This window comes from Colletotrichum fioriniae (genome assembly GCF_027942845.1).
Source record: "Colletotrichum fioriniae strain IMI 355084 chromosome Unknown scaffold_10, whole genome shotgun sequence".
Classification (NCBI taxonomy): Eukaryota; Fungi; Ascomycota; class Sordariomycetes; order Glomerellales; family Glomerellaceae; genus Colletotrichum; species Colletotrichum fioriniae.
Window position 1 is genome coordinate 819,195 of NW_027076846.1, and position 544,227 is coordinate 1,363,421.

Below are 544,227 nucleotides of genomic sequence, written 5' to 3' on the forward strand. Positions count from 1 at the left end.
AAAAAATGCCAGTGCTTCGCCAGCTGGAACTCAGTCACCTCAATCTTGCGCTCCAATTGCTTGGTGCTTGGCCCAGCCGAGGCGAAGCAGGGGATACGCATAGGGGCTGGATTTCTGAAGCAAGCACCTTCGCAAGCAAGGCAGGGGCAGGCAGGTTCAGCTGTGGTTGTCCTCGCCTCTTTCCGCTTGGATTTTGTATTCATCGGCAGTGCACGCGCCGAAAAGATACATTGTCCTCAGGTAAGGAAGGTACCTACTCACCTGGTCTGAAGTTCTGACGGGTGCGGGAAGGTACCTGCCTGCCTCCCTCCATCCAGGATCACAGCACGCACCTACCTGCCAAAGTGGCCGATGACGTAGTGCATCAAATTCCTGCCCCCTTCCTTCACGTCACCGTCACCATCGCCGAGTTCCACGACCAGACCAGAAGGGACCGCCTGGGGCACCCACAAACACCAATTTTTTGCTAGCAGGGCCACGGAAGGCACGCAGGGAAGGTACCTTGTAGCGGTATTCGTAGATACACAGCTCATCCAAGGGGAGGAAGGAACCATTGTGAGCCGGGCTGGAAGGACCAAGCTCCCACTGCACCTGCCTTCTCCTAGTTGGAAAGTACCGGGCCCGCCTCCTGCTGGCTAAATCACCGTAGTAAGGTGGACGAACGCCTGCCACGCGCGTTGCTTTGCCGCCTCCCTTCCAAATATTCGTTGGCCCAGTTTCATTCTGACGCAGGCTTTTAAGTCAATCCTGACCAGGTTCTATTCCCTGGACACACACGACGCCAGAAAGAAGGTATAAACACCTCCTCGCCTACAGTGCCCCCTTCTTACAGACCTCTTCCTCTTCTTCCTCATCGATACGATACCTTTTCCTGTCTCACCCTTTTTGAACAGGAACACAGTCTTGGCGATTCTTATTATACCCAATTTCCCTGTGATACCCCCTCCGAAATACCCAATACCACGAATTCCCTTTTTTGTCCTGTACGCCACTACCGATAATCACCCTACCTCATCTCAATACCGTACCCCAAAACACAATTCAACAAGCAGTCTTCATTGCGCGATATCTACGATACCCCCATCATGTCAGCAAACGTCAACAAGCCGACGGACCTCAAGCAGAAGGAGGCCGACGTCAACCGCAAGCTTCAGCTCTACGGCATCCTCTCCGCTTTTCAGGCTGGCAAGGTTCCTTCGGTACGTCGATGCCGGCATGGCGGCAAGGGCCCACGCGGCCCCCGCTGGGCTGATCCTTGACCCGCAACCCTACATCATTGCATGATACTGACGTGGTCCCTCGCAACAGAATGACCAAATTGATGTTGCGCTGAATAGCTTCCTGGCCTCCAAGGCTCTTTCAAACCCTCCCGAGAAGCTTTCTCCTGAGGGCCGCGCACTGGTTGCCGATGCGCGCGAAGTTGTCATTCAAGCCAAGAACCTTCTGTTGTCCAAGAACCAGGGCAATTTGATCCAGGACTTTATCTGGCAGACTGAGCAATTCGACCCCAAAGCTGTCGACGTTCCTGGCGCCCCCGTCAACAAGGAGGTTGCTCAGCAGCATGGCGACAAGGCACTAGAGGGTCTGCGGACCCTGGGAACTCTGCTCATCACCAACGGACAGTTCCGCAAGCTTCGTAAGTCGAATAGCGGTTTCTGCGCAATTGACTGCAATCTAACAACATTTTAGTCAAGGATGCCACCGTCCTTCTCCGGGACATGGCTGGTGATGCTGCTACCAACGCCGCCCAGCGCGTTCGTCCCTCAGGCGAAGCCCTCCAGGACATCGATCGCCCCGCCGAGGACAACACTTGGCACGATGCCCCCGACTTCTCCAAGGAGAACTTCAAGAAGCAGGCTCAGGGTGTCTACAAGGGCTCTCCCGCCGATGATGCTCGGGAGGTCCTCGCCGCAGGCACTCAGGCCGCTCACCCCAACGGATCGCAGAACCCCCAGGATCTGGCTGCGACTGCCGCTCGCGATCAGCAGCAAGGTACCAACTCGGGTGTCAACGCCCAGGGTGGCATCAACGCTGCCCGCGATGTCATCCAGAAGAAGTACAACGAAAACGTCGATGGTGAGACCAAGGAGCAGGCACGTCAGCGCAAGGAGGAGTATCTTCGTCGTTCCAAGGAGTACTTCAACAAGAAGATGCCCCAGGAGCGTAAGGATCAGACTATCTGGCGCCTCAAGAAGATGGTGCTTGAGTGCCAGCAGCACCCCGATTACTCCCAAGCTATTGAGACTCTTCTCAACCTCGCGGAGGAGTACGCCAGCCACTCCCGCACTCTGGCCCAGGGTGGAACTGGTACCGTCAAGGACACCCGTGCCGGTCTTGCTCAGGCCGAGTCTGATCTCAAGACGCTTATCGAGCGCTTCGCCAACGGCACCTCGACCGAAGACCTCTTCGAGTCGATCAACCAGATCTACCGCGATGCTGACAACGATCGCGAGCTGAAGGACTGGTTCAAGGCTATGGACCGCTACGTCCGCCGCTGCCTTCTCGAGCAGGGATACATCCTGGACGAGGACTCCAACCAGGAATGGAACCACCTGTACGACCATGGTCGCTACTTGCTTCGCGAGAAGTACCGCGCTCACACCGATCGCGTCTTTGACGAGATTAAGTTCTTGATCGACCAGTTTGACCAGGACCCTCTCAACAAACGCTTCGGCTTGGCCGTTCAGAAGCTCTTCACCGATCTCGGCAATGACGAGAATGGCAAGCCCACCTTCAAGCCTCACTTGCTCAAGGATCTGTCGGAGGTTATCATCCCCGGTATCTTTGAGAACGTCGCCTACATCCCGGTCCCGCGTATCGAGTACAGCGACCCTCAGTTCGATGCTGTCATTGAGAATCTTGTCCTGGAGTCCGACAACTTCATGCCTAACGTTCTCGAGATTAACAGCGAGAACTATTTCCTTTGGGGACGCAAGAAGATCGCCAACAAGCACAAGCAATCCTTTGAGGTGAAGGTTGCTGGTGTCCAGCTTGATCTTCGCGACGTCAGCTACCACGTCAAGCGCAAGCAGGGGTTCCCCTCCATCACCGACACTGGTGTTGCCGACATTCTTCTCGCTGGCGATGGTTTCTCTTTCAAGATGAAGCTCTCCTCTGCCGATAAGAGTGACAGACAAAACTTCTTCAAGGTTGACAAGGTTGACGTTGACATCAAGCACATGAGCATCAAGCTGAAGCAGTCTAAGCACAAGCTTCTGTTTGGTCTCTTCAAGCCCATCATGCTCAAGGTCCTCCGCCCTGCTCTTCAGAAGGCTGTCGAGAAGGCAATCAAGGACCAGGCCACTCAGCTCGACAGCATCATGTACCAGGTCAAGCAGGAGGCTGATCGCGCCCTCGATGAGGCTCGCTCCAACCCGGAGAACACTCCCAACATTTACAACCGCTATGCCACCGCTATGCAGAAGCGCGCTCTCCAGGCCAAGCAGAAGGCGGACGAGGTTACTGCGGACAAGAAGGTCAACTACGCCATCACCAAGGAGGATTCCATCTTCCCCAACATTCACCTCCCTGGAGGTATCAGCTCCAAGGCCACTGAGTATAAGGAGTTGGCTCGCAAGGGTGAGCGCTGGGAGAGCCCGGTCTTCGCCATTGGCAAGGCAAACAAGTCTACCGACATTCCCGATGCTCCTCGTATCGAGCGCAAGAAGCATGGTCTGCCCACCCAGCAGGGCCACTATGCTCCTCACGCTCCCGGCCAAGTCAACGGCGGTGACTTGAACACTGTCCCTACTTCCGGCTACCCTACCTCCAGTTATGACGCCCACCCCAACGGCGGTCTTAACGGCACCGTCAACACTCTTTCTACCCCTGCCCACGTCAGTGGGTACTGAGTGTAGACTTTAATTCTTTTCTTTTGTGACAGACGTGGATCAAATGATGAGTTGACGGCAAACGAAAAGGCTTATACCCGGATGGAGAATGCAGTTTTGGTCACCCGACGGTGGAAGGTCAATGATGTGGTTCCTTAGTAATAATTCTTCAGCACAATCCCATTGGCTTCGACAGTACTCTACGACGGATTTGCTCATTTGCTACTTGTAACATGATGTGCTATTTACATTGTGAAAATTGTGGAAATACCTACTCATGATATTTGAAGGCGACAGATCTTAGTCAAGGCCGCCTCGCTTAAAGCGATGTCCAACCCATGTCAGTCGGCACCAGCGCGCCGTTGATGGTGTTCATCCCACCAGAACACAAGCTCACCACTGTCTTTGATACCTGATCCAGCGGTGACCATCCCAAATTCCAACCACCCTTTGCAGGGTCACCTTGGCAGGTGTTGAAAGTTGACACCACTAATGGGGGTGGGGGTTTCGTCAGCAGTTCGTACGCATGGTAGAGTGGAGTGCTCGCTAGGAGATGGTGTCTTACCCATGGCGAGGCCTTCGGGATGAAACTCTTTGATGTGTTCCTCGTCCCTGGCCATGTTTGTCATCATCGGGCCGGGCATGATGGCCAGGCACCGGATGCCCTTTGGGCCGTAAAAAGCTGCTGTGCTTCGCGTGAGGCCGACGGTGCCGTGTTTGGAGGCTGTGTAGGCGACGCCTTTGTGGTGTTTTTGGTGGTTAGCTGGACGTTCTATTTCACACAAGGTTCTTCTTTCATGATTCGTTCTCTTTAGGAGATGGATTCTTCACCCCTTCCTTTTGGGCACATCACGAGCGATTGAAGTGAAATAATATGAGATGAGATGAGGTGAGACTTGGAGTGAGATTCGGAAAGATGGAACTCACCTGCCCTCGCACCGTGAACGCCTGCGGCACTAATCACATTCAAAATCACGCCTCTCTGTCCGTCGACAGGCTCCTGCTTGAGAAACTGCTGGATGGCGTGCTGCGAGGTGACGAAGCTGCCCGTCATGTTGACGAGGATCTGGCGGTCCCACATGGCCATGGGGCACTCGCCCGTCGGGTGCATGAGGTCCGAGATACCGGCGTTGTTGACGAGGACGTCGAGCCGTCGTTTACCTTTGTCTGCTGCACCATCTCCTCCGTCGCCATCGATCCAGGAAGAGATGGCGGCAGAGACGGAGACCGGGTCGGTGATGTCTGCTCTCACGGGGTGCAGACGAGCACGCTGATCTGGGACGTCGTCGAATTTGGAGGGGAGAGAGGCGAGGGAGGCGTCGGATATGTCGAGGGCGAGGACTGTTGCGTTTGCGGCGAGGAAGTGCCGGGTTAGGGCGAGGCCTAGGCCTGAGGCTGCGCCTGTGATGAGGACTGTTTTTGAGGTGTAGTCTGTGGACATGTTTTCTGATGAATGGGAGTTGGCGATGTGGGTTATTTCGAGAGATCTTTCACAGATTCGGGGTTCAAGAAGAACAGACTTAGGAAGAGCAAAGATGTCTATAAGTAGTTTCTATTGACATTATATACACGAGCTGTTGATTGAGGTAGGTTCTCGGTTTGGTGGACTTTCGATAAGTGGCATGATGAGAGAGTGAATGCCTCTGGGCATGAAGTATCGACATCCCGCCTGCATCCCAAAGAGAATCCGATACCGAGAACGACGGGAGCGTACGACGACATAGGAAGCCAAGTCGACTGACTGTGTGTCTGCTACTTATTGTATGCCAATGCTATATCAAGGGGAACATATGCACAACCTGCAGGAATGCAACCACTCTTTCGACGAGGGGATGTTGGCTGGCGGGATGTTGATAGTCCCCGAATCCAACCTCCGCATCGCGCGCATCGCATTGCTCGGATTCAAATATGCTGACAGGCTGGATATCTCCGATGCGTAGGTTGGAGTACTCCGTACAGACTTAAGAGACAGGGTTTGGTAGTCTGGGAAATTATCAGACGTACAGAGAGGAGCGGGACGGAGCAATCGGAATAACTTCGTAGCAATTCTTCCCCGCATTATCCATGCACACACGGATTCCGGGGAGCACGGGAGAGCTACACGCGGAATTATGATGGTTGATTGGGTGCGTATACACGTATCCGATGTAACCTTGGTGCACAAGGGAAACCTCCGCGATGGGGGAACTGTCAAAGTTCTTGGGAAGCAATCTTTAACGTTACTTCAACTGTAAGCCTATTTTACGTACAACAACAGGTATCATTCTACCCTCACAACGATCAATTGATCCTACTAAGCGAGCCTTAATTGCTCGCCTGCAGCTGATTCGGATCTGTCTGCTTGCTCTTTATCCCCGCCAACCCCGTCTGCCGATTCGCATCCCGTCCGGTTGTGTTCTCCAAATTCCGCTCGCTCGAAGGTTTGGGACCCAGGCCAGGCGTGATGGACGGTCCACCGCCGCGGGTGACGGCGTCCGCGACGCCTGCTGCGCGGTCTGGGGCGCCGGTCAGGAAGGCGAAAGTGCCGCCTAGTGCTGCGGCGACGCCGAGGACGAGGTAGAGTGCGCTCCTATTGAAAACCAATTGCGTCAATAATCTGGAGACCCAAGGAATGCCTTAAGAGCAAACGAGAGAAGGGAGAAAGGCTTTACCTGTTACTTATCTCATCTGGCTTGGTTCCGACTTTGGGGTTTGCTTGAGACGGTGTTGGGCGGGACGGCGCTGAACCGCTCGGGTTGATGGGGTTTGGTGCCGGGGGCTCCTTGACGGCGTAGCCCCGGCGGGAGGCGAGTTGTGCGGAGGTGCGGAAGGTGGGGTTTCGGAGGGCCGATTGAAGGCGGAGAGCTCTTGATGATGACATGATTGGTCGTGTTTGAGAGTAATTGGATATGTATTGAGTTTTACGGAACGGGGATGTGAATGAAATGTTGAGACTTGAAGATAGTTGAACTTCGCGATAATTGTTCAGATAGTATGTCAGATCCTTGGTCATGCCTCCCTTGAACGACAATGTGGATTTGCGGTGTTATATGACCGTGGCGCGACATGGCGTTTTCAAGGTGCTCGGTTATGACGAGCGATGATGTCGAGGATGCACCTTTCCGGGGCCCCTTTGTAAGGAGGTAGGTGCGTTCATCTCACTGCCAGCATCAGACGGTCTCAAGCCTTGTGTGATTTCTATGGCCCAGGGACAGATGCCCTTTGCATTCCAACGCAGGAACTCGTCCAATGATGCATTAGGCTAGGTCGATGATTCATCAATGTTGATGATGTACCTTGCGGGTGGGGATATCAAAAACATTAGCCCCCCCTGACAATATCTGCAGTAGCCTAAGACCCTGAGCTGTTGCGGAACCAGCCGTGTGCTCTCAACTTCCTTTGCCCTCTTTGATCGATTTACCGAGTAGTCACATTAGGTACTTCGTGGACAGTGGGCAGGCAGTTAGTGAGGTATGTAGTCCATACCCAAACTCACCGAACCCATCTAGGGCCCGCCTACCGATTCCTTAACGCCGCATGGATCCCGTTATAAGTCCAATTCAACCTCATCCGATCCAGCTGCGCCTGCGCCGACATATCCGTCACGTGCCTCGAGTTCTGCTGCACCTGCGACGCGCGCGGCCTGCGCACCGAGTCCCACGTCCGCAGCGCCGACGCGATGCTCTCCGGGTTGTCGGCGCTGACCCCATCGTGGAGGAGCAGTCGCAGACCTTCGGCGTCCTCGATGGCCTGCGTCGCGCCCTGGCCTTGGAACGGCGTCATCGGGTGCGCTGCGTCGCCGACGAGGACGGCGCGGCCGCGGGTGTAGGTTGGGAGCGGGTCTGCGTCTTTGACTTTGTAGAGGTGGATGCTTTGGGCGTTTCTTAATGTAGGCTAGGGTGTGAGCGACTCTCTTCTTTTTATGTGTTTGATGGTTACGAGGGAGTGAAGTGGGAGGTGGAGGGGCAAGACTCACTTCATGATCTCCAGCATCCACGGCGCAAAGTCGAAAAAGTGATCCAGCATCTCTTCCGCGCTCCCCTCGGCATCCCAGGACGTGATGCTCTCCACCGAGAGCATGGCGTCGGGGATCCTGGCCACCACATTGAGCAGAGTTCTGTCTCGGCAGGGGTAAAAGATGATGTTGCGGTGCGTCTCGTCGTCGGCCGTCATCAAGTTGAGGAAGCCGCTGTCGGCGGGGTCGATCGCGGCCGGGTACCCTCCCAGGATATCCCGCGCCCCCTCGAGCGGGAACGTGAAGCGGTAGAGTGAGGCACCCGGTGATACCATGTGAGACGGCCCGCCGACGACAGCCTGTCGGACGAGAGAGTGGATTCCGTCTGCGCCTGAGATGTTTCGTCAAACCCTGGATCTTTGTGTACAAGTCCCGATGTGTACATGTATATGTGTGTGTAGTCTTACCAACAATCACATCAGCCGTAACATCCTCCCCATTCTTCAACTTTACCTTCCCCTCCTCAACATCAACACCAACAACCTGAGACCCATCCACAACCGTAGCGGGCGATCCTGAAATTCCCAGCTTGGCCGCGTCCCCCGTTGCGAGCCGCAACAGCTCGTCCCGCAGGTCGCCGCGGTGCATTAGCAGCCACTCGCCTCCAAACGGCTCCGACACGCCCGTTATTTCCCGTAACAGATTCCCCTGCTTATCGTACGTCCTCGAGCCGGCGCACACGGTGGCTTTAACGTTCTCGGGGCTGAATTGAAAGGCCTTTTTCAGCATTTTTGTGCCGTTGGGACCTAGGCCGATGCCGGCACCACGCTCGGGGGTGGACGCGGAGGATGCTGTCGGTTCGTCGCGGTCGTAGACTGTTACGTCGTGTTTTTGGCGGAGGACGGCGGCGGCGGAGAGACCTGCTATGCCGCCGCCTATAACAACCACCCGCAGCTTGTTGGTCGTCATTCTCTCTTCTTGCTTTCTTCTCCTTTTTCTCACTGTCTCCCAGGGTCACATCCCGCCCTAGGTGCGACGTTGAGAGATGAGCATGTGAGATTCCATTGCTACAGCTGGAAAGGGTTGTTCAGTCACAGCGGTAACGATTTCCTAATCCAGCCGGGTCAAGCAGGAAACCTCTTTCTTGAGCATACTTTGGCAGAGTTTTCCTTGCTGAGACATCAAACGAAATTCTATTCATAGTCACGCTCTTGTTTATTTGGCTGATGTTTGCCGAGAGGGATGACAAAGGTTATGGAGGGATTGTGGTGCTCGAACCTGCAAAGAAAACTCAAATGCGACCTGAGTTTGGCTCGAGGAGCGAATGACAATCAGCCCGATGAAGCTCTTGTTGTTCCATGCGTGCGAGGTCCCTGTCGTGTTTCTGGTCGTCGGAAGGGAGGGACCCTCGGATCCGGGCATTTCAGAGTTGGTGATGTCAGTTTATGGTCTGAAGGATGCTAGTAGTATGCTGTATCAGGGATCATATTCCGCCCGATCGGGAGCCGGCGCGGGCGAAACGTGTGCTGTCTGTGGGAGTTCGACCTTCGGCTCTTCATCTCTGGGTCACTGTAAATCGACCGCTGACCTTCATAATATACGTTCTGGTATTCGAGATGTATTCTGAAATTCTGCGTACCTCAAAAAAGAGCGAAGTGCCTGGGTTGAAAGAGACATAAAGGACCTCTGAGTCCAGCACTATTGCCCATGTTCGTTTTCTTTGTCACGTGTTCTTAGACAATCTCGATGTCAGCAAACAAGAAAGAGATATTGCCGTCTTGCCTAAAGGAACGTGAAGAAAGAGGTCAAATGCTTAGACATCAGGGTTCTCGAAGAAACGGCCAGAGCAGTAAGCCGGACACCTTTACCCCCCGCTTCGGGCCGTCTTAGAAGACCCGCATTCGCGCTCCGACTCGGCCTTCGTCGGAGGGCGAGGCCCACAACACACCACGCCAGCCAAGGGGGAGGTCTCGGCCCCGGTTCTGAGCGTATCGGAGGAATACACGCCGCACGATTGGTCATCTTTCCCAAGTGGCTTTCCAACACCGCATACCGCATGCTCGCAAGCGTCACCACCTCGATCCTCCCTAGCTAGATCGGTATCCTCTTGGCCGCGGACTTTTCTATCGGGCGCGTCAGTATGATTGTGAAACTCCGCTGCATCGTGGAGAATGAATCTATTTGACATGAGTTGATATCCCGAATTTCGGAGAGTGGTTTTGGTGTGTACCACACACTTACGTCTGTATCAAAACTTCATCATCCAAACTATCACCTTAGTCAGACACAGCATCGACAATGACACGGGCAATTCTTGTTTGCGGCGCGACTGGAAAGCAGGGCGGTGCAGTCATCAACCACCTCGTCGAACAGAATGCCGACTTTGAGATTCTCGCCGTCACCCGCGATGCAACTTCCGGGTCCGCCCAACGTCTCTTGAAAAAGTCATCCAAGATTCGCCTCATTCAGGGTAACTTGGCGGACCCTACTGCGCTTTTCAAGACCGCGCAAGAAGTCGCCTCATCTCCCATCTGGGGCGTCTTCAGTGTTCAGGTAACTGCAAAACTCCCACCCCTTCACAACAGCTGGATTTTTCTTTTCCCATTCTGCGACAATAATGCCCGATATTAATGTGCATTGCAGGTGCCAATGGGCTTCGGCCAGGGCGGCGGCGGCGAACTAGGCCAAGGCAAAGCCCTCGTCGACGCATCCCTCAAAGCAGGCGTCAAATTCTTCGTCTACACCTCCGTCGAGCGTCACGGCGCAGACAACGCCACAAACGTGCCCCATTTCGCCCACAAGCACGAGATCGAGCAGCACCTCTTCAACAAGTCCAAGGGCACCGACATGGAGTGGGCCGTCCTCCGGCCCGTGGCTTTCATGGACAACCTCACGGACAACTTCTTTGGCAAAGTGTTTACCACGTCGTGGCGGATGGCGCTCAAGGGGAAGCCGCTGCAGCTCATTGCCGTCAGCGATATTGGCTACTTTGGCGCCGAGGCGTTTCTTCATCCGGAGGCGTACAAGGGCCGTGGAGTCGCGCTTGCTGGGGATGATTTGACGATTGAGCAGTTTGCTGCGGTGTTCAAGAGGAATACGGGCAAGGAGCTGCCTGGGACGTATAGGGTCTTGTGTTGGTTTATCATGGCGATGGTGAAGGACTTTGGATACATGTTTAAGTGGTTTCATGATGTTGGTTATGATGTTGATATTGCGGCGCTGAGAAAGGAGTATCCTGGGCTGAAGGATTTTGAGACTTGGCTGAAGACGGAGAGCGAGTACGTAGGTAGTATTCGATCATGAGGAGTGTGTGTTCTGGGCGGAAGTAGGCAAGAGCTATTGTATCCTTAGTACGGCTTGTATTGTAATGATTGAAGAGAAGGCTTTAACATAGAAATTGAATAACGAAGCATGCTACAAGCTTGTCACTCTAAGATAATGGCATTGGCTCTCTGAGCAGACCTCACTATACTCTTGTATTTACATAAGATCATCTCTAAAAGATGATAAGTCTTGTAATGCTTCAAACACAAAAACCCACGTTCTTTGCACATTATCAAAGGTTTAAACTGGGTAGAAAATTGCAGAGAATGAGACATGGGTCCTGTTCAACTTCTGGAATCCCGCCTAAGGAGTTAGTTATACTAAGGTTAGTGGCACGTGAACCAGGCTTGTAAGAAAGAAACAGGACCTAGTAATCGGTGCATCTGTCTAGCGCACTTGGTCAAGAGTTCAAGGAAGTGGAATCAAAGAGAAGACTTGCAATTAGAGTCAGGGTATCGTTAGTCAAGCTTTAACACAGGGCCTCTCCACATCCACGTGGCACCGGTCTCCGACGAAGCCCGACTCGCACTCAATGCAGCCTTGGCAAGAGCAACTTGGTCTCTCCCCGAAAATGTACGTGTACCTCAAACTCTACGCCATGCTTGCTTGCTTATAACATCAAAAATGAATGTGACGAGTCTCTGACCGACAACTGAGAGTCCGGTCTTTGGTGGAATAGTGTTTGTAAGTCGGGAATCCCGCCATCGGAAGGCCCACATCGTGGGCCGATGCTTAGAGCCAAGACGCAACCGCTTGATTCATGGCATGCTCGTGCAGACTCGTCGGAGGCAAGAGAAGTGTACTTAGTAACATGAAAAAGATAGTACGTACTGCAAACGACTGCAAATCGGACTGGACTTATAAAGTCGAGCGATGCTCGTGTGCATTTCTAGCTTCCCCCTCACATCCCACAGACTGAAAACATCATCTTCCTCAACACAGACCAGCCCCCCAGACCCAACTCGAAAACACCTCTTGAGTCTTCAAAATGTCCAAACTTCTCACCATCTTCGGAGCCACTGGCAACCAGGGCGGCTCCGTCGTGAGGGCAGCCCTCGCCGATGCCGTTCTGTCAAAGGAGTACAAGATTCGCGGCATCACTCGCGACGTCTCCAAGCCCGCAGCGCAAACTTTAGCCAGCAAAGGCGTCGAAGTCGTTTCTGTACGGTCATCCCCCAAACCCAATCACTCTTGATATTGACTAAGAGAGTGCTAACATGAAGAATAGGCCGACATGAACTCAAAGACTTCTCTCGCAGAAGCAATCAAGGGCTCCCACACCGTCTTCTTCGTCACCACGCCCAACTTCACGGGCGGCGCCAGCGAAGAGCAGACCCACGGCAAGAACGTGGCCGACGTCGCGGCCGAGACCGGCGTCAAGCACCTCATCTACTCGTCCCTGCTGCACGTCACGGAGACCACAAACGGCCGCCTCAAGCACGTCGTCCACTTTGACGACAAGGCCGAGGTCGAGCGCTACATCCGCGCCAAGGGCATCCCCAGCTCCTTTGTCCTGCCAGGGTACTTTATGAACAACTTTTCTGTTCTGCAGATGATTCGCAAGGGCGAGGACGGGGTCTACAATCTCGCGTACCCCGTCAGCGACAAGGCCAAGTTCCCTCTCATCGACACCGAGTCCGATATTGGTGAGTAGTTCCTAGGAGTGCCTGGTCTGATGCTAATGCCGGAATTTTGCAGGCAAGTACGTCGTCGCGGCAATTCGCAATGAGAGCACCGTCCTCGGGAAGCAGATCCTGGCAGCCGAGGACTACTACACGCCCACGCGGATCATTGCCGAGTTTGAGCAAGTCACTGGCAAGGCGGCCCGTTTCGTGCCCGTCGACGCTGCGACGTACAAGAGTTTCTTTGCTGGCCCGATGGCTGCCATGGCTGACGAGATGCTCGAGAACCATCTCTTCATTGATGAGCCGGGTTACTATGCTGGTAAGGACTTGAAGGAGAGTCGGGAGCTTTTGGCTGGCGTTGGGCTGAAGGCGACTACTTGGAAGGAGTTTTTGGAGGCGAACAAGGCTGCTTTCCCGTGATCTGAGTTGAGAAACACCTGGTCTGACGGACAGGATGCTGAAAAATATGTAGAAACGAATTTGAGGCAGTGTCCCAGCGTGATGTAGACTTTGCCATATACATACAGCCTTGCTGAGATGATTCCTTAGTGGATGACTTGCCCACATGGTTCGTGTCTCAAATCCAGTCCTTGTACATTGATTCTGAATAGGTATGCGATGGTTTATGGCTCTATTTCAAGCACCAGAAGAGGCCATGAGAGCGCCTCTTGCCAGTAATTACCCAAATGCCTAGCAACGGCGCGGATGATGAAGACGCCAGCATCGGCAAAGGGCCAAAAAGTGCGACAGCGGTGCAGCAAAACGCCGTAATGGGCGAGAATGATGAGGGCCTCGGGACGATGCTTTCGCAGCATATCGACGAAGCCGACTGGTACCTTTACGGAGAACGTCGAGGCGGCCTGGGCATAGTCTCCCTCGTCAAGGACGCGGCAAATATCAAAGCACCACTGCAGAAGACCAATCACTTCGTGACACGCTCTCGCGCTCGACTCACTGAGGTCGGAGTCATTTAAGAGGCGTTTCAGAGACCCGCATTCGTCGCCCGTCGTGCTCATCTTTTTCGCGGCCTCGAGGACGATGTTGAGGACGGGCTGGAGCTCGGTGTTTTGGAGGAAATTCCGGGCCGGCGGGGTGACGGAGTTGACACCGCGGTTAAGGTTGAAGCACTCGACGAGGCGGTCGATGAAGGACTTGAAGTCGGATCGATAGTGAGCGAGGGTGTCGGCGAGGACATGCCTCCCCAGAAGGGCGGAGAAGAGGAAGCGAGGGACGCCGGTGGCTTTGTCATCTCTGGCCACGGTTTCCGTGAGGCGGGTAAAGGATGCGAGAGCGCGGTTTTGGAGCTCCGTGGCGAGGTCTCGGAGCTGGGCGGCCGAGTCGGGATAGAGCTGGACCATGTGGAAGGCTGTAAAGGCGAGAACTTCGTCGAGGAGGTAGGGTGAGTCGACGGCGCGGCGAACGGCAATGTCGACGGCGCTCCGGGCTGGGCCGGTGAAGTGAGGAACTGAGGCTGCATGGTGTAGCAGGATCATGTGTTGCGGTGTGTAGATGGCCTCAGATGGTGCGTTTGGTGTGCCGAATATTGATGAGGCGAAGTCTAGAGATGGAGGAGCCTGGGTGTTGCTCAGCTGCACCGGCGAAGCTGGAGACAGATTCTGGTCACTCTGGTGAGAATTGATGTCGAGATTGACCGCGGCTGGCACGTCTGCAGGCCGCGATGGCAGACCATGAGACAGATGGTTTGGCGCATGAGTGACTTCGGAGTAGTTGCTTTGTTGATGAAGAGCTGGTTGTGAGGGCAGCTGTGCGCGCTCAATCATGGCAATCGCGTCGTTGTTTGCAATGCCGCGGCTGCTTTCTCTCGAGCCTGGTGATGGTGATGGGCCATTCCCTTCTCGTGTGCCCTGTGCCCTCTCGCCTTGCGATTGAGATTGTTGCGCCTGTCTGCGCTTCTGCTTGCTTACTTTTGGTGGTGGGAAGAAACACGCACGTTCTGCAACCTCGCAGTTCGCGCACGAGGGCTGGCGCTCGTCGCAGCGAATGTGACGACGCTTGCACTCTGCGCATCCATTGCGAGACTTCTTGTGAGAGCGGCGAGTCTCTTGAGCCCTGCCGATGTCTGTGACTGTGCTTCCGGTGTCGCTCGAGTCGTTGTGACGCGCCGAGGCGCGAGTTTCTCGAACCATGCTGTCGTCGCGCGGGCGATTCTCGTCAATCACTTTTCTCCGTGGAACGTGCGGGAATCTTAATCCCAGTCAGTGCTCCCTTCTCTGCTGTCGGCATTCGCGATTCTTGATTGTGCGTCTTCTTCGAATCTTGGTGCATTCTTTGATGACAGGCTCTCCATGGATTCAAGTAGATGAGCCGAAAGTATTTCTTCAGTACGACCATCAATGAAAAATTCCTTGATCGTCCCGCGTACGCAAGCATCACAGCACAGCCCCGCCTAATTGACCGCATAGCCACATCCTCGGATTCCCCCCATCAATAACAGCCATGCTACGCTAGTCTTCCGCAAAAAATTGTGCTAAAAGCTTAGTAATACCACCCGACGAGTGAGAGAAGTGATAAAGTAAATGATTTGCGACCAAATGGCATCAAACGTTAGTTTCATTCGAGTGCCTTACTGCATAGATTCAATCCCTGAGTAAACAGATCGTGGCAAATAGCCAGTGTTATGGAAGAGATGATAGAGTGAGGGATTCAAAAGCTCACCTGTATCCCACCCCCCTGCACAATCTTGTCATACCTATTGTCGTGATGGCTTCAATCATTCAAAGGCTCACCATCCATCACGTGACCTTGTTCCCATAATCCCCGTGACCCACATTCGCTCTCGCATCTTATTCCTGCGCAAGGTCTATTGGAGAAGCCTTGTCTGTTGGTAGTATGCATCAGCGATGTGGGTTTAAGTATGTCTACCCTGTGAGGGGGCGCACATCACATCCAGTAGACATGGGCACGTTTTCGGACCGACTTCGAGAACCCGAGTTGCCATTCACTGGGCAGATCACACTGGAATTCTCCCAGCCATGACTTTATGAGAGATCCTCTTACCGTCCTGACCCGGTTGACGTTTTTCTCTCTCTCTCTCTGACCCTCTCTGAAGCTGCATGAACCACCTCATGGGATTGTAAGAGATACAATCGGGCCCATACAATTTGATTATTAAAAGAAGTATGAAACAGTAACTATCGGTAATAGCGTATATTCTCTGTGAATAATTGCCAACCTTTCCTGAATATCACTTACAGCTTGCATGATCACACCGATCCTACCTACTTTTGCAAGTACACTCCTAGATGAGTATACCGTATAGGGTCCCAACTTGAACACTACCTTATCCTTTATAAAGAGACTGGGGGCTCTTTTTTTAGTAAGATAGTCCTGCTAAGTAGTGTGTCAGCACACTTGAGATTTACACAAGGAACATGAGACCGGACTTGATGCCCTTGACATAAACTAACCTTACTTGCTAACCGACCCACCAGCTCTAGCCCGGTGAGTGGGACAGAGTTGAGTCCTTGCCTTCGAAGTTCATGAATACTCCGTAAAGTATCCCGCACGATAAACTTTGACTACTACCCAAATAGGCAATAGTCCCCTCGGCGCTACTTAGTTACAAGCGATGAACAACACTCCCAATTCTTGGTCAGAGCCTCGTCATCCTTCGGCAATCCATATAGAGGGAGTCTGTATTTGATTTTGGGTACAACGTTCGAGACAGCACACTGCAGATTAGCTTCTCGCAATGCCACCTACAATCTGCAGTAGACCAATTCATGGCCAGTTGACCTGACGTACACCGAAAGGGGGGCCCCCGGGGGGGGGGGGCAGCCCATGGCATGAGAACTGGTCTGGAAGCAATCTTCTGAGCTAAACAGAAGTATGGCATCGCCTTGTTGGGGATGAAGATGTCTTGTCAGTTTTCATGTGGTATCTTCAGTCTCCAAGGAGACGTATTGTTCTGCTCTTCACCTCATACTCGCGCGAAAAGAGAGACGTCGCTTAGTAGCATTGTAATGAGCTCCCTCCATTCTTGCTACAGGCCCGGTGCTCCGGAGGGGCTGAGATCACAGCGATTCTCGGGCGAGTGCAGCCCCTATCACCGCCAGTGACGAGGCTTCTTAGCACATGCTAGTGTCTTGGCTCAACTCTTCAATGGTATGGCAGACTTCCAACAGCACTGCAAGTCCTTCAAGTCTTCAGGTGGTGGTGTTTCTTTCACGTCGGATTATGTCACGTCCGGAACGGAACTCGCGCGCTCTCACAGAAGCCAATGCCACGTGCGGCATCTTCACCCAGCCTGTAACGGTTGATCTCTGCCGCATCACAGCTCAAGTCCTTGGCTCGAACCGTTCCGGATTCTGGTTCGAGGTATGGCTTCCAGATGACTGGTCCGGGAGATTTCTTGCGACAGGCAACGGCGGATTGGGCGGCTGTATCCAGTACTCCGACGTCAGATACGGTGCCTCTCCCGGATTCGCCATCATCTCGACCAACAATGGGCATCAGGGGTACACCGGGGCCCCTTTTCTCCATAATCTCGACGTCATCCAGGACTTTGCATAGACAGAATGGTGTTGCCGTCGGCAAGGATATCACGCAAGAGTTTTACGGAGGGTCCCATGATAGGAGCTACTACCTTGGATGCTCCACTGGCGGACGCCAAGGGTTGAAGGTAGTCTAGTCTTTCCCTGACCTGTTTGACGGTGTCGTTGTCGGAGCGCCCGCTATTGCGAGGAACAACCTAACGTCGTGGGCTATTCAGTTTTACCCTTTTGTTGGGACACCTGAGTCTGTGACGTTTATTCTTCTGGACTTGTGGCCTATCATTGATCAGTACATTCTGGATCATGATGATCACCTTGATGGTGTTGCAGATGGTATCATGGAGTTGCCTAACGTCTGCAATTATAACCCCGACGACCTCTTGTGCACTGAAGCCCAAAGCACTAGCTGTCTTACAAGTACACAACTTCAGACGCCCAAGAGTATCTACTTACTCCTGCTGGATGCAGCTGGAGGCCTGGTGTACCCCAAGATGCAGCTCGGATCCGAGTTCACCGAAACTGGGATACCATGACCCTCCGTCCCAAAAACTATACCGTTGCTTCGGGCCTCGACCACTTCAACATCGACACATAAAATGGTGATCTATCAGCTTTCAAGAAGCGCGGTGGCAAGCTTCTTCACTGGCATGGTTTAACCGATGGTGTTCTGTCGAGTGAAAATTCCCCTCGCTATTACGAATACGTCTCGCAGACTATGGGCATGGACTCGGAGGCTCTTGACGAATTCCACCGATTTTTCCGTCTCTCTGGCATGTCCCATTGTGGCAGGGATAATGGGGCGACCTTTATCGGCCACCAGTCAGCAAGTACTGCCAGTCTGGCCCTGAAGGAAAATGTGCTGATGGCGATGGTTCGAAAGGTTGAGAGCGAGGTGGCCACCGACACCATCGTGAGCACCAGTCACAACTACGGCACCAAGGACAATGGTGTTGATTTCAAACGCAGACACTGCAGATGGCCTTACCACAATGTGCACCAAGGCGTTGGCGACTACAAAGATTCTAATACTTGGAGGTGTACGCTTTAATCGCCTATCTATCTAATAAGCTCAGACGAACCAGCCCAGCTGGTGCGGAATTTCAGTCAAAAGACCTCCTCAGACAATTGTACCCTACGTTTCTCTTCTCACAATCTGACTGATCCTTTTCTGCTGTGCTGTGAAAGACCAGTGTTGAGGTGAATACTCGATGGCTTGCCGCCTGCGGCACTTAAGAATGAAAGCTTCCTTCCCTGTCTACAAGGCAGCTTAAATAAGACAGAAGTTGTTCCGTCATCCAGTCCTAGTGTACTTTCCTCTTCTATTTTCGTCCCAGCTTGGTGAATAGCCACCATAACCTTTCCTTTGTTGTCCCATACACTAGACGATCTACCTCGGATGATATAATCCCAACAAAGCGTTTAAATGCTATAAAGGAATGTGCTCGAAGTAATTAAGTGCCGCAGAGGAATATGCTCAAATCAATTGTCAGTCCTTTTTATTAGAACAAACGAGCATACTATCTAATTTTCGAAATCATAGGAGAATTCACTCTGTTAACACTGGCTGGAGGCTGGCCCTCTAGGCTCGGAAATTTCAATCTTTTGGACTCATTTCTTGCCGTCGACATCCCCTCATTTGGACGGAACAACACCAAATCTTCCTCCAGAAAGGGCAAAGGAGTCGACCGATCATTTCCTGGCTCGTCAGCCACTTCCAGAAAGTCGCCTACGACTCTCGCAGATACGATGGCTCGTGAACTACGACTCTTACAAACTCTCAACAAATAGCTCGAACGGGATGGATGGAATCTCCGGGTGCGCTCGTTACTCGAGGCTCCCGGATGACATGCCTCCCCTTGCTCCATCGGCGGAAGGCAGAGCCATCACCAGAGCCCACAGTGCCTGTGGGATAATTTCTTCAGCTGACAAGGCAGAGAAGTTTCTTTTCTGCCTAGTTCTTCTTCGCCCTAGAAGCATCTCTTCAACCTCCAGATCTTTTCAATCAAAACAACATCGACAGCAACATACCAAACCACAACCATGGCTACATCCCACAGCGTAAGACCCATTTCCATCAGAGACCTTAGAATTCTGCTAATCAATCGTTCACTCGCTAGGGGACCGTCGAAGACGACGTCTTGGAAGACAGATCCGAGAAAGTCGGCGTCTCCGAGGAGACCGAGAAGCCACTGCTCGCGTACAAGCCAGAAGAGGAGATGTTCTTGTGGAAGAACCAGAGCCCTATAGTTCTCTGGCAACTGCAGCTCTTCCTCGAAGTAAGATATTTCCGCATTTGAAGACCCCCGAATGACCTTGATCGTCATGCTAATCGTCTTGTTGTTTCTAGGCTCTCGTCGCAGCCCATGACGAGGCCGAAGACTGTATGATCGACCTCGAGATCGATACCTACCTCACCAAGAGATGGCGCCGCCGCAAGCGTGTCAAGTACACGAGGGGACTAGCGGTCTACAAGGCCCAACGCAAGGCAGTACTCAAGATCGAGATTGGAGTCATCCGCGACGGTAATATGGAGGAGGCACTCCAGGCCGCTTTCGATCGTGTCCAAATTGCTCTCATCGAGAATATGGCGCGAGTCAATGTGTTGTTGAGCATGCTCTGAGCGAGCCGTTTTGGCCTCGTGTTTGGGATGTTGGCGGATCGGAGTTTGGATGAGACGCTCGGCCGGAAGAGCCCAGTAACGAATCGACGATGGAAGGAATGGGCACTAAGTTTTAGCACGCGTGGCTCGAGATGAACCCGCGAGGATAAATGCGATGAAATACCAACAGAACCACGGAAAGATGCTATATGTGACACTGCTATGGGACAAGGCTTGTAATTAAGCAGTTGGTTTGGCGGGAGGCAACCTGGGTCAACCTGGTGACAGCTGAGTCAGATCCCTGACTGAATCGCCTTCCTTCATTCATGCTCAGGCCTGAGAAGCTCTTCAGCCCTACCGCGGTTATGCTTTTGAACTATACTTCTTTCTTTCTGCAGATTTGACGTGTCGCTGAACTGACAGAATCTGGCAAGCGAAAGGAACATGGGTAGGTGATATGGTTCCAACATAAGAAAAAGCGTCAAAGAGCACTTTCCTTGCTGAGCGCTTCGGATTTCCACAGCTGGTACTACCTGGTCGTTGATCTCACTCTCCCTGTCTGTTGTCAAAGTCGCTTACCTTATCTACCTACAGGTCCTCATCTTCCTACCTTCAACATCTCCAAGGCTCCCTTTATCTCACAAGAATCCAACTTCAACCGATCAGACGCATTGGACTCTCCGTCTCCCGCTTCGTGCTTCGCGACCCAAGCAAGCCCACGCACTCATGTCGTACGAATAGTCGAATTCCAGACATTCGATGATGGCCGACTCAGTCAATGTACGTCTCCTCCCAATCGGCCCAGGGCAAGTTCGTTGACGAAAAGACGAGCAAACCCGCTGACGCATGATCAGGACAACGGTAACCCGCCAACGAGTACCCCCACATCTGGCAGCATAAGCGCACAAGACATAGCGGCCGTGACAAAACTCGTATCACACGTCCTCGAACATTTGGACACCCGGGAGATTCAAGAACACCCCAAGACTGCGGAAGACTACCAGATGCTCTTGAAGAAGAAGGAAGAACTCATGAGCTTGTATAACAGAGTCTTGCAGGTGCTTCGCTTCACTCGACTTAGGCGCGTAGGGGAATCGCAAGCTCCAACAATCGAAACAGTCGATGAGCTTGGGACGGGTTATTCAACATTGCTCAAGGGCGTTGAGTCTGTTCTTGCACGAGTCATTGTGTGGATTGAGGAGTACGAACACGACAACGGGATCAACACTGGTGTTTCGGGGGGTCAAGCTGCGCCTACGGCCTGATCGGAATCCTTTGCGTCTGTCGAGAACACCCAGGTACCTAGAGTGTAGGATTCGCGCATCGCAAATTTCAGCGGCTATGTTCATGTTAGCATCGAGGGGGGAAAAACATGGCGACAGGGTGAGCACATGCAAAGGCCGCCAAGCTGTTCCCATCAGAATGAGTGTAATAAAGGAGTTCAAATTGGTCCTCACTGTTGGTTTTCGATTAAGTGTTTCGTCCCTTTCGGATGCTAATCAAGACCAGGCTCTTTGGACGGTTGGACCTCCCCCCCTACATAAGTTCAGCCCCCATGTTCTTGGCAACAACCTAAGTCAGAGACGCCCCGACCGCGCTCTTAAGCTTCTCCTTCCCGCTGACTCAGTTCCTTCAGTTCAAATGGTTCAAGTACCCGGACCGGTAAGTAAGTTAGTGGGCCCGGCTAGGGCATTCTGTTTTCTATAGGGGGCGACCTGCCAGGATGACTACTCAGGCCAAGTCGCTTCTTTAGTTGCGTTCTCGTTCTCGCTAATTATGAGACGTCAAAAGAGCGCTTTCACTCGGAGCATGAATAAAGCCCTAAACTTTAAGTTCACGTCAGCAAAACTACGCGCGCGCGCGGATGACTCTAAAAACCATTGCCTCGAAGCGCTGGAGTTTTTCTCGGCGGCCACAACGGTCCAGGTTCTTGAATATCGGAATTGGGAATCCTGAAGCAAGGACGGGACTCACGGGAGGCTAATAACGGCTTAAACCACTGTCGATGTGACACTCAATGTCCAGGTGGCCCCCTACCAACACCCCTGTCCGTCAAATTTCTCGCTGTTATGAGGAGGACCTTTGCAGAAATTCTTTCGCATTATGGCTATGATTCTGGTATTATAGGCTCTTGGAAAAAGCTTGCTCGAAGAAGAAAAAAAGGATCGTAACTGAGGAGTAAGACGATTCCAATCTTGGGGATCTCATTAACGGCAGGAATCGTGCTAAAAAATGGCGACCACCTCCATCTGCAGGATGAGACCTCTGACAGCCACGGAGGGTGTCAAATGATACGCAAAACTCATGAGAGTGATCGTGGACGGAGTAGGCGTAAAAGAGAATTACCCTCCATACAGACACTGTTTCTACTTCATGTTCCAGTGACGAACATACGTCGCATCGGGATTCGGGACTCACGTGGCCACGCAAAGTGACAAGACTCCGAGGACCCCGAAAAAGGATGACTGCGGAAATTGTATGCCGAAAAAAGGGAAGCAAGGTCCCGCCAAATACAGATGAACACTTTAATAACAGCTCCAAAGCAGATGCTGCGGGTGATGCCGTGCATGAGCTGAAATGGAGTAGCGACATCTCACTTCCGTGTAGCGATTGCGAATCACTTCGACAACCGCAAACCACCAAAGCTCAACGAGGGGCCAGAATATTAATTCCCAAAAGACAGGCAGTCGTTCAAAACTATCTACTATATGAGGTGAGGAACAGAAGACAGGAAGCGATGGAAAGCAAGAAGGGCGACTCAGAGCGAAACAAGACTCGACACCAGGGAGAAGCGGAACGGGTCAGATTCTCAAAAGCATGACGATGGGTGCTCCGATTCAGATACGAATGAGATACACCACTGTCGGCAACACACTGGGGAGAAAGAGACGTTGGCCGAGGGCTCAAGGTGGTGAGGAATGGGGAAAGCTTCACAACCTCCCGGAACCTGGAAGGGCCTATGAGGATATTCGAATGATCCGTCATTAGTCTCTTATATCCATTTCTGATCAAGCTTTGACCTGAAGAACTGAGCATATTGGTTGTGAGGTTTATATAGGCAACGCGGCGTATAGGGAGGGGTTTCATACAGACTGAAGTAGTGCTGTTGAGAACTCGATTGGAAGCCGCCCCTTCCTTTGAAGCTTGCATGGCAGTGACGATTTGCTTCCCTGCACCAATAAGGTAGCTAGACAGGCGCAGATACCTCAGGTAGCTTGTCTCGGGTATCTGATGGTGTTTGGGCTGTTCTTCGTCCCAGGCCAAGGTGAAGATAGAAGTGAAGGTGAGTCTGGATTTGGCAGCAGGCACCTTCCTCAACCTTCTGACCCAGCTCCTGCCTTCTCTCAATTGCACCTTCCCTCTCAAGCACCTTTGAGACGGCTTCCCGACGCGCTGTCAAAACAATCTCGCGTTCTCCCTGTCGCATCCTCTATTCATCATTAACCACACATTGCCTCACTCTTGCCCCCTCAAACACACTCTTCCGCACGCACTTCGCAAAACAGTTCATATTACCTTGAGATATTCACATTCGCGCATCCCTCAAAACACCAATTTCAACGAAACTCACAAGCACAACGCGTACCAACTGTAAGAATTTCTTTACATACCAATCTTGACTTATTTTGCTGATCATTGCAAGCGTACCGTTTCGCCAAGATGCATCTCGTACCTGAGACTGCCAACCTCATTGAGGTGAGTGCTCATACTGCTTTATTCAACCGTGATGGATCCGTGTTGAGGTTGATGAGCGCCGATGGTTGAAATACTGACCATTTATTTGCAGGTGCTCACGATGGAGAGAGAGGCCTTGATTGTTCGTGTCTACGAGACCAGCAAGAAGATTGCTGCGGCTGAAGAAGCCTTTGAGAACGAGAAGAACCAGCGCCTCAAGGAAGATGCAGAGGCCAAGAATCGCATCATTCAGCCCTTGAACCGTGAGCCGATTGAGCTTATGGGAACCGAGCACCACGTTCACCGCCCTTCCGCTTCTGCCCGCACCGGCAACGCTACGTCGACTGAATATACCAATACTATCGAGGGAACCAACAGCATCAGCCCTATCAATGACAACGTCAATGATTGCTGCTGGGGACGTATTCCTAGAGCGTCCGAGGACGCTGGAGGTGGCTTACAGAGCATCAAGTCCGAGCGTTCAGTCCTGTCGGACACATCTAGTCGTGGGGACACCTCTGTCAATCGCAACTCCCCCTTGTCCTATCGTTCCGTCAGCCCGCCAAAGGACACGCCTGTCTTTGACCAGGTCCTCACCAGCGACAACGTCGCTGCTTTCAAGGCTCAAGTCATGCATGAACTCAAGGACGAGCTCAAGAAAGAGCTTCAGACCAGAGTCGACGGAGACTTCAAGCGCTCAATTGAGAAGCGCCTCATCCAGGAGCTCGCGCAGGAGCTCACTGGCGACATCAATGGCCGCATCTACTACGAGCTCAGAGAGGAGCCCAAGCATATCCTCAAGCGCGACATCACGTTCAAGCTCAAGCAGGACGTCAAGCTCAAGCAGGACGTCAAGCACGAGATGAGACTTGAGATGGGTAGCCAGCTCAAGTACGACATCATGGAGGACGTGAAGGGCGATGCCATTGCCGAGCTCAAAGAGATCCAGAACGGAATCAACAATGACCTAAAGAATGAGATCAAAGAGGACGTCTTCACCAGACTCAAGGTGGCTCTCATGCAGGATGCCCTGGATCAGCTCAAGGATACCATGAAGGGAGAGATCAAGCACGATGTGTTAAAGATCGTTCACGAAGCCCAGAAGGCCATCAGCACCACTCTTGCGACCAAGGCCGAAGAGCACATGCTTCCTGCTATTCGAGGTGCTGTCCCCATCATCCAAGAGTGCGTTGTTGGAAACGTTCAGGATGCCCTCGACTTCTACTTGAAAGACCAGCTCTCCAAGAACATTGACGACGCCATCAAGAAGAAGACTAGGGATGACTCTCGGTGGATGCTTGCCCAGATTGAGGCGTTGGTTCGCGTCACCGTTGCTGCTGAGGTTGCCATGATCAAGTCCGCCATGGAGGCTGATATCCACAAGGATGTCAAGTCCGAGATGGAAGAGGGGTTTGGACTTAACATGGAGGGTCTCGCCCATGATGTTGTTTAGGAGGAGCTTGAAGTCTACGAGGAGCGTATCCAGCCGAACACAACTTGCGTCTACCATTAGTGAGATGTCTTTAGTTTACGGTCGGTCGTACACTATTAGCAACGTCTGCATGTGCTTTCAAGACTAAAGTTTCTTGTCGTTTGGGATTGAAAGGGTGAAGGATTGGGCTACCTGGTGGACCGCCAGCTTCAGCATTGGGATCCAAGGATAGGGTATTCAGAGGAAACAAGTTCGCTCTTCCAGTCAGCCTAGTATTTCCGACTGTGTAGGACAATCCAGATTCGACGAGAAAATGCCACCGGATTGAATGTCCAACCAATCTCCCTTGATTGATAAAATCCCTCACTGGGTGCGATTTGATGAGGCTCGGTCCAGATTCAATCGAAGTGCACCTGAAGTTTGTCCTGCTTGTCTACAAAGAGTCGACGGCGCACCCGAGGTGGCGCCTCAATCTCTATGGAGGAATAAGCAAAGTTGCCATCGCCCGAGGCAAAACCAAAGGCAATGCTCTTTGGGTATAATCTTTTTAGAAAGGCGCGTCGTCAAAGTACTTTTAAGCCGCACTCAACGCCCAAAAACGCCGTAGGTCTAGTTATGTCACTGGACGAATGTGGTTGGCAGAGAAGGCTGGTGGGGGTGCAGTGCAGCAAGCTCGCAGGCCAATGGGACCGCCGAAAGACACCTCCAGCGGGCCGGTCCGGGGTTCAGCCCAGATTGGCCCAAGTGTACTTAATGGGTAGGAGGGACACGTCCTGAACCAAAGGTAGTCTAACATATACCCCAAGCAAGAACAGTCGAGTGGACTCATCTGGGTAGCCAAAGTTTCAACCCAAATAGAGAGTATACCTTACCTGATAGCTTGGTATCCGGCGTAGTCCGCTTGTCTTGGTAACAACTGTGAGATGAGTCGGATTTGTGACTCGCGTAAAGACTCACTGGCTTGTCATAGCCTGTACGGATAGTTCTACTAGTTAAATCTTGTGAAGAAAAAGCTTCGTGACAGATTTTTGGAATCTTGGAGCTTGATGATCGCTCTTAGTCGCCTCCATCTCAGTTGGAAGACTCAAATGTTGCGGTTGGTGCCTAATACGCACGACACGTCGCGCGGCGTGGGCGCGTGGCCGTTTGCACAGAATCTGCCTCCACCCGCAACTTTCCCAGCCTAACACTTCGGTTGACCCTTTCTACCCTTTGCGCCCCCATCAAGGTGAGATCCTGGCAAACGGCACCCTTCATCTTTCCCTTCAGCGCATATCAACCTTCATCTTCATTACTCTTCATACAGGGAGTAGCATCGACCAAACACACAAGTCCGAGTTTCACTCCACATCGATCGTCTGAATCCCTCATCAATCAGGATGACCAAAAAGAAGAACGCACCCAGAAAGAAGCAGAAAAAGGGGACGAAGGCCAAACAGGTCCGTCGAGAGGCCACTGAGCAGCTGGACGACGGCAATCAGGACCAGCCCAAGAAGCAAGTGGCTATAGACGAGAATGGCAGGAAGATGACGGTTATCATGGGAAGGGAAGCGGTATGGTTGGCCTCTCAGCTACCTACGTATCTAATAGTGTGGAAGTTACGGAAGTTAACTAGCATCATCGCAGGAGATGGACAAGGTCTGGGACCGCATGCAGATGACCTTTGCCATTCAATCTCTGTCCAGCACGATCTCCGAAAGGCTCGAGGGCGCCCGCGCAGCCGTCAACACCCAGCCGACGGCAAAAAATACGAGGCGGGAAACCTTCCAGAAGGTGAAGGAGGAAGTTAAACGACTCCTTTGTCGCATGAGAGATGCCATCAACGCCAACAATAGGCAGGCTGCTTAGCAAGGAGTTCAGATCTCGGACCTGGTTCGAGCAGGTGACCTCCACGATATCCCCCAAGAATTATCGCTGACAAAAGCTAGGTTTCTGTCGACTTGTCACTGATGGAAGGCTTGAATATCAAAGAGGTCGTGACAGGATTCGAGTTGGACCTGCTCAAAGTGTCGATGAGTTTGAATTGGTGCATCAGCGGTCTTCCTCAAGCCACTCAGCTAGTGGACCCTGACGGCCTTGACTCTGTTTCCGTGGAGAATGACAGAATGCGCCTTAGAGGTGGTTGAGAGCTTCACAGATGGTGTCCATCCTGATGTGGAACATCGCGTCGAGGCTTGACTGTTTTGTCTGCAGCAAAGAGGTATTTGAGGGGATGTGAGGGAACAGGTACAAAGGCTACTTTGTGTAATTACATATCCATGTCTATGTGCCCAACCACTCTTCCGACTTAGTGCTGGTTGTTCTGAATGAAGTCTCAAAATGGCCGTTCAACTGACACTGGGGCATCAGCAATGCCCTTCCTTCCCTCTTTCCTATCTTTGAGATGTGATGGTTTCCGTTCCAGCGTCCGATGCTAATCCTTTCTTTCCTTTGCTGAACCAGAGTAGACTATGTTCCATTGTTGCTTGCCACTTCTCATTCGAGCTTACAGTATAGTTATGACCCAGCCGCTTTCTCATTATAGCCTCTTTGCCTTTCGTCTACTCCATACTAACATAGAGTTGTCGTCGGAAGCTTGGCAGGGGCCTATCTAAGGTGTACTCGATGATTTATGTGCACTGGCTAGTGTGAGATAGCCTCTGATTGAAGCCAAGAATCAGCGTTATTGGCTTCGAGAATGGCGCCACGTGACGAGTCTATAATGGTGAAGATGCTTTGTTTGACGCCATTTCCGCTCTCACGGGGCAATGGGCGCCTACATCCGCTGTCAGAGATCGTCAACGACTACATGCACTGCGAACAGGTCTCGGAGCACCGACAGCTGGGAGATTCAGGTCAAGAACGATGGCGTGACAAATTAATAATGTTACACGTTCCTCTATCGACATAAACAAACACCCGAATCAATAGTAAGCAGTGGTCTTTCTGCCCTCCCGAAGTCGGGAAGGCAACCAAGTTGCCTCGGTCTTTGGCTTGGAGCCTTGATCTTGGCTTCCCTCTCCAGTCTCACCAGATCCAAGTCCCTTGGCCTTCTTCTGAGGGCCTCCTTCAGTATCGTCGTCCTCGTCGCTGAGAATCCGCTTCCGTCCGGTCTCCTCGAGGCGGGCACTCATCTGCTCCTTCATGGCAGCCATCTCAGCTTTCATCTCCTCGTGGCCGTGCTGTAAAGCCTGTATCTCATCACGGGCGATCTTGTCACAATGCTCCATCCGACCCAGCTGAATGTCTCCGGTATGCTCATCCGTACTCCCTGCCTGGCGAGAAAGAGCAGCAGCAAGCTTGCTCTTGAGCTCAGCAATCTCGGCGCCTTGGCCCTCAGCCACCTGTCTCATGGTATCAATATCCTGCTGCATAGTATTGATAGTCTCCTGAAGCTTCTTGATATCTCTCTGCATCAAGCTGCCCTGCTCAACCGCGAGGTTGAAGTGCTTCTCGATAACCGCGGCTCTCTCCTTGATCTCTTTGTGCTTGTTCTCCGACATGGAATGGTTTTCATCGGTCGTCTTCCAGATGAGATGGATCGATCTCTCGTTGAGATGTTGGCGTCTGATCATCTGTTCCCCGTGATGAACAGTAAAGTGATGAAGTCGCTTCTTCTGGCTCTGAGAGTGGGATCGGTCAGTGGCTATTCGCCATGAGAACTACAAGGAACGGAGACTGATAGAGGTTTCAAGAGTACCGATTCAACAGAAGCACCTGAGGTACTCACCTTCTTGTTTCTGCCCGTCTTCTTCTGTAGCTCTGGCTCAGGACGGTACTCGCGATCGTGTGGCACTGCTTTTTCGATTCTCTGATTAGGTGCAGCAACCTTGTCGCTTTGGGGCGACTGGTATCCTTCCGTCGACCCCATGGGCTTTCCGTTCGGGTCAGTTCCCATGTTGGAAAAGACGTTGTTCTCAGTCTCGTGCCATTTCGCGCGGGCTTCGCGGGCTTTCTTCGCATTGTAGTACTGGCGCTGATGCTTGCCGGGGCGGCTCTTCTTCTTTTTCTCTGATGCCATGGAGAGCTTGCGGACGGTGAGAGGCAGTCGTGTATTGAGAAAGGAAGCGAGTGGCAGGAAAGTGTTGAGAAACGGAGGGAATTGTGTGCGTGGGATGACAAGCTGTGGATAGAGAACAAAACCCAGGTGGTGGGTAAGGAGCAAGTGTGAGGAAGATACCCAGGGGATGAAAGTTTTCAACTCGAGCTTGATTGTGACAAAACTGAAAAGTTGATAGATGGTCTAGCGCATGCGTGCTGTAGCCTGTAGTGGGCGGTGAGGGTGGAAGCGAGAGTGTGTAAAAAGCTGGGAGGGAAACCGCGACTGGCTCAAGATGCTCTTTCCTCTTTCACCTTTGCCTCACCTTCTTTCCCCATACCATCGAAAGCTTGACCGCCTTCGTGTTCTCAATGGGTGAAATAGACATCAGCAGCCCCGGATCATCAGAGGAGGCAATAGTGCATACAATCAAACAATATGCGAAGCATCACTTGTCATGCACAGAACCACAAGTATAGAGAATAAGTTGATAGGGCAAAGGGCGAGTTCAAGTGTATTCTCTGGTCGTGATGGAATGTGATGACCTCTCGAGTGTCTGGGGAAATGCTATGTATGCTAAGCTGGGCTGTTTCTGATTGTTGCGATCCTGGCCTTGCAGGGGCGCGGACAGTGAACCAAAATCCTCCAAACTCCTTAGAAATCCTTTGAGCTCTCCATGGCCTGGCAGACCTTGGCAAGGAGGCTCTCCAAGTTGGCGACCTTGCCATTGAGGTCGCCCATCTGACCCTCCAAAGTCTACATGCGACACTCCACAGCCGTAACCTTGTTCATGACCTCGGCCTGCTGGCCACCAATCTCTTGCATCTGCTTCTTGCTGTCGCGGTAGTCCTCGGAGAGGAACTGGTACTGCTCAGTCGCAATGGCGAGCTCGGGTCCAACGTGGTTCGCGTACTTGAGCATGTTCTTTGAAGCCAGAGTCATCTTGTCCGCCTCCTTGACCGCCTTCTCCGTCAGGGCGATAACAGCTCCCTGCTGCTCAGCGAAGGCCTGGATATAGGTCGGATCGGCACCGGAACGCTGAAGAACTCCGACAACGCCTTGAGTGAGACGAGTGGCGTTCTCTTTGGCGTCAATGTTGCTGTGAGTGAGCTCGGAATTGTTCTGTGTCTACATTCAAGTCAGCGAGGGAAACCTTGCTGAGTAAGTCCGCACCCGATATGCCTCGAAATTTGCAGCTTGTCCGCATCCCCAGAGCGGTGTGGTTCCCTTTCGTAGAGTCCTGCACTTCTGACTTACTCGGGACAAAAGTCCGTCTGTGCAGGGAAATATGACCACTGGCACCCTCTGGACCGGTTGCCGGCCAATCCAGACCATGAGCCCACATCGAGCAGTCAACACCATGAGAAGATGCTGCGCTGAGAGGTAGCTCCGGGGTGAAGCTACGAGGCTTGAAAATGGGGTCATCGCAAAGCGCAACCAACCGTTCCTCGCTCCCGAGGCAGGGGAGCGAGTATGAGAAGGACTAAACAGAAACCTCACCTCGACGCGTCGGGGGCATACTGCATTGCCTGGAAGCAGCGAAAGATCTGCTTCCAAGACACCCCTTCGCGCGTCGGTGTAGCACAGGCCTGTAAATTTTTCCACGCTTTGCGAAAGACCAACGCAGACTCAAAGCAAAAAGGCAGTCGAGTGTGAATGAAAAATGGACTTACGAGCTCAGTATTGGCAGAGGCCTCGGATGCCTTGACGCGGATAGTAAGATTGTTGCCGTCCATGTTAGGATTGGATGATCGGCTGTGGAAGAGGAAAATTGCGATTGATTGAGGTATTGATGAAGAAGGTGAGATGGTTGAAGAAGAGAAGAAGAATCGCGAGTGAGAAGGGGGGATTAAATACCTTTCGGAAGAGAGGGTTGGTGATCGGGATCAGTAGGGCGGTAGGGTACGTACCTGACGGATTATTTAAATCTGCTAGCTGATTGAGAGATAATTACCGAAATGAGGCAGGAGGAGAAGCTGAAAGGCGTGATGCCTGAGTTGGTATATTCACTAAGGTATTAGGTAGTTCAGATGAGAAGAGTGATCGCGGTGAGTGGCAGGAAAGGAGGACATCATTGGCTCTGGGCTGAAGAAAATACAATTTAGAGACTCAGTGAATTTTCTTGAGCAAGTACGTATCAAATCAGGTGACTTTATCACAGAATTACAGAAATTAAGGCAAGTCACAATCTGAAGAGACGAGTGTGGCTGGTGGGTAGGAGCAGGTGAAGTTGAATTTCGACCGGGAAGGGCCGACCGATGCCCACACGGGACGGCGGCGGTGGAGCTACAACAACCGCGACTTTTCACATTAAGGTACGGGCATCACATCTAGTAGTATTCGCTTTTTAACCACATATCATGGGTCTTTCTAGACTTTATGTTAGGAGATCTGCCAAAAGAGACCTTTTTCATAGAGAAGAGTCATTACGAAGTTCGTGATGTGCGAGGGAGATGCCGCTTCGGTGGATCAGGTGGTCGAAGTAATGAAAACCTTACGGCAGAGTATTCATGATGGTACTTATGGTGTTACTGGTTCCAACCGGAACAATAGAGTATATTTCAGGCTCGGGATATTGCATAATTGTCAACTATCTACTTTGAGTCTCAGAACAGACACAAGACCAAAATAACCCCCCAACCCCCCCGGATCCTGAAGCACACGTCTGCATACTGATTCCAAAGTTCGAAAGCAGCTTGACGACTGGCGTCGATGAAGCTGATTCCATCCGCTTGCAAAGAATTGACCATCTTATGCTTCAGAAAGAGGACCAAAAGAACAACCACCTGCATTTTGAGAATCATGGCGGGGCTTGCTGGCCAGGTGAAAGGGTTCAAGCTTCTTGTTGACCTCCGCCCACAACTGCGCATTCACTGCAAGTTGTTTCTTTTTCTCTTCCTCAAATTCCTTGGCCTGGTCTCGAACCATCTGTAGAAGGTGACCAAGACCATAAAACATGAACGCTGGTGCGTGCGTGTGGAAGCAAGGAACTAAAGAGGAATTGATGCCCGTGCCGGTAAGCTGACAGTCGTGGCAATTCCGAGTTGCATTATACATGCGCATCAAGGCTTTGACCGCCTCCACCATCTGCATATTCACGTCCATGCTCGTAAGGGCGTTTTCAGCGGATTCGTTTTTGAACTCCCTAATCTGATAATATCCGTCAAAAACAGGAAGTGCTGCACCCATTAAATTGAAAAAGTCGAACTTCAAGCATTAGCTTAGGAACCTGGATGCATTCCAGTTTGAAGTAGGGTACTCACAGGCTCTTTGTTGGTTTCGGCACCAGTACCTTCTGGGACTTCAAGTCGGGTGAACTGAAATGGCTACCGAGTCATCAGTAAGGTAATTGCGTGGACGCTTATGAGACACTTGGGACGTAGGTGATGCACATACAATATTTCCGGGGTGTGGAAACCTGCTTCCCGACATTATAGTGATTCTCGGACGAGGCGCGTAATCTTCAAATTGAGTTACGTCCTGGACTACTGAGAGTCAAAGGAGGAAGGCAAGGGTAGAATTGGTCAGTCCAAAACCCCAATTGCGAACATACTAGCAGATATTGAGACGGAGGAAGTCTTCGACTTGTGAAGCAGCGAGTGGCAGATGGCCTCAGAAGCTTTAGTTGTGTGTCGATGCCGCAAGAGGTTCCAAGCGTTAGCGGGTTGATTTCTCTGAGTGTTTGACGATCGAGGAGCGGATGCAGTGTCTCTGGACCCAAAAGACAGACAGATTGTGGTAGACTTATAGCATCTGATGAGCCTACCTGGACAGCATGACGATGTATGCAATCGCCTACTCATCCTAGCCGTGAACAGAGAGCTATGGAACCGGCACCCGGGGTGGTGTCCCCCTGAACACGGTCAAGAGCAGCAACAAGGAGAAAGTTCGTGACTCCATGTCAAGAGCCAGGGTTCGATGAAAATTTGGGTGTCTTCCCCTCCTGAACAGTAATTGAGGTAATTGATGGTCAAAGGTTGCTGATAGCGGGCATGTATCAGGGAAATTCTTGGCATCGCTTGATTACCTGCGATGAAATTAAGCGGCGGCGCGGACTCTTGTGGGTTATTTGCTTCTCACCCTGTTTGTTGGCGCCATCTTGGTTGGTCCAGATGCTGGCTTTCTTTTAGGTGTTGTTTGGTTTTCTTGTGACTCTTGCGTATCTAAGATAGCTAAGCGCCGGTCAATGGGTAAAGTAGAGATAAGAATAAAGACACCTTTGAAATTTGGGTAAACCGTAAGGAGCAAGCCTCCTGATGGCGACCCAAGCGCAAGGGTAGTCAGGTAAGGAAAATCAAAGACAGTTCGATACTTACTTAGCTGAGCTTGAAACATGCCGAGTAGGAGCAGCAATGGCGTGATTGAAACCTCGCCAGAGAGGAACGGCCGGTAGTCACCCGGGTCAACGTAGTTGTGGTCCTGCCGGGTCCGGGACTGTGGTCCGGGGACCCTAGATGTACATCACGATAAGGTACCGAGGTACAGTAGACATGTATTGTGGAGTTGCAACTAGGTAAGATGCCAGCAGTCAAGGAAGCATACAATTCCGATTGCGGGAAATAATACTTCTCGCGTATATTTATTGCATGATACTAGTCGAATCAGCCTTTAAAACTCCCCGCAGGGTATGTTGTATTACCGCGGATCCTGAGGTAACTCATGACTTCAACCCTCTACTTGAAAAGTACTTGTGCCCCAAAGCAGAGAGGTCGATGACTTCTGCTCAAATCACCTGCACCGCCTTACTTTGGCGTATCGCTCCAAGTTATTTACTCTGTCGCGCAGCACGATTATCAGCTCACGCAACTGCTTAACCTCGCTGTCCAAACTCCCAATTGCCTTTGTCTGGTCCTCGTTGAGCTTGTAACACATCAGGTACATGTCGACCAAGGTTTCACAGGCAAAAGACGAGCTGGAAGCAGCTGCGACGCAATGGATCCCCTGGAACACCTTCTCCTTTTGCTCCTCCGTGGTGAGTTGATCGGCAACCCGCTCAGCTACTCCGGGGCTCAGGCTGTTCTGCACCTTATGCGAAGTGTTCAAGTTGGCACCAACTGAGACGAGTTTCTCAGTCTTTCCAGGTTCGTCAGGTCAGCTAAGCCATGGTAGAAGTGGATGTATGTGACAACTCACTCTCTCGCTGTCGGTGAGATTCCACTTGATATACATAATGGGAGCTTGAAGATGATTGGTGATCCGAAGAGTGAAGTTCGTAAGTACTTGACGAACCTGAGACGAAGGCTAGAGGTAAGTCGTATTCTTTCCATAATGGTTTAGCAACTCACCAGCAAGGGTCAGAGGAAAAGGCTTTGCAAGTTTCCTTAATCACAGGCAGATGACTCTGAATGCTGTATCGAAGCTATGATATGGATGGGCCCAGAAGCAAAAGCGGGCGGGTTGGCTCTTCCGAGTATTGACGAGTCGATGAACACAAAAAGAAAAAGTCCTGATCACTGGCAACAGAGGCCTATTTGTAGCTATCGGAGATTACCCTCATCTTTCTTGGATTTCTAAAGAATCCTCTTGGCTCGAATCGAGAGAGCCATTGCGACGGATCAAGATTATCACACAGCTCAAGTAACAAGGAGCTCGGTCAACGAAACCAGCCTTCAGTACAGGCTGGCGATGGTCTAGGGAGAAGCTTTCGCTTTGTCTTTTTCCATGACCTCATTGTTTTGAATGTCGAGTCAAGGGGTTAGCTGCTCCCTCTCGAGCATTTCTTTCCCTTGCCTGGCTTTGTCGAGCCTTAAAGGGGGGGTTAATAAGATTAACGAAAGCCTGTCAGGTAAGCGAGGCAAGTGGTTTGTCCGACACATTAAAGAACTCTGAGAATATCTGGAAGCTGCCGGGAGACTTGCCGGCAATTCAATAGCCTTGGATCCCTCTCCTGCTCGTTTTCTTACTGCACCTCCATCTTTGGTGTCTGTGTCACAGTCAAATTCTTTTGGTCTTAGCATCAAACGCACAGAATAGCCTCGTTTTGTACAAAATCAAAACACAAATGTCTCTATAAATATCTATATCTATATCTATAAATCCTCATGACCGCTTCAAGTACCCATTTTTATCCCTGCTTTACTCATTATAACATAAAAGGCTGCTTGTACCAGCACAAGTCGACAAACAGTTTTACAACTCCCAGTGGTGATTCGCTTTAATCAACATACTTGGGAATGGTGGCCATCACGCCATCCTTGGCAATGAGCTCCATGGCCTTGGTGACCTCATCAATGAAACGCTGGTCGCCGCGCAAGTCGTCACCGAAGAGGATCTTGACGCTGAGCAGCTGGCGCGGGTCGTTGCCGCCGGCCTTTGCCAGGGCCTGGAGCTCCTCGCGCATCGGGTCGTCCACGGTGAAGGTCTTGCCCTCGTCGTCGACGCCGTTGATGTAGCGGAACCAGGCGCCGGCGACGAAGCACAGGCGGCGGAAGGGGCCCGTGGTCCAGATCTGCTCGGCGATGGAGGGCATGATGAACTGCGGGATCTTGCCGGACGCGCCGAGGGCGACGCGGGGGATCTGGTCCATGATGGTGGGGTTGGAGAAGCGCTCCATGAGGGTGTTGCAGTACTCGTCAATGTCGACGCCGGGGATCTCGGGGAGCAGGGGCTTGACCTCCTCCTGCATCATCTGCCAGACGAACTTGCGGTAAACGGGGTGCTCCATGACCTCGTGGACGTACTTGAAGCCGGCGAGCTGGCCGGGGTAGGCCATGGCGGAGTGCGAGGCGTTGAGGAGGCGGAGCTTGTGCTTCTCGAACTGCTCGACCTCGTGGACGCCCTCGACGATCTGTACGCCGACCTTCTCAAAGGGCGGGCGGCCGTCGCAGAACTTGTCCTCGACGACCCACTGCATAAAGGGCTCGGTGACGACGGGCCAGCCGTCCTCGATACCAAAGACCTCTGCGAGCGACTTGATGTCGTTCTGGGAGGTGCTTGGGGTAATGCGGTCAACCATGGCGTTGGGGAAGCCGCCCTTTTCGGCGATCCACGCGGCGATCTCTGGGTTCTTGAGGCGTGCGAAGGACTCAAGCATGGAGCGGGTGATGGAGCCGTTCTTCTGCATGTTGTCGCAGGAGAGGACGGTGAAGGGCTTCTGGCCGTTGGCGTGGCGCCTGACGAGCGCGGCGTAGAGGAAGCCAAAGATGCTGATGGGCTGGTCCTCGTTGGCCAGGTCGTGCTGGATGTCGGGGTGCTCCGATTGCAGCTGGTGAGTGTTCTCGTTGTAGTAGTAGCCGCTCTCGGTGATGGTCAGGGACACGATCTTGGTGTCCGGGTGAGCCATCTTGGCAATGACGGCCTCGCGGTCGTCGGGCGCGAAGAGGAACGAGTTGATGCTGCCGATGACGCTGGCGTTGCTGCCCTTTGCGGAGCGCTCGATGAGTGTGTAGAGATGGTCCTGGGCGCTCAGAACGTCGCGCATGGCGGCGTCGTTGGGCCGGAGGCCGACGCCGCAAATGGCCCAGTCGCGCTCATCGTGCTTCTGGAGGAGGCGGTCGATATAGACGGCGAGATGAGCTCTGTGGAAGCCACCGACTCCGACGTGGACGATGCCCTCCTTGACGACGCTGCGGTCGTAGGTGGGGACCTTTACAGTCTGCTTGCCTTCCTGCGAGGAGATTGAGGACAGGTTGTTGCTGGTGAGCTTGAGGCTCTCCGTGCTGTGAGGCATCTTAGGATTAAAAGTAGATAATTGGTACAGGCGAGTAATTCAGGAGGCGATCGATGAGATGGTGAGAGCGAATTATGAGAGAAAGGGGGGGGAGTGAGCTTGAGGTTGAAAGTTGAAGTGATTAAGAACACACCGCTGTCTCCTGAGTCCTGACCGCAAGTTTTTAATGAGAGAGCGACAGACAGTCTGATTTTTGATAAACTGGGCCCGGTGACGTTTCTGGACTGGTCCGGCCTGATAAACCGGGATTAGAGGTGGAGCTACCAAAGCACACCTTGCCACTATCACTGACCTCAACATTTTGGGCAACCTGGAGAAACGAGACATCTGTGGCTTGAATGCTCAGAAGTCTATGGAAACCAATCAAAAGGCACGGGGTGGTGGAATTGAGTCGAAACATTCCAACCTCAGCCTTGGTTAAAGCTGTCTTCCTAGGCTGAAAAGCAACTCCAAGAGGCAAACATCAACGCATAACGGAAGGAAATCCGCCATCTCTCAAAGACTCACCTACCTAAATTTAGCACACAAGCTCTAGTCCTCCAAAACCCTTGTTATACCCGAGCTATTGGCAGCTTGGCCCTGCAATTCAGGGTCCCTCTCGTATTGTCACCAACGCAACAGAGCTCGTGGCTGGAATTCCAATTTTAACTTGCCTCATGTGACCGTTTATTGAGAGACATTGGCAGTTCTAGAGCTTCTCCAACTCATCTTGGGGCAATTGCCTTTCTCCGCCTGCACGCCAGGGTAACGATGTTGGGGAAGCTTGTGGAGAAAACCCCCTTATTCATCGGGCCCCGGCTGGGCACCACTGGGCCGAAAAGCTGGAGCACGCCCCTGAGAAAAAAACAAAAAATCTACGGATCCAAGGTGGCGGTGCTTTATGATCCCGACACCGGTGCCGCGAGTCATGGGTGTTCGCGGATGAACTGGACTTTCTACGAACACCTACGTGTTGCGGCCATGTGATGAGCATCCTCAAAAGCTCATAATCCCATTCGAAACATCATTATTTCCAGTCTTGTCAACTGGGAATGCCTGTATCATTAGTCATCAGGCCCCGGATTCTTCTCACCCCTCATTTATACCACTGTCTCTGATGACTGGCGCGGTCTGAAAAGGTCAAACATGAAGTGTTGCAGCAGAGTTGAGAACTATGCTTTCTCAACATTCGACATGGCACGTGAGCTATTCTAATAGAGTCCTGCAAAGCCCCACGCCTCGGATTATGCTCTGCCCGCAGACGGGTGGAATGAGTGAGATGTGGTCTGTGGGTGGCTCTTGTGTAACATTTGCCCTAAGTTACCTCTAGCACTGATGATCATGATGAGAAGTCCTCCATGGGAAGACTACCTGCCAAACAGCGACAACGCACAAAGCCAAGTGGCTTTCCAATTCCGAACGTGCCTTCCGATTTCCTCTTTGGACCATCCAGATCTCCTCTTGGGAGATCATTCAAAACTTCAGGCCAAAGAACAAGTAGGCCAACAAAGCCAATGCAGTTGCCCAACCCATCGTCGCGATGACAAGATGTGGACGGTAGGAGAGAGTCTCCAAAAGGTGTAGGTGGTAGCGGATGATGCTGACCGAGGCTACAATGAAGCCCATTGCCCTGGCTACGAACTTGATAATCTCGATGCGCAGCTCGCGAGGGTTGAGGACAGTGATGTTGATGTCGCTCGAATCGCTCTGTGTAAGCAAAGCTCTCGACTGCGCTTGGCGTTGATGCTCTTGCACCTCTCGATGACCTAGTAGCTCCTGATTGACCTGGCTCAGCTAGTCCTCCTCGTCAGTAAGGAACTCCTCGCCACTGACCTCGTTATTGAGTTGTTGCGTACGATCCCTGATGCTATTGAACCGCTCGATCAGTTCGTTGTAATGCAGCTCCATTGCCAACGAGGCCTTTACGTCGTCAAGAAGAATTTCTTCATGTGAAAGGCCAAGGGGCTGGAATCGAGTGAAAAAGCCCCCAGCGTAAGTCAGTCGGCGCAGCGGAAAGATCTCGCCGATGGTCTTAATGGCGTTTCGGCGCTCTTGAGTGATGATGACAGGATTCTCCGCAATTCTGGCCCTCATTCTGGTAATGATGCGGGCGCACTTGATCACGATAGGGTTTCGCCCAGAATCTGCAGGAGCAATTGCTTCGAGGATACGAGGATCGAGGACGACGTCGGCGAAACTATCCGCAGAGATGTCGGAAGCAGCCTCATCGATGTCAGAATCATCAAAGACAGCGTTGTTGAGGCCATTCTCAGAATCTTCCGAATCAGACTCTGTAAGGACAGGAGAGCCGAGGAAGGGGTTGATGGGGTTAGACGCAGCGGCATTGTCGGTTACGTAGTTTGAGTGATTGAGAGGAAGAGGAGGCAGGTTTCTCAGCTGCTCGGGAGTGGCGTAAAGGGTCGTAGCCCACTGCGCAGAAGTCTCGCTTTCAGAGCCATCATCGGAGTCATCATCGTGTTGGTCAGGAAGATCAGCTTCATAGAGACGCCGTCCTTGCATCTGTGAGAGTGAAGTGAGTAGAAATGGTCTTTTTCTCTTTTTCCTTGAGCAGACTTCACACTGTTCCTCTCGGGATGCAGCGAGGTAATACAAAGATGAGTGTAAGGAAGAGCATACCTGACGGACTCTGCGTCTACGTCTTGCGGCGCTGCGGCTGCTGCGGAAAGGCACCTGAGGGCCTTCACGATCAGAGGCAGAATCCAAGCCAGAGTCTGAAGTAAAGTCAGACATGGCTTCGATTCGGCCTGAATGTGACTTTGGGTGATTCTTTGTGATTCCCAACTACCAAAGAATGAGAGAAATATAGAAAATGGCCCTCTGCTTTGTGGTATGGGAGTAAGAAAAGCGTGTTGAGATCGGGTGGGTGGGTTGAGGGAAGAAGGTGAAAGGTGAAAAGTGAGAGATGGGCAAAGACCGATCGGCCTAGGTGCAGGTGCGGAAGGGACACGCCTACCTCTGTATCTTTTTGTTTATGTTTGACCCCCCAGTCGTTCCAATCCTGTCTGCGACGGAACACTCACAATCCTCTTCCGGCACTTATTCAAGATGACCAAAATTGGGTGAAGCCAAGGTGGATGTAGCCAGCGCTGTCCCTACACCTTAAGTAATTCATTGCGCACTCAAAAGAAAGAGATTCACCTTCTCACACCAAAGGTCACATTCCATTTTAATTGATAGATGAGAACACTGATACAACTGATTGCAGGATGACTTATGAAAGCTACTGGATCAAGAGCTGCCAAGCATTCCTTGCGATTCCTGAGCCTAGAGTCCACCCCGTTGTCTCCCAGGCTGTTCGCCCAGACTCCGTCATTCTCCTCATCCACATCCCACTACCCTGATAACTTGAAGTGACTTTGAGGGCAGCTTTGATGGAACCCTTTGGAGTACTGACTAACCACCCTCGGCAGATTTCTTCTGCTCCTGAGCCTGCATCTGTCTGGCTTTGGCTCGTTTGGACTCTGTCAGTGCCTCCTCCATTTTCTGCACCACATTCCACCCTTCCTGGCAATCTTTGATCCCGCGTTCAACACGAGCCTGTGATCTCTTCATGCACTCGATCTCGAAGATAGAGAAAAATTCTCCATTCGTTGTCTGGCTGACTTGTGCCTTCTTCTTGCCCTTGTCGGACTCGGAGCAACCATCGACCTTGTTGTTGTTCTGCGTCTTCGTTGAGCCTGTGGCACTCTCGGGCTGTGTCTTCTTAGCTTCTTCCCGATTATCCGCAGCACCATCTCTCTTGTTGGTCTTTGCAATCTTTTTCTTGCTCTTGGGGATTGCGTGCTGTTTGATATTGTCTCTTGTGTTATTCTTGGCAGTCTCGGAATGGTTGTCAATCTTCTCCTTTGCCTTTTCCTTATTGCTCCCAGAGATTCCCGACTCTCTGATGATCGCTCCAGCATTGCTCATAATAGACTCAGAATCTCTCTCAGCCTTCTTCTTTGCCATGGCCGTTGTGATTGGGGGGACTGCCGGCTGGTCAATGTTGACCCCTGGTTTGTTCCCGGCAATCTCACTGGCCTTGCCAGCCTTCTTCTTCTTTGACTCCTTCTTCTTCTTGCTCTTGGAAACCACCAGATGGTTGGGGTTGGCCCCAGCATTACTCTCGGCGGACCCTGAAGTTTTGCTGATCTTGTCTTCCGTCTGATTCTGCTCGTTCTTCTCCTCTGAACCCTTGAAGGCCATGGAATCTCGATTCTCGGCGTTCTCGTTGTCATTCTTCACGTTGGCCGGCTTTCTAGTCTTTGTCCTTTTCTTCTTTTCCTTCACGTTCTGGCCGTTCTTTGTGTTTCTGATGGCCCCAGCGTCATACTTGGTACGCAGCTCCGTCACCATAAGTATACTCTCGAGCAACTTTTGCTGTTGAAGAAGCATAACCACCAGGTAAACAATTGACTTGCTCAGCCTAGGTGGAACTCTCATGACGAGGTCGAGGAGATTGGTGGGATCTTGATCGTACTCAGACATGAGTTCTTTGAGCATCTTGATATTCTCCAGTAGGGCTGGGTCATTGTACTATCACAGTCATTTAGATCAGTCAGTGGCTTATCGTTGAGACGGCACTGGCAAATGATAAACAGACTGCTGAGGATACTCACCTCTATGGCGTAGTAGCTGGTGTCGGGAGGTATGTGAGGACCCCAAGCCCTCGCGATCTCGACAAATGATGGATATTTGTTGCCAGGAGCGTTGGGGGACAACTCCTTATTCAATGGCTCCTTCAGAGGTGCGGGATCCGGTTGACCGCTCATGATGGGCGAGCTTTCCGCCAGAAAATGGCCGGGTAACGTGATCTTCCAATATCGCTCTCGAGATCCAAGACCACTAAGTACGTGTATGGTTTGGTGATGCAATCAGAATTCCCCAGAAGTGTTCGGGGTGGTAATGAAATAAAGGGTCAAGAAGCTGAGTTGGTGTAGAAGAAAAGGTGAGGCAGGCTCTGAAGGCTGTGAAGACGCGAGCAATTGTGATGGGTCCTAAGGCAGAACAACAAACCACCAGGTGAGTTTTCAAAACGATATGGGATCGCAGCAAACGGCAAGAGCGACCGGTCTGCCGGGGATGGGATGACCGGAAAAATAAAGGCATGCAATTCCAAGGTGATATCTTTGCTGAATGCAACATAAATGCTTTTCGATCTTAGATAAATGATTTTCATTGCAACTCGTCCATCATGACGTATCTTGAACCAATGAACCTTTCCTAGATAACCCCACTCTCACTGTCACTCTTCATCCAATTCAGGGTAGTGACGGTAAATACCCTGGGAGTATTTTTGTCTACGATCGCTTGCAAGGTATTCTTTGATCTTGGGCCGCTCCTTGACGGCATCATAGAGCGCAAAGAGACCCTTGTAGTCGCCAGTGCCCTCGATCCGCTTCAGTGCATTGGGGAACGCGTATTTCAGACCATCGACACACTGCTAGAGTTACCATCTACAGGACCATAGCGCTTATGAAAAGGGATATCTTACCTGAAAGAGTACCAAGTCAGCGTATGTCAGAGACCCACCATAGAGCCAAGGACCTTCGCCGCTGGCCTTGCTCTTGAGCACCCGCTCAAAGTACCCAAAGAACTTGGGCAACCGATTGGCAATGTAGTCCTTTGCCTTGAGTTTACTCTCCTCCTTCTGGTCCTCGTAATACAGCCCCGTTGCGATGGGGTGGTGCGTGTCGTGTGCCTCGTTGCTAAGTCCGTCCAGCGCAGTCAGCGCGAGGCCGTTGATGATGTAGATGCCGTCATCATCTTCTGAGATCTTGGGTGCGAGGCCTAGGCGCGGTCCTAGGTAGAGCAAAATGTTGGGCGTCTGGCTAATGAGGAGGTCTCCGTGCTTGAGGATGGGGGGCGCCAAGGGAGGCGGGTTGTGCTCATCGCCCAGGTTCTTGTCATCGATCTGGGCCAGGACAGTCTTGACGCCGTCTTCGATCTGTGCGGTATCGGTGTACTCGGCACCGGCCTCCTCGAGGAGAAGACGGACGTGTTCGCCACGGCCTGGAAGGCCTGGCCAGTAGATGAGTTCGTAGGAGACGTCCTTGGAGGACTTTTGACGCTTTGCGCTTGGGGTTTCGGCCATTGCTTCGGTGTATGGGGTGTCGATGAGACGGAATGAGCTGAGGGAAAGTCAATTGAGGCTTTGAGGAGGGCATAAACATATGATATGGATGTGGCGGTGAGGAGGTGTGTGTGAGTTGAAGGTTACATATGAAGTCTGAACGACGGGCGGCTCAGCATGAAGTCATAGGGCGTGGTCGAACCATTCCGCCGCAAGGGGCCGCGGCGGGGTAGCGGGGTCCTTGCAGCCGATGGCGGGGCACGGCGCCCTTGATCCCCGCTCCGTATCACCCGCGGATTGCTGCAGCTCAGCTGTGTCTTCCTCATCCACGGGATAACTAGGCTGAGAGTTTGCCTATCAGAGAAGATTAGGTGCGAGTTCAGTTTCTTACGATGTCTGGGCAGAGTAAATTTCAATTCGTTCCAGTCAGTTGACTTCATTTTGATGGGAAGAGTATCTGACTTCGCGGCCCGTACCCCAGATCCACGACACGACGTGACATGGTAGAGTTTACTCCTGCATCCGAATTCCGCGCCGGACCAAACACCTTGGCTTCCGAGAAGAACACTACATGTGTGTCAGCTCAGCTTGAATCTAGCACTGAAGTCTCCATACGGTCAGTCATCGTCCCACGTAAGCAGGCTGAAATATGCAGCCTGTCGGGCCTAATCTGCTTCCGCGAGAGGTCCCGAAGCCGGTTGGGTCAGCTTGTGCCCCTCCTTCACCCTTTCACGGACCTGACTTGGTTCCACACTGGTTGGCGAAAACGAGGCTCACAGTACCACTTGAATTGTTCAAAGGATCCATGATATTCTCCATGCTCTTTTCTATGCTAGCGATACGATGTACAACTATCCATTGAGCTTTATTAAGCATCGATGACCGCTGGGGACCATTAGGAAATGCAGCGCTGGCTCCATATCCTTGTCGCACATCCCTTCGATATCAGACACAATTGCTTTCGGGAAAGCTTTGAAAAATCTGGCAGTGATGAGCCGGAGCTCTATGCGAGCCAAATGCCTTCCTAAGCAAGCTGATCCTCGCTGTCAGCAAACGTTGTCTCAACGGCAAGAGGTGCCGTTGTTCGGAATAGTGCTTACTTCGGGCGCCACCGCCAAACGGCATGGTGCAATCCTTCATCTCCTGCGTGGTATTCTCCCACCTCTCGGGATAGAATCGATAGGGGTCGGGGAACGCATGTTCGTCCCGGTGAAGACTGTACGCCTGCGTCGTAACGGTGAATCCTTCGGGAATAAAATGCCCCGAGAGCTCCGCGCCGCCAGGAGGCACTAGCCTCGGGAGCCCACACGGTAGGGCCGTGTAAAGCCGTAGCGTCTCGTTGACGATCCAGTTCACATATGTGAGCTCTTTTAATTGATCATAGGTATAGTTGTCCGGGAGTGCGTCCAGCTCCTTCATGAGCTTGGCCTTAATCTCGGGAATCTTGCACACCGCCCAGACGAGGTAGATCATCGAGTTGGCGGTCGTGTCGCTGCCACCGACGATGAAGACCTGCGCGTTGTCGCGGATCTCGATCGGGTTCCAGGTCTCTTCCTCGCCAGCATTGTAGAGCTTGGAAAAGACTGTCGGGTGAGGGTCTGAGCCGGTCTCTTCGACGCGCTTGGCGTGACGGTCTAGGGCGCCTTGGGCGTAGTCAAAGGTGCGGTATTGGATCGCGGTGGCCTCTTTGAAGACTGGGATCGGGAGGTAGAGGGAGATTTGGGCGATTGTGGGGAACATCGACCTTAGTCCGCCAACGAAACCAAGGCTGACGAAGTCATTGACAGATCGGTTTTTCTACTCAGAACCATGAGTGTTAGTAGAGACCCGAATGTTTCGTCAAGATCTCGAAAGGAGGAGGCCACATACTTTGCCGCTTTCCAAGTTGCCAAAGGACTCGCCAAAGGCTAGATCACCGATAACATCAAACGAGAGGAACATGAACCATTTGGCGATGTCGGCTGCACCTCGAATCTTGTTCTCATCACGAATACGCTCAATGGCTAAGCGAACTTTACTGTCGATGCGAGGGAGGAACGTCTTCAAGCCCGTCTCTGACATGGGGTTTGACAGCAGGCGCTTGTACTTGCGATGGATCTCTGGACGTATCTCGTTAAATACGCTAGAGGAATCCGTGATCAGGAGTGAGTAGAATGGCGACTTGAAGAATCCAGTTTTGACACTATGAATTCGCTGACATGTTTGTGGATCAGAGATGTCGACCTCGAATGGACTGTACCGCACCACCGGCCCATACTTGGCGTGTAAATCGTGGATCCAATCAGGGTGGTGTGCGGTGATGACCTTGAAGGTCGATGGCAGTGTTGTGAACCTGGTATACCATGGCCCAGGAATATTCGACAACGGGTTTGTGAGCCCGGCATAAATGTACTGTCAAGCTATCTGTCAGTCGCAAGAAAAGTCAGAAGCCCTGAGAATTGAAAACATACCGCGGCTAGGGCAACGCATACGAGCGCACCGCCGAGGTAAAGAGGATTCGTCTTCAAGATATCCATATTGCTGAAAATGACAAGAGTACTTGAACAACACGAACTACTCACGGGTTTGCGTGAACACAATACACATCAGCTTTATACGACCAGCCATCAGAAGTTTGCTGACTCTGCCAACGATCGTCGGAATCCCCCAACTCGACCGGCCAGCGATATTGGTCAGCCGTAGCTGATCGTATACGGTGTTTGAAACCATACTGACGCGCGATGCGTGTTCTACGGTTGCTTTGGGAAGCTGTCCTAGCCAGTCAGGTTCGTCTACAAGGAGAAGCTGGGGCCACGGGGGAACAGCTGGAGTCGTCCGGTCTACAAAGTTTGGAGCTCAGACATGGAGTCCGTCGGCACCCGTTCAGGATGCGATGGGTTTGTATAATCAAAAGCATCATCGCGATGATAGCTTGAAGGAGTAGGTAGTTCAAGAGTTGGGACAATTACAGTATCCTGTGAGATCCTCCTTATGCCATGGCAGAAGTGGAGAAAGCCAAAGTCCGTCACATCGGGTCTCGGACGATGGATGTTGAAGCAGAGTCGGGTTTCCAGTTTGGTCCGTGTCGCGACATCCCGAGCAAGCCGCAGAGCCGCGAAAAGTAAACGGTTGATCTGTAGTTGCTTAGTTCCGATCATTCCATCTTCTGTGTTCAAGTTACTTTTGAAAAAAGCGTGTATTGCGTCACTGTTGGACTTGGGAGGTGAGAAAATAGGGTGTAGATTTTGGAGAGACGCCCGGTGCTCAGTGCTTTTAGACTCAGAGATCCCCAAAGTATCCCACCTTGCCCCCGAAGCACAGACTTCCCTTGTCATTGTTTCTGACAAGGCAGAAATCTCGGGTAATATTCCCGAACAGAGTCATCGCCCAAAAAGGCTTTCCTTCACAACAAAGGCCGAGCCCTTTTCCAAGTTGGATCTTCCGCGGATTTTGATTATGTATTACTCAGCCTAAGAGAAACCTTCATCTTTCGAATCGGAAAGAGTATCTGTGTCCTGGATTTATCTGTGTTAAGGCTCAAAGGTAAAATTGGGTAGACAGGAAATCGTAGGCGTCGTTACTCGGCTCCGCCTCGAGATGTTGAGAAATCAGGCTGTCGCTCGTAGATTTACAGGATATGCAACCAAGACTTAAGCCACGTGGATAACGGCACCATTCTCTCCCTCCTTTCCTCTCTCCCCTTTCTCGTTGGCATCTGTTACCGCCGGACTAGGTACGAGATCTTCGGCCTTCGGATACGCAATCTTGTACACGGTGTACCAAGGCCGGTTGAATAGGTTCTCCATGGACTCTAGAGACCTTCCAGAAGTTTCCGGCATGGCAAGATAAACGTAAACAAGCGAAACAGAACAGATGCTCGCGAAGAATATGAACGCACCATAACGTTCGGTGGCGGCCAGAAGAGATGGCATAGCTCGCGAGCAGCCAAAGTAAAAGGCCCAATGAAAAGCCATGACAACAGATACGCACAGTGATCTAATTCTGATGGGGAAAACTTCCGCGCTGACGAGGTATGGGATGGAAAACCATCCTATGGACCATGCGATGGCATGCAAGTAAATGGCCGCGACGGCAGCTTCGCTTGCTCGCCTCGCTGTCGGGTCTGCCGAAATGTTTTCGGGGTCACGTCCATTAGTGACTTTGAGATAGATACCGACGAAGAGAAGCGTGGTGATTTGAAGGCAGATTCCAGTCAGAAGGGAACGCCTTCTGCCGATGACATCGATAACGAAGACCGAGAAAATCAAGACTGATATAAACTTGACAATGGCATAGACTCCGGTAGCAAGTAGACGACCCTCTTCGCCCTGGATACCTAGATATCCAAATATGGTCGGACTATACTGCGTGCTGGAATTTGATGGGGCATAGGTTAGAGGGGCATCCTTGCCGGAGGGTCGCTGGACTTACATGGCATTCGCTCCGCTCCATTGGGAAAACAAATGCGCTAGAAACATCAATATAAATCGCCGTCTGTTTGGGAGATCGGTCCACGTCTCTTTGGCGAGATCAACAACTGAAGCGCCTGACACAATTTCCAATTTGTGTTCCAACTGGGCTTGCATCGCACGAAACTCGTCATCAACGTACGGATGATCGGCTGGAAGAAGTCGAAAGTCGCAAAGAACTTTGAGGGCTTCTGAGGGTTTCCCACGAGACAGCAGAAAACGGGGAGATTCTGGCGTGAAAAGTGTTCCCAAGCCCCAGATGATCGCCGGCGCAACCTGAAGTGCAGTTGGTAATTGCCACTGGATTTGGTTCCCTGCGTAATGTTTTGTGACGCCATAATTAAAGAAGAAGCCAAATACAACGTCGAGTTGTTGACAACATGTGTACTGCAAAGTCAAAAGACCACGGATCGATCGCGGCGCAATCTATAATGCGAGTCAGTTCATGTGGTCATCGTTCTTCATGAAGTTGTCGTCCTTGCCTCGGAGATATAAACTGGAGGCAGTACAGTTGTCGCGCCAATCCCCATACCAGAGACGATTCTGGAGATATAGAGTCCCGCCATACTACCAGAAGAGAAGGTTTGACCGAGAATACCGGCAACATAAATCAATGTAAAGATCTGCATCGTTCGCGTGCGGCCCAACTTGTCAGTAAGGTTTACACAGGCCAAACAACCAAAGACAGCTCCAGCCGTTGCGATAGCCACGATCCAGCCTTTAGTATTTGAGTACTCGCTCTCAGATTGGCCATCGATTCCAAATCTGGTTTTAAAGACCGCCATCGTGACTAAAGATGCAATATTGCCTGTGAAAAGAAAGCCATTAGCTAGCATTCTTTTAGAATAAATATGGACAAAGTGTGCAATTTACCCTCGTCGAATCCTTTCGCCACTCCTGAGAAGCTCCATATCCAGGTGCATATGAACAGATAGCGATTGAAAATCTCTTTGGGACTGTCCCGTATGGCGGCAGTTGTGGCCTTGATGAGAGACATTGTGAGCTCGTAGTAGAATTTCACCCCCGCGAGGATTGATAGCTAATGGCCTGTCAGTTTGGAAATGCTGGCAAGGACGGTCATGATAGGAATAATATTTACTCTTGCCCACGGCATGCTCCCTTCGTCTACCCCGGACCCCGTAAGCTGCTAGACCCCAGAGTTCGGGGAGGTCGCGCGGACAGCAGTGGAGCACTAACGTAACAGTTCGAGATACGACTCGGACACGCGCCGAAAGCTAGGCCCGGGCTCAGTCCGACGACGCCAGGATCACCGGATGATTTCCGCCCAGGCCGATCGCATGCTCGCATTAACCTCATGAAGTAGTAGTGAGAAAAGTGGTCATCAAAGCTGGCCTCTCGCAAAGTTGGGTTGTTTTCTCGACCATTTATAACATCTTGTCGACACTGCGTATCACCACAATCAAATGTTCTTTTACGTTGCACGCAATGAACTTTTATCCAGTGCCCCCGATCATACAAGCCGAACTCTACGTTCGGATTCCAGACGACCTTCGTTGCATTGACAAGGATACCGAGTGGCGAGGTGGCTTTGCATGCCAATTTCAGCACATATTCCTTGAGGGCCCAGTTGTCGATGACAATGGCAACCTCTACATAGTGGATGTCCCCTACGGCCGCATCCTCAAGATTAACCCAAAGAAAAATATAACGATTGTTGCAGAATGGGACGGTGAGCCTAATGGGCTTGCGGCAACTGAAAATGGCCGATTAATCATTGCCGACTACAAGCAGGTTCGTAGATACAAACCACGATTGCCCCGTAGTGTCTCGGCCTCACCGAAGTGATTTTGTTCAGGGAATACTCTCCTTCAATCCGATTGATCGGACTGTCAAACCATTGATCACCCGGCGTCACTTGGAACGATTCAAGGGCCCAAATGACTTGATTGTCGATTCGAAAGGAAGCATCTACTTCACCGATCAAGGCCAAACTGGTATGACAGACCCAACTGGTAAAGTCTACCGCCTCTTGCCTGACGGGAAGCTGGAGACACTTGTAGAGAATGGAGTGTCCCCAAATGGACTGGTCCTCTCACTTGATGAAAAGTTCTTATTCGTCGCAATGACGAGGTCCAACCAGGTCTGGAGGCTTCCTCTACACCCCGATGGCACAACAACCAAAGCTGGCGTCTTTTTTCAGTCGTTCGGAAACGCTGGTCCAGACGGCCTGGCGATGGATGAAGAAGGCAGTCTTTTCATTTGTCATCCAAGTTTAGGGTCCATATTTGTGGTAGATTCCGATGGGATCCCCAAGACACGCATCGTGAGTGGGACATCTGGCATTAACTTGACGAACTGCTGTTTTGGTGGACCAGAAAACAAGACCATCTTTATCACAGATAGCTTGGAGGGGAATATTCAAAAGCTCGACTGGCATTGTCGAGGCGCACGACCGCCGCCAAGGCTCAAGCGATAGTAGATCTGCCATTGATAATAAACTCTTTGTGTTCGTTTACCAGTATCATTAGCGTTTTGTTGCAGAAAAGAAAGTCGCTTGAGAAGGCGGAGTCGGTAAGATTCGGATGTCCGCGAAACGCAACTCGCACGGGGTGATTCCGATCCATGACAGGGAGGGGTCAACCCCACCATGCAACTGTGATCAAAGTAGTCGAGCTGAGCCGATTTCGCCATCTTCAAACCCATCGCCGGAGCCACTCCGAAAACCGTGTCGCTAACAATATCAAACGCTTAGCACAAGGGTCACACCAGCTGCGAGCTACGCATCAGTCTTAGAGTGCATTCCTAGACTTTACGGTTCTGTTTGAAGAATGAGCTCTGCAGCAGATCGACTACCCCGACTCCCAGCCTGCCAGTTATGTTACCAGAAGAAAATCAAAGTATATGCCGCTATCGACTTCAAGACCGTAGGCGGGAGGCTAATATGGCTTTGCCAAGTGCGACAGTATCAGGCCAACATGTACTCCGTGCTCGAAAACTGGCAGCGACTGCGTTGTACTCAATTCTGGTGGTGAAAGCACACTCTCACGAGCGTAGGCGTTGACATACCTCGCTGTATCTGAATGCTAGTGACATAAAAGGCTGACGAATAGGCGTAGAGACATAGATCGGTTAGAACAACTTGAAAGACAATTAACTCAAACCTTGGATACTCTGCCCGTCGATGAGCATCGATCATGTGACAGCGCGGACCAGCCTGCCGCAGAGACCGGTCCAACTGTCACCTCAATCGAGAGCTCTAGTGTCTCACACGGAGATGGACTCGGGTAAGTGTGCGACTTGGTTATGGCGCCTGCACAGCAACGTCTCTAACTTTTGGCTAGATTCATGGCTTCTCTTTTCACAGATCCAGACTTGAGAAGAAATAACATGGAACTATTACAACTGTTGGTAAGGGTTCCTAGCACCTCTGAACCTGTAATTCAACCTTGTGGTCTTCCTTCAGATGAGGAAGGCGAGTTCCTCTTCGATGAATAGTATGCCGTTCTCTTCAAGCACTCATCAAATCATCAGTCTGACGATTTGACATAGTCTGAGTTGGTCTCATGTGCAAAGTCCTTTCCTTCGCCGAGACGAAGTTAAGAGGCTCTGTGACCGGGTTTTCTCACATGTACCGGCCGACAAACCTGCTTCGGATCACGATTTATTTCGCGCATTCATGATTCTTGCGGTCGGTTCGGTGCTCCCATTTCGGAATGGTACCCACGCCCAGCATCCAGAAGGATACTATCTCGCGGCCTTGCAATGTATGGGATCAGACTTTCTCACACGAGGGCAAGCCTCCATCCAAGACTTGCTCTTAATATGCCGCTTTGGCATCTACCACCGGATAGGTTTGTCTGATTCTCATTCTAATGGGCAGAACGAAAGCCATGCTCACTGTAAAAAGGCACGTCCATTTGGGATGTCGTTCGGTTGTGTGCTCGTCTGTGCATCGAACAAGGATTGCACCACAATGACAATGACCCTACGGACTTCATGCGAGTCCAAATGAAGCGGCGAGTGTTCTGGCAAGTCTACATGATTGACAGATATAGCTCTACGGTCTTAGGAAAGCCATTCAGCATTGATGACCGCGACATTGAAGCCAGCTTTCCGGCAGATGCAAACGACGAGGATCTTGTCACTGCGAGTCAATCATCATGCGATTTTGAGGCTTTTCGATCATCCCACGTCACCCTTGACACGACAGAGATGACTGTCTTTTTCACCTCTGTGCGTCTGCGACAAATTTCATCCAGAATACACTCTGAATTTTCTAGACTTGCGTGCAACTACCCCCAACCTTTGAAGAGTCATCTGGCTCCGGGTCATATATACGCAACTCTCAGCTGCTTGATGCAAGACCTACAGCACTGGAGAGATGATTGCCCGATGTTCCAGCAGCCCAAATGTCTTTATGAGTCGCAGGACTGGTACGACCTTTTGCTAGCTAGGGAGCAGCTCTACCTAGTCCGACGAGCCATTGATCTTATGCCTAAACGAGGCGGGAAGACGCCACGTCACATTTCCGTCCTATGCCTCAGAACTGCACTTCGAACCATTTGGGCTTACTCGAGGCTGTGCCAACAGCGACCACTCACCACGCACACCCGCAGCTATTTCCACATGATGTTTACCGCTGGCCTCTCGGTACTGTTTTGTGTTTCTACCGCAACGAAGCTAGAGAAGGAATGCCTTTCGGATGCTTCAGCCGGACTAATCCAGTGTGAAGAGACACTGAAGAAAATGGTGGAACAATTACCAAGTGCCAAACATTACGTTGCCGTCTTCGGAGCTCTTCGACGGAATACCTCTCGAAACCTAGACAAAGTTCTTGGCAGTTTACAATCAGACGCCCTATCTCAAGCCAAAAACCTGGATTATATGAGCTCTGGGCTCCGACTATCATCAGAAAGGTTCTCTGGCCCCCTAGAAGCCTCAAGACCTTCGAGCCTTGATTCGCATTACGTCTTAGGACCAAGTGTCTTGGATATGAATTCTGATGCCAGACTTCAAGAACCAAATCTTCGAGAAAGCATTCCAAGCAACGTCTCGTTTGTGCGTCCTGTCGAGAGCGCTACGCTGGGCAATCCTGGACCGTCGACCCATGGTTCGAATACAACGGATGGGCCAACAGCAGCCACAGACAGCTTTTCCCCGGGAAGCGACTTTTTGGACTGGGCGCTTTTAAGCGACGAGGCACTATGGAATATGGAATCTGTCTTGGGAGAATATGTGTACGGTGATCCAGAAAAGCACATTGAAGCGTTGGATGCGTTTGAGTTTCAATAGTACATAAGGCGTGCAGTAGATCTCACTAAGGGTTCTGCAGACAGGCGATATATTACAATGAGTTTCCGGTTACATTGGCTGCGGACTGACTAAGATCTCCAGTTCAACAGAAGTAAATCAGCATCAACTTTGATTCAGCACAATCTTGTATCTACGCCCTACTTCTCGCGTATTCAAACAACTTAGTAGCTGCCGCCATGCCTGTCTGAACTTGGGTCTCTCTCGTTGCTGCCCCAATATGCGGCGTACTGACCGCACCAGCCTCCCATAATGATCCATATCTCTCTCTGCTAGGGGGCTCTTCCTCGTGGCAATCTAGGCCAGCTCCCCAGATGAGGCCTTCCGATAAGGCTTTTTCCAATTCACCCTCGTTGATGATGCCTCCCCGAGCTGTGTTGATAACTATGGCTGTGTTCTTCATGATTTTGAACTGTTCATATCCAATAAGATCTCGGGTCGTGGATGTCAACGGCATATGGACCGTCACAACGTCGGAAACTGACAACAGATCTGATAAAGTCTGGGCCCGGTGATGAGGGATATCAGACCAGGCCTCGTTAGGTAGGTAGGGATCGTAAGCCACAACATCAGCTTCGAACGCTCCGCGAAAGATCTGGGCAACAGCCTTTCCAATGTTGCCCATGCCGAGTATGCCAATCGTCTTTCGGTGCAAAATGATACCCGAGCACTTCTCCTTGGGCACAAGAATACCAGAAGATTGCTTGCGTGTAATGCTCCCCACTTGTCTTGCTACAGCTGTCGTCAAAGCTAGAACAAGTTCAGCCACAGCTCGCGCATTGACGCCAGGTGTGTTGAAGATTTTGATGCCACGGCTGGAGCAGGCATCAACATCGATCTTGTCGATTCCGACACCTTGCTTCCCTATCGCAAGAAGATGCGGGCAAGCAGCGATCTCCTCAGCTGTGAGACGCGAGTTCCGCACAAGAAGGAACCGGGCGTTTTGCTTCCAGTTGGCATGTTCGGACCGTCCGGGCAAGATTGCGTTGAAATTTTGTTTGCAGAAATCGATGATCTCAGGCTGAAATGAATCTAAGACATAAACAGTTGGCTTAGTATCGAGAAGTGCGCTTTCAGATTGATCAGACACACGTCCTGGAGCCATATCGACGAGTTGATCGACCGTAGTGAGGCAGAAAAGTAGCTAGTGATTGGAGATCGGTCCGTGACGCTGGAAAACTTCGATCCCGGATTTGAAGCTTTGGCTGAAGGTCGCTGCAGACGGAGATGTTAGGAGACTTGGAGGACTGCGGTTCGATTCATAAAATACACAAAGGCTATGGAGATCAATGATCACACAGCGGCAAGGAAGATTGGTTACTATTCATGCCTTGTACATCCACCCGGAAGTGGTCCGAGGGTATCGGACAGCTCCCGGTACAGCCGCAATCTGATGATAGAACACCACTAAAGATAGTTCTTATACGACCCATCGAGTATTTTCGGTAGTCATTGGATTTGTACATGGGACCGGAGGGCCGAAAGGTTTGCGGAAGCGCCGACGAGGTTATGGAAATCCTCGGCATGACTCCGAGCATCCGTCCATGAACAAGGACTGGCAGCTCATATAACAATACCTTGGTCTCAATTGTTCCGAGAATTCCTTTACACAGCAAATCAATCAAGCATAGCCCTCAACACTCAAGATTCCTTCTCTCAACCGAAATGGCCGTTTCTATTCCACACTCGTTCAAGGAGAAGCTCCTTCGCGATGAGGTCGCATCGACTCTGAGTGTCAAACTGGTCAAGTCGGTAGAACTTCCGATGATGGCTAAGACAGCTGGATTCGATGGAATCCTCGTCGATATGGAGCATTCCTCATTCGATCTCGAGACGACCTCCCAGCTGTGCATCGCTGCGCTGTACGCCGGGATCTCGCCTATCGTACGCGCCCCCAGCAAAGACCCCTTTTTTGTCTCCAGAATCTTAGACGGCGGTGCGCTCGGTGTTATTGTGCCACATATTCGCAGTGTGCAGGACGCACGAGACGTTGTTGCTGCTGCCAAGTTCCAACCTATCGGCACACGATCATCAACCAACGGACTTCCTCATTATCAGTTCCGTACAGTTCCTGCCAAGGTCTCCAATCCCATCACAAATGACGCTACCCTGGTTATACCGATGATCGAGACTCTTGAGGCACTGGAGCTGGTTGACGAGATTACAGCAGTGGAAGGCGTGGACTCTCTACTCATCGGGACCAACGATCTGACGGCCGAGATGGGTATCCCGGGCGACTACGAAAACCCTAGGCTCACAGAGGCCTATCAGCGGACGATTGCTGCCTGCAATAAGCACGGAAAGTGGGTCGGAGTGGGAGGTCTTCACTCACGTATGGACCTTGTGGAAAAGTTCTGTCAGATGGGTGCTCGCTGGGTTATGGCTGCGACGGATGGTCCCTTGCTTATTGCCGGTGCCACGAAGAGGGCGTCGGAGATGGCGAGTCTCAGCGCCAGGGCGACTGCCCATACAAATGGCAATTCATAAATTTCATCACAAGCAGTATCTCTTTTGCGACAACACATACTGCCTTCTAACGATTGAAGAGTAATATACATGTAGAATTGAGCGTAGATCTCTACTCATCACGTCATGCCTTATCTTGAAGTCCTGACCGTCGGTTATCCATGCCTCGAATCTGGCCTCAATCATTTCTATCAAGACACAAGGTGGCTTCTTTACTCCCTATCGTGACCTTGACTAAGATTTATGTCTATGAGATGTCGGGTTGGTCCAATCGGGACCTTCCCAGCCTTCCCCACGGAGGCCTGGGTCAAGCCCCGCAACATCGGCAAACAGTCGGAGGTGCGAGATGAGACTTTGGGCCTCCAGCTTTCACATCTCATTGCATGCCCCCCTCAAAGGCGGCCAATTGTTCACAACTGGTCACCTGCACTGCCTGGCTCATTGTGTACTTTTGAAGCACCTCATATAAGAAGTAAGACAGCCGAACTATGAGTTTGACTCCATCTACAGGTGCGCAAGAGGCTCCGAACCTAAGGGGAACACCTGAGCCGCCCGTAGCAATCACGGAAACTCGCGCACAAGCTTGCGAAAGATGTTGGAAGAGGAAACAAAAAGTTAAACTCCTAATATCTAGATTTCATATTCATCACTATTAGCTGACAATCATTCAGTGCGACCGACGTCTGCCGGCGTGTACCTCATGTAGTGGGCTAAGAGCCGAGTGTATCCCACGGAACCAAGATTTCAACACAGTATCTGAGCTCTCTCATACTTCTGTCATTGGGTAATGGTACACCGTGGTCCTCTGTCCAATTACATGCTCGCTGATAGTTTACAGTTATGTGGCGTCATTGAAACGGCGGATTGCCGATTTGGAAGGAGAATCGCTTCAACGAAAGCGGTCGCATACGCACAGCGGTCGAGGTGATTCATGTCATGGCCATTCCCCCATGAATGACAGTGTCTCAGAATCCCGTGATGCTATATCGATAGCCTCAAGCCGCGTGTCCGACCCTGCCAACACCAATAGGCATGGAACCGAAGATTCGGCTGTAAGAGCCACGATAGGAGCAGTCGGCTTCTTGTCACGAAATGCAATGGCTGAGCCCCGAGATAGCTCTGATGATCTAGCCAGGAAGTTCTCTTTAGCAGAAGTAATCGCAGGTGCTCTGGCTATTGATGGACGCGACCCATCCACGGCTGTTCCGGCACCTCAAACTCCAGATGTACACAGTCACCTCAATTCGATGGGTCGGAATTCAGCGATCGAGCATGTCCGGAAGTTTCTGGAATGGTCAGTTGACTTGCCATACCTCAACGAGGACCTTTTTCTGCGACAATGTGAAGATGTTATGGCAAATAAAACTCAACACCAGGCTGCACAGAGCCCTACGTCATTACATGTTTTCAATTTTTACGTAGCCTGCGCTATTGGGATTTCGGTTTCTCCGACTTCTACTCATCTTTCGTTCCTTAGTTCAAGCCTTCATTCTGCGGCCCTCGGCGAGCTCCCTTCCATCTTGCGCACCGAACCGGCCCTTGAGCACATACACTGCTTGATTTTGCTTGTCATCTACTCGCTTTTCAACTCTTCTGGTGGTTCCGCCTGGCATCTACTGGGCCTGGCTATGAAGACATCCATCTCGCTTGGCCTACACCGAGAGCCAGATGGGCATTCTACCTTGAGGATAGCTGAAGATGACAGGCGGCGATGGTTGTTCTGGGCCGTTTACTCTTTTGACCGGTATGATGACATTGCGTCTGTAACTTTCTTCAGTTCCCAGCCTAGTACTGACCCTGGCCATAGAATGATCAGCCTTGTCATGGACCGCCCTGTGAGCATTCAGGATGAGGATATTTCAGTAAAGGTGAGTTGAGGGAATCACACCATCAACTTCTTATTCGGTGCCGAGTTGACAAACGTAATCCAGCTCCCAGCAGAAGACGGCGGTCTACCCCCATCGACGGAAACGCCGCATCGAAGATCGCAAACCAGTCACTATCTTGTACTCTATTCACAACTGGTTTCAAGCATCCGTTCGGGGAGAAAAGAAGATGTTCTACTTACTTATAGTAACATCGTTCATTGGAGGGATCTGCCTCCCGATGTTGATGCTCATTCGGCCTCTACTCGGCACCTTTTGGGTCTTTTTGAACAACTATCTTGTCGGGCTTTGGTCCATCTTACCTCTTCAACGCCTCATACAATGACGTTGAATGACTTTTGGCTGAGAAACAACCAAGATCTCGAAACGGATACTATTAACACGTCATATCAATTTGTCGATCGATCTTACGATTTGTTTACCAAGGGAAAGTTCGTTTTCAGCTTCATTGATGCATACGACATATTCCAAGCTGCAGTCGCTGTTGCATGCCTCACCCGTCGTAGAAGTCAGGATATTTCTGTCGCACGTCGACTCGTCAAAGTGACAGAGGTCATTAGCAAGGCTTCGACGCTTGTGACGATTGTGGCATCACGATTTCCAGCACTTGCAGCTTTTCAACAGGTCTTGCTTAGTCTTTCCACCAGGATTATGGAAAGTGACGAAATAACACCTAACGTGAGACGGATTTGACGTTTTGCAAGCTTTCATCAGTATGATTTGGCTAACCCTTACAAAGACCGTCTCGTGGGGTCACTTCCCAGACATTGTTCCACGTCGATCTCAGCAACTCATCCGATATACCTTCACGTAGCCAATTACAACTCGCTACAGGAGTATCATGCAAAGGCTCAGTCAGAGGGGAAGGCGACAATGTGGGTGATACTTCCGAGGAGTATCTCTAAACTTCACCTTTCGCTACTAAGCCATGTTTGCATAGATGTTTTTAGTAAGCGATGTAGAATTGCGGATAGAGCCGGAAACAGCGGGATAAAACGTGGGGCGTAATCAACTGCACAATGATTTTCCTTCATCATGCGTGATGAATACTAGTTTGCTAGTCATCTGAGCCGGGGTTGCCTGATCAATAGTACGTGATAATGGTTGTATGAAGCAGTTACGGTAGTACGGCTCAGCATAGAGATCAGCATGGCGGCTCACGTCAATGGAGGCAAATACTTGAACATGCATCATCACTAGTCTCAGCATAATCTTCACCTCATAGGATTTGGCAGTTTACAAGATTCACTGCTGACCGGACCCAGTCCGGGCAGGGTCGTCAATTATCGGACACGCTCCGGTAGTGGCAGAGACTGGACCAACCCCAGACAGCCCGCAACACATCCACAATCGTTCCGCGGGGAAACAGGGTTTCAATGCGGGGAAGTTGACTGCTTGTTTGACTTTGAAATTTTTATCGCAAATTGCTGGTTCCAAGCTCTAAGTATCAGGCCAGGGCCACTTTGGCGCAAGAGTACAAAAGATGTCGGATGTTCTTGTTAGATGCCATTTCCAACTTCTTTTTATCATGCCGCATTCTGCTGAATCAGACAGTCTTCTATTAATATGGCATCTTCTCCCAACTCCAAACGCGGCTCAGTCGATGTCAAAGTCGGGATTGAGTGGGAAGAAAATGCTCTCACCCGCGACCCTCTACTAGAGCCATACGACCTCATCAGAGACAAAACCCCCGAGGAGCTCAAATCCCTTGATATAGCTGTTCGAAAGCGCCTCGATTGGAAATTCCTCCCGATGGTGTGTGCCATGCTCATGATGAAGTGAGTCTCGGACCTTTCCTCTTCCTTCTCGTTTGTTCCGTCAATATCGTGCCCCTTCAGTTGCTAACTCCCCATACTTAGTTATCTAGACCGCATCAACGTCTCGAATGCACGACTCGCCGGCATGCAAGATGATTTACACATGTCAGACACGTTGTGGTCCGCCGGTATCTCACTTTTCTATGTCGGATACATCATTTCGCAGGTTCCCGCAAATGTCATGATCGCAAAGGGAAAGCCACGAATTTTACTTCCATGCTGTATGCTCGGATGGTCCATTGCCACTATATGTATGCCTGCTGTCACTGCTGGCTGGGGGTTTCTCCTGTGTCGTTTTGTCGTTGGCTTGACTGAAGGTCCTTTCGTGCCAGCGGTGTCCTTGTTGACGTCGTCTTGGTATACGAAGCATGAGTCTCCTCTCCGCATGGGAATTTGGCACGCTGGAAACACCATTTCTCAGGCTGTTTCTGGCCTTCTGGCTGCTGGAGTTCTCCGCAATATGAATGATATAGCTGGACTATCAGCATGGCAGTGGTTTTTGCTTCTCGAGGGTTAGTTGCTATGGATACGCGGTGAGAACCCCCTTCACTGACACAGTCACAGGTGTTGTCAGCATTATCATCGGTCTGGCCAGCTTTTGGTTTATTCCCAACTTTCCCGAGTCGACTGGCACCTATTTCTTAACTGCCGAGGAGTCGCAAATGGCTCAATACCGGCAAACTGTGTCGGCTGGCGGTCGTACTGAGGATGACGAGGGCGACTACTGGGGAGGGGTGTGGATGGCCCTTAAAGACCCATTCACATACCTTTTCTCTGCGATTCATTTTTCCCTTGTGATCGCACAGTCCTACAAAGACTTCTTTCCATCGGTAAGTCAAATCCACGTCAGCTTCGACCAAAGGTCGAACTTTACTTACATGGGGCTCCTTAGATCCTCGCTACTCTTGGGTTCGGTGCTACCGAGACGTACCTCATTCAAGCACCGCCTCCAATAATCGCCTTCCTTGTAACTTTGGCAGTGTCCTGGTCGTCTGGTCGAATGCTTGAACATGGCTACCACATCATTGTACCAATTCTGCTTACACTGGCTGGATGCGTTGTGATGATCACCACGCTTAGTGTTGGTGCCAGATATTTCTCCATGATTCTGCTGGTCACTGGACCATTCCTCGGCCTCAATGTAAGCTCACGGGCTGTCTCCTTTTCTTGAAGAATCTCCATTATTGACAGGACCAGCTACAAATTTCTTGGGAGACAACTGTCGTACCTCGACCACGAACAAAAAGAGCAGCTCTCATTGCCATTGCCAATAGTGTCTCCTCGGTCTCTCATTGGTTTACGCCCTACTTCTTTCTGAGAAACCAGGAGCCATGCTATCAGACGGGAGGCGGTGCTATCATTGCTGGCTGTGGGTTGACAGTGATCTTCGTTCTCATCACTAAATGGTACTGTCGGAAGAAGAACGAAGATTTGGACGAGCAAGAAAGGGTTTCTGGAGAACTTAGTGAGTGGAGATATGCGTCTTGAGTAGCTTTCTTTTTGCTTCCGGAGGATCATTGATGATGATGCATTTTGTATGATATACCTACTTCGCTTGAAATTCTTATTGCTGCCCTGTATCGACTTATTCATAAACCTATGTGATGAATGATCGAATTAAGGTGGAAAGCCGTTCGCATCAAAAGTTTTAGCTTCATTGTTGACCAGCCGTCCATTGAACACAATTCGGCATGCTACTGTCCACGGAGAGATATCTTAAGTTCTTAAGACTGATGAGAGGCTTGACGGCAGAGAATTTCGCAGTCTACATCAAATGCATGAGATGATGGCTGCATGCTCAATGGCAATTGAAGGGCTGCTGATAGGTCTGGGCTACGGTTTCGCTCCCGAATTCGACGTCCAGATGGACCAAAACCGCTGACAGAAAAGTATTGAGTACAGCAGAAAGAGGCTGACCGGAAATGTGTGGAAGAAGATGAAACCTATGTTCAGTATTGAGTCCAAGCGCAGAAATCGAACGGCGAGAATGGGGTGCGCTGAGGAATTGTATCCTGGGACTCAGACCCTGCTACTTTCGACTCTGGCAAATACACCATAGTGAAACAACGATAGCAGTGTGGAGCTCGCCCAAACGATAAACGGATGTAGTTGGCTTGAAGTTATGCGGATCGTTCAATTTGGGGGAAACTCTGTGTCTCTGGAGTCATAATAATTACATGCCTTGGTGTCTTCGGAATGAATCATGGTGACTCTGTTTGTGGTAAGCTACTTCTCTTCGTTCGAGAGGCTCTTCCGATAGCGATACAAAGCCTCATAACTATGACCAAGAGCCAGATTTTCGATTGTTTACTTTTTCGATGAGGCGGACAGAAGAAGACAGGCCCGTGTTTAAGGGGTTAAAACGACGATACTTGTGGCAACTTCGAGAGGCTTCATTATCATCATAAGCTTGCCCGACTAGTACTGACAGCTACCTGCCGTGCTACTCATCAGTATTATGTACGAATACAGTGTCCATTTAGCATCGCTTGGCTTGCAGAAGGCTGGCATAGCGCCGGCTTTACTTCTGGGCCTACAAGTGCTATACATCTTAGCCCATTCTCCTCGGTCTCACAACGGCGGCAAGCTCGATAAGGCGCGCCAAGATCGGCAGGACTAGCACTCTAGTCTGACTCGTGAAGCCACAACGGCGACAGATTGTCAATATACGATCGGCGTGCTGAGAAATCTCGCAGTCCAGCGGGAAACGATAAGATAGCAGTTCCTTATCTTTGGCAAAGGAGAGTCCATACCGCCGGTAACGCACATGAAGAGATGAAGTGTAACGATAGAACGGCTGAACCGGCCTGATGGTCAAAGTTATCTTTCGGACTTACGGAACACTATTACAGGGGTCAAATGCCAATGAGACATGATTGGAATGATCCACAGGTTGCTGATGTGACCCAGCCATGCTTGCTCCATTCCATTTCGCGGGGGTTCGAATGGTCTGTGAGGGGAAAAGATGGGATTTTCTGTGGGTTGCATGAATGCCGGGCGAATTCGGGCAGACTTTTGAAGAACAGTAGTGAACCAAATCCAGAGAGGAGGTCTAAAAAAGTACAGGCCGATGAGCGTCAAAACGCAAATAGTGATTTGAGCCGAGGGGTGACAGTTGGTCTGACAACTTTAATGATCCGTCAGAGTTTAGAGAGCTTCTAGAATGTGTCATTGTCGTACAGAATGGAACCCATGTCTTGAGCGCTACAATCAGGTTTTCCAGGCATTGTTTCCTTGATATTTGCAATCTTGCCAATTTTTCTTTTGCCCCCCACATGAAGTCTAGGAGAGCCCTGTCGCGACGCTAAAAAAGGATGAACGAATTTTCGTGACAATCTGTAACAGGACCAGTGTCGTATCGGCCTTGCTAAGCCGGTCTACGAGCTAAAAGGCCGAATTCTGGACTAGCACCAGTCGGAAGCCGTTTCTATTCCTCTTCGCCTGCCTTAGTGCGCTGCTCGCCGACTTGGCATCGCGCGATCGGTGCGGCGGGTTACGGCCTGGCAGACTCCCCTGCCGCCTCACGGAGCGCCAAGCCGGCCAGATATTTCTTGTCATCAGCCAAGAATGCGGCTTCCCACCCGGACCGGGACCTGTCGCTGGCGGGAGCTAAGAACAAGCCACCAAGCGGTCAGGCACGACGATGGCGATCTCCTCTTCCCGAAGGAGAAATGTTCCCAGCACGTGGTGATGTGTCAGACCACGTTCTCTGTAAAGTAATAGATACAGCAAGACCAGGGGGGTGCTAGAGCTTGTCCATGGGTATTTGGGAAAAGACTATCAACAGAGGAAACACCAGAGTGAAAATAAAAATTGAAAAATGCGTCGTTAACGGACGGCTATCACCACCGAAAACTTCTTACTCGCAAACAACACGAGTCTGGCTGTCCATGTGCCGCTTCTAGATTTTCCCCCCTAGGGTTGACGTCAGCCCACATCTCCAAGGTCCCAGAAAACCTTCCCCAATCCAATCCCCAGAGTGAGAAATTTTAACATGTTGGTAACTCTGGAGTCTGATTTCTCCACGCGGAGACTCCGTACGTTTCCGTCGTCGTCACGAGAACGAACGGTGCGGGCTTCGGACTGTCACCGAGTAGATCCAGAACGCGGTACCGGGAGAATTTTCGGTCAAACCACCCACCCTTCGGGCGGGTCTCGCACAAACGCTATCCTGCGAGGATGTGGAGTCGCGAGTCAGATGGGAAGAAGAACGGTCGTCGCGGCCTGATCTCCGCGAGTCCTTTGGCCTGCTTTTGCCTGCCAGAACTGGGGGCCAGAACAGACAACTGGGACCCCAGGCTCCGCGTCGCCCCATGGTCACGCTCTGCAGATTATGTGTGAGGAAAGTCTGGAGCCCCAAGGGCAATAGAGCTCAGCGCCCGCAACAGCTGCCCTCCACCATCCCTCCGGCCTCTCCCCCAGCCTGCTTAATGTTCTCCAAGTGCGTGTTCCGTGTTCCTGGGGTCTCTCCACTGGAGAAGAGGCCTGAAATGCGGACAAGAGGTCGCTCCTACTTCGGCCGTTTCTCTCCAGGTCTCCACACTAACACCAGACAAAAATTTCGGATGACGATGTTGGTGTCGAGGTTAGACAGACGGTCACGTCGAGAGTCGGGCGAGGAATCCACAATCCATCAATGCCGTCTTCGGGTTGGCTGACTTGGAATATTGGCCGCTCTTATTGTTGATCTACTAGTGTGTCGTCGTGAGTAGTGGTAAGAAATGTGAAGGGTGATTAAAAGCCTGGCTCGTCCCAGTCTCTGGTGTTAGTTGTCTTTTCTTGGCAGGTGTCTTTTTCCCTCCGGACCATCAGAGCCGCATTTCTTAGCATCAGCCTTAATCAGATCTACTATTACCCCTTTGGGCCAATCTCTGTTTAAACGAGGTCTTGGCTCGCGGCAGCGCGGAAATACCCAACAACATGCACGGAGTCAATCTTGCCCCGAAGATTTCGGGCAAACACAACCCGGACAGCCAGAATGAGGCTCACGTCGAGAACCTCGCCAATGCCCTTCCTGGTGTAAACGAGAAGGATGCTGCCGCCATCGCCGCGGCCGGTGGTTGGGAGGTCGATGCCTTCATTGACAGCATGGAACGGGAATTGGAGGCTGCTGGTGGTTTGAAGAAGGGCTTTTTCCAACTGGAGTTCACCAACACCAAGTATTTCACCTGGCTCATTGTAGCCTTCGCCTCGATGGGTGGTCTTCTCTCCGGTCTCGACCAGTCTCTCATCTCTGGTGCCAACCTCTTCCTCCCCGGTGACCTCGGCCTCACCACCCGCCAAAACTCTCTCGTCAACTCTGCCATGCCTCTCGGTGCCGTCGGTGGCGCTATCATTCTCAGTCCCTCGAACGAATACCTCGGCCGAAAGATGTCCATCATCATCTCTTGCATCCTTTACACTATTGGTGGTGCACTTTGCGCCGGCGCACAGAACTTTGGTGAGTCCCATCTAGAACCCATTCCGCTTCTGCATGCCGGACATGGCTAACTTGCTCTAAAGGCATGATTGTTTCTGCCCGTGTTATCCTTGGCATGGGTGTCGGTCTCGAGGGTGGTACCGTCCCCGTCTACGTCGCTGAGACCGCCGAACGCCGAATCCGTGGTAACGTCGTCTCCCTATACCAACTCAACATCGCCCTCGGTGAGGTTCTCGGCTACGCCGTCGCCGCCATCTTCATTCACGTGCCCGGCAACTGGCGCTGGATTCTCGGATCATCCCTTCTCTTCTCCACCATCATGTTCGCCGGCATGCTCTTCCTGCCCGAGTCTCCTCGTTACCTGATGCACAAGGGCAAGACGCTCGAAGCCTACAAGGTGTGGAAGCGTATCCGTGGCACCTCTACCCCCGAGGCGAGAGAAGAGTTCTTCGTCATGAAGGTCTCCGTCGTCGATGAGAAGCAGCAGGTTTCTGAGGGCGCCAAGAACAAGCGTTTCCCCTGGATGGACTTCATCACCGTCCCCCGCGCCCGTCGTGCTTTGGTCTATGCCAACATCATGATTCTTCTTGGCCAGCTTACTGGTGTCAACGCCATCATGTACTACATGTCCATCCTTATGCAGCAGATTGGTTTCAACGACGAAAAGGCCACCTACATGTCTCTTGTCGGTGGTGGCTCTCTGCTCATCGGTACCATCCCTGCCTGCTTCTACATGGAGAAGTTCGGTCGTCGCTTCTGGGCCAACACTATGCTTCCCGGTTTCTTCGTGGGATTGGTCATCATTGGCGCTAGCTACCAGATTCCTACCGATACCAACACTACCGGTGCCGTCGCTTGCTACCTCATCGGTCTGGCTTTGTACATGGGCTTCTTCGGCTGCTACGCTTGTCTCACCTGGGTTGTTCCTTCTGAGGTCTACCCTACCTACCTCCGATCTTACGGCATGACTACCTCTTCTGGTCTGCTCTTCCTGTCTTCCTTCATCGTCACCTACAACTTCTCTGCCATGCAGGAGGCCATGACCCGTACTGGTCTCACTCTCGGCTTCTATGGAGGCATTGCCATCTTGGGATGGTTCTACCAGGTAACAAATTCCATTCCCATGTGATACCAAATCGTAGACTAACACTCCATAGATGATCTTCATGCCTGAGACCAAGGATAAGACGCTCGAGGACATTGATCGTCTTTTCGAGAAGCCGACCAGCGAGATTGTCGCCATGAACATGAGGAACAATTCCCAGGCTTTCGGCAACTTCTTCATGGGTCGCTGGGGCAGCAAGGCGCAACAGCCCACTCGGGAACTTGAGGTCGAGGAGAAGGGCAAGGACATTGCGGCCTAAACCTCTCCAATGTATTTTATGTATGATGAATTGGCTGTGGCCGAGATAGATACCCTGATACTTTATAATCCAAGTGTTTCGAGACCTTGATAAATCATTTATTGTTTGAGAGTGCGGATCCTCATCCAATATACCTCGCGCGCCTATGATTGGACTACACGAAACTCCGCCCATCCATCAGTCCGGACTCGATGTCGCCCCCTTCCCATGCAGCTTGGCTCCGCGACCATGGAACAAGGCGTGCCGCGCCGGGTCTCGTTGTCAACAAAGGAGCAATCTCAGGGATGTTTCAGCGCATACTAATGCAAACAGTGCGTTTTCAACATGTCACTCAGGGCACTCACATGCTGCATGTTGAGATAATAGAACTAAGTATGACCAGACAAGTTGTAACTCCCACGTCTCTTACCGTTCAACATTGACAAAGCGAAGACCTTAAATCAAGGTTCCAAAAACCACCTTGACTCAGACGAAGGGCTTCCATTGTTCCTCGCACCAGTCCCAGAACTTGGTCGTATAACCAAGCCCCTCCTCCGCCACCGGTTTCAAGGCCTTCACGATATCCTTCCTTGGAATATCATCGTCGATTCGTATGCGTCCCCAGGGTATGACGTACGCCCCATTATTATCAAATGAGATATCCGGGGACAAGCCTGCGTATAGCTCGGTATATGCACCGAATTTCGTCTCGTACAGGAAGGGAGTGATAAAGAGCATTGAAAACGCCGGGACCCCGTCATAGGCACCCGCTTTCAGATTACCAGGGTTCTGGACAACGCTGACAATATTGTCAGAACCATAGCGAGAAGCCATCTCGCGGCCGAGAAGCCAGTTACCAAACTTGGAAACGGCATAGTTTAGCGCACGATCAGGCGTACCCTCTGCAAGGTGGTCAAAGTCGATGCCATTCTCGCCAGTGGTCAACTCCGCCATGTAACTCGCAGTCCAGACAACACGAACCGAACCTTTTGGAGCTTCTCCCGCGGCTGCTCGGAGTTGGGGAAGGAGGAGGTGGGTGAAGAGTTGCGCGGCAATGCAGTGCATGCCAACCATGGGCTCGAAACCTTGCTTCGTCTTAGCGCCTTCTTCTATTCTATAAGCGCCCGAGCCAGCATTATTCCAGAGAATATGGAGCTTTGACTCTCGTTGCGCAAAGGTGGTGGCGGCTGCTTTGACACTTTCAAGATCGTTCAGATCAAAGGGAAGGAAGACTATGGTGCCGGGAGTCTCGGGTGCCGGTGCCGCGGTTGTGATGGTCTCTATGGCTTTTTCGGCACGTTCCTAGATGGGTGGTAGGTCTGGTCAGTCTTCGAATGATTACAAGACTTGCTTTCATTGCGAAACAAAGTCGAGGACCCTTGAGATCAGACAAGACCCAAGTATTGAGGTCGTTGCCAGTCATCCGAAGCCGAAGAACATTGGCTTTGTTGTGAGACTCACCTTAGATCGCGATGCCATGTATATTTTAGCACCAGTTGCATATAGAATCTTGACAAGCTCAAACCCGATGCCGTGGTTTGCGCCTGTGACGATGAACACTTTCCCTTTCTGGGATGGGACGTGTTGCTCGGTATAGGTCGGTTGTGGCGGAAACCACTGAGAAAGCAGGTTGCGCACTCCGGCAAGAGACATGTTGACTGAGTTTCGCTATATCAGTCACAGATCTCACAAACTACCAGTGTTCCTATTTCAATTATGAAAGCGGTTATGAAGTGGCGTGGTCGGGAATCGTTCCCAGGGCAGTAGAACTAGTATTTATGTAGCCGGGATCCAAAAGCCCGCTCTTCGGCCGACAGCTTGAAACAAGCTAGATGACAAAAGTACTTTCATGATGGCTCCGTTGATACCATGATCCTCAGTGGTCAATTTCTCTTCCTTGCGCAAGCGATACGGCGCTGAGGCGTGGCGCGGAGAGGACACCGGCGCTCTGTCAGACGGAATCTCACATATTAAGGTGCTTATCACTGCACCTCCCGGCCACTTGAGTCGTCATGCTTACTAGCCAACAATTCTTTCCTTCTCATTATTGGACAATTTTACGAATGACTAATATTATTAAAGGGGACTTTGACCATCACCCTGACACCCTTGCAAGCCCGCTAGGATTTGGGCGGACTTTTAACCAGAAACTGGACGTTTCCCATCCCAGTGTTTGCTGTCAGACATTTCTCAGCACTAAGATCTTACTTTGGTCCAATGACAGGAGAATCATCGACTACAAAGACACAGAGGGAAGTTTGGCTCCTTCGCAGTTCGTCTCTGTCATGGCTTTAAACTCTCAGACCTATGCTTGAGCACCTTCATCTAGGTAATCGCGTCACTCACATAAACGGACTACTGGTTTGCACTCAACATTTCAACCCCGCAAGCGTCAAAAACGCTTCCAGAATGGCCAGTTTGCCGTAATCAATCGGTCGTGAGGCAAAAGACAGTCACCCCCACACATGGGTAAGGTGAGTCTGCTACGCCCCGGTCCTGCATGGAAGGGGTCACGAGAATACTACGTTAACCTGTGTTCCTACATACGTGCTTCCCAATCGCTCTCTAGAAGAGCCTGGTTTCTTATCAGTTATGACAAACAAGTAGATGTGTCTCCTCGGCTTTTCCCAATTAACCCCGCACATGATGTTTTGTCCAACATAATACCAGTACACATCTTTTTCACCGTACACTCGAACGCGAATGCGTTCTACTTCAAGTCGTTATCATGGATGCCATCATAGCCCTCGATACCGCGGGTCTCATATTGGATGCAACGAGATACATTTTGGAGATCATCTCAGCTTCCCCAGTCACAGCAAACCGGAGTCGCCACAATGAAGAAATCCATCTAGGCACTGTCACAAGGTTGAAGCTTGCCCTGGCAGAGAACCAGATTTTATTGAAGAGTGATCCCAGCCACTCGAGTGGTTCGCTTCCGCTACAAGAAATATCTACCTCGCGAGACGCTTGCATCGCGCTTCTGGACAACACGGAGTCTATCATACGACGGGCGTCCGATGATACACTAGGCGAGACAGATACGCGGGGCTCCCAATGGCGTCAGCGGGACGACACATACCACGAGCGTAAAATTGATCGCCTCAACACTACGGTGACACGTCAAGTCATCGGTATACTCAAGTACGTAGTGCGAAGACCGTGTCATGATACTGTCTGATGTCTATCACAGCTCCCGTCTATCCCGACTAAGCCAGTCCTTGAAAGTACTAGAGAGTCAGGGGCGGTATGCTCGACCAGAACACGAATCCCAAGTTGATGTTATGTCGAGTAACCTGGAAGACCTGAAATTACAAACGAATAAGCAACTCACGGATCCACGCGCAAGCTTTTCGGAGGCCGACGTCCAACAAATGAAGATCCTGCTTACGAGACTCACGAAGTCAGAGGATGCATTACTCGCCGACACGATTGTAACAAGTCTGAATTACACCAGTCGACCTGCTCGCCTGGACTCTATCCCGCAAGCTCATCAGGATACGTTCCAGTGGGCATTTCACTCTCGGTTGTCAGACTGGTTTGTCTCCGGAAGTGGAACCTTTTGGATCTCGGGCAAACCCGGATCTGGCAAGTCTACTTTCATGAAGTTCATTGCCAATCATCCTCGGACGAGAGAGTTGCTGGGACACTGGGAAGGCTCATCCAGCTCACTAGCTGTTGCGTCACATTGTTTCTGGATCGCGGGTACGCCGATCCAGAAATCATGGCAGGGGCTTCTCCAGTCTCTACTCTACGACTTGCTGCATGGACACCCAGACATTGTATCCCTCGCCTGCCCCCATCGGTGGGCGGCCGCCAAGACTGGAAAGTGGCAGACCGCTGCCGAACCCTGGTCTGTGTTCGAGCTTGCTGCTGCGTTGCGATCTTTATCGACAGCCGATGACGTCCCTCTGAAAATATGTTTCTTTATTGACGGGCTTGATGAGTACGACAGCAATCACGCTGAACTCTGTCAAGTTCTTCTTGACATGGCTAAGTCCCCGCATATCAAGATGTGTCTGTCCAGCCGTCGATGGCCAGTCTTTGAGAGGAGTTTTGGTCAAGAGGATCAAGAAAGCCTTGATATTCATGAGCTGACAAAAGACGACATTCGGAAGTTTGTGCATGCTCAGCTGAGGGCTGGTCCTCGCTGGAGTCTCGATACATCCGAAAATGCTTCCTTGAAGCAGGCTGAGCTCGTTGATCGAATCGTGGCTCAGGCCAATGGTGTATTTCTCTGGGCTTTCTTTGTTACGCGATCTTTACGAGAAGGTCTTTCGAATGGCGAGAGATTGGAAGATCTGGCCGCACGCCTCAGCCGATTACCCTCAGACTTGGATCATCTTTTCCAGCACATGTTGGATAGCGTGAATCCTGCCGATCATCGTAAAATGGCGGGAATCTTACAGGGGGCTATACATGCTCTGGAGCCGCTTCACGTCGATATTTACTGGCAATTGGAAAGAGAACTAGAGGATGTCAAGTCTCTTTCTAAAGAAACGATAACACCAAACCCCAAGGAAAATGTCGCTCTGCGGAGAGAGCAATCCAGTTACAGCATCAACGAGAAGACTAAAGGACTGCTCAAGCTTGTCAACGACCGAGTCGAGTTCCTTCACAGGACCGTAAAGGACTTCATTTTAACGAAAGATATCGGCGAGTACCTCCGGGGGAAGCTTCCGACTGACTATAATGGCTTCATCTCCATCGCTGCTGCATATCTCGGGTTCCTGAGAGCCACACGCCAAGATAATTCACTGGTCGCAGACATTATTAGGCAAGGGCGAGGGATGAACACCGGTCCATATATTGCACATCTGAACCAAGCCCTGCTTTATGCGTCCGAAGCGCTGAAACAGACAGATCAACTTGGTTCCAGCCAGAGCCGGCAGGTCGAACAGCTCTTGGATGAGTACGAGGCAGCCATTGTCAACATGGTCAAACTCGGCCAGTTGACAGTCAGGGGCGTTAATGCTGGCGGATGCGATCCGAGAGTGCTGTTCCGCGAAGAGCTCCTCCGTCATGATCTAGCGCCTTATTTGGCAAAGAAAATTCGCCAGATGCCGGATTTCTTCGATGTCTTCGACGAGTCGCCCCTGTATGCAGCGCTCATGCCCATGTCTCGCGGCAGTGGCGAAAGTTCTGCGCCTGCACTAGGAGTCCTCGATATACTTCTTGGCCGTGGAGTGGATCCAAACTCGGTTCCGAGAGAAATAGGCATCTTGGGCGATCTCGATGCACCTTCGCCGTGGGTTGCGTTCGCTCGCAGCACAATGTCTGTCTTCAACATGCTGTCAGGGCCGTGCATGTTCCCTGCCCAGCGATGGAACGACTCCCTGAAGAATGCCACATTTAGCCGCTTGCTGTCTCACGGCGCGGACCCCAACAAACCTCTGCTGGACCGCCCGGGAGCCCGCACCGTCTTCTCACACTTCTTGGATATCTCCTTGTCCAAATTCCTCGGCGAGGAATGCTTCGAAGACTATCCAAAGACACTAGATGCGTTTCTGCGAGCAGGCGCTAGTCTGGGTGTGCCCGAGCTGCGCAGGCAGGATGGTTCAACTGTAGAAGCTGCCTTTGGGAACCTAGCGAGAAGACACCCAGAAGAGTCGATTTTAGCGTCGTTTTGCAATGAGCTCAAGAGCCTCATGGCAAGATTGACAGCCGACCCGCCGAGAGCTACGTTTACCATGTCAGTGTTGGAAAAGCTCATACAGCACTGCCGCGGCAGAGAAGGAGACCTAAGCGAGCTGAAGTCGGCTATACTTCAAGGCTGCCCCGCGCATGTCAGTGACTCCCTGGCCCAGATGATTACTTCTGAGATGACTCGTCATCCCGGACGGGGATCCGAGCTGGAAAGATTTCCAAAACGATTGAGGCGATCATAATATATTGGACTTGTGAGCGAGTAGCTCGAGCCGAGACAACTAGTGGGATTTTCTTGTGTCTCATCTGTGTCGCGCGATTGAGAATTTGGGGAATAAGTTTGCCTGCATGTGCTCGTGATCTTAGTCATTGCTAAATTTGTTTTGATCGCGGTGTTCCCAATTTGTGGCACCTCCAGATTTTTGCCAATGCAAGCTGACGATATTATCTTGAAAATACACGTTGATGTCTCTTGTTTGAGAACGATTTCACTAATTACCGTCGCTATTGAGACCCGTTGCTTCAGTGCTACCCATCCAATGCGACATGGAGGAGACAACATCACCTCGCCCAGTCTCGCCGCCTCCATATAAGCCAACGTCAGGGCAGTCAAAGCCCCAGTTACAGAGAGTCTGTTCCTCTACTCAGAGCATGCAGGGCGGGTCTACCCTCTGGCACGCAGAGCTATTGGTACCCTCAAACCGATTCTGTTCGCCCTGCATTCTATTAAGACTATTCCATCAGCACTGCGACAGTCATATTTAAGCAGATCCTGGGGACAACAACGTGTTTCCGAAGTTGGTCTCAACTTGTGGGGAGGCCCCTATTACCACAGCCTGGGACCGCCCAGCTTTCCATTCCCCGCACAAGTCGCAAAGATCCTGGACATATGTCTCCTTGGAACACTCAGTCAGCGACCACACGCTGTAAGCATCCTGGTTCAAAGAGTCGCGCCTCTGAAACTACAATAGTAGTTCGGCTATACCGAGCACACCTCAGCTGTCAAGTTCTTGCAGCGGTGCCAGTGTCAGGGCCCAGCCGCTGTCATCTAAAGTCCAAGAAGCTCTATGACCGAGACCGAGAGTCTGGGAGGGACTACACGGCTATGTGAATTTATTGCGCGTTCCATTCTCGTGCTGGATGAGTTTTTTTTCCTTAGCTTTTGATTTTTCCTTCACACATGCATTTACTATGTTCGCTTCTCATCAAGCCGGCGTCATTGCAGCCTTAAAATGTTTGATGCGCGACCAATGCACTGCTTAACTCCCCACTTGCCTTGACTGCTCGACAATCACAACCCGAAAGACGAATTCTTGACCTCGTGGCCAAGGTCCGACGTATAACACCGATCATGAATCAGTTGAAGTTGCAGTTGATGTCAAGTGTCACAAGGACATGAGCGCAACAAGTCGACATTGCATCCATAGCCATATTAAGCATAACAATAAGTCCAGACACGCGACGTTTCGAGTCACCAACGTCGATCACACGATGGAACAGCAGGTAAGCTTGAAGCCAAGCTTGATGCTCGCCGGTGGGATTGGCTCGTATATTAAGCACAAAATTCTGCGCACATCATGAGTCGATCATCTCTTCAGTTCGCTATCAATCCAATACACTCGTCGTCTTCTATTCATTTTACCTGTTGCAGGCCAACTCAACTTTCACTTCCTAATTCAACCGCCTTACCCTTCCACAATGCAGTTCAGCATCTCTTCCATTTGCATCGCTCTGTTCACCATGAGCACCCTCGTGGCCGCAGTCCCCGTAAGTAGCATTCTAAAATCTTAGCTACAAGAAGCGTTAAGTCAATGTTTGCGTTGAAGCTAACGCGAATGTAGCAAAACAACGCCCGCGAAAAGTTCAAGCAAAACAGCTGCAAGAGCCAAGCATGCAGAGATTCCGTTGACTCTGGATGCCCTCTCAGCAACATTAATTTCGTTCTCGGTGGCTGCGATGACCCCACCTCGTAATCGGTTTCAGTGGGTGATCCTATGGTCAAGGAACATGGGGGACAGGTCACAGGTGTCACAATACCTGAGGTTCATGTAGAATCCGAGGCTAGGAAAAGACATCTTCTCCCAACCTGATATCCATAGACCTTGCTGCTTCAAAACACTGAGTGCATGTACTTTACTCAGCACCCACAGCGATATGTGTTTAGTCTTTTCATCCTGTCTGTGACTTGGCTAAAGTTATGTCAATATCATGGTTATCTGATTTGGTCAATGACTATGAACACTGGGAGGCAGCTCGGGCGTCTGGAATAGTAACGAAGAAGACTATACAAAAGAATATTGAGTGTTGCATGCCGGATGCTCGTTTTCTACTTTTGCTAAATATGTTACCGATAAAAACTATGTGCAGTGCTACAAATTGCCAACCCAATTACGATGCTGTACAAACGCCGAAGCAAATTCAAATCAGATGGATATTCTCGGAAATTCAAACGCCCACATCCGCTCGTACAACTTGGTCAATTGCTTCCGCAACCCTAAAAACGTTCTTGCTATTCACTTTCGACGAAATTAGCACGGAAACCATCGAATGGGGCAATCTCGAGCTCTAACTTACATCCTGATATGGACGCTCTTCCTGTTGATAATAGGTAGATGTGATGTTCCTCCCTCATCGTCTTGACTTGGGGAGCTGTGAGACCAGTGTAAGAGAACATCCCAATCTGATCGATGATATGTCTCCAAGAGCCAGGAGTGCCTCGCTTCGTGAGCTCGACGAATAGGAACGCTCGCATGCTCTTGATGCGAGCGTTCATCTTCCTTAAGTCTTGTCGCCACTCTCTTGTGAGTTCGGGATCATTGAGAATGGTTGATACAATGCGTGCACCCCATGCTGAGGGTGTCAAGTACTCGGAGCCGATGAATTGTAGCAAGTTGGATTTGATGGCAGGAACTGCGGCTGAATCATGAGCGAGGATGTGGAGAGCACCGACTCTGTGACCGTAGAGACCGAAGCTCTTAGAGAATGACTGAGCGACCAGGACCTCCATCGTTCCTCTGCCAACGAAGTGACGGACTGCCCAGGCGTCGTGGTGGTCATCGCCAGATGCGAATCCTTGGCTAGAAAGTGTAAGTCAGTAACGTTGAAGCCTAAGTCAATTGAAAAGGAGGGCATGACCTACTAGGCAATGTCCAAGAATGGGATGATGCTGAGCTCTTCACAAACGCCGGCAATGATGTTCCACTCCTTCTGTGTTGGGTCGCATCCCGTGGGGTTATGGGCGCAGGCTTGCAGGATAATGATGTCGCCCGGTTGTGCGTCTCGTCTTAGAGTCGTTACCATACCTTCCAGGTCGAGAGACTTGGTCTTGTGATCAAAGTATGGATAGAACCTGCGATGAGTTTTTGGTGAAGCATTTTCCCAGATTTGCTCGTGGCTTGCCCAGGATGGATCTGAGATCCAGACATTCTCAGGTCTGACTGCCTTGTCTAAGAACAAGGCTCCCATATGAATGGCTCCGGACCCAGCAATGGTCTGTACAGTTGTCAAGCGACTCTTGACGGTCTCGAGGACATCTCCCAGGAGGAGTTTCCTGGCAGCTTCGACGAATGTGGGAAGTCCGGCAACGGGTAGATAGTCGTGATTGTCTTGGATCTGTGCTTGTGCCTACACGTCGAGTAGATTGGGTTAGTGTGAGGCTTGACAGCGAAACATGACAGTGGAGGACAATACGCCACCTTTTTGACGGACGGCAATGTCCAAGGCTGTGCATCATCGTCCCTGTAGACGCCAAGACCGAGGTTGACCTTATCAGGCGTGGGGTCTGCTGCAACTGACTGCATTACAACGAATGCTTCATCATAAGGAGCCTCAATCAGGCTAGAAAAGTGCGACTGCACAGCTAAAGAACCCATTATTGCAGCGAAGTGTGGTCTAGTTTGATCGAAGAGTTTGCAGGAAATGACAATTCCTGCGATTTAAAGGGGTGGAAGCTCATCGTTCTTATGGTTGACTCCAATGCTGAGGGCCGAACGCCGAAACTGCGTGAACAAGGCATATTGGGCGAGCAAACAATTGTCATTTTGGGCCCCGACCGCCGAACGTGACTGCCGGCCCCAGGGATGTGACAGAAACAAACATTGGTGACATCTGTTGGTCGAGATCTAGGGCGATTGGGTTCACGATGCAAGGATTGGGCCACACCGCCTGCCTGACTTCCTTTTGCCTAGCAAGGGGGGAAGTTGCTTTTCCCAAGGGTGCGCTTCACTTTGCGGACTCGCGGAAGTAGGCACATCTTGCCCGATCCATGGTCATGGGATTCTGCCAGAAAAGCAAACATTTCTGATATTGATTCTAACTCACTGTGGTAATGACAGCCGTCGCTAAACTTACTCCAGGCACGAAATTTTGCGAGACAGTTGAGATCTTTTCCCGCGTACCTGGTTCGACAGGTGTTCGAATCAGGAGATTGTCCCGGAGTTGTCGGCGCAGTTGAAAACTTTCGAAATCAACCCCGATGCATACGCGTCCTTGATGGACACGGCCACACTGTATCTGTTGCCCACTCAGTTTTCATTCTTCGGGAAAGGAATATAATATACTTACGTTCCGGCGACCACCATGAACAGGCCCACAAGGACGACGAAAACGTGAAACCCGTACATTGCTTTCTTTGATACACCTCCCTTTCTGTATGACGAAAAGTCCTGCATCCACAACAAAGCCGGGAAGATGAGACTGAAGGGAGCAAAGCAGAGAGCGCCCGCGAGTCCGAGAAGATAGTTGAGGATAGGGACGGCTTCTGCCACGATGAACGCCAGGATTCCGAGCGTCATGTTGCTGCCAATCCAGGTTGTCCAGTGGATGACGGTGTTTGCCTGCAGATGTTGCGAATCTCTCAGGATGCGCACAAAGAGGTATTTCGCCGCCACATGTTGGTAAATACCGACACCGATGATCAGACCAGGAAGCGCAACACCATACGATATTTTCTTGAACAAAGGGCCAGCGCTTCCAAAGGCAGGAGTCGCGAGCCAAACACCACACCACCGGTAAATGACCAGTGAGAACGAGAGATACATCGCCAAAACGAGAACACCGGTCACCAAAGCAGCCTTTCTGTACTGATCCGGACGACGCATCTCTGAGATAATTGGGAGGTACATTGAGGATCCACTGTTGCTGATAAAGATGTTTGCGCTTGCGGTGATACCAGCAACAAACGTTGGGTGGGCAATCGCTGTCCAGCCGAGATCGAAGTCACCGGGAGGAGCGACGGCAGGTCGATCTTGTTGGGTGACAGCAACAACGAAGATGAAGACGGCGATGAAGAAGGTGGCGAAGCCAAACCAGGTGAGCCAGCCCAGGCGGCTGAACGTTCGCACTGCAGAGAACATGGTGATGAGGATTGCACCCACCAGGGTAAAGATGACGGTGCATGCTCCGTGATTGGACAGGGCATTGAATGCTGTCGAGATGGAGACAATACCCGCTGCAGAAATGAGGACTTGGGCAATGAGGATCTGCAACCCTACAAGTTCCTTGCCGACGCGACCCCAGAGGCGACCGCACATGTCAGCCAAAGCTAATTGGAATCATCAGTATGTCAACATGTTCAGGTGCAGCCGAGAATCAACTCACTATGGCATTCGGGATGACGATTGCGGAACTCGCCAAGGATAACTGCGGTATCTGGACATCACATGAGCATTGTTGTCGCTGGCTTCAAGTTCGACAAGACTAACAAGTATTGAGAACGTGCCATCCAACAAGAGAAAGAGCACCGCCTACGGCACCAAGGGTGGCGAAGGCTCCGGGGACACTCAAAATGCTCATAGCGAACTGGATCTTGAGGAACATGATCGTGGCGCTCTGCCAAGTGACTGTGCGGAACTGGACGCCATCTTCCGTATCCTTGAAAACTTCGTGCGTCGTCAAAGCCTGTTCCTTGAGAGAGGATATCTCGTTGTGGACCGAAGGCGGTCTGATTTTATCGTCGTTCATCTCGGAAGGCATAGCGTGGCCAGCATCGACTTCGTGGGCAGTCATCTTGGCAGTCTGGTTTTCGTGATTTGATGCAAACACTCCCGAGACCACAGATGTGGAGAGCTGGCTTCGTTGGTCCTATTAAATGTTCCATCATCGGCACTCCGGAAGAATACCTTATCTGGATTTATCAACTTTTCCCCATGTCTTTATCATAATGCTAGCCCTTGAACAGTTAAGTGTAGCACGCGTTTGATGCGCACCCTGGCCGAGATAAGGGTAGCTTCGCGGAGATAATCCATGAAAATGCATACAGTGTGGTCGCAAGTCGGGCACCGTCTTACATCCCGACTCAATTCCGATGCACATCGCCAAAGAACGACATGCTGCGCTGCGGTTGTGGACCATATCCGATGCCAATCAAATAGCATATCAATGAGATTGCTTGCAATCCAGAGGATAATGATGATTCTTATCATATCATACACTAAAAGCATGCTAATGCAAGCGCAGAGTTGTCCCGGCATTTCGGTATCCAATGTCCAGTTTGTCGGATGTGCCAGATGTCTAGGCTTCGAATCTCTTTGTTTACCAAGCCTGCAGGCGGGACTGGACCCCTGTTTGGTATCTGGTCAGTATCAACAGAGCTACTATTTCCTCGGATCAATTCACACGAAAATGTACGTAATGTTGAGAATACCAAGGCCCAACCCAGAAAGAAATCGCAGTAGCATTGTACTGGCGAATTATTCTTCATATCGGCTAAGTTTTTCCGGACCATTGATACGACTTTACCGTTGCTGTGGCATTTACGTGGCCAGGTTTTGACCCCTAATTCATTGCTCATTGGTTTTAGAGTTCACGTGGGACCCATGTGAATAGTGACAGCCTCTTCAGCAACGTGCGGCGATGTTGTTTTACATGAGGTGGTCGCGGGCGACTACAAGCAGCGAATGCAGTTAAGCAAGGCCTCTCTCTCTCTCCACGTTTCCTAGTAAGACGACTTGATATGGAGTATTCGGGGTATCTGATGTTGCGTATGCAAGTACTCAAAGCGCCTCCTTGATGCTAAATGCACGGCCGATGTTGCACTATGTGTTCCGAGGCTATCAATGGCCGTTCAGCAGCGCTATTTTTGAAATATCACTGGCAATTGAACACATTTGCTAAGGAGTTGATTGAATACGTTAGTGCTAAAGAACACTGCTTGCTCAATTTACCGGCTGCAACACAAATGAGTCGTGTCTAACTAAGTGTCGTATGGGCAGCTGGGGTTCGTCCACTGCTCCACATGCCTGGGTTGATGGCATTGATCTCCACTGAGATCATAAACAGGATTTCAACGTTGTTGACTTGGTTTTGCTCAAGTTTTTGTTTCCTCTATCAAGCAGTCCACAAATGGAGCAAAAGATGTTCGTTCACGCAGGCATCCATCCGCAGGTAGATGAAAGAGGAGGGCAAAAGTTGAACTTGCGGCCAGTGTGGATTGAACACACGACCTTCAGATAGATGGAATGAAGTTATCCGGGCACGAAGTCCGCTTCAGTCTGACGCTCTCCCAACTGAGCTATGTCCGCCGCTTAGATTCATGGGAAAGACAACTGCTACGGCAATATGGATCATTGCCTGCTGTTTGGGTGGTTGAGAAGCAGTCTTAGTTTGGTCGGTGACGACAACGAACTGTGGGTTCATCAATCCTGAACTGGGACTGCTACGTCTTATGACGGTGCAGATTACTTGAGCACGAGGAGTTTGAACTCGGGATCCCGTAGAAGTGGATAGGGCGCAATCTGTAGAGCATGATGTACGCCAAGACGTCAGCGCAAAGAGGACTTTGATAGGTAATGTAGGTGAACCTGGGAAGGCTAGCTTAGTAATTGCGCCTAAGAACCTGAATGCAGCATCTCAGGTAGCTGATGGCCTGGCATGGACATCAAGGCATGGTGTGGAGATCGTAGAGTCTGGAAGAACAAAACTCGAACCCGTCGGGGGCCGTGCCAGTTGGTGTGCCTCACCGCATATCGGGCTTCAAGACATTACGAGGTAGTATTCGCCCTGGCTTTTCGCACGTGCAATCGCTCATCGAACTTGGGGTACCAATGTGATCACCAATACTTCAAATTTCATAGTCATTCATAAGGTCATAATACTGCTACTAGGCTATAGCTACTTGCCTACAATTTCGAAGTCTGTCCTGGTAATTGCAATTCCCTGAAAACGCTGCTTGTGTTTGGTGTCATCAGAACGGACAATGTTTGATAACAGTAACCAAGAAGAGCATGACTCGGAGCAAGATTCGTATGGCGCTCACTGCTTTACAACGCAAATGTTTTCCTCAGAGTCAAGCCTGGAGAGCCATAGGACAACCCCTAGCTTGACTAATCCTCTCTCTCGTGCGTTCCATGTACTCCTTACCTTTGCATCTTTGTGCATCAGGGCCAACTTCCGGGATGGTGTATCCGTCCGGGTGATACTTTGAGCCCTCATCGCCAGGCAAGTGTCCACCAATCAGTCTGGTATAGAGAGCAGAAGGACTCCATCGCCACCAGAAGCTCGGCTTGACATAGTATGGGTGCGCGAGGTAGCTTGGCAAGTACATTCTGCCGGTCTTCTTATCGACATCTTGGATCATTGGGTTGGTCCACCATTTCGGTCGCGGTAAACAGAAGTACTTGAGGATATTACGCCTGAAAGCGACTAGGTTCTCGAAAATGAAGAAGTCCAACTTGCTGGGATCCTCGTACCTAAGTCAAAATGGGTCAGCTATCCTGTTGGCCCGAGACATCAGTCGGTCGCGCTACTCACCCCATAGCTCGTCGGAGCACAGGTTCCATCAGGCAACGCAACTGCCTGAATACAAAGTTATGCGTGAACTTGGGGAAATCCATCAGAAGCAGAGTGATATTCGCATGTGCCAGCTTTTCATTTGAGATAGCGTGGACCATGTTGTGCTCCTGGTACTCCAAGCACCACTTCTGCAGGGCTTCCAACCAGGCTAGAGCATCATCTTTTTGACTCATGTGGGGATTCAAGCACTCATATGAGATGCCCATCTCGTTGCCCAAGTCTTTCCAAAAGATAGCCAGGGCATTCTTCTCGAACATGGTCAAGTCCCTCCATTCGTATAGTGCGGTCCAGCGCATAGGTTCGAGCACGAAGAGGCTGAGGGTGTAGAGCATGTCGTCGTTGGATATCTTCCCGGCCTCTCTCCAGCGGCTATGGAGGAAATTGACGCGAGAAATGGCATCTATGTTGCGTCGAGAGTCTGGTGTGTTGTAAATGATTTCGTACATCAACACGCCGGTGTCTGTCCGACGCTTCGATGCTGTGCGATCTCCTGAAAGCTGGCTAGTGGCTACCAAGAGCTTGGATATTGTTGGAATTCCATATGTCTGCGGACAGTTTAGCTCGAAGGCCTACTTCGGCACCGCTTCTTGCTTCTTGACTAACCTTAAAGAGTGCGAAAGACACGGATGTATAAAATGTTATGGGGAACTCCCTTTCCGAAAGCTCACGCATAATCGAAGCTGCGTCTGCTAACGGCAATGAAGCAATTTCTTCTCTTGTCTTGTACTGGGGGAACCTCCCCTGGAACGCATCTCGGCGACGGTATCGCAGGGCCCGAACTACGAGCATGTAAACGGTGATTACCGCAATCACTGGTAAAAAGTACATGGTGGATTTCTTCCTAATTCGCAGATGAAGAACAAGAAGGGTGGGAAAATGAATGTCATGAAAGCGAAGATGACGAGACCGAGTGGCCTTTGTTTTATTATTCCCTAGTCATCATGCGGTGCGACTTTGGAAAGGAGTTTCCACATTACCCTAGACAATGCATCTCATTTAGCCCATCTTCTCGTTTTTTTGACCCCTGGCCCTCGGGTGACGCCCCAAAATCGTCTTCTTTTGACATCAACCACGCGAGTCGACTTACACGTGTGATGCGGGGGTGTCTCAGAGCCACCAATCATCAAATTGGGTAAAATTTATGCAGTAGTGCAGATCTGCCGGGACGGGGGCGTTCTGTGGTGCAGTTGGCGCAAGCCAAGAGAATTAGAACAGTAGTTAATGGGGCTAAATCTGACCAAAAACCGGAGCCCGTCGGGCTTCCGGGTACGACTATCAGACGAGGTTTGAACTGAATCGAGTTAGCTGGTCAGTTGGAGTCATACAATTCGACTCAGACCTAATCGGATTGGGAGGCATTGAACTCCACGTCGTCGGAAAGGGCAATTCCCAATAATTTGGGTCACACACGGGCCAGGCGCCATTCTCCTAGGACTTGGACCGTCCCCGGATGACAGCTAATTGCCTCCCCGGAAAGCAAGTTTCCTTAATTTACCCAGTGACCACGATGATGAGTATTCCAGATAACAGTTTTCTGATTCGTCGACCGACGCTGAAGGTCGCGACCTAGATGCTTCGCTGTCGGTTTGGTTCAACAATCGAAGCTTCGGCAGGCTCTCGTCACACTGAGGAATTGCCCTTGTGAGGCATCTGTTTCCGCCGGTTGCGTAGAGGGTTTAAATTAAACTCATGGGGCAAAATAATGAAACTCAGAGCTAAGTTGGCAGATCTTCGATCTCGGTGATGACCCACCCATGTTGAAACTGTCAATGGGACTGATAGTCCAACTCTAGATGTAGTCGGTGAATTTCCACACTCACCTTCTTGACTCGACAGTATCTGTGAGTCCGGGGTAGTGTCTGTGCCACATTTGACTTGGTTCAGTCGTCTCAACATCCGATTTTCAAGGCAGTCACGAGGTATATTCAACCCGCAAAATTCGGTCACTACGGCACGATGCAATATTCGTGAGATGTTCGTGAACGATGAGTCAAGGCGGATACTTTGCGTTGGAGTCATAGCAGTCTATCGCATGCCGACGTACTGATTCAGCGCCTTTAATCTACGATGCAAGAAAACCTCAACTTTCAGCGTGCTGGCACGAAGGGCTCGTTGACGTAAGGTAAGCGCCTAAAGGTCGCGACCGGGACACCCGGCCAACTTTGCTAAACTCCCAACTCGAACTGATACTGGTCTGTAAAATATACGTAAACCAGAGTTCGACTCTTTAGCTTTTTGAGTCAGTCATTCCGGGCTCGAGAGATGGACTTCCGCTCGGTGGCCCCATCAGCTAAATATCTAGCCTTGACGTGGATGACGACACGTCGTATGCCAACAGCCAAATTTAGCAAGCAAACCTTTTACTCACAACTTTCGCAGTTCTAAACAAACCAAATACTGTACTTTCTTATTTATCCCTTCGGATGTAGGCGCGGTCTCTATGAAAAGATGTCGTACGATGCCCGGACCTCCCGGCCCGTGAACATTGGTGGCATTAACATATGACCTCGGCAATAGTAGAAATACACTTGGTCGCATTGCAAATGCAACACACATGTTCTTGGGCTCAACCTCGAAGTGTCGAATAAATAGTCCGAACAACCAAGTATCATATTGTCCCAAAGTGCTGAAAGTTACTTATGCAATGACTCTCGTTTTCTTTTTTTTTTTTCTTTTTCTGAGGAATCATAAGACTAAAGAGACTAACACATCTCAAATCAGGAGCACTGTCTAAGAAACGAAAAAGGCTGTTGAAACGTACACACGGTGCTCGTTAGACGACAAAGATGCTATCCTCAAGGGATTCGGTCCTCGGGTGTTCTATTGACACGGATTGAGCTACCTAACACGCCGCATCTACATCAAGGGTAACGCCCTATTCAGGTCATCTCTAGCTGTTCACATGACTCTCATCTTTCGAATAAGAAACGAAGAGTACGTCTTCCTATTCACCCATAGGGAACCGCTAGTCAAGATTTTTGCAGGCTTATATAAATCAATAATAATATCTAGGTAGCATAGCTAGCTACATATATGTCCTTAATTAGAAATGGTGGATATGGGGCATAGAGTAGAGCGTACTGGTCATGTACCATGTACTCGCCCACCGATTCCAGCCCTATATTGTTTGAAGAGCAGTTCTTGAACACATCGATCTAGGCTGAAATGATGTGTATTGAAAGCAATAACCTTTCATGTGAGATTTCAGAAGTAATTAGTTCGCTCTATATGATACCACAAGTCTGCCGTTTGGCAGCTGGCGATATTTCAGGAACGATAGGTACAAATGAGTTAGGTCTGATCCCTACTTTCTTTACGTCGATATTTACAGAGTTCCAGGTTGATTTAGAATCCTAATCCCAAGTGCTTAGGTATACTGACTCTAGATCAGTCCTTAACTGTGAAAACCTAGCTTACCGAGTGTGCAGAAGTAGCGAGTAGCACAAATGCCAACTGGTCTTTATGCTCGACAATGATGAATCAGTACGTGAAGAAATGTGCTTGACTCACAATCTGATTATATTCATAGATTCTGGGCCTAAGGAAAAGGGTTCTAGCCTCTGATATTTCTATCTCGCTGTTCCGATGCCACACAAAAGTGACGCTTGTGAGATAACAATTTCTTCCTTATTCTGTTAAGGAGTAAAACCAAGAATTATTGATACTAATCTCATTAAGCAAGAAAGTCCTTTGATGAGTGTGATAACATGTTGGCCACCTTTTTTGCCGGTCTGAGCCTTGGCAGTGGTAAGTACTTTGTTGATACTTAGGTACGTACTTAAGGTACCGAAGTAGAGTAAAGTTAGATGATATACCACCATATCTTGCGATGTACTCAGAATTTATCATGAAGCCTAGGATCAGTTAAAAGGAGCCGACGGATGCCCCATGATAAACCGAAACACCTATCTCAAGATGGCAGTTGAAGACATTGTTTCACTCTCATATACGCGTGATCAGTACTCCCACAAGACTACAGCCCCTCTGCCTGAATGCTACCAAAAAGTTGCGAATTTCATACGCTCTGTTACGCAGCTTTTACAGCCACTGTTATCTTTCACCTAATTCATTTCGCATTTGTGGTGACGTCTGTGGTGATCGGCGTACTATGTCTCTATCCTTCTTGTTTCCATACCCGGGTAAGTACCCAGCTGCAGAAATCTCAAGGAGACAATCCAATTTGGGTATGCAATATGATAAGAATCTGAGTTTCCCAATTTCCTCCATCATCACTTCAGACAAATAGCCTTGTCTTCAACATTCATCCAAGATGATGCGTTAGTAGCCCGTACAGTGTACCTGTAGTGTTCTCCGAAGGCTGAACTTGATGAAGTATTGCAAAAATGAGTAGAGAGAGTATCCATATTGCATCAAATGTGAAGAATGGACAAACACTGCAGCATAATTCGAATTGAAGGTCGTGCGGGCTCGGGCGTCGTCCAGAATATGGGCTATCAATCAAGGTTCTGGACCTCTCTGTCCAAGCTGCCTTTCTTCCGCGCTAGTCTCAACAGATCGCCGATTGCTGCAGCATCAAATTGTATGGTTCAAATTCGGCAGTGCTTATTGCGTAACTACATGGAGACTTGTGCGTCCGAGAGAAAAGCAATATATTCACGTTGCCTACAATTCTCCATGAGAGAACTCAATGCGTCGGTTGACCACAATTCAATGGTCAACCCTCCCCCGATCAATCCTCTCATAGTCTCGCATTCCATTTATGTCTTCTGCATGCCTTGATACCGGATACTTAGATTGGAAGATTGCTTATGTGTAACATGCGGAAACAACGCTGCAAATGTTGAGAGAAATAGACGCATTCACTCTGGAAGTTGGACAATAGCTCGTGGTAAGGTTTGACACCGTGATTGAAACTTAGAAACTTCCCTCATATTTACAAAGACATCGATGCGCATCTATGCCTAGTTCCAACGGGAGGAGAAACGGTCCGTCAATCCGCACGCCCATGCAAAGCCGCATAACCTCACCGAGACTTACGAGTCATTTGCGCGGAAGAATGAATGGGAAGGGCGAGCCGCCGCTCTGCCCCTAGCTCCCTCCTAATGCCCACGTTCCCTACTGCCTACCGCCCGCAGCACTGGCCCCATTTTGGCAAAGGCCAGTGACCCCGTTAGCGTGGGAGAGACCAGGCGTTCCAACCCGCGTTATATCCCCCACGAATCCACACATCAAACCTCGAAACCTGGGGGGGCCCATGGGCAGCGTGGTGTGAGAAGCGGAGTTTCTCGCAACCTCTTGAGGCTTGACAACTCGTTTCTGGGGCCTGATCATCAACGTCATTGGCCCACTACCGCGCTTGAATCAACAGGGACTTATGCGGGGTTTTCCCTCCGCAAGTAACATGGGAACATGGGCAATGGGCACACCAGAAACATCGGACGACCTAGCAGGCCAGCATCAGCCATTGAGCCATGTTGATTCCTCCCGAAGTTAAAGCGGATGCTGCCATTCCCCAGCCATCAAAGACCGAGCCGAGCGATATCTGTTACTTTGAACGCCAAGGAAGAAACGCAACCCAATGGTACGCTATGGATCCTAGACAAACGATATATAACAACGACATGTCCCGTTCATTTAGTAGAACTTCTGCTTGAGGCATCACCATCCCGACCATTTTCTCAAATCTCGTATCCTCTAGAATGGGCCACGCAAAAGAAGCAAACGCCCAAGCCGTCGGTGCTGAACTGGCGGCCGTCCTACCAGACATCGGCCCCTGGTACAAGCAACCTCACATCCTCCGCCTCAACCTCTGCGTAGCCTCCCTCATCATGTGTGCCTCTGCGAACGGGTACGACGGCTCCATGATGAACGGCCTGCTCGCGCTACCCCAGTGGCATGCCTTCATGAAGCAACCCACAGGTGCCTGGCTCGGCTTCGTAAACGCCGCATACTCCCTCGGCAACGTCCTCGTGTACCCCATCGCCGCGTGGGTTTGCAACAAGTACGGCCGCAAAATGGGCATCTACGTCTCCTGGGTCTGTCTGGGCACCGGATCTATCCTACAGACTGCTGCACCCAACGACGCCGCCTTCGTCTGCGCTCGCTTCCTCATTGGCTGTGCCTCTGGATTCTTCCTCTCGGCGCCTCTGTTGATCACGGAAAACGCCTACCCTACTCATCGCGGGATGGTGTCTGCTCTGTATAACTGCGGTTGGTACTTTGGTGCGGTGGTGGCAGCCTGGGCCACGTACGGCACTAGAAACCTCGACCACTGGGCGTGGAGACTGCCCTCGCTGTTGCAAGTGACTCTGCCTGTGCTCTCGATCCCTGGCCTGCTCTTCATCGGGGAGTCTCCTCGGTGGCTTGTCTCGGTAGACCGAACCGACGAAGCGAGGGCCATTATTGCTCGAAATCATGCCGGCGGCGATACCCACTCACCTCTCATCAACTTTGAAATGATGGAAATCGAAGATACTATCCGAGCCGAGAAGGAAGCTCACTCGGAGACAAAGTGGTCGGATCTCTGGGCTACCCCCGGAAACCGACACCGACTCTTCATCTCCGTCAGCTTGGGCGTCTTTGCACAATGGGTAAGTACCTCGAAATCAGCAGTCAAGATGGTATACTTATTTGACCCTAGTGCGGTGTTGGCGTCGTCAGCTACTATCTGGCCATGGTACTTGTAAGTGAACCTATCGAAATACACCTTGCACAATGGACCCAAGCTCTGACATGTGGCATCCTAGTCCTCTGTTGGCATCACCTCTGTCGACGACCAAACTCTCATCTCAGCTTGCATCCAAATCTGGAATCTCATCTGCGCCTCCACTGCTGCCATTATGGTTGACAGGGCCGGTCGGCGAGGACTTTTCCTTGCTTCGGTAAGTCGAGAGAAATCACATACCAAGATCTAACAACAACCACTGACAAGAAGACAGGGCACTATCATGTTGATCTCCTTCTCCATAGTCACCGGTCTCTCCGGCAGCTTCGCCAACACAGGCAACGCTCCAACCGGCACGGCAGTGATACCCTTCCTTTTCATGTAAGACTGCCCCCATAAATGAGCAACCCAACAAAACCAACTAATCACTTCCACAGCTTCTACCTCGGCTACGACATCGCTCTAACCCCGCTCATGGTCTCCTACCCCGTCGAGATCTGGCCCTACCGCCTGCGCGCCAAGGGGCTCACAGTAGCCCTCATGGTGAGCATCGGCTGCGTCTTCTTCAACACCTTCGTCAACCCCATCGCCCTTGAGGCCATTGAGTGGAAGTACTACTTTGTCTTCCTCGCCGTCCTCGTCATCATGCTCATTAGCGTCTGGTTCTACTACCCCGAGACGAGAGGCCGAACGCTGGAGAACATGGCCTATCTGTTCGACGGCGAGTCTGCCGAGGTGGGCACAGGTAATGCCTCGAGCGCGCTTAAGGAGGCGGAGGCTTCCCATGTGGAGGTCACGCACAAGAGTTAGATGGTGGATACGGCATGGTGTCGCATGCATAGGTCTAGATTCATATGGGTCTATGGGGGAGAGTGGAAAGTCAGGCGTAGGATGAAGTACCTTAGTACTAATCGACCATTATCGAGATATTGGCAACGCAGGATCCCTTGCCCTGACAACTGCGTGACGGTGATTCCAACCTTGGTTGAGATGGCTGGTCGTGGAGAGTTCCCATACCAACGGGGCCGTTCCTCGAATCAGAGAACAAAACCTGGGATCACATTGGACATACGGTTCAACCTGTTCCAGCTCAGAGCCGTTTAGGAACTGTTACAATGACGTTCTCAGACTCCCATAGACGTAAAACCTTCTCTCCCAAATCTGCTAGTCACTTGACTCTCTTCTCGTAGCATTCCACATCCCAAGTGCGACGCTCACCCACAGCCCCTATTAACAAGGATCTCCGCTCCCCCAAAAGTCCATCCCCAGCCTCACCCCTGTCCAACCCCATAACGGCAAAACGACTACCAACGCTCATTGGATAACTTCTCCCCCTTCAGCAACCGGGATGGGTAACAATCCGGCGGCTCTTAGCTTCGGCATCCAACGCGGTGGCCGCCCGCGCAAATTCCGGAACCGAGAGCAGCAGCGTCAAACAGACAAACTGACCACCAAGCGCGACACATTGTCCGACACTCCCCGCGATGAGTTTATGCTAGCACGCCGATATTCCCCGGACCCGAGCTAAGTTCATCGAAAAAAGAAAAAAAAAAACTCCCAATACGCGTGTTCTCTTGAGCCATGTTCGGACTAGAAGCGACTTCAAATGCAAATGAGACTCGGTGACTCGGTGAGAGAGACAGAATTGACCTGCTAAATCCTAAGCCTGCCAAGGTCTCACCCATGCTCCAAGAGTCCTGCTTCCGCGTCACGCCAAGATTCCTCGTCAGGCAGCTGTAGGCGCCTTTTGTGCATGTTGAAGCTGGTCTTTCCTCGTAGTTGTGAAAAGAGTCTGATACATGGCGGCGCTATCTTCGGCCTTGGTATGGAAATAGAGGGGAAATTGCGAGTCCTGGACCCAGCAGCCAGGCTAGGCACGCGTCCTGTAATACCTTACATCACCTTACACAAGTGACAACAATCGCTTTCATTTGACCATTTCTGGAATCTCTTTACCGCGGGAGCCGCGAAAGTTTGTAGATTGTCCGGCTGCAAAGCTGGCAATCATTCGTATGATAGCGCTAACTTAACGAGCCCAGAAAACATCGTTCAGATCAAGCGACTCATCATCGTCGTCGTCGTCGTCCGAATCATCCACAGCGTCGACCCGCCTGAACAGCTTCAACACCCCCTTGTTCCCACACGCAGCCGCGACATCGACCGCCGTCTTCCTGCTCTTATCCTCCAATAAAGGATCCAAACCCTTCGCCGTTAGAGTCTTGAATCGTATAACGTGGCCCTCCGCCGCAACGTGTAACAAGCTCCGTCCGTCATCATCTAGAGCCCCGAAGTCCGCGCCCGCCGCCTCGAACGCTCCAATCCCGCCCTCTTCGTCGTAGAACTGCGGGTCACGATTGTGCGTGTAGACCTCATACTGCTTGTGCTCAATTCCCGCGTAGTACCAGAACAGAGCCGTCTCGCCCTTGGAATTGCGAGCGTTGACGTCGCATCCGCGCTCGACGAGCGCGTTGAACAGCAGTCGCATAGAGGAGACCCAGAGCATGCGAGAGAGAACGTGCAGGACGGTGTTACCTTCGTTGTCTGCAATGAGGGGGTTCGCCCCGGCTCTAAGAAGTGCGTCGGCGGCGGTCGTCTTCTTTTCGTAAAGAGCTCGGTGGATGGCTAGGTACAGCGGCGTCTTCCCCTCATTGTCTCTTTGATCGATAACTAATGGGTGCTTCTCTATCGTGTAAGTGAGTGACTTTTCGATGATTGGTGTCTGATAGATTCGCTTTGAAGGGGGCCTCAGCATGTGGTGAAGTATGTTTTGCCTCTGGCTGTCTCGTGCTTCTACGTCCACACCGAGGGAGACAAGATGATCGAAGAGCGATATCTCTTTCGATGTCTGGGGATCCCATGAATCTCCTGGTAATAAGCCCAAGGGCACATCGGGACCCCGTATAGAGGAGCAAGCAGCATGGAGAAGAGTTCGACCACTGCCATCACGATGATTTGCGTCGATCGCCGGCAGCTTCAAGAAGGGATGCACGATGTGTCCATCAGCTAGAAGCTGGTGTAGAACGACACAGTCCTCATGTAGGTGCGGCTCGAAAGAGTAGTCTGGGTCACCCACAGCGTCAAAACCATCGGGCCTTTCGTCAAACATATACGACCTTTTAGCTTGCCGCCGGGAGTAAATCTTTTGATGGGAGCAGTCTTCCCCAGAGCATCTCGAGAAAGTAGAGAGCGGGTCGGCTCCATGGGACAAGAGGACCTCGATCAAGCTAAGAGCCGCTGAGTGAAGCTTGGCTCTCTCCTTCTGGTCGTAAGTGTTGATACCAGACTTCGCCGCAACGCGATGCAAGGGGTACCACTCAGCGTCTGGAAGCCTGCTCAGGTCCCACCGACGGTTCCCGGATTTCCAGGGTTCTTTGTCGTCCTTCTCGATCCGAATGTTGGCATTACCCCCGGTAGACAAGAGAGCATCGAGCACTCCTGGTTGCATCTCGTTGATAGCACCAAAGATCGCATCTGCGTGAACTATCGCGCCGTGCTTTACCAAAACACGAGTCAGGTCGACATTATGTCCTGCATAGGAAAGACAGCTTCGTCCAGCCATGTCCACAGCGTTAACATCTGCTCCACCCAGGATCAACTGATAAGCTGCGTCCATGTGGAATAATCCGACGCCATCTTCCGTGCCCAAGGCCATATGAAGTGGCGTCTGCCCTCTTGAGTTTCTAGTTTCGAGCCCTGCACCCCTACTGATTAGGAACGGTAAAGCTTGAGCCGCATGCCACCAGTGATAGCCTTTGGCAAGCCAGTGAAGAGCTCTATCTTCATTGATGTCAACCCCAAAGGTCTCTACGAGGAGACGGACCATGTCGAACACGGGAACCTCCTGGTGGACTGCCTGCAACAGGAATGCTTGGCGATATTCAATGCCATTGTGGTTTGACACGTCGTGGGCCCGTGTCTTATTGTGGCCAAATCCAGGTTGTTTTCCGTCAGCCGGAGGGTGCCAAGTACCGTCTTCGACCTGCGCTTGAGACATGAGCAAGCCAATGCGGTTGACAAGAGAAGTATAACCTCCTCTGACAAGGGCCCCCAAGTTGGTAAGCCCACTGATCTGGTGAGGAGCCAGGAAGTCCACGCCCAAATTGAACAACTCTTCAATGGCATCGTACTCGCGACGTCTTAGTCGCGTGATGAACAAAGTCTCATTTGCTTTGCCTGGCACAATGACTCCAGGCTCACGGAGTGCCTTGCATGTGGCGTCCAGTCGGTGAGGGATGAGCTTCTCGTCAAAGTTAGGTAGTCCCTGGCCAAGCTGTGCTGCTGCTTGCGAGCTCTTTAAGGATTGCTTCTTGGCTGCACCTGATAGACACTTTAACGCGTAGTCTCGACAGCCAGAAATGGTGGTATCGGTTAGAGACCCATATGCTGTGTCAATCGTGCCCCAGAGGTTTTGCTTGGTCAGATCAGCGCCGTGTTCCAAGACCATCTCTATAATCTCTTCGAGTCTTGCCGTGTCCTCGAGGGAATCGAGTTTATCCCTGCCGTTGCGCCCACCGCCCGGATATGGACGTGTGGCATCTTCCTTCGTAAGACCCCCACACGCCCCATTCTCCTTGTCGTGAGGTAATTTCCTACGCCATAGTTCGAGCTCATCCTCGAACCCGGTAACCGCAAGCCGTAAACTCACTCCCTTGACATTGGCTCCAGCGTCAAACAACATTGACACTACCTCTGGTCTCCCTGAGAGAGCAGCGTAGTACAGTGGTGTGCAGTCACAACCGTTTATGGATCCGTTGGCTGTGGTATTGACCCCAGTGATTGGGCTAGCACTCGTTGCTCTCAGCCAGGCTCCTTGCCTAATCTGACTATCAAGGGGTTTGTCCAAATCTCGTCTGTGGAGAGCATCAAGAAGCATGCCAACAATGTTGCCCTGCCGACATCTAGCAGCGAGGTGAAGCGGCGTCAATCCTTCGTATGTCTCAATCGTAGGGTCCGCACCGGCATCAAGCAGCTTTTTGGTGAGATACTCTGACACGGTTACGGCTAGATGTAACGGGGAAATACCGTCCTTGTCGCGAACATCAATGTCTTTGGTAAGAGAAATAACCAGTGAAAGGCAGGTCTCGTCTTTGTCGATGTGACTACCTTCGGTCGTGGTACAAAGCCGATGAAGTGGTGTTCGACCACGATTATTGGGTTGATTGACGTCAAGTCCTAAGTTGAGCAGCATCCTCAGCATGTCGAGCATGTCCTTGGGTCTGTAGTCAATATGGATTCGCCAGCATAACTCATGAAGCAAATTGTTGCCCCAGTAGTCTGTGTCATGAACGTCCAGACCCAGGCCCACAAGGAAGTCAAAGGTGGAAGGACCAGGGTTCTGTTGACCGAAAGAGGCCAGAGGCACTTTTTGTGACTTGACTACCTCGTGTAGAAGGGTCCTCCCCTCAAAGTCTCGAGTTTTCAATAAGGCACCCCGTTCCAGAAGCTTCATGATCGTATCCTGCAAGTCCTTCTCTGAACTGGAGGCCTGTCCTGAGACAGTCTGAAAGAGAAGTGTTGCGCCATGTTTGTCCCTCGTATTGATATCCACGCCGGCTTGAATCATGACGGTCATCAAATCGAAGGCTCGGGAGTTCCGCGAGAACATGGCATCCATGGGCGTTTGTCCGGATTTGTTCCTCAAATTTAAGTCTGCGCCAGCGCGTAAGAGCGCTTCTATGACTTGAGGTTCGGCGCTGTAGGATTGCAAGGAAATGTGCAAAGGCCCATTGCCGTTGTTATCAACGATGGTGCAGTCGGCGCCGTACTCGATGAGCTTGAGGGTCGTATCTGTATGGCAGTCTTCGAGTGAGATAAGAAGCGGCGTTTTCCCATTAGAAAGGGCCCTCTTATTGATTTCGGCCTTACCAATTTCGACGAGAAGAGACAGAGACTCAACCAACAACATCTTCACGTGAAGGGCAGTGTAGCCATCGTCATTGACGACATTGACATCGACGCCTGCGTCAAGCAGAATTCTCAGCCATACGGGATTGCCGGTTGTTATGTGCAGTAGAGAATTACCAGAAGGAGATCGATCGTGAATGTTGGCCCCCTTCTCTATGAATAACTCTAGCAGGCTCTTGAGCTTATCTGGTTTGGCTTTTGGATAATTTCCTCTGCGAGACTGTTCGAGAGCGGCGAATAAAGGTGTGATTCCAATAATTCGATTTTGGTCGTTTCCATCGTGAGGCAGGAACACTCTCATGCCGCCCATCCCAGCAAATGCATCATAAAACTCACATCGGATTGTTGGGTCCGCTCCCTCATTGAGGAGAAGCTCCATGGTCTTGATGTGAGCGCACTGGCTTGCCATGAATAGAGGTGTCCCGCCGCGGACCTTGCGATTGATATCAACCTCAGGATGTTGGAGAATCCGTTGGACTAAATCGTGCTGGCCCGATCCAGCAGACCAGGCAAGGGCTCGATGGAGGAGTTCTTCATCTTTGAGAAAAGGCAGAAATGCCTCCAGGGCTTTCAGGTGCCCATTCTGGCAAGCATACTGCATAATCAAAAGGTCAGCAAAACGATCGATAGTTGCGCAGACACGTGGTCGGCAGAGACACTGTTACTGACCATCAGGGGTGTATGTCCGATAGACCGAGGTGCGTTTCCGCACCGACGCCCCGGGTTCTCCCTTGTCTTCTCCGTCAAGGGATTGACTCCAGCGCTCAGGAGGACTTTGATAACCTCTGGATGGTTCTTCGAGGCGGCCTCGTGCAATGGCTTGCGACCACTACTAGTCTCATCATGATCGGGATTTGCACCAGCGTCTATGAGGACCTGAATAACGTCGGCCATCCCATTTGTAGCAGCCTGCCATAAGGGTGTCATACCGTAAACGTCCACCGCGTCTATCTCGGTCTCGGGAGACAGAAGAAGATGTTTTGCGTATGCAGTGAGCCCATGCATTGCAGCGATGTGGAGAGGCGTTATGCCAGAGTTAGCATTACCGATTGTGAACCACTGGAGTTTGATCCAGATATCCCGAGAATCCGGATCACGCATTAGCTTATCCAGTGCCACATTGATGTCGGTCTGATCATGGCCTGTGGCTGTTGATCTAGCAACATGGACATGCCAATTATCCAACGCATATGCTAAGAATGGATAATTGAGCTTGAGTTTGACAATTGGAGTGTCTCGTGCTTCTTTGCTTCCGCCGAAGACCCCGGAAAGCAGATACGCCAGACATGCTGAGCCGAGGCAAGCATGCGTGTCTCCACAGCGAAATACAGGGTAGCCGGTATCAGATGATGATCTGGTTGTGCCCTTGAGGTATTCTGTGAAGGAATGGTGGATGACACAGACAGTTTCGTCCGGCAAGATCTCCAAGAGAGGACCACATGCAGCTCTAACGAGGTCTTTGGTGCCCTTCAAATCATGAGCAACGTCGTTGGAGGTAACGTCGATCATCTCAGCTATCTCGAGGAGTCTAAGCGGACGGGTCGCATGAGTAACCCACTGCAGAATCAGACGTTGAACAGCGTCGGGGACTCCTGATCTGCGGGAGTGTTCGTGGAGCAAGTCGGTGTACATCTGGTTCATGTCGGCTGGTAAAGAGGCGAGAACTGCCTTCACATCGGCCCCTGCCTCGAGGAACGAGTCCATGGCCAGTTTGGCATAGAGAAAAAGGCCATTAGCCCGACCTGGAATGGCCTCCTGGATGAGTTGTCGATCATGGTCAGAGATATCTGAAACATTCAGTGCTTGTCGCACAAATGTCGAAATATCGGCATCGACTACGTCCTCTTGAAGACGAATTTGAATGCATTTGGCATGTCGGAGAGGACCCTCGACGGCGGGGACCGGACGACTTGTGATGAGGACTTTCACTTTCGAGGGATACCGACTACCAAGGTTGGCCAATGCCTGTAGAAAGACATCGTTGCCACGATCCATTTCGTCGAGAGCATCAGCGACGCAGTAGACTTTACCTGGCAGTCCCGAAAAGGCCAGTCGAAGGTCGTCCCATAGGTCTTGCATCGACATGGTGGCAAGTGATCGAGTTTTGTCGCTATATTTCTCCTTCACAACGTACCCTTTCAGAAGCTTCTGGAGTGGCGGGCTGTATGCCAAGACTTGGTCCAGCCAGTCTCTGAGAAGTGCAGCCGATTCATGATTCGCGTCAATAATTTGTCGAAAGAAGAAGTACAGTACCGGGCTCCCTTTGTCGTTACCCGAGAGTTCCTTGATGATCTTCGAAGCCAACACCGACTTTCCGGACCCTGGGATCCCTTTGACCCATAGCAGACCGGTACCTTCGCTCTGTAGCCATTGCTTGTAAGAATGGCTGGCCGTCAGCCAGTCTCCAGTACCTGGGATGTGCGAACCAAGATGCTTGCGGTACTCGCTGCTTTTGAAGTCGTATGAAGTGGGTCTCAGCCAGGCTCTGAGTTTCTCAATAACCTCGGGAGACTCGGGGAGAATATGTTCGGGATTGTAGTTGCTGACATCGTCGCGGTCGATAATCACAGCATCATCTTCGCTTTGAGAAGTCATTGCTTGTTGGCGACGGAACGAGTCCGAGGAACCTGCCTGACTTAGGAAAGTAGTCGGCCGAGGTCAGGCCCAAGTTGATATTGATTTGGATGAGCAGAAAATTGATGGCGAGGTAAAATGCTGATCACCCAGCAGCGATGAACAAGGGCTAAGGTGTGATTCAATAGAGAATTGCTAAGGTTCTTTTGACTCATATCACCGAACAAGGCGACCAGGCAGCTGCATGTCAACGGGGGTTGAGCTGTTGCCTGCGTGTATACTGCCTTAATAAGCGGGTTAACCGAGGCGGCTGCTTCCCGCGAGCTGTTGATTCCACCACTGTTGCCTGGTAGGATCGGCAACAATGGAAAGCAACGCCTTGGCTGCAGCCTTTCGATATTGTCAGACACAGTCATTGTTGCGTGAGGGGAAATGAGCTGATGGATCGGAAGTGTTCTGCCGCAACTGGAAAATTGAAGTACATGGTTGACTTATTGCCCAACATCATTGGCATTATTCGTGTCTAAGATAAGGCACTTTACATGGAGGAAGTAAAGATGAAATCTGAATGATTATCTATTGTCATCATCTGTCGCGAGTGGAAACTGGCTACAGTTTTGGCCAAGGGAAGTCCAAAAGACAAATAGAAGGTGGTAGGAGTTCATGAATGGGATTTGAAAGCCGGTTCATCGGCGCCAGGGAACTTCTTGAGAGACTTGGGACATGAAGACGGTTGGGCACGCATGATACTCAATATTCTAAGGAGCTATCCCGTCAACTGAAGAATGGCGTCATGCTGTCAGCATATTAAAGTATGCATATTTTCAGGGTAATAGCAAGTGTGATGTTGATCGAATCCTGTTTCCGTTATTCCCTCTTGAGATATGGCAAGTGCCTAGATGTAAGTTAGCAATGATATGGAGGTGCCTAGACTGATGCTAATCCGCAGCTAATGGGATGAGATAGAAAAAGAAAATCACTGTAAGGTCGGGCGGCTTGCAACCAATGAATGCTACGCAATTCATATACTCAAGGTACCTATGCAAGACGGTAAATATCTACTAGGCACCGCAGAAGATAAGCGCCATAACCGCGGATCCGTGGACCCTTCTTTACTTAGTGGTGTGCGTTATCATTCTCATGACAGCCCAGGGTGCCGACCCAAACGGACTCATCCGAGACTAAAAAGTGTGGGATAGTTGTGTGGTCGCATCGCAGGAGCCGTGCTACCCAGGCCACATAATCCATGTCAATGGAGGCATAAGGATCAGACGCGAAAGAAATGGGATAGGGCTGACAGCTTTCGGCCGATATCTGCAGTCTAAGATAGTAACACTCACAAGTTTGCCTGTAACCCCTGATGCAGCTAGGCCGAGGCTGGAATGTTTGCTTGCCAGTCGCCAGACTGACATGAACTGACCCCAGATATCCACTTTGTTAGAACTACGGATACCTTCTCACAAGTACCAACCACTGACCCTGCGCATTGGGCTACCTAGCATGGATGGACGGACTATAATAGCTGAATCGATGTATGGAGAGGAGGATGACGAGTGCGGAGAGCCAGCACAGTACGGCACTTGGATGCGTGGCCTGGGTTCCCTACTGGCAGCACTAGAAGAGTAGAACATCATGTTCGAATCCTGTTGGTCGGAAACCAAACATTAGAACTTAGGCAAGATGGCGGGGAGAAAGCGGACACGAAATGTCGACTTACCAACTGACTGGATGATGGGAATCTTTGATGATTTGGAATTTACGATGTTTTCCTTCCGGGGTGTCGCAGGTCAGTTCTGGGGCCCAAGCTCCTGGCTGGACCGGGGGTGCACGGGCCACACTCGGACACGATGCTCCGCCTTGAGATTTTGCGGCGTTCAATTGGTGGCTGGTGGTGGGGCTGCACCTCGACTTAGCTCTTTACTTACGTCATTACCCAGTCACTGCTGGCAGCTGCTGTGCTCATTCATTCCTTCCCGCATAAGGTAAGGTAAGGCAGCTAGCTAGCTGTGTCTGGCGACTTGGCTTGGATGGTGACGATTTTCAACGACACAGCATCAATTCCACACAAACAGGCCGACGATACCTTGGCCAGCTTGAGAACCTACCGTCCATCAACAACCCTCAAAGTGCATCGAACATTATACTAGGCTTCAACTGAAGTCGCATTACGAAATGATGTCCTTCTTCGGCTTCGGCCGCCCATCGCGCGAGGAACGCGAGCGCGAACCTCTACTGCCGCGTTACAACGACGACACAGCCTTGCAGCAGCGCCTGCACGAGAAGCTGCACACGTACCAGATGCTACGCGCCATCGGGAAGGGTTACATGCCATCTAATGAACAGCTCATCATCAACCTGCGCAGTCTACTGTCTGCTGACGTCCTCAACCCTGATACCCCCGACCTCAGCGACTCTGGGCGAGCCCTGGTTCTCAACGTCAAGCTTTTGATCAAGCAACTTATCGAGCTACTGTTGCATAAGAACGACAAGGACCAGATCCAAGATTTCATCTGGTATCTCACCAAGGCTCGTCTGTCAGTTGATGCGTACGACATCGGTGCACGAGCATCCAAGGCAAAGGCCAGAGCCGACACTGTAGCAGGTGGGTCGTCTCTATTTAAATAACACCAGCAACCCCACGTTGGCTCCAACCAAGGAAAGAAAGTTTGTTCAGAGTTTAAACTGACAATTGCCAAGCATACAAAAGCTTACAAACGGTGGGCTCCTTGTTATTAACCAACTCGGATTTTCGCCTGCTACTTTCGGATCTGAGCACTATTGGTCGAGAGGTCTTCCGCGATACTGCGTTCACCCTGTCGGACGTCTCGAAGCAGGCGGCTAAGGAGATTGAGCCCTCAAAAGAGGAAGAAGAAGCCGTCAAGCATCCCAACGGAGATTCGAAGCCTCCCCCAACCAAGGACGATTTCGAAGATGAGGTTGTCGACATCGCAAAGGTTGTCACTGACGGTGTTGCTCGTGTCGCTGGCGAAGCGGGCCAGAGCTTGACGGAGCATGTCACTGGCGACGAACAAGAGACCCTGGTACATAGGCTCAAGAGCACCATTGTCAATTTGCGCGAGAGAAAGGACTACTCCGACTCCGTATCGACTCTCTCATTACTCATCCGGCGATATTTGTTGGCCTATTCGCACGCAGTTTCCGACACTATCCAAGTCGCCCAAGAAGATATCGACACCAATCCAGAGGCTGATCGTGCGCTCCACAACTTTTGGCTGTTCTTGACGTCTTTGGGGAACCGCGAGCACTGGAACGATGTTGAGGCTCAGTTCAAGGCGGTCATGGAGCATGGTCACAGCGATCCAGAATTTGACAACCTCGTCAGACAGATCGGCAATCTGCTCCAGGACATACTGACGGATCCTGACTTCTTTGATCACGCCGAGGATCGCTTCAAGGAACTGAGAGCCAAGTCGAGACAGTTAACATCCGAGTCCTCAATACGCGATGATCTTGACGCTTTGTTAGAGAAGGTCTATCTTGCTCTCAACTCTGTGCTTCAAGACACAGATATCAAGAAGGCCATGAACACCACCAGAAGAATCCTGCGAATTTTATCGCCTGCACATCAATACACCAACGGCGAATTGGTGGCAGACTCCATCAACGTTTTCATACCCATGGTAGTACAGGCAATTCAGTACATCCCGATTCCTCGGGTGGAAGTATCGGTGCCGGCTATCGATCTTCTTTTGGAGAACCTTATTTTGGAACCGGGGCGCACTGTCAACAACAGCTCCTTCCTACCGTTCAAGATCAATGTTTCCACACAGAATGATGTCGAGATCCGCAAGGCCCGCTTCCGTACCACGTCCTCGGTGAAGACTCTGATGAGGATTACAGTATCAGGCTTGTCGATTGCTGCCGAAGACCTCGGATATTGGCTGCGCCTCCACTCTGGAATATTGAGGTTGGCAGATGCTGGCATTGCGGGTTTTCACCTGGATGAGCGTGGAATCGATGTTGCTATCGATGTGGAGGTTGGAAAGGAGCGGCTTGAGGACATATTGACGCTGCACAATGTCCGGGTCCGCATCCACCATCTCAATTACAGCCTCCGAAAGAGCAAGTTCTCCTGGCTCGCTTGGCTACTCAAGCCTCTGATTCGGCCAACGGTGAAAGCCGCATTGGAAGCTCAGATTGCGACTAGCATTGGCGAGCTGCTTCATTTCGCCAACAGAGAAGTCCTTTTCGCGCGCGAACGATTGAGGGCCACTCGTATTGCCGACCCGCAGGATATGTGGACATTCCTTAAGGCCGTGGCGGCCAGGCTGGTACCCCCCGAGGACCCCGATCTGTACACCCGTGTGGGTGTCGCGCAACCTGGACGGGGAGTTTTCAAGGGTGTGTATGCCCCTGGTAGTCTCGTTAAAATGTGGAACGAAGAGGCTGCGCTGGCAGGCGACCGAGTGCACGAGTATCAACGAGACGGGTGGCGCAATTCCATCTTTGATGTCGGAACAACAGGCACAACGCTTTAACGTTGCACCGAGTGCTGCGCGCGGGTAAAATGGCGCAGTCGCTGTCACGCCAGGGGAGCACAACGGTTGAGGCAGCCAAGGATGAGAGCAAAACAAGATCAGGCACGGTATGGACTCGAAACTGCAAAATATTTTTTTCTTTCGTTTCAATGTATTTCTAGAGGCAATAACACATGCAGGGAGAAACAGGACCTAGGCGAAAATGGCAAGTCGTATGAATCCAAGGCTACATTACGAAAACGACCATTTGCATGTGGGCTTGGGTCTTGAAGATTCGGGTGGTGGGTTGGACTACGGATGGCACTGTAACCATCTAATGCGCTGCACACTGCACGCCACGCAGATCACAGCAACATTCGGCGCAAAAGTTCCTCCTTGCTCACATAACCGTCCTCCCTTAACAAGTTGATGGGGGTGCAGTGACATTGACACGCCATCCAAATCGAGGAGGTGCACACTATCGCGATATCGATGCCAAGAGTGCATGATGGACATCTAAAGTGCAATCACTGCCATCGCTCTCTTTTTGCTTCCGAAATCCAAGACGACGTGGCACGGTGGCATTTCAAAGAAAGTTCGATTCATCAGCTGCCGTATCTAGTAGAGTTTGCTGCCCAGCATCACTACGAATATGGTCCCCGACCATCAGTAATCAACTAGTCAACAACGATCGATAAGCCCGAGGCGCGTGGAATCCACGGACTCGAGTAGAGTAGTTGGATCGAGTCATCCGAGCGTACGGAGTCTACCGATTACCTTATAGTGCGTATGATGACCATGCAGCGCGGTTCCCGGCGCGTGACATTTGCTGCGGTTCTCTCCCGAAAGTTACGTACGGGCCACCCGAAACCTACGTGTGCTTGAAGTCGGGACGTCGCTTTTGCAGGAATGCGGTCATTCCTTCATTGAAATCGCCAAGGCTGAAAGTCGAGTAGTAAAGAGATTTCTCCATGGTCATCCCAGCATCAAGATGGCTATTCTCGACTGTAGCAGGGTTAGCGAGTCAGAACACGGGGTCCGCACAGGGGCCCGCCCCCTCGATCCCTTGGTGGAATTCGGAGCCACCCCGTAGTAGCGGTTTTGGAGTCGGAGTAGCCCACCTGTGAGAACGGCTTGCTTCGCAGTTTTGGTCACGGGGCCCGACATGACGGCGATGCGCTCAGCGAGCTTCATGGCAGCTGGCACGACCTCTTGACGTGGGAACACCTTGTTGACAACGCCGAGACGCTCAAACTCGGCACCACTGGCTGAGTCGCCGGTAAGGACGAACTCCATGGCCTATAGCTGGTCAGTTCGTCGGTTTCAAGGTGAGCGCGAAGATTTCGGCTGTTAAAGTCGGCCAACACGAGTCAATCGGCTGGTTTTTGGCTACTCACCTTGTGCTTGCCCAACGCACGAGCTAGACGCTGAGTGCCGCCCGCGCCTGGGATCGTTCCGATCTTGATTTCTGGGAGTCCGAACGAAGCATCTTCGGCGGCGTAGATCATGTCGCACTGATCGTGAAGGGTCAGCCATTTGGGTTTTACCTCGCAGAAACATGTGGGGGCAACTCTTGACTTACTGCTAAAGCGATCTCGCAACCACCGCCCAACTTGAGGCTCTCACGTTAGCCTTGTTTCTGTGAGACACGCGAGGCAACAGAGAAAAAGAAAAGCACAGATCTTGGGAGGCGGCTCCCACTTCCGACACCACAACTTACTGCGAAACCAACTACAGCCGCGATGATGGGCTTGGAGAAGTTGGCAAAGGCGTCTGTTAGGTCCTTGAGAAAGGCGCGCTGGTGGGCCGCTGCCGTGGAGATCTGCACCAGCTCATTGAGATCCATCCCGGCTGCACCACAAAACGGATTAGCCAACGTCGCGCCTCCATTGGATTAGATTAGAGGGGGGGCCTGCCAGTGGGACCCTGGTGCGGATTTTCATGACGTTTCAGGGACTTGGAAACAAGAACGACAGCGGACATCCCCCTGTGTATCAAGTCCGTGGGGAATCAGATGGAGTTGAGATGGCAGTTGCTTGGTCGGGAAATCATTAACTGCCGTGCGCGGCGCCAACGATGATGAGTGTGCAGATGCACGTGGAAAGGCAAAGGAAAAAGGAAGTGAAGCCGAGGAAGACGAGTTGAGGACAGAGGATCCAACGACGGGGGTAAGCTTGTTGCGCCCCCCTCCAGACATGGTTTTCTGGAGCCCAACTCTGAAATCTGTCTCGACTGGTATGAGGAGAATTGCAAAACGTACCACAGAAGGGACCTTCAGGGCCACCAGTAACGACAACAGCGCGAATGGTCTCCAGGGCATCGAGATGAGCCAGAGTCGAAACAAGTTCGCCGATCATGACCTGAGAGAAGGCATTTCTCTTGGCCGGACGGTCAAATCGAACCAGGGCGACGCCCTTCTCGGAGTCGACCGTCAACTTGAGAGTGGTGAGGTTCTCCATGATTTCTCGGGAGCCGGGGGAGTTGCCGTACGAATAGAGCCACAAGAAGAATGAAAAAGAGTTTGAAGCTAGCGGATCACCGGAGTGCGACGACTGATTAAAAAACGTGGAAATTTGGAGGTAAGGCGAGGTGACTCAGGCGAGAGAGGGGCTGTGTTGTTGTTGGTGGTTTTGTTGAAGCAGCGTGCTCAGCACATGGCAGAGAGACAAAGAAGTCGAAGTCGTCGGATCTTTTCTTCTCCCGGGTGTTGCTTTCTTTCTTCCCAGAAACCCTTTTCTTCTTCGCCAGCAACAACATCGCCGCAATTTATTAGAGAATCCCACCCGGCTATGACCGAATTCGGCCGAGGGGAGTGTCGACCTGGAGTAGCGTCACATCTTGCCTGGGGGTGGGCTCGCAGAAGAAGAACAAAACTGGCATGAGGGTCTTCAAGGGAGAGGGGTGGGCGGCCAAACGGTCGACAGGCATCATGAGCCGCGGAAGCCAGGGTTGCCCCCGGGAGGATGTGCAGACAGGGGTACCATCCATGGCAGAAGCAAGGCACAACCCGCACAGGCGCCTAGCTTCCCTTCTTCCCTCCTCCTCCACGATCGCGGCACGTATGTAATGGATGGCACATGTCGACTGATTGACAACAACTTTGTCAGCCCCCCTGGTCATTATCCATCTCCAAGACGTCCGTCCTCCACTGCCGTGCCCCTTGTTACATCCCACGGCAACGCCTCGCAAGGACCGCGAGGTGCTCCATCGACGAGACAGAGGACGACAGCTGCCGCATTGGGCGGATGTGGTCCGGATTGCCCTCCGTTTTTCCCGGATTTGGACGTCTCGTCCGGCGTGGCCCCGCCGAACGGCCAGCGGTCCTGTTACCGCGGAATGGAGACAGTCGTTACGACAAAATTTCTGCCCACATCTAAAGGGGAGGAGGCGGATTCCCGACTGCTCCAGACGCTCCCTTGGCGGCCGTGCCTGTCACGACGAAATATAGTCTCCCTCTACTCTTAGTCTCTCTTGCGCTTGCATCCATGGTCACGGATCCGCTTCTCCGTACAGTTACTGCATTCGTTCATCGAGGGATCCCGATCACATCCATAGTCTTGCAAGGTTCCTTGTAAGTGACCCCGTCTTTGCCTACACTAGTTCATCACAGAGTCGTCCGTTCTCCACACTATCTAAAACAATTGTCTGCATAGGAAGGAGCTGAAAGAAGAAAAGAGTCCAGCCCTGATATCACCCATGGACCATGCCATGGCTGACTGGGGGGCTTCTGAGAATATGGGACCTTGTTTGAACACGGAGGTTGAGGCAATCTAGGCAGGTTTTTTTTTTGGCGAAGTTTACCAAATCGAAGAATGCAATTCCCCACAGGGCCGGGGAGGGTCTGGCGCTTCTCCGTCTCTCTAGGACATTGGCGCACAAACACACAGACGCGATGGTCCCCGGGAGGAGATATATCTGGTTCGAAGTGCCCACCTCTCGAGATGTGGCTACGAGGCGTGTTACTGGTAGGCAACATCACCGCAGGGCATCAACATCCAGAAGCTCACCATCATGGCTCCCCCGCGCTCGTTCCACTCGCTAGAGAACTTGTCCCTGGCGGACAGAGTTCTCTTCAACCAATTCAGCAGAGGACCCAGCGATGTTATACCTTACCAAGTCGTCCACCACGCCTTCGAGTCCATCGCGGCAGCACATCCTGACGCCACGGCTGTCCGACACTACGATGGCACAACTATCACATACCGGGAGCTCAACCGCAGGGCCAATGTGCTCGCCAATGAGCTGAGGGGAACATACGGCCTCAGGAAAGGAGACCGTGTAGTGCTCGTCTACTCCCGATGCATCGAAATGGTCGTCTTCATCTTTGCCGTCCTCAAGGCGGGTGGTCAGTACGTCCCTCTAGATGGTGGCATCATCCCCGAAGACACACTCGGCTACGACATTGTCGACTCCAACGCGCCGGTGGTGCTGTGCCTTCCCAAGTTCAGGGAGAAGGTTCTGCGCAGCGTGCCCTCTGAAAGGCGAGACCGTGTGAGGGTCGTTGACCTCGATGCGAACAGTTGGCTGTGGACGCATGGCAACAATGGGCACCCCGGTGTCATTGTCAAGCCAGAGGATGGAGCCTACGTGATCTACACCTCGGGCACTACTGGGCGACCCAAGGGAGTGGATGTGAGACACGAGGGCGTTACCAACACCCTTCTAGCGGAGCCTTCTAAGCTGGGCATCCGCGTCGGGAAGAATGTAGCGCAACAGTTGAACGTCGGTTTCGATATGTGTAAGTCAATTGTCTCAAACTCTATCTTTTTAGTGTCCGACCACGCTGACGCGGCAATGGATACTTAGGCGCGTGGGAGATTCTCGGCACCATGATGAACGGCGGAACACTTCACATCAGAGGCAGCGGCAATGATCTCTGGACGGATTGCCTGCAGCGTGTCGATACTGTCATCGCGACACCTTCCGTAGTCCTCAAGCATATGCCCAGGCGTGAGGACTTCCCCAACATTAGGACAATCGCAGTTGGTGGTGAGCCCTGTCCGTTGGCACTCGCTGAGCAGTGGGCACCCTACGTCAAGTTCTGGAACGTATGCGGTCCTACCGAAATCAGCATTCTTAACACTGCGCATCTTCATAGGCCGGGGAAGACTTTGTCGATTGGCAAGCCTAACCCCAACACCAATGTCTACGTTCTCGACGAGGATGAGAACCCTGTCAAGATTGGCGAACCTGGCGTCATGTGGGCCGGCGGCCCAGGCGTTTCTAGGGGGTATCTCAACTTGCCGGAGTTGACGGCACAAAGATATAAGGTCGACAAGTTCGCAAAGGATGGGTTAGTTTTGCGCCTCGTTTTATTCCCCGTTCTTCCGGCCGAGACTTGGGAAAGAGAGAAAAATACGCTAACCAACACCATTCACAGTCGTATGATGTTCAACACCGGTGACCTCGCTCGCTGGCTTGAAGACGGTAGCTTGGAGCCCCTCGGCCGCAAAGACGACCAGGTCAAGATTTCTGGCTTCCGCGTTGAGCTCGATGGCGTCTCTCGCGCTATTGAGAAAAGCCCTGGCGTTGTCAAGGGATGTGCGCTGAAAATCGACGATCGTCTGTGGGGCTTCTACTCTGCCCCTGCGCCGATCGACGAAGCTCAGCTGAAGACTGTCGTCGGCGAGGGCCAACCGTTCTACGCCGTCCCGACCGTCTGGAAGTACCTCACCGTCATCGAGCTAACCCCCAACGGCAAGGTCGACAAGCGGGCCCTCCGCGATATCGCCGCTGGTGGTGCGGCCCTAACTCCTCCTCCGCTGCCTCTGGCAGATATCCCGACGGGCATGTCGACGCCCCAGCAATCGTCGAGCGCTTCGTCCATCAAGACGGCCGTCAGCCCTACCAGCGAAGGCGGCTTCACACTCGTGGACTCTCGCACCTTCACCGTCGTCGATTCCCAGCAAAGGAATATCGACTTGGAGAAGACGGCCGCATTCGTCGAGGAAGCGGCCGAGAAGGAGGAAGAAGAGTACGAACTCCCTTCCAAGAAGGGCTTCCACGGCTGGAGATGGATCCGCCACCGCGGACTCAATGCCTACCGCAAGCTCTTTGGCGTCATATTCCTCTCCAACCTCGCTGTCTTCGTGTGGATGTTGTACGAGAGCCGCAACAGCAACTTCTCCCTGCCTCTGAACCACCTGGCTACCGCCGTCGCCGCCAACCTCCTCGGTGCCGTTCTCCTGCGCCAGGACTACGTCGTCAACTTCATCTTCTGGGCATGCTCCCGTGTGCCCACCTCTATGCCGCTCTCTATTCGCAGACACTTTGCGCGTGTCTACCACAATGGCGGCGTCCACTCGGGCTGCGCCGTCTCCGCCACCGTGTGGTGGGTCATCTTCACGGGCGCCGCAACCGGCAACTTCATCGCGCCTCAGTCCCTCTACTCCGTCAACCTCATCACCCTCGTTCTAACCTATCTCATCCTTCTGCTTCTCGTCATGATTCTTGTTATGGCCTACCCCTCCATCCGTGCCAAGATGCACGACCAATTCGAGTGGACGCACCGCTTCGCCGGCTGGTCGGCCCTTGCCTTGGTATGGGCCCATGTCATCGCCACCGCGGCCTCTATGTCCGCCGAACCCCTCGGCCCGGCCCTGGCCAAGACACCCGCGCTCTACCTCGTGGCTCTCACGTCCCTCAGCATCGCGCTCCCCTGGATGCGCCTCCGCCGCGTAAAGGTCGTCCCCGAGCCGCTCTCCAAGCACGCCGTCCGTCTGCACTTTGACTTCTGCACCCCGGGGCCCTGCACTTCGCGCGGCGTCCGCATCACCGACAGACCCATGGTCGAATGGCACGCCTTCGCCGCCATCCCGGAGCCGAGCGGTAAGGGCTTCTCCATCGTCGTCTCCAAGGCGGGCGACTGGACCAAGCGCATCATCGAAAACCCCCCCACCTCGATCTGGACCCGCGGCACACCCGCGTCAGGCGTCCTGGCCGTCGCCCCGCTCTTCAAGAAGATGGTCCTCGTGGCGACGGGCTCTGGTATTGGTCCCTGCCTGCCTGTCCTCATGGAGCGCCGGGTCCCCGCGCGCGTCGTCTGGTCGACCAAGAACCCGCTCAAGACGTATGGGCAGGGCGTCATGGATCTAATTCTCAAGGCGGACCCCGACGCGCTGATTTGGGATACGGATGAGCGCGGTAGGCCTGATTTGGTGCAGCTGGCGTATAATGTGTATAAGGAGAGCGGGGCCGAGTGTGTTGCGATTATTTCCAACGGGCCCACTGTGAATAAGTTTGTGTATCGGATGGAGGCGAGAGGGATCCCTGCATTTGGACCGATTTGGGATTCATGAGCGTTGTGTCGTCATCCTTTCCTTTTCTTTTACTGTCATGTTGTTTCTTGGGCGGGATTCTCCTTTTGTTACAAGTTCTACCATACCAGAGTCGTTTCATTGTTCTCGTATAAATTAGCATGTGGTCTAGACCGTCCTTCGTATCTTGGACGAGCTTTAGATTGTCAAATACCAATTTGAAACCAATTTAATCATCGTCTGTATCTCGTCTTGCTTCTGTTTAGTCTTTTCATGAGATCCAAGTTCATTTACCCCTTATGTAACCGCTCAAAAGACCGACGTGAGTTCTCTAGACCAGAAATTGGCAATGCGTGTGGACCCTTCTACTCATGTTGACTGGCACACGTAAGATTGGGCGGAGGCTGAAGTTCAGAATCACGGAGTGGATTCAAGCGGGATGTCCACAATTCTCGTCACGCGATGCTCACCACCCAAGCTCCGGCTCCAGCCGAAGCCGGAGGTCTTCGTATTCTTCTATAAGTCTTTACTAGTTTGGTGATTTTGGAAGTTTGGGGCAAATTTTGGCATGTTATCGGCTACCTAAGACTAGGTAATCGCAAGTATCTCCACAAATAGAGTATTGCTGTAATATTAAGGACGACAGGAGCTTGGCTGCTGGCCGACTTTCACGCAGCCTTACGCGCTTCGGCATCACTAGTACGATATCAGCTCACAACCTTTTGTACAGGACGTGCCGAAAAGGCAACCTTTGAAAATTACGTCAACTTACGTTACCACGTAGGGAAACTCAAGGTACCGGGCTTTTTTTAGATGTAGACTTGCAAGGTGTAAGTAAAAGGCGGTTTATTAGATTCTGTGTAGGTAGTCGGACACGGAAGGCGGTCCGGGCCGTATAAAGTGTTCTTCCACTTACTTACAACTTCCGGATCAACAGTGACATCGCCCAATTCCTCCTCCTTCCATACAACTTACACAGCAATACAACCAAATATTGACCTTCGTACCAACCTTACGGTTTCCTTACTGACGTGTATACCGACACTGTTCCTCTCGTCCAGAGGCTCCCTGTGTGCCTGGCTACGTGGCAGTGCATCAAGCACGCAAAACAAGCTAGTTGGTTCCTCATCTACTTGCCCAGGAGACACGGACGCCGTAACACGGTATCAGCTACCATGACAGCAAGATGTGTCGGAGCGAACGAGATCGAAATAGAGTAGCGTTACATGCCGCATGCCGCCGGGACTCCCGTCGCCTCACTTTCTTCCGGCCCGGTGGGATGAAGATATTGTGGGCTTGCCGGCTTGGAGGTGTAGGATTTGATCGTACAAGGAACAAGGTAGCATGCTCATGAGTCGCCAACGTTCCCATCCGGATACAAGCTTTTCGGCACTCGAGTCCCATGCAATATTTCCAAAATCGGCAAGTATAGTACTAGAATAGTTCGTTGTGTGGGATGTCGCAAGTTGATACTGACTTATTCTACACATTGACCTCCATAGCCGATCTACACCTCAGGCGTAGCTGACCAGAGAAGCAAGTCGTTCAATGTGGTCAACAGGGGAAAAGAGTGTTTGAGTCAATACCCAAAATGAAGTGGATTGTTTTCCATCTTTATTGTTCGTATGAGAATCGTTTCCTAAATAGGCAATTTGGCATCGTTTAGAATACGAATACTAGAGTTTTTCATACTCAAGACAAACCGTCCAATTGACGGGTCCCAACACAACGGTCACTCCGCCTCATGATGCACGACAGCGGGGAGAAATGCACTTTCTGTGAGAACTGAGTTCTGTCACCCGGCTATCAACCCCACAAAAGCTGCAAACTGTTGTCTTGCTTTTGGCAGCTTGATATTTCAGTTCACGTAGGTGGCAACTCACAACTTCAAAACCCATGAGTGCGATTGAAATCGCCCGGGGAGATGTTCGATTCCGGTGACGGTTCTCTACATCACCTGAGTGGCGAGACCGAAACCAGAGTCAGACGTGGAACTTGCGCAACCTCAATTGCAGCCCTTCAGGGCAGAACAAGACAAATAAGCGGAATGAGGCAGCTGAATCGCAGTCTGCATCCATAGGCTTACGTCGCCCTCCCCACCGGAATGAACCTCAGCCGGAACGTCTTTAGAGCCACCAGACTTCATCCCATATTCCGCGACGGGCTTGCCGTGGGCGGTTCGTCGCTGACATTTCGTGTCATTCGTATTAGGCCCGAGCTGATCTGCGTTGTGTTGCTGACGATATGTCCGCTTTTTGGAGCAAGCCCGCAATCTGACGAAAAGTCCCATCTTTTGAAACGATCTACAGAGGGGCGGGTTGAAAATCGTTCAATGTTCTGAAGCACTCTGCGGTTGAGAGTTTATTGTTTTGCCCCCAGCGGACCATGCAGATCTCACACAGACGCACATCTGCGCTCCGCTTCCGTGACACCCAGTCCTGACATCAACTTGTCAACGTAGGGCAGAAGCGGGAACAATGACAGATCATCGAACATGTTTGACCCCCCAGGAGACCAGACAAGCACGCGGCGGCTGCACAGCCCGGAAAGTTTCGCAGAGAGTCATTAATGGCCGTGTTCACTGTTTGTTGATTGCCGCTGATGGCGACGAACCAAAACGGTCCTCACGCGCGCGCGAACTCTGCTGTAGGTCCTCTTCGTATCCCCGTATCCGTCTCTTTTCACCGGGAAAAGGTCTCTGCCTATTTTCTTGCATACTCACTTCTTCCTGCGCGTCATTCAAGTCAACCTCTTTGATCCCCATCTCAATGTAATCTTTCATCTCTCGCAAAAAAGGACCTAGCTCATCTTTTCTTTCCAAATCTCGAAAGTTCGAATCAAAACGTCCTCTCATCTACAACCTCCCAAGAGCGCGCTAGACCATGTCAACGCGCTCGACACAAACCGTCCTAGAGACGCCGACAATGCTGAGGAAGAGATCTGGCTTTCTGATTCTTGCCGAATATGACAAAGCCGGAGCTCTCAAGACCAAGTATATCGAGTCGGCTCCGACTGCTGGGTCATCTAGGGTCGATCTCACGGTAAGCTCCGCAAACAACATGGAGGACCCCTGGTCCCCCTCCTTGCATCGATGTCTTGATGGAAGACAGAGGAGAGTTTGCATGTGATTTGACACTCGTTCGCATAGCTCCCTCCCAGGAGAAAGAAGCCTTGGCAAGAGCTTCTCGAAATCTTCTTGCCAGATGGTTATCCGCATAGCGTGACAGACGACTATGCTGAATATCAGATTTATGTGAGTAAACACGGATGCACACCAAGAGGGATCTAGTCTAGCTCACGCTTTAGCAGGACTCTCTTCAAGCCTTTGCTGGCACGATTGCCGGTATGATTTCCTCGCGCGCTGTTTGGCAAGGTAAGAACTTCTCTTCATTGTCCCGGCTAATCTTGCCCTCGCTTACTCCATCATCCTTGTAATGCTATGTGCTGATCACCAAACAGGTCTGGGTGTAGGAGACTCATTAGCATCACCGACTGGGGCTATGCTCATCCAAGTCACTCGAGAATCTATGGGAAGACTCGCAACCATCACATTTGCTCATCTGTTTGCGACTTCAATCGAAGCAGAATGCAAGGCATACCGCATGGCCTGTGACCTGTTGACCGACACGGCGATGGTTCTTGACTGCGCATCTCCCTATTTTCCGCAAGAAGTCAGGTTTCTGGTTCTCTGTCTCTCCAGCATCCTGTATTCCGCATCTGGTGTCGTTGGGAATGCATCCAAAAGCAGTCTTAGTGGTCACTTTGCCAAGTGGAATAATCTTGGCGAGCTCAATGCCGTAAGTGTTGAGACTTATCTTATGAAAGATTGTGGTTACTAACGGTTCGTAGAAAGATGCCAGTCAAGAGACAGCAATTTCTCTGATAGGAATGCTCGTAAGTCGACAACGAGATGCATCTATCTCCCAGTCTTTCGCCTTTCGCCTTTACTAACAAATACATAGACGGGAACGTGTCTCTTGTATTTCCTGACCGACGAGACATTATCATGGATCGTGCTCTTTATCCTCCTAGGCGTCCACCTCCTTCTCAACTGGAGGGGCGTTCGAGCAGTACACTCACGTCAGCTAAATCGCCAACGTGCCAACATTGCTTTGTCGGCATTGTTTTCGAAAGATGAAGTTCTCACACCATTAAAGGTTTCCCAAAGAGAACTAATCTTCGAGAAGCGTGGGGGAGAAGTCTTTCGATGGAACTGCGGACCAGCATTTGGCCACTGCAAATTTGGAGTACCCCTCAAGAGGCTGCTTGAAGCTTTGGCCTATGGAAAGACCCACGAGATGTCCTTTCAGCTCTCATGTGTTGACTTGTATACACTCATGGAAGTGTTCGACTGCGAGGAGTACGTTCTCTGGTGTCAGGTGTCAACCGCAGCCAACGACGCGGCCTCCAAAATCAAGGTCATCACTGTCCTGAAAGAAGGTGTGACGCCGAGGTCACAGCTGAAAGCTTGGTTCCATGGTCTGTTGCTGGCCAGAAGACTCAGCGGACAGGAGGAGGCGAACTTGGTGCGAGCTGAATTCGATCAACAAGCAATGTTGGGCCATGTGGAGGAGAGTTTGCAAATCGCCAACGAAAAGTATGACCTGTACGCGAGGAGACTAGCTTCTGCGGGCTGGAACACCGAGGTTCCTGTGCTGGAGACCCGAGCAGGCTCTCGCATTATTCGGGAGCCTGACGAGACGAGAGCGCAATGAGGTGTGATTTCGCCGGTCGCAGGGGTCGAAGAGACGATTTAGATGGGCCTGGTCAAACACGCAACCGTTAGATTTGGTCCGAAGTTAAAAACATGCAGCATAGCGTCACAGTCATCTTCAATATTATCAGGTTTGCCTGAAATAGCTACTTTATGTCGTACCTCTGTGAGATGCGTCTGATGATTTGCAGTGTTAGCCCGTCCAGGTAGACATGCTTGTATAGATCAGCAGATTACCACCTTGATGATGCATCCTGAACCGGATGCAAACAATGTTTGCGATTTATTGCTGCAGCGTGAAAGGGTAACCCCAGAACTCTATGCGAACGACACGTGGGATTTTGAAAGTGTGTTGTGGGAACGCCAAACACTCGCAAATGCGTAGTTGGCAGCGACAGCCCGCATCACACCGATCAACGCGGCCCGGATGTCTGCCGACCCATCTCTGGGTTGTTCTGCATCTCTTCTTTGCATTATTTGAAATTAACAAGATCATTCTGCTCATAAGACTTGACACTCTACCGTGCACGTAGGCCTCCCGGCTGTGCTCAATCAACGACAATGCAAATTTAAGGTCGCTTTCGCGTTAGGAGATTCTAGGGGTCTCTACGTTGTCAGATTATGCTCAGGCCAATCTCGCTATCGGTAATTTGATGAACGTCTTGGTCCCGTCTGCGACACTCGTCAGTCCCGACACCCCGTTCAACCCGTCCCGGCTCCCTACTATTCCTGGTCTCAAGAGGTGCCGCTACTTGGCACGCCAATGCGCCAAAAAGTGCCATGGCGGTGACCGTGCTGGTCTCCGTCTGCGTACACCATACGCTGTCAATGGCCGCACTGCTCACTACGTTGGCCCGACTCGTTCCGTGGCTGGGTTCTTGGAAGGGAGCCAAGTTTTTGTTTGGGGGAAGGGCTAAGTAGGACCCGCTCGTATCAAATCTCGCATTCGAAAACGGACGCGACTCGTGAATGCGAACGCGAAGCGTACAGCCCCCAGACGACTCACCAAACATCACCACGCATTGTAATTCTGGAACGGCTGATGTATGAGACACGTGAGCTGACAATGTCCATGCCTCTCTGGACCCTTTGGAAGCGTTATTGGCCATCATTGGCTAAGCTCTCAACCCCGGGTTAGAGTGTTGGGTTGAGACGGTTCGGACATTGAGATTGATCTTTCTGGGGACATTAAACCTTGAAGCGCAAGCCACCGTACGGAGTACAAGGCGCCGGGAGACAAGTCCGGATACGCAGTCGCGACCTCAACTTCGCACCTCTCTAGGATTGCGTGTGCGCATAGATAAAGAGACATGTCCGACCACCAAGCCATATACACGACGATACATCAATCATTTCCTGACTTTCTCCCTTAGCTCTGTTCACTGTACCTTACACCAAAATGAGGAACCCAACTACAGCTTCGCGGCCGAGCACCGGTCAGCCAATTGAGGTTCGCATTATAACTACAGAACCCCGAGCTACAGAAGTTCGAGCCAAGGAGGCTTTGCCGAGGAGCAAGTCATTTCACCAGCTTTCTTCCCGTGTGGAAGTTAGACCAACAGAGCCCCTTCCGCGAACCAAGTCCCATCACCAATTGCCTCGCCAGGAGAGATCTCAAAACCCGGTACAGCTACAGGCCTTCGAGTGGAATTTGCCCGCCGACCACAAGCACTGGCGACGGCTCCGGCGCGCGTTGCCGGCACTGAGGTCCGTTGGTGTTAACAGCCTATGGCTGCCGCCCGGAAGCAAAGCCAAGGATCCCGAGAGTAACGGCTACGACATTTACGACGCCTGGGATTTAGGAGAGTTTGACCAAAAGGGCTCAGTCCCCACCAAATGGGGGACCAAGGGAGACCTTGTATCCTTAGCGGCGGATGCGGAGCACCACGGCATTGGGCTCGTCTGGGACGCTATTCACAACCACCGCGCCTACGCTGACGGCACTGAGATGGTAAAGGTGGTCGAGGTTGATCCGCGTGGTAAGCTCTCATCCATCAATTTGTATCACACTTGGTTCTTATCTGCTTACACGCAGTTCAGATAGACGGAGAGACACCACAGACGTTTATGAGATAGAGTCATGGACCAAATTCGACTATAAAGCTAGAGGGGGCAAGTACAGCAAGTTCAGATATAACAAGTCACATTTCAACGGCACAGACTGGAACCAACAGAACAAGAAACGTGCCATCTACAGGTTTGTAGAAGACGGCAAGAACTGGCATCAAGACGTCGGCGACCTCCAAGGAAACGCCGACTACTTGATGCTCGAAAACCTCGACTACACTAACCCCGAGGTCGTCAAAGAGCAGCATCAGTGGGGCAAGTGGATCGTGGATGAGCTCGGTCTCAAAGGCTTCCGTGTGGACGCCGTACAGCACATCTCATGGAACTTCATCAGTAAATGGGCCGAGCACCTAAGGAAGCCAGCCATTCGCAATGATCTTATGTTTATTGGAGAGTTTTGGCATGGCGATGTGCGCGTTCTGAACAATTGGTTGGAGCACATGCCAGCATTTTTCAGCCTCTATGATGTGCCTCTCATGTACCACATCGAGAGATTGTCATGGCACCGAGACACGGATTTGAGGCAGGTTTTCAAGGACACACTGGTGGAACAACGACCCAACAACGCCGTCGTAAGTTTGCTGATCCTCTGCAATTTTGAACGACTTGCTGACAATTTGTAGACTTTCATTCGTAATCACGACACCCAGAAGGGCCAACAGATGGATACTCCAATCTGCAAGGAGTTCATGCCCTTTGCCTACTCAATGATCCTTCTGAGACGCGATGGTCACCCGTGTGTCTTCTTCGGTGATTTATACGGCATCGAGCTTACCCATCCCGAAGCGCCCATCCAAGACCTTCCCAACTTGCTCTTGGCCAGAAAGCTTTACGCCTACGGGGAACAACAAGATTACTTCGAACGGCCCGACTGCATTGGATGGGTTAGACAGGGAACGGAAGAGAGACTCGCCGGCATGGCCGTCGTCATGAGCTGGACACAGGCTGAACATACCGACACTCGGTTATCAATGTCAGTTGGTGCCGACCACGCCGGGGAGGTCTGGACCGATGTCCTCGGAATGGAGTCGGCCGCAGTTACGATTGATGAGAACGGCATGGGCTCTTTCTACTGCCCGAAGAACAAGATGGCTTGTTTCGTTAACGCGGACGCGAAGGGAAGAAAGAAGTTCCCAGTCAAGTTCGATTCTGACTTTCACGGCCTTATTGAATAAGGCCAACACGGACTGATCATGGTGCAAGAGTTAAGGTCGCAACATAGAGAAAGAATGTCACTGTAGCATTAGACATTTGTACACATTTCGGAAGCATTTGTTAGCGTAGACATAGCCTAGGTAATACCCTCATCGGTGTCATGTATTTTACCCACGTCGAATTCAATTCACTTTATGTTACACCAATGGGCATTTGGGAGTGATTTCCAGACCAGTGAGGATTTTGTATTGTGTCCAATGAGCCATACTCTGCTCAGCAAATTAAGCCCTGAATTGTCGGTTTGAGCGTCCGCATATTATATAGGAGGGCTCATCGTTGCGAGCTTGTTAATCTTTGACTTCTCTGTCAAACAATCAGCAATGCCAATGGGATTTCTTTCAGTCGATAGAAGAAAGCTTTCGTTGTCAACCAGCGATTTCCCAAGGCTGTCTATAGAGCGGAAAATGCAACTTGGAACCAGCTCCGAAAGCTTGCAACCTCTACCAGAAATGCAACAATCCATGCTGCAATGGAGAGAAAAAAGCTGTGAGGTATGACGTCTGCAAAGATGAGAGCCCAGAGTACAAGTCCGGTTGCATAGATCGTTAACGAGAGCAAAGGCCAGTAAGCCAAGATTCCTTGTGCAGGTTGGTTCGGATCCTCGTATCCCAGCCCTGTTGTCGACTGCTAGGTCAACGAGGTCAGTCAATATGTCCCAGAACACCCATACTCCTTCGCGTAGTGTGTTCATGGTGCGAACTCACAGCATCTCCAGCAGGAACATCGGGTGAGACTGGTTCATACTCTGTAGCCGCTACAAATTATGAAAATTAGTCACAAAGTTCGTTCCCGTAGACAGGTATTTGACGGCTATTGCCTAGGTCGTCTAGCGAACCGATCTAGTTACTCACTTGTATAAGCTTCAGCGGCTGTGATCAAAGGAAGAGCTAGAAGAAACAAAGGTACGAGCTGCCCGAAATTTGGTTTTATAGCTCCAAGATTCAAAGTGGCATCATCGAAGAATCTGAGGAGATTAGCGGTCCCAAATGTGAAGTAGAAGAATAACCACACAATCTCCCAGAGAAAACTCGATCTGATGTCCGCTAATGTTTTGTTCCTGTCCATCCCTTTGAACCGATTCTCGGTATCAGGTCCAAACAAGACTCGTAAGGACCGACATTGCCAAAAGTCTTGTTCGTCGCGAGCCGGCATGCAGTATAGTTGTAGAAATCTTTGAACGTAGCCAGATATAAGGATGTAAGTTAATACGGATAAGTTAAAGACAATGATGAATTCATCAGAGAAGAAGACGTAGTTGGGTCTTTCCCGATCAATCAATTTGAAATGCTTTCTCGCACATTTGACCGAAACGTGGCGATTGAAGCGAAAAGTAACAGAATCTGATATGATCATGCAACCGATCATCATGACTAGAAAAGCAATCATAAGAATGGTTCGAAATATTCGTAGCCAATTATGTCGGTCGAAGTAATCCCATAGTACTGAGAGGGAACAAAGGTGCGTGATGCACGAGAAATAACCGAGTCGGGTCGCGATTTGAAACGAGTACACCGAGAAGCTCTCATCCAGGTTGTACATTCCCGAAAAGATCAGTATCGTTGCCAGCATGAGAGCCATGCCGGTGACAAGTTGTTGGTCGCTCAAAGATAGCATGAATGACTCGAAGGCTTTGATACGTCGTTGCCTCTCTGCCCGCGACATGTGACGGTAGGCGATGCTGTCTATTGGGTTGTAGCGTTCCTCGGGTAGCGCATTTGCCGCGTATGCTACCATAATGGCGATCATGTTCATTACAATGGAAAAGCAAAATGAAGAAACGATCTATCCAACGTTGGAGTCAGTCAAAAATCTCGCGCTATCTTCAGGTGGAACATTACTCCCCAGCCCGTTACGTCAGGGTCAGGCACATTCTCCTCCAGCGTCCCATTGCAGTATCCTCCCTTAACCAGGTAGTCGGTCTCCATCTAGCTGAATGCTTCCCTTATGCTAGCCAGTATATGGAACTGGGTTGGTGACTCTTGGCTGGAGCGTAGAAATTCATCAGGCAAATGTCTGACGTAGAAGACTGAAGAAAATGATGAAATATGCTGAACTCAAAAGCAGCAACTAGGCAAGAGGATCAAGGACGGGGAATCGAGTGTACTTTAAGGTCAATGGCCCCATTTGCGACCCATTTGCTTGGAAACAGGCGGCTATCATTTACGACCGGGGGGGCAGGAATCAGCAGGCCATGGTGAATCAAGCCTCAAATCATGGACGCCTGCGGGAACAACCGTAACACGGAGGCCAAACGTGAACAAAAGCACAAATGAGTGGGTAGAACAGGCTTCCACAATTGATGTCTGCAACGAATGGGATTCACTCGCCTATCAATCTGGGTTGGAAAGCTCCAAGTCGAGTCCACTGGGAGTAAGTGTGGCTGGATCTATCGAAAACTTGCAGTGCAGCTGCATAGAAAGATCGCGATAAATGCTTATCAGATGGACTACCTCCGTCTCATCGCCCTGTGGCTATGCACTTGGGGGCTTGCCTTGTCTGCCTGTTTCTTACAGGCACTTAAGGCGACTCAGACAGATAACGTGGAATGGGAGAAAAACCCGCCTCACTTCATGCGCCAAGTTCGGCATACTGTGATTTTTCCCCAGCTGAAGGGGCTGGTGCGGCGCATGCACGCCAGAACTTGGTCATCTTTCAGCTACCCTGTGTCTGTTATCTGGTCGCACGTGTACGATTGTCCACGTCGGAGATTCGGCTCAAACAACACCAACGAATTATTTAAAGGAAGTAATTACAACATACTGATCAGAGATCATATTTGACCTCGTGTTGTGAAGTAGAAGAGTCAGCAGACTCGCTTGAACCCTAAGTACTTTACCTACTTCGTCGATGTCGTCCATATCCCCGCAAATTTGGGAGAGGCTGGTCACAGCCAGAAGTTACTCATTTCAAGTACCTAATCTCGGGGCCCAATCCTGGAGACTTTGTCCGTCGTGCACCTTGCGACAACTTTTATAGGTTGCCAACTGATGTTCTTTAGCACACTTTCGGCTCGTTTTCCTATCGATGTAATACGCTATGTTTTGTCTAAGCAAGTCATCATTTGTGACTCCTCAGTCAGGAAACCCAGATTCTTCTTATGTTCTTCACGACATAGGATCTCAAGTATTTTCCGCACATCTTGATCATTCTACCCGCTGAAGAGCACCTACATACATGGAATTTTGCCGGCTTCAAAGCAGAAATCTTGATGCGAGTAGCTAGACAAGATTTTCCTGTCTTACAAACGACTTGAAAGCGCCACCATCCACTCGGTTTCTGTTACCTTAGGTTCAGGTAATAGCCAAAGTGTAGGATGGGACGATGGGGTGTACTGCTTCTAGACTTACCACGAAGCAAAGGTCATTTAAGATCAAGTTTGATCCTTATTCAGTACTTCACTTATCCATTGACAGCAACAGTGACATGATGTTTCAGAACCTGGAGTCCGATAAGGGGTCGCATATTCAAGGACCGTAAATAGAACACGTGCTTCTCTGATAATCGAAAAGTTACCACGCTGATCGTTCTGGGCGTAAGCTGACATTCAGTGCGACACAACCTCAATATGAGTTTGTGACTGTAGCCTTCTTAGAACAGAACATCACCGTATTACTGGTCGCCTGTTCATCGTTACACAACTCTTTCTTCAATCTCTTAATGAGCGCGGGTCCCTACTAATGATCTTGGACTTTTTTCCTCCTCAGATCATCTTTCCTCTGGCCCATCTGTCGAGGTAACAGGAAAGTTTTCGAAAATTGGTGTATCGAAACTACTTTTCTTGTAACAAAATGCAACAGTACTCTCATCTTAAATCCTTACCCCGTTTGGCTCACAGGCCAGACGGGCAGCCAGTCTCTCCAAGTTCAAGTCGACGCATCTCGCTGGCATCCAACAGTAGCTACCCTCTAGAGCCTGGAGCCCAGCAATGTTTACCCGAGCCGGACGATGCTGCAACAACAGAAGAACTGTCATCTACAACAACCGGACCATGTGTTTCGACTGATGGTACGATGAAATACAATCGTATTGCGGAAGATGATACCGATGGCGCCGTACCGGGGGTTGACTTGCCCAACAACAGGTTGGGCTTTTTCACTATCGCAACAGATTGCGCCGCTGTTGTACTTCCCTTGGGTCTGATTGTCTTCATCATCATTGTCTGGCGCCTTGATGGTTCCGAGAGCACTGAAAGCTTCCGTGGGGACTGGCGAAACATAATCACGGTTGTAAGTACAAAGCTTTCCCACCAGAACATACGAGGTAACTCAAGAGATAATAGTAATAAACGGACCTAGCTTGCTACTGTTTTTCCGATCCTCTTTGCGTCAGTTGTAGGTCGTCTTACATATGAAGCGGCTCGCTGGAAGCTGGAAACCGGCACGACCCTCGGCTCTCTCGAGCAGTTCCTAGGCAGCCGTACGGTTGGCGCCACCCTACTCAATCTGATACAACTTCGATCATTCAATATCGTGGGTGCTGCCTTGGTCTTGGTGTGGGCACTTTCACCTTTGGGGACTCAGTCTGTTTTGAGAATGATGTCCTCACAGATCGCCCCCGACAAGAAAAATACAAGCATAACCTACTTCGACACAGACGCGAAGGGTCAAGCCATACTGTGGGCGACTTGGGTGGGATTTTCATACTCAACCTCCATGGCAAGCTTCCGACCCATGTCGATGTTGTATAATACCCTCATCTCAATGCCTGAAGGACTTTAAGCGGATGCTATGGATGTCTGGGGCAACGTCAAAATACCTTTCCTGAAGCGCTTAGACACTAATAACTAGTTAGAATTAGATCAAGATCTCAGCATGAATGAGTATTCGTCCTTGGCCGGGATTCCTCTCAACAGCATCGGAGTTGGACACACCGTATTTTCACTGGAGTCCAGTTATATCAGCTTAGACTGCTCGGATGTTCAAACCCTTAAGATGGATCTAGGAGACGACGACCTACTAAAAGAAGAGGTATTCCGCGACGATTTATCAGCCGCTTCTCTGGCTGTCGACACTAGTTACACAAGAAACGCGAAGTTGTCGAATGGTATTTGGCACGGATATGACTACACAAGAAACGCCACTGGGCTAGATTCGACTTGGATTCTGGCGCTTGACAGGTTTATAGATCGATTATGGTCGATGCAACCTGCGGATTATCCCACAAAACCAGTCGTTGGCCCTCTGCGTGGTCGCGTTGAGGACATGCACCGGCCCCTCTTGTTCAAAGACGAGCAGCACATCGACGCCGGGCCGACGACTCTCCTATTCCAAAGCATATTCCCTCCGCAAGAATTCAATCCAGGATGTTCGGCAAAGAGCCTCTGTAGGGTATCTCAGGAGTACGTCGAGTCCCGCGTCAACTGTTCTCGGACGACTCAGACCGACAAACATGGATGCACCGTCGTAGCCCAGCGGAGGTCTCAGAAACAAAATGCGTCTAGGGATATATCTCAACTGTCGTTCCCCGCCGTCTTTGACTTCGTCTCCCGTGAGCTTCCTCTCTCCATCGGAGGCTCTACGGCGTACAAGTCCGAGTTCTCACTATATCATCTAGCCGACCCAGGGCTAAAACAACTGAGGTCCGACGAATACTGCATCATAGAAAATGTCACAGCCAAAGATATGGGAGTTCGACTTAGCCAGCTCCTCAATACCTACCTCCTAATCAGCCAGCTTTCGTTCGAGATCGCAGAGTGGGACGCAGATAAACCAACGTTTGGAGCCAAAGTCTCGATCAATGCAGAAACAAGCACCCCTGTTGTCAACTTTCAGATTTCACCATTGTGGTTGACGCTTTTCTTGGTCGCGAGCATCGTGCTCCTTGCCGCTGGTATCTCAAGCGTTGTCCTCAAACACTCGACGTACGGGCCAGAGATCCTTGGATACGCTTCTACTGTGTTACGAGATTCAAGATTCTTTGATGTGCCAAGAGACTATAGAGGGCTAGACGGCATTGATCTATCGGGAAAGATGAAATCTGAGCGGCTTCGTTTTGGTATTATACGAGATTCGAAGGAGGGACAACCAGAAACGGGAGTTGGCCATCAAAAGAGTACGAGTCGAGTAGGGAAACAGCTGAATAGTGACTGATCAAATCACCAAGCTTAGATCACAGTCGAGGCTTTGATACAAGGAGTCGGATTAGGGCAACCTGATTGAGAACCTCGAACAGTGATCAATCTGTGGAGGCGAGGCCATGGCGAAGCAGAACGATTTGGTACGCACGATAGAGTGGCAGGAACATTGATAGGCTTAACGATGTCGTTCTTTTATTATTGATTAAATATGAGGACCTGTTTTTAGATCCTACAGAGCTTCCTGATCTTTTTGACACGTATCGAGGTTATACTTGAAAAGTTATCCACCAACTACACCCCAGACACTAGGTCTCTGTGTAGTCCGCTCGATTCGAAACCACTGTGCCCCTGTCCTTCCCAACCACCACGGCACATGAATAGAAGGATTTACCGCTGAATATATAATTGAAGGTTTCTTTAGCTTGCGCGAAATCTGTCACATAAGCGCACAGAAGGTTGCCTCGAAAGTCGTTAATCTTGATCTTAGCGATCAGAGTCCCGATTAACAGAGAAAGTGACCCCAAGCCTCTGTCGATCGTGCACCTTTCTTCTTCGACCACATTAATTGCTACCAAGCTCGGTACTTGGTGAATCCCGCAATGATCGATGGTAGTTCTTTCGCAGGTACCACTGTGTCGGTCAATACATCGACGGTCATGTCGTTGCACACCAATTCTCCTACGGGGAGCGTGTTCTGTTCGAAGGCTAGTGGGCGGCGTCCCACACCAAAGCGTTTTAGAGCCATTATACTGCTTTGCTCTTAGATTCTTCTTGTCCGGGAATTTCTCCGTCTTCCATCGTTCCTGGTAACTCGGCAATGGGCTCCACAGACCCTTCTTCCGGTGATCGCTTGCTGGCCTTCCACTTCTCCGACCGAGCCATTGCAAAGAGCCTCGTTGCGCCGTAGAGCTGAGTTGTGATCCACAGCGTGAAGATAACCGGAGTGACTACTCTCCATACGTGACCCCATCGATCCCAAGACTTGTGCAAGAGGTATATCGTGACTGCGGTCTCCGAGACTGCGCCGACAATAACCCACACGAAGCAGGCGGAGGTAAGATAGGAGAGCAGTCGATGGTCGCGGCGCTTGATACGCCAAATGATCATAGAAAGGTAGATGGGCAGTTCTACTACGACATCGAAAGCGCCTACGTCAAATAGTCAGTCATTCAAGCTCGCAATTCACCTAGATTCGGGCAGAGTGCTATCAACATACCCCACACCATACACATGTAGAACTCGATTGTTGCTTCCGGGTGTTTCTCGATGTTTCCAAAGAGGGAGAGGGCGGTCTGCGTGATGGCCAAGAGTCCAATATGATGGGCGATGCTCAGGGGACTCGCGAATTGCGTACGATAGCAGAGCTCGAAGACGTAGTAGGCGCTATACGTTTGCGCAACAGTGAACAGCAGATCGCCCACTCTGATACGCCTCCCTGGTCCTGGCGACACATCTGTTGTCAAGTCGGCAGACCCGATGAGGAAACGCATCACAGGGTAGACACCGATGCAGAAGAGTGTGAGCATAATGATGGCACCAATATGGTAGTAGGTGAAGGAGCGCCGTCTCTTTTCGTTCTCGGGGCGCTGCAAAACTGCGTAGATCTCGCCGTAAACTCTTTCCAGTAGCCATCGCTCGAGGATATTGGCGATGAGGACAACAACGATGACGCTTGAGACGAGAAGAAGCGATCCATATGCCTGGAGGCCTGATAGTGGCCCGTTCTGGATCGTCTCGATTTTCGGCAGTGCCCTGGTAGCCAGGCTAGTTGTGAAGTCGGCCATGATGTTTGGCTTGTATGTAGGAGAATCCCTAGGTTGAAGGTGGCAAGCGAAGAGATGGAGGGAGAGACAAGTCAAGGGAAGTTTCTGACGTCAAGGACTGGGGTATATGGCAAAGTTGCATGCTCAGAGGAAGGAGAGAAAAGGAAGAAGGAAAAAGTGACTTGTGGCGGTCCTGTGAGGCGTGTCGAAAGTGGCTTGTTGTCGACCTTGATAGAGTGACGATGGCTTCAATCTATCCAGGTATGACTCCGTCAAGGTTGGATGAGATGGCAGTATTAAAACAACAGAAACAATGAACAAGAAACACCAAGTGAACAGGGTAGGTCGAAACCGGAGAATGAATTCAAGAAAAAGAAATACGACTCTGGAGCCTGAATTTGACCGTAGCAAGAGCTGCGCCAGCACACTAGAGAGGGAACGAAATGAGCGCCTCCTTTGTTTAGGGCGAACGGCTGTGCTCACCGTTTTGATGGCTCCATGTCGAGGCCGTGGTGTCCATGTCATGTTCGCCCGACCAGATGAGTGTTAGTCTTGGCCGCGGGACCCGTGCTTCGAAGGAGAAAAAAGCGACCCTCTCGGGCCCTGGAGCTTCGGGCGCCGGCAGTCTTCAGACACTTTGCCAAAGTCTACACAGTAGAGGCCACCGACATGTGTCGCTCCAGCCCTAGCTCCTTGCACCACGTCTGACTACGCGACAGAATTCTGTAGACCCTGTATCCCTGGAGACGTCCACAGCCCAATCAGAAGCCCCGTAAAGTTGCCGTCCAACCCGATCGGGCGTGGAACGCTTTGGTTTGGTTCGCGTTACAAATATGGAACAAAGGCATGAGCATGCGGGGTGTTTCTCTCCAAGGGAATACGGCACCACGGGCATGCCGCTGCAGCCATGGTCGATCTGGGATGAAATCGGTCTTCGGCACCCGGCACCTAGGCTTTTAGGCGAGCGGACTTTTGGTTAGGGGGAAACTATCACCGAGTAAGCGTCCTTCCTACTGACAGATCGTCAGGGGCTTGAAATAGACACATGGGGATTTGAATTGTGTCCGAAGAAAGCAATCATGGTGCGGTCCCTTGCGGCTAGCTCAATGCCAAGACATTGAAAAGCGCCTGGTTTGTCGCCTTGTGCGGGCTGTCCCGACATCTTGCTGAAAGACGCGATGCCAAGGATTCTAGAGTTCATGGTAACTGCGGTCAGGACGATCAGGGCGATCACCCAGCGTGGGGAACACGGGCGGGCACAGCCCCCAGACGGTAATCTCGAATTGTGGACACGAGACGGCGTGGGGATTGCGGTGTTTTGTGTGTTGCTGGCCTTGGATCGCTTCGTCGAAGACATCGGCTCTGGCTCCCTCGAGTCTTGGACCAAGTTGGATAGGCCAGGCAGAACTTGCTGCATTAGCCTGACGGGTAATCGGCTCGCTTGGGGCACATCTCATGATCTCGTAACCCGAAGGACGGCGACGTTGAGTAAATAAACATCGGATGGGCGGCGCTGATTCTGGTGCTGATTCATAGACTCATAGAAGAATGGCGCGAGAATGGGCGGACCTTTTGTGAACCTAACGAAATATTCACCGGGCGTTGGAGAATTCGGCCAAAGCTGAGGCCAGTGGGAGCTGGAAGCTGACTGTGCAGCATGATGATTAGGTAAGGTCAGATCTTGCTCCCTTCCTCATCACGTGCCCAGCTTACCTCACCTCATTCGAGATGCAATGTCACGTGCTTTGATGCCATCTTCGGTGCCCCGAGGAACTCCCGCCGGTTTGTAGTCCGTGCACCCCAATCGCGCCAGGGAGGTCCGTCGGAGAATCTGCGGCACCGTCGGGAGTTGACATCATCCCAACTGCCATCATGAGTTTGACCTCGTTCAACACACCCTCAAATTGAATAAAAACGGCTAAAGTCATGGCGGAGACTCTGCTGGGACTGGAGGTTGCCTTCTATCTCTACCCCTGCGGCCTCTTTGTCACTCTACTGGCGTCGCAGTCCTATCAATTCTACCGGGACCGCCATGGCGTCACGCGTCAGACCGCGACGGACGATGAGCAGAAGAAAGCTTCGCGACTATACGCGCGGATAATCTGGGGCTTCCAGCTCATCCTCTCTCTCTTACTCGTGAGTTTAGGAAACGCTTCAACAGATCCTGAGTTGTCCTCACAGCTCACACATTTTTGTTTTCCAGCTTGCCACCATCATCCTTGCTGTTCACGGCGCTATTGCTGGCCAATACGATGGGGCTGGCAAAGTCGTGTTCCCGTTCAGTGCTTATTTGGTGAGTGGGGTCTTTAATACACCCCAACGAGAAACTTCGGTGTTGACACTTACATAGGCATCCTACGTTGCCGTCTTATTGTACTATCTAGCTGGCTTACTTCCTGACCCCGAAGGCCCTTGGACGCCAACATCGGCGCATTTCTATGCGTGGATCGTAGGTACGCTCTTTGAGGCCTTCATCGCAGCCGTCTTTTCTTCTGAGAAGAACTCGTTCCGTGTCCACAATGGCCTTCTCGATACTCTGGATATCGTAGCCGCTGTTCGGATTGTTGTGCTGGTAGCGATGATGGTCTGTCTCATCCTGAGAGACTACAAGCTGAAGCCCTTGCAACCCAAGTCGGACCCCGAAGAGAGACAGTCCCTTCTTGGAAATGGGAATGGAAACGGAAATGGGGCATCTCACAACTACGGCGGCGCCCACCCCCACGGGCCTGCTGCTCACAAGCCTCCTGCCAGAACCCAGGTCTCGGGTACGGGTTGGCTTGACTACTTTGCTGGGTTCAGGGTTCTGTTCCCGTATCTTTGGTATAGTGACCATCCTTTCGACCGCGCTGCGGACTTTGCTAACTGGCCTTGCTTCAGGCCTAAGGACTCTCCGGTGTACCAAGGAATCGTGGTCGTTTGCATCATACTCCTGGTCGGGCAGCGGACTATCAACGTTTTGGCGCCCATTCAGCTCGGAACTCTTGTCGACTCGCTCGGCTATGGCACCATTCTTACAAACAAATTGTTCTCTATGTCGTCTACCGTGCTCTCCAGGGCAACCAGGGTATTCTCGGTGCCGCGAGATCTGTTCTCTGGATCCCGGTCTCTCAGTCACTCTTCCGCAGACTCTCCTGCGCTGCTTTCGAACACGTGTTGGGACTTTCTCTAGAGTTCCATCTGAACAAGAAGATTGGAGAAGTGACCAGTGCACTGAGCCGCGGTTCTGCGATGAACACTTTTCTGGAGAACTTCTGCTTCCAAGTTTTCCCCATGGTGTTCGACATCTTTGTTGCTGGCGTTGTCTTCTTTGCCAAGTATGACGCCTTCTACACCATCATCGTGTTCTTCATCATGTGGTCGTACATCTTCCTGACCATTTATGTGGCTAAATATCGCGGCAAGCAAAGAAGAGATATGGCCACCAAGAATCGTGAGATGGAAGCTACTAAGACTGACGCCATCATGGCCTACGAGACTGTGCAGCATAACTGCGCAGTTGTGCCTGAAACCGAGAGATTCAAGGAGCATGTGGTGGTGTACCAACGGGCGGAACGCCTGGTGCAGTGGTCTCTCAACTTTCTCAACCTTACACAGAGTTCTATTTTCTCCCCTGGGCACTGCCTTGCTTGTCGCTGTTTCTGCATACAAGATTTCGCGGGGCGAGCAGAGTGTTGGCGATTTCGTCAGCTTGATCAACTACTTTGTGCAGTTGCAGGGTCCACTAAATTTCTTCGGAACTTACTACACCATGCTGCAAAACAATCTCATTGAGGCAGAGCGAATGCTTGAGCTGGTGGGTCCTGCCTCATTTGAATACAGTACCTCTGGAACGCTAACCTTGCTTCTCTAGTTCAAAGAAACGTCCGGCATTGTGGAGAAGCCCGACGCTGTCACCCTGCCCGCCGTCAAAGGAGAGGTCGCATTCAACAATGTCAAATTCTCTTACCAGAGCAAGAAGGGCGAACCCGCGATAAACGGTGTCAGCTTCACTGTTGCTCCGGGCACCAAGACCGCCATTGTTGGAGAGTCTGGCAGCGGCAAGTCAACCTGCCTGAAGCTTCTCTTCCGTTTTTACGATATCAATGAAGGATCCATCACTGTCGATGGCCACGACTTGAAGGATCTGAAGCTCGACAGCCTGCGGAAGAATATTGGCGTTGTGCCTCAGGACACTGTACTTTTTAATGCGACCATCATGTACAACCTGCTCTACGCCGACCGGAATGCCTCTCAGGCCGACGTATACGAGGCATGCAAGGCTGCTAACATTCACGATCGCATTCTCGCATTCCCCGATGGATACGACACCAAGGTCGGAGAGCGCGGACTCAAACTCTCCGGAGGCGAGCGACAGAGAATTGCCATCGCGAGAGCGATTCTGAAGGACGCCCGTATCTTACTGCTTGACGAGGCCACGGCATCTCTAGACTCACACACCGAGAGGCAGATACAAGACGCTCTGGAGCGTGTCACTGCGGGTCGTACAACAATCACCATCGCCCACCGGCTCTCCACCATCACCACATCCGATCAGATCGTGGTGCTCCACAAGGGAAATGTTGTCGAGCGTGGCACGCACGCCGAGCTCCTGGCGCTCGGAGGCCGATACCATGCCATGTGGGAGAAACAGACCACCACTGAGAAGAAGAATATTGAAAAAGTGGAGAAGGAGGGAGAGTCTTCGGAAACTGCATCCCAGCAGTAGCGAAAGCCGAGCATGGATTTCGTTTGTTCTATGGCGACCGAAGTTACCGAGAGGCTGGTCAGTTAGATGTCCGACTAGGTGTATAGATAGGTAGATGTAACAACACGGGCCCAATTTGGAGATTAATCTATGTCTACTGCTGTCTTTGACCGCGAAGTCGTTCGTGGCTCTTGGCGACACTCGTCGACAACCCAGTATTAAGGTGTGGGTTAAGGCGGGAACTTACACGACAAAGCCCACTTGACGATTCATGATTGGCTCCTTCGCGATTGTCCCAAAAGGGGAACAGCAGTGCCGGCCTTAATTGCACTCGGGCGGCCCGATTCATGCCCTGAAGTCCACTTTATATAGGCAGCCGTTTAAGAGCAGAACACGAAACTTTAAACCGATTAGGCCGGATTAAGTACGTGTCGAGCAGACTTAGTGACATACGTTGCGCTTGTCAACCAACATGAGTGTGCAGCAATTATACGGGTGCCTAGAATAGTCTGTCTAGTGCCATGATCTAGTTGCTAAACCATATCGGCGCCCCTTCTTTGTCTCAATCCGTCACTAGTAATCCCCTCCGCAGCAACGGCTGTCTCGCTGTTATCTACCCAGGTTTCATGATGCCTGCCTCAGGAAACAGTTTTAAGCTATCCCTTCCTCGGACGGTTCTTCTTTGAAAGCCAAGTCGTCGTCATTCCTCCCCACAAGAACCATATCAACTCAGCCCGCCATGGATGCACCGCCCATCATGTTCACCAGCGCGACTATTATCACAAACTTGTAGACCAATTTACTCACGCCGAAGGTGTTTCCATAGAGCAGTGCCAACGGGGATGGGAAATAAGTTTGCAATAGAGTGTTGATACCCAAGGCAAACGCTGCAGGTTTGGAAATTAGCTCGAGCATCTCTCGAATGGTTGGTGCAGACAACGTCGTAGAAGTTCTTCATAAGTGGCACTTATAACATTCAAATGGGCAGCCAAATACCTATAATCTTGGAGAACATATCTCTGCGGCTCAAACCCATGTATACCGCCAAACTGACAAGCAAATTACAGCTGAACTCTCGAGTGAAGGTAAACCACCAATTGACATTTACCCTCTCCTCTGCCAGCACCGATGCATACTCAGTCTGCGCACTAGACCCCAGCGTATCATTCCATCAAGTCGAGACCCCACATGCAGTAAAGAACTTCCACCTATCAAGACTAAAGAAATAGGGAACGACTCAGTCTCTTCCGAGGCCATGCCATCTCTTCCTGCGCTGTAGTGTCTAGTACACGACGACTACCATATTACACATCAACAGCTCTGTGTTCATGAAGACGGTCCAGAAAAAGCCGATGGGAAGGTCGGCGCCGAGAGCATCATTGCCAAGACAGACTTCGAGGCCCGGATGCCGGGACTACGACGAGGTTGAAGAGGGAAGCGACGGAGATGAAGATGCCGAAGAAGAGTTGAATGATGAGGTCTGGTCAATCTCACGATGCCATATTGCTGGATTAGGTGGCATGCTTCTGGTGGTGTGCGGCCATCGAGGTTTACTGTTGAGATGTAGACTAGAAGGACGTCTGGGCGGTAGACTTCTTCACAATTAGGCTCAGACATGGCACATCAAACATTCTAAGCTTGATTACACGACTCCGGAGGCTCTCCCCACTCATGTTTTCTCGGCCGTGTAAAAGCTTCAGAGAATGGCCGGGTACTTGAATACCATCATTCTGAGGCTGGTATGACGGAAGAACCGGGTCAACGACGACAGATCAATACAACCAATGTGGTCGGCAATCAGTCCGTATTTTATCACTCACTCTTGTTTCATGTTTATAAGAGCTCTGTTAACCGCCCGGAAGTACTGGCGAGCTCAGCTTCTCATGACGCTACTATGTTGTGGGTGTAAAGTGGAGAAGATGACTTGCGGGTGTCTTTTATCTTCTCCGTGGGCAAAACATACCATGATTGTGTCACTAGCTCTCTGCCCATGTTTCGAACAATGTTGTCAAGGTTAACATATACATTCATGTTGATATGCTTTGTGTATCTTTGCTAATACTTGAGGACTCGAAATTTGGCAATGGATGTATCGGACACGGGACACAAGTCCGAGGCTAGCAGGTAGAATAGTCGACATATGGCAAAACTCCTTTTCTCTTTTTTTACAACAGCTAGAAGACTAGCTGCGTTTCATTAGTTCGTTGCTTCACTCACCCGCAGTATGTCAACTCAAGGTGCGACTCAATATAGTAGCCAGCTCAAGTCACAGTAGGTAAGTATGTACATCTCTCACGGGTCGGATCCCAACCCACCACTCCAAGACCTGGTAACGTGAGCAAGCCAGGAGAGTTTCGCCGGTTGTTGTTTGGGCAATATAGAGGCGTATGGGGAGTCGGTCCTTCGTAGCAGAACTATTGTGTGTGTTGCGTCAAACCAAAATACTTCTCCAATCTCTGTTCCTCGGGATAGAAGTTCAATTGACACTGGTCGAGAACTCGTTTGTCAATGCTTGTTGGAATTTGGGCGTCTCTCCAAGTCTTCGCTTTTGAATACCTAACATGATTACCTCTTATCAGACTGCAATCTGCACCATTGAAGGAGTTTTGACAAGAACGAGGCATTAGGTAGTGGTAGGTAGAATCTACAATGTCACTGTTTGGAACTTAAAACCGTTTCTGGCCTTGATGCTGCTAGACCCGGATCCACTGGAACCGTCGTCAGTCTACTGCTTTGGACATGCAAAAGGACTACCTCAACAGGACCTCGACACCACAAGGTTGCTTAGACACTCCTCCAAAGGCGGCCACAAATTTTATTGTTGCTAAGTCTCTGAACATAAATGTAGACTTCACAACAAGTAGCGGCAAGGCAAACGACCTTGTGAGCAATATCTCTCGTTCAAATTGTTGTGAACTTTGCTGAATGTCACGTGAACTATGTTGAAGATGAGCTCGCGCCATGATCTCAGCAAAGGCTGTCCCCAGTCTCAATGGGAGAAGAAGTGTATGGGGAAAAGCGAGAGAAGGCATACCCTAGCAGCCTCACTGCTGGTATCCCGCCTCTTACGCGTTAGCGAATGACGAAGCCAGCGGGAAGCACTGCCCAACAGTCTCACAAACAAGCATCTTCCTAACTGGCAGCCCCCATTTCAGGTTCAAAGTGGATCCCAAAGCTCGCATTCTCTATATGTAGAAACGATCAGAGCCACCCACAACAAAACACGTCAGCACAGCTCCGGTAGATATCATGTGAATCTTACAATTATATCAGCTCGATGACCGTTGGTTTTAAGGGGGGCTAAGAAAACAGCTAGTCATCGACGATCGGCTGAAAATGAGGCGCCTTTGCCCATAGGTGCTGTGAATTCGATGGCACGGACCAGGATACCGCTAGCTTGTCGGACTACGTGTATGACAGTGATTAGGCCCTTTCATTGCCGGTTGATGGACGATCAAGGAATACATCCACTTGTTCTTTTCATGCAACGAACACCCCTCGACTGGCCAGCTTCAACATCTTCTGCCGTTGAATGCCCCACAGATCAGCTGCAGGAGATCGAGAAAGAAACGTTAGATGGGCTGGGCTGATCAAGCAGCTTACCAGCTCGCGCACGGCCTTGCGGAGACTTAGGCTGTTCTAGAATTCAGATGAACCAGAATGGGTTGATCGTACTGTGTAGCTCTTACCTGCCATTATGATAACCTCGTGATTGGGAAAGGAAAGTTGAACAATACATCCATTGCAATTCAACCATTTCGTCGAAAGGCCACATAATTAGAGCTTTAGAGACAATTTTGTTCTGCAAAATCTGCTATGTTGATCTTCTAGAGAACTTCCCATTTAGAAGCTTTGGGCTGAATGTGTCTTTAGGCAGATCATGCAAACTGGGTTCTCCTACAACCACACAGACAGTGCTAAGATGTCCTGATCAATGCCATACACGCCGAGACGTGTGAACTTCCTCACCTCGGCAAAAGCCTTACGGCAACTTCCCTGCAACAACGAACTCAACAGCACAAACTACGTCACATCTGAAACCGACGCACACGCGGAGCTTGTGGTCCTGCTAGCGGGTGGAATATCAAGGCGGACACTGCGCATCCACAGCTGAAAGAAAAGCTGGGGAGGAAGGAGGATTAAAGAGTGGGAGGTTTAAAACCACACATGCGCGTTCGGTCCGCTTCCTTCGAACGTGGGCTCCTTCAATTAAACGCCTTTCCTTTTGCCAAACCACAATCGTCGCCGTCATCAATCCCCGAGTCGACATGTTGTACCAAAGCATCTCACATGCTATTGCATTATACAAGCTTGAGCAATCTACGAAGCAATGCAAAGAGATATACACGGGCAAGCCTAAGCCGGAAAAGGTCACATTGTTCTGGCACCTGGTAACTCTGTCTCGGTTCAACAAGTACAACCCTCTCTTCACTACCTTTGCTGGAGGTTAGTTTTTAATCTTGCCGGAGTCTGGTTCTACAATACTCACGTTGGTATAGTCTGGTCGGTTTTGTTGGCTGGTGCTTCCGAACTCGTCGATCCCAGCAGCAACATTCAGCCTGCCTTTGTATTCCGCCAGGCTACGCTATGCTTCATCGCAGCTTACCTGTTTTGTGGCGCCGGTATGGTCTGGAATGACTGGGTGGACCGAGACATTGACGCCAAAGTCACTCGAACTAAAGACCGTCCTCTAGCCGCCGGCATTGTGACCACTACGGATGCTATGCTGTGGATGGTACTCCAGCTGCTCGTGTCTTTGTCCATTGTCCACAACATGCTCAATGGAAAGGATGTGTATGGCCACCCAATTTTCACATTACAGATGGTTACATGCACCGATATTCTAACGTATGTCATTAGATTTCAACACATGTTTCCAGTAGTATTGGCTTCGGCTCTATACCCCTATGGCAAACGACCTATGGCTTTGAAGCTTCGCATATACCCCCAATACATCTTGGGATTCACGATTGCATGGCCCGCAGTTCTGGGTCGATCCGCGATTCACGGTCGATACGAATCGATCGGTGACAGCATCGGTTACTGTTTGCCGCTTTGTTTCATGGTGTTCTTCTGGATCATCTACCTCAACACGGCCTATAGCTACCAAGACATTGTCGATGACCAGAAGATCAACGTCAACTCATTCTATACTGTTGGAGGGCGTCACTTCCACCGATTCCTTCTTGTACTAGTCAGTCCGATCGTCATGTGTATGCCCCTATACCTTCTCAGGTTCGGGTCTCTATGGCTTTGGTTCAGTTGGATGGGAATATGGACTGCGTCCTTTGCAGCACAGTTGGCGCATTTCGACTCGGATAAACCGTCGAGTGGGGGAGGTATACATAAGAGCAATTTTGTTCTTGGAGTGTGGACTATTGCCGCTTGTGCAGTTCAGGTCCTTTTGAGCGAGCAGCGGTCTGTGAGATTTTGAAATGATACCACGGTGGAGAACAGTTGGGCAAAAACGTTCAAGGCTTGGCTAGTGAGGAAACTTGAAACTCTGGAGGTCAAACACCAAAACCTTTCTCAATTATGCACCGAATTCCACACAATTTCCGTTTTCAGATGCTGAATGTGTTCGGAAGTTTGAATGACGTGCACTCAGAGAGTGAGTGATACCCACCAATCTCGACGACCTTGTCGTGGAATGAGGAAGCATTCGCATCATCAGAAAGTGTCCCTACCACGACGCCAAACATCATTATGGGCTACACCAACTTCGTGTTATATGTGATCTGCATGAGCCATGCCATCTCGCGTGTCGTGTAGTGTGACTTAACTTTGCACGGTGTCTACTATGTCCCTCAGAAGAAATTTCGCGTGAATTTGTGGTTATACAAAACTCATGTTTGAACACATGTGATGGTGGTCATCAAAGTCCTTAGAACTCATATCCATAACCTCCACCAATGCGACCTGTGAGCCCGAAAAGATCGGCGACCCATCCCAGAAATCCCACAACCCAGCCTAGGAATCCGAAGATCAAAAGATCTGGCGTGCCAAAAATGCGTTCTTTGAACTTCAGACCGGGGACCTTCTGCTCCAACGTCCTCGGATCGTCCAGATAGTAATTGAACCGCGTCCCCATCAGCTTGAACGTAGAGTTGAGAAAGAAGCTGGCAGTGTAATACGTAAGCGATCCAATAGCATCGAATCGGATCTCGCCGTGGACTCCGCGCTGCCGAAAGTAGTTCACGATCCGTCGCAAGAGGCCATAGATCTCGTCGGGAGTGAGGTACGGCGTCAAACCCTCGAAAAGGATCAGCACCGGTCGATCCGTGGGGATTTTACAGTTGCTGAGCCACGCGTCGTCGTGAATGTTAGGATCGATTAGTTGGTAATCGCCCTTGCCAGTATCCGGATCCTTCATAACCTGCCGGCGAAGCTCAACCACATCCTGCCTATCAGCGTCGATCCACAAGCGACCCTCTCCCTGCCATTTGACGCGAAGACTACGCGAGTCCATGCCGCATGCGAGATGCAAGATGGTAGCCGGGCCTGGATTCCTCCTCAAAAACTTTTCAGTGCAAATGTCGAGCATGCGGGCGCGCATCGAGACCGAGCTCGCAAACATGACTGTGGTGGGACCGCCGGCCGTTGTACGCTTGAAGTCATAACCCTGGTCCTTGATCTGAGAGACGATATCAAGGGCATATTGGTCATTCAAAATCGGCCGTGAAGATTCAGCATCCTTAGCGCGGGCAAAGAGCGTTAGTAGGAGGGTCTCTTGTGCACCACTGAGGGTCACTTTGCCCTTTCCGAGTCCATCAGATGAAGCTGACGAAGGCATCGTTTGTGTTGCTATCCAATTTGTTCTCGAATAGTGTATGGACGGTGGTGGTGAGTGAAAGCAGCCCGCAAGCTGCCTTGGTTTTGAGAAACTCTCTTTGCCGTAGATAGTCCTAATTCCGTGCCTCGGTTCATGCTGATAGCCAACCTAGGCAGCTGCTAGGAACTTGCTGGACAAGCCGTGCATCGCGCATTCGGAAAGGCCTTCTGTCGGCTGTGAAACTTTGCGCGACTCGCTTCATCTGATGTTTTCTTCCTTGACCACTGCAGGCATTGTTGGCCGTTGACACGCATGAGATGCGTCATCGAATTGAACGCGTGACATTACGAAAGGAACTACAATCCTCGGGTTCGCCATCGTACCCAAAATCCACACTATCGAAGATCGTAGAGGACTCTAACCATTCGGAGACATAGGAAGCCACAATGCAGTTCGAATATCCGTTGGGGTGGAACGTTCGGCCGAAAGACTGCATTAGCTGGCCGTCAGTAGATGTTCGAGTTGGAGAAAATCCCAAGCAAAACTATCATAGTTGGATCTCAGGGGCATGTACTCAGCTTTCAAATGAGTCAGCCCACGTCGAGGAGTGATGCCTATAAAGAATGACGAACAGAAGCCTGGTGGTGCCGAGGGGTTGAAAGGTGCATGAAGAAAGCCGGGTAAATGTAACAGAAGGACATTTCATCCAGCGGACAGAGTTCGTACAGTCAACTGATAGTCGGACTCAGGAGTCACCGAGAATCCGAACGTTCGTCTGATGAAGCCGCCGTGTTCCTTTGACGTATGTGCCACATCGCGTTGGCATAGCAGGTAACTCAAGGTAGCTGGTGATGGTAGCCGCGCGGGCAAACCTCTTCGTAAGAATGCAGAAGAGAGATTTTCTTTCAAGGAGACAAAGAGGCATGCTCGCTCCGTATATTCTGTTCGCATACGCTCATTACCCTGTGTAGTAAGCGGCATCGGGGTACTCCCCGCTCACCGTTCAGCCCTCCCCGCATGACGAATGTCCACCAAAAGTTGACAGGTCGAACTTCTGGTCTGAGCGCGATCGATGACCCAGAGTCCCGCTAACCCGGGAGTATCAATTGAATCCTCAACGGCACTGCTGCGCTGCTCAGGACCTGTGGATTTTACCGTGACTGATCCACGGAATGCTAAATCACTCTCCACCGCGTTATCACGTTTAAAAATATTGGCTCCGCGATTCAGCGTCTCTCCGGGCTCCTACATGGCGTGTCGGATCAGCGCGCAAGATGAATGTCGGGCAGAGTCATGACAGCGGGAGATTTTCTGCATTGAGAAACTCTGAGGACGGAATGTGACACCAGATACGGGCGGCAGCCTTCCGCGCGGACATCGAAAGTGATTTTACCGTACAGCGTTGCATCGAGAGGACCCAAGCCCTGCTTGATCAGGTTTTAATCTGACATATCCAACCACAAGGTGGACTTGGCGTTTGAAGAAGATGGAGATTCAAAATTGTCACTGAGAGACCGAATGCCATGACACGTTGTATGGCTCACTACCTAAAGACTTAGAACAGAATGAGAAAGAAAGGTCCCGGGGCATGAAGTAATGCATCCAACTCAAAACCCAAAATTCATAACAGCATGCTACGGCAAGATTAGAAATAGCAGGATCGTGAAGGGAGACGGACAACTCAGTGGACACTCCCATTGCGTTTTACTATCTGATCAACTGCCGCGCTCCACGCAAAGCAGATAATTCTGATCCACATCACTAGCACCTACAGTCACGTCCCACGATAAGCAGCCCGTATGACTCGTAAAAGGCCCCCTTTCACTCTGAGCCTTGTCAATTTCCACACACACTCGCAATGAATAACATAACGTGACAACGATCCGGTTCTGTTCCTGGAAGACATTGCAGCACTCGCCATTCGTCATCCTGGCTGTCGTCCGAGCGCCAGCCAGGCACTGAGCCCCATCAGGAAACCGGCAAGGACGACAGGATTGTAATGGATGAGAACAGAGTATGTTTTTATCCCAGACTCACCCCGCCACCCGTGTCCTTTTCCCCAGCGAGATGGTCCGTCCTCGACTCGGACCCAAGTTTGTCGACTGCTTCGACACGACCAGCCATGGACGACCTTCTTCGCGACTTGTCTAGTCGCCAAGAAGATGGCAGCTTATCAATATCAGATTTCAATACGGCCCAACAGAGGGCATTCGGGGTCAATGGGTCACTGATCATCATCATAGTCTTCGTCATGGGCGTCAGGTTATACACAAGGTTCTCCATCACGAAATCCATTGGGGCTGACGACTGTACGTGTCATTGGGACAGCTTGTTAATCGTGACATTCTTGCTAACTAGCGCAATTCTGTAGTCATGATGGTTGCCGGAACCGTGAGTATTATACTCTTTCCAATACGTCAAATTTTATTTGACTGAAACAATGTAGATCGCCGCAATTTTGCAGTCTGTTTTCGTCATGAATTCCGTGAGACACGGCCTAGGAAGAATCAGTGAGCTAGACAATACAAGGCCCAAGTTCCTTTTGCTAATTAGAGACAGGAGCTGAAATACCGTTGAATGAGTGGGAGCCAATGTTGCTGGTATATTTAAACAAATCCTTTCTGGGTCTCGCGGTAGGGTTTCCAAATATGAACGAGAACTCGCTAACCCCGCTCCCCTGTGCAAAGTCGCTCTATATCTCCCGATTATTCTTCGCCGTCGGCAACGTGCTCGTCAAAGTCGGCCTTCTGTTATTCTACCTGCGCCTCGATAATCGACCCAAGATGCGATGGACGGTGTATGGACTTATGGCGGCAGTGATCGGATTGGGAATATGTCACTTCGTCATGTCCGCCATCGAATGCAACCCTGCCGAGGTATTCTGGACGTCCAAGGGGAATCACGAGATCTATGCGGAATTCTGCATGCCGGCTGCGGTGCAACAGGCATTCTGGGACGCCGCCGGGATAATCGTCATTGTCACAGACATTTGTCTTTGGATATGTCCGATTCCCATGATTTGGGGCTTGCAACTACCACAGGTACTTGGACCATGAACACGCCTCTAGAGTTCCTCTCATCTGCTAACATGCAATATCAGCGGCAAAAGTGGGCGGTGTCGGCAGTATTTGCGCTAGGAGTTGTTTGCGTCGCGGGTGAGTCGAACTTTGCTGACACGGACGTCCAACCGACTTCTGGAACATGGGCAACTGACCAGTGCGTACAGCTGGCTGCGTTCGCTTCTACTACGTCCGACAATTAGCCAACGAACCCGAAATATACCGACAATTCGCCAGCTCGCTTATCTGGTACGCCGTTGAGCTCTACGTCGCCATCTTCTGCGGTTGCTCTTCGGCACTGAAAGCGTTCTTTAAAACGTTCTTTCCTGCACTGCTGGGCTTCTCTTCATGCAAAACAAAGTATCCGTTGGGGAGCAATGGTAAGGAAGGACAAGGGAATGGGACGAGATCTTCGTATCCTCTACAGAGCCTACCAAGCCGACATACCGGATATAAGGCTACCATCACGTCGGGCGGTAGAGGGAGGGAAGAGGAGACGTCCATTGGGAATGCATCGAGAAACGACAGTGAAGAGGCCATCATACACGGGGCCTCAAAAGGCTGGGATTCCCCCAAGGGGGTGGAAGTGCAACAGAAGATCACTAGAGCTTCTACTGATTCGAATATGAAGTAATGAAGTACTTACTTATGCAAAGTAGCCGGAGGAAAGGCGCCAAAGCCGCCCTGGAGGGCATCTTTATATGAATAATGTACCTACTTTTTTACATGAATGACATGATTCCCTCATGATTTTCTAGAGACCTAAGCTACTTTTACCAACTCGAACTTATCTGCATGTGGCTTTGCCAGTGCGGGAGCTCGAGCGCTTTTAGACGTGATCAGAAACCGAATTCCGGGTTGCTCCAGCTCCTGAGTCCCACTCCGCTCCCGAAACTCCGCCGATTCAATCTCCGCATTCGAACCTCGACGGCTTCCTATGAGGTTAAAACTCATGCCGCGAGGCCCGCGAGTGCTAGCGCCAACTCTAGAAAGCACAGGCGCCGGCGACGCGCCGTTTGGATTAGTAACATTGTCTCCACAGCTGCATGTCGTGGTTGGCGGAGTTGAATTGAGTTTCCCAGGGTTCAGTCGACATGCCTCGCGTGTAAGTCGCCAGCTTCGTCGGGTTCGGAATGAGAATGCGAAAGTTACGATAACTACGACGGACATGATGAAGAGCCATTAGAAAGCAAAGAAATTCTGATGACAATGACAAGACACATAAATATCTTGTTTCAACCCCGTGTATGCCTTCTAGATCTTAGACCAACTCACCAAGTCCTCCTCCCTCACTCTTGATCTCTCACTTACAACTATCCCAAGGAACGAAACATCTGTAAAAAGCCCAAAATGTCTAAATACGCTGAAGCCTTCCAGAACCCCAAGGGGCCAGGCGACGCTCGCCCAACAGCCCTTCAAATCATTCGAGACGAAGGCCTCGTTGGTAAACTCACCGGCAAGACCATCCTCATCACCGGCGCAAACCAAGGCATCGGCCTCGAAACAGCCCGCGCGCTCTATCATACCGGCGCCGCCATCTACCTCGGCGTCCGCAGCCGCGAAAAGGGCGAAAAGGCAATCGCAGACATTACCGCCTCCACCAAGACAGAGACCTCCGGGTCCCTAGACTTCGTGGAAATGTCCCTCGACGACTTTTCCTCAGTCCGCAAAGGCGCGCAGGACTTTTTGTCCAAGAGCAACGGCAAGCTCAACATCCTCGTCAACAACGCAGGCATCATGGCCCAGACAAAGGTCATAACGGCAGACGGCTTCGAATCGCAGTTTGCCACGAACCACCTGGGCCACTTCCTCCTCTTCCAGCTCCTGAAACCTGCCCTCCTCGCCTCCTCAACCCCGGAATTTGCTTCCCGCGTCGTTGTCGTCTCGTCCATGGCCCACCGCGCCAGCGACATCCGCTTCGAGGATGTCAACTTTGACGAGGAAGGGTCGTATGAGCCGTACACGGCGTACGGCCAGTCCAAGACAGCCAACATTTATTTCTCCAACGAGGTTGAGCGGCGCTATGGGGCTTCGCGCGGCTTGCACTCCACATCGCTCCATCCGGGCGCCATCCTGACCAGCATGGCTGCGTCGCAGAACGTCGACGTGGACGCGATCAAGGCGAATCTGGGAGAGGAGACGTTCAATAAGCTCATGAGCATGCTCAAGAACCCGGAGCAGGGCGCCGCTACCACCGTCTACGCCGCCGTGAGCAAAGAGTGGGAGGGTAAGGGCGGGAAATACCTCAACGACTGCACTGAGGGCGGACCTGGTGTCGGCGGATTCACGCCGGCGACGACGGACCCCGGGTACGCGTCGTGGGTTTATGATGAGGCGAAAGCTGCGCGGCTGTGGAGGGAGTCGTGCAAGATGGTTGGCGTCGAAGATGATGCTTAGCACCTTTGTCCTGTGATGATGGGGTTGCCATGGGTTGACAGGGGTTGTCGTGGGTTATCCGAGTGAGAAGTCTCAGACCCTTTGTCTGGCTTCCTCACTGGGCGTCAGCACTATGCACATTTCGGTGGTCGCTGTCAGAAAGGTATGCATGTCGTAAGCGGACGCCAATGCCATGGAAAAAGTAGAAACTACCTTAGCACTAGCTATTGGCCAACATGCGATAGACTTAACCCAAATCTCACGTCGTCCGGGCTTTCAACCTGCCAAGTGCTTACATGTGGGCAACCGTGAGAATCGGCTAAGATGATCCCCGCATGAGCTTTGATGAACCGACGGGATGGCTTAGGTTCAACGTACATGCAGTTAGCCAGAGCAAGATTCTTTCCCGCCGATAAAAGCTCTTCGTCTGCCACCGGGGAGCTACATTTTTGTTTCGTGGTAAATCTATAGTCAACCGGCTCTTTCATCAGCATTTTCATCTACAGGCTGAAGCGTGTCAAGATGGCTTCCGACTCTATGCCACCAGACTTTTACGTCAAGGCCCTTCAGTTCACAAAGAAGGTCTACAGAGATGAATATCCAGCCATCAAACCAGAGAACTCTGAGCTCTCCCTTGCCGGCAAGGTTGTCATCATTACCGGCGCGAGCCGCGGCATCGGTGGTTGGGTGAGTCTGCTTGCACCCTGGAGATTTATTATCTAGCCGCTCTCCGTCTATGAAATTTTCCAGCTCACAAGTTCCCAGGGAATCGTGCCGGCCTTTGCCAGAGCCGGGGCAAAAGCCCTCGTCCTCGTGGCCCGGGACGAGAAGAAGCTGTCAGACGTCGCGGCCAAGGTCAAGGAGCTCAACGCCAATGTCGAAACGCTGGTCTACCCCGTCGACATGACAGATGAAGGAGGCATCAAGGCCCTCTTTGAGAAAGTGAACGCGACGTACGGCCACGCCAACGTCCTGGTCAACAACGCCGCCGTGCAGACCTCGCTCGAGCTCATCACAAACAGCGATCCAAAACTCTGGATAGAAGACTTGGTATGTGGAAAGCCCGAACATTCCCTCCCGTCCCCGATAAATATAAGAGCAACCTCCTCGCTAACTCGAAAACAACACCAGACCACCAACATCAAGGGAACCTTCTACCCAACCTTCCACTTCCTCAAATCCCTCCCCTCAACCGCCCACGGCCACATCATCAACATCACCACGATCACCCACTGGGTCGTGCCCACAATGAGCTCCTACATCATCGCCAAGCTTGCGACGCAGCAGCTCAACGCCCACGTCACGATCGAGAACCCGGACAACGTCACCACCGTCTCGGTGCACCCGGGCATGGTCCACACCGACATGACCATGGACCAATTCCGCCCCTTTGCGCACGACACCCCCGCTCTCGTGGGCGGGACGGCCGTCTGGCTTTGTTCGGACAAGGCGCGGTTCCTGAATGGGAGGTTTGTCGCGACCAACTGGGATGTCGAGGAGTTGGTGGAGCGGAAAGGGGAGATTGAGGAGAAGAGGTTGTTGCAGGTTGATTTGAACGGGCAGTTTGGGGCACAGCAATTTGAGTGAGAGTTAGTTCAGCATGAGAATACTAGAATACTTGGGCTAGGATCATTCATCGCCGATGAGTGTAGGAAAGTGATTCAAAAAGAACATGTGATTAGTCTAGATTCATATCCAGCTCTATGTCTATATCATGAGATCTACCCGAAAATCCCTAAATATTCTGCGCCATGCAATGCTCCAGGGTATACACTGACAATGATGGTACAACAAACGAACTCTATATACCGAAACCGATTCCCAACACTTTTTACACAACTCATAAACCATCTTAGGCCTCAGACCTAGGAGGCCACTTGACACGCCTCTCGGCGCGGACGTACAGGTTGTTTGGCCGGATGAGCTGGAACATGGGGTCGTACTCGACAGGGCCCTCCTGCGCCAAGCTGAACTTGTAGCGGTAGATGAGCTTGGGGAGGAAGACCTTGACCTCCTGCAGGGCGAAGTTGAAGCCGATGCACATGCGCGGGCCGGTGGCGAAGGGGATGTACGAGGCGTTAGGCCGGTTCTTGACCTTGTCTGAGTCCCAGCGGTCCGGGTCGAAGCGGGCCGGGTTGTCCCAGACCAGATGGTTGTTGTGGATGTGGTGGATGGCGGGGATGCAGATGGAGTCCTTGGGCAGCTTGTAGCCGCCGGGGAGAATCATGTCCACCTTTGAGGTGCGGGCGGGTTGGTAGGAGGGGTTGTGGCGGCGCTGGGTCTCCTTGATGTACTTGTCGAGGAAGGTCAGCTTCTGGGTGAGGTCGGCGGTGATTTGGGTGTTTTCGTCGAAGCCGTTGTCGATGAGCTCCTGGAGGAGGCGTTCCTGCATGCCGGGGTAGGCGACGATGCCGTAAAGCAGCCAGGAGAGGAGGGAGGAGGTGGTGGTGAAGCCGGCGCCGGTGGCGACGACGAGGGGCTCCATGATACGCTCCTTGGGCAGCTTGTTGCCCTTGCTGTCGCTGGCGCGGAGGACGTAGTCGACCATGTTGTCGGCCTGGAGGGCGGCCTCCTGCAGCTCGAGGTTCTCGACACCCTTGGAGGCGTTGTTGATGGACTCGTTCATCATCTCGACGATGCGGCCACGGGCGTCGCGCAGGCGCTGGGGGTCGCCGAAGGGCAGGGAGGCGTACCAGCTACCCATGGAGGTGATCTTCTTGTTAAGCTCGAGGGACTGGGCGATGCGAATGACCATCTCGTGGGGCGGGGCGTCGACGGCGGTGAAGTGCTTGAAGTCCATGCCGAGGACAAGCTTGCCGACAGCCTGGGAGCCGAGCTTGAGCATGTAGGGGTAGACGTTCCAGGCCTCCTCCTTCTCGTCGAGCTCGTCAAAGACCTTGAAGGAGTCCTCAATAGTGGCCTGCATGGTCGGGGCGTAGTGACGGACGGCCTTGGGACCGAAGGCGGGCGGGAGGAACTTGTGGACCTCCTTCCACTCAGGGGTATCTGTGTCGCCGAGGAAGACTCCGGATTCCTTGTTCTTGATAGGGAACAGCGGGTGACCGGGGATAATGTTCTTTGTGAAGAAATCGCTCTCGGAGAAGAATATGTTGGCGATGGCCGGGTCGTTGGTGTGGTAGATGACGGAGCCCATGTTGGTGGTCTTGAAGATGGGGCCGTACTTCTCGAAGAGGCGCTGGTGGTTACCGAGATGGTCGGGGTAGACCTCAAAGTAGTTGCCGATGAAGGGCAGACCTGAAGGGCCGGGGACTTCGCGGACGGGGTGACCGTCAATGGTAATGGCGACGGGGCCCTCGGCGGCGAGGACATCGGCGACTGTTGTCAGAGCCTCATCTCCGGAGACGAAGCCAACGCCTTGTAATTGTGTTAGTTTGGTGTCAAAGAGCTATGGCATGGCAGGGCGTTGGGGACTTACCCTTGTGGTCGACGACGGCAAAGTGAGAGGCGGCGAGATGCTGGAGGCCCTCCTCGTCTGTTGAGGCGGGAATCTCGAACTCTGTTACGACTGAAGGGTCTTCACCCAACAGGTGGAAGCGTTGTGATGACATGATGTAGGATGTAATGTATGGATAGAGTGGGAGGAGCGCACGAATCTGGAGACGTCCAAACGATTGTATTCAGGATGTATGAAGTAGCAATAGTAACGTAGATAAGACAAGTCTTCAACTCCAAAGGTTGCTGGGCTAAAAGGAGGGGGATGCAACGCGTTGACGATATATAAGAGAAAAAAAGAGATGGCAATCAAAATAGTACGTACCTATGGAACATCGCAATATAGCGCAGCTTATCCAATCCCATCCCAGGCAATGTCAATTCTTTTGGTGGGAACACACAACAAACACACAGACCGAACAGCTGGCCGATGAGTGACGAGCGAAAGAAAAAGTGGCCTGCCGAGGTTCATCTCAAGGTCCCCTTGACCCAAGGGCCATGACTTACTTCATGGGCGACGCTCAAGTCCGAAAAAAAACAAGCGGGCCGTGAAGGTGAGACGAATCCATTCAAGTGTCGGCTCCGTGGCCGGCGTGGAACAGTGGAACACGGCGAAAACAAGCAACAGACTCGTAGGTTCCAGACTGCAAGTGCAGAGTCAAAAAAGATGTGGGTGCGGACGGAGGAGAGCCGCGGTTCTGGCATGATGACAGCGGAAATCTGAACATTCGCGGAAGGAGGATGGTGCAAGAGAAAAATCGGAGATTTGGAGCACGTTTGATGCGCCGCGATAGGGCTAAACAAGGGTGATCTGCGCCAGAGGCGTCCAGGTGCCGAGGCGAAAAGGCCAGGGGTGGATGCTTGGCCTGAACTTTTCGTGCATTGGATGATTTGATAAGCTCCAAGATGGTGTTTCTCGAAGGTCGGAAGTTCGAAAGGAGGGAGGCCACACTCACAGAGGGAGGTACCGTAGGACGAAAGGGTGAAGAGGAAAGTTGCAGAATTTTGCAGAAACAGGGGGGGGACAGAGTGGGAGTCGATCGTGGCTGATTTAGGTACGTACCGAGGGTTCAAGTGGCTCCGTCGCCGTTTTGTCGCCGCTCAAGTCCCGAAGTCCGTGGCCTCGGCTCGATTTGTGCCACCTACGTAATCACTGCCCGTTTCCATTGGACCACGCACCCACGAGCTTTGGTTGAAAATGGCATGATGCATCCAATCATCGGCCGTCTTCTTCCGGATACCGTCCGGTTGCGGGTCTCTTGTTATTTTCGTCAGTTCTGCCACCCGGCCCCTGAGACCGAACCGTTAGTTACCGTACCATCATGCTATGCCACTGATTTCTTCGATAACAACCTTGAGGGTACGAATTTCCAGTGCAGGAACGAATCTCGCAGTTGCTACCTTAGCGTTAGTGCACTAGGCAGAGCCGCGGCTCATCTCTTGGCTTTTCCGTAGTCTACAATGTAGTATCCCTATCTGTGTCTGTGATGGTGTCGGCTTTACACTTTCTTGTCCTAGTTCATCTCTATTTCACTTTAGGCTTGGCTGATTTGCACTGTCGATCGCACTTTTTTTTTCTGCCTCCCTCGTTCTCGCAAACCGACACTCTAATAATTCTGCCCTCATAGCACGTAAGAATACATCATATGGAGTACGCTGAGTAGCTATAGCAATGATGGGAAAGAAGGGAAACGACTCGCGCATTTCTCTGAAATCAAGGCATAAACGTCAATCAAGTCATCAACCCGCTCATCCTGTCGGGACCGCCGAGGCACATCGCCGTAAGTGGGTCCGGGTCCCGGCATCCAATCCCGTGCCTTCGCTTTGTCAGTCGCGCCCCCCACCCGCCGACCGCCGGCCGAATCTTTCCAGATTCATCTCTTCTGCTCATTCCAAATGGATCCCAATCCTAGCTTCTAATGGTCCCAAGCTTTGGGAACGATTTGGAGCTTCCGAAAAGAAAGCTCCATAACTTCGTACCCTGGGCTCCATAGACTTTATCGCGCAGAAGAACGCGCGCAGGGTCCCCCGATGATGCCCACACTTTATCTCTGTGCCTCGGCATCTTTGCCCTTCGGACTTTACCCTTGCTTCCTTTTCTGTTTTTCGGTCTCATTCTCATCCAATGCAAAGTGAGGTGTATCTTCTGACGAGTGACGGCGATTATGGATTTCTCTTGTAAATTGTGGATATACCTAGGCATCTTTTTCGCTGGCAAATGTCACCATGGCGTCGCCATCTTTCGATAAATAGGAACACTGCACTTCTCCCCCGTTCCGAAGCCCGGCCCTCTGGAGCAAAAGGGGTCCTTCTGTTCATTGTAACCTTGTCCACACATCACGATCGACATCGAATCTTTCCCATTTCTTAGATAAGATAGTAAAATTCTCTTTTATATCATCAGCGCGACACAACTCTGCGACAGTGTAACAATACTACCTCTCACCCCACCCCCTTTCCCATCTTAAAAACATCTCTCAGAGATACCAATACCATATACACATTCACAATGGCGGCTACAGAGTCAACAGCAGGCCCCGAGTTTACGGCCAAGGAGGTTGCCGCGCACAGAGAAGCAAACGACTGCTGGATGGTTATTCACGGCGAAGGTAAGCCCAAAACCCCCCCAATTGCATTGCCCGAACTTGTCCAAAGACCACCAGACTAACCCGCCAAACAACAGTCTACGATGTCTCAAAGTACCTCCACGACCACCCCGGTGGCGCAGATGTCCTCGTCGAGGCCGCTGGCGTCGACGCCTCAGAAGCCTTCGACAACGCAGGCCACTCCGAAGACGCCTACGAAATCATGGCCGACTTCAAGGTTGGCAAGCTCAAGGGCGTGAACAAGCGCTCCGCTCCCAAGGCCGTCCGCCTCCAGCCCAAGGCCGCCCCCGAAAAGAAGACTTCCTCCGCCTCCGGCTCAGCAGCCCGCGTCGCTTCCCATGCCGCCGCCGCCGCCCTCTTCATCGGTCTCGGCGCCGTCGCCGCCCGTCACGCCTCCTCCACTCCCGCCGGCCAGGACGCCATCGCCGCCATCCAGAGACTCAACATCCAGTTCCCCGCATGGCTCTCTTTCGGCAGCGGCGCCGCCCGCTCCAAGCGCACCGGCTTCGGCTTTATGGAGGGCTTCGCAGTCGCCTCGGCCTTCTTTGCCGTCGCGGGCTCCATCGCCGCAAAGGAAGCCTCCAAACTCCTCCACTACGAGCTCACGCCCATGCACTACCGTCCGCACAAGAAGATCCCCAAGGTCGCCAAAGCAAACCCCCTCAACCAGCGCGGCTGGCTCGACCCCGTCTCCTACCACCCTCTCCCGCTCGTCGAAAAGACCCTCCTCGCCCCCAACGTCTACCGCTTCGTCTTTGAGCTCCCGACCCCGACCACGGTCCTCGGCCTGCCCATCGGCCAGCACGTAGCCATCAAGGCCGAGATCGACGGCAAGTCCGTCTCCCGCTCCTACACGCCCACCTCCAACAACGCCGACCTCGGCAAGCTCGAGCTCGTCATCCGCTGCTACCCCGACGGCGCCCTCACCGGCAAGTACCTCGCTAACCTCGAGGTCGGCGACGAGGTGCAGTTCCGCGGGCCCAAGGGCGCCATGCGCTACCGCCCCAACCTGGCAAAGAAGATTGGCATGCTCGCCGGCGGCACGGGCATCACCCCCATGTACCAGCTCATCCGCGCCATCTGCGAGGACGACCGCGACACCACCGAGGTCAGCCTCATCTACGCCAACCGCTCCGAGGCCGATATCCTGCTGCGGGACGAGCTCGAGGCGTTTGCGAGAAAGTACCCCAAGAACTTCAAGCTGCACTACCTCCTCGACTCGCCGCCCGAGAACTGGGCCTACGGCACCGGATACGTCACGCAGGAGATGATGGTTGAGCGGTTCCCCGCTCCCGGTCCGGAGTCCCGCGTCATGCTCTGCGGCCCGCCTGGCATGGTCAACGCGGCCAAGAAGTCGTTGACGAACCTCGGCTTCGAGAAGCCTGGTGCCACTTCCAAGATGTCTGATGCCGTTTTCTGCTTCTAAGCTGCTTCGCTTGTTGGGGGAATGACATAGAGAGATACCATGGGAAGTTATTATTATCATTGTTTCGGAAATATTTTTTTCTTCTGTCAATATTCATGGGTTGCATCGTAACGGAGTCGAGGAATGGGTGCATCGGGGTTGGTGTCTGGATTGATGACATCCCATCTGTACCATTGGTGATACCTGCCTGTAATAGACTACAACATCTCCTTTGTCATCTTTAGAGATAGAAATGAACAACCACAACAAATATTTAAGCTCCATAATTCCTTATTCCTGAACGCCCTGATTGGTCGGCATTCCAGGCTCTCACAGTCTTGCCAAACCTTTCTCACTCGCACTCCTGGCTGGATCCCATTCTGATATGCCACATGTATGATGCCAGGATGAACTGACTTCCCTCCGGTGTCCCTTCTTACTCCTCGAACCCCCTGATGATCATCGTTTGATGCAGTGAGAGAGGCGAGAAATCGTACCAGCTTCGCCAATGAAGCAAGGTTTTGTCCTTCGCCCACCTTCGTAGTCCTAATTGTGGATGTTCCACAGTCGTGGAACCGTAGAAGCATTGCGGGAGGCCTCCGCTAATGACTCCTCGTGCTTCGAAGTAATAATATCCCGCAGAGAAGAGCCATTTGTTTTGGTGAATCTAAACCTTGTCTGAGGCACCTGAAGGCATGTTATCTTTGGGAAGTCGAGGCACCCATTGAGAATCCAGATGGTGAATGTAAAAGGCGCTGTTGACGCGCCGCGCCGCCGGCTACCGCCGGCTACCGCTGGCTGCTGTTGGGATGTTGTGCCATCATGCCTCATACTGCTCCCAAGGCTTCTTGTTGCGGGCCTCCTCGCTCCTCAAGTGTTCTCTTGTCACCATGAGAGCTTTGCCCAGTCGATTCTCACCCCAGTGTTGACGATGAGACATGGCGTGTTTAGCGGTATATCCAATCCCCCAAACGCGATCCTTTGACGCAGCCTCGCAGAGCAGACGATCGCCTGTGGATAACAGCTTTCGGCCTAGGTGCGCATTCTGTCCGAATTTCGCCTTGTTGCCCATACTGGCGACAGTACTCTTGATCTGATCCCAACTTTCGTTCGTGAACCCACTGACGTTTTTGCCTAGCCTCTTCTGTTCTTTCGGACTACTTGTCGCTAGGATTAGATCTTGTGTCGAAACATCGTGGAATCTTGCGGCTTTGCAGTACATCATGAATTGCTCAGCGCAGTTGAAGCTGATGGTCTCATCAGGGTTTGTCTCGTTTACGGTGCGGCCAACAAGGTCGGAGATCTCTGCCTTGGATACTGTGAAGCTCGACTCGTGCCATTGGCAGAATTCTCCCCATTCTGCATCAGGCATGTAGAAGAACAGTGGTTTATCAGCCTGACTGTTTTCTGGCTGAGTACTTGCTCTTGGCATTGTGGCGTTATAGTTGTTGTTTCTGGTCGTGATCTCCGTTGCGTTGTCCTTGGCCTCTCTCAGGGGGTCAAAAGCAAAATTGAGTAAGTCGGCAAGGCAGGAGAGATTGAAATTAATATGATTTCTTCTTTTCTGTTCTGTTTGACATTTACCTAGGAGGGGCATGTCGCCATCTTATAGCCTTACACAATGAATGGCCATCCGGGTAACTTGATATTCTAAATAATTCGGAAATAGCTTTCAAGACTACAGCGTACCACGGTACTTTCCTCTTTGAAAAGTATATGTCCAGGCGCAGTCTTTCGCCTCAAATCAGGACAACCACGTTAGTTCCGCTCAGTTACTTCAAGGACCTAGAAGGCACGAAAGTAAATAGGGCTGCACAAAACAGTCACGTCCCACCCAGCAACTGTGAGTAGTTGGATAATCTACACTACAAGACTTCCTCTTTCTTAGGCAACGCGACCCATGTAACAAAGGGCCAATTCTGTCCAAGATGTATCCAATTGCATATCGTGACTTTTCAATCGAGTGTCGCAGCGCATCATGGAGCAAAAACTTTATCAGATTGATGGAGGAGAACATCCATATTATAATATTATGTACTTCGAAACTTGCAATCAGACAGCCAAGCCCGCGATCTTCTCTCGCTATGATTTCGTCGATAGACGCTTTTCCGCAGTAGTTGTACGAGTGACCTCAGCTCCGAACTTGCCTCCATTCATAGAAAGAGGCCTCACCTGTCGATTTCCCATCCACTCCCACGGTGACTCAGGCGGTGATGAGTGCCGATTGTTGTACGACGTCCGCGTAAACCCAGCTTCAACGTCATACTCGCGTGAAGTCGGAGACACCCCGCCGTGAAGCAGCGGCACCTCGCCGCTCGTCACCCTCCTCATCTCCGCAATCGTCGAAGGCCGCAGCGTCATGCTCTCGTCCCGCGGAATCATCCTTCCCCCCCTCGACGTCGTCCACGTCCTCGCCTCATACGACAGCTGGAACTCCATCGTCTTCATGATCCCTGAGGACGGCGGCTCGGTCGCTGCCCCTTCTGATGATATCGTCGATGTCGTAAGCGTGGTATCAGCGGTGTTACAATCAAAGCCGCCGCCGCTGGCTGCTGACCCGCGCCGTAATGGAAAGGCCCATGACGCCCGATTCCTCGGCGGCGGCACCGGCCGCATCTGGTGTGCCTGTGGGCCGGAGGAGATCCGGGACTCGTATGAAAAGTCGTCAAATCGCAGGCGTAGTACGTCGTTTTTGGATGTGCCCCCGCTTCGAAACTCATGCTGCCTCCTCTCTGTTCTGTCCGGTAGCGCCATTGAGCCGTTAGTGATTGTTGGAAGGTCCCGTGTTCGCCAGATGCCCCTTTCGTATCCCCGACGTTGTCTTTTCCCCAGAATGTGTCGAACCAGCGGGGACAAAGCCGGCGCACAGGCTGCCGCTATGCCAATACCGGGCTCGATGTTGCTCCAGATGGCTAGATATGCTGTGTCGCCTTGGGCAAGTAAGTAAACGATCAAGCATGGCTATAGGGGAGCTTTCTCGAGACATACGAAGAAAGTTTTCCTGGTTGAGCAGTGCTGGAACAGCTACTGCGCGCACTATGGTAGCAATGCTCGCTCTAAACGAGACAGGAGGTGATTAGTAAGTCTAGAAGCTTTTGTGTATGCTAGTAAAGAAATAAACAGAGCGACAAACATGGACGCGAAGCCTAGCAGCAGAATGACTAGTAATTTCGTCTTCAGACGCATCTGCAGCGACCAGACAATTAATAACGGCAGAATGCCAAACGTCCAGTCCGCGAGACAGTTCAAAATGGCGAGGGTGTATGTGCAGCCAAGCACGACGCTGTCTGAGAAGCAACTGCCTGGTGTCCGAGGGCCCACGTCCCAGAATACGTTAAGCGGTCTGCACTGGAAGATGACCAAGATGAAGTACAGTGATCCGAAAAAGAATGTCGAACAGAGGAGTATCCGAAGTGTCCAAATGTGTAAAGGTACAATGGCGATGCTGAGCAACAATAGGCCAACGCAGACTTTCAAGAGTATCGTAGTTATCAGATATAGGAGTTCGCCGGCGAAGAAAAGCTGCAGGTAGAGTATCAGCTCCCTGAGGAAGAGCTCCAAGCTTGTCATTTCACTCTCGAGGAGTTATCTACACATACCTGAAGAGCTATCCTTCTGTCCTCTGGCGAAAACTCTACTGCATCATGTCCAGACCCGTGAAAGACTGCCGCGATATCCGTTAGAAGGTACGCGGTGAATGTGATCTGGACCAAGCATATGAGCTTGTCATCGAGAGTGAAGACCCGTGTCAGGAAAAGCCTCGAGTAGATGCGCAGCGGCACTGCAATCCAGGTGAGGCAGAGGCAAAAGATGGCGACCGCGAGGACGCGACGAGGTCGGTGCGGGTCAATGTCGACGTCTACCATGCCGCGACATGAGGTTGATCGTACCTGATGATTGCCACTGCTGCATCAGGGAAATTGCGGCAGAGGCAAGAAAGGATGATCAGAAAGAGAACAAGGTAAGAAGATCTAGGGAGCCAAAGCCGGCCGTCTTCGATGGCATGCGATCCGTAGGGACGGCACCCTAATGAAAGAAGGTCGGGGTTACGCAAGGGTCGGAACCATCCTCTCTCCTGGATGCGGGGAGGGGGGGTCCGCTTGAGCTAAAAAGAACATAGAGACACGTCCAGATAGAAAAAATAGACTTTGAACCGGCACCTGGCTCAAGCTTTTGGATCGGCACCACGCCCAGAGGCCACGGGCCGGGTGTTGACGTCGGAAAGTCTGATGGACGTGGATACTATCTCGCCTTCTGAAGATCAGTTATCCACATCTGGACAAAGGGTGTTCCCAATGGGATCCAAATGGGTACTCCTCATGAAACGTGGGATAAGCTCACTCAAAGCTTGAGCTAATTACTGACAGATGGGAAGAAAGAGGCATTGGCGCGTGCTCCTCCAAGCCCAAAATGCGATGTGGCATTGTGGGAAATGCGACGATTCATCCAAAGTCACTCGGCCTGCCCGTTCTAGTCGTCCCTCGTATTCCCCTCACCTCCATCCAATGGGCTTCTCAGTCGGTTGTTTTGGGCTAATGTCGTGAATGGTCTAGGTTTTGTCGAGCCTCTAATGCAGTTGCAAACGGCGTAGCACGGAGCAAACGCAGAAATTCCAGGTACGCTGCGGCCATGCATGACGATCAGATGGAATGTGGGGGGATGCCACGGATCATGTCACGAAAAAGACATCATAAATGATATGATTGAAGGGGCGAAGAACCCATGGTTTGAGACATTTACTTGTCAGCTTTCCATCTTGGGACGGTGGCTTGAAGCATGAAGAGATTTTTGGGTTCTAGTCTATCTGGAAATTCGACGGAACAGGCAATAAATACGAACTTGCACTGGCGTCAGACGATCTGGACCTTTTGCCCCGCGCGCGACTTTTCTCTCACAACCTCTGATATCGAGCTTACGTCCAGCTCAGCCACGCCGCGCAGTACTGGCGCGTCTCCAAAGGTGCCAAAGTAATCAAGGTCATCCACTGCCTGTTTCTCAGGCATGGGCCAGATACGATTGAATGCGAGATACGTCGAGCCAGATACGAGACATCCCACAAACCAAGACAACTGGTAAAGTCTCGTCCACCCACCCCAAACTTCGCTAGGTACCGTAGCTCTTTGCGCTAAACCAGGAATGAACATCCAGGCTCCGAATACCCAAGAAACGGCCGCCCGCAGATTCCAACCTCTGGTGTACCAGTAAATGCTGGCGGGTGAGTCACCGTACAAGTCGGTGAGCTTCATGGTCCGCTTGCGGATAAGGAAGTAGTCGGCAAACATGATTCCCATGAGCGGACCGAGGAAGACGTTGAAGCTGCCGACCACGGTTAAAAAGTTGCTGGCGCTGTTAAGCAGGGACCAGGGCTGCATGACGAAGACGAAGACGATAGTGAAGTACCCTCCGCGGCGGATCGTAAACCATCGCGGTAGCAGCGCGGCTAGATCGATACCCGCGACTACACAGTTGGAGGCAACGACCATGCCAAATTGCGATAGCATGAAAGCGATACTGGCGAACGCGACCCCAGCTCGGGCGCCGGAATTGGCCTCGTTCTTGCGTACAGCATCGAGGAAGGCGTAGGGCTGCCACAGCAGCTTCCCTTCGTTGGGGTAGAGCGTTGCCGCGCACGATGTGCAGATAATACCGATACGGGCCACGATGATGGTCCCCAGAGGCACCATGATGAGCTGAGCGAGGACTTGGTCCCCTGGTTTCCGGGCATAGCGGGTGTAGTCGGACTGAGACCACATATGCGTAGCGATACCTCCAATATTTGCCGTAATCGCGGCTACGAAGGCCCAGCCCAAGTCTCCCCCTTGCGCAGGCTTGATACCAGAGACCTTGCTCACATCTGCAAGAAGGGCACCTCCACCACTTGCACGAGTGGTGGACCAGATCAATAGCACAAAAACGGCTGTCGCCACCGTGGTCGAGGCGAAGAGGAACGGCTTACGATAGTTTTCTGGGCTGAACCACATCAATGGCAGGCAGAGCAGGAAGTACAGGATGAAGGAGATGAGGTCATAGACTTTCATCGTCCCGTCCGCAAGCTCAGAATCCAAATTGAGGTATGATGGCCAGATGCAGGTCAGGAGGACCCTCAAGCATTGGCTCCCATACCACGTGTTGGTGGCTGTCCATACAAAGGATAAGAAGACTCGGATGGCCTGGTCGCGAGATTAGCTCACACAGCCTCAAATCTTGTTTGCACTGGGCAAGGTAAGGTAAGATGTGAGGTCTAGACTGACCATGGGAAACAGATAACCCCATACACCCCAATTTTGCTTCATCCAAAGCGGAAACCCGATATGCCACTTTGCGCCCGGATGGCCTCCAGCAATGCATACAAACCCAACAAAGGTGTAAGCGACGACGACTGCAACCATGGATTGCTTTAGCTCCATCAGCTTACGGATCATCGCCTCAAATTATCTCGCGGATTAGGCTAAATCGCTTACCCAGACGTTGAGTCCCAAGGAGATCAAGGAAGAACCCGTCGTCCAGCCGCCAACATTGAAAGATCCGGTGACCATCCATAGCCCCAAAAACTCCCAAGGACCATAACTTCGACGGGATGGAGGCAACGGACGGGTATCTTTGTTGACGTAAATGTCCACCTTTGTGTCTGTATCTTGATTTACCTCTAGGCGTTGAATCAGACGGCGGGTCCTTGAAAAAACAGATGTCATTGTTGTAATATTAAGCCTGGAAATGAGGAAAATGAAGGGTAGGTAAAGGTTGCGATCTCACCCTCTACAAAGATGCTTCAACGACCGTGTGGAGTCGACGAAGAACAAAACAGTAATCCCACTGTCTTATGAGTGCATGATTTCTAACGTCTAGGAGAAGTGCCTATCATACTCAGATAGGCGCCCCCTAAAAAGGCCTTGATAAGAGATGTCATGTAAAGACTCGAGAAACCTCGCCTTTCGCCTCTGGGCCTGTCGTTGTCGGACGCACCTCGATAAGGAACCGGCAATACTACGGTTTTGATGGCCTCACCCAGATAGGCGGCAGCGAAGTAGTTCTTGCCGGTAGTTCAATGTTGCTGTATCTTGTGAGATCTGACAAGAACTGGTGTTGACCAATGATGGGCGAATATCTTAATCCAATTGAGCAGTTTTGCGATTTACCCGTCCTGTTCCCCGCGATAAGACATCGCCGACGGGATGCACTGGCCGAGCATTGGCGGGGCTCACCTTCGAGCTGCCTTACATTTAATTCATAGACTTGAGATCAAGGATTGAAAATTTTACATCCTCATCAGAGGCTTGAACACGGAACAGATCCAACGGCTTAACATTCGAGTATCAAAATTCGTTCTCTTCCTTTCTTTCGCCCTTCCCGTCATATTCCAAAATGTCAGCTACTGCCATAATATCAGACTCGAAGGCTAAAACTGTAACTTTACACAATGGTCAAGTCTTTAGCTTCAACTCAAACATCTCGACAAGCCTGGAGAAAATTCCAGTTATCGATGCGTCGGGGATATGGAGCAATAAAGTTGAAGATCGTGTAGCTGTGGCCGAGAACGTAAGAGAGGCTTCCAAGAACATCGGCTTCTTCTACCTGATCAATCATGTGAGATCTATGTGCATTAGAATTTTGATGTCTCGGAGTAAGGCAGACTAACGTGGAGCAAGGGGATTGATCCAAAATTCGCAGACATGACAATAACAGAAGCCAAGCGCTACTTTGCATTGCCAGATGAGAAGAAGATGCAGGTGTTCACCGGTCTCGTCCCCAATGAGTATGTTGGCTTCCATCCGATGGAATGCTATAACCGCAATGGATGGAAGCACCAAGGTAGAGAGCCTCTTTCTATGACAATATTGGGGTTCTTTCTCCTCTGCTGACCCTTGTCTAGATTTGAGCGAAGCCTTCAACTGGGCCTACGACGCGCAGACAGACCCCGAAGCAGTTGATAAGACAGAAAACTCCGTCAGCATCTGGCCTATCGACCTACCTGGTTTCCGGGACAACCTTTACGCCTATCACACAGAGCTCCTCCGGCTCTCACGCCGGCTAACCCGCATCTTCGCACTCGCTCTCCACCTGCCGGAAGATTACTTCGACAAATATGTCAAGCGGCCAGAGGCGGGAATGCGCATCCTCCACTACCCAGAGCAGAAGCACTCGGTAGACGAAAAAAACGGTATCGGCGCGCACACGGACGTCGAATGCTTCACCATTGTTACTCAAGACTCTTCTGGCGGTCTCGAAGTTCTCAGCAAGTCCGGCAACTGGGTTAAGGCGGATCCTATCCCCGGTGCGTTCGTTGTCAACATTTCCGACTGCTTCATGAGACAGACAAATGATTTTTTTCGTGTCGACAATCCATAGGGTCATCAACAAGAGCGGAAATGAGAGGTATTCGGCTCCGTTCTTTTTCGGTTTCGATAGAGCGAAGGTATTGGAGCCTGTGCCAACATGCGTGAGTGAGAGCAATCCCATGAAATACCCCGTCATGACTGGGGGAGAATATTATGCCTGGCGTACAAACAGGCAGAAAAGTAGCAGTGCTTTGACCTCGAGTGCACCAAACTTAGAACAAGAGTGATACTTCGAATTTGTGGAATTGGTATGGAGGCTTGCAAAATCGACTGAGACAATACGCTTAGCCTCGGCAAGGTACCCGCAAGAAAGACTGGTTTTCTTCGATGTATTTAAATCCCTTTGGCATAGCGCTTATTTTCCAATATTTAAAGCACCCAGAGCACACATCGAATGAGACTTGAATATTTCTAGAATCTATTTGGAAAAGATCCATCTCCCTACTAGGTATGCTTTGGTAACGCGTGCAGTCTTTGGAAGAAATTTTCAAAGGCTCTTTGAGCCATGACGGGCAGTTTAGAAGATAGAATATCCTCTGGACGAGTTGAATGATCCATAACAGTTGTCGATGTAGGATGACGGTTATTAATTAGTGAACATGCTGGATTATTGGTAGCAGAAGCCCTTGTTAAAGCACAGTGGGCCACCCCTTGCTTGTTTGGGCATTGACAGTTCGTCGTTATACATAGTAAGTACGGAGTATTGCTTGACATCAAATAAGGTTTATTGGTCCTGGGTCTGGATAGCCGAAGGAGACGGAGTTATATAAGTTCCGTCGGGCTGGGACAGCATCAGATAATCCTGCGAACGGGACGTAAGACGTGACCAGCTCGAAGTTGGTAAGACACAATAAGTCAATCAAGCCATGAGTGAAAGAACCCAGGCAGTATAGAATTCGCCTCTTGGATTTCAAGAACATATCCAACCACAAAACCACATTTTCAATACCTCGGCGATGTCGTTGTGGCCTGTGTGGTCGGAACGAGCGGGCGAGGCTTGGTCTTGTAGCCCACTTAGTACAAAGCTTAGCACTTCAAAGGGGGGAAAAGCGAATGCGACATCCGACTTTCAACTCTTAGCTGCTCCTTAGAGTTTCTTTAATCTAATTGAACTTCAAATAGCAATAGTGTTCAATACCGCTTTTTCGTGCTGGATCCAGAATACATAAGCCCACGCCAATCCGGTCTTTCTATGCATATTCTACCTATGTTGGAGTCACGCCTAGTTCAAGGCGATTAAAGCACACAAGATCAACACAGTCGCTCCTCATACAAAATCCCACTCCACCAGTCAGTCAAGCATTCTCTCTATACTCAAGAACCGGACTTGACTTTCTCACATCCCACAGTGCATTTCAACACAGCAACCCTCTTGCTTGCACTGTCTAGCACAGCCTTCGCCGAATACATCACCGTCTTCCACGCCAGCTGTTCGCCAGCACCACCAGCCGCGTACAATGACAGCCTGCGCAACTGGAGGCAGAGAATCTGTGAGACAGAGTTGAAGGGGAGCTATTACGACGAGGACGACCAGTGCCAGGTGGTGGATCCCGTTACTGCGGACACCAAGAAGGTCTACCACCCAACTCTAGGCGCGGCAGGTCAGCCCAACATTAAGACGAGATGCACCTGGTCATGATGGAGTATTGGTGAAAGCAACATAAATTCGATAACTAGACTCACAGTAAATTGCACCCTCGGATCAGAACATGTATGATTTTGACAGGAATCGTGAGACAAAGCCACTCAGCCGGGTCTGCATCCAGCTCGATCTCGATGGCGGATGCATCTTAGGATCCCGCTCGGCACGGTGGGCCTTGGTGGAGTTGAGCTCGCATATTTAGCTTGCCTAACACCGATGTTACCGAGAATGCGAATTTCTGATGCAGTCTCACCAGACGAAACGGCTGTGATGATTGCAAGGTTAGATCACCGTACTTGAGACAACAGTCATCGACTGACGTCCCAACGCGGGTGTGCATGTGGCGACGGGACATCGAATTTTCATCTTTATTAATTTTTCTTGGCTCATTGTCGCTCACTGGTTTATCACTAGCAACCATAAGTTTGAAGTTACAACCCATTGCTGTATACATGTGAAGACTGAATTCTGGCATGGTATATTGTTCACCATTGTTGACATTTGAATTACATGACAGAGAAGTAGTCAGCATCGGCGATACTACAACTTTTCCCGAAAGCTCACATGCTGAATCGGGGTCGATAACGGTCAGATGCTCCCGGACCAGTGTTTCTGAACGGGCCACTTTTATGACACTATGAAGCGGCAAAAGTCCATTAAACTATTCCACTTGACGTAACTATCATTGGACCCTGTGACGCTGATATTGCGTCCCCCATTACATCTGATGAGCGTCTATTATGACGTTTCAAAGACAAAATCGGTCGCAGCTTGGCTGTTTCTCCGGCCTATAATAAGTCTAGAGAGACAAAGAGGTTCTTATGAACTAATTCTCAATGTATCCTATCAGATTCAATTCTACTAAGCTCGAACTGCATTGAGCCAAACAACATCCAATTCTGAGTAACAACACCATTCCGACGTCGCTACTACCGTCCAACCTCCTTCCACCATGGCAGACCAGATTCCCCAACAAATGCGCGCCGCAACAATCAAAGATTTCAACAAAGGCTATGAGGTAAAAGACGTAACAGTCCCGACCGACCTCGGCCCGAATGACGTCCTCGTTAAGATCGCCGCCGCAGGCTACTGCCACACAGATCTACAAGTCCAACAGGGCGTTTACGCCTCCGCCGGCGCAAAGCCAGGTCTTGTTGGCTCTCACGAACCCGCTGGTACAATCATCAAGCTCGGTTCCGAAGCAGGCAAGCAGGGTCTCCAAGTCGGCGACCGCGTCGGCTCCATCAACACCTATGGCTGCTGCGGCAAGTGCAATTCGTGCAACCAAGGAAAACAAGTCTGCGATAACCTCACCGGCATGTTGGGACTGACCCTCGACGGCGGGTTCGCACAGTACATGAAAGCCGACGCCCGTGTCATCGCCAAGATTCCTGAATCCATTCCCTGGGCCGAGGCCGCGCCCTTGTTCTGCGCTGGGGCGACGGTCTACGGCGCGCTGTGTGCCGCGCAGGGTCAGAAAGACCAGTGGCTTGCCATCGTCGGCATCGGCGGCCTGGGACATCTCGGGGTGCAATACGCTAAGGCGCTGGGATACAAGGTCATTGTCATCGACAATAGACAAGAAGGACTCGACCTAGCCAACGATGTGCCTTCACACCTCAAGCCCGATCGCACGTACCTCATTGACACAGAAGAGTCTCAGAAGAAGGTTGTTGAAGAGCTCCAGACTTCATTCTATGATACCAACCCCGGTGTCGACCGCGTCGTTATCACGACCGAGGCACGGCCGCTTGTCAGGTTCGGACAGCAATTCTTGCGCAAGGGTGGTGTGCTGGTCGATGTCGGTCTTCCTGCCGATGGGCCTTTTGAGGTCGACCCCTTTGCGCTGAATTTCAAGGAGCAGACTGTCCGTGGTGCGTTGATTTGCACTCCTGAACGGAGTAGGGAAATGGTGGAGTTGCATGCAAAGAATGGTTGCAAGACACACGTTGAGAAGACGTACGATGTTGAACAAGCTAACGAGATGGCGGAGCACTATTTGTCTAAGCAGCTCAAGGGCCGCTTGTGCATGGTTTTCTAGAAGGGTTAAGACATGGATTGATACATGTATAATGGCAGCAGCTTCTTCGAATAGCAGACGAATGATGAGATGATGATATAAAATGCTTTCATATGGGCCTGCTGATGCACCGAGAATCGAAACGCTCTTGTCGCAAGTTTGGAGATGAGGGAGTTCGCAAATGAATGCTCACAATTAAGGTAGGTGCGTGGGCCGTCTGGTCGATGGTCAGAGCTCCATGCTGTTGAGTTGCTTCTAGTATGCACGCAATTCTTTTGTCGCCAAGTGGGAATGAGACATGGTGTTCCAGATGCTAGTCTACTGCATACACATCTCCAATGGTCGTCGATTCTCAAAAGAAAAATGCAACAAGAGGAAAACATGACCTCTCGGGCATGGCCCATTCCATACGCTCACCCAATTGTGCTTCGAAATCGACTAGCCTCTACAGACTTTGACGAGGATACTCGCGATGTTCTTTCCTCCAGTCTCAGGTGATACCCAGGGATAGTATTCAAGCACCTGCTGTTCTTCTCTACCTTAGGGAACGCTGCCCAGTCCTCCTGCCGTAGAGGTTCAACTTTTTGAGTTTATCTATGAATACGCTTCGCTTTCTTATGTAAACGTTGTCGGAATTCTGCCATGTCCACAAAGTTACAGGTGTCTAGTACATGAACCATCATTCATCCTTTCAGGCTCATGTTACGGCCACGAGCAGCGGAACATCCACCTGCGTCACCTTTGTAGACCTTTGGCATTCAAGATCCAGACCTTCATTAACTGAATCAACCTCTAAACCTGTGCAGATGAGGTAGGATCTTGAGCTGTGCTTGTCTCTGAACGAGAGGGAATTGATGATTCGATGCCGAAGAACGCCCCGGTGGTCTCCCCGATTGGTCCTCCACTGAACATCTTTTCATCCATTGAAGCCTGAGTTGTTGAAGATTCCTTCGATGGTAGTACTGATGTCTGCTGGACTATAGTGCTCGTCGTCCCCGGTGAGGAAGCACTGATGTTAATGGTGGAATTGCTTTTCCCAGGTGATGGTGAGGTTTCTAGTGACTTTATAGGGATAATTGGAGGCCTAGAAACCACGAAAGTCATGAGCGAGGTGCGCATCGTTGACATGCTCTAGAACTAGAGTCTGTGACTTACCCGACGCAAATATAACCTGTGTTGATCTTACTGAACCCGTCACATTGGATGTAGAGTTTTTGGTTCCAATCCGAAAGGTCCTTGGGCGAGACTCATATTGCCTTAACAAGGATTCGCACGAATCCTCGGTTGTCAGTAGGTGCAGTTTACACTGCGCAGGCAGACACAGTTCTTGTCCTGCGCCGAGACCACCACACCAATTGTCAAGATGTTCATTCGCCTCTACTAGATCCCTACTCGAGACGCTCTGAGCAATAGAAATGCTGTCGCAGGTATCGCCGTCTTGGGCGTGGTACGTGGTGACGCAATCTGCTGACATGCGCTGGGCTGGCCAACTTTGAGCTCCTATGGTCGGGGATGCGGAAAAGTCCGGAGGGGCCACTGTTGAGCTGATGGCATATGGCAACGGACTCGTGTAGGTGTACCCTCTAGCGCCACAGCTCGAGATCACGGACTGAAACTCAACAGCCCGCGATTAGGTGTAACCGATAGGAGAGTTGACTTCAATTTCCATCGGCCCAAGAACGCAATCGTCGCATTCGCGCGGGGAATCATCTGTCTGATTTCTCCATTCGCCCAGAATGTAGTCGCAAGAGTTTCCTGTGTCTCTGAGTCCCCTCAACGTCAATCTTGCGCCTCGAATAGCCCGTACCTAATGATGACGTACCTGTTCTTGTAGCATGAAATGTCGCAGACGTAGATGTAACGATCTACAATATATGTCGCTGAATCTTTTGTTAGACAAACTGGTAACTAAGAGGTGATCTCGTAGTATCATACCAGGATATATCATTAAACCATGATCGAAGACATCGATCTTTGGGTTACAATCACTCTGAATCTTAGCCCGCAACTCTACTAATGAGTTTCTACAACCGTCATCGCAAATTTTGTCGATTCCATCGGCTTCTAGAACGTCAACTCTTGTAGATCTGCAACTAAGGCGTAAGTACTGATATTGTAAATTCTAGGCAAAGCCGGTGAACAGTAGCTTACTCTGATCAGACGTGGCTGACTAATTGGCTAGAGCAATCCAAAGTGGTGTTCAGTGCTTCGAAACACTTCTCACTCAAACCAAAGTGCTCGTACGAAGTGGTTCGAAGTGGAAATTGCTGGGCGAGGGCGACAGGCAATAAGACCAGGCCGCGAAGAGCAGCCGCTGTTTTGGACATGTCTAATCTGGCCTGTGGATGATGGTCCCAAAGAAACGGAGAACTTGGGAGAAATCCCAAGACCTGAAGAGAAGGTTGGGAAGGAAGTTCTCCGTGAACGATAGCATGTTGGCGCAAGACATTGTGGGTGCGATGAAAATTTCAAGGAGGCAGGTACACTAGATGCTGCAGCTCAGTCACAAGTGTATTTCAGATACTGATCACATTGCTCATCAAATTTCCCGAGTTAGACATCCGCCGCAGCCAAGCTTCTGAAAATAACATGAATCAAGGGGTTCCCTTCGTTCCTCCTACCACAATTCTCACAGCCTCCGTGATAGCGCTAGTAACCCAACAAGCTGCTGTGACGCTCGTGTTTAGGTCGGGCACCCCATAGCAATTTACCAACAGAACCACAAGTGAGGGTGGAGACACCTATCTTGTCACGAGTCATAGCTCGAGCGCTTCGAGATATTACGGAACATGCTGCCCGCAGGCATGCAATTCCACCCGCATATTTGGATTGCTTCGGCCTCAATAACCTAGGTAGTATTATATCACTTGGCTTCGCGATCAACGCTATCTCGATCGCGATCAACGCTATCTCGATTCCATTTGACTTCTAGGGCACTATTCATCAAGACATTGTATTCACCCCATCGGGCCCTATGGCCGGCGGACGCGTGTAAGACGACCAGTCAACAAGCCCATTTCCATGAAGGGTCTCGTACAAAGCAGTGGCGTAATATGCATTATGGTACTCGAAGCCGACGTATCTCTTCGAACTACCATCAAGCTCAGGGTATCCTTCTTCATTCTGAGGCTCGTAGCTCTGCACGGTGCCTGGCGTCCAGGAACCATCAACAACAGTGACAACCATCGGGGGAAGTAGCGGTCGAAAGTAAGGATGGCCATTGTCTGCGTTTTGGAATTGAACAACAGTGGCGAGACTTTGCTTGTCGACGTATAGAAAGAAGCGGAAACGGGGTAACTCTGCCCCGGTTTTGCTCCAGAAGAAGCCGTCGCCAGCGGGAATGTTCTGGTTCGAAGTCCATTGATTGAAATGATGCCTAGTATCCTGTCTCGAGGCATTCTCAAGGGTGGCCCGATCTTCAATAACATGAAAATCGAGGTACTGTTCTAACAGCTCAGCTCGGCGGGTCTTGACGAGATACCCATGTGCAAAGTCCTTGAGCTGCGCGAGGTAGCGGACCCAGAGCTCTTCATCATCGTAGGTACAACGATAAATGACGAATCCCCAAGTGTGATAGTTGAGATCTCTCATGTTCGCGCAGGTCCTCTCGAATGCGTCACGTTTCCAGGAGGAGCGGTGCCTAGGAAGCTCTGCGATATTGCGCGCGGCAAAATAATCTTCTTCCATGCTGTGAGATGCGGCTGACAACTCTTAAGGTATTTCGATATTTTCTTATGAAGGCTAGGCGAAATTGTGGCGTTGGACGAATGTTGATGAGGTTTGCTGGCAAACAGAAAAGAGGGAGGCGCTGCTTGTTCTTTTAAAGCGCTTGGTGATAAAGAGAGGGCTAAATGTCCTGTCTATATACATAAGTACGGATGAACGCATGTTCAGTGTAATGTGTAAGTGACGAACAAGATACACTGCGCACTATCCCTGTTCATGTAGGCGCTCTTGGCAGCATACACGATGCTGGATTCGCCCCGCTCGCGATAGGATCTTCCAGCGTCATAAATAGATCGCTCCCTTCGATGCAAGAGTTTTTCTCAGTTGCGTCCCAGAACCAAGCCTGACTTTATTTGAAGCAGGGAAGGAGGGGGTTTTTGAAGCGCTAATGAAGGGTTAGATCCCCAGCCCCGTACTCAAAAACACGATCTCATCAATAACTTGACATCAATGGCCGCGCTGCCGGTCAATCAAATTGTCTCCAGCGACAGAATCATCTTCATCTGAAGCTTCTCATGAACAATAACAATTGTGTGTTGAGGCAACACGATTCAACTTGTTAGCATGAGCTGATTGACTCGAAGACTTGAAACGGCTACTCTATGAGGCTGAACGGTACTACGAGTCTCCTCTAGGACACTACTATCTCTCGTTGATTCAAAGCCGAGATACATGCTTCTTAGTGGCCAATCTTGGTACAGAAATGTGTGATTCTTCCCCGCCCTGTCAAATATCAACATACAGTATAAATCCAGCTCCCTCGTACAGACGGAGACGATAGGAATTCTTCATTAAATATCATAACGGTCGGTATCATCATGAACAGGACGGTACGTAAAATAATCAAAAGCCGCACGTTTAGCAGTCCCATTCAAATCAGACGCAGCAACGCCAACAAACGCACCCGTAAAGCTTCCATGCGCCTGGTGCCCACCGCATTCATCCGAGATGATAGAAGCATCATATACCGGCCCAATAGCCTTGAGTTCCTCGCCCTCGAGAGCATAGTAGAACTGAAGCTTCGGCCCTCGGATTGCCAACGCAAGCTTCACCTTGCCCGTATCAGGCAGCGCAACCGCCTCGGGAAACGGCATCGTGAGGTCGCTATCGGGCCACGAAGCCTCGGAGCTCTGAATCAACAGCTCGCGCTTCCCGTCTTCGTGCGCGGTGACGGTCAGGTAGAAGAAGTTGTAGCGGCAGTAGTACGCCGTCAACCCCGCGAATTCGCGCTCGTCGGTGGGCGCAAAGTCGACGGTGGTCTCAGCATCGTAGGAGAAGTGCGTTTGCCGGCGGGCCACTAGCGCCTGCTCAAACCAAGATCCAATCGACTCCCTCCCGATGAGTGTGAGCTTCCCGTCCACGGTTGAGAAGATGCGCTCGGGTTCCGGCGTCCGCAGCCACTGAAAGTCTTTTGGCAGGCCGTTCTCGAAAGTGTAATTCTTCTCCGCCCAGTACGAAGTATCGTCTCTAATGCCAGGTACCTCGACGTACAGAGATGGTACGGGGCCATTCTTAACATAGAGCCAGTCATCGTCACCCCAATACGCCTCTTGGATTGCGGTCTCGCGTCCGAGAACACAGCGCTTCTTCTCCGTCGTAGGACGCCCCGTCAGGTGAACCATGTACGTCTTACCGTCGGGCGTGTCCACGATATCACCGTGGCCAGCGCGCTGGAGCGCCGCATCGGGCGCGTCCTTGGACGTGATGACGTACTTTTGCGGGTGAAGCTCGTACGGACCCCAGAGATCGCGGGAACGAGCGAGAGTGCAGGCGTGCTCGTACGCCGTGCCGCCCTCGGCGGTTAAGAGGTAGTACCACCCGTTGCGCTTATACAGGTGCGGGCCCTCAACGAGAGCCAGGTCAGTGCCGCGGAAGATGTTCTTCTTTGGGCCGACAAGCTGTCCAGCTTTCGGGTCGAACTCCTGGAGCACGATGCCGGTGAATGCGTGGAAGCGGCGGCGGTGGTCCCACATCATATTGACGAACCACTTGCGGCCATCGTCATCGTGAAAGAGAGACGGATCGAAGCCGGACGAGTTGATATAGAACGGGTCGGACCAAGGCCCTTCAATGGCGGGAGCGCTGACAATATAGTTGTGGGTGTCCTTGAAGGAGCCATCTTTACGCTTGACATCGGTGAAGACGAGCCAGAACTTTTCGCCGTCGTGGGAGAGGCAGGGGGCCCAGACACCGCAGCTATCTGGGTCCCCGCGCATGTCGAGCTGGCTCTTACGACTCAAGGGCCTTGTGACGAGCTCCCAATTTGCCAGGTCCTTGGAGTGGTGAATTTGGACGCCGGGAAACCATTCAAAAGTTGATGTTGCGATGTAGTAATCATCTCCGACTCTCACTATCGAGGGATCCGGGTTGAACCCGGGAAGAATTGGGTTCCTAACTTGAGGCATTGTAAACTCGGAATTTGAAGAACAGCTGGTTTTGCTGATCAATGCAAGAATTCGGGCACAAACTAACAGCAAACTCCCAGGCAACAAAGGCCGAGGTTGATATTTATCAAAGATGGCTCTCCAAAGCCAACTTAGCCAAGAGTGAGTTGAGCCTTTGAGATGATTTGACCCCACGCCTCCACAAGTTGCATTTAGCCGGAACTGAATGATTCGCGAGAACGCCGACCGAAGGAACTCCACTTGTGTATTTTTGTGGACTGTGGGTTCTACCCCGCGGGAATTGAGGGGAGAAGTTGGAGAAGCATCATGCCCTTCTCCGCACACAGCAAGCTACGCGTCATGTTGGAGAGCATGGACACCTTGGACGGAGAGTTCTTGAAACTTCATCACTAACAAGTATGCTAATAAGAGAAACGAAAGCAGAGGCCTTGAACGAAATTTCACTCGAGACGTGGACATTACATGATCACAATTGTACGTCACTGAAAGCGAATGTTGGTACTGGTTCTGGAAGAAGATGGAAAAGTGAAATGAGAGCTTTGGTAATTTGGTCGAACCAAGGGTATTCTGTCAATTTTTTCCCTGCCATTCTCAAATAAAGTATGTCCAAGAATCATGAAAAGTCCACTACCACCGCTCAAGGAAGGGGGATAGCCTGCTTATGGTTGACAAAGACACCCTCGGGGTCGTAAACAGTCTTGAGCTGCTTGAGACGGTCAAAGTTGGAGCCGTAGAGTCGGGAGCTCCACTCAGCCTCAGAGAGCTCGGTATCAGCGTAGTTGACGAAGCCGCGGAGGGGAGCGCCGCCGGCAACGAGAGCATCCTCGAAGGGCTTGATGAGTCCCTTCATGTAGGTGGTGCCGTCAGCCGGGTAGGAGGTGGCATCGACAGAGTTGGCCTCCCAGCGGATGAGCCAAAGGTTCTTGCCGTGGGCATAGGCGGTGTCGGCATCGGCGATGTCGCGAGAGACGCCGCCCCAGAGGTCGAGGAAGCCGGACTTGCGGAGGTCGGTGCGGTTGAAGGCGATGGTAGTGCTCTCGTAGAGGGTCTTAGCCTGGGCCTCGGTCAGGGGGTGGTCGGTGGTGATAGTCAGGGCCTGGGTGTAGAAGGAGCGGCCGCCGAGGGTACCGCCGTTGGGCTGGTTCATGCCGGCGCCGGCGACGGCGACCTCCATGTCCCAGAAGGGGAGCTCGGTCTTCGCGACGGTGGCGTTGCTGCCGATGGCCTTAAGGGCGGTGATGAGGGGCGCGATGACGGTGTCAAAGTCGGCAGGGTTGCCGTAGAAGTAGCCGGTGCCGGTGTAAGGGGGGCCGCTGAGGGACCAGCGGAGGGCGAGCTCATCGGGGCAGTCCTTGGAAAGGGAGAAGTCCTGGATGGCGATAACGGCCTTGGCAGCGGCCGTGGAGTCGAGCTGGCCGCCGGAGATGGTGAAGTTGACGGCGGTGTCGAAAAGGGGCTTGTGGGTGTTGGTGGTCACAGAAAGGAGGACACCATAGGAGGCACCGGCACCCTGAGCAGCCCAGAAGAGGTCAGAGCCCCTAGCGGCGTTGACGATGGTGCCGTTGTACAACATGTACTCAACAGACTCGAGGTTGTCCATGGGAGTACCAAGGTGGCGGGAAGAAGAGCCGTAGCCGCCACCGATGCTGGATCCAGCAAGACCAACGTGGGCACCGCGAACGTGGGGGAAGTGACGGCCGTGGTTGTCCCAGAGGTACTTGAGGACGGGGCCAACATGGGTACCACCGCCGTAGGTGAGACGGTTGGTAGCAGCGTCAAAGGAGACGGAGTTGAAAGCGGCCATGCTAATTACCAGACTGCCCGGGTTTCCGAAGCCGTAGGCCTGGAAGGAGTGGGCGGCTCCGAGAGGAGACGCCGAAGTGGAAGCATTCCGAGCGCAGTCGAGAGACAAGGCGACTTGGTCCTTGTTCTCGGGGAAGGAGATGGCGGCCGGGTCAACCTTGATACGCTTCTGGAAGCCGGTGGTCTCATCGGCCCAGGTGGCATCGGTGCTGATGACGTTGCGGACACCAGCAGTCGTCAAGCAAGACTGAAGAGCGGCGGCCTTGTTTTCGGCCTGCGCGCTGACGAGAGCGGGAGAAGCACAAAGGAGTGTAGCGACGGCAAGGCGTCTAAGAGAGAATGTGGAATCCATGGCTGTAGTATGTACAGGTCAATACAGCCTGGTAATAAAGAAACGAATGTAAGGATCAAAAGATGGAGATCTTGAAGACTTGAGCTGTGAGGCTTAAAGAAACGAGTCTGGAATCAGTATCCGAGACTGTACACGGGTTCGTCTTATACTTAGCGCGGAACATATGGGACCATCCCATTGAGGGTCCCTCTCCAGACTCATACGGATATTCTCGTAGAGACGCCTTGGGAAATGGGGATCGGTCTCGGATCCTCGGCCGTCGCCTTACACTCGATATCCGTCTCAAAGTCAAATATCTCTTTAAGCCAGGGCCACGGTGCTACCCGATTTTGGCGTCTGTCCCCTTCCTGACTTAGCGTAGTCCCACACTATCAACGACTCCACGACCCATTCATTGAGACTCCAAAGCCAGGGACAAGTATCAATCACGCCTTGTTTAATCATATCAATCAATCTGGTTCTGTATTAGGTCTTGGCGCTGACCGCTCAGCCTCTTGACCTACTCAAAACGTAGAACCTTGTCCGGGTGATTCACCCCATGAAGCAGGCCAAACCTAGCTCCCAAGCGCCTTCTCTATGTCGCCGTCATTCTGGAACCGGAGCCCGTCCCCCTTTTCGGCACTACCGACCACCCCGGCGCCCGTTTTTTAAGGTTTTGTCATTGGGGCGCAAAAAGGCGCCAGATATTCTTCAGACCAGGCACAGCAGGCGTAGCGTGTAGCAGCGGCAATAGTCGACACCGAGGGTAATGGTTGACGCCAACTGTTGGCCCCCACACGCCCGCGGAGTTTTGACCCATACCATCTTGGGGAGTACACGCGGAGTTTAGCTCTTGACCGTTATAGCAATCAACACATTGCTTGGTCTTGGCGATGAGGCGTTTTGTTGAACAACCTTCGAAAAGCGAGTCAGGCAAACAGAGGAGCAACAGGCAAAAGCTGGAGGGCCCCTGAAATCTCCGTGAATACCGGCACCTTGGGAAGAAGAGTCTTGGCAGGTTCCAGTTGGAAAGTCGGGCTTTGCAATTGCTACTCTGAAGCTCGGAGCCATCCGATTGTCTTCATTACCTTTTTGGCTTGTATATTAACAGGTTTCGAGTCCCCTCAGGTTCACAATCCTAGACGAGGGAGAGCTATTGCGAAGACTTGGCAGACTAGGAACTAGAAATTCTAATCACTCTTTTCAGAAAAAGACTTGGACTAAAAGAGTACGAATCCACTCATTCTCATCCTTCACATCGCCAACCTCGTTTGCAGTTAAATCGACGTTTACCCACCCCTCGGTTGCGATTGACTTGCCTGTTTTTCACCTCACCACATTCGCTCATTACACCCCAATCCACTCATTTTGCCCATCCTTTCCAATTCCTTCATTCATTTGAGTGCATTTTTCCCCTTCTGCTTCCCAGACAGCCCTTTTCCGCTTACACAATCGGCTTCTAATCCATCCGCCATGCGCACTTCCATGAAGAGCCTCTTGGCAGGTTCCGCCTTTCTAGCGGCCTCCTGTAACGCCGTTACCCTCTACGCGGCCGACTCGGGCGGAAATGTCACGACCCTCTCCCTCACCACCGGCGCCAACGCGAGCTTATCCGTCGCCTCCAAGTCGGCAGACTGCGAGGTGAACCCAGCCTGGCTCACCCTAGACTCGGCCAACCGGATCCTCTACTGCCTCGACCGGGGCTCCAACTCGGTTCCCAACGGCTCACTAAACTCCTTCTCCATCGGGGATGGAGGCGCCCTGACCCGCATCGCTCGCATCCCGGCGCCCGCCAGCGGTGTCGCTGGTGAGATTGTCACCACTGAGTCTGGTGCTCGCGGTTATGTTACTGCTTCATAGTAAGTCCCCAATTGCCAACGTCGAATTAAGCACTGCTGTTGTGTCCGTGTGTCGTTTGTTTTGGCGCTTCCGGTGGGATAGTTAAGCGTCGTTGGGAAAACTTCCGCAGGGCCTCCCACCGGCTATTCGGACTTTGACTCCCACCGGTTCCTCGCACTTTGACCTACAACTTAATCTATACCTTAAAAACATATCAAGCCAAAGTCATGTTTCAGGCTAACACGATGTCTCAATTAGCAACAAGAGCGCAGTTTCCGTCATCGCTCTGGGCGAAAAGGGAGCTCTCCCGGGCACCGCACCGCTCCAGGAATTCTACCCGACCCTCGAGAAGCCTGGCCCAGTGACCGCCCGTCAGGATCTCAGCTATCTTCACCACGTTATCATCGACCCCAAGAACCAATATGTTCTCCTCGCCGACCTTGGCGGTGACCGGGTCCGCGTCTACACCAAGGACCCGAACAGCGTCGCCCCGATCAAGGAGGTCGACGGCCTCGTGACCGGCCCCGGCGTCGGGCCCCGCCACGGCGTCTTCAAGACCATGGCCAACGGCGACGTCGTCTTCTTCTTCAACGGCGAGCTCGACCAAAACATTTACTCGTACAAGGTTGAGTACAAGGAGACCGGCCTTGCCTTCACCAAGATCTCATCCATCCCCTCCGTCAACGCCGACTACCCTGCCACCAAGGCCCCGACAAGCGAGATTGCCATCACTGTGAGTTTGAGTTTTTTTTTTCTGTTTCTGGTCTCCATTTCCTATTTCGTTTTCTTGCGAAAAATCCAGCCCCCTGCACTGTCGCAGATCCTTTTCTAGCCTTTTCTAGGCTTTATTTCAATCCTGGGTTGGCCCCCACGGCCTTTTGCAACTCCCAAATTAGGCCAGCGGACGCATTCTACATCCGGATTGGTAATGATCGTGTTTGTGGAACTCTTTGACTGACGATTCACCCAGCCCGACCAGAAGTTCATCATCGTCTCCAACCGCGATGTCTCGTTCCGCGATTCCCCCGTCCTCGGCTCCGGCCCCTCGGACACAATGTCCACCTTCGCCATCAAGGACGACGGCTCCCTCGAGTTGGTGCAGCTTGCCCCCTCCGGCGGCTGGTCTCCCCGCCAATTCTCCATCAACAAGGCCGGCGACCTCATCGCCGTCGGTCACCAGAACAACCGCACCGTTGTCATCTGGAAGCGCGACCTCGTCTCGGGTAAGATCATCACCGAGGCTGAGGGTGGCAAGGTTGGTCAGGTCACTCTCACTGGTGCTGTTGTTGCCACCATCTTTGATGAGTAGTGGATGTGCAGTAGCAAAGCTCAGAAACCTAGGCCTCAACTAGAAAAATAAAATAAAAATAAAAAAACATCAACCAGGCTCCATTGTTTCCAAAATTGAGATATCCGAAAATTAGTGATGTTTTCGGCGATTCATGTATCCGTCAGTAATACTACCATCACAATGACGGGAAAACTTTCGCCAGATTGGGAAATGTTGCGGCGATAGCTGCAGCCCAGGTCAAATTAGTTATCGAGCCTCAAACCTTACTAGAATGTCCATTATCTGGGGCTTGAAGCGCATTTCACAAAACTTGGGGCCGGGAGTACCTTACGACGTAAAAATGCCGACAAAAGCTAGAATTCTCATATTCATACTCAATCTTATCGCTTCAACATTGAATGGTCAGTCAGTTTCTCCAGTCAATTTCTCCAAGTGTAAGAGCGTTTACGTTAATTAAGTTCAAGCAAACTACAACTCTAGGGCTTTCAGATGAACCACCGATTACCATAGTAATTATATGACTTATACATACATCCAGGATTCAAGGCACACTCGGAGTTTCCATAGACATCAGGAACTCAACTCTTGCTTGGCGCAATCTTTGCAGAGTGATATGTGTGGTCCTGCTGCCCAACAATTTGACCCTTCATTTCGGGAAGCCCGAACCTCAACCCAGTTTGTAGATTCAACTTTTCGATGCTAGCATAGCTGATTTCCTCGCACTTTCTAGAAGCTTACAAACCATGCCAGTTACTATTCAACAGCTCTAATGTCGTGGTGCTCTATTCTGGATCCGAACTAAGTGTGCGTTGTAATTAAGCAAGAAGTATCATCACACAGTCTTGTTACTCTGAGATCCAGACTTCGAATTTCCGAAGCATGCGGCATTCTGTATAATTGCTCACCGTGTACTGGGATAAACTGTTCCAGTTTAGGCTACTGTTTGAATGTAGATTTTATGTTTCGTGCCGAATGCTTTCAATTGGCAATGCGTACTAGATTCTGCGTGACGGCTCATTGGATGGATTCGAAAAATTATGCAGTAGCGCTTATGCATAGCCATTTGATTTCTACGAATAGAAGTTGCCACTTCCTTCAGTCATGGAACTGAATCAAGCGAATGCTGATGCCTAAAATATAAAATGCCAGGTCTTAAATGAAACCCACCGCGACACTCTCAATGTTTGAAATACGTATGTTAGGAATCGCATCCAGTCTCGGTGCATAGGGCATGGTATTACGGAGTATTTGACATTTTATTCATCGACCGTCCAAACTGCCATGACATACCCTGGGAACTCATTGCGCAGGGAGCTAGAAGATTGCTGGGAACTAGACGTCCCGGCATACGAATACTCGCCTATCGACCGCGATGCACGAGAACAACGCTTTCTCGTCCTTCATCCCTGCCCCAGCGACAAGAGCGATCCAGAAAACCATGTGAGATGCAGCATAGAGGTATGCCCGATTGCTAACGCCGGGCCCTACATCGCTATCAGGGACAGTAGAGGCTATCGGCTGCTACAGGATGCTATCGAGATCGATGGCAAGGGACTCGTCGTCCCAGCCGCGGTCGAGGTCTTTCTCAGATATTTTCGCGGACATCGTCTGCCCGTGAGGCTATGGATTCGGCACATCTGCCTCCAAGAATTCTCCTCGGCAGAAGAGAAGGAGTGGTACTGGACCCGTGACTTCCTCGACTCAATGTACGCAAAGGCAACCCAGGTCGTGAGCATGACCGAGGTCGTCACCGAGCTGCTGGAGAGGGGCATGGTCGAGAGGAGAATGCAGTCAAAGTACCGAGAATGGGACAAGACCTGGCATTACATTGGTGATAAATCGGAACCACCGCGACGGTTCACCTTACCCACCGTCTACCCAATTAAGCTAGGGAAAAGCCCATCCAACGAAGCGCCCGTCACGAACCACGACTACGTGCCGCTCGACATGCTTGTTGGCGAGATCCGCATTCTCGTCGTGACGCCTTCGGAGGACCGCGAGGCGCCAGTCATCACCCATCTGGCCCATTGCCCCATGGTGTGCGAAGTGTCCTACCACGCCTTGTCGTACACCTGGGGCAAACCCGGGGATACGGTCGAGATCGTTGTCAACGGCCAGAAGATGACAGTCCGACGGAACCTAGAGCAGGCCTTGCGTACAATACGAAGCGAGAAGTTAGCAACACCCATCTGGATTGACGCCTTGTGCATCGACCAGCTAAACGTTATTGAGCGTACTAGACAAGTTGCACGCATGTTTGACATCTACGACCGCGCATCTCAAGTCATCTGCTACGTCGGCGAGCACAGCGACGAGACCGATATGGCGCTGGACTTTGTTAAGCCGATGGACCAACTCAAGGTTGAGATGAATGAGAAGGGTGAGTACGATATCGGGAAAGAGGGGAACAAGATTGGTCCTGAAGTCTATCCTGCGCGCTGTGCGGCTTTGTACAAGTTCATGTGCCGTCCGTACTTCAGACGAGTCTGGGTCGTCCAAGAAGTCGCCATCTCATCAGATCCCGCAGTGATAGTCGACAATCGAAAAGCCGTCGCATTCGGGTCCCTCGATGCCGCCGCGTACAACTTGCAAGCCATGATAGCCTTCAACCCCGTTCTCAGAACGCAGATGATGAGCGCAGACCCGCAGCTATACCAGTTCGGTCTATCGTACGACGAGCTCATCTTTATCCGTAAACTTTTCTACTTTAGGCACCTGATGGCCGGAGGAAAACTCTACTCCCCGTTCTTCTCACCCACCGTCCGGAAGGACAGCCCTGGCTTTCTCGAGGCCGCCATTCTCACACGAGACTTCCAGGCAACCGACGGCAGAGATAAGATCTTCGCTCTGTGGAATCTGGCGCAGGATAAGGAGGGGCTGGACTTCAAGCTGGATTATAACAAAAGCCGCCAACAAGTCTTTATTGACTTCGCAACAGCTTGGTCCAGACAGCACGGAAGTCTCGATATCATCGCCGCCTCTGAGCCATGGCATAACGTCGATAACTTCTACAGTCTCGTGCCGTCTTGGTGTCCCGATTGGACCGTCCCAGCAGCCACAAGCTGCCTCGTCCGTCGAGAGAGGATCCCCATGAGGCCCATGAGGCTGATGGACGACTTGGACGGCGAGCTTTACTCCGCTGATGGAGGAGTTGGACAGCTTCGCGACTTTGAAGAACTCTTTAGCTTCAACAAGGGCATTCTCAACTGTCGCGGCGTTATCCTAGACGAGATTGATGAAATCATCGAAGACCCAGGGAGGATCCCCTTAGGACACGTATTCCAGCCACCCGATCCAGACGCCTTCTACAAGTTCCAAGAGTGGACAGCAGCCATACCAAAGATCTATAAAGACCACAAAGCCAACCCGTACGATGATCCTCTACAAGCAGCCATTGCCATGTTCCACGGCGACGTGACCTCGGCCTGGAATCGCCGCGGACAGAACCCGGAAAAGCTGGCAGCCCTCAGTGCTCGCTTCAATAAGACCAAGGAGCAGGACGCGTGGCACCATTACGACTGTATGACTGCAAGGTCGCGCCATATCCCGACCCACGAGTGGCCTTTCAGCTATGAAGGGCGTCCGTGGTTTGATATTGTACAGTCGGTGCTTCGAGGGAGGACGCTCTGTATCACGAAAAAGGGGTACATGGCCCTCCTGCCTTCGTACATCTCGGAGAAGACTTTCGACAAGCCGTGGCTTTTGGCTGTGATAGCGACGTGTTCTGTGCCAGTATTGCTGAAAGAAGTTGACAGTGTAGACGGAGAGACTGTGTACAGGTTTGGTGGCACCTGCTTCGTCCAAGGATGGATGGAAGGGGAAATGCTGATGAAACCCGAAGACTCGGTATCGCCGGCTGGGTTCTGGTTCACGGACGAGGCAAGGAGGAGTACGTTGCATATTCGTTGAGGTCTTGTCGTTTATTGAGATGGCCTCTGAAGTACCACAATGAAAAGTGCGTGGCTACCCAGAACCCCCTTTCCCTTGCCGTGCTACATCACGAACCCCAGGTACAGGGCGTCTTTGTTCGATCTTTCTAATATGTACACCAGTCAGAAAACGAAATTTCGATCATGTGTGCTACTTACAAATTATGTCTGGGGCAATACATCTCTTCGACACATTCTATTAGATACTCGGCTTCTCATCCGGGGGATGATTAGAAGTTTCATTCAGCCAGAGGCTAAACATGTTGAATCCGTCTATGCCTTGAACTTATGCGTATAGAATCGCTCGCTCTTACTCAACTACAGCGAGCGCACTGTTAACCATATTATTCCCCTCAAGACCCGCAGGAAACCGGTTCTCAACAAACCTCAACTCAACACCCGGCCGGAATACCAAACAATGCGAACTGCCACCAAAATGAAACATCCCAATCTCCTGCCCCTTCACAACCTCCTCGCCAGCCCGCACAGTCACCTCGCAGCTAGACACCTCTGTCATACCCACGAACACAATCGCCATCAACCCGATCCTCGGGTTCCGCGCCTGGATATACACCACCGCCCGCGTCGCCACGGAAGCGGTGTACGCCTGCGACCTACACGGCGCCTGCGGATCCGGACCATCTGTATCATCATTGTCGTTCCCACGCGCAGCTAAGCCCTGGTACCTGTTCATACTGAAGTACGTCCCCGGGATCATCTCCACCTCGACGATCCGCCCGCTCAGTGGCGCGTGCCAGCGGTGGTAACTGAAGGCGCTCAGGTAGGCCTGATAGATCGTCCCGCCGACGAACTGCGCCGCGAGCGGGTTGTCGTTGAGCATGTCGGTCAGGGAGTACGGCTGGCCTTTCAGCGTGACGTCGGCGCAGAGGGCAAGGTTGGCAACGACTTGCAGCGGCGCCGACTCGCACGCGTTGACGATGACCGAGGTGTTGTCGTCGACTTGAACGTCAACGGTGCCACTGCTACTCCTGACGGACAGCTTCTCCCTGCCGTGGTGTTCCTCGTCATCGGGAAACTCCACAGGCCGAACCCCCTCCCGAAACCGCCTCACAAAGAACGCATCCCACGATTCATACCCAAGAGTCTCCTTGTCCTCAGGATCAGGACAAACAAATAACTCCTTGAACCTCAACCCACCACCCCTTCCCCTTCTCCAACCCTTCCATTCGCCCTCTCCGCCATCACAACTTGTCCAGAAGCAGATACCCAAGCCCTCAAACACCCCCTCGAATCCTTCGAAGCAAGAAACCTACCCCAAGCGCTTAAAACCTCCCCCATCGCCGCATTCACATCCCGCCTCCGAAAGAACTCGTACCCGGCCGCCGTGCCCATGGGATAATTCAGCAGCGCGTTGATCGGCGCCGCGACGAACCCCATGGCGTCCTCGTTACCCGGCCTGTCGAAGAACTGCGGCCCGGAGCGCATGATGACGTTGACGACCTGCAAGAACTGGCGAAAGGACTGGACGGCCGGTTGCTCTGTCGGGTCGCGGGGCTGTAGGGCGGCGGCTTGGATGAACATTTGGTCTGCTAGGGTAGTGAGTTGAGGGTCGTTTTGAACGACTGTGCGGAGGTTGGTGAGGCTTGGGTTTAGGTCGTCGACGACGGTGGTGGTGGCAATTTTTGAGTTGAGGACGGTTGTGGTGGTTGTTGCTTGATGGATTTTGTGAGCGAGCCATTTCTCAGAAGTCGAGACATCTTGGTGGTCTGGTGGCTCAAGGCTAGGTCTAGCGTCCTTGTTGGACTTGAAGCTGTTAATGAGATAGTATAACATGATGGAGTGAGGTTGATGAGATGCCACGTCTGAGAGAAGGTGATTTTCAATGGCCAACAAACATGAGGCCAGAACATGAGCCAGTGAGAAGCGACGATCAAGGTAAAGTTGCTTCCATACAAAGATTTATACAAATTTCCCAATAAACAACGCGTACTCCTGAACGAGACGATCCTTATGAGTGCCCTTGCCCTTGCTTCAGCTCTTGATGTTTCACAAGCAGCTAACGTATTGGCAGACGACATGAGACACAACCCACTTGTCTTACTGCGGGAGCGCAGGATGCCGTCAGATCATCCAATCGGACCACAACCGCAGTCAAGAGCTGAGGCTGGGGTGACACGATTTGCACAGCTATTGGCATATCTGGTGTCAACATTCAGGCCGGTTAAGCAGCGTCTCAACATAGCTTCCAACTTCTCTCCCTTCATCGCCATGACAGTTAAGCGGGAGCTCCCCTCGATACGAACGTGCAACAGGCCCGTTCCGCCAGACTCAGTGCTCACAAAAGTTCCACTCCATATCCGTCATCACCCCCATACCCTGCTCAGCAATCGTCGTCCTCTCCTCCATCAAATCAGCCCGTATCCCCTTAGCCTCCCCAATCCCAATCGGGAAGTCCATATTATCAAACACCATGTCCGTAACCTCGGGCGGCAACGTCCCCAACCGGTTCCCCGGCGCGGCTCTTTCCCTCCACCAACCCCTCTGCTGCGGCGGCACGTTGGCCGTACCAATGATAGGAATCCTCGGGTCGACGAGGAACAACGCCAGGATCTTGCGATGGCCCGCCTTAGTCTTGTCAACCAGCTCGAACGGCGCAACGCAGTGCTGATAGACATTGGGGAACGCGAGCAGCCTGTCCTCGCGCGTGAGCACGCTGCCAAGGCGCTGGTTCGTGTCCCTACGGGAGTCGATGGCCAACGTCCGGTCAATGGTGTAGTTGTCACCCTGCTCGTAGTTAAGCTCCCCCATGAGCTCTTCCCTGTCGGCGACGGTGCGGAAGGCGAGGTGGCTGTCGGTGATGTTCTCGCTGTCATAGTAGTAGAGCGCCGTGGCGGCGATGTGCTCGTTCAGCTGGCCCTCAATGTGCCAGGACCCGCCGTCATATGTCGGCTTCTCGGGCGTAAGGTGGATGTTGGCGAGCTTGACAATGACCTGAATGCGGTCCGCGTGGTTGAAGAAGCCAGAGGTCAGGTTGACGTCCTTGGGCTGGAGCGCCATGGGCTTGTACGCGGGAACGGGCGGCTTCTCGATGGGGTGGGTGGTCTCGAACCAGATCTTGTCTCTCCGCCACAGTTCGCGGCTGGGCTCCTCGGCGCTGTAGCCGTAGTAGTCGTCGTTGAATTCGTCCTCATCACGTTCGGCCTCGTCTGGGTCTACTGGGCGGTTTTCGGGACAGCACCACCGGGTGCACTCTGCCAGGCATTGTGTCCGGGCTGTTTCACAGGGGATGCGGAGGGTCTCGTAGTCTTCGTGCCACCTGTATACCAGATCCCACATGGGTAGAGCTTTCTCGAGCACCTTTTCGATAGTGGTGTAGAGTCCGGCATGGTGCTGGGGGTGCAAGTTGTTGATGTAGCTCATAATCTTTGGCTTGCCCTCCTCAAGATCTATGTCGCACGGGAGCCACTGGTACTTGACGGACCACAGGTCGTCGGAGGAACTGTGGTCGGTATACCTCTTCTTGGGAACAGGAATGACATCTCCCGTGCCGCAGGCCGCAAGCGTGTCTTCGAGCAGGATGCGCTTATCGGAGACGATGCGAGACTTGCCAAAGACGAGAGGCCAGAGAGAAGGGTGAACAAGGTCCAGGACCTTGCCGTCGCTGCCGGGATGCCAGTCTTTTTCGTTTTCAGGGATATCTTCGAGAGCGGCTACGCCCTGTTTGAGCTCCTCTTTTACCTCCGGAGTGATGGCGCTGTCAGACTTGATGACGACGGATGAGGCATCGAAGATGGGGATCAGGCCAGTGGCTTGAAACAGCTTGGCCTTCTCACGAAGCTCGGCGAGAGCCTGCATTGCCAGTTAGGAACCGATTACCAGCGAGCAGATGCCGCAGACGCAGCGCAGCACTTACAGACGTGAACAAATCGTCGTCGAAATAAGCATACGTGAGACCCACGGCTTTCCAGTCAACAGCCATGACCTCCTGCTTCCACCTTTCAACAATCTCCTCATCAAAGACCTTGACATGCCAATCAGGCTTGTTCGTGATCTTCTCGACGAACCACAATATGGCGATCTCTCCCCACGTCAGGGTCGATGCCTTCCACTCTCGTACGGCGCTGGGGAACGCGGCATCGTCATCAGGCATCTCCCAGAATTCTTTACCAAAGCCTGGGCGTATCAGGGGGGCAATCTCGCCGTCGTTCTTCCTTACGATCAGCCATTATGCTACTACAGTATGAGTTGGAAAAGGAAGTCTTACGTAGGCCTGAAAGTCATCCGTCATGTCCGCGCGGTCTAGGACGGTCCGGATGACGGCTTCGGGGACATCCTTTCCGAATTCGCTCTTGACCCATTCCGCACCGCGAGCAAGGGTCGGAGTGATGTCGCCAGGTAGACTATCGGCCCACTTGCAGAGCGTGAGCCGCTCGCGGACAGTCAACACGCTCGACATTTCAGCTGTTGTCAAGTTTCTCGATGGTAATTTGAGATCGACTTCGATATAAGTAATGGTGTGAGCGATAAGACAATGAAATTGCAGAGACTTCTGCTCTCGTAGTGCGGAAGAATCTCGCGCTTTTGTACAGAACCGCCTTGAGGATCGCCAAGAAGCAAGGATCGGGATCGATGCTAGACGACCATGGGATACTTGTGGTGCAAATTAGGCTGCGACGCGTCTCAACCGCAAAGTTCAGCTGTGCCGAGGATGGCGCCTAATAGTTGCAGAAGCCGAACCACAGGACGCGAGATTTCCACGAAGTCACGTTTGCTCGTCAAATCCTCCCTTTGCCCATGTCTGGTCGTGCTGTTGCCTGCTGCTGCCTGTGATAGTGGGGACACACGGGCCCGCGGAATCGACCGAGCTTCAGGGAGCCGTACTGACCAATTGAAAGCAGCCGAGAGCGTCCAATGCCGTAAAAAGAACTGCTACGAATTCGACCCGACAAAGTCGAGATCTAGCGTAGCTCCTTTCAATGCGCATGTGTGAGTTAAAAGTGCAGTGCAAATCTGCCCCCGCATGCACGCATGGCCTAACGAACACGTGATGAGTACAGATGCCGTGGACGGCCCGAGAAACCGGGCCCAGACCCGCTATCGGAAGCTGGATAGTATGCCGGATGGACCCCGGCCCGGAGTGGAGCGGCGCGGACAAGATCGGATGCCGAGTCCATGTCTTCCATTACCAATGGAACCTACGCGCGGTAGCGGGTGCATGGATAAATGAGAGCGGCAATGTGTGGATTCTTCCCAGTGTCAAAGAGCGAGTCGCCAAAATGCGACTGACTGCCGCAGCGCCGCCCGCCTTCGCGCTTCCGCTTCCGCTTCCGCTTTCAAAGAGCTGAGTAAGGAGGGTCGCCAGCCAATCTGCGAACGCCGAAATGAAATCTCTTCAAACTCATGGGTCGGTCACATGGAGAAACTAGAAATCATGACTGCGGTGAACAAGATGTCCCGTCTGATATCTCAAGTTTTTTACGATGCTTTTCTCCGAGAGATTGTGGATTTGCTGGCATCTGATTCTGCTCTTGGGAGTAAAGTGGGCTTCCAGCCAGCAAGTCACAGGCTGTCTCCATGTCTCTCCAACGCGGAAGCTGGCGGGGGGGTGGCCAATTGAACAAACCCCAAATCCAAGCACCGTCAGCCGCGCGGTGTACTTGCAGGGCTCCTTTTCCTAATTGCGTCTGTAAACAGTTTAGCCTACCCGCCGCGGGCGATTCCTACAAGCCTTAGCATATCGCTCGGATGGAGGGGCGGCGGCGGCGTGGTCGCGCGCGCATGATCCTAGGATAAAACCACTAGAAACAGACCTCTCCCCTTCCCCCTCCATGGAATAAAACCACAAGAAACTTCTTTTGAACCGCACTTTCTCCAAAATACCATGAAAGTTGTTGTTTCTGCTAGCAGAATCTTATCGCAAAGTAGCCGCGCAGTTCATCCCATCTCCAGACCCCGTCACTTGATCTTACAGGGACCGCGCAGCGCATTCGCAACAACTCAATACTCAATTTCTGAGCTTCGGAATATCCGTACTCTCAGCACCATGTCTGCCAGCGCAGCCGAACAACCACAAGCAACGCCGGCGACGGCAGCACTGTCGACGGAGGAGACCACGCCGGCGAAGCCCGAGTTACCACCTCTGACTCCGGCCGAGTTCAAAGTCTACAACCAAATGGCAGAAAAGATGAACTACTTTGTAAGAAACCCACCCACTCACTCACTCACTCCAATTTCATTACGCCCCTCATCCCTTCAAACCTCACACATCTCAAAATGCCCTCAATCCTCCCATACACCTCAAGCAAATGAGATAAGACAACATACTATCCACACAACTCAAGAGAGGGGAAAAAAAACTAACCAAAACACCAGCACAACCACTTCCGCCACCAATGGACTCTCCTCCACACAGCAGCATCAACAGGCCGCCGCCCCCAAAACATGTCCCTCAAGCAATTCCTCGACACGGGCCTCCAATTCACCCGCCACCTCACAGCCCACCACGGCATCGAAGAAGCCCACGTCTTCCCCATGCTCGCCCGCCGCATGCCCGAGTTCCGGACTGGTGGCCGCGGAGGAGGCGCGGAACTCCTCCGCCAACATAAACAGATCCATGATGGTATGGACAAGTTCGAGGCCTACCTGCGCGCCTGCCGCGACCGCGAGACGGAGCTCGAGCTCGGTGTCCTCAAGGAGAAGATGGATAGTTGGGGGGAGGTGCTCTGGACGCACCTCGATCAGGAGGTGGAGACGTTGGGGGCGGAGAATATGAGAAAGTACTGGACGATGGAGGAGGTGAGGAGGATGCCCATGTAGCATGGGAGCTCTTGGTTGTGCTGGTCTTTCTTTGAGGTTAGGCGTTCCGACTTGAACAAGAGGTGGGAGAAGGGAGGAACAAGGGGCATAGCGTTTTGTGCTTTGGATTTTGGATCTTTGAGGGAAAATATTGACATCTATTATATCATAAACATGAAATGGAAAATCCGTACCCAACACCAGCGAGCAGATGGCCCGCAGTCACAACAGACTCAGATACAACGAAGCTTTCCACAGAAAAGCTATCTCGATAGTAGCGGTATAGTGCGTCTATCCGTCTCATATGCACCTCGCCATCGTTTCCAGTCTTAGTCAAGTTCTCCCCCGTCCACCCGTACTGCTTCCCCTTCTCAGGCAGTCTCCTTCCAAAGCTGCCGCATCTGCACGATACCAGGGATACTCCCCAACAACCCAATCCCCATCTCCGGCACGAACCCCTTGTCCATACTCCAGTGCACCGTCAACGGGAACCAGGAAGCCTGCCTCGCCAGCGTCCTGCCCAAACGTCCGCCCACTCCTTATACTCCACGCTACCAACTTCCAGCTCCCCGCGCCGGATCGCCGCCCGCCGCCTTAGCTTCTCAATCGCCAACCGGCCGAGCTCGCTGCCAACAAACACGCTCCAGAACCGCACGCTCCACCGCGCCGCCGTCCCCTGCTGCTTGGGCGTCATTGGCAGCACCCCCTTGGACGCCAGGTACGACGAGCTCTCGAGCGATTGCAGGATCAGACACGCCACGACCTGCAGCCACGAGAGGGCCCTATCCAGCGCCGCCTCAGACGCGTCTTTTGTACCCTTCTCCTTCTCCTCCTCCGTCCTGGCCGGCGTCGTCATGAGGCGGCGGAGCCAGAGGTACAGAGGCAACAGGGACCACAACCTCGTAATCGTGCGCGCCTCGCTCAGAAGCGACGCCAGCGCCCTCAGGTGTCCCGCGACGCGCATGCCGCGGCTCGCAGCCGCCGCCGCGGGCGGTGCCTTGGAGAGGAGGATGGTGGTGTCGGGCGGGAGGGAGAAGGCGAGAGCGACGAGCTTGCGGGCCGAGTGGCGGAGGGCGGAGGCGCTGAGGGAGTCGATGACAGAGGCGGAGAAGCGGGAGGTGTAGCACAGGCAGCAGAGGACGGCGTCGATACCGGACGGAGTGGCGAAGCAGCGGTTCAGGTGGGCGACGAAGGCATCGACGTTGGAGGGCGTCGCGGCGAGGATCTGGGCGAGGGTGGGCTTCTTGCTGCCTTTCGGGTTGGCTATCGAAGCTGGCGATGCGGCGGTCGGCGGCGCGGGCGCGGCGGGGATGGGGTCGCCGGAGGGGAGGTCGGAGACGGCGGGCGCCTGGTCGGCTGTTTCTGTGGACATGATGGGTGAAGGATCAATGCCGTCTTCTTATTTGGGTGGGCTGTCTCGAGGAACCCTGATTTGTGGTGGTCTTCTTTCCGTCCGAGGGAAAAGAAAAGAGGACGGTAAAGGAACAGAAAAAAGTCTCGCAACGACCAAGGGTTTGTGGGCGAGAAGAAGCTCCCCCGGTTGTAGGGTCCTGTTTTCGAGCTCGGTGTCGGTGGTAAAGCTTTATCCCGAAGATCGGAGGGCGAGAGGTGAGAGAGAGAAAGAGAGGAAGCGGGTTGGGAAAGCTGTATGTGGGTTTCTCCTCTGTTCGACGTCACGTCAATGGGCAAGCTTGTGAAGAAGGACAGGCAGGAAGGACCCTCTAGAAAGTGGGAGGAGCTTTGGTGTTCTAAGAAACCCCGACTAGAAAAGAATCACCCCCAAAAATCGCTCGCTCTAGTTCAGAAGAGGTTCAGGAAAGAGAAAGAGTAATCAGCAGAAAGACGGGCAGGGAACGCTAAAATAAAGTCCAGCTGGCAGCTGCAAGAAGAACCCAAAGCCGTTGTCCCAATTAGCCATGTTCATGCGCCGAGGTGGATGCTCTGTTGCAGCGCTGGTTTTTTACCGAACGGCATACGCCGATGGATGCCATGGATGGTCACAGGGTTTACTGCCAGGCAGCTAGGTAATCGCCTAAGAGACTCGTCACGTTAGAGCAAGTAAAATAAAAGCTCCTTCGGCTCATGTTTGTGCGACGCAAAGGAAAAGATGGCGTTACTGCCGGCGGCGGGCCGATGCTCCCACAGCGCGCCATGGTGCTGCACCGCTGCAGAAGTGCATCTGTCTCTGCCTCCCTGATGGGAGAGTTCAGGTTGTTCGGCATTGGAGTGGATGTCAAAATGACCTCGGTTGAATTTGATTCGGCAAGCGCGGCGGGTTTTGGTGGAGAGGGCTCGGAACTCTAGCTCGGAATGAAAGAGCCAAAACAGAGGGAATTCAAGGAATCAAAGGAACGTGCTCACGCTGCCCCGGATTTTGGCCGTTATCAGATCAAAATTTTTAAACCCACACACACACCTTTCCATGTCGAGCAATCTTCGTGAAGTAGGCCTCACTCGCTATCAGTGGAGTCTGTCCACTTCGTGAGCTCATTCTCCAACAGGGCTTGAGCGAATACGTACAAAATCAATATTGGCGTCAAAGTCCGACCATCTAAGACCTAACCCCGATGAGTTGCGTTGCTGAGGCTCGTCTTACCATGAATAGGATGCCGAGTGGATTACGACACACGTTGTCTACATTTTCTATAGACGTTCGCAAAACTGGTGTCCGCCATCTCGGGCAAGTGTGTTCTTTGTGTTGAGCACGGGCCTTCTAATCCCGGAATGGCTTGTCGGTATCGTTCAGCTTGAGTAAGGTACCTTCCTTACCTTATAATAATCGCTCGACATGATCCGTTCTCGCACAGGAGTCCGGTAGCTTGCATTGTCTTCTCAACGTCGTGCCCTTTAATTTAAGCATGCTATGTGTGATCGAACTGGCGTGCATCAAATCACAACACCAGGCCAGAAATCCCTTCATGATTTATCTATAATCATTAGCAAGGAGCTTTGCTTCAAAAGGGCAGTTGTTCGCGTTCCTGACCTTTGCCTCTGGAATACGCGCCTACAGGGACCAACTGCAGTGGGCGTAACAGTCAGGTTGGATTCTCGTCAAGAGCCTAAAGAAACCCTTGGGCAGGCCTTTCTGGGATATCTGGGCCTAAAGCTTGACAATCAACTAACTAACTGCGTGGACGCCTTTGTAGATGGAAAGTAATGAGGACTCGCTGCGCTCCCTCCAAGCGGCCCAAAAAAATAAAAATAAAAATGGCGACCCAAGTCTCTCCTTATTCTGGTTGCATCTGATATCAACAAAAGCAAGCTCAGGAAGCACATGGTGAAAGTTCAGTTTCCGAGCGCCAAGGGCCAATGACATCTGTCTGCAAGAGCTTTTTGAAATCTGCCCTTAAGCTGCCGCGTGTTTTCTTATATGCGCGTCGGATGTGGGAGTTGTACTTGAACGCGAACTTACTCTTGCAATAGGTCTGGAGTAACTGAGACCCGCAAATGAGGACCTAGTCTATGCTGGTAATTACGCCAGGCTTGTTCACCCCCGGTTGTTGTCTCTGAGACTGTATAAAGCTAGTTTTTAGGGATGTTGTAGACAGAAGCGTGTTGGTTCTCTTATGTGTTAGATATTCCCCAGGCTCTAAGAAATAAGAGAACTTATAGACTGAGTATGAATAGTTCTGTAAAGTTGATTGTATTACTCTAGGCCTCCATCTGATTCTGCTGAAGCCAGATCCTTTGAAACTCGATTCATCCCCTTCCATCTATAGAAAATAGTAACTATCATCTGAAGCTTTGATATAATATCTCCAAGTTCGCATTCAGGCTGAGTGCTATACTCTAATTGGTAGAGCAGCATTGCCACTAGATGGCTATGTAAGCCGACGGACGTGAAACAAGGGCGACATCTGTACTTACTTGTTGGTATCCTCTGCATTCGAATCTGTTGTTGCCCAGGCCCGAGGCGCTCAACATCGTGTTCTTCTGTACGACGAGGTTCTTGAGATCGGTTCTCTGATCACAAACCATAGCAGGGCCTCCACTAATGGAGCACGTTCCAGTCATGGTCGCTGTCCAAGTCTTCTCGTTCAGCGAACACACAGTCTGCCGGGCGTCAAGCTGCTCAGTGGGCAAGCCTAGGGCAGGCTGGGCCAGAGCGGCCAAGGTAGCGGCCAAGAAAACGAGAGTGTGAGAAAACATTGTGCAGGATGTATCGTGGTTCGACTGGAGATGATGTGTCAAGTGCGGTGTGTGATCGTGGTTCCTCTATAGAGATGACGAGATATAGTCAGTCCTTTATATAGTCTACGCATCTTGCGGCTGCCTATTGTTGCAAATAGAGCCACCAGAGTTGCAGTCTTAGCTGGCGTCAACTGCGAGTCATAATAAACCTTATATAAATTCGTATTTATTAGAGGCGGAGTGCACGGTATTATAGAAAGTTTCCACTGAATTGAAGTATAGGAAATTAGTTCTCGGGAACCTGGAAAATCCTGACTTAGGAGCCGATCCCCTGACCGGCAGTGCCGGGAGCTCGAATTACTCCGTACATACTTTAGCCAAGACCCCCACTGTAATATGAATCAGAACTGCATCTGGGGATACTGTCGTTTACCTGATACTTCAATGGAATATACTATCCGTGCAGTACTTGCAAAGCGTGCACTAGTTTTGCGAACCTCTTTACACAATGGTGTTGTTATCTTATCGATCTATCTAATCGACGAGCGTCTCTCTCTCTCTCTCTTTTTTTTTTTTTTTTTGTTGCTTCATACAGCAAGGCCAAGTCAGACGCAATAATGGTATTCAGTCGAGTTGGAGAGGACTCGAATTGGAATTATGAAGGCAATTTTTGGAAAAACAGAAATGGCTACATGAAGATGGATGAACGGATTCGTGAGCTGTGGTCCTTAAAGTCAGTATCATACCAGATAAGTCCACACCTCGTGGCAGAGAGGAGAGTGACACTGCCTTATGGCATCACTGACGTAGAAAGATGGTCGACATGTACGAATACAGGGAGAGGCCACGTTTGGCAAGCTGCGACGGAGACTCTTCGAACTTTAAATTTCTACACTGCAAGTTCAACCTGCCTGACGGCTATAAGTCAAACCTGCCTCCACACCGAGTCAAAGAGCATCCAAGCCACCCGCAGACGTGCTGAGACATAAAACGTAGAGACATCTTCAACAACTGGTAACGAAAAAAATCGCAAAAGATTAACTCGAAGAGTGGCTTTGCCAATCGCGGTGAGGATTTGAGCCTCACGCGGGGGTCGAACCCGCAACCTTGAGATTAAGAGTCTCACGCTCTACCGATTGAGCTAGCAAGGCGGGTTATTTGATGGATCCTGAGACCCGTTGTTGACGCTGGAGCTCGGAAAGAACATTAACAAGGATGAGTATCTGCTCAGAAGCCGAGATTTGTCGATAGCATTTCATTTGGCGGCGGAGGAAGCGCATTTCCTGGGATTCTGGAATGTGGTGTTGTCAGAGTCGGCTGAGGCTGAGGCTGAGGGGGAGTGTGGGATTTGGGTTTGGCTGGATATTTCCCCAAAACCCAATTCTTTGCGAGAATGCAATATGCACAAATTTACGTGTTCATGAGGGGAAGCCTGCGACAATTTCTTGGACGCACGCGCGAATCAAAAAGTCACGTTGTTACTCGCGGAGGGAAATTCCATAACTCGGTGTCTTTCTACGGTACGGTGGCTATACATTGGGAACACACCCAGGGAAGGCCATCAATCGTGGTAACGGCTAAATCGTGACATTCATACACACTCTGCATCGTTGGACGTGACGTAACTCTATCAGCTTCTATTCCCTGAAGCTACAAACACCTAACCAGCCAAGGCTCATTTTTCTTTCTGGAACCCCGCGCGGCCGGTATTTTGGATTAAGCAACCCAACCCTAATGCAAGATACAAGCGTGAAAACCCCAGGAACCCACCCCCGTTTCAATTCTTCTCTTCCTCTCTCACTCTTAACCCCGGACCGCGGCACCCAACGCGCCGCCCGTGAACTGAGTGCCGCCGGCCTGCCGTTGGGGGTTGCCGCCCGTCCTCGCGCCTCCTCTGTTGCCGCCCCTCGCGCCACCGCGTCCTCCACGGCCGCCACGGCCGCCCTGTCTCTCGAACGCGTTGGCAGAGCCCTGGGTGCGCTGCTCCAGTGTCCGCTCGTTGGTCTCGATGAGCGCGCTGGCCTTGTCTGAGAGGGTGAGGGCGAGGCTCTGCAGACGGCTGAGCTCGACGCCCTTGCGGAAGATGACGGTTGATGTGACCTGGTCGAGGGACGCCGCGAGCTCCTCGTGGCTGATCATCTTGCTGACGATCGCGAGGACCTTGCTGGCGTCCAGCTCGAACATGTTGCTCAGAGTCTCCACGGCCAGGGTGTCGTAGAAGGGAGCGTAGGTGAAGAGGTATGTCCGCAGACCCTCCTCCTGGATCTGCTTGGAGAGCATGGTCTTGATGTCCTCAGTGTTGGGCATCAGGTCCCAGATCTTGATGCTGTGGATAAAGGTGGTGGACTTCTTCCACTCGCCAGCAGCCAAGGCCTTGGAAGCCTGCATGACGTGATCTCTTGTGTTCTCGGGGGGGCCGGTGAAGATCTGGCGCTCGTGGTACTCGAGCATGCGGCGGTAAGTCTTGCTAATAACACGCTTCTTCACGTCGGGGGAGGAGCCAGTCTGCGCCAGGAGGGGGATCTCCAGCAGCATGCTGCAGGTGAGGTACACGCACTCGAGAAGCTCGAGGTTAATGTGCATGTGGAAGGGCAGCTGGCGCTGCTTCTCGAGCTTCTCCTGCTCGGGTGAAACCTGGCTGTATCTCTGGATCATAACGCCCTGAGCGAGCAGCTCTTTCTGACGACCACTGCCGCAGATCTCCTGCAGTGTGTTCTGGGCGTCGTAGACGAGACCCTGGCGGAAAGCACAGAGACCGACCTGGACAAGGGTACGGTTGTAGAGGATTTGGGAGAGGACGTCGAAGTTGGGGATGTTCTCTTGCAAGTGAGACATAAGCATCATGTCACGAGCCTTGTAGTACTCGTCGTGCAGGGCAAGGAAGTAAACTTGGCACAGCATAGCACGAGCGCGGAGAATGCCCTCGGCGTTGGTGAAGAGGTAGTTGCAAAGGACGTTGACGAGGTTGTTGGCATCCTGGGCCTGGTCGCGGGGGGTGATGACGGACTCGACGGTAGAGGGGACGTTCTTCCAGCAGTTGTCCTCGAGGATCTTGACAACCTGGGCGGGCTTGAAGTAGACGTGCTCGAGGCGGCGAGTGACAATACGGTTGATGCTCTCCTGGGGAATCTCGAGCTCGGCATCCTTGCGGAGGTACTCGTAGTAGAGCATGCCGCGGAAGACGGTGTTGTAGAGGGCGCCCTCATCGGTAAGGCGGTCGATGTACTCGGAGGTGTGGGGGTCGATATTTTGGAGGGAACGAGTGAGCTCGTCGTCGAGGCGCTCGACGTAGGAAACAATGCTTCCAGGGACCTTGATGTACTTTTGGCCCTTCTCCAACGCGGGGGGCTTCTCGTCATCGTCCCACTCCTCGGCGTTCTCAACAACGATGTAGTCCTTGTTCTGCTCAAGGACCTCGAGAAGAGAGTTCAGCTCCTTCTCAGCAGCCTTCCAGTGATCGACAGGCATGTAAGAGGCACCGCCGGAACCGAGGTCGAAGCGGGTCGAGACCAGGGTGAGGAGGACGCGGATCTTCTGGTAGGGTGTGTTGGCGATCTCGTTGAGCTTCTCCATGATCTTGATCTGCTCCTGCTTGTCGGTGTTCTTCTTACCGCGAGTCTCCATGATGCTTCTCAGGTGCTTGAAGATGCTCTCGGGAGTGAACTGCAGAGTGCGGCCACCCTTTCCGACGGTGGCGAAACCCTCATCGTCGTCTCCGTCGGCAGCCTCCTCGGTGGTGTCGACGAAACGAGCAGTCTTCTTGGCCTTGGGCGCGGGCTTCTCCTCTTCCTCCTCGGACTCCATGAAGGCATCTTTGTCGGCCTTGTAGGCATCGACCTGGGACTGGTAATCCTTGACGATCTTCTTGATCTTTTGCTTGACGGCGTTCAACCCACGGGCAGAGGTGGCGTTCATTCCCTTCTTGGCCGGAGTAACCTTCTGCTTCGCAATAGCCTCATTCATGTACTCCTCGAGCTCGGCAACGGCCTTGATGTAGACCTTGGGGGTCTTGCCACCCTCTTGAAGTTTTGTGACCTGGCGGTTGAGCTTGTCGAATTCTGCGCATAGACGTTAGCGCCCGTATCCCCGGCATGTCGAGGTCGAGGTACTCCGTCGTATCTTACCTGTGGAAATGGAAGCCCAGTCACCAATCTTTTGGCCGTTCTCAATAAGCTTGATGGTCGCCTCGAGTTCCTCGATACGCTTATCCTTGGCACTCTTGACCTTTACCCGCTCCTCGTCTTCGCTGTCTTCGCTCTCTGAGGAAGCATCGCGAAGGAAACGCGAGGCACCGGCCTTCTTTCCACCATCACTGTCGTCGGAATCAGAGTCGGAGTCATCCTCCTCCTCCTCCTCATCAGAGTCCTCCTGGTCTTGCTGCTCCTCCTCCTCCTCCTCCTCGGAGTAAAGCTCCTCCTCGTCGGAAGACGAGTCGGTGGAGCTGTCGTCTCCGCCGCGGAAAAATCGAGACATATTGGCGATCGCTTTCGGTTCGTGCAGGCGACGGTTTTGGCTGATGCGACTGGGAAGCGCGGGATCGACGGAAGTTGTGTTGTCGTCGGGACTTGTCACGGGGGGTCTTCGGTCAACCTGTCGAGAGGGGCTCCTCAAATTCAGGTTGTGCAAGAATTTGACGGGAATTTTTGGTGGGGGAGGAGGGTTTAGCGAATGACAGCTGGCAAACCGTGGTCCAGGTGGCAGCGGGGTGTTGTGTTGCCGCACTTGTGGAAAATTTTGGCTGGGCTCTGTGGAGCTGACGAGTGGCAGCGGCAAAAGCCACACCAGAAAAGTTTCAGGCACTTACTTTGTTCACCAGCACCAGGGAGTGCCTTCCTTCCAATGCCTGGCTGCCTGTGTTCGACTCACCTCTGAGGCTCTGGAGGCACCAGTCACACCCGACTCACGAGAAGTGGATCCTTCCTGACCTACCTTAGGTACCTACGCAGTACGTAGCTCTCGCCCGCCGGACTATCTGTGGCGCCGCAGTAAACTTGGGCTCACGTCCTCACGTGATAGATCCTCCCCGAAACAGGCTAGCGCGGTACCAATTGGCCTCCTCGTCCTGGGACAGAGCTGCATTACCCAAAAAATTCGATGGCGCGGCGAGGTCAAGGTCGATGAACTCATCAACCACCGCCTAATACCAACAACATTGCGCCTTTGGTCTCACCGCCGCGAGTTTCCGCGAGACCACCGACCGAGTTTCCATCATCCCAGCGCAGCTCAGGACCGATACCGAGCATCGAGTCGAATTGCGCTGCGTCTTCCTTTACGACTTTCGCGTCTTGAAAGTCGCGACTGCGACTCCTCGACTTTGACGACCTCCTTCAACGTACCCACGCGAGACGAGTCAACCATCGAGTCGAGATGTCTTTTCCACCACCACCACCCCCTGGATGGGGTCCTCCTCCGCCGCCACCTCCTCCTCCATCATCGTCCCTTCCACCACCACCAGCGGCACCAGCTCCCCCGCCGCCTGGCTATCGCCCCCCGACCGATCCCCAGATCGCCAAGTTCGCTCAAAAGAAGAAGGAATGGCTTCGAAATCAGCGTAACCGATTCGGCGAGAAGCGCAAGGGTGGCTTCGTCGAGACACAGAAGGCAGATATGCCCCCTGAGCATCTGCGCAAGATCGTCAAGGACATTGGTGACGTGTCGCAAAAGAAGTACACCAGCGATAAGCGTAGTTACCTTGGTGCATTGAAGTTCATGCCCCATGCTGTCATGAAGCTTCTCGAAAATATGCCCATGCCATGGGAGTCTGACAGGAAAGTCAAGGTTCTGTACCATGTCAACGGCTGCTTGACGTTGGTCAATGAGATCCCCAGAGTCATCGAACCTGTCTTCTTTGCGCAGTGGGCAATGATGTGGACGTTTATGAGGAAGGAAAAGGCCGACAGACGTCTCTTCAAGCGCATGCGATTCCCGCCTTTCGATGACGAAGAACCACCTCTATCTTGGTCCGAGAACATCGAGGACGTTGAGCCCCTGGAGCCTATTCAGATGGAGCTGAACGAAGAGGAGGATGCCGCTGTGTTCGAGTGGTTCTACGACCACAGGCCACTGCTCGATACTCCTCATGTCAATGGAGACAGCTACCGGTCGTGGAACCTCAACCTACAACAGATGGCAACACTTTTCAGATTGAGTCGACCTCTCATCTCTGACGTGGTGGACAAGAATTACTTCCACCTCTTCGACTTGAGGAGCTTCCTCACTGGAAAGGCCCTCAATGTTGCCCTCCCCGGTGGGCCACGGTTCGAGCCTCTGTACAAGGATATCGATCCCAACGATGAGGATTTTGGAGAGTTCAACGCCATCGACCGCATCATCTTCAGAAACGCTATTCGCACAGAGTTCCGGGTGGCTTACCCCTATCTGTACAACTCTCTTCCAAGAAGTGTGCACCTAGCATGGCACTCGCACCCCCAGGTGGTCTTTGAGAGATCAGAGAACCCCGATCTCCCCGCTTTCCATTTCGACCGCAGAATCCACCCCATCTCTTCGCGTGCGGTGGCACCAAAGAATCTCACTGTCAGCCACGAGGATGAGATCTTCGGCCCCGGCAACAACGAGGAGCCTGAGGATGACGCGTTCGAGCTTCCTGCTGATTTCGAGCCTTTCCTCGGAGAGGAGGAGCTGACCAACGAGGACACAGCGTCAGCAATCGAGCTGTGGTGGGCTCCCTTCCCCTTCGATCGTCGGTCAGGTCGCATGGTGCGGGCTCAAGACGTGCCTCTTATCAAGCAGTGGTATTTGGAGCACCCTCCTTCCGACAAGCCACCCGTCAAGGTCCGCGTCTCTTACCAGAAGCTGCTCAAGAACTTCGTATTGAACGAACTTCACAAGAAGAAGCCTAAGGCGCAGCAAAATCAAAACTTGATGCGCAACCTGAAGCAGACAAAATTCTTCCAGCAGACTGAGATTGACTGGGTTGAGGCTGGCCTTCAAGTCTGCAGACAGGGTTTCAACATGCTCAATCTCCTTATTCACCGCAAGAACCTGACCTACCTTCACCTCGATTACAACTTTAATTTGAAGCCCGTCAAGACCTTGACTACCAAGGAGCGGAAGAAGTCCCGTTTCGGAAACGCATTCCATCTCATGCGTGAGATTCTGCGTTTGACCAAGCTTATCGTAGATGCCCAGGTGCAGTACCGCCTTGGCAACATCGACGCTTTCCAACTCGCCGATGGCATTCTATACGCTTTCAACCACGTCGGCCAGCTTACTGGCATGTACCGTTACAAGTACAAGCTGATGCACCAAATTCGTTCTTGCAAGGACTTGAAGCACTTGATTTACTACCGCTTCAACTCCGCTCCTGTCGGCAAGGGTCCTGGTTGCGGTTTCTGGGCTCCCGCTTGGAGAGTCTGGCTCTTCTTCATGCGAGGTATCATCCCCCTCCTCGAGAGGTGGCTTGGAAACCTGCTGTCACGTCAGTTCGAGGGTCGTCATAGCAAGGGTGTTGCCAAGACAGTTACCAAGCAGCGTGTGGAGTCTCACTTTGATCTCGAGCTCCGTGCGTCTGTGATGGCTGATCTGATGGATATGATGCCTGAGGGTATCAAGCAAAATAAGGTCAACACTGTCCTTCAGCATTTGTCTGAGGCATGGAGATGCTGGAAGAGTAACATTCCCTGGAAGGTGCCTGGTCTGCCGGCACCCATCGAGAACATCATCCTGCGATATGTGAAGGCAAAGGCCGACTGGTGGATTTCCGTCGCTCACTACAATCGAGAGCGTATCCGCCGTGGTGCAACGGTTGACAAGACGGTGGCCAAGAAGAACGTTGGACGTCTCACTCGACTGTGGCTCAAGGCCGAGCAAGAGAGACAGCACAACCACATGAAGGACGGTCCCTACGTCTCTTCTGAGGAGGCTGTTGCGATTTACACTACTACTGTTCACTGGTTGGAGTCTCGCAAATTCTCTCCCATTCCTTTCCCCAGTGTGTCCTACAAGCACGACACTAAGATTCTCATTCTGGCACTGGAGCGCCTTCGAGAAGCCTACTCTGTCAAGGGTCGCCTCAACCAGAGTCAGCGCGAGGAGCTGGCTTTGATTGAGCAGGCATATGATAGTCCTGGCACCACTCTGGAGCGCATCAAGCGTTTCCTTCTCACACAGCGCGCCTTCAAGGAGGTCGGCATCGATATGAACGACAACTACAGCACCATCAACCCTGTCTATGACATTGAACCCATTGAGAAGATTAGCGATGCCTACCTCGACCAATACCTGTGGTACCAGGCCGATCAGCGCCACCTGTTCCCCGCCTGGATCAAGCCTTCAGACTCCGAAGTACCACCACTCCTGACCTACAAGTGGGCTCAAGGGATCAACAACCTTGACAAGGTCTGGGAAACTGAGAATGGAGAGTGCAACGTCATGATCGAGACGGAGCTGTCCAAGGTTTACGAGAAGATCGAGCTGACTTTGCTCAACTCCCTGCTCCGGTTGATCATGGATCACAATCTTGCGGATTACATCACTGCAAAGAACAACGTCCAGTTGACATACAAGGACATGAACCACGTCAACAGCTACGGTATGATCCGTGGATTGCAGTTCTCTGCATTCGTCTTCCAGTACTACGGTCTTGTGCTCGACCTTCTTCTCCTGGGCCCTCAGCGTGCCAGTGAGATCGCGGGTCCTCCTCAGAGCCCCAACGACTTCCTCCAGTTCCGTGACAGAGAGACTGAGACAAGACATCCCATCCGTCTCTACACCCGTTACATTGACAAGATCTGGGTCTTCTTGCGTTTCACAGCTGATGAGTCCCGAGATCTCATCCAACGTTTCCTCACTGAGCAACCTGATCCCAACTTTGAGAACGTCATCGGATACAAGAGTAAGAAGTGCTGGCCTCGTGACTCGCGTATGCGGCTCATGAGACATGATGTCAACCTGGGCAGAGCCGTCTTCTGGGATCTGAAGAACCGTCTGCCTCGTTCCGTTACGACAATCGAGTGGGATGACAGCTTCGCCAGCGTCTACAGTCGTGACAACCCAAACTTATTATTCTCAATGTGCGGTTTCGAGGTCCGTATTCTGCCCAAGTGCAGAAACCAGAATGACGATTTCTCAGTCAAGGACAGTGTATGGTCCTTGGTTGACAACACGAGCAAGGAGAGAACGGCGCACGCCTTCCTTCAAGTCACGGAAGAAGACATTCAAAAGTTCAACAACCGAATCCGTCAAATTCTCATGTCCTCGGGTTCGACAACCTTCACCAAGATAGCCAACAAGTGGAACACTGCTTTGATCGCGCTGTTTACGTACTATCGTGAGGCAGCAGTGTCTACCGTCAGCTTGCTTGACACCATTGTCAAGTGTGAGACCAAGATTCAGACAAGAGTCAAGATCGGACTGAACTCCAAGATGCCCTCTCGTTTCCCTCCGGCAGTGTTCTACACGCCCAAGGAGCTGGGAGGTCTGGGCATGATTTCCGGATCGCATATCTTGATTCCTGCCAGTGACAAGCGTTGGTCAAAGCAGACTGACACTGGCGTCACACACTACCGCGCTGGAATGACGCATGATGAGGAGACGCTCATCCCCAACATCTTCCGATACATTATCCCATGGGAGGCCGAGTTCATTGACTCGCAACGAGTTTGGACGGAATACTCACAGAAGAGACTGGAAGCTAACCAACAGAACCGCCGTCTGACTCTCGAGGACTTGGAGGATAGTTGGGATCGTGGCTTGCCGCGTATCAACACCCTTTTCCAGAAGGACAGAAGCACCTTGAGTTTCGACAAGGGATTCCGCGCTCGCGCAGAGTTCAAGATCTATCAGCTCATGAAGAACAATCCTTTCTGGTGGACGAGCCAGAGGCACGACGGAAAATTGTGGAACCTCAACGCCTACCGTACCGATGTTATCCAAGCTCTTGGTGGTGTCGAGACCATTCTCGAGCACACGTTGTTCAAAGCGACAGGTTTCCCGTCATGGGAAGGCTTGTTCTGGGAAAGAGCGAGCGGTTTCGAGGGTAAGTTCAGTTGCCTTTTCATACCCAAACGTTTTGACTAACTTTGTTACAGAGTCCATGAAGTTCAAGAAGTTGACAAACGCTCAACGATCCGGTTTGAACCAAATTCCCAACAGACGCTTCACCCTTTGGTGGTCACCTACGATCAACAGAGCCAACGTCTACGTCGGTTTCCAAGTCCAGCTTGATCTGACTGGTATCTTCTTGCACGGCAAGATCCCTACTCTGAAGATTTCGCTCATCCAGATTTTCCGAGCCCATTTGTGGCAGAAGATCCATGAGTCGGTCGTCATGGATTTGTGTCAGGTCTTTGACCAAGAGCTCGAGTCCCTCGGAATCGAGACGGTGCAGAAGGAGACGATTCATCCCAGAAAGTCTTACAAGATGAACAGTTCTTGTGCCGACATTCTTCTCTTTGCTAGTCACAAGTGGAACGTTACTCGACCTTCACCCTTGTTTGACACCAAGGATGTTATCGAGCCTACCACTACGAACAAGTTCTGGATCGATGTCCAGCTCAGATATGGTGACTACGATTCTCACGACATTGAGAGATACACTCGTGCCAAGTACCTCGATTACACTACGGACAGCGCCAGTATCTACCCTTCGGCAACCGGTCTCATGATTGGTATCGATCTGGCTTACAACCTGTACTCTGCTTACGGCATGTACTTCCCTGGTCTGAAGGTCCTCGTTCAGCAGGCCATGGCCAAGATTATGAAGGCCAACCCGGCTCTCTACGTCCTGAGAGAGCGTATCCGCAAGGGTCTGCAGCTTTACGCCTCTGAGAGCAACCAGGAGTTCCTCAACTCTCAGAACTACTCTGAACTCTTCAGCAACCAGACGCAGCTCTTCATTGACGATACCAACGTCTATCGTGTGACAATTCACAAGACCTTTGAGGGTAACTTGACCACCAAGCCCATCAACGGTGCTATCTTTATCTTCAACCCCAGAACTGGTCAGCTTTTCTTGAAGATCATTCACACGAGTGTTTGGGCTGGTCAGAAGCGTCTCGGACAGTTGGCAAAGTGGAAGACAGCCGAAGAAGTAGCGGCGCTCATCCGCTCTCTCCCTGTGGAAGAGCAACCGAAGCAGCTCATCGTCACCCGCAAGGGTCTCTTGGATCCGTTGGAAGTCCACTTGCTCGACTTCCCCAACATCGCCATTAGAGCATCCGAACTGCAACTGCCTTTCCAGGCAGCCATGAAGGTCGAGAAGCTGGGAGATATGATTCTTCGCGCTACAGAGCCGCAGATGGTACTATTCAACCTTTACGACGAGTGGCTGAAGAGCATCTCGTCGTACACCGCCTTCTCCCGTCTTATCCTGATTCTTCGTGCCCTCCACGTCAACCCGGACAAGACCAAGCTCATCCTGCGCCCGGACAAGACGGTTATCACCCAGGACCACCACATCTGGCCGACGCTCTCCGACGAGGACTGGATCAAGGTCGAGACGCAGCTGCGCGATCTCATCCTCAACGACTACGGGAAGAAGAACAACGTCAACGTCTCCAGTCTTACGAGCAGCGAAGTCCGCGACATCATCCTGGGTATGGAGATATCCGCGCCATCCATGCAGCGCCAGCAGGCCGCCGAGATCGAGAAGCAGCAGCAGGAGCAGCAGCAGCTGACGGCTGTGACGACAAAGACACAAAACGTCCACGGCGAGGAAATTATCGTCACGACAACGTCTCAGTTCGAGCAGCAGACTTTCGCCTCCAAGACAGAGTGGCGCACCCGCGCCATCGCCACGTCCAACCTGCGCACAAAGGCAAACAATATCTACGTCTCGTCTGTCGACAACGACCTCGAGGAGATCACCTACGTGATGCCCAATAACATCCTCAAGCGCTTCATCACCATCGCCGACCTCCGCGTCCAGGTCGCCGGCTACCTCTACGGATCCTCCGCTCCGGACAACGACCAGGTCAAGGAGATCAAGTGCATCGTCATGATCCCTCAGATCGGTGGCCTGCGCAACGTCCAGCTCCCCCAACAGCTGCCCCAGCACGAATTCCTCGAGGGTATGGAACCCCTCGGCGTAATCCACACCGCCTCGGGCGCAGAACTCCCCTACATGTCCGCTGCCGACGTCACCGAACACGCTCGCCTCCTCGACGCTCACAGCTCTGCCTGGGACAAGCACGACACCGTCACCGTAAATGTGGCGTTCACCCCCGGCTCCGTCTCCCTCTCAGCCTGGGGCCTCACCCCTACTGGCTACAAGTGGGGTGCCGAGAACAGGGACACGCAGAGCGACCAGCCTCAAGGCTTCACGACGACCATGGGCGAGAAGCGCAAGCTCCTGCTGAGCCCGCGCTTCCGCGGCTTCTTCCTCGTGCCCGAGAACGGCATGTGGAACTATAGCTTCATGGGGTCGGCCTTTGCGGGCATGGAGAAGAAGCCTGTGCACGTCAAGCTCGATACGCCGCTGCCGTTCTACAGCGATCAGCACCGTCCCGTGCACTTCCACAGCTTTGCGGAGCTCGAGGATATCTGGGTCGACAGGACCGACAACTTCGCCTAAGGGGCATGCTTAAGGCGGCGGCCGGTGGTGGTGGTGGTGGTGGTGGAGAAGGACTTGTCCACGCGGCCGATGTGTGCGTTTCAAGGGAAGATGGGCATTTTGAGGCTGAGGCTGAGGAGTTTTGCCTTACCGAGAGAGCCTTCACCTACCCGAAACGGACATTACACGCATGCGTATACATACACAACAGAAAAGAAACACGCAAAAATAGGCCAGAAATGGGGAGGGGTGGCTGATCAATGGGAAACTTAATGCATTGTATCTGGGACATTGTTTTCTGGATGGCGAGAGGAACGTCAAAGTTGGGAAACCCTCGATTCCCTGGCAGAATGTTTTACGATGGTGGATTATAAGAAAGAGAGAGAGAGAGGCAGGGAGAAGGGTAGTTTCGGGAAATGCGAGCATCACGCCAGAGGGAGGATGAGCGAGCGGTGGGAGGGAAAAGAATGAATCGTGGGCAAGGGGAAGGGGGGGACGAACATTGTGCGATTAAAGGCAAATAAGCGGCGTTTGACAGGTTTTGACAGCTCAGGCTCTTTTGAAACCAAACTGTACTTTTTTTGTCCGAGTATTATTTTCAAAGAGCAAAAAAAAATCAAGGGTAGATTTTTTTTATCTGTCATCATGCAATCCATGACTTGTCATTCAAGTGTCACTTTGTATTTGACATGTTGAGTGGGCTCGGCGGCGGCGGGTGTCACAGAAATCGCAAGCGAACATCAAAAATGTGTGAGAGAAGAGAAACTTGGCGCTAGCTGCCTGACAGTAACGTTTCTATCCTTGCCTCCCTTCTATACATCTCCATCTAGATCGTTTGGTAAATAAGATAAAATAAAATAAAAGTCAATTCCTCACGAACATGGTCAAGGAACTGCACCTGTAATGCCGCCAGAGTAAGGGATGAGCATACTAACAAACCACCAGATGTGGGAGCTCGTCAATTAAGCAGAAAAGCTCCCTCGCCGCTGTATCCGTACCTTACTCTATGAACCATGGCCATATTCGATAGACGTGAGGATTATCAGTCGCACATAAGAACAAAACGTACGTACACTACATACGTAGAGCGGCTGCGCCTCCCACAACAACCCGTTCATGCGCGTCTCCAAGATGGGAATAGTTTCAGCGGCGGTAGTGTACTGTGGTTACCATGAATAGAAATTTCCGTAGACTTCTTCCAAGGCTTCCATGCAGTAAACTCATCTAGGGGATGCAGCAAGTACAGCAGGGGGCCCTGCGTGTTAGCCCTCCTCTCCCCCAACCCCCCTCCCCCGTTGCGCGCATGCGGACTGCATGCAGGTACAGGCGGACGATGCCGAGTAGGAAAGGGATCATCTCAGAAAACAGGTAGGCAGGCACACCATGGCTGCTTGTGAACGCGGGGGTAGGGTCCAAGAAGGGAGTTGAGCTGCAAAATGTGACGACAAAGCTGTCACTTTGGAGGAGCTGTGGAGGCGATGTCGTCCACTTCTTGCCGCCTACTTTGAATTGGTGGTGGCCTTTGCTATGCCGTACTCCGCTTACAGCTCCAACCGTTGGAGTTTTTGCGCGACATCGATGCTTGTTCTTCGGACGACGTGGGCTGCAAATGGTAAGGCGGCGGGAAGGCCGTTGAAGATGGTGGGCATTCTAATCGCTGATTCAGCGGGGTAGATGGTCCGCGCAAATTGGAGATTTCATGCATTAATGCGCCAGGGCAAGAATTAAGAACGGGAAGGGAGAAAGACAGAGGAAAAGCGCACCCCCTGTTTGTTGCCCTGGGCGGGCAGCTAGATGTTCAGCACCGATGCAATGGAAACGCTCCCCCTTGGATCAATTCGGAGCGGCTAGTTGCCCTGTAGATATTGCAACTGGGGCATATTAGTAGAGAGATGATAAGGAGGGGTTCATGGCCAATATGTCGACAGCGTGGTTGAGATATTACCATGGAGAGCGAACGCGTTTCCGTCCCTCTCGGGCGTTTTTGTCTGTGTCCTGAGATTGCGAGCACGGAACGAAACGTCATCGCCCTGCGGCATCCTTGGAGATGGAGTCGGAATGGGCTTAAGGTGCGGCTGACAATGGCGATTCATTCCGTACTGGGCGTCTCTTGGCCCAGGCCGTCGGGAATGGGGGCTCGTCCTAGCATCCTCGTTGGACGAACAGGGTTCCAGAAAAGCAAAGTGTGGCAAGGAGCGGATATTTTTGGTCGTGGAGATGTGGCTGTTTTGGGGGCCTTAATTGGCGATCTGAGAGGGTCGACGCCGCACACGAGCAGATGTGGAATGAGCCACAGGGCGGCGCATGAAGACATCGAAATAACTTCTGGGTCAACCCCCGTCAACGTACTTGGAGGCTGCACTGCATCGGGCGAGCTCTCCAAGAAGGTAGGGACGAACTATTGGGCTTGGTGAGTGGAGATGAGGCAGCCCGGAGATGGTTCTGGCTCTGGCTTTGTGACTGGACTCTGCTTCATGATTGCTGTGGAAAAAAGTTCCTCTCGGCAGTTATCCAGGAGGTCAGCTGAAGCCGGCAATTTCCTTGGCTGGCTCGCTGTCGTATCGATATCGTTCTCGTCTTTCTCAGCTGATGCGAGGCTTGGACACGATCTTGTGTTTCTGGTCAGTCGAGCCGAAATGCGCGAGGTGGCGTAAGGTAAATCAAACGTCTTGTGGAGGGACTGTCGCGGATCTCAGGAGACGCTCGGAATCGGCAGGCCGGCGCAAACCCGCGACACGTTTGCAGCTTTAACCTTCAGCTGGAGGACAGGTGTTGTAATTTGGACAGGGCTGGTTTCGTGAAGGGTCCCCGAAAGGAAAACACTGACCGGGTTCCTTGAACAAGAAACTGGGTACTAAGAGCAGCGAAGACTCGTGAGGATTAAGACTGAGAACCCTGGAGCGCATTCAAGGTTGACCTGCTGTTTAGCACAGAAACCCACCAAGTTTAGTGTGAGTTGTGACAACCTCGGGGATCCCTACCCAGTTGCCTGCAAACACCTGTGACCCAACGGGCTTCTCCAAAATCCCCCAAAGCCAAGCGGCAGTAAGGCCTCGAGACAAGTGGGGGGGCCCGGTGGACGGAAGCGATTGCTAGTCTCGGCTCTAGGGTACGGGTTGATAGCCCTAGATTCGTTGCGAGACTTAAGACAAAGACAAAGAAGCGGCTCTTTGGTGTAGCACAAAGCCATGTTGCGGAAGTTTGTAAGTGTGGTGGTTGCAGTGTGCGGGGTGTAGTAGCTAGCTACCTCAGGCTACGGATAGTGTAGACAGAAGAGAATATCCGTACGTGCGCCATGTAACGCAAAGACAAGGTAATTAGTAATACCATCCGTAGTCCGTATCATTACTGAAAAAGACGGCTTCCGCTGACCGAATACCCAAACCGCCAAGCGGACGAAGGTTCATCAAGCTTTGGGCTGAGGCGATACAGGGCCCTTGGAGGCTCGTTAGGCGATGCAGGGGCACCGCTGCCACAGGAACGAGGTTGATCGTATGATGCCCCTTCTCTGAAGCGCAGCAGACTTTTTCGGCTCGAGTCCGGGGAGAGGCCCCTCAAGCAAGAGCAAAAATCGACCACGGGTGGCCCTGGCCGACAATAACAACTTGCATACAGGCACAGCGCCGGCTGTCATCCGGTGTATACCGACGGTCCGGACTCATGACTGTGAAAGAAGGTTTTGCGGCGGGTTCGAGCGTCCAAGACTGGGCGAAGAGGATAATCCCAGACACGTGTAAGACAGTAGGAAAAGTATGCGGTAAAAAGGGCGACACGAAGGTGAGGCCACAAAGCGGCGTCATGTTCGTGGGGGATCGCGGTTCGGAAAGTGGATGTAGAGCTGAAGCGGAAAAAAAAGAAAAGAAGGGCGTGGTAAGGATCGTTACGTTCAACAAGCCCATGAGCGTGGGCGAGGACGATGTACCGCTGGCAGTCGCAATCGCAACCCTACCCACCACTTCCCTTTCTGAGCCGAGCTACCGAGATGCAAGCCATGCGATGCATGCAAGAAGTCAGCCAGGCATTCTGTAAGGGGCTCGCATGCAGCAATGGATCAGTCGGGTGCTGCGGTGTGGTCGGCGATATGGGTGCGCAGCGCCCTCAAGAGATGGATGCAAGATACTTTACCTTTGGCCAGAACGTGTAGGGCATGGTAAGGTACCTGCGTTGCGTATTCTTAGGTTGTTGTTGGCGTGCTTGGACATTCCGGGGTCCATCCTCCAGCATCGGGGAGGGGGTCGACTATTGGCAATAGCAATCTATTCCGATGCGGGACAAGAACGATGACGAAGATTGCAGTGGCCATCTGGGCTTCGGATTGTTGGCTGTCGCATCAGGCATGTGCGCTGGTAAAGTCACCAAGGCGGGCATTAGTGATGGAAAATGGAGAATCCCATCCCATCCCATCTCTGCACTGCTGCAGTCATCCGGAGGCGTACCTAAGGTAGGCACCAGACGTGAGATGAGAGCAACCTAAGGCAGCCGACCTTAACTTAAGTTGCCTTGGGTTTCTTGGCTGGCTGCCCATTCTCGGCCTAGTGTTGCACGGGAAGGAACCATCGACATGGCACTTCCATTTCGTACCTTAGGTTGCCTTCCTCCTAAGTTCATACGGAGTAGGCAACGTAGGTACCTTCACTTTCACAACCTTCTTTCCTTGTCCGTTCCTTCCATCTTCTGTTCCGCAGATTCAAATATGTAGGGCAGGGTACTGCAAGGTAAGGTGGGAGCGAGCACCCAGCACGTTCTTGCCGTTCTTGCCGTCACTTACAGTCCCGGTCGACGGAATCTGGGAGGAACCCGATGTCAAGGCGCCCCTTACCTTACCTTAGCTAAGATACCACCTGCCTTACGTCAAGACGGAAGGAGAGAAGGGGCCACCTCAGGCTGACGATATGCGACGGGGGCTGAAGAAGTCGTCGCACTTTACCTTAGGTACCTCAAGGCGGTAGTTTACTGAGGTGGAGGAACCTTCTCTTACCCATCAAGGCTGGGCAGGCACGGCAAGAACTACATGACGATAGGCAGAATCGTGACAAGCGGATGCAAGAACGGAACACTGCAACCTGCCAACCCAGTTCGGGAGTGGAGACTTCCTTATGGCTAGTCATTGGTAACTACCTAAGGCAAGTAGTGTAAGTACCTGGGAAAGAGTGGATCGTAAGCCGACGGTTGCTGCCCGCTTTGCTTCCGTTCTTCCATAACGATACTCGACCTCATTGACGCGCACCCGCTGGCCCCATCTGTCAAACCATCGCGGCTAATCAGGAAGCATGCAAAGTACCAGATAAGGTACCTTGCCTTGGTCTGTACACTACCTAGGTAAGGTACGGACTCTCGTATCTTGCTCCGTGCACGAGGTAAGGTACCTGACCTTGCCAACACACGTCGAACCTCGAGGCTTGGCCCTCAATGCGGACTGTGTCTGTTCCAGCCTTTTTTGTGGACAGTCTGGCCCGGCTGCCATGTCTCATCTCTAGTGTCTACAAAAGGTGAGGTGATGATGGAAATTGCCATGGCCCGTGAATGAGGCATGGAAGGTATCTTGCTAATAATTATGTACTTCGTAGATTGCACCTTCCGCTTTCCTGGGAGAGACAATGAGCCGAGACAAAAGTCTCGGCATCAGGATGGCACACCTAGGGAAAACCTAAGGTAAGAGTATATCGGTAATCCATGTATCCTTCCACCTAATTTTCCCGCAAAGTGACTTGCAAGTGAGGTGAACTTGACCCAAATCTGAGACCCAACCAACCACACTTTTTCCTCAATGTGAGGAAAAAATAAACATGAAAATTGCGGCGTGTCGGGAGCTTCAATTTGGACCTGCATTTATCGCATTTTCCATGTCGCTGCTTCCAAAATTCGCAATCTCTTCCTCCTTCAATCATCTTGCACTCAACTCTCCCGGCGCCTACCTTACCGTCCGTGCCTAAAGTACTCCGAAGTTTGAACCTCCCCTTCCGTTCTTACCTCAGGTCCCGTCATTCGACAATCTCGAACCTGTCTGAGTCTCTCTCTTCTCTCTTTCTCTTTCTGTCCCCCTTCTCCGTCTCGGTCACTGCCTCGTCTGCCTCCTAGGCTTCTCTCGTCGTCTCATCTGCCCATCCGTCATCTGCTCCATGACTGCGCATCAGCATCTCATCTGCGGCCTGCCCTGCATTTCCTCCAATCTCCACCACATCACCACACATCATCGCCGACTCCGTCACCTTCCAAGCCCTCTTTTTACGTCTGATCGACATCCCCCGTGCCCACAGAGTCGACCGACTTGTCCACTGCCCAGCCATCTGATTCGCGGCACCTCGTCCGTCTCTTCAGGAACCGCCCCAAAGGATCCCCCCCTAGTCGCCGATTTCAAATTCCAGAATGGGACCCCAAGACCCAAGTCCTCCCCCAGCTGGGCGACGAAGAAATAAGGTGAGCACCTCACCACACGCTAGAATAGAGTCCCACTCCTTCTAGAAAGATTGCCCGGGATCCCTGGGTCGCATAATTGATCTTTTAATTGCCAGGTATGCGTGAAACGCGTTTCCTTCATGCGATACCCGTCTGACCCCCTGCTCCAGCTTCATATCTCCCCCCTCCCATGATCCGTCATGTCTCGATGAGGTCAACTTGGCCGCCAGCACTAGCAATGAGCGAGCGCCAGCCGCATCTTGCCCACATGAGAATTTCGAGCCAATTCTCCAACGTACCGCCAAACCAAACTCCGTCGGCCGTCCGTCCTCTTGCTGTCCGAGTGCCCTCCTTAGTCGCCCTCCCGTCGAGTCTTCGTCCCAGGTTTCCTCGTCCAAGCGTCCTTCCTACTGGTTCGGCCCTACCCTCCCTGACGAGCCATGGAAGGTACTTGTGACTTTCGCCTTTGCCCAGCGGCGAGAGAGCGAGCCTGTTGAGTGTCGAGCCACTCCCCAGGCCTTTTTTTTTTTTTTTTTTTTTTGACCGACCTACCATCAAGCGCCAAAGGTCTGGGATGTGCATTGAGTCGCACAATCTCCTTGCTGCCGAAAGCCGGGGGGTTTCTTACGCCATGTACCGTCCTTCTGCTTACACCCACCACATTCCCGGCTTACGGTTAGGTGAGAGAGGGGGGTGGTACGGTCGTGTGGGAGGCCGCGGGAGACTGTGTGCGCGTCTCCAGCGCACGCGTCTGGCAATCTGGGGATGCCCTCAAGTTCGTGAGAAGACGAGAGGAACTCGAACTGCTGGCGGCTGCGTGCACGTTTGCGCGCGCGCGCGCGCCCGCCCATGCAAACAGACGAATAATCACCTTGAGCGAACCGCTATCATCCCATGGTTTCGACGACGGCACCATCGTGCGACCTGGTCATTGAGTCGCACACGTCCCAAGTCCCCCCCCAAAAAAAATACATCCTCATTGGAAAAAGTTGTTACCCCACAGGCTAACCAGTCTTGTCTGGTCCGGTGCAAGTCAAGCCTACGACCATCCCATCTCGTCGACGCGCGCGCCGCCCGCCTGGTCCAACAGCCGCCGCATTGCCGAACCTGAACCTCAATCGTGGCACCGCCGTCATTCTCATCTCGGCCATGTCCCTTCGCAGTCGTATTCCTTTCTGTTTCTGCGTCTGGCATTGGCATCTGCTTGTGGGACCTGCCAGATTTGACCGTATCGACATCGAGGCGAAGGCCGACTGACACGCCTTTTCTGGCGTTTGGGACGCAAATCCCCCTGCTGCGGACGTCTTCATCTTGGGTCAGCAAGGATGATTTGCCTCCTGGGACCACTGCAGTTCCCTTCCCGAATCGATCCCGAAGCTTTTGACCAGGTCTTCGAACGTGGGAGCAGGCTCTCACTGCCACCGATGACGGCAAAGGGGATCAGGGCTAAAAAAGAAAGGGTCTTTTTCTTTCTTACTGACGTTGCGAATGGATACAACCAGCTTGAGCTGGTGCCCTCCGTCTTTTTCACCCGGCAGTACCTTGTTCTCACCCCTCGGCAATCTGCCCACTAGGTCGAGTGGTTGTTGCAACCTTACCGTCTCTCTGGCCCTATCGCGTACCGGAGCGGCGATTTCTCTTCATGGTTCTGGTATACCCTCCCTGCATCAGATATACCCCCATCAGGGCCAAGGCATGACTTCTCGGTGCTCATCCAGCCATTTTCTCTCCCAAAACCTGCTGTTTGCCCCCCAACAGACTCCACTGTATTCTCCAGAATGGGCAGAGCTGTCCAAGTTACGCTGTTCGCTGGTGGTTTTCCGCCCAAAGCAAGCCCCCCGTCAAGGACGGAGGCCAGGGGAAGGGTGACCCAGGGACTTTGAGCTTCCGAGCCCACGCACACGCGCACACACACACAGGCTCACACACATTCGCTCTCAAGAGTCAACTGCCTTGAGTTGAGCCAAGAGCTGCCACCCTGGTTCCCCTTCTCTCTCTCCCCCAGTGAAGCAGGGGGCCGAGCAACATGGGCGGCCTTCTTCTGAATTGCTGCTGCTCAGTTGCTATGCCCTTCCCAACCAGCGAGCGCATGGTAGGGCTCGTTTCAGCTTGTATCCCCCATTCGGCTGAACGTGTCTGGATTTCTTCCATGCGTTTTCCAGACCTCTCTCGTTCTCTTTCTCTCTGGGTCATCCGGCCTCCCTTTACAGGGTTGGATCAAATCCATCCGGAGGTTTCTTAGATTTGTGAAATTATTCATTGCTTGTCTCCTCCGACGGCCCTGTCTGTCCATCATACTATATAGGCTAGCCACCGTCACGCCCACCCCTCCTTGCCCGTTGCATCATCACCGCCGGCCGGGGGCACTCCTGCTTCTATATCCGGCAGCGAAACCCATGGCATAAGATCCCCAAATTATGCTACCGTCATCACCTACTGGGCAAGGTTAACTTGAGTCTCCGCAACCTACTCAGGAACAGAATACGTCTCGCACATGGCGAATCGCGTATGTGCTTAAGATGTCGGTGACAAAAGCAGCGGCAGTTGATGTACCCTCTTTCTCTCGCCTCACCCCTCCCATGCATGCTTTTCTCCTCTCCTTCGTCCCCTTCTCTCTACCCCCAGAGCAAGAGTCCACACACAGCCCTCTATTCCTCTTTTCGATAAGGCACATCGGACGATATAATGCAGCCCTTGCCCACGTCCGCGCTTCCTCTCTTTTGACCCCTTCACTACTATATTACTTGTCCAGGGCCAAACGGGATTTATAATAAGTCAAGGGAAGATCCCGTGAGCTTAAACGGCGCGTGACAACAACCAGTTGAAAAAGGGTAGCATGGTTACCTCGACCTTTATTTCGTCTTAATAATTTTTTTCCCACCTTACGCCAGTCAAAGGGAACTATCCGTCCGGCCGTGCAGACAGACAGACAGATAGCTCTCCACCACCATTGGGAGACAAGTTCTACGAAATCTCAACACCAACTTGGTCTTATTTCTCAGCCGTTGTCATCATCGTCGTCGTCGTCGTCGTCGTCTTCGTCTTCGTCCTTCTCCTCTTTTCTCTTCAACAGCACTACCACTAGAATCAACCTCGTCATCATCACAACCACAAGCTCTGGCAAGGGCTCGACCGTTGCCACAAGACACCATTATCCTCCGCTGCCAGCAATACCGCGAAAATTCTCTCCACACCTCCCGGGCACGAATGTTCGTTGAGTCTGGAGGGGGGGTCTCATCACGGCGACACCATAGCGCTGTTACAGGATCGCAGTTTGAAAGACTATCACCACCATCGCGACCCCGCAACGTCGCACCAGCAGCCCTCACCTCTCCCGACGCCGCCCGAGAGGGCCTTCGCTCAACCAATTCTTTCACTTCAGAGCCCGGCGACCGTCCAGAGCGGTTCGCTCTGGCGGGACCCATGTGCCGGAAGCACGCTGGCGGGCAACTATCGAGTAGGGGACTACAATGTCGATTATTCTGCACAGGAGTCGCATCCGAGCGACCAGAGCCAACAGCAGCATGGTTATGACACGACGCCCTCACATCATCAACACCATAGGAGCTCTCTCCATCATGGCGCCGCTCACACGCCCACTCTCCATGAGCCGCCCACTAGCCATCACTCCCATCATCCGGCCATGCAGCAACACCAGCAGCACCCTCACCACTCTCACCACTCCCATCAGGTTCTAATGGATCCGGGGCACCACATGGGCCACGCCCGGCACTTGGGCCCGCCTCACTACGGCGCTCCGGGTCCAGTCGTCGCTCCTCTGTATCCATCCATGACAACGCCTACGCAATCCCATACGCCCCATGGAGCCCCGAAAAGACCGAGGCCAGACGAGCTTGACTTGTCCGTTCCCGGAATCGACCTTGAACAGACGGACCTCGAGACCATGCAGCAGACTCCTCTGGGTACCGCCTATGCACAGGCGACCCAGCAAGTCCAGGCTCCCACGCACCATCACCATCGACTACCCGATACAGGACCCCCTTCCAAGATGATGAGGCGTGATGGTGACGGCGGAGACAGAGGCGGTGCCCCGAGCGTCGTGGGACAAGCAGGCATGCCGACTCCGGCACCGAGGCCAAGGGGGCCGAAGCTAAAGTTCACGCCCGAAGACGACCAGCTCCTGATCGATCTGAAAGAGAACAAATCCCTCACATGGAAGCAAATCGCGGATTTCTTCCCCGGGAGATCATCAGGAACACTGCAGGTGCGCTATTGTACGAAGCTCAAAGCTAAGACCACCCAATGGACCGACGAAACGGTATGTGCTCTTCCCTCCCTAGACTGCGATGCCATGCAGCACAGCCAGACGGCGTGATATGGCAAGACCGCGCGCAGTGTTCTGACTCAATTTTATCCTCCAGGACCAAAAACTTCGCACTGCGCTGCAAGACTACGAGAATGAGAAATGGCGTATCGTCGCTAACAAGGTCGGGACCGGCTTCACCCCTGCTGCCTGCCGAGAACGCGCGCAGGAGTTAATGGGCGGCCCTCCCTTATAGCATTCAATGTCTCCACCGGGAACTTCTGAGCCCCCGGCTGGAGACACAATCTACACGCAGCAGCTTCAGTGATGAAGAGGAGCTTGCCTTTAGCGATGATGTCCATCATGCAACTTGGAACGACACGACCCATCCGGAGCACCCAGATCGACCTCCACGAACGCCGTCCTCCCACTTCGACTCAGCGAGCTGGTAGGGAAGGAAGATCCGCAATAATCTGCTCGACGTCTTTTCATGTAACAGTTTGGGTCGACAAGCACAGAGAACGCAAGGCCCGAAGAATTGCGCCAGCTCTTCATCGAACCACCGAGACCACGACTACTTCTTCGCCTTGTTCACTTCAGCTTCTACCTCATACCTGCGACTCTCGAGTGGCATTGTCCTTTTGTTTTGCTGGATTCCCCATCCGCCTAATTCTAGAGATACCCCCGAACACCACGGGTCACCTTATTTTACTTTATCTTTTTCTCGACCTACTCCTTCATCTCGACTCATGACACAACGCACACACTATAGACTTTGGGGGGCAACACAGCGAACCACGCAATCTACGGCCTTTCTACTTGTTTTTATCCTTCTCGACGCTCCCTTAGGCGATTTTGACTTTTCATTCTCGACGCTTGTCATCAACCTTTCTTTGGCACCATGCAAGGATCCACCATCGGCCATTCTCTCGAAGTTTAGTGCATTCGACAGTTTCACTGCAGCATTTGGTGGTTTATTATACCAACACGCCTACAACATCAACTCTCGAAAACTTGACTGTATTGTATTGACGGAGGAGAGCTTTTGGTGGTGAGCTGGCTCTGATGCCTATGCGTCTTGCGGGTGGAACGAGAAAACAATAAAAAGGGGAAAACATGCAGATGGAAAGACGCATTTTGCATACACGGCGGATGACGCGCGCAGTTTTCGCATTCATGACGACGTCTGTTTAGTTTTTTTGTTTTGTACTTTTGACCTTTTTTTGTTTTGTTTTCTTCTAAACGCTCATTATTCGTTTTTTGTTCGATTCTACCCCACACATCACGCAATTGTACTTTGTAGTATTTGTAGCTTCTTCAACCCCTTTTTTTGCTTCGTCCCAAACTTACTTCTGCTGACACCATGATGAGGATCAACAAGATTTGGTACGAAGTGGAACAAAGTAGCAGCCATTTCTTTGAGATGCTACCTAAAACTCGATTATGTGAACAAAAACCGTGCAGAAAGATGGAGAGGAGATATGGGAAGACGAAACATGTTTCTTTTCTTCTTTTTATTAATGTATAGTGGAAAATCACAACTAATTCGGTCCCTGGTGTGGCCTATTTGAGAAATTTCATCAAAGTATTTCACTCCCCCCGAAGTGGGAACCTCGGGGATAAACTTCTGTGAATCACATTGGCATCGTAATGCAGCAAGCAGCCTGCGAGAAACCATGTACCAACCGCTTCGGGGAGGAACGGAAAGAAGCAAGGTAGGCGTAGGTGTAGGTGGTCACACACACTCTACACAAAAAAAAGCAACATGTCTGTCCTATCATCCATTCTATCTGTCCATCCCCTTCTGGACGGGATACCTACGGCGACCGCCTTGAATGTGCAACTTCTTGGGGCGCGTGTAGTCGACTTAGGGACCTACCTTAGGTCGAGCCGCCCCTTTTTCACACGAGGCCCCGAGGCCTCGTCCCAAACGAGGGCTTCCAAGGCACACCTCTTTTGGCCTTGCTACATTAGCGCGGCCTGTTTTTGCGGCCTTGGAGGGTGGAGGGGAAGTGGGAAACGGCCGGCCGGAGGTTTTTTTTGTATTTTATTTTACGGTTTGGCGTGCAGTTGACGTGTGGCAGCATCTATATTAACAATACATTTTCCGCTTTTGGCAGCTGCTGGTTTTTAATTACCTTGCCTTGCCCTCGACCAAGTGTGAGTGCAAAAGTCCGGGGAACCAGGAACCAGACCAGGCCAGGCCAGCCGCCCAGGGGCCCGGGGGTTTGGGAAGAGTCAAGAGATCGCGCGCGGGCGGGCGGGCATGTTTAGCTGCTGCTGCTAGAATTCGGAAACTAGGCAATACTCCGTAGCTGTATTTGTTTTTGACAAGTTGGCAACTTGACTCTGCTCTCGTTTCAAGAGTCTGTTCTTTTTTTGGGCGACGGACGATAGGGGTCGAGTTCATTAACTTCAGGCTTCTGCTGTTATTCTTGTTTCCCTCTGTTATGCCTGGGCCTTGGGGCCTTGGGGCTGGCGCGTTGGGTTTGGGTTCTTGGGCCAATATCGGCTTGGCGAGTAATGGCGGAAAGAGGAGCTGGTGGGGGAGGTGGGAGGGAAGGGAATGGCGACGGGCAGGATTCAGGAAGAGACCCAAAGGTGCGAAGAACTCGGAGACGGAAGAACAGGGTGGGAGTTCAGAACGGCCCTGCTTTGCCTGCTTACCTGCCTGCCTTGGCTCTCTCTCTCTGTGCCCCCCTCTATCCTTCTCTCTCATCTCTGAGCTCTCTCCTGTCCCGGCACAGGGTTCGCCACATAGCCAGATGTGGACGGTAACGTAGAGACGGGCTGCAGGTTGGCCCTGTTGTCTGCTGGAAGGACCAGGACCGGCTATCGAGTAGAGGTGAGAAAAAGAAAAGAAGAGGCGCCTCCCCGCAGGATGTGGGCACCTCTGATCCTCCGCATGTGCCGAGTTCGGGGTTTGTGATCGAGCAAGATGGTGGCCATTCTGGCGCCTTTGTTGTACTTCCTCCCACCCCCTTACAATGAGCGTCCTATGATCTGGATCTCCCGCTGGCTTCCAGCCTCCAGTCGTTGATGAACCCATTGATCACTGCGCAAGCTTTCGTTTGGCTCTGCGTCCACCCAGAAAGGTTGGTTTGGCAGCGGCTTCCGCCCGTTGAAACACTCGGCCCCAGGGTTTCGTTCGTTATATGACCCGGGGATTCTGATATATCCCCCCAGCCCGTCATCTCCCACTCCCAGTCCCCCCAGCCACCCGCCAGAAGGCAAATTCAGGGAAGAAAGAAGCGGTCAATCGCCCCCGGAACGTGACATGCGCGGAGCGGTTCCCACATGTTGTCATGCCTGAGCCTCTTCCCACTTTCTCTTCACTGACAGAAGTGCAGTGCCATCTGTGAGAGGTCGTGAATCGCGCGGTGACAAGTGACGTGACGGGTTAGCCTTGGTCGACGAGGTTCCTGCAGGTCACCCCCTATGCAGAGTGATACCTGCATCACTGCATCGGGTACGGAGACCTACGCGGCGCTTCTTCCAACGGTCTACGGATAGACAGGCCACGGGTGTGAGAAAGAGGCAAGGCCAACCGCACCCTGGGGTTCCAGACGTCGGCTCTCGGCTGCTGCTTGTGGATGGGGTTACTACCACCCAACTATCGCACCCCCCTTCGAAAGGTCGTGTCCGCCGCTATATTATTGAGACATTTTATGAACACATTTAAGCTCAAAGATTTCGTGACTCCCGAGACCACTTTCCGATTGTGGGGGGCCGCAAATCGGACAGTGACACCCTTTCGCACTTCGCGCAGAGAGTAATCGTGAAGCTCCGAAGCCGTACACGACGGGTGACCAGATTCTTCTGCAAAGACAGCTAAGCTTTTAGCAACTGTGGCAATTCCTATCGCAAAAGGATAGGCACCCTGTCGCATGGCGTAGATCAAGCAAGCCAAAACATCAGGCACCACGATGTTGCGGCTCCAAGGCACCCACGGGAAATTGCCATGTGGTCATGCAGGCGACGTTTGAAAATGGGAGGGGCTAAGAACAACACAACCCGCCCTCCTGACGATGAAGTTGAACCTTTTCTCCAACCCTACCTGGCTGTATGCCCCGTCAGCGGCTCGCCATCTCTTCGGACGAATGTCAACGGGTTCGCGAACTTCATGCTGAAAATTTGAGCAAGCTCAGCGCATGAGACGTCCCAGGTGAAACTCCTGATGTGCGATTGATAATGGGTTATCGTATGTGAACTGCCGGACCAGATGGTGAGGATGCTCAGTATCCAAGCCGGGGGATGCTGGACTCGATTTCCTGGAGCGCGAGCCAGGGGACATGGTTTATGCGTGATCCTCGGGGCATCAGCACCGTCATGTCCCGTCTCATGGTCTAGGGCTGATAGGGTTGTCTGAGGGGTCAGTCGGCCGACTATACGCAAACTAGCCGTATTCATACTTGAGATCTAAAGGCGGCGACCACTTGATATTGGCAGCAAGCCTTGGCTTAAGTCTCTCGAGTCCGAGACGTTGCTGAAAGGGCCAAAGTTGACTTCAAAGTCGTTGTCAAGGAACCCTTGCGGTGGCCTTGCACCCACCCGGTTGCTCCGTGTGCCAGCCCGGAAAGCTTGGATCAAGCGGCTGACTGACGTTACTGCAGCCGAGGACCACAGCGCCGAGTATATGCCGGGTTTCACCGATATTGTAGGCATATGTCCGACCCTGAGCAAGAGAGTAGCTTTTGGTCCATTGGAAGACTCCATTTTTGAGCTATGAAAGAGAAACCCGTATGTTGATGGCCAAACAAACAATCTGTTCGAAGATGCGTCATGCAGGTTGACGCTGCGATGTAACCATACCGCAACGCTTTTTTCGTACCAATTTGAGTGCCAATCAGGACTTGGTGCTCCGTTGCCACAGGTTGGTATTTAGGACCAGCTCGAGATCAACGTGAGGCATGCTATAGAATTCCTGGGGTTTCTCTCTGAAGTGGTTTTGATCCGGTAGCTTTGTTGCCCCAAACCACTCGCCTGTGGGATGCTGTTAGCCTTGTCGAAATTGATGTCGTCCACAGTCTCCGCAATGGGCTGACAAGAACCCATCAGACAGGCATCGCCAGGAAAATCTCCGTCAAGTATGCACCGGAAGTTTTCTTTCAACCCCTGTCGTCCAATCGGAGAATTGAGGCATCAATATGAATTGGATCCATATGTTGGAAAATGGAGCGCTGATGATTAGCAATCACTGGGTCCGCCATTCTCTCCACCGTGTAGCTCGCTCGCAACCAAGAGGAACACTGCCCTTCATGATTGCTGAATGGCGGCATTCCACCGAAGAGAGGGAATTGATGGTCTGATTTAATTGAGCCCTCTGGGTTGCCGTGTGCCCTGAGCTCCGCTTCTTATTTCGCCGCTTGGCAACCCATCGGCCTGCCATCGAACATCCAGTGTTTGTCATGTTTGAGGGAGCAAAAGCAAGCTCTAGACCGAATGCAAGGAACAAGATCTTGCTGCTATAGAGGAAATGGCGTGACTTCAAGCCAGATGATCCCAAGATCCATGCTGACTCTAGATCGAGCTTTTCAACGTCTTTGAACTGGTGGCCCGCCACGGACGATCCACTTCTTATGACAGATCAATATCGAGATTGTGTGGGCAGAACTTGGTGCATTGCTAGCTTCCACTGTATAAGTTGACAACCGTAGCCGTTTCAATCCATGAAGACCATCCACTACTTATTTCTGGCTGTTCACCTTGTTGTCGCAATGAATAGCGCTTCTCTATGGTGTGTTTAGCAAGCTTCGAGACTCGTTCCATGGCATCAACACGATGCCGAATGCGATGAGGGCCGCATGCCGGGCATCAGAAGGCAAGCTTAAGCAGCGTTTCCGAATATGCGAATCTACTGCCCATCATGAAATCCCAGAGGGGGTGGACGTAGCTTCGCATGAAGTTTTCTCGCACACCTCGGCGGCATCGTCGGCAAAAGGTAAGCGGCGGGTGCAAATCCTGAGGGGTCAAGAGTGTGGGCGTTTCCTTGGAAGGAAAAGTCTTCTGGCCGGGTACTTCCATGGCAGTCGCTGATGTTCCGTCCGCCCCTGACACGATACACTACTCGTGGTGGGCTACCAGTATATCACGCCTGATATTATGGCTATAATGTGGTCTCTTAAGGGGCGGCAAGCAAGCGAACGTGGCAAATGAAGTAGGCCACCTCGAGTGCAACTGCACACCAACCCACACTAACAGGCTCCGGGATTGCTTTGCAAAAGGGCACTCGAGTCACCTTTGGAGGAGACTGGGCCACGTTGGCATACCGCGAGTATGGCCAGTGGCTTCTCAAGGAGCGCGATTGCCGGACGGATGTAGGTCGCCCGCCGAAGTTCGGTACCGTCAGGACGAAGTCATCGAAACAAGGTTGTCCCGTAGCTTCTACGACAAATTCATGCTGCATCTCTGCCGTGGATTCGATTCATTCAGTAGGTAGTTGGACGCTATGCTGGTGTCGTCTAGTTTTCGAGCAGTCGAGTGACTGAACCGAGTCCACGAGCATCAAGAGGGTTGTACCCTGTACGGTCAATATTTCCAGTATCATCGCGGTTGATCGCGTAAAGTGTTGGACTAAGATCGACGACATTCTGGGGGATGCAAGCGTGTCATCGCGTCTTGCTCAAAGACTCGTCGGTGTTCTGCTGTCTTGTGACCTGGGCCAAGCGTTGAAGCGGTGTGAACATCGAATTCAAGCACTGGCAAGCCCACCTTAATGATCGTCTACTATACTAGGTTGGAGAAGTGCTTGCCGAGAGACTCTTCGTTCAACACAGTGCCATTTTCTACAAGATCGACGAGATTCTTGTGATGGACAACGTCAATCCTACACTCAAGATAGGCAGCCATCTCAACTAGCCATCCGTTGAACTCGTTGACTTCGGTAAGTTTCCCAACACGAACGTCTTGAAGCATAGAGCTCGTATTTTCTCGGACCTTATGTCCAACACTGTAAACCATCTCCTTGAGCTTGTCGTGGGAAAAGCGGTCCAGGAGGTCGCTACGTTGACGTCCGTACTCGCGGGTCGTCACGTTCTCCGCTTCCGATGGCATTCCAGGGACTGTCTGTAGAATTGATTCGGTGCTTCGGTCTTTGATCAGGGCTTGAAGAACATTGCTGGCTTCCATCAACAGACAACTGATGATTTTCGCTATAGTGCCTTCTTGTTTTGTGAATAGATCGCCGTTTTTACAGCGAAGGATGGCGGTTAGCGGGTTGATGACGGAGTTAACCACGAGTTTCTCCAGCTGAAGAACCCATAGCTCGTCGCGTGCCACAACCTGGCCGTTGAGATGAGGTGTTCTGGCGAGTATATTCGATAGATAAGAGGCGTTGTTATCAGAGTTGTTTGGGAAAACAAGCCCGACCTTGAGGTTTGCCTCGGAGGCATGTAGACTCTTGAACTGGCCCAAGGAAGTCACTCCGTGAGTTGTCACGCAAGCCAGCCAGTTGGGATGAGAAGCAGATGCATCTGGGTACCGCGATGCCATGTAGGAGTCGCCGTGAGGTGGCCAAAGTTTGCACATGCCATTCTGAGCGAAAGCAACCGTGGAGCGGTCATTGAGATAGCGACGTGCTCGATCGACCTGTGGAAGAGCTTGGGATGCCTTGGTCGTGACGATCAGGTTGGAAATCTCCTGTCCATCCGCAACCTCTCTTGCCGGACCTAAAAGCGGTTCTTCTTCGGACCATAGCTCAACATCAAAATCCAAATACTCCTGCGTAGAGTCTCCCCGAGTGATCTTGATGCCTGGTTGCTGTCTCCATAACAGTAGAAGCTCTTTGCGGTGAACAACGAGGGTTATCGGTGGTGGATTTGGTAGAGACGCAAGCGAGCTGGCAAAGAGAATTCCTAGGTTTCCAACGCCAAGAACGTAGATACGTTGTTGTTGGTTGCGGTGGCGTTGATGAGATATTGATCCATCTAGCCGACGGGCCGATGAACTCAAGACAGAATGATTTTCTTCCAAATTGGACAGGTTCCAAGCATAGAGTTTGGGTGCGCTCTTCTGGGGCAAATGATCGAGGGTAGGGTTGTAGCCAAGCGGGAGCCATTTTGGGAGCGCTCCGTAGAGTCGACGAGGACCGGTGCAGGGACCGAAGGCCGTGACCAACCGTTGAAATAATGCCAAGTGGAGAGCGCCTAATCATGGTTCTAGTCACAGAAAAACAGAGACCATTGCTAGGCGTGGATTTATACGAAGTTTGCTTTTGGATAGACGCAATAGTTGTTTGGGTGTAAGGTAGTTGAATCCCAGCAATGGCAAGATGAGCAGAGAGGTGCGCACGGAGTACCCTTATGGGCTCCTTCTTTGCATGGGATGCCGCATTAGTCAGGTGTGGCTGTCCTGCCGATTCTCATTGTGGCTGGGAAAGAGCCTCGAGCTTAGAAGTCTAAAGGGCTTGCCTGAACAGTGCTTACCTAAGACAGCCCCATACCGATGGTAATTACGGGACCGACAAATTCTACCAATCAAATTTGTCACAAAGTTTTACCATTAAGATCCCTGTCCAGAGCAGCTGACTGCGCGAACCGTTCGCTCCTGCCTCGCCGTGGCGTCATCGTTTTCCGGAGCAAATCGCTGGTGTACGCTCAAGCCTGACGCGCTGCTGCCTGTCCTGAATCTTTGCCTCACGATCTCACCGGAGTGAGTCACTCCTCCAACACACACGATTTTCCTCACGAAGGTCTCTTGGAATCTGAATCCTGCTTGTCGCTTACTTAACTTGGTACCTTCATGCATGTCCGCCACCTGAGCTCATAGCCATTCTCAACTTCACTCAATTCTCATATCCTCAACCACCAGCACGGCTGTTTGTGTGCGCTCAACTAGCTCATCAAAACCGGAAACTTCAAAGTCTATATTTCGGCAGTCGTAGTCCGGAACATCGGGCATGGATTCATGAAATTTCTCCGTCATCGGATCTCAAGATGTCGTCCGACAAAGAAGATAGTGGCATAGTTGCCGAGAAAACAAGTGAGGAAAGCACACCTTCCAGCACTGAAGCAGATGCACCCAGAACCACAGCAGTTCAGTTTGAGGGCGACGAGGCGGCATTTTTGCGAACCATCACAGCCGATATCCGGGATCAAGATGACTTAGAGCGCGACATTACAACACAGGCCAACGCCGCCTTAATTGAGGCAGAAGACAAGAAGGATAAGCAGCGCATTGAAAAGCTGGAAGCCACCAAAGATAAACTCGAGGCAAAAAGAGTAGACCAACGAAAGAAGCTAGAAGGAGCTCGACGGAACCCTTATCAATCACGGATCATACAGAAGGAGCTCGACAAGCTGGACCTAGAGATTGAGAATGCTATCAACGACATCTCGGACTGCCAAGCTCGCATTGATAAGAGGCAAGAAGAGATTGTGGTCGTGGACGATCCTGTTAAGAGCAAGTCTAAACGCTTGGCCGGCGAGTCACACAGAGAGTACCTTGTCCGGACCGGAAAGATTACGCCCTTTGCCAACATTGGTGGCGAACGACCTGATGGTTTCGAAGGAGAGCTAGCAGATGTTCTTGTCGAGGCTGAGCAAGACGCGGCTGCAGAGGAATACCGGAGCGACGATGAAGAGCCGAAGTCTCATCAAGTATTGCGCATGCCCGGCTTTGCTGAACATCCAGAAGCAGCTCCGGCATCCGCTGAGACTGAATTTTCTCTACGGCCGAGAAAAAAGCGCAAGGTGGATGAAGGAGCATCGTCCGATGAATTTGATGCGTCGGCTGTCAGTTCGGCTGAAAGCCAGTACGCTTCGGACACTAGTGAGGAAGAAGCTACGGGTCGCAAGCGCAAGAAGGGCACAACTACGGATAAGAAGAATAAGCGTAAGAAGGCTGCTGAGAATACAGTCACCGTTGGTAACACAAAAGTCGACCTGAGCAGCGTCGACGACGGAAATGAGGCGATCTATCAAGCACGCCTTGCCGATTGGGTCAGGAGACGGAGTGCAGCTCGTCAACAACAAAATGGCAATGCTGATGGCGACGCTTCAACTGAAGAGAATGGCGAGGAAGAGTGGTTCAAACCTTCACCTGATCAGCCTGATCACGAATTTGGTAACGGGCTAAGGCTCCCGGGAGACATTCATGCGTCGCTCTTCGCGTATCAAAAGACTGGTGTTCATTGGCTTGCCGAGCTCTACGAGCAAGGCGTAGGTGGCATCATCGGGGACGAGATGGGCCTTGGAAAGACAGGTAAGAAGTCTTGATGGCAGATGAATGAAATATTTCTAATACGCTCAATAGTGCAAGCAATTGCTTTCGTTGCGGCGTTGCACTACACCAAGAAGCTTGACAAGCCCGTCATAGTAGTCGTCCCCGCGACTGTCATGCAGCAGTGGGTTAATGAATTCCACCGATGGTGGCCTCCTTTAAGAGTGTCGATTCTGCACTCGTCTGGTAGCGGCATGGTCAATGTGGCTGAGGATGATGACGATGAAGATTATCCTGGAGATAGGACGAATCGTGACGCCGCAGAGCGTATCGTCAGGCGCGTTGCCAAGCATGGACACGTTCTGGTCACCACGTACGCTGGCTTGAACACCTATGGCGAGCAACTACTGTCCCTGGAATGGGGCTACGCCATCCTCGACGAGGGGCACAGAATTCGCACTCCCAACGCGAATGTCACATATCAAGCCAAGTGTCTCAACACACCACATCGGCTGATCCTGTCGGGTACACCAATCCAGAATAATCTCACTGAGCTGTGGTCGTTATTTGACTTCATTTTCCCCATGCGACTAGGAACTCTGGTCAACTTCAGACAACAGTTTGAGATTCCTATCAAGATGGGCGGGCACGCGAATGCGACTAATCTTGCAGTCATGACTGCTGAGAAATGCGCGACGACTTTGAAGGAAACCATCAGCCAATACCTGCTTCAGCGGCTTAAGGTTGACGTGGCGTCAGACCTGCCGGAAAAGACGGAACAGGTGCTGTTCTGCAAGTTAACGCCGGAACAAAATGAGGAGTACGTTAGGTTCATTCATTCGGATGCGGTCTCTCAGATCATGGCCAAAAAGCGTCAATCCCTCTACGGAATCGATATCCTGCGGAAGATCTGCAACCATCCGGATCTTGTTAGTGTAAACAGGAAGAACCAACCAGGATACGATTGGGGAAGCCCCAGAAGATCTGGCAAGTTACAGATGGTCGGCGACCTTCTTCCGATGTGGAAGAAGTTTGGGCATAAAACGCTGCTATTCTCCCAAACCAAGATTATGCTCAACATCATCCAGGACTATATCGGCAAGATGGAGGGAATGAACTACCTACGCATGGATGGAGATGTCACTATCGAGAAGAGACAAGTTTTGATCGACAAGTTCAACAACGATCCCTCTATTGACGTGTTCCTGTTGACGACTAAGGTCGGCGGCTTAGGTGTGAACCTCACCGGAGCGACCAGGATCATCATCTACGACCCTGACTGGAATCCGTCAACTGACTTGCAAGCGCGAGAGAGAGCCTGGCGACTCGGCCAGACAAAGCCAGTCGCCATTTACCGGCTAATGACTTCGGGTACTATCGAGGAGAAGATTTACCACCGCCAGATCTTCAAGCAATTTATGACGAACAAAGTCCTCAAAGATCCGAAGCAGCGGGCCAACTTCGATCTTTCTGACCTTTATGACCTGTTCAGCTTCGGCGACAATAGCCATAGTATGGCCAGCGCCAACAGAAGCAAGGTCTTTGAGGGTGCGGAAGTCAAGTTCAATCAGTCAGAGGGCCACAATCAGCTGGAGAAGCCGTCAAAGAACGCCGTACCCATCTCCTCCGTCAAGGCAGAAGATGAGGTCGACACGGTCAGCAAGCTCTCCGGCGTCGCTGCGATGGAGGAGTTCACAGAGCCTACAGATGACAGCGAGGAGAAGCGCATTACCGAGAATCTGTTTTCTCGAACTGTGGATAGCGCCTACGAGCATGACCAAATCATGAATGGCAAGAAGAAGGTGCAGGCTGACCAGGCTATGAATCGACACGAGGCGAACAAGATAGCGGCCCAGGCTGCCGCCCATCTGCGACGAGCTGGAGAGGCTGCGCGCCGTATCCCCATCGGAACTGTCACCTGGACTGGCGAGATAGGCGAGGGAGGCCGACCTACTGCACCGCGACGCCGCGGAGTGAATTCTTCGGCGGTCATGTCTTCCCTCGCGGATCGTCAGGGGATCGGTCAGCCGGCCAGCGGCTCCAGTTCACGGGGCAACACTCCAAGTACGGACAAGCCCTTGAAGGAGAAGGATTTCATACCCTTGATCCAGACTTTCATGAGACGTCAAGGTGGCAAGGCAGTGACTAAAATGCTGGTGGATCATTTCAATCCGTATTGCAAGACTCCAAAGCAGACGGACGACTTCAAAAGTGCCTTGGACAGGGTAGCCGTCCTGGGAAAGACGGGTGGCACGGGTAGGGGTACCTGGACGCTAAAGCCTGCTTTCAAGTAGCTGCTGAACAATTCTAGTTGCCCTTGGACGACCCGAGGGCCATGATGAAAATATTAAGGATCAGGAGAATGGCGTTCCGGGCAAGCGTGGTCACTTTCAGGCTTATACGTGGCATAGATCCGCCCTGGTCATATCAAAACCATTTCGCTGGGTTTCATAGAATCAAGACCTAAGACAATGAATGAAGCAGTGGCTTAGGCTATTTAGTGATTCACACATCACGTCACAGCATCGCAGTGTGTGCACAAATTTGTCGAGGGTTCAGGAGCTACTCTTCAGTTCAGGCCATATATGGCGAGTTTCTATTCTGTCTACGATAGATACTGTCGCCCGCAGCAGAAGGCATGTCACAGTGCGTAGAGGTAGAGTGGGGACCAGGCTAAGGCGCCGTTCCCCGCGTTTTTCGCGATGCCACCAAGAAACCAAATAATGAGCGCTCCTGTCCCACGGAAGCCACCCAGGTAATGATGTAAAACCGGGCGCTCAGAGACGACGACCGCGGCGACCACCCTTTCTGCGGGTAGAGTCGGAGGGCGTGGGAGTGACGTCCTCAATGCGGCCGATCTTCATGCCGGAACGGGCCAGAGCACGGAGGGCAGACTGGGCACCGGGGCCGGGGGTCTTGGTGCCGTTACCTGAGGTATCAAATCAGCGCGACGGCTCGTGAGAGGCTATTGAGGGGGTCTTGGACTTACCACCGGTGGCACGGATCTTGATGTGGAGGGCAGTGATGCCGAGCTCCTTGCAGCGGGTAGCGACGTCCTGGGCAGCCAACATGGCAGCGTAGGGGGAGGACTCGTCACGGTCGGCCTTGACCTTCATACCACCAGTGACACGGCAGATGGTCTCACGGCCGCTGGAATCACCCAGTTAGCCATCTTGCACCATCACGGGTATTGATATTGTCTTCATGTTCGCCAACGAGGGAGGGGTATTCCTGAACTCGGAGGCAAAACGATGGATGGTGAGACCTACGAAAGATCGGTGACGTGGACGAAGGTATCGTTGAAGGAGGCGAAGATACGGGCAACGCCGAAGACGAGCTCGCCTGAAGATCGCGGGGTAGTCAGCAAAATTGCTTCATTTTCTCGTGTTGCGGTCGGCGCACGCAAATTGAATGCGCGACGTCACAGTCGAATGGAATCCGGGCACAACTCACCCTCGCGGACCTGGGGACCCAAGGAGATGTTCTCCTGGGCGGGACGGACGGTCTTGGACTTGGGAGGCATCGTGACTGCTGTGTTTGGCGAATTGTCTTTCGGTGGTGGTTAGTCGGAGTGGTTGGCAAAGGGAAGCTCTCTCAATCCGTCTCTCGCAATAATCCCAAACGAAATTTCACAAAGCCCAGCCCTGCACACACGAACAAAAAAAAGTGGACGAGAATGCCCTGACGGGGGTCGGGCGGTTGGCGGGGGCAGAATGACCTGGACTGGCTTAGCGCTTTGAGAAACCCTATCTAAGCGAGAAATAATGAGAGCGGTGAGAATTTCAATTTGCTGGTGGTGGCCCATGCACCAGCCCCAGCGGAGCCTGCGAAATTTTGGGTAAAACTTCTGCGATCCCGCGGTCTTTTCTATTTTCCCTCCTTCTTCTGATCCAGCGACCAATTTTCGACGACAACCGCCGACGACAACCAAACCCGCCTTCACAATGGCCGCCACCACGTATGTACACCAATGCTCTTGAGTAGCAGCGGCAGCATTTCCCCCTTCGTTCCGTTTGCGATGTCTTGCAGATTGTCGTGGTCCTCTCGCTGGAGTCCTTGCTTCACCCCGTCGTGAATGCCTGGCTCTCAGCTCGAACCCTCCTGGGCAACCTCCCTCCTTCCTTCATGACCTGGAATATGGCTTGCGGATTGAGAGACGGTGCTCGGGGTGTTGGGGATGAACGGTAACTCGTTCTCCCTCAAAAACATTGCCGCTTGTTGGACTCTCTTCGCAGTGCTGAAAAGTCTGCTTGTGGGCCACACATGCGTGCACATACTCTTGAACACTTTGCTGTGCTTTGAGGTGTTGTCGGATGAGCATCGTGCCACGGTGATCATTGCTCCACTGGAGCTATTGCTACTACCTGGCTTGCTCACCGATCAAAGTCATGAACTTCGAGTTAGCCACAGCGAGAATGTCGCGCTTCAGCTACAATTCTCGCAACGGCGCTCTACCCATGCTGCTTGCAGTATGTCGGACTGCGTACTAATCTGATTTGCAACAGTTCCGTCCCCACCTCCAACCAGGTTCTGGTTCCGGAGACCCTCCTCAAGAAGCGCAAGTCTCAGGAGAAGGCTCGCGCTGAGCGCAACTCGGCCACCGAGAAGCGCAAGGCTGTAAGTATATCTCTGCTTTCACTATCTACCCCATTCCCCGCCTTCATGATGCATAACATACCTTTCACAACTAGACTACGGTCGATGCAGTTGGAATTAACCTTCTTTCGGGTCTGACATTTGCCGGATCATTCACATTTTCAATGCATATCTGATCTAAGAAACATCGCTGACATGTTTCCTAAAGGCCAACAAGGAGAAGCGTGGCGTCATCTTCAAGCGTGCTGAGAAGTACGTCAAGGAGTACCGCGACGCAGAGCGCGAGAAGGTCCGCCTCTCCCGCGTTGCCCGCGAGAACGACTCCGCCTACGTTCCCGCTGAGGCCAACCTGATCTTCCTTATCCGCATCAAGGGTATCAACAAGATCGCCCCCAAGCCCCGCAAGATCCTCCAGCTTCTCCGTCTCCTCCAGATCAACAACGGAGTTTTCATCAAGATCACTAAGGCCACCACCGAGATGATCAAGATCATCGAGCCGTGGGTCGCCTACGGTTACCCCAACCTCAAGTCCGTCAAGGAGCTTGTCTACAAGCGCGGTTACGGAAAGGTCAACAAGCAGCGTGTTGCCCTCACCGACAACTCCATCATCGAGGAGAACCTCGGCAAGTACGGCATCGTCTGCATGGAGGATCTCATCCACGAGATCTACACCGTCGGCCCCAACTTCAAGCAGGCCTCCAACTTCCTCTGGCCCTTCAAGCTCTCCAACCCCACTGGCGGCTTCCGCCCCCGCAAGTTCAAGCACTTCATCGAGGGTGGTGACCTTGGCAACCGCGAGGAGAAGATCAACGCCCTCATCCGCCAGATGAACTAAACTGGTTGTTTGTAAGGCTTCATGATCAACAAAAATGGGGATTTGGCAGGGTTTGTCTAGTTACTCGGGACTTCGGCAGGTTTGAGAATACCAAGGGTTTATTACATGATTGGCACGGTTGCACGGCGTTGATAACCACAAAAGGGAATTTGTGAATTGATCATTTGACGACCACTGGATTCTCCATCCTCCTTGTTCAATGGGTAGCAATGCAAGCCTCTTCAGAGAGTTGTATGTGTAATGTGCATGTGTGACTGTGGTGATGTCTCATGGTATCTCAAGTCCTGATCCAAGAGGAGTGTTTGTACGCATTACATTAATATTGTACAAGTGGGCGTTGAGTGCCCACTGTGCCCGTCCCTCGTTGAGCCGAGCTGAGTCATCCTCAGATCTTGATGTCGAAGCTAGTCCCACATCCACAGCTGCTTGACGCATACGGGTTGTCCGTGATCTTGAACTGGGACCCAATAAGCTCCATCGTAAAGTCCACCTTGCTTCCCTTCAGCAGATCCAGCGACGGCTCGTCAATCACCACCTTTGGTCCCTCAAACGTTACGCTGGTGGGGTCGGCATCTTCCGGCAGATATTGGAACACGGTATCGTCCTCCCCAACGACCTTGGACCAGTCCTCTGCGCTCTCGCCCTCGGGTAGGGTGACTAGGCTCATGAGGTACTGGAAGCCGTGGCAGCCTCCGCTCTCGACTTGTATCCTCAGGGCTAGGTTCGGGTTGTTGTCCTTCTTCATGATGGTGGCTAGACGCTGTACTCGCAGAACGAAGCTGTTAAATTTCGGAAACTCCCTTGTTCGTTACTCGAATGCACGTAAGCTGCACTTACCTTGCCTGCTCTATCTGTGATATCGAGCTTCATCTCTTGCCCTTCCTCGTCCGTCTTCGGGTTCCAGGCGCATCTCGTCTGCCTCCTCGTCGCGGAGGCCGTAAAGGCTCGAGTCTGCTGTCGCACCGTCCTCCCGGCAAAGCGCTGCGAAATCGACCTCCTAGTGATGGTCTCGGTGCAGCATTTCTGGGCGGTGCCGAAGCCGGCTCTCCTGGCGGCGGTAGTGGTCGTGGTGGTGGCGGGCTTCCATCTCGGAACAAGTACCGAGAGGATTGGTGCCGGGGAGTTCGACGTTGATGTTGTACGGCGCGCAAGCTGCACGAAGATGTTTGCGCTCGACGGGCTATGGATGCACCGGAGAGAAGCCATTTTGAGCTGCCTTGGAGCGATGCTGAGGTCGATACAGCGGGTATTCGTTGAACGGGGGGCGGCAGTAGGAGAAAATTGAAGATGCTAATGTTCGGTAATGAGGTAGCTTATGATGTAAAAGGTGGTGGGCGGTAGGTGGCGGCAGTTGACTGTTTGCCGCATTAGTCAGCCCGGGGGAGCTTGATGGTTTTTGTCCAATGGTAGTAGACTGATTTCAACTCCGTGACCATAATTTTCAACTACACCTCCTTATTGTTCTCCATGGATAGATTGCATTGCATTGTAGGAGATCCTGTCACATTGCGTTCATCAGAAAGATTTCTTCCCAGTCGGCTGTCTTTGCAGATGAGCCTATCGTTGTGGCGTTTAAGCTCGGTTCGGTCATCGCTGTTGTCGGAGCCGGTCCCTCGGGGCTGTGGAGACCATCGGAGGCTGCAGCTGCAATCGCCGAGGTTTCGGGACGGCCCCGGGAATTTGAGATTCGAACTCGGGGGGGCAGGTCTCCAACGTATGACAGATCCTAAATTCTTATGAAAAGAGTGGTTGTTCTTATTCGGCACATCCTGCAATCTGCCTTTCAGAATGGCCAAATGAACCGAAGTTAAATGAGCTAGACGTGATAAGCTTGCCTCAAGTTTAGTACTTATACTACGTAGTACTAACTATCTTATATTGATGAGTTTCAATTTGTGTTCCTCCTTACGGTATTGTATAACCTCCCTGACTTTTTACCTATTTATCTGGTAGGCTAATTCATCCATTGGCGCAATCGATACCTCCGATGAAAAACCAGATAGGTGAAAAGATGGTCCTTAGACACTACTCTGTGCACTCAATGTTGCATATTAGCTTCGATCAAGGCTTGCATGTCTCTGCTTCTGGCTATGAACTCGCCCTTCAAAAGAAATTACGGTGCATCACCTTGAGGGATCCGGGTGAATTTGAATAAGCCGCAGAGCGATCAAAGCAGGCCATTCACGTTCTCAAGACTTGAAGTCGGGTAGTCGAGACATCAATGACACAAAATTATGGCAAGAGACGCCGATTTTCCCGAGTGAGTGTGGTACCACAATCCTCAATTCTCATGAGAAATTTTAAGACCGCACTTTCCTTTCTACCCCTTCCCACTACATGTATCTGCGCATAGCTTCTGGTTACAGATTACACCTGCCGTTATGAGTTATTCAACACACGCAGAAGGTACCCCTGACTATTTCTGTGCATCTGAGAACTATGGATGGTGCATCGTCCAAATCGTTCTTCAATCTCAACCACACGACCAGCCCCTAAGACCTTTTCTCAAGAATAACTTAGACTCTACCTAGAGACACCTACTGATTACTTCCATTCACAATGTCATTCGTCATTCACAAACTCGGCCTTGCCGACAATTTCAAGCCAACGCGACACAGGGCGGCAAGACCACATTTCGGCCGTGGCGGAGTCCAACTCCCAAATCCCGGAGGCACGGCAGATATGTCGAGCTTCATGAAACACGCGAGAGATGTCGCCGCTGGCAATGGTCTGCAAAGCGACCATACAGGTTCTCCTGAACAGTCCCCAAACGCGCCTCGGGCTACACCCCTAGAAGTCCTCTGTCTCGCCATCGCCATCTTTGTTCTTGCGTGTATCCTCGGTTTCATTGTCCTGGTCGGCATCAAAACGAGGCGCTCCCGCGCACAACATGAGGCCAATAGCTTTCCGGAAAGCAATGGTCGGGAGAGATGGAATTCACACGACACAACACAGGTTTTCATCAACGGCGTCCAGCGACGGAGCGATTCCGTGGCGGGACATGGAAGGAACGAGCTCCATCTCCTGGAGAGGGACGACACGGCTTCCCTTGCTCCAAAGCACATCTTCAGACCTTAGAGACACCTCTGATGAGCGTAACGGTGGGAACGGAAAGTTCGACGGCATATCGACGGGGCTTTCCAGCGACACATCCCGGCAATTGGAACAGCACTCCGTGGCCGACATTCGAGGGTCGATTCGTTCGAACGATGAATGTTTACCCGCACATTGTGGCCGTAGACCATCGAGGCGCTTCGACGAGCAGGGTGTGGAGAATGCGGGCTCAGGACCAACGCCCCATCCGTAGCAGCTGAGCGATAGCACGCAAACAGGACAGAACAGTCAAGGATGGACAGACAAATAAAAAGACTCTATTCCCTCGCTCGTCCCCGCCCTATCCTAGTTCACCGGCTCCTAAGGGTGATCGCACAAGGGCCCGCCAGCTTCTGGCTCCCTAGCAAGCTTCACCTGCGTGTTGCGTAGTATGTTTGTACAGCTGTATTCCAATCCGGATCGCGTCGTCTATCGATTCGACAGTCGTGGCATCTTATGCCTGCTTCCTGATCTCTCTGGCGGCCTGCTTCAGGCTGGAGTTGCACTCCTCGTATGCGCGTCCGGCTCCGAAACCGACGCCGACGAAGGCGGGCCACGCTCTGCGCTTGAAAAGGAGGACTGAGAAGACGACGCCGAAGCCAAGGCCGAGGGTAGACTTGACGAGGAGGTTGGACAGGCAGTGGTCCCACTAGAAGATGGTCAGGGATCTCGGGTTATCGATGTTGGTAACGGCTTGGGGGAGCTACCTTCTCGTTGAGAAGTGCCTCACTGACGGGGCGCGCGACGGCGCTCGGGGGAGGGGGAACGGAGGTGTCTGACATGGTCGTCGATGCCCTGGGGAGCTGATCGTCAGCGTCAATGGATCAAACGAAGAGCTAGGGAGCGGTGCTTACACAATTGACTCGATGCGCAATGGTGTTGTCGAGGTCGGAGCTTCAGCTATGGAATTGAACCAAGTGATGTTTTCGGAGAGAGCCGGCAAATTGATGATGAACACCCGAGGGCGGTAAGTCTCGGTGTGAGTCTCGGTGACTTATTCGGCTTAGGTGGGGCGGCAGAATCCCGAAATTTTGGGAAAGCTCCAGCCAAAAATCGCGGGGAGTCGATGCGACTTACACCTGAGCGCACTCAAAGGATCTGCACATCTTTTGAAGTCCCTCGTGGTTGTTTGCCTATCATGGACGTAGAAATGACTGATGCAAGTCCAAGCAGGTCTTCTGAGACTATTGTAAGTTTCCCAGTCCTGTACTCAACTCCATCCTTGTCCCCTAACCGCTGTAGAAGACGTCGGACAGGGACTTGGTCAAGACAGTGCGATCGCTCGACCAAACGGGCCCCGGGGCCAATGGCGAGAACCTCGACCGACTATGGAAGCAGCTTACATCTGCCAGCCAGGTGCCCTTTTCTGCCGCTGAGGAGAGTGTCCTCCGATGGCTTCTCAAAGTCATGAAAGCGAACAACGATGAAGCCGACACAATCCGACGATTTCCCTTGACGTGGCGCATTCTCGATTGCGCATTCCAAAGAATTCCTCTATTTTCACTCGCAAAGTCCCTAGCCGATCGAAAGTTCATGGCGGTTCTTCAACAGACTCTCAAGAGCGTCGCGAAACCGAGCACCGAAGCCCAGATCTCGGATCCTAAATCGAAGAAGAGGAAAAGGAACCATGCCGCAGTCTTTGAGCTGAAGACGCTGCAGTCTTTCGAGGGCTGTCTAGGCACGGGGGAGGCCATCTTTGGTGCGTTAAAGAATCTGCTTGAACGACTGGACCCGGCGGCACAATGGTCCGCCCATGACAGGATGGGAGCAGAACACATCAAGGCACTCTTCGCCCAGCCTGCGACCGAGGCGGTAGAGTTGCTCTCGCCTCTGCTGTCCCTTTGCGACTTCTCTCTGGAAGCGTCAGACACCGAGCCATTTGAGGCGCAAGAGTCATGGGTAAAGGTCTTCTCATCCGCCTGGGACCTGCATCTTCAGGGGGGTGCCGATGCGCTTGAAGTCGCGACACACCTCTCGCGCGCATCTTTCTCTATTATGGGCAAGACTAAGAACCAGTCGAGCAAAGATGACCAAGTGGCCAAGGTATGGACGCGTGACCTCGAGAAGTTCCTCCAACGCAACCTTGTTCTACCGGCGAGGTCGGCATACCTCAACAAAACCGATCTCGAGATCGTCGTTCGTTGTTTCGCCATAATACAGAACATCGCCTTGGCCGCGGTTCCTATTTTCTATAGTCTAGTGTCATCAGCTCCGAGAGTTGTCGGAGGACTCACAACAACAAAGGCTGAGGAGGCCTGGATGCAGGAGGTTTTCAAGATGTCTGAGCGTGCCATGCGACAGCTGTCTGGTAGCGAGAAATCGCAAGCTATGGAAGGAATCCTCGATGAAGCAATCACGAACAAGTCTCGCATCGCTCCGAGTGACCTTCTGTCAGTCTGCGAGACATACGCACTCTCTGATAACCAGAGCGAGACTGACTGGCGTCTCTTGTCGCTTATTGCGAAATGTGACGCGGACATCTTTTTGCAATCAGACCAGGGCACACAGCTATTCGAGCAAGTGTGCGACAGGATCACTACAGTTGGCGCGGAGGCGGACGAGGACACTATGCGCCAGCTGATAGAGTCGTTGATAACTGGCTTTGAGAATGCCCGCGACTTATCAACATTCCTGAAGACGTGGTTCAATCAGCTCTCAAAGTTCGAGGACAAGAAGCTGCGATCCGGAGACCGGCCCGTTTGGTATACTAGAGTACACCGCAACCCGACGCTGATTGGGGGCATCCAGAAGTCCTTGACCACCAAGCAGTTGGTCAATCTGCTGCAATGGGTTGAGGAGCAGCGGGAACTCCGTCCGGCTGCAGTCTTCATCTTCCTCAACACCCTCGCGTCTGCAATCACCAAGGACGACTATGCCGATGCGGTTGGAAGCAAGCTTGCCGACATTGCGCTGAACGTCGGGTCGGCCAGCAAAACACCGTCGGATATTCGCTCCCTGCGTTGGAGAATCATCTCCAAGACTGTTTCCTGGCTAGACTATGACCAGGCCACCGCTCTCTGGGATAAGGTCCAGAAAGATCTCATAAAGGCATTACAAAAAGCTAAATTTGACGACGAAGATACGTGCGAGGCTCTGGAGTGCGCATACAACTTCTGGCTATCAATGTATCCCGACGGCCGCGACCAGACTGTTCTTTCTTCCTTGCTTACAAGCTTCGTCGAGAGACTCCTGAAGAAGGTCAAGGTGGAAGACCTCCAGGGCCTCTTCGACTCGCGAGACTTTGCAGCTTCAGATACCTCTGATGTCCCAAGATTTTGCGCAGAGTTCCCCCTCGCAGCTTCAAGACTTGTGGCTCTTCTTGCGAAGTCCTCAGGCGGTCTGCCCGACTACTTGCAACGCGCCTTGAGTGATGAGACCTCTTCCAAGGGCAGCGAGGTGAAGCTAGGCAACGTGCTTCACGCGGTTGCATCAAACGAAAACAACCTGTGCAAGAGGAAGCTGACAGCCGACGTGGTGGATCACGCCATCGACATCATCAGCAAAGCCTCAGCAAAATCTTCTCCCTGGGCTGAGCAGCAGAGCAGGATCGCCATGATTGAATTATCAAGAATCCCCGACGAATCTATCACAAGACAACAGAGGGAGTGTCTCATGGAAGTCCTGGTTCCAAAAGTCCACGCGGCAGGCCAACTAGATCCTTCGGATTGGCATCTGGTCTTGGGATTCTTGGTCAAGCTGATGTCAAGGCCAACATTTTACCAAAAAATGTCATTCGCCGACCTTCAGAAGATTGCCAACTCATTGTCAAAAGTCTGCGCGGAGAGCAACTCGAGTACGGCTCTCGGCCTGTCCCAGCTCGTCGCACAATTGGCGACATCAACCGTGCGACAAATGAATGATCACCAGGAATGGCGCACACAATACTTCAACAAGGTCCCCGCTCTTCTGAAGGACCTAGATGGCGATGCCTCCTCTGTGCAAATGACTCTGTTGAAGGCACTGCTCTCCGTTGTGCTACCTGAAGCCGGATCTGATGACAAAGCTGTTGTCATCGACAGCAATCAAATAGCTTCGGTCTTGGGAAGTCTCATTCAAGATACGTTGAGTGACTTTTCCAAGGCCTCACGAAGGCAGAAGGTCAAGGGAGACATCGTCAACCGCGCCCTAATTGCACTCGACGCAGCTGGAACTTTGCCAAAGCTGGCCGTCGCGGGGCTCAAGATCAAGGTGTCTCAGTTGGAGGAGGTGAGCCAGCAGGCGATTACAAATGGATACTTCAGCGGCTGGAAGCTTCAGGCATTCCTCATCAAGTATTTCCCGTCAAAGGTGGCAGCTGCTCGGCCGACCTCCTTTGGCCAGCTCTTCAGCAGCACGCTGCCCACACCACTACCGAGTGGCGCAGTGCCCGATCCCCTTTCTGACTTCAACAGACAATCGATATTAGAAGACATTGTTGACGCCGCTGTCGCTGGTCTTGACTACAACGGCAAGATTCAGTATGTTCAGAGCCTTCTTGAAGGCGTTGAGACAGATACTGCTCCGGCAGCCGGTTCGACTTCCGAAGGCCAACTCCTTGCCATCCGCCGTGTGATTACTCAGATGACTGGTAGGCTTCTTTTCCTCCTCACATTTGATCGATGCTCATCATAATCATAGAATCCCTTGTCGGTCTTGAAAAGTCAAAGACCTTTGACCTGGCCACAGCCCACGGCAAACTGATCAGGTACCTGGCCCAGGCCGGAACTGTACGTGAATTCGTCAGGACCGCCGAAGTCCTACAACAGCTGCTCGACGTCAAGTCGGAGTCCATGACCCAGTGGAACATTGAGACGACGCTCAGCACGGCGGCAGCAATAGTCTCCAACGACCAAGGCCACCTCCTCGACGCGTCGCCGAGCGTGTACCAATGGCTCTGCAAGCTAATGGAGGTCATCATCAAGAAGCACCGTCTCCGGCTTGAGGGCCACTACCACATCCTCGTTACCACCCTCGAAACCCTGCTCGGTGCCCTCGCTCACCCCTCATCGTCTACACAGCAACGGGCTAAGCACGCCGCACAATTCACCCGCCTCGTCACCCTCGTGTGCGAGCCCGCGGCGGCAGCCGTCTCCCGCGTGCAGCACCTCAGCGCCCTCGACTCGGCGACCGACGCGGCGAAGAGGTCGGCCGGTCGGCACATGTACCTCGTCCTCATGGCGTACGTCAAGCTGCAGCTGGACATCGACGTGCCGCGCGAGGTCCGCGAGGCGTTGGAGCCTGGCATGAACTCCGTGTTTGACATCACGACGCTCGAGGTGAGGAAGATTCTCAACGATAGCATGGATGCCAGTGGCAGGGCTATTTTGAGGGAGATGTACAAGAGGTATACCAAGTTTGGCAAGTGGAGTGGTGTGTAAGAGGAGGAAGCCCGGATTCGCGGAGGCCTGTGTGCAAGATACCCTAGACATAATGCAGTCTTTTGGTCAAAGACCATGTACATTTTTGATTCCAGCATACCTGGCTGTGCTGTCTGCAACTAAATGCTCCGGTGAGACCTTGGCCCAGAACCTGATGAAGTTCCCATCGTGTCCTGGTTTTGTACTGCAGGCCTCAGGTGGTGCAGATGAAATACACATCGACGAATACACCACAACCATCTCCGCCCTAACATCTATAGCGTAGAAATCTTTGAAAGTAAGGCATTGGCAGCGTCTGAAGTGTCCATGACCTCGTGTTGGAAAGTGACGAACGCACAATTGGGTTCTTACGAAAGGTTGCGAGTTCGGATTCGGTGGTCCTACATAATGCCACAGACAGCTCATTTGTGACTTTTTGTTTGACATCTTTTCATGTTCAAATCTTGATTCTCCTCACATAGCTCATGGGCGTAAGCTCAGCCCTACTGAGGTGGTATGAATAGCACGATAAGCGTAGTGTGTTTTGTATCGCACCTGACAAAACTCTTGATGAGTGAGGTGCCACGATGAGACGTGCGTGATGGCATAACGTCTATTTCTACGTTGAGTATGGCAATAGGTAACACATTAGGCTTCGGGTGAAGGTTAATGGATGAACAGGAACCTCGGGCTTTCATTGCAGTTGAGACGTGGTTGACGTGTTTCGTGTTGCAACCCCCTCCACCGTTGGTCGCTGAGACAAGCCCAAGGTCAGCTATCTTGTCAGGCCTATCAAAGGTTCATCAAGGTTGTGTTGGTACAGGGTGGGACTGACTGCTAGTATTCCTCCCTGGCTTCGCTCAAGAAGGTATAAATCAGGGAGACTTCCGGGCCTGCAGACGGCTGTTCTTTATACCGACCTGGATAGCGCGGGTTTCCTCTGATGGAAGGAAGATTTCTTGAATGTGTTGGGGGCTGTAATATTGAATGTCAATCTCAAAAAAATTTGGAATTGCATCGCTTCCTTTTTTAAGGGGCGATGGCAACTTTTTTCCCTTCTTAAGGACCTTGCTCTCTTGTCTTATTCCCTTCTGAATAATATTAAGGCACTGAAGAAGGAAGCGAAATGGTAATGTAGAAATACTATTCGCAGGTTATATAGCAGGAGACTAGGCCTCCTTCAGAGACCTCAAGTTTGATGGATTAATCCTAGCAGATCAAACGAACACAAGCTACCCAATTCAAGTTTCCAAAGCTCAAAGTTTCAGCCGCAGATGCTTAGAGAAGAGAGGATGGGTAGAAAGATTCCCTCATATAGGTCTTTCTGATCAGTGTCGCCAGCTTGAGAAAAGGTAGCCAAGAGTTTGGAATTGAATGAAGTATGTATGCATTTCTGAAGCATTTGATTTCAGTGAAAACTAATGACACTTTTGAAATACAATTCCCGGAACCTCGCAAATCTATGGCGAGCTCCAAAGCCACCACGTCTCGACGAAGATCTTTATACTGTCATGAAGCCGAAGGACGAGATGATGTAAAGTTGACTTCTATCCGACGTTGCCAATCCATAGCATGACTGTTTCCAACGACTGTGAGAAGCATTGTCCCGGCCTAGTTCCGAAGTAGCCCAGCGGGTAGTGGGGAGTGTTGTCCGTAGACGGGATTTGATAGTAATCATGAGATCCCCTCCCCGACGGAACTCCCCCCTTACGCCTCTATCCTAGCCGCTGGCCGCCATCTACTCCGCTGTGATTTCGATGAGGAAGTTGAAGATTTCAAGAGCTCAAAAAGGTATCTCTCTCAGACCTCACAGCGCACCCCCCTTTCCCTTCTTCTCACCCCCTACAATGTTTAGTGCTCATCCTTGTCCACATCCATGAGAGCACTATTAACCTGGACTCTCTCTACAGCCTTGCGAAACACACAAAGACCACGTCTGAACGTGATATCTAGGCCGCATGGGCTGTTTTCATAGATTGTTCGATAGCCCTATCGCTCCGCCGCCCATACCTAATATTGAGACCCTACCTCAACCTAGCCCTGGGGTATGTTATCGTATTCGAGGAATTATGTTATTCAGAGGCTCAACGACAACTCACCCAACCTCACTCGGAGCAACGGAACACAAATGCCCGGTAACTCAGTCAGACTCACACGACAGATACTTGGGAATCCAAAGAAGAACCCCTGCCGTGCTATTTATTCTTTGAGTCATTCGCGAGGGTGTATCTCACATCTTCACTCAGCGTATGTATCACCCTTTCGCCCTGCAATCGCCATCAATTCCTGTCTATGGACAATCTTCTCGCCTGTTTCTATAACAAAACACAGACCCGGTCTCAGGACTAGACTCACTTCAAGTAGGATACCAGTTCGTACATGAAAGACATTTGGTGTCATCACGTTCACCAGGGAGCATGCGCTCTCCTCAGCCCAGCATCTGTCACTTCACAATTTGGGTCCCGCGGCACAAAACCACCCCAGGGCACAACGAGAACCTGTTACTGATACGGATGCTCCAATCTCTTCTTGGATATATAATCATATTTCAGCATATTTCGGTATCCTATATATCACGTTCAACTCTCAAGCGGCCAGTTATCTGCTATACCTCTTGTGATAGCTACTGTCCCTCCCCCATCAACTCATAAAAAAAATGACCGAGAAGATCGTTCCTCGGCTGCGTCATTACCAGCCTAGCCAGTTCAGTTCAGTTCAGTTCAGTTCAGTCGTCTATTCAACCGCAACGCCGCCCAAATGCCTAGATGCATGTTCATGTCCCAATGCTTTCGAGAGCTTGTTGATCGAGGTTTCTTTGTCTCAGTTGTCACAACCGTCTAGTAAATGCCTTGCGTTCTATATTGGAAGGTGTCATAGCTAAAAAGACACGTTAGTTTGAGCTTCTCGCGGACAAGACATTGTTCAAACTTACAGCCGTGTGTAGTAGCTGCCCAGGGACTTGCCAATCAGGTCAGTCTCCACAAACTGCTCCGCTTCGTCCGCACTCAGCTGCAGCTGGAAGCGTTGACGGAGATTGTGTGTGGCCTGGACAACTCCCGCCGAGTAGCAAGGCATCTTTGAGTCACGCCCCATCATGGCCACCAAGTCGATGATGTTATCCGCAGACCGCCGCAGAGCTGAAGTTGAGTTAGCAATGTAATTTCTCCAGGCTCAATACAGACCTTACCTTGGAAAGCTTGCTTGCAGAGCTTCTTGTAGTCTTCGTAATCATCAGACCCAATGCCACCGAGCACCTCGATATACTCCTGAGTGAGCTTGAAAGGTGCCGCCTCAAAACCAACAGAGCCTGGCGAGTTGGACAGCATGAAACCAAAATCGATGTGGACAATGTGACCTTCGCTGTCGATCAGTACGTTGCCGTTGTGTCTATCCTTCAGCTGCAGGATGTATGAAATCATGCTGTAAGCGGCTAGTGAGCGTTTGAAGGCGTCCACACCCGCTTTGAAAGGCTCGCTATCCGGAGCACCGAACGCCTTCACAAAGTGATCTCTAAGCGTAGCAAACCGGCGTTTCTGACCGGGGCTTGTCTCCATCGACAATGTCAGACTTCTCTTGATGGAATGCAGCGACACGCCATTGGTGATGGTCTCAATCAGACCCGAGGACTCGCCAGTAACGAGAATCCGCATAAGCTTGACCCAGACGTTGACCTTTGCGTCAACCCAAATCTTGTGGCAGACGTCAATAAGCTGGCAAGCGAAAGCCTCCTGGCGCAAGTCGGCTCCGGTCTTGACAATGACACTGACCAAATCCCAGTTCTTCATCCATCCATACGGTGAAGTCTTGCGGATGCGCTCTTTCTTCGCTTGCCATGCCTCACCGAAGACAGCCGCGCTAGGATCGTCGCGGTCACCCTTACTCTGAATACCACCGGTTTTGATATCATTCTCCATTCTCGCCAATCCTGCGCCAGCATTGGGCCCCGGTTCAACGGGAGATTCGCTCTCGGCTTCAGGGGCCTCGGTAGCTGCAACAACAGAGTTCGCTTGAGCGGTAGAGGCTTTAGCAATGATGGTGTCAAAGGTCGGGCCCTGCTCGTCCATATCGAAACTCTGCTCTTCCAAGCTTTGCATGCTCGCAATAATCTTGGCTCGAATTGCCTGTACTTCATGTCGTGGTCGCTTGCCACTCGTAGCTTCGAGCTGAGCCAACATCTGTGAAGCCGTGCGCATGTGGGTAGCGAGCGCGGAGAAATCTGGTTGATCGACTACAGTATTAGGCCGCGAAGAGAGTGTCATCTTGCGGAGTGGGCCTGTTGGACTGCTCGATCTCGAGGTTGATGTTCTGGAGCTCCGCGGAGTTGTGATTTCTGACATTACAGTCGACATTGCAGACGTGCCAGCGCTCGGAAGACGTTGAGGCTGCGACGGCGGAACCTGTTTCCCCTGGGGTTTCTGGAAAGGATCGTCATCGTATGGCTTGATCAGGGGAGAGCTTCCCAAGTCGCCTGAAATAGGCTCAAACACGCTGTCAACTATTGTCTCTGGTGTTTTGGGCGCTATAGGTATGCGAGGTGAGTCGGAAAGGTCAAAAATACGTCGGGTATGGCCGGGATCGGATAAGAGAGTGGCCAAAAGCCTCTTGTTATCTGGCGTATCCGGATCGAATGTGAAGTCATCTCTCAGTACCTCAACCATGAGAAGATATGGCACCTTCTCTGCACTGTTCAGCACCGTCGACTCTCCTGGATTCAGACGAACAATTCGATGGTGCCGACTCTTTGCTGGGGATCCATCCACCAGGGTAGGTGGGCAAATAACTGGAACGTCCACTTCCGCCGGCAGATCTTGCGCTATAAGGGCCAGCTCCGCGCGAAGAGCACTGAGCCGAGCGGGTTTTGGCACGATTACAAGCCTGTTGGAGATGCCCTCTAGCGCGGTCAGGAATTGCGTCTCACATCTAAAGTAGTGCTGGCGCAGTAATCTTGTCTTTTGTAGCGTTGTCAAGTCAGAACCTGCGGCACCGCTCTTGAAGTGAAGAGAATGTCTCCTATTCAGAGCATCGTTCGGGCGTGGGGGAAATCCTGCCGATACTGGTGTTGCCGGTCTCGTTATGGCCAGCCTCGGGGAACGTAGCTCAGGGAGAGGTAGCGAAGAGGAGCTGAGACGGGCGTCATCGTTCTTCATGTTGAGATGAGACGGAAGACGCTTGACTTCGATGGGGGTCTTGGAGCCAGAGGAACCTGGCCGAGACGGAGATGGATCCGTCGACCGATGCTGCAAGTTAGACGACACGACGCCTGGGGATACCAGATCCGGCGCGCTGACCATCCGCCCGCCATCTTTCGTACGCCTAGACCTCGTGCTCCCAGCCGTTACCGTGTGGGCTCGCGTCACCTGCGCTGTCTTGGGGTTGCTATCTCGAGAATCGGATATGAGGTCGTCGGAGGGCTGAGGCTTCCTAGCCTGTGCCACAGCGAGTGGCCCCGCCCATTGTGGGACGAGTGGCACCGCGACACTGGCCAAGACGAAGCTCGCCAGGACCGTGACGGGCAAGATGTTCTCCTTGATCTTATCGTGCCTTGCAGCATCTGGCAGGCCGAACACAATATGCTGCACCTTGTTATATACCCTCCGGCACGTTTGAAAGGCCTTGGACGACGGATTGGAGGATAGATCGTGTAGGTACGTTTGGAATAGCCAGAAGGTCTGGGAGATTGTGAGCGAATACGGCAGCGCAACAGCGGGGAGACGAAACAAACCAGAAGCGCAGCGGTGACGGACTCTTCGCACAAGTCCAGGAGGAACTCCTCCAAGGCCATGGACTCGTTGTCGACGCTGATTATTAGGTGGCATAGCTGCGGCAGGAAGAACTCGATATCCTCGTAGGGAAATTGTCGCAGCTTATTGCACAGGACATAGTGAATGCCCACATGGTCGGCATAGCGACTAGATGAAGGAGAGAGATCAAGGGTTAGCAGAGAGGCCGTTCCAATTGCCAATTGCCGAAACAAGCGTCAATTGAGAGCATGGCGCATGGCGGCGACGGGTGGGCGCAAGGGGAGGGTCGCTCACGAAAGGTAGGAGACCGAGAGAAAGGGGTTCGAGTTGAAGACGTCGGACTCAAGGAATCGCTTGAGCAGGTCCCACGACATTGGTTACGCCACGGAGCGGAATGAAGGATGCAAGTGCAGCGAGGCTCGGTGCCTCATTTGATCATGGACATGAACGGGATTCGCAGGTCGAGGGATGGTTTCGCATGGCGGGAAGCTCAGAAGACTTGGGAGAATTGTTCGAGCAGTCGCAGCACGCAAGAGGATGGGAGACAAGACGCCCAGGTACACACGGTGGCCGGTTACTCGATGCAGATAGGTAGCTCCCTCTCCGCCGTGAATTGGATGTCGATTTGTCCACTAATCTGAGGGCATGACTTGGAAGGTGGGAGGAATGCCCCATGCACGACCCGCCGTTTCTCAGTACCAGTGCCTAAAATTTCTGGCCTCAAATTAGACTATGTCGCTGGTTACCTCAGCGAGCATGAACCTTGGGCGGGAGCCTCTCACCTCTGAGCCTCTGAGCCTGAGGAGGGGGCCAGCCGCACCTTGAGAACAAGAGTGCCGGACCCGAGAGGATCAAGGTCGCGCGCTAGGACGAATGGGGGCGACGGCCAAACCCTTGTCTGCGGGGCATCATCGTTTTATCTACATATGTGACGTTATTTGCATTCGATTCCTGAGCTCCCTTTTTCACTGCCCATTGGTGAGATTTCATTCTCATGGTGAATCTGTGAAGGATATACATAGACAGGGTAAAAAGTAATGTAGAAAGCTGGAGAATGTCACTCGATGAAGCATAGTCCAACAACGATGTCAAGTTCGAATGTGCCATAGTAAGGTGCGGATGAAATATAGTGTAGCCACCTCATATGAGCAGGGTGTTTTGGAGCGAGTGGAAAGTGAGTTCCACATGAGACGTCCCCTGGTGAAGGTACCTACCTCAGCAAGACGCTTCAAGGCGCGGCTCATCATCATCCCGTACACATTACGAGAGGAATGGTGTGCAAACGATAAGATGTTTTCATTCTACAATCGTAACCAGGCTTGTCCAAGACAGGCTCGATGCGCACGTAGAAAGACAAGCCGTCCATGGCATGCAAGTCGAGGAAGCAGCGCTTGTTCCTCCTTTCCATAAGGTAAACCATGTAATATTTCCCCCCAGGTGCGGCTCGACGAGTTTATCGCCGTGTCGCCCAACGCCGATGTAGATGCTATCCAGTCCAACGCCAATCCTCATAACCCTTGTCATATTTCTCGTCATGGGAAATTTCCCTTCCCTCGCCTTGAAACCCCAGCTGAATATGATGGAACTCATGCAGCGGCCTTCTTCTTACGACCACCCTTGCCTTTCTTCTTCGTCTCAACTTCCATCTCCTCGTCGCTTGACGACTCGGCCTTGGAGCGGCCGCCTCTCTTCTCTTCGTCGCCAACCTTTGCGGCAATGTCGGCCAAGAAGTCATACTGGCCATCTGTCTCAATGACTTGCTTGAGCATCTGCGCCGTGACACGCTTGGAGTTCTTCTCCCGTGCGATTTCGGCACTTCGGCTGACAACAGCAATCATGAACATCTCGAGAGCCTTGCCAACAGCAATGGGAGTCTGCTGGGCAACCTTGCCAACCTCCTCATCAGCCTGCATGATACGCTTTATCCTGGCTGTGGGGAACTTTGTCCGAACAGGTGAAGGATCAATTGGAGGTGGCGAGTCAGCCTGCTTTGTGTTCTTTCTGGGAGGCATAGTTGCTGAAGCAGGTGTTTGTGGTAGATGTTGTGAATCTGGGTTGTACGGAATATCGTGTAATTGGGGTGCTCCACCAAAGTTTTTCTGCTCTAAAAATACTTGGCTTTGAGGTGTTTTGGGCTGATGAGGTTGCTGTTCGTGATAGTTGAGAACGGGCTGTATCCCATACGCGCTTTGCATATGTGGTGGGGGGTGTTGCGGAGATGGGTGATGGTGTGGCGGCGACTGCTGGTGGTACTGAGGAGACAGGTAATGTTGTTGGTGTTGGTGCTGCTGTTGCTGTTGCTGCTGGAGCGGTTGGTACTGGTGCTGGTGCTGGTGCTGGCCTTGGTGGTGGGGTTGTAGCGGTGGCTGATAGGAAGAGAATTCCGTTTTGATTGCCACTGGTGATGAGAAGTGGGGCTGTTCTTGTTTGATGTGAACAGGAGTAGAAGATGACTGGCTTGAGTGGTGAATGCGTGCTGAGGGGGAGGAGTATTCATATACGGGCGGTGGTGCAGCAGCAGCAGACGCAGACGGAGACGGAGAGGTTTGCAGCTTGCTCAGTTGTTGCTGGTAGTGCTGCAGACTGTGAGTGTGCAGTGGAGGTGTAGGCGGGGCGGGTGCTGCCGAGAAAAAAGAAGAGAGGTCCGGCGACTTTGGTGCGTAGGTCGTGTCGTCCGCCATTTTTATTACTTTTTCCCCCCTCTACCTCCGGCCCTTCTGGAAAAATTGATGGCCGCTCTTTTTTTTTTTTTCCAATTTGGAAGTGGAGGCCAAATGACAGGGGGCCTTGGCTGGTGCCCCGAAAAAAATTGGCCAAGGTTCCAATCCAAGTTTGGCTGGCGTGGTACACTGGATGATTAAGCGAAGGGCAGGGACTGATTTTTGAGTACAAAACCCAGCCTGCACCCCCGCCTCTTCTCTGCCGCTATTGGAGTATGGTTTGCTCCAACACGAATAATCTTGCAATGTTTGTTTGATTGCGTCCAATGATGGATGTGTTCCGTCTTTAGTCGGTGAGTGGATAACGATCCAGGAACGCACGGCGTATGAGTCCTTACGCAGGCTTGTGCTGTTACGTGCGGTGAACGTCAGGTAGTGACAGTCTAGTCCACCGTCATATAACCTCGGGAGTCCGAGGGCGTAAGAGTCCGACAGGCGCAGGGCCAAGGCCAGGCGTGCTGTTGATGACAGCAAATCGAGGCAAAGTGTCGCTGCCAAACTCGGCCTGAAATATGATAGCAAGACGAGACAGGGCGCAATCGCCTTTGTGAGAACTGTGAGTGTTTTGCGTATGTAAAACAGCTTCTGCCAACGTGTTTGGCAGCGCTGCGATACAGGAGCAAGTGATGAAGAGACAAGATCAAAGCCAGTACACGGCCTACAATGTGATGGGTTCGTGGTGGGTATCCTCGACACCCTAGCGTGTTTGCAACGGTGTACTGGACCTGGACGGTGGATGACAGAATGTTGACCAAAACCGTACGAAGGGCCTGTTGGCAGATTTGCAAGTCGAGGGTAGTATGGTAATGCTTCCCAGACCCAGCGTGATGCGGCCACTTGCAAGAGAGAGAATGCAGGTTCACCAAGCTCTTAGCGAGTCTGCCTGGACGCCGAGAGCCAACGTTGCCACTGGCCAACGCTGGTGTTGCTTCAGAATGCAATCTAGATAACCCAGACCGCGTGAGAGTGAGAGACTCAGTGCGGCCTGAATAAGTGGTGAATGATGACTGGCGTTGTGAGGGTTGGCTGTGAATTAGGCTCGTCCAAGATGTTGAAATGCCGGATAGGTGGTCTATCGATCCAAGGTGTGTAAAGGGCGTTTTTGCTGAGTCAGACCTCGAGACTGGGAGTGACACTCGATAAGGTTTCGGTGTGTCTAGCGAGCCAGGGGTGGTGGAGGTTCTGTAAGCTTGGGGGTCTTGGGGCGTGCGACGTGGTCAGGCGTTCCTGTGCGGGGCAGCAGCGGTACTGTCGGAAGCGGCCTGATGCTTTAATGTAGTGGTGGGAGATGTTCAGGATGGAAAAAAGGGGGTTGCGTTTGAACGGGATTGTAAACTGAAGTTATGTACGGAGTAAGAGGAGTAGGATTTGTTGGCGTTGATCTTTTTGCAAGTCCAGGTCGCAAGGTTTGGTCAATCGAGCCTCAAAGTTGACATGCGTCCATCGGGAAGGATGCAGTCAGTCTGACAGGCAGACGAGGCAAGGCCAGGCGGCAAGTAGGTAGGCAGGCGCAGACGCACACAAGTACGGGAAGGCACACTCGGGTAAGTGCGCGCCTTATCGAAACCTGCCCTGAAAATCGAGGTGGTAGATGGGCTGGAACGAATGGGAATGATTGGATGGGAAGGACACTGAATGGGAGGGAAGGAGCGACGGCCGTGGAACGATGCGACGGGTCGAGAAACTGCGGAGGGGCAGACGGCGATGCGGTGCGGTGGTACGGTGGGTGGTGCGGTACGGGTGCGGTCGGTGGCAGGTGCAGCCAGCGGCTGGGTGGGCTCCTTCTTTTCGCGGTGTGCGGGTTCTTCTACTCCTGGCGATGGATCACGGTGGGAATGTCCACCGTTTATATGCGCGTCGCGGGTCAGAGCTCCTTCCCAACTCCCCTTTTTTGCTGCCCTCTGCTTTCCCCCCCAAAAACACGCCCAGGCAGGGGTCACGCTGCCATGCTGATTGGGTCAGGATGCCCGAGCTGTGGCCACGCCTTCCCAAATCCTGCATGAGCACAGCCGCTAGTCCCCTGCTTGATGGCCTCTGTACCTTTCCGCGCTAGCTAAGCTATGTCGGTACCTGCCTGGCCATCCACCTTCCTTAGGTCCATCAGGGAGCACGGAACCTGGAAGGTAAGGTATCTTCAAGGCGTCCCAAATGTTCACTTTGCGCCCGCGCTGGCACGTCCTTCTTCAGTTCCATTTCTTGAACAACGCTTCTATTGTCCTCCTCCTTTTTCTTCTTCCTTTCCCAACTTGCACCCGGATCTCTTCAGTCGTCCTATTCGCCCAACATAGTCGCGGTTCATCGGCGTCATCACTGATTTCGCCACATGGTCGATGTCTCCCCCTTCGTCCCAGCTTGCCGCCGCATGTCGCAACCTCGCAGACGTGGCTGCATCTCAAGGCGCGAAGTAACGTGAGGCAGGCTGAAAAGGATGGCTCAACCGAAGCAAGGTAGGCCACGGCAGGCTGGCTGATCTCTTTTACCGTCTCAGCTCCAGCTCTCCTCATCAATTTCGGTCCCTGTTTTCAGATTCTAGACCTGCCCTGGTTTACGGCGCAACCTCGAACTTCGAGAAAATCTTGTCTCATTACCCACCCGTTCACTCTCGACACGCCTTGATACCTCGTGGCCTTGACCTACGTGCGAGCTTGCTTTGTCTTGATGAGACACCCGCCATCGTCAAACCCCGCTGCCATCTACCCTCAATGCTGCCTGGAGCTGGCAACCTCCCTGCACCTTAGGCAGACGAGCTCTTTCTACAGTGCGCCATCATCAAAGACCCCCGTCGTCCGAAAAAGATGTTTTCTGTCGCAAAGCCGTCGCGCTCCTCGACTCGTCACTGTTTGAACCACACATGACTTCATCCGAGACCCACCACAGCTCCCTGCCCATCCAAGCTTTGCGACGGCACCTCGGGCGGGTGCCCCCCCCGTCTAGGTCACCAATCGCCCTTCCCGCCGGAGCGACTTTGTAGCGGGGCTACCTGCGAAGAACTTGTCTGCATCCTTCAACGCGTCTTCGCGAAATGTTTGTCGCCGTTTTTCTGAACAGATATCACCCTATTACCGTCGCAATTTCCTGTCGGCGGACGGCCCGGTATGCAGGAACGCAACTCAATCATGCAGGTAATCAAACCACTAAATTCTATTGTTTGCGCCATTTTCTATGGGTGCCCAAGGATGAAGATAACGAAGAGAAACAGCTGGAGACCACCCCAAGAGACCACGACTGTAGAAACCGAGTTATCCCAACTCAGGTTTCGAGGTTGGCGTGCCTCGGTCTATGACAGTTTTTACTTGATCTAATCAGACTTTTTAAAAACCATCAATCTGCCTTTGACAGGCTTTCTACTGGATATGTTTTCTGATGGCTGACGTGAGTGTTCGCAGACCCTTGAGTCTCTTGTCCTCGGTGCTTGACAGGAATAACGAAACAACGGGCCAGGCGTGTATACCGCCATCCTCGCTGCGACTGTCGACCTCGGTACTTTTGACCAAGACGTTAATCAGGTCCTTGATGTCGGGTGCGAACACCTCTTCTGATCCGTACGTGATAAAGAAGCCACGAAGTGGGCTAGCTTCCGCCCACACCCGAGGATCGGCGCACTGCCCAGGTGACGCGGTCTTGTCATAGACATGCGCTGCCCCGGCATACTGCACCGCGTATTTCCACAGTGTGTCGCGATCCAGAAAGTCGCTGGCCGTATTTTCATGCTTGTTGGAGATGAGCTTGGCCCATGGCGAAATCAAGACGCAAAGCCCTGGAAGCGGGGATTCTGAGGCCTGGCGCAAGTGCTCCTGACTTCGACCCTCAGATGCGGTGGAATCGTCACTCTTTTCCTTGAATGCCCGAGCCTCGTTCATATGGCCCAGCTCCAGCAACAGCGTCAATATCAGGGTTGCTCCCGCCGAGTCTCCCGCAACGACCACCTTCCGGGGGTCTCCAACTTTTTTTAGAACATGCTTATAGCCCCTCAAAGTCTCGTACATTTGCCTCGGGTACATTTTATCGGGCACGAGGGTGTACTCGAGAGAGAATATGGCAGGGTTCCGGTAGCCGGCTTGGACGAGTAGCGAGTGCCATGACAGAAGAAACTCGAGGTAAAAGTACGCGGAGCCCATGGCGAAACCGCCTCCATGGGCGTAGTATACCACAATGTCGGGCGTTTGCGATGCATCCTTTTGGATCCAAACCCCTTCGAAGCCGTGTTGGCCCTGTCGTTTAATTCAGCCACCGGCCATTCAGCCATTGTGCACTGAGATGTAGGTTACACTCACCTTTTCCTTGTGCTCACTCCAGGTCGCAGGTGACCTGAGATAGCCATGCCGCAGCATTCGAAACCGCAAAAACGGCAGAGATATGTACTTTGAAAAGAAGACACGTCCAATGTTGGTTGGCAAGTTTGCAAAAGCGTAACGCACGCAGCGTATGACTAAATCTTCGAAGAAGCTTGCGCGCTGCACAAAGGGCGATTGCTCATCGTGGCTGAGGAGATATCGCTCGCGGAACAGGGAAGTCGGCAGTTGAAAAACGAGAAAAGGCAGCATCTTCAAGGTGACGACTACCGTTGGGAAGAAGCCAACATTGATGAGGAGCTGCGGCGTCAGGAAAATGACAAAGACCAGGCAGTCGAGCAGTGATACCGGACCGAGGATCATGGTGGGCGGCGAAACTGCAATTAATGCAGGACCAAACGGTGGAACGACTTATTTTACCAAACGTGACGTATCGTAGATGATGAAAAGACGGTGCAGAGGTGGTCGTATTGTAATAGATACGCCAATTGAGTCTATCGTGAGCCACAGGACAAATCTAGTAGAGAGGAAGAATGGAATTTGAGGGAGGAAATTGACGATTGAAGCAAAGACTGAGGCTGATGTTGAGATGGGAGCTTGTTCCAAGGTTGATGAGTTCAAGGTTGCAGCTTCGAACTTATCTTAATAGGTACTACCTCGAACCATTCCATACCTCCCTTCGCCGCCAAAAAAACGATCGATTTCCACGCGTGGGCTAATGTAAGATTGGGAACGGGAAGTTTTTGGCTTTCTTTTGTGACGTCTTCGAGGTTACGGAAGGCAGTCCAGTGTCCGTGCCTGCTCAGACACTCACTACCTTACCTGGTGCGGGGGGGGTCGCACTTGTTTCCTGAGCTTGATGGTTTGTTGGGGAGAGCTGGAGCTCTTACCTAAGGTAAGGTGCCGAGCACCGGTTTCCCATTCCATTACCTTAGTTGGGGATGGCGAGCATGTCAGCACCTGTCTTGACATTTCCACCTCTACAATTTTTTGTGGTAGCGAGACCCAGCGAGGAGGAATTATCCAGACCTTGGTAGATCTGAATCAAATATGCATCTGGATCAAGGAAAGCGAATGGTAGTAGGCAATGGGGTGCGAAACCTTCCATGTCATCCCTTGCTGGGCTTTTTTGGCTTGTGATTGTGGAACAAGTTATTTCACCACATCTGACTTGGTCAGGTATGGGAAAGGGTGCGAATTAGCATCCCATTATCCTGCAAGAGATCTCAAGAGATTGGCCAATTGGTTTCAATTCGAGAAAAAGGAGTCCATCCTAGCGATATAAATTACTCTTTTTATTTTCAAAGGTACTCGATACACTCTCATGCCCCCAGGAACCAGTATGCCCTCCTCGCTTATCCTATAAGCTGGAAAACGCCCAAACAGTTCATGCTCACATCCTAGCTGGACCTCGATAGAGCAGAGGACCTGATGAGGGTTTTGTGAGAAAAGGGGGCAGTAATCGTAACCTCCGCCCTTTATCTCTTTTTGAACCCCCCCCCCTCCGTATTCTCTGTTTCTTTGCTTGGAGGGTTTTTTTCCTTTTTGCAAAAAAAAGACACAACACCAAGACGCCTTCGTCAATCCTGATCCGCACACATACAGTACTCACACATCATCCATGCCATGCTTTTCTCAACCCCCCATACCGCGCCACCTTTGGAATCCAACCAGGTGTCTCTCATATGCTTCTCCTTCATCCCCCCTTCCTCTTTGCGTAAGAAAACAAATGATGAAAGACTACCGCTTGGCATTCCGCGTCTTCCAATTATCCTTGATCCCCTTGGCCGCCTCCGCAAGATCCTTCTCCGTAACCCGGTCCTCGATACTCTCCATGACGCTCTTGATGGTAGAAATGTGGTTCGCCTCCGACTTGTCGTCGCGGAACCGGATGATCCGCCACCGACCCAGATCGTCCTTGTGACACTCCACGATGCGGTCGTTGAGCGGGTCCCCGAGACCCTTCAGCACCTCCCACTCCTCCTCGGTAATATGTACGTCGTCAAAGAACTGATACCGCCCGTCCCCCATAAAACTCCACAGCTCCGCCCGCGGCACGGCCTCGTAGTCTACAAAGGGGCCCTCGGCCTCCTCGTCCCCTTCCCCCGGCTGCACCGTAGGGAACGTCATCCTCAGCCGGCAGTCGACCGTGTTCTCTTCCGGCGGCTTCCATTTCAAGATATGCGGGTCGGTGCCGTGCTTGTAATCGCTGCTGACGCACGTGAAGATGAGCCCGTCGTTGCCGTGCCTCAGCTTCGGCAAAATCTCGCGAAACATCATCTCGATGCCGTAGCTCAGCTGCATGGCCTTCATCTCCACCAGGAACGGCTGAAAATCCCGCTCCTCCGGGTACTGCTTGAACAAGTCCCGGTAGGGCTTGTAAATGTTCTCGTTGAAGTAGGCGAGCCGCTTGTCGAGCGTCCGCGACATCAAATCCTGCCCGTCCAGCACGAGGCAGTCAAAGACGAGGAACCGCGGCTCCTTTGTCCCCTTGCCCGTGTCGTCCATGACCAGCTCGCCGTCGATGAGCGTGCGCGTGTGGAATTTGGTCAGGTCGTCCTTGCGCGGGAAGTGGAAGCTGCTGTTCTTGATATACCAGTAGTCGTTTTTCCGGTCGATTAGGTAGTGGATCTCCCGGCCCTCGTCTTCCGTGAGGTATAGCAGGTACCGGATGCCGTCTGACTTTTCGCAGACATAGTAACTGTTTTCACGCGCTCGCGGGCGCGCTGGTTGTCAGCCAAAAGAGTTGCGAATCATCATTTCCTCCCAGCCTCCATTTACCAAGCTTCCGGTAGCCAAAGACACACACCAAACGAACTTGTGCAGAGGCGGGAGCCTGGAGGGACGGCGCGACGAGAAACACTCACTCTTTATTCCGCAACTCATCGACGTGTTTCCGCGCGAAGCTGACGGGTTGCGCGCCGGGGAAGCTGGTCTGGTTGCGATGCAAGAGATTGGCGACCTCGCGGCGCAGGTCGAACAGCAGTTGACCGTCGGCCTTGATGCCCGGTTCTGCGATCGAGGCAATCGGGCCCTCGGGAGGCGGACCCTGTACGCCATCCATGGTTGTGGATGGACCTTTTTTCTGGTGTTGCGCAAAAGGGGGAGAGAAGGAAGTACAAGTCGGGTTCGGTCCTCCGTTGGTCTAGGTACCTTAGCCTCGCGACACCAAAGTCTCGGAGCTTTATCGGCCTCTTATCGATAAAGCGCAGAGATAAGACCATGCATCAACGCCGCCACCGCGATTGCTCAAAATTCACATCATTAATTCTTTACAGGACTCGAGGTCACTACCTGAAGTGGATGCCCTTGACGGCCTCACCGACAAGGCGTGGAAGATCTAGCGGCTCGGTGAGGCCAAATCTCTGGCACATAAGGCCAACGACCGCCAAGTAAAGCCAAATACTGGAAAACGTCACGCATTTTGAGTAAAGCACTTTGAACTGAGTTGATTAATTGCCTTTGACTATCCCATGACTTTTACGAATGTCGAATCCCTCGTAAACGCCAAATGAGTCTTGCTTGTCCCACGTCAGCCACCCGTTAGACTCAACGCCTCATCAAATTATTGGAAACAGCTCGAGGCCTCTAAGCCCTGTCTGTTTTGATATCATTGCGCGAATTCCCTTTCTACCTAATGAACCAATCATACCCTCAACTTTCGTCAATCTTGGCGACCTCGGCTTTGGCATCCTCCCAGGTCTCTTTGTTCTTCTTGGCCCACTCAATTTGGCTCTTGGCATAAGCCAGCTGTGACAAATCGGGTCAGCACGTAATCGTTCCTAGTACATTACTGATCAATCAACTTACCATGTAACGACGAAGGTCCTCTTCCTTCTCTCCTTGAAACCTTTTCAAATCCTTCAAAATGCTTGCGCTGGCCTCCTTCACATCATGCTCAGAAACCACCTTGGCTTGCTCAAGCTGTTCGATGCTCTCCCTCGTCTTTCCAATCATGTCACGACGAGTTCTCTCGGGGTCGACATCAGCTACACCTTGAATAGCGTGACGAATCGGTCCGAAAATCTTGTTCGTGATTGAGTTGCTGCTCGCGGCCTTCTTATGGCCTGGAGTCGAGTTGCTTCTCTGTGGAACACCCTGGGTCGCGGTCGGGACCGGCTCGCCGTGGGTAGGAGGGAAATCGGAGTCGATGGAAGCTGTGTCTTCGGCGCTGCCCTCGCGCTGATGGTGTGATGTGTTCGCCTCTCTAAGGCTCGTAGACCGCTTCGGCGCAGGCGCAATTTGCTGGCTGCTGCTGAGATACTGCTCGATACGCTTGGCTTCCTGCTCACTGCGCTCCAGTTGGTCCAGCAGCGCAATCTTCTTGCTGAGTTCGTCGCTGGTCTGCTCCTGCTGTACCCGCTTGAGCACCCTGTATTTCAGCACGCTGCGAACAACCCCTGCGAACTGCGCATTCTCTCGCATAGGCTCTGCGAAACTGGCACCGAGAGACCCAGAAAGCTCCTCGGTAGCGATGTAGGAGGAGTCGGCCGCCTGTCCCACTCTCTCAAGGGCAGGGCCCAGAGAGGGTGCCTGTTCTGACAACGCGAACGCATTAAACTTGGAGCCCAGTTCGCAAAGATCGGCTGCCAGCGCAGACAGGTGGCTCAAGGTCCGACGGTTGACCTTCTCCATAGATCCCGATAACAACTGCTCCAGTTCCTTGATCGATGCCTCATATGTGATGAAGTAGGGGTCAAGTTCTTGCTCGCTCAGGGTGTGGCTGTCGGGAGGAAATCGGCCAAACACATGGGACCCAGTTCCAGCGATCGCGCCGGGATCGACACCAGGGCCTCCCGTTGTCTTGAGCTTAGCGGAAGTTGATGGTACGGGCAGGAAGTTGTGAGCCGGTGTAGGGTTCGCAGGGTCCAAAGGAGGCGCCTTCAGGACTGACTTGGGCACTGAGGCGACTGGGTGGGAGTGAAGGACCTCACTCTGCGATGAATTAGCTTCGTGGTCACTATGGAGAAGATTTTGGTAACTTACCCAGCTAGCATTGGGGTCCAGGAATCTCCACCAAACACCGTCTGTTCGGACCTCCTCCATGCGGCGGCATCGATTCAAGAACACGGCAAGCATGCGCTTGCGCAGGTCGATAATCTGCTGATCTTGCTTTGCGCTTGTAGGGTTCGCAGCGTAGTCTGCCATGGTATGCTTCTCGGGGATGGGGGGTATAATCAAGGTAGGGTGCAGCCGGGTCAATGCCTCGCGCAAAGACGCGAATTCCGAGTATCGTCGGCGCACTTCGAGGTTCTATGACACAGTCAGTACCCCAACTATTAAGGGAGAGATCCTTCGCACAGCCACATACGCCTGTCCGGATGGTGTAGACAATGTATTTTCCACCGCTCTCCGCGCTCTTTCCTGCATCAGTAATGAGGATAGTCATGCTCGGATTCTCCCAGAGGATCTGTTCGACACGGCTTTCGTAGCCGCCGGGCTTGGGACGCGGGACAAGATCGCCTCTGTCTCTAGCAATCGGCTCATTGTCGCTGCTCTCAGCTTCGCTGTCTGGGAGGGTATGGGAGCGATTCTGAGGAGCCTCATCGCTTGTGGTCGACGGGGTCTGAGGGATGTCGAATCGCTGGTCTAGAGTCTCCCAGTCGGCATCAGTACTGTCTGAAGAATCATCCAGATCTATGGTTTCCATCATTTTCTGAAATCTTCAAAACGACGAGGGTTGAGCTGGGGTAGGATCGCAACATACACTCACGGGTAGTAGGAGAGGCTGGGTTGGCAGAAGAGGAAGTCAGGCTGTCTCTCCGGTCAAAGCCCTCAGCATAGGGATTATTATCTTCATCGTTCCACATCGTTTCGGTGTCGGATTGGAAGGAATAGCAAACAAAGCTATAGGTCGGTATTCAATCGTCCAGAAGGGTTTGCAGTGTCAAACAGGATGCGCAATCAGGGGATGCGCAGCTGAGCCGGGAGCTGCGGGGGAGGGGGAGGGGTGGGAATGATGGAAGGCACTTGTCTGTCGGCATGCGACAAGCATGCGGTTGATGATCGCTACGTCCGGTTAATGTTGAAAGCTGTCCCAAAAAAGTGAAAGGCTTGAGGCTGACGGAATAATGGTCGGGTTGAAAGAGAGTTATGATACGGACAAGCAGACTTGTCGGGCGGCAGCGTGGGGAGAGGTGATCGGGGCTGCGCGAGGTTGGACTAAGGTAAGCTCCAGGGTGCAGCAAGTGCCTTTCCGGCCGGAGTAGCAGGCAATGACGAAGCCACCTCCCCCGGGGGCCCTGCTCCTGTTGCTTGTTGCTTTGGTCGTACGCACCCGGACAAGGTATCTCACCTCCATTGCGCACGGGCCAAAGTGACACAAATACCTGTCTTACCAAGTTACCCCTGCTTTACCGCAGTAGGCATCCCCGCTGGGCTTCTCGGTGCTTTCCAACTCATGCACATCTCGGCATATCTTATGAACCACAGCTGCACAAATTTCTAAATTCCATTGGGTATGGATGAACTGCCTGTCTGCATTGCTCTACATCCTTGCAGCACATCTGACTGAACCCTTATACGGAGTACCTGACCCCTATACCTATCTTAACCGGTTCAGACAAGCTTTGGTGAGGCAAGTGTCCAAATGCATATGCTATTCCACCTATCTTGTCGAGACCAAAACTTCAACCCTTAGACAGTTACTGGGTCGCTGTCTGAAGTTCACGATACTTTGTAAGGTCCGAACCTTGTTCCATACTCAGACTAGGGAAAATCATTTGCGTGGATCATTCGTTTCTCGTCGCCACCCGTTCGTGATGAAGACTCAGGCGTCAGGTCTGTCACCGCAGCCTAGTAAGCTCTTCTTGACGGCTTCCTTCGCAGCTGCTCAGGAGCATACTTGCCGCCGCCCTGGTGGATCGGTCTCGGAGGAGACGGTGGCGGCGAGTAGTCGCTCAGCGAGTCACTGGTCCTCGTGACATCAGATCCAGACGCATCGAATCTCACTATCAGTCAGCATTCACTCGCCAATCCTTTAGCGAGTCAATTCGTGCGGCTCACCGAAGTTCTTCAGTTCTACTCGAGAATCCCCGCGAGTGCTGATTGGGACCTGAGCTCTGGTCATGTTTCTTCTCTATTGTTTTGACTGGGCTGCTTTGAGGATGCGGCACTGGCTTCTTCATCGCCTCAGCAGAATGCATGGCCGTATCTGAGACGTCCGGATGATCACTTTTAATCTCGCGGGCTAGGTTCTTCTTGGGACTGCTTTTGTCGACAGATTTCCCCTGCTGCTCTCTATCAAATGTATCAGCTTGCGGTTCTAGTCCAAGACTGAAGAAGTACTTTACTCCTTGCTCTTACTCGAGCTGGCTTCTGTAGCCATTGGCGAAGTAAATGTACGTCTAGACTCGAAGTCCACATGAACGCTAGCCAGGTCAGTAGATATCGAGAGTTGAGGTTGAGATGCCTCTTACCCATCTTCTTTGGCCGAGAGCTTCTGATCCTCCTTCATGTTGCCTAATCTGGCTCCTGCAGCGGGTTTGTTTCCATTCTTTAAGGCACTGTGTCTTGTGAGCTTTATGTTCATGACTGCAGTCGAGATATCATACCTCTTGAGGGGTTTGGCGATAGGACGACTATGATGGGTTCCAGCAGTCTCAGTGTCTTCGCAGGTCGGTATGGAAGTCGGATGTGTCTTTGTAGTATCACGCTCAGTCTGGACTTGCTTCTTGGCTGGAGACTCGGTGGTGGCGGCCTTTCCCCGCGATTCATATTGAACTTCGTGACCCAAGTTGGCTGGGGCAGACGAAGCATCCTGCATAGTTGCAGGAGTGACGTAGTCGTCACTCTGGACAGTGGCAACCGCGGGAGACACCTCAACCGGTCTCATCGCGTCTGCTCCATGCATTGCACCCCTCTTGATCTGCACTTCATGTGAAGGTGGCGTAGCAATGGATGTTGCTGATGTCCGCGAATGGCGGCTGCTGCGTATGGATGGCGCTTGGGTTGAGTCCGAGTCGGAGCTGGCAATGGTTGACGCTCTACCGACTGGGTTATTGAACAGGCTGAAGAGCCTTCGCGCTAGTGATGGTCTTCTTCTCGGGGGCTGTTGAGGGCGCTGCTGAGTTTGCTGAAGGCCGGGCACCTGGTTCCATGGATGATTAGCGTGTTGCTGGGCTTGAGGATAAGGCTGCGGTTGCTGTTGGTACTGGGCGTTGATCGGGGACGCCGGGACTGCAGAGGGCCCTTGAGAGTGTGTAAAAGCTTGCGCTCGCATCGGATGGTACTGGTTCGCCTGATAAGCCATCGGATATGGGTAGATCGGTTGAGGTGGTCGGATTGGCAACGGCGTCGGCATTGGCATTGGGAGGGGAACCGGGACCGGCAGAGGAGGAGGTGGAGGAATATGAAGAATTGTCGGATGAGCGATCATTAGTTGAGGAGGCTGCTGCGTGCCTGTTAGTCCCTCATGTCTGAAGAAGAAGCGCGAGTGTTGTGAGGCGATAGAGGCCGCTTGGCTTCTGGGTCTCGGTCGTCTCTTGGGCCGGACAAGGATGAGGTCACCATCAACCCAGTTGTCCTGCTTCTTTTTCGATCGTAGAAAGAAAAGCAGACCAAGAAAGAGAGATAGAAATACCACAACAATGGTAACAAGAATCCCAGCCTGCTGTGCTTCACTAAGGCATCCCCATCCAGAACATTGGACTTGAGATCCTGGCGGCACCGGAGATACCGGGGGCAACGGACCACTTGGTTCTTCAACCTGTCGTCCTGTCAGATTTCTGGTGATCCCATTGTGGACAGAATCCTCCAAAATGCCATCCCTGTCTTTCCCAGCTTTGGGAATGGCCGGCATGGTTCAGCTCTGTGAAGGATAAAAGCTGTTCGGATGGTCGCAATTGCAGTCGAGTGATGGCTAGGCACCTCTTTCAATTAGAAGAATCGAGAAGAAAATATGAGAATCGATCGATCGTAATTCGCGAGAAAGTAAAATCACAAGTGGAAGGTGGTGTAAAAGAAACAAGTTTAAGTGTGGTAGGCTAAGAAGTTGACAGTGAAGCAGCACCTGCCTCTGTCGGTCGATCAGGGCAACCTCACTTACTCCTTCCCTCACTGGCTTGTTGGATGGATCAAAGTCCCAGTTCATTTCTGCATTCGAGAAGCATTATTCCAAGCTCAATCTTCTGGCAAATGACAAATTGTAGGACCACGAGTTTTCCGCATCTTGTCTGAACGTATTAATGGATTGAAAACTCGTTCCTATATTCCAGTCATCAATATACGAATCTTATTTACCTGTGCAATGGTAGTATCATCAAGTGAAGAAAACAGGCACCCTTAACACGTTAAAATATATAATTGCAATAAATCATTCTGACTTGGAAAGCTTGGCTATTCTTGTAGAATAATTACCTCGCGGCAAGTCGAGAGAAGACGAAAGAGCGTGTAAGTGAGCAGATAAGTATCCAGTACATATAATTTTGCTCTGTATTCGCCTGCAACGACTGTACCCAGGACGTATGATGGAAGATTGACCAATCAAATTTTGATCAGCGTTGGACAACAGCTGCGCTGCAAGAGTACTTCCCCCTAGTGCCTTTTATGGACCCATGTGCAAGGCCAACTGAGCAGGCGTGGCAGGCAAGTGCTACGCGACGAATCGATCTTTCTCAGCCTCATCCCAGCTTCCCCCGAATTTCTAGATTGCCTCACTTTTCATCCACATCAACACCAAACTTATCCGAGGCATGTCATAGCCTCCCATCCGCCAAAATGTCAGCCCTCAAGAACGGCGCGATGAATGGCACCAATGGCGCAGCCAGCGCGCCAGTCAGCAAGCGGTTCTCTGACATCCCAGCTGCCATCGACGTCCCGGTTCAAGGCGAAGCCGAAGACGAAGCTGTCGAAATCGATCTCCTCGAGCTTTTCGATGATCCCACCGAACTTTGCACCCTTTTCGAAAACGAACGCGCCGCTCGAACCTATTGGATGACCGTTGCATTGGCCTACGCCAAGCAGAAGAAGATTGACCATGCTATCGAGATGCTGGTTCGAGGTGGAAACGCGATGCGCGACAACAACCCCAGAGAAAAGCTAAGCATGATTGGATGCCTCTGCTGGATGTATCTGTGGAAGAGTCGCGAAGCGCCGAGAGTGCCGCCCGATGGCGAGTTGGCCTCCGAAGCCAAGACGAAAGAATATTACCTGCAACTAGCGACCTCTACGCTAAACGATGCGTCGCGCATCAACCCAGCGTACCCTCCTCTGTTCCTGGCTCGTGGAGTTCTGCAGCTGCTTAGAGCGTCTCTGCAGACTCCTAAGGCGACAGGCCATGGGCAGGTGGACTCTGAAAAGGCGGACTTGTTGCGATCAGCACTCAAGGCTTTCGAAGACGCCATCCGAGTGTCGCAAGGGAAGAACATGCTCGCGGTGATGGGCAAGGCGCGAACTTTCTTCTCACTCGGAAAGTACCCGGAGTCCCTGGCAAGCTACCAAGAGGTTCTACAGAAGATGCCCAACTTCGTCGACCCCGATCCGAGGATAGGCATTGGCTGCTGTTTCTGGCAGCTGGGCTTCAAGGACGATGCTAAACTTGCTTGGGAGCGATGCATCGAAATCAACCCCGAGCACAAGGTGGGAAATATTCTTCTTGGTCTCTACCATCTTGACGCTAGCAGCCGCATCCCCACGAACAGCCCCGAGTTCCTGCACCTATACAAGAAAGCAATGACCGAGTACACCCAGAAGTCTTTCAAACTCGACAAGAACATGCCGCTGACATGCGCAACCTTTGCCGGCTACTTCCTGTCGCGCAAACAGCTCGGCACGGTAGACTCGCTCGCACACAAGGCCATTCAGTACACCGACGTTAATGCGATCGCAAGTGACGGCTGGTATCTCTTGGCAAGAAAGGAGCATTACACTGGTGACCCCGAACGCGCCAGTGACTTTTACCGCCGAGCTGACGATGCGCGTGGCGGTGCCGAGCGTGGCTACATGCCTGCGAAATTCGGTGCTGCCCAGCTCGCAGTGCTCCGAGGCGACCTCGGTGAGGCGAAGCTGCGGTTGGAGAAGATGATTCAGCAGTCCAAGAACCACGAAGCTATGATCTTGCTGGGCACTTTGTACGCGGAAGAAGTCTTCGCGAACGAAGACGCGGATGGCAAGGAGGACAAGTCGGCCGAAATGAAGAAGGCGATTTCGCTTCTAGAGGGTGTGCGAGGTGCTTGGAAGGATAGCAAGAAGGGAATGTCCCCAGACGCTGCGGTTTTGTTGAATCTGGCCCGTCTGTACGAGCATGAGTTCCCTGAGAGGGCCCAGCAGTGTCTTCTTCAAGTCGAGGCGCTGGAACTCGACCAAATTCCGGAGGAAGAACGTCCGACTGGAATTGAAGACGAAGCCGAGAACCGCGCAGCTCTTCGCAAGTTTCTCCCCCCGCAGCTTCTCAACAACATCGGTTGCTTTTACTCGCAGTCTGAGAAGCACGAGCAGGCCAGCGAAATGTTTGAGGCGGCCCTGGGTGCTTGCATGAAGATTGGCGAGAAGGATCAAGAGATCGACACGGATGCTTTGGTCACTACGATCAGCTTCAACCTTGGCCGAAGCTACGAGTCACAAAGTATCTACGACAAAGCCACTGAGGTTTACGAAGGTTTGCTGAAACGCCACGACGACTATACCGATGCCAGGACCAGACTTGCGTACATCAAGCTTCGTAGGAACCCCAACAAGGAGGGACCTGACGCTGTTGCCAAGCTGTACCAAGAAAACCCTCAGGACCTCGAGGTCCGAGCCTTGTACGGCTGGTATATGGGCAAGGTACACTCCAGAAAGCGCCCACACAACATCAACGAGGACCATGAATTCCGTCATTACAAGCACACGCTGCAGAACTACGACAAGCATGATCGCTATGCTTTGGTTGGCATGGGCAATTTGTACTTGATCCAAGCTCGCGAGATGCGACGTGAAAGCGACAGTGACAAGGCCAAGAGGAGCGCCACATACAGCAAAGCGGTTGAGTTTTTCGAAAAGGCCCTTTCTCTGGACCCCAAGAATGCGTACGCAGCACAGGGCATTGCCATCGCGTTGGTCGAAGACAAGAAGGATTACAAGACGGCCCTGGGTATTTTCGTCAAGATTCGGGACACTATCAAGGATGCACATGTCTACGTCAACCTGGGTCACATCTATGCCGAGCTCAGGCAGTACTCCAAGGCCATCGAGAATTACGAGGTTGCTTTGTCCAAAGAGGGCAAGGGTAACGATCCGGTCATTCTCGCCTGTCTAGGTCGTACTTGGCTCAACAAGGGCCGATCCGAGAAACTCCTGGACGCGTACCATGAGGCGCTCAAGTACGCACAAAAGGTAAATGACCATCTCCAGGCAATCGTATCAGCAGCTTCTAACATGATTTGTAGGCACTCGAGGCAGCACCGGAACAGGTTCACTACAAGTTCAATGTGGCCTTTGTTCAGATCCAAATGGCAACTACCGTTTATGCTCTCAACGAGAACCAGCGGACATTGGCGCAACTTCAGGAGGCTGCAACTGGGCTGGAATCCGCAATTTCTGCTCTCGACGAGATCGCAAGCCATCCACAGACTCCTTACCCAAAACACGACGTCGAGCAGCGTGCCAACATGGCCCGCAACACTCAACGCAAGCAGCTGGAGAGAGCCATCGCCAGCCAGAAGGAGTACGAGGAAAAGAATAAGGAGAAGTTGCAAGCCGCTCTCGAGCAGCGTCAAGCCGAGCTTCGGAAACGAGAGGAGGAACGACAACAGGCTCTCGACAAGCAACGCGAGAGACAGGAGAAGATCAGAAGGGAGAGAGAAGAAATCGCGGCAAGGGACAGAGAGATTGCAGAGCGTCGTGCCGAGGAGGAGAAGGCCCGGCAGGAGGCCGAAATGACGACCGACAGCGAGACTGGCGACAAGGTCAAGAGAAAGAAGAAGGTGGCGCCCAGGGGCGATGGCGAAAGCCGCCCTAAGAGAGGATCACGCAAGAAGAAGGCCACCGAGACGGACGGCGAAGACTCTGGCGAGGAACGGCCAACAAAGAAGAAGCGCCGCCTTACAAAGAAGGAGTCTACGGTGAACAGCAAGTACAAGTCTGCGGAGATTATTGTTGACAGCGATGACGATGATGAGGACGAGGATCCCTTGGGATCGTGCAGAGAGGGCACTCGAAAAGGCCAGCTCTCCTCTGTCTGACGCTGAAGAAAAGGGTGGCGATGACGAGGACAAGATGGAGGTTGACAACAACAGAGACGCCGATGAGGAGGACGAGGAGGACGGCGGAATCAGCAGGCGGCAGCAAAGCTCACGGTCTAGGCGGGGCAGGGTCATTGAGAGCGACGAGGATGAAGACGAGGATGACGCCCCAAAGAAGAATGGAGTGGGCGCAGACTCTGATGATGAGGCTGACAAGACACAGCCCGCTGCAGACACCAGCATGGCAGATGCTGATGATGACGATGAGGAGTAGAGAGAGCTCGGAATTGCCCGAAGTGGTTGCCCATTTATTTTGAGGCGACAGTAGGGTATTCTAAGAGTGTTCATTCGCCTGGGAACCGGGGATCTCCAAAAGCGACTTGCGTCTATTCTGGCGGTTTGTAGTATTAAGTATGATAGGATAGGGAATTACACAAAAATGGCACATGACTTGAAACTTATCCGGAACTCTAAAGCTGCAAATTTGCCCACTTCGGCGAACAGTCGGCCGAACCTAGAGTGTGCAGATGGAGAGAGTCGGCGTTTCCTATCTGTCTTTCCTGTCTGAGCATATCCGGACGTCGACCAGGGTTTTCGATAGGGTGCCTCGATATCCGACTGAATCATCGGCCCTACAACGTATTCACACGTGTATCCGTACGAAGCTAAGGTAAGTAGGGTAGGGTACCCTGCGTGGGTGTATGGGGGGAACTGAACTTGAACTTAATCCCAGAAATTCCCATTCGACTGCGAGAAAACTGAGCTTGAGCTGCCCCACGGTCCGGGTCTCTGAAGTCGAGAGGTCGGGTGGTTGGGTTGCCTTCACATAAAACTTGCCTTTGTCAAGTAATAAGTTAGGTTGCGAGGGAAGGTCGAAGTCGGAGAAACGTAAGGGGTCTGCGGCAAGATAAGGTGCGGAGTCGCAAGGAACGCACGCGGCACTGCCGTCCTGCCGCCTTAGGCGGCTTATCCGGGCTGCGGTCTCTATACGTGATACAGCGTCTCGTAGATATAAAGTTGGGCAAAGTTCAGGACGAAGGTTCATATTCCCGCCTGGCGTCGTCGATAAGTGACAACAAGCTTTCAAGGAGGTTGGTCAGTGTTACCTTGCCACGCCGTATATCTCTCTGTCCTGGAGTGGATTGATGTTATTTCCCGAACGAGTATAAGGTAACGACCTCCCACCGGAATGATCGTCTCAACAAGTTGATCGGATAAAGCTGGTGAAGGAGAAGAAGAATGAGAAGAAGAGATTCGACTGAAGCGGTTGAACTTCGGGGCGGGGAGAGGCAGGGTTCGGACTTGTTTGCGACTAAGGTAGGAAAGGTAAGGCAGAAAGGCCGAGTCGTACCGAGAAGAAGGGGATAGGCCAGGAGGGAGAATTATTAGCAAGTCGTGGTTTGACGCATGTCGTCGGAGCTGTCGTCGGAGAATCTCCCGTGACGGTAGATCAGACGGAGGTGTGGCAGGCGGTAGGCAAAAAGCGGATAATGCATCCGCGAATAGAGAGAGGTCGTGTGCGACCGCGTGTGTGTAGAAGAGTCGTGGTTGAAGGAACAGCTTGGTCCTCCTTACTCTCTCTTGTTTTGCGCGGGAAGTTGGAACTCACAACCCCTCCTTGCATTTCCAGACATCGTCCATCTGGAGGCTTGGCATTCTGGGAGAACGGCACAGCAGCGACCACGAGCAATTGAGCATGGCAGGAGGTACTGGGTAGGGAGTAAATTGACACCACTTGGCTGAGAGTGGCAATGTTAAGCACTCTTTCTCGGCTCAAAGTTCGCCCAAGCTGCGTGGCCATCCTTGGGATCATCTCACGGTGTAAGTGTGCGCAAGTTTTACGTACCTTGAGGCAAGGTAGCTAGCTAGCTTGTCTGGGTTGGTTGGTTGGTTGGTTGGGTGGTTTTCGTTGGACGGATAAGTTGTAATAGGTTTGTAAACAGGATGGTAAGCTTAGTTAGACAGAAAACTCACAAGAGGCACATGGCACATGAACATCCGTCACAAAAAGAAGGTCCAAGACTCTCCAATACTCCAATAACTCTCCAAATAAAGAAGGGGTCGGCAGTGCCCCGATCTACGATTTTAGCGAGAGTTTTGCCGTCCGCCTATCTTACCCGCTAACCCAACCCGCGCCCCTGGGTTGGGCGTGGAGTTCGCTCTTTTTCTTCGCCTGTATTATTCGCAGACACATATACACACACGCAGCACCATGCACCACCTACTTTCCCACACACCACACCACACCACACCACACCAGAACTCGACAACCCCAAAGACTAACGGATACCTCGCCGCGGGGCACACACATGGACCATGGTTCCAAGAACAATCCGCACGGCGCGGGGGGAGCCAATGGTATTTCTCCCAGACTTTACAGCGAGAATTGAGCTCCCTCCAGGCCAAGTCATTGGTCGGCTCAGCGCGCACCACCACCCACACACCATGAGCCGTCGAACGCGCACCTTAGCAAACACAGCTAATTAGCATGATTAGGTGGCCGCCCACCCGCGCGGGCAGCAAGTAAACTCGGGACTGACTCCAAGGAGGACCAAGGGCCACCACCCGCATGCGGCGCTTGCATGCACCGGCCTGTCATCGAGAGGGACGATCTTCCGCACCGTGGCCCACACACGCACGACGTTTCGTGTCCCGCCTCGGTTATTGCCAGTGTCTTTCGACCACCTTTTTCTGACTTGGATCCAACTTGAGAGCCAGAGCGAGACCAAAGAGAGAGAGAGACCGAGAGAGGGGGCGGGGAAAGACAATGGCGCCCCCGTGCTTAGGTCGACTGTGGCCCGGTTTGTGAGGATGGAGGTATGTATATAAGTCAGAGCGAGGAGCTTCCAGGTGCGCAACCCTTTTTTGAGCTCGCAAGCTAGTTCTTGTGTGTTGCTCTGTCTGCCCTGCGCTCCTCTACTCTGTACTGAGCATATCTACTGTCCCACTTCCCTCTCCCTTCTTTTCCCCCCTCCTCTCTCTCTCTCTTTTACACCCAATTGCAATCTCTCTCTAGGTAGACTGACTTTCAACAGCTCTGTCAGACTGGTTTTCGGTATGGGTTCGATAACTTTGAACAACGCCAGCAGAGCCTGGTGGAAGGATGCCGTCATCTATCAGATCTACCCCGCCAGCTTCAAGGACGGCAACGGAGATGGCCTCGGTGACGTCCAGGGCATGATTGACAAGGTCGATTACCTCAAGGACCTGGGCACTGACATCGTCTGGGTCTCGCCCATGTACGCTAGCCCTCAGGTCGATATGGGCTACGATATTTCCGATTACCAGGACGTCCACCGTCCCTACGGCACCGTCCGCGACATGGAGGTCCTCATCGAGGAATGCCACAAGCGCGGCATGAAGCTCATCCTCGACCTCGTCGTCAACCACACCTCGGACCAGCACAAGTGGTTCCAGGAGTCGAGATCCTCAAAAACGAACCCCAAGCGGAACTGGTACATCTGGAAGCCACCCCGTTACGCCGAGGACGGCACCCGCCTGCCTCCCACCAATTGGCGAAGCCACTTCAGCGGTAGCACATGGGAGTGGGACGAGCCCACGGGCGAGTATTACCTCCACCTCTTCGCCAAAGAGCAGCCCGACCTCAACTGGGAGAACGAGGAGACGCGCGAGGCCATTTACGAGAACGCCATGCGCTTCTGGCTCGACAAGGGCGTCGACGGCTTCCGCATCGACACGGTCAATATGTACAGCAAGGGCGTCGACTTCCGCGACGCCCCCATTATGAACAAGAACGCCTACGAGCAGCCTGCCTACATGATTTACTGCAACGGCCCGCGGATACACGAGTTCCTGCGCGAGATGAACGCAAAAGTCCTCAACCACTACGACACCGTCACCGTCGGCGAGCTCCCCCACACCCCGGACCCGAAACACGTCCTCAAGTTCATCAGCGCCGCCGACCGCCAGCTCGATATGGTCTTCCAGTTCGACATTGTCGACCTCGGCCAGGGCGTCGGCTACAAGTACCAGGCGCAGAAGTGGACCTTGCCGGAGCTGAAGCGCATCGTGGCGAAGTGGCAGCAGTTCATCGAGGGCACCGACGGCTGGACGACGGCCTTTTGCGAGAACCACGACCAGGGCAGGTCCGTCTCGCGCTGGGGCAGCGACAAGCCCGAGTGGCGCGAGACGTCGGCCAAGATGCTAGCGCTCATGATGTGCTCGCAGACGGGCACGCTCTTCGTCTACCAGGGCCAGGAGATCGGCATGACCAACGTCTCGCGCAGCTGGGGCATCGAGGACTACAAGGATATCGAGGCCCTCAACTACTACGACGACATTAAAAAGGAGTTTGGCGAGGGCAGCGACATGCTCAAGTACGTCATGGACGGCATCAACCTGCTCGGCCGCGACAACGCGCGCATCCCGATGCAGTGGGACGACAAGCCGTACGCCGGCTTCACGGACAACAAGGACGGCGCGTGGATGCGCGTCCACGACGAGTACCGGTCCATCAACGTTGCCAAGCAAGAAAAAGAACCGGGCTCGGTGCTGAACTTCTGGCGCGAGATGCTGAGGCTGCGCAAGGATGAGGGCGAGCTGCTGACGCACGGCGCGTTTGAGCTGTTTGATGTGGAGAACAAGGAGACGTTTGTGTATAAGAAGTCGCGTGGGGGCCGGAGCGCCGTCGTGGTGTTGAACTTCACGGGTGAGGAGCAGGCGGTTGAGGTTCCCGGCGACGGCGCCAAGATTCGGGTCGGAAACTACGACGACGTCAAGGGGAGAGTTGCGTCTGAGGGCGGCAAGACGGTTTTGAGGCCATGGGAGGGACGTTTGTATCTGCAGGGTTGAAGCTGTGTAAGCATGTGGTTCTTGGATATACCTCTTGGTTTATAGGGTAAAATGGTATGGTGGATAAGATCTAGTGCAGAATTGCGGGTTGCGCTATTTTGATTGATGGCCTATAGAGAGACGATCGGCCCACTATGGCTAGAAATTTTGGGATTTTTGTTGTTGTTCAGGATATCAAATGAAGCTATTCCCAACTCCTCATAAGCGATTTTCAAAATGGCCCCTTTGTACTTTTTGGAGCTACCTAGATAGCCCCCAAAGTTGGGGTAAGCTCCCTTGCAATGTCCGTGCTCCCCCCTCTGTCGGCTCCCCGCATGCGGTTGCATCTCCACACCATCTTTAATCCTTCAACATCCATCCAACTTCCGCCCGAAACGTTCTTCCTCAACCAGAGTGTGCTTGGAGAGCCGATCAAAGCAAACTTTTCTGTGGAAGATAGGATCAGTTGATTCATAGTTGTTTTCACAGTATATGGAGAGACATACCTTGTACGACTATGCTGCTGCTGGCCCTCTTGAAAGCTACCTCGCTTAGTTCTGGGAAGACTGCATTGTGAAGTGAGAGAGAGAGTCAGAGAAAGGAAGCAGCTCAGGGTCTTTTCTCGCATATACAAACTACACGTAGCCAATGAATCTTGTAGGTCAAGCCGTACCTTTCCACGTCACTCCGTTGATCAAGTCGGCTGGCTATTCTTTCTTCTTGCTTACACAGTCTGGCAAACCAATGCCCTTCATCCTGACACAGAGTAGCTTTGCATGGCAGGCTTGAAAGCCCGCAGAGGACTTTTATCGTTCTGATCAAACGACCATCCAAAGACAGTTTTCGACCATGTTTGAAGATCTAAGAGGTGCTCTGTAAGTCGAAATCGAGATGAGGGGTCATAACCCCTTGGAGTTAGGTCTCTTAGGCGAGATCACTTGGAGGCTGAAGAATTACTAGATTTCTCCTCTCTAGTAATTTTTCTTCTCGATTATAGAGAATTATGTTCCATCTCAGGTCCCTCTTTGGTGATAGTCGCGCATCGTATAGAAAACACGTGCCACATTGGGTAACAGTAACCGTTGCCGGCATATTTAAAAACGCAAGTGGATCGTTTGATTTCACTTGAAAGCCGGGTATCGTCGATGTCGAGTAGATCTTTGTGACAGGAAAGCCCGAAAATCCTCCCTTGTCAAGGTTGAGGACTGGACAAGGGCTGGCTTATAGCTCTACCGTATTTGATTGAAAACCTTAGGTGCTTACTTCGAGTTCCTTTCTAATACCAGTGACGATCCGGCGACAGTCCCGTATCGTGACGTGAATATGCGTGAGCAACTAAGCAGTGTCGGGGCGCTTGATGGACCGCTCCAAGATCAGTTACGCTCCAGTAACAGTCACATATCGCCCAATGAATATATACAAGAGACTAAGGATTATTAAAATACTCCAAGTCCCGCTCCGGTGCCAGTCACGATCTGGTGATAGCCCCGTATCATGCTAAAGAAACCTCTATTATAAATAGCTTCCTATCTCTCCGATCTCTCGACCTTTCTAAAATGCCATATAATATACCCAGCCATGATGCCTTCCCTCAGTCGAAGCTTGGCCCTGGGGTACGTCATCATACTCCAGGTGCTTTACCTCTCCTTCGGCACTGGAGGAGGAATCATCATCGACCTCGTTCTGGCCGCTTTTATAGCAGTCTCCAGCATCGCCGGCATCTGGCTCATCGCTTCAGCCATCATCCCTCGCATCAGTGAGACCGTCCTCTCCAGTCGTCCTATCGAATACTACATGACCTTCAAGCATCCGGCAAATGTCACGTAACGCGGCAAGAGAAAGATCCCTATGGCCACCTTCTGCCAGATGTACCTCGACGGAGACGTCAAGATGAACGGAGACACCCTGGCTATGCTCGAGAAGAGATACGACTGGGCTTCTTTCCGTCTGACCTTCGGTCTCATCTACCACATTCTCTTCAAGCTCATCCCAAAAATTGTTGAGGATCTCTGCTTTCATGGTGAGTTTGTCTCTCATCCTACCAAGGTCTCATCTTCAAGGTCTAATCCTTATGTACCCAGATGACGGATATGTCCACCCAGCCCACGGGAGACTCGATCTTGGCGTACTCCGCGGCTTCCTGGGACCCCGGATGATGCACACTTCCGGTGTTGTCCGCGATACCAATAAGCAAGAATCTCTCGAGGAACTCGAGAACAACAAGCTCGGCGTCATCTGCGAGAAGATCCACCTCAACTCGTATCACAGAGTCCTCAGCATCGGCTACGGCTGTGAAGCGCTAGCCAACTATGCTCGTCGCATCTTCCCGCACGTTCCGTTCACTGGTCTCAACCATACCGGCCATTATACCAATATTCCTCCCATCAGAGGCGGCTACAAGGAAATCGTCTGCACGCATCTCGCCGAGCACAAGGGCCCCGGCAACTCCATGGCTCTGCACATGGGTCCTGACGAGTATGCAGACTTCTTCAAACACATTCACAGCCTACTCGCCGACGACGGCATCTTCTTCCTCGAGGGCGCGGGCGCGAATGAGTTCTGGCAGTACGAGGATATCGTATGGAGACTCCTGATGGCCAGATACGTCTGCCCCGACGCCGTTCCTTATGCCTCGCTCGCATCCTTGACCAACCAGCTCGAGACCGCCGGATTTAGAGTCAATAGTGTAGAGAACTTTGATCGCCACTACTCTGAGACGGTTCGGAAGTGGTACGGCAACTTTGTCCGGAATCGAGAGGCTTTGGTGGCCATGTACGGCCCCCAGATCTACCGGGTCAGTTTCCTCGCACAGCTTTTCTCTCCACCCCCTTTTTGTATCAAAGTGAATGAGATGCTGAGATTAATTTTACCCTGTTAGACGTTCGAGTTCTTCCTAGCTTATATGGTCATAATCTTCGGCCAAGGCAGCGCCAACTCTCACCAGATCGTCGTAACCAAGAACCCCAGTTCTGTCGACCGAACCGAGTCTGAGCCTGAAGTTGAGGAGTCTTTTTGGGATCTCTGCGAGTAGCTCCTTGGAAATCTCTTTCTTCGATTCAGATTCAATGGATCTATTTATTTCTCGGGTTTATGGGCTTTATATGAGAAAGTGGTCTTCAGGGATAAGTTGTGGCTGAAATTGGGTCAAAGAGTGAGGACACAGGATGAGACTGGAGACCTAGAATCACCATGGTCATTATTACGGAAGCAGCAAGAATTAGTGCCCTGACATACTCTCATGAGGGTTGCGAAAAAATCGGTTCATGATTGGTGACAAAATGGATGGCTATCTGTGAGGAACAACAATGATGTGGAGCGGGATGTGATGCAGCGTTGGACTTATTTCATCGCTTCGCCAATAAACGCAAGATACGATCGTCTTCACGTATCAATACTGCCCTACTTAAAGACTCGGCGACTTGCAATACCTCCAAAGTTCAAGTAAGTGGGAGTGCTCGACCAAATCTCCTAACAGCAAGGGGGGAAGGGAGAGGCGATTTAGGATCCGGTACCACAAACTTTTCAACAAGCATAGTACCAAACGGACCTTGTAGTGTCAAAATCAAGTGAGGGCCGAGTGACTGGTCGAGAGATTGTTTGCCCTCCAGCAGATGAGAAGAAACATAGAGGCAAACACCACGAGGGCGTGTTTGTACTACCCTCCCTCTTAAAGAAGGGAAATGAGCACAGCTCGGATCAAGCTCGCGATCGAACATACCACAAACAGCCCTTCCATCAAATTTTCCGCCTTAAATGATTACTGTTCTCATGGGAGAGGAACAAAGACGCATGGCCAAAGCTGTGTATAAAACCAAGAGCAACCCCTTTTTGCCAGCCTCCGCGTCGATTTGCCATCTGTTTCGTCACATCTTCGATTTTCTTTTTCCTTGCCTCGTCATTGAATCCGCCCCAACAAATTCATATTCTCTCATATTCATTGAGTACTTTTTCTGGTCGAACTTTCAAAGATGCAGACCCTCTCGGTTCTGCTCCTCATCGTTGCGGCCAGTATACCGACGGCGGAAAGCTTTGGATTCTGGCGTCCTAACCTGTCAGAGCCATCGACTGAGCTCGGAGTCGACGACAGCATTCTCGCATTACTGAGGGCAAAACCATGGCCACGACCGCAACTCACGCCGGTGTTCATGAATTCAGATGCCGTCGCAAAGAGACTGGAGCAGAGACCCCTCACCACGGCCGTGACCATAGGCCCAAACACCTGCGGCTTATTCACACTCTCTAAAGAAACTGGTCTGGGTTAGTATTCTCTCTTTGATTTCCACATAAAAACGTCAATCCCGCCCCTTGGTATACAGAACCACCATCCGAGAATCCTGGTCTGAACGGTATGCTGATGAATATCTCTTTCGGTTGCCTCAGTGATACGATCGCGCACTTGCGATGAAGACACCCGCTGCACTATCCAAAACGACTATCTAGCCTGTGGAGCGGCCCTAGCAACCGCTTGTTTGCCTCACGGTCACTCCATGTGCAGTCCGTTTCCATCTCAGACTCGCGGAAGGGATACATTGTGCTGGTACGTCCCCCCGTCCCTCAAGGCAACTTCGTATATCACCTCCCCCATCATATTCTTGGATGGATGAAAGATGACACTAACAGTGTCCGGAAATCTTATAGCACGTCGACAAACAGCTTTAACGGGGAGTGTCAGGAGTTCCGCCGGAAAGAGGGTGCCCAAGACAAGACACTCTGGGGATGTCGCGAGAAGGGCTTGCCGTGGGATTCCCTCGTCTACCTGTATACCGCGTCAAGCAATTTGCTTCCTCCAGTTCCCGCTACCACCACATCTTCTTCTTCTTCGGCAGATACGCGAACCACATCCGTGCCAGGCTCCTCCTCCACAGTCTCAGACGACACGCCAAACCCCTCCGTCCCATCAGGCCCGACACTTTCGACAGCCTCTTCGACAAGCGCACCGACGCCAGAACCTTCCAACGGCGGTGGTGGCGGCGCTGCTCCATCTAGCGGTAATCAGACGGGTGCCATTGTCGGCGGTGTCCTCGGTAGCGTGACCATCCTCGCCATCGCCGGCTGCGTAGCCACATGGCTCGTTGTGAGACGGAGACGGGCGTCGTCGGTCGGTGGAGAATCGAGGGGCGGCGGTCACGTCTCGCCGTCCCCTAGCCATGAGCTCGCCGGCGACCAGCCGTGTGTGTCTCCGACGAGTCCGAAAGAGGGAGAGCAGTGGAACTATCAGCCCTTGTCGCCCACGTCACCCGCGTCCTCGTCTGCGCATCGGGATGTGTTTCAGGCGCCGGCGAACGATTCTATAGGAAGCGCGATGAAACCGGCTGAGTTGGGCTGAGTTGAACTGCTCGACGATGTGGCGATCTTGAATGTTTCTCCAGCATCTGGTTCTATGCGAAAGGCCCTGGCGGGTCAAGCGGTCTGACGGAAATGAATTATCATGCTTTTCTTCTCTAGTATAAGTGTTAATCCTGCAAGCAGAGATACCGCTGATTAGAAATTAATAACGGTTGTCTATCTATATGTTACCTCGCATCTTACCGGTATTGATACTGGATTCAAATACGCATGTAATACCATGAACATCCCATGGAGAAACTTCTAATACATATCTCCCAGATGGACGAAGTCTAGCCATGTTGAGTAAGTTAAGACCTGTTTGCACGCTCTTTGAGCTCGGTAACATGATGATTTCGTCTTCGACGGCTAGGCACATCTCGTGTATTCGCCTGGTCCTAATCGTTGCTATTTCAAGAGCGCGTGGCCATAGACAAGGCCTCGACAGCCATTCATGAGGTTCGGTACCAAGCAACATAACAGAGAATTAGTCCGCCCTTGAAAACCCTAGCCGAATGTTTGCGTGAAATAAGGGCAGAGGAAGCGATAAGATGAACAAAGAGACGTAGTTCCCGTTCATTTTCGGTCTCGATTCGAACATACGCAAGGGCAACTCACTTCGCTTGTGTCTTTCACTGTACATGTTTGCTTCTACTTTAATCATTTCTATTCCAGTTTAAGCCACCTTTGAACCTCAAAAACGCCCAAGTCGGTCCTTAAAAAAAAGATGCCAAGGGCCTCCTGACTTATATGTACCAAGTCAGGATGGCCTTCTGTGCGTCTCCTACTTCAGAATGGCCCGTCCATCTTTCAGGGCATGTCTCTCAGCCTCTCCATTGCTTGCTTTTCTTCGTTCTTCGACATGAGGGGCCGCTCTATCCTACTCGCTTTCGCCGGCACCCTCCCGTCTCCAACCACAGCGGACCCCATCGCCCTCGCCATCGTCGTGCCGACAGAGAGCGCAAGTCTCCCGCTCGACGGGTCGAAGAACAGCGGCCTGCTAGACCAACAGCGACCCGGAGTCCCGACACCGAGACAGGTCGTCTCAGAAGGCACTGGAAAGGAGACGTGCGGGTTCTTCAGAGCGGGGAGAGGTTAGTTGTGCTTTCATCATGATCTTTACATTATGCCTGCCCGGATATTTCTCCCCCGAGTATTGCCGTCTCCGGGAAGAGGGAGAAGAGGAGGTGTGGAATGGCTCGGGCCAGGAGAGTAAAACAAGGACCTAGGACTAACGTAAAGTTTCATCAACCTCTTTTCAGAACTCGCCTTAGTCACCTGCACAGCCGGCGCCGGAACCTCCAGTATCGCATGCCACAACACGGGCAGATGGCTTTGCGGGAGCCTCTACTCGACCTGTCCAGGCCCCGCCGACCCAATCTGCAGCGGCAAGACGCAGAACGGGGAGAGGACGCTCTGCTGGTACGTCGAACTAACCCTTTTTCACCATTACAACCTTTCTCCTTCTCCATCTTCGTTCTACCATTTGCCCCCCTTTTCCGATTTCAATCCCATCTCAGACACACTAAAACAACCTCCCCCCCCTCGCAAAAGCAACACAGAAAGCCCCGTCTGCGGCACCCTCCTCCGCGGCTCAGGCGAAAGCCAGAGAACGGGCCTGGCCTGCTTCGGCGCCGACTTTAAGACCAAATTTATCCAGACCCTCGCGGCGAATACGTGGCCCACGTTCGTCACGGACCCGCTACCACCACCTTCATCATCAGCATTATCGTCGTCGTCTTTGGCTTCGGCTACTTCCTCCAGGCCCCAGATCGCGTCTGCGAAACCCTGCGCTACCCCGACGGCCACGACACCCCCGGTATCTTCGACGAGTAGACCAATAAAGACGTCAACGTTCGGGGTCCCGAAGCCCTCGCCTTCGACTGCGATGGCACTGGAACACTCGGCGTCGGTGGGGAATGGACAGAGCGGCTCCGTTCGGGGGTTCAGTGTGCTAGCTTTTGCGTTGTGTGCGGCTTGGATTGGGCTGTGAAGGAGTCCCTGGGCAGGAGGGAGCAGTTTGGTACACCAGCAGACTTGGCGAGATAGGTAGAATGAGGACAACCGGTTTGATCAAAAGAAGATGGAAAAATAAAGACGAATCATCTTTGCATTTGGTAGTGCCGCTTGTGCCATGCCCCCCTCGTAACTGACTCAGAGATGGAGCCCCATTTGTTATCCCAACGCCCCTGTAGACAGCTTGCCAAAAACATTCTGAATCTTCGCAAAACAGGTGCTAGGCCTTTTCATACCTACTACACCATAAGCGTCTCAAAACCGCAGCTTCGGCATCACAAACACCAAGAGGATCAAGGCGACCATGAGCCCATACACCCAAGCATACAAAATCATCCTCCCCCACCACCCTTTTCCCTCCGTCATCTTCCGCAGCGTGCCCATCCGCCGGCTCGCAGCGTCCATCGACCTCTCCGTCTTATCCATCCCGTCCGCCGCCCGCGACACCACGCCCTTGTCCTGCTCGAGGGTGCTCGAAAACTTCTGCGAGCTGGCCTTGAGCGCGCTGGCCATCTTGAGGATCGACTCGGAGAGCGCGTCCTGCTCCGCGCGCTGGTGGTCCAGGATCGCCTCGGCCGTCGCCGTCGACGACGCGGGTCCGGAGGCCGAGGATTTCATGGTGTTGGAGCGGCGGGAGGCGAAGAGGGCTGCGCGGGCTGTGGCTGTCGTTGTTGCGGAGGGCGAGTCTGGGCGTGCCGGGCCGCGGGAGCGGAGGGTCTGCGTTGTCGTTGTGCCCGCGTCAGGGGGAGAGTGTGTTTGTGGTGCTGGTGATGGTTCTGTTGCTGATCGTGCTGGTGCCGTTGGCGCCTCTGACGGTTCTCTTGGGACAGCCGATACTGGCGGAGGCAGGTCCGGTATTTCTGGTTCATCGTCGTCGTCTTCGGGGGTGTTGTCTGTGGGTATATCTGTTGATCGCGAGTCCATGCTCTCGCTCGGTGTCGGAATGATATCGGCCAGGACGTCCTCTCCATCTGAACTGTTCTCATCCTCATCCTCGTGTAACTGTTGCGCAGGTGTCAGCAACGACCCATGGAAATTCGCCGTACCCCTCCGCCTGGAGGGGGTCAAAGAGAGCGCACCTGTTCGAGATCATGCATCCTGTCCACCAGCCTTTCGAGAAGTTCGCGTTTACGGTTCAGGTCTACCTGCATATCTTGCCTCCGAGAGAGCAGCTTGACGTGCAGCGCCTCCTGCTCTACTCTAGTAAGAAGACTCCGGGCATATTCGAGGTTCTGCATAAAGATAATTCCTGTGTGAGCACAAAAGCACGGCGCTGTATTGGCCTTCCATCAAAAATCCCATACCGAGTTCAGTCTTGCTCGCTCAAATTCGCTAGCCCGTAACCTGCGCTCGCGGCTCTGATCGGCATGGAGGATCGAGTGGTCGAGTCGTCGCAGGAGTTGGTTAAGCTCGGCTGCGCCCTTCTCAGGGGTTGCGCCGCCGGCGGTGAATGGTGACGCCGATGATAGTCGAGCCATTATGTCTTTCTCCGGGGTCTTTCGCGTAGGCTCACGGCGCTTTCGGGTGGAATCGATTTTGGTCGGGTTTTGTAGAATCGGGGATTGCTGGACATGTGTCTGGAAAGCTGATGATGTCGTCGCGAAGTCAAGCCACCGTGGCTGAAGCTCACCCCTCCAAGTGCCGGGCGCACAGGCCACACTCAAAGACGCCGATCCCAAAAAGTGGGCCTCCTCTGCCCTTCCGTGTAAGTGAAGCGACATCTGACGAGAACAGCTCATCTCTATGTTAGCTCTGTTAATCGCACGAGTTTCTTCTAAACTGTATTTGAGATGTTGTCTTCTGATAAAGAGCTTTAAGCAAAAGATGTTTCTCAATGGCCAATCCCTAGAGGACCAGGTGATCGCCACGAGACACGCAGGCCCCTCGTCCCTTACTGTCGTGAGCAATTCGTCACTGAATACCTGACTCAGCAGTCCAGTCTATACAGTTTTCCCACTCGTCTAAAGTCAATAAATGGGCGCTTGTGACAGTAGAGTTGCAAATTTACTTTGTCATCAAAGTTGGAATAGTTTTTTAAAGTGGTCTCGGGCGCCTGAAGAAGTGGCGTCCCCGGCTGATGATGAGTAACGAGATTCGAGATGTCGTTCTTATGGATGTCCCTGGGGTGGGGGATTCATCTTCTTGTCTGTAATATATTGGAATAGGTCTGAAATATGAACTGTATAAAGCTATGCAAGCGTGCTTAGAGTGCTTAGAAGTCTGGCTCTAGATTTACAAATAATACTCAAGGATATATTTGTTCTATGGGCGTTTGATGTTACTGGGTCACACATGGCCGTCTTCACCTCAGTAAGATTCTGAGCTAAAGCCCTTGAGCAAAAGCCAGGTCTTGAGATACTAGTTGGGCTTTCGTTAACGAACGGCATTGTCTAGCATTGTCTGGCTGGGCGCTAGGTGAGGCAGCGAGAGCTGCATCTGGATAGACACATCTGCCGCTCCCTAGTGGATTCTCAATATGGAGAAGGATGCGAACTTGATTTGAGAATGTGTGAAAGAGTATCATCCCCCTTTTTCGTGTGTATCTTTTTCTCTTTTTATTTTATTTTATATATATGTATATATATTACGTCTGATTGTGATGAGTTGGCTAGCCGCATTATCATTCGGTGTAGTCTGCCATGATGGTTAGAAGTTTGGGGACATCTTGCTGTTTCGAAATCGATTCCGGCCACGAAGTCTTCTGTGTCCGCGTTGAAACAATATATTGGGGATATTGTGGATTTGCTATTATCCCTTTCACTTATTCCGGGCTCGCTTAGCTTCTACCTCTCAAGTTGCTTGTACGATGGAGGATGAGTTCAAGCAGACTAGTTCCTACCACGAAAATTTCCATTTTGTCGAATGAATCTTCATGTGTAAGGATTAGCAAGTTAAGGGTAAGATGGAGAACAAGACTTCAGACCCTTCAGAATATTACACATCATGGGCCTTGCCTCTCTTGGGATTTCCACAATATCATGACGATAGATGTCCGCCCCCTGACGAGAATTGACCTTAGTAGATTCTGTATCAGATGACTTACCGCAAAGGAATGCAAGGCAAGCTCTACGATACGCTTCTTGCGCGTAGCCCAGTTCAAAGCTCTTTTCTTGGAATACGCATTGATAGGCATGATCGATCAATGTCAATGGTAGTGCCTCTGGAACGACCCCCACCCCCTCACTATCACGTGCATTGCAGTCAAAAAGTTGAGCTCGCCTCCAAAAATCAAGCGAGACAACTTCTCCCGTCATCGTCGTCGATCACTCGCACGTGTCTCGTGAAAATCAACCCAAAATCATTTCCAAAATCAGCTCCGAGCTGTCAATCGAACCAAGAACCAAGAACCAAGGAAGCCATGTAGTCAAGTCCTGATGAAGAACTTGGAATCACGAATGCCGCGTATCCACAAATAGGTACCCTAGTCTTCCAACTGCCAAGTTGAGAGAGAGAGAGAGAGAGAGAGAGAGCATCCTCCCGACAGCTCCGAACCTCCACACTTGCGCTGCCACGGACAAGCTACGAAGCGCACAAAGTCAGCACGCTATTGTATTAGAAGTACAGTCATGTGAGCGCATGATGGATGAACAAGAGTGTGGCTATGCCCCTCCTTCCATCGCCTTCTACCCCGCGTTCCTCGGAACCTGAACAACAGGTTTAAAGTGTGGATTCGACCGTTGCCTATCAAGGAGGTGAAGTTGTCATGGTGCATGGGATTTGGGGCTCGTATGGACGGGCAAGGGTTCGCCATAGGCATTCAGCCCTGCAGACCACCAGCTTTGCAAAGACAAGAATCCTCCGTTTCAACAATTAGCCTGTTTCATTTCCTGCAGTTGTGTTGTAGATAGGCGTAGATCAGGGATCTCTCCGGCCAAGAGCCAGTTGTGAGTTGCCCCGAAAAATGCGACGGTAAACAGGGCAAGCCGGAAGTCAGTTGTTATTGGGCGAGCTGAGGCAAATGGGCTGGTTTTGATGACGAAGTCGTGTGGTTCTGCGCCACCCCCAAAGGTCGACTAGGTATTGCGTACAGAGTGCGTTGAGGTAGGAAGAAATGCGATGCAGCCAGTAGAGATGATGCCAAAGCCGTGTCCGAGGCAGGTCTTCTCCGCAAATCCCACTCGGTTGTCGTTGGACAACAGGTCCGGGTGAGGAGACACGACATTTCTGACTTGGGGAACGGGCGCTGTGTGTCCCTGCATGACGAGAGAGGATTTGGTGCTAATTATGGAAACGGGATGAACCCGGCATTGGTTGGAGCAGCTCATTGACGGCATTTTGAAGGGTCCTCACGATGGTACGTAGTCTTAGAGGGTGGGAAGGCGTGGCGTGGTGCTGTGCGGTGGCAGTGGGCGGCAGACGCCGACATTGGGCGGCACGGCGGGAGGCAACACTGTCGAAGCCGGGAAGGGCGTCGGGGCAACAAGCTCTTTCAAGCACTGAAGGCCGTTGGCATAAACCTGGCGGGGGATGCGGGCATCGTCGTCGAAGTCGGAGGTACTCGACGTCATCGGGTAGCTATGGGGGTGGGAGCAATTGCCAATGAGACGGAAGAGTACATGCGGATTACCACCTGGTCTCCGGTGAGGGCCTCCAGAGCGTAAGTAGCGATAGGGTATTCGCTGCTATTGGTAGCCACTGTGACCCGCCAGTCCCTGAAGATGGAATAGACATGGGCTTGGAAATGCAGATGAATGGTTGGAACGATGGATGTTCGGCAAGATCCAGCATCTGGGCTCTGCTCTGCAGACAGTGCAGAGGCTGCCACCTCGGGTCGGATGGGTTAAATTGGGGGTGCTATGGGGTGGGTTGCGTTGGGTGGCTTGTGTTGCTTTTCTGCAGAAGGTATGTGAACCGTGAACCAGTCGCCCATGACTCCATGTTGCTGAGCTGATGAGAAAACACGAGGAGTCTTAGGCTTTGTTCTCCTGGACTTGAGGTATGTCGGGAAAAATGCGAGACATTGGTGTCAAAGCTGTCAGACATTACCTGGAACGTCGGCCGATGTGTTGGTGTCAGTAAAAGAGCGCAGGATTCGCTAGGAGCAGCATGTCCTGGGGCCCATTGGCTAGACTCTGTCGGTTGCAGGTGAGGGCTGCGAACCGAAGCTTGGAAGTGGCATGGTATCTGGCCACGGGTGACGAATTGACTGCCTGGACGAGTTGAATCTCGGCGCCGACGTTACGAGATGAGGTTCTTCTTTTTCTGAGCGGCGGTATCACTCCGGAGAAGAGGGCCGCGAGGGAGCACAAGCAACGAATAAGGTACTCTGTGGTGTTGTGTGTCTCAGCTCCACCGCGATGGATCGCATCTATACTATGATGAAGCTGAAGAGAAAGTCCAAAGCGGAAGACAGCACTCTCTCTACTCTTGCAATCATTAGAATGGATACGCGATAGTTGATACCTTGCAGGGTTTGGCCACCCCAAAGAGCAGACTCGCACACTGGGCATGGACAGACGTTGTCGGTTGAGTCCATGGTTGCAAGGCCTGACCGTACCGGCACAGTTCCATCCGCCAGGAGGCTTAGTTCGGTGCTGGCAAGGTGATCGACAGCGGCCTTTGCCTCTTCGGAGACGGAGGTTCGGGCTGGACCAGCAAATGGACCGCGCCCTGAGGTCAAGACGTGACGAGGTCCTGTTCTGGTTCAGGAGAAGCTCAAAACGGACGGGTGAGAGCAAAATGATGTCGTCGTGGTAGCATTTGATGACTCGACCAAGGCAGGGGAAACAAAACGCTACTTTGCCGGATTCTTCTTCCCAGACTGATAACAACAGATCCACCGGCCGAAAGCAGGTTGCGGGACGGAAATTGCAACGAAAGACAAGTTTTCGAGTCCGAGATAAGTAGTTCATACGGTGAAACGGAATAAATGGCCATGGTTGGAATTTGCGAAATAGCTTGACAGACAGGGACAAGTAAGAGGGTACGGTAAGAATAAGACAGTGAGTCTCAAAAAAGCGAAAGCCGGACGGATAATTGAGCACGCCGCACAGTGGGTTTCGCGTGTCGATGTGACGATGTACAGCCCCCCCGGCTGATGTGGGAAAAGAATTGCGGTATGCGGCTTGCGGTTGGCAATGTGTCAATATTTTCAGTCCAAAAAGTCAACTGATTGCAAAACGAATTCACGGCTGGCCTGATGTTGCGGCAGTCGCGTGTCACAGATGCACTTTCTTCTTTCCATCTAAAGGTACCTTACTTTGAGGTACTTTTAAGATGGAAGATGGGAAAGAGGAAAGAAGTGCCTGCCAGCTTGGGGGGCCGGGGTGGAAGGTGCATCTGTCAATTGGTGCCCGGCCCGGATTGGACGATACGAGCAGGTGTCAATTCATGCAGGTACCTCCGGCGGCGCGTTCCCGTCAGGTCGTTTCTTACCTTAGACTACCAGGCTGCGCAGCCTTTATGCCTACCTTTTCAGAGGTTGCCTGGTGCTTGTTGGAGGCCACGGGGGACTTTAGGTCATGAATGGGCCCCCCAAAGAGAATGACATGGCGGCTGAAGGCTTGAGATGGAACGTAAATAGGATTTTGGCGGGTAATTGAATATCCTGTTTGTAAATACCTAAGGATCACGACTTTGAGGAAGGTAGTGTAAACGGTGTTAGTCATGATGGGCGAAAGCAACCTAAGCTGGTCTCTCGTGAATCGAATCTTGTCTTGCGCCGACCTCTAGAGTAGATGACAACGACAGGATGCAGATAGCTTCCTGTTCCCGGGTTTGTTCTTTCTTCTTTCCTGGCGATTTCTTTCCGAAATTTAATTTATTTTCTTTTCGTTTTGTTTATTGTTTCCTGTTCATGTTTTGTTTCTTCTCCTTTGAACCAATTTCCAAAACTGGTATTTTCCCGGCTCCGTAGTAGGGCGCCCAAGCTCCGGTGAGCTCCCGCCAGGGCCGCTAGGAGCATAAGAGGGAACTTGTCTCCACGTCTAAGCAGACGACATCCATGGATGAACCATCCAGACCATCAATAAGACCAAGCAGATCCCCTTGAGAGGCTGGAGACTCGGGAGTAGAGAGACGCCTCGGACAACGTGACTGCCACCGCGCAATTACCACTGCCCGCATGGAAGCTCTCTGGAGGAGTACGGAGCATGGTGGTAGGGCACTGCGTATCTAAGTTTTCGTGGAGGGATTAGTGACTCTCATCACTGACCAGCGCTGGCAGCAAGCCGCAGTGCCGCACGAGTACCCTCCTAAGCTTGACTCGCGAGGCTTTTCGCGAACGGCCGAAAAGACTCAAGAGGGGAAGAGGGGCCTTTGCAGCATGCGGCAAATCCGCCAGGTACCTTGACACAGGCATGAGGCATCTTTGTACAATGTACCATTGTACTCTATGCATCCGTAGCGAAGGCGCTGTAAGTTGTAAGTCATGTAGGGAAAAGGGGTTGACGCATGTCGGTAGTTTACGTCGTATGAAGTGATGAAGTGCGCAAGCGATGGAACTCAGATCTTTGGATCCCAAGGACCAAGGGATTATGGGAGTCGAATCATAAATGTCAGGATGCTGAGGTAATGTCGCTCATTGATGGGTGACGCATCTTTTCGAGATGGGAACCTAAGATCTTGACAAGTGAGAGCGTGGCGTGGCGTGGCTGGTAGTATCTGCACGCTTCCCTTGCCGTACCTTAACTTAAAGCTCCTCGCCGGACTGTGGACGCCGTATGAAATCTCTGCCTTCACTCCACTGCAGGACCTAAGGTACCTAGGTACCTTACTACCTGGTAGGTATCCGTATGCACGTCTCGTCTGGATGCTCAGAGTATATCTGGGTAGGTATCTTAAGGTACTTCGGCGGTACGTAAGGATGTCTGTCAATGTTGTGTGTGATGATTGATGTGGACTGAGATTTGAAAAGTGTGGACTGGAATCACTAGACTGATGCAGAGTACGTATGTAAGTGCGTGGTAGTGAAATGAGAGATTGATTGAATGTGATTGCTTTATTGATCTGGTGTTGAAAAAAAACAACAAAAAAACAAAATTTTAGACAAATCCGCCAGGCGGGGAGGACTCGGAGAAAGGGCCGCCCATCAGTGGTCACTGGGACTCGGGAGTCTGGGACCCACCACCATCTCGTCAGTCTCATTTCACGCGAGAGCTCCCGTCGGCAGGGTCACCCCCTCCTTCCTGCCCTCTCCCATTGTTCTCCTTGAGTTCTTCCCTCTCGCGCTGCCGTGGCTGCTTCCAGAGTCGAAGTTCTGCCACCCCCCGAGGTAAGAACCCAGGTGGCAGGCACCTAGGTTGGCCCAGGCCTCCCGTCGTCCCATTTGATCCTTCTTGACGACGCCCCACAGAGTCAAAAAAAAAAAAAAAAAAGCGGCGACGTACTATCTTGCCATGTTGGTCATATGAATGGTACTTGGCCGTGTTTGGAGCTGGGTGCATGGCAACATGGAAATTACGGCACTCACTTTTGGACCTGCCAGCTGGAGATGGACAAAAACGTTTATTGTCACTTGTATCCGTATGCGTAGTACGTACCTTTGATATGGAGACCTGGACGTGGACGGTGGACAATGGAACACTGTGAATTTTGCAGATTCATCCTCTCTCCTTCAGTCTCCTCTCATATGCCACCATGCCTTTGCATCCATCTACCAGGAAGTGCCGCTTCGTCGTCCCCTTGCATGCTGTCAGCCTTTCTCCAGCAAGTAACAAGCAACCACAGGGTAGTCTCTCATTTCCATTGCCGCCCATACCTACGGTAAAGCACTACCCACTGAATACCTAAGGTATCTCGAGGTGAGTTATCAACATCGCCATCGCCAGCCCACCTGCTCTTCGATCGTCATTGACAGTACCCTACCGGCAACTACCTGCCATGGGCCCTGACGTCTGGGTACTTTAGGTTAATAGCTAAGGTAACGTGCTAACATACCAGGCCAGGAACCCCAGTGGTCTGGGAGACGCCGTGAATCCGCGACAGTCGGGAACGACCAGTGACAGACAGCTAATGAACGGCCTCCGACCAGCAGCCTCCGCCCAGCAGCATTCAACGTCCCACGTCGCACGTAACTGCGCATCAGTAGCACACATTGGCCGCTGCAGCATTCGGGCCTCGACGAGTCTTTCTCTCCACCGTACGATGGGCCTGGAGTGCCTGGCCTGTCTTGGCCCCTGGGCCTTCTGGAGCTGTTGCAAGGTCCCGGGCTAGTTCTCTTCCACTCGTGAGCACCTCAGCGTGCCCTGCTCCGGGCCATTTAGACACACCTCACCTAAGGGTACTTCCATTCCCCCATGAAAGTAGCGGGGCAGGCAAGTATCTGATGTTTCCACTCCCGCTCCCACACTCCCGTTTCCTCCCACCCGGCCTCTCCAGCCAAGGCCCAGCGCCAGTCCCTGCGCCAGTCCCTATGCCCACTACTTACCTTACTTTAGTACTAGGTACGGAGCACCGCGTAGATATTGACATTGAATTCACATTGGAGCCTCTGCCCTCTGGCCCCGTCAAATGGGCATGACATCGGTATCGCAGCCGTCCAACCCCTCACAACCCTCATCCATCCTCGTCCTCGCTGGCCCTACCAGACCACCTGACCGGCGTCAACCCTGCTCACTGCTGCTACCGTGGTCCGGGTTATCCATCCCGTCCCGTATTGTCAGCGCCTGGTTGCCGCCGCCGCGCTGACGAGTTGTACATACTGCTCGGTATGCTCATGCTGCTCCTGCTCCTGCTCCTGATGTGTATATGTGTGTGTTATTGATGCTTGCTTGACGCTCCCTGTCGTGTCTATTGCACTTCTCTGTCCGCGGACCGCTGGGCACTGTAACCATTATTCGCTCAGCTCTGGGTACTTTGCGTTTCCCCGACTCCGTGCTTGTTTCTTGGTGTCTATTGTTCCCGCATCCTCGATGTCCAACATCGTACTCAGAGCACCACACTTTATTGTCCACAGCTGGGTACCTCAGTACTACTCGCTGCTGCAACGCAAAACCTCACTCTCACTTTCAGTCCCGCTCTCACTACTCACTCAACTACACTACTCAGTCCACTCACTCACTGTGCATTATCAACTTGATCGGCTTCGACAATCCAGCCTGGCCAGGAGTTGCTGCCTGTGAGCTTGAATCAAATCAGACAAAATAGGAAAAAAGTACAGGTCTCATCACCCACTGACGACAACGCGTCTAGCGCACACCCATATCCTTCCTTCCACACCTCTTTTCCTACCTTATGTGTCTGCCTTACCTCACACCTCACCTCAACTACGGTGCTCTCTTCCTCTTCCTCTCTCCCTCTCTCACCTTAGCCTTGCCTTACATTACCTACCTACATTTCCTGACCTCGCCCGATTTACGCACACACGTACACGCACATTACACCTACGCCCGGCCTGGACCACTTGGACCTAGACCCCAACCTGGACCTGGACCTTTGACTTGCACCGGCACCTGCAACCTCTCCTGCGTCCCTCCGCCTTCGTCTATTCGTACCTACCCCGTACCGACTCCGTACTTGCTTCGCCCTGTCTCTCTCTGGGCTCTGCCTTTGCCTCACCTCACCTTACTCACCTTCCTATTGCTTACCTGGTACCGGTGCACATACCTCGCATTTTCCCCCTTCTACCTTACTCGACCCCCAGACTCTCTTCTCCAGACCAAACTCCTTCTCTCCTCGCCTTCTCTTGCCCGACCGACAATTATCGACAACGAGGTTTCAACGTGTCGTTGTCGCGCCTACGGTTCTGGTCGGAAACGTCGCTCGCTTTCATTCGTTTTCTGTCTTCGAAAAAATCCCACCAACGCACAGCTCGCTCGTGTCTTACCGACTCCCGCCATCCCCTCTCTAGCTCCACATCGTCGTTGCCCGCCGCCCTCTGTCCCCGGTCAACGCTGCCCGAATACACCTGGGTCATTTCACCTACACGGACGCTCTTCGTCACCTCACTCGCTCGCCCCTGTTCTCGTTCCTGCTCACACCTGAGCCGGAACTTCTTCATGACATCAACAGCAGGGCTTTTGCAATACAAGACAAGGAGGACTTCCAGAGACGGTCTCTAGGAGCGCTTCACTCGACAAAGGAATATTTGCGCGCCAAAAGTAGCCCACGGCCAATCACCGCCTGCGCGTCGCATCTCATCCTAGCGCATGCTCACACCCAATACCTTTCAAGCGACTCGATCCTGTGCCAAAACACCGCCAGGCGACCAAGAGACCAACCGATTGACCTACAGATCGAGGACCGACTGCACCGAATCTGTCTCCAACATCCAATTTTCTTTGACAGTCGCTCGTCAAATCCCGGTCGCTTGACACACTTTGTTCATTCTCGATTCCCACGACAACCAAAGGACGCTGGCTGCGATAAAGTAATCGAGCTCCGACCACCTGCGCTCCGTCATTGCGATGACGTCCGCCGCTCCTCCCCCCAACCAGGCTTTTCAGCCCACGAGCAACTCGACCGCGCCCGCTGCGCCCTCGACTCCGAACAAGAGAGACTTGAAATCGTGGTGGAAAGGATTCAAGCTTCCCTCGAAGCATCAGGAACATCACGGTAGAGCCCCTTCTACTTTCGCATCGCAACAACAGCCCTCAACTCCTACCCAACCCCTCTTCAGTGAAGATGTCGACGAGGCAATCGATACCTCAGCTGCACCTCTCAGTCTTGTCTTGCTGTTGCAGGATGCCCATCCTGTTGGGTCCTGCGATCCCCTTTTGCCTCAAGTCTGCGCTTCGAGTGATGCGACAGCCTCCAATACCTTGAACCTGACTGGCCGGCTCAACAGGCTGTCCCTGTCCATCATCGTGCCTGTGCGCCAGTGTGCCAAGCACATCCGCGCGGCTGTGAAAACGTCCTCTACTTCATGTGCTAAAGGTTCTACAGCAGACAACCGACCTCACGGGATTTTCGGCGTTCCTCTCCGTCAGAGCATCACCTATGCCAATGTCGCGATATCTCTCGTCGACGAAAACGGAAAGAGCTATATTTATGGCTACGTACCGATTGTTGTCGCGAAGTGCGGCGTCTTCTTGAAGGAAAAGGGTAAGTGTACGCGAACCACGGTCCGTCTCCAACGTGCTCACATACCGTCTTCTTAGCAACAACGGTGGAGGGTATTTTCCGTCTGAGTGGCTCCGAGAAACGAATCAAGGAGCTGAAGCAGATTTTCGACTCCCCCGATCGCTACGGAAAGGGCCTGGTTTGGGACAATTACACGGTTCACGATGCTGCCAACGTGCTCCGGCGATACCTCAACGACCTTCCTGAACCTGTTGTGCCGCTAGATCTATACGAGAAGTTCAGGGAACCGCTGCGAGGCGCTACGAGGCAAGCCGTAGGCGATGCCGAAGGCCCGCAGTTTGTCGAAAACTTTGATGATCAAGCGGCTATCGTCAAGTACCAGAAGCTCATCACGGAACTTCCACCGCTGAATCGCCAGCTTCTGCTATACATCCTGGATTTGCTCGCTGTCTTCGCCGCCAAGTCGGAAGAGAACAGGATGAATTCACAGAATCTAGCAGCCATTTTCCAACCTGGTATGCTGTCGCACCCGCAGCACGCCATGGCGCCTGAAGAGTATCGCTTGAACCAATGCGTGCTCATTTTCCTCATCGAAAACCAGGATCACTTCTTGATTGGCATGCAGGGCACGGCCACTGACGAGAAGACAAAGCAGCTGATCGAAAAAGGCACGCCCCCTGCAGCGGGTGGGCCAGTGACTCCTAACCCTAACAGGAAGTCGGGTCTGGGCCGATCTGCGTCCAATGCGAGTGCCGGCGCCGACAGTGTAAGAAGAGACGGAATGCTCAGAAGAAACCGATCGACATCTTCAAGGCACTCGCACCATGAAGGTTCTACGACTCCGAACAGCCCGGCACTCGCCCCGACCCCGAACAGCGGCCTTGGCAGAAGCAACACAGTCCCGTCCAAGAAGTCCCCTGCTCTTCAGACAGGAAGGTTCAGACGTGATGCTTCACCCATTCCAGGCTCGTCACCCCGCGAGCCTATGATCCCGACGACGACGGAAGAGCTTGTCGAAGCACCTGATCAGTCCCCTGCTGCGTCGAGCATTTCGCCCGCGCCTGCTGCGATAGGCACATCTAGCCTGGCACCCACCGCTGCTGGTAACGCAGGCAGAAGCCAGGAGAGGCTGCTTGACCCGAACGAGGCTACGACACCCATCAAGGAAAGAGTCCTTCCCAGCATATTCCAAAGATCCCCCACGGGAGAGGGCGAGAAACGACAACCGAACAAACTGAAGAAGAAGCGAATTCCTGGGAGCTTGAACCCGAGCGCGCAAAGCTCGGCCGCATCCTTGTCCGGTACGCACTCAGCCGCTGTGTCCCCTAGTTTTGAGGCCCCCAACCCCATGGATCTGGTGGCCGATACAATCCCAGAGCACGATTCCCTCGCGATTGGCCAGCAGCCTGGTGCAGTTGATACACCCTCGGAACCCACCCCGCGCGCATCACAGGTCCCCTCTAGCAACACCTTACATCCCGAGCAGACGCTCAAGGCCAAGAAGTCGCCGCCAACATCACTTCACTCATCATTTAACGAAGGTTCTGACGTTGATCAGACTGAAGAGTCCATTGTGACGACTTCGGCAGACGCCAGCGAGCCGGATAAGGAAAAAAAGAGAAGATGGCGACTTTCGCGACAGAGGGGCCACGAACACCACCCTTCAATCACCTCTCCGCGTCTGGCTTTCGGATCCAACGATAATGCCGACGTTAGCGTGACCTCGATTGGCAGTGGCGGATATAGGCCCCGGAAGAGCTTTACCGGCGAAAGTTCAGAAACTGGCATGTACACTGCCGAGGCACAAACCAGTCATGAATCGCGGGACAAGGACGGCAAGGACGAATCCAAGGGGCCCATCGGTTGGATTAGGAATAAATACCGTGAAGCCAAGGAGAGCGCCGAGCGACGGAATAAATCCCCCCCAGCAGACCGACAATCTTCTTTGGGAGGCTCCAGCATCATGTCAGGAAGGGGAAAGAGTCTGGATATTCGCAGGGAACCCGAGGAAAGGGCACAGAACCCACCTGTACCACCGTTGCCGCAGCAAGCAGCCCCGACTCAGACCGCGGCGCCTCAGCCGGCAGCGACGCAAACCGCAACGTCTCCATCTTCGCCGCCCCAGCCGACACCAGCACCAACGCAGCAGACATCATCTTCAACGGTTACGAGTCCAGCATCGGCGCCTCCCGCATCTACCGTAGCAAACCCACCAGCACCGGCTCAACCGGCAAAGTCTCAGTTGGCAGCAGCCTCTCAGCCGGAGATCGCACCGCCAACGCAGCCAGCACCTGAAGTAGCGCGGTAACACCAACAATGATTCGAGCTCGAAGTATACCCATTTGAGGTGTTTTGTTTATCAAGAGCACGTCGTTTTGTGGAATACACCATACTCATGGTTGGACATGATGCATCAAGGGTTTTCGAGGGGGAAAAGGGGGCCAGCCTAGACGAGGCCAACCCCAAAGTTCCAAGAATCCACGTTTGAACGTTTGAAAAGAAAAGGAGGCATGTGCATGCTTGTTGGTGAATCATCATAAATGTATGGAGTTGTTCGATTCTCTGGCTTGGTGTACAGCGACGCATTGCCTACGGGCTCGCTCGCTATGAAGGGTATCCTGTCAAGTTGGCGTTTTTTTTTTTTTTTGTTATGAGTGTAGTAGCCCCGGCCACTCCTGTCCCTCTAACGTTTCCTGGGATTTGGTTATATGTGTTCACGGGCCCAGGATAGGGTAGGAAAAGAAAGATTTTTTTCTTCATATTTTGCGACGATGCTCTTGGTTTTGTGATGTCTTGGGGAAAAGGGTAATGTGAGAATGGAACTTGTTGACGTTTTTTTACTTTTTACCTTTTGACTCTTTACTCTTATTCTTACACTAACTATTACTAATGTTGTTTGACTTTTTCTTTATATTTTAGGATACAGTAGTATACAGCCCCGTATCCCAAACGACGAGCTTCCCGCGCCGACGGGCGTCCTCGTTGAAGAAGCCATTCCAACCTGACCAGACGCGTTTCGGGCTCACGCCGAGGTGGCGGCCTGCGCCGTGGGGGGAGGTGAAGAAGTCGTGGAGCCAGGGTTCGATGCCTTCGAAGCCGATGATGTAGCGGGGGGATTTCTTCTGCTTCTGCTTCTGCTTCTGCTTCTTCTGGTGGTGGTGGTGGTGGTGGTGGTGGTACTGATGCAGTTGGTGCTGCGGACTCGGAGTCGGAATCGGAAGAATCCGAGTCGGAGCTGGACCTGGACCTGGACCTGGACCTGGACGCGGCTGCCGGCCACAGCTCCGTCGCCATGAAGCGCTGGGGATCGTCGTAGAAGCGGTCCGCCTCGTCGCGGTAGGCTTCGCGTTCGGGGGTGTCTGGTTGGGTGTGGAGGGGCGGTTCGCAGGTGAGGGCGCGGGCGCGGAGGGACGGGTGGAGGAGGTGGGAGCGCCAGGGGTGGAGTGGCATGGTGTTAGGAAGAGGGCGAAGAGTTCTTTGCCTCTGTCTTCCTCTGCTGTCGATGTTGATGATGTTGTTGCTAATGATGACGACGAGGAGGAAGCAGAAGAGGAGGAGGAGGATGAAGAAGAGAAAGAGGAGGACATCGACGCCAAAGCCAGGGACGCGATCGGGGCCGCTGTAGCCGCCTGCTCCGGGTGTATGCGGGCGTACGAGGTCCGGAGGAAGGTCAGGACCGTCAGGGGGCGCGGGCTGGTGGAGGAGGGTGAGGAAGAAGGCGATTGCGGCGTGGAGGCCCAGGGCGGAGGCGAGGAGGCGCTTGCGGCGGAGGCGGGGCTTCGGGAGCGGAGAGCGGGGGAGGGTGGCGGGGCCGGGATGGTGAAGAAGGATGCTAGGGGTGCGGCGGCGAGGATGTGGAGGGTTGGGAGGAGGGGTAGATGAAGCGGACTTCTTTGTGGGAGACGGTGGAGAGGGCGGCGAGTGTGATGTAGACTGTCCAGGTGAGGGTTTTGAGGGTCGCTTTGCTGGGAATTTTCGAGCGTGGTCCAACTGTCGGTTGCGGGGGGTTGTAGAGGGATACGAGGACGAAGGGAGATAGGTCATTGAGAGGAGGGGGAGGCCCTGGGAGAGGTAGTAGTGCCAGTCGTTGCGGCCGTAGAGGACGGCGAGGGATTGGGAGAGGTTGAAGTAGAGGAATTTGTAGGGGGGGAAGGCCCATTCGCCAAAGTAGAGGCGGTCTGAGGTTAGGGAGAGGGAGAGGACGAGGGTGCCGCAGAGGAGGGCTTCGCGGAGGAGGAGGAGGATGGTTTGCGGGGGTGAGGACGGAGGAGGGGCCGGGGCCGGAACCGGAGCCGGAACCAGAGGTGGAGGTGGAGATTGAGTTGGAGCGGGAGAGGAAGGGCCGGAGGAGGGTTGCGAGGGCGACTGGTATCCAAATGAGGACGTTTGTTGGGCGGAGGAGGACTGCTGTTGCGGCGAGGATGAGGGATAGGCGGAGACTGTTGGCGTGTAAGTCAGTGCGTTTCTCTGGTCCCGGGTCGGCTGGTGTCAAATGCGAGAGACGGAAACATACCTAGTGAGAGTCCCGGGCGTGTGTAGGATGGAATTTGCGGGCTTGGGGTTCTCTTTTTCTATCTTTGCATCACCGAGGAGCTCCCAGGGCCAGTAGTTGAGGGCCATGATGGTGAGCGTGGTCTCGAGCGAGTTAGAAAAGGTCCTGGTGGAGCAGTACCATTGGAAAGGACTGAACATGCTCATGAATAGCTATAATGACATTGCGTCAGCCATCATTTTACTTAAATACGTCAAGAAGGTATAGCAAGTTATGGTAGCTACTGATGCTGATTGGTAGTGGTGGTGATGGTGACAGTGACTTACAGCGAACCATGAGACGGAGCTATCGGCGCCGTAAATCTTGACGGCCAGCTGCCAGGTGTACCAGTCGCCGGCCGCGGCAAAGACGGCCTGTGCGGCTTTTGGAGCGGCGAGTAGGAGCCATGGCCTGATGATGGGGAGTGGGCGGGCGACGAGGTCTGCGAGGGTGTAGACGCCGGCGAAGAGGGCGGGATGCAGCGAGGAGCGGAGCTGGTTTCTCCATTCCTGGGGTTTATGTTAGTTGCACGTGGGAATTCAATGAAGCTTGTGAATAGTCATCATCAAAATGAGATAATCTAAAAAGGTATGAAAAATTTATCAACAGAGACTGAATAAACTCACCCAGGTGATCCAGGCGCCGCTCCCTTCGCCAAAGGCCATGCGCCAGGCGGGTTCGAGGGCCTGAAAGTACTCGTCAGGCTGGAAAAAGGTGAGGACCCACCAGGCGTTGAGGAGACGGATGATGAGGAGGGACCGGAAGACGGAGGGCTTGTTGTGCTCGTTACGAACTGCCATTAGGAGTTCGGGGGCGGGCGAGGGAGCCGACGGAAGCCATTGTGGATACGGGTGGAGTGAGAAATTTGTGGCCGGCGGCGGCGGCGGCAGTCAGAGCGGGGTGGGGGGGACGGAAGGGACTTATTGCGTAATCATCGGTCGGACGGACGGTTGGGTGGTTGCGGTGAGCAGTTTGTGGGAGGGGGCAATGACCCTTTTTGCAGGAGCGGCCGCGGCGGCGTGGGAAACGAACCGGTTCGGTCAATCAACGGGGAGCCCGATGGATTTGAAGCGATGAAAGCGAGTCAGGATGCGTTGATGGTGGTGCCGCGTGTGTGTGCCGGTTGTTCGAGTGTATGTGTGTCAATTTCAATAGCCTTTTTTTTCTTTTTCCTTTTCCGTCGTTCTTCGCTCTTCTCCTTTTTCTCGCGCTTTGCCGTGTGGCCGTCAGCTGGTAGGGGGGAAAGAAAGGAGTGTGTGGGCTTTGATGGGAAAAGTTGATGCCGAAAAGCGGTCTTCTCGATCGCTAATGGAATGTCGAGACGGGAGGACCAGGGATGTTGCGGGCTTACGGCAGGGCCGTGGACGGACGCAGAGGCGCTAAGTTTCATTGACAGGCCACCGTGCTCAGGCAATTGGTCACTAAAGAAGCAGTCGCCGAAAAGCCTGAGGAACCTACCTGAGGTGGTGAAGTACCTAAGCACCTAAGGTATGGTGATGAGGACGCAAGACCACATCTAGCCTTGTTGCCTTGATCTTCAGGTAAATCGAACGTTTACTCTCAGGCAGGAGTTTATTGGTATCCATTTATCTGGCAAGAGAACAGATATCCATTGGATACCACGAGGTCTCCATATAAATGGACGGCCCTATTGGATCCGAGCAACGGGAATGGAAATAGCGACTTTGTCATTGGACCACGGGGCCCTTTCCTCTGCCGTCCGCATCGGCCCCAATGGCAGGCACTTGCTGTAAGGTAAGGTATTTTCTCCACGCACCACGTTCCATGGTCCGCTCGGTTTATCTACATGTAATTCCCTATCTTATTCGACTCAGTCCAATGGTACGTCGTTGAATATAGTAGGTACGTACGTGTATGCGATTTCTCGAGTTGTCGACAAATGATTACACTGTTGGCCGTCTGCAACGCAAAAGAAAATATGATAGCGTAGATAGGCTTGCTGTGCCTCTCCAACGCCGCAAGCACAGATGCCCGTTATCGGCCTCGCTGCATTTCTCATTCCTCATTCCAGGTCCTTGCAGTTGTTGTCTCTCCCCCCGCCGCATTGGCAAGAGGCTCTCATTTTGGTTGCTGCCTCTGACGGGATTGGTGGTTTCCTCCTTATGAAAGTCGACTTTCCATCATCAACAACACCCGGCAGTCATCTCCCCCCCCTTCCCCCAGCCTACGGCAACACCAAGCAACCGCATCCTGTTCCCTATTCCATTACGAGATTCTTACCCCAGAGAAAAGCACCAAAGAAACCACCGGTGACCGAACGCACTGCTTTTCCTACGTCCGCGCCACCCCTCCCCTCTCCCCCCCGGGGCCATGTGACTGAATTGGCACCGGGATGGTTTCCCTTACATGGCCCCCACGGGCGTCATCCTGCCCACTCACCCACTTGAGCCGCTTATACCTGCGCTTAGGGGAACATACCTGCACTTAAAGGCATAGTGGCGCGCCTTCTGACTCCGACACCAAGAGTTTGGTTCCAGGTCAAGGTCCAGCCGTTTTTTTTGGTTTTTTTTTTTCATCTCATTACATGCTAGAGTACATGCGTACCTCAGCAATTACTAGTTTTTCAACCCACAAACTGGCCAGAACCCGTCATGCCCGTCTCATCTGCTTTGTCCTGCTTGCACCAGCCCGGCAGGGTCATGTACTTCCTACTCGTATCGTCCGCCTCCGGCCATGTTTGGACCCTGTCCACGTTGCCGCCGCCGCCGCTTTCCCACGACTACCTGGTTTCCTGCTTTCCTGCTTCCGTATCGCGCTTGAGTCCTTTTAGTCAAGGATGACCGGACCTTCTTCCAGGGGGGGTATAATTACCCAAGACCCCGCGATTTGCCCCTCGTTCCCGTCTTCTTCTCTTGACGCTCTCTTTCTCTCAACTCTCCATCTCCTTGCCCACGAACTCTACTTGAACGGCCACTTGTCCTGAGTCGCAAACACTCTCTGACAACAATTGAACATTCCCTGGAGCCAATTGATCATTTTTCAAATACCCATTCCACTCATCTCACCCACATTGTTCTCTCTCTCTCTCTCTCTCTCTCTCTCTCTCTCTCACACACACACCGAGTCCATCCAACGTAAATCAGACAACATGGCCCCCCACGCAAACGGCGGCACCCCTCAGTCCAATGGCGGAGTGGAGTCGAGATACCACGCTTCTTCCACCCAGGCCGCGATCAAGTCCGAGGAGGAGCTTGCTGCCCACAACTACCACCCGCTGCCCGTCGTCTTCTCCAAAGCCAGCGGCGTCCACGTCTGGGATCCCGAGGGCAAGCAGTACCTCGATTTTCTCTCCGCCTACAGCGCCGTCAACCAAGGCCACTGCCACCCCGAGCTGGTCAAGGCCTTGACTGAGCAGGCCAGCAGACTGACTCTCAGCTCGAGAGCATTCTACAACGATGTCTTCCCCAAGTGGGCCGAGAAGATCCAGCAGGTCTTTGGTTATGACATGGTTTTACCCATGAACACGGGCGCCGAGGCCGTCGAGACCGCCATCAAGATTGCTCGCAAGTGGGCGTACAAGGTCAAGGGCGTTGAGCAGGGCAAGGCTCTGGTCTTCTCCGTCAACGACAACTTCCACGGCCGAACTGTGAGTACTTTCTCAAGATCCTGCGGCTGACAACTGCGTTTTTTCCCCGGACCGAGACTGACATGAAAACCTCTCAGATGACTGCCATCTCTCTTTCAGTCGACCCCGAATCCAGGGACAACTACGGCCCCTATGTCCCCAACATTGGCGCCCTGAACCCTTCCACGGGCAAGGCCATTCGCTACAACAACGTCGAGGATATCGAGGCAGTGTTCGAGGCGCACGGCAAGGACACTGCTGCCATCATCATCGAGCCAATCCAGGGCGAGGCTGGTGTCGTGGTCCCCGACGACGACTACCTGAAGAGAGTGAATGATCTTTGCAAGAAGCACAACGTTCTTTTCATCTGCGACGAGATCCAGACTGGTATCGGCCGCACTGGACGCATGTTGTGCTCACAGTGGGCCGGCATCAAGCCTGACATGATCACTCTGGGCAAGGCTATCTCTGGTGGTCTCTACCCCGTCAGCTGCGTTCTGTCGAGCAAGGAGATTATGCTGGTCGTTGAGCCCGGCACGCACGGTTCCACCTACGGCGGTAACCCCCTTGGATGCGCCGTGTCCATCCGCGCGTTGGAGATCATGGAGGAGGAAGACTTGACTGCCAAGGCTGAGAAGCTTGGAAACATCTTCCGTGAGGGCATCAGAGCCTTCAACTCGCCCATTGTCGAGCTGGTGCGTGGAAAGGGTCTCCTCAACGCCGTCGTCATTGACGAGTCGGCTACGGCTGGCCGCACGGCCTGGGACCTGTGCCTGTTGTTGAAGGAGAAGGGTCTGTTGGTGAGTTTCTCAAAACCCCAGATATAACCACACACGGCACATGACTGACTCTTCTGCTTTTCACAGGCCAAGCCTACACACGGCAACATCATCCGCTTCGCTCCTCCTCTGGTCATCACCGAGACCGAGCTTCGCAAGGCCATCAACATCATTGGCGAGGCGCTCAAGGAGCTCCCGACTGTCGAGAAGGCGGCGCACCACTAAGTGAATGTAGAGCTCACTTGAGATAGTAGTGATGACGGACAGATACGCTCTCCAACGGGGTGTACTTGTCGATGATCGTCGAGCGGCTGGTGTCCTGTCACACCACACAAAAGTGTGGGGTACGGTTGGTAAAGTCAGGATCCAATGATGGACTCTGACGAATAGCCTTAATGACGCAGCAGTTGGCGGCTTGGTATGGATATCTAGTTGGGGGCGTCAAAGAGCATCGCTTCCTCGGAGGCGCATGTGATTTGTCTGCCCTCGAAAGAGGGAGAAAAAAGGAGGCAGCTTCAAGGTTGCGGTGCGGGGGGTCCGGCCGGGGTGGTCTCACGGCAGGGTCAGGTCATACTTGCCCTTGCCCAGGACAGGCAGCATTGGGATCCCTTTTTTTTTTTTTTTTTCATCACACACGGGGTAACGGAGCATGGAGCATACGGAGCATAGGCCATCGGCGCGGGGGAAGCAGAGGGCGTACTGTGCAAAAGCATTCGCCGCTCCCCATGTTACTTCTTTAGATGTGCATACCCAACGGCGCTGTGGCTGGTCCCCCCGACTTTTATAGGGGGACTGCTTCATGGATTCCATTCAGTTAGAGATTAGAGCGAGCGAAAAAAAGAAAAAAAAAAAAGACAATTGTTGAAAAGGAAAAGGGGTTGTTGCAAAGTAAACGGGATGTACCATGGGAGGTCACACCACGCATCACCGACACCACCGGCGATGCCCGTTCCTGTGAGACTGGACATGAGTGGCCCAGATGCTGGAGCTGGAGCTGGTACGAATCTGGTAAGCTGCATTCTGCATGCATGACTTCTCGGCAGGCAGATGGCTAGAGGTAGGTAAGGTAAACAGTCGGGCAGAAAGCTCCCAAGGTGGTGTAGGACACGTCGAGCCGCATCCAAGCTCTTCCCACCCTCTCTCTCTCTCTATCTCTCTCTCTCTCTACCGTCATATCTCTCTTACATGTTTCTGTTCACGTGCTGATACACTTGATGTTGTTGCAGTGACTCAGACCAGGCGGGCGGGCGCGTCGGGCGGTCGGGCGGTCGACTTTGAGCTTCTCCCACGTATCGTTCTGGCAGCCTGAGCTATGTGGATTTTTGAAAGATGTTGGGTGGGGTGGGGTGGGGGTGGGGGATGGGGTGAGATGAGGAGCGTAAAAAGGGGAGAAATTGAAGATGGTGATGGTGGTAATGATTGATTTGCATCTTTACACATTTCACGTGGCACCTTTTCTAATCCAGATGAAAGGGGGGTCTTTCTTAGTAGGGAACGAAGGCCAAATGTAAAGAAATTATTTTTTTCCCTAGGTTTCTGTCTACTATATATTCCAAGTCAAATCTTCTCAAGGCAAAAAAAATATGTCTTATCATCATCTCATTTCTAGAAAGTCTTTAATCGTGATAGATAAAATAATAGTGGTCCGGTCATGGCTGCGTAGTCATCATTTTCCGGCCAAGAGATTTACATGGCACGTATGTCGTCTACGTGCCCCTCTCTCCGTGAGTGTAGGTTTAGATTTCTCCTGATCCCCAAAGCCCCGCGACTCCTGCGCTAGCTATACACCATTTGAAGGTTTGAGTCACACGGCATGGGGGGAAGATGGAGTGCGGGCAACCGGGCAAGCAAACTAGTTCAGGGGTTTGAACACAGGTGAGGCCAAATGTACCATCCTTCACGGTATGTATGGTGTAGTAACGAGTTTGTCATGACCCATCGAATCCTACCTTGATGAAGTATGAGGAATTGTTGGTCTTTGAGATTTGTAGAGAGGTTCATCTGCGCGACTCGTTCCCCAGAAGGTGGAGGGTATTGTATCCTCTTCGTCGAGGAATCATTTGTATGCCTGGCTCTGGGGCTATGTAAATTCCCGAGAGGAAACGGTGCTCCCCACGGCGAGGATGAGCTTTTAGCCTGGCTTTTGCTGTCCCACGATGTCGCGTTACCCTTGGGAAGAAGGCGATGATGGTGCGTACCCGGTTGGAGTCTCTGTCAACAACAACAACAACAACTCTCAGCTCTTAGTAGACGTGTTAGCGGACGAACCAAGGCATAAGCTCAAATAGGTCTTGACCGGCAAGATCGCCATCTCACGAGGAGAGGGATGCTACAGTACACCAAATCGATGTGCCATAGCTGTATATATCAGTTTTAGTGTAAGCCAATATAAAGAGGGCGTCGCGTCTCCCAGATTCTGCTGCAGAAAACGCAAAGAAGTCCTCAAGTTTGTGTCGCCAATGACTTGGATGTCTTTAATGCTGTTCGAGGCAGACACAAGTCCGTTAAGCATTCCCGGTTACACAAAGGGGCGTTGACCAAGGCGATCCGGCAGGTTGAAGCTCGTTAAGTGCGCCAGAGAGAAACGGCTGTGAGTCGATCAACGCTGCGATGGACCGTGACTCTTGTAAGTATCGGAGTCAGTGTTCAGCATAAGATTCGGGTGTGCTGCGTACTTTGAGCTCCAGCCCCATATCCCCTGGGCGACGTAGACATCATGTGTGAGGTGGTCGGACTTCCAACACCGAGGGCCGTGGAGTTTCGAGACGCAATCGACGGATCCTCCCGTTTCTCGTGGAGCAGTGATGAGTGCTGCCTGTGAGACCTAGGTTACGATATAACGATGGACGCCTGCTTTCTTGCAGGCAGAACCGTAGGAATGGGGAGTGTTGCTACAAGGCAGAGCCACTGATCTAGGCATGCCCATTCCAGGGGTGCTCTTGATATTGTTAAAATGCCGTGAGTCGAAGCCTGCAATGAGGCATCGTATCCGTACTTCTAGTGACATCGATGGCTAGGCAGAAACCCTGGCAGTACCCTGGCGGGAACCAACACATGGGCGTAGGTATTCAAGCCTCCCATGCGGAGGAGTCAGTCGTGACGTATCAGAGGTGCTGGAAAAATCCGAACAGAGCATGAGGATTCGGTGACGCGGCAATGAGCGCGGCCAACAACTTGGGGGAAGCATCGAGTCTTTCGAGAGAAGAAAATATGATGCCGGTCTCGATTGGCGCTCCGCAGTGCACGTCAAACAGCCTGGTCTGAACACCCCCAACTTGGCCACACTGTAAGACGAGATGAAGGGGCAATTCTCGACCGTCATCTTTCCGTAGGGGCACAAGTCGTACTTCCCCGGACTTCATCGTCGACTTTGGAGCCGCACCTTGATCGCCTGTACCACTCCATCTCTCCTCCACTTGGTTCAAGCTTCACTGTGGCCACCCATTGATATTGGTGATTGGCCCGACGACGATAGAAGGATTGTCGATCGCTGCCGGCGAGGCTGTCATTTTGACGCTAGGACCTCGGGTGATGCGGGCATCCACCCGCCAAGGGGGTGGGCGGCAGGCGGAGGAGCTTGAAGTTGGAGCAAGCGGGGATGGATCCCCGTGTGGTACCCGGGAGGGATGGACTAGAGCGTAAAGACCGGCCGGGGAACCAAGAGCTATTTGATAGAGACCACCCGGAACAACTGCTCCATGTTTATAGTTGAAAAGTTGATGTGATGAAGCCGAACGTTTTGCACCCTTCTTCTTTATCGCTATTGAAGATAGTGTCGCTTTTTGTGCGCCACAAAAGGTATATCCTAAGCGGAGGATGATCGTCGAGAATGGATGACGGCTCCGAGGGCGCGGCACCCAACCCGGATTGCCCCTTTGGGACGGCGAATGACACTTGCATGGGGGGCTAGCCAGCGAGACATGTGTCTCGGAGGTGTTAGTGGAGTGGGTTGCGCCGTCAACAATACTGCCAGCCTGCCAGGCACAGCGCACAGCTCTCTGCCTTTGTTCTTTTGAGCTTCACCTCTTGGTCGCTCTGCTTCAGACAGATTTCTTGTGGGGGCGTGTGCGATTCGAGACCAAATCGGTGATGTCAAAAGGTTTCATTGACACCAAACAGGGGTTCCAAGTGACTTGTGGAAGCCTGGGGCATCAACAGAACCACATGTAAAGTCTAGGCAGTAAAGTCGCTTCTCTTAATCAATGGTTCGTGCCGTTGGATAGGCGCATGCATGGCAGGAGAAAGTGAGGAGAAACTTCGTTTGGACGAGTGGTTGCCCGAGACGTGCACACATGGCAAAGACGTCTGGATTGGGATGAGAGGGTGACACGAGAGTAAGTTAGGCCATGGTTGAAATCGTCGGAGAAGTATCGGCCTGGGGCAACTTGTGCGTCGTGGTGGTCACCGAAGCGGTACGGTACTTTCCTGCAAGGTAGCAATGCAGCGATGCTAGAGAGGTTCCTGTTGGTTCTCGCGTTGTTTGAGCCATGCATATCGAGTAAGGCAGTTGCGTCTCCAGTTCCAACGATTCCCGAGACCCCGACAATAGTGACAATACGACCTGTTGTAGGTGATGGGTGTGTCCTGGTTGGTCGCGCGGCGTTTGGACGCATGTCTTATCTCATCCCGTCCGTCAGGCAAGGAGACAACGACGAGAGCCACGGTCAGCGCTAACATTGAAGAAACACAAAGTGGAAGTGGACAAAGTCTCGAACCCGGACAGTCGAGTCTCGAGACAGTGCCAGCGCGGATCTGCCGTTTGTCGATCCGGTTGGCTGGCACCAGGAGCGACGGCAGGTGGCGCCAGGCAAGAAGGCGAGCAGCCTGAGCAATGAGACGAGCTTGAGGCGAGGCAAGGCGAAGCAGGGACGAGCAGGCCCCGAGGAGAGGATAGCTGATTGCCCAGATGAGCATGCTGGGCTGCAGGCGAAGAGTTGTTGAATGCGCAAGGTTCGCTGCAAAGTATGGGGCTTGCGTTTGCCGTTAGTCAAGATTGGATCAGATACCCAGTTGACGGGGGGGGCGTTGTTTGGACTGGAAACCTAAGTTTTGAGGCGATAAATGACAAGTCGACGACGGCAGCGCACTCGGGCACAGAACGTAGCGTAGCGTAGCAAGCGTAAGTAGGCCTTTTGACTTTGGGACCATGTATCCGTAAGGTAGGTGAGGTACTTTGAAGTTTGACAGCGTCATTACCGACTCGTTTTAGCTGTGGAACACCAGATTGCGCCATGGCTCGCTGGAATGAGGAGACAGAACGGTTCCGTCGGTGCCCTCACGGCTTAAAGCCAGAAAAAGAGGCTGAATAGCTTTGAGCACTCTCGGGATGCTTGAATCGGTCGACCTGCTGAGAAATGGTTCGTTTCAACGGTGATTGACAGCTGGCTAGTCTAACCGCTGGCGTGGCCGGTGATTTTCACATGAGATAACGAGGTGCAGCATGTGTTTGCTGCTGCTAGGGAGATTGCGGGTAGGTAGTTGCCGTCTATCAGGGTAGTTTTCGGAAACCTAGGTGCTCTGTGGGTTCTGGTGGCCCAGCGGAACAGATCTGATGCAAGGTCCATCGGTCCCTGGAGTCCACTTTGGTGCCGGTTCAAGGTTGCTAGTGTATGGCCCCAAAGGGTGATCAATCGTATCCGAGGGCAGCGGTGTATGTCGGAAAGGTACCTTAGGTGACCTGGATACTTTGGTTGGCCGAGAGCTAGACCGAAACACAGCGTAACTGACGTGTCGAAACAACTCAGAGAGGTCTGGGACTCTGGGACGGTGGGCATGTTTTTCATGCGGTCCGGGTGTTCTGGCGTGCATCTGGAAGGGCGGATGGAATGCTCCAAAGGTGGATTGCAGGCAGCTAGGTACCTTAGCAGCATGCCTTAGTGTAAGGTTTGCCGTGCTCCCTTCACACTGTAAGGTAAAAGCCAGGTGGATACGGTTCCATCGCAAGTATGCTGTTGCAGGGGAGAGACCGAGAAAGGGTTCGCTGGAGTCGCGCCAAAGGTGGTAACAAAAATGTAAGAGGTGAGGAGACCAGGCGTGGATTGGACAGAATAGTGACCGTTATTACTGGGAGCCTTGTTCCACGAAGACCTGACGATGTGATGATGAAATCCGGTAGCAGGGACGAGCGGGCAGGCGCAAGGTGTTCCAGCAGCTAAAGTGTATCGTACTGCACAGTGGAAGCTACGGCTTCGGAAGCAATGAAGGCCTGTCTGCACCTCTGTTGAGTTTAGAGGTGGACTTGGTGAGCTTACACCAGCGAAGGTACTCCCTTCGCCTTGTCGATGCCTTGTCGTTCACTCACCGCCCGTCGTTTGTCTATTGGATTAGCGACGTGCTCTGCAATGCATGGGAGGTTTGATATTGATGAACGGTGGTCCATGGCAACGTGGAGTGAGGAGCAGGGCCTCGGCCTTCGACCCCTTGACTCTTGAGTCTTGAGAGGCGTTTGTTTTGTTATTGGAGTTAAAGTCAAGGATCCATGACAGTTTAGTTGACCACAAACAGTTTCCTCAGGAACCGCCTCGATAGGTATTGTGCCTCAGGCTCTTTTGTCTTCGAGCACAGCCGAGGGTAAGAGTCCGTCCAGGTCCTGTCTTTATTGTCGACCGTGAATAGAACGGCCGTGCTCTCCCTGAGTATCTGAACAGAGTACATTACATGCGTTTGCATGCTCTTGCTTGCTGGTCGCAATAGGAACAGCAGCCGCAGAGGCAGAAAAGCAAGTCTGCAGCTTGAGCCCTGGGGTAAGGTAGTGGAGGGCCATGAACTCGAGCCCTTGACAGTGACACCCACACTGGTGAGTGGTGAGTGGTGACATTATACCCAAGAGGTTGGAGCTGGCTGCGTTGTCTCTGCGCTTTCCCAGACACGGACGTTAGGCGAGTTCGGCGAGTGGAGACGATTCTGGAGGTCTGGGAAGTTTGGAGGTCTGGACGAGAAGAGCCGTGGGGGGAAACTTGGGAGGAATGTAAACGAGATGCAAACGCCGAAACAGAATACCCTATTTTCTGTCACCCCGGATGTCGTATCATGATGATCCAAAGATGTATCCGTATGTCGCCGCAGCCGCAGCCGCAGCCGCTAGTCTAATCAAAGATGACAAGACTCAGAGATAAGGCGTGCTGGTCCGGGGGAGATGAGAAAGACGGGCGCGAGCCTGCGAGGATGAGAACGAGGGCGAAGACGACAACGAAGGGGTGCAGGAAGAGGAAGAGGAAGGCGGTGGTGGTGGGCGGTGGACGGATTGGTGCGCTAACCTCCAAATCGAGGTACCCAGGTACCTTGCCGAACCGTGCGTCTTATCGCGATACATGAGCCTTATCGCGCCATGATGGCATTTTGGGTGCGACAGCAGCTGATACCTGCCCGGTACTTCAAGATAGGTACTTGACCTTCGCGGAAGCGATACTGTACACTATGTAGTCAAAGAATCAAGGTCCAAATAGCGAGACTTGAAGGAGAATCCCAAGAGCCTACCTCGTCTCAAGCAACCTGAGGAAATGCATTTTGTGAAGCACTGAAGGCTGAAGAGTAAAAGGCAGGTGTGCGTGACCGACACCGGACTGGTACAGGCAAGGTATCCCTCTCCAGTGAGATCCCCCGTCCCACCACCACGCAGCACCAAAAGGACCCCTGACCAGTGACCACGAGGATACGAGCGGGGGTGGTTGCGATGCACCTGCATTGGCTGTTCCGGAACGGCATATAGCTGGGTACGTACTCCAGTGACTCCCTCCTTCCCTGCTCACTCCTCACTCCGAGCCCTTACACAATTGGGGAAAGAGCTCCACCGGGCAGCGCAGCGCAGAGCATCACGAGCCCCCCAAACCCAAGGGTCGCCTAGGCAAAGCTCACGTTTCTCTGGTCACTTGCCCCCTCCATAGCCCAACAATAAGAACAACACTGTGTGTTCATTTTTGGCTTCGAGTCAAGGACAAGGAGGATCGTCGTCTTTCTTATTGGAAATGTGCCTTGGACAAGTGACTGTCGTCCTCTGACGCATTATACACATACACTACAATAGTAAATGAATATGGAGAGATAGACACAAGCGCCCTCCCTATATGCGACTCCTCCGCTCTCTTGCGCCCCCCTGGTCAGGCAGATAGACACACTACATCATCGACACCAACCCTGGCCACCTGAATCTATCTGTCTTGGTCAGTCAGACTGGGGCACGTCGTGATCGTGGTATAGGTCACTCACAGTGTGAGTGAGAGAGAGAGACTCGGAAACACAAGAGAGAAAGGAGGAAAAGGAGAGACTGAGAGGCACAGAGGGAGCACAGCTGCCGCCACTCCCACGCTGTCCTACCCGCAGCATCACAGCGCATTCACCCAAACCCAACAAACCATCAATCCACCAATCCACCGCCCCCATCTTCTTCAACATCCCGAATCAGGAGAAGACCAAGCACCCTAAGCACCACCTCAAACCCATCATCGAGGCATCCATCCCTTTTGTTCATCACCTACGCAGTAGGCAGTCCAGGCCCATCCCATACCTTACCTTGCCCTCCCCGGTTTCCTGTGCCCTGTCACCTTGATCTCCAACCATCAAAAGTAACAAAAGTATGTACTCCCGCCTGCAGTGTATCCAAAGGAATACCTACCTTACCTACCCGACTGCGTATGTATCAAAGGCAACCACCGCCAGGGTAACGCAACGCAACGCAGCGCATCGCTTCGCTTCGCTTCGCACACGGCAAGCCGCAGGCCGCAGTCCTAAGTCCCATGCCGGCTCCAATTGATTAGGACTCACCACCGTACGGCAGTACTTGGTAGATTCCCATACTTGTCACTGACGGGACAGTCACCTCAGTCACTCACACTGGGCTCCCGTCCCATCTGGCGCTACTGCTGCGCCGCTGCTTGCTTCCTCCAGTCCCGATCTGCCCAAGATAGTGTACCCACGCTACCTTGCATTTAGAGAGGAACTTAGTCTGTAGACACCCAGTGACAGTAAAAAGGGCTGCTGCTACCGCGGCCAACCTGGAAAGGTACGGGGCAAGGTACCTAGACAAGGCAAGGTACCTACCTCACCTCTCCAGTCACCTGGCACCAGACCTCCAAGCGCCCTTTATCGCAATCAATGGAACAACTGGACCCTCCCACCTCACCTCACCTCACCCTGCACCTCCCTATCTAATCAGTAAGTACCTAGGTACCCAGGTCTTATCCACTCTGCGCCCCATCTACCCTTCGTCACTCACTCCCGTCCTGCGCTGCCCCGGCTGGCTCGAGGTCTGTCACTCAACCTTCTCTCGGCGCGTCCCTTGACCTTCTTCTACATCGCCTGCCCATCCCATCCTGACCGCCCGCCACTCCTCTCACTCACCTCTCTCTCTCTCTCTCCCCTTCGCCAACCTCGCTCGACCTTATCCTTCAACTGTCCGTTCTTTCCACCTCCTACCTCCCCTTACTCACCACATTCACGAAATCCCTGGACTTCTCTGCCCCCCCGGTTGCTCCTCGCGAAGCTCTTTGTGCGCATACCACCAACATCTAACACAATCCATCGCATGCCCCGTTTGTACCGCCGTTTGCTTCGCCCATAACCGCCTCTCTCTCACACACCTCACTCCATCAGGGTACCTCTCGAGTACACAACGTCACGTCCTTGGTAGCTCCGAGTCATTAGCTTGACCTTGGATTTTGCCTGACTCTTGTCCTGAAAAAGGTACCTTTCCCCTCCGAACTTGCTCCAAACTCTCCGATATACTCCCAGAGAGCCTCAAACGGCCTGGTACATTCTCCTTGGCTTGCTTCCTAACGCTCACCGTCCACCCGTATTAGTCACATCTCTCTCGATACTTCCAGCGCCTCCCTCCTCCAACTCCCACTCCGATCACCGCTCGATCACCACGACCCCCCGAATAAATCCATCCTTGCCCTTCTTTACCTTCTTCGACTTTCGCTTCGTTCCCGGTCGCTTCGTCGACACAATCCTGCACCCACCCACGGACGCTACGACGGTCCTTCCCTTCTGCATCAACCTGGTCCGCGTGCACCCCGACCTATCGGATAGCTGCCTGTCGCTGCCTTCACATAGTCCCCTACCTTTCGAAGCCTCGACACCAGGGTTCTGGCTGCTGCTCGCGGTTCTGCCTGATCTTCTCTTGCTTCCCTTTCGGCGCACCTTTCTTCCGCCAGATCCATCATACAAAACCATTACAACGACCATCTTCCCAACTTCGATCGTGTACATGACACCCCACCCGGCCGACGTCTTTCGAATAGCATAGGCCGTAGGCCTGAACTGAACGTTGCCCCCCCCCCGAACTCGCATCCACACAAGCAGCATCACAGGCGATCACTATGGCGGAACGGTTACCCACCTCGTCCTCTTCAGGACGCAGGCGACGCGAAGGCGACGCTTCTATCGGAGACTTTGTTATTGGAGGCGAAATCGGCAAGGGCAGTTTTGCCCAGGTGTACAGCGGTCACCACAAGGTTCGCGAGCTCCCCTGTCCGTGGTGTATTATTTGAGGCCTATTACATGTGTTACCATCTGTTGTTCCTGATTTTCTCAAGTGCTATGACTCAACTTTGGCTTGCGTTGTGCTGCTCCAAATGTGCTAATTCTCTTTTTGATAGAGCTCCAAGGCAACCGTCGCTATCAAATCAGTAGAGATGGGACGCTTGAACAACAAGCTGCGAGAGAACTTGTACGGAGAGATCCAGATCCTCAAGACTCTGCGCCACCCGCACATCGTCGCCCTCCATGACTGCGTCGAATCAGCCACACACATCAACCTGGTGATGGAATACTGTGAGCTTGGTGACTTGTCATTGTTCATCAAGAAGAGGGACAAGCTTAGCACCAACCCTGCAACACACGAGATGGCGAGGAAGTACCCCGTTACCCCTAATTCGGGTCTTCACGAGGTTGTCACACGCCATTTCCTCCAACAGCTCGGCAGTGCCCTCAAGTTCCTGCGAGAGAAGAATTACGTTCACCGCGACGTCAAGCCTCAGAACCTCTTGCTCCTACCATCACCAAGGTTCAGGGAGGCACACTCCCGCCCGATCTTGACCGCCAGCCAGGATTCACTGATTCCCAATGCCGGTCTCGCTTCTCTTCCGATGCTGAAGCTCGCAGATTTCGGCTTCGCTCGTGTTCTCCCATCAACGTCGCTCGCCGACACTCTCTGCGGTTCTCCCCTCTACATGGCCCCAGAAATCCTTCGCTATGAGCGGTACGACGCGAAGGCCGACCTGTGGTCTGTAGGCACGGTGTTATACGAGATGATTACTGGTCGTCCGCCATTCCGTGCCCGGAATCACGTAGAGCTCTTGCGAAAGATCGAAGCTGCCGAAGATCGGGTTAAGTACCCGAAGGAGCTCGTGGTCAGTAAGGAGCTGGTCAAGCTCATCGGCAAGCTTCTCACTCGTAATCCGGTCGAACGCATGAGATTCGAAGACTTCTTCAATGATCCAATCTTGACAGAACCAATTCCAGGCACTGTTGAAGATGATGCACCCCCAAAGCCTGAGGCAAAGGCCTCGCGCGATCTGCGATCTCTCGGCAGGTCCGATTCCACGTCATCATTATCACGTCGGCTCTCACTTCGCCGGCAAACAGAGAACGAGCCTGTACGTGAGCAGGGCGAGCCAGCAAAATCGCCTCGTGAGAAACCTCTGAGATCGCCAAAATTGCCCAGTCCCATCGAAGGGCGAGCCCAGCAGGCTATTGATGCTGCGCCCCGTCCAGGTCAGTCTCCAGGGCAAGAAGTCGGGGAGGGACTTGGAATTCGTCGTCCACCTATGGCCCAACCCTCCACTTCTGCACCAGCCCGGCCACACAGACTCTCGAATGCAGCTCTCAACCGACCTTCTGCACGAGCCTCTGCCTCACCGCCGACATCGTACTTGAACGATAATCCGGCAAGGAACCGACTGCGTCCAGTCACTGAGCGGAGTGTCACTGAACAGGAGAAGGCGGCACAGGACGTGGCATTTGAGCGAGACTATGTTGTGGTCGAAAAGAAGCACGTTGAGGTAAACGCGTTTGCGGATGAAATGGCCGCTAACCCACGTCTCACGTCACTCTCACCAAAAACTGGCCAGATGATCCGCCGAGCAACGCAACAAGGACCGCCTACCTCGACGACTGGTGCTGGCCGAGTCCAGCCATCCAGTGCAGTTCAAATCGCTTCAGGCAAGGGGCGTCCCGGTCATGAGAGCCGCGATTCGTACGACGGGAAGAACTTCTCCGCCAGCCCGACAACTCAAGGCTTTATCGCCAAAGCGATTTCAGACGCCAGCGTACGATTGTTCGGATTCAAGGTCCCACAGCATGTGTTGGGCGGGAAGGGGGCGTCTCCTCCTTTATACAGCCCATTCCCTGCCTACCCTACCCCTTCCGGTCCAGTCGGCCTCATCGGCGATGGAAAGCAAAACGCACCGGCCGACGAAGACGCACGAGCTGTCAAGCTAATTCAGGATTTCGCTCACCGAAGTGACTGCGTCTATGGATTTGCCGAAGTCAAGTACAAGCAGCTTTTCCCTCTCGCCCCGTCAATGGAGCACGGACTCGGTGGTACGCCGACTGATCAAATCACTGGCGATGAAGACGGCCTCACAATCGATGCTGAGGTTTCCTTGTCTGAGGAGGCTCTGGTCCTGTACGTCAAGGCTCTGACGCTGCTAGCTAGAGCCATGGACGCTGCAAGCCTATGGTGGTCACAAAAAACGCGTGGCGATACAACATCTGCGGCAGAGGTTTCCAAAGAGGGCCTCGCTCAGCGCATCAACTCCACCGTTCAATGGGTTCGCACTCGCTTCAACGAAGTCTTGGAGAAGACCGAGGTCGTCCGGATGAAACTCATTGCCGTTCAGCAGAAGCTTCCTGAGGATCATCCCAGTCACCCGAGCAACCACGGTGGAGTCTCGGCTTCGTCGGCTACTTCAAGCACTCCCGATGTCTACCTTACGCCAGGCATTAGTGCGGAGAAGTTGATGTACGACCGAGCCATTGAAATGAGCAGAACAGCAGCCATTGATGAAATTACCAACGAGAACCTTGAGGGTTGCGTTACGTACTATGTCACGGCGATTCGAATGCTGGAGGCTGTCCTGGACAACGACGAAGACGCAGTCAAGCGGCGCTACTCTAGCTCAGGCAAGGAGTTGCCTCGCGAGGAGACCTCTAGCGATCTGGACAGCGACGACCAGCTGGCCGTGAATCGAAGTAAGTGATAAGCAGGTGTGTCCATATTTTCTCATGGTACTAACTTTTTGGCAGTGATTCAAATGATTACTGCACGTCTCTCAACTGTCCGCAAGAAGATGGCCATGATTGCAGAGGCGTCGAGGTCGCAGCAAGCCGCGCAGCTCCAAGGCCGCAGACGTAGCGGAGATGTGACGCCTCGCAGCGTGCCATCGCATGCATCGTAAGGCGCAAGAAATCGATAAGGACTGCATCGCTCTTATTTTACTGGAAAACAAAACGTTAAAAAAAACCAAAAATCAACAGCCTCGCGGCTACGAACTATTGCTTTATTCGATCCTGAGGAATCTTGGCCAACAATGGCGGACCTGACACTCACATTGCAGCGGGTGGCACAGGCCGGAATACCTCACATCAATTTTCATACATCGGCGCTGGGGGAATGGGAATTCGGCATTACTAGGAATTCACACGGGTTTTTTGTCTTTCAGTCATACCTCATCTCATTGGCGTTGGGAATCTGAGGCTGCGAGCTCACTGATGGTGTGGCCAAACAATTTTGTTGTTTCTGGAGTCCGCACGAGTACAAGGAAGGGCAATCACAGAACCTTGAACCGGCATTGCAGCTTGGCTTTCACTGAGTTCTTCTCAGTAGGTTAGGACGTCCGTCGAGGGATGGCAACGGGCGAACATGGCCGTCCGTTGGAACATGAAGGATGATGGATACCTTTTGAAATACTGCTGGCGGAGACAATTTGGTCTTTGCTTTATAGTCGTCAATATGGAGAAAATTTGCCTGCCATTGAAAATCGTCCGAGTACCTCGGTGCCATGGATTCGACGCTAAATGGCTCGGCCTGGGAACCTTTGATGTCAAGTAGGTATGATGACGGGTGCCAAAATACAGCCAAGCGAAGATTCATAATCTAGGTAGGTTATCCCCTTTCCCCCCTGACGGTCTTTCCTTTGAATTGCATCACCCTAATTACTGGTGTATTTGAGACGATGGGCCAGCTTTTGGGAAGCCGCGATGGTTAGAGGTTGCGGGGAGATGCCTAGACATGTCGATACTGTATCATGAGCCAAGCAAGTTCACGGAGACATGCTCAAGTACCAATTGATTACAGTGCAAACACTGAATTGTATCAAAATGCCTCCATTCCTCTTTGGGGTGTGCATCTTGCTACTGCAAATCTTCAACACAGGTAGTATTACACACGCAACGGGACTTCATCCTCACTGGTAGTCGCTATGTCCCTTGGGCTCAACACCAGACATCTTGTCCGAGCCGCCCTTCTTCTTCTCACCCGCCTTGCCATCACTCTTCTTCTCTCCCTTAGCTTCACCGCCAGCCTCCCCATCCTCAAACCCAACAACCTCGATCGTCGTAGCGACATTACCCCTCGTGGCCCGACTATACGGACATACCTCCTCCGCCTTCTCCACAACCTTGTGCACCTCCTCGTCGCTCAGGCCCCTGACCCGAACTTTGAGATTCACCCTGAGTCCCATGTCGAGCTTCTTCATATCGCCCACCAGGTGCACCGTCGCCTCCACGACGCTGTCCTCGGGCTTCTTGGGCATCGTTACCCCCAAGCTCGCGGCCGAGGCGTTCATGGCGCTCTGGAAGCAGGCGCCGTAGCCCGCGGCGAAGAGCTCTTCCGGGTTGGTCTTGCCCTTGTCGCCGGCGCCGCCGAGAGCTTTGGCCATGGTTAGGTCGACGACGAGGTCGTCGCCTTGGACGTGGCCTGTTCGTGCGCCGACGACTTTGGCGTGGGCGGAGTAGAGGAGGGGGGCGGTTTCTGTGTTGAGGAGGCGGGTTTGTTGTTGATGTGCTGGTGATAGAGTGCGTGATTGCAACAAAGAGGAGGAGCGGGTTGCAGCGGTACCGCGGGAGAGGATTTGCGGTGCGCGGTGCGCGAGTCTGAGGGAGCGGAGTGAGGCCGACATATTATTTTTTTGGCGGATGGTTTGGTCTATCGAGTTTTGGAGTTACAGGATTTTTTTGGATGAGAAAGAAAGAAAGGAAAATTAGAATTGAGATCAATTGAGTTATGCGATTGGGGTTTGAACAGTAAAAGCTCGAGAGCTTTGCAAGCTTCTCTTTATTGACCTTATAGCTTCTCGCGTTTGGAGCTTAGCTCTGGATCGTCTTGAGAATGTACCGGTCACCGGTGACGTATTGGATCAGAGGCACCGTAGTCGAACATCTCAAGCCCCCTAACGGACCACAAAGTCCTGAAAGCTGACTCATCTTGGGCATTCCAACTCAAGAATTGCGAGTGGCACACATGGACGTTTTCTACTTAGTATCTAAGGTACTAAGGTAGTACAATATTTGTTTCCGTTCACGCCAAGTAACTAAGACGCATCTGTTGTCAGAGCTATCAATACCAGGTAGTTTCGAGAAAAGAGCGGGGCTCCAACGCAACATCGAACATTGATAAGAGAGTTATGTAGGAGCAGATTTCAAAAGGGTGATCGGGCAAGTTCCTTCCAACTATGTTGGCGTACGGGGAGATAATTCTTCCTAATTTCACGGCATGCACCTTTCGTAGGCTCGTTTCACTGTATATTCTGAGTCTGTCGCCTTTGTTCACCAAGCAATAAAGATGAAGGCAGAAATGAGAAGCAAATATGATGCATCCAAGAAACATGACGTGTCTTTCCCAAAAAAATCAACATCTTGTCGCGTCCCAATCGTTACCAGCAAATGCCTCTCTACCTTGCCCTAATCAGATGCCGTCCTCGTGTAATCTCCATCCATCTAGAGCTTCGCTTCATGTAAAACGTGACCCCTATGACACTCTATCCAGAAGAAAAAAAGAAAAAAAAAATCCTCCCATCACGCTTCTTCGCCCAATGTAAGCATCGCCTCCCGCGGCCCCTCAGGAGGAAACACCAACGGCCGTAGCTCCGGATATGCCTTGTCGTCCTCATCCACCAACAGGGGCTCAAGTAAGCCCATTACCTGCTCCCCTAGCCTTGCATCCCGCGCCGTCAGCTTCTCCAGATCCCTGACCACGACGGCCCTCTCCTCCTTTGTCAACGGCCGCCTCCGCTCCCTCTCCACCGCCTCGGCAACTTTGGCCTGCAACCTCCCGCCCGTCGTCTTCTCGTCTGCAAACGCAACCAGATTTCCCCTCCGCACGACCAGCACCCGGTCAACGAAATCCACCTCGTCGATCCACTCGGCCACGCTCATCAACCCGCCGTACGAATCATCGTGGATCTTGACCGGCGTAAGCCGGATCGGCAGACCCCCGCTAGGCCCGGCCTCGGGCAACCTCTCGTGAAACCGGTGCAGGATGCCCAACCTGCTCAACGCTGCGGGCACAGCCATAACCACAACCTCGACGCGGTAACCCCCTCCCGCCCCAAACATGCGCGCCAGCTCGCGGAAATCGTCCGGGTGCCGGCACGCGCTCTCGAGGAGCACGTCGAGCCTGCGGTCCACGGCCTCGGCGACGGCCATGGCCAGCCACCTGCGGGCGTCGGTGCCCGTAGCCGGGCTCGCGAGGGCGGCCTGCGCCGGGTCTTTGGACTCGACGAGCGTCGCGTAGGAAGGGTGGTGAGCCTTGTAGAGGTCGGCGATGAGGTGGGCGGGCGGGTGGATGCGGGTCATGGCATCGAGGACGGCGGGCGCCAAGCGGGTTTTGCCGGCGCCGGTCTGGCCGACTATTAGCACGGCCAGGGGCCGGCACCGGCGGGGGTGCGGGGTGAGGGTCGCGGGGAGGTCGGCGGGGAGGATCTTTGTGGTGAAGATCTGCCGTGCCTCTGCGTCTGGGAGGACGTAGCGGGATAGATCTGGCGGTGGTGGCATCGTTTTTTTCTTGTTTTTTTCTTTCTGTGTTTGTGGAGTTTGGGGAAGTGGGTTGCAAAAAACTGTAATTACTGATTCTTCGGGGAGTTCTTTTGGGCACCGAGTCTACCTTATCTAGTGAATTTCCGAGGAAAAACCTCCCCCGAGTTTGGGTATATTGTTTTATTCTTCTGAGAGGGGAGGTGAGGAGAAGGTGTGGGGAAAAAAAACAGGTGACTCCAAGTGTGTTTAACATGCAGAGGCGGAGTCAATACGCGGAAATCAGGCGCACAAGTGTCTTGTGCCATAAATCCGGCATACCCTGGGGAAACCGGAAGGAAAGAAACATCCAAAGTCCGCTCGTCTTGCCCTGTCTATCTTGCCAAAAGTATAAATTCACCTATCCTTGGCGGCGCGAAGGGGAGGCTGATCGAGTCAAGGGGGGTTCGCCTGGGAGTGGTAGGTTGGTTTCTTTGACATGAACCTATCGCCCTCCCGTCATACCCCGCCGCCCGAGCAGAGTGATGGAATCATGGAGTTCTCTCGGTTTTCCTGATTTTCCTTCTCCCCCCCGCGGTAACTCGGACTCCACACCCCAATGAACCCTTGACGTGACCCAATCACAGCTTCCAGTGTCGAGCCGACCAGCGGCAAAGAACTTGTGCACTCAAGGGGAGGGGGTTTGGGAACTTTGACTTCACATCCAATCCCCCGGCAGATCTTGAGTTGGCTACCCTTACCTTGCCTAGCACATTGCTTGGTAAGGTACTAATGTACGAAACTAAGGTTGAGCAGTACCTAAGGTAAGCGGCCCGAGAACGAGCGCGACATGGACGGGATGCCAGATATAGTAGAACTGTTTGATTAGGGTCGCATTCCTTCTTGTTTTCACGCAGGCGAGATTTGTCAGAGATGGCTTTAGTTTCTTTTACCCCGACTATGCCGGCACTGAGTTGCATTACGTTGGTGCCCGACCCGAGGTTCTGGTACAGGAGTATGGACACCCACCCTTCCGCCCCCCGGGCGGGCCTGGCACTGCCCCCGGCGCAGCGCCGCCGGGCCCCTGCAGATCCCCCCCATCATCCGGATTCCGTCATCGGGAATCATGATCGGATCTCGGTTGTTTGCCATTTCGGGACACCCGCCCCGCGATGCGCCGCGATGCGGCGGCGCGGGAACTCCCCATTCGGCTTTCGGCTTTGATTTGGATCCTGACCTCACTGACAAGCTTTCTGGCACTAAACGCCTGATACCATCAAGGTTGACTTGCCGTGCCTTTTAAGTTATGGATAAATATAGTACGATGCCGAACCCTATAAGTGGGATGTTATTACTTTCTTAGGTAAGGTAAGGTGTGTTGTACATGGGGTTCTCGTTCGACGGAAGGGGGAAAGAAGATGACCTTGCACAAAATGTCGAACCTTGTTCGTTAGGAACTTTTGAGGCGGTCTAGATCATCCGGCCAATAATCATTTGCTTTTCTTTTAGCGACTCTGGCCAAGAAACACCATGATCAAAATCTCGGCAAAGAAAGTTGCTACTATCTTTGATTATTTCCCCAGACGCCATGGAGAGTAAAATCAAGCAAGTCAACGACCCAACTTGTGTTTTCCGCCAAGATGATTTGCGGTCGATGAGACCAGGCTTCAAGTAGAACACCGCCGAACCATTTCCTGTTAGCACGTGTATTTCGAATTTAGCCTATATCGACAGCTTGAACTAGCCTGAGCAGGTACCAGGATCTCTCAACAGTCTTTGAGTTGAATCAGAGCTGATGGAGGGGCGGCAGGTAAGTGGGTCGGTTGAGCAAGATGGTGCTGACGTCCAGATTCAATGACAGCAGGGGCCCTACAATTAATCTCAGACCCCACCCAAAGGCCACGAAAACAATGACGACGACGACGACGATGATGATGATGATGGTGGGACGCAAGAAGAGCCAGAAGAGCCCAAAGAGCAGGAGGAGTAACAAGGTCAAAGTAGGGACATTGTGGGAGAGTACATGGCACGTAGGAGGACCTACCTCAGACGCGGCGACTGGAGCGAAGCCGAGATGCGAAGGCTCGTGGATCTGCGCGAGCAGGACGTGAAATGACAGCCCATCAGCACGCATATGAAGATATCAGCACCTGCGTTGCGTTCAAAGTACCGGAGGTTGATGGGAAATGGCCCGCATGAGAGGGAGGTGAACGGTGACGAAGGCGTAGGTAGAGGCAGAGGGTGGGGTAGAGGCCAACCTGAAGGCAGCAGCAGAGGTTAATGTAGGTCAAGGTAAGACATTGGCAGTGAAGTTGACATACTCGTACGAAGTTTTGATTCTTGCTTTGTACAGAGAAGCAAAATGAGAACCCGAATTTGAGCTAGAAGATCGCGTCGCTTGAAAATTTCCCAGGCCACAAGAGGTAAGTTAAAGGTGATAGGCACCTTTCTGAGGTAGACTGTAGACCGTAGACTGCGGTAGGGGCCCGTCTCATTTTGTCCTTCCTTTTACTTGTAATGAAGCCAGAAAAGCTAGCTAGTAACACTCATAACCTGGTTTGATAAGGGAAGTGAAACAATCTTTGTGGGATCTTGTCTTTCTCTGCGCGCAAGTCATTTGAAGAGCGGATGCTGCCTCAAGCGCTGCCGAAACGCCTGGCTCCGGAGACAGTCCCACTTCGGACATGAGTGGAACCCGGCTGATCCGACTCGGTAGGTGCGTGAATGCCGGTATTGATTCGGTGCGGGGCAAGATGGGAGCAGAGGACGGGATGAACGGAGCAGAGGACCTGGAGTGGAGTGCCTGTCAATGAGCTTTGGGCGGGCAGAGGACCAGTGAGGTCACGCCAATTGAAGGTACCTTTCGTGCCTGCCGTGCCCTTGACTTTCCAACACTTTGGTGAGGGACGAGGAGCTTTAGGTGGGAGTGTGGGGTCTGTGTGGATTACATAATGCGGTAGTAGGGTTGGCTGCCCTACGGAGCTCAACCACTAAAACTTCCCCTCCAGGCGCGTGACAGTTGAAGGAAGGAAGTTTCATCACCAACATCTCTCACCAAGGAAGAGTAAGTACAGTGCCCCTCCCCTGCCCGCCACGCCCATCGCGATGTCGCGAGCGCCAATCCCGCAAGGAATTGGAGAGCTCCCGGCAAGCAATTGGCAGGGTTGCTTTTTACGCGCGATGCGAATGAATCACTAACATGGCACAGCTTCGTCATTCAAGATGAGAGCTAAGTGGAGAAAGAAGCGCGTGCGTCGTCTCAAGCGTAAGAGAAGAAAGATGAGGGCTCGCTCGTAAGTTCTACCAATCGATATCATTCATGCGCGGATCGTGGTCTGACAGCTCGACAGCAAATAAACAACTCGCCCCCCTTCCCTCGACCTGACCATCTTTTGAGATGACGGCAAACAACAACTCACGCGACTCGCAAACACGGATATGCCACAGCTAGAACTCATCACCAGCGACTCAGTCTGTCTCGGCTCGCTCGAGACTTCTACATTCACACTACGGATTGGAACTACGGGACTTGGGGTCATGATTTGAACGGCACGCATGTCTGGAGACGCGATGAGAATTCGACGAAGAATGGAAAACCCGACAATATGATCGGTCGAGATGACGATATGATGAGGATGCGGTGTTTATGGAACAAGGCCGCAGGAAGCATGATGTCTTGACGCAACGCGGATTTGGAACTGGGATCAGGACTTGCACGACAATTGAAAGGCAGATATTTGCTTCCTCACAAAATCAAAAAGTGAATTAAAAACTCCAAAACCAAAGATCTCATCTGAGTGAATGAACTGAGAAAGCATTCCTATGATCTTGTGCATCGTGATACCTCGATTGCAGCGTCTGCAAGCTCAACTGACCCAATTTCTTCAATTTCACCAGTTTTGAGTGCGACAACCGAGCTGTGACGTTTTGTCGACCCAGCTCGAGTGGGGTCGTCTGCAGTAGGCGCCTTCAGACGCTTGCCGCTAGGCTGCACACCGCCTGCCTCTTATGGATAAATTCACGCCGGTTTGCCGACTTTTTTTTTTTCCTTTCCCTCCACCTCAGTCTGTCTATGGCCTAGGACCCCTACAGAAAATATTTCCAGAGGCCGTCGCCATCCCACCAACGGCAGATCACCACCCGAGCCTAGCACAACCCTCAGATCACCGACGCAAACATGGCGGACGCGAGCGTACGAAAGAGAAAGCGCGACCTCGATGGTTCATCCAAGTCCAAGAAGAAGCAGGCCACCGAGCCTTCCACAGTTGTTGTTTCTTCCTTCCAGAGACCTCAGCTCTGCCCGCCAGTACTAGGTACGGATAATCTGCCCCCGTCAGCCTCTCAATTGCAGTCGCAGACGATCGCTAACATACCGCAGCTTCTTCTCCCGGTATTCGGTTAGCGAAGGGTGTGCAGTTCAACCCATACGTCAAGCAAGATGCCTCATCCGTCAAGCGACGATCAAAAACCCCCGCAGTGTTGCAAGATCTCGTTCTGCACTCCAACACCCACCAGACGATGGACTATACAGCGAGAGAGGACGGTACTAGCGACAGTCAGCAGGCCTTGAAGCACTACGTCGGCATATACGACCCCGAGACCGGCAAGCTTCAGGTGGTGGAGGCGAAGAAGATGGTGGTTCGTGGTGTGGCCAGGGCAAAGCATGCGTCAGAACAGGCCATGACAGCGCCGGCAGACTACCAGGTATGCCCAATTGCGCCACAAAAGGTCCCTTGCAAGACAACCACTAACGCCGAGCAGAGCTTTTACGATCTCAAGAAAGACCTTGGACAGACGTTTGGTACGAAGAAGGCCAAGAAGGCCATCGAGTCGGTCGCCCTCAACGCCATCGCCCCCGGCAAAACAAGAGACAGCGCGCCCGAGAAGCTCGACACGGCAGCAAAGGCGATTCTGCAAGAGATTGGCGGCGTCACCGCGACAATGGCATCGCGCGAGCAGCTGCAGGCCGTCGTCGACGAAGCCAAGCCCGTACCCAGGCCCAACCTCGAAGCCGAAGCGATCCAGGACGTCTACGACCCCGACGAGTTCATCGGACGCGAGATCCTGGCGGCGATCCCCGTCAAGGACTGGATCGACCCGGCCAAGAAGGGCGAGGAGATTCTCTGCTACTCTAGGCACGTGGCGGGCCGCGTCAAGAAAATTGCCGACTCGGGCAACGTTACCAAGATGCGCCTCTTGCGCTACTTTTACTTCCTCTTCACATTCTACACCATGGCGACGCCGGGCAAGCAGCGCGGCACGAAGCGCATACCGCCCCGGGATAAGCTCAAAGAGCGGATGGAGCCGGCGCCGCAGGTGGTCATCGAGCACATCCGGCGCAAGTTTTCCGACGGCGGCGAAATGCGCAAGTTCCACATGGACCTGCTCATCACACACTGCTGCGCGGTCGCGTGCATCATTGACAACTTTGAGGTGGAGACGTCCAAGCTGCGCGAGGACCTGCGCCTCGACCAGAAGGACATGAATAACTACTTTTTCGAGATTGGCGCCAAGGTCAGGCAGGGTGCCTCCAAGGAGAAGGGCGTCAAGGCCCCGCACGTGGCCAAGCTCGCGCTGCCGCTCAACTTCCCCAAGCTCCGATCTGTTGCGCCGAAACGCCGTTAGGGTGGTGAAGCGGGCGACGGCGACGAGCCGAGGACGTCGGAGAGGAGGCGGCTTCGCGAGGCGATTAGGGTCAGATCGGTTTGACTGTTTGCAGACGCATATGAAGCGGCTCGCCGGCGCATGTCTATATGGCATTATGGTGAGGTTTAGGAGGGGCTTATTCCTCACTTTTGAGGTGTCCGGAGGCGGATGCCAGGGAACATTTACAAAGAACGATGGGTGTCTGCTGCTGCTGCTGACACTCATGATGATACACATACCTACCTTACGTACGCGATACTTTTGTAGTAGACGAGCGTATAATCACAAAACGCTACGCTGCATAGGGGCCGGAGTCTAAAATTTTGAATTACAAACAACAACTGTGACATTGAACTTGATATGAACCTAATCCATTGAGAGCTGTATACTTAATCATCAATGTGTTGATGTTGGGTGCAATGGACAAGGAGTGCTAGCACCCCGCAATGCCACCCCGACCTGCCGAGGCATCTCGGTGCAGTGTGGGGTCCGGGGTACCTTAGCCAGGACCTTCCCACCCTGGCCCAGTGGCCAACTCGACGTTTGATAAACCCAACGACCTGCCACCCCCCTAGCTCACCTTACCTTACCTTACCTAGATTAAAGATTCTCAAGTGACACTCTCAACAACATCTCATTACTTCAAGTCCATAACCACAACATAGAACCATCACCAATTGCTTCGAGAGGAGGACACATATAAACAAGACAACCTTAGCTACACAGACACATCACATCACATCACATCACAATGGCAAGCCCCGAGGACTCCGTCATCTCCCTCGAGTACCGCGGCCGCGTCGCGCTGCTCACAATCGACAACGATCGCAAGCTCAACGCCCTCGCGCAGCCGCAGTACTACGACCTCGCCCAGAAGCTCCGCGAGATTGCCCTGCACGACGAGGTTTTCGTCACCGTCCTCACGGCCAAGGGACGCTACTTTTCTGCGTGAGTCTGACATTATTCTTCTTACTGTGGTGCTGCCCCTTTGAATAAGCCATGGTGAATTGGGACCTCGGCTTAATCTCATACCGCGGCTGCGAACCCCCCAACAACTCTCATGAGAAAAACTTCAAAGCTGTTCAACCAGCCCATTCCCACCTTTAAGCCCAGCGCATCGCATCAACTGGAGGAGAAGGATAGATTACACCAGTCTACAAACCTAATCGAACAAGAATGAAAAACGAATACTAACACAACCAACCCCCCACAGCGGCGCCGACGTAAGCATCGCCCGCGCCTCCCCTTCAGGCCCAGAAGCCCACAAACACTGGCTCCAATCCTTTGTCGCCTTCAACCTGAACATCACCCAAGCCTTCTACACCCACCCCAAAATCCTCGTCGTCGGTCTCAACGGGCCCGTCATAGGCCTCTCCGCCGCCCTGGTGTCCTTTGCCGACTTCATCTACGCCACACCCTCCACCTTCCTCCTCACGCCCTTTTCATCTCTCGGTCTCGTAGCCGAAGGCGGCGCCTCCCGCGCGCTGGTGCAGAGGCTGGGCATCTCCAAGGCCAACGAGGCGCTGATTATGAGTAAGCGGATTTCGGCAGAGGAACTGCTGCATACCGGGTATGTGAATAAGGTGTTTGAGACGGACAAGGGGGGAGGATGCGAAGTTTAGGGAGTTGGTCCTGAAAGAGGTTGATGAGAGATTGGGGGAGCATTTGATTGGGGATAGTTTGACGGGCATTAAGGCGTTGATTCGAAGACCGGATATGGATGCGATGGATAAGCAGAATTCGCAGGAGGTGTTTGCTGGGTTGGAGAGGTTTATGAGGGGGATTCCGCAGGAGGAGTTTAGGAAAATTGCGAGCGGTGAGAAGAGGCATAAGTTGTGAGGTGGGGGGTGGGCATAGAGTGTTAGCTTGAGGGTGCGATGAATGTCACCGAGATGTATAGATCGTCTGAAGAGAGAAAAGATATAGTACATTCGTCTTGATCATTGTCAAAGATCACTTTTCACATTTCGCTACGTGATGGGAGTGCGTCTACGCTCTATTCGTGGGGGGGGGGGGGGTATCTATATACAAATTCTCACATTCACAAGAGACCAAAAAGCAGGCTCGTCTTCTTGTGGTACTCCTGCGACGACTTGCCTATCCGCTGGCGCGCCCCGTCGCTGTCTAAGCCCGTGTGTTTGAAGATCGTTCCCTCCAGGCTCACCAGGTCGTTGTTGTTTTGGCTTGCCGTGGGGGTATCGAGGTAGCAGCGGAGGAAGGACACGTCGTAGAGCCATTGGATGAGGAGGTCGCGGCGCTGCTGGGCGAGGCCGTCGTCCACCTTTGCCGGTGCCTTTGCTGCGGGTTCGGTGGTCTCTGGTTCCTGGTTTGATGCTCCTTCCTCCTTCTCCTTTGTGTCTTCCCCGTTTGTTTCTTCTGGCTTTTCTTCGCCGGTAGCGTCTTCCTGCTTCTCTGCGTCAGATGCCTCGGCCTCCTTGTCATCACCATTCTCCTCTGCCGAGTCTTTGGCACCATCGTCAGGCTTCGCATCAGACGCATCCCCGGTGACATCCTCCGCGAGGTGCGCCTCCAAGGCTTCGAGCCACATCTCGCCCAGCTGCGTCCCGAGATGCCGCTTAATCACGCCCACGGCCACCGCGCTCCAGAGATCCATACCCGCATCGCCCATCTCCGTTGACACGTCCCGCAGGAACTGGAATACCCTAGGCGAGGGCTGCGTAGGCAACTCGGGGCTCCCCTCCCACAGCGGCCGCCCAACAACAGTCTTTTGCGTGAGCGCCCTGCCCTTGAATGTTTCTAACGGTTGCGTGGCCACGGTGGTAGCTAGCCGTTCGTGCAGCGACGGGACAACCTCCAGCCCGAACCGCTTCACGGCATCGAGCTTCGGCAGGCCCTCACGCACATCGCGTAGGATGCGGAGGAGGTACATGGCCACCCTGCCGCTATTCTGCGCAGCCTCCCTAGACCGCCAGAGACCCGCCAGCTTCTCGTCCAGGTCCGCAAAGGCCTTGACCAGCGTCGCGTCGAGTTTCTCGTGCAGCATCCGCGGGTCCTCTCTGCTGAGCAACTGCTGCCTCGCCTCGATCGTCTCTTCGTCCTCGATTTCGTCAATGTCGTTGTCCCACCGCTGTCGCTTGAGCTGCTCCACCACCTCGCCCACCTCGTCAATGATGTGCCGCCACGACTGGAACCCGCTGACGGCCTTGGACACGGCGTCGTTGCGGCCGTGCAGCCGCGCGACGAGCTCCTGGAGGAAGTGGTCGGCGCCGTGGATCAGGTCTATGTCGAATCCGCGCACGTTCCACAAATCGACCCCTTCGTCCGTCACGCCGTCCTGCCACGAATTCAGCGTCGCCGAGACCTCGGACCCGACGAGGTGGAGCTTGTTGACTTTTGTCTCGACGACGCGGAGCATGTGCCCGTTGACGGCGCCGCGCAGCTCGTCGAGCATCTCTGAGGGATCGAATCCGCGCGCCTTGCCGCCCTCGCGTATCCAGAGCTGCAGCACGCTCGTCCGCAGCTCCGTGATGGCCTTGAACTCCGTCATCCGCTCCATCGTCTTCCTGAGCCCGTCGACGAGGACCTCGCCGCCCCGCTTCGCCCAGCTGAAGAGCATGTCGCGCGCCTGCGGGCCGTCGAGGTCGTCGTGCCGCACAAAGGGCGTGAAGAACTGAATCTCCTCGCCGCACCACCGCTCGTAGATGTCGAGGCGCAGGCACTCGACCGTCTTGAGTGTCGCGTCCGCCAGCAAGGGGCTCTTTTTGAGATTCGACAGCGCGTCGGAGAGCTTGAAGGGCACCAGGGCCTGCACGTCGAGCAGCGTCTTGGTGTACAGCGTCAGGCTCTTGAGCACGTCCGCTGTGCTCCTCTGCCGCTCCTTGTTGTCTTCGACGTCGAAGGCCAGGGCCATGGCGGCGCCCCGGACGCGCAGGAAGTGGTTGACGACGTCGCGCGCGCCGGAGCTGGTGGCCAGGCTGTACGCGCAGAGCGCCTTGAGGACGTCCTGCTGCTTGGCGGACTCGCCCGTCCGCTCCAGCAAGGTTTCGATATTCCGCAACAGTCTTCTCCTCAGCCCGCCTAGGCTCTTCTTCGCGGTTTCGACCGTGTGTCCGACGTCACTCTCCAGAAGCAGCGCCCCCTTCTCCGCCTCTAGGCTCTTCACCAGAAGCCGGCTCAGCACCAGCACCTTGCTGGCAAGCACGACCCTATCACCCTTGCTCAGATCCTGGCTCCCGACACCAGCGGCCCCAGAACCCCGAAGCACACGTCCTACAACGAGCCCACACGCCTCGAGCAGCCTCGCCCTGGCAGCCACGCCGATAGCCCCGCCGCTGCCGCCCAGCTCCCTCGCGCTCCGCTCGAACCCGCCCAGGCCCGTCACCTTCTTCCCGACAACGCCGCGGCCGCAACGCCCGCCCATACCGCCGAGGACGTTCTGCACGGCGTCGTTGTCCTTGCGCATCTGGACGATGGTGTCGGCGGTGCCGAGGAGGTCGCGGTAGGAGCTGCCGACCTGTGTGCGCAGGCGGCTCGCCTTTTCGTCGATTTCTACATGGAGGGCTCTGTGGATGCCACGGATCTGTAGGAGGGTGTAGTTCGAGGAGAAGACTTGGGCGGAGGAGGTGAGGGTTGAAAGGTCGGGGGTCGCCATTTTGGTGGTGGTTGCTTTTCGACGATGATTGAGGATGGAGTGAGGTAGGTAGGTTCGTTATCGGTGGGTCGTCGGACTCATTGAGGTTTCTTCGTTTGCGGGTCTTCCTTCTGCTGTGTTTCGATATGCGTGAGGCTTTTGCGCTGATCTTGCGCCTACCTTTTGGGTGGCAATTGTAGATGTGTAGTTGAAAGCTGGAGCTTGGTGTTGAAGCTGTGCTGGCCACATGGAGTGGAATTTGGTGGGGCCAGCTTTCTCGAGCTTTGGGACCCTGCAATTTACCCCAGCTAACAAATCTCACTTGCACTGCCAGTCCCCCCTCCCTCACATTACAACACTCCTAACCATATGTCAATGTAAATGGATAGATAGTCTACGTAATTGAGAGTACATCATCAGAAAAGAAACGCTTCAATTTTGAGAACTTTTGAATTCCATTTGTATTACGTGAGGGCACCGACGACAATGTAACTCTACAATTTTCTCGCCCTGACAATGCCCGTCGTGATACCAGACATCTCACCACCGTAGCCGCCCTTGGGCTCGCCTCCCTTGTACACGGCCTTCATACTCCTCAACTTCTTCTGCTTCTCCTCGTACTTCATCCTCTTCTTGACGCGCGGGTTGCGGTTCTCCTTCTTGCGCTTCGGCGTCAGGCCCTTGTTCTTTTCAATCGCGTACGTAATCTTGCGCTTGCCGTCCTCCCCGACAATCTCCTGCTCCACGATGCGGTCTGCCTTGCTGGCCGCCGCCAGCGCCGCGCTGTACGCCGCCTTGTCTGCCTTCTTCTTCTTGGAGGAGGCGGCCACCATATCGTAGTACTCGTCGTCCCCTTCCTCTCGCAGCGCCGCCGCCGTCTTGCCCTCGTCGTCGCTGTCGCCGTCGCCGAGATCGGCACCGAATTTCTGGCCGCGGGACTCGGCTTCGCGGTTGAGGCGGGCCTGGCGGTCGCGGAGACGCTCGCGGTAAGGGATATCCGCGTCGCCACCGGCCGCGGCGCCGGCGTCGGCGCGCTTGTTGGCCTTTTGGACGATTTGCGAGGTGTAGAAGCGCAAACTCTTCTTGCGGGCGGCCTTGTCCGCGGCCGTCCGGGCGTCCAGGGCCTCCTCCTCGCCAAAGTCGGAGTTGTCGCCCTCCTCTGTAGCCTTGGCAGCCTTCTTGGTCTTCTTGCTGCTCTTCTTGGACTGCTTGAGAAGGTCGTCGAGGTCGGCGAGCGACTCCTCGATGGCGGCGGCCTTCTTCTGCGCCTGCTTGTTCTTGGATTTGGCCGCCTTCTCGAGTCTCCGCTGTCTCCTGATCTCTTCTCTCGCCGCGGCGAAGGCATCTTCGTCCGCGTCGTCGGCAGCCACGGCGCTGATGTCCTCCTCGGCGGAGGAGACCTCCATCGAGTCGTCGGGCCGTACCGGCGCGGCGTTCTTGACCTGCTGCCACGCGTCGCGGCACTCCAGCAGCGTCTCCATGACGTCGTGGTCGCGGAGTTCGGCGGGGTCGAGCGTCTTTTGGGCCGTTGACCCGTCGCGTGCCGGTGATGTGAGGATGGCGAAGTAACTTGCTAGTGCGGCGACGTAGCAGCCGAGGATCCAGTACTTTACGGCCTCGAGCGATTGACTCGACTTGCCGTGGGCGTCTTTCTGCAGGATGACCAGTTGCGGTTGCAAAGTCTGGAATTCGTTCACGAGGTGCTCGAACTCGGGGTATCTGCTCTGGAGGATCTTTGTGCGCTGTTCAGGACCCATGTCGTCAGTGATCTCAACGTCCTTGAGAACCTCTGTGACAACATCCTGGTCCTCTTCGTCCTCCTCGGCGGCTGCCAGCCATTCGCCCTCGTCGAACAGGAAATCCTCCTCGGACATCTTGGCCAGCTTCTTCTGCTGCAGGCGCTTGGCCTCGGCCTCCTCTTCGAGCGCATCGGCTTCGGTCTCGATTTGGTCGGCATTGTAGTACTCCTTCTTTGAGGAACCCCACCAATTCGGATCGTTCTCGTCCTCCGCGCCTTCGCCTTCTTCCTCAACCTCCTCGTCGGCCGCAGCAGCCTTGCCCTTCTTGGACTTCCGGGCGGGCTTCTTGGCCTCCTCGTCGGAATCGTCGCCGTCATCGAGATCCAAGATTTCCTCGTCCGACTGTTCCAGGAACTTATCCTCCTCGTCGGCCTTCCTTCTCCTCTTGGACTTGGGACCCTCGTCGAACATGATCTTGTCGCGGTTCAGGAAGTACTCGTCTTCTGAATCGGCGACATCTTCGTAGCTGGTGATGGGGCCCAGACGGGCATCGGCGGGGTCGAAGTCCTTGGGACCGGTGCGCTCATTTTGGCCAGAGGCCTTTCTCTTCTTCGCCATCTTGACCGACTGATTTGACCAAACAGATCTTGGGACCGAAGTGTAGGGTGGAAGGGTTGGAGCGAAAGTTGAATTCGATGGTGAGAATCGGGGGGCGGGATCTCTTTGCTGCACTTTGACGACTACGAAAAATGTTCTTGCGTCCGTCAAACGCAGAACTTTTTAGTGGAGATGGATTGGCAGGGATGTTTTTTCATTGGTCTTGAGCCTCGACTTAACGGTGGGGTCCACACTCAGTCGTCCGTGGTCAAATCGGTCCAAGTCAACAACATGTCACTCACTCAACTATCGCCATCTCGAGCTCATTATTTGCTCTGTTCAGTTGAGAAATTGAGATCAGTTTCTCAAAAAAAACTCCGAGATGGAAAATTCTCTCAGATAACATAAGAATCTGAACACAAGCTGGCCAGTTGAGATATGAAGGATCTAAGACTACTTGACAGTTACACACTTGGTACTTTTCTAGCGGCGCAAGCTGGGTCAACATGCTAAGTTGATAAGGAGCCGTTCAACCTGGGTGTCTTATTGAGCTGCAGAAATATACAATATGTGAAAATGATATTGACCTCACTAAGCTTTTGAAAATGTTAACACTGCTGTAAATCAAGGTCAAAATCATAAGGACTAACCCAAGCTGGCCAACCTGTCGTACCATCTCATCTAGACGGGCGGCGTCAGCAGCCACTTGAAGGTACAATTTACCCCACCAGGAACGGCAGGGACCTGGATCCTAATGGCTGCACGTACCCAAGCACCTCACTGGACCGTGTCTATGAATACCTTAGGGGAGCACGGGAGCTACTCCAACTACAACGCCTCGTGCGTCTCGAGCAATTCATCGCCGACAAAGCCGGAACATAAAATCACGACGGCTCTCCCCCCTTTCCAATCGCCCTCTGTCGTCTTCTCTCCCAAATCGAGAGGTATGGAATACGCGTCGCAAGCTCTCTGGATCGCCTTGTCCGCCCTCGCAGCAGCCCTTCTCGCATCCGCAATGGGTCTGTTCAACTGGAAGAATCACATGCCCGTCGATGGCAAGGTAAGCTCAACTCCTTGAACTCCCCTTTTTTTTATTCACACACGCATACTCACCCGCACTCTTCTCCAGACCGTTCTCTTGACCGGCGCCTCCGAGGGCATGGGTCGCAGCGTTGCTCTCCAACTCGCCGCAAAGGGCGCAAACCTCATCCTCATCGCCCGCAACGCCGCCCGCCTCCAAGAGCTCCTCGCCGAGTGCAAAGCCGCCGCCAAGAACCCGTCCACCCAGCGCTTCACCTACATCACCGCCGACATCACAAAGGAGGACTACGCCACGCCCCTCCTCGCCGAGGCCACGACCTGGAACGGCGGCCGCAGCCCGGACGTCGTCTGGTGCATCGCCGGCATGGCCTCCACCGGCTTCTTCACTGAGGTGCCCTTCTCTGAGACCCGCAGGAACATGGACGTCAACTTTTACGGCACCGCCGAGATGGCCCACGCCATCCTTCGCGTCTGGCTCGCCCCCGAGGCCCCCGTCGAGGCCGAGCCGCGCCACCTTATCATGACCACCAGCGTCGTCGCCTTCTTCACCGTCGCCGGGTACGCCCCCTACGCCGGCTCCAAGTGGGCCATCCGCGGCTTGGCCGACACCCTCTCGCAGGAAGTCGAGCTCTACCCGCAAAATGTCAAGGTCCACGTCGTCTTCCCGGGGACCATCACGAGCCCTGGCCTGGAGAAGGAGAACTTGACCAAGCCCCAGATCACGCACCAGCTCGAGGAGCTCGACCCCGTCCAGTCGCCCGACGAGGTTGCTAGGGCCGCCATCAAGGGACTCGAGCGCGGGGACTACTTTGTCACGGTGGCGTGGCTGGGTAGCTTGATGCGGTGGAGCGGCCTCGGCGGTTCCCTGCGCAACAACTGGGTTGTCGACACGCTGGGCATCTGCCTCTCGTCCCTGGTCTGGATCTTTATCCTGCCCGATATGTTGAGGCAAATTAGGAACTACGGCAAGAAGCATGGGCATCCTGCGACGTATGCCAAACCCCAGCCGAAACCGAGTTCATGAGAGCTGGACTTTTGAGCTTAAGAAAAATGAAAGATAATTGATACCCCATAATGTTTATTATTGACAACTCCAGTGCCACAATTCTGAAGTTGCCATGTTTCCCGAGCACTCTACAACACAAGATCGATGATTGACCATAGGCTATAATTGAGGGTGACTTGGCCCTTTTCACACACCAGTCCCTTTCGGTGGCTGATCAATGTGCCCATTAAATACTTGCGATAAGTGCGTCTCTGTCCTGGCAGCCAACGGCTGCAAAGTTGCGAGCAAGTCCTTGTAGTCTTTTGTCTCCAACTGAGACTTGAGGTGCTCTAGAGTCTTTGCACTACATGTGGCGAGAAGCGAAGCAGGTGTCAGCAAGCTACAACGTGTATCCCAGTGTCGTATGGTAGGGAGGGAGCGAGGAGGCCTCAGATGTGTCGTTCGCACCGAATTCACGTACCGTAACCACAATGTCACCAAACTCCTATCCATAACCTCCCTCAAAACAGCACAACTCTGCAACCCCCCCTCCCCAACCACCCTCTCCCTCTGCGCTTTCGCAAACCACTCCAGAATCCTCACAACCTCCTCCCTTTCCCCCTCCTCAGCCGCCCAAAAATGAACAACAGCAACCGCGCTATCACGAGAGTCCTTCCCAGAGTCATCATCCCGCTTCAACCAGCCGCCAGCCATATCATAGTGATGCAGATCGTAATCCGGGCTGCCGATGCCCTGAACGGTCTTTAGCAGCTTCTGCTCGTCCGCGAGGCGCATCTCGCGCTTGAAGACGTCGGTTGATGTGTGGCCGAGGAAGAAGCCCGCCGGGTGGGTGTACCCTTCGAGGCCCCAGAGGGTGTCTGGGGAGGAGGCGGAGAGGTCGTGGCCCCAGTAGTAGCTGTTTCCTAGGGGTTCGGTTGCGGAGACGGCGCAGAGGGCTACGAGTCTTTCTTTCCACTGAGGGGGTTAGCCGTGTGTAGGTGCGTGAGAGTGCTGTGAAGGCTTCGAGAATTCAACTTGATGGGCTGCAGGTTTCTTACCTTTTCCAGGGAGCCATCTGACCCGACGACACGGGCGACTACGAAGAACAACGGGCACGACATGCTGGCTCAAAGGTTTCAAAGTGTAAGATCAGTACAAGATAGCGCAATGAGTACGTTTCTGTCTCAAGACAGGCCTCGCCATGTAGACCACGGCTTGCTTCACATATTAAAGAACAATATTGCTGATACTCCCAGGGTTCCTACACGAGCTACTCATTCGGACGGTGAGTCTCAAGGTCCAACGAGTGCGGGGAGAGCTCTAGGAGTTGTCACTGCCTTGGCCTTACCCCGCGGCTCGGCATGATTATCTCCAACAGCGTAGCCAAAAGAATCAGTCCGTCCGGTGGCCCAAGATATGGACGACCTGGCCAAACGGGCCCATTGAAGATATTCTCGGTTGCACTGTCAAATAGACTTCTGGAAATAGGTGGGGAGAAAATGGCGGGAATGTTCTCCCGGTCTGGGCCACTACCCGCGTTGCATTAACCTTGATCGGGAGTGTCTTGACCTATTGCGCATGGGAACATGCCCTTCTAGTCGTTTGTAAGCATGCACTCAACTTCGCCAGTCATCGGTCACTATTCAGAACAACACAGGTGAAGTAATATCAGATATGCTGCATCAATTAACCGCTTCATCGTGCCTGAATGATAGAGCTGCATTCTAGTAAACACCATGTATTGAACTTCTTAATAACTCTTGTGTCTAAACTGAGTATATCCTCTATGACAGTAAATCTCTTTCTCTCTACTTGACTTGTCCTCAAGTCGTGATGCTCGAGAATCTCAGAGTAAGAAGCCCTCAGGAAGGTCAGGCCCTGCGGAATGAAGGAGTTAAATCGACACCAGTCAAGGCTTGCACCCAAGTCAGTCCACAGAAAGGAAAAAACTCACCCCAGATATGAAGGCTATCAGGAGACGCCTTGGAATGATTCGGCGGGTGCGAACTATTCATCTGATCGCCGTCGACATAGTGCTCAAAGATGAACTTGCTAGGATCAAACCTATGTCGAAGATTCATATTAGTCGGAGGGCACTCTTCTCACTCAATGTGCCCAAACTCCCTTAACAAACAAGACAACTATGGGAAAAAAGAGACTTGCCAATAGTCAAAGATTTGGCTCCCCATGACATGCCGCCCAACGCCCCAGCAATTCTCATATCCCCGCTCGCGAAGCCAGTCGTGGCCGAGGAACTGCAGATCCGAGTCGTGGGTCTCGAACGAGGCGTGATGGACGTGAAATTTGGGGCCCTCGAAGAAGAAGAAGGAGTGATGGTCCACGAGTTCATCGCCGCGGTCTAGTCGTAGGAAGACCGTCACGTTGCGTCCAATTTCGTCGTGTACGAGCTGCCCTCTCTCGTGAGTTACTTCTTTTCGGGCACCAGGATGAGACAAGGGGATAGATTCAGGGAGTATATTTGACTTACGTCGCTGGGGATGAAGTTGAACCGAGTTGTGAAGAAGTCGTACGTTTGCTGGAAATCCGTCACGCATGCGCCAAAGTGTCCCAATTTGTGCACAGGTGCCGGGACTTTATACAAAATAAGTCGGACTGATGGGGAAAACGTCAGATCTCAACTTACCTTTATCAAACCGCTGAAATGTGCCCGCATCTCTATGCTTCTCAGTCGGCTGCCGTCGAAGTCAGACATCCAAGTTACTCCATCATCACAAGATAAAAGCTCAAGTTGATACATACAAAATTGAACTCTCGTTCCGGGAACACCGTCGCCTTCTCCCGCATCACCTGGCCGAAAACAAGGTGAAAGGGAAACTTATCAACACCGCCCTCGAACGTCACGCACCGGCCACCGCCGGGCGCCTTACTCAACTCGTACGGCCCCGAAGCTCCTGGGAGCGTCTTGGAGGCATACAAGAGATCCTCTTCGGACTCAACGACAAAGGCCGCGCCGCCGAAGCAGTCTTTGGCACCGGCTTCGGCGCAGAGGACGAAGGGTTCGGGCCCATAGCCCCGGTAGTATACGCAGGTGCCCTCGCGAGAGGCCTCTACAAAGCCAAAGTCGCGGAAGAAGGCTTCGGCTCTTTCAAGGTTTTGGTAGGTATAGTTTATGTGTGCTATCCGGACGAGATTGATTTTGGGGGTAGGGGTGGTCATCTTTGCAGTTGTGGTATAGATACCTGTCGGAGCTTGGTCGGGTCTTCGGAGGCGGAGGTAGACTATCCTGGATCGGATATTCACACAATAGACACTTTTGAGCAAGGAAACACTTTAAAACTTGGCATTTTATATGAAATCTGAAATAACCGAGTTTTATCATGCTTTCTGATGGAAATGTGTGAATGAGCATGCTGTCTGTCCGAGGCAGACCGGAGCAGCGTCGTCAAAGACCGTGCTCTACGTCTGTCTGTCTTGGAGGAAATTACCCCGACGCAACACAACCAAGTCGAATAATAATAGCCCGCCGCTTCTGTCCGCGGAACGGAAATACTCACCATGCATCGTTTCATTCGGATTTACGACGCTTTGATGCTGCGAGATGACCGACCGAGTTCTGCTTCCGTATATGATAGAATTCGATCATTGTCATCCATTTTTGAGAACATTTCTTAGGCCGGAAGCTCTATGTCGTAGTTTTGTCATCGCCACTTACACAATCACTTTTTGCAAAGGCTAAACAACATTCGCAATCGAGAGTCATTTTGGGTCTTTTAAAATGACCATCCCGGAAGACATCGTATCAAAACCGGCCAGTGAGAGCCATGGTCCGGCGCCGGTGCCTCCAAAGGCAGATACGCAATCTCACGAGGGCAGCGCCGATGCCGCTGCCCTCGAGACCGATCTGCTCATCATTGGCGCAGGCCCCGCCGGGGCTTCGCTGGCTTGTTTCCTCGCATCATACGGTTCGTTCTGAGCGCTTGGTTCTCGATGAGAGCTACCTTAGGCTGATATGTATCCTGACCTAGGACTCAAGGGAATCATGATCAGCGCAAGTCCCGGCACCGCAGATACCCCGCGGGCTCATATCACAAACATGGCGGCTCTGGGTATGTTCTGGCTTCCGTTATCATGCAACCTCTTTTCTTCAATAATTACATGAAAATGCTAACATGTCCTTAGAGTGTCTCCGAGATATCGGCTTGGATAGAGAACTTCAAGCGATTGCGACGCAAGGTCACTGCATGCAACATACTCGTTGGTGTTATAGTATGGCGGGTGAGGAGTTTGCGCGTATCCCTTCCTGGGGAAGCGATGCCAGAAGAAAGGTATCTATCCAACACTTCGCGCTCTACCTCTTACCAGGCAAAGATCTCAGAACCTCACTTTACTCTAGGGCGACTACGAGCTCGCGAGTCCCTGCGACCCCGTCGACATACCCCAAACCGCATTAGAACCAATCTTGGTCCGGTACGCAGCACACCACGGCTTCATCGTGAGATTCAACACCAAGCTCGTGACCTGGAGCAAGGAATCTTCTCCCGAAGGAAGGTACCTAGCCACCGTCTGGGACATGGTTTCCAAAACCCACTACTCCATCCGGACAAAATACATCTTTGGCGCAGACGGCGCTCGAAGTCTCGTCGCAAAGACACTCGAACTACCCCTGGTAGCAAAACCTGGCGGCGGCCTGGCAATCAACGTCCTGGTCAAAGCCGACCTCTCTCATCTGATGGACCACCGGAAGGGTAACCTGCACTGGTTGATGCAGCCTGGCATCGAACATCCAAGTTTCGGCTGGATGGGTATCGCGAGGATGGTGAAGCCGTGGTTCGAGTGGATGTTCATCCTCTTCCCGACCAAGGACTTTGATGCGTCGGTTGAGGTCTCTGAAGAAGCGTACAAACAACGAGTTAAAGAGTTCATCGGCGACGATACCAAAGTCGATATTCTCTCTGTCTCGAAGTGGTTCGTCAACGATATTGTTGCCGAAAGATACTCAGAAGGGAACATGTAAGCAAGCACCCAGCGCACCTTGCATCCTCGTACATCTATCGCTATGACCCAAAGCTAATCGAATAACCCCCTCAGATTCTGCCTCGGCGACGCAGTCCACCGCCACCCCCCAATGAATGGCCTTGGCTCAAACACCTGCATCCAAGATGCCTTCAACCTAGCCTGGAAAATTGCCCACGTCGAAAAGGGCCGCGCCGGCACCACCCTCCTCGACACCTACAGCGTCGAGCGGCAGCCCGTAGGCCTCGGGATCGTGGCTCGCGCCAACGAAGCCTTTCGAGACCACTATGCCGTGTGGCAGTCCCTGGGCATGCTGGAGAAGACGGCGGAAGAACGCAGCGCAGTGTTTGAGCAGCTCTCGCACACGACGATACAGGGGCGAGAGAAGCGCCGCGCGTTCCGCGAGGCTATTGGCCGGACGGCGCACGAGTTTCATGGGCTTGGCGTTGAGATGAACCAGCTTTATTCCGGGCCGGCGATCTATGCTAGAGATGAAGATGGGCCGTATGTGCCATCAAAGCAGGAGGCTGAGGATCCTGTTGCGTATTACGGTCCTGACACGTATCCTGGCCGCCGGCTACCTCATGTCTGGCTGAATAGGGCGGTGCCGAAGGAGCCTGTTTCGACTATTGACCTGGCTGGCAAGGGTAGCTTTACCATGTTTACTGGCCCAGGCGGAAGTCTTTGGCGCGAGGCAGCTGCTGCGGTCTCGTCGGAGCTGGGCTGCGAGATCAGGGTCTATTCCATTGGTTTCCGCCAAGACTGGGAGGACGTTTATTATGAATGGGAGCGTCTGCGAAAGGTTGGAGAGTCTGGTGTTGTTCTCGTTCGGCCGGATCGCTTTGTGGCATGGAGGCAGAACGAGGTATCTGCGGACTCGGACACGTGTGTTCAGAAGCTTCTGCTGGTGATGAAGACGGTTCTGCTCCGTGTTAACGAATGATGAAGTTTTAGTGTCATAGACATAATTTGAGTTAGACTTGCCAGATCTACTTATACGTTACTCTCCGTGTTCTGGAGTCTCACCAGAAGACCATAATTCTTCCTCCGGGAGTTTTCTGACGGACATCATATGGTGGCTGTTGTGGTCTGAATTGACTTCGATCATCTGGCAAAATTCGCTCTTCCTCGAGACGTGCGACATGAGCTCCCTCCGGTTTGGCCACTTGCAGATTTCTACCCTCCTACGTCTTAGATGTCTACTTACTTATCAAAGCTTATTCTGCAACGAATATAATGTAGATAGAGAAGTGAAAGTGGTGACTGAAAAAGAAAACCGGGGGTCGGAAGTTGCTACTCAATTCTCTCAGTGGTCACGAAAGGTCCATTCTCATTTCTGGTTTCCACGGCCGTTGCCTTTGGGGCAGTTTTCGCGAGCATCTTGGATTTGTGGAACCAAAGACATCCCGTGCATGTAATTATTGACCCTTTTATAGGTGTGTACTCCTTGCTGACATATCACTTGAAGATGAACGAGGCGCAGGGGAGCGCAATCGCGCTGATTAGACCGACATACAGTAGTGAAGCGAAACAATTATCTAGATCAACTGGTGCTAAGGTAGAGGAACAGCAGTTCACACTTGACATTCCTATACAGCATGATAGATTTCCCATATCGTTTGCCAAGTCTAGAAGACACACTGGCATCATCGGAACCACCAGGCCTAACAGCCAATTTGAGTCTCTTATGACCAGCTCAGTCATACTGAGCCAACAAAGCCTCAGCTTCCTTGAACTCGCGCCTGATCGTTTCAACATGAGCCCGACTCCTTGGGGCAATCCGAACATTAAACTCCAAAGGCGCCTGCAAAATCCCAGGATTATACGCGTGCGGATCCAAAGGCACAACCTTGCCCGTGATAGGGTCCATGGGCTCAGCGAACTCGAAGGCCCAAAGAAGCTTGGAGGCGATCCGCCACATATTGCGCTCCGCGAGGTGGATGCCGGGGCAGATGCGACGGCCGGCGCCGTAGTTGTAGTGGTCTCTGTTCTCCCACTCCGGGCTGCCGGCGTAGTCGTTGGCCAGCTTTGGGTGCTTTAGGTATCTGTCTGGGTCGAATTGCTCTGCGTCGGGGTAATTTTCTTCGGTGTGATGGAGGGCCCAGGTCGGGATGAAGATTGTTGAGTCTTTCGGGATCAACATGCCGTTGTATTCATCGTCTGTAGCCGCATTATCGTTAGTATCCTCCTGAGTTGGAAGAGGAGGTGTTTGGTGTCGTGGACGAACCTTGACGGACTTTATGCGGTAGGGCAGTGACGGCACTAGATTTTCTCGCATGGTTGGTTCTACATATGCTTCGGACTGGAATGAGAAAGCGGGTGGAAGACTTACACCGGACGCCAACGCATTCCTTCCTTGACGATGCAGTTCACATAGGGTAGCTTCAAAAAGTCATCCCAGCGAGGAGACCGACCACTTCCACAAGCCTCATCAATCTCAACCTGCGCTTTCCTCTGAACCTCGGGATGCAGCGCAAAAGCGAGAACCAGAGTCAACAGTTGCGCGGCAGTGGTGTCGGCACCGCCCTCGATAATCTCCCCCATGAGGTTGGTAAAGGCATGCTGGCTGATCTGTTCGGGCCAACCCTTCTCTTCGTACTCGTCAAGCAGGCCGTCGATGATGCAGTTCCGTCTCTCTCCGCGCGTCCGACGCTCTTCGACGAGTCGACGCGCTTTGGACCAAGTCGTGTCCATTATCTTACCGGCGTCGAGTGCCCGGCGTTTCCAAAAGGCCATTGAAGAAGGGATGTATCGCAATAAGGTGAAGACGTCTACCGGAGGGGCGGCTCCGGGTTCCATTGATGCTGTCCACTTTGATGGTTCACGTTAGTACTAACAAGGCTTGCCTGTGTGTCATATAAAATTGATTGTACCTTTGCCATTACATCGTAGACTCCCTAGATTTAGATATCAGCTCAACCTCACAACTAAAAGGGAGCAATGTTAAACGTCATTGCATTGCTTAGATTGGCTTACATGTCCCCAGAAAGAGTCCATATCGGGTGCTCTAAACCCGTATGTGATGGATGTTACCACTGAAGCAGTATATCTTCGGATCTCGTTGAAGAAACCCTCAGGTTTGTCTAGAAGGCGAGTCATTAAGACAGTGGCCCTTTCCCAAACATGTTAGCAATCATAAAAAGATAACTCGGAAAAGAGAGTCTGGTGGCTGTTGGTAGCTTACTCTGCCTCTTGAACTCGAAAGTGTTGCTCGTCAAGCTTCTTTGGAGAAAAGTTATGAGAAATCACCTTGCGTTTAGACCGCCACGTGGCGTCCATCTGCTCGAGAGCGAGGTGGTCACCATGGGTGAGGAGTCTCCCCACATAACTAGGAGGTCGATCGGAGTAAACACTGCCTTTTTCTACGAGAAGCTTGTGGATGGCTTCGCGGTCACATAGGACGATGATAGAGGATGGTCCAACTTTCAAGGAGAAGATGGATCCGTACTGAAGTGCCCATTCGCGCAACCTAGATACGTTGTATATGATCAGTTTATACGCCCAAAGAAGTAATAAGATATGGCCAAACTCGAAGACAGGTTGACTCACTGCTTGTAAAGCCCTGTTACGGGGATCTGATGAGAGTTTCCGAGGATTGGCAGTGTAGGTGGTCCAGGTGGCATACGAGGATCTCGCCTCCCTATCTGCAAAGTTTTGTGCAGCAAGACGCCCAGAATTAGAGTTATGACAGCAAGTTGCCACATTTCAATCGATTCCAAAGATGTCTATCAAGCTACTTCCGCAACTAAATGAGTATCCCGCATTGCTTTTGTACACGCTCTTCCATGCTACCATGCACCCCATTACCAAACAACAGCCGTGATATTGACATCTACGTCCTCGTTAGCAATGCTCTTACACTGATTGGACCCGGACGAATCCCTTTTGTCAAAGGCATGGTGTTCCTGAACGAAATTTGTCCGGCGGGGTACTTACTGTGAGAGAATCAGTCCGGGGGCGCGGGGAACCGGCTCTTGTGGGAACTCCGCGTTTTTCACCTACCAACCAACAGGTCTTGCCGTAATCCTATTCGTTGTAGCGTGAGATTGGGAACGGCCGTTGAGCTGCCCCCCAATGTCTAGTAGATTTCCCCGGATTTGCAAGATGCCAGATGCCAGAATGGGCTTGGCTTTGGGCCCACGATCCGGAGAACTATGGGGTCTCGTTCCCCGCAACCCGGGCCAGCCGCGACCCCAGCCGGTATCAGTGGCAGCGGAGCTTTCCACGTCATTTTGCAGCACTTATTGGGGGGTGTTTGTGAAACTGGCTGACCCACCATAGGTGCCGCAAAAGCACCAAACAAGATCGCGTTCCCTGCGACCCCCTTCCAGACTGATTGAATGCGCACGATCTTGACTTCCTACAAATTTGCTTAGCCGCGAGTGACATACTTAACCATGGTATCTGATGTTGATAGAGACACGGGAGTGCCATCTCCGAGCCGTACTCAGGAAGGTGTCGCTCAAGAGGGCGAGATATCGGATCTTGCTTGCAAATCTTGCAAGAGGTGAGAGATCGTCCGTCTCTTTGCCTAGGTACACAAAATCACAACTGGCTGACACTTCCCTGATTGGGAACTTAGGAGGAAAGCAAAATGGTGGGTCATTTCATACTTAGCTTTGGGTCTCCTTCCAGCGTTCAGCTGTATGTATCTGTATGGTCTAACAACACTAGTGATCGTCTTCTGCCATGCTGTACACTTTGCGAAAGAAATTCCCAGGCTTGCGACTACCCATCAACGCGACTGAAACCAGGCCCAAAGACAGGTAGGATGCTAGCGCTGTGACTTGAGCTTCATGTTCTCGCCGGCTGACAGCGAGGTTAAAGGCTCACGACATCGTAAGCGGCGGCGATTAAGCGGCAATCTCGCTCACGTTGACGAAGAACAGCATGTCGAGGCCGAAGACGATGCCCCCTCTGTGCAACCGGAAGTCTGTTCAAGATCACTGCCCGCCGTTGAACCACAACTCCTTGACTTCCTTTCTTCGGGGCTTACAGACCACGATGACTTGGCCAGTCTTCATTCGGACTCTTCGTACATTTCCGATACGCGCTTCGTTCGCGCCATCAGCTTATCGGCCCTTGTCCATCCATCTCACGACGTGAACTTGACGCCCCCTTCGAGTCTCCCCTCACCGACCCGTCGCGGCTTCTTCTTGCAACTTGCCGGAGCTCAAAACACGTTGCAGCAAGTATGCGAGTCACTAGACTTGTCAATCGCATCATTGCAGACATTGTGAGAGGATCAGGCTTTCACTAATTGGCATAGGCGACCGACACCTGATAACTAACATCTACTTCAGGACCGACGCCTATTTCGACAACATGACTGCATTCTCTCTCTTCCACCAACCTTCATTCGGTGAAAAGGTCCAAGGAATCAAGAATGCCCTTCACCTCAAGGCGCTACTGGCGTCAATGTTCTCCTTCTCAGCCCGTTTCGCTGCCGCTCCCGACGCAGAGTCTCCGTCAACTTCGGAAGCCTACAGCGGTCCGAGTCATGGGCGATTACACAAATCGGCCATGGACTTCGTCAATGAGGCAGTCGAAGAATACGATGACAAACCCCCGCCACTCTGTATTCTTCAGGCTCTCATATTATGCACGTTTTATGGGCTCACAAGAGGCGTCCGTGGCCGCGCGTGGCGAATGCTGGGTAACTGCGTCAGGATCGCCTACGAGCAGCGCCTCCACCTCGTCGACAGCATCATGCAGGCCAGACCTCAGCCGGGGACCTCTGGCGTGGCTCAATGGTCGGCGATGGAGGAGAGGCGCCGTAGCTGGTGGGCCATCTGGCAGATGGACATATTCGCCTCGACGGTACAGGTTGCCCACCGCGATTGACCACAGCATAGGCATGAACGAGAATCACCTCCCGGTGCCCGACGTGATGTGGTTTCAAAACATGTACCAACCGAGCTGTCCGCTCGATCCTGCTCCGCTGGAGCGGGCGAAGAAGCTGAGCAAGTCGGGCAACACCAGCGATGTCGCGTGGTTCATCGTTCTCAATTCCATTATGCGTAATGCTCAGGTTTTGGCTCGCGGCAATCTTCACAGCGTTCTTTCGGATCTTAGTCCCGCTCCTGGAGCCGATTCTCGCCCTCTGAAGCAATATCTCCATGGATCATTCCGCAAAAGGCAGTCGGCAGAAGATGCGCAACAACTTCCCGTTCTCATTGGGGCTCTCAAACAGACTGTCGCCCTACTACCGAGATCACTCACTTACCAAGGAGCTCAATTAAACTTCAAGTTCACGGGCTCCCTCATCCACCAGCGATTGCCCTCAGCTGCCATCCGAAAGACGTTCGAATGCTTCACAACATGCAATTTATCTTATGATTCAACTAGCACGTTTCATGATCTATCACCATTTTGCATTTAACGAAATCCTGCTAGGCACGATTTTCTCAGAAACAGACAGTCCTCCTTCATTCGGATGGACTTCCTCATCCAAGGATGAAAAAGAGAGACTATCCAATTCAGAAGGCCTCCGGAACTGTCTCGAGGCATCAGACGACATCCACTCCATCGTCAGCCGCTCTTCAGAAACACACATCAAATGGACGAATCCATTTTTGGCGAGCACAGTATGGCTTGCTGCCTCGTTGCAGGTACTCCGCAAGGTATTTGCACCGTCGACGTGTAACGAGGCGTCAGAAATGAAAATCAAGGAGCTCCGTGCAGTGTGTCAGAAATACACTGACTTTTGGGGAACGCCCGAAAGTCTTTTACAAAATCTTGATTCTTTGGAAGAGCGACTGGCACAAAAAAAGGCAGAGATCGCGGCCATTGAAGCAACTCACATGCTAGGCTGCGCATCATATCAACACGCCGGGCATCATACTTCCGCATTTGACGGGACGAGTGCGTTACAGAACTTTGGCCTCATGATGGGGCCGGAGCTGGACCAGAACTCAATGTTCACATCCGTAGTGCCGGAACAACAAGGGCAAGACGTGCCCACGCCAATCTCGCCGCGTAACGCTTCAACTGCTACAGGCCACTGGTTTGTTGACGAGCAGCACGATGTCGCGGAGGGTACTGCTGGTGGATTAGGGATACCAGGTCTCAATGCTTCGAATGAGTTTGCCGGATTTCCGGAGGGTGACCCGGAGTTGAGCTTCTTCATGTCTACCTTACTGTAATGAGTGCGTGATACCCCTTGTCAGCCTTTGTCAGATCGAGGATGGATTTAAGCTTTCCTTCAAGGCAGTCAGCGTTGAATTCTGGAACTGATTTATTCTTCTTCTTCTTCAAGGTTGTGATAAGGTTGCTTGAGATACCTTTTGCACAGGGCGTGACTACCGCTGGGCTAGTGCTGGCTTGACATATTTCTACTCCGGGTGGACCGAGTGTAGTATGCGACTATTTGTCCCGTTCATTCTTTCGCGGAACAATTGCCCAGTAAGAGTTAACTATCCTTGTAGTTCACGGTCAAATGCCAAACTAATTTGGGTTGCAGCGCGACGGACGGACTGATTACAGCCAAATCTATCTTAACCCGACGTAACGGTCTAATCTCAACCAACGAGAAATCGGTTGTGGCATGGGAAATATGCTGTGTACTTTGCATATTTCGATTCCCGAACTCCACGACCTCCCTCAATACCTCTCTCTTATTCGAGTACCGGTTTTATAGCTATTCATAGCCTCAGTTCAGAGCCACATACCCTCGACCCACCCCAAACTCGCGATTCAGGATGAGCCCTTCTTGGACACACTTGGTGCGCTTCGTCGCTGAAGAAGACAATGAAATACACCTAGGCCAGGTTGACGCCAGCCAATATCCTGATGTCGGACTAGCGACACTGGAAGGCCGAAAGGTCAAAGCCAAGGTTGTGATCGGAGATGTATTTGACGGGCGTGTCACGGAGGATGTCTTACACATCAAACATGTAAGTCTCTCAGTATCTTACAATCTGAGGATACTTGGTTTGCTTATTTACTGACAAGACTCTCAAAACCCTCCAGCTCCTATCGCCCGTCACCGCCGATCAGGTACTAATCATCCGATGCATGGGACTCAACTACCGCGACCACGCCAAGGAGGCCAATATGCCCATCCCCGAGGTCCCGGTCCTCTTCATCAAGCCTCGGACGGCATTAACGGGTCCGTACCCATCCACGATCAACATCCCCAAGGTTTCTCAGGACGGGTCGAGCGACTACGAGGCCGAGCTTTCTCTGGTTCTCTCAAAGTCTGGCCGTGATATTCCAGAGGAAGAGGCTATGGATTACGTGCTCGGGTATACTTGTAGCAACGACGTCAGCGCCCGGAAGCAGCAATTTAAGAACAGCCAGTGGTGCTTTTCGAAAGGTAAGTGCTGGAGAGCTGAAGTGCTTGCAAATGTGAAATTCATGATGGGCAAGTTTCCGTCAATTCAGAGGTTCGGTGCCAACTTCTCCTTCAGGTCTCGATGGATCTTGTCCCATAGGGCCTGTTCTGGTCGCGAAATCTGCCATTAAAGACCCCCATTTTCTACGGATCAAAGCCATATACAACGATCAGGTCGTCCAGGACTCCAACACGAAGTAAGTTTTTAGCCTCCATTGCACTGACACGAGCGGGTGTTGTAGTTTTTTTCTTTGCTGACTTGCGGAAAAGGGAAATGATCTTTACCATCCCACAGATGATTTCGTTCCTGTCACAGGGTACGACTTTGGAGAAGGGCACGATTATCATGACGGGCACTGGTCCTGGTATTGGTGTGATGAGGGACCCGCCCATCACGCTCAATGACGGGGATGACATGAGAATTGAGATTTCTGAAATTGGCACTCTTGTCAACCGTGTTCGGTACGAATGAAGTGATATTCCAGAGATACATTGAGGGGATTGAGTCGAAAGGCTATTAGACTTAGACGTGGTTGAATTCTACATTTCCAGAACTTGCGTTGATACAACCTCCCTACGGTGCCCGAGGATCGCGTAGTATTTTACCAGTAACTTACCCGGCTCAATTCACGGGTCCACCCGAAGCCACGAAGCGCATGAAGTCTCACAACAACGCGTCTTCCATCGCTTGCTCAGTCTGCTCATACCGATGCGTATTCGTGCAAGTACAAGAGCTCGAAATCTCATTCAAACGACAGCCTGCTAGCCATCCCATCATTGAGTAAGTTAGATGTAATTTATATCTCGACAGCTGATGACAGAGAGACCTCAAGTACCGGGCGCCACGCCGATCGTCATGCCGCCATCAACAGCAAGGACCTGACCCGTCATCCACTTCGACTCCGGCCCGCACAAAAACACCACAACATCAGCAATATCCCCCGCCGTTCCCAATCGAGGCCACGGCGTCGCCTTCCTCATCAAGTTATGGATCCCAGCATCCTCAAGATTCCCCCTCGCCAGCCCCGTCGCCACGACGCCCGGCGCAACGCAGTTGATGTTGATGTAGTCCTTGGCGTGATCCAGAGCGCCAGCTCTCGTCATGTGGTTGACCGCAGCCTTAGTCGCGGAGTACGCCACCTCTCCCGGAAACCCGACGACACCCGCGCAGGATGATATGTTGACAATGCGTCCGCGGCTGCCCCATGCCGCGTCGAGGTCTTGCCTGAGAAATTGGCCGATGGCGAGACGGCACATTTTTGCGGTGCCGAGGGTGTTTACGGCTGACATTCGTTCCCATAGTTCGTCGGATTCGTTTGCAAAGAGGTGGAACGGGGCCCAGTACCCTGCGCAGTTGACGAGGATGTCGAGGCGGCCGAATATCTGCAAACTTGACTTAGCCGGGACCTCAAAAAAAGGACTACAGGTTCGGAAGGTTTTTGTTTCACCTCATTTGACTTCTTGAATACATCCTCAACTACTTTGGTGTCTGTGATGTCTCCGGCGAAGAAGATGGCCTCGCCTCCCGCGGCGGAAATCACGTCAGCCGTCGTCTTGTCGATGTCTTCTTCGTAACCTTTGGAGTTGGGCAGGTCATTAAGATCAAAGGAAATGACTTTGACTCCGAGAGATGCAAGCTGGATAGCAATTGCTCTTCCAACTGCAAAAGTCACGGTCATTAACATATTGTCTTTGCTACCCTGCTACACAGAGGCGGGACTCACTGCCAGATGAGGAGCCTGTGACCAACGCCACCTTCCCATCTAATGGTCTTGCCATCTTTTCAAGTAGTTATCACTTGACCAGTGAAAGATGTTTTTAGAGTCTCGGATTGCCGGTCTTAAGTGAAATAGAAGTGGTTTTCGTGTATTTGGAATCGCAGTGGTTCTAAGAATTAGTTTGCAAAACTCTACGGTGTGGAATGAGAGGTGCGTGTGTCTGCTGTTGTGACATTTAAATCACACCAACTTCGAACATATCCAGTACAAATCGATGTTGAGTTTCAACAATGGGTGGTTGATGTCCTGTCTTGGCCGGAACTCGAAAGTTAGGCCGAATATCAGTCCGCGAGACGGTATGCCGAATACGGGACAATTATCAACCAACACAATCAGGGTGCTCTTCGAACAAGGGCTACTCCAAACACCCTTAAGATGCTTTTCGATACTAAGAAAAGTACTGAAAGAAGGTATCACCACTTTGTGTCTCATCTCAAGTGTTTCTCTGTGTAGAGGCTGAACAGGCAAACCTCGGATCCGACATGTTCGCGCGCAAGGTGTTCTGTGTTACTGGTGCCGCATCGGTAAGCTTCCCGAACTGAGCCGGTGTTATCAATCGATGCTTCAGTCATGATTCCCTGGTGTAATAGCTAATTGATACAAACGTTCTAGGGCATAGGTAGATCAACGGCAATCATACTAGCGCAAAGAGGCGCTGCTGCACTTGCGGTCAGCGACGTGAATGCAGCGGGACTAGACGAGACTGTCAGAGAATGTGGGGTCCTCTGTGTCATCCCTTTTCAGCTGAACTGCGAGGATGGACCAACTGCTGACGGTTGAGTAAAGGCGAGAAAGCTGGGGCCAAAGTCCTAGCTTCGAAAGTCGACGTTCGTCACGACCATGAGGTGAAGTCTTGGATCCAAGAGTCTTTCACCAAGTTTGGTAGACTCGATGGGGCCGCCAACGTTGCTGGAGTTGCCGGCGGGACTGGATCTACAATCATCGAGACAATCGTGAGAATCAACCACTTCTCTCCAGGGCTCGTGTCTTTCGTGATCAATGTATGTTGACTTCCTAGCTTCGCAGGCACAAGAAGACTGGGACATGACCATAGGCGTCAATCTCAACGGGGTTCTCAACTGCATGCGAGCTCAATTACCGTTATTGCCAAAACCAGGAGGAGCAATCGTCAATGTGTCAAGCACCTCCGGCCGAAGGGGTCTGCCGCACAGCGCTGCGTACGCGACCAGCAAGTTCGGCGTCATTGGGTTGACCGAATCAGCCGCTGGAGAATACGCCAAGGATGGCATAAGGATCAACACGATATTGCCGTGAGTAAGCTCCTCAAATGCTATGAGAGCTTTGTGAGTCCTGACCGAGAGGGTTGAATCAGCGGGCCGGTCGATACCAAGATCTTTCGAGACGGCGAGGCGTTGGGGCTCTTCGACTCGGACACGCTTTCCAAAGACACCTTGCTTCGCCGGATGGGTCAACCTGAAGAGATTGCAAAGGTCATCTGCTTTCTCTTGAGTGAAGATGCCTCATATGTGACAGGAGGTAAGATGAACACCGATGATGACCTGATTGGCGTAGACTTACAGTGAGTACAGCACACTGGAATGTCGACGGGGGCTACCTGGCTTGTTAAACGCGTTAATGACGACCTTGTATGCTAGAAACATAGTGATGCCATTCAATTCGTTTCCGTCCTTCAGTCAGAATTTCTCGTCTACCAAGCGGCGAAGGCGTCTTCGAACACTGTTTTCATATGCGTGCAAGAGACGAAAACCAGTGTCTAGTCCATGTCCTGAGGTTGTGCATTTGGGAACTTGAGAGTTCATGAGGGCGGCTTTCATAAGTTTCACGTTCTGATCATACAACAACAACTTTGCGGTGTTTTCTTCCTCCGTCAACTTTACGAAGGGAGCATATGGGGTCCTCGGGAATTTACATCCCTCCTTAACCACCTGATTCATGATCCGCCTTTGATTCTATCATCATCTCCATGGAGCTCCGAGCAGTAAGCCAGTACTAATTGCAACTATCTTACGTGCTAAGAAAAACGTTTTTCCTAAAAGTTGCAGCTTCAGCCCTATAGGCCATGGTACTGGAAGATCGTCGCTGGAGCTTCTAGCGTGACGTGTTTCCAAATCCCGCTTCGCGTCAAAATTGCCAAACAAAGACATTGAGGATCGTCTTCTCGAAGGACCACAAATCCCGACTGATCTGAGCTGACAAATTTTGGGCTCCGGGGACAACGATGCCAACTTTTCACTGACTGAGAAATAATGCTAATGCTGGATATAGCATAATACGCTGCCACGTTTGTATGTATATAGATTGGCGCCGTTCTAGGTCATTTCAACTCCAGGTAAAAAAGAATTCCGTCTCGTGCATCAGCCACCTCACTCACTTACACCATGTCCCACCACATCACAACCCACGACGCAACCGGCAAAGCCGTCTTCTCCCACGCCTCAGCGACCAGGGAATCGCACCAAGTCCCCTCGGGTTCGATTCAAGTCGTCGCCTCCACCCATAACACACAACTCGACCTCTCCAGCGAGGCAGACATTGTACAGTACAAGATCGACCGCACGCAGTCCCTATTCCTGAGCTCGCGCGTCATCACACCAGACAAGGGCACCTCGGCGCTCGTCACGGTCCTCAACCCGGGCGAGGAGTGGCCGATGCACAGGACCATGACGTTTGACGTGGTGTATATGCTAGAAGGCGTGGTGGAGCTGCACCTCGACTCCGGGGAGAAGCGGGTCGTGCGGGCCGGCGACTTGGTCACTCAGAGGGGAACGAAGCATAAGTGGGTAAATGTCACACCGGACGGTAGGGTAGCAAAGTGGATCGTTTTTGCGCAGGCTGCCGGGGATGTTGTTCGCGCTGGAGGGAAGAGTCTCTCCCATGAGTGGGATTGATCCTTTAATGGTTGATAATGGGAAGAATCAAGACTTCTCTTAAGATTGATCGTGGAGGACCATTCTATGCTCAGCACGATCAATCTTTGAGGTGTATGGCTACGCATATTGAAGGCTACCTGACTTGATGAAATGTCGGGGAGGCTGGCAGTCAGTTCTGTTGGGCAGATCACTATCCACACACGATTTGCAGTATGCCAGACAGAAATTACAGGCGTGCAATACGTTTACCAAACAATTTATTGGATTGTAGCTGAAAATTTGAGAGATTTGCTAAAAATATGCGACTGTCCAGTAACCCCGTGATGCTTTGAGCCTACTAGTAGTGAAGGAGAGCGATCGAGTCTGAAGAAACCATGATGCATCCATCTGAATCAGAGGGGACTCACACAGATACACACACAAGCACCAACTTGTGTCCAACATATGACCACTTCAGTCATCAACAAGCCCCCGTTTATTCTCGATCAGTTGCCTACGCTACTTTGATGCAAGTCACCTCTACCACTGCGCTCAACGTGGGTTGGTATCTGAACTTGACTTCGAAACGGCACGATCCCCGTTCAGGACCGCCCAGAATTCGACTGAATAGAATAGACCCTTTTGAATTTGTTGAAGTTCTGTTTCAATAATATGCGAGTTGCTGATGTAGTCACTCCTCCAGCACCAGCTCCAGAAGTTGTGAACAAGGTGGCAATATACAGTAGGACCCGAGTTCCCAGTGTCATCGAACGTCGTGTGTCCCATAATGAGTACACTTTTGGGGCTAATTGGGTATTCCTTGATGACGATTTGGTGTCTCATGTCAGGTGATTGATAAATGCCGGTGTATTCCGAGAGAGATGGTTGGTTCAGTACTGATATGGTGGCCGACATCTTGACGAAGGCGAATTGAAGAGTTGACAGATAGGAGATGTCGATTGAGAAATTTCAAAATTGGATATTATTGGAGATATTGGTTGTTATCCTGGGACAGGGGCACACTAACTGTGCAAATTTTCCACGGCATTTATATAAATGTCTTTCTCTATACCTACTGTACTTGCTCTTCTGGATGGCAAACAACATGGAACATGGGAATAGGAAGAAAGGGTGTTTGCCATTGGCGGTAAGCCCCAGGGGGGCGGCGACTACCTTGCGTTGAAAGGATTCCATGATTGCAGGACAACACCGCCTTTACCAACCGCAGAAGATGTCCACTGTCCACTCTTGTTCAAGAAAATTGATCAAGCTTTTGACGGTAGTTAATGATGATGTTCAACAAGCAGAGATTAGGACGCGTGGCGGGTAGAAAGCTGGATTTATTTACCTGCCTACAGTAAGGTAGATAAGTAAGGTCGTTAAAAATCATCGGGCGAGGCACCAGACAGAGCAACAACACTTTCATTCAGAAAACCGAACATATTTTGCTGTTTCCCCCATAATTGAGAAGCTTGAGAGTCCATTCGCGAGAAGTTCCGCCATGGGAATACCTAAGATTGGCCCCGCTTGAAGCATCCTACTGATGCAAGTAGGTTCAGCATTCCAAAGTCAAGGAAGGGAAATCGTCAGGGGTAAAGAAACACTCCCAGGAACCGATCAACTTACCGGAAGATATTTTCTCCCTTTGACTGCAAGTGACGGCTACTTTCGATACCTGATGTATCCCAAAGTTCCGTTAATATTGACTGCGTAATCACGCCACCTCCTCTATCACGAAGGACTGGTCATGAGCGCAGGCTGCCGGGGATGTTATTCAAGCTGGAAGAGAGTCTCTCCGATGAGTGGGATTGGTCGGTAAATAAGGCTGGATGAGGGAGGCAATGATACCTGACTGTATGGACGACACATATTCACTCTTTACCACTGCTAAGGGGGCCCAGCCGCTGCTCGGACTTGGGTTGTGGATCATCTCAATTGCAAATATCTCATCACAGTAATTTAGAGACTCTTCATGGTGGAACAGGAAATGCCAAAGATAATAAGGTTAGACAGCAAAATACTAGCATATGAAAACAACGCACGGTGGTAGCATACCCACAAGGTAAAGCTTCGTTTTCCTTCCGACAATGTGAATCGGTTTGAACGTGTAAAGAATGCGAGAGCAGAGTACCTTAGGTACTGCTGAAATTGTGTAGATTCTCGAGGTACGCCAAAAGGAACCGAGTGAGCCTAGAGAAGCCATGGTCCTTCGCAACGGTTTTCTAGCTTTTCGTATCTGCACTGCCTTGCTTCAGTGCCTTACCAACAATTTAACATGGACCCGGATCCTTCCTTAGCACGTGCTCATCTCCCCAACCTTTTGCGCATTTGGGGGGCATCCAAGTCAGTGTTGTTTTCACGTATTGTTTATCTTTATTCGTCGGGTCCCTTGGGTCCTTTAGGACTTCGATTTTGAAACGGACAATTCTCTTGTCTGGGCGATCTTTGTCTGGGCAAACCTTTTCTGGCAACCCGATTTCGTCCCAGGTTCTGTCCCGGCTAGCGAGATCGGTTCGGCGGTAAGCGAAGGGGACGCCTTCACATGGAAGCATGTTGCTTCTCCGACTTAATGTTTGATAGTGGTATTCAAAACGAAACCCCGAATTATTGGAGAAGTCGGGGTGCGCCGAGATGTTGACAAAGTAATGTTGGCTGGGGTCTCCATAGTACCGATAGGTGCCGAGCAAACGTTCATCAGGTCCTTTTCCAGGCCACACATCGTCTGTTTCAACTATGAAATCTTCGCCTTTGCCAGACATTTGAGAGAAACGATTTTTTGTTAAGCCGTGGTGGATCGAGTGAATATTGGGTGCAATAAGGTAGTTTGAGAATGGAAGCTGCCTTGGGGTGTCAATACTGGCTGGATAGGCAGCTTTGCCATAGCTTTTATATACTTATGACTTTCCCCGTATCCCATTTTGAAGACTCGTCATCTCAGACGGTACCATGAATACGAAGTACGGGCATATAGCGCGCGGTATTTAATATGGTTAATGCGGTAAACCTCTGCTTCGTGTCAAAGGACTTCATCGTTGTGGAACAGTACCGTCTTTGCTGAACGACGCGGGTGACCATCTCTTTTCAGCAACATCCTATTCAACTGACGGATAAAGACTGAAGAATCATAGGGAAGTATCTTAGCTAATGTCCACAGCTCTCGGCAAGCTTCGCTAGATGGAGCATCATGCTGAAAGGCGAGGGCAATTCTGTTCAGAAATCTGAACAATATCCACCGTTTCCCTGATCATCAAGAGACTATCCACAAGAAGCCCTTTCATGGACCGGTCAGAGTTTGGCCCCATAAGCAGTAGTTTATTCCATTGAAGCGCGTTGTTTCAGCAATTCAAAAACTTCAATAGAAAAACCGTCAAGGGCAAGGAAACACCCGTGACAGCCGATATCATAATCGCCAGATATCCCCTCCATGGCTACTAGTAGTGGCCTCTCTGAGTAATCCGATGAAAGAATCACGTTGCGGGGCTGTTCGTGCATGAATCAGAGACGGAGATAAAGAGCATCATCCAAGGACGATGAGGTGGGCAGTGTCGACCTATTTTGCTCGCGGAGCTTGGTAGAGCTCCGTGGATACTTACCTAGCCAGATGGACATGCCACGAGACTTGACAGCATTGCTTACTGAACCGACTGACAAGCTTGGTCCGTCCCTTGGTAGACTCAGATGTATGCGATATAAGTTGGAGAGCTTTCTCAGGCTCCTTGCAGGGTTCACATCGACGAGCCATGCAACATGACCTGCTTCACCGGTGGTCTGGACGAACTCGAAGACAGACTCCCTTGATATTGAGGAAATGCTCGAGGCACGATCTCGAAGCCACTTGATTCAACTTTGCTTCTCACGGATGCTGCGAATTTTCATTGAGGACGCGCTTTGTGAGAAGCCGTACTCGACGCTCTACATGTATGAGCTCATATGTAACGATTTTCCTGACTACACGCTACGTCGCTTCGCATCTCGGGTGGAAGATTCCACTCACAAATATCACTTCTGTTTCGCCAATGTTCGTCCATCGAAGGAGTCGTATCTAAGTCCAAGGGTGATGCACTCTAGGTCACATTCATAGTCTGACTGCTAGAGAAGAGTCTCACTCTCACCAGTGAGAGCAGCTTCACACATCTGTTACGATGCCTGGCAAGCTTTCCAGCGGATGTGTTCTTGTAGCCTATCATTTGAAAAGTGGACCAATTGATAGAGTCGTGGCAGAGCGCTCGATCTGGGCTGATTACGCCTGTCATATTCCGTGAAAATATCCAGAAGACTGTTCACGAGCGTTCTCATTTGATTAGCAGATAGAAGACAAAACCTCCGTCGTCCTATGGTTCCATCTTCACGAAAACCTCTGCATCTCATCATTCAGTCACACCGAACCCTCTCTCTCTCTCTCACACATCCTTTCTCTACGAGCCCGGTCATCTTGCCTCGAAGTATCTCACCGAAGAAAGAAGCAGCACCTCAAACCACATCACCAATGATCCTTCAGCAACCCCACGAACAACCCGATCACACCCATAATTCGCCAGCCCTCAACCTAGAAACCGCAATCCTCCTTCCCTCCTCAACCCAAATCCCGGGAACTATCGAAAATCCATCTCTCGTCAATGGCCACCGCACTCGCCCTGCATTCATAAGGCGTCTGCCGCTCAGCTGCGTGGGATGACCACCCACCACGAACCATCCATCACACACACCCTTGTCAGATGAGGCTGACGAAGGCGCAAATCCCTCGCCCCCACTCAAATCGGAACCCCTCCCAAGTCCCGGGTCGCAACGCCGCAAACTAACCCCTTTCCTTTCCTGAAATGCCACCCCTCCCTGCTCTGGAATCCCGGTTCCGGCCCCCCCGCGTGGGCCCCGGGTACATGGACCATTTTGACGCCGCCTTAGATGGTGTGATGAGAAATGCTTTCCAACCCCCCTTGACGACGAATTGTGGCGCGCGGGCTGGATATCACAGGTCAAGGCGAGAATTGTTGAATCTACGAAGATTAGACACGAGGAAATGCCTCACACTGACCATCATGTTACCATTTCATAAAATACCGTAGCAAAACCAATCACAAAAACCGCGGATTAAGAGACGGAAGTGAACGTTACTTGCAAGAGACTTTTTGCACTCGTTTGATATCAAAGTGGTGTAACACACCAACAACAGAAATCCCATAAATGACTTTGCTTCTTCTCCCCAGCCATGACACGATATCTAGACCTAGGAAGCCTATTCCCAGAAGAGGAAGATCCAAGTGAAAGCTGAAAATAGAAGAAGAGGACAGAAAGCGAAGACAAATACCTCCTAACGAGCCTGCTTTCTACTCTGTTACCAAAACCCGAAATGCAATTTTGATGACTCCCCCGAAAGCCATGCAGATGTGGTGACCGAAATCGCAACCTGCCGGGAGAAATGCATGTATGCTCACATGGAACACCACGTCTCACAACCAATCCCAATCCATTTCAAAAGACAAATGCTAATATTCCTCCATATCACACCGAAGTCGTAGAAGATCCCTCAAGAACTCATCGCTGGCCATGGTGATGTTGAGGCGGCGGCGGAGGCGGCATAATGCTTCCGTCGTGGTCGACCTCGACTTCAAACATGGGAATATCCTCGGCCTTGAAGTACATACCCAGGTCGTCCCCGCCGGCCGCCGAGATGGAGTACATGTCCTTGCCCAGCGCCACCTTGCGAACCTTGGCACCCAAACCCCAAAGCCTGCCCGGCGTCATTTCCTGGGCGAGCACGTTGTCAAATGTCTGCCACTGAGACCGGACGTGGGCGAGCGCCGTCCGCTGCAGAGCCCGGTGGCTCGGCTGGCAGTTCTCGACAATCTTCTTCTCGCCATGGCCCCTCCAGTTGATGATGAGGCGGACGGGCTTCGAGAGCGCGGAGGGGATGGCCTGAACGACGGCGGTGGTCACTGCCGCGGGGGCCATACCTTGGGGAGGTGATGGGAGTCGCATGCCCGGGGGGAAACTCCCCCGTGGGGGCGGCGGTGGTACACCGTCTGGTGCGCGGGGGAAGGTGCGTGGACGGTGGCCAGTCCAGCCTGGAGGAGGGGAGGATGCGACATCGCGGCCGTGGGGGGCGCCGGGATGTACGACGGGCGTTGCCGAGGGGCCGGGCGGCGCGTACGCGTGGTTTGTTCTGGTTCCGAGTCGTCGTCTTCTTCAGAGGAAGCAGAAGAGTCATCCTTGGTGTGCTTGCCGGATTTTCGCTTGCTCTTGCGGCGGGAGGACTCTGCTTTCTTACCTCTCCTGGACATGATGTTGTCGTTGTCGCTGTCAGAGCCGGCAGACAGAGAGAGCACATCGGAGGCGTCCATAGTCGAGGCCTCACTGCCAGAGCTTTCAGAGTCTTCCGATCTCACACCTCGGGGGAATGCGAAACCATTGGCTTCGATGAACTGATACACCTCCTGAGAGGACTTGGTGTGGATGTTCTCAAACGCATCTTCCAGGTCGCGGCCCGTTGCGGAGAGAATTTCCTGGCGTTTACCCCGGTGGACCTTGACAGCGTAAATAGTGTAAGACTTGTTCGGTTGGCGAGAGGTATAAATGTCAATGACAGCACTGCGGCCTGATATCAGACGAAGATTGTCTGCAAGGCGTGTTAGTCCTCATGTGTCTTCTACACCCCACGAGAGGATGTGAAGATGCCTACCTATGATCTGCTCACGCCATACAAGGCACAACGGGTTGGGAGCCATTGTCGTAGATGCAGGACGTGTTGACAATGTTGTAGACTCGGTTATATTGTTCAGCAGAACAAGCATGTGCAGTAAAAGGCAAGAAGAGGCTTAAGAATTAAGGTTGGTGAAGAAGGAGGGCGAGGATGAAAGGCCAAGGACACTTCTTATACATTACGCCTGCATCTCCGGGTCATCATCCCATAAGCAACTCAAATTGGTGGCATGCAGAGAGGACCCTGCAGCCTGAATGGCGCACCCCGGCCAACCCGTAGCAGTACTTGGGCGGTTGCGTGGCCCACGAGGTATGCTCAGGGACGGCACGTTCTGACAGAAAGGGGAAAGTGAGGCGATGAAAGTGGTGGTCTTGACATGGCACGAGTTAAAAGTCTCTAAGGATCTGAGATGTACCGAGCCCGGTCGAGAAGCAAGGAATGAAAGAACCATGTAGATCTCAGACCGAGCGACGGAGGCAGGGAGCTTCAGCTGCTGTGCTTCCCCATGTCTATGGGCGGTTTGCCATCTGATCTTCGGGGTGACTTGCTCATGCGTGCGTGAGTGTGTATGCCTGCCAGCAGGGGATATGCGGCTACCGGAAATGGGGAGGATGTAGTGCAAATGGAAAAAAGGAACGTTCCGATACAGTCGTCTTTTGGGCTGTAGGATTGAAAGCGGCCAAGCCACTCGCTGGAAGGAGGAGGATTTGAAGCATGTAACGAAAAGGAAAAAAAGGCTTCACTCGAGTCCGATACCTACAAGACCACCACTCGAAGGCTATATTCAGTGTGTCTGCCCTGCTTTCAAGTTTGTTCTTACCAATCACAAGCACTAATCGTGCCTGTCCGTCCCGTGTATCTCCTGGGCCGCCCTGCATACAGGCTGGTGGCAAGTCATGTTGCGTGGCTGGTCCCTATCGTAGATGCGTCTTGCACTTTTGTTCCCTCCCGTCTAATTCTGACACAAGATGCGGCTCACCGCATGCCTCCCGTTCTGCAAGGACCACGATGACGAAGGGATTCGTGGCTAGCTAGACGACCTTCTTCCGGCTCTGAAAATGGTATATAAGAGCCAGCTGTTCGGATTGCCTGGCGGTATGTCTCGCTGGCACGAGTAGTGCAAGCAACCGGTGAAGATGCCGACCGAATTCCATTCAATGAGTCAAATGTCTTTGGACTCTCCCGCTCAAGCTTCAAACCCGAACACGCAACAACTCTCCATCGTGGCCCGACTCACAAGCTTCTTGTCGTTGCTCTGGTTGCACTACTCAAAGCTCGCATCGACAACGGAGAAGCCCGTTGTCCTGGCGCAGAGGTACCCTCAGATACAGACGCCCGCCCTAGGCTCTGTTGCCGAGTACTGACATGCTTCATGCTTGCCTGCCGTCATCGTTGGGCCGTTGCGCAGGACTGCCATATGATTGGCATGTCCTCCCAGGCGAGAAGGACATTTCTCTAGAACGCGGGTCAAGATCAATCTGAGACATCAAAATGACTGGCGCTCGGATTTTTGCTGTGCAGCGACTCTGCGAGTGAACGTTGGTTGGTAGTTGAGCATCTGTGAGCTCGCAACCCTACGACGGCGATCGCACAGAGCTCTGGAGGGAAGAAACGAAACAAGGAAGGAAAGTTGGGATTCGGGAGTCCTCGCTCGTGCGTGTGTATAGACGTCGGAATAGGCGAACCTCAGGACAATGTGAGACCTCGCCTGTTGTCTCTGGGCTTTCGTCTGAAAGTTGGGAGTTACTGAAAGTGGACGTGCGAGGTAGGCCCTTGCAAATGTGCGCCTCATCCCAGCCCATGCAGCGAACGATTGGACCTTGCGACAAGGTAGCTGTCGCTGGCAGGTAAAGCAGGGCAGTGTATGTGTATGGCAGGGATGATCAGGCACTAGGGCAGTACGATCTCATAATAGGGTATGTAGACATGATTGATGGACGCACATGCTGCGTACAAAGCGAAGCGGAAAGTGGAACGTGGGAAAAGCAACCGTAACCATGTCTTATTTTCCTTCCTTCCGGGCGAAGCTTGAAGGTGACGCTCGCTGCTGCATGCAAGCTTCGCCGCCCACGAGGGTAGATGAGACGAGAGACGGGCTCGACCGTCTTCGGGTGCTACTGAGAGCCACGATATCCGAAATACCCACGCACCCGACGGGCCAAATGGTCCACGTGAGGTTGAGGCTTCGTTACTTAGCATTTCAATACTTTGAGACGCTGTCCCAAAGTCCTGGATAGGGTAGCTTAAATTCTCGTGATCTGTTAACGATTTTGCTTACACAAGACCGGTCGGGCACCAGTTCTCGTGACACTGGGCACAAAGTATGCAAATGGAAGATCTTCAGTGTTTGATAGGCGAGATATTCAAGTATTCCTTAAGTGAGGCTGTTGGGCGATCAAGGTGTTGATTGGACGTCGTGTCGAGACCCACAAACGGCAACTGAGTAAACAAGAAGGTTAACCACCTTAGTCCAAGGTGACACCAACGTCTTCTTTTCTTTGACGACGTCCAACTTCAAGGCTATGTGATAAACCTCCAGAACCCGGCATCTTCCTTGCCCAATGGCACCACCAAGACACGATGAACGGGCACAAGGCGGCCTCGACGACAATCTTTGCCCGACTCAGATGGTCTCGTCTCTTTGATGATTGATCCAACCTCTAATTATGCTACGGTTGTGCGTTCCCAATTCTCGAAACATATGTCTGTGGTCCTCCATTGTGCTCATGTCGCCTGACGCCCTGCGCGTGCCCTCGCACCGATTGTCGCATCCGACCATTCGCCAAATATTGATCCATTGCGCCTCCAAGAATCAATAGCCAGTGTGGTGAACGCACTTGTATCGCTCTTGGGCACCAAGCGGCACGAGGCTTGAAGCAACTGCCGCCCGGTATCCTGTCATCCCACCCTGTCTACATCAACTCCATCTCACTGCGTCTGGAGACGCTCCAGGCGCGATGTCACAGCCTCGACCAAAGCTGTCTCCCGTGAGAGGAGGGACATGACTTGCTGCAGCTTGGCCTTGCGGATCTCTGTTGGGATCTTAAGCTCCGAAACCGAAGACGATGAATCCTTTCCGCCCTTGCCGTCCTCACTCTGCTTTTGAATCCGTTCCACTTCTGCCAACAGTTCGTCCTTGAGCCGTTGCACGTCCTCCACACGTTTCCTTAGTTGCTTCTGCTGCTTTACTCCCGGGCTGTCTTCCGAGGGTGATCCTAGAACGCTGGCCTCCATGTTCTTGACTTCTGCCACGAATGCCCTCTCCTTGGCACTGAGCTCTCTTGTTGCTGCCTTGCCAACATACTTGCGGACACCTTCTAGCCTCTCGTTGAGTCGTTTCTGGCGATCTTGTGCCTCGGCGATGCGTCTCTCGAATCGGACGTCGTCACTTTCACCGTCTCCCGCCTTGTCATTGCCCGCAATCTTGTCAATCTTCTCCTTGACCTCGTTCGCCTTCTTAATTTGATCCCTGAGCTCATCTTGAAGAGTAGCGCAGCGGCGGAAAATCTCCGCCACAGCTGTGCCAAGCCGGTAGGTATCCTCACCAAGGACACGATGGGCGTCAGTCAAAATCTGCAGCGTGACTGGAGACAATCTGATCTCCTGGTTCAGAATGGTCTTGTGACGTGAGCTACGGAGTCTGTTGATCAGCTCGGGAAGATCGGATTGCTGCTCAAACGCGTGCGAGGGCTGGAAAGCTGGACGGGGCTCATAAAAGTCTAGCGGTTCCATCGTCGTAGGCTTCTCTTCGTAGGGCGTTTCGTGGCGGACAGGCGAAAAGTCGTCCTCGGGCGTCTCGAACGTCAAGGCAATCGGTTCGTACGGGGTGGCCGAGAGAAGGAAATATCCCAAATCCGGATCGCGGATGGCGGCGCATGCGGCGAGCGGCACGTTGACATCGCTTGAAGATTGGTTGTAGAGTCTTTCGCGAATAGAGTTCTGCCCATTGACCAGAAGGCCGAGACGGAAGTCAGAGCCCGCCTCCGATTCGCCCGAGAGCTCACCCTCGAGGCGGAAAACCCAGGGAGATAGAGAAAGGAAGGTGACGCCGGCGTGCGAAGTGACAAAAAGAGAGTAGCGTGACATGACATCCGATGAAAACGTCGGCCATGCGTCGTCGTTCATTTCAGTTGTGGCCATGGTGTCGATGCACTGGAACGTCAACAGTGAAGGTGGGTCGGCAGCGGACAAGAGGCGTCCGAGCTTGGATTTGTTTCGCGGGGGCAACCATTGTGCTTCGACGCCCTCCAAGTCCAAGTATACGCGGACCTGACCGGTGGTAGACAGGAGGCAGATGACTGAGAGGGAAAGACCCTCCTGGTCACCTTCGTCAAAGTCGAGGTCCTCATCCTCGCCCATCATCAGGTCGTCAGTGTCCACCCTTTTCCCGATTACGAGCAAATCCGTTAGAAGGCCGTCCCCGACATCTTCGCTTTCGGGATCGGCATCGAATTCGAACGGGCCTTGCAATCTTGGGATAACTCCCGGCCGGGAAGGGCGTGTATAGACCTCCACCGTCTCTTCGCCCGGCGCTGTGTCGAGGATTTGGGGCTCTTGGGAATCCAGATCACCCATCCACTCGAGCTGCTGCTGAGCGAGGAGCTTGTCCATTTCGGATACAGCAGGATCATCCTCCAGAGCAGCCACCTTGGATACGATGGAAACCGAAAGCGATGGGATAAGAGTAGGAGGCGGTGCCCATTTCTGGGGTAGCAAGGGGCTCAATGCGTAGACGTCGCCTTCTCTCATCGCAACCCAGAGAGTCATAGGGCTCCATCCTCCTGAGCCGCGGCCAGCAAAGCAAGCAGAGGCCACCTGCATCTCCAGGGAGTACTGCGAGAAGCTAGCATTTGTAGCAGCCGTGGATGCGCTGAAGTCCTGGTCCAGCGTCGTACCATCTACCAGCTTCTTCAAGTCGATAGATAGTGTGGGAGAGTCAAATGACCACCTATCGGTCAGTGACAACTCCCAGACGCGCACAATAGCATCAGTAGTTATGGTGACAAGGCAAGAGCCCTTGACGCCAAGTGGGTGCCATACAGCTGATGCAACTGGGGATCGTGAGGTGACGTGAGTTGTAGGGCCCAGTGTCCAAATCTTAGGTCGCAGTGGTCCAGTGTCCTCGGCCGTGAGATGCGCGGAATCGGGAACGACGCAAATGTGAACGGTATGCGCCGTAAGAATCGCGAGGTAATCGGAGTTTGGGGAGATGACGAGCTGCCGGATGTCGTCCGCGACAGATGTCTTGATAGTCTGCGAGGCTTGTTAGCATCCTAGTCACTCGCCCTGTTGAGGACCAAACCTACCCTGAAGCCCTGAGCCGTAGCCGCCTCTTCCGTCGAGGGAATGGCATCATCGTCAATTGATTGTGTCGAGTCCTCCCGCTTGACACGGCTGCCCATGCGACGGTGCGCATACTTTGTCGACCATTTCTCCTTCAGGTATGCCAAATCGCCCCATCGCAATTCCTTGCCTACAGCGACAAAGACCTCGGTTCCTCGTCTCGCAATCGTCCGCCTCGGACCTTGGATCTTCTTCTTCTTGGATCCATAGGGCGACGGGGCGCTCAACGCCTTGTTGGAGGCGTCGCTGGAGGGCGCGAACAAGCTGTGACCAGGGCCATGCGACAGCCACGGGGCCGTATAGCTCTTGACCTTGGGCATCGCGTCCCTCTCAATCGAACGACTTATGTTTCAGAGGTTCTCTGCAGGCTTTCGGATGGTCGGATGGGTGCTGCAGATCAAATAGAGCTCGAGTGTCGTTCGTGGGCTTTTTTTCGGCGGTATTTGCTAGGTGAGCTCGTAGCTAGAATTACTCTTGGTCAAAAAACGCGGTTGCTGGTAGCAGCCACACCGAGACCCACTTTGAGCTTTCCCGGCGCTGCCTGCGGCCCTGCATCTACGCCGCGCCAATCAGATCGACTGGACAACGGACCATGTAAGTCTTCACCCATACCTGAGGGAAGGTATCTAGATCGCCGCCTGAGATAGACAACTAACTATATGGACTTGCCAATGAGAAAATGGTGACCTAGAGTCTGTCAAAACGAGATATGGTGACCAACCGAATGTTTTCATGAATATGATAGTTGAGAGCCCATAACAGCGGATGCTTTGTGGAGGTCCAGAAGCTGAAGTCATGTACTGGTCTTCTGCCTAAATAACTTCTGCTGGAGCGATTGACGCTTTTAAATTGAAGCTAAGGTCAAAAATCATGACCGGATAGAGCAGCTTCTCTCTTAGAAAGCCTGTCAATTGAAATGACCAAGTAATGTTAAAGCAACGACGTGATGTGAATGCTGCGCACAGACCATCAACTTCCCTTTAAGGTGCACCTGCCTGAGGTACCTTGGTACCTTTCGATTTGATCTGCAACCAGGCAAGTGCCGTTTCTCTAGGCCTTCGACCTTCAATTCCCACTTACACGACCGACAACGAACCAATTGTCCTCCCCCGCAAACCCCCAACGCCTTCAGAATGCAGGTTCGGCACAGAAACACAGTAGAGCGCCTCGACAGGCCGAGCGCATACTACCACAACCGGGTGAGAATCAGCTACAGCTTCCGTCCAGCCTTCTGTCCTTCCAACTGTTCAAGCAAGGAAACAAGCAAACTCTCAAAACAGCAGCAGCTAATCTGAAAACCTCACAGAACAAGCGCAGGAGAAACGACAACCGCGACGCCGCCCGCGAAGCCCGCGACGCCGAAGATGAGGCCGCCACCAAGAACGAGCCCCTCCCCGAGGACCCCCTCGCCAACGCGACGACGCTCTACGTCGGCAACCTCTCCTTCTACACCACCGAGGAGCAGGTCTACGAGCTCTTTTCAAAGTGCGGCGAGATCAAGCGTCTCGTCATGGGCCTCGATCGCTTCAACAAGACCCCCTGCGGCTTCTGCTTCGTCGAGTACTACACCCACCAGGACGCCCTCGATTGCATGAAGTACATTGGCGGCACCAAGCTCGACGAGCGCGTCATCCGCACCGATCTCGACCCGGGCTTCGAGGAGGGGAGACAGTACGGTCGTGGTAAGAGCGGTGGACAGGTGCGCGACGAGTACCGCGAAGACTTTGACGAGGGACGTGGTGGGCTTGGTAGGGCGATTCAGATGCAGAGGGATCGGGATGATCGGATGGGCGAGTATGAGGAGTCGCGATGAGTGTCGGGTTTGTGTGTGTACAGATATGTTTGGGACTGGGGAATTCCTCTTTGTCCGACAAAGGACGGCTCCAAAGCAAATGAGGCGTGGAGGAAAAGATAACAAGAGAGTGAGAGACTCTGCTTTTGGGTGGTGGGAAACAACGCTTTTGCAACTACTAGGCAGGCTTTTGGGAATCGATACCCTCGATATGACACAATCATGGACATTGAAAGGATATGAACTTGGGGGCGTGATTAGGACTTTGCGCGTTTGACTGATATCACGTTCACCTTCTTCCTGTGCAGCTGTACAGATTGTGATTTTGTCTCATGAGCCCCAAAGCAGATGCTATAATATACAGAGAAGCTATTTCGTCTGCTCCTGTTCACTGCAACGGCAGCCGTCCGTTGGATCCTCTCCCCTTCCTCAGCTTCGGGTTGCGTAGAGTACATATTCGTACAAGGGCCGTAATTTCCCAACAAGCCATTCTGCCCGTCCTGGGTGTCTAGCAGCCCATCTGGCCAGCCCCAATTGCCTCTGACATGGCTCTGATGATCTAGTAACCCGGCGGGTTCAATCTCTGCGAAACTCTCGTCCACTTGGGAAGTTCTGCAAAACACGCGGAAATAGTCAGCTCCAAACCCCAATTGACTCGATACTGCTTCAAAAAGACGAAGGGGGGAACATACTGTGAATGCCCTTGCGGTACTTCTTCTCCTTGCGATCAAACATGGTATATTTGTCCCTCGGCAGCATCTCCGCCTCGGTCGGCATCTCGGCCTTCCACCGTTCCAGCGCGGCCACCGTCTCGCCCTTCTTGGCCAGCGCGGCGTCCACCGTCGCAATCACGTCGTCGACGGCGCGGAGGCGCTCGCGGTGGCGGCGCTTCTGGAACTTGGAGAGCCGCCACGGGATCTTCCAGAGGAGGCCGCTCGAGAGGGGCGAGGTCATGCGGAAGGCTCCGAACATTTTGGATGTGTGTGCGTGTGTGTATATCGACTGATGGGAGAAGAAGAGTGTGGATTGTCGTGTCGAGCCGTGATGCTTCCTCTGTTGGTGGTGAGGACGGCTGTTCGGGTTCGATTCGCCTCGACTTCGGGTGGACTATGTCCCAAGTATTGCGGCTATCCCTTTGCTAGACGAGCCGTATCTCGTGCTACCTCGCGGTCCGTCGAAGGTTCAGTCGTCGTCGCTTGTGGTGCTCAGGAGCTTCGGGTTCTCTCCTACAATTGACGAACAAAACCGTTCGATGCAGTCGCTTTCCCAGGGAAATTTTGGAGCTACGAAAGCCGGTCAAAAGTGGAGACGTATCGGGAGAGCTCAATTGGTTGGCTCTCTGCTCCAGCGCGCTCGTGCGGAATTTCCCATGGACCATGGTGCTAACCCGGGAGAGAGAGTCTCCCCTGTCGTCCTGCAGACCCGCCAGCCCGCCCCGCGGGCCCTACGCTAAGGTGCCTTGTTGTTAGCTGTTGCTGGAGGTGAGGTGTGCTGCTGCAGCGGGAACTCGGTGAGAGGGAAGCGCAACATCACGATACGAAGATCCAGCGATTCTTGAGATAACCCCCGGTGCTCCCTACGACGACAAACCCTTAATCCAGGGCGAAAACTGCACTACCTTAGGTACTCTACGACCAAACCCGACGCTCTAATTCCGGATACTCTCACCTCGTGAAGCCGCATACGTATTCCCGACCTCGAACCAAAGATCGCAATTCGAAAGCCAGATTCCCACAATCACGCCCATCCACGCATGTCGCGCCGATGATAGAGAGTTTCTTGTAATCATAGAGCGCAAGACTAGAAACCAGAGACAGAGGGAGAGCACGCGCGTGCGGCGCTCACACATACGAAATAATGTCGTACTACTTCGCCATCGTCGGCACGCAAGACAACCCCCTCTTCGAATACGAATTCGGCACCTCCAAGCAAGGCGGCGACGGCCAGTCGCGCTTCAACGAGCAGGTCCGCCACCTGAACCAGTTCATCCTGCACAGCAGTCTGGATATCGTGGAGGAAGTGCAGTGGGCGCAAGGACAAATGTACAAAAATTTCCCACCTCAACTCCCAAACACCCCAACACCAATCCCTCCACCTGGGCTCTCGCACCCTCGCTCGCAGCCCTCGCAACGCAAGACGGCTTAGGCAGAGACACGTATAACTACATGGCACGCAAGCATGCTAACATCTTTCCTCGCCAAACACAGGTACCTCAAAATCGTAGACAAGTTCTTCAACAACTACGTCTCCTGCTTCGTCACGGCGGGCAACGTCAAGTTCCTCCTCCTGCACCAGCCGTCCGCGCCCTCCACCACGGCGTCTTCGCGCTCGTCGACGGCCATCGGCGCCAACCCCACCAGCCCCGCGACCGAGGAGGCCATCAAGAACTTCTTCCAAGAGGTGTACGAGAACTGGGTCAAGGCCATCATGAGCCCGTTTTACAGGGTCAATATGGAAGTTAAGAGTCCCGTGTTTAGGTCACGGGTGGCGGCGGCGGGTAGGAAATATCTCTAGATGTTGTGAGGGACCGTGTGGGAGGACGAGGTAGACCGAGCGAATCATATTTTACGAGTTGCAGCCTAGACTATGTACATTGCTATAGTGGATCACTTTACAAAATGTAAACAAGACGCGTCACGAATCGATCACGGCAGAATAGCTTCAGTGTGTATGTTGTGTTCAAATCACCATATTGGTTGGTGTTCCATTTCAGACATTGCGTCTGCCTATCGACGCCATGAGAGTACTATCATTCCCAGAGTCTCGTGATTCCCAAACGCCATAAATCAACGTGATGTATCCATATCCCCATTACCGTTGAAAAGACCAATGAATCCACAACGAAAGCTCGCCTTTAGGCAGCCTGGATACCACGGCGCCATGGCATCCGAGCCGCGCAAAAGGCAAAGCGACCATCGAAGTGATACGCTTAACCACCGAAACCGTACAGGGTGCGGCCCTGGCGCTTGAGGGCGTAGACAACGTCCAGGGAGGTGACAGTCTTGCGCTTGGCGTGCTCAGTGTAGGTGACGGCGTCACGGATGACACCCTCGAGGAAGGACTTGAGGACACCACGAGTCTCTTCGTAGATCACTAGAAGGGAAACATGTTAGTCCACTGTGGATGAGCATGGTCAAGGGAAGTTATGTCAACTTACTGGCAGAAATACGCTTGACACCACCACGACGAGCGAGACGGCGGATAGCGGGCTTGGTAATACCCTGAATGTTGTCACGCAAAATCTTGCGGTGACGCTTGGCGCCACCCTTTCCGAGGCCCTTGCCGCCCTTGCCGCCTGGAATATGTTAGTACTATGACAACGAAGTAATAAAGACCCAGTGTCGAGGACGTGATGCGACCTGAATGAGACGCGTATCCGCGATGGATGAGGTTGAGACGCGTTCTGAAAGCTGAGACGCATACCAACGGATCCTCATCCATTAAACCGCGGGGTTACGCCACACTCAGGACGCGCCACGACACTGCGACAAAGAGCAGAGTGGAGTAGGTGAAATGGAGATGCCACTTACGTCCGGTCATTGTGAATGAGGTTGAAGTAGATGCTTAAGTGGATGGAATAAGCGCGTCTCGTGAAAGACGTGTCGTTGATGACGTTGAAAGTTGGTGTTGATGGATACGTTGGGTGTGGGAAAAGAGAAGAGTGGGAATGGGGGGAAAGAAGAGGTAGCTGAGGGGGGTAAAGAATAAATAAGGCGGTGCTGCAAGTCCGGGGGGATGGTTACTGATTGTGTGGTGCGGCAGGCGCTGATGGGATCAGTAGGCTAGTCCCGATTTGGCGAGTGCTCTTTATTTCTGAAAAAACGGGTATGGAATTGTCCTCTATTTTTCGCCGGGAAATCGGGGGGCTCTTTGGCTGACATGGTTGCTTAACGAAGCGCTATTTTGACAGGCGCGCTTTTTTGTTATGGAACGCTGCACGCATTGTTAGGTGGGGGTGGAACGTGCACGGCTTCTTTTTTTCCAGCCGGGGGGGAAAAGACCCAACTTCCCAAGGGGACCGGGCCAAGCAGAAAGAGCCGTCGAAAGCAGGGGGGGTGTTGGTTGCCAAAAGCAGAGGTCGAGGCAAGTGCGGTGACTTATGACTGGCCCGAGCTCTCTTTCCACTTCAGACTCCAGACATTCAACTATTGTCGCGGTCACGCGTCACCAATGGATTCGTTCCTGCGCTCTGCCACTGCCACTCCCGATTTGCCGACCGCTTTCACCTTCCAAGTTTTCCTTGTGGTCAATCAGACTTATTTTTGATTGGTCCGAATTTCCATATTGCTCCACGCTCGCTGGGTGTTCATGCAATTGCAAGGGGAGTCCCATACGTAAATCAACCCCCTCTGCCAACTCACATGGCTAAGGCACCTCGTGGAATATTAGCTAGATCGAGGAAACAGTCCCATCTGCGACTGATGATCCGGGGTAATTACCGTTCTCTCAAGAATATAGCAGCCCAGAAGGTCGGAACTATTGTAGGGCACGACACTTCGCCCCCGGTAATGAGCAGGCCAGACTCCAAAGCCTAGATCTGATGCGACATGGATCATTACGTTAGACCTTGTTGATCTGCCGCACTTAAGGTGGTCGGTCGACGGCAGGCAGTGGATGAACTGGTGTCACTTGACGGACCTGGTATGATTGGTACATTTGCACCTTCTTTTCTCGGTCGCTTTTCTGTGTGCGTCATCCATCGTCAGTCATCACAGGGTAAAGACTATCAAAGGTAGGTGATGCATTACTTTTCATGACCAGCGATCTGTCGTATCGGCCACTACTGCGGCGCCTCATAGGGCGCTAATATACAAGAGGGTCATCCATTTAGCCCTCCCCAAGCAAGCCAATATGCAGCCCTGCCTTACTTTCCTAAACGCCGATGCCATGCAGCATGCAACATGAATCCGTATCATCGTGCTGTTATACCATGCCCAAATTCAAAGCTTGGCCAAAACTCGCTTTCGTCAAGTCGTGGGTACCCGGACTCGTTGCCAACTCTCGCACCCATCACAGAAAACGCATGCACAATCGCCGACACCCTTGCGCTCCCGTCGCCAAGCTAGGCCAAAACAACCTCAGTCGAAGACGACCTTCTTTCTCCTGTCATCCTATGTCATCATGGAGTCTTCCATGCCCATGTCATCCTCGATACTCTCGATGGCGTCCTTGATCGACTGACTCGCCTGCTCAGACTGTTAGCTCAAATGTCTGCTTTACTTCCCTAACTGGGGAACCTTACCTTTGGATCCAAAGCAAGAGCATTGCTGAAGGCGCGCACAGCCATTTGCTTTTCATTCAGGCTTCTGTACAGCTTGCCAAGAAGGAAGTGTACCATGGCTTCATCAGGGGCCACATCCTTCAGAATGAGCAACTCCTTCTCCGCGAGATCTATCTTGCCCAGACTCATCAGTGCGCGTGCTTTTTTGTACCGTACTATGGGTGCACGCGGTGCCAGGTCTGTCGCTTTAGTATAAAATTGTAGCGCAGCTATCATTTGCTTCTGCCTTTCCAGGATTGCTCCGATACGGCAGATGAGGACAGCATTGGTCGGGTTGATATCGGATGCCGTATGGAAGTGAACATAAGCCTTTTCGTAGTTGCCGAGTTTCTCAAAGACCTGACCAATGCCGTAGTACGCGTTGTAGTGGCGTCGGTCCGCCGTGACAGCCTTGCGGAAGGCGCTGAGAGCCTTTTCGTACTCTTCGTTGGCGACGTGCTCATGGCCTTGTAGCGTAAAGGCATATGCGAACTTGGGGTTCAGCTGCGTTGCTCGCTTAAAGCAGCGCAAAGCCATTTCATGCTCCCTTGCCAGCGACCAAGCATTGCCGAGAGCGCACCAGGCTTGTGGAGATGTCCAGTCGGCATCCACCAGCTCGTGAGCCAAGAAGGACAAGTCCGTCTCCCGCTTGAGATGCCAAAGAATCGTCGAGTAGATTTCCATGTCGTCCATCCGCGTCGGCGCCACCACTCGCAACTTTCTGAAGTACTTCTCAGCGTCCTTGTACGACCCCTGTTCGTGATGTGCTCGGCCCATTTGCGCCAACACCCAAGGTGTATCTTGCTGACTCCTGGGTATGGAAGCATAGAATTGCAGCGCCTCCTGACACCGGAACGCTTTGAGTGAGTAATATCCAAAGGCGAATTTCTTGAGCAACTCCATGACCCATCTCAAAGCCTCCTCGATTCTGACGTTGTCGAGTTCGTGTGAGGCAGCTTTCGGTGCTGCATGCTGCACCGCGTGCGGCTCCCTCACACGAGTGGTCTCGGCGTGATCGACATCCATGCCACTGTCCTCGACCGGCTTGCGGTTGCCGCTCACGACTCTGCCAACACTGGAGCCACTAGAGCCAGGTCGCATTATCCGTGAGATCTGGGGTCTAGCCTTCTTCAGCTCACGAGTCGCTGCGGCGCCGATAGTAGCGGCACCGGAATTCGCTTTAGCAATTGAGGGTTTGTTAAACATGTTAAGCCTGGCACTTCTCCGTTGTGCAGGTGCGTTGGCTTCTTCCGTGTGTTGCCTAGATACCGGGTGGCCTGAAACCGTCCTCTTCCGCTCCGTGGGTGCCATGGTCGACCGCAGAGTCCCGGTTCCAGTGTCGGAATGCAGCTCGACTGAATCCTTGTCTTGGCTTCTGGTGCTTCTTTTGGCACCTAGTTTGTAACTGACCTTCGGTGGGGCTTCGAAAAGGCTGGGATCCACGGCCTGGGCTGTTCTTGTCCTCCGTGGCGGCGCTTGCGGTGGCTCCGCAGCGCTGAAAGCTGAACGCATTGTAGGGACCTCCGGCATAGACACTGGGCCGGTAGGTGTTTCCATTAGGTCGAGTTCACCGTTGCTCGTGGATGGTGGGGCTAGTCTAGATCTTGCTGCTGTGATTTTAGACATGAAATCATTCTCCTCTGCTTCCGCGGAGAAGAGATTGGCACTGTAAGGCATATCCTGATAGGTAGAGGATCGATGGAGGTTGAATGGGTCGGATGAGTCCGCCGTTGATCGAATAGGAGGCCGTTTGGGCTCGAAGGAGTTTGCCGAACTCTCTTTTGGCTCCTGGGGTAACACTCCCTGCTCCTGTTCAAAACAATGAACGAGAGGATCGGTGACCTGAAAAATATTCGGTACGCGCAACTTCACGCCCATATCGCTGAGTGCCTGGAAGGCATCCCACATGAAAGGGTTGACTCTCACTGCAGTCTCGAAACACTCGATTGCCCTTCGCTTGTCATCGTACGCCCGGTACAGCTTGCCCAACAGACACAGGACCGCAGCCTCGTCTGGATAGAGCGAGCGAGTCGAGGTGGTGTGCTTGCCCATGTTCGTCTTGCCGATCCATTTCTCCCGTGCTTTTTCTAGGGCATTGATGCCGTCTTTGTATCGTTCCATTTTGACGCATGCGTGCGCAAATACCCAGGCAGCGCCCAGATTCGTTCCACGGGAAGCTGATGGCCTGCTGACTTCGAAGGCAGTTCGATGGTCACCGAGACGGAGGTGGCATAGAGCCAGGAGATGTCCAGACTCGCTCGACTTGGGATCTTGGGCGCTTAGCCTCTCGGCGAAAAAGAGGGCGTTCTCGTAGGCATTGTTATCGACATGGTAGTAAACTACCTGCCGCAGCAGCCCTGTTATGGCGGCACTCGTGGGCGCCATTCTCGGTGGGTGGTGGAAAAGAGGTGGACGGTTCGGTGGAGGAGGGTTAACGTCAACGGCAGTTTATGGCCATGGGATCTCGTGGGTGGTGCAGCAACTGTTGAATTCGAAGGCTAGCAATCGCGGTCCTCGGTAGCGTCCCGATGCACTGAACGTGCAGCTTTGGTCGGGAAGCGTTGTTCGGGCTCTGTCGAGCTTGGGTATAGGATTTTGTGCAGGCGCAAAAAGTTGCGCCCGTGAATTTCGAGGTGGGCGTTCGCGCAGAGCCTGAGGCTGAGAGCAGCAAGGGTGCTGGAAGCGCGTTTGTGTCGACAGATGATTGAGGATTAACGATTAAAGTGCAGCAGAAGGCGAGAGTGCAAGGTCGAATTGAATCGGTAAATGCTGCAAAAGACGACGGCGAGGTTCGTAAGGTCGTAGAGGTGGTTCAATGGGCAGTTTGCGGATTGTTGCCTGTAGGAGCGAAGAAGGCGTTCGTTGCGTGGTGGGTCCCCGTGGATTGTTGTTTGGGTTCGGCAACAGGCGGGCAGTGAGTGAACTCAGTCAAAGTGCAGCAGTATCGGCTCTTTGCAGCAACACAAGACAAAATTCGCGGTCCATCTGACTGACTAAACAGGGCGCACGAAAACGAAAGCAAAACGGTCGCAACGAGAATGCAGCGAGATGGGCACGGCAAAAGACTCCCCAGGGAACGAATGAAGAGGAACTGAATAGGATGGAGGGGAGGAGGAGGGGGGATTGCTGTCCAGAGGGAAACAGCCAGGCGGGAGGCGGAGGACGGACGAGAATGAGAGTGAGCGAAGTGAGAATTCTCCGTAGCTCGTCAGATCAACAGACGTCAGGCCAGATCAGCCGTGCACTCTGCGTGGGATGGCAGGAGGGAAGGGCAGAGGCAAAGAGAGGCAGAGATGGTCGTGAAGGTGTCACTTTAGGTCTAGATCCAAGGCCATGTTGCGGCTTGCCATTGTGTGCATGTCCGTCCAGTCAGCGTCTCTTGCTCCAAGTCTGGACGATGGTGTGTTGACCTGACTGCGGCGTTTCCTTCCTTAGGTCGCGCTTGGTGTGGTGACACTACAAACCTGATTGGCCCATACGATACCTCAGTGACCGCCGTCGCCTTTGCCCCAGCAACCCGACCGGATGAAGCGCCTACAAAGTGTCTACACAGTACGTACCTTACCAACCCCCCTGCCGCCAGCCCCCATCTGCCAGCCCGTCCAGTGTCCGAGTCGCAGTCGCAGTCGCAACGCCTCCCCCGTGCCTTCCCCTTGCGCCAGAGACATTTACCCGCCACTTTTCGCTTCCGTTCCCGGAGCTCCACTTTTCGCCGTCCTCCCGTTCCATTGGGTCCCGCCGTACCTGAGCCACATTATCAGCCATCAGCCTCAACTGCTTCTCTGGAATTTCGTCACCTCGATCCTTTCAGCCTCAATTCCAGCCAGGTCGCAACCTGTCTTCTACCTTACTCAAAGGAACGTTGGACCCCACTTTCGAAGACCGACATCATTAACTTCATTAACTTGACCTCACTCACGTTCTCGAGGCCTCTTATTGTCTCAATACCTCACTCCGTACCTTGCATCCAACTTCGTACCCCACGACACAACCCTCAGAAACTTCCATCATGGCGCAAAAGGCAAAGAAGGACAGGGCCAAATCGAACGCCACCACCTTGAACAACCTCCACATTGGTTCCGCCGTTGTCAACGTCGCCTTTCTCATCTTCTACTTCATCTTCAAGTCCCGCTCTCTCTTCTGGTTCATCTTGCTCTCCGCCCCGGCCTTGATCTGCGAGTACGTCCTTTGAGAAATCTGGACGTCCCAAGTATGACGTGGGAGGAGGCCTCAAGACCTCTGGCGAGGACTTGGCCGCCGCGGGCTTGACCGAGTACATGTTCGACGTCGTATGGGTTACTTGGGCCTCTGTCGTTCTCGTCATCTTGTTCGGCAACTGGGGTTGGTTCTTGTGGCTTGCCGTGCCCGCCTACGGCGCATACGCTGGATACGGCTTGCTCGGAGCTGGCAAGCGTATGGCACAGATGGGCGCTGCGAACAGCGAAGAGCCCGCCCCGCCCGCCAACAGGAGGCAGCGACGAGCCGCATAGCCAAAGTCACATCTTGTATCGCCAAGGACGCGGGCGCGACGTGCCAAAATGTCTATTGTTCTATCGAGAATGCAGCGACTAGGTTCTATCTGTGCCAGGATTGTTCCTCAGACCACTTCCTGATGACTTCCGGGTCGACGTCTCGCACCAGCACGTGGATATGCTCCCAAGGCCCGGACGCTCTGAAGGGCGACCCAATTCTTGAACCAGACAACCCTGTCTTCTCCGACATCACCAAGAGTTTTGACAAAGTACCTGTCAATGAAGTCCTGGACAGTGCGCCTGCTCTCTACTGTCATATCTCCGGTCTCAGGGTCTGTAGGGATGATGGTGCGCGACCAGACCACGATATGCGTGATGCCCGGGTCAAGTCCATACGGCCAGTCGTTCACAAGAACGCGATAGTCGGAAGGATCCTCAAAAGGCACGGTAGACTTGGGGCTAAATGGCGGCTCACCCCAAGGCTTGGGCAAGCGGTTGGTGAGAAGGAATTTGGTCATGGAGCCGTACTCGGCCTTGGTCTCGGCCGTCCATTTCATGTATCGGCGAAGGTCTGACGGCTTTCGCTTCAAAACCTCGAGCTTATTTGTCGCTGGTGTCTAATTAGATCTTTGGGACAGAATATCTACAAAAGACGCAACGCAAACGCGCTTACCAATGATCTCCTTGAGCTCCTCCCAGCCATGCTTCTTAAACTCCTCATCTGTCTGTGAGAGGACCCACTTATCGACGTCTGTGAGCGGGAAAGGTGCCTCCTCAACTGGAATGTCACCCATGTTGAGTTTGTAGTCTGGGAAAATAGATGAGTTGTAGGTCCGACCTGTAATGGGTGTTGGGGTGAGTGAGTGAGGCCTTTTTCTGAAGGTAGATTGAAGCCGTTTTGGAAGATGGGAGTACGGATAAGCTTGTCACGAAGTTGAATAGTTGGCGGTAAAGAGCGGCTGTCTGCTGCGGGCGGCCCCCGAGCAGCGGAAGATCAGCGGTCCGATTCCCTTTTTCGGATACGACGAGCTACCGTGGTAGGGCAGGGTGGCCACTTCCAACTCCGAGTTCATCCCATTTCTCGAGCATCGATGATGCTGCTTCCAATTAATTCAATTTGTCTATACCGTCGCACTGGTACATAGGGAGAGCTGGGAAGAAAGTCATCGGACACTGCTAGATCGCCGAGGTATTGACAGGTGCTAGCGATGCAAGGGATCCGTGCATCTTAGGTACCTGATTGAGCCGAGTGTTGACTGCCTCTGCACGAGGAAGTAGGTAGAATCGGATCTTGACCTGAGCAATCTTTCCAGACCTCAATTCGATATTCTCACCACATTGAGAAATAGCCGGACGCCAGGCGTTGTTGCCCGATGCTGAGTGCAAGGTGTGTCTGGCATTGATCAGGTAACTTCGACCCTGGTTCGGCAGGCAAGTCTTCTAGCGATCTTCAAGAACGGGGAACCCCATTCAACTTGAACCCAACCCCAACTCCAGCCACCTCGCAAACAAGACGACGAAACTTTGGTATCACTCGAAATAACGTGTTACTCTACGCTTGCAGAAACTCTTGAGACAATCACACAGAGAACCGACCCATCATGGATAACGCGACAGACGCCGCTGCCGCTTTTACGCATCCTTACTACCCAGTCACTGCTGCCCTACCGCACTATGTCGCCAACAAGAACTCCGTTCTCAGCCTTCTCGTATTCTTCGGGAGTATAATATCTTTCGTTGTCTTTACTGCCGTCGCGGGCGCTAGAAATGCCTATCCTCAGTTGAAAGCCTCAGATCAGCTTACCGTGGCTTGGTTTGCTCTTTGTGAGTGTTGCTCAAAACATCGCTCGTTCAAATCTGGCTAATTGTCTCTTCCAAACAGGCGGGTTCCTTCACTGTTTCTTCGAAGGTGTGTCTCCGAATCTTCGGTTCCTCTCAGTTCAAGTCTAACGCCTCCATAGGATACTTCATCCTTAACCATAAGGGCCTTGCCAGTGACCAAAGTCTCTTCGGCCAGCTGTGGAAGGAGTACGCACTCTCCGACTCTCGCTACCTGACCTCCGATCCATTCATGCTCTGTGTTGAGTCTTTCACAGTAGTAAGTCGCGCCGTTTCTTAGCATCGTGGAAGAGCCCAATGTTGACCGAGATCCCAGCTCGTGTGGGGACCCCTCTGTTGGGCCATCGTCATCACTACTGCCAAGCGGAATCAGTTGCGTTACCCCTTTCAGGTCATCATGAGTGTCGGGCACCTCTACGGCGTCGTGCTCTACTACTCAACCAGCTTGCTCGAGTTCTACTCCGACGGAGTGTCACACAGCAGACCCGAGTTTCTGTACTTCTGGGTCTACTACATTGGTCTCAATTCTCCTTGGGTCGTTGTGCCTTCGAGTAAGTCAACATGCATCCATGCATCGGGTCTGTTTTTGCCTCCTGACGCCGTTATACCCTAGTCATTCTCTACCAAACCACGGTCCATATCAAGAGGCACCTCACAGACCGTGCGGACGTCGTGGCCAAGCTGAACAGGATTGATGGCATTATGGGCGACAAATCTTGGCAGACGTACGTGCCTAAGGATGAGGAGAAGAAGACGAACTAGCTGTTATGATAGCTGTATAAGTGGTGGTTCAGTCATGGCGAACAATCTTTGTGGTGGAGTAGACTCATCACACCCCGAGAATGATCCAATTGAAACATGCTCGTCGTCGTTCGCTGAACACCGTCAGGCAGGCTCATACTTTTTCTCCATGTGATGGACATGGTAGGAAACAATCGAGCGTGTTCTGACAGCCCTCCCGGTCACCATGTTGCACAGCCGCGACCATAGTGAGTGGAGTCAGCTATCCCAAATTGGTAGTCATAGAACGCACTTGAAGAGCGACGCTGAAGAAGCAACATGTTCCCAATGTATATAAAGAGGCACGAATGTCTGGACATTGTAGCCGAAAAAACTCAACATTCTCACTTCTAAGCATCTCATCTGAATCCTACTTACAGTCCACAATGCAGTCCTTCAGCTTCCTTCCCACTGCCCTTGCCGCGGCGGCAGTTGGAGCAACATGTCTCCCATTATCCCCCGGTTGCCCTGCCTTTCCGCCATCCATGATCACCTTCTCTGCCGGCTTCGAACAGCCACAGCCACCTCTGATCAAACCAGAGTATCAGGCCAATTTTGTTCAGCATAAATGGTACCTTTTTCCGCCCATCAACATGTTCCATCCTTCTAATCCCGAGAGCTAGGAATGCGAACCTGTCACACATCACGACTGGCTACATCGACAACTCCCCCTCCGGGGCTTTTGTCCGTGTGGGCGAAGCCTACAAGGGTCAGATTTCATGGTCGTTGTTTGACTATTCCAACGTTAGCAAATCCGGCCTCGTGGACAACACGTTGACGACGTATGGCCAGAACTCCACCACCCCGAGCGTATGGAGGGGGTACGTGAATTCGAATTTTCCCATCTTCCAAGATGATATTCTGGTTGAAGCTGGAGCAGTCTATGAAGGACTGGTACAGAGGGACTTCATCCCATCGCCTGTTGCCGCGGTAAGAGACCTCTGCTATCTCAATTTCTCTCCCGTGAACCGTCAAGTTGATATTTGTTCAGTGGAGCATCATGTACCAGGGTGCCATTCCCGTGACGGTTTACGTCAATGAGTGCAATATCGTCGTTGGCTACGACTACTTTGCCCCCGATCTACGAACCCGAGTGATCATGGAGCTCTTTAACATCCAAGCAAAGTGAGATTTGAGCAACGTTTACCCAGGGCTTTGAAACTCACGTCAGGAGGCAAGGTCGGCTTGTTGTACTTTACATCCGTCCTGCAACTTAGTTCTTGATACATAGAGGCTCCTTGATTGGCGCCATCCCGATAAATTTCAAATGCCGCCCCGTGCCCTTTCAGCATGTTGGTATTCCCACAATTCCTGTAGATCCCTTTTGATTCTTCCAGAGACTGCGAACCCCTTTTGTGCTATTCTGTCGAGCAACCTAACAGTTTCATCTTTTTGCAAAGACTGACTTGTGTTTGCTCCAGCCATTCGGAGAGGAAACAGAAGTAACACTCCCGGCATGTTGGAGTGCTCGAGAATTTGGTTTGATAGGGTTACCACAGCGGCTGCATGGGCCTCGATTTCGTGTGCTGCTAGCGAGGGGATATCTTGCTCCTCCCAACATGTATAGAAGGTATAGTTTTTAGCCAGAAACAACTGGAGAGCACTGTAGTTTGATAAAGCTAGCATGCAATACGGATCATGGTGACCATAATGCGGTGTAATTTGGTCATACCAGCTGCGAAGTCGCTGCTGGAAACGCTGACCTTGCTCAGCTAGAGCGTGTATCGCCGGGTGCCCACGTCGTAGTGTCTCCCGGATTAACTCGATACGGTCAAAGAACCTAGCAATGCCTTGAGCTCCGATTTATTTTCAGTTAAGAATGCCGACTTACGCTTTACTAAAGGAAGAGATTTCGATCAGGAGGTCAAAGATGGTCTCTACTTGACTCGCCGGGTTTGCGACAAGCTCTTGTCGAGACTTTGACCACGGCTCCTGCGATAAAAACGTATCTTCGCCGTACAGAATGGCTCGGTTTGCCTCTAGCGATCTAAACGCTCCAAAAAGTCTTCTGTCAAGTTGGCAAAACTGAGTCGTCGTTGCTGCTACACTTTGGATGATCCTAGCCGTTCCGTAGAGCATGTGTTTAGCCCACGTGTCTCCAGAAGTTTCAGTCATCAACTGTCAACTACCGGTCAGTAAATACGATGTAAAAAGAGAAAACAATGGTTGAAGTATCAATCACCTCGAAGAGCCCGAGAAGTAGCGTACACCAGAGAACTCCACCACAGCGGAATGCGTCTGATGCCTCCAGTCGAGCTCGAAGCGTCTTGATGGATTCCCCATAGGACATAAAGGCAAAGGTGTAAGGTGACTGCTGCCCGCGGGAGGACTTGACGGTTGCTCGTCGGCTGGCTTCGAGTGCGCCGATCGCTGTCACTACTTGCCCGAGTGGCAAGCATGTTTGGGTCAGGGGTAAGAGGTCGGCAGCCAAGCCATTGAATTCGTCTGTGAACAAACAACGCTTCATAAATAGATCAAAAAAGTCAAGGTAGGGGGTATCGCTGTAGATGTTGACTTGTGTCGGCAGTCCAGCGACTTGCACGCTTTCTCCAGGGGATTCGGGGCTCATGAACTGCACTTCGGTCGCCGAGATGGTCTGAGGTATGCACCTTTTCTTGGTTCGAGTACAGTACTCGCAAGGAGAACCACCTTGACACTTATTTGATCGCGTGTGAGTTCAAGTAACGCCATGTTTGGGATTGGGTCGTTCGGAGGTAGGTACCTTGATACGTCTTTTGGCGCATGGCTGACAACGAGTTCGTCTCCTGCGGTGATCCAGCGGTCCGACTTTCCGCTTGATCTTCATTTGAGTGCTGCGACATGAGTAAGTGTCAAAGTAGAGTTCCCATCTCTCGAGGGCGGGAATGCGGATAGGAGACGCATAACATATCAGTGATCTCGCTGCCCTCGGGAGTGGTCACTGGTGGCAGTGCTAGCTTATACGCAAGCTCCACTACCACTAGGCAGCCTTACTCGATTTAGAAGCAATTGAGCGCAGTGGACCCTCAGCAGCGCCTGAAGGCGCGATAGCTGATCCCGCAATTGATCGGATAGACTCATGACGCTGCGAGACAGATGCAGTTGAGACTTTTTACTGTTCAATACTCACCATCCGGCAGGCTCATACATCTTCACCATGTAGTGGACTTGGCATATGCAATGCGACCCTAGTATGATAATTGGAAAACCATAGTACTTGGAGAAGCCCCAAAAATAACCCCTAGCGGCCACCACCAAACCCCACCACTTCCGCCCAAGCTGGCCACCGTCACCGACCACTACAAAACGACGATAACTTCACAAAACAAAATTCAAAAACATACAACACCAGGTATTCGCTGGTCGTCACCGACCCAACTACTAATCCGGCCCTCATTGGCTTGTCTATGGGAGAGCGGACGGGATCCCGAATTTTCCAATGGGTATGGTCGTATGTGGCAGTCTGCCGAGAGAAGGAAGCCTGTGTTCCTCAGCGTGCGGTGATGCCCACTGGATTAAACGGTACTTGACGCTGTTTCCATTTGGTCTCGGCTCTCGATTGAAACCCATACTTCTGAATTGAGTTTAAACCTCGGTTACTCACAGGCGTGGACGGTTCTCCCCTACCTTGTCTCGTGGTTGAAGACCCATCTGCCGTTAGGGTGGGGAAAATGCCGCCGCTGTGTTGTCAATACACATGACACCCGTGCTTGGAGGCACAACTCACGGCAGATAGGAGCGGCATTTGATCTACATAGGAAGACTTGATTCAGCCATATTGGCTCATCGGCATGTCGTCAAAGAGCCTTCTTCGAGGAAGCGCCTACGCGAGTGGAATGTCCTGCAACGTTTCCACATGGCTTATTCCAGTGGATGGAAGACCAATGCTTAAGTAAATTAATGATGGGCTTGAAGAGAACTCCTAGTACACAGCCAAATATTTGTGCTCCACATTCAATCGGCCCAGAGGGCTCTAAGGTAGAAGTCCAAGCCGAGAGATGTTATGGGCGTATAGACAGGAAACGATGGCTTCAGCTTGGTGACAATATAGACATTACAAGCCCAACATCTTAAGCTATCTTCAAGTCTCCAAGACTTTGCACCAAGTTGTGAACATAATCCATGGTGTTCTCGTCATACACTGTACCTCGGGTCTTGTCAAAAGGTCCACAACTTGGGTCAGCCGTATTCAACTCGACTTGCGACTTATCCAGCATCAGCTGAGCAAGCATCCAAAACTCCTTTGCGTGACGTATGAAACCGAGCCGTCGCCACATTTCATCGCAAAGCAGGAGACCAGGTGGACTTTCAACGACCCAGCTGTCGGCCTGGGCGTAGAGCGAGATCCATCGATTCAACCCTATCTGAAGGTGCCACGACCCGCTATTGGGCGCAAGAGATACCTCGTAGTGGAATCCGAGGGTGTGTAATGCTAAGTTATATCGCGTAAGCGTCCGCCCGCGTTTGGATATAAACGACACCTGAAGTACTATCAAATGGAAAGATTCAACTGAAGAAAGGTACACACCAGTGATGGCCGTGAACAGGTTCAACATGCTGAGACCCGCTAAACCTTGGCAGGTCTCTTCATCGCTGAGGCGATCGTTGCACATGGCCTCGACGAGATCAACGACTCGCATCTGAGCTTGCCGCGGTTCGCTCGAGGACCAATTGTGTAGAAGGACGAAGCACTCTTCTTGCGAAGACGCTTGGAAGCAGGAGTCGGGACAGACGAGACTCATTCTCATCTCGGCGACAACGAGTCTCGGGGGTGAGTTGTGGAAAATGACAAACGCACCATCGAGTAGGAAGATGTAGGTTCCAGTTCTTTATATCGTAGATTAGACTCTGCTTGCCTTTTTTGGGAACTCTATGTCTCCCATGTGGTAACTTACCGAATAAGCATCTCCAGTAACACAAATCTTTTCCAGCTGAAAGTGGAGGAATCATCAACCGGCAGCTTATGACGGGTAAGATCACCTAAGCCAAAATCTCTTGCTGCCTGACAGAGAGATTGTTAGCTGGCAACGGGTGGACTGTTATGCAAGATTTGGATTTCACTTACATCCAAGACAATAGCATACCTATTTCTTCGAATTCGACGTTTGCTTAGTTTAACGCCCTCCCAATATTGAATCAGACAAATCAAGTAGGCAGCTTGGATCGCTTCGAGGCGCCTATAGACCGCTTCATCGTCACAGGAGGTGGAATCATCAACGGTAATGGACTCATCAAGAAGAGCCTCGTCGAGGAAGACGAGTTCTTCTGCACTGTTGAACCAAATGTTGGCGTTTGCGCGGACGCTCGGCGACGGAGAGAGGCATGCTCCCAAGACGGCCATGGCGGCGATGAGCAAGGGCGATGCATTGGAAGTCGAGAAGGATGGTTTGTGAATGATGGGGCAGTTGGGATACCAACACGACCAGAACAGCTCGAGATTGTCTTGTAGTCTTTGAGGGGAGAAGAAGTTGTGGCAGGAAAATTCGATGGAGCTGGACCAGGAGATGTTGATTTTGCTGCCTCTTGGTTTGCTGATAGTGATGTCTTTAAGCATTGCTACAATCTTAGACGTCACGTCAGAAGCCTCCTCCACATAAGGCCGGGAGAGTTGATCGTTGGGCTGGTTGTTGAGGCTGTATTGGGATTCGGTCAAGAACGAGACAGAAGAGTTTTGAATACTGCGCCATGGCGAGTCAGGCTCTGCGGCGAGGGGGAATCCCGAGCGTAAGTAGCTGTCCCAAATGCGACCATCGCACCTGGGGTTTGGTTTCCTGATCTGCTGGAGTAGTAACTGTCGTTCTTGGAGCGAGCCACATTCAAAGGACTGCGCCAGGCCCGCAAATTTAGTAAACCTTCGCATATAGTTGAAGTGATACCTGATCGTGTTCTGTGTCCGGGTTTCGTATGGGAAGTCGAATGTTGAGTAGACCAGGTCGGGAATGAGCAGGTCGTGCGGCTCTTCAGCATGGTAATGGAAGGGATCGTCTAGGTCTAACTCGTCGGTCAGGGGCTCGTCTAGGTATGTTTCTACAATGCCGCCTTCAGTCGCAGGCATAGAAAATAGGTCGTTGCTGGAAGCTCGGGCGTCGAGTAGTGTGTTTGAGACTAGAGATTCTTGGACCATGGCACGTTCCGTCAGAGTACCTGATCCAGGATCGCTGCGGTTCGTGTCTGCCAAAGGTGATTTATCTCGTTGTCTACCATGCGCAGCCGAAGTTTGGTTTTCATCGCTGGCAATCTGTGCTGCATACGTGCAAGGCCTGTTGTCCTTAAGACAAGTACGACATGGCCACTGAGAGCTGCAAGCTCGCTTCCTATGGCTGCAACGATCGCAGGCTGTCTTCTTCTTGCCTCTAGTACTTTGAGGAAGCTGCGGAATCTCCACATCTGCTCGAAGCCTCTCCTTGCAGGCCTTGAAATGACGCTTGAGAACGTCCCTGTTCCGAATGGATGTGGGCTTTAGCTTGGTCGTCCCTTCACACGACATGAGCTTACTTGCCTGCGCCCGAAAGATTGCGAACAGAAATGACAATTGAATGGGCGGTTGGTACTATCTGTGGCGGAGTCTAAACGTCAGAAATTCCAATGATCGAGCGTGGATGATGGGGGATCAGGCTTATATACGCATTACTTTGTGGCGTTGAAGATGTTCGAGACGTGTGAACTTTCGATCACACACTTGGCAGGAGAAGCCAGAGGTAGCAGAAGAAGACAGCGTGCTGGAAGCCATGATTGATAAGATTATCCGTCTCGAGTATCATGGGGCGGCTGGACACTACGTGTAGATGATCGGGGGTAATGTTCCTTCAAGGTAACATCTTTCAAAATACCGTTTACTTCCCCGGACGTTCCCCCAGTGTGGATCTGCGGGGAACCGCACCTTGCCGGGAGGATCGGCAGAGAGGGGGCGTAGAGGACCGGCTATTTCTAGCCACACTAGCTCTCGAGTGTGTTGCTCTACGTACCTCATGTTAATACGACATGAGTTTCTTCATGAGTTTCTTCATAAGAGTCGAGGCAAAGGCTTTCTCATTTATTCGTTATGCTTAAGTTGGTTGATACCATTACTTCTTCATGTGACGCCTGTGTATGGGCTGATCTGGAGGGCTCCCATTGTCCAATTTGAGTTCACCTTACCACCGGGAGCCAAACGCTAGCCACTGTCGCCAGATCAACATCTACGCTGTACGCGTACCCAGAAGTTCCTCTGAAAAGCAAACCATTGTGTTTTCGTCTGCCAGGGGCGGTCCAGATCCACTAACGAAGCATCAAACCTACGGAAGAACTGCGCAATAAAATTGTGCATTTCGACCGTAGCCAAGTTCTTCCCCACGCAGCTTCTGCTTCCCATGCCGAACTGTAATCGCGTTAGCCACCCCTTGCTGCCCTACCTGATGAACATATAAGGAGGAAATTTGGACGTGTTCTTACCGTTGTTATATGAGAGTTCCAATACTTGATCTTTCCTTCATGGTTTGCATCACTCGCAATCCATCTCTCAGGCTTCCACTCATCGGCGTCTGGGCCAAATATTTCCATCGACCTGTTCATCGAAGCGGGACTTATGCCACAGACCGTGCCTTCCGGCACTGCCATTTCATCCAGTTGCAAGCCTCCGGGACCAACCATGCGCGGAAGTTGATACTGAATGGAAGGGTGCAGTCTCGTACTCTCTTTGATGACGGCAGATAGGAACGGCAGTCTGGACGACTCCAAGAACCCTATGTCTCGCCCTGTATTTTCGAGTCCCAAGGAGCAATACGCTTCATCGATCTCTGCCTGGAGCCGAACTATCGCTTCGGGATGAAGAAGAAGCGAGCCCAGCGTGGCAAGAATGCCAATAGTTGTCGTATCTGCTCCGGCGCCCAGAATATTGACGCCTTCCATCATCACATCGCCCTTTGTGACCGGCTGCCCTGCCATATCTTTGGCGTCGATGAACAGCTGTAACATATCTCGCCGCTTGAAACCAAGGCCATTTCGGTAGCGCTCGTCAACACGGACCTCTAGCCAGTCCACAAATCTGGAGAAGGCCTGGAGCCGTTCGCCGCCAAAGGACTTAAGGGCCCACTGCGCGATGCAGTTGTTGAACCACGCCATTTGAAGTGGCATGTTGCCCATGTTTGCCATGAGCCAGAAGCCGTCGTGGATTGACCGGATGATGCCTTCAACATCCTTTCCCTTCTCTATGAAACCGATGGGGCCTCCCAAAGCCAAGCTGCCAACCACGTCGAAGGCGAAGTAGTTTACCCACTCGTCCATGCGAACCGGAGCGTTCCTATCGGCAAACTCTGCCATTCTCTTCCACATAGAGTTTGCGACATCTTGTATCAAGGGCTCCATGGATTGTATGGCAGTCATGGAGTACCCGGACGAGACGCGAGACCGCAGATGCCGATGAGTCTTGATGTCCCTGACGGCGAAGAAACTCATACTCATGTTTGGAACGGTCCAAGTGTCGTACCATTTGCTCTGTGAGTTATAGTCAGACAACGAACTTCATAGATTGACAAGCTTTTGGTTGAGGCTTAGATTCCTGACCTTGACAACTTTCTGACCATGGCCGTATAGTGCTTTCAGACCGGCTTCGTCGACAATGCTCAATTCGTTTGGGGCAATACGGACAACGTTCCCGTACTTCCGGTGCAATAGGACAACATCTTGGTGCCATGTCCCTCGAAAGTACTTGTGGGATCTCCAGGCTTCGCTGAAGGTGGCCAGCCATGGTCCCGGAACCCTGCTGAGAGGATGGAAAAACACGGTGTGTATGATCGAAGAGAACCAGAGAAGTAGAATCACCGCAAACACCATCACATAACTCCAATTGCCCATAATGTCTCTGGCAGAGGACATATACCCATCACGTGGTAGGCTTAGAAACTGTGTCGAAAACAAGTTCATTTTTTTTTCCCTGCGTGAACAGTACTGATAAGATTTGAAAATATTGCTTAACCTCACATGGGTGAGTCCGTTTGATACCAAGATAGGGGTTTCCTTTGACAGCTCCATGATACTGCTGCGCGAAAAACCATGAACTTATATGGAAGATTCACTCTGGGCAGTACTCTCAACTGGATATGATTGACAAGCCATAGTGGCTTCCCCGATAGCATGTTGCATAGGAACCTATCGCCAGAGAATTGCAGCCAACGATATGCCGGCAAGCATGATGAAGAGGCATCGGAGCAAACTCCACACCCCATGGGGAAGGCTTTGAATCTCGCGCCCAACTTTTCCAATTGATGGACGCCAACTGCAGGAGGCTTCGGTAACTGAACTGGCAGCGACAAGCACGGTGGTGAGAGTTTACCGGTGCCCCGCACTCGGAGATAGTTTCACTTACACGAGCAGTAGAGCGGCGGTTTCGATGCGGAGTTGTGTGGGGAAAATCCCGAGAGGGTGTGCTGCATCGGCAGGCTCATGACCTCGGCCTCGGGATTGGGGCGGATGTTGCAACCGCAGGTAGGAGATGAAGCACTTGAATTATGTTCAATCGGCATCTATAAGACAACATGAACACATTGTGATACCATGAGTGACAGCTTACCACCAAAGTTCTTTCTTCCTCGCTTGAATACCATTCCATCGCGTCACGCACCAACAAGCGATCTTACACTACTTGCTGAGCGGATACTTCAGCGTCATACAAAATGCCTTACCATCAACCTCGTCGTCTTCCTCCCGGCTGGGACGCCAATGACTTTGAGCGTTTTGTCGAGTCCATAGTCCCAATCATAGGGGAAGAGAACCTCGACATCATCTCGGCAGACAAGGAGCTGGCCGACGGAGACTACGTCAACCCATGCAAGTCCCACGACATGCACGCCGTCTACACGAGAGACTTTTTCGTATCGTGCGCCATCATCAATCCCAGGTCTGTTCCCGAAGTCCAAGATGTGATGCGGCTTTGCAACCAGCTGCAGATGCCCGTCTGGCCATTTTCTATTGGCCGCAACACGGGGTACGGCGGCGCAGCACCGCGAGTTCCAGGCAGTCTCGGTATAGAACTCGGAAGGCATCTGAACAAGGTCCTCGAGGTAAATGTCGATGGAGCGTACGCTCTCGTCGAGCCTGGGGTCACTTTTGCTGGTCTTTATGAGCATCTTGTCAAGACTGGCCTCAGTGAACACCTGTGGCTAGATGTGCGTTCTTCTTTTGCAAGGACTATGAAAGCGTATTTCTGACCATGGATTTAGGTACCTGATCTTGGAGGCGGCTCAATTATTGGTAGTAATAACGGTTTCCCTACATATAGTCCTTGACTGACGGACACAGGGAACACTCTTGAGAGAGGTGTCGGTTACAGTAAGTGCTGAGGGCTAGCCTCAACCATGACCTAGAACTTGTAGGCTAATTACTTTGGGAATCTCACAGCACCTTACGGAGGTAAGATGTCGTCAAGAAGACTATTGTAATAAGTTGGTCATACATCTGATGCTCAGCAGATCACTTCATGATGCATTGCGGTATGGAGGTCATTCTCCCCGACGGCACCCTCGTCCGCACTGGCATGGGAGCGCTTCCGGACCCGTCTGGAGGGAATTCAGACCTTCCGCCCCATGAACAGAAGGCAAATTCTGCTTGGCAGCTGTTCAACTATGGATTCGGCCCTTACAACGACGGAATCTTTTCCCAGAGCAGCCTTGGCATCGTCGTCAAAATGGGAGTGTGGGTGAGTCAACCATGTCTTTCTCCTCAGTGACCTGACCTTTGACCAAGGTTATATGTGCTGACCGTAACCGTGAAAGTTAATGCCGAATCCCGGAGGATATCAAGCCTATATGATCACATTCCCTCGCGAGGATGACCTGTCAGAAATCGTGGATATTATAAGACCGTTGCGCCTAGTAAGTTGGATATTCCCATCTCTCGATTGATTGATTGACTTACGGAGACTGACGAGAATCAATGCTCACAGCAAACTGTCATTCAAAATGTGCCCACCATTCGCCATTTACTTCTGGACGCCGCCGTAGCTGGTAATAAGGCTTCTTATACGAACAAGGCCGAACCACTATCCGATGAAGACCTTGATGCGATCGCAGCCAAACTGAATCTAGGTCGCTGGAACTTCTATGGTGCTGTCTATGTAAAGAACCTCTTGAAGATCATTTCGGGCGCTGTTTACAGAAACAATGGCTAATCCCCATCGCGATAGGGCCCGGAGCCTGTGCAGAAATTCTTTCTCGATACTATCAAGGCCGCTTTCCTAAAGGTTCCCGGCTCAAAGTTCTTTCTTGCGGAGGATCGAAATGAACCATACAGCGTCTTGAAGACAAGGGAGAAGACCTTGCGAGGCGTTCCTTCCCTGGACGAGCTTCGTTGGGTGAGGTATGTGGCTTGTCAACATCCTGTCATATCTTGCCTATCCTGGCCTTGACATCGCGACTCAATGTTGTCCAGTTGACTGATCATGATTACCATAGCTGGCTACCAAACGGTGCGCACCTATTCTTTTCGCCCATCACGAAGATTTCGGGGCAGGATGCCAAGCTCCAATACGAGGTCACAAAGCGCAGGTTCGCAGAGGCTGGACTCGACTTCATTGGCACCTTCACCATTGGTATGCGAGAAATGCGTCAGTAGTCCTTCATTGCTTCGGCCAGCCCTATGATATGCACGAGACTGACAGATTTCACAGACCACATTGTGTGCATTGTATTCAACCGCGAAGACCCTCAGCAGCGCTTGAAAGCGCGATGGCTGATCCGGCAACTGATCCAGGACTGTGCGGAACGTGGCTGGGGCGAGTACAGAACACACCTAGCGTTGATGGACCAGATCGCAAACACGTATAGCTTCAACAACAACGCCCAGATGAAGCTCAATGAAAAAATCAAGAACGCGCTGGATCCGAACGGCATTCTTGCTCCTGGGAAAAACGGCATTTGGCCAAAGAAGTACGACAAACGGGAATGGGTGCTTCGAGATGATGAAGCAGACATGTTGTCTAGCGGTAGGAATCACGGTATAAAGAGTCACTTGTAGTAATGCCACAATCGCAGTCAGTTACTGCTAGGTGCCATTTGAGCCACAGATGGCCACACCCGTTGACTTCATCTCGTGGACGTCGTGGAGAGGCCGACGGCTCCGGGCCCGCAACCGGCCAGACCCTGGGTACCAGCGACCTGACCCATGTCCACCGAAGCCGTTGCGGCACCTTTCAGAATGGCTGGGACATGCACCCCCGGGTTGCCGGAGTTCGGGTCGTAGCTGCCATCCTCCGTTCCAGTACCCACTTATGCGGGGTGAATCCGATACTACCTAAGGCAGTTCCCCACCCCTTACCCCTCCATCCCTCTTTCTCACGACCTAAAGTCAGGCAATCTGAACGTCAGTCGCTAACTCGATGATGGCGACATAAGGTGCAGCGTATTTCAATGTAACTATAGAGTCAGTAGAATCGCACAAAATATCTTAGAGTACTTTCAGTATTGCAAGAGACTGGTCTGGCTTGGTGTTGGCGTTTATGTGGCACCGCTTCGTCTCCAGTGCCTTTGGGCCTCACGAGATAAATTAATTCACCCTGCCCAAAGTCATCAGACGACCATCATCGATCGTACTTATCCCTGAACTATGCATTAATGATCTCGCGTCTTTATTCCTTCAGCAGGTTATCCAGAAGGGCTCCACGAACAGTGACATTTGACAGCGGTGCAATCGGTTTTCAGGGGTGCTTTCTGACTCCTGAAGGTTTTTCTTTCTTGAGACTTGAATCGCTGAACAGCTTGTGCCGGTAGATAGCTTCGTGAAACAAGATTGCGGCGACCCCATGAAAGATCTTCTTGCAGTCATGTTCTCAAGCTCTTAATAATCAGGGAAATAGTGGAGGTTGTTCATATTCTAGAACAAAAGTATTGTTTCCTTTCATTATAATTCTTCATTTAGCGATCCTTAGCGAGGGCGGTTGACACCAACTGAGGTACTTACCTACGAGACATACCCACGATATTTCTATCTTTGTTCGGAAGTGTCATTGGCAATACTCACTGGATAGCAGTGGCCGCCCGTGTTACTCAGTAAATACGATTGCAGTTCCACAACGACAGACCTTTTGACACGAAGCAGATGTTTACCGCATTACCGATTTTCACTCCCGTGCGGCAAACGCCCCTTCTGCGCATTAATGACTTTCTTTGAGATAGATCCTAAGTCCCAAAGTAGCATATGGAGAAATTTTCTATATAAACGCGATCGTAAGGCTCTCCATCTACTGAAGTCTCGACGGCAATAACAACAACATACCTCAACTCACACCCATTTCATTAAATATTCACTCAAATCTTCACACCTTTGCCAATATGCCCGTTCCTACCAAGAGTGGAGTTTCAGGTGTCTCAAGGACCGCGGAAACAAACGAAGTCGTCGGAATCAATCCGAAGGAGTTCTGTGGCGTCTATAGTTTTAGTTCCGGAGACCCGGCGTACAAAATCATGATCCTCAAACCCGAGCCCCCGATAAGGAGAAACGGACAACCATGTCTTCGACTAGAATACATCCCCCTCAATGGTTCTACAGTGACAAGAGATTGCATCTTGGAACGGATGAGTGTATTATTTGGTGAGGGTGGTAGAATCTGGGCACGAAGTCGACTCCAAGACGTCAAGATTGACCCAAACCCGCCCCATAACAATTTACCCCAGGCGGCTCCAACCAACACGATTCACGGGGAGCCGACGTATGAAGTCGTTTTCATAAAAGAAGATGGCGGCCCGTGGAAAATAGAATGGGCCTCGATCGAGAAGGAAGATAGCTTGAAGGAGAAACTTACGAAGGAAGATTAGAGGTGAAGAGGGCCATATGGTGGCAGCCCTTTGACGTGGTCGATTTGCATGCTTCAAATCCATCTACGCGTCAGTCAGACCTGGCAGAGGCAGCCTGAACACCGCGGCGGTCAATGGACCACAGCTTCTTCAAATTCACTCCTCGCATCCACAAGACCCTGACAGAGTTACTTCAGACTATCAGGCAGTTTAAATAGCGTCAGTCACTCAAAATACGAAGTTTCATCAAATTAGCTACCCAGTCGACTTGGGAAACACATAGTAATTATTCTACGAGTGCTGAGTTGCCCTATGAGACACATGTAGTGACTGGCTGTACTGTCTCCTGTATCATAAAGTACTGAGAGAATACGTCTTAGAAATTAGCAGTATCACCACACGGCTCACGGCCTCTCCCCTTCGAACGAAAGAAAAAAAACCTAAGAAGAAGGAAAAGACAAGGAGAGCCCCCGCCCCCTCCCCAACCACGATAGCCGTCGAAGTCAGGGCTATTTCTACATGAGGTTCAGTCAGTCTCACCCGATACCTAGAAGAGATCCACAGTCTACTCAATAAACAAACATGTTTCCTGCCAGAATTTCCTGATATTTCCCGCCCAAAATACACTGACCAGCTATACACGTTGAAGGGTGCCCACACTGTACACGACAAGATCTTCTACGGTAAGGCTGCTGTTTCCCATGTCTCTCTGGTCACACATTCCCTACAGCTGTCGAGTTTCCCCTGGTAGCAGACACGGCGATCACGTAACAATTGACATCTATCGCAGCTACAAGTAAAGCGGCGTCACCCGGTACATGTACGCGGACCCACGCGGGGGTCCGGAGCCGGGTATCTAGAGCAGGAAGAGAAACTCAGGAAAGGGTTTACCTCCTGTCACGGTCTTGCGCCCTGGAACTAGAGGGAGGGGTTGGGTGGGGGCGAGGACACCCGTCAGCCTCACGAGCAGGGGTTTGGGTGAAGGATGGTGGGCTGGGCATCCCACGCGGCGAGGGGGCGCCGCGGCAGACGCCTTGCGAATGCAAGGTGACTGCGAAGGATGCTGTTGGAGCCAGGTGTCGACAGTTCCGGGAGTTGGTTTGAGAACGGAGGAAGTCTCTGTTCATGTAGTACTGATACCGGGCGATGATTACGATTGGGTTGTTGGTGGGGTTGCAAGGGGCTCGTTGGTGATGTAGGTTAAGGTGCTCCGTACTCGGTGAGATGTCTTGGGGCAACTTGGCCGGGTTGGTAGAGAAAGGATGAGGGAAGGAGGTTTCGGTGTGATGGTGTGTGATGAGATGCAGAGGTTTTGATGAGGACACGATATGGAATGCCAAATGGTTTGGCTTGGGCCTTTATTACTTTGGTTCTTGAGGAGGAGAAATGATGCTATCTTCGTAGGTATTACATAACAGGATCGCGACATCGATTCTTGTCAACCCTGCTCCGAGCACTTTTCGCAGAAAGAACGCAAGATCAAAGCTGCTGGAGAGCGGCTATAACCCCAACAGCTTCGGCACGGGACTAACAGAAAAATATCGCTTTCAAAGTCCTTGGAATTTTCGTTCTGCCGTCGCGAAGAAGAGGGTAACCCCACCGTTGGGCCGGGTACGCAATCATGGCAAAAAGATGATGACTTGCTCGCCTTGGCAGAAAATCGCATTCTGCTTACGCTGCTCGAACATGGAGCAAACCCAAGCGCAAAGGCCGTCGAATTTCACGAGAATGAAAGATGGGAGATGCCAGTTTGGCTCAGGTTCTTTATCACGATACGGCGCGTGCACTTGCTCAAACAACCAAAAGTGTACGAGGAGACTCTATTTGCAATGCTGGATGGTTTCGAGACGCTCGAAAATGTTACTGTGGCCAGAGTGTCGCTTACAAAAACCAACGGAGAAAGTTCGGTGCAAGAGAAGTTCAACTTTTGGGACGTGTGCCAGTCTTGGGCCAACTTCTCACTGCCTACGATGACGGACTTGTGCGGCGATGAGTTCCTTACAAGAGTTTTTGCACGCGTCTTGGCTAAGATCCCCGCTGAAAACGAGTCGTTCAGAAAGGCTGAAGCTTGGTGCAAGACGGTGTTATTAGCCAGTGCTGACGAGCTTGAAAGTGCCGTCACTTTCCTGCGATCAGGAGCTCATCTCCGCATATCAGAGAAGCGAGGCGCTGTGGAGGAGCAAGAAAGTCCAAGGAACACGAAAAGGACTAGGGAGAGAAGGAGACAAAAGCAGTGAGATAGCCAAGGCGTAGGGGATCGCAGGAATGTCGAAGATGACGACGTTTAAACAGCTAATAGCGTTGGAGGAGCTAGAACTCTAGGATGCGTGGCCTCTGAACTCCTGGTTGACTGTAGCTACCTAAGGTACCTATGTCGTAACTGACGCTCGTTACCCAACGGTGTCAATCTCCTAAATCACTTGAGTTTCTGACTTTTTAGGATGGCAATATCAGATATGGCTTCCTAATGTCACTCACTGATTGATGGCCATGATTCTTGGATAAATGCATAGGGATGGAAGGTCCAGGCCTCCGCACCTGCCTACAAGCATCTGAATCGTATTCCACCAGGACCTGACGGTATTCCCACCTCGGCCAGAGGGTACATAGGACACAGATTCGAAGGAAGGAGCGTCTCCCCGGTACAGCGCAAGCTTGCTGGGGCCACGTAGCCTGGTGGTTAAACGGGTGATGAATAAACTGGGACGCTGGTTTTTCGTAGGGATAGGGTTCGAACCAACGCCTGAGCTTTTTTGTCAAGTGTTGACTCTTCTGCTATTGCGCAAGGTATTTTATTTTGGTATAGTGGTGATGTTTTGTGGAGTTGGTATAGTGATGAAATGAGATGCGTTTCGTGTCCGCACATAGTAACCGTGATGTTTTTCTTCTTCTTCATCAGACAAACAAATGCCTCCATTCCTTCCTCGTACGCCGCCACTTAGATGCAGTATTACCGCGTGTTTTGCCTGCTTTGCGACGCCAAACCTCACCTTCCCGTTGGATATCATCAGAGATTGAACCCCCATCCCACCGCCTCCCTCCGCCTTGTACCCAGGAGCCAACCCCGAGAAAACGAAAAACAAAAGGCCTAGATTTCCGGTTATCATACCCATCCGTTCCTCGTGTCCGAATCAAGTACCCCCTTCCACTTCCATTCCATCCTACCCGGTAGTGACATTCCCATTCAGCCCTCCCGTAGCTGCCCCCGCTGATACCTCTCCATCCCCAGTCCACGTCAAATCATCCATGTTCGCCAGCACAGTCCATGGATCGATTCCCATACCAGGAGGGATGGAGTCAAAGTTCATATTCATAAACGAGACCGGATCCGAACTCGGGGCATACTGCAAGCCCCTCGAGTCCCACGTCGTCGTCGATGTCGACGTTGAAGAGGACCCTGCAGCGCCGCCGCCTAGCATCGCGTTCTGAATGCTCGTAATATCGATAATCTCATTCACGTTCCCGCCCCCACTGCCGCCGCCGCTACCGCCGTTACTCTGCGTGGCACTCCCATCGTCCGGCGAAGACGTACTACCGCGCCCGAGACCAGGCGGCGTGTTGTTACTGCTGCTCCCGCCCGTCGACTGCGACGGCGTGCTCTTGTTGAACACGGAAGTCGGCGACGGTTGTCCTGCTGCGGGACTCCGGTGCGGGAGGTTGACTGGAAAAGTGGCCGTTCCTGCTGTTGGTCCAATTATGCCGCTCCCTCGTAAGAGGCCTGACCCGAACCCGCCAACGCTGTCGATACCAGAGGCCACGGGCACCGAAGGATAAGCAAAGGCAGCCCCTTGCGCCATGCCCGTCACATCCGGGCTCTTTGTCGATGTTGTCGTCGTCGTCGTCTCCGATGTCCGCTTCCTTTTATTCGGGCCCATGTCCCGCATATCAACAGACGCCGATGAAGACGGCGGCCCCATCCCGATAGGCTGGTCGAATTTCCCGAGCGTTGGCCCGAGCATCGGGTTGGTGCCGCCCATGGAGACCGGGGTATTGCAGCCGCCGTCGTGCTGCACCCTGATCGGGTAGTGCTCGTAGGCGGTGCCCTTTGGGTTGCCGAGCGGCAGTCTGCCGGGCAAGGGCGGCTGGATCTCGGTGTGTTTCGAGATGGATGTCCGGGCGAGAAGAGGGATGTTGGACGACGTCCAGCCAAAAAGGTTCTTGTAGTGTGCCAGGTTGGGCAGGTCGATGACGCCGGATAGGCCGTTGCGCTCGATGTCCATGAATATTTGCTGGAGAAAGGCCTGCGTGATGATGTGTCGTCTTCCGATCGCCTCCATGGCGTTTATGATGAACTTTAGATTCTGCAGGTCCGCCGTCGAGAAGCCGGTGTCCATGTTGCATTTCGCCGAATAGACGTACACCGACGCGGCCGAGTAGAGCGATAAGGCGACCATGGGGCTTTTCTGTAGCGTATGAGCGTTACCGAAGCCGGGTTCGAGGCGGACGTGGCTTTCACTTACATAGCCCGAGTTCATGTGGCTCGTCAACTTGATAATGCTCACCACCTCCTCCGCCGCCGTCCGCAGCCGCAGCTCCGAGGCGGCCTTGAGCGGCTCGGGGAGCTTGTTCCGCTCGATCCTGTCGATCGCGGCGTGGTGGAGGCAGATGACGGAGGCGTGGAGGTTGAGGTTCGTGTGGACGGATGTCGGGTCGCGCATGCTCTGCGGCAGGCGGAAGCGCTCCGGCAAGAACATGAAGGCGCTCGAGAGCATGTTGTCAATGTCCCTGTGCCGTTTCCAGAACTCGCCGTACTCGACATCCCCAGGCCTGTCGTTAGGCCGCTCCCAGTGGACGTGCTTCAGGAGCATGTTGAAGATGTAGCACATTATGACGGCGCCTGCGAAAGTCGAGTACGAGGCGCCTTGGAACGCTTCTGGTAGTGTCGACGTTTCTTCCTCGCGGGCCGAGTTGAAGGCCTCTTCGGACGAGGGAAGATGTGTAGTGATCTGTCGTGGGGTCAGTCACCAAAACAAATAGGGGCGCAGGCTATACAGGGGTTCATACTTCGTTTGGGTCAATGAGAGTAGGCCAACCAGTCGCAATACTCGCGTGACAGTCGATGCAGTAGGCGCCCCAAAACGCCCTCCTCCGCTCCTCAAGGTCAACCCACGAGGTGGGCGGCGCAAGCGTCGGCGCCATCTCCTGCCCATCACCGTCGATGCGGTGAAGGCCCATCATCTCCACGAGTCGTACGCACTTTGCCGAGCTCATGGCCGCTCTCGTGAAGAAGAGAGACCTCGCTTCGTCCGTCGCGATGAGAGCCCACGCTTGTGCGTGTTGGATAGTGAGGAAGTGTTCGCCGAATCCCTACGTATTAGTGCGGACGTTAGTGAGTCCTGTTTAGAGCAGCGGTTATGACATAGAACTCACCCTCATCTCATCCGCATCTGCGTATTGTCGAGCCCGTTTGTAGAAAATGTCGTGGTACTGGCTATACTTCTCATGCCCATTGGAGGCCATGGACCAAACCGCGTACTGCAGACACATCGGCGGACGTTTATGGGGCGCCGAGTAAAACGCCTGGAGATACCGACCAGGGTGGATAATAGGTATAAAGTGCTGTTGCCTCTCAAAGAAGCTCTTGTTCCTGGTTCTCAAAGTCAGATGTGCCCGGGCTATTGCGAAAGCAGAGGAGAGAGAGAGGGCGCCAGATGCCAAACATACAACTCCTCCATCATCTCAAAAGGGGGTAGAGCTTCTGAGAGCCCCAGCCCCATGAGTTCCCCCGAGGCGTTGGCAAAGCTGGGTGCTTCAGGTTGCGAGGACGGTGCCGTCTTGTTCATGTTCACTCCCGTGTGAAAGCCCGAGGTCCCGTCGTCAAAGGTACCGTTTTGCATGCCCATGATCGTCTCAATGTCGACATGGAAGTCGTCCATGCCAATGTTGATCCGACTATCCAGGTCACCCTCAGAGGGCAGTGCCCCATTGCCCTTGCTGGCGGCTTCTTTGAGAAGATCCTCCACCTGAGCTGTGCGTGTTGGTTAATAAGACGCTCTTTGGCGAGAACTGCAAGAGAGCGCATTACCTAGCCTCTCCTCGAGCTCCTTCACATTCTTCCGCTTGAAGGCGGGCTTCCTTCTGGACTCCGGATACACGCATTCTCCCTTTACTTTCAAGCAGCGGCTACATGTCGGCTTCACTCGATCACACTTAAGCTTTCGGGACCGGCATGTCACACACGCCAGCGGCTCGGAGCCGTTGGCGGCGGAGCCCGGGAGGTCCGCTTGTACGCCGTCGTCGGTATCCATGATGAGCCGCAAAATTTCCTTCCGAGACCTCGGCAAAGGGGGGCAAACGGAAGGTAGGGAGAGAGAATGTGTGCGCCGGGAGTGGGCCTCAGCGGCGCCGGGGGGTTCCAAGACTCAGGACGACTCGGAGGAGACGGCAGAGAGTCGGACTCGGGCTGGCTGCAGCGTGACGCAAGAGACAACGGGTACGTAGAGCGGGCTTTGGAGGAGCACTATTGCGGCAAAAAAAAAGGCCAAAGAGTAACTCACAGTTTCTCTGTGGCCCTTTGCTACACTATTAGGAGCAGGTTCTACACCAGGCAGATACGTGCTCAAGTGTGTGTCGGCGCCAGTCTTTGCTCAGTCGGACAGTTTCTGCACCGATGTCCGATGTCCGAGATGGATCTAGTGCCTCAATCTAATTGGCTCTGAAGATTTCTATGACGAGCCTTTCATGATGACTCATCAGGAAGAACCAAGAGTTGAAAAATTGACACTTTAATGTACTGCCTAGAAATTTAGCGACTAATTGTGCACGCTGCTCTCCACGTGAGTTGTAAATCATGTGTGCCAAGTCTGATAAACGGCGCAAAAAGGATCCTAACGACGTCGAGATCTTCGGAGCCGTCGCCGGACGCAGTCCGATATTTTCCCGCTCTTCAGCCGATAATTTGTGGATCTCCGCAAACTCCACGCGCGAACGCACTGGCCGAAAGTCGGCGACGTTTTCCGGTGATCTCATCCCATCCGGCTCCGGCTCGGCCGAGCCATCCACTTAACCGCTGCCAAGCGCCCTTTTTGGTGGCTCTTGGCCCGGTGATCTTCGCCAGGAACGCTGAGGCCGACCGTGGCACCACAGCTAGGCAGGTCCACGGACAGCTCGGGGGACGTTCAACGATCGGCGGAGGCTCATCGCCGCCTCCCCTGGATGATCTGGATCCGTCAGCAAAGGCCGAAGTTAATGGCGAGCCGACAGCCAAGCTTGTCAGAGTCCCCAGAGCTAAGGTATCAGGTGAAAGTAGCCGACGAAGAAACGTCTATAATCTTGGTGATGACGAGTTTTTGAGTTTGCGTCGTCAAAAGACTAAAATTCTCCGGGGCGCCTCAGGAACGAATACCCAATGGACTGGGCAGAGTTGCTGCACTCTCGGCCCTGGGTCAAGGTGTTCACCGACTGCCATCCCAATTGTGCTGTCATAGCATTCGGCCTGAGGGCGAATACCTACAATACCTGAGTACCAGTCTCTCGTGGCCAGTCGCGGTCAGATGGACTGTTCTCACCTTGGTGGGACGATCACGAGTGATCCCACCTACTCTCATTCGTCACAGTCGGCGGTCTGAAACTTTGTTCCTCGAAGGATGACGGGAGATCCGGCGACTTCATCGGTGAAGCGTATCGAGGAATGGCAGCCACTGACGATGGCGCCCGCCAGAATCAAGGTGACGGCCAGGCCTTCTTACTACACCTTGTACGGCATCCTCCTCGTAGCCGCGAGTGTGATTTGCAACGGAGTCGGGAAATTACCAGTCGAAACCGCGCCGAGAGAATTGCCACTAGTCTCACATTCCTGCTGAACTAAAACACGGGCGAGCGTGGAGGATTGACGCGCGCCGAACGCCACGGCCCACTATTCCACCACGCTTCCAACACTGTCCCTCGGTTGAGTATGACACCAAACGTAGCACCATTGAATGGTTTTGAGAAGCCGAATGTGCGAGCGAGACATTCCACCTTTTGACAGCTGCACACGGTATCCCGGTCTAGCGCCTCATGGCCAAAGACATTGTTAGACTTGGCCCCAAGGCTGATGATCGTCGTGGTCTGGATGTCAGCACAACGCCGGGTGAGAAATTGACACACGACGGCGTTTGGAGGTAACAATTCAACGAACACGGCCAAGAGATTTTGAGATAGACTACGAATTGCCAAGGATGTCTCTCGCGCAGGCAGCGCTTGCCCGCCACCGCTTGCTGACTGGGATGCTTGGCTAACTCTCTGCGGGGCCGAAGCGACCACAGATCGCGAGTTCTTCGGAAGGTGATTTGTGTGGAACTAAGAGGATCGCTCAAGTGGCTTCTCGGGAGGCCAGTTTAGGAATACGCGGGCGAGAGACTTGACGGGAGATGAAGCCAACTAAGATTGACAAGCCGAACGGACCCGGGGTTTTCGGTGTTTGGCGCAGGACTCTTGCTGATCAGGATCGACGGTGGCCCAGGCTTCATGATCTTCCCGCCGCGTGGTCAGCAGACAAGCCGTGATCTCTAGTGATTCTCGAAGATTGGCGACATGGATTTGGAAACTTTGCGATGCCCTGTTATCAGGGCTGTGCGTAGGTAAATCCAGCCCCATCAAAGCAAAGTATAAGGATTGCCATGAGGGTGGAATGAAAGGGGCTGGAGTGGCCTCTGTTAGGTGGTTTCACCAAAAATATGCTATTTGGCTTGCTGCCAGTGGGTGGTGCCCTTCAGACTTGTCATCTGAGCGCCCTCGTGTTCTGTGCATCCTTCAAAGCAGCAGCGCATCGGAGGAAAGTCCCAACCAGTCAGAGTCGAGGAGCCGAACGCATCCGACAAGGGAGCAGACAGGCAACGGGGATCGTCGGCCGTTGCGCTTCAGGGCAGTTTTCGAAGAAACACTAACTTTGAGGATGAGAGACGAGCCGACGTGGGTTAGACTGGGGAAGCATGACCGCCCGGTGCGTTGCTAGTCGAGTGGAACCAAGCGGCTGACGGGTGTGAATCGGGATAGACGTCAGAGCAAACTATGTTTTGAGGCGGGGGGGGGCAGGGACAACTCACAACTTCTGAAGTCAGTTACGCTCCTTGGCTTCGGCAGGCCAGGCCATGCTAGATTGGCTCTCTCAGCCCACAGGGCACACTGGTCTTGAGGAGGCAAAGTGTGATAAGCGATGGGGGGGGGGGGGCACACACGCAGCAACGATGTGTCGGAGACTTGGATTCAGTGAGCCAGACTGCGTGATGTTGGGAAGAGGCCAATCTAGGCTTACGCCTCGAGTCAAGGTCCGAGTGTGGCTCCATTATCGTGACAAAACATAATGCTGAGTGGGGATGATTTAGGTGCTCTAGTGTCGAATTATGCAACGAGAAGCCTCCCAAGGCGCCCTCTGGAGTCTGGACGATGTACTGGCAAGCTGGCAGATGGGGTGTCCAATGTCTGACTGACTGGCACCTCACGTCAGGTCGCATTGCTCTACGTTGGCGGCAGCCGCAGCCCCAGATCTGTACATACCTTGGGTCGCCATGCGTGGCATGCCTCATGCGTACGTAGATTGAGGAAGGAAATACTCGTTCTGAGGCCCTCTGTAATCCAGTGACGAGTTGGTTCTGTGACAGCAGGTGCAAGGCGCCACGTATGTACCAGTTCTCCCGGGCCATGACGCAGCAAGCAAGGAGCAGTGCCAAGCATGTACCTGGAGAAGGGAGAAGAGGAGGATATCCTGCTCACGTACCCGCACTTGCACCTACTATGCTGAAGTGTTTATGTGGGATACCTGACTGCTGCTCCGTACTTGCAGAGATTTTCCTTGCTTGGCCTGACTCCTCGAGTCGGTGAAGTAAGTAAGTATCTCTGGACGGACTATTGGGGCATAGTCCGAGAAAGCACGGATGTCGTCGGGATGGAAGTGATGGCGGAATTGGAACGAGGGCATTGCTTGTATGTTTGGTGGGATATCCGTCTCTCGCGACCAGGTATTCGTACCTAGTAGGTTTTGCGTAGGAATAACGATGTTGTGTTCATCCTCTGCTACACCTTGAATCGTAAAACTCTCGTCAAGGAACAGAATCTCTTGGAACATGGGTCGGAATATCCGTAAACTGCTACGCAGTAAGTAAGTACGCAGTAGTCAAGAAGTTGAGTGGCATTCAGGCTCGATTGAACCAGGGCCAAACCAGGGCGGCTGCAAGATGGCGACCGGGGCCCGGCGATCATTCGCTGCGGATGATAGGCGGAAATCGGGGCACCGGGATTATGGCAGCCAGGACCGGATCATTCCCCACATGGCCCCCGTCCCTCCTTCCCCTACCCTTCCGCTTAGAGCCCGGACCTGGAGGCTGGAGGATGGCAGCCCTCCAGTCAGTGCTACATCGCGGATAATGATCGCGATATGGCACTGTTGGTAATGGCGATTGAGCGTCGTACATCACTGGAGTAGAATCAATGAATCAAGCCTTGCTTATACGAAGACAAATGGTTGTCCCATTGGTACATACCTATTTACCTTGTAGGAATAGGATGGAAGGACCCTGGTACTTCCCAACGGTCGCGGTATCTCGATATCTTCTACGAATACTCCCACCCTCATTGGCTGGCCTAACAGAGATGGAGCTGGATCAGAGCTTAGGTTGTTCAGGGGCTTCTTTGAGAAAAATACATCCAAGACCCACCTGTTCTTGCCCAGATTGGAAGTACCTTTCTGGTAAGGCCTGGAAAGGAAGGAAGGAACATGAAGCTCAAGTGGATCCCACGGGACTTCGCCAACGTCAGGGAACCTTGCGGTACGTATCGTCGCTACTGGTCCGGACCGCGTGACCAGGGTATACCGTGTACGTACCTTGGGCTTGGTGAGCTTGGTGAGTTACGAAGTACTTCGTACCTCTAGAGTTAGGTTGTGGGGCACAAGCCATCTTCAATCTCCAACGTGGACGTCAATCCTCCACTCACAATCTTGCATTCCCGTCCATTCTTCATAATCACGCTTCCTACTACTCTGTATCCTTAGTGTACGGAGTATGCGCTTCTTGGAAATCGACTTGCCGCGAAAGAGAAGAAAGATACTTTACACACATCACAGAGTTACATCCTCAACGGCCTCCTCTTCCGGCGAGTCATCGCTGGTAATCCTCTTGAACCAGGCCATTCCCGGCACGTCAAGGCACTTTTGGTCAATCATCAATGATTGAGCGGCACCCACCACTCCTCGGCCCTCTCTCTGCCCGCTGCACGATGGCTCTGACAGGAGACACCTCGTTCCCGAACCGGCCCAGTACTTTGCTACGTTTCCGAAAACAAAGGGGGCCGAAGAAATTCAAATCATCAAGTGGTACCTGCTCAAGGGATTCCATACCCTGACACGTCTTGGCCCACGGATGCGCAGGAGAAGCATTCCTGGAGATCCCCAGCAGAAGTATTCGAAACATGGGGGCGCGGCGACTGTGCTCGACTACTTGTTGCTGCAGAACTTCTCAAAGCGCCAACACGGCCGCGGCTATCCGCTAAGCATCCTCAAGAAGCAAACCGACTTCATGGAACACCTTGAATCCGTCAAAGGAACGCCCTGAGACAAAGACGCCCTCCTTCTACCCTTTCCAGATGCGCCCCATCGGCCTTGCCATGCGAGTCTGGCCGACCAACAGACAAGCCACAAACGCCAAAGAGCGAGCAGAGCACGAAACTAACGCTCCTGGCGCCACAGTCTATCGACCCTTGAATGCCCTCGAAACACTCCCGACATCCGCACCTTGGACCCTTTCGAATGAGTCTCGATACCTCCCGCCAATCCCAAACAGCCATTCGCCTTGACACGTATCGAACACAATCCCCCACCAAGATGAGCATCAACCTTCCAAGTTCCATCTAATTGTTGGCCTGCAAATTATACACTACGCCATGAAATTGCATGCTCAACACGCCCATCCACATAGCCCCGATCTGCTATCCTGGAAACGGAATTGCTTTCGTCGACAGGGCCTAGGCATCACCAACTGGCATCCCCCCTACGGATACATGATACATCCGGCCGCTATGGCTTGTCTTCATCCCAATTCCTCGTCATCGCGCAAATCCCTGTGTTCGTTCTATGTCTGTACGGAGTACGATAATACTGTGGCACCGTGGTCGTCGTTGTCCAATGTAGATCCGCTGATCTCCGTGGACCCGCTACAGATTGTAGACCCGCCCGCCATTTCTCCATCGCGCCAACGTCGTTTGAACCTCTCCCCTCACTGTGCTCCCCGGTCTACCATGGCCATGCCCTCTAATGATGCATCTCAAGTGGCGATATGGCATGTTACCATCCATCCAGGGCTTCCAGGTTCTCCCACATCTCCATAGGCATCACGCTTCGATTCCGGACATGGTCGTTTTCATCTAACGACTCCCAGCTCCGCCAAAAACAAAAAGTGCCGAACAAACGAAAAAGTCACACACCCTTGGATGATGGATCTACGCCTTCCCATCCTAATATCATTCCGCCTTCCTATTCTATGCTGCAATAACAGGCCCTACGACCCTAGCCATGCTGACATGGCAAGCCCACGCCCACTTTGGGCGCTTTCCCACCCTCACGTTCATTGACGGGCTGAGCTTGGCCTCGTTGCTGACATCCATGATAGCTTCCTGCCGCCTCAAGCTCTATTAACATTGTAACAGCAACAGCCGTACCAAAAGGTGGAGTTTGACTCGCCAACCTTCCACCCCAAGTCTCATGTCCCGTGCCTGAGGGTGGGCAACTGACATCCCTTCTGAGCGCCGGCCGTTCTTGGCCCGGCTTGAAGCAACCGGACGTGCGAGCCCTGTTCCCTGTCGACGGTGGCCTTTCCTGGGTCTCGTCTTGTGTTGTGCTGCAGTCTACACGTTGTGAATCTGCACACCCTCCCCCCCCTCTTCGTCCAGTGGCCGTTGCGACTGGCTGTCATCTCACACAAAGCTACGACGCTTGTGCATGGGACGCGAGGCCCAGTGACATCGCAACCACGACGAGTCTCGCTTCCCACTCTGGTTCGCCCTCATCCAACCTTTGGACACCTGCCGCACCTTGCATCGGGCCCAGTCACTTGTCAGGATTTTACCGTAGCACACTGGCAGATGTTAATCTGACTTTCGGCATGCCCAACTCCCCAAGAGCACACGATATGAGAGGGGGAAATGGTGCGGAAACGTAGTAAAGGCCCTCTGGTTGGGTGATTGTCGAGGTCGAGCTTATGGCGTGGTGTTTGTTGCCATGTACCTATCAAACTTGACCCCCCTTGGAAGGACTGACTTGCTTCCCCCTTCACGTCAACGTCTCAGCAAGACCAAGGTTACTTCATCGGATGACCATGCTAATGGCTCCGACCAGTTCTATTACCCCCCCTATCCAGCTGTCTTGGGTTCTTCTGTCACGTCCAGTCAAGGGGCCTTCGAGGAGGTATCCTGACACCGGCAGTCGATCACTTTCGGCCTTGACACGGGCAACGTGGACTAGCGATCCATGTCCGTGTCTACCTGCCATTATGGTTCTTTGCTTTTTTTTTTTTTGTACCGGGAATTAATGAAGGTTTGCGTCTGCCAAGATGTGAGAGACAGAGACAGGAAAAGGAGGTTTATCTCAACCACCTGCGGAAAGAGTAATTGGCAAAGAGCCCCAACAATCCACGGGTCATGCATCTGCAGCTTGCATGTAGCAGCGGCAAGTCTGAGGACAAGTCAGGAGAGCAGCAAGGTTAGACACCCGCATGGCATGAAGGGTGAGAAAGAAAACTGCAAGGCATCATCAGTAAAGTAGTGACATGCCAAATGTTCCGCCCCATTGTCAAAGTACACTGGGGTTCTCGTGCAAGCACCTTACATTGAGGGCCCCCCTTCCGAGTATGGGCAGAAAAAGAGAAAAAAAAGGAACCCCCCCCAAAGACAATGGGAAGGGCGGGATAGAACGACAGTGCTGCTGTACGTACGCAGGGACTTAGAGGGTGGGACTTAGAGGGTAGGACGTAAGTAAGGTGGTCGAGGAGATCTGCAGCTCCCATTATCGAGATCGGGAGGCGTTGGCCTACTGTCCGAATATGCAACCCACTTCCTCGCAGAGCACCTCAAGAAGGATGGTAGTAGTGGTGGTACCCATCTCACCTGTGCAAAGAGGTTGCGCCGTTGGCGTGCGTCTGCGTGGCTACTACAGCTCGCCGACGTTCCCATGAGCCAGGCCCGTAAGGTAAAGGTAGCGCGAAGGACGGCGAGGCCTGCCACCCAAGGAAAAAAAAGAAGGGTCGCACTCAACTTGAACTTCCCAAGGTGTGCCTCTGTGAAGTGTGACGGGCGGACGGCGGGCCATGGGTGAACTAAGGTAGGGGACGTGTCTAGTTCCTGTGGAGTAGAGCATCCATACCGGATATTGTGGTGTGAAAGTGTGAGTGAGTGAGTGAGTGAGTGTGGTGCATGTACTCCGTAAGGCCGGCCGAGGAGGGAGGTTTCTAAACATTTAGCCCAGTCCGCCTTTTCGGTGTTTGCTCCATTATGTCAATGTCATTGCGTGTGTGTGTGTGCGAGTGTGCGTTGTTGGGGTCCGGAGACTGCAGCTGGCCTCGTTTTCTTGATGAACGATTACGCCACAGTATCCTTACTTTCGGTGTGGGTTACTCAGGAACTGCAGGTACCTGATCCATCTTACCTTTACGCTTCTGACTTCTCCTTTCTCGTATTATCATTTTCCGCAAGTCCCGTGATTCCCTCGAGAAGGGGGCGGGAGGGAGGGACCCCCAGATCCGTCCGCGCCTGCAGCGCTCTTTGTGAAACCACCGAAAAAAGAAAGGAAGAATATTGCCCTGGCCTGATTTGATGCCCCCCCCATCTCGTACAAGCACGCAGGGAAATACTTACATTTTCGTTACCCATTCAATTTTCGGGATCCAGCGAATCAGCTGTAACGCCCTGACATGAAGCGTTAGTCTTCTTTTCACCTTTGTACGTGGGAGAGGAGAGAGAGAGAGCTCCAGAGCCTGAGGAAAATGACTGTGTGTGAGAGGTTTCACGTTTCACGACTAAACGCTGCCAGCCATGTACAACATAGTAGACCTACATGTACACACACAAAAAAACCACCCAACACACGCATCACCTCACATTAGAGCATACAGTAGCCTGCCTCTTTCAGCTCATCCTCCAGTGCCTCTTCAATTAACTCCAAATGTTCTCCTATTCTGCTGCCCACATGAACCACCTAATGTGATGTATTTGCTTGCAGAAGTTTTGGACATTCTCCACACAAACTAATCTCGTTGGAAAAGAGGCGGACTTGTTGTCACAACGAAATGGCGGGATAATTCCAAAGGGAGGAGGGGGGGGTCCCAATGACGAACTACAACATCAGACTAGTAAATTAGCAAGCAGACATTAATTAGCCCGGCACCAAAAAAAAGCTCTAAGAGGGACACTAGAGAAAGAGATGGTGGCCGTTGTTGAAGAAACTCGGTCAGCTTAACAATTTATTTAACACCAAGAGGGCGGCCGCTCTCTATCAATCTCGGAGAATTGTTGTAATGGTTTGTCAACACACACGTGCGTTTACAGTGTCTGATCTTGTCTCCATCCCGCCTTTTTTTGCGTGACGACTATCATCAACCATCAGCCCCCCTCGGAAAGAAGGGCCCGCCCGCTGCAGAATCCGTGTGTAATGACGGAGCAACCGGAGAAAACAAAAAAGGAGGCCAAGCGGCGGTGACGGCGGGAAAATCACAGAGATTGAGAATGAGGGAAGAGGCGACTGCAGTAGTCCGCCCATCGACCTTGACCGTAAGTCTCTGAAGAGAAGTGTTCATCCGCCGCGCACAGAATAACGATATCAACGACATCTTGGTCCCAACGGCACCGGCAAAAAGGCGGGAAGCAGGTAGTTTGAAGGGGGCAAAGCGGTAAAACGGACGGGCCTTTTCCGCGGGACTAAGAGCCTCTCGCCCCAGAATCTCGGGTCGCCCGCCCTCTTCTTACACGCCTCTCCAAGTTCTCCATGTTCATCAGCAACAACTCGCACGGGTGAACGCAAATGCACAGCGATACGCAAAACGCATTACGCACACACGCACACTCACTTGCACACACGCAGCCCTGGAGGGGGGGCCTTACCAGCCCTCCTCCTCCTCCTTCAGCCCTCGACTAAGGCAAGGTGATGAGCACGGTGAAAGTACGCGGCGTTGGTTGGATGTGGAGAGCAAGGAAAGGACCCAACACCTTGCGTGTGACGTTGTCGGAATACCACGGCATATAGCCAGCCAGCCCTTCGTAAGGTAATGGTAAGGAGGGGTGTGCATGGGGAGTGCAATGAGGTTTTTTGGTTTGACTTGTCATCCAGGAACCGGGAAACCACACAGACCTTTCATGTTTCTTGTTGCTTGATGCTCGAACACACACATACACGCCTGCACACATGCACATGCACATACACAGACATACGTACCTCTCAGCCCAACCTCTTGAATTCTTTGATGTGGTTGTTTAGTCGTAGAAACCTGTAGTTTTAGTGATGACTATGTTTGTTGTGTCCGATTGGGTCTGCGTGAGAAAATGTAAACATTGCGCTTGGATTCTTCACCATCTCTTGACTTCCGTTCAGCTGAAGAACGAGAAAAGAGGCCCGTGGACTTGCAAGCCTCTGCCGGCTTGTTTGTTTGTTTTGAACGAAACTGTTCTACCAAAGAGGGATGTGACAGAAGGGAACAATGTTTGTCTGTCACTGTCAAGAAACACACGCATCAGACACTGACACACCACCTCCCTTTTACTCCGAGGCAGGGCTGTCTTGCTTTTCCTATGGTGCCGGGCTGTTGGGTTCACCAAGTGGACTATGCAGAAATACCGAAGGGAAAAAAAATGTCAATCTTTCTGAGTGCTTGGGCACAGCAATATGTTTTGAGGTATGAATCAGAAAATGAGGTCTTGAAATGTTTTGGTACTATATACAATAGAATGACATCCTTCTTATGTGTAGGTTCGTTGACAGTAAGATAAACAGAATTTGTTACAATGATATCGTTCTACGTATCCTGTGATGAAGAGAAGCTCAAGCCTCTGGTTTGGCTCTTTGGGTTGAAGAGAAAGAGAAAATAAAACGATTCACCCCTTTGCCTAGCCCATGAAACACCTCCCACCCCTATTGTGAAAAAAATAAAACAGTTGTCCAAAAAAAAAACAAAAAACTTGTTATGCATATTTGTCTGCCCGACCAGCCCATCCGATTTCCCGCCTAGCCCCCTTCCAAATCCTGCCCCCATATGTCCCATTTGTGTGTGGTGTGATGTAAAACACCCAGTCGCCTTTTCTTGTGTGTTGTGTAAGAATACATTATCCCCATAGATACAGCCGACGTAGAAAAGGGTGCTTTCCAGGAGGAGGGACTTGATCCCATCAACTCCTGTTGGTATTGTTTTTTATACAAAGCTCATAAATATTATAAATTTGCCCCTGATTTTGCCGAATTTTGTTGTGATTGGGTCTTTTGCGGTCGTGGTCCGTCGTTAATGATGATGAGATAGAATGAAGCGCGCGTCTGGTATAGTGATGAAAGAATTCTTGAGTCGCAGGAGGTCGCCCTTTGTCTTAGGCGTTGATAGTATTTTTTTGGGTTTGACGTTTTTTGTTTCTTTGTCTCAGATGATTCAAGAGGCGTTATCTTCTAAATGCTCCCCCTCTTGATGTGGGCAGAGCGCCGTTGCTTCAGGTCCATGTCCTCGTCAAAGGCCTCGCCATCGCTGAGGGGGACGCTGTTGCGCTTGCCGTCGTCGTACTCGCTGCGCTCTGTCGACGGGAGGATCTTGCTCTCGCCGCTGCGGCTGGACATGGCGTCGGACTCTGCACGGGCGTTGCTGATCATGGTGGGAAGCTGACGGCGCCGCGCGTTGATGAACCAGTTGGAGATCTGGTCTAGAGGCAAAAAGATTAGCGTTTTTGGTCCCACACCTAACGGGTTCTGAAAGTGTAAACTTACTCATCTGCAGACCGGTCTGACGCATGAGCTCCTGCTTCTCGTCCTCCGTGGGGTAGGGGTGGTGCAGGTGGGCGACGAACCAAGCACGCAGCTTGTCAGTCGTCTCCTTTGGCAGGTTGCCACGGCGCTTGCGTTGCTTGCTGTCACCGTGCATTCCCATGGCACCAAGCTCTCCGATGCGCATGAACTCAGGGTAATGACCATAGCCGGTGGCTGAGAATGGTGTGCGGTCGAAGGGGTGAATGGAGCCGAGGGAAAGAGATTGGACTCGGCTGGGGTGGTGATATCCATAGGCGTATCCGCTGGGGCGGTATGAAGGAGCGGCCTCCATCATGGGTCCTGAAGACATGGCCATGGAAGGGCGGATGGGCTGGAACTCGTCTTGGGAGTGGCCGCGCACACGTTGCATGGGGATTGATTCCCGCTCGAAGTTCATGGGCGGAAGGCTGGGAAGTGTTGGGCGGGATTCGAGACGCTCGTTAACCTCCATGGCGGGGGATCTCATGGAAGGCATGCCAGATGAAGACATGTAAGGGCTCGTCCTTGCGGATCCAGTCCAGCTCTCAGTGGCAGCGCGGGAATGGACTGGCGGGGAAATCTGGCGTTGAGGGATGCGGGCAGGTGACTCGTACAGCCTGGGGACACGGCTGACTCTCTCGCTCTCCTGCTCCTCGTCGATTGAGAGTCTCCTCCTCTTGTTCGAGTTTGGCGAGTGAACGTACTCGGGAGGCGTCATGACACCGGCATATCCTACTGTTGGCGAGGTGTTGGAAGAGGTGGTTCTGGTGGTTGATGCCTCCTGGGGTTGCAGGCGAAGGTGGAGTTCTGGGATGGCCTGTATACTTGTCAGTTGTTTGTTCGTTCGAAGGCCTCTGTGGGAGGCAAGTATCGTCATACCTGACGAATTGATGGCAAGGCTATTCTCTCGGGCTCAGTACGAGGGCGCGAGGAGTAGTCTGAGGAAGACCTGCCGCCATCCCAGGGGTAGTTCTTGAATGCTGAATGGGGGGACGGAGCAGCCATGGCGAGCATAGACATCTTGTGCTGTTCTCTTTGAGAATGAAAGTCTTGTAGACACGACCGTTGCGGACGAGACACTTTGGGTGCTCGATCCTGTGGGTTAAGAAGAAGATTGGCGGACTCGAATGATGAAGCCGCACGGCGGATTTAAGGACTGCTGCTGATCAGCCCAGGTTCTTATGTGGAGAAAGGTATGCGAGTAAGCTGTACCTAATACGGTCCAGCCAGGAAAGTTCGTTTTTTTTTTTTGTGAAAGTGGTACGTCGGGAAACGATTGCTTGTTATATTTTGCTTGATGAAGCTTGTTCGGCGGCGGAGTCGAATAGTAGTTGTAGTATTGGTATTGCTCGTCAACGACAGACAGAGGCGTGAAGAAGTAGAAGCAATAAAAATATGCTGATGTGATAGTCAAGTGGTCCCAGCCGTGAATCAACAAGCAGCTCGAATGGGATGATGATCGGTGATGCTAGAGGTAGATGCAAGGTGGGATGGCAGTCCTTTTGTATATCTTGGAGCTTGGGAGGAGGTCTTGTGCAGGAAGATTAACGGGCAGCGGTGCACAGATGTGGTGCCAAAATAGGAAATGGGAGAGAAGTGTCGAGGAGGAGGAGGAGGAGGACCCGGCGACGGGCCAAATTGGACAAATTAAGACGGTGATTTGAGCACACTGAAACTGACACGAACCAGCCTCAGACGAAAGAGCCCCCAACTAGTAGGTTCTTGTGAATCGGACCGTGGAGACTTTGACTGAGAGTAGGTAGGTAGGTAGACTTGTGAGGTATCCGTAGTAGAGCAAAAGTAAACTGGACTGAACGGGAGAAGAAGCGCACAGCCCACGGATGCTTAATGCCTTGCTATGTATCTGGGAACGAGGCCTTTGCTGATGTGGGGGAGGGAGGATGGTTTTGACGGAACAGACTAAACCTGAACTAGCCCAGAGCTGCGAGGCATGGGCAAGGGTGGCATGGCAAGAGGACGATCAGGGTACAAGCAGGTCGTCGATGAGGAACAAGAAGGAGGATGGGATTGCCCATCTCGACCAGGGTCGCAGGACCACACCGTCCGTACCCACACCCAGTCAGGGCCTGGTCCTAGGATTGCTTCGGTGGCGTTCCCTTTGGCGGGCAACGGACTGATTATGCTAGCTCGAGGTGGTACTTGAGGATGTGCCAGCAGGACTGCATGGATAGGGGTCTGAACGAGAAAGAAAGTGACCAGGATACAAGAAGAAGAGTGGAAGAGATGGGAGAAGCACTAGCCTGCTCGAACAGTGACACGAAAAAGAGCCACTAGGGAAGCCGTAGCGTCTGTGGGCAGGGGTCTACTTGTGCTCCCCGGCTGCTGGTGGCTCCCACCCGGGGCCAGGACGGTTGTGATGTAGTGTAGATGAAATTGCCCGAAGGGGGGGCGCGGGCGGCGGCGGCGGATTATGGATATGGAGATACCTCAGTACCTACCTTACACTACGGATACCAGCTACCTACTCAAGAGTCGACGGCGCTGCATTACTCCAATGACTTGACTACCTACTACGGATACACTATTCAACGTGCCATCACATATGCAACTGGCGCGCTGGCTTCAAGTTACCTCACCCTCCCAGCCAAGCCCCTTCATTGTCGCCTGTAACGCTCTGGCCGCGCTCAGGTCCTATGACGGATTAGAGTCAACAAGACATCCGTCTCCGTAGGCGCCTCAGTATTTGTATAAGGAGTGAGAATAACATAGAGATTTGCACAATTGACATAAAAAAGAATAAGCCCCCATCAACCAGACCGGGGGCCGGCACTGGTGGCCTGGTTCCTACTCTGGTACGTAACGGTCTCTGACCCGGCTGGCCGTCATTTCCTGATCGGAGCAGGTTGAGCGAGGGAACATAGTAAACCGGAGATGGGTTCAGTATACGACAGATTCTGTCCAATGTTGACATGAATGAGTGTCCATAGCATTACCGAAAGAAAGATGAAGTCTAATGAAAGGGATAAAGGGCGAGCAGTGAAGGCCCTGTCGGCTCCATCCACCACCCTCGAACCTTGAGAATGAAGGTTCCCGGATGTCGTGAACGGCAATACAACGATCGCCCACAAGAGATTGTCTGTTGTTCAAGATGGCGTTCTCGACCCGCCGAACAACTGCCGTCTGAGCTCAGCAGTCCAAAATAGAAGACAGCGGGAGTCCTGAATTTTCCTGAACCTCTTCCTGGACCAACCTTCATCGTCCGTGAGCAATCGGCTCTGGAAGACTGGTCACCATAGCCGTAGAAGTGGTCTAGCAACTCTCGAGCGACCGAGTCTCTCGATTTAGCATCTTGTTGTTGATGGGCGAAATCCATCGCTCGTGCTCGCGCCCTCGCCCCAGGGAGGCGCCGTTAATTCTGCAAATACCAGCAGCTTGCTTTTTTGTGCACATGGTCAGGGAGTGAGACAACTCTCAGCACTGCTAGGCTTACGTCCAACATGTCATGACTTGGAGACATCTTGACAGGAAAGGGAACTCCCGTCACGAAAGCGAATGGTGGTGTGTCACAGAGCTGCAATGAGCGTATGGTTCTGCAACTGGCTGTTGAAGTTCCGGTTCGAGCTCGTATGCCAATGTGCGCGTGTGTGCATGTCTGGTGTCAAATTGGTGGTGTGTCTGACGAGTGTGCCTGCGGATGAGGTGAATGGATGGACAGACGATGTTTTCATGGAGGGGGACTGGGGGGTAGGGCCAGGAGAGTAGCAGCCAGGGGAGCCTTGACGTGATGGCGCTCCCCTGCTTGTCTTTTCTCGATCCCGTCCACGCCCCCTCCCCTCCCCCAAAATTCCTGTCCAACAGCCATCCTAAACAATAGGGCGGGTCCGGAAGTCTCCTGGATGGGAAGCAAAGGTTGAGTTGTGCGCTAGAGCGGCTATGCTATCCGCCGCTGACACGCCCACCCCCTTCAGCCCAATCCTAACGCTATTCAGGTATCGCATTCTTGTGCGAGTCCTGAATAAGGTCCGCGAGCGTCGCAGGCTCAAGTATTTGACATAGCCGCGCGAGTCTGTCGACGAGTGAGAGAGCAGGGAACACGATTCAAACGTCCATCCCAAGCTTTCCCAAGCTTTGGGTTGAAGAAACCAAGCCGATGAACTCTGTTGTTGTATTCCCTTCTCCTTTGACTCTCCAAGCCACCCGTCAGTCGCCCGGTCGCAGCTGACGTCTGTGACGTGCCCCAAACTTCCCTCGTGGGTGTGTCTGGGTGTTCTTGGGTTCAACCAGTCGCTGAGCTTCCAACTTGGCTTGATGCCTCGTCCGCAACATTCGATGATGGTGGTTGTGCTTGTCAACAGAAGTCACGGCACCTCGACCCAAGGACAACCGATGTAGACTGAAACGACATTCACCATTGGATGCTTTTCTTCCGTCCGAGTGTTTTGGAACGGTTGCGTGCGATGTATGCGGCGCGGGCTGTCCATGACGGGCCACGTCTAGTTATCGGATCGTTCTGACATTTGCCTTATCAGGAAGTGTTTGCAGGCCTGACTTCAAAACGAAGCATCCATTTGAGCAGAGTTGCTGGTCTGCGATTGGTGATGATCAAACTTTGACGTGTGTAACTTTTGTCACTCAATACTCCCCTTCCCCGGTCTTTCTCCCCGCAAAGCATCGAAGTGCAGAGTGTCATGCGGCTTAAGGCGTCTTTCTGCCTCCATGTGAGCCGCCCACAAGAATGTATTTTTTTTTCTTCCTCAGCAACGTCTTTGCGTTTTTGAGGATGCACTCAAGGCTGAGAGAACCACTGAGTTAGAGAGACGCACTAAGTGCATTTTGGTCAAGATCCTTGACTACCGTTTCAACTTCTGGTAGACCTTTTTTGGGAAGCAGGCTAATCAGGGTATTGGCGCCTCAATCGTCAAGCCTCAACTCCAGGAAGGGCCGGAGTGTTGTCGTCTGTCGCAGGGTACACAGGCAGCCCCTCCGGAGCCGAAGCCGTCCGCGCGAGGGAGAGCTGTCAAAAACGTAGATCTACCGCGGTGATCCTGCGGCCCCGGTCAGCACCACAATTGACTGGCCTGGTCTGTGGCTGGAAAGGAAGTGGCAGGTTCCGAGTAGCATCAATGTTTTGCCATGGCGGCCGTGGCGAATCCTTGCGACGGTATTGCCTGGGGTCCCACGATTTTTTTTCTGCTCATAATCCCTTTGACAGGTCCCAGAAACGGCTCAAGGCGTGTGCATGACAGCTCGAAGGGCTGGAAGGTTCGTGAGATCTAGGTAAACAAGAATTGCGATTGGCTGTAAGGTGCGACCACGGTATGGTTGATCTGAGGTCGATCGGAACCAAAGATGGGATTGTTCACGTTGTCAAACGCATCCTCAACTTGCGATTGGCTCTTCAGGAACTGTCATGAAGGCTCCTTGTCAGGTGTCGCCTCAAGTTGCTGCGCCCCAAGAGTTGAGTTGGGGTTCCGTCGGAACGGGGTGCACATCATACACAGGAGTGCAGACCAGTCGAGACGGAAGCCCGGGTGCTGACTGATAGTTCGACAGGGGCCATGGTGGCTTCATGAGCCTGACGTCCGAGATGCACTCCGTATTGTAAGGTGGACTTATTGTAAGGTGGACAAGGAGGAGACGTTGCAGCCGTGGTGTCTGTTGTCCTTTGGAGGGACGTGCCGGATGGATATCCAGTCCAGAATACAGTCTTGTTGCTACAAGTGTCCTTGGTTTGGGTCGCCTGTCTGTTTAATTCACTCCTCGAGTAGTCCGCACTCCGACTGGCTCAGATGGCAAAGGGCAGCGTGATCACTTCCTGGCCCTGGCGCAGCGGTTGACGGCATCCCGGTTGCCAGACACCCCTGCTGGCTGGGTTTGTTTGATATGGTGAGAATGCAGTGCGAGGCCGATCCCGCCACAGCTGCGAACTCTGGGCCAGACTTTAGTCGTCTCTCGGGTTACTTGTTGGTAGGTTTTCCTGCTCTTTCTCGCCCTGTTGCTTAGCAATGGCCACCACGATGATCCCCCAGACGCTTTGCGCTAGAGTAGCATGTTAGCCAGAGCATTCAGGCGGACTCTGCGCCCACTGCATGTACCGATTCCTCCGGCGATACAACGGCCTCTCCCAGCGCAGAGCGGCCCATGCGACAGGCCAACAGTCTGTGTCTAGGGCTGGCAAAGACGACAACTGCTGCACGCCACCAGCCAACGGGCTCTTTGTTGGTTGATGCATGCTTGTCGCAACGCCGAGCAAGAGTGACAGCGCACCGTACATGGTTGCGTGTAGCGCTTGTGATGGCGACTATACTACCTTATGGGCGTAGGCAGGCAAGCTGGGTGCAGAAAGCACCGAGCTTCATGAGCACGTTCGCGCGGGACCAGACTAGATAGAAGACGACACCGTAGTCCATCGTTGGCTCGTCTAAGGCTGCTGTATTGTTGGATGGCCCAAGTGCATATCTTGGGAAAGAGGATGCGTGCTGGTTTGTGAAGTAATACAGACCAGCCAGGATGGGGTTGGTGTTTGCTTGTTATGAAGTGCATGAAATGGCGTATATTGTGTTGTAATGGTTGGTTCTTTTGTTGTGCAATATGCATTGCCATCGCCATCGCCGTCACCAACTTTGGATCTGGGTCACCGGAACGCCTCTCCAGGCCGGTCAGGATTGCACACAATGCTCTTGTCGGCACGGTGGTTGTCTCTGGTTGGCTGAGAGCGGCAACGGCATGGGTCGAGTGATGAAGGGAGGCGCGGGAGGCTGCTGGTTTGCTTGCCCAGATCTCGTAGCCGATGCTGGGTATCGATCTCGGGGATGCACTGTACAGACTCTCATCTGCATGGCATGGGGGATTTCCACCCTTGTGGTCGATACTCTGTTCGTCATTCGCTGTCGTCGTAGCCATCGGCATGGAGCTCACGATGGCTTATATCCGTATGCATCGATAGGTATTCCAGCTTCCTGCGGCAGGCTTGACCGAGAGACCCAGGATGGTGGTCGGTGACCTGGCGGCGGTGGTGATAGTGTTGATGGCATTATGCTTGTACCCGGTCTGGCGCGTGCATCGTCTTCAGACTTTCAGTTCTTTGGTGTGATTGGCATCTGGCACGCATGGCAGGCGCACCAGTTCAAGGTGCGATGCAGAAGCTGGTGCGTCATGATTAGATGGCATCTGCATACATCCGTCAGAAAGGAGCCCGGACAGCACAAGTCTGAGATGTGCATAAGATGCATTGTTTACTGAGGTGCCCTGCCTTAGCCTCAAAAGTGCAGGAGTTTGTTCGTGTTGTGTGTGGTGGTGACTTGTTACCTAAGGTACTTGTGAGTTATCCTCAGTATTACCTAAGGCAAGATATCTCTAGCTTCCTTAAGGTAGGTGGTGCCTACCTACCTATGGATGGAGCTAGGTACGTGCCCAAGTTATCCAAGCTTTCTTATGACCAAGGTGCAGCCGGCCAATGAGCAAGTGGTGCAGCTGGTTCTTTCCATTAAGGTCCGAAAGGTGGATACGCGGGTTGAGGTTGGATTGAAGGGAAAAGAGCCACTGGGTGACTTTGCAACTGGTTCTTGCCCTTCGCACTTGCGCCTGCCGTCTCACTTGCACCTGCCATTTTCCTTAGCGGCCAGCCTCCTTTCCTCCTTACTCTTTTCTCTCGTCGCACTTTCTTCACATCCCCTCATAAAACGTCAAACCATGGTTAGGTAAGGTAAACAATGGAATCAACGACTCTCAGACGGGACACAAATAGCCATTGCGCTCATGGCCCTAGTCCGCTTTTGCTCAAGCCGTGGATCTCTAGCCCAGACTTCCCACTTCCGTCAGCAATGGGCTGGGCCGCCAGCATAAGCAGAAGACAGCGGGCTCCAGCAGCCTGACACAGCTGGCTTCAGAGACGGCTACATCTAGTCTCCAGGTAGTCCTTCAAAGGCTCACCGACCTTGCCGTTCAGGTCATCGCACGATATCACGCCCCCAGAACGTTCGAAAACAAGTCTCGATTCCCGCACGCCGTTGCGTCCTCAGTCCCGCCCAGACGTCACTTGACACCCGGGCTACGTGCCGATGGCTTGCTTCTACACCGGTACTGAAGGAGATTAGAGAAAAAATAGAAATGTAATCTTATTGTGACCTTGCAGAAAACAGAACCACCCAACCTCAACCCGGCAAGGCTGCAATACCGACAACTCATACTCGGAAGCAGGTAAAGGACGTACAGCTAGTGTGACTTGCATTGAATGTCGTCGACTCCCTGTCTGGTCCGGCCCCTGGCCCCCGGTCTGGAATCTGCCCTGCCCGCCCAACCGTGACATTGACCCTTGGCTGGCCTTGGACCTTGAGCCTTACTGTGTAAGGGGCGCCTGGCGTAAGCAGAGGCCCACTTTCCATCTCCAAGGTGAATTGGATTGATGAATTGTTTGCCTGCAAGTTGCAAGCGAAAGCAAGTGCAGGCGCAAGTGCAAGGCCTTGGTTGTAGGGTACCTTGCCATGTTCTCTAGACGTACGGAGTAAGGTAAGGTATTACGGGGTATCTGTATCTCCATCTGTATCTGATCCGTCTGAATACCGTGCCTACTGTACTTGGTACAGATATCCGTACCTTCCATGACAAAGTACCTAGCCCTAATAATCGGCCAGAAAGACAAGGAAGGTACGAATACAATCAACCTAGGAAGGTCCAGTGAGGCGTGCGCCGTGCCTGCCTCACGGAATATTGGGCCCAATTATCCGTGAGCGTCTCTCCTTCCGGAGGAAACCCCTTCCACACTGCAACTTCCCATTGGTTCCCATCCAGAAATTGATAGATGGAGCGGGGAGGCATTTTCCGATCCAGATTTCCCATTTGCTAACCGTCCACACCCGTCTTCACCGGTGCCATAGACCCGGACATGACAACTGCTGCGAACATCCGCCAACGACGACCCTTTCCGATGTGATATGTGATGAACCTGGGGGGGAGACAACAAAGTCGCCAACCTCATCTTCACCGATGGCCATCGCCGGCACCTGGGCCACGCATATGCGCAAGCCGCACACACGCCCGATGGCGCTTCTCATATCCCACCCCCATCCGACCACACACACCAAGCACCAGCAAGCACATCAAGCACATCCATCTAGACACTTGTGCAAGTAGCCGGCCCTCGTTCATCCTCGACCACCCTTCCAAGGAAACGAATACCATGCTCGTGTACATCGGACACTTCACTGGGCACTCTGCATGGGGGCCCGATCAACAAACAACCTACACACACACTCACTCACACTCACGCACGCGCTTCCTATCGTTCCCAACATGGCACCGTCAACCGCGGGTTCCTTCCGGTCCACGCACAGAACCGACCGATTGTTCGGTGCCGTTTCAAATTCTGGCCAGACTCGTTTTCCGGCGAGGTTGAACATTTCTACCTGGGAAAACCCGAAGCAGACTAGAAGAACTCTGCTCTTCCTACTGCCGTCGTGGGATTGGCCCCCCCGTCAGCTATCTCTCTCCCGTCGTCCCAAGGCTGAACGCCACTGGCTGCGCGTTGACATCCAGGACCGACTTTTGGCTATCAAATCGGTACCGAGCCCCGTCGAGAATACATCGATATTGTTCTACCACTTCGGAGGTCGACTCTTCTTCAATCCTTTCAAGGGGAATGATAATTTAACTCCCTCGATCGACTTTGTTAATCCCTGAGCAACAGCTGGGAACTTGCGTCGACTACTCGTCTGCGCTCCTTGGAAGCCTTCGACCAATCTTCCAAATGCCTCAGCCATTGGGCGGTCCCGACATCACTAATCATCATTCAATCACAAACCTACCGCCATCATTGCACGTTCCCGCTGCCCTGTGCACCGGAGCACACGCCCACTTGCAGAATGGGACAGGATGATCTTCCCACTGGACTCATGCTGGAGCACTTTGTGGTGCTAGATGATGGGCTCCAGATGCTTGTCTGTGTGCCTGCCTACGCCTGTCAACGCGTACACCCCATTGGCTGACAACATCGTGTCAAGCAAACTGCATACCAGAGTGCTGTTGTTTCTTTGGACCATGTCCGAATCCCCTCAGCTCGCCCGCCTCGCCGATGCGGCCAGATGCAATTTGCATCGGTCGGCACTGCAGACGCCAGCAGCATGCGCGATCTTGACTCGCTGCTGTTCCTAAATCAATCTTGCTTCCCGTCTGCACATCGCTCGGCGCCAAGTGCAATACATACGCTCGCGTTGCCGCCCTCCTGATTTGTCCGAACCAGCGATTTTCAGTACCACCGGGCAGGGCAGCGGTCAACGCGGTCCAGCTTCACCACGCACTTTTGCTCCTCCACCTTTCAAGGGTAAAAAGGGGATTCACGGGCTGCTGTGGAGGTTTGCCTTGTCATACCCACACGATCCAGGTCCGTTCTGACCGCATTGACAAGGAATAACGTACGGGGGAGTGAACGATGGAACCCTAAAAATACCCTGTGTCACAAAAGTGTATGCTCCGAATTGCTACCGAAGGCGTTCATCCGCGACTTAGGTTGAAATGGCGCCCGCCGACACCAAACATTGTCCCCGAAGCTTCAGGTAGCTGTCAGGTACGTCTTGTTTGGAAAACTTTGAACGCAACAGCACAATTGACCAAATAACGATTCTAGCACATTTCCAGATCGACTGAAATAGAACAAAACATCGATTGTTAGTCCGCCGGAACGGTCACAACATCACCATCGCGTGGTGAGCGTCTGTTCGCCTCAACGCCTCATGTTTCAGAAGACCTGATTGACTTGCTGCAGCCTCCCTTCATCTGTTTGCGCGGATGATAGCCTAGATATCCGTCCCACGATGTGCTATGTCGGCGGACGGCGTAATTATGGATGATTGTGCTGACATTCCCTCCAAAATCTTATTCTTTGCTAATTCCCAACATACGTACGTCCTCGCATCCTATCTTTCAAGACTCGAGCGGCATGTCCGGTCTGTCCTGCAGAAGAGCCCGCAAAGGATCGCTGAGGTGGGGATTCGAACTCCAGGTTGTCGCGCACCAACACATGGCTTTTGCGGACATCGTACGTTTGACAGCTCCACGATGCCTCCATAAGGGAGAAAGAAACGGGACTCGCTGTTCTCGACAAAATGCCAGGCTTATTCGGCCTGCCAGATCGCTGGGTGGCCCACTCAACCGCATTTGCAGGGATCACATTCGCAAAAATGACCAAACTAAGCAAAGATTACCCGTCGCGAGGGTTCCCATCCAGATGGATCTCCTTTGTCAAGACAAGGGGACGGCTTTCCATTAATGAGACGGCAGAGCCCGCCAGCTGGGGTTCTTTCAGGGATGTCTTGCTACCGTACCACCCCAGTAATCTTCTCTGGGCCCCATGTTTCGATTCGACTCGGAACCGGCTCCGTCCCTATTTCACTACCGAAACGTACCGAACGGGCGCCCGTGTAAAGAGCCATTTGATGAACGTCTGGAGTCCGGACACGAACACAGCTGCTGCAGCCTGCGAGGGAATAATTGGGAGCACACGTAGGTCATACTAAGCGGTGCAACACCCACGCTGAGGACGCTGCTCAAGTAGGGGGCGCCAACTGAGACCGCAGCGGGAGAAATTCTGCCATCGCGACCTTGTCAAACTCAAGGGCAATGAACGAGTGGGCTGCTTTGCCGTGGTTGTCATTCCCGGGGGTTTGGTCCTTTGATATAGTACAGGGGCCGTATCCAGCACGCTGCCGTGGAGAGACCAACATTTGTTCGATGACCCTGGAACTGGAAGACAGAACCGCGCCAGTGAATCGTGGCAAGATCGATAATCTTGCAGTAGCAATCCTCCATCGCCTGTCAAATGTGGATGAGCCGCACCCTTCCGGTCTGACACTTCATGCCAACAATATCGTCTCGATGACCCGCTCATTCAGGTTGAGCCTATGAGCGGGCCTCCATTCAATTGCGGCCAGAGCCCCTTGCTCGTGCTTCTTGAGAACCGCAGAGAGCAAGTCGGTCTCGCGAAGACGGGCTTGACAATTTGACTGTGCCGCACAGTTGTGGTCCCTAGAACCGGCCGCATGGTTTACCTGTTCTAGGCAAATAGTCGAGGACTCCCAGTCTACGGTCCACCCTTGACTCCTCATACTACTATTACTCACAACGTCGGTAACTACTAACAAATACAACGGGTCTCTACATCAGTAACTCCTCAACTGGAAGGAAGGCTGTACGACAGGACGACGTGCAGTAACATACCGCAACCGGCGTGTCACCAAGACTCGTGTTATAGCCTGTCATCTGGCAGCTCCTCGTCCACACGAAACAGAGCCCGTGCTTGTTCTCGGTCTGCAGTCGGAACAGGGCTCAGCGTGCCTTGTACTCTGCGGAACCTTCAACTCGTAACAGAGTCACCTGTGCACATTCTACTCTGTTGCGTTAGTATGTCTTCGCAGTGCTCAAGAGACTAGATCAGATGTCCGCCAGTTGGCTACAGGAGATAGCCATGACCAAGCTGTATGATTGATTGGTCTGGCCACAGTTGATAACTGGGTTCTGGAGACCATTTGTGGATCTCGGGTTGTCTCCAGAGTACAGTTGATACAGCACAACCTCATGGATGGCTAGCAACTCCGAAGAACACCGAAAGTTTTGCTTTTTACAAGATTTCTTACAGCACTTTGCTGCAAGATGAAGCATACTCTCGCATGATCTACAGCCGACAAGCCAGCTGCTTTGCTTTTCGAATATGGACTATGGCCGACGTCCCACCGGTTTCCTGCATGCTTCTGATCAGTAATGGATGCTGATGACGAGAGGAGAATGTCGACTGACTAACACACTATTCACTAGTAAATGCTAATATACTTTCGATCCAGCTTCTGCAGATTGTCACAATATAGACTAATGGGTCTGTCGGGTATTCGGATACAAGAGCCTGCCATCTGACGATTTCCGCTTTTCGAGGACAGGGCTCCCTTGAGTCGATTCGACAGCTTCTGCGAACATATAATTTTCCCTATCGATAGAAGCTCATATTTGCTATACCTTTGGCTGTGCCAAACCGTCTTTCACTAATGGCTTTGCGAACGTCAATCCGTCAACGGCTCGTGTTCCCGTTGGACATGACATGAAAGACACAACCGTATTGCACGGGGCGGGATTCGCCGGCATCACCATTAGCTTGGTCCAACCTTTCATTGACATCCAGGCACGTCGTACGAGATGCAGGCTTCCAAATGGGCCCTACGCCGCTTTGGACTCTCCTGGTGCAATCAAGACAAGTCATGTTGTCCAACCATCCCGTGGACCTGGGAATTCAGTGGATCCTTTACGAAGACGGGCATCACCTGTACCTCGCGAGTAGAAGTCGTGACGATATTTTCTTCTCTGGAACACCCAGATCGGATCTTTGGGCTGTGGTGACCCTGGTCACGGCCCCGTGTATCGCGTCGCGCAAGCTGCTCCTTATTGAGTAACACAGCCGCCTTGGGGCGGCCGTGCTGGATACATCATGTACGGGCCTTGCTCCTCTGGACGCCTTGGAAGTGACACAGACATATCAAATGGAGATCATGAGGTCCACCAACCGGTAGTTCCATCCAGACTGGACCTACACTCTCGTCCACAAAAGTTCGGCTGCGGCAACGTCGAGGTATCGGCAACGTCAGTTGATGCAGCCGCCTCTCTGCTCCGCATGTCAAGCGCGAACCTTTAGGGTGACAGCAACCGTCAACGCCCAGCGGTAGCGTCACAGCGGGAAGAGGACAGCAGTGCCAGGATGGGCAGTCACATCGTCTGTTCTGTGAAAGGTAGGCGCAGACGTTGTTGTGGAGAGTTTGCGGCTCCGATGCCGTCACAACCACAGCCTGTCAATATCCTACAGGGGCAAAAGCATATTTCATCGGGCACAACTCAGGATAATTTCGGTGGCGCTCTTGAACCGGCTGAGGATGGAATTGGCAATGGAAGGGAATTTTGGGTTCGATGAGATCTCGAGCAAGGCGTGCCGCGTGCAAGGCTCCCGACTCGACGACTCCCGAGTCCCGAGCCAGCGACGTGCATACCTTTACATTTGACAAGGTGCATAGTGCAAGTCCAGGCCCAGATCCAAGCGGCGGTCGCAAGGTTGAAAGAATCGCAGAAAGATTATTGGGAATCGGCAGATATTGGAACCCCACTAGGAGCGTGTTAAAGGACAGTTTGACGAGATATCTGGGCTCATTATGAAGTCATTTCCCGCCGGCACAGAAGGTCTTATTGCCAGGCCTGGTTGAAAGCTCCATCTGCGCCCCTCGACGGTGGGAGTCATATCGATTATCGGCCTCGGTTCTCCCCACTGGCGACCAAATTGTGAAGGGGATCTGTCAAGTTTGACAGCCGCAAGGGGACCACCAGATCCAACGCTGATGGATCGGACTAGGACGATTCGAGTGGGGTGGCAAAGTGGCTAGGAGGTTTAACATCCAAACATGCCTTCTGCCGACACCATGTTCCCCGTCATGACCATGGATCAGCCAGGCTTGGGGGAGCAACCCTCATAACGCTGGATGCAAGACTGGCGTGACCGGCAGGGATACGAAAAGGCAGAAGGGCACGAAGGGCTCACACATTGGCTTTCCCGGCCCCTGAGGACCGAAGGGAAACATGGGGCTTGTCAGGAATCTCATCCACTCGCAACTTGTCAACTCGCCCCGCGGACAATGACCGCAGCTAGAATTCTAGGCTTGTTCTTCGCGGCAGACCTTATCCCGGAAGCCGTGCTCAATTGGCAATCTTCTGGCGTTGCTTCCGGACATCTGAAACTGAACAGGCAGGTCCGACCGGTGCCAGAATTCGATGCCCGTTCTCCACCTGTTTGCCTTGATATGATCCGGCTGGCCAGCCGACTGTTTGGCTTCCAATCTGCCAATTCTGGTGTATTCATACATACGAATATGGATGCTATTGCAACTGGAAGGGACTTCAGAGTCCAGGGGGGGGTTCCCCAAAAGATTGTAATCAAGATCAATGAGGAGAAGGGGGGAGACAGGAGAAGGACAGGCACAAGGAAGAGCGGCCAGGGCCAGTGCCAGACTCCAGAGCCGGATGGCGATGCTCATCAACAATCCCTACATCGTACCCAAAAGACTCCTTGTCTTCATCCACCCAGTCCACAGTCCATCCGCTTCCTCATCCCCTCCCATCTTTCCCCTGGAGCTTGAACCCAGCCTTAACATGGTCCAAGCGCCCTGTCAAATCGTAAAAAAAAAAAAACTTCATTTTGGGGCTGGGAACTCCTCCCCCGGCGTGCCAGGGTGTACCCTAGCACCTGTCACGATTTCTGGCGAGCGAATCGCATTCCGTTCTCGCATCCAAGGTCTGGATGCGAATTCCCGACGACAGCGGAATTCGACATTTTTCTCATACATTGTCGACCCTTTTTCTGACAACGAACGAGCGTTCTGCGGAGAGAAGAAGAACAGAGGTGGGGATAACAGGGCAAGGGAAACTTAGCATGCAGAGATTCGTTTCTCTTCCCGACAGATGGGCTCGAACATAGCGTACAGCAGCAGACACAGCGCACGGGATCTAAAGAGAAACTCCAGAACCTGTCGGAGTGCCAAAGCGGGAGCGGCATTGTTTCTTCACCACGTTGGCCTCGAGTTATCCGCCTTCTGATTTGTCTTCGTTCGCCTTCGGATTCTCGTCATGATGTTATGTCGTGCATATCCATGACCCGCTGTCAAACCACCCTCTGTCGATGTTCGGGTACTTTCGCTGACTCTCTCCCTTCTTCTCCGTCCATGATGCAGGCAGGGATGGGGGTCTGGTTTCTCTCCTCTGTTTCTTTTCTTTTTCCTTTCTGGAAAATGGGACGGTTTGCAACCTACAGGATCTTGCTGCTTGTCGGATCCCTACCTACACCACACCACACAACCCACCAACCCCAGTTACGCCCTTCTCAGAATTTGGCATGGCAGCAGGAGACAGAAAGGGGCCCGACGACTTGTCACATCTGCCAGCCAGTCGCATTCTCTAAAATCTCTTTTTGACAGCAACCGTTGGGGACCAAGTTGCCGGACTGCGCCACGCCCATCGCACCCCCTCCCCTTTGGACATGTCGCGAAAGAAGAAACATCAGTCCCCTCTCCCCGCCCGCACGCTCGTGTAGATAAAGTCACTGACCTGTTTGCCTCTTCTGGACGGCCAGTCTGTGAGCGAGAGAGAGAGAGTGCATCCGTAGAGTGTCTTGAGGTGAAGCTTGTCACAGAGAAGACGACACCACCATGAACTAGCCAACCATCCAACCCGTCCCGTCGCTTCGGGGCCGCTCGCACGTTATGCCTGCCTTTGCCCTGCTGCGCCTACCTGTCAACTATGGACGTTTTTGACACCCGGCGTCAGAGCGATTTGTCACTTTCGTCTCGTTGATCTGAAGAAGAACGCCCGTGGTTGACCTTCGTCTTGCCGAGCTTTGGATTGGTCAGGTTGTCTCTTCGACTTGACAGACAGCTCGGCAGGAACATGAGAAGGCAGCAGGCACACAGATGCTCCTGCGCGCTCTCTCGCTCTGACTTGTTGCAACTACTGCTGCTGCTGCTGCTGCTGCTTGCTGACGGTGGCGGCGGCGGCGAGACCCCCGGACGTTCGTTCGTCCTTGCCCAACCTCCTCCCCCCCATTGCCATGCGATAGAAACTTGCCCATACCTGGCAAACGCCCGCTGGGACTAGTGTATGTCTCCCGCACTCTTGGACACCGCACGCGAGCAGACATCAGACCAGGTACAACCGCTCGCGGCTGACCGTTGAGCATCCTCCTACTCGGACGATTGTGAGACTGAAGTGCCGTAGGTTGACTTGCACACATGGGATCGAAACCTGCATATCTTCGGATCGGACACCAGTTTCTCCTCTTGCCCCAAGAGGCGACCAACCAGCTACTCGTGATGTTTCTCTCTCTCTCTCTCTCTCTTCGTCTACGGTTTTCGAGCTGTACTAGATATGAAGTACCTGATAACAGCAGCGAGGTTCCAATGCCTGAGCACCGTTCATTACCACAAGCTGAGCCAATATATTGGAACTAATAAAACCATGTTATAAACAAAACGGCAGTTTGTAGTATAGGAAACAAGGGGATCTACACTGATTATCTCTCGCCACAGATCTATGATCAACCACTGTAACTGCTGCAACCCTGTAGAGGAGGTAGACTCGGGTAAAGCTCCCTCTCCCCCCTCTCCTCTTCCTCCTTACGTTGGAGATTTTCCCTGTATGCCCCTTTTTCTCAACCAACTCCGTCCGGACCTTTTGACAAATAAGACAAGGCATGGGTAAGCCCGACTAGAAACGGCAAAGGATATGCCTGCCTTTTCCTGTTTCTCTCTTGCCTTTCAGTCTTCGCTATGCTTGCGTATGTGTCTTTGCTCTTGATTTGGGGTCCTTCAAGCATAGCAAAACCATGATCAGGTATGGATGACGTGATACCCGAGCTTCCGGGTTCAAGGGGGGAAAATACAGGAAGGGAGTGCTGTCCAGAGGAAAAGGGGGGATACTAGGCATAAAGAAAAGAAAAAGAATGGATAGCATTGAGAATCTGCTGATTTTTCCAAAACGTCAAGGGCTGGCACGTACCAAGTGGGAAAAAAAGTATTTGACATTTCTGTTCGAGACGAACGGTGCTACAAGGCCGTTGCCGGGTCTGTCTGGTCTTGAGTCTGAGTCTGGTCTGGTTGTCGGACTCTTGTTCCCCCTTGTATGCTTGAACACAAGAGCCCAGACAGAAACATCCCGAAGAGACGGGAAGAAAGGGTCACGGGAAGGGGTGATCCATGAGGAAATTGAGAGGTACACTACATACGCAGCGTTCTGGCGGAGGAGGATGGTGGATGACCCTTTCCGTCGCATCTCGCTCTGTCTCTTGTCTCTCTCATCCGTCTTTCAATCATGCCCCCCTTGTCCTTTTGTCGAACGTCCGTCCGTTCAAACCGCCAAATCCAACCTCCCAAACCCAACACCCCCTTCCCCTTGAAGAAACAGGCAAGAGCGTTGTTCTCATCCATCTCTCCAAACGACACTGTGACTATCAGATTTGTAAAGAAGAGACGAAAGCAGGCAGAGGCGCGAAAGCGAGGGAGCTTGGAGGGGTCGAAGGGGCCAACGTATGGCCACAAACACAGATACACGATACAACATAGAGGTGAGGCGATATAGACTAGAGCATAGCACACGGGAAGCAGAATATGCGAAGATGGGAACATCTTACAGGGCTGTGACTAGGTCATGCTGCTGATGCTTCTGTTGCGCTACATGCTGGTAATGATTATCTTGTCCCAATGTGGTCCATGTTCGATAGACTACGATACTCCGGTTTCCGAAAATCATTGCCACCATCCAACCCGCACTCGCTTGCTCGTGTCACGGGGAGATCTCTCTTCGGACTGGCTTGAACGCCAAGGACTGATGGCGCACCTATCAAAACCAAAATGCTTACTCCAGACCGGTATCAAACCAAACCAAAGTATGCTCATCTACAGTCTTCCCATCAATGCCAAATAGAAAGTTGCCCCTGATCCCAAAACATAGAATCAGGGGGGAAAGAAACGCTCAATCTGAGAGTTCAAGGTAAAAACGGTGGAGTTGGTGGAGATGGTGGTGGTGGTGGTGTGTCGTGAATAGCATCGCATGTCGTGTGTATCCAAAGATGGTTCCCAACCCAACTCTCCTCTGTTGATGGGCTCTTGCTTGGTTGTGCCCTGACCATCGACATTGACACGCACACATACACACACACACACACACACACACACCCCATACACACCATACAACTTTCCGTCCAAAACTAAAAGTCCGAAAAAAGACGCCAGCTCGCGAAAGAAAAAGGGTTCCTGAGACGAACGCCCACGAGCATCACATCTTCTTTTCCCCCTTCCCCTCTGATCCTCCAAGCCAGCCCCATGTTCGGAAAAAGAAGTTCCCTCCCCTCAACTATACAGAAAACTGTGACACCTGAACCAGGGGCAAGCACGCTCTCAACGTTTATGCTCTTCGTAGAACCTTATTCAGGAAACCGCCCCGGCCCCTTTTGGGCGTTTCATCCCCGGACGGACCAACGACGACGTGGGCATCCCTCGTCGTCCCGTCTTTTCCTCCGACGAGGCCGCCGCGGTGCTGGTGCTGGTGCTGGTTCTGGTGATGATGGTACTGCTGTTGATGGCCGCCCGGGTTCGGGGGAGTACCAAGACCAGCAGGGAGATCGCCCGCGTACTGCGCATCTCCCCCTGCTGATCTTCACATAAGAATCATCTGAAGAACCCAGCGGCGTGGCGACGGCGACGGCGGCCCCTGAGTCAAAGTGGGCATGACAGCCCTCCGCGGCAAGTTTCGACATCCCACCAATCGCGGTGTTGGTGGTGTTTGTCAACGACAGCGACGACGATGACGGCGAAGAGGTCGGGACCATGTCGATGGGTCGCCAGCTGTCACTCGCGGCGGACGTGACAGGTTTCCCTTGCCGGATGTGGGAGAGACCTCTGTCGAGATACTCGACCAGCGGCGCTTTTGTGTCGAATTCAAAGGTTGTGGTATTGTTCCTGTCCTCCTCGTCGGTATTGTTGTTGCCACCTCCACCTCGTCGCAAGGCAGAGCCGCCGTCCCATCTTGTCGCTTTTCCTGTCGCTGCTTCCTCTGATGATCTGGCTGCTGCTAGTGCTGCTGCTGTACCCGTCACTGTTTCTGCTATTCCTGTCCCACCGCCACCGCCATTGCCAGTGTCATCAGAAGCAGCGCCAGGGGCGGGCGCAGAGGCGGAAGTGTCGCGCGGCGTCTCGGCAGCCCGGCCCCCGCGAGTAGCGCTGCTGTCATGGACTTCCAGGGCTTTGCGGTAGAGGTCCGGGACGCGACGCCGGAACTCGGCTTCGAGGTCTCGTTCATGCTGGCTCGTCATGGCTCGCGCGCCGCGGCCCGAGCTAGCAGCCGGCGGGTCGTAGTCGTTGTAGTTGGGATCGAGCCTCGACGACGAGGTGTAGTAGCTACTGCTGCTGCTGTTGTTGTTGTTGCTGCTGCTGCTGCTGTTGGCCACTATCCCCTCGTCGTCGATTTGAGTCAGCAATTCCTGGTACTGCGCTCTCCTCGCCGCCGCGTCATCAGTCTCTAACGGTGCGGCCGCCGATGCCTCTTGGCGGAGGGGATCCGGGTTTTGCTGCTGCTGTTGCTGCTGCTGCTGATGCCATGCCTCGCCCGATACTTTGGATCCGGTGATGGAAGTCTTGTATGAGACGCTGAACTCCTTGTAATGGCCTTTGAGGACGAAACACCGGCCTGGCCAGCCCCAGGTCCTGAACTTGTTGTAGAGGACGTCGGCTACGGGACAGTCCCGCGAGGCGTCTATGACGCGGTCATAGATGACCAGGCAAGTGGCGGACTGCCACTCGCCAAATACCTGTCTGCTGCCGTGGTCTGGGAAAGCTCGTTCGATCATGTCGAACGAGGCTTCTTGGATAAAGTTTAAGGGTGCGCGGAGGTTGATTGCCCCCTTAATGTGAGATTTCTCAAAGTCTGCTGGAGGACGGAGATCAATCATAAGAATCCTGCTAGAAGATAGGACCTCGATGATTCTCTGAAGGTGATGTGGCAATATCATCTGGGCTCCTTGGGATGCTCCCGGGGCTAGGTCGCCGCCCATTCTCAGGGCTTGAAATTGCTGCGAGACGACATCTCGTTCCCGCCGGTGATGGAACCAGGCCTGCTACAGTTATTATGGCATTCTCAATGAGGGTGAGAGTGAATGATAAAGCCTACCTCTACGTGCCACAGCTCTATGCCTAAATTTGAGGCAACAAAGTTCTTTTGATCATCGTTTGGCGACGGCTCTTGCCGGTAATATTGTTGGAGTAAGATCTCGACATGCTGTGAGAACTTGGGCGGTTCCGGGACATCGTGTAATATGGTCCTCCGCGCGCTTCTCTGCTGGTTCGGAATCATGGATCTAGATATCGGTATCGCCTCCGATGATACTTGAGAGGATGAGGTGTGGTGCCGCTGTAAGGTTCCAGTGGAAGCTCTTGGGTTTGGCGACTCAAGTGGCCGCGATGATCTGACGACTGGTGATGATGATGGTGATTCAGTCTCTGACTCCTGGATGTTGACCCGTCCACCTTCGTTTATCCTCACGTTTGGTCCGCTGCCTCCCACTTGCGTCCCCATGACGCTGCCTGTTATTGTTGGAGCATTCGTGTATGTGACTTCCGAAAAAAATGTGCCCATCGAGGCGGAGTCCGGTTGTGTGCCGTCTTGCACTACACGAGCGCCTCGGATCACCGGAACATCCCCCCTAGCCTCCTCGTCCTTGTGACTCCTCTCTGCCACTAGGTTATTGGAACGAATGAAGGCTATGAATGAGGTTGCATGGTCCTCTGGCAGAAGATCCCACACCATGACTGGCATAGATAAGAGGAGCAATGTGGAATGACTCTTGAACACCCCCTGAACTTTGACGTACTTTGCTAGGGCTGGGAAGTTGGATAACCACTGCTCCTAGGCGCCGAGGTCTAGTTGCTGGTTGTCTTCCAGTGCCAGCGAGATCATGACATGCGGCGTATCTTCGTTCGGCTCCCCTGCCATTGGCACGCCAGGCCCTCGCCCACCCGTCACCTCCTCGGGCGATCCGCTACCATCTGCAGTCAGTACGGCATTCAGCAGCGGCGACGGCGGCCGCTGCTCAGCCGGCACGACCCGGGACAACTCGATGCTCGGCGCCTTGTGGTTCGACGTCATCATGAAGTGAACCGGCGTCGACCTGGCCTCAAAGACCTTGCCGTTGATGGTGACGGGGCGCGGGTGCTTCAGGCGGGCGAGGACCTCGGCGTGCACCATGGCCGCGGAAAAGGTGCGGAGCCTCCACTCCTGCATCACCTCGATGAGGGCGTTTGTGAAGGAGTAGCGGCCCGGGTCCGGGGCGATGGCGTCCCAGCTAGAGGCGGAGATGGTCTCAGTGATGCTGTTACCGTTGGGGAATGTTGCGCTCGCCGCTCCCGCGCAGCAGTCGAGGAGGATGAGCACATCGGAGGCCGAACGCTCTAGCAGGGTCTGGATTGCGGACCACTGCAGCCATGGTGAGTCGGGATGCCGAGTACTAGTGGTTTTGTGAGAATGTGCTTGATGGAGATGAGACAAAGCTGTGTACTTACGCGCACCAAGTACTCTGACGAGACTCATCTATTCTGGCATGGCCGCCATAGTAGACCAAAAAGAGCGTGTCTTGAGCCTCGTGGTCTTTGATCAGCTTGCCGACCTGCATCATGAGCTCTAAATGTGAGTTCTCAGACGGTATAGGAAAGATTTCCGTGTCAAAGGCATAATCCTCGCGGAGGCACCGTTCCAGGTCCTCCAGCTCAGGCAGTACAAAGAGGTCATCACAGCCCCAGTGGAGGAGCAAAGCCTGCACCTTTGAATACCGCTGCGACGATTTTCCGCGATTCGGAAATGCCCGGTTTGCAGACTTTGTGGATGAAATGTCAGTATATGCCGCGGACCACATAACCCAGCACTACTACTTCATCTTTTGACTTACATTCTCCAGGGTCTGAGCAAAGCTGTCGAGGTGCTTGACGTGATAGCTCACGCGGCTGATATCATGTGTGGCGGGCCGAGGCGCATCGCCCGAGCTGGAACCGTACTGATCATGGCCGGCTTGTGAGTCTACACGTACTCTGCGCGACTGGATCGCCGAGGTCCTGGCACCTACAGTTGAGTCTGCACTGCTCACGCTGTTCCCGTCATAGGGTCGCCGGGACCGAATGGTCACGTACGGCTGGTGGTCGCCCATGTTCACCTGCTTTCAAAGCAAGTCTTGCCCAATTTACGAGCTGATATGCGGGTGTTTTGGTGGAAGTTATATGCGATTTCGTAGCCAAACAGTCAAACACGGCGCCGGAGGTCTCTTTTTTTTTTTACCGCAGCTTAGTTTATCAAGAGATGTAAATAGTGACAAGAAAAAACAAAATGTGTCAGGAGGGCCGTGGAAGCCAAAAGGTCTGTAGAAATCGAAGCGGCGTCTGATGCATCGTCAGGTACAGCAAAAAGGAGCCTCTGGGTTGTGAAAGAGGGAAAAATGAGAGACAAGATGTTGTCGGCGGTGTCTTTCGACAAGGCCCCGTTCGTCTCGGTCGACGGAAGGCGGACGGGCTGGAGGGGCATCCCACTCCGCGCCAGCTTCGGTAGCTAAAACGGCTTAGCGTGGCTGATGAGCCGGTGACCGAATGTGGCAGGGCGCGCTGGACCCGTGAAGTTGTGGGTCTGCTGTTTAGCCCCCACACGTGTCTACTTACCTAAGCCTCTACGTACTTGATATCGTGTGGCTAAGTGTGGCTAGTGCACCAGATAGTACACCGGAAGCTTGAGTGTACCTAGTCAGTGGAGGTCCCTGGATTCGGCACCGAGCGAAGTGTCCTCAGCAACGGGTCTCCAGCTCCGACATCGATGCCAACGGACCCATCCGAGCACACTGTTCACTCACTGATCACACCAACCCGTTCACGTCACCGAGGAATCCACTTTCATTGACCTTACCACCTTGCATCTCATTTACTCATCCTCTAGTAATATTCAGAACGTTTGCATTGAACTGGAGCTCAGTTACCCGAGTCTGCAGCTGTACTGCGTAGGCCATCGCCCAACATGCGTCAGCGAATCACCTTCATTCATAAGCCTAGTGACGGCGCGCCTCCGGAGTCTCTTGAGATTAGCGATGCCGGCGTAAAGGGTCCCGAGCTCTTGTCTGTCCGGGAAGATAGAATAACCTTGGCCCTTGAGGAGCTTCCCTCTGAGCTATCTCAACTTCTGAGTGAGAGTCACGAGCTACACATCAAATGGGTCAGCCCGTTCGCCTACAACACTATTGGGCCTTTGGCTTCGAGGGTATCACCAGGCTTTCATCTCTTTTATACGCCAAAGAAGGAGGACATCAAGTGGGATGCGTGAGTCTCAATCAGAGGGTATTATCAGGGCTACACCAAAAAAAGCTAACATGAAACGAAGAACAAGACTTTGCGCGGCTCTCAAGGACGCCTTTGGTGGGAGCAGTTGTACGTCGTCAGAGGTAAGCTATACATACGCACAACTCTCCTCCCGCCTTCACAGCCAACCAGAGAAGACCATCAGGACTAACTCTGTCAATCAAAGTCATTCACAACCCTCCCTAACGATAGGTTCTCTCACTCCGCGGCGCTTCAATACTACGAGCCCCTAGAGAGCCTCGCTGTCTTCAGCCAGTACACAGCCGAGAAGCTCTGCCCGGCATCAGACGCAAACTGCAAGTCCCGCGCCAAGGACCTCAAGACGGCGGCATCCTTTGACATATCCTACGACACAATCTCGCACGCCCTCAAGCTGACGGCACAGTGGCCCTACGGCAAACACCGCGTCGCCGTCGCCTCGACCCCGAACCACAGGACCGAGGTCGGCATCCTCACAACCGACTCCACCGCGAAGCCGGAGTCGCACGAGATCGGTATGGCGGGCGGCCTCACCGTCCTCGGCGAGCACAAGAAGCCCGCGCCCGTCCTCTTCAACGTGCCCGCCCGCCACCGGCTGCACTCGGACTCGGGAGACGTGGCATCGCAGCAACAACGCACGAGCTCCTTCTCAGCAACGTTCCTCGAGCCGACGGGCCTGCACCCGACGCTGCAGCTGCGCTTCGACTCGGCTGAGCCGCCGGTGGAGGACGCCTACTGCGCCGTCCACGCGCACCTCACGCTGCCGAAAACCATCTTTGCGGACCGCTACCAGCTCGCGGACGACCTGTTCCTCAAGTCCAAGAACCTGACTGCCCTGCGCTACGCCAGCGCGCCTGTTGACCTCGAGGCACCCGCATATGCCACGAAGCCGTGGGGCTCCGGTGTCCTTCTCGAGCTCACGCCGCCGACGACGACGGAAGAGGGGAAGAAGAACCAGGACTGGACGGCGGAGATCCCGCTGCACCTCCGGTATCTGGAGCCCGCTGCGGGTGGGTACACCGAGGTAGAGGTGCCCCACCCGGCCGTCTTCTGGGCGTGCTCGTCCGAAGAGGGTACAAAGTTCCCGAGCAGTCCGTTTGAGAGGGTGAATCTCGGATATGACGCGTTGTTCGGACCGAGGACGGTGTTTTGGCACGTGGAGCCGCGATCTGTTGTCGGAGGAGACGGAGGTCGGCTTACGAGCACCGTACGCGTGCCGGTTCTCGAGGCCGGGCAGGCAGAGTGGGTTCGCGCCGGGACGGCGGCTGCGGTGGTTGTCGGGTTCGCGTGGGTCCTGTGGAGGCTCGTGGTGGCGTACTCCAAGACGGGGTATGGAAGGCGTGGCGGGGCGGATGTTGGTGAGAAGAAGAAGCAGTAGAATACACACACACATCTGGAATATACCACTACCTTACGTTGCCTTCCTGCCTTACCTTACCTTGATGGGTATACAGACCTCCTCAATTCCATTCCTGTCACCAGCCAGCAGGCGCCCTCTAGGTCGGGGGTCAGGTCAAACTGGCTGGGTGGTGGAGTGGTTTGAGGTCAACAATCAATTTATACACCAACCAGCCTACTCGACGACAGGCTTAGCGAGTACCCGAGTTCGAATCCCAGCATGTGCACCAAGAGATGTAGCCCCCATTCGCCACCGGGGGGGCGAACTCTTTTTGGTTCATCGTAGGAATTGAATGTGATTAAGTAATACCATGTGAGGTAGTTGAAGACGAAATAAGGATCATTTCACATCTATTATTGTCAGGCCCCTACAGTGTGTCGCGGATTTGCACGGCCCGGCTGTGGCGGAGCCCCCCCTTGACAACCAACACCTCAGAACGCGGGCGACGCGGAAGCCTCCAACATGAAAGTCGCCTGATTATATCGACGACATCTATCACTTTTTCCACTCTTCGTTTTCAAAAAAGTAATACCCAACCATTTGCCAATTGTGTTCCCCAGACACTAATGCATCTCACCCGTACTCAACAATGATCTCCTACGTCATCGCCCTCGTGGCATTCCTCATCTTCTTCTCCGACCCCCTCGTCGACTTCTTCTCCCCGTCGTCAACATCCGGTGGCCGAAGTAGCACAAGCCGGGGCCGGGTGGCCCGCACTCCCCGGCCGCAGATGAACGAGTCTCTTCTCGCCATCGAACACCCCAACGCCACGGCCCTGTCGTGCCCGCCCGACGACTACTCTGTGCGCATCTTTTCCAAGGAGCCCTTGGTGTTGTATATCGAAGGGTTTTTGAGCGTGGAGGAGAGGAAGCATTTACTTGAGATTAGGTATGTTTTTTTCCCCCCGGCTTTCTGGACTTTCACCTTTTTACAAAAAGACACCTTCGTGTCACGTCACACACACACGCACCCAGACTTTTGGTTACAGTTGCGTAGGAGAGGAATGATGAATCCATGCTCTCTCATAAGCAACCCCACCTCACTCACCCAACTCATCTCAAACTCACCTCACTCACTCACTCACTCACTCACTCACTCACTCACTCACTCACTCACTCACTCACTCACTCACTCACTCACTCACTCACTCACTCACTCACTCGCGCTCTCCACTAGCAACCCCATCTTCGAGCCCTCAACAATAACCCACAACGGCGCAAACACCCACCGCGACACCTCCATCCGCTCCTCCGACGTCGCCCTCCTCCCGCGCGACGACACGGTCCGCTGCATCGAGGCCCGCACCCGCGCCCTCCAGGGCTGGCGCGAGGACCTCTGGATCGAGAGGCTGCGGACGCAGCGGTACGTCGAGGGCGGGCACTACTCGTATCATTTCGACTGGACCGCCAACCGCGGCGGGTGGGGGCGGGTGAGTAGCATGATGGCGTGGGTTGACGCGCGCGGCGAGGACGGGGACGAGAATGAGGTACTACCTGGGACGGGGGACGGGGATGGGTTGGTTGGTGGCGGGACGGAATTTCCGTTGTTGGAGGTTCCTGGGTTGAAGAAGGAGGTTTGGTGTAAGTTTGTGGAGTGTAAGGAGAGTGACGGGAGTGATGAGAAGAAATTGGAGGATGTCGAGCAGGGCAAGGGAACTACCTTTAAGCCTGTTCCGGGCAACGCGATATACTGGGAGAACTTCCGGGCTGATGGGAGCGGCGCCGGGTATGACGAGACGTGGCACGCAGGACTACCGGTCAAGAAGGGCGTCAAGGTCGGGCTGAATATTTGGAGCACTGGGAGGATAGAGTGAGATGACAAGAGTCGGGGTTTTACAGCACTGTAGCTTCAAAAGATGTTCAGTTCAAAATGTAGCATTAAATGTTGCTCAGTCTGTTCTTTTGTACGACAACATGAACATCAACCTTCAGAACCCCTTCTCAAGTGATATAGCCCCCCACCCCCAACGTACGTCCATAAATGATGCAAAGATACTCAGCCACCAAAATGCTCCAGCTTGCTTCCGGAAAAAGAAGAAAGAAAAAGGGAAGGAAAATATCGAGGGAACACACAGGCGCACGTTAGCCGTATCCCTCACAGACACACAACACCTACTATGAAAGACCAAGGAAATTCGGCTCTCCCCCGCCACCGGCTGTCCAGTCAAAGTCGTCCATCAGCATCGACCAGTCGATATCCTGCAGCGGGTCACTCGTCGGCACGACACTCGCGTTCGCATCCGTCGCCGCCGCTACCACAAGGTCAGCAACACTCACACCGAACCCCCGGCCGCCCCCTACACTCACGCGTCGACGCCGTGCCCCCCGCCCCGGTTCCCTGTCCAACACCACCACCTCCCCAGCAACACCACCGGCACCGCCAACCCCGACACCAGAACCGCCCTGCCCGACCCTCGCCTGATCAAGCTCCTTCTTCCACCGCCTCAGCGTCCCAAACGCGATGACAGCGCCCGTACGGTGAGGATACTGCGAGATGGGCGCCTCGAGCTTGGGCATCATGTGCCGCAGGCTCCAATAACTCTCCGACATGCGCAGCACGCGCATCGCGAAATCGCCTTCCTGCACGGAACACCGCCGCAGGGCCTCCTGCGCGTTCTTGACCGAGACGTCGGCGTTGGCGAGCTCGACGTCCGTGGCGTGGCCTGAGACGAGAACGTCGAACACCACGGCGGCGGCGTCGAGGATGGTGCGGAAGACGTGTTGCGGGGCGTGTAAAAGAAAGCGGTGCGAGGATTCGAGGCGTAAGGAGAGGTTGATGAGGGCTTGGGCTGTGCTGTAGGCGCGGTTCACGTTGTGGCGGAAAGTGGGTTTGTCTACGGTAGAGAGAGGGATGAAGTAGTAAGATTGGAGCTCGAATTGGACCGCTAGGATGGTAAAGAGGTCGAGGTCTGTACTTGTCAGTAAAGAAGGGTCATATTGTAGTTCGGAGTCGAACGGAAGAGGCAACTGGGAAGAGAAAATCAGTCTTCACGAACCAGAGTTGTGTCGAGCCTGTAGCTGTTTCAGCTTGTTCAGCTCGTCTTCCAACAGCTGGATGACGGTGTCCGGCACGCCTTCGCCCTCTTCGGCGACGGAAAAGACCGTCCGGCTCAGTCTGTTGGAGAACTTTTGCATCTCATACAGCAGGCCGAAGTACCCCAGGGCATCGGGGAGTGATTGTCCGCCGGCGGCCCTGTTGACGGCTTCGTTGAAGAAACCAGCCGGGGGCGGGAAACCATTACTTGAGGCGACTCTATGTCCTGTAGTCAGATGCCATTTGCCAAGAAACGAGTCCCAAATGTTCACAAAAGAACAAAGACATACCTCTGAGCCTGGATATTATATCCCATCCACGTAAAACACGCCTCTTCGTCGGTGATATCAGTCTGCCGATTTGGTCCTATACAAAATTCTGGATGCGTGCCGCGGCCCGTGTGCAAACCCAGCAGCAATGCAGCGTTCTGCGCGATGGCGACATACGAGGACGACGGGTCGTTGAGAAAGCGAATGGAGGGCAAGGGCCATGTGCAGAGGACGAGCAGGGCGTCAACGGTGGACATACTGATGGGCGGGTTAGAGACGGCGGCCCAGACCTCGCGGGGCAGGTTCTCGATGAGGAAGGGGAAGAGGCCTGAATCGCGGGTGTATCGCCGCGAGGAGATGGCGATGAGGGTCCAGAAGAGGATGGGGCTCTGTTTGTAGAGCTTGTCTGGGTCCTGGGAGCGGACGATGGGGAAGTACGGGTGAAAGTGCTCAAAGTAGCTTTTTCCATGGCGTCTTAGTCTTTGTTTCTTTGATATGGATATACGCTGGCTTGGGGATGATGTAGGAAGAAGGGTTGAGGTAGCTCACTGGTCAAAGTAAAAGTCGATATCCTCCCCAGACAGTACCTTGGACCCCAAAGCCCTTGGCTGGGCGGGCTGCCTCGCGGGACCCGTAGGCGTCGTATGCGATGTGAGGGTTGGCGTTGGGACCTGCTCCGGCTGGCGGGCCTGCTGAACGGGAGACAAGGCCGGCAGGCTCACCCTTGACGCGGAGGGGGGCGGCCGGTGGTCCGAAAAGGCGCTGGCGGCTCCGGGGTAGGCAGTGCTCGGGCTCGGCAGTGGCAGCGGCATGGCAGCCGGAGGGAGGATGCCAGTGGCGGAGACGGGGCTTGGGTTAACGGCATTCTTGATAGTTTGGACTTCTTTCTCGAGTTGTTCTAGTTTGCTGTTTGATGTTCACACACGCGCGGAGATATTAGGCCGTGATCTTCTGTTGGATGGACGAACACACAATAACATAGGGCACCAGGAATTGAAAGACAGACAGGGCGCAATTAGGAGCAGGGAGGAAAACAGAAGAGAGGAAAAGGGAAGCCACCTTCGTCTAGTCATCCGCTTGTGAGACTTATCAATGACACATTGTATACCGAGCTTGGAGCATCGTTGACACGGCTTGTTGGGCGTGTAGCTCGCATTGCACTTGACCTATTTCCAGTCGTCCAAAGACATTCAGTTAGCATACGATTACGGGATGTCATATTTGGTATAGCAGTGCGACGAATCCATGGAATATGCAGGAACACCGAAGGAATAGAACAAGTCTCTTCGGCATGTTTGCTGACATTGCATGATGAGCCCCAGGGGACCTGACGAGGTGGCCCCTCATCCGTCCTTCCCGAGTCCCGGATGCCAACCGCGATCCAATGGGAATAGGAACCGGGAGAGGCGTTGGAGGGGCACGGGGCATGCGTGACATGTGTGGCAGCAGAATGTTTAAAAGATTAAAACACCACGAGGTAAGGTAGCCATGCAAGGGGCATGAGGGACAGATACAAGATGAACTGGTCCAGGGTACGTATAAAAGGTATGTACGGATACAAAAAGGGAGTATCAGAGGAAAAAGTGAAAGCCCACCTTGGAATCGCGACAGCTCGTGCAGGCTGTATTGCGCCGGATCCGGTTCGGCACTGGAGGGCTGGGCGAGGTATCCCTCTGTGCCGACGCGGGGCTCTTGAGCGGCGGGTCCATCAAGTTAAGGGTAGGGTGCGCGCGTGCGTGCGTGCGCTCTGCCTCCTTGTCAGGTTTAAACGCCTCTTTGTATGTTTAAATGAGCCGATTCTGGCGCAGTTGTGGGTGCTCGCTCTGATTGTCTGGCTCACTTGCTGGCAGCTGCTGTGGTTGTGTGAGTTGTTGATGGCAGAGGTGGAGAGGAGAGAAAGAGAAACTCGGCGCGGTTTCGGCAATGCAGAAGAAAGGTGAGGTGATGAGAAATGCTGGGAGAAGGCGCGCGACCGCAACCAGAGAAAGAGGAGACGATCACGTGCGCCTACCAAGTCCATTTCTGAAGGATTCAACGGCGGTCTTATCGCGGACATTGTCCGTACCTCATTCTATCTTAAGGTAAGCACTTTTAATCTGCGATCGAGCCAACATCGAAGCAAATGCCTTTCTTTCGATTCGCCATTTGAATCATCGCGAGAAGTTCATGGTGGTTTGCGACCAAGGCGACGAGTCAGACGCTCGTCGTGTAGCACACGACTTACTCAATACACACTTACCTAGACGCCACGTCCGAACACATGCTTTAGGCTGATGCATGCCGATGTTCATTGATCATGTAGGTAAGGCCAGGGGAGTATGAGGAAAGGTCAATCTATCTATCAATCAATCAAAATATTGAGCCAATGTTCCTTACCTTGTAGCCGTGTCAAGTATGTACCAAGCTCGGTCTTACCTTGCTGAGTCACCGAGGCGCAACGACCTTCGAAAGTTTGCAGCAAGCCTGGTCGTCGGAGAAAGCCCTCGGGTTTCTCAATAAATCAGGTCGATAGCCACTTTGGTCATCTTTGTGAATTCCCAGCCTAGAAACTTGTGTGTCATGAGGAAATGCCTACGAGACGATGGCCTGCTTCGTCTATATCAATGGCTACCCGGGCGTCGGCAAACTCACCATCGCCAACGCCCTCTCCAAACTCATCTCGCGTAGCCGCGTCTTCCACAACCATCTATTGATCGACCCTGTTGCCGCAATGCTCGACCGAGACAACACAGAGGCCTACAACGATCTGAGAACCACATTCCGCAGACATGCCCTAGACTCCATCGCCACGCATCCTGCGCTTGCGAACAAGACCTTCATCTTCACAGACGCGCGCGAGTCGGGTCTTCTCGGCAGCGAAGCGGCGCAAGATTACAAGGCGGCTGCTGAGAGAAGAGGCGTGCCGTTCATCTCGGTCGTGTTACATTGTGACGTGGATGAGAATGTCAGGAGACTTGGAGGCCGGAGACGTGCCGGGCTTGATGAGGCGGCTAGTAATACCAAGTTGACCGACGGTGAGATTCTGAGAAAGATTCGAGAGGAGGAAAGCATCTTTCAGTTTGCGGACGAAAACGAAATGTGTCTAGACGTCACAAGTCTGGAGCCTGATCATTCTGCGCTCCTGATTTTACAACACGTGAGCACAGTTCACTATCGTCTTGATAAAGACAGCTGAAGGTCATGTCTCATGAACACCACCTACTTTCATCGCCAACCTAATCCAGCATTACAGTTTTCATATTCTCATCAAAGTATCTGGAAAGATCCCACAATACTCTTCATAATCATTCATGAAATGGCGTCAAAGATTGGAAATTATCATCCTCGACATCACGTCCACTTCCTCTCACAGCTTCCGATCCACATACCCCAACCCAGAACCTTGCCCTGGATAGCTCCGGCGACCTGTTCCCTGGTAGCCCGGGCCTCCAGCATCGTCCTATCCAGTGGCTCGCTTAGGGCCACAATTTGGAAGAAATCTGCCGGCGGTCAATCTCGCCGATCTATCCGAATGCAAGAGAAATCAAGACTCACATCTGTGGGTACCGTGGTTCATAAGAGGCCGCGGGGGGACATATACGCCCTCCCTCCGTCCCTTGCCCCAGTGAAACCCTCCCTTTAGCAGAGATTTGCTCTCATCCTCAATCTCAAAGTCTTTCGGGTTCACCTGTTTCTTCTCAGGAGCGATGCCACCGTATACACTACAATCACTAAGTCAGCATTTTCCTCTCTCTGAAATGCGTGTGACTCACCCGTGGCAGATGGGCGTCGGCAGGGGCGCGTCAGGATCTTCGACCACGATGAGCCATTCCTTGACCTTTGACTCGAGGTCCAGCGGCGCGGACCACGAGAGGGCGGGAATACGGCCGCCTCCTTCTGTGATATACTCCGGGCCCAAGGTAGCCGGAGACGCACCGCAGTCTGGGGAGGTGACGGTGATGGTCTGCTCCGAATGGGATGCGAAGGCGGGGGACGTATAGAACGACTTGGCGTCGTGGGCGCGGGAGTTTTTGAGGAGCCAGCTCAGGGTCACTTCGACGTACGGATTCATTCTGACGGATGTGAGGATCCTTTGATTTACAGTACAATCATGTGTATAGTTGACTGGTAGCTTCTTGTGTTGTTTTATGAAAACGTGGCTGTAGCGATGAGGTCAGATGAGATGAGACAGAAGAGGGGGGATATGAATCTCATATATCGACCGTTCTCAAGAACCATGATTAAGCTTGTTTCCGCAACCCGAAACGCTTATTACGGTATGTCCATGCTTATCTCCAGCCTAGCGGACGCGATGCCAGGCTTCAGACGGTCTTACAAGCCTCAAGCCCGGGTGGCTTAGACTTGTATGATTTCGGTGCCGGTTCGGTCATCACTCGGCCGATCAATCAGTCGTCAAGGAATTAACGTCTGGACTTAGTACAGAAATCTCCCATTCTCTCTTCTTTTCTCTCTCTTTTTCTTTTTTTATGAGACTCAACCGCATGCCGAATGACATTCAGTACTTCACCAAGTAAGAATGTGGTGAGTTACTCACAATGCAGGGAAGAGAAGTGAGACTCTGAAGAGGATCAATGCAGGGATCCTCCTCGTGTGCTTCCGGCTTGGCAGTGCTTAACGGCTTTAAGTGGTCCACCACCCCTGTAGACGGACGCCGCGCCACGTGTGGCTTGAAGTGGCCCAGGTACGGACATTTCCCGCGTGGTGGGTAAAGATCATGCGGAAAGCAACCGCAAAGGACTGTCCGTTTCAATAGCATCAACATCAACTACAACAACAATTATTTTAATTGTCGCAATCATTGGCAACGATGATTCTACAAGAAATTCACCGCAGCCTCTTGAGGAACACAAAGAGCGCTGCTTCCGGGCTATCCAGACTCTCCGCAAACATGTCATCGACACGCCCCTATTCGTCATCACGGTCATTTCCCGCGCTCTACGTCCGCGGCGGAACGTCTAACGGTCTCGTCATCCATAGACACAACCTCCCGCCAGAAAGCGAATGGCACAAAGTACTGCCTGCCGCCATGGGCTCGCCAGACCTTTATGGTCGCCAGCTCAACGGAATGGGCTCGGGCATCTCATCAACGTCCAAAATCGTCGTACTGTCTCCGCCCTCTCGCCCCGATGTTGACGTGGACTACACCTTTGTTCAAGTTGGCATCAAGGACGGCAGTCTGGACATGGCAGGCAACTGCGGAAACCTCTCCTCGGCAGTCGGACCCATGAGCCTGGACGAAGGTCTCATCTCGAACCCGCGCCTCGAACAAGGGGCCGACGGCCAGACGTTCGCTACCGTGCGCATCTTCAACACCAACACGTCAAAAGTCATCTCATCGCGCTTCAGAGTCGTCGTTGATGGGATCAACTCACCGAAATACGCATCCGAAGGTGCCTACATCATGGACGGCGTCCCCGGCACCGCCTCCCCCATCACTCTAAGCTTCCTGGACCCGGCCGGCGCCAAGACAGGCAAGGCTCTCCCCACGGGCAACGCCCGCGACTGGCTCCTTCTCCCGGACGCGAGCACAATCCAGGCCTCGCTCGTAGACGTCAGCAACCCGGGCGTCTTTGTCCGCGCCGCCGACCTGGGAATCCCCTCGCCAGAAGACCTCACGCCACAGGCCGTCGAGGCGGATGCCAAGCTCAAGGCCAAGCTGGACGGGATCCGGCGCGCAGGGGCGTCTATGATGGGACTGAACCCGGATGTGGAGAGCGTGCCCAAGATCGTGCTGCTCTTCTCCGAGACGCGCGCGGATGACGTCGATATCAGATGCCTTGCGCTGTCCATGGGCCAGGCGCACAAGGCTGTGCCGTTGACGCTTGCGCTGTGTCTCGGGGCTGCTAGTCAGTTGCCTGGCACGATACCGGCGGAGCTCATTGGTGGCCGTGCTAAGGAGTCTGTCGTTATTGGGCATCCGAGCGGTAAGGTTGATATTGGGGCCACGTTCGACAAGGGCAAGATTGTGTCGGCTAACCTTCGCCGCACGGCTCGGGTGCTGATGAAGGGCGAGGTGTTTTACTAGCAACGCGCAAGAGACTGTTGCCTCGAGTCTCCTCCGCCGATACCAAATGCAGTCGCACTATAGATCCTACGCATATCTGCCACGGCTAGGGTAGACTGTTGAACCTAGAGTGAGGGGTTCTAGGAACGCATAGTCTTACTCACAAGTAGGGTAGCATCTCGAGTGCCCTCTGGAATCAAGTAGGTCAAGATGGAAACTTCTAGCACACAATCAGCGCCCTCGTCGAGTGCTAGCTCTGACCTGCCCTGTCGAAGAGATCGTGAGCGCAATGTTCCACGAAAAGAGAACTTCATCAACGCTGGGATGCGATATTACAGCGATTGTCACCGAGATGACATACCCCCGCGGCGCTTATGAGATCTGGAGCAAGAGCAGAGCAGATCCCGCGCCCCCCGCAGGCCCTTTGCGTTTCCTCCCACCTCACTCAAGAGTGCTAAGTCTGGAAGCCAGCGCTCATCTCAAAAGCTTATAGGGGATCGTTTGGCAAGGGTCTTTGATGGCACCACAGCACTGCTTCTGGTCGTGGCTACTATCTTAGGATAAACTCAGTCTGGTAGAACTGGGCTCCGATTTGATAATGCAAAGCTACGCCCCCTTCACTACATCTGAAAAAGTCCCTTACCTACTTATAGACATGATAGATGTCAAGTAACATGTGACAGCCGTGCCTGGTACGAGGGGGCACTAAACAGCTGTAGGGACTGGATGGGCAAAGGGACATGAGAACTAGCATCGCCAGGGCACAAGCGACAGCACATTCTTCGGCCTATGTTTACTGGCATGGCCAACGATTTGCTGTTGATTATTTCCGTGCAACAAGAGCGTGCGATAGACTAAAAAAAAAAAACTGCCTTGACGCCGGCAGCACCTATCTCAGGGTACACACAAATTTCCTTTACATAACTCCATCATAGCCGAGTCTTTGAATGGATGATGAACTGGCAAAAGAACGTGCCAGTTCGGCGGGTCATCCGTGCCCGGTTCCGGAATCCACGCCATCCTCAGGAACCCCGATTCGATTTTCATTACGATGTTCCTGCCAACAGTGGGACGAGAGATGTCCAAGTTATACGGCGCTTCTGCCTCTTCAAGGGGTCGCCATGTACTTTTGCTATAAACATGGTTGTACTTTTCGTCTTTTCCTGTTTCTGGAGGGTTCTCGTGCAATGGCTCGAGCCAGGCAAAGCTTTGTGGTTCGTACTTATTCTTAACGTCATTTCTGATGTGTAGAATCATGATTGGCCTGCGGTCTTTCTCGCGATGCTTGATCTGGAGTGCATAATTTTCCCCATACGCAGGTAGTGGTGCCCATACGCCCAATTGGCCGACAGAATTCCATTTTTCTCCGGCATACGGCTTGTCTCCGGAATCTTCTGGAAACCTAGGCATAGCCCCGGACGTTTCTTTCACAGATTCATCTTTGAATGGAGGCTGAAACATTCTGGCAAAGGCGCGGCGATTCGAGTAAATGTTGGATGTGTTGGTTTGGGATTGTGAATCGTGTTTTGGGTGGTGGAATCTCGCTGGATAGGATACTTGGCCCCTATGTCATGCTGCTTATATAGGTATATTTCCTAGCTGTTTTGACGGCTTTACCTTTTGAAGCAGCATCCTGGATTGTAGGATAACCGCATGATATTGACGATGAACATGGTTGAGATGGCGCTACCTCGTATCAAAGGACCCCATAGTTGTGGAACAGCCACCGTCTCTCCTCAAGGACGCGGGTGACCACTCTCTTGTGTCTTAAGAATAAGCAGTCAGCATGTTACGAGAGATAAGATGCATTCAAAAACACAGAGCAAGAGTAGAGAATGGTTTGGGAAAAGGAGGTAGCCGCCTATGCCAAGGACAGCAAGATGAAGCATCAAACTGAAAGGCGATGATCCACACTGCATGTCTGTTGTTCCATTTCCTTAGCCGCTGAGGCGCGTTCTTATTGCCATGGGCCGGCATATCAGATCCTCTTAGAAGCGAAAATCAAGAGCTTAGCACCGTTTTCAATGAACAATCTCTTTATGATTGATTCGGCGCTACCCTCAAACAAATGACTGGAAGAAGTTTGTAATGACATTGCTTCTGAATGGGGTGTGATGGAGCGTTGTCCTAAGCCGACTCAGGAGACAGAGTTGCAGCTCGTCACCACAAACCATCTCATCTCCAAAGATGAACGTGTGTGTTCTTACATGCAACGTATTATTCAAGGAGATAACGTGGATTCAAAGCAGTCATGAAATTGAGAGTTTAGTATAGGTAGGTACTGAAAAGATGGAAAACCCGACGTGTCTCTCCCGAGGCCACATAAAAGCGAAACTTAGCGAGCACGAAGTAGCCACCGCCAATAATGGTGGCATTCCGATCATACAAGTCTAGCCTTGGCTGGCCGAACTTAGGAGACTAGTCATATCACGAGCCTCACTCTGTGCCCGCAAAAGGGGCCATGTTCTCCTCGTGATTCGGCACCTTCACGTTCTCTTAATGTGCCGGCAACTGCCGGTTCAAGGATTGTCTGTTCATGGCGGTGAACATTGAATAAGTCACACTTTTTTCTCATCAATGGATAGCAGACCTGTGTAACAGCAATTTTGCCTAAGAAACGCGGGCGACCATTGATATTCAGTATACCTCACCCAACCTTTGTTAAAGAGGTATTCGTACTGATATCGTGCACAAAGACCAAAATGTATCATGTGAAGTTATCTGACGTCTACCGCCCTCGCCAAGGATGGCTAGATGAAGCGCTAAGGTCCATAGTAAAACGCCTGTATCACACGTCCGCTGCTCTGAGTCTTGAGTAGTGGTCGATTCGCGTGTCAAATTGACTTGAGCGAAGCGTCTATGCAGAAACACTGAATTGTTGATTCCTAAACGCTATGGATAAGTCCACTGACCGGAAGCGGCCTCCATAAGAGGGGAAGCCGCCGCGGGATCGAGAAAGCTCCTCCGAGGGCTATTCACATCATCACCTGTGATATTCTCTTCGTGACTTGTTCAGTGTTTTCCTAGAAAAATTTGATAGAAAGAGGATGCTACAGGGCTGATAGTGTCAGCCATGATGGGGTCATTTGAAGCCAATGTAGGGGGGGGACTTTGTATACGGACCTTCATCTTTTCATCTGGCATATTTAGTGGCTTTCGAGGCATTCTTAAACGATCGCAAGCCACTTCGGAACATTCAACTCGTAAATAGGCTTTTTCAAGATTTCCATGGTCTAGTGTACCGTCGACACCGCTTCAGTACGAACGTCAATATTTCAGGCGGTCAGAGTGACGCGGTAGATGGTCGTAGTATAAGTTGGACGTGAATCTAAGGTAGAGCCGAACTCACAGCCCTTTTACCCTAGCCTCGCTCACAACACTTGTCTTGCTCGTCACCAAGATCCCAACCTCGGAGCCCGAAGCATCGTCCCCTCTCCCCTTGAAGTCCCTCGCCACGCTATCCTCTGACGGGTTCCCGCTAGCCACCATGACGGCCACGTTATGCCTCTTCTCTCGCAACCTATCCAGCTCCAAATCGTCGTCGTCGTCGCTGTGCGTCGAGTGCATCTGGCTAAACCTGCCCCCCCCGGCTCTGGAGAGTTTCGACCCGAGAAGCCCGGATTGGCCAATCGTCTGGAGGGTGTTCGGCTTCGCAGAGGCGGCTCCCGCTCCGCCGGATCTCGTTGTGGCACCGCGTGTGCCGCGTAGGGACCAGAAGCGGCCGACGGTGGCATCGAATATGGGTTTCAGGAGGGGACTGCTCGAGACTATGATGGCGACGCCGGGTTCGAGTGTTCCCATCAACACGACGCCGACTTGGGAGTAGGTCACGTCCGTGAAATCCATTGTCAGGACGTTCTTCAATCGTAGGGCGGCGAATATCATGGTTCTGTAAATATGCGCAGGGCTATCGTCAGCTGTTTATGTCACGGCATGACTGATTTGAGATAACTGAAGCTGGGGGAAGGGGTTTCCCTTACAGAGCGCCAGCGCCAAAGATGATGTATAAAGCCACCTTGTGCGGCCACCGCAGTTGCAGGTTATACACCATCGGTATCGGCAGCACGAGAATGATGAGGTCCGTCGCGAGGTCAAAGTAGCCCACGGCGGCAAAGGCTGCGTTCTGGTCGCCGCACTTACCGCCGGGCGTTGCCGGGTTCCAGTTCATGGCCACGGGCTGGCAGATGAAGATGCCGATGAGGATGGTGAAGAGCATCCAGCAGACGCAGAGGCCCGTGGTGATGCGCGCGGCGATCTTGAAGCCCCGCACGAAGAAGACGCGCTGGAGCATGAGGGTAATGCCGATCTTGATGAAGCCGAGGCAGATGGCGAAGAGGGTCTGGACACCGTATGCGGCCTGTTTTCTCCCCGAGAGGCGTGTTGTTAGTTGGGGTTTTCCCAAGAAGCAAAAGAGGTATAATCAGGGGTAGGATTGGGATATGTTTGTAGGCTGACCTTTGACATGCGTTCGACGTGATATGGCTGTAGGGTCAAGTAGTGATGCCCGGTTCCCCCAAGGTAAACCACTAGGACCGCCGATTAGTATCAGTCAACTCGGGAGAATTTAGTGATCCAACTTACTGACAAAATTGCAGGCTACAAGCCCATAAAAGGCGATCTACTGTGTTGTCAATACATCTGAAAGACGACTTGCAGCCACGAAGTCTCCTACTAGAGCAACAACAGTCAAGAAATCCTCAATGGTAAACGACTGTCCCTTCTTCCGCCGACTGTATAGCCTCATCCCCGTCCATAATGTTGTGGCGAACGTCAGCAGCACGTTGACGACGACAATGGGAACCGCCCGGTCGGAAAGGGGCACGATCTCGGTCTGGATGACATCCTCGGGCTGAACGGTAGCATTCGTCGGCACGGCTAGACGAGCAAAAAGCGCACTGCTGACACTCATCATGGATTTGTGTCGGGTGTCGTCTCACACAACGGGGCGGATATGGTGGCTGGAGATTCTGGTCTTCAACTACCGCAGACGTCGCACTAGACAAGACGGGGAGCCTTATGGCTTAACATATTCGTCAACCTCCTTTCCGCAGCGGCATAGCGGGTGATCCACATTCTTCAAGCGGACAGAACATATGCATGATCGAGTCAAGACACAGGTTCTGGCCGTACGAAGGGGGGGAAAAGCAAAGACCTGCCTGACAGGGGCGTCCAACAGGCCTCGTCTTGGGCACCCCCGAAACCAACCCAGGTTCTGGTCATGGCTCACCGGCCGATGGGCCATGTGGGAGGCGGGCGCACTGGGATCCCGCGTGGCAATGATGAGATATCACAAATTCATGATAACGCAAGAGGTCTACTATGTCATGGGGCGAGGGAATTCCCACATGGTGATACGATTTTGCGATATAAAGATCGAGAGGTCCCTCGGACTTCCTATGCTTGCACTTTGCATGAAGCTGGGATGTTGAAATAGGGCCCGCTCCAAAAGTGCTATGGAGCCGCGCTAGTCTGAGTGAAGAAGACAGACATGTCGAGTTATCTCAAACCAACGAGACTATGTTTGAAGAAGAATAAGGATACTAGACACTAGTTCTTTCGTCTACTGACGAAGTCGGAATATGCTTACGGCTTCCATAGAGTTGCAGTAGACCCATTGCATATCGTAAACTCAGTTTACGACGATCGACCAGCCAAGTCCCATCATCACAATAACCCTATCCGTGGACCGCGTCGTAGGGAACAGGGGATGACGAACCGCAGAACAAGTGGTCTCTGCATTCGGTAACCTGGTCCGAAAGAAACCCCACAACTCCGGATCCTTGAACATTCAACGCCACTCAATCGACTCATGAGCCCACTCAGAGGCCTCTGTCAGCTAGTCAGGAACCTAGTCAGAGGATAACGACAGAGCCTGGCCCGGAAAGGTTCCCCGTGGAGGAGGAATATTGGTGGATCCCTTCAACGGGAGGGCAATGGGGGAGGACCTCTTGATCTGTCGATGTCGCTCACCCGCCGTACCCGAGCCACTTTCTGGCCCTGGCCTTTTTGCGATGCGATATCGAAATGTCCAAGATTGCGCCGAGTTCCACATGGCAATAGTCCCGCAACGGCCGCAAAACGGAGCCTCGGAGGACGATGCTGACTGACGATGTGTGCGTGATATCCTCCCGATGCGTCTGCTCATAAAAGAAAGCGGTTGCGGCGTCTGTCCGGTTCGTGTGTGTGAGGTCTTCTCCCTTTTCCCCTATACTACGCCCGATTCTCTCTGCATTGCTTTCTGCAACGGCTCGTCACACACTCTGCAGTCCCAGCCTCCCGGTTCCAGATCTGCAGCATTAATCACACTTGCGCCAAGTTTTCCCTTTTCAGAATCTTTGCGTGAAATCTTGTTTTACGTGCCGCTGCCCTGCATACCGACACACGAACCAGGAAATCATGCTACCAACCGACGTCTGGGACTACATCGTTGTCGGCGGCGGCCTCGCCGGCTCCGTTGTTTCGAGCCGCCTGTTGGCGCTCAACAACACGGCCAAAATCCTCGTCATCGAGGCTGGGCCCAGTGCTGCTGGCCGGACGGACATTCTCTACGTCAACTCGACCAACCTGATCGCGGGCGACTTTGACTGGAACTACTACTCCACGCCGCAGTCTCAGCTCAACAACCGCACCATTCAGAGCGCTGCCGGGAAGGGTCTCGGCGGCGGCTCCCTCATCAACACATGTAAGTCATCCCTCCATGGTGGAAATGGGCGTCCAAAAAATGTTGACTCCATTGCTCAGGTGGATGGATGCGTGGTGCCCGCATCGACTACGACGAGTGGGCCGAACTGGCCAACGACTCCCGCTGGAGCTACGACAGCCAGCTGCCGTTCTTTAAGCGTTCCGAGGCGTACTGGACCGACGTCAACGCCGACGAGCACGGGTACGACGGACCCCTCAAGGTCGAGGTGCCCTCGGCCACGGGCCGCGTCTACCCCCTGAGAGACGCCGTCTACGCCTCGTACGAGTCCGTCGGCGTCAAGGCACTCCCGGGTCTGGACGCCAACGCCGGCCAGAACCTCGGGTTTGGCGAGATCGCAGAGAACCGCCGCAACGGCGTCCGCCAGATCGCGTCAGAGTACTACCCCCTCGACGGCGTCACGGTCGTGACGGATACGCTCGTCGAGAAGATCCTCCTTCGCAGCGACAACAGCTCTAGCGCCAGTGCCGGTGCTCTTGTGGCAACTGGCGTCCGCCTCGCCAACGGCACGGAGATCCTCGGCAAGGAGATCATCGCCGCCGCCGGCGCCTACCGCACGCCGCAGCTCTTATTGCTATCCGGCATCGGCCCATCCGACGAGCTCGCCAAGCACGGCATCGAAACCAAACTCGACGCGCCCGAAGTCGGCAAGAACTTTGCCGACCACGCCTTCTTCACCTACAACTGGCGCCTCTCCCCACAGTACCGCAACGCAACCGTCGACTCGGGCAACACTCTCTTCTTCCAGCCGCAATACGGCCTCGGCCAGCCCAACAATTTCGTCGCCTCCTTTGGCGTGGAAGACCAGGACGGCCTCGTCGCCGCCATCACAAAGGAAGAGGGCGTCGCGCCCGACCCGGCGACGCACCCGCTCCTCAAGAGCGAGCGCACCCTCATGGAGGGGTTCGTACTCTACGTCAACACGAACCCGGCGCTCCCTTCCAACAGCACCTACCTCACGACCGCCAACGTCGGTCTGCACCCTACAAGCCGCGGCTCCGTGACGCTCGCCTCCGCGGACCCGAGTGAGGCCCCGCTCATCGACCCCAACTTCTTCGCTTCCGAGGTCGATCGGTTCGTGTGGCGCGATTCGATCCGCCGGATGACGCGTATGATGATTGGCGGCGAGTCGCCTCTGAGCCAGGGGATCGTCGAGGCCGAGGCGCCGGCGGAGGGTTTGAAGCCGTTTACGCTTGAGTCGACGGACGAGGAGATTGAGGAGCGTATTCGTGCTTCCGTCATGTAAGTTTTGGATCCACTGTCCCTTTTATGCTATGCTGCGCATTTCAGCTGACACGCGCTTTTTCTTTTCAAAAGCGGCACGTACCATCCCATGGGCACATGCGCCATGGGCAAAGTTGTCGACAGCGATTTGCGCGTCAAAGGTGTCAGCAACCTCCGTGTTGTGGACGCTTCCGTGTTCCCGACCATCATCACGGCTCACATCCAGGCCGCGGTGTACGCCCTCGCCGAGCAGGCTGCCGAGATCATTGCTTTGTCGTAAGTTGAAGGACTCTCGTTTCTGACGTTGACGACATTATGCATGAAAATAAGAGAGGAGGCTCTATGAGTGGATGTACGGATACATACTAGTAGATAATGCTTAATTAATGACGATGTGAGGCACTTGTGCCGCTAACGCCGTGCCGTACCGTCGGCCCCACTTTCGGCCCGGGGCTGATTTACTCCCCGCATAGTGAGTGGGCTATCTAATCTGTCTAACCGTAGCTATGTCCGAGCCTGAACCTCCGATTGGAAACCAGTCTTCGAGTGAGAATAATGGACTACAATTCAGGCAGCAGCGGCAGAATGAAATTTTGATCAAAAGGCGAGACCAGCGCGGTGTCTTACATGAAAGTAAGGTACCTCAGGTAGGCAGGTCGAATTGTCCAGTGCCCTCTTTCCGCCGCCCCGCATTCACCCCTGAGACCATCAACCATCGACCATCGGCCTGTGGTGTTCTAGCTGCCTAAGTCTCAGCTATTTCATCACATGTTGGGGACGCTCATCACCTTACTCGCAACATAAAGACATCAACTTCGGCTCCCGATCGTCATTTGAAAGAGCAGGGGAAGAGAAGTAAGGAGAGACGCAATTGCTCCAGCTCAATCCGCCAGTAAGCATCAAGCTCAACTCACCAGAAAACCACCAACGCTCAACCACCTCACAACCACATCATCTTGTACCCAACATTCAAACCACCACTTCAACCATCACCACATCTTTTACCAACCACGAATACACCTAAAAACGAAAATGGCCTCAACAGCCCCCCCTCGCCTCTACTTCGCCTACGGCTCCAACCTCTCCCCAACCCAAATGTCCCTCCGCTGCCCCTGCCTCCACGCCCTCGGCCTAGCCCACCTCCCAGACCACACCTTCATCATAAACACCCGCCGCTACGCCAACGTCGTCCCCAATGGCCCCGTCAACCCCGCGGACCCCGCCGCCGCCGCCACAACCACGAATCCGGTCTCGTGCCCGGCCTCAGCTCCGCGGCCCCCGCTCCATCCTCGCCCCCCATCCCCGGCCGCGGCCTCGTTAGGCGTCTACGGCGTCCCCTACGCCCTCCCACCCCCAAGACGAAGCCACCCTCGACAGATGCGAAGGCGTGCCCCACGCCTACCAAAAACAACATCTCACCGTCAGCATCGTGAATCTCACCTCTGACGGCACCGCCATCAACCTCATCGCGGGCAGCAACGTGCCGGCACTAGTGTACGTCGACACCGCGAGGACCGAACCCTCGACGACGCCGTGGGCCGAGTACATTGACCGGATGAACCGCGGCGTCGACGAGGCGACGGAGAGGTTTAGGTTGCCGCGGGGTATGTTGATGAGGCCATCCGGGGTTATATCCCGGCTGCTGCTTCCGAGAACGAAAAAAGACGAGGCTGGTGTGCGGGAAGGGAAGAAGACCATCAAGGACCCTGTTTCTTGAAATTTCTTGAGTATTACCTTTGTGCATTCATTACGCCCTCGGATTGGGCGCCCCCCGAGGAACACTAGACAGAGAGCCAAAAGCTCAACGATCCGAATCTCACAAAGTCGGCAAACACACGCCCAAACCATTTCGATCCCCCTCAAAGATACGCAGATCCTACCCATCGTCATTACCAAACCCAAACACCCGGATCGTGGAGGCCGCCTCTTTTCCTTCCTACCATTCTCGTCATACATCAACACCTTAGAAAGGGGCAAGCGTAAGAGAATGAAAGAAAAAAAAGAAGCCAACCGCATGATTTCGTCGCAAAAATCCCCCAGGAAACACTTCAAAACCTCTTGGCACCAGCAAGAAACGCCTTGGCAAAAGCCCAACTAGGAACGGGTTGCTTGCCCCCCTTTCCAACCTTCTCTCCAAGAAGCGTGTGAACACTACTGGATTGTCCCCTTTTTTTACCCTTCAGGGGCCAGGCCAGGAGGTTGCGTACAGGCCTACAGCAGCAGTTGGAAACCGGACAGTCGGTATTCCGTGGTGAGAAAGTACTTCTTTTTTTAGAACCCAAATGAGACACACAGAGAAAAGAAAGAGAGACATATCAGATGAAGAGGAATGGAGCACGTGGTGGGTGCACAGTCCAGGGAACGAACTCGATTGGTGCGACTGGGTAGAGAGGCTGAACTGCACCAATACAGACGGGACCACGGCTGGAGATTAGGCTCATTGGATGTGATGAAGAAGTCAGTCAATACTATCATTGATGAGGTTTCTGGCTCTAGGTATCTCTTTGTAGTTCATGGCTCTACTCAACAGCTTCAGGCTGTTTATTGAATTCTCGACCGTCTCCTTCGTATCCTACTCCTCTCTTCCTCTCTCAACCTCCTCCAAAAGGAATGAGTGCTGTCTTGTGAATGCACATCCAAAACAAAACGCCTTGCTCGATGCAGATACATCAGCCATAATTCTTAAAAATCTTGTGTAAAACAGAAGGAACCCAAGAACGCCCTCGCAATGCAGTGCTATGAAGCCAGAAAGAAAATCGACCGTTTGAAACATTAAGCTCCACCAAAACCCATTCTAACAGAATGCAGTATGTTTGTTGTTTTGTGGTTTAGAAAAGATAGAGCGAGAACCCAGTCGCAAAGGCAACGAATCCCGCAAAGATGGAAGCCGCCAGTGGCGCCAACGACGGTGCGGCATTCTTTCCTCCGCGGACGATGCCGTCCGTAGCGGACACAGGGCTCGCGACGGCGACGGCAGACGGTACGGCGCTGCCGCCCTTGCCAATCTCGAGAACGTTTGTGCTCGTGGCGTTGAACTTGGTCTGCGCCAAAGAGACCTCGTTGTTGTCAATGTCGTAGACCACGTAGGCCGAGCGCAGGAACGTGTCGCCGAGGACGTTTGTGCCGTCGCCGGCGGGCGCGATGCCAAAGAGGCAGGCCTCGACGCCGTTGGAGAAGGACGTACGCTTGCCGGTGATGGCGACGAGGTCGAGCACGAGCTCGTCGATGGGGACCGTGATGGGCTGGCCCGAAAAGGTGAAGGTCATGTTGGAGCCCGAGTTGGCCGTGGAGCAGGGGATGAAGGCGACGCCCTCTTCTTGCTGGTAGACGGCCCCCACCATGGAGTAGATTGTCGTGGTCATGTCGTCGGGGAGGTACGTGAGACTGGAACCCGAGTCGAGGAGGACGGCCAGGGCCATGTTTTCGTCCAACGTCTTTGAGCCGAGCGTCACTTTTGTCAGGGTGATGAGGAACTCGGCGTAGCTGCCAGACTCCTTCTGGATGGGTACGGTCTTGAGCTCGCCCTCGAAACGCTCGGTGTCGACTCCGCCGAAAAGAATGTTTCCCTGGCTCGCGTCCAGATCGTTCAGCCACAAGCTGAAGGCGCTAGATTGGATGAGTCCCTGCGAGACCATCTTGGCGGGCAGGTTGTCGTAGGAAGCCAAACCGGCACGCCCAACCTGCACTTCGTTGACCTTGTATCCGACTCCTAGGATGCCTTGCGCCGATGAACTCGTGTAGCCGACACCGAACTGGAAGTCGGTCAAGGTAGATCCGCCGATGGTGAATTTATCCGTCACGTAATCTCCAGTCGCTCCCGAGCCGTCGACATAACTAATGTTGAACCAGCTTCCGACGTAATTGTAGGTGGACGAATCGTTGGCCGAGTAGGTGCCGGATACGGAGCATGGCGTGCCTTGACCTTTGCAGAGAGCCGAACTTGCTGTGTTAACCCAGAGATCACTACTTCCGGTGTCAAGGTGAAGTCGCATAGGCTGTGCTGGTGTTCCAAGAGAGCCGTTGACAAAATACAAAGTTTCCTTCGAAGTGTTAGAAATAGTACCGAAAAGACTTTGGTTATAGACCTACCAAGTTGTCCAAAGTCGCTTGCACCGAACCTCTCTTTCTCAACATGTCCCTCTTGTTGCGTGTGTACGGTATCGTCGCGCGGTGCAGATCCAACCCAACTACCCTTGGTGCGCTGCTCTCGCTCTTCCTGAGCACAAGTCCTTCCGTGGGTAGTAGTGAAGCCGCGAGGGCAATTAATGTTGTTGACCTCATCTTGAGTCTGTGTATGTGTGTATGTATAGCGAGTTGTACGGCTTTGAATTAGATCGATATCCAAGCTTCGAGTGACGACCGACCGCCAAGACAAGGTTGCCGGAAGGATGTAGATATAAGAGAATGGCGTCGTGCTATGAAGTCATTGATGGCGCAACACGGACGGTAGAGAGGAAACTAGAAGGATGAGAAAAAAGTAGTCGGTTGCGAAATTCCGGAGTTCGGTGAAGGCGACTACTCGCGGGGGGAGTGGGCTCGGTATACGGCACGGTGGGGAGAGGATTCGTCACCCGTGATGGTGGCGGAGCTTGCGTTGCTGATGAAGACGAGTTGGGGGCGGCGGCAGTGGTGAGCTGGCACCGGACCACCAAACCAGACTAGAGAGACGGGAAGGCGAAAGCAATGGCCTTCTCTTTCTTTTTTTTTCTTCTATTTTTTTGCTTTCGGCGCAACGCGTAGACGTAGTGAGTGGGAAAATCCGGCGATCCGGAGGATTTAAGAAAGTGAAAGTAGACTCGGAGTGTCTAGTGGTTACCAACTCGTGTAGGTAGCGGTCTTGGATGAGTAAGTTGCAGAATAGAGCAAAGCACGAGCAGAATAGTCCAATGCAATGGAAGCACAGAGGAAGCCAAAAGAGCAGAGCAGAGCCAAAAAGTGCGGTTGGACGAGAAAAGCAGGCCAAAAGATGAGATGCAAGTCTTTCTTTGTACCAAAAGTCAAAATTCTGGTCCCCCTCTGTTCTTGGAATAGAAACAGCAACAGCGCGGACCATGGGCAAGGCGGGAACTGACACTGCCAAGCGCCACAGTCTCGTCCAAAAGGTCTCACCCAGTCGCAGACTTGACTTCGTCGTCATGCTCGGCGGGGCACTGGACGGGTTGACGGGGGGGTTGCGGACAGGGTCCGGGGTTGAGCGTGTTTGGACGAGGCCGGGAGTAGCGAGTTGCTCCTCAAGGAGTCAAGAGAGACAGACTTGCAGCGTACTCCGTAGCAATAGACCACTTGGTCACGCTTACAGCGGAAGGCTTAGAAGGGTGAGAAGGAAGGGATGTCAACGGACGGAGCAGCGAATTGGTGCAAGATGGTTGGACAAGAAAGGGGAAGGCCGAACGGTCTCCAGACTTCCCAGCCCGGGACGACCCCGGGTCAAACCTTCTCAACGACAGGGTTGGGGGTTACTGGAATCACAGGTATCACAAGTATCATAGACTCTCTCTCTCACCACTGCCACTGGTAACAGGAAGGGAAGGCAAGGGAAAGGGAAGCTAGCGAGTGGTGAGAGCCATGTCAGGCGGAGTCGAAAAAGACGCGTGGCCGTGCTTGCAGCTTGCCCTTCTAAGCATCCCGTCCCCTTTATTCTGCGGTGCTCTGCCCTTTTTTCTGCAGTTTGCGTGGGCCGGTAGCCGTAGGTCCGTAGCCTGTAAGGAAAGACAACCCAGCCAGCCCCCTCTTGCTCCCACATTCCTCTCTTTCTTACGGAGTACAGTCTACAGGTACAGAGTTACACCTGCATTCTGAGTAGTCGGAGAAGGAAGAGCGCACAACAGCCGTGTGAGTGTCTCCTGCACCGCGGCTGCGCAAAAGAAGAGGGCGGTGCGGGTTGCGGGTTGCGGTCGTGCGGTTGCGTTGCGTTGCGTTGCAGCAGCTGGGCAGGGGGGGAAATGGCTGCATGTGAAACGCGAGCATCAATGTAACCCCCGACCAACAGCGAACCCTTTTCTGTCTCAGCTAGCGGAATATCAGACACGTTGGAACCAACATCGATCGCTACGGACTCACGGAGTACCTCTCTACGGATACCTCCTAGGCTTCTCACGACGCTCTGGTCAGCCAGGCGCCCTCGCTGCCACACCAATCTACGAATATGACTTGGGACTCGAGGCCAGCCGAGGAGGTGTTGTTTGTCTCGTTTCCAGATAAAATCAGACGTCCTCTCGGTCCGAGCCAGCATGGGGTAAGACGACGAACGCAGCAAGACACAAAAAAGAACTGTAACCTCTAAAATTGGTGATACTCGACACTCGACGCCTACACCTCCTTCACACCTTTACCCTTCACCCGGGTCTCACGATACAGAAAGAAGGGCTAGCACCGGCAACACGGTGCCGCCAGAGCCGCACCACTGATCAGTCCTTCAGAAAAGACTCCTGCTTGCGTCTCTTGACGTCGGAGATCGTAACATCACCAGCGCATGTTCGCTCATGGATTGCGCAACGCGCAACGCGGTGAGGAATCATCTGCTTCACAAAGTTCGCTTTAGCTGGCCGACAGACCCGATCGCGTGAATGCGTCCATCGCCACTCCGGGAATCCGGAAGAGCCCGTCCATCGAGCCTTGCCTTGCCTTGCCTTGCCTTAGGGTCAAATCGTCAATCGTCTAGACAGACTTCCATGACGGGGAAATAGGGCAATGGCGGGAACGGGAATTCAAAGGGAAAGAAAAAAAAGAGCTAAAAAGGAAGTGCCCGTCATCCAACCCACGCGCTTCGCCGCTTCGTCCAAACGCTTTCCCTTTCTTCCCCCACTCCATACCGATGCCGAGATCCGATGGCCCGGGATGTGGCGTGCGAGCAGCGTCCGGGCCAAGAGCACCAAGTCTTGAAGTCCCGGCGCTACTGCAAATGGTAGGCAAGACGTCCAGGAACTCCAGGCGCTCCAGGAGACCGAGAGAAAAAAAATTAGGGATGACGAGGCCACCACGGGTCCGTCGGCCTCTCCAGCTTGTCGTATTTGAATTTCTCATGATTTCGTACGAGAAGTGGATTTTGTAGGGTGGACATGTCCGCTTTTTCTCTCTCGTCCGCGGGCCGAGTAAAAATAAGAATGGTATCCGTAAATAAGGTCAACCGGGACATAGAAAAAAGAAGGATACTACTTCGTACGGAGCAGTGTATTAGACTTCACAAGTGTCACTGTGTCAGGACTCCCCGAATCCGCCTGACAGCACCGCTCATGGTGCAGATCATGTGTAAGGACCCAGATCAGAGATGAGGGCCGGCCGTTCGTTCTTCAAAGTTCGCCCATTTATCTGGCACATCTGGCGCGCAAGAGTCCCCCCCCTGACTCGCCCGCACTTTTTTCGTTTCCTCCCGAACGGGGGTAGCTAGCCATTTGCTTCGACGACGAATCATGAGATGTAGATCCCCTAAAAAGAAGCATCTCTGCGACGGTTCCCCCCCTTTCTCCTTGGACCGTGCGTGGCATCCTCCAAAGTCACATGTACCGTCACGTGCAAAAATCCGGATTCCTGGCGCCGGCCGGTTGAGTGGATCCCTTCCGGCGCCGACCGCGCCGCTCCCGTCCGGTTCACCTCATCTTGTCGCCACCACGAACCAATCAAGAGCATCCGCGGCCATCGCATCCTTCCAGTCAGCTCGTTGATGGCGGGTCTCCCCACTGGGTGCATCATGACAGCTGAAATGTACATTGAGCCTGAAAGGTATCCGTAAGGCATGCCACGCGTAGGGCTACCTCTCGCCCGACACCGTACATGTTTATGTACAAAAGATAAGATCGGATCGGAATTATCCCGCTCGTGACAAGCCACCACGAATCATGAGTGGTTCAAACATAGGAAATCCAAGATGTGAACCACGAAACAGGTATACATCAAGCCTGGTTTCCGCATTTTAGGCAACCAAGTCTCGTCTAAGAGCTATGCGTGTATGGTGTGACAGGAAGTACCATATTAGTAGCGTTAGCATTAGCAGGCCTCCCAACACGACCAATATAGATGATATATAAGCCGTGATGCGTGGCCATGCGTCCTCCCAGTAAAACTACCTACCCGTCATCTCATCAGATCTGGAAGCCTTCAGAGCATCAAATAAGCTTCAATCGACACGAAAAAGTCAAATGCAATCCATCCTCACATCACCCGCCACCACTACCATCAGAATGGACGAAATTGTATTTGCAAACCTGGACCGCTGGTACGCATTATAACCTCATCTTCCCCTTCCTTCCAAGCGTCCCAAGTCCCCGCGATACTCGTAGCTGACGTGCCTCATCCCCCAAGTCCATCATACTCCGTCAGTCATTCCTCCCAGCCTCGACACCTCACCTCCAACTCCAACCCCCTTCCTTTCTTGCTGACCATACCCCCAAAAAAACAGTCCTTCTTCGGCGCAATGGGCTGTATATCCGCCATAGTCTTCACAGTCCTAGGCTCCTCCTACGGCACCGCAAAATCCTCCGCCGCAATCTTCTCCGCCGGCATCCTCCGTCCCGACCGCCTAATGCAAAACACCCTCTGCGCCATCATGGCCCAGATCCTCAGCATCTACGGCCTCGTCGCGGCCGTCATCATCGCCAACCGCCTCGTCGAGAAGCAAGCCCTACACACGAGCTTCTTACAGTTTGCCGCGGGAATCAGTGTCGGGTTGTGTGGGCTCGCGGCCGGGTTTGCGATTGGCATTGTTGGTGATGCTGGAGGTAAACTTTGTTTAATATCCCATCACACCTCTTCTCCCCTCCCCCTCCCCCTTTCCATCTTTTTTTTTCGTGCACTCTCGGCTTTTTGATACCGACTACGGCCTTGGGTCGAGGGGCAGGAACAAGACAGAGGTCATAATGATAACTAACACCCGTCCAACAGTCAGAGCCACGAACCAACAACCGCGTCTATACACAGGCATGGTCCTAATCCTCATCTTCGCAGAGGTGCTAGGCCTCTACGGCCTCATTGTCTCCATCCTCTTGCTATCAACCTCGCAAACACAAGTCACCGACTGCTCAGGATCCTGAAAAAGACCCCCTTCCCATTTCTCTCTCTCTAGCACATGTCTCTCTCCAGCACAAACCAGTTCACTTTCAACGCCGTATCATTATTGTCAGACCGAAATATTGGTTCACTATACCAAATAATCAATAGCACTTGGCATAACCTCTGTATACACTCGGTGTAAACTCTTGAATTTGAAAACGCCGGGTATTGCAGCCATTGAAACAACGCTTGCGCATGCAAGGGTTCTTTTGCTATCATGTACAAAGATAAGAAGAGACTGCGTGCGTGCGTCTCAACCACAGAGGCCATCACACACGGTCCCTTTAAATCCTCCATTCATTGAGGTTATCCTGTGGCGTCACAAATGGCTCGTTAATCCTCTTAATGGCAAACTCGCTGCAAAGAATACTGCGTAATGTTAGCACACGTCACTCGTAAAAAGGCAACCCATTGTAAACTCACCATGCTGATGCCACCAACGAATCCAACTCCGTAATCATAGCCTCCCTCTTGGCACCATTCACCAGTCCTTTACTAATCTGCACCTGCAACTCGCGTATCCTCTTGCTCGTGCTGACCCCGGCCTGCTCCAGCACCCTCTTGCCCAGACAATCCGAGTGGAACGAGTGCTGGCACGGAAAGACGAAAAACTGCCTGCTCAGCAACGGCAGCCCGCAGACGTAGCACTTCTCCCCGGGCTCGACGATGGCGTACCGGTGATCCAGAGCGGCAATGTCCACCTTGATATTCGTTGCCGTCTGCGACGACTCGTCCATCTCCTTCTTCAACGAGTCAATATTGCGCCCGTAGTCCTCGAGCGCCGTGCAAATCTCCTCCTTGAAGTCGTCAATGACGACAAAATCCGGGAAAAAGGGGATGAGGTCCTCAATCTTTAGCAAGTCGCACCGCTTCAAAAAGTCAATGGCTGTCTTGATGCCGTTGGACTGCGAAATGACCTTGCGTGCAACGGCGAGCCAGAGTTTCTTCCGCAGAGACGGGTTGGACATGGGCCGGTCGGCAATCACAGACGCCAGCTCCACCTCGTTGTGCGAGAGCGCCAGGTCGACGGCTTGCAGGTACTGACCCATGCTGGTGTAGATGTGGACGCAAGACAGCGTGCGGTGGTACTGGATGCACAGGCGAAGGGCAAAATCCGGGTCGTAATTCGGCTCCTCCCCCTGCGATTCCAGATACGATAGCAAGCCAGCCTCATCCTTCGAGGTCTGGGCATATATCGAAACAAGAGTGTTGTGTACTGCCGAGTCCTTGGAGTTGAGCTGATTGATGACATACTGTAGATATCTGACGGCCTGGTTCTGCTGGGGGGTGCCCTCAAAGGTGCGGTTATACTCTAGCAGCGCGGGAATCAGCTTGCGAGGCTTCAAGTCGGAATGGCGCATGAGAATCTCAACCAGGTCCGAAGCAACGTGCGTCATAAGCACAGTGCTGTACCGGTAGAAAACCTCGGGGTCCGTCTGCTTCTTCAGCACAGTCAGCACCTCGGGCCACCTCTCGCGCTGGACCCAGTACGACAGGACGTAGTTGTAGTCGTTGACGGCGTTGGCAAAGTGCAACAGCTCTTGCTCCCGGCCGTGGCTGCTGATCACGTCGTATACCGTGCGCCGGTCGAGGTCAGACTTGTACTTGTTGACAAACTCCTGGAACTCGCCCTGAACAGCGTGGAGCTGCTCCTTCGACTGCGCCGGGTTGAGGCCGTCCGCCAACTCGGCTTGGGTGATGATAGTGTCATCCAGCGAGTTGAGCCTCGCCATGAAGATCTCCACCAGCCAACTCGCAATCATTATCCTTTGCATGACGGCCGCCTTCTTGGACGTGCTCAACTTCGCCAATAAATATTTCCTTAGGGCGTCAGGTTCGTTATTGTCGATAAAGGTAAGAGCCACCTCTTCGAATGGCTTATTGCTGCGTCCGTACACCGAGGCAGCCTCCATATACTGCCGCTTGGCAACGAGGTGGTCACCATACGAGGTCGCCACCGTCTCCCGTTGCGCGGGCGTCTTGGCATGCTGCAGCGCAGAGTCGAACTGTTGCAGCTTCAGCATGATCTGCCAGATATTGCGGTCTTCGTCCCTGACGACAACCTCGAAGATTTCCTGCGCCGTGAACATCCAGAATGTGTTCTTTTGCAGATCCACAGACAAGCTCACAGCCTTCTGCCCCGGGTCCAACACGATCTGATCATACACCACCTCTCCGGTCAGGCGATTCGTGGCGACCACGCGGCCTCCAATCAGGCTGACAATGTGCCACTGCGTGAGCGCAATCGCCTCGACGTAATCCGCCGTAGCTTTCCGCTTACTTCCCGGTCCGTCAGACGATGAACCAATCTTGTCCCGCGGAAGCATGCTCGACTCGTTGAATATCTTTTTGCCCTCGGCGCTCGAGGCAAGCTGCCCGTGGAAGATGCCCTGAGCAGACAGCCACGCGTAGGCCCGTTCATGCGCCTCGTCCTCGTACGGGTTCTGGTCGGGAGGGTCCGGCGAGACGACCAGCGCGGACGTCGCGGCGGCCGAGGCGCGCGACAGCTCGTGGATGACGGGCTGCTCCGACTCAAACAGCTTCGTGTACACCGAACCTCCGCTGTCGTGGCCGCTGCCGACCTTGCCAGCCAGATGAAACAGCCGGCTCTGCGTCGCAATCATCACACGCCGCATGTCTGGCCGTTTCGGTAAGGTATCGGCCCAGAGTCCCGTGATCGGTCCATCCGGGAGCTTGTGCAGGTTCTTGAGCTTGATGTCTTTTTTGTAGAACTCCGAGGTGGTCTCGATGGAGGCCTCGTAGATGTTGCCGTCGGCAGCGCCGAGTAGGATCTCGCGGGTCGACGCCGTGGGAAGCGAGGGGTTCCAGGCTACGCTCTCGATGGAGACGCCTCGCAGGCGGGCCAGGGCACGCGGGTGTTTGTGTTGGGAATGAAGATAGTAGTTCTCGCCGAGCGCCGTGCAAACGAGGAGGTGGGAGGCGGTCGGGTCGAGAAACATGCGGCGGATGACGCCGATTTCTGCCGGTTTCTTGGGGAGGTCAATATCTGCGAATGGCCCTCATGGTTAGCATATCCGTTGTTTCGTAAGTAGCAAAGCACCGTCATTTCGTCGACTGTAATACGCACCATCAATGTCCTCGGGCCTGTTAAGATCGATGCGCAAGATACGTCCGTTGGACAAGGCTAAAACTAAAACATTGTTTGCGACCTGGGCGGCGACAAAGTCGGCCGCGATGGAGAACTGCAGCTGGACTCGCTCGACGATGAACATGGGCAGCGCGGTGTCGTCCAGGTCGAGCACCCTGTTGCCGGCGGCGACGAAGCCGTTGGTGGGGTTCAAAGCCATGATTCGAAGGGGGGGGACTACGTTAAGGTCATACGAGCATCGTCGCTGGGGATCGTGGTTTCGCTTCGAGCGTTGTTGAGTGCGCCAGCTGCGGTTGCGCAAAGTGGACGGCTCGTTGGAGGCTGATGATTGTGTGTATGATCGCTGTTGAATGGATAGATGACATAGGCAGGGAGCTCGGCCGGCTCCCCACTGCAACCTGGGAACGGAGCTATGGCGGTACGTACTCTCGAAGCACCGAGCTCTCAGATGCCTCAAGCTCAAGGTATTAGTTGTGACATTTCACCACCCAAGGTTATTCGGCACCTCTACGAAGATCTTCACTAGGATTTCTTCATTTCACCACACAGCCAAGCATACTGCACCAAATGGAGAGCTTCATCTATTTTCATCTTTCTCTCGGTGATTATCCCTAATCTGCCTAGTAGCTAGGATATCTCTCGACCCCTTTGGTCTGCACAATGGTGCACCTCGAGCCCTCCTCGAACCTGCCATCCGCCATTTTGACCCAAGGAGTATCCTCAGTTGATCGCCTTTAAAGGCAAGGTACTTTTTCTCGACCCCGTCCGGTTTCCGTAGAAGGTAAGGTAAATAAGTAGGAGCTATGCAAAGTTTGTTGATCGCTTTTAAATATAACCGGCCAACCTCTTCTGCCGGTTGTGGAAGTTGCGATATATGTAAGTGAACATGAAGGTAATATCGGTTGCTCTAATTGCGTTAGGCCCGGGCTGTTCGTCACCCGGATAGAGCGGAAATTATTGCACTCCCCTCACCAAGAAGGTGAAGGTAAGTAGGTCATTCGACAAACTCAGACCGCCGTCTCAACGGCGGACTCATCATCGTCATGGTGTCTGCTGCAAGCATCCTCTCGTGCGGTATCATCCGTCTCATCCGCATCGTCGTTAAAAATCGGGTACACCCTCGGCGGCGTGACCGCGGTCGTCGGCTTTCTCCCCACCAACACGCGCGCCTTGACGATGAGACCATGCGACTTGATCGGATCTCTCGCCAGGCGCGCCATCTCCCTGGCGACGTTGTGGCACGCCGTCTTGACATGATCGGGCTCCCACCCCATGTACTTTGTAAGCGGCCGCAGGCACTCTGCCTCCAGGCCGTCGATGCAGGCAATCAGCCATAGCTTGCCCTCGCTCGACTCGAGATTAATAGGTATCGTGTGCTCCGTCAGCTTGATATCCGTGAAGCCGGCGTCCGTCAGCAGCTTCGGGTTCATGTGCGTGACGCCCCTCGCTCGCCCGGCCTTGACGCCCGCCTGCGTCAGGTCTCTCGACAGCTCGTGAATCTCGGACGTGGGAGGAAACTCTGAGAGAAATTTCTTGAACCCCTGCTGGTCGTCCCAGTCCAGCAGCTCGATCCAGCCGCCGGGGCGGATGACCTTGAAGGCCTCCTTGTAGATAAAGTTCCAGTCGAGGAACGCGCCCATCATATGGCGGAAGTGCACCAGGTCGAACGAGTTGAGCTCGCGCTCCCACTCGAGCTCGGCGTCATCGACTTCGAAGAAGCAGTTCATCGGTATTGACGTGGGCGCTATGGCGGAAATGTCTGTGCCAATGACCTCGCAGTTGGGGAACTCGTCCGCCATGCCTATCGCCCACTCGCCAATGCCCGTGCCAACGTCTAGTATCCTCTGCGGGTTCTCCATTGGTACCGTGCTTAGTTTGCCGTCGAAGACGTGAAGGTAGACTCTGTGGATTAAGCTCATGCGACACATTTCCCACTCGTCGTTTGGTAGGTGGTAGAGGGATCCGCAGTATCGACGACCGTTTTCCCATTGGTAATCCAACTCTCGCTCCATAAAGGACCTCGTTGACGACCTACAATGATCTCCTGGTCAGCCTACGTCTACACCGTCGTCGCTCGGTGTGCTCTGCAAGGGTATAATAAAATAAATAAAAAAACAGGAATCCCAAGGAAAAATACTCACATGTCTTGGTGATTTGGCGACGTCATGTAGGGCATCTCGGTGCGATGCGACTCGCTCGGTCGAGGGTAGTGACTCGGCGCGAAGACAGAGAAATTATCGTCGTCAACGTCCATGCCTTCCTCCTCTTGCGAATTCCACTCCTCGTCGGCCTCGAGACCGGCCTGCGAACCGTCATCGGTGCTGCCCATGACGCTCGTCATCTCCGTGGCGGCGCTCCCGGTGTCGCGCATGCCGCTCGACAGGCCGTCGCTCGAGTGGGAGGCGAGCTCGTCGGTGGTGGACATGCTGGACTCGGCGCCCTGCGCGGGGTCTGGTCGTGTGCTGGTTCCCTTGTTGCGCTTCTTGGTGCGCCTCTTCCTGGCCATGGGCGGCGGCGGCCGAGACCCGTCCCGTCCGTCTGTGCCACCCGGGGAGGGTCTGAGTTCGAAGGGGTCCCTATCGCGGTCTTTCTGTTGCTAGTCGGCGGCCCCGGAACGTCATGCCATGACCCGCGATGGGATGCTGGGAGGGGGAGGTTGTTGACTTTATTTGGCGGCCGCGAGTAGAAAAGGAGAATGGATTTGTCGTTCTCGTCGAGGTTGATTAGGTACCAGTAAAGGGCCAGTCAAGGGGCCAGTAAAGGGGGCGACGGAGTGGGTTCTCGCGGAAATCCCAAAGGACGGAAATAGAGGGCTGGCGATTCTGGTGCCAAATCCGGACGTTATCGGTCGGCCGATCGGTGGTCGCGATTGCGATTGCTCGGGTAGATTGTGGAAAGCGTCTTTTGGGAACCTTGGTGCAGACTTGAGAGAGAGGAACAAAAGAGAAAAGATGGTACGAGACCGAGTGCGGCAAAGCGGGAGAAGGTTGAAAGAAAGGGCCTCTTTTGAAGGGAAAACGCGGGAGGGCGGGACTAGGAGAGACGATGGCTTAAGAAACTCCTTTGGGGGCTTGGGGGGTGGCACGAAGTAGTGGAAAGGACGTTCGTTTTGAGGATAATCAGGCGACGACGTGACTTGCCAGTCGGGTAGGATTAACACTGAAATGGGAATGGCTGCTCCCGGGGAGACGTCCTAGTGCGGGTGCCCTTGGCCAGTGCATTACTCTACTCCCGCGCAGAAATCCTGACAGGTGCCGGGATGGCGACGTGGGAACCTCGCAAGGACGCTGGCGATGGACCGGGACGACGAGGACGAGCGACGAGGGGTGGGTGGGAATTGACGGGGCAAATGATCAAGGGTTGTTGTATTCGTACTCCTCGCTGCTCACTGGCATTCATACATTACCACGTCTGCGCCTGTAAAGGTAGACTGCTCTGGCTTGCATCGTTGAACCTGTTGGACAGACACCGACACCGCGGCAGAGACGGTGGGAGCTGCCGTGGAGATCTTTGCTTTACCAATGGAACCTACTACGGAGAGTACCTTATTCCAAGAGTCCGACTGGCTTAGAAACCAAAAACGGAGACACCAGAGCTTGGATGCCTACAGTCTCTTGGCTGCGGGAGTGGACAAAGGCCATGTCGTTAAAACGGCATCTTAATGGACCCAGAGGTAGTGGTGCGGGCTCGAAGTATCATTTCTCTGCGTCTGGACCTCTTGCCCCAATTCCAGTACGCTTCTATGCCTATGCCTAAGGTACGCATTATGCCCATGCAGGACGCGAAAGACACGAGATTTCATTCGTACCTTCGAGCCACCAAGCTCTCTGCATTGGCACGCTGGATATGCAAGGTCAGTGTGCTGCATCAGGGCACATACACGTTGTTAGAACTGTCGTGAAGAAACACTGGGCACGTATGGACAGTAATTCCAACCAGCTAAGATTCCCAGCGGTTCACAGATTGGATAAATAGGGATAACTGCTATGCTCGAGCATACACCGAACCATTTGTCTCCCTCATCTTCCTCCTCTCATCTAGAATGAAGTCTAGAATCTCAGACTGATACGATTCCCCGGGAAACCGCCGGTACAGGCAGTCAGCACCTTACTGCACCTAAGCACCCCAAGGTAGTAGTAGATGGAGGCTGCAGGCAAGCTGCAACATTCCCTCCACTTACCATCTCTTCATCTCTTCATCTCTTGACCTCTGAGAGTACGATACTACTTCCTCCTTATCATTGGTAAGCAAGGCGCACCAAACACTTCTGCGCGTCCTTTACCCCAATTCGGGGCTCCCACTCGCGATACTTTTTCCCAACAGCATGGGACGGAAGCCTGGGCTCAAGAAAGTGAAAAAGGAAAAACCCACGCACAGGCACTTTACTCTCCATCGCGGCGGTGCGTACACGGTCCAAGGACTCCCAGGCCCAAGGATGAGGGACAGCGCCCCCCCTCTCTCTCTCTGTGGCCCCCGCCGTTGGAACCTTGGAGGCTTGGGTTTTCCCTCTCAGACCCCACCGAACCACAAATCCGAAAGTCCACAACCGCGCCTCGGGGGCTCTATGTCTCTCTCCCAGGCCTCTCTCGCCACTCTGGTTGGCCCGGGTCTCGGGGATGGATGGGTCCGGTGGTTATGGATCAGGGTAGGTGGTCTCCCCGGGACCCCCTGCCCACACCTAATGTGCCCTTACCCAGAAGCTCAAGCACGTCCAAGGGGGAATGGAGAGGAGGGGGAATGGAGAGGATAGGAACCCAAAGGGAAGAGAAGAGAGAAGAGAGAGGGGGCCGAGCAGTTGAAGGACCATTGCCTACCAGTGTAATAGGATTAATTTTTATTTACGAATTTATCCACCCAGAAAACGGGAAATGTACTGTCCAGCCTTCATCCAGGTCCCAACCTGTGCGATAAAGAGGGCAATTCCTCAGTCGTGACTTTCCTGTACCTTACTTGACGGCCGCTTCCACCTTCCATCCGCCAGCCCATCGGGTTCCAATCAAATCTCAGATGGGGCATCAATTCCCCTCCTTCGATAATATTGAAGAAGCCGTACAGGGTGGTGTCCGGAGACGGACAAGAGCCCGATGACTATCGTTCGTAGCTATTTCAACATGCATCGGTGGCAGTAGCAGCAAGCAGGAATACTGCTGCACGGCATTACCAATCCTGCCAATCTAGGTAGGTTACACAAACCTCATAGAGTAGGTAGGTAGGTATCCGTGCCTCTTGTTCAGAGAGAACAAGTTCAAAATCCCTCCGCCTCCGAGAAGTCCGATCCCGAACCAACGAAAAGTTGGTGACCGGGGTGTAAATCCATCTCGAACCATTCGCGTGGTACCTTACCTTGCCTTCCCTCAACCACCTTCAAGAAGAGGGGGGAGAGAGCGGAGTAATATTACCGTTCGTATGGGTCGAGACTTTCCCTTTCGCCATACAGATGGTCCATTGACCTTTCAACAGTGACACCAGGACCTAAGTGAGAAAAGAAAAAAGCAAGCAAATCCGTAACCAAGGATCCACGTACAAAAAGTACATAAGATAGAATAATAGAAGGGGGGAGGGATTTCGTCGGACCATTCGGCTAGTTTGCTCAAGTCTTGAACACCCCCAAAAGCAATCAAATGAACCCAGCAACGAATCCTCCTGCATCTGCATGTAAAAATTACAGAAAGAGAATGGAAAACACGTGGTACAGCCCCTCCTCCCCTCACCTCATGGGAAGAATCACGAGCAAAAAGGAAATCCCGAAAAAGGAATATAGCTGAATGTTGCCAGGTTCATCAGAAAAGTCTTCGTGAGGCGCAGTCACAAAATCTCACTCTTGTCTTTTTGCACGTGGAAAACCTGTCTTCCTCAGATTGAACAGTGTAGCCCAGCGTTGCCTGTTCCATAACATCTCGAGGACTCAAAACGGTCTTAATCTGAGTTTGAATATGCCAGAACAAGAACAGACATAGGCTAATTCGATATGCCCCCCTGTTCCAATGCTTCTCTTTGCCTCGGTACCAAGGTAAAGAACCCAAAGAGATGGTTCACTCTCCAACAAGGACCAACATCGAAATGTGTGAACCTGCATACCGCCGCCCCCTCTCTCGCTTACACCTTGGCCCACATCTTGTCACGAGAGAGAGGGGAGGGGGGGTCAACTTCACTTCATGGCTAAATGATGATGACCTGGTATTATCTCCTAGTCTTGTGAGAGCTCATTGCTTCAATTGCGTAAGAAGATGCAGATGACAAAGGATTAAAAGCAGAATCAACCTCCCACGGGCCCAGAGAATGAATAGATTCCATTGATCATTACCACTTGAGCTACCCTTTCCCCACTCTCATGTGTTGGCTACCTTGGTCCTCCCTCTAGTTGAGGTAACAACCACTCGCTGTCAAACACAATATCAAGGAACATCAAGGCTACAAAGGGAACACATCACATGTGAACTTGACTTTTGGAAAAAGGGTTGATTTGCCGACCATCGACCATATGTTCTCTCTATGATTGAACCGCCATACTGTGTGCCTTTTACGCCCCCGCCATAAACCGGAGCCAGAAAAATGTGTTGTGTGTTGTGTTCTGCAAACTTGCCAAGCTTTCTTTGGCCATACGCCAGACCGTGTTGCACGTCTCTAAAGGATTTACATCATAACAATTGAAGGAACACACCCTTCCTCATGTAAATTTTCATGTCTCTCGTTCATCCCCCCTTCTCCCTACCAACCACTCGCCCACTGATAGCCTGAGGTCTATGCTCTAACAGAGTGGCCGTTGGTGCCGTTGACGCCATCAATCACCTTTCTCTTCTTCGACTCGGGGGTAGGCGGTGAGTCGGCCACGGGCTCCTGGTCCGCAGACACATCCAGTCCCTGAACGACGGGGAAGGGAGTGAGAACGGAGGTAATGTCACCCCACCACTCCTCGCCAAACTGGCGGTACCAGTTGACGGTGATGCGCAGGCCGTCGGCGAAGCTCGTCTTCTGGTCCCAGCCGAGCTGGCGCAGCTTGGTGCCATCGACAGCGTAGCGGTGGTCGTTGAAGGGACGGTCGTGTGTGTACTTAACCCACTTCTTGAACTCGTCCGTCGTGGAGAAGGGAATCTTCATCTCCTTGAGGAGATGGCTGCAGAGGTCAATGTTGGAGATCTCGTCGTAGGATCCGACGTTGTAGATTTGACCCATCTGGCCCTTGTGGAGAATGGTGTCAAATGCATCCGCCGCGTCACCGGCAAACAGGTAGCGGCGGGTGGGGCTTCCGTCGCCGTGGAGGACAACGGGCTGGCCTCTGTTCAGCAAACAACTGAACTTAGGGATAATTTCTAAGTCGGTTGGTCAGCTATGGTTCAACAGATTTGACGTGTTTTGATGACATACTCTCGGGGAATTGATGCGGTCCGTAAACGTTGTTACTGCGCACGATAATAACGGGAAGCTTGAAGCTCTTCTGGTAGGACTGGACAAGCATCTCTGCAGCAGCCTTGCTAGCAGCGTAAGGATTCGTGGGTGCGAGGATGCTGGTCTCCAGAAGGTCGTCATCGTCGTCGTTCACCTCACCGTAGACCTCATCGGTGGAGATGTGAATGAAGCGCTTGATGTTGACGCTCTTGGCACTCTCAAGCAGAACGTGGGTGCCGTAAACGTTGGTGTGAGTGAATCCATATGAGTTACCGAAACTCAAATCGACATGTGACTGGGCGGCAAAGTGGAAGACGGTGTCGATGTTGTACCGCTTCAGGCAGTGAAGGACTTCTGTGGGGTTGGTGATGTCGCCGTGGACAAAGGTGAAGTTTGACTTCTCATTCAGAACGCGAGTGTTGTTCAATGACGAGCAGTAGTCCAGCTTGTCGAATGAGATGATGTTGTAGGCGTCGGGGTAAGTGAGAGTGAGATGACGGACGAGCCAGCATGCACTTGTGGTATTTGTTAGCTTGCGGGCCAACCGCAGTGCCAAGACCGCGACTTACATGAAGCCTGCGCCGCCGGTGATCATGATGTTCTTGACATCGGGAAGAGGCTCAAACTTGGTGGTACCCTTGAGCAAGGGCGCCTCCTTCCATACACCTCCATCCTGGAAGAACTTGCCGTGACCATTGCTGTAGGCTTGGATTGAGGGTCAGCATCCACGGATGGTGATAAGGGTTGATAAGGATGGTTTTCAACGTACTGCTCGGCGCCCGGTTCTGGCCGTTGAGTTGAGTCATTTCGACGGTCGGAACGGTATCTCTGATGTAAATTGGCTTGTCGTTTGGTTGTGTGCGTGTGAGAGAGGTTGAGGAAAGTCGAGCGGACTGGTCGGTGTCGGGAGCTCGAAGAGAGTTTAAGGTTCGGGTTCGATTGCGAGTCAGGCTTGTGCGAGGTTGAAGTACAAGTAGGGAAAGCCAGCTGGGCTTTCAAGGGAGAGAGTATGTGGCCCTAAAAGTGAGTTTAGCTGGATGCCCACACGCAAGACACGCTCATATCGGGCAATTAATCTTACCTCAGATATGGGATATCCCTATCACGTCTAAATCGAGGCCATTGGCGATCTGTGCCCTGTTCTGTCTCACTCACACCACCCCGAGTCGCGCGCAACTGAGGCAAGGGAGGCCGAACGTGATCCGCGGTGGTTGAAGGATGGATGGTTCGTTAGTGAGAGGCCAAGCGGAGTGACTATGGCGAATCAGTCGTATTGACAGCGCGAAAAAGTAGTGATAGTAACTAGTCGTGAGAAATATTGGCAGGAGCAAGTAAGTGGGCAGAAACGGCGGCGACAGGTATGAGGGAGAGAATTCAAGGAGTTTGTCGGCCCAAAGTTTTTTGTGGTTAGTCGCTTGTCGTTCCGTCTCACGAGATGATGGATGCAGTAGGCTGAGATGAGCAGTGGCACGGAGGTCTGGAGGGCGAGAACTGGATACCTGCCACCTTTAAAAAGTCTGTGGCAGAGTGACAGCTAGAGTTCAGATAGCTTCGGCAAGGTGCATATGGAACCGTCGTAGGCTTTCAAATGAGATGGTGTGCGTAGGCTGTAAGAGGCATCCCAAGTTGAGGCGGTCGGTGGACAGCAGATCAGCAAGGGCCGAGATGATTGGCGTAAGCTCGACTGGGGAACGGGCATAGACGACCAGGTACAGGGCGGGTATCCGTAGCTCCAGGATAGAATCAAGTACCGGCCCGAGCTGCGGCGAGTACTTGGCAACGTGTCTCTTGACGTCTGCCCGTCTCTAATTAAGAGACTTGAGGGGGGGATTCAGGTTATTCGTACGCGGCGGGATCGAAGTAGCTTGGATCATGTATAGTGTACAGCGAGACAGGTAGGTAGGTTAGCTAATTAGCTGGGTTCTCTCTCTCTCTCTCTCTCTCTTACTCAGTTTTTCGTTAGCAGCCGTGGAGGTGGCTTCCTTGCGATTACGACTGCAGCCACGGTCGTCGCTCCAATTGAGTGTGGGTGCTTGGCTGATGTTTTGGGGACAATCTTATGGATGACGATCTAGCCCGGTGTGGGAGAAAGTGGATGGTGCGATGGCTGCTTGCTGCTGCTGGCCTGATGGCCTCGGAGCAGCTGCTGCGGCAACTGGTGGGAAAGGAACAATTTGGCCGTACTTAGGTACTAGACAAGTGCAGTACCACAGTATAACAAGTGCGATGAGAATGGGATCGCAAATAATAGTGGTGACATCCGTAGTGTGGTAAGGTACGGAGGAGCGAGACTGAGAGAGGTGGATGGTGGGGGTGGACACCAAGAGGGTCTTGGCTGGGAAGCAACATCTTGAAACATGACGCTTGCCTGTGTTTCCAAAGTATCTATACTTTGCACCCGTACTCTCAATCTCTCCCATCACTCTCAACGCCCTCAGTATTATACGTCAGCCACTGCCACTGACTATTGCAGCAGCCTACTATGCGAACAGCGAGGTATACATGCTTGCTTTTTCTTGGAGCATCTGTGTAATTAGTGCGAACCGGGGACTTTCCAAGGGAACCCTGGCATGGCATCCAGGCACAGGCTGCGTCCACGACAACTTTCTCAGGCTCTCCCGCCGCGGCCCCTCGCGATGTCCCAAAAATAAAATGCAGCTCCAGTTTCCCGGCAGCACGCGCACACGGCGCAGTTTTGTCTGGAGTTCGCAAACACCCGGCCGGCAAAAGCTTGTATTTTGAACAGCGTGTTTAGACGTGTCGGAGTGGACGATTTCGAGTATTGACGACCAAGAGAGGTGCCTTACATAACACACTTGCAGTGGGGGATGGATCATGTGATGTTGAGAGACGTACAGAAAAGGCATCAAGACTCGAGAGCCAATTGGCAGCGAGCTGAACCGGACAAGTAACGGTACGTATTGGGTTTCTGACGTCCATGGCGACAGGTACTTTTTCGATACCCAGACCCTTACCCTCTACTTCCCTTCCCAATACTTTTCCCTCCCAATTCCCCAATCCATACCCGTCCGGAGCCGCTCTTTTCATGAGATGCCGTGCAGCAACTTGACAGATGCAACCCCAATCTAAACGAGACTTCCCAATGGAATGGGACCCCTTCTTTCCGCGCAAGCTAATGGAAACTAGGGAGAGCGACTACGTACGTCCAAGACACCGCTTTCCACGGGTATCATGGCGGCACGGCCGACCACGAGGCGTCGACGCTAAATAGTTTGCCAACTAGCCACAGATAGACCAGTGCCCTGAGATTCCCAGCCCATCGAAGTCTCAGCTGGCTTCTCAGCCGTGGCCGCTGTGGGCGGGGGACCATTCCACAAACGCCTCCAGACCGGCCGCTAGTTCCTTTTCGGCTCATTGTCTGACAATACGCTGTTCTTGCTTCTGCGTCTAGAGGGATGGGGCTCGCGACCAATCTCTTCATCACCTTCTTGGCCTCCTTGCCTTCGTGATACTTTGGGCTCTTTTCGTTCATCAGGGAGAAAGCAGGGGTAGCAGGGGCGAAAAAAAAATAAAAAATGTCAGGGGCCAAGAAGCGCTGGAATGTCCAAACATGCCCACGCTCAGCAAGGTCTATGCAGTAGAACGATTTCGCATCTTTTGCAACCCTGGCCCCGAGTAGTTACACTTTGGCTCCATCACACCGCCAAGACCCAGATGCAGCTGTCTGCTCATCGAGCTCCGTCCCCGGCCACACCTTCCAGCGAGAGACGAGGAGCTTTGAGCTAGCCTGCGGGTAAACACGACAGCAAGAAACATGCTCGTGAACCGGCCCGTGACGGACGCCACAGATGCAGTCATCAATGCTGTAAACATCCGATACGAGCCACTCTAGGACCGACGTTCGCGGATAGACTGACGAATGTGTCTCCGGCTCACGATGCTCCATTGGCTGATGACGATGGCGACAGCGGAGCGTGCTAGGCCGGCCTCTCCCACTCGCCCGGCTCCTCGAACGTGGAGCCGTGATGGGCAAAGGCAACACCAGCTCCGGCGCCAGCGGGCGCCGTCGATGTTGGGGAGGCCGGGCGCGCGTCCCTGGTGGCTTGCAATGGGCCATGTGGGGTGGCAGACGCGCAAGAATGTGGTGCTCATCTTTCCCATCCTCCCCCTCATGCCACGAATCGACCAAAGCACCATGTTAGACCACACTGCCTCAGGGTTTGTCTGGGGAATGCTGAAACGCTCGAGGATGACTTATCGGAGGGAGGAGACAATAGTGTTCAATACCAGACTGGCGCGGAGCGGACGGTAGCCAGATTCCACGCAACCGCTGACATGTTCATCGCGAGGGATGTTGAGCAAGATGAGCCGACGACAGATGGCCCCCAAGTCAAGCGAGCGGCCTACGCCGTACAAGGCCAACTAATTTTGGCGTCCAAGGGAGCCGGTAAGACCATGGAACCCCCGTTCCTCCCGGCTGTGCGGACTCGACTTGCATGCTTGCGTCTTCAGATGAGATTGGCGCAGGGGCAGTGACGATCATGGATCAGGACCATGGACGGCATTTCCAGCGACAGATGCCAGGCACTGCAGTAATTGCACGCTGCTGCCCAGCCAAAACACATGACTTGCTGTCGGCTCGTTTCAAACACCCCATGTCCTAGACATTTCGGAGTCTCGTCAACGGTTGGCCGCGCCAGAATTTGCGGGATACGGTGGAGCAATCCGACAGACGGACGGCAGAAGATGCCGTTGCGATGCAGGCACATTGTATGCTGTTCATGCTGAAGGACCGCTGGAATGAGCTGCGACAGCGGCCAAGACATGGTGCATTCCTTCAGACGTCGAGAGATATTGGCGACAAGGAGCGAGGCTGGAAGTAGGCCACTTGGCAGCATTGGCGGAGGTTCGTACCGGGAGGTTCGTACTGGGACTCCAATGTCTCAGGGAGTAAACCTTCCAATCTAGGCGTTAATTGTTCTGCTAAACTCTATCCGCGAGAATTTTTGACAGCTGGACAATTGGTCCAAGTCGATGGAGCAGGACGACCCAGAAGGAACCGAGCGAACCGGCGCAACCAGAGAAACGGCGCCGTGTGTCCCTCAAGAGCAGCCGCCATCCCAGGGGGAAGCTCCGTCGAAACCCTCTCTGTGTCAAGGCCATTGCCCACGGTCCACACGGTGACGCGTGTGCGAATTGGATCGGATCACAGAAAGTTCACGCTGGGATGCCGGCGAGAGCGAGAGTGCAGACAATTAGACAAAGTTGGGGCGGCTGTCGGAGAGAGTTGGGCGCTTATCGGGCTGTCCGTTACTTCTTGAGCTGCTCGCGGAGGATGGCTTGTCGACCTGCTTGATCAAACGACTTGAGGCAGAATATGAGGCTGCGTTCGTCCTTGCTCGAAGCAGCGGCACCAGATGCAGAGAGCGATTGCCGGGCGAAGAAGAGTTAGATCTCGTGTTTCTATTTGTCCTAGGTGTCAACAATAGTGATGACGGGACCCGACTGGAGCGAAGCTAACGTCGAGATCGAGTGCGAGTGTGCTGCATACGGCGGGCTTGGTGCCATGCTGTGGTGTTGCAGATGTGACGGGTACGACGGGTGAAGAGAGACTTGCAGATTGTCGAGTCGGGTCTAATTGGATCTTGAGCGGGGCTGAAGCTTACGAAGTATTAGTGGCTTGGCGCTAACTTACGTGGTGCGGACCACAGCATGTACTCATACGGATACACAATGTGCGCTACAAGACTCTGTTTTGGGGAAGAGAAGGAAAGCCACCGTGGCAGATGAGAGCGAGGCAGGCTGGCAGGCAGAGAAAGTTAGAGAGACAGACCACCAGAAAAGAAAGGCGGACGCCAGAAAACAGCTCTCATCCAGTTCAAGAAACCCGTGGGCTTGCGTCCGGTTGGATTGGTGGCTTTTGTTGCAGCCATCTCGATCTGCATGTGTTTTTCTATGTCTTGATGTAAGGACGTTCAAGACCTTGGTGCTTGTATCCGTACGGTACAGGACTCGATGCCCCCCCCAAACCCGAGTCCAGGGAAACGGTCCATGGTCCAAATGGCTTGCAGCCTTGTGCTGGGCGTTCCCCCAGGGAAGACAGGGCGGCGGCGGCGAGGGCGGGGTGGCAGAGCAGGGACTGGCCTCGTCTTGTTTGTTCAGATGGGATGGCCGGCTACTTTATGGTCCATGCCGCCGGATCGAGAGAAAAGATAGGAAGGCAGCCATAGCTTAACTAGCTGGTTCTCGTCATGATGCTTGAGCGTGTGCCAAGCTTTCGGAATGCAGACATTGTTTCTATGCAGTCTTGTCAGCGGTGCGCAAGTCTGTGTGGGTAAGTTGGGAGAGAGTGTGCGCCGCGACAGCAACGAGGAGTGCCAGAGTCATCATCAATGTGTGTGATGGACGTGAAAGTCGCAAATCGCACGTCGCAAGTCCCGGTACGGGGTCGTGGGTCCCGCACCATCCCCTGCCCTTTCCTTACGTCTCCCTCCTTCCTTCTCATCCCTCATCCCTCATCCCTGCTTTTGCTCTTGCTCTCTCTGCTTTCAGCCCGGGGTAGGTGCTGGTCACTGCCTAGTAACTATTAGTAGCTACGACTAGGAAGGAACCTCCCAGGTAGTCTCGTACTTGCCTGTACTACCTTACCACCACCGAGACCCCCGCCAGCCTTTTTTGCCCTGAGTCTGACGCAAAAGAGAAAGAACGAGACCCCAAAATTGGCAGACCAGACGGGCAAGAACGACTTACTTACTTTGGGACGCCGCCGTCTCGGACCTTCCCATACGATTTTTGTTATATTTGCACCCGTCTGTCTACTTTACTCCCTTTCCCTTCAATTCCGCGGTTGCCCTCCGGAATTCTACCAGACGAGGCGTCTCCCTTCAGAGCATTCCAACGAACCGACGACTTTGCACTCTCGACACTCCCTTGTGCAACCCGACTTCCCATGGTACACTGAAATAGGACCCCAAAGTCCTCACCTGGCGACGATCTCAATTCAGCAGCACCGGCCTTCGCCTGAAATCACGCACCGCCGCGCCGACTGCCCGCCCTTTTTTCCTTTTGCTCCCGCTCACCACCGTGGACTCGAACCTCACTCACTCACTCAGCTTGTCTGCCTTTCTTCCCTTCCACACTAACCACCTCATCTCGCCATCTTTTGTTGTTGCCCACCATGACTGACGACTACCGCACCGAGCGAGCGGGCTCTTTCGCCTCATCTTCCACCGACGCCGCGACTCTTCACGAGCTGACCAAGTTGGACCCGATGGAGGACAGCGTTCAGAACCTCAAGTCGCACGATGATGAGGAGCTGGGCACCGAAGAGGACGAGAAGCTGTTGCCCAAGGCCAATGAGAAGGAGGAGCCCCAGAAGTCCAGCATGACTTCAGCCATTATCTGGATGACCGTCAATACCTTGGCGACGATTGGAATCGTGAGTATACCACCAAAACCTGCGGGTTCCTATAGAGAGAAAAACATGCTGACCATAATTTTCCCCAGGTCTTCACCAACAAGGCTATCTTCTCCGACCCTCAGTGGAAGCTCTGCCAGCTCACCTTTGCGAGTTTCCACTTCCTGGTCACCTTCGGCACGCTGTTCGTCCTCTCTCGGCCTACCTTCGCTTACTTCACTCCTCGCCGTGCCGCCATCCGGGACTTGCTGCCGCTTTCCGTGGCCATGTGCCTCAACGTCATCCTGCCGAATCTTTCTCTGGCCTTCTCTTCCGTGACTTTTTACCAGATCGCCCGGATCCTGCTGACGCCGACCGTCGCGCTCATGAACTATGTGCTCTATAAGGCGACACTGCCCAGGAATGCGATAATGGCGCTCATCCCGGCCTGCCTCGGAGTCGGCATGGTCTCGTACTACGACTCTCTGCCCACTAAGGACGACAAGGTCAAGACCACCTCCACTCTGGGTGTCGTCTTTGCCTTTTCTGGCATCTTTGCCTCGTCTCTCTACACCGTCTGGATCGCCAGCTACCACCGTAAGCTCCAGATGTCCAGCATGCAGCTGCTGTACAACCAGGCCCCCATCGCCTCCTTCATGCTTCTCTACGTCATCCCCTTTGTCGACACTTTCCCCGACTGGGTTAACGTTCCCGGCAACCGCTGGATCATGATTGGCATGGTATGTTTCCTCTATCTTGAGTACCTTGATACAATTGCTGACCAATAACGCACAGTCTGGTGCCTTTGCCTCGCTCATCAACATTTCCCAATTCTTCATCATCGCTCAAACCGGTCCCGTGTCCAGCACCGTTGTTGGCCACCTCAAGACTTGCACCATTGTTGCTCTTGGCTGGATGGTTTCAGGCAGAGCGATTGGCGACAAGTCGGTTCTTGGTGTCTTTGTTGCCATTGGTGGCATTGTTGCGTGAGTTGTGAACAGAGCCTTTCTGCATACGAACAGTAAACTAACAATTCACGTAGCTACTCCGTCGTCATGCTTCAGCACCAGCGCAACCAGCGCAAGTAGGCCATGATCACATCGGCTGAGGCTCTCCGTTGACTTTATAACATTTCGCAAACGGTTCTTTCTTTTTTGGCAGCATGGGGATCATGGGGATCAAGATGGCGTTGAGTAGATTGAGCCCGTCGGGATTAGACAGGGTCTATTTGGGATGATACCTCTTTTACATGAACCCAAACCTATCATGGCTCGGCGTATGGGGAATACAGGCACTCGAATTCATAGCAAGGGAAAAATGGACCACTTCCATTATTTCCCATTCATAACCTGACGCATCTTTATGCCTCTTTTCTTTTATTGTGATACGGGACATGACATGTCTAAAACCCAATCTACCCTTTTTTTTTGAAGCCATATAAATAACGCCGTACGAGGTACTCTCTGGCCAACAACGCAATGCATCACTGTACCTGACACCCCGACATTTGCAGCGACCGAAGCAATTGAAGAACCTACGGGGGGAAAGCTCTCTACAACTGGAACCGCTTGCGGTCCTTCTCCATCCTGGCCTTCCACTCCCACGGCTGCGACTCCTCGCCCTCGCTGCCCGCCCTGCCGATACCCTTGTCCACCCTCCTCAGCTTGGCCGTGAACCGCGGACCGACCTCCTGCAGCCCGACGCGGATGCCCTCGACGCCCTTCATCTCGGAGCCCTCGGCGGTGGTAATATTCTTCTCCGTCTCGCGCTTCTCGCGGAAGACGTAGCGGTGGCGGCGGAAGAAGAGGTAGTCGCGCTGGTTGTGGACGGTGAGCACCTGGCGGCCCTCAAGCTCTGGCTGCGGAGGGAAAAGGCGCTGGAAGAGGGCGGCGGTGAGCAGGCCGAGCGGGGTCTTGAAGTTGTTGAGGAGGAGCTCCGGGTAGTGGTTTGTCGGGTTGCCGTGGCCGGGGAGCTTCTTGCCCTCCATGAAGTTTGTAATGGTAAAGGTGAAAGTCGGTCCGACGGGGAGGTGGACGATGGACATGCCCGTCAGCTTCTTCTGGTCTTCTTTGAGGAGGACGACGGCGGTGTAGTCGCGGTTGGCGGCGAACTTGGAGATCTCGCGGAGGGAGTACTTGTGGCCGTAGCGGTGGGCGGAGCGGGGCACGTAGGTGGAATTCGGGAAGACGGTGCGGAAGATGTTGGCCTCGTGGTGGAGGGTCGAGTTGAGCGAGGTGGTGATGAGGATCTTGGGGGGCGGGGGCGCGTCCTCGGTGAAGAGGCTGGGGAACTTGAGGGCGAGGGAGGACGGTGTGAGGTCGAGGTTCGTCGAGGTGGTCGAGGGCGCGGCGGAGGAGTCCCTCTTTGCGCGGCGCTTCTCCTCGCGCCGCCTCTCCCTCTCGGCCTTCTTCTCTGCGGCGGCGGCCTCGTCTTCCTCGTCGTCGAGCATGCTGTCGTTATCGCTGTCGTCGTCCTCGTCGTCCTCGTCGAGCATACCGCCATCCTCGTCATTGAGCTCCTGTTCCAACGCGGCATTCTCCTCCTCTTCTATCCTCCTCTTCTTGAGCCTCTCCACGTCCACCACCTTGCCCAGGCTGTCGTCGTCGACGTCGTCCCAGACGCGCTTGCTGTCGATGGTCTGGGGCTTGTTCTTTGCGAGGCGGGCGGCGCGGAGCTCGGGGTTCTTGTCCTCCTCCTTCTTGCGGCGGAAGCGCATCTCGCGCTGGGCTTTATCCTTGTCCTTCTTTTGCAGCACGTACATCTCCTTGCGTTTGAGCTTGTTGGACGTCTTGTTCGTGAGCGAAGCCCCCATGGACTTGCCTGGCTTGGAGAAGCCCATCTTGAAGATTGGCTTCTGGTTTTCCCCCTTTACGTTTCGAGCGACAGAATATGAGTTTCCTCAATTCGAGTTCGTAGAAAATTGGCCCGTGGATTGAGCTCGTTAGGTCGTTTGGAGGTTCGGATTGGGGGTATCTGTCGCAAAGAAAATGATGTTGTACAACTTTCGTCGGCTCAGAAGGCCGTACAATCAGTGAAAATCAGCTTTGGAGAAATTTTGGCGGGGCACCGACCAATCCCTGCAGCAGGTGCATTTCAGATGGGTCCCGACGTTCGGTTTGCGGGGGCGCCAGGGATTGTCATCCTCTACCGCCGTTGGTGGACGAAGTATCGGCGAATTGGATGATCCGTGGTTCCACCGAAAGATATCGAGTGGGGGGTGGGTCCAGTACCTAGGGAAGATTTTGGTCGAGTCCAATCGCCTGGTGCCGCCGGTCTGCGGCTGCGGGACAGAGGAAGGGGGTCCGTCCGGTGCCGTGTGCGTTCCTGGCCTGGCGCGGATCGCAACGACAGGGCCACCTCAATTGACAAGACAGACAGGCCACTTTTGGTGCACCCAATGCCAACCTGGAATTGGAGGATACAACTTTTTTTTCCACCTTAGGCTGCCCACCAACGAGGGGTGTGAAAACTGAAAGGGCAGACGAACATTGACATCGACCACGACCACACTCGCTCATACACACACTACCCCTCTATACCTAGCTCACACTCTGCAGTCTGCACTGCACGCACTCTTTCTTCGGGGTATCTTTCCAATTGAGAGCCAGCCATCCATCCAGGTTAGCCTTCTATAGGGATTACTTCCTTGGCTGCAGCCCGGACTACAGTGAGCTGCCAGTGACTCCAATCCCCCCCCAGATGACTCACGCTCCTCTAAACAACCCCACCAAACGATCGAGCAGATGAAGCCCTTTCGCTTTGTTGCACACCAATCACCTTCAGTTCGTTCCACAGCTAGCTTCTGTGCAGTTCGGCCGGCCGCTTTTTTCCACTCCCACCACAGTTACCCCTCCCCATCCTCCCACTACCCAAACCACTACTACTCATCCTCCCAACAACGCACCCTCACCACCTCCTGTCACCTCTCCCGGGCTCAAGTCCTCGTCTCTTCGAAAAAGAACAAGCCCTCGTCCGCTGCCACCGGCTCTTCCTCCAAGATGACGACCACCGCGACGACCCTCAAGGGTCAGCCTCTCGACAGGCAGACCCTCGACGCCATGTTGCGTCGCCGTCTCTTCTTCACCCCGGCTTTCGAGATCTACGGCGGCGTCGCTGGCCTCTTCGATTACGGCCCTCCCGGTTGCGCTCTGCAGGCCAACATCGTCGAGACATGGCGCAAGCATTTCATCCTCGAGGAGGACATGCTCGAGATCGACACCACCGTCCTGACCCCGCACGAGGTCCTCAAGACCTCTGGCCACGTCGACAAGTTCGCCGACTGGATGTGCAAGGACCCCAAGAACGGCGATATCCTGCGCGCCGACCACTTCGTTGAGGATGTTCTCGAGGCCCGCCTCAAGGGTGACAAGGAGGCCCGCGGCCAAAAGGTCGAGGAGGAGGACGACCCCAAGAAGAAGAAGAAGAGAAAGACAAAGGCCGAGGCCGTCAAGCTCGAGGACGCCGTCGTCCAGGAGTACGAGGAGATCCTGGCCAAGATTGACAACTACAACGGCGAGGAGCTTGGCGAGCTCATCAAGAAGTACGACCTCAGAAACCCCAACACTGGCCTCCAGCCCTCGCCCCCCGTCGCCTTCAACCTCATGTTCCAGACTGCCATCGGCCCCAGTAGCAACCTGCCCGGTTACCTGCGCCCCGAGACCGCCCAGGGCCAGTTCCTCAACTTTGCCAAGCTCCTCGACTTCAACATGCAGCAGATGCCCTTCGCCTCCGCCTCCATCGGCAAGTCCTACAGAAACGAAATCTCTCCCCGCGCCGGTCTTCTGAGAGTCCGCGAATTCCTCATGGCCGAAATTGAGCACTTTGTCGACCCCGAGGGCGGCAAGAAGCACGTCCGCTTCCCCGAGGTCAACACCGTCGAGCTCACCCTCCTCGACCGCCACACCCAGCTCGCCGGCAAGACCGAGGTCAAGAAGATGACCATTGGCGACGCCGTGAGCAACAAGGTCGTCGACAACGAGACCCTCGGCTACTTCCTCGCCCGCATCCACCTCTTCCTCCAAAAGATTGGTGTCGATATGACCAAGGTCCGCTTCCGCCAGCACATGGAGAACGAGATGGCCCACTACGCCGCCGACTGCTGGGACGCCGAGCTCCTCACCTCCTCCGGCTGGATCGAGTGTGTCGGCTGCGCCGATCGCAGCGCCTACGATTTGTCCGTCCACGCCAAGAAGACTGGCGCGCCCCTCGTCGTGCGCGAGCGCCTCGACGAGCCCCTCATCTTTGAGGAGTGGCAGGTCGAGATCGACAAGAAGAAATTTGGTCCTCAGTTCAAGAAGGACGGCAAGACGGTCGAGGCCGCCCTGGAGGGAACCACCCAGGAGCAGCGCGAGAAGCTCGCTAAGCAGCTCACCGACAACGGCGAGCTGGAGCTCGAGGTTGCCGGCGTCGGCAGCGGCACGGTCAAGGTCAGCAAGGACCTCGTCAAGATTGAGTTCAGAAAGCGCGTCGAGAACACCAGGGAGTTCACCCCCAACGTCATTGAGCCTTCCTTTGGTATCGGCCGTATCCTGTACTCGCTCATCGAGCATGTCTACTGGAACCGCGCCACCGAGGATGGTGCCGGTGACGAGGCCCGCGGAGTAAGTTGACCCCTGACCATCCGTTGATGCACAATTTGCTAATCAAATGACTCCAGGTCCTCTCCTTCCCCCCAACAGTCGCCCCCACAAAGGTCCTGATCGTGCCCCTGTCCGCCAACAAGCAGTTCCAGCCCTTCGTCAGCAAGATCTCGCAGAAGCTGCGCAAGTACGGCATCTCGGCCCGCGTCGACTCGTCCTCAGCCACCATTGGCAAGCGCTACAGCCGCAACGACGAGCTTGGCACCCCGCTCGGCATCACCATCGACTTCCAGACCGTCCAGGACAGCACAATTACCCTCCGCGACCGCGACTCGACCAAGCAGGTCCGCGCCGACGAGGACACCATCATCGCGGCCATCCAGAGCCTCGTCACCGGTGCCAAGGAGTGGAAGGACGTCGCGGCTGAGCTCCCTACGTTTGAGAGCCAGGAGGTTGATGTCACTGTTCGGTAAAAAATGAAAAAAAAGAATGGCAGCAGCAAAGAAGAAGAATTTTCATATGGATACCATGTTCCCCCTTATTTATTTTTTGTTCGTCGCAAAGGGCTTTCTCTATAGAAATAGAGAAAGAAAAGAGATAGGTGGGTGTTGAAAAAAGTTCGGGGAAGAGGGGATAAGAAAAGTCGCCCAAAAAGTGACAACCTGTAGACAATCTCAATTGAGCCTTTGTGGATTTGAATCATTTCCTCGCCACCTTGGTCGTTGCGTCCTCATGTCCTCGTGTACTTCGGGCACGGTGAAACGTCGCGTGGCCTTCCCTACCCTTCTTCATATGATGATTCGAGGGAGCTACCTTTACGCTGTGTTGTTAGTTACGGCACAGGGGTCGCGAATGGTCTCTTCGTCGATACTCTACAAGAGTCAACTACGCGCTCGTTTACACGTTCGTTCCTAGCGGCAAAACTCCCCACGCCTAGACAGGATGCTGCTACCTTGTGAGTCTAGATTGCTCTTACCAGAGACGAAGGGGAAGAAGGCCCGTCAGGTTCATGTGTTGTATCAGATACATAGCTGGCGAGGTTTAGTTATTGTACAGCGGACACCATGCAAGAACTCTGCAAGACTTTTCTTTCTATTTTTTTTCCCCAGAGTATTAAGGGGGGATATCAAGTTTGTACTCATGTAATTGTAGACAAATATTGGAGAAAAAAAGAAAAAAAAAGAAAAAGGAGGCCAACATTTTGACATAAGCTTCTCTTGTTCTTTGGAGCATACTTACTGTTGTGCTGCTACTGCTTTGACCAACAAGAGGGGAGTTTCCAGAGTGCCTTTCGTGAATACCGAGTTGCTGCTGGTGATCTGATGGGAGAGGGTATTGATGTCTCTAGATACTATGCTGCTTAAAAGCTAGTGAAAGAGTGTAAGTTGGTCAAATGCAAGATACTGCTTGCATGATTCACTCCGAGGTGACCATAACGTTAGGGAGAACAGGCAGTAGCTTCCCTACCTTATGTTTGACCTTGTACCCTCCCTTCTTTTTTTTTAATGCTGAAGAACACGAGCTGGGCTAGATATCAGGGCATCGGTGTAGATTGTCGAGTAAAGTGGCACGTGACCAACCCGAGACGGGTCTGCGGGAGTGTATCCCGTAAAAGTGGATCCCCGGACTAGAGAGAGGGGCCGGGTTTACGGGACAGCATGGTGACTGACGCCCTTTGCCCAAGTGATGCAAGGAGACGATTTGAGCAGCCCACCTCAAGCGCAGTAAAGCCTCAAGACGGCGTTCTAATCATGTCATTTCCTAGGCTGAAAGGACTGCTTGACTGAATAAAACTGTGCGACTTGGAGCAGGCAGAAATGAATCAATACCTACTCCGACAATGTTCATGTTGAGATGGTGGTGACTGGAGCCAGCTGGTGACGGTCCGGCTAGGTGGTTAGGTTTCACGATAGTCGTTGCTGGCACTGACGTGGATGCGCTCTACGGGAATGGCATGACATTTGGGAGGGTTCTGGACCAGGGGCTTAGAGTAGGGTACAACCGAGCCCATGAAGCGGAAGGCCGACTGCTTGAAGTGACATTTCAAAGCACACTTTGATGTGACGTCGGATGCCAAGCGTATTGAGCGCCGGGCACTTCACCGCGTTGATGCGGCCACGGCGGCGGCGAGCCCGACTTATACCACCTTGGTGGCCACAGAAACAAGAAATCCGAATGCTACTCAGGAGCAAGATGTGCATCACGCCTTTTCGTCGCATCCCATATCTTTCGTCTTGGCATTGAACAGAAGAAAGATCGAGGGCGGCTATTCCGACTCGGAAGGTAACGTCAAGGGGGCGAACCGGAGGCTCGAACCTGCGACAGATCCGCGGTATTGGAAACAAAACTGAGCAGTTTGTCCACGGGCCGTTTCGCTTGATCTTAGGCTGGAGGCTGGGAGGCAACAGTAGACGCGCAATATGACCAAATACATAAACAACCGATTGTTATAGTCACCGGAAAAGTTGTTGAAAGAAGAATGATTACGGTGACAATGCCCAAAGTCACCGTACTCTCGCCGATGAGCTCAGAGCATCTTCGAAGACCAGCATTGTTCTTGGGTGCACGGGACGGTGGATGGCTGATCTGCCAATGGCGTCGCACTAGAGCAGTAGATCTAGAAACATCAGTGCAGACGATGCGAAATGCAGCCTTGGTCTATGTCTTGTGCGGGTATGATGTGCAGGTCTGTGTTGTATGCAGAACATCGCAGGCTGCCTCCCTCTTGTGCCGTGCTGGGATGGAAAATGCAATGGAAGGTTCCACGGTGTGTGAAACACTCCACGGCCGTCGCCGTGGGATGGGCGAGTCGTTGACAGGAGGCGTCGCTGCAAAAGCGAGGCACGTTCCTCCTACTTGGTGGATCATAGATAGCCAGCCGCTTTCGAGCACACCCCAAGTTGATGGTCTGTGGATGTTTTGGGCCTCGGGCGGCTGTGGGGGGGACAAACCATGGGAAACTTCAGAACAGGGTCCTAGGCTGCTTCGACTCGGGCGATGCCGATTTGAGACTTGAAAGCGTGCGTATGGGATACCAGGTTTGCCATTCCGCACTGTGACTGAGAACCCGTTGCCAACCTGTGCTGGACTACATCGTCGATTGTTCCGCGGCTCAGCTCCAGCTATCTTTGTTTTCCGAGCACCCGGATTGAATCGTTGGCGCGACATACATGCTTCGCATGTTACTGCTCGTGAAAACCAAATGCCAACATCGATCCTATCAAACTCATGTCTAGCCTGGGAGGGGGTGAGGGCAAAACGTCTCTCAGGCCGTGAGACACTACAGACTCCTGTTGCTACGGAGTACCCTTAACGTGAAGGCGCTGCATATCTTCGATGTAGCGATAGCAGGAATCCGAAACATCAACACATCGCTGTCCACTGCGTTTCTTCGAGTACCGGTATGGCGCTGGTGGGCAGCATGAGGATGATCGATAATCCGTGTACAGGTGGCGTGCTTGAGCAGTGAGCACTGGTAGGCAATTTGCTGCCGGCCTTGAATTACAAGATTCGAAAACGTTTGGATGTTTCCAGCATCGCCTTTGGGGCAGGCAATGTGCCGTCGGGTATATCAGCCACTGGTGTTCTAGTCTTGTTAAGTTTGAAGGCGTCGATCAGTGGCTGCGTGTTGATAGCTGCAGTCGGTTGCGACCCGCCGGGTCTTTGTACGAGAGGAAGTGAAAATTGGTAGCACTTTCCTCGCCGAGACTGGACGACGAACGGCGGCTTTCTTAGCCTGTGAAATGCCAGCCTAAGCTGTGATGGATGACAAGATGGCAAGCCCGTGCCTCTGATCTCTGGCAGTCCTCGCATCGCACGTACGATGCAAGCTACCGCAGGCTTTTCGCTCGTCGCTTCCAGTTACGGCAATCTCTTGTTTCTGCGTCCGTCTATGGAGTACTGAGATGGTGGATGCTTAGGCATTGGATTTCCTTGGTAGGGCCGACGGATCTTGACGTCGTATGCGTATGACATTGCGTCGTAGAGTTCCCGTCAATAAGGTGTTCGTCGAGTTACCGATGAACCGAGACGAGGCGAAGAGAGTCAGGCTTGATGTCATGAGGTCTGCCAGAAGAGACGGGACGACGATGTGTTGCTCGGTTGGGAAGTCTGGTATCCATGTAGATTGCGTCTGAGACGGAGACTCTCAGGCGCAAGACCGGAACGAGGGGAACACAGAGACGGGAAACAGTAAACGCGTCGATCTTCGAGACCAGCGTAGCGTCGTGACTTGTGCAGACTCGTTGTAGGCTGTTGGAAACGAGAAGGGACGAAGTTGCAGAAGGGGTGTTGTTTCTCCGAAGGGTGGATCTTGCTCTGCATGGAAGCAATCAGGAGCGAAGAAGAAGAGTGTCACTCCACTGTTACCTCGTCGCCGTATGTGTGGAAGCCAACGACGCCATTCAGAATTCTTCCACGGCCCATCATCTTGTTCGGTTCCTGCTTCCAGCGCCCATGCCCACGCGACGCCGGCATCAGCCCTCTTGCTTGGTCAGTACTAACGTACGGAGTAGGTACCAAAGCAAACATCAAACGTGGAGTATCTGTGTAGACTGCTTCTAGTTTTTCCTCTGGGTGTGCTGGTCGACAGTGGGCGGGACCTTCATGTCCCTTGCACAATGCTTCTTTATCGGAAACGAGCCAGCGGGCAACTTGAAGGACCTCAGCTGGGGCTTTTTGGGGGATTCTTCACTCCCACCCCGCTATGACGTCTCACCATGCAGCGCGAGGTTATAACTTCCATTCTCAGGATCGGCTGCTATGAACTCGTGCTGTGAGCGTTTGGTATGACCATGCCGTTAGATGCCATTCGGAAAGTATCTGTGGCTTCTCGTCTTCGACCACACGGCGAAAGATTAGGTAGTGGCAGACGAAAAGGATATGATGACTCTGGAGCTGCCCCAGAGGATCCAGCGCCAGTTGCAGTCAGGGTGAGATCGTCGAGACGGCGTACCAGTCTAATTAGCAGTGTGGTACTGGTAGAGAGACACGTCGCAATAGCTCAGGGGGTAACCAACAGGCACCATATGTTCGCCCAACCAGCGACAGAGATCGTTGGCGATAGTTTGTACTCTTGATCTGAACCAGGGCGGGCCTTGGAAGTGAAAAAAGGTTGACGGATCCGTGGAGGATGCAGGGCCTTGGGAAGGTCGTGAATCGAAAGTCGACTTCAGAAGTTCAGTCAAGTATCGACCCCCTTCCCCACCGGCGATACCTCACCTATGACCCGACGTGCTGCATCGTCTCCTGATTCGTCAACCCACACGGGAAGTCTACTTTGTAGTGTAAGGTACTGCCTTCCCTCCACTACCCAAGGTACCTTAGTTACGATGCAACCTAACTTAAGGAAGGCACCTTGGGTCACGGTATCGGGGCGGCAAATAGGAAGTCGGTCGTTCCTTCTTTTCGACACTTTGACTACATCGACCCCTGGCACCTTCCCCTCCCCCAAAAATATGTTGGCGCTAGTTGAGGTAGGTTTGATGTGTGAGAAGAGAAGGAGAGGTCGGACAGGCACCTGCCAGAGACCCTGCTGCAGAATAGTGTGCAACTTGGGAGAATCGGAGGAAGGCAGCAATTAGGTACCTTACGTGGTACCTTACCTACCTACCTGCCTGCCTTGACTTACCTACGTATCAGAGATGGAAGGAAGAAGGAAAACTCTTAACATGGAAGGAACGGAGACTTGGTAATTCTCCTAGTGTTCCTGCCCGCTGACCCTCTTGTCATTTCCGCATCTGCAAACTCTACCGTGAACTGCGGAGACACAGCAGACAGCCGAAATCCTCGACTGACTCTTTCCAATCGATACATCATCTTTGCACTTGTACACAGTAAATTCGCCAGATCACCGTATCGTCCGACAGGCCAGAACTTGACCGTCAGTGCCTCGGCGCCTGATGAAAATAGACCGAGACAGACACGGAGACGATTCAATTCACAAAAAGGACCCCTTGACGCCCTACGTCGTTTCCCCGAATAGCATCGACATATCAGGTCTTGGCCTTTCCAGCCTGCCCAAACCCCGGTCTACCACAGTAATATACCCTGCTTGTTCGAATACTATAGACGGATATCCGTATACAGGCCTACTCCCCTGCAGTCGTCAATATCCATTCGTCTTTGCCGAGGTCAAAGACATCGAGGTTGAAAACGAAGCAGAGAGAGATTGTCTCTTGAACGTGAGACAAACTATCTCGAGAGTATCTATTATCTGTTTTTGGTTTGCTGACACTCCGTACACTCCCAGGAGCATTTCACGACTTCACTCGACGGGACACACTCAACTCTTCTCCCCCTCCCCCTCCCTCCTTTCGGCTGATCGACCGCGACAAAGAAGGGTGCGTCCAGGGCGTGGTGCCCCATACCCGCCAGAGCCAGAGCCAGTAGCAACGCAAGAGCCAATCCCAGCTTCTTCCCTCTTCGACCAACGGATTCCGCCCACCCCCTCCTAAAACCACCCGGCCTCGAAACGGAAATCTCACCCCCATCCGGCTCGACTCTCAAGTCCTTGAATCTCTCTTGTTTGCTCGCTTGCTTGCTGCCTCCTTTCTTTCAACCCGTCTCCTCTGCCCTTTGCAATCTCGCTGGCAGAACAATATCCCACTCATCTCGACACACGAGACTGCAGGCCCCATTGTTGGATATCCGTACGATTATCTCGAAACTCTTTCGCAAAACTTCTGGAAGCCCGACGACTGTCTTCTTTCAGGGGGCACGGGCGGATAGAGGATACCACCACCTACCTACCTGCGGATACTCCACATAGTACCTTACTTCCCGACGAGTGAGAGTCTACTCAGTTACATGCCCCTGTTGCTTCCTTCATTCCAAGAGATACCCGGCAACAACCCAGGTTGCTTGCTGGACGTCCGAACCAGCAGCCAAACCCAAACGCAAAGCCAGCCCAACCAGGAGGAGCCTTGGCCTGCAACCTTGAACCCGTTATCCACAATCGACAGTCGACAGCCCACTGCGGCGGCAGCAGAGACAAGCAACCTCAAGCAGAGAAGCGGAGCAGCTCACAGGCTCACACAGTCAGGACTCCCAGGAGGTACGCCGCACGAGTACTCCGTACAGAGTGCCGCCCAAATCTACGAAACATCGCGTGTTCCATACCTTAAGCCATTGCCCGGGGGCTCGCATCCGAGGACAGCCACAGAAACACTCGCCTCTTATTAAAACTGTAATCCCTCTACCCTTTTCCCTGCCCCGTCCCGGACGGAAGAAAAGAAGAGAGAGACCGAGGAAGTGTTTGTTTGCGTGTGTGTGAGAGAGAAATGGCGACGCAGAATCGGTAAGCATCTTCCTCTCTCTCACTCTCGCTCTCCCACTCTGCTTCTGCTTCTGTTTCTGCAACTGCTTCTCCTTGCCTTGCTTGGTCTTGCTTGGTCTTGCTTGGTTTCTCCGGCTTCCTTCTTCGTCATTGTCGTCCATCTTCGCCATCCCATCGATACGTCCGTCCTCCCTCGTCTCTCTTGATCCTCGTGGTCTAGCCCTGCATTGTATGTACTATCTGTTACTTGCTTCCTTGGTTCAGCCTGCCTTTTCCTGCCTAATGCGTCTTGTCTGCACCGCACACGCATATTCCCCATCCGTCCCATCCCAACTCACTCATCCCCCTCCTCCACCCTCCACTACTGCAGTCTGCACCCGCAGTTTAGGCCCTCTGCAAGGCAATTCGTAGCAAGCGGCGGCTGCGGCAAGCGGTAGAAGGAAGCAGAAGCTGCGCGAGCAGTACCAGCAAGTTGCCCTGCAGCAACAATACCTACCTTCTTCCTCACCTTAGCAGCGTAAGCATACAAGCACGAGCACAAGCAATTCAAGTGTGTTGTTCCCTTGCGTGTACGGATAAATGTACGGTGTGTGCGTGTAAGGTACTCTGTACGTGCATGTGCATCAATCAGCCAACACACACACACACACACACACACATACACACACTCATTGCGCAGCGCTCTCCTCTGTCCCCAGCGCTGCGACTCGACTCCTTCAGCGAGGCTAGAAGTGGGGTTCATTTCGTCTCGATCTGTCATGGCGCACCTCACCGATTGTCAACCACCAACAGCCTCCTAATTGCGCTGTCCTTCCCATTCCACATCTCATTCTCCTCTTCTATCCCGTCCACTGCCTTGTTTCCCGGCAAAAAAAAAAACCCCCCTTTTCCCCGATCAGCATCATCTTCATTCAACCGACGACGCCCCTTCTGCTGCTCTTCGTCGCTGTTTGATCGTCGCCACCACCACCACCACCACCACCTCGACTTCCTCTTATTTCATTCCCACTTCTTCGTCGCATGCAGACCTCGCCGCCCGCCGCCGTCGCCCACGCTGCGCAGCAATCATGGCTAACGAACGCAGTGTGTACTCGTCCGGCCAGTTCATGAACCCAGGCCCGGCGCCACGACCACCAACCGATCGACCTCGTCTCGCCCTCACCCCAAGCAATACCCTGCCCGGCAGCATGGCCAACATGGCTATTTCTCCTATCCGGAGCACGGCGACTTCGACCTACACTGGCTCCACAATCTCCCTCCCCATCGCCCGCCAACAGAGCAATCAGAACGATGGCATGGGAGGCGTCGCTGTCAAGAAGGAGGGCTGGGCTTCCGTGAAGGAGTCCAAGAACTTTATCAACCCGTGGAAGCAGAAATACCTCATCCTGCGAAAAGAGTCGCTCGACTTCCACAAGACTGAGGGTGGCAAGGTCGCGTATACCCTCTTCCTGAAAGACGTGGTCAACGTTGGCCGAGTCGAGGCCGCTGGCACTATTTTCGAGATTAAGAGAAACCCTAGCGGCTCGTCAAACAGCCCCGGCGAGGACGATGGCCAGACCAAGACGTTGCAAATTCGTGTCAAGAGTGACGACGACTTGTACGAATGGATTGATCTTATTTACGGCGCATGCCCTGGAATGGGCGGTGTCAGCAACCCCACCAACTTCTCCCATGCAGTCCACGTTGGTTTCGACCCCCAGACTGGCGAGTTTGTCGGCTTGCCACCCGAATGGTCGAAGCTCCTCAACTCATCCGCTATCACAAAGGAGGATTACGAGCGCAACCCCCAAGCTGTCTTTGAGGTCCTCGACTTCTACTCCGATCTGACCAAGCGCGCCGAGAATCCCCAACAGTACTCCAGCCTCACTCCTACACCTCCCGCCAGCAGCCAGCAGAACAAGCAACTTGGTTATGGCGGCGGCGGTGCAGGAGTCGCGCCGCCTAGGCCCATGCCGCCTTCTCAGGCCCAGCGTCAACCCAGCTACAACACTCAACCGTCGTCGCAAGGCCAACAGCGCCGGCCTTCGCCCACAGAACAGCAGCAGCAGCGCCAGCAAATGCAGGGTATGGCTCCCAACTATCAGCCAGATCCTCGCGAGGAGCAGCGCATGAAGCAGCTGGAGGCCCAGCGTGCCCGGGAAAGGGAGATCGAGGAGCAGAACCGGCGGGACCTGGAAGTATTCAACGCTTCCATCCCCAAGACCAAAACGCCCATGGCTCAACAAGAGATTGGCGGCTACGGCGGCAGCTCTTCCATCCCACAAACAGACAGATACAATCCTTCGAGGGCAGCTCCTCCAGCACCCAAGCCGTCGCAGCAGCAACAGGTCAACGGCCTGCGCGCGCAGCGCCCGGCACCATCGCCACCCACCACTGCGGGCACGCTGAACCGTCCCCCGATGGCTTCGCAACAAAGCTCGAGTTCCATGCGGGATCCCAACCAAGGCCAGCGCCCCCGGCAAGACCAGCCTTCAAGCCAGCAGCAACGGTATCCCAACGGCAGCCCCCAGCAGCAGAGGCAACCCCCTCAGGCTCAGGCTCCGCCACCGTCTCGCCTGCCCGCTCCTGTCAAGCCTTTGAACGTGTCCAAGGCTCAGCCCGCTGCCCCTCAAAGCGATGGCGTCAAGGCCGCCGAGGCAGCTCTCACTGCCAAGCCACCTGCGCAAGAACGCAAGCAGGATGTGCGCATGTCCACCATGTCCGAAACCGAGGTTATGGCCAAGCTCAAGGAGGCCGTATCCAAGGACGACCCCAACCTTTCCTACTCCAAGCAAAAGAAGATTGGACAGGGTGCTTCGGGTTCAGTCTACGTTGCCAAGGTTAAGGAAACCGCAGTTTCGCCTATTGCCCGTGATGTCCTGCGTGCTCAGGGCATCAAGGCTCAAGTTGCCATCAAGCAGATGGACCTTGCTCACCAGCCCAGGAAAGAGCTGATTGTGAACGAGATCATGGTCATGAAGGACAGCAGGCATCGCAACATTGTCAACTTCTTGGACGCCTTCCTGCGAAACAACAACGCTGAGCTCTGGGTCGTCATGGAGTACATGGAGGGTGGCGCTCTGACGGATGTAATTGATAACAACCCCAGCATCACCGAGGAGCAGATTTCCACAATTTGCTTGGAGGTAAGAGACTGACTGATCTGTGGAACTCGCGCGTCAATACTAACACGATCTAGACATGCCGTGGTCTGCAACACCTCCACTCCCAAAACATCATTCACCGCGATATCAAGAGTGACAACGTTCTTCTGGACGCTCGTGGCAATGTCAAGATTAGTAAGTGAATCGCAATTCCCGTTATCGCGCAGCTACTAACCAAGTGTATAGCCGATTTCGGTTTCTGCGCCAAGCTCACTGAGACCAAGTCGAAGCGTGCGACCATGGTCGGAACGCCCTACTGGATGGCTCCTGAGGTTGTCAAGCAGAAGGAGTACGGCCCCAAGGTTGATATCTGGTCTCTGGGTATCATGGCTATTGAGATGATTGAATCTGAGCCGCCCTACCTGAACGAGGAGCCCCTCAAGGCTCTTTACCTGATCGCCACCAACGGCACCCCGCGCCTCAAGAAGCCCGAGAAGTTGAGCAAGGAGCTCAAGGCTTTCCTGTCGGTCTGCTTGTGCGTAGACGTCAAAAGCAGAGCCTCCGCCGACGAGCTTCTTCAGCACGACTTCCTCAAGCACGGATGCCCGCTGGGCAGCCTGTCTGAGCTTCTTGCCTTCAAGAAGCACGCCAAATAAGTTGGCAAGCACGGCACGAGCAGTGTAGTGCAGCGATCGGCGCTGAGAAGCGGATGCCACCGGCGATTAGTGGCGTTTATTTTGGAATCGGCGGCATCGTGCAACACTTCCCGACGTGCGCGAAAGCAAGCAAAGAGACATTACGTTCGACTTTTGAACGAATTCCTGATTCCTCATCAACCATTCACACGACGTACTCATGAAAACTTCCAATTTCAATCGACGCGGATATCCTTGACACCCCTTTCTGACTTACGCGGGACGAGAAAATGCTTCGTTCATCCCATCATGGCGGCGGCATGGGAATCTTTTTGCTAATGGTCTCGGTCACATTGCATAGTTGTTTAGTCACCGTAGGGGAAGAATGGTAATTTAGAGGAAAGGTACAGCCCGCGACATCTCGGTGGCTCACATTGGGGAGAGACAATGGAAGAGATGAGGGGCCGAGGGAGACAATCGTGTTGCCTGGGTCTCAACAGAAAGCATGAGTAGAACGCGAGCCAGACAGCGCTGATAGATAGTCTCAATGGAATGGATCAACGAACGTTACAGCTTTCGACGTGAAATCCGACAAACTCGAGCGCGCTATCGAGCCCAAGGCTTCTCTGTGAGGAGGGTATGCCAGGCCGTACCGGTACGAGAGCCCGGGTTACCCAAGAACAACCAGTAGTTCCATCATCTTTGCTTACTAGGTATGTACTAAGGTATCCAGAATGCAGACGGAGGCGTCCCTCTCTTTATAGCAGCAGAGAAGCCTTAAGGCCCGCACGGGGCCCAGCCAATCCCCGCTCTTCTTTACTTACGAAACCGCGGGCATACCTCAATAACGTTCTCGTATTCGGAACCCCGTAGCCCTTGCATCCGAGAAAAACGAGGCCGCCGCCAACCACGTCCCTCGAAACTGGTTTCCTCTTCCTTTCATGCCACCATTCTCTTGCAAAATCCGCGTCCCCGTTGTTCTCACCCCGAGCCAGTCTTTGCCGAATTTGCGCAGGCTTCGGGCGTACTCTTGCATTCCTATCGTGGTCCCGTCATCGCCGTGCGCACCCGCCGATCGCCGCACGCAAGTTTGCGGGTTGTAACGGCCCCTCCTTTTTTTTCCCCTCTGCTTCCCTACCACTCTGGGGCAGCGGCCTAAGCGTCCCAGGGAGCTGGCTGGCTTGGCTGGTTGGTTGGCTGCTGTACGTGAGTTGCGCGCCGCTGACCGAAGTCGAACTGGCTGGCCTGCCGCATAAACCGGCACGGTGTGGTAAATGATGGACAGCCCGATGGATGGGTCCGGCGGCTCGTCCTCGGCGCCGGGTTCGACGCCGACGGCTACGGCGACGACGCCTCACAGTGGTGTTGGGGTGACTGCTGCCGGTGGTACCACCACCACCAAGTCGCCTAGCGTTGCGATGCCGTTGGGAAGTATTTCGGCGGCGAGCAGCAGCATTGGTGGTTCTTCTACGACGAGTACGACGGTCTCGGCTTCGGGTGCTGGTGCTGGTGCTGGTGCTGGTGCTGGTGCTGGGAGGGGGAGCACGCCTGGTACTGGTGGTACTACAACTACTCCTGGTGCTGCCACGGCGAATACTGGCGCAACTGTTGTCTCGAGGCGGTCGCATCCCAAGTCGAGGACGGGGTGTAGGACGTGTAAGAATCGGAAGATTAAAGTGAGTTTTTTTGTATTTCATTCTTTGTGTTGCAAGTCGTTTGCTACGAAAGTGTTTTTTACTTGGGTGTTGGTGTTCTATGAAGTGTGGCATACACTCACCCCCCTTCCCTTTGTCATACACTCTCATTCATGCCACCATCACATCTCATTCTACGCCCTCCAACCTCATGTATTATCAATTTCTTTCCCAGATCCTCTCACTCGGTTTACTTCCTGTTACACCAAAAACGACCCCAAGCACTGAGACAAGACTAATAAACAACTACCTCCACAGTGCGACGAACACAAACCTTCATGCAGAAACTGCATCAAACACGCCGTCCCCTGCGACTTTCTCCAGTCCCAACGGCACTCCTCCTCATCCGTCCCGCGCTCGCCGGGCAGCATCCCGACCCCGGGAGGGCCCGTCAACGGCGACGCCATCGGGGGCGGGGCCGGTGTTGGTCTCAGCCTCGGCAATGGCGGAGGCATCGACGACCTCTCCCTCAACCTCATCGACCTGGAACTCATGCACAACTTCACCACGTTCGCCTTCAACACGCTCTCGACGGACCCCGTGGTGCGGCAGATGTGGAAGGTACCCGTCGTCCGGCTGGCGCTCGAGTGCGACTACGTCATGCGAGCGCTGCTGAGCGTGTCGGCGCTGCACCTCGCGCACAACAGACCCGAGAGGCGGGATTTCTTTATTAGTCGGGCCCTGACATATCACCAGATGGCGAGCCGGACGGCCATGGGTTTGATGGGTGCGCTGGACGGGGAGAATTGTGAAAAGTTATATCTGTTTTCGGTCTTGACCATCTTTTTTGGTATGTTTTTTGTCACTCACCCCCTTTTTACCCCCTTTTTTTTCACAAATCTACAGAAATCAGGACTAACGCCCCCCCAAAAGCCCTCGCCTGCCCACGCAAATCCTCAGACTCCCTCATCATGGGCGAATCCTCCTTCCCAGACTGGCTCTTCCTCCTCCGAGGCACCCGCTCCCTCCTCAAAGAACTCGACCCGCACACCTACGCGGGCCCGCTAACACCAATGTTCAACCACGGCCGCGAGCGCTACATGCACACCCGCGATGATTCAAAGATCCAATCGGACCTCCTCGCGGACCTCCAGCGCCTCGTCAACAAAACTTGCGCCGACGCCGCGCTCTTGCCAATCTACAACCGCGCCATTGACGAGCTGCGGCGGACGCTGAGCGTGTTTTTGTGGGACGGGGGTAGAGGGATGGATATCACGGATGCCTTTGTGTGGAAGTATCTCATGGCGGAGGATTTCTTGCCGCTGTTGAAGAGTCCCGGGCACACGCAGGAGGCTGTGGCGATTTTTTCGCATTTTTGTATATTGCTCAAGAGGTTGGAGAATGAGTGGTGGCTTCAGGGGTGGGCTACGCATTTGATTTCGAGGGCGTGGGCTGTGCTTGATCAGGATCATCGGCTTTGGATTCAGTGGCCTATTGAGGAGCTTGGGTGGGTGCCGCCTTGATAATATGGCGTGGATGTTGGGGGGGTTGTATAGGATGGGTGAGGCTTTTTTTTTTTCTTTGACACGATGGCGTACGATATCACGTTTGGCTGAGCGATGCGAGGTCACTTTGGTACATGAATACTGTATTTGTTGTCGAAGCTACCTACTAAAGAAGGTACTTGGGGATGTTCAGAGTCCTTGCCGAGGTATTACGTCTGATGGCAGCATCATCTGAACTCAGCAAAAGTAAGGTGATGTGGGATGGATTTGGTCCTTGTTCTCTCTCTCGAAGCTTCGACGCAATGTAAAATAAGCCAGGGCAGCGTCAATTTTGGTCGAACCAGCCCAATCAGTCTCCAGGAAGATCATAGGCCTTCGTTGGTCATTTTCATCGCTCGATGTGAGGCTGGAGAAACGAGTTGTGATGAGGCCGCTCACAATCCTTGATAGTTTCGAAATCTAGTCTGACCAAGGCTTGATTCACCGTCCCTCTCATAGCGCACTGGGTAGTCGGTATTGAATATACCACGGCTAGAGTCCAGCGTCTTTAGAAAGTGACGTCCTGATTTGATGCAATTACCGAGCCCATTCTTGGATTTCCCGAACCAAAGCGATGGGAATCCTGGAGTAAGGCAACGTCTGTACCATGCGACGCCCGGGTTCCAGCTGGGCTAGAAGATTCGAAAAAAGGGCGCGGGCATCGGCTTTATAGACGTTTCTTCATGACAGTCTTCTGCTTCCTCGCAAGCTTCAGATCCATGCAGAAAAAGCTTTTGAGATGTCTCCTCGGGGCTGTCATCGGTCTATGTACAAGGCTCGGCTGTCTTCACTCCAAACCTCTGACTCAAAACCACCCAAGCACCCACAACGACCAACTTCCTAAATGCTCTCGCGTCGCCGTCATCACCAAAAGCAGTATCGAGACATCGAGAAATGACCCCAAAATCGACGAAACCGAGGTGTTCAACCGCCTCTTTCGTTAGCAAACCCCGAAACATCAGGTGTATCTGCCCATCAATAGGCCATTTCCACGGGGAGGAGTACGGGTGCTTCTTGCGGTTGTAGATCTCGTCCGTAACAAACGGACGTCCTGCCTCCCGCAAGACCTTCTTATCAATAATGCGGTCTCGAACGGCAGCCATGTTCTCCCAAAAGAAGCTCTGAGGCGCAGCTTTCTTTTTCTCGCCATTATCGGTTCCTATGAAATTCTCGGGGTTATAGCTCATCTTGACGCTCGGCGGAAGTCCATTGACGTACTGCACCAGCTCGTGGTCCAGAAACGGGAGGCGCGCCTCGATGCTATGCGCCATCTCCGACCTGTCGCCCAGACAAGTCAAGACCATGTTCGCCATAGAGGTCTTGAGGAAGACGTACAGCGCCGAGTGGAGACTGTGCCAGCGCGTTCGAATCTTCTCCTGGGCGTCTGGAGGGATGGAGTTGAGCATCGCTTCGTAGACGCCGAGTGCGCTCTGTTTGTCCCTCACCCATGGCACGAACACTTCCGATGAGGGACATCCTCGCCACTGGATTAGAAAGACATCCAAGCCCGCTAGAGGGTCGAATTCGGTGCTTTCTTCTGTTCTGGAATGATCAAACATGCCCATCCCTTTATACATGCTCCGCAACTGCGCTGCCGCGGATTTGTACAGTGCTTCGCGCAGCTCGGTATCCTTTGCCAGCTCCGTCGACGGTAAGGCATCGTCGGGTTCTCGAAGAAAATCAGAGACTAGGAAAGGGTATCCGGCAAAGTGCTCGTCTGCTCCCTCGCCCGTCAGCACTACGGGTATCCCCTGCTGGCGAGGTAGCTCGGAAAGCGCGTACTTTCCGACGCTGTTCATGTCGAAGTGGTGGTGCTCGATATGGTACACGGAATCGGCGAAATGCTTTGCTAGTTCTTCCTCGTCCATGACTTTCTTTACAATGTTTAAATCAAGCCATTCCGCGGTGCGTTCTGCAATGTCTTTCGAAAGTCGTCAACGTCATTTCGGACGTGGAAGCGCTCCGGAAACTCACCATATTCGTTGTATTGTGAATCAGATGTGAAGGAGATGCTAAAACAAGTGATCCTGTCTTTAATGTCCAGGTTCCCCAACTTCACTCCTCGTTCTCGTACGAGCTGTGTGGTTATGCCTGCTACAATGGATGAGTCGAGGCCGCCTGATAAGTAGATGCCGACTGGAACATCTGCTTGGAGGCGGAGACGGACGGCATCTACCAAACGCTCGCGGACTTCGTCGACCATCTCATCCATACTACGTGTCTCTTTGGCGGTCTGAGTCGCTTGTAAGCCTCTTAATCGCCGTTCGGCTTACATCTACCGGTGAGCTAACTTACCTTGTCAGCATACTCAGCGTCCCAGTACCGATGCTGCGTCGCGCTCCCATCTCGACCGAACCGCACCCAGTGCCCCGGCAACACCTTCTTCACTCCCTTGAACAGCGTACCTTCGCCCAGAACCGCCGCACCGCTGCAGATGGCTTCGACGTCCCACTCGGACTCCCACTCCATGGGCAGAAATGCTTTGATCTCCGAGGCGATCAACAACTTGGCCGGCATCTCACTGCTGTAGGTCCAGAAAAGAGGCTTGATACCGAACCGGTCCCTCGCAGCAATCACATCCCCCGATCGCTCATCGTACAAAATGAAGGCAAACTCGCCGCGTAAATGAGCAAAGAACCCAGGGGCTCCGTGGTGTTGGTACAGAGCCAGAATGACCTCGCTGTCGCTCCGTCCGGAAAAGTTGTAGTCGTATTCAGCGGTGCAGCGGCCGCGGATGGCGATGTGGTCGTAGATCTCGCCGTTTACTATGACGTGAATTTGCTCGTCTTCACTGTGCAAGGGTTGAAGGCCTGTTGGGGAGAGGTCTATGATTGACAGGCGGGCGTGACCGAGACCTTTGCACCTGTGTCAATGTTCGGCACATACCCCCACACGCTCATGTGAGCTGAGATGAAGCATACCGACGGTGGCGTCGTTGTTTATCCATGTTCCTTCTGCGTCTGGGCCTCGATGTTGAAGGAGAGATAGGCTTCGTGTTAGTTTGCTTTGCACATCGGCGCGTCGTTCCGACGAATCGTTTTGCGGACTGCCGGATTGGATGATGGCTGTTATGCCGCACATTCTTGAGATGAAGTTCTCCGCGATTGATTCGGATGGAGTTCTTTAGTTGTGTAAGTGAGTCAAGTACGATATGGACAGAGTACGTAAAAAGGAAGTGACCAGAAAGAGAAGACGAAGCATGTTCAGGAGTTCTCAGTCAATGCTTGAATGACGAGCTGAGTCTGACAGTAAGTATTCCTCTCAGGTCTACTCTGAACTTTCTTCATCGGAGTGACGTTGAGTTGCATCCTCGCCGTTGGGATTCAAGGTTTCGTATAGAAGGATCAAAGTTTCGGCAGCCGGGTTCGGGATAACAAGTAATACATTGTCTGTACCCTATTGTACGCTAACCATTCAGTTGCGTTGTCTGAAACTCGCGACTCCATGCCTCTCCAAGAATTCGATTCTCCGCGGAAACCATGGAGAGAGGTATGAGGCGCACAGGTCGGGACAGCCTGCGTTAACCGCGAAAGTTCCGTATTGTTACTTGATGAGTGACCCTCAGACATGTTTCTTACCTTGTGTTGCAAATAGGAATAAGCTAAGGCACAATAGAGAGCCTTCCCGGGAGGAAATTGCCAGCAAGCCGTGGTTAAAAATCACCCAAAGTATGATTCAAAACTCAAAACCCACTTCAAACTATCAAACTGTGACTGCCTTCAGCACGCCAAGAATCTGAACCATTACTGAGGAACTCGAGTCAATTGCTTAGGGTGGTCTCTGTCCGAGCCTTTAGCAAAAACCTACGTAATCTCGGTGATAAGTGTGCATCTATTTGTGAACCAACTATTTGGCAGAACTCGCTGGCATAGGTCCGTATACAATACGCAGTGGCTGCGCTCTCATAGCACTTCCCACGAACCGATCAATGCTCCAACTTTGAGCCTCAGTATCGCGGATTGATACAAAGGCTTGATGCTTGCTCTTCTGAGCGGCTTCCCAGAGTTCCTTCATCGTGTGCTCCCCTTGGTGAAAGCGCCGTACATCGAAGAAGTTATTGACAAGCTGTTGTAGCCGTACGCGCATAAATCCTCTGTATCTCTCGGGCGACTCTGATGGCCGTGGCTCATCGATCATGGTAGTTAACTCGTCCGCATCGTGGTAGTCGGGGTCAATAGCCCAAACCCACATGTCGTCGACGAGCCCCTGCGCACCAACTACCGATTCGACGCATGGCTTGTCTTCCATCAAAAATACGTTTTGCAGAATGCCGCCTTCTAGGACACGGGTTTCTGAATGCACAGGTGCGCTAGAGACAACGTCTTCCTGTGTTTGACTCCCCAAGCTGCTGTCTCGGATAAACTTGAACCTTTTACGCAACACGAGAAACTTGGCGAGTCTCTCATCGGTCTCTCCTTCATCTCTCTTGGCCTCATCCACAGTCAGTTCACTGATAATCTTCTTCTCCTCGCCTCGGTCAACAGCTTGTCTGGCGTCCATTTCCTTGCCGCCATCTGCAGCATTACTGCTGGGCCACTCAAGCTTCTGCAATCTCCACTTGTTGTTGATGGCACTGCTTCCCGCCCCAATCGCGCCACGGCCGTGGAACAGAACACCGTCCCTCCGAGCCATATAATTGTCGGCTTCTTCGTCGTTGGCGAACGCCTTTGGGTCGATGAAGATGCCATACCCCCAGACCTTCTCCCCCTTGTCCTCCTCCCACAGACGCCTCACCCATGGATGCGCCTTGGACAAGACATTTTCAGTCTCCTGCTTCTGCCTCGCGCGCCACGATTCGTTCTCGCGTCGCCAGTGCTCTGTGATAGCATTGTCGATGGGTTTCTCTTCGTTGTCTGCATAGAGCATGTGACGTACTGCCCTGAGACGCTTCTCGGCTTGTTCATAATCCTCTTCTGAGACCCTATTAGGTCCCATGATCAGCCCAGTTTCCAGTGAAACTTCACGTTCCTCGTCTGGCGAGATATCAAGCCAGTAGCGGTTCTTGAGGAGGGAGATCTCTGCGGCGGCCAGCTGCGAGGGAGACTCAACAGCACGCTCAAGGAGACTCTCTTTGGAGAGCTCAGTCGATTTGACAATGTTCGCCGCTTGAATTTCGGCATTCGGAAAGTCGAGAAAACGATATTGATCATGGAGAGCAAGTGACGGCGAGGTTGCGTTTTGGGAGATGGCCGATTTTTCCCATGCTTGCAAAGACCGGATCAGCCCGTCGGCGTCGTCAATTTTGCGAATGACCCGCATGAATGACCTGATGAGATTTTCCATGTTTTACGAAGGCAAAAACAGCATTGAGAAGTGGTTTGATAACAGAAGCTATAGTTTCCTGGCGTTTGAGTAGTGGCCAAACCAGTTGTTGTTGGTTGAGGTACATCTACCTGATGGTGGAACAATGGGTTAACGGGCAACTTCCAAGGTGCTTAAACCCGTATATTACCGCGCTCGACTAACGATTCTCGTCTGTACCCCTAATTTGAATGACTGCAAACTAAATTTAACATCTGGTTCTTGACATGAACTGTGTCACGTTCTTATGTAATTGAAAGGCAAGTGCATGGATTGATCAATGGTATGATATTTGTTCATGGAAGATATAGATACATGATATATGCTGGCTAATATTGTACAAAGAAACGTCTCAACTCTGAGCCATCGTAGGCCACCGCATTTAGCAGTTGGTCTGGATGCCCTGAGAGTACATGGCAAAGGAATCGGCATTGTTCAACGCCTGGGAGGTGCTGAGGGAGTCGACGCAGCCCTCGTAGCCGTAGCAGACATCGTCGGTTCCGGCAACCTCGGTCAAGTGGGTGGACTCGTGAACCAGGACGTACGGCTGGTCGGTGGCGCGGCACGAGGTGGTGGAGGCGGGGAACTGGAAGAAGTAGTCGCAGACGACAATGTAGCCGCCGCTGCCGGGCTGGGCGTAGGCGACGACGCCGTCGCTGCAGAAGTTGCCAACGTCGGTGCAGTAGAGGCCAGCGCCGCTCGACGTGCTGCCGAGGAGGGTGGCGGCCTTGCCAAAGACGCCGGCGACGGTGGACTTTGTGCTCGACGAGGTCGACTTGAAGTACTGCTGCAGGCGGGTGCCAGCGTTGGCGGCCGTCTGGGCGTTGGTCACGTACGTCTTGGCCTTGGAGAGGGCGGCGGTGACGGCCGTCTTCTTGGTGCCGGTGCAGTCGGACTGGATGGTGACGCGCTTGGCGTTCAGGGACTCGTGGAAGGCGGCGTGGACCGAGGCGGCCTGGGTGCCGTCGACGGTGGCCTGGAGGATGCCCGAGTCGAAGACGACCTGGCCGGCGATCTTGTTGCTGCCCTCCTCGGCGTAGCGGAGGGATCCCGTGCTGGAGATGTTGAAATCGCCACCGCTGCTCAGGTCGTGGACTTGGGCGGCGTCCCACTGGACCTTGACGACCTCGCCGGCCTCGATGGTCTGGAAGGCAGAGTCGGGGAGATCGGCATCGTGAACGTAGACTCGCACGCCAGTGAAGGCAACCTTGCTGACTGTTTATAGTGTTACATATTGTTTACTTGTGTAATGTTTTGGGCAGTAGTCTAGACTTACCACCAGTGCCATCGACCGAGCTCGTCGAGAACTGGGCCTTCTCAACGGGCGATCCATCGAGGATCGAGCCCGCCTTAAGAACACGAAGGGGCGTGCTTCCGGTGTTGGTGATGCTAGCCTTCAGCTCGCTGTTGCCAACCTGCTCGATTTTCACATCGAGGGGCTCCGCACGTCTGCTCAGGTTGACGGCAGCGCCGTTGGCAAGGGCGGCGAGGCAAGAAACGACAGTGGCGGCCTTCATGGTGGCTAAGGTAAGTGGTGAGAATTTAAAGAGAGTATAGGACGTAGCCGTTGGAAGTTGCTGGATTCTTCTGACAAGAGACAATGGTGAACAGCGAGAGAGGAAGGCTTTATGGCTCCTCCGTAAGTCCTGAGAGGGAAGCCCCCTGATCTAAAGGTAACCCTTCTCGGGACCTCAAACGAACAGTAGATTGCATCACGGAGAAGAAACTTCAAGGACACGGGTGTATGGCCGGGGGAACGTTCCACCACGGAGAATTGTCCCAGTGGTTCGGGATGCGGGTGCGAAGTTGGAAGGATGGAAATTATCCGATCATGTCCAAAATAGAGACGAACAGGAAAGCTGACACCCAAGGCTTCCACCAACCCAAGCGCGCAGCCGCGGATAGAGGTGGGTGTGTCCGGCGGGGTCATCTCGTAACAGATCTACACAGACTACTATAACTGAAGCTATCCCCAGCTGCTTCGTTGTACGAATGGGAACCATGGTTATGATGGTTTAGAAGCGGCTCCCACTCCTTTAGTGAGCTTAATATGAGCCTTAAAAGGTCGTTATGGAGAAGGAGGTGCCGGGTTCGGAGTTTAAAGTAAATAGAGTAGTGGGCCATGTCGACTCTGATTAGCTGTTTATTTTCACTACCGACAGCCGTACACCAAAACGTGGCCTTGGCAAGGTCTTGGCTGCGTGCCGTTTTGATTTAAACAACAGTGGCGCTGCTTTGATTCAGACTCGCTCAGGGCAACTTTTAATCTCGGCAGCGACAACCTCATACGCGCGTGTACGTAACAAACGTTTGCCCCGCATTCATGCTCGGTCTAGCCCCAATATCCTACAAACGTCCGTTCCCTCATCATTCTCATCGGTTCTGCGACCTGCCTAAAGGAGCATCAAAGCCGTTGACGATCCAATCAGGCATTCTCCATTTGCCTCCTCTTCCTTGCGTGACTGCGTAGTAGTGGACTCTGAGAGACTTTGTCAGGAGACTGTCGTGGCACAACATCGTCATCGTTCTCATTCTTTCTCTCAACTCTCTTGGCCCCCTGAACTCATCATCACCTCTCCAACAACCCAAACACATAGACATTGCCTCCATCACCATCAACTCATTGAATTTCGAGACTGTCGTGTCTGAAGAAACCTCTTTCAACTCTACGTCGCTTCTTCTCACTCTTCAACCACCCCTAGTCAAAAACGAGTCATCATACATGAGCTCTCATCACCGTAGCCGAGGGCCTCTTTCATTCCCGGCCGCCCTAGCAATCGGCGCCGTCATCGTACTCACATTCTACTTTTACTCACCACTGCAATCCTTCACCATGACTTCTGACTCCTCCTCGTCCTTTCTCAACAATCTTGAGGTGAGCCTGTCTCAATCCGGCACATCGCCCCCAAAAGTCTCAGTGTCCGTCAAAAACATACACCCGGACACGCCCGTGACGCTCCTGAAATGGAACTCCCCGCTTGACCCCGCCGTTCTCGGTCTGGGCCAGGTGTCCATCCAGCCGGCCGGGGCCTCCGAGCCGATCGAGACCCATGCCATCATGATCAACCGCAAGATGCCGCCCGGCGCTGAGTCGCTCATTACATTGCGGCCCGGTGAGAGCGCGGATCAAGTTGTTGAGCTGCGCGAGCCAAGAGTGCCGGGAGATGTGTGGGAGGCAGGCAAGGCCAAGGTAGCGATGAAGGGAAGGTGGATGGCTGTCTGGCCTGGTATGACTACGGAGGAGGTGTTGCAGAGCCCCGAAAAGTTGACGTCCGTCGGTGCTGGTGCGGGATCATTGATAGGGGAGTGGGAGTCGGAGACTATTGAGGTTGGAAACTGAGCAGTTAGTTTGTTTATCTAAGATGTCATCTCGACATCTCGAATACACGACACTTTCCGGATGCTCTTCAACAGTATTTTGAAGTACTGCGCTCACACCAATTAAGGGTGCGAGCTAGAAATTTCAAAGAAATGAAGCAACTTGATTTACAGCAACTACGAGTCTTGATGGTTGCGCACTCTAATGTTCTTGACGTTGATCGGTGTGTAAGTGAAATGAAAAGTACTCAAGACACGACACGATGAATGAGCCTCGCGAGACGTATCGCTTCATCAAGACTCTTTTGTACCGGGATGTCCATCCCTACCCGGTTCGTTCTTACTAACCTGCTGGTCTGATAAGCGTTTTGTCACTTCTGCAACCTTTTTCTTGAGCGGCCGATGTAGACTCGTGGTGTCTGTCAGCCAGTTACGCTTCAAGTCTTGCTTCTTCGGCTTCGCTGATGTAACAAAAAGTTGGTATTGGCCTTGAGTGAGTCAGTAGTGAGAACGGTCAGGTGAGGCATCACGCAACTTACCCCAGGCAAGCCGACCCAAATCGATTGCGTTGTAAAGAAAAATCTGGATGAGGCGAGCAACGAGAAGTACAGGCAAAACCATGAATCCTACAACGACATGAATGTAGGTGGTCCAGTGGTTAGGCTCTGTGTCTCCCAAGATCCCACATGCCGTTGAGACCTTCTCAGAGGGCAGGTCAATGAATAGATATACTATCCAGAATCGAACGTGCCCCGAAAAGCTGGCCTTTTGGACGGTTGGTTGGCTTGAACTAGGGCCGCCAGGCTTTTTGTCTTTTCCAGACACCCCGCTAACCTTGGCCTCCTCATGTTCACGTCGTGTGGGTGACGTCTGCACCTCATTTCCACGCATCTCGTGTCTCAAGTTAAAAAGACTGCTGTTCATCTTCGCCTGCGAGTAGTTATTGATCGCCATAGACACTTTCTTCGCATTCGCCAGTGCCACAATTGTGAGGAAGAGGGCAATGACGGAGCAGACAATCATGGGCTTGAGGACATCGCCTGGTGGTGTTTCGCTCATGCTGAAGATGCTTGCTGCGAAGCCGAGCGGCAAGAAGATAACAGTCACGTACGTGAAGAGCCGGACGTTCTCTGCGTCGATCAGGGAGAGGTTGTCACGGCTCTGCTGCTGATTGCTGATCAGCTGCTCCTTCAGTGACCGAATACTGTTGCGGTAGTTGTGTAAATCTCGCGTGCGACGGCCCGTCGAACCTTGCATCTTTCCAATGAGGCCGCGGTATTTGCGCTCGTCGTTACGTGTCCATCGCGGCCGCTCCTGGCCTCTGTCTTTCTCTCGCGCCTCCCATTTCAGGACGGTCGACAGCACGTCTGCGAGCTCTTCTTCCACAGCCTGAAGTATTTGCTGACAGTTCTGCCACTGGGCGCTGGATGAAAAGTACTCGACGCTGCTCAGAGTCGAGAAGGAGATAGTTCCCCGGTTTTCCCCCAGCTCGTGTACGACCATATCGAGTATGTCTTTGGTGCTCTGGACAATCTCTTTTAGGATTCTGTCAAAAAGTTGTAACTCTAGCACTTTTCTTTGCTGCCAACCTTGTTCGCCCCATGGACCAGGCATCCACCCACTCGAGGTGTGTTCAACCATGTAACAAGTCCAGTATCGGTCAAAAAAGTCTCCTGAAAAACGAAACCCCATCGAGGATCGCATGAGCTTTTTATTGGCAACGCCTGGAATGTTTCTCCAGCTAGGCGCGGGGATTCCCGTCCTTGGCTCGTAACTCTCATCAACCAGTCGATGGAAGCTCAGATGGAGTTCACTGTCCCAGGTATTGAGTACCATCGTTGTTTCTTCGAGAAATTGTTTTTCGTAATGGTAGTGTCTGTCGAAGAAGAGCGAAATAGCTTGCCTCTCATCTGGTGGGCTGGTCATGTAGCAAATGAAAGCGTGCTCGTCTCTCGCTGTCGGCAGCCAAATCAACCTTTTCTTGGCTTCTTTGACCACACGAGGCCTTGACAAATATCCCCAGAGTGAGAGGCTGCCAGGTACATAACGGTAATCATCGCCGTCCGCCCTTTCCTGTTTGCTCAGATTCTTTTGCTTCCGGACATTCACCACCCAAGAATACTGGTCGATGTCGTCGTCGTCTGTGAAAACAGTTGATTTTGAATTTGGCAAAGCTTCATTGTTCTTTGGCTCTGAAAGTCTTTGCATGTACTTTTCAGCTGCCTTTGTGATTACGATGTTGGTGTTATTAAACCGTGTGCTTGAGTTGTTTTGCCATGTTGGGCCCAAAAACTTCCTCGTCTCTTCATGGAGGCTTTCGGCAGTCTTTTCATCGCCGTCTAGAAAGGATGGATAGTTATAGAGCCATTCATCATCCAGATCAATGATGCTGCTCTGATCGATGAAGCTATTGAACGGGACGCTCTTCTTCATAGCCGTAGTCTTGGGTCGCTTGGACTTGACGTTCAGATAGAGGCCTGCAGACATGTTTTGAGATTCACCGGCATCGGCGGCAGAAACTTGATTTGTAGGTGACCTGTGCTCCTGTCGCTTTGGCTGCTGTGTAATCATATCTGCGACTTCGTTGAAGGGATGATGAGGTGTCAATTGGAGCCTTTCGAGTCTAAGCGGCGACTCGGGATCTTTTTCGGTATTTTCTTTGTGTGCCGAGTCGATTTTTTGATGATGCGTGAGAAGAACGTAGGGTATTTCAAAACTTGCAAGGAAGTAGAAATCTCGGTCCTCTTCTCTGGCGAACAGCGCTGGCTCTTTCGTAGTTCCGTCCAGTTGCCCATAAAAGAGCCCGTTGGGGGTTGTGGATCGAAGTAAAACGCCGAAAGCAGATTTGACGAGGTCGTTCGGTGACCTTTTGTTCAGAGTCATTTCCCTAGCCCCCATCATGATTGCCAGCGCATATCTGATCGAGTTGTCCCATCCTGTTTCCGAATTCTCGCTATGATGGACCTGGGCCTCAATGGTGTTATCCCAAACCTCGTCAAAGAGTGTTTGCAAGAAGAAATTCCGCTTGATACCGTAGAATAGAGCAGTGTCGCTAGCATGGAGCAAAAAGCGCGTCTCGCGGGGAGATCGTGTCATTGCTAGCATTCGTTTCTTGGAGACGTCGTTCTCAACCGTGAACCGCCGCAGGATATCCCGCTGGACGACATCAGAGTCGAACTTCCTGAAAATCTTCTCATCATCATTGACATTTTGGTCTCGTTGACCTATGCCAAGAACTTTCTGATCCTTTATGTCACCCTCAGCCACATCGTCACGATCTATCTTTCCATCGTCCGGGTGGTCCTTCGTTTCGGAAGATCTTCGCCGGTCATCTTCAATTATTTTCAACGCCCTCCATATCCAAACATGTTCATTGAGTCTGTATTTGTTGTACCCTTCATCTTGTGCGTGAGGCCAGACATGGGAGGTACGCTTGTCGGACTTGTCAAGCGTATGGAGCCAGGCTTTAGCAACCCTGTGTATCACCCGTCGTGCAAGTTTCCGATCATCATTGCTGTTGTGGGTGTTCATGAACGCGGAAATCTTCAATAGGTGGAACGGTGTATCGGTGAAAGAGTCGCTTGGCAAAAACGAACCATCATTCGCGTCAACCATGACTTTACCTGTTGGCCAGTAATTTGCTGCAAAAACTCCCGCTTCCGTAAGACCAGCCTTCGAAAGCCACTTCAAGTGCCCGCGACAGACCAAGTCTATCCTTCGTTGCAACGACTTGTAAGGGTGTTCGGTACCAGCATGCTCAGTGTCACCCAGACGCTCTGCAATTTCAGACAGGAATGAGAACGCAAAGCTGACGAAGTTAGAGTGCACCTGACGCAGGCACGAGAAGAAAGGGATAGGAGTGGTTTCTATCTTACAAACTCGCTGATGAACACACCCTGTGCATTGACATATCGCCACATGTTAGAGCAACTGCCACTGTTCCTCCCTCGACAGAAGAATTCTCAACAGGAATGGCACATGCTGACAGAATGTGCTCTAAATTCCGGCGAACCACAAAGTCGATGTGATCCGTTGAGCTGTTGGTCGGCAGTCGATATGGTTGTGTATCCTTGGTCGATGACACAGATTGCGCCCATCGGATTCCGGATTTCTCGGGCTTCTCTTTCTTCTTGTCTTCGGCAGGCTTGGTGTATTTTGAGATGCGGAACTCCGTAAATTGGACTGACTTCAGATACTTGCCAACATCCGCTCGGACTGCTGGTATGAGGAACTCATCCCATGCAGCGTTAGACTTGGTCAAATGTACCATTGTGTAGGCGGTGACAACCTCAAGTGTGGCTTTACTCCCCAAAGATCTTGTCCAAAGGTCGATAGCCGTGCTATCCCTATGGCCCCAATGAACAGCTTTGCCATCTACAAAGACAGACACCACGACTGCAACAGCATTCAATGGCTTAAGCGACGGGAGCTGCTCATGTTTTGACACTTCCTTTGGATCTCTGACTGCTATCTCGATTTGGGTGGCGGCTGATGGTATTGGGGTTGGTTCTGCTTCGTTCTTCTTTTCTCCGTCCACTCCTTCATGCTGCAAATGTTGAACAAAAACCCACCCATAACCATTTGGGGCTTGCTTTTGAAATTGGACAGGCTGCTTTTCTGGATTGGGCCACTTGAGATAATCCAAGTCCCGGATACGCATAGCTTTGGCAAATCGGAAAGGAACTTCCACATCGTCCGCCCCATCATTCGTAATAAGGGATTGCTGCAGTACTGTTCTCTCGTGAACCATCCACTGCAAAGTGAGTTTAAGTTTGTCGTCTTCCATCTCATACCGAGGCCATCTGTCATGAACATAACCTAAGTTGCGGCACTGCTGAGGATTTATGCTAGGAAATCGCAGGCCGTATCCAACGCTTTCGCGCACTTGATCTCGCTGCATCTCAAGCAATTGTTCGGCTCTGCTTCGGACATAGAATGGCTCGTCTGTGTCGCTATGGTCTGCGGAAAATACACCGGACTGACCAACCCCCAAAAAGCTACTAAACTGCATCAAGTCACCGTAGGCATTGACGGTAGCTGTTACTCCATCGTCCCCAAAAGAAGCGTGGCACTCTGGGTTCGGCGGATCGGACCAATTGCTGATTTGATCATCTTTGAGTTGGAACGTTGCATCCTTCGCACCTGGCTCTCCGAAGTGGCCTGATTGACATTAGTCGACTAAACCGTTCAGTCGGATAGCAGAGTAACTCACGATGGATATGGCTCTGAAAAGCATCTCTGTCTTCTGCTGGAACATCTTCGTCCTTCCATAAGGGCTGCTGTTCCTCGCCCATCGCGTCCGGCGCAGGATCTAGCCGCTCGCTCTCGGCCTCCGACATGTCTGTCTGACGCAAAACAATTGCAATTCGTAGCCTGATCACTTTGTTGAGCGAATTTGCTTCGAGAGCCTGGGCGGGGCCAAGCCATAGTTATATGCACGTTGCCAAGCCTGGTCCATATCGAAGACAAGGGTGTGGAAGATATTTCCCAATGGAGTTCTTGAATCCTTGGTTCGGTGTATCTTTCGGGTTGCGCTCGCGAATATCAATCACGAGGCTATTTCCGCTCTGGGCTGCGGGCTGCTGACTGCATGTCGCTTGCGCCACTTGTCCGGGGGAAGTTGTGGACGACGGCAAGGCTGTGGGCAAGAGGGTGGCAGGTCTGGAGAGAGTAGGCTTCCTGTGCCTGGATTCCAAATCCCACAGCTTCTGGGCCAACTAAGTGGAATCCCGTCTGAACCCTGCAAGAGAAAAGGCATGGTGATTAGAGAAGAGGATCTGGTGGTTGTTGAGGGAGTCTCGTGTGGACCCTGGAAAGTCTACAGTAAATACATTGCCAGTTCCTCGAACGTTAAAATAAAAGGCTTCGAAAACGATCTAGTAGAGCGTGATATTATGTCACTTCTAATGCTGACGCTTTCTCCTGCCACCAAACAATGTCTTTGAGATAGCCTGGCCATTCTTCTTGCCATTCTGAATACCAGGCCGCTTTGATAGAACGAGGCTCTTTCTTCTTCGCACTTACTCTACTATCGAGGGCGAAGCTATACTATAAGTGTGCCTGGTTCTGACATAAGCGGCAACCACCTTCAGCGCCTTTCGCTACCCTTCTTGTTTATACAGGCAATTGCTATCACGATGTCAGGTCCAGTTCTGCCGCAAGAGACGCTGACGGTTACACAGGCAGTAATGATAGCCTGATAGCTTGTCATTTCGAGCGGTTGAACTCTTTGGCGGGGCAGAAAGACTCCATGAGCTGATTGGATCAAGTAAGCTACGTCTCATGTGCTTTATTGAGACCGTTCGTTGCAAAGGGACGCGGGCATGCCCGCAGCTTAGGCCATGACCTTTCTTGAGGAGTCAGAGATGATCCCCCACACAAATGTTTAATATGTGGAAAAAGCTACGTCGACGGCATGCCCAAAGGTGATCAGTAAGACACCATGGTTTCTTCACGTATTAATGGAAGGAGAAGCTGCCTTACTACATGTCGCGTGCCTCTTCATAAAAACACACTGTACTGAGGCTCATGAGTATGCGAGCATGAATCCAAAAACCAGTAAGTCTCTCTGTCTATCTTACAGCGGCGATACTCCTTTCTCAGCTGCTGCCAACATAGGAGTAATGATCGGCCGTCCTCGTCTACGCCTACACCCTGTGATATTGGCTCTAACCATCAGCTTCATCGCGCCAAGGAAGCAGATGAACCGATCAGGGCTATTTCCATCTCCTTATGGTTATATCTTTCAACGGTGCGGTGAAGCAACTGAGGGGAGTTGTGGTAAAGTTTGTGTACAAGTGAAACCTGCATCTAGATGTCTTACCGTTTACGGATATCAAACGAGATTGGGAAGAGTGCCTAGCAGGCAAGGAGGACCAATTAGTCCAGCAACACCACTACTCAAAGCCATACCATGTCGTAGCAGATCGCCATATTTTCCCAGCCTAACTTACACAACAGTTTGACGGGTTCCGCAGAGACCTAACCTTGACACGCATAGACGTTGACACTCGTAGACGCTCTGTCTGTCATACATCGCTTGAGCAGACGTAACTCTCCGGGGAGGACGTAAGGAATGTAATCTGGCAGATCACCAAAGATCAACACCATTCCACTCTCAAAACATCTCAACAACCCCACTCAAGCTAAAAAGACGCTAGAATCTTGTATCCCGATCTGGCATCATCAGAGTACGCGTCAAGGAGCGGGAGTAACAAGACACCTGCGCGGGGTGCCGTTGATCAACAGAGGGGAAGTGAGACAGCAAAGCCGGTCTCAGTTCTCCGGCAGCGGTGCGGCAACGGGCCGTGGTTAGTGCCCGCTCCCTGCCCCCCTCTCCGTTGACGTTGACAACTCTTGGCCTCCAACGTGTACATCTTGAGATCGAGGAGAGAAGGGGAGAGCGGTCTGGCTCGTCTATAAATGAGCCAGAAATCCTCAGATAGAAATGAATAGTACCAGGCTCTTCTTGACCATCAAGTTCCAGATCTCAACTTGAGAACCAACCAAAGACTTCTTCACTCTCACCGAAATTTGCAGCAAAACATCACTCATCATGCCAGGCCTCCCCACCGCCACTGACGAGGAAGTCGGCTTCCAGCCGATCCCGTCGAACCCCTACCTCAAGCAGCCGGGATCCGCCCCAGGCTCGATCTCCAGAGGCGGCAAGTCATCGTGGGGTTCCTTCATGCCGCCCAACACCTACGAGCCTATCGTAGATGAGGGGATTATCCACTTCAACCCCGTCATCATCCTCTTCATGTCCCTTGTCCCAAAGGACGACCTGACCAAGGCCGTTCAGTCGGCACTGGGAAAAATCCCAGAATTCATGGCGAAAATGGGCATCGAGGACGCAGACACATTCTACAAGTTTGCCAATGACATGCTCAAGTGGACTCCTACTGAGAATGTCCAGGCCAAGGATGTGTACGACATCCTGTGCCTGTTCTACTTCATCCTCGACCAGGAGCCGCTGCTGGGCAAGCAGACGCTCGTCCACCCGAGCTCGGTCGGGTTGCCCCTGACCCCGCTATCGAGCTGGATCGTGGTATTTGCGCAGCTCATCGGGCTCTTCATGGACACGCCCGCGTCCATCAACGAAAAGACCTTCCAGACGTTTGTCGACTCGCCAAAGTACATGATCAAGGAGGAGGCTCTCGTCCCTGAGGGCGGCTTCCGTACCTTCAACGACTTCTTCTCCCGCCACCTCAAGCCGGGAGTGAGGCCCATCGCGGATAAGGATGATGACAGGGTCATTACGTACCCGGCGGACTGCACCTACGACAACTCGCTTTACAACCAGAGCATCGTCAACGTCCAGGACACGGGTATCATTGAGATCAAGGGCCTCCCATGGACCATCGGAGCCTTGCTCCAGGGCAGCGAGTATGCGGACTGTTTCCACGGAGGCGTCTGGATGCATGCCTTCCTGAACACGTTCAACTACCACCGACAGCACGCGCCCGTCTCCGGGACTGTTATCGAGGCCAAGAACATCCAGGGTGCGGCGTACCTCGAGGTGGACCAGCAGTGTCGTCCGATCCGCAAGCTCTTCGTGACGGCCGAGGACATTGAGAAGGACCCTAACTGCCGGCCTGAGGCGCCCGACTCCCCGGGGTACCAGTTCCTTCAGACAAGGGGCCTGGTAGTCATTGACAATCCTGTGCTCGGAAAGGTTGCCGTGCTGCCGATTGGCATGGCCATGGTCTCATCGGTCAAGCTGTCGGTCCGCGTGGGGCAGAAGCTGAAGAAGGGCGATGAGATCTCGACGTTCTTGTTTGGCGGGTCGGACATCATCTGCGTGTTTGAGCCGCGTGCCAAGTTGACGCCTGAGCACTTTGTGCCGTCGGCGAAAGACGACTACTCGAGGTATGGGAGTGTGTTGGCGAAGGCGCCTGGGCAGGGCTCGAATGGGACTTCGAATGGGTACCACTGATTGGGTCAGTTGAATGAGGTCCACGTCTGTACTCGTACGCCGTAGCCCCCGAGTGGTGATATCTGAAGTCTGAATTCTGAATTTTTGCTGACAGAGTGAATGACTCTTCCTTCCCATTCTGCATTCGCCGTGTTTCCGAAGTTGACTTTGCAAAACGACGGGGTTCTCAAAGTGTCCATCACTCCGAGACTGACACAAACATTGTTCGTGCCCAAGAGTGGATGTCTTTTCCTGGCAATCCGGCCCAGAGGCCTCCACAGCTCGAGGTGGCGGCCACGGCGAGCCTCATGATTTCAGAGTCGCGGTCTGTTCTTGAAACAAACTCAGCCCGGGGGAGATCAGACGAGAGGACGAAGACCTTGGAAATATGGATGCAAGGCGAAGAAGCGGACCGGCCCGTATAAGATGGAGAATACTGCAATTCAAGGCAAATGGATCAAAAGGCGGTGACTATGTTTACCAAGATATGCATGGAAAAGGGGAACAAAGATGCTACGTGATGCAGGTTTGCGGCTCTCTCGTATTCAGGGGTAAATGCGGAATGTCAGCCTCAATGAGTAAAACGGAAGGCAGGAGGGGGAAAAAATAGATGGATGCTTATTGAATGGCTGGGAAAACGGAGTCGGGGCGAAGGTGTGTGTGTGAGGTTGGGTGACGTTGCAAAGCCACTTGCGCTTGTGCAGCTTGACGTGTCCGACGGTGGGACAATCCGACAACGCTTTGATGTTGAAGCATCCAGGCACAGGTTGCTGCTGCATCTGTTTGCTGGTCGATGGTTCCGTTAAGATGCAGCTTCTTTTCGGGTACGGATGACTCATTGCTAGACCCGAGACATTTCTTGCATTTTCCTTTCTGTTGCCTTCTTTCCTCGCCGTTTCATCGTGCCGTGTTACCTAGGTTGTGAGGAAATCGCTGTCGTCAAGTAAAGGCAGGAACGTATTCCGTATATTCCTACGGAGACTTGGGTACGAAGTACCTACGGATAGTCGCGCCTGCCAGGTTCATCCAAAAATTAATTAACCCCCAGCCACCTGTTTGCGCGATTCTATGGAGAACTCTGCTAAATAAGTGGACTTTATCACGTGCGATAAGAGCTTCATCCTATCGATAAGCTGCTGGCCGTCGCTGAGCCAGGGGTGTGGCGCCAAAGAGGACCGCGTTACCCCGCGCAACCACGTCTGCGAGTCTGCAAGGACCGTCTTTTCGCTGACACTTGGAACTGGAACCCGGTTGCTGCTGCTGCCGCTGGGTGGTGAGCTCACAGACTGGCCAACCCACTCACTCCCGCCCGTCTCTTTCTCTTTTTTCTTGGGACTGCCTGCCTTGCCTTACCTTACCTTACCTTAGTCTCTCTTCACTAAAGATAGTACCTCGAGGTCTATCTTGAGAGATTTCTTTGTTCTACTTCGCTTTTTTTCTGAGTTGAAGCAGAAGAATAACCGTCTTCTTTTGCTTCACACTTTCACCAACACCGAGAAACCACCCCCACTTACCTCCGGACGTCTCACCGACCGGCTCATAGGGACCCTCCCAACCCCCCTCCAAGACAAACGCATTCCTCGGGGGTCCCTTTCTTTCGAGTCGAGTCGCCCACGATAGAGACACCAAACGCAATCAGACAATCCCGCATTCCTCAAATCTACCGACCCCGAACTGAAGGTCCGCTTTGCCCGTCGTCGCCATCATGGCGCCGGCAGATGGGTACTCGGCGCCCGGCGTCGCTTCCTACGACTCCAACACCATGACCGTTGGTGATGGCACCTGGGACTTTAGCAAGAATACCTTCTTACTACCCAACCTCGTCGGCCTCAATTTTGAGACGATGCAGTACAATGGTGAGCACATCTTACTCTCAAACATGGCGTATTCGCTGTGGCAGCCATTCCGACTAACACGCGACCACCCACAGGCATGGGCAATCGCTTCTCGACCGTCGCCCAGTACCATACTCTCGTACTCGCCCACGGTGTCATGGCCGCCATCATCTTCCTCCTCATCGTACCATTATCCGTCTTTACAGCCCGCTTCTACACGGCGAAACCTGGCTACGCGATACCTTACCATGCCCAGCTCAATATCCTCGCCGCGCTTATGCTCGTCGCCGTCTTCGTCCTGGGCTGGTTCGCCGTTGGCCCCGAACGAAGTTGGACCAACCCCCATCATGCAATCGGCCTCGCCATCTTTATCATGTTCCTCCTCCAAATCATCGGCGGCCGGCTTGTGAGACATATCAGGGGACGTTCCCTCCGCAAAATGTTTCACCGCTGGAGTGGTCGACTTATTGCGCTTCTCGGCATCATCCAGGTCCCTCTCGGTCTGACCCTCTACGGCTCGCCCAAGTGGACCTTCATCATCTTCTCTCTCTGGCTGGCTTTCCTGCTCCTCGTCTACTTCATCCTGAGCTACCGCGCTGAGGGTGCAGACCACCATCGTGGCCGTGAGACCTACATCAGTGGAGGTCGCTCTGAAGGCCCGAGCGGCATCACCGAGTCGGAGTACTACAGCGACGTCTACACCGAGAAGACCAAAAAGGACCGGAAATGGCTGGCGCCCCTCGCCGCGGGCGCGACGATCGCCGCTCTCTTCAGTCGCAAGAAGCACAAGGAGAAGGAGAAGGAGCTCAGCCGGGAACGATCGCGATCAAGGAGCCGCAGTCGTGGGCCGGAGGTTATCGGTTCCCGGCGTGGATCCGCCAGTTATCTCACATCCAGACGGGGCTCGGGCACATACCTCGAAGACGAAAAGTTCACCGAAGTCGATTCTAGACGGGATGATAAGAAGTCGGGAGGCTTTCTGTCAAAGCTGGCCGGCATTGGCGCAGTCCTGGGCGCTGGCAAGCTCGTGTCGAATCTGATGAAGCGCAAGGAAAAGCGTACCTATGACGAAGAGTACTCCGCCGTATCGGTTGAGACCCCAAGACGTCGCCCGAGTCGGAGCTACCCCGCTACGAGTGAATACACCGATTACACGGACTGGACCGAGGATACCCCGCCACCGAGGCGTGGGCCCCGCGACGGTCCTATCCTGCCAGCACCTGGAGGACCAACAGCGGCAGCCGCGGCTCTGAGCGCCGCTGAACCGCGAACCAACCGCCCACCACACGCCAGAACCCGATCGCAGTATAGCTTTGAGGACTCGGAATACTCATCGTACGTCAGCCCATCGAGACGGAGAGAAGATCAGCCCGCCGGCGCCGCCGGTGGGGCCGGAAAGGGCATTCTCGCGGGCCTTGGCCTGGGATGGTTTGCCAAGAAAATGGCCGACCGAAAGGCGAAGCGCGCCGAGGAGCAGAGAATCCGAGAAGAGGAGGACATGAGATCTGGTATCACAGGTTCGAGGTACACGGGAGACGGCTTCCACTCTCCCTCTCGCGATCGGAGAGGCTCCCGCCGCATGAGCGGGCGGCGGCCACGACCTCCCATGTCTGCCTTGAGCACCGAAATCACACAAATGACTGAATCCTCCGAATTGGAACCTCGACCTCCCGGCACCGGGTACGGCGGCCCACCGATGCCACCCTCTCCGCCGGCCCCCACCCCCCACCAGGCGGTCCAGGAATCTACCCAGTCGGCGACCACTCCCGCACAACTTACTCCAGACACGAAGTCGTTGAGTCCGGCGTCAGCATGCCCTCGATGCCTCCCGACCCAGCAGGCGTTCTTCATCGCGAATCCGAAACCGACGTCTACGGCTCGCCCAGCGGCCGGCCCCGACGCCGGGACTCATCCAAGCGCAGGCGAGCTGGCGAAGAAGCCGCCGCAGCCGCCGTTGCATCAGCGAGCGTTCTCGCCGCCGAGGAGAATGCCCGCCGCCACCGCGCCCAATCAGAGCGCTCGCAACCTGTGAGCGTCAAGGTTCGAGTCCACGACGACAAGGATAGGAACGTCACGCTGCGGAGGCTGACGGAGGAAGAAGCCGCCGCAAGTAGGCGCGGGGACAGGAGGAGGCGCGCCGGGTCCGTGAGCAGTCTCTACGGCAGCGAAGTCGGCAGCGGACGGCGGTACCGTCGGGACACGAGCCAGAGGAGGGCAGAATCAGCAGCAGAACGATTAGCAGAGACGGGAGGACGAGACGGTAGTCTACCACCGCCAAACCCCGCTTTCGCCGCGGGACGACAACCAAAGGACTCGGCATATTACTCTGGCGGCCCACCGCCACCGCCACCGGGCGTGATGATGGGTGAAGGAAATGTCTCGAGCATAGGCAGCGAGAATACCCACGGTACATGGAGCCAAATGAGCCCTTCGCCCAGCGCGGCAGACAATCTGAAGACTAACCCCGTCGAAACCGCAGCAGCCGATAATCGTCGCAGACGCAGGCAGGAGCGTAGACGGAGTAGCGCAAGTCGCCCCACGGGCGCCGACATGTTTGAATAAAGTTGCCTCTAGGGTAAGAGGTAGAAAATGAGCTTTTTTAGAAAACCCTGCCGCAGCCGCAAGCGCAAACGACGAATAATTTTCCAAACGAGGTCAACTACACTTCAACCGCCTACATTACGTCTATCACGACCGAGACGACATCAATATATTGAACCCTTCCTCTTCTACCGAACATAACAGGGTTCGGTAAGTATGATCTGATTGCGGAACAGCAAGCAAAGGAGGAGAGATGGAAAAAGAAATACGAAACGAGAAAGAATGCATTGGGTCGGGGGCTCAGATTCAACCCCCGAAAGGAGTTGAATCATTTTTTGATTTTGCGGCATGAAACTGGTTGGGGGGCATTTTCTCACACACATCGTGGGAGTCAGAGAATCAGACTCTATTCTTTCATGTGTCGTTGCCGTTTGTTTACAAATGTATGGAATGGTGTGGACAAGTAGGCCGCCCTTCCGAATGAGATGATTGTACGAAAAGAATAACGCAAAGAATGGGTGGGGGAATAATTGGAAAAAAAATAAAAGAAATATGAATCACTTCATCAATGTTTTATATCTACATGTGACCTAACTGTGACCTAACTGTGATCTCGCCTGTCATCACTAGAAATTGCAAGTGTTACACATTTATCGCTGCATTTGGAATGGTATTGTGTCGGCTGCGTGCCGTTATCATTCTAAGCAGGCAAAGCTGCTTCTTATGTATCGTGGTCTACAGCCTCATGACCCTCCTCCTCTCGCATTCTAGAAGTGGTGAAGGACAAAGGAAAATCGCCCTCATGCGTTCCCCATCATCCCATCGCTATTGCTCCCTTGATGCGCTCCATGTTAACCGATCCAAAAAACATCCCAACTCGAGAATTCATAAGTGAAAAAAGAAGCAAAAGTGGCGTGGCAGAACCTTTTCCGCCTCGGTGGTCATTTCATATGCCCAAACTCCTTGCATGTTTCCCAAATCCAGCCCAATTACAAGGGAGAAACCTCGTTTCCCCTCGTTCAAGCGCCGCAAAAACCCAACGCCAAATGAGTGTATTCCAAGCACTTTTAATACTCGGCACCGCCAAAACTCTTGTTCCTCGTAAGGGTCGCACGCTTGATGCTGGCTCGCGGGAGATGCTCGTAGCTCTTATTGCGGCTGCGAGCCGTGCCGGGACGGATTCCAGGAGTGGCGGGGTCACCCTCCTCGGCCGCGACCATGGCGTCTGCTGGTAAGGAGGCGCTTTCCTTGATGCTAGCAACGAAGAAGGAAGAGATAAGCACGGCGATACCGCCGAGGGCCAATACGATAGCGATGGAGTGATCGCCCGGGGTACCGCGAGGCTTCTGCCAAATTCTAAAGATGATACTGGACCCAACGGTGGCAATGATTTGAGGCGCAGCGATGGCCATGTTGTGAATGCCCAAGATGACGCCAGCCTGGTCTGCCTCCTCACTGTCGCTCAAGTCGGTCTGGTCTGAGTCGGCGGTAGAGTCGATGGTGGAGGGCGACGCTGGGCCATCGCCTCTGCTGGGACTGAACTGCCGTTGCTTTCTCTGGCGAATCTTTGCATCCCTCCGACTGATCTCGGCGCTGATGATGGCCCAGGGGGCCCAAAGGGTCATTGCCCAGGTAATTCCAACCAAACCGATCAAGGCTGTGGCCGCCTCTACCGTACGAACAATGACGGTGCAGAACATGGCGCCAGAGAAAAGAATCAAAGACGCAAACCAAGCCCGCTTTAGGGTAAACCCGGGGATCTGCAGGCGATCCAGCCACGAGGCCTTCTCGTCACCGAACTCTCCACTATCGCTGTCCCCTGGGAGATCACCAAGTGGCTGGCTGTCGTAGGTGGGCGCGACGAAAAAGGGGAGGAAGACGTTCGTGAGCAAGCTGACGACGGAGTTGATGAGCAGGGCAAAGGTTCCAATACGAGTTGCTCTTTCGTACAGCTGGTCGAGTTCCTCCGGCGTCATGTGGGGGTTCGCCTCCAGGTACGGCTCGACGTAAATCTCACCAATGTACGAGGAGGTGTAGAAGAGAAGCGGGAAAAAGCCGACCCATGCGCACAATTGGACTTGGCAAACTCTCCTGATCTGAGGTGGCAAACGCTTGATTGATGTAAAGATCTTGCCGAAGAAGGAAAACACACCAGGCTTGCCCGAAGCCGGCGGACCTTCCAGTCGAGGGTCGCGCTCCTTGATCAATGTGGTGCTCACTGCAATAGTCGCCGCAAGGGCAATGCTGGCGATGGCGCAGAGCACCTTGAACTGACTGTCACCCAAGAACCACAGGTACGTAGGGAGGTTGATGTAGCCAGCAACGTAGCCAACGATGTTTCCGAAGCCGGTGATGCGACTTGCCATGGCGTTGGCAGCTTCTTGCTGATGAGCCGGAGCACAGTCCACAATGAAGGCCCGAATAGAGGCCTGCACGGTGTTGATGGCAAAATCGAGGACGTAAATACCCACCACGGCCACGCAAATAATGGTGTTTTTGACGGCGACAGATTCAACATCAGCGCCAAAAAGGCTCATGATGCCACCCACGATTTCTCTGGTCCATGCCAGGAACATGAGAGAGATGATAGTCGCGATAGCCCCGCCGACCATAAAGGGTTTCCGCTTACCCCACGAGAGTCGGCAATTGTCGCTGAGCATGCCGACATAGGGCTGAACCAAGGTACCGGTAAGCGGGCCAGCAATCCACACCAGGGCCATCAGCGACTTGCTCAATCCAAGGGATAGCAAGTAGGGAGACCCGTTGGACAACTCGACAGACCAGGCGATTTGCAAACCACCGATACTAATGGTCAGGAGAATCAGGTACCATACGCTCTTGGTTTGCTGTGTATCTTCCTGCTGTGCTGCCAGTACCGCGTGATGATCAAAGTAGCCTTCGTCGTCATTGTTGGGGGAGAGCAGCGGCGATCGCTCACTACGCCCGCCTCTCTCCTTGGGATTCGACGGCGCAGATTCGGTGCTCTGGGCGATTGATGGCATCGGACGGCCCCTCCTGGGGGACTGAGACTGGGACGAAGGCATCTTCTGTCGTTGAGCGTCAAGCCGCGACGACTCGGAAGTGAAGCGATTCGGAAGGTCGATTTCGAATAGGCCCACTAGCGGGGCAAGCTGGGGGAGCGTTCGTTCAATGCGGGGAGGTCGGCTCGATCGATTGACTGACGAGTCTTTAGACTGGGTCGGCTAATTGACAGGCGACGAAAGAGTATATAAATTGCGGATAGAATTTGCAATGGCAATGACCAGTGTTTATTCGTTGCCGGGTTGGGCAGAAAAAGAAGTTGTGTTGTCACGCGGTCAAGTGGGAGGATGCCACGAGACCCCCGAACACGGGCTGCTGGTACAAGGTGATTCGATTTCTGACGATGACAGAGCGGCGGCAGGAGTGTGCGTCATTCGCTGGCTGGGAACTGCGCCCTGGCTGAATGACCAACTGTCTGGTGCAGGTCGGTTCCTGATTCGAGCCCAGGCTATGCGGTTCGATGCAGGCGAGGGCAAATGAGGAGCTGTACCGTCTGTTGAGGTGGTGTGCTAGGGTTGCGCCTGGATGTCCGAGTACCTAATACTAGGGTAAGAATAGGTCTGGTTCCGAGTCTCGACTCGACAAGCAATGTAGCGGACAGCGGGAGAGCGGCAGCCAAATGCACCGTCTTGGGACCGCTGGCAGTGGCAGATAGAACCAGGGGCGAATTTGCAGATGAACTGGCGGAGCGAGGCGAATGAGATACGAATACAACTGGCGTTGATGGTGGACGGACTGAAGCGTTGTCTCGATTCGTCTCTCTGCTTGATGGTCTAGAGAACCTGAGCCTGGACGAGGAAAGCAGCTAAATGCGACCTCGGGCAGGTTAGGTTGGCGTGGTCGGATGGATAAAGACTGCACGTGGCGAAAAGGGAGAGCAACTGATGGTCGAGACACATGCAACGTTGAAAAGAGATGGTGAGGGGGAGGGAAGGGGAAGGAGATGTTATTATTTATTCGCTTGGTTCCGAGCAAGTTGAGTGGTGGAATTGATGGAATCTTCCACAGCTAGTAAGGCGCGGGTGCCGGATGAGGAAGAGAGGAGAGGAGATGGCTTGGTACCCAGGTAAAGGGAAGGGAAGGGCGAGAGAGAGAGAAGGAGACGGAAGAAAGAGAGACAGGAAAATGGCGGGGCCGAGAGTCTAACACTGGTGACTGAGGTGACAGCACAAGTCCCAACTCGCGATGGCATCGCACAGAGACGGTGAAAGAGAGCGACACCCGTCTACCCTGCTTCCTGGCCTGTTCCCGGGGTGGCCCCCGCATTCAGTACGTCATGCCCGTAGCTCCTTTACCTCCACTGAGTACTGAGATGCTGGGCCGCTACGTTTGCTCCTATCTTTTTTAAGGGTATCGCCCAGTCCCGACTTCCCAAGTCGCCCCCAGACGAAACGCCCGCCTCTCTTGAGGTAGGTTTGGACTGCAGGGATTGCTGCTGCTACTGCTTCTGTTGCGCGACCTGGGAAAGACAATCTGCACACCGACGTTGCTATTTCACCACCTCATGATTGGGGATAATCAGAATGGGATTAGACCAGGACAGAGGGAATCGAAACAACGCAGCAGACTTGATGGGCGTGCATAAGATCCTCCATCGGTACTTGTTCTCTGACAATTCAACGGTACGGACAAACACATGTAGGCCTCGTGTGCGCGCCGCATAAGCCATTTTCAGGCAAAAGTAAGGTACGATAGGGCACAATCTCACCATCTCACCATCTATCTCACTCATCTGGCCCCCCCCTCGGATCGCAACCCCGTGTCTCTGCGTGTGGTAGAACAGCCGTCTCCGGCTGACGGTGCCATCCATCCGGCTGATGAGCCTTCACGAGGGATCTTGATCAAGTGCTACCCCGGTTTCCCAACAAGTCCTGCCACGGCACCCTCAAGTGCCAGATGTCTTACCGGCAGTCCACATCCACAACACCCTCAGCTTGGATGGTCCCTACAACCGTTTCCACTGTATCTCTCTTACGGCCCCCGCGGACGTGGAAGCTGGGGAAAACAATGGACCTTTCTTACTTTGCGGAGTACCCGTACACAATAGGGCAGATTCCACGATGCTTACCTTACTGCGTCGGTAGGCAATGCAATGCCACAGTAGGAGGTATGGAACCCTACTGCCCATGGAGGTGCTCAGCTGCGTTGGGCCCAGTATTTGTCCGAGTTCTAGAATCCGGCCCGTGATGGGGCACCTCATCCTCGACCTCAACTGGCCCTCGACAGAGCACGTGCCGTGTCAAATGAAGTCATGCTTCCTGCAGGCAGCGGCCAGGCTCGGCCCAATACCTTACTCCTGCCACTTCCATTGCATGGAGCCATGGACCGATTGGATTCCTTCCTACCGACGTTCATTATGCATCAAGGGAGAATATGCAACATGGCATTCACACATGCAATACAAGAGAAGAAGTAGTAGTAGTATCATAGCCAGTTTTTGACACAAACAGAATATTCAGTCTGTCTTATTAGAATCCAAGCGGCCTACCTAATCCTCTACGTGTCCCACAACTCCGTCTCATCGGGTTCGGGCCCGAGCTACCCTACCTTACCTTACACTATCCGTACAGGCTAACATCGTCTGGGCCCGCAGTACCCGGTACTTTAGGATCTGCGCTTGGCGCTGCGTTTTCCGCCATCAGCTAGTGACACGCGCCCGCTTTCGATTGTAACTCTACCACCCCGCCGAGGCTACGCAAGCAAAACCGCCCGTCAAACATCCCCCATCCAATCACCGCATCGCTCCAGAGCCACTTCCTGCCATTGCGCATTGTTGCAGCCTCCGACCAGTGGCTGGCTCCCGTCCCGTCCTGCTTGTCGACCTGCGCTGCATCTGTACCTCTAGTGGACACCTCTACGAACCTTACATCAGAACTGGCCTTTTGCTAAAGTCTGTCTGTCCTTCGATCGCATAGGCATTGAAACTTGGCAACATCTCGAAAAGAGCTACCGATTTAGAGACTCTCGTCGTCAGCTCATAACCCTGCGGCGTACGACGACGAGCTAGCCTGTTGATGATCGCCATCCGCCCATCTCGGAGCTCACCCGCGAGCCGCCGGTCGCCCAGCTTCCCTCTCGATTCTGGATCTTACTCCGTTACCAACCCATAAACAACGACATCGTCGCGAAATCGCCCTTACGATATGATATCCGCCACGGATATTGCGGGAACGGCCTTGCGCCTTGTCCGTATGTTAGATATTGCCATTCTGCCTCTCGCAGGCCTCGAGGCTCAGTAAGCTGACTTTGTTTTGCCAGAGCGTGCCGCCGAAGAGGGTGACCCTGAAGGTAAGCTATCAACCAGATTCCCTTCAGCCCTTGCGCTACCAACGATTGCGACTGACCGCAATATCTAGGCTCCGATGGCTCCCAGAAGGAGATCTTCGCCGCTTGGGCGCTATTTATCTCCATTATGCTTCTCATTACAGCCTTCTTGACGAGCTACTTTCTCCAAGAAAGGAAGATCGAGGCCGTCCACGAGACGGTCATCTCCATCTTTGCAGGTTCGTCCCCGTCGCCTATGAAACAAGTACGCGATGGCATCTAACGCATGCTGTAGGAATGACTGTCGGGCTGCTCTTGCTCGTGACCTCTGGCGATTCGATCCGAAACCTCATTAGCTTCGACTACCAAATCTTCTTCAACCTACTACTACCACCGATCATACTTGCCTCCGGCTACGAGTTACACCAGGCCAATTTCTTTAGGAATATGGGCACTATCCTGACGTTCGCTTTCGCCGGAACCTTTCTTTCAGCTGTCGTCATCGGCCTCATTCTTTGGCTCTATGCGTTGACCGGAGTCGAGTCCATTAGCATGTCCTTTGTCGATGCCATCTCTGTGGGCGCGACTCTGTCGGCTACCGATCCCGTCACTATCTTAGCCATCTTCAACTCATACAAGGTAGACCCCAAATTGTATACCATCATCTTTGGCGAATCCATTCTCAATGACGCCATTGCGATTGTTATTTTCGAGACGGCGCAAAAGTACAAGAAAGGCGATGCCTCTAAGCTCGGTTTTTTGAGCTTCTTTGAGGGTATCGGTATCTTCTTGATCGTCTTCTTTGGAAGTTTGTTGATTGGTGTGCTTGTTGGAGTTATGACGGCATTGCTTTTGAAGCTCACCTACATTCGACGATACCCCAAGAACGAGAGTTGCCTGGTTGTGTTGATCGCGTATGCTACCTACTTCTTCTCGCATGGCATCCACATGTCTGGTAAGACCCTCCATAACTCTCTACCTTGTATCAACACTTTGCTAACAATATACAAGGCATTGTGTCATTGCTATTCTGCGGCATAACGCTGAAACATTACGCTTATTTCAACATGTCTCGTCGGACCCAGCTCACGACCAAGTTCATCTTCCAGATCCTTGCGCAGCTGTCAGAGAACTTTATCTTCATTTACCTTGGTCTAGCGCTGTTCACGGATAATGCGCTGCAGTTCCGACCGCTGCTGATCATCATTACTGTTTGCGCTGTTTGCGCTGCTCGCTGGGTGGCGGTGTTTCCCCTATCTCGCCTCATCAACTGGGTCATTCGTTACAGGGCTCGCCGGAGGGGCGGAGGAGACGTGAGCGATGAGTTGCCCTACAACTACCAGGCGATGCTTTTCTGGGCTGGTTTGCGTGGAGCCGTCGGTGTCGCTCTTGCTGCACTGCTTACTGGCGAAAACTCCTACGCGCTCAAAGCCACCGTCCTCGTGGTTGTGGTGCTGACGGTCATCATCTTTGGTGGCACGACGGCGCGCATGCTGGAGATCCAAGGAATCCGCACCGGAGTCGTCGATGAGATTGACAGCGACGACGAATTTGACATTGAGTCGTTTAACGGCGGACAATACGTCAAGCGCAACAGCACTGGCATCGGATATAATCCTAGGAGGAATGGCAGCCTGTCGCTGGACAATATCTCCTCGCGCAATGGTGCTCGGCCGACGGTGGGATCGGAACGCAGCAGCTATGTCTCTGGCTCGCACTCGCCGAATCCGATCAAGAGACAATCGAGTCTTAGTCGCAAGAACTCTGAGATCGAGAGGTCTGATCTGCTGGGACGGAGCGGCAACACGACGGACTCGGACCTGGGAAGCGATATCGACACATCGGACCTCCCGCCCCCAGCCCGTCGGGACCCGCGCCGCACAAGCCCGATGGTCACGCCCGGAGCCTCGCAGGCGACCGGATCTTCCGCCGGTGGCCTCCTCGCGCAGACCGAGCCTGCCGCCGGAGCTTCTGTTGCCCCTCATCACGTCTCAGCGACGACTGCCATCAGACAGCTCTTCAGCCACGGAGCGGAGGACGCGGCGGGTCTGTTTAGGCAGCTGGACGAGGATTACATCAAGCCGACGTTGCTGCTCGACGGCAACACTCGCGGCAATGGCTCTGGCTCCGGCCCGGGTGCAGTATAAGGCTAGTAGTTTGTCGGTGACTGGCGTGTGGGTTTCGTTTCCAGGGTCATTTCTTTCTCTGTACATGTCATCAAGGGAACGGAAGGGCGGACTTGCTGGGTTTTTTTTTTTATGTTGCTTTTAGAGACGTGGTCATGTATCGCACGCACTCCGAGGCGATGCCAGGAAGTGTCAAGTCGCATTCAAATGGGCGTTTTTGGGCGCATATTTTATAGAGCTTGGCCGCAGGTAGCTTGCGGCCATGAGAAATTTCAATTGGCAAAACTTTGATGAAAACATGCAAATGTCTGTCTTGATGTTTGAATCAGTGCCGACCATATCTGTACTACCCATGTGAGGAGGTCAATCAGTTAGTCTGTTTATTCGTAGTGGTCTCAATCGGCCAAATAGATTTCTCAAAGTCACGTCTCAAAACACGAATACGAACAGGATTTATGAAGTGGAGGGAGATATCTTTGTTAACTTTCTTAATTCTTTCATTTGCATCTTTGTGCCTTTTTTGCGAGGGAGAAGCAGCTGACTTCATGCCTCTCTCCTTTTCCCCCTCCATCTCTAAAAAAAAGGGCCTCGTTCGTTCCCCTTGGCCGCCGCCGCCGTCACCTCTCTTTTCTCTCGTCTTCGGCATTACAAAGTGGTTATATACAACCTAGGTCCGTACCAAGTTGCTTTCGTTCTCGTCTTTGAGTTAAGGGGGAAGGAAGAAAACCAAGCCGAGAATCTCTCACAATTGTGGGGTGGTGTTCTCTTTCTATGTACAAGGTGATTTGTTCGTCTGCTCGCAAACCCGCTCGCTTTGGCCCCCTCGTGTCCCCCAACTCTCGTCTAATCAGTAACGCCGTCGTCTACTCATAGCGAGAAACAGATAAGAAAGAGATAAAAACGAACCCACAGTTCCCAAAGAAACTAGGGGGCCAGCGAGCGGTGCGACGACTACGCAGGATGTATGTGCCCCTCTTCTCCCACGGGCGAATCATCCGCGACCTCCGCGACGCCTCCTTTGGCATGATGATAAGATGCCTGTCCTCCCGCCACGTCCTTGGCGGTTGGTATTCCTGCTCCCGATAGACCTTCATGTCGTTGTTTGCATAGTAATATTGATGTCGTTCACGTAACCGTGAACGCGCCCCCTTGTTCCTCATTCATGGCGCGGGCGTAGCAGATGGTGTAGCGCTTCCACTGGCTTGGCGCTGTTGCTGAGCTTGCTGAGCCTGTTGCTGTTGAGCTTGCTGGGCCTGCTGAGCCTGCTGCTGTTGGGTCTGCTGGGCTTGCTGCTGGGCCTGCTGCTGCGCTTGTTGCTGAACTTGCTGATGAGCCTTTTGCTGTGCCTGCTGTTGAGCTTGTTGAGCCTGCTGGGATGGCTGAGACGGCTGAGCCTGCTGGGAAACCTGCGGTGATTTCTGGGCCTGCTGTAGCTGCTGGGCCTGCTGAACCTGAGGTGATGGTTGTGGCTTTGGTGCCTGCTGAACCTGGGGTGACTGTTGCACCCTTTGAGCCTGCTGGACCTGCGGCGACTGCTGCGCTCTTTGAGCCTGCTGAACTTGCGGCGATTGCTGCGCCTTCTGGGCCTGTTGGACCTGTGGCGACTGTCGGGCCTGTTGCTGTGGCTGCTGTTGCTTCTGAGCTTGCTGTGCGAGTTGCGCCTGCTGAGCCTTTTGAGCTTGCTGGGCTTGCTGGAGCTTCTGAGCCTGGAGAAGCTGTGCTGCGTGGAGAGCCTGGGCCGACTGAGCTGACTGGGGCCGTTGGATCTGCTGGGCCTGCTGTGCCTGCTGAGGCGTGTGTGCCTGCTTCGGGACCTGCTGAGACTGCTGAGGCTGCGGGGTGTGCTGAGGCTGTGTGGACTGAGGCCGTGCCTGATGCTGCTGGTGCTGGGTATGCTGAGGCTGCACATGTTGCTGTTGACCATTCTGCTGCTGATGATGTTGCTGTGCCTGTTGCTGACCATGGTGCTGTTGGTGACCTTGCTGGTGTTGCCCATTCTGAGCTTGACCATTCTGTGCCGCTGCTGCCGCTTGTTGCTGTTGCTGCTGCTGTCTAAGAAGAGCAGCATACTGATGCGGGCTGGTCGTGGCAGCGATGCCGTTGGCAATACCCGGAGACGAGGCGCCTCCACCGCCAGCAGCCGCATTCATGGCATTTTGCGACATGGTCGTCCTTTGATGAATCATCAGGCGAGTGAGATGCTCTGTAGCATGTTGGCGAACGAGCTCAGGTGTCCAGGTCGGATTCTTGAGACGATATTGGTTTTCTAGGTTGCTAAGCTGTTGCTGAATGCCAGGCGGCACTTGTGTAAGGGGGCGAGGCGAGCCTGAAGTGCCGTTGGGCATATGGAGACCACCGGCAGGAGACGTAGCCACCCCGCCACCATTAGCAGCGTTGAATGCCATCATGGCTTGGGCATTGGCTTGAGCATTGGCGATGAAGCTCTGCTGGTTCACACCATTGACGCCGTTGACACCATTAACGCCATTAGCGCCGCCGTGGACGCCATTAACTGACGCGGGCCGCATGTTTGGCGGAGAGTGAGACTGAGACGCATGAGATGTCGGTGTTCCCTGGTGCATTTGCTGTTGTTGCTGCTGCTGCTGAGACGGTTGCTGTTGCTGTTGTTGCTGTTGGGCCTGCTGGTGTTGAGGCTGCGGCTGCTGCTGATGAACCTGTTGCTGGACTTGTTGTTGGGCCTGCTGCAGTTGAACAGCCTGCCGCTGCTGCTCTGAGATACGCCGCGCCTGCATCATGAGATTAACATCAGGCTGAGGGTTGGGCATCGGCATCCTGTGCTGAGCTTGCAGCGCCGCCTGCATCTGAGCCGTCTGCGCCCCATTCATTGGCATGGGAGGCACAAGGCCACTCATCTGAGCAGGAACGCCGCCCATATTGGCAGTCGGAGCCTGCATGGGCATACGACCTCGGCCTGCTTGGGCCGGAACAGCGAGCTGATTAGGCATATTGGGGCGGGCCATGTTGCCGTTGACTTGACCCGCGACGCCTGCCGGTACTTGGCCTGCGGCGGGTGTCGTAGCGATCTGGGCGGCAACCTGGCCTCGCTGTTGCATGGTGATGCGTCTCTGAGCCTCCTGTCGCTGATGGAACTGGGCCACCTTCTCGGCAAGTTGCTGGTCGCGCTCCCACCTCATCAAGCTGTAGTCCCTAGGTGTCTTGGTGGGTCCTCTGGGCTGCGCGGCCTCGTTAGCCTTTCGCATGGCTGCCATCTGGGTGGCATGTTGCTGCTTCTGGGCCGCAGTCTCGCGCTTCTTGGCCAGCTTCCTCATAGCATCAATCAGCGTGAGGTGCTTTTGATTGCGTCGTCGTTCGACCCTGAGCGGCGTTGATGGTCTGCGTCTTGCGACCGGCGTTGTCGGCGCCGCCTGGCCGGCAGCTTGTTGCTGCGCGATCTGATTTTGCTGCACAATGACACGGTTGGCAGCATCAATCCTATTCTGATATGCCTTGAAGTACTGCGTTTTCTGCATATCCGTCGGAAGGCCTTCCAGGTTGATCCAACGCTCGAAGCACTCCCAAGGCGTTCTCCGCTCAGCTCCGGATGTGAACACAGACCTAGGCGTGAGAAGGCTGGAAATGAGCGACCAGTTGTATGAGTACTCACGAACCAGGCTCCGCAGCTCGTCATCTTCTGCCAAGGTCCATTGCGAGGGGCTGCGGCATTCGTAGAAGCTTTGCATGGGCATCTGGTATTCTGCCGGAGGGCGGAACTGATGGCCGGCGTGGAGACGGTCTCTGATGGCCTTCATTTCAGGGTTGAACAGGGCCACATCAGCATTCTGCGGTGGCAGCTTCATCTTTTTTGCAGGCTGAGATCCAAACACGACCTTTTCGTCATCATCCTCCTCTTCCTCTTCGTACTGGTATCGACTCCTCTTTCTCGGTGGACCATCCGAAGAAAGCTTCATCTCGCCTTCCACATACTTGCTTAGAGGAAGAGCAGGACGACGCCAGTGCGCATCGGGGTCGAATTCAGGAACAGTGAAGTCAAATGCTGGGATCTTGAGTGGCGTTCCGTACATCGGAAGCTCCTGAAGCAGCTGATCTGCGGTCGGTGAGCTGCGAAGCTCAAAAACAACGTCGTCTTCTTCGAGGGCAAAGATTGCAGACGGTGCCACAGTCTCGAGAACCTCCTCTCGTAGCTCGTCGACGTGTTCGGGTGAATCCAGGTCACCTGAATGTACTAGCTCGGGTGTTGCGTGTGCATCGATCACATCCAACGAGATATCGGCCATGGATGCATCGCCTTCAGTCTCGAGCTCGACTGGCTGCTCCTTGGGCGGTATGTAGGCGGGAACTTGGAGCTCCTTGCGTTCTTCCTCACTTGAAGCGACCCATTCGGCACAGGCGTGCGCGAGATTCCGAGCAGCGGCAAGTTTCCATTTCTTTTCTTCCCGGAAATCCGTTCTCATCCATTTCATCTCCTGAAGCAGCACATCCAAATGAGATTCCGGGCGGATAGGCTCCGGACACCTCTTTGGCTGTCGCAATGACCATTTGTCGTGCTGTTGAAGGTGATACACACGCCGAAGCACTCGACATGCCTGATTGTCTTGGATGGCGACGTAGGCATCCGGGGTGGAAACCGTTTTGTGAGACTGATTCAGGATCACCTCTATCGGCTTCATCCACTTTGATGTTTGGGTAAACCCTTGCACAAAGAGTGGTGTAAAGTAGTCGTCTGTCGGTAGAAAACTTTGCTTCTGTTGGCTAGGCACCAAAGACTTGTCTGCGGATCGTTTGGTCTGCTTGCCAAATACGACTTCTGAAGGCTTGTTTCTTGCCTTTTCCTTGTCCTTCTTCTTGTTGGCAAATGTCTTTGGCCTTGAGGGCGGTGATTGGGGCGTGGAGGTGAGAGGTGTAAGTTGACTTGCTGGCATTTTCGCAGTCACTTGAGTCTCTGGGCTTGTTTCTCCTAATATTTCGGCCACCGACTTCTGTCTTATTGTGCCAGAAGCTGTTCGAGTAACCGCTCGCTCTGGATCCTGCGGCGTCTGTGGAGCTTGGTTTGAAGCTTGAGAGGCCTGCGCCTCCGTTTGGCTGGGGCCAACAGGTGCCTCTTGTACCTCGACGGAAGGTTTTCCCCCAGACTGGTCCACGGCTGGTTGATCCACATCCATCTTTTCAGGAGCCTGAGACTCCTGGCTATCCGGAATTTCCTTGGCCAAATGATCCGTAGGCGGCTCGGTGGTGGGAACAGCACTCTGGGCCGCGCTTGGTATGGTAACCTTTGCTGGCTCTGTAACCTTCACCTCAACCGGAGGCGGGGCGGGTACCACAGGTGTCGTAGGAGGCGACGCTTTCTTCGCCGGTGATTCGATCACAGGCAGCGTTGGCTTAGAGCCCATCGCCATAGACTCCTGCAAAAGTTGCGCTTCGGGTCCATCTGGTATTCTGCCGTTGAGCGAATCCTCATCAGGGGAAGCTCCGCTCTCGGTTCCCTTGGACTCCTCTGCCCTATCTGCTGCTGGTCCCTCATTGGATGTCGCCTGCCGTTCCACATACTGAGGGCCTTCATTTTCGGGGCTCGTATCAGTCGAGACGTCATGCACAGCGGGAGTCGCGGCCGTCTGCGTCGTTGAGCTTGGAGATGAGGCTCCGTCGGCTACCTTGGCTGAGTCGGATGGAGGCTTGGAAGCACCAGGTGCCGCATCCTCCGCCTTCTTCAGGTCTGGACGAGCAGGAAGCTGGGCGATGGGTGGTTTTACAACGGATTGAGTGGTCGCAGCACTTGGCGCATCGCCCTTTCGTGGTTCGGCCTTCTTCGAGATGCCATTCGGGTTTTCTCGTAGGGGCGCTGATACGGGCTTTTCGACAGCAGCAGCGCCTGTCGTTTCGGTAGCATCTTGTCGCGATGCGTGTAGAGGATTCTTCGTGGGAACGACAACAGGCGATGGCGGCGGCGGACCTGAGGCAGCCAACGTGGGCGGCTTAGAAGCATCGGGTCGATTCGGCGTCGCCGCGACAGGCACAGGCGTTGGGGGCTTCGGTGGAAGTGAGGGCGGAAGGGTAAAGGTCGCAGGTGTTCGAGGCGATGGTGCAGCGCCATTCGGATCGCTAGATGCAGGTGCAGCGGGCTTTGGCGACGGCGCAGGAGCGCTCTTCGTTTGGGATTCGGGGAGGGTAGCGTCTTGCTTTGCGGGAGGAGCAGGCGCTGGCTCGGGTGCAAAGAGGCCAGAGGTGTCGAGGGACTGTCTTAGGACATCGTAGCGCAGTTGAGGTCGAGCAGGAAGATTCGCTTCGTTGAGCTTTCGTCCCCTGTAAGTCGTGTAAGCGGCGAGCAGCAACAACTAAAGCATTACGCGACCAAAAATATTCAAAAAAGCGCGAAAAGAACAGGACAACGTACTGTGAGATATCGCAGCCTTGCAGGAACTGAATTTCGGCTGCGGTGGCTGGCGGCGCGTCGGGATTCGCGAAGTCGTTTGTGGGGAGTGCATCGCTCTCGGTCGCGACAGCGAAGAGCTGGCGGAGCTTCCTCTTCCTCGATGTTACAATTGAACTAAAAAATGTCAACACGCCGAAAATTATATCGTTGGGATCGCAGGATTGAGCTCTATCGAGCGACGCAGTAACTGACCTAAATTCATCGCGTTTGGATCGCAAAAGCCTGGAGCGGTCGGCAGGCCCGACCTCAGTCATGTCATGAGCTGCCGCGACATCCGTTTTGGGCAAAAACGGGATGTCGACAATGATTTCCTCGCGTTGCGGAGATGAAATCGACGATTAAAAGTGATGAAAGTGGTGGTGGTGCGTGGTGGCAATTGATTGCAATTAAATTCCGTCGTGGATGGTCGACCAGAAAATTGTCGGTCTACGGGCGCCGCTGGACGGGTGGTGATTCTGAAAGTCACAGGCTGATGGGCAGTTGCTAGATTGGGGGGTTGATAGACACCCCGGGAAAAATTATTTGTTATCGGAGAATCTGGACACTGTGCCAGGGAGGAGGCCATGGATCCGTCTTTAACAGAAAGCCTAGGGGAGTGGGCGGTGCGAAGATGAAAGACCGGGGGAGGCAAAAAGGAGATGGTACAGTGCGGTAATATCTCATGCCAGATAGTCTCTCCAATGGGGACGCCTGGACCGGACCCTCCAACTTTTTGCGGCGCACGCAGGCTACGCAGCACGCTTCCTTGCAGCACTTGATGGACGTGTCTGCCCATCGGGTCTGTCTGTTGGGGGGGGATTGGAGACCTTGGGACGACCTGGAGTGTTCAGTGCTCTTTTTTTTTTCTAGCGCTGGTGCATCGCGCCCGCCCTTTGCCCGTCCGTAAATCAAAGATGATGAGGTCTTTCAATGTCGCTGGGGACAGGTGTCTCTCTCTCTCTCTCACTCTCATAGAACCTAAGGTGAGTGGCTGCATAAGTGATAAGGCGCGTGTAAGTAAGTACCTTCGAGACTCAAAAACTTCCCCAGGCTCCCATCCATTTTGCTGCAATACCTGGCAATATGCACTTTGAATTGCCGCTAGTCGAAATCAGAACCAGATGGAACATCGCTGAACAGGCCAAAGTGTGCTGCTAACAGTAAGTCTGCTCTACCGCTGCTGGCTGGCGACATATTCCGCTTGATGAATCAGTCAGTGTGAGTGTGTGCATATTCTTGCCGCCATGCTGTTTTCGTCTAGACCAACCCAAATTCTCCCACGTTGTGTGTGGCCCGTCTGGCATCCAATCTCATCAGCATCCCTGCTGTGGTCACATTCCACCGGCGCAAGCGTCTTGCGCTTGCTGTTTGCTTGGATGCTGAAAGTCCCAGAAACCCAGGATGCCCGGGCTTGGACTCCTGGAGCTTTTTTTTTTTTTCTCTCCTCTGCCATCGCCTCTTACCTGGTCGCAGGCATGACGAGCCCACTCTTGATGTTTCCAGCCTCTACGCCCCTTGCCTGCGAGGCTCGCTTCCAGCAATGCGATTTTCTTTGCTTGGAAGCTGTCGGGCAGCGGGCTAGGTAATGGTGGAAGATTTCCTTTTTCTGCCTTTGGGAGATCGTCATCGCTGTCGATCGCAGCACCAACAGACCAGAGAACTTAAAAGACACCGGCGTAGTGTAAGTGATGACAATCCTCATCTTCCACCCTCACTTGAGGGCCAAAGAGATGAACACTATCGCACCTGGCCTTCAATGAGACGAAATCTCCAACTCCAGAATCACTTGATTTGATGAACGTCGGTGAGCCAAGCAACTTTCTGTTGACCGTTGCCCGACAATCTTGAAGTTGGGGGACCAGGATAAGACCTGGAGCATGAGTCGGGGCCCATGGACGCTTTGTGAATGCTCGTCCCAAAAACTCCGAAGCCCAGCGCACACCCGAATTCAATAGCCTCGTCGCGGAGTCGCGGGGCAAGCTCTGCAAAAAGGTTCGTGAGTTTCGAGTCAGTCGCATGCCTCCGAGTTGCCGCGCTGGATGTGGAAAAGTTAGTGACTTGAACAAAAGGTTCTTTCACTCGGGAACGTACAATTTCATATTTGTTAGCCGTTCAGGTGCCACAAAGTGCCTCTTATAAGACAATCAGCTTATACTCATCCTGACCCTCAATCGGACTGCTTGGCTTGTTGAATGCGACATGCTTTGGGTATCGCGCTCGTGCACTCGGCTAGAATTCTCACTCATATCCTCCATCGATGAGTGACGTATTATGAGTTCGGTGTTATAATGGAAGGCAGGTTGGGGTTGGTAGTATTGAGGAAGTGTAAAAATGAGCAGGCAATCATACTGTTTGAGAAGCTTCTCATAAAAAGCGATAGCCGTGAGTCTGGCGAACATTTCGGGTGAGAGGCTCATCTCATGTGATGCCAAAGATTCGAGTGTATGAGGGCGTAGTTGATCCGTCCCGGGCGGTTGAGTTTCCAGTTCCAGATTGTGCGTCTGCCAAGACGTCGCATTCTCTCAAAAGAGAACTATGAAAAGAGAAACGAAACGGGCGCCGGTAGCTTGTTTGAGCTTCCCCCGCAGGTATCGGAAACAACACCGGGAAAGAATAATAAAAGAGAGAGGTGCAATAACATTGAGCAAAGAGATACAATTCTTTTACTACGTTGAACATTGAGGCTGAAATCAAAACAGTGTGGGCGCACCAAACCAGCCAAACACACAGCCCGGAGAAAAGAAAACGCAGCGGAAAGTTGTGCGTGCGGTTTGCTTGATGCTATTCCGTCCCCCCAGCGGCCCAATAACAGGCCCGGCTTTTTGGTTTCTTACACAACGTTAAATCCTGCGAAATTATGCAAGAAAACAGCATCGGATTGGTCGGTGCCTATGGAAATGCCGATTCGGGTGACATCACGATTCCCACTCCACGAGTTCGCCCTTACCTTTCAACAGGGGTAAGGGGGGGGATTGTAGCTGGCCAATCGAATGTTGCATTCCTCGTTCGACGCTGCGATTTATTGCTGTAACTCTGTCATCACCACTCGGCCAAACCAGGTCCCAATGTAGGCAGCGTTCCCGCGGCCCCGTCTGTTGTCAACCGAGTGCGGGAAGACTATTGTGCCTAGCTCTCACAGGTTGCCGTCCCTTTAGGCCCATGCTAACCGTGCCGTACTCGTTTCCCAACTCGGAGCAACCCGTGCGACCGGACTGCCTCGGTGCAACCCCCTCCTCCCCGAGTTCGTGTCTCTCTTTAGGTACCCCGTCGGGCTCTAACTCGCGCCGTCCTTCCGATCTTGAAAGGTCAACTCCGTGCCTTAGTGTAGCCATACAACTACCCTCCGTGCCTCTTCACCGTCCAAGTGAGCCTTGTGTGAACCAATTCATCCAACATCACTCAACGTGACATTCAAACACAGCCGTCAACATGTCTTTCTTCGGTCTGGACCTCGCCCAGAAGGGCCTCTCCCTTTACACTGTCAGTGACGTATCAACAACCAATGTAGCTAGACCACTAGGCTAAAACTCGCGTCCAGATCCCAGCCGCCTTCATGATGGCGATGCTGCCCAATGTCTACGCCGTCTCCGGAGCAGGAGCACACTACGACCTCTGCAACCCGAGAAAGCTCCAAACCAGTGTCGTGGCCGACGACAAGCTAGACAAGATTGTAAGAAACACAACTCCTCCATTGATAGACAACATTGCCCTCCTCTCCAAGTATCATGGCCCTTTATCTCACACGAAGCTGCGAAATCTTTAGGCCAAAGCCCGCATTCTCCGCGCCAAGGCCGCATCGGAGAACGCCTTTGAGACGCTCGGTTTCTACTCTGCCGCCGTGGTCGCCGCCAACTTCGCCGGAGTAGACCCCGAAACCGTCAACATCTTGACGCTGGGCTACATCGGCTCCAGGGCCCTGTACAACATCATCTACGTCCGCCTGCAGGACAACCGTAGCTTCGGTCCCGTGCGAAGCCTCGCCTGGCTTGCCAGCATCGCCATCACCGTTACGTTGTATGCCAAGGCAGCTACGCAGTTGGCGTCCTCCTAAGCCGGGCTTTTAAATGACAATAGCTCTCAGCGGCACATGGTACAGCCTTTGCCGCGTCTAATGAAACTTTTTTTTTTTTGCACCAATTCAAGCACCTTAATCAGTGTCATACGTTTCGTGTTCACGTGCAATGAAATGTGTCTTGTACGAGCCTGTCGTTCACCAGTGTCAATGTTGCGTACTGAAAAGCGGGAAGCAAACGACCTTTGGCGGGGAGCACAAAGCTTGTTCTTAAAGTTGACGGGTTTCTTTCGGGACGCACGACCCAGCGCCATCGTCGTACATGGTCAGAGACAGCAGCAAGCCACTTGTAAAAGTGACAGACACCGTGACGATGTCCATTCGGAAGAAAGATAAGTCAACTCCATCCTAAGCTCGTACGAGATTAGCATGAATAGGAAACGTGGGCTGGGGTCACCTTACACCATTCCCACAGTGGAACGATTCTGGAAAGCCTCATCGTCAGCCCTAACATCTCTGTGCTCAGCTTCTTTGCTCTCCAGAATGTTGGTCCAACAGCGGCGGAAGTATCACCACTCTGTACCACAACCTTCCGTCTCGTGAGATGGCACTATCACGGCAGAATCGGTCTCGGAATGGGCTCTTTCTGTTCTACATAAGCCAGATGCTCCTTCCATGAGCAAACGGTGTGTCCAAACGACAGAATCCAGGCAACTGCGAAGTTCATCCAAGAGTCTGAAACTGCCTTATCAACTCAACTTCTTTCCGTTTCAAGACACTTACACCTGCAGTGTTCTTTCCTTCACTAAAAGACATTTTGGTTCTATTACAACAAGAGATAAAAGACTTTGAACTGCGCTGACTTTGCCTTTTGAACCCTGCCTCACACACCACCACCATCACCACCCTCTTTTCCTATCCTTCTGCGACAGACGACTTACTGTATCTCAAATTCACTCTTTTTGGCCATTCATTTATCATAGATCCAGTCTCAGCTTGGACAGACAAGTCTGACTGTCACTCTCTTCACTTCGTTCCTATTCGGTAAGCCTCTGGTGAAAGTACAAAAGGCAGCTTTACACTTGACATTGACCAAACCTCTAGCCTTCGTCACCAAGCTCAAACCAGCCGTTTCAATACTCACAATGCGTGACTTTGTCATCTTCCTCACCGTCTCTATGGTGCTCTTATTGGCCGGCGCCGGTCTTGTAGCTGGCGTCCACGACAACTACGTTGCCAGTCATGCTGATACGACTTCTACTACTCAATCAATTGCCACACCCCATACCGACCCCATAATTCTCACTGGAACCGTCTCCAGGGCCACTGATTTGAGATCCTCGATACCCCAGGGCACCCTCATCGTCTCCACCATCAAGGCCAACTTCAGAGCAGACACCATCTCCGCGATTTCGGCGACCCCAACTACCACCATTGTTTGCAACCACAAATGGTGTCAGGATAGCACCTCTCTTTGTGCCTATTGGGCTGGTATCACTGGCTGGGATCCTACTGAAGGCCCGATTCCTGGTGAGACTGTCACCTCCATCGGCAAGTGCAGCATCGTTCCTACCCAGGCTGAAAACCAAAGCGCGATGCTATCAACGAAATTCTCATCACCTCGGCGCCTACTCCCTCGGTCGACTGCAAGTACAAGTACTGCGACAGCAACACGCAGTATTGCATGTACTGGGCTGGAGTCACTGGCTACGACCCTTCTCTCGGTCCCATTCCCGGCATGACACGTACCTCTCTCGGTGCTTGCCAGACGCCTCCTACAGCTGTTGCCAACGATACTGACTTCCCGACAACTATGGTGACGAAGACGTGCAAGAGTTATAACTGAAGGCAAGCACTCAATAGCGACGACATTTACGCGCTCTGAACTCCCCAGGTACACGAGACATCTAGTCTGCAAACACAGGCGGTAGGATGTTTTGGCGGAGGAAGCTACGAAGAAAGCAAACTCAGATTGGTTTCCAGATAGTTGCTTTCAAAGGAAAACAGAATATGCTAATTTCCGACTTTGAATGCGTGGATATGAACGAGTGATATGTACTGAAGGATGGGTGATGTATGTACGATGTTGCCTCTTGCCTGAGCTCCCCTTGAGCCTGCTCCCGCTCCCACTGCCTTGATGAGAAAGAATTTCTCTCAGGCGGCTGCTCACATCCGTGTCAGTTTCAGTCAACTCATAAGGGGTGTTACACCATAGACTCACCAGGTCCAGTTACGGAGGTCGTGATAGCAGTATCCTCAACATAGACACCAGAGAAGTAAAAGTCCTCATTGGTGTCGGCATAACCATCGCGAGGAAGCTCGAGAACGCCCAGATGCCAGTCCGCGCCGTTGGACGACGTCGAAGCAGAGACGGGAGCCACGACCTGCTGGAGAGGGGCACTGCCCTCAGAGTGCCAGAAGCCGACGCTTCCGCTGGAGAAGTTCTTCAACACCATGGTGTAAGTTCATGTTCCTACTCAAAACCTCCCCCTTTACTCATGGAAAACCCAAAGAGGTTTCAGGACAAACTCACAATCTCATAGGCGACATTGTGCCACACATCCGGCTTCCACTCCGTCTTCCAAAGACTCTTCTGCTGCACCATGAACTGCAAATTCGTATTATTCGTCGCCGACTCGCCGCTAATCCACCCGCTCTTGAGCTCAGTGAAGTGGCTCTCGAAGAACGCAATCTGGTGCTCGCGGAAGATGCTCGGCGCGTTGGTGTCCTTGCGGGAGATGCTAAAGTGGTACCACACCTTGCCCGAGTTGATGGCGGCCTTTGTCTGCGGGATGAGCTCGGTGCGCCGCATGTTCTGGCCGTTCCAGTAGGCCGTGCTGTCGAGCGTGATCTTGACGCCCTGCTTCGACGCCGTGTCGGCCGGGTTCTTGTAGGACGGTGAGAGGTTTACGTATTTCGTCACGTCGCCGGACCCGTGGATGTAGTACTGGTACGGGCCGACTTGGTTGGACCAGGACCACTTGTTGAGGTCGGACGAGGTGTTGAAGTCGTTGAAGCGGCCGTCCCAAAGGACTTTCGCGGAGGTTAGGGGCACGAGAGTGAGGAGGGCGGTGACCTTCATCTTGGGCGATTGGACTTGGCTGAGGAGGTTTGGAACGAGTGATGCTTAGCTGGCGGGACCAAAATTATCTCAAAAGTCGCCGGACAGGCTGGCCACTTTTATACCATTCACAGAGTGAGCCCTATACGGCAACCCGGGACGGGGGAAATATCACGACATCGAATATAGTAGCTCGGCGAACTATAGCAAACAAAGGGGGTATTGCTCCAGGCACGAACAGGTCACGAGTAATATAAACACACTCCGGACGGACCGTCTAGCCAGGGATGTTCAAGGGGCGGAAGGGGGAAGCTTATTTATCTACGTCGCATTTGTTCGGACAGCACCCTCCGATCCCATCGTATGAGCTGCAGACGTTGATTTGGGGAAATCTGAATGCACGGGAGATTTAGCCTGTATGGAATTTAAAGCCTGCGCACCCCCACACGAGCACGAACATGGGACAAAAAAGGGGATTACGTTATTCAGTGGTTAGGGCATGCTGGTTTGACAAGAAACCTTGATTGAGAAGCACTCTTTCGACGTGTCTACGGTCCGTGTTGAAGCAACGTTTGCAAAAAAAGGACCTGCGTGATATCGTGGCGTGAAGGTCTGCAACTCTATGGGTGTAGATGACCTTGTGGTTCCTAAAGTGACCACCTTTGTGGAAAGCCACCATCAGCCAAGGAAAGCTTGTTCTGCATCATGTACCGCTCGAGTCTCCTTTTGTCCCGTCGCCAAGTCTGGCGTTCGGAGGCAAGTAAGTAGGGTGGCGTCCCAAGACGCTCCATGAGGGTCACATTCGGAGGCAACCCAAGACTGATAGGTATCTGTCGCGCGCACACACGCGGCAAGATGTGAGGGGGGGAGGTTTGGTTCTAGCTAGCTCTTCGAAGGCTACAGCCTCGGATGGGAGCTTGACAGAGATCCTGTGGAGCAAACGCGGTAGAGCTCAGTGAAGCATAAGGACCATTGATATCGCGTATTATCTTGACTGCAGATACTCTGATCAGTCGTGGCTCGCTATCATGCGTAAATTTGAAGGCGCTTCTTCTGTATACTGAGGTAGGATCACGGATGTGTATGGACGATGCGGCTCTGGTTGAACTTACGCCGCTCAATACGAGAAGCATTAGGAGGATCGCGGTAAACTTTCCGGATGTACACTTTCAAGCTTTCTCCTCCACATGAAAACGATGATCACGCTGGCAAGATTATGAGTCTACTCTGACTTTGACATCTAGGTCGGAGCGGTTCTTAACCACAAGAGAACCCCCGTCTCTACCGATATCCTCCAGCCGTCAACTATGATACCCGTTAAACCACCTTTTGTAGACGTGTAGACGCGGATATTGACTTTCTATAGAGCTTTTTCAAGTTCCAACAGCGACATTTGGCCCCGTAGATGAAGAAGGAGCAGGAACCTCTGCGTCCTATGCATAGGAGATGCGTATAAAATCCGCTCTCCTGAGGCTATCTGGTGTCTCTCTTTTTCCTCCTCTACAACTATCAGCTCGCTCGGTCTCTATACCAATCAGCTAGGTAAGCATACATCACAGACGACCTCACACTTATAGACCAGTCACACTAACACTACCAATGGACTCAAGATACTTTACTTTACATCGAGTAAATCAACAGCTAGGTCTCTGTACCCATCAGCTCTAAGTATGTATACATCACAGAATACCTCACACTTGCAAGCCAAATACTAACGCTACTCTCTCATTCAAGATACTTCACATCGAAGACAACAGTATGGTCGCCCCCAAGACCCTTCTCGCCGCCACGGGCACCCTCACCCTGGCCACTGCCTCCTCCTTCACCACCATCACCACCACCAGCACAGAGCCCGCCACCGCCGCGGCGACGATCACCGCTCCCGTCGCCCCGCCCATGCCACACGGCTCCGGCCCGACGGAGGCCATGATCGCCCGCCGCAAGGCGTGGTGCATACAAAACAACGCCGAGAAGCGCCGCGCACCGGGCTGGTACGAGAGCCCGGACGAGTACGCCGGCGCCATCGGCTACTGCGTCCGCTTCTACCTCGACGAGTACAAGCGCGACCCGTCCAAGGCCGGCTGGCTCGAGCAGTCCATGGACAGGACCCTCGGCCGCAAAAAGTTTTTGGTCGCCGACTTTGAGAGGAAGGCCAGCCCTGCCCCGACCGCGAAGCCTGTGGCCAACGACGCCGCCGCCTCGAAGAAGGAGGATCCCGTCAGCGAGGATCCCGTCAGCGAGGATCCCGCGAGCGAAGACGAGGTCCGCGTCAACACTGCCAAGATGGCGGACATCCTCAAGGAGAGCCTCGGGCTCACCGACGAGCAGCTCATGGAGCTTGGCTTCAAGCTCGGCAAAAACGGCTTTGCTTTGGTGCATGCCCCCGAGGAGGACTCCGAGGCTTCCTCTTCCCTTCTCTGGTCCCCCAAGTTCGGTCGCCCTGCCCGCCCTCTTACGCTTCACCCCCTTCGCAAGCTTCACGGCAAGGCGCCCGCGGCTAACCAGCCCAAGGGCAAGGGCAAGGAGCCCGCGGTTGAGAAGCCCAAGGTCGAACAGCCCAAGGTTGAGCAGCCCAAGGTTGAGCAGCCGAAGCCCAAGGTTGAGTATCAGAAGCCCAAGGTAGAGGATGAGCAACCCGCAGCTAAGGAGCCCAAGGGTAAGGAGATCGCGGTTGAGCAGCCAGCGGCCAAGGAGCCTAAGAGTAAGGAGCCCGCGGTCGAGCAGCCCGCGGCCAAGGAGCCTAAGGGCAAGGAGCCCGCGGGTGAGCAGCCCAAGGCCGATCAACCCAAGGCCGATCAACCCAAGGCCGACCGGCCCAAGGTCGATGAGCCCGCGGCCAAGGACGCCAAGTCCAAGAAGTCCAAGGACGAGGAGATGCCTCACCACGACCACCCTCACGGCGGCCACCACGCCCACCCCCACCACGACGAGCACGATAAGGAGAAGGAGGAGGAAGAGAAGAAAAAGAAGAAGGAGAAGGAGAAGGAGAAGGAGAAGGAGCAGCACCCTACCACCCCTGACCACCCCTTACGAGGAAGAGCCCGTGGAGGATCACCCGACGCCGAATCCGACAAAGATATTCCCCGATTACTTCTAAGTACGGGGCTGACGTTTTCTTCGCGCTCCCCTTCGGAAGATGAAGAACTTGGCACGACAACCAATGTTCAGTTCAGTTCCTTCCGCGGGCGGGCCAAAAATGCCTCACGGAAGGGAGGCATACGATTTCTTTTGATGTTTCCCATCTATGTCTTGGGGGGGAAAAGTTTGATTTAGTAGTTTTGTTCTTTACACAGGCTGTAGTCGTCGAGTCCCCCCAAACACTTACTTGGGAGACGAAGATATCCCAACGAGCTAGGCGCCATTATGGGCACCTGTTGGTAGTAGAAATGGCTTCAAGGCCATTGGCGAAAACTTCTCGTACCTTTGCGTACATCATGTAGCCTCAGCAAATAACCAGTCAGTTAATAGTAAAGTTTAATCAGCCTCCTAGCTTTGTGACGTACCTTTATCAAGGTGGATGAGCAGGGCCCACCCCGTCGGTGAACCCCCTTGTGTCGGTGTCTGTCCATGATTTCGATCCAAACACATACGGCTACAAGAGCGAGGAAACATAGACATTTAAGCTTTCTTGTGGTATTACTCTTACTACCAACAGACTCAGAAGCCCTTGTTCAGTAAGGCTGTGTGTACCAAAGTCACTATCGCTGACCTTTCAATCCTTTCACACACCTCCCCACAAAAGTCTTGCCTTTGAAGCCCATCTTCTTCTTTCTCTCTCTTCCAAGTCGTATCCTAATAAAACACTTCCAATCGGAACTCCGGCCAGTCCTACCCTGCCTCACGAGCAGAGTCTGAACTCCTAAATCTGTAAAAATCGGCAAGAAACGCGTTCTGACCTCCTCTTGTTCCCTTCTATCCATTTCGCCGCTAGCGATAATGAAATCCTTTCTTTTTTTTCTTCTACAACCCATAGACGAAATGGAAATGGACTGATCTCTTGTACAATACCGAGTGTGTTGATTTGGAAACGCCATCGTCCGTGCTGGAAAATAATGACCAGCAGCCAGACTTACTATCCCGACGCAATGCCGTGACGGGGTCGTCCTCAAATCGTTGACTCAGTGCCGATGCCAACGGCCCTAGGTGAACATGGCTGCAACTTCCAGGAAGCTCGGCTCGAGTCTTGACATCGCTTGGCATAGGTACCACTCAGGGCTCGCCGCCCGAATGTAATCGACTTAAGTCGTTCCAGGTGCTGTGTCTCTGCCCTCTCTAGCATCCACCTTTTGACGATGCTGCTTATTGCGCAAGTGAACCTCGAAGTTGCCTGCCGTCATTTCCGGCCCGGGCGTGTACAGCTTGCCGGGGCAGTCGAGACAGCGGATACGGGGTAGGAACATCCATCTGGCACCTTCGGGAGGCTGTGACCCTGCTGGTACCGATATCGGCATCTCTGTGTCAGGGTTGATGGCTGAGTACTTCATCATGCCCTCGAAGTTGTCAAAGGTATATGTTTGCTTCAGCTGCTGCAAACAGTTCTTTAGCCATTCTGGCGGTGGGGGCTATCGAGCATGTCAGTTTCCATTCGTAGGTGAAGTCCAAGATATCCATGACTTACAGCAGGTGGTGGCGGTTGACCGGCAACAGGGGGCGGAGCAGGTTGTCGACCAATTTGGCCTTGAGGGAGAGGAGTGCCAAGTTGAGCGGGAAGAGCCTGACCATTCGAGGCCGGAGTGGACGGCGGAGGCATGGAACTGGCTGCAGCCGCGGCCGCGCTAGGTATGCGAGTGTGTGCGGGTGTTGACGGTGTCTGGGAGCCACTCGGGGTGAACCTTGCTCTTGGGTTCTGGAGAAGTCTCCTCAGCTTGTCCTTGCCAACCTTCAGTGTAACAATGAGTTGTGTAGGCTCCTCAGTCTCGTCGCGAGTGTCGCGAAGGGAGCGACCAAGATTTCTCCGAGTCTCATGGTGATGAACGATGCTCGCTTCGGGCGTTTCGGAGCGGCCGAGATTCGTGATGCGTTGCTGAGCAGCACTCGCGGCGCCCCGAAGGCCTCTCGTCCTGGCCGTGCCGCCAAGCTGAGACACGCCTGGCGAGTCCGGTCCTGAGTCTTCACTATCGTCGGAATCGGATACCTCGCCATCGCGTGCTCCTGGCCTCTTGCGGGTGGTGGGTGGTGCGCCGGCCACACGCTTGTACAACGTGCTCTCTTCCATGTTAGGCGCAGCACCTGGAAGCACGGACGAGACGAGGAGCGTCCTGATTGTCCGCTGCCGTTCCTTGAGGTCAGGCAGTTGTGGGCCACCACGTCGGTTGATAGATCTCTTCTGCCGTCTCTGTTCCCGAGAGAAGATGACCTCATTGCGTTCCAAATCGGCGTCACTGAGCTCGTAAAGATACGGCGCATACTCCTTGGCCTGTTGTTGCGGTCTGAATACAGATGGTAGAGGAGACGGCAGGAAGGCGGCGATGAGATCAGGGTCTTCGACCGGTCTGCCGTCAAAGGGATGTCCGACGCTGTACAGACTCCGAGTGAAGAGTTGGCACTGCTCCCGAACGCAGTGAGCAATTGCGGTGGTGAACTCGCCGGACAATGACATGTCGCGAGTCATCGAGGCGGCAAATTCCTCTGGGGAGTTGAGTGGATTGTTGATATCCCACTCGAACTGATCGACCAAGGTCACGCCGCCAATGGTGACGTTGAGCTTGATCAATATCCTCATCTCGTCATTCTTGTAGGCAGAATATGGCAGCTCCGGGTCGAGCGCGTCTTCTTCGGAGAAGACGAGGGGGTAGAAGTCGTTGAGCTGGTCGCGCATTTGTAACGTGACTTGATCCAAGACGGGTTTGTGCTGTGCGTCCAGAGGGATGCCCAGATCCTCAACGAGGTGCTGCGCAAAGAGCTCGCCCGGAATAACCCTGTCATGGAGGTTCCATGTGAAGGTGTCGCGAAGCTTTATCTTTTCCCAGTCAACGTCTATGCGTATCGGAACGAGCTCCTCATGTTGCTCCGCCTGCTTCTTCAGCTCTCTCTTTTTCCACCTGAGTGGATGCGACTGGCGTTTCCCCGGCCGCGGCTTCTGGCTTGGGTAGATGACTTGTGCAGGAAAGGGCGCTCGCATGCGGGGATCGATGTCGGTGTAGCCGTTGCCGTAGCCACGATATCCTTCGCCATATAGTTTGCTCGGAGGGAAATACAAGCGTTGGGCTTTGATGAGGTTGTAGTCATCAATCTTGTCTCTCGTCTGTTGCATGTCCTTCTCGAACCGTTCCTGGGCGTCCTTCATCGCGACAGAGTAGTGCCAGTCGCGTGTCACGTAGCGCTCGACCTGCAACTTGTTGAAGGAATCCTTGTCTCGTACGGGGAGGGCCTTGGCGGCGGCAGAGCGAGGAGTGCCATCGTGATCGTTGGCGGCGGACGCGGAGGTTGATGCCGAGGACGAGGCTGTCGCGCCAGCCGCGGTAGGCGTAGACGTGGATGGCGGCGCGGCCATGATGAAGCAATGTGCAGGGTCCCGAATCGCCGCAGCGATGCGACTGCCGAGACGTCGAAAGGAAGACGCGCGATCGGGCCTGGGTTCGTATTGAGCGCGTGTCGTGGCGGATGCCAATTGACGATGGCTCCAAAGTTCACTTGGGGATGAGAGGTGGATTCTGCTACGTCTGTCGCAGCCTCTCTCTCCTGCGCAGCGTGTTGGTGTTGTACCGGCGAAGGCTGGCACGGATATTGCTAACGCATCCTATGTACCATGCTGGTGTTTTAGCGCAGAACGGCCTCTCTCGAATGGCAAGGAGACTTCGCAATGTTAGTGCAGAATGCCCAATGCGGCGCCCAGGGGAGTTCAGGTCAGCGCCAATCGCAACCTGGAAATTTCCCAGTTCAGGTACCAAGCGATCAAAGTATCTTGCCGCACAAATTAGCTGCGGAGCTACATCTAACGTTCTCACACGTGCTTCGCGACTTGACCGCGTTTTTGAGCCTTAGCATGTTGGAATCGCATTGCCGCAAGTGGCCACTACTGGCTTTGACGTATGGCAGGACGTGGCTGACGACATGATGGTGTTTGTCGGGGCAAAGGTAGTTACTTCTTCTGACTGTACTTTGCAAATAAGCCTAGTAGCCGGGAAGACGCAACTGATCTACGGGTCGACCATTTTGTCGGAGATGGATCTCAAATCTGGCACGTCCAGTTGCGCGATAAGCGCCGTTCACTTGATGGTAGATGCATCGTGCTGCGCTAGATCTAGCGGTGTGTGTCCAAAGTGCCTTTTGTTTCTAGACAGAAGCCAATGTGAGGCCATTCGCTTCTCCAGAAAAGGAAAAAAGGGTATGTCATCTGGTGTGCCTGTCGTGGCGGTACGGGCCGAGCTTTTGCCGGAAGCAGCTCCCAGCTTGGAGGAAGGCCCAAGGGAAGGTTGCCCTGAGTTCCGTTCCATGCTTGCTCCTCAGACATGTAGATGCGTCCTTTGGTGTGCTGGTAGAGCTCAGAGCTCGACACAAGGTTCTAGTTGTTCACCATGAGACAGTCTTGAGCCTGAGACAGTCACTTAAGTACCTTGGCAACTCACTCAAAAGCACCTTATGGGCCATTCGTCGTCATTGCCTCACACCTACAGTAATTACAGCTCAAGACAAGATTTGAGCAAGTGACCCGCCAAGCATAGAGTGGCACCAATTCATATTTTCACTCGAGGTTGCATAAAACACCTCAGCTAAGGTGTCACGGTAAGGTATTATTGTGAGAGAGACGTGGTTGGCGCGACACGCGAACAGTAGTGTAGCCAGCACCAGATGCGCAAGGCGATTTTAAGCGATGCGACGTATGCACAAAATTCCCCACCAAAGGTACTTGACGGTACTGGGTTTGCATTAGGTAGGTAGCACGCAGAGGTGGAAGGAGGGATCGAGGGAGCACCTGCGTGCTTGCTTGACCTTGACCTGCCCGAGCACCCACAAACAGCAACGAGCCCCTCCTTTCCCCGCCCTGAAAATCGACGTATTTGTCGTCAAAATACTTACGCCCAACACACCAACTTTGCATTGCATCTCTTCTCACGTTCAGTCCTTCGAGTTCTGGACCGGTGCATCGCTATCTCTGAGATATCCCTTTCGTTTTCTAGTCAATTACCCCAGAAAATACCGCCATCATGTCGGAGGAGATCGGTTAGTACTTTTCTGTTCTTTTTCGAGCTCTATAGAGCATTGCGCGCAGTTCCTGCCTTTTCTCGCACGTTTTTGCTGGTCCGTCCCTGTGCTGTTGCTGGTCTTGGTGCTGCGTTTGCGTCACATACCAAAACAGCCCACGCAGCTACCCCGCCACCAACCGAAATACACCACAAACGCACACCATGCTACCCAGAGCAGATCGCCTTGCCTCAAGGGACTCGACGAGGCTCAACGAGCTCAGCGAGACTCGAGGATGACTCGAGCTGCACCTTCGCCATGGATCTGTAACAAATAACTAACTATCCCGCAGACTACACCCTCAACAACCCCGATACTCTCACCAAGTACAAGACCGCCGCTCAGATCTCTGAGAAGGTCTTGGCTGCGGTTGCCGAGCTCATCAAGCCTGGCGAGAAGATTGTCACCATCTGCGAGAAGGGTGACAAGCTCATCGAGGAGGAGCTCGCCAAGGTCTACCGTGGAAAGAAGGTCAACAAGGGTCTGTTTCCCTCTCTCCCTCCCTTCTGGTCGTACGCTGCCTACCTTATTGCTGAGCATAGCTGACCTCTTTTGCGCCTTGCAGGTTTCTCCCACCCTACCACCATCTCCCCGGCTTCCTTCGTGACCCCCTACACCCCCCTCACTACCGATGAGGCCGAGGCTGCCACTGAGATCAAGGAGGGCGAGCCCATCAAGATCCAGCTTGGTGCTCAGATTGACGGCTTCGGCTCCATTGTCTGCGACACCGTTGTCGCCGGTGAGATCACTGGCCGCACCGCCGACCTGGTTCTCGCCAACTACTACGCCAATGAGCTCCTCCTCCGCTTGATGCTCCCGCCCGGTCTGCTCGCTTCCGGCACCGACGAGGAGAAGGCCAAGGCCGCCGCTGCCAAGGCTCCCACCCAGGCCAAGATCACCAGCCTGCTCGAGAAGGTCGTCAAGTCCTACGACTGCAACCTTGTTGAGAGCACCACCTCATGGCTCTTTGAGCGCAACGAGATCGAGGGCAAGAAGAAGATTGTCCTTGCACCCGCCGAGGGCACCAAGGGCGATGGAACTCCCGAGATCGGCGAGGTCTGGGGTGTCGAGATGGGTGTGAGCTTGGGCGCTGGCAAGGTCAAGACCTTGGAGTCGAGAACTACTCTGCACCGTCGCACCACCACCAACTACGGCCTCAAGCGCCCTACTTCCCGCAAAATCCTCTCCGAGGTCCAGAAGAAGTTCGGAACTTTCCCCTTCAGCTTGCGCCAGCTTGATGACGAGCGCGATGCCAAGTCTGGTGTCGTTGAGTGCGTGCGTGGCAACGTCTTCCGTGCCTACGAGGTTGTTGGCGACAAGGACAACTCCCCCGTCGCCCGCTACCTGTCGACGATTGGTAAGATTTCTCACACGTACAAGAAAGTGCGACCCAGAGCGCTAACACATCGATAGCCATCACCAAGAACGGTATCACCAAGCTCGGTGCGCCACCCGCTCTTGACCTCGAGAAGGTCAAGTCGGACAAGAAGATTGAGGACGAGGAGATTCTCAAGATCCTCGAGCAGCCCCTGTCCAGAAATACCGGAAAGAGCAAGAAGAACAAGAAGAAGAAGAAGCCGGCCAAGAAGGCTGCTGCTGCGGGCGGCGAGGAGGAGGAGGAGAGCGATGAGGAGTAAAGCGATCTCAGTGTAGGAAATGGCTATGACTGTCAATGAGACGAGCAAGGGGGCGGCCCGATTTTACGCCCACAATTTTGTCGTGAAAGTCAAATGTGTGATTGTACTCCTTGGGGCAGTCGATGGAAAGGTAGGGCCATTGCCAGGATGAGGCCGGAAACAGGAACGCTTGCTCTGCTTATCCGACGCCAAAAAAATTGGCTGGCTGGCTGGCTGGCTGCACGACTGCTTTTTGGAATGCCGAGGAGAGAGCTACTTGCTCGCTCATCTGTAGCTTCAGCCAGCCGCCACTGCAGCCCGGGTCGTCACCTCAGTCGTCCCTTATGAGGCACAGCAGGAAAAAGCAGCAAGTAGCGTAGCTGGGTTCCAACAGCTGCTCACTGCTTCATCCAACAGAAGGTGTTGGACTGAATGGAAGCCTGAACTGGCGGCAAGCCCAACAAAGACAATGAAAGTCATCTATCTACCTGCACGCGACAAGCATCCTTGAGCATGCCTGACCTTCTTCCCCTGAGTGCAACTTGTGAGCCCAGTGTTGGTTGACCGACCATTACAGAGTGGGATAGCAACGTGACGATATGGATGTCTGAGAGAGCAGAATGAGAGCGAGACGACAGGGGTATTAATGTCTCGATGGGACGATGAGACGGAGCACGCCAGGCCCCAGGAGACGCCGTCGGCCGGGGGAAGAAGGTGAGCCACGAGGATGGGTGGAACAAAATTGTCCAATTCCAGAGGTCTCCGGTTTCCCGTTCTCGCCGGGGCCCTGGTCGTCGTCGATACGGCAGAACTTAGAAGACCCGCCAGATACCCAGATGGCGGGTGCCCAGCCCCTGGTGATGGAAGGTAAATGGAAGCGGACCTAGAAGCCCGAGGCCCTTGATCTTGGGTTGTAGAGACGACTGTTCAGGATCAAGAAGTAGGCCTCATTCTCTCCTCTCCTCTCGACCTTGTATTATCTAGTTGGCTTAATCGTTATTCAAGGTAAGTATATCAAAAGGTGAAAGAGGCAAAGCCTAGGAGAGGGCTGGAAAAAGTTGAATGGCTGACGCCAACGTGCGGCAAAGTATGTCCATGTCACAGGGCCAATAGTGACCTTGGCCGATGTTGTGGCACTGAACCACGGGTTCCCAACAGCGCTGTGACCTGCACCCGCCCCCTGCCCAGTACCCGTACTCGCCTTGAGTGCCTTGAATACCGCCGTGTGCCCGCCTAAGGTAGACGCCCGTGGCCGCTCAAAGGCACCCAAGGCAGGGAAGGAGTAAGGCATGTAACTTTTGTAGCTCTCCATTAGCCCCCCAGTCCGTTGTCTCCGAAAATCCACGAGGTCCATCCCGCAGCTTCACACCCTTTCTTCTCCCATCCCTCCTTTTCCTAAAGTCATTCGCGTCGCAAGTGGAGGGAACGCGCCCGAACCGTACCGCTGAATGCCTTCAAAGACGAGAGAAGTAACCATACCAAAATTTGCCCTACAGAGACACGAAACTAACGCGATTCTAGGCGTCCGACTCGGAGCGTTTGCCCGTCTGGTCCAAGGCAAGGAGGTCAGGGGCCCTCGAGAGCCCAGTTGCCATGATGCCCACGAGTACGAGAGCCACGCGGTCGCGCTTTTCCAGCCCGCATCAGCACGCCAACGGAGGAGGAGGATCGGAACCTGTCAAGAAGAGCAATGGAGCAAGCGAGGCCTCGAGGACCTTCATGCAGAAATGGTTGGAGCCTACGGTGCAGAGCAAGCCGAGCTTCGAGGAGGCTGGATTGATGCGATACGGCGTCACCGAGAACATGGCGCCTCTGGGGACGCTACCAAAGGGACCACAGGCCAAAAAGCCGGGCCAGGAAGTCGTGAATCCCGTCAGGAAGATTATCCTCAAGTCGAGCTCAGCAAGTTCTGCTGTCGCTGCTGCTGCTGCCGCAAAGGCGGCAGCGGCAGCGGCGGCAGCAGCAGCAGCAGCTGATGAGGCAGATGCATCTTCGATGGCAAATCGCTCAGAAACACCGACACCCCCTCCGCGCCTGCCTACTCCTCCAACCAACGCTCAAAAGGCGACCAGAAAATCTCTTCCCGCACGTGGTCTGGACGACGACGACGAAGACGAGGACTACACGCCAAAGGCGGCCGCAGGAAAGAGCCAGGGCCGTCGTGCATCTGCCTCCGTCTCACGCAAGAGTGTGTCGCGCTCATCAGTAGGACGCCGTGCATCAGCTTCACTTCATCAAATGGCTCCCTCGAGCGACGCCGTGCAGCCTTTAGAATCGACGCCCGAGAACAAGGACGTCGTCGAGAGGGCTGTGGAGGTCGCAATCGACGAGGCGCTCCGGCATTACCGCTATCCCACTGCGTGGGCACTCCGGACCCTCTACGACGAAAATTCTTCTAACCCGGTCTTCCTCTCCATGTTTGAGGACGTTTACCACCAAACAGCCGACGAAGACACCCTCGACGAATTTTCTCGCCTTATCGAAGAGAAGAAGCGAGAAGGCAAGAAGGACAATCAGGCTTGCTACTTTTTTGTGCCCCCTTCCACCAACTCGCGCTTCACCCCCCACAAGCCAAAGCCAGCACCCTACGGCAATCTTCTCTCTCTCGACCTCTCGAAATCGGACGACGAAGACGACGATATGCCTCAAGTTACCCCGACAAAAAAGGCCAGCAAGCGCAGGGAGATTCCGGAATCGCCCATGGGTATGAGCATCGACGACGAAGAAGACGACGACACTACTTTGCTGGCGGCGGAAACCACCATCGCGACCATGACCCCGTCACGCAAGCGTGCCCGGAGAGATTCTGCAAGCAGCGACTCGTCCTTGTCGGAACTCTCTGCATCGCCGTCCCTGCCACCCGACTCGCCTTCGCCCAGCTCTCCGCCCGTTTCCGCGGCTGTACAAGGCGACAGCCACAGTCGCCGTCACAGTGCCACGACGGCTGCCACGGCTGCTGGGGCCGACCCCGAGACCACCTTGACCAGCGCACCACCGCCAGCCGATCCACAACCAATGAAGAGACGCGGCAGATCCCTTGCTGCTAAG

General features: G+C 52.9%; 149 protein-coding genes and 2 non-coding genes across 151 annotated transcripts in view; 72 read left to right on the forward strand and 79 right to left on the reverse strand.

Annotated features, from left to right (window-relative positions):
* Nucleotides 1-1,085: 1,085 nt before the first annotated feature.
* Nucleotides 1,086-3,851, forward strand: N0V96_008276 (uncharacterized protein; the record flags this gene model as incomplete). Its single annotated transcript, XM_053192759.2, has 3 exons — nt 1,086-1,199; nt 1,309-1,636; nt 1,690-3,851. The coding sequence occupies 3 exons, from the start codon at nt 1,086-1,088 to the stop codon at nt 3,849-3,851; spliced, it is 2,604 nt and encodes an 867-aa protein (XP_053049699.1).
* A 437-nt stretch (nt 3,852-4,288) lies between these two features.
* N0V96_008277 (uncharacterized protein) lies at nt 4,289-5,271 on the reverse strand (the record flags this gene model as incomplete). The annotated part of the gene is made up of 2 exons (XM_053192758.1): nt 4,289-4,569; nt 4,758-5,271. The coding sequence occupies 2 exons, from the start codon at nt 5,269-5,271 to the stop codon at nt 4,289-4,291; spliced, it is 795 nt and encodes a 264-aa protein (XP_053049698.1).
* An 863-nt stretch (nt 5,272-6,134) lies between these two features.
* N0V96_008278 (uncharacterized protein) lies at nt 6,135-6,690 on the reverse strand (the record flags this gene model as incomplete). Its single annotated transcript, XM_053192757.1, has 2 exons — nt 6,135-6,399; nt 6,482-6,690. The coding sequence occupies 2 exons, from the start codon at nt 6,688-6,690 to the stop codon at nt 6,135-6,137; spliced, it is 474 nt and encodes a 157-aa protein (XP_053049697.1).
* Nucleotides 6,691-7,325: 635 nt separating this feature from the next.
* N0V96_008279 (uncharacterized protein) lies at nt 7,326-8,733 on the reverse strand (the record flags this gene model as incomplete). Its single annotated transcript, XM_065758276.1, has 3 exons — nt 7,326-7,692; nt 7,786-8,155; nt 8,232-8,733. 3 exons carry the CDS (start codon nt 8,731-8,733, stop codon nt 7,326-7,328), a joined length of 1,239 nt encoding a protein of 412 aa, XP_065613031.1.
* A 1,329-nt stretch (nt 8,734-10,062) lies between these two features.
* N0V96_008280 (uncharacterized protein) lies at nt 10,063-11,067 on the forward strand (the record flags this gene model as incomplete). The annotated part of the gene is made up of 2 exons (XM_053192755.2): nt 10,063-10,317; nt 10,408-11,067. 2 exons carry the CDS (start codon nt 10,063-10,065, stop codon nt 11,065-11,067), a joined length of 915 nt encoding a protein of 304 aa, XP_053049695.2.
* Nucleotides 11,068-12,076: 1,009 nt separating this feature from the next.
* Nucleotides 12,077-13,133, forward strand: N0V96_008281 (uncharacterized protein; the record flags this gene model as incomplete). Its single annotated transcript, XM_053192754.1, has 3 exons — nt 12,077-12,250; nt 12,317-12,734; nt 12,787-13,133. The coding sequence occupies 3 exons, from the start codon at nt 12,077-12,079 to the stop codon at nt 13,131-13,133; spliced, it is 939 nt and encodes a 312-aa protein (XP_053049694.1).
* Nucleotides 13,134-13,336: 203 nt separating this feature from the next.
* Nucleotides 13,337-14,860, reverse strand: N0V96_008282 (uncharacterized protein; the record flags this gene model as incomplete). The annotated part of the gene is made up of 1 exon (XM_065758277.1): nt 13,337-14,860. The coding sequence occupies one exon, from the start codon at nt 14,858-14,860 to the stop codon at nt 13,337-13,339; it is 1,524 nt and encodes a 507-aa protein (XP_065613032.1).
* A 4,407-nt stretch (nt 14,861-19,267) lies between these two features.
* N0V96_008283 (uncharacterized protein) lies at nt 19,268-19,847 on the forward strand (the record flags this gene model as incomplete). Its single annotated transcript, XM_053192752.1, has 3 exons — nt 19,268-19,285; nt 19,345-19,503; nt 19,575-19,847. The coding sequence occupies 3 exons, from the start codon at nt 19,268-19,270 to the stop codon at nt 19,845-19,847; spliced, it is 450 nt and encodes a 149-aa protein (XP_053049692.1).
* Nucleotides 19,848-20,585: 738 nt separating this feature from the next.
* On the forward strand, nt 20,586-21,091 carry N0V96_008284 (uncharacterized protein; the record flags this gene model as incomplete). Its single annotated transcript, XM_053192751.2, has 2 exons — nt 20,586-20,606; nt 20,681-21,091. The coding sequence occupies 2 exons, from the start codon at nt 20,586-20,588 to the stop codon at nt 21,089-21,091; spliced, it is 432 nt and encodes a 143-aa protein (XP_053049691.2).
* A 2,395-nt stretch (nt 21,092-23,486) lies between these two features.
* On the forward strand, nt 23,487-24,954 carry N0V96_008285 (uncharacterized protein; the record flags this gene model as incomplete). The annotated part of the gene is made up of 2 exons (XM_065758278.1): nt 23,487-23,495; nt 23,614-24,954. The coding sequence occupies 2 exons, from the start codon at nt 23,487-23,489 to the stop codon at nt 24,952-24,954; spliced, it is 1,350 nt and encodes a 449-aa protein (XP_065613033.1).
* A 1,358-nt stretch (nt 24,955-26,312) lies between these two features.
* On the forward strand, nt 26,313-26,781 carry N0V96_008286 (uncharacterized protein; the record flags this gene model as incomplete). The annotated part of the gene is made up of 2 exons (XM_053192749.2): nt 26,313-26,486; nt 26,560-26,781. 2 exons carry the CDS (start codon nt 26,313-26,315, stop codon nt 26,779-26,781), a joined length of 396 nt encoding a protein of 131 aa, XP_053049689.1.
* Nucleotides 26,782-27,836: 1,055 nt separating this feature from the next.
* Nucleotides 27,837-28,933, reverse strand: N0V96_008287 (uncharacterized protein; the record flags this gene model as incomplete). Its single annotated transcript, XM_053192748.2, has 2 exons — nt 27,837-28,535; nt 28,643-28,933. 2 exons carry the CDS (start codon nt 28,931-28,933, stop codon nt 27,837-27,839), a joined length of 990 nt encoding a protein of 329 aa, XP_053049688.2.
* Nucleotides 28,934-29,707: 774 nt separating this feature from the next.
* Nucleotides 29,708-30,687, reverse strand: N0V96_008288 (uncharacterized protein; the record flags this gene model as incomplete). Its single annotated transcript, XM_065758279.1, has 2 exons — nt 29,708-30,079; nt 30,625-30,687. The coding sequence occupies 2 exons, from the start codon at nt 30,685-30,687 to the stop codon at nt 29,708-29,710; spliced, it is 435 nt and encodes a 144-aa protein (XP_065613034.1).
* A 4,418-nt stretch (nt 30,688-35,105) lies between these two features.
* On the reverse strand, nt 35,106-36,620 carry N0V96_008289 (uncharacterized protein; the record flags this gene model as incomplete). Its single annotated transcript, XM_053192746.1, has 1 exon — nt 35,106-36,620. The coding sequence occupies one exon, from the start codon at nt 36,618-36,620 to the stop codon at nt 35,106-35,108; it is 1,515 nt and encodes a 504-aa protein (XP_053049686.1).
* A 1,773-nt stretch (nt 36,621-38,393) lies between these two features.
* On the reverse strand, nt 38,394-39,350 carry N0V96_008290 (uncharacterized protein; the record flags this gene model as incomplete). The annotated part of the gene is made up of 2 exons (XM_053192745.1): nt 38,394-39,119; nt 39,237-39,350. 2 exons carry the CDS (start codon nt 39,348-39,350, stop codon nt 38,394-38,396), a joined length of 840 nt encoding a protein of 279 aa, XP_053049685.1.
* Nucleotides 39,351-40,013: 663 nt separating this feature from the next.
* Nucleotides 40,014-41,371, reverse strand: N0V96_008291 (uncharacterized protein; the record flags this gene model as incomplete). The annotated part of the gene is made up of 2 exons (XM_053192744.1): nt 40,014-41,135; nt 41,219-41,371. The coding sequence occupies 2 exons, from the start codon at nt 41,369-41,371 to the stop codon at nt 40,014-40,016; spliced, it is 1,275 nt and encodes a 424-aa protein (XP_053049684.1).
* Nucleotides 41,372-41,844: 473 nt separating this feature from the next.
* Nucleotides 41,845-42,693, reverse strand: N0V96_008292 (uncharacterized protein; the record flags this gene model as incomplete). Its single annotated transcript, XM_065758280.1, has 2 exons — nt 41,845-42,039; nt 42,094-42,693. 2 exons carry the CDS (start codon nt 42,691-42,693, stop codon nt 41,845-41,847), a joined length of 795 nt encoding a protein of 264 aa, XP_065613035.1.
* Nucleotides 42,694-43,617: 924 nt separating this feature from the next.
* Nucleotides 43,618-45,188, reverse strand: N0V96_008293 (uncharacterized protein; the record flags this gene model as incomplete). The annotated part of the gene is made up of 3 exons (XM_065758281.1): nt 43,618-44,469; nt 44,542-45,063; nt 45,123-45,188. 3 exons carry the CDS (start codon nt 45,186-45,188, stop codon nt 43,618-43,620), a joined length of 1,440 nt encoding a protein of 479 aa, XP_065613036.1.
* Nucleotides 45,189-46,301: 1,113 nt separating this feature from the next.
* On the reverse strand, nt 46,302-48,117 carry N0V96_008294 (uncharacterized protein; the record flags this gene model as incomplete). Its single annotated transcript, XM_065758282.1, has 4 exons — nt 46,302-47,022; nt 47,083-47,546; nt 47,603-47,928; nt 47,994-48,117. The coding sequence occupies 4 exons, from the start codon at nt 48,115-48,117 to the stop codon at nt 46,302-46,304; spliced, it is 1,635 nt and encodes a 544-aa protein (XP_065613037.1).
* Nucleotides 48,118-54,056: 5,939 nt separating this feature from the next.
* N0V96_008295 (uncharacterized protein) lies at nt 54,057-54,878 on the forward strand (the record flags this gene model as incomplete). Its single annotated transcript, XM_053192740.2, has 1 exon — nt 54,057-54,878. The coding sequence occupies one exon, from the start codon at nt 54,057-54,059 to the stop codon at nt 54,876-54,878; it is 822 nt and encodes a 273-aa protein (XP_053049680.1).
* An 8,602-nt stretch (nt 54,879-63,480) lies between these two features.
* On the forward strand, nt 63,481-65,343 carry N0V96_008296 (uncharacterized protein; the record flags this gene model as incomplete). The annotated part of the gene is made up of 3 exons (XM_053192739.1): nt 63,481-64,000; nt 64,063-65,084; nt 65,137-65,343. The coding sequence occupies 3 exons, from the start codon at nt 63,481-63,483 to the stop codon at nt 65,341-65,343; spliced, it is 1,749 nt and encodes a 582-aa protein (XP_053049679.1).
* Nucleotides 65,344-65,808: 465 nt separating this feature from the next.
* Nucleotides 65,809-66,975, reverse strand: N0V96_008297 (uncharacterized protein; the record flags this gene model as incomplete). Its single annotated transcript, XM_053192738.1, has 2 exons — nt 65,809-66,624; nt 66,784-66,975. 2 exons carry the CDS (start codon nt 66,973-66,975, stop codon nt 65,809-65,811), a joined length of 1,008 nt encoding a protein of 335 aa, XP_053049678.1.
* A 2,289-nt stretch (nt 66,976-69,264) lies between these two features.
* On the forward strand, nt 69,265-71,210 carry N0V96_008298 (uncharacterized protein; the record flags this gene model as incomplete). The annotated part of the gene is made up of 2 exons (XM_065758283.1): nt 69,265-69,268; nt 69,427-71,210. The coding sequence occupies 2 exons, from the start codon at nt 69,265-69,267 to the stop codon at nt 71,208-71,210; spliced, it is 1,788 nt and encodes a 595-aa protein (XP_065613038.1).
* A 2,267-nt stretch (nt 71,211-73,477) lies between these two features.
* Nucleotides 73,478-74,840, reverse strand: N0V96_008299 (uncharacterized protein; the record flags this gene model as incomplete). Its single annotated transcript, XM_065758284.1, has 3 exons — nt 73,478-74,045; nt 74,171-74,592; nt 74,664-74,840. The coding sequence occupies 3 exons, from the start codon at nt 74,838-74,840 to the stop codon at nt 73,478-73,480; spliced, it is 1,167 nt and encodes a 388-aa protein (XP_065613039.1).
* A 687-nt stretch (nt 74,841-75,527) lies between these two features.
* On the reverse strand, nt 75,528-76,974 carry N0V96_008300 (uncharacterized protein; the record flags this gene model as incomplete). Its single annotated transcript, XM_065758285.1, has 3 exons — nt 75,528-76,510; nt 76,567-76,617; nt 76,671-76,974. 3 exons carry the CDS (start codon nt 76,972-76,974, stop codon nt 75,528-75,530), a joined length of 1,338 nt encoding a protein of 445 aa, XP_065613040.1.
* A 1,408-nt stretch (nt 76,975-78,382) lies between these two features.
* On the reverse strand, nt 78,383-78,488 carry N0V96_008301. Its single transcript has one exon. It is a non-coding gene; the product is annotated as a tRNA-Phe (tRNA).
* Nucleotides 78,489-79,252: 764 nt separating this feature from the next.
* N0V96_008302 (uncharacterized protein) lies at nt 79,253-80,547 on the reverse strand (the record flags this gene model as incomplete). Its single annotated transcript, XM_053192733.2, has 3 exons — nt 79,253-79,655; nt 79,717-80,303; nt 80,362-80,547. The coding sequence occupies 3 exons, from the start codon at nt 80,545-80,547 to the stop codon at nt 79,253-79,255; spliced, it is 1,176 nt and encodes a 391-aa protein (XP_053049673.2).
* A 4,871-nt stretch (nt 80,548-85,418) lies between these two features.
* Nucleotides 85,419-87,193, forward strand: N0V96_008303 (uncharacterized protein; the record flags this gene model as incomplete). The annotated part of the gene is made up of 2 exons (XM_065758286.1): nt 85,419-86,401; nt 86,821-87,193. The coding sequence occupies 2 exons, from the start codon at nt 85,419-85,421 to the stop codon at nt 87,191-87,193; spliced, it is 1,356 nt and encodes a 451-aa protein (XP_065613041.1).
* A 1,216-nt stretch (nt 87,194-88,409) lies between these two features.
* On the reverse strand, nt 88,410-92,666 carry N0V96_008304 (uncharacterized protein; the record flags this gene model as incomplete). The annotated part of the gene is made up of 1 exon (XM_065758287.1): nt 88,410-92,666. The coding sequence occupies one exon, from the start codon at nt 92,664-92,666 to the stop codon at nt 88,410-88,412; it is 4,257 nt and encodes a 1,418-aa protein (XP_065613042.1).
* A 224-nt stretch (nt 92,667-92,890) lies between these two features.
* N0V96_008305 (uncharacterized protein) lies at nt 92,891-94,918 on the reverse strand (the record flags this gene model as incomplete). Its single annotated transcript, XM_065758288.1, has 1 exon — nt 92,891-94,918. A coding segment is annotated over one exon (2,028 nt), but the record flags the coding sequence as incomplete, so codon positions are not given.
* A 2,118-nt stretch (nt 94,919-97,036) lies between these two features.
* On the forward strand, nt 97,037-99,360 carry N0V96_008306 (uncharacterized protein; the record flags this gene model as incomplete). Its single annotated transcript, XM_065758289.1, has 2 exons — nt 97,037-97,463; nt 97,559-99,360. 2 exons carry the CDS (start codon nt 97,037-97,039, stop codon nt 99,358-99,360), a joined length of 2,229 nt encoding a protein of 742 aa, XP_065613044.1.
* Nucleotides 99,361-100,210: 850 nt separating this feature from the next.
* On the reverse strand, nt 100,211-101,798 carry N0V96_008307 (uncharacterized protein; the record flags this gene model as incomplete). The annotated part of the gene is made up of 6 exons (XM_065758290.1): nt 100,211-100,344; nt 100,461-100,638; nt 100,737-100,853; nt 100,922-100,951; nt 101,060-101,190; nt 101,600-101,798. 6 exons carry the CDS (start codon nt 101,796-101,798, stop codon nt 100,211-100,213), a joined length of 789 nt encoding a protein of 262 aa, XP_065613045.1.
* Nucleotides 101,799-103,350: 1,552 nt separating this feature from the next.
* On the forward strand, nt 103,351-106,637 carry N0V96_008308 (uncharacterized protein; the record flags this gene model as incomplete). The annotated part of the gene is made up of 3 exons (XM_053192728.2): nt 103,351-104,077; nt 104,146-104,632; nt 104,720-106,637. 3 exons carry the CDS (start codon nt 103,351-103,353, stop codon nt 106,635-106,637), a joined length of 3,132 nt encoding a protein of 1,043 aa, XP_053049668.1.
* A 3,750-nt stretch (nt 106,638-110,387) lies between these two features.
* N0V96_008309 (uncharacterized protein) lies at nt 110,388-111,310 on the forward strand (the record flags this gene model as incomplete). The annotated part of the gene is made up of 3 exons (XM_065758291.1): nt 110,388-110,392; nt 110,482-110,489; nt 110,820-111,310. The coding sequence occupies 3 exons, from the start codon at nt 110,388-110,390 to the stop codon at nt 111,308-111,310; spliced, it is 504 nt and encodes a 167-aa protein (XP_065613046.1).
* Nucleotides 111,311-112,708: 1,398 nt separating this feature from the next.
* On the forward strand, nt 112,709-114,551 carry N0V96_008310 (uncharacterized protein; the record flags this gene model as incomplete). The annotated part of the gene is made up of 3 exons (XM_053192726.1): nt 112,709-113,288; nt 113,350-113,948; nt 114,000-114,551. 3 exons carry the CDS (start codon nt 112,709-112,711, stop codon nt 114,549-114,551), a joined length of 1,731 nt encoding a protein of 576 aa, XP_053049666.1.
* Nucleotides 114,552-121,411: 6,860 nt separating this feature from the next.
* On the reverse strand, nt 121,412-122,451 carry N0V96_008311 (uncharacterized protein; the record flags this gene model as incomplete). The annotated part of the gene is made up of 2 exons (XM_053192725.2): nt 121,412-121,815; nt 121,884-122,451. The coding sequence occupies 2 exons, from the start codon at nt 122,449-122,451 to the stop codon at nt 121,412-121,414; spliced, it is 972 nt and encodes a 323-aa protein (XP_053049665.2).
* A 1,905-nt stretch (nt 122,452-124,356) lies between these two features.
* On the forward strand, nt 124,357-127,135 carry N0V96_008312 (uncharacterized protein; the record flags this gene model as incomplete). The annotated part of the gene is made up of 7 exons (XM_065758292.1): nt 124,357-124,566; nt 124,634-124,723; nt 124,781-125,250; nt 125,308-125,540; nt 125,600-125,964; nt 126,098-126,223; nt 126,281-127,135. 7 exons carry the CDS (start codon nt 124,357-124,359, stop codon nt 127,133-127,135), a joined length of 2,349 nt encoding a protein of 782 aa, XP_065613047.1.
* A 4,247-nt stretch (nt 127,136-131,382) lies between these two features.
* Nucleotides 131,383-132,548, forward strand: N0V96_008313 (uncharacterized protein; the record flags this gene model as incomplete). The annotated part of the gene is made up of 4 exons (XM_065758293.1): nt 131,383-131,560; nt 131,614-131,908; nt 131,975-132,453; nt 132,508-132,548. The coding sequence occupies 4 exons, from the start codon at nt 131,383-131,385 to the stop codon at nt 132,546-132,548; spliced, it is 993 nt and encodes a 330-aa protein (XP_065613048.1).
* Nucleotides 132,549-132,998: 450 nt separating this feature from the next.
* Nucleotides 132,999-133,907, reverse strand: N0V96_008314 (uncharacterized protein; the record flags this gene model as incomplete). The annotated part of the gene is made up of 1 exon (XM_053192723.1): nt 132,999-133,907. One exon carries the CDS (start codon nt 133,905-133,907, stop codon nt 132,999-133,001), a length of 909 nt encoding a protein of 302 aa, XP_053049663.1.
* A 4,388-nt stretch (nt 133,908-138,295) lies between these two features.
* On the forward strand, nt 138,296-139,342 carry N0V96_008315 (uncharacterized protein; the record flags this gene model as incomplete). Its single annotated transcript, XM_053192722.2, has 1 exon — nt 138,296-139,342. One exon carries the CDS (start codon nt 138,296-138,298, stop codon nt 139,340-139,342), a length of 1,047 nt encoding a protein of 348 aa, XP_053049662.2.
* Nucleotides 139,343-139,843: 501 nt separating this feature from the next.
* Nucleotides 139,844-140,908, forward strand: N0V96_008316 (uncharacterized protein; the record flags this gene model as incomplete). The annotated part of the gene is made up of 3 exons (XM_053192721.2): nt 139,844-140,008; nt 140,087-140,371; nt 140,453-140,908. The coding sequence occupies 3 exons, from the start codon at nt 139,844-139,846 to the stop codon at nt 140,906-140,908; spliced, it is 906 nt and encodes a 301-aa protein (XP_053049661.1).
* A 265-nt stretch (nt 140,909-141,173) lies between these two features.
* On the reverse strand, nt 141,174-142,890 carry N0V96_008317 (uncharacterized protein; the record flags this gene model as incomplete). Its single annotated transcript, XM_053192720.2, has 2 exons — nt 141,174-142,696; nt 142,758-142,890. 2 exons carry the CDS (start codon nt 142,888-142,890, stop codon nt 141,174-141,176), a joined length of 1,656 nt encoding a protein of 551 aa, XP_053049660.1.
* A 2,393-nt stretch (nt 142,891-145,283) lies between these two features.
* N0V96_008318 (uncharacterized protein) lies at nt 145,284-146,806 on the forward strand (the record flags this gene model as incomplete). Its single annotated transcript, XM_053192719.2, has 2 exons — nt 145,284-145,383; nt 145,458-146,806. The coding sequence occupies 2 exons, from the start codon at nt 145,284-145,286 to the stop codon at nt 146,804-146,806; spliced, it is 1,449 nt and encodes a 482-aa protein (XP_053049659.2).
* A 799-nt stretch (nt 146,807-147,605) lies between these two features.
* On the reverse strand, nt 147,606-148,217 carry N0V96_008319 (uncharacterized protein; the record flags this gene model as incomplete). Its single annotated transcript, XM_053192718.2, has 1 exon — nt 147,606-148,217. The coding sequence occupies one exon, from the start codon at nt 148,215-148,217 to the stop codon at nt 147,606-147,608; it is 612 nt and encodes a 203-aa protein (XP_053049658.2).
* A 927-nt stretch (nt 148,218-149,144) lies between these two features.
* N0V96_008320 (uncharacterized protein) lies at nt 149,145-150,663 on the forward strand (the record flags this gene model as incomplete). The annotated part of the gene is made up of 3 exons (XM_065758294.1): nt 149,145-149,437; nt 149,909-150,210; nt 150,578-150,663. 3 exons carry the CDS (start codon nt 149,145-149,147, stop codon nt 150,661-150,663), a joined length of 681 nt encoding a protein of 226 aa, XP_065613049.1.
* Nucleotides 150,664-151,635: 972 nt separating this feature from the next.
* N0V96_008321 (uncharacterized protein) lies at nt 151,636-152,823 on the reverse strand (the record flags this gene model as incomplete). Its single annotated transcript, XM_053192716.1, has 1 exon — nt 151,636-152,823. The coding sequence occupies one exon, from the start codon at nt 152,821-152,823 to the stop codon at nt 151,636-151,638; it is 1,188 nt and encodes a 395-aa protein (XP_053049656.1).
* A 1,632-nt stretch (nt 152,824-154,455) lies between these two features.
* N0V96_008322 (uncharacterized protein) lies at nt 154,456-156,760 on the forward strand (the record flags this gene model as incomplete). Its single annotated transcript, XM_065758295.1, has 3 exons — nt 154,456-154,594; nt 154,656-155,057; nt 156,516-156,760. The coding sequence occupies 3 exons, from the start codon at nt 154,456-154,458 to the stop codon at nt 156,758-156,760; spliced, it is 786 nt and encodes a 261-aa protein (XP_065613050.1).
* A 955-nt stretch (nt 156,761-157,715) lies between these two features.
* On the forward strand, nt 157,716-158,804 carry N0V96_008323 (uncharacterized protein; the record flags this gene model as incomplete). The annotated part of the gene is made up of 1 exon (XM_053192714.1): nt 157,716-158,804. The coding sequence occupies one exon, from the start codon at nt 157,716-157,718 to the stop codon at nt 158,802-158,804; it is 1,089 nt and encodes a 362-aa protein (XP_053049654.1).
* A 2,922-nt stretch (nt 158,805-161,726) lies between these two features.
* On the reverse strand, nt 161,727-162,470 carry N0V96_008324 (uncharacterized protein; the record flags this gene model as incomplete). Its single annotated transcript, XM_065758296.1, has 1 exon — nt 161,727-162,470. One exon carries the CDS (start codon nt 162,468-162,470, stop codon nt 161,727-161,729), a length of 744 nt encoding a protein of 247 aa, XP_065613051.1.
* An 830-nt stretch (nt 162,471-163,300) lies between these two features.
* On the reverse strand, nt 163,301-164,914 carry N0V96_008325 (uncharacterized protein; the record flags this gene model as incomplete). Its single annotated transcript, XM_053192713.2, has 1 exon — nt 163,301-164,914. The coding sequence occupies one exon, from the start codon at nt 164,912-164,914 to the stop codon at nt 163,301-163,303; it is 1,614 nt and encodes a 537-aa protein (XP_053049653.1).
* Nucleotides 164,915-165,551: 637 nt separating this feature from the next.
* N0V96_008326 (uncharacterized protein) lies at nt 165,552-167,069 on the reverse strand (the record flags this gene model as incomplete). Its single annotated transcript, XM_053192712.1, has 1 exon — nt 165,552-167,069. The coding sequence occupies one exon, from the start codon at nt 167,067-167,069 to the stop codon at nt 165,552-165,554; it is 1,518 nt and encodes a 505-aa protein (XP_053049652.1).
* A 1,452-nt stretch (nt 167,070-168,521) lies between these two features.
* N0V96_008327 (uncharacterized protein) lies at nt 168,522-170,196 on the forward strand (the record flags this gene model as incomplete). Its single annotated transcript, XM_065758297.1, has 3 exons — nt 168,522-168,888; nt 169,160-169,620; nt 169,858-170,196. The coding sequence occupies 3 exons, from the start codon at nt 168,522-168,524 to the stop codon at nt 170,194-170,196; spliced, it is 1,167 nt and encodes a 388-aa protein (XP_065613052.1).
* A 1,162-nt stretch (nt 170,197-171,358) lies between these two features.
* N0V96_008328 (uncharacterized protein) lies at nt 171,359-174,087 on the forward strand (the record flags this gene model as incomplete). The annotated part of the gene is made up of 3 exons (XM_065758298.1): nt 171,359-171,371; nt 171,515-171,636; nt 171,706-174,087. 3 exons carry the CDS (start codon nt 171,359-171,361, stop codon nt 174,085-174,087), a joined length of 2,517 nt encoding a protein of 838 aa, XP_065613053.1.
* A 520-nt stretch (nt 174,088-174,607) lies between these two features.
* N0V96_008329 (uncharacterized protein) lies at nt 174,608-175,901 on the reverse strand (the record flags this gene model as incomplete). Its single annotated transcript, XM_053192709.1, has 4 exons — nt 174,608-174,669; nt 174,726-174,749; nt 174,804-175,114; nt 175,444-175,901. 4 exons carry the CDS (start codon nt 175,899-175,901, stop codon nt 174,608-174,610), a joined length of 855 nt encoding a protein of 284 aa, XP_053049649.1.
* Nucleotides 175,902-176,396: 495 nt separating this feature from the next.
* Nucleotides 176,397-178,524, reverse strand: N0V96_008330 (uncharacterized protein; the record flags this gene model as incomplete). The annotated part of the gene is made up of 3 exons (XM_053192708.2): nt 176,397-177,917; nt 177,982-178,275; nt 178,333-178,524. 3 exons carry the CDS (start codon nt 178,522-178,524, stop codon nt 176,397-176,399), a joined length of 2,007 nt encoding a protein of 668 aa, XP_053049648.1.
* A 1,587-nt stretch (nt 178,525-180,111) lies between these two features.
* Nucleotides 180,112-180,884, forward strand: N0V96_008331 (uncharacterized protein; the record flags this gene model as incomplete). Its single annotated transcript, XM_053192707.1, has 2 exons — nt 180,112-180,264; nt 180,441-180,884. 2 exons carry the CDS (start codon nt 180,112-180,114, stop codon nt 180,882-180,884), a joined length of 597 nt encoding a protein of 198 aa, XP_053049647.1.
* Nucleotides 180,885-181,344: 460 nt separating this feature from the next.
* Nucleotides 181,345-182,235, reverse strand: N0V96_008332 (uncharacterized protein; the record flags this gene model as incomplete). The annotated part of the gene is made up of 1 exon (XM_053192706.2): nt 181,345-182,235. The coding sequence occupies one exon, from the start codon at nt 182,233-182,235 to the stop codon at nt 181,345-181,347; it is 891 nt and encodes a 296-aa protein (XP_053049646.2).
* A 3,837-nt stretch (nt 182,236-186,072) lies between these two features.
* N0V96_008333 lies at nt 186,073-186,145 on the reverse strand. Its single transcript has one exon. It is a non-coding gene; the product is annotated as a tRNA-Lys (tRNA).
* A 652-nt stretch (nt 186,146-186,797) lies between these two features.
* NIP1 (Translation initiation factor 3 subunit c) lies at nt 186,798-189,467 on the reverse strand (the record flags this gene model as incomplete). Its single annotated transcript, XM_053189952.2, has 2 exons — nt 186,798-189,052; nt 189,119-189,467. 2 exons carry the CDS (start codon nt 189,465-189,467, stop codon nt 186,798-186,800), a joined length of 2,604 nt encoding a protein of 867 aa, XP_053052374.1.
* An 894-nt stretch (nt 189,468-190,361) lies between these two features.
* PRP8 (pre-mRNA-splicing factor 8) lies at nt 190,362-197,526 on the forward strand (the record flags this gene model as incomplete). The annotated part of the gene is made up of 2 exons (XM_053189953.1): nt 190,362-194,991; nt 195,044-197,526. 2 exons carry the CDS (start codon nt 190,362-190,364, stop codon nt 197,524-197,526), a joined length of 7,113 nt encoding a protein of 2,370 aa, XP_053052375.1.
* Nucleotides 197,527-207,598: 10,072 nt separating this feature from the next.
* N0V96_008336 (uncharacterized protein) lies at nt 207,599-208,180 on the forward strand (the record flags this gene model as incomplete). Its single annotated transcript, XM_053189954.2, has 1 exon — nt 207,599-208,180. A coding segment is annotated over one exon (582 nt), but the record flags the coding sequence as incomplete, so codon positions are not given.
* A 6,711-nt stretch (nt 208,181-214,891) lies between these two features.
* Nucleotides 214,892-215,656, reverse strand: PAN5 (2-dehydropantoate 2-reductase (Ketopantoate reductase) (KPA reductase) (KPR); the record flags this gene model as incomplete). The annotated part of the gene is made up of 1 exon (XM_053189955.2): nt 214,892-215,656. One exon carries the CDS (start codon nt 215,654-215,656, stop codon nt 214,892-214,894), a length of 765 nt encoding a protein of 254 aa, XP_053052377.2.
* A 1,442-nt stretch (nt 215,657-217,098) lies between these two features.
* On the forward strand, nt 217,099-220,617 carry rhp26 (DNA repair protein rhp26; the record flags this gene model as incomplete). The annotated part of the gene is made up of 2 exons (XM_053189956.1): nt 217,099-218,365; nt 218,417-220,617. 2 exons carry the CDS (start codon nt 217,099-217,101, stop codon nt 220,615-220,617), a joined length of 3,468 nt encoding a protein of 1,155 aa, XP_053052378.1.
* A 483-nt stretch (nt 220,618-221,100) lies between these two features.
* On the reverse strand, nt 221,101-221,846 carry RPS14B (40S ribosomal protein uS11; the record flags this gene model as incomplete). The annotated part of the gene is made up of 4 exons (XM_053189957.1): nt 221,101-221,252; nt 221,313-221,473; nt 221,593-221,665; nt 221,777-221,846. The coding sequence occupies 4 exons, from the start codon at nt 221,844-221,846 to the stop codon at nt 221,101-221,103; spliced, it is 456 nt and encodes a 151-aa protein (XP_053052379.1).
* A 421-nt stretch (nt 221,847-222,267) lies between these two features.
* Nucleotides 222,268-223,754, forward strand: RPL7 (60S ribosomal protein uL30; the record flags this gene model as incomplete). The annotated part of the gene is made up of 3 exons (XM_053189958.1): nt 222,268-222,281; nt 222,829-222,940; nt 223,128-223,754. The coding sequence occupies 3 exons, from the start codon at nt 222,268-222,270 to the stop codon at nt 223,752-223,754; spliced, it is 753 nt and encodes a 250-aa protein (XP_053052380.1).
* Nucleotides 223,755-224,139: 385 nt separating this feature from the next.
* Nucleotides 224,140-224,960, reverse strand: ISA2 ([4Fe-4S] proteins maturation; the record flags this gene model as incomplete). Its single annotated transcript, XM_053189959.1, has 2 exons — nt 224,140-224,514; nt 224,592-224,960. The coding sequence occupies 2 exons, from the start codon at nt 224,958-224,960 to the stop codon at nt 224,140-224,142; spliced, it is 744 nt and encodes a 247-aa protein (XP_053052381.1).
* A 2,341-nt stretch (nt 224,961-227,301) lies between these two features.
* MIC10 (Mitochondrial inner membrane organizing system component) lies at nt 227,302-227,629 on the reverse strand (the record flags this gene model as incomplete). Its single annotated transcript, XM_053189960.1, has 2 exons — nt 227,302-227,496; nt 227,555-227,629. The coding sequence occupies 2 exons, from the start codon at nt 227,627-227,629 to the stop codon at nt 227,302-227,304; spliced, it is 270 nt and encodes an 89-aa protein (XP_053052382.1).
* A 356-nt stretch (nt 227,630-227,985) lies between these two features.
* N0V96_008343 (uncharacterized protein) lies at nt 227,986-232,204 on the forward strand (the record flags this gene model as incomplete). The annotated part of the gene is made up of 3 exons (XM_053189961.2): nt 227,986-228,036; nt 228,090-231,414; nt 231,465-232,204. The coding sequence occupies 3 exons, from the start codon at nt 227,986-227,988 to the stop codon at nt 232,202-232,204; spliced, it is 4,116 nt and encodes a 1,371-aa protein (XP_053052383.2).
* Nucleotides 232,205-235,020: 2,816 nt separating this feature from the next.
* PIK1 (Phosphatidylinositol 4-kinase pik1alpha (PI4-kinase)(PtdIns-4-kinase)) lies at nt 235,021-238,298 on the reverse strand (the record flags this gene model as incomplete). The annotated part of the gene is made up of 5 exons (XM_053189962.1): nt 235,021-235,060; nt 235,116-235,320; nt 235,371-237,852; nt 237,906-238,092; nt 238,219-238,298. The coding sequence occupies 5 exons, from the start codon at nt 238,296-238,298 to the stop codon at nt 235,021-235,023; spliced, it is 2,994 nt and encodes a 997-aa protein (XP_053052384.1).
* Nucleotides 238,299-239,510: 1,212 nt separating this feature from the next.
* Nucleotides 239,511-239,936, reverse strand: N0V96_008345 (uncharacterized protein; the record flags this gene model as incomplete). The annotated part of the gene is made up of 1 exon (XM_053189963.1): nt 239,511-239,936. The coding sequence occupies one exon, from the start codon at nt 239,934-239,936 to the stop codon at nt 239,511-239,513; it is 426 nt and encodes a 141-aa protein (XP_053052385.1).
* Nucleotides 239,937-243,988: 4,052 nt separating this feature from the next.
* On the reverse strand, nt 243,989-245,299 carry N0V96_008346 (uncharacterized protein; the record flags this gene model as incomplete). The annotated part of the gene is made up of 2 exons (XM_053189964.1): nt 243,989-244,855; nt 244,919-245,299. 2 exons carry the CDS (start codon nt 245,297-245,299, stop codon nt 243,989-243,991), a joined length of 1,248 nt encoding a protein of 415 aa, XP_053052386.1.
* Nucleotides 245,300-246,676: 1,377 nt separating this feature from the next.
* Nucleotides 246,677-248,000, reverse strand: CEG1 (Dcp1p-Dcp2p decapping enzyme complex alpha subunit; the record flags this gene model as incomplete). The annotated part of the gene is made up of 2 exons (XM_053189965.1): nt 246,677-247,637; nt 247,804-248,000. The coding sequence occupies 2 exons, from the start codon at nt 247,998-248,000 to the stop codon at nt 246,677-246,679; spliced, it is 1,158 nt and encodes a 385-aa protein (XP_053052387.1).
* A 590-nt stretch (nt 248,001-248,590) lies between these two features.
* Nucleotides 248,591-250,746, reverse strand: ATG20 (Sorting nexin, cytoplasm-to-vacuole targeting pathway/endosomal sorting; the record flags this gene model as incomplete). The annotated part of the gene is made up of 5 exons (XM_053189966.2): nt 248,591-248,686; nt 248,747-249,871; nt 249,923-250,189; nt 250,248-250,573; nt 250,644-250,746. The coding sequence occupies 5 exons, from the start codon at nt 250,744-250,746 to the stop codon at nt 248,591-248,593; spliced, it is 1,917 nt and encodes a 638-aa protein (XP_053052388.1).
* Nucleotides 250,747-254,653: 3,907 nt separating this feature from the next.
* On the forward strand, nt 254,654-258,370 carry CTR9 (protein required for normal CLN1 and CLN2 G1 cyclin expression; the record flags this gene model as incomplete). Its single annotated transcript, XM_065758299.1, has 3 exons — nt 254,654-257,248; nt 257,302-258,053; nt 258,151-258,370. 3 exons carry the CDS (start codon nt 254,654-254,656, stop codon nt 258,368-258,370), a joined length of 3,567 nt encoding a protein of 1,188 aa, XP_065613054.1.
* A 2,783-nt stretch (nt 258,371-261,153) lies between these two features.
* On the forward strand, nt 261,154-262,908 carry N0V96_008350 (uncharacterized protein; the record flags this gene model as incomplete). Its single annotated transcript, XM_053189968.2, has 1 exon — nt 261,154-262,908. The coding sequence occupies one exon, from the start codon at nt 261,154-261,156 to the stop codon at nt 262,906-262,908; it is 1,755 nt and encodes a 584-aa protein (XP_053052390.2).
* Nucleotides 262,909-264,468: 1,560 nt separating this feature from the next.
* N0V96_008351 (uncharacterized protein) lies at nt 264,469-265,918 on the forward strand (the record flags this gene model as incomplete). The annotated part of the gene is given in 4 exon segments (XM_053189969.1): nt 264,469-264,710; nt 264,726-264,907; nt 264,969-265,681; nt 265,766-265,918. 4 exon segments carry the CDS (start codon nt 264,469-264,471, stop codon nt 265,916-265,918), a joined length of 1,290 nt encoding a protein of 429 aa, XP_053052391.1.
* Nucleotides 265,919-267,374: 1,456 nt separating this feature from the next.
* N0V96_008352 (uncharacterized protein) lies at nt 267,375-268,213 on the forward strand (the record flags this gene model as incomplete). The annotated part of the gene is made up of 2 exons (XM_065758300.1): nt 267,375-267,424; nt 267,526-268,213. 2 exons carry the CDS (start codon nt 267,375-267,377, stop codon nt 268,211-268,213), a joined length of 738 nt encoding a protein of 245 aa, XP_065613055.1.
* Nucleotides 268,214-269,074: 861 nt separating this feature from the next.
* N0V96_008353 (uncharacterized protein) lies at nt 269,075-270,048 on the forward strand (the record flags this gene model as incomplete). The annotated part of the gene is made up of 2 exons (XM_065758301.1): nt 269,075-269,306; nt 269,873-270,048. The coding sequence occupies 2 exons, from the start codon at nt 269,075-269,077 to the stop codon at nt 270,046-270,048; spliced, it is 408 nt and encodes a 135-aa protein (XP_065613056.1).
* A 435-nt stretch (nt 270,049-270,483) lies between these two features.
* On the reverse strand, nt 270,484-271,706 carry N0V96_008354 (uncharacterized protein; the record flags this gene model as incomplete). Its single annotated transcript, XM_053189971.1, has 3 exons — nt 270,484-271,230; nt 271,308-271,460; nt 271,533-271,706. 3 exons carry the CDS (start codon nt 271,704-271,706, stop codon nt 270,484-270,486), a joined length of 1,074 nt encoding a protein of 357 aa, XP_053052393.1.
* Nucleotides 271,707-281,573: 9,867 nt separating this feature from the next.
* Nucleotides 281,574-284,497, forward strand: SAC7 (GTPase activating protein (GAP) for Rho1p; the record flags this gene model as incomplete). The annotated part of the gene is made up of 2 exons (XM_053189972.2): nt 281,574-282,210; nt 282,267-284,497. The coding sequence occupies 2 exons, from the start codon at nt 281,574-281,576 to the stop codon at nt 284,495-284,497; spliced, it is 2,868 nt and encodes a 955-aa protein (XP_053052394.2).
* A 578-nt stretch (nt 284,498-285,075) lies between these two features.
* GPI10 (glycosylphosphatidylinositol anchor biosynthesis) lies at nt 285,076-287,520 on the reverse strand (the record flags this gene model as incomplete). Its single annotated transcript, XM_065758302.1, has 4 exons — nt 285,076-286,628; nt 286,776-286,893; nt 287,008-287,229; nt 287,347-287,520. 4 exons carry the CDS (start codon nt 287,518-287,520, stop codon nt 285,076-285,078), a joined length of 2,067 nt encoding a protein of 688 aa, XP_065613057.1.
* Nucleotides 287,521-289,829: 2,309 nt separating this feature from the next.
* Nucleotides 289,830-291,310, forward strand: CAR2 (ornithine aminotransferase; the record flags this gene model as incomplete). Its single annotated transcript, XM_053189974.2, has 3 exons — nt 289,830-290,327; nt 290,405-291,106; nt 291,173-291,310. The coding sequence occupies 3 exons, from the start codon at nt 289,830-289,832 to the stop codon at nt 291,308-291,310; spliced, it is 1,338 nt and encodes a 445-aa protein (XP_053052396.2).
* Nucleotides 291,311-301,401: 10,091 nt separating this feature from the next.
* Nucleotides 301,402-304,482, forward strand: ATG1 (Serine/threonine-protein kinase; the record flags this gene model as incomplete). Its single annotated transcript, XM_065758303.1, has 3 exons — nt 301,402-301,536; nt 301,681-304,276; nt 304,331-304,482. The coding sequence occupies 3 exons, from the start codon at nt 301,402-301,404 to the stop codon at nt 304,480-304,482; spliced, it is 2,883 nt and encodes a 960-aa protein (XP_065613058.1).
* Nucleotides 304,483-305,490: 1,008 nt separating this feature from the next.
* Nucleotides 305,491-306,204, reverse strand: N0V96_008359 (uncharacterized protein; the record flags this gene model as incomplete). The annotated part of the gene is made up of 1 exon (XM_053189976.2): nt 305,491-306,204. The coding sequence occupies one exon, from the start codon at nt 306,202-306,204 to the stop codon at nt 305,491-305,493; it is 714 nt and encodes a 237-aa protein (XP_053052398.2).
* An 895-nt stretch (nt 306,205-307,099) lies between these two features.
* N0V96_008360 (uncharacterized protein) lies at nt 307,100-308,077 on the reverse strand (the record flags this gene model as incomplete). Its single annotated transcript, XM_053189977.2, has 1 exon — nt 307,100-308,077. One exon carries the CDS (start codon nt 308,075-308,077, stop codon nt 307,100-307,102), a length of 978 nt encoding a protein of 325 aa, XP_053052399.1.
* Nucleotides 308,078-312,212: 4,135 nt separating this feature from the next.
* Nucleotides 312,213-313,660, forward strand: RPA49 (DNA-directed RNA polymerase I subunit rpa49; the record flags this gene model as incomplete). The annotated part of the gene is made up of 3 exons (XM_053189978.2): nt 312,213-312,348; nt 312,414-312,739; nt 312,797-313,660. 3 exons carry the CDS (start codon nt 312,213-312,215, stop codon nt 313,658-313,660), a joined length of 1,326 nt encoding a protein of 441 aa, XP_053052400.1.
* A 772-nt stretch (nt 313,661-314,432) lies between these two features.
* ECI1 (dodecenoyl-CoA isomerase) lies at nt 314,433-315,303 on the forward strand (the record flags this gene model as incomplete). Its single annotated transcript, XM_053189979.2, has 2 exons — nt 314,433-314,629; nt 314,895-315,303. 2 exons carry the CDS (start codon nt 314,433-314,435, stop codon nt 315,301-315,303), a joined length of 606 nt encoding a protein of 201 aa, XP_053052401.2.
* A 419-nt stretch (nt 315,304-315,722) lies between these two features.
* N0V96_008363 (uncharacterized protein) lies at nt 315,723-318,293 on the reverse strand (the record flags this gene model as incomplete). Its single annotated transcript, XM_053189980.1, has 1 exon — nt 315,723-318,293. The coding sequence occupies one exon, from the start codon at nt 318,291-318,293 to the stop codon at nt 315,723-315,725; it is 2,571 nt and encodes an 856-aa protein (XP_053052402.1).
* Nucleotides 318,294-318,766: 473 nt separating this feature from the next.
* Nucleotides 318,767-320,629, reverse strand: SAS10 (something about silencing protein 10; the record flags this gene model as incomplete). The annotated part of the gene is made up of 1 exon (XM_053189981.1): nt 318,767-320,629. One exon carries the CDS (start codon nt 320,627-320,629, stop codon nt 318,767-318,769), a length of 1,863 nt encoding a protein of 620 aa, XP_053052403.1.
* A 994-nt stretch (nt 320,630-321,623) lies between these two features.
* On the forward strand, nt 321,624-322,673 carry TSC10 (3-dehydrosphinganine reductase; the record flags this gene model as incomplete). The annotated part of the gene is made up of 2 exons (XM_053189982.1): nt 321,624-321,668; nt 321,738-322,673. The coding sequence occupies 2 exons, from the start codon at nt 321,624-321,626 to the stop codon at nt 322,671-322,673; spliced, it is 981 nt and encodes a 326-aa protein (XP_053052404.1).
* Nucleotides 322,674-323,034: 361 nt separating this feature from the next.
* N0V96_008366 (uncharacterized protein) lies at nt 323,035-323,755 on the reverse strand (the record flags this gene model as incomplete). The annotated part of the gene is made up of 3 exons (XM_065758304.1): nt 323,035-323,139; nt 323,289-323,609; nt 323,693-323,755. The coding sequence occupies 3 exons, from the start codon at nt 323,753-323,755 to the stop codon at nt 323,035-323,037; spliced, it is 489 nt and encodes a 162-aa protein (XP_065613059.1).
* A 1,597-nt stretch (nt 323,756-325,352) lies between these two features.
* Nucleotides 325,353-326,156, reverse strand: N0V96_008367 (uncharacterized protein; the record flags this gene model as incomplete). The annotated part of the gene is made up of 2 exons (XM_065758305.1): nt 325,353-325,873; nt 326,150-326,156. The coding sequence occupies 2 exons, from the start codon at nt 326,154-326,156 to the stop codon at nt 325,353-325,355; spliced, it is 528 nt and encodes a 175-aa protein (XP_065613060.1).
* Nucleotides 326,157-326,370: 214 nt separating this feature from the next.
* N0V96_008368 (uncharacterized protein) lies at nt 326,371-327,609 on the forward strand (the record flags this gene model as incomplete). Its single annotated transcript, XM_065758306.1, has 4 exons — nt 326,371-326,557; nt 326,621-326,701; nt 326,863-326,870; nt 326,989-327,609. 4 exons carry the CDS (start codon nt 326,371-326,373, stop codon nt 327,607-327,609), a joined length of 897 nt encoding a protein of 298 aa, XP_065613061.1.
* A 111-nt stretch (nt 327,610-327,720) lies between these two features.
* On the forward strand, nt 327,721-328,551 carry N0V96_008369 (uncharacterized protein; the record flags this gene model as incomplete). The annotated part of the gene is made up of 1 exon (XM_065758307.1): nt 327,721-328,551. One exon carries the CDS (start codon nt 327,721-327,723, stop codon nt 328,549-328,551), a length of 831 nt encoding a protein of 276 aa, XP_065613062.1.
* Nucleotides 328,552-329,304: 753 nt separating this feature from the next.
* Nucleotides 329,305-330,344, reverse strand: N0V96_008370 (uncharacterized protein; the record flags this gene model as incomplete). Its single annotated transcript, XM_065758308.1, has 2 exons — nt 329,305-329,768; nt 329,954-330,344. 2 exons carry the CDS (start codon nt 330,342-330,344, stop codon nt 329,305-329,307), a joined length of 855 nt encoding a protein of 284 aa, XP_065613063.1.
* Nucleotides 330,345-332,933: 2,589 nt separating this feature from the next.
* N0V96_008371 (uncharacterized protein) lies at nt 332,934-333,452 on the forward strand (the record flags this gene model as incomplete). The annotated part of the gene is made up of 1 exon (XM_053189987.2): nt 332,934-333,452. The coding sequence occupies one exon, from the start codon at nt 332,934-332,936 to the stop codon at nt 333,450-333,452; it is 519 nt and encodes a 172-aa protein (XP_053052409.2).
* A 1,856-nt stretch (nt 333,453-335,308) lies between these two features.
* On the forward strand, nt 335,309-336,415 carry N0V96_008372 (uncharacterized protein; the record flags this gene model as incomplete). Its single annotated transcript, XM_065758309.1, has 4 exons — nt 335,309-335,503; nt 335,562-335,925; nt 336,101-336,140; nt 336,214-336,415. 4 exons carry the CDS (start codon nt 335,309-335,311, stop codon nt 336,413-336,415), a joined length of 801 nt encoding a protein of 266 aa, XP_065613064.1.
* A 356-nt stretch (nt 336,416-336,771) lies between these two features.
* N0V96_008373 (uncharacterized protein) lies at nt 336,772-337,628 on the reverse strand (the record flags this gene model as incomplete). Its single annotated transcript, XM_053189989.1, has 2 exons — nt 336,772-337,326; nt 337,392-337,628. The coding sequence occupies 2 exons, from the start codon at nt 337,626-337,628 to the stop codon at nt 336,772-336,774; spliced, it is 792 nt and encodes a 263-aa protein (XP_053052411.1).
* A 2,453-nt stretch (nt 337,629-340,081) lies between these two features.
* Nucleotides 340,082-340,591, forward strand: N0V96_008374 (uncharacterized protein; the record flags this gene model as incomplete). The annotated part of the gene is made up of 1 exon (XM_053189990.1): nt 340,082-340,591. The coding sequence occupies one exon, from the start codon at nt 340,082-340,084 to the stop codon at nt 340,589-340,591; it is 510 nt and encodes a 169-aa protein (XP_053052412.1).
* Nucleotides 340,592-346,084: 5,493 nt separating this feature from the next.
* On the reverse strand, nt 346,085-347,274 carry N0V96_008375 (uncharacterized protein; the record flags this gene model as incomplete). Its single annotated transcript, XM_065758310.1, has 3 exons — nt 346,085-346,503; nt 346,701-347,165; nt 347,229-347,274. The coding sequence occupies 3 exons, from the start codon at nt 347,272-347,274 to the stop codon at nt 346,085-346,087; spliced, it is 930 nt and encodes a 309-aa protein (XP_065613065.1).
* A 2,903-nt stretch (nt 347,275-350,177) lies between these two features.
* Nucleotides 350,178-352,912, reverse strand: N0V96_008376 (uncharacterized protein; the record flags this gene model as incomplete). Its single annotated transcript, XM_053189992.1, has 2 exons — nt 350,178-352,502; nt 352,556-352,912. 2 exons carry the CDS (start codon nt 352,910-352,912, stop codon nt 350,178-350,180), a joined length of 2,682 nt encoding a protein of 893 aa, XP_053052414.1.
* An 813-nt stretch (nt 352,913-353,725) lies between these two features.
* On the forward strand, nt 353,726-354,405 carry CBC2 (nuclear cap binding complex subunit; the record flags this gene model as incomplete). Its single annotated transcript, XM_053189993.1, has 2 exons — nt 353,726-353,791; nt 353,899-354,405. 2 exons carry the CDS (start codon nt 353,726-353,728, stop codon nt 354,403-354,405), a joined length of 573 nt encoding a protein of 190 aa, XP_053052415.1.
* Nucleotides 354,406-354,943: 538 nt separating this feature from the next.
* Nucleotides 354,944-355,356, reverse strand: N0V96_008378 (mitochondrial 54S ribosomal protein mL60; the record flags this gene model as incomplete). Its single annotated transcript, XM_053189994.1, has 2 exons — nt 354,944-354,996; nt 355,077-355,356. 2 exons carry the CDS (start codon nt 355,354-355,356, stop codon nt 354,944-354,946), a joined length of 333 nt encoding a protein of 110 aa, XP_053052416.1.
* An 885-nt stretch (nt 355,357-356,241) lies between these two features.
* Nucleotides 356,242-356,898, forward strand: TRS20 (TRAPP subunit; the record flags this gene model as incomplete). Its single annotated transcript, XM_053189995.1, has 2 exons — nt 356,242-356,426; nt 356,592-356,898. The coding sequence occupies 2 exons, from the start codon at nt 356,242-356,244 to the stop codon at nt 356,896-356,898; spliced, it is 492 nt and encodes a 163-aa protein (XP_053052417.1).
* Nucleotides 356,899-357,313: 415 nt separating this feature from the next.
* Nucleotides 357,314-357,924, reverse strand: HHF1_2 (Histone H4; the record flags this gene model as incomplete). The annotated part of the gene is made up of 3 exons (XM_053189996.1): nt 357,314-357,477; nt 357,542-357,679; nt 357,915-357,924. The coding sequence occupies 3 exons, from the start codon at nt 357,922-357,924 to the stop codon at nt 357,314-357,316; spliced, it is 312 nt and encodes a 103-aa protein (XP_053052418.1).
* Nucleotides 357,925-359,495: 1,571 nt separating this feature from the next.
* CDC27 (anaphase-promoting complex subunit cdc27) lies at nt 359,496-362,029 on the reverse strand (the record flags this gene model as incomplete). Its single annotated transcript, XM_053189997.2, has 2 exons — nt 359,496-359,570; nt 359,627-362,029. 2 exons carry the CDS (start codon nt 362,027-362,029, stop codon nt 359,496-359,498), a joined length of 2,478 nt encoding a protein of 825 aa, XP_053052419.2.
* Nucleotides 362,030-363,653: 1,624 nt separating this feature from the next.
* Nucleotides 363,654-364,134, forward strand: N0V96_008382 (uncharacterized protein; the record flags this gene model as incomplete). Its single annotated transcript, XM_065758311.1, has 2 exons — nt 363,654-363,827; nt 363,880-364,134. The coding sequence occupies 2 exons, from the start codon at nt 363,654-363,656 to the stop codon at nt 364,132-364,134; spliced, it is 429 nt and encodes a 142-aa protein (XP_065613066.1).
* A 107-nt stretch (nt 364,135-364,241) lies between these two features.
* Nucleotides 364,242-364,910, reverse strand: N0V96_008383 (uncharacterized protein; the record flags this gene model as incomplete). Its single annotated transcript, XM_053189999.2, has 2 exons — nt 364,242-364,726; nt 364,790-364,910. 2 exons carry the CDS (start codon nt 364,908-364,910, stop codon nt 364,242-364,244), a joined length of 606 nt encoding a protein of 201 aa, XP_053052421.2.
* An 807-nt stretch (nt 364,911-365,717) lies between these two features.
* On the forward strand, nt 365,718-366,717 carry N0V96_008384 (uncharacterized protein; the record flags this gene model as incomplete). Its single annotated transcript, XM_053190000.1, has 5 exons — nt 365,718-365,940; nt 365,999-366,025; nt 366,078-366,214; nt 366,272-366,506; nt 366,569-366,717. The coding sequence occupies 5 exons, from the start codon at nt 365,718-365,720 to the stop codon at nt 366,715-366,717; spliced, it is 771 nt and encodes a 256-aa protein (XP_053052422.1).
* Nucleotides 366,718-374,082: 7,365 nt separating this feature from the next.
* Nucleotides 374,083-375,153, reverse strand: N0V96_008385 (uncharacterized protein; the record flags this gene model as incomplete). Its single annotated transcript, XM_065758312.1, has 1 exon — nt 374,083-375,153. The coding sequence occupies one exon, from the start codon at nt 375,151-375,153 to the stop codon at nt 374,083-374,085; it is 1,071 nt and encodes a 356-aa protein (XP_065613067.1).
* A 1,211-nt stretch (nt 375,154-376,364) lies between these two features.
* On the forward strand, nt 376,365-378,702 carry N0V96_008386 (uncharacterized protein; the record flags this gene model as incomplete). The annotated part of the gene is made up of 5 exons (XM_065758313.1): nt 376,365-376,856; nt 377,189-377,386; nt 377,873-378,045; nt 378,141-378,292; nt 378,356-378,702. 5 exons carry the CDS (start codon nt 376,365-376,367, stop codon nt 378,700-378,702), a joined length of 1,362 nt encoding a protein of 453 aa, XP_065613068.1.
* A 4,936-nt stretch (nt 378,703-383,638) lies between these two features.
* On the reverse strand, nt 383,639-386,725 carry N0V96_008387 (uncharacterized protein; the record flags this gene model as incomplete). Its single annotated transcript, XM_065758314.1, has 5 exons — nt 383,639-385,423; nt 385,482-385,784; nt 385,848-386,064; nt 386,142-386,445; nt 386,503-386,725. The coding sequence occupies 5 exons, from the start codon at nt 386,723-386,725 to the stop codon at nt 383,639-383,641; spliced, it is 2,832 nt and encodes a 943-aa protein (XP_065613069.1).
* An 11,360-nt stretch (nt 386,726-398,085) lies between these two features.
* CUP9 (homeodomain superfamily) lies at nt 398,086-399,435 on the reverse strand (the record flags this gene model as incomplete). The annotated part of the gene is made up of 3 exons (XM_053190005.1): nt 398,086-398,333; nt 398,398-399,232; nt 399,295-399,435. 3 exons carry the CDS (start codon nt 399,433-399,435, stop codon nt 398,086-398,088), a joined length of 1,224 nt encoding a protein of 407 aa, XP_053052427.1.
* A 17,910-nt stretch (nt 399,436-417,345) lies between these two features.
* Nucleotides 417,346-418,990, reverse strand: N0V96_008389 (uncharacterized protein; the record flags this gene model as incomplete). The annotated part of the gene is made up of 2 exons (XM_065758315.1): nt 417,346-417,587; nt 417,622-418,990. The coding sequence occupies 2 exons, from the start codon at nt 418,988-418,990 to the stop codon at nt 417,346-417,348; spliced, it is 1,611 nt and encodes a 536-aa protein (XP_065613070.1).
* An 851-nt stretch (nt 418,991-419,841) lies between these two features.
* N0V96_008390 (uncharacterized protein) lies at nt 419,842-421,132 on the reverse strand (the record flags this gene model as incomplete). The annotated part of the gene is made up of 4 exons (XM_065758316.1): nt 419,842-420,439; nt 420,495-420,805; nt 420,878-421,040; nt 421,116-421,132. The coding sequence occupies 4 exons, from the start codon at nt 421,130-421,132 to the stop codon at nt 419,842-419,844; spliced, it is 1,089 nt and encodes a 362-aa protein (XP_065613071.1).
* An 851-nt stretch (nt 421,133-421,983) lies between these two features.
* On the forward strand, nt 421,984-423,678 carry PBN1 (protease B nonderepressible form; the record flags this gene model as incomplete). The annotated part of the gene is made up of 2 exons (XM_053190007.1): nt 421,984-422,282; nt 422,514-423,678. The coding sequence occupies 2 exons, from the start codon at nt 421,984-421,986 to the stop codon at nt 423,676-423,678; spliced, it is 1,464 nt and encodes a 487-aa protein (XP_053052429.1).
* A 610-nt stretch (nt 423,679-424,288) lies between these two features.
* Nucleotides 424,289-425,512, forward strand: N0V96_008392 (uncharacterized protein; the record flags this gene model as incomplete). Its single annotated transcript, XM_053190008.2, has 2 exons — nt 424,289-424,587; nt 424,876-425,512. The coding sequence occupies 2 exons, from the start codon at nt 424,289-424,291 to the stop codon at nt 425,510-425,512; spliced, it is 936 nt and encodes a 311-aa protein (XP_053052430.2).
* Nucleotides 425,513-425,813: 301 nt separating this feature from the next.
* Nucleotides 425,814-427,813, reverse strand: N0V96_008393 (uncharacterized protein; the record flags this gene model as incomplete). Its single annotated transcript, XM_053190009.2, has 4 exons — nt 425,814-426,607; nt 426,695-426,951; nt 427,023-427,460; nt 427,551-427,813. The coding sequence occupies 4 exons, from the start codon at nt 427,811-427,813 to the stop codon at nt 425,814-425,816; spliced, it is 1,752 nt and encodes a 583-aa protein (XP_053052431.2).
* A 1,769-nt stretch (nt 427,814-429,582) lies between these two features.
* N0V96_008394 (uncharacterized protein) lies at nt 429,583-430,176 on the forward strand (the record flags this gene model as incomplete). The annotated part of the gene is made up of 1 exon (XM_053190010.2): nt 429,583-430,176. One exon carries the CDS (start codon nt 429,583-429,585, stop codon nt 430,174-430,176), a length of 594 nt encoding a protein of 197 aa, XP_053052432.2.
* Nucleotides 430,177-430,524: 348 nt separating this feature from the next.
* N0V96_008395 (uncharacterized protein) lies at nt 430,525-431,052 on the reverse strand (the record flags this gene model as incomplete). Its single annotated transcript, XM_053190011.1, has 2 exons — nt 430,525-430,702; nt 430,754-431,052. 2 exons carry the CDS (start codon nt 431,050-431,052, stop codon nt 430,525-430,527), a joined length of 477 nt encoding a protein of 158 aa, XP_053052433.1.
* An 837-nt stretch (nt 431,053-431,889) lies between these two features.
* N0V96_008396 (uncharacterized protein) lies at nt 431,890-433,026 on the forward strand (the record flags this gene model as incomplete). The annotated part of the gene is made up of 1 exon (XM_053190012.1): nt 431,890-433,026. The coding sequence occupies one exon, from the start codon at nt 431,890-431,892 to the stop codon at nt 433,024-433,026; it is 1,137 nt and encodes a 378-aa protein (XP_053052434.1).
* A 3,324-nt stretch (nt 433,027-436,350) lies between these two features.
* Nucleotides 436,351-437,917, reverse strand: N0V96_008397 (uncharacterized protein; the record flags this gene model as incomplete). The annotated part of the gene is made up of 4 exons (XM_065758317.1): nt 436,351-436,894; nt 436,986-437,362; nt 437,461-437,487; nt 437,678-437,917. 4 exons carry the CDS (start codon nt 437,915-437,917, stop codon nt 436,351-436,353), a joined length of 1,188 nt encoding a protein of 395 aa, XP_065613072.1.
* Nucleotides 437,918-439,401: 1,484 nt separating this feature from the next.
* N0V96_008398 (uncharacterized protein) lies at nt 439,402-441,209 on the forward strand (the record flags this gene model as incomplete). The annotated part of the gene is made up of 3 exons (XM_053190014.1): nt 439,402-439,687; nt 439,747-440,947; nt 441,023-441,209. 3 exons carry the CDS (start codon nt 439,402-439,404, stop codon nt 441,207-441,209), a joined length of 1,674 nt encoding a protein of 557 aa, XP_053052436.1.
* Nucleotides 441,210-441,961: 752 nt separating this feature from the next.
* Nucleotides 441,962-442,646, forward strand: N0V96_008399 (uncharacterized protein; the record flags this gene model as incomplete). Its single annotated transcript, XM_065758318.1, has 3 exons — nt 441,962-442,177; nt 442,251-442,533; nt 442,594-442,646. 3 exons carry the CDS (start codon nt 441,962-441,964, stop codon nt 442,644-442,646), a joined length of 552 nt encoding a protein of 183 aa, XP_065613073.1.
* A 1,111-nt stretch (nt 442,647-443,757) lies between these two features.
* On the reverse strand, nt 443,758-445,210 carry N0V96_008400 (uncharacterized protein; the record flags this gene model as incomplete). The annotated part of the gene is made up of 2 exons (XM_053190016.2): nt 443,758-444,969; nt 445,019-445,210. The coding sequence occupies 2 exons, from the start codon at nt 445,208-445,210 to the stop codon at nt 443,758-443,760; spliced, it is 1,404 nt and encodes a 467-aa protein (XP_053052438.1).
* Nucleotides 445,211-449,339: 4,129 nt separating this feature from the next.
* VMA3 (H(+)-transporting V0 sector ATPase subunit c) lies at nt 449,340-449,955 on the forward strand (the record flags this gene model as incomplete). Its single annotated transcript, XM_053190017.2, has 2 exons — nt 449,340-449,643; nt 449,807-449,955. The coding sequence occupies 2 exons, from the start codon at nt 449,340-449,342 to the stop codon at nt 449,953-449,955; spliced, it is 453 nt and encodes a 150-aa protein (XP_053052439.1).
* Nucleotides 449,956-450,258: 303 nt separating this feature from the next.
* Nucleotides 450,259-453,282, reverse strand: PEP3 (tethering complex subunit; the record flags this gene model as incomplete). Its single annotated transcript, XM_053190018.2, has 3 exons — nt 450,259-450,343; nt 450,398-452,981; nt 453,063-453,282. The coding sequence occupies 3 exons, from the start codon at nt 453,280-453,282 to the stop codon at nt 450,259-450,261; spliced, it is 2,889 nt and encodes a 962-aa protein (XP_053052440.2).
* Nucleotides 453,283-454,090: 808 nt separating this feature from the next.
* On the reverse strand, nt 454,091-455,589 carry N0V96_008403 (uncharacterized protein; the record flags this gene model as incomplete). Its single annotated transcript, XM_065758319.1, has 2 exons — nt 454,091-455,114; nt 455,225-455,589. 2 exons carry the CDS (start codon nt 455,587-455,589, stop codon nt 454,091-454,093), a joined length of 1,389 nt encoding a protein of 462 aa, XP_065613074.1.
* A 4,235-nt stretch (nt 455,590-459,824) lies between these two features.
* On the reverse strand, nt 459,825-461,275 carry N0V96_008404 (uncharacterized protein; the record flags this gene model as incomplete). Its single annotated transcript, XM_053190020.2, has 4 exons — nt 459,825-460,393; nt 460,449-460,984; nt 461,039-461,174; nt 461,239-461,275. 4 exons carry the CDS (start codon nt 461,273-461,275, stop codon nt 459,825-459,827), a joined length of 1,278 nt encoding a protein of 425 aa, XP_053052442.1.
* A 6,332-nt stretch (nt 461,276-467,607) lies between these two features.
* On the forward strand, nt 467,608-468,914 carry N0V96_008405 (uncharacterized protein; the record flags this gene model as incomplete). The annotated part of the gene is made up of 4 exons (XM_053190021.1): nt 467,608-467,868; nt 467,937-468,566; nt 468,622-468,812; nt 468,869-468,914. The coding sequence occupies 4 exons, from the start codon at nt 467,608-467,610 to the stop codon at nt 468,912-468,914; spliced, it is 1,128 nt and encodes a 375-aa protein (XP_053052443.1).
* Nucleotides 468,915-469,378: 464 nt separating this feature from the next.
* On the reverse strand, nt 469,379-470,665 carry RPF1 (Ribosome production factor 1; the record flags this gene model as incomplete). The annotated part of the gene is made up of 1 exon (XM_053190022.1): nt 469,379-470,665. One exon carries the CDS (start codon nt 470,663-470,665, stop codon nt 469,379-469,381), a length of 1,287 nt encoding a protein of 428 aa, XP_053052444.1.
* A 1,159-nt stretch (nt 470,666-471,824) lies between these two features.
* Nucleotides 471,825-473,878, forward strand: GRS1 (Glycine--tRNA ligase 1, mitochondrial; the record flags this gene model as incomplete). The annotated part of the gene is made up of 2 exons (XM_053190023.1): nt 471,825-473,426; nt 473,483-473,878. 2 exons carry the CDS (start codon nt 471,825-471,827, stop codon nt 473,876-473,878), a joined length of 1,998 nt encoding a protein of 665 aa, XP_053052445.1.
* Nucleotides 473,879-481,748: 7,870 nt separating this feature from the next.
* On the forward strand, nt 481,749-484,420 carry CLA4 (Protein kinase; the record flags this gene model as incomplete). The annotated part of the gene is made up of 3 exons (XM_053190024.2): nt 481,749-483,806; nt 483,860-483,959; nt 484,011-484,420. 3 exons carry the CDS (start codon nt 481,749-481,751, stop codon nt 484,418-484,420), a joined length of 2,568 nt encoding a protein of 855 aa, XP_053052446.2.
* Nucleotides 484,421-485,673: 1,253 nt separating this feature from the next.
* On the forward strand, nt 485,674-487,556 carry N0V96_008409 (uncharacterized protein; the record flags this gene model as incomplete). The annotated part of the gene is made up of 3 exons (XM_065758320.1): nt 485,674-486,075; nt 486,352-486,883; nt 486,994-487,556. 3 exons carry the CDS (start codon nt 485,674-485,676, stop codon nt 487,554-487,556), a joined length of 1,497 nt encoding a protein of 498 aa, XP_065613075.1.
* Nucleotides 487,557-488,341: 785 nt separating this feature from the next.
* On the reverse strand, nt 488,342-490,477 carry N0V96_008410 (uncharacterized protein; the record flags this gene model as incomplete). The annotated part of the gene is made up of 4 exons (XM_065758321.1): nt 488,342-489,489; nt 489,552-489,810; nt 489,873-490,368; nt 490,464-490,477. 4 exons carry the CDS (start codon nt 490,475-490,477, stop codon nt 488,342-488,344), a joined length of 1,917 nt encoding a protein of 638 aa, XP_065613076.1.
* A 946-nt stretch (nt 490,478-491,423) lies between these two features.
* N0V96_008411 (uncharacterized protein) lies at nt 491,424-492,860 on the reverse strand (the record flags this gene model as incomplete). The annotated part of the gene is made up of 1 exon (XM_053190027.1): nt 491,424-492,860. The coding sequence occupies one exon, from the start codon at nt 492,858-492,860 to the stop codon at nt 491,424-491,426; it is 1,437 nt and encodes a 478-aa protein (XP_053052449.1).
* A 400-nt stretch (nt 492,861-493,260) lies between these two features.
* N0V96_008412 (uncharacterized protein) lies at nt 493,261-494,395 on the reverse strand (the record flags this gene model as incomplete). The annotated part of the gene is made up of 2 exons (XM_053190028.2): nt 493,261-494,093; nt 494,155-494,395. 2 exons carry the CDS (start codon nt 494,393-494,395, stop codon nt 493,261-493,263), a joined length of 1,074 nt encoding a protein of 357 aa, XP_053052450.1.
* A 1,316-nt stretch (nt 494,396-495,711) lies between these two features.
* N0V96_008413 (uncharacterized protein) lies at nt 495,712-496,218 on the forward strand (the record flags this gene model as incomplete). Its single annotated transcript, XM_053190029.1, has 1 exon — nt 495,712-496,218. The coding sequence occupies one exon, from the start codon at nt 495,712-495,714 to the stop codon at nt 496,216-496,218; it is 507 nt and encodes a 168-aa protein (XP_053052451.1).
* A 272-nt stretch (nt 496,219-496,490) lies between these two features.
* Nucleotides 496,491-500,466, reverse strand: N0V96_008414 (uncharacterized protein; the record flags this gene model as incomplete). The annotated part of the gene is made up of 4 exons (XM_053190030.2): nt 496,491-496,684; nt 496,736-497,742; nt 497,884-499,515; nt 500,183-500,466. 4 exons carry the CDS (start codon nt 500,464-500,466, stop codon nt 496,491-496,493), a joined length of 3,117 nt encoding a protein of 1,038 aa, XP_053052452.2.
* A 3,285-nt stretch (nt 500,467-503,751) lies between these two features.
* On the forward strand, nt 503,752-505,131 carry N0V96_008415 (uncharacterized protein; the record flags this gene model as incomplete). The annotated part of the gene is made up of 1 exon (XM_053190032.2): nt 503,752-505,131. The coding sequence occupies one exon, from the start codon at nt 503,752-503,754 to the stop codon at nt 505,129-505,131; it is 1,380 nt and encodes a 459-aa protein (XP_053052454.2).
* A 1,684-nt stretch (nt 505,132-506,815) lies between these two features.
* Nucleotides 506,816-509,507, forward strand: N0V96_008416 (uncharacterized protein; the record flags this gene model as incomplete). The annotated part of the gene is made up of 3 exons (XM_065758322.1): nt 506,816-506,966; nt 507,041-508,625; nt 508,730-509,507. The coding sequence occupies 3 exons, from the start codon at nt 506,816-506,818 to the stop codon at nt 509,505-509,507; spliced, it is 2,514 nt and encodes an 837-aa protein (XP_065613077.1).
* A 1,046-nt stretch (nt 509,508-510,553) lies between these two features.
* N0V96_008417 (uncharacterized protein) lies at nt 510,554-512,530 on the reverse strand (the record flags this gene model as incomplete). The annotated part of the gene is made up of 1 exon (XM_053190034.2): nt 510,554-512,530. One exon carries the CDS (start codon nt 512,528-512,530, stop codon nt 510,554-510,556), a length of 1,977 nt encoding a protein of 658 aa, XP_053052456.1.
* Nucleotides 512,531-515,940: 3,410 nt separating this feature from the next.
* On the forward strand, nt 515,941-517,939 carry NHX1 (monovalent cation:H+ antiporter, CPA1 (nhx1); the record flags this gene model as incomplete). The annotated part of the gene is made up of 3 exons (XM_053190035.2): nt 515,941-516,031; nt 516,088-516,747; nt 516,804-517,939. 3 exons carry the CDS (start codon nt 515,941-515,943, stop codon nt 517,937-517,939), a joined length of 1,887 nt encoding a protein of 628 aa, XP_053052457.2.
* Nucleotides 517,940-519,078: 1,139 nt separating this feature from the next.
* N0V96_008419 (uncharacterized protein) lies at nt 519,079-524,581 on the reverse strand (the record flags this gene model as incomplete). The annotated part of the gene is made up of 3 exons (XM_053190036.2): nt 519,079-524,197; nt 524,289-524,441; nt 524,520-524,581. 3 exons carry the CDS (start codon nt 524,579-524,581, stop codon nt 519,079-519,081), a joined length of 5,334 nt encoding a protein of 1,777 aa, XP_053052458.1.
* Nucleotides 524,582-527,735: 3,154 nt separating this feature from the next.
* Nucleotides 527,736-528,357, forward strand: N0V96_008420 (uncharacterized protein; the record flags this gene model as incomplete). Its single annotated transcript, XM_065758323.1, has 3 exons — nt 527,736-527,795; nt 527,845-527,976; nt 528,070-528,357. The coding sequence occupies 3 exons, from the start codon at nt 527,736-527,738 to the stop codon at nt 528,355-528,357; spliced, it is 480 nt and encodes a 159-aa protein (XP_065613078.1).
* A 1,106-nt stretch (nt 528,358-529,463) lies between these two features.
* Nucleotides 529,464-530,164, forward strand: N0V96_008421 (uncharacterized protein; the record flags this gene model as incomplete). The annotated part of the gene is made up of 2 exons (XM_065758324.1): nt 529,464-529,883; nt 529,910-530,164. The coding sequence occupies 2 exons, from the start codon at nt 529,464-529,466 to the stop codon at nt 530,162-530,164; spliced, it is 675 nt and encodes a 224-aa protein (XP_065613079.1).
* A 358-nt stretch (nt 530,165-530,522) lies between these two features.
* Nucleotides 530,523-531,400, reverse strand: N0V96_008422 (uncharacterized protein; the record flags this gene model as incomplete). Its single annotated transcript, XM_053190039.1, has 2 exons — nt 530,523-530,762; nt 530,852-531,400. The coding sequence occupies 2 exons, from the start codon at nt 531,398-531,400 to the stop codon at nt 530,523-530,525; spliced, it is 789 nt and encodes a 262-aa protein (XP_053052461.1).
* A 1,737-nt stretch (nt 531,401-533,137) lies between these two features.
* Nucleotides 533,138-535,057, forward strand: N0V96_008423 (uncharacterized protein; the record flags this gene model as incomplete). Its single annotated transcript, XM_053190040.2, has 2 exons — nt 533,138-534,551; nt 535,035-535,057. The coding sequence occupies 2 exons, from the start codon at nt 533,138-533,140 to the stop codon at nt 535,055-535,057; spliced, it is 1,437 nt and encodes a 478-aa protein (XP_053052462.2).
* Nucleotides 535,058-535,617: 560 nt separating this feature from the next.
* Nucleotides 535,618-537,872, reverse strand: SNF5 (SWI/SNF chromatin-remodeling complex subunit; the record flags this gene model as incomplete). The annotated part of the gene is made up of 2 exons (XM_053190041.2): nt 535,618-535,941; nt 535,998-537,872. The coding sequence occupies 2 exons, from the start codon at nt 537,870-537,872 to the stop codon at nt 535,618-535,620; spliced, it is 2,199 nt and encodes a 732-aa protein (XP_053052463.1).
* Nucleotides 537,873-539,526: 1,654 nt separating this feature from the next.
* Nucleotides 539,527-541,200, forward strand: N0V96_008425 (uncharacterized protein; the record flags this gene model as incomplete). Its single annotated transcript, XM_053190042.2, has 4 exons — nt 539,527-539,542; nt 539,856-540,044; nt 540,129-540,920; nt 540,977-541,200. 4 exons carry the CDS (start codon nt 539,527-539,529, stop codon nt 541,198-541,200), a joined length of 1,221 nt encoding a protein of 406 aa, XP_053052464.2.
* Nucleotides 541,201-542,627: 1,427 nt separating this feature from the next.
* N0V96_008426 (uncharacterized protein) overlaps nt 542,628-544,227 on the forward strand; it is a gene marked incomplete at both ends in the record, with an annotated part of 4,353 nt that continues 2,753 nt past the window's right edge. The window contains 2 exons of the mRNA XM_065758325.1: nt 542,628-542,648; nt 542,701-544,227. The exon at nt 542,701-544,227 is cut by the window's right edge and continues 8 nt beyond it. Coding sequence (XP_065613080.1) covers nt 542,628-542,648; nt 542,701-544,227 — 1,548 coding nt within the window. The remainder of the gene's footprint in view (nt 542,649-542,700) is intronic.